Here is a 540,021-nt window from a genome sequence, read left to right as displayed (position 1 = left end):
AAGAGTGGGGAATAATTTGGTGTATTGAAATACTGAATAAAATCAACCAGCCGGCCTCGGTGGTCGTGCGGTTCTAGGCGCTGCAGTCCGGAACCGCGGGACTGCTACGGTCGCAGGTTCGAATCCTGCCTTGGGCATGGATGTGTGTGATGTCCTTAGGTTAGTTAGGTTTAAGTAGTTTTAAGGTCTAGGGGACTGATGACCTAAGATGTTAAGTCCCATAGTGCTCAGAGCCATTTGAACCATTTGAATAAAATGAGCCTGCTTTCAGAAAAAATGTGACGCATTACTTATTGAACTCCCCACGTAGTTCAGCTCCACTCCAGAGCTCATCAATCACAGTGAGTGGTCAGTGGTGGCGCTCCTGTTTCTGAAACAAATGGTTCAAACGGTTCAAATGGCTCTAAGCACTATGGGACTCAACATCTGAGGTCATCAATCCCCTAGACTTAGAAACTACTTAAACCTGACTAACCTAAGGACATCACACACATCCATGCCCGAGGCAGGATTCGAACCTGCGACCGTATCAGCAGCGCGTTTCCGCACTGAAGCGCCTAGAGCCGCTCGGCCGTTTCAGCAACCCATGACCCGAAGTTCTCAACGTGTAAGAGATCCGGATATTTGCTGATCAGGGCGATATCTAACAAGCTCTGTATAGAGGTAAGTCAGAACAGCTGTGGCAACAAGCGGTCTTTGGCAATCTTACTGGAATATAACAACACAGAGACCTCAGAGATAGGGTACAGGTAAAGGCCTCCACACATCAGAAATGTAGCGGCTACTGTCCAAACTACCGGTTATGTGAGCCAGAGGTCATCCTCTTGTGTACCTTGTATACCCGATGGTGTATCATACAAACACCCCAGATGCTGGGCCCACATGATGACGATGAACACAATCTGGCAATGTTCGTTCTCGTTGAAGCCTCCGTATACGGATAAGTTCATCGCGATGCTGTACGAAGAATCGGGATTTGTCTGAAAAAATGACGTCATACTGTATCCAGTGGTATCATTGGCTGCACCACTTCCGTCGCAGCACTGTTTGCTGCTGCGTCAAGGAAAGCCGAAGCAATGGGCGCCGTGCTGAGAGTCTGCGGTGCTTCAGACGTAGTTCAGTTGCTCGTTTGGCCACTTGTCTTGTTAGAAATAAGTCCATTTGCTCACTCAAGGTACGTTACACCTCTGTACGATTTCGCACTATCCAGCTAACAATATGTCAGTACTGTATGAAGCTAGTCGCCGTTGCTATACGGTGTGGCATGGAATAGAGTCTCCAAAACGAGATCATCGACTTGTGGTACTGTAAGCACGTTGTTTCTGCAGTACAGCTTATTATCGTAACAAATTAATGGTATTACGGTACCTAAAGCGTACCTGATTTAATAGTCATACTTCACTCAGTAAACCTCACGGAAATTTGCGTGTAACGTTGCCTGCCATCGATGAGATTACTTAGATATGGCTATGTAGCTCAAACCATTATCTTTAGCTAATTTAATTACTAACTGCGGTCCTTAGCATAACAGGTGTTAGCTAAGGCAAGTACACACTTCGGCGCGCTCGTCGCTGATTGGCTGTTGTTCTATCGCCGTAGCTCTACATGAGCTGCATAAGCGTCTTCATTGCCTCTGCAGTGCGCGACCAAGAATTGTCATGAAGAACGAAATGCATGATAGTTACGTTGTGTGGGCTGCATGAATTCAGGCGAAATTGCTCAGCTGGCACTTATACTATGCTGAAGCGCCAAAGGAACTGGTATAGGCATGCGTATTCAAATACAGCGACATGTGAACAGGCAGAATACGGCGCTGCGGTCGGTAACGCCTATATACGACAACACGTGTCTGGCGCAGTTGTTAGATCAGTTACTGCTGCTACAGTAGCAGGTTATCAAGATTTAAGTGACCTTTAATGCAATGATATAGTCGGCGCACGAGCGATGCGACACAGCAGCTCCGAGGTAGCGATGAAGTGGGGATTTCCCCGTACGACCATTTCAAGATTACACCGTGAATGTCAGGAATCAGGTGAAACATCAAATCTCCAACATCGCTGCGGCTGAAAAAAGATCCTGCAAGGACGGGACCAACGACGACTGAAGATAACCTTTCAACGTCACAGAAGTGCAATCCTTCCGCAAATTGCTGCATATTTCAATCCTGGGCCATCAGCAAGTGTCAGCGTGCGAACCATTTAACGAAATATCATCGATGCGATACTCGTGTACCATTTATGACTGCACGATACAAACCTTTACGCCTCGTCTGGGCTGTCAACACCGACAATGGATTGCAGATGATTGGAAACATGTTTCCTGGTCGGAAGAGTCTCGTTTCAAATTGTATGGAGGGGACGGACGTGAACGGGTACGGAGAGAACCTATGAATCCATGGACACTGCATGTCAGCAGGGGACTGTTCGAGCTGATGGAGACTCTGTAATAGTGTGGGGCGGGTGCAGTTGGAGTGATATGGGAGCACTGATACGACTCTGACAGGTAACACGTACATAAGCATCCTGTATGATCACCCGCATCCATTCATGTCCATTCTGTATTCCGATGAACTTGGGCATTTTCAGCAGGACAATGCGCCACCCCACACGTCCTGAACTGCTACAGATTGACTCCAGGAACACTTTTCTAAGTTTAAACACTTCCGCTGGCCACCAGATTCCCAGAGGTGAACATTATTGAGCATATCTGGGATGTCTTGCAAAGTGCTATTCAGAAGAGATCTCCACCCCCTCGTACTCTTATGGATTTATGAACAGCCCTGCAGCATTCATGGTGTCAGTTCCCTTCAGTACTACTTCAGACATTAGCCGAGTCCACGCCAAGTCGTGTTGCGGCACTTTTGCGTGCTCGCGGGAGCCCTACACGATATCAGGAAGGTGTACCAGCTTCTTTGGCTCTTCATTGTATTTCCTAGGCATCTTTACCTGCTCACTGTGCGCTCAGAACTGAAAATAGCGCCGTGAGACTATCGACAGGCACATTAGAGACACTGCCCAACACAACTGTGCAAAGCTTAATCGGATTATCACTGTGGTTACCATTTCGTGACCGACCGGACCTTAGTAATGGAAGGGCCCTCGTACCTGTGAAGAATAGTCCTCGTACAGTGCGTTTATCACGTTATCAACTAAAATGTTAGAGTAGAATGGCCAAGATTCCTAAGCGATTTTTTACTGTTTGTGAAGTAGCGCACTTGACACGAGTGAGACGGTCCCTCGGTTTTTCACCCTCCCCATGTAAGTGGTAGCCTGGGAGGTTATGTTTCTCGCAGAGCTCTGCGGGCAGCGACGTGGAAGTGCTGCGGCCGGCCGCATGTGCTGACTGCTGAGTCTTTCCGCGAGGGGGCGCGCGTCCTCATGCAGAAGCATCCCGCCACTTAGTTTTCCACGACGTTTGCTTCTAATGGCTACATGCAGCCAGTAGCCATCCTGACCACAGCTCGTCGCTTAAATCCGCATCGGCGTCTTGCCTACTTAAATCAGTGACCACTCTTCAACGCGTAGCTCTGACAGAAGGTACTCTTTACCAGATTTATCGATGGATTGTACAAGAATAATCCTGTCTTTGCTTCGGTTTCAGTTGTATGCTAACTTCAATTTTTTATATGAACAGTAGATATCTTCTTTTTGAACTCAGCAAACAATCGTCGGTAAGCTTGTGGAGGATTCATTCTAATCCGAAGCATAAACTTCCATATAACGCTAATTTGTGTAATTTTTACCTACTCAGTAATTTCGCGAGATATATATTGTAATATTGAATATACTGCCTGGTTCGTTTTCAGACGCATGCTGTCGGTATTCCAACAGTAAATGTCATCAGTAAGTCGTGGTGCGTACTATACACCAATAACAGCTATTCCTGTTTACTAGGTTACGGACAGATTAATTTCATTTTCAGGGAAACCAGAAAACTACACTTATATTTGAAAATGAATACAAATATTTTCTCTACAAGAGTGTTAGCTTATCTGAATAGATAAATTAATTACAAATGTATAAGAGCTTAGGCAAAAATGAATACTTGTTTTACAACATTTTTTCCGTTCAAATAAACTACGTAATTCAGTCGATTTCGGTCCTTAGCTGGCAAATGATGGGTTGTTTACCCATTGTAGAATGAAGCATGAACCACATAAATCTGCGGGGCGCAACAAGAAGGAAAAAGGAGCAGTGCACGAAACACAAGACTGATAATGTAAACGGTGTCCCAGAACATGAGCCTGTGTGTCACCTTGGATACAACGCCTCTCAGTTCTTAATTTCCATCCTCACCTCTCCGGTGATGGCTGAAGACAATGCTTCCTGGCAAAAAGAAGAAAAAAAGTGAAGCACCCAGAAGGAGAGGAGGAACGAAGTGAAACTTCACAGCTTGGGAGGATACGTGATGTTACTTCAGTCACTCCAAATCAAGTAAAATTTATAAAAAAGTTGACAGTAAGACTCCACTTATCAGTATGGCGTTGCATCTCGCTGCCATGAGTGTATCCATTGATTTGGTTGAGAAGGGTGTCATAAAGCCGTTGTATTCTCTCCTGAGGGAAGCTGGACCACAACTGTTTCGTAGAATTGCAACACTAATTATTTACATACCGCAGATATCTTCTGGGCGCTTCACCCGGTTTGTCAGGCAATGTAATTAGAACTGGATCACATGCGTGGATCAGACAAGGATGCAGTGGAAAGGCGCGGGAGGACTTTTCAAGTTTTTCGTGGTTGAGGGAAACGGCAGAATTCAGACGACAGGATGACTAGACCGGGATATGAACGCTGCTCTCCTAGAACGCGAGTGATGTGTGTTAAGTGCTGCCCCACAACGCCCTGATGCATTAAGCACTCATACCGGTGCTATATACCAAAGTTATATACTGAATTCTCTTTGTATTCTTCTTGTAAAGAATAGAAGTTATTTTATAAATACTAGTATATGACATATTAATGTACTTTAAATAAGGAGTAGCGAGCATTTAGATTACACATCAGAAATGCCTGAAAGAGCGCTATAATTACGAAAAACACATATTTATGCTTTCAAAGATATTTGTCACGAACTACAGGTGGAGAATAAACAAATAGCGGTTTGGTAATAATGCTACTGGACTGTAACATCAGATAAACGTTACAAACCTTTCCTTGTCCGGAGAAAAAAAAATGGTTCAAATGGCTCTGAGCACTATGGGACTTAACATCTCTGGTCATCAGTCCCCTAGAACTTAGAACTACTTGAACCTAACTAACCTAAAGACATCACACACATCCATGTCCGAGGCAGGATTCGAACCTGCGACCGTAGCAGTCGCGCGGTTCCGGAGTGAAGCGCCTAGAACCGCTCGGCCACACCGGCCGGCTGTCCGGAGAAAGACGAATCATTTTCTCAATATAGTTGGTACAACAATCCTCAAAGCATTTTTCATTTGGTAGCTGTAGGTAGAGGTCTCATTGCAGTATAAGTAATAATCCTGAAGTAAAGGACAATTCGACTGAACACGCTTGATCGTTTTCAGTATACTGAGTTTACGTGTTATCTCGTTAAATCTGAAAGGAATTTGGTGAGAGAAGGAAGGTAGGAAGTTTAGAGTTTACCGGGAAACTACAATAAGAAAAGTAGTTCAAATGGTTCTGAGCACTATGGGACTTAACATCTATGGTCATCAGTCCCCTAGAACTTAGAACTAGTTAAACCTAACTAACCTAAGGACAGCACACAACACCCAGCCATCACGAGGCAGAGAAAATCCCTGACCCCGCCGGGAATCGAAACCGGGAACCCGGGCGTGGGAAGCGAGAACGCTACCGCACGACCACGAGATGCGGGCAAGAAAAGTAGTTCCTTAGGAAGGAGGGGAGATCAGGTTTTAACGTCCAATCGACGACGATGTCACTGGAAACGGAAAGCTCATTCGAAGCTGCAGCACACTTTACCCAGTTTCTGAGCCACAAAACTATGAACGTTGAAAACTTTTTTATATAGAACTTTCTACGTAAATTACGAGGAAAAATAGTTTAAATTGAACGAAAGTACTTTTTATCAGAGATCTGCACGAAGCGTTTTTCCTATTCACTTCGCCTAAATAGGGCTTAACTCACTTCATGGTAAATCTAGGACGAGGATACTCCTGAAACCCAATAACAGATTTTTGTGTAAACCAAAGGGTATGCAATATTGCCTATTTATGACATATGACCCATACACGAACACGGCGTGGCTAATGTTTAATGGATGTAAAAAAGTCGTCTCCCTCGAGATTATGACCATTTTCCACCATCTCTGTGTGCAACGTATATGTCTTACGTAATAACTGATTAGAGACAAAAATAAAAGTAGCTTTCTCCCATCATTTGTTTTTGACGCCAAAATAATTCCTGTTTTCTTACCTTCATAGACTGCGCGAAGAACAAAGTTAAGCACTCAAGAGACATGGTCGGATGTCAGTGTACACACTATCGGCGGTTATGTAAATGATAGAACTGCAACTCTCTGCAGCAGAGTGTAAAAGTGCTGCTCGTGCCCAGTGTTGTTACTAGGCCTGGTAGGTTCGCATAGTCGTGTGAGACACATTATTAGCACCTGACAGAGTTTTAAATGGGCCTCATTGCTCATCTCCATTTGTCTGTGTCGTCGAATCGCGCAATATCCAGATATATGGAGCACTGGAGTGTGACAGCAGCCCGATGTTGGATAACTTGGGAACGGTGACGGCAGTCACATTCGTTGGCCATGTCCCGGTCGGCCATGTCTGACCACCACAAGGGCAGGGTCTCCATAGTATGCACCGAGTACATCGCATTCCCTTCACATCTACCCTGCCATCAGAGAATAAGTAATAGACTGCAGGCAATATTCTGTGTCATCCCATGCCATTGATTGGAGACTAGGAACACCAGTACTAGGAAATCACCTTTACATGCATAGGCTGCCATCAACACCACAAAACAAACGGCTGCGTTTGGAGTGATACTGTGACCGGTAAACACAGACTGCAGATGAATGACGCCTCATTGTGTTCAGCAATGAATCGCGGTTCTGCACTATCCCGGTTGAGCATCGTCGGTGAACATGGCGGAGACCTGTGTATAGGCCGCATGCATCCTGTTTCGCAGAGACGCTGTCGTGGTGTGGGAAGCCATCGGGTATGACTTCACATCACGGATAGTAGTGACGGAGGGAAATAAGACTGCACAACGATATGTCACGGATATCATACGTCCTGCTGCCATTTTTCAACAGGACAATGATCGTCCACACTTGGTATGTGTCTGTGTAATCTGTCTGCGTGGGTTGACATATTCCTGTGACCTGCAAGATCGCCAGATCTGTTCCCGACAGAACATGTATGGGACCAGTTAAGACTCATCTCCGTCCCGGTGCTAGAGTCTATGATGTCAAGGACCAATTACAGCAAGTGTGGGCCAGTTTGCCTCAGGAGAGGATGCGACGTCGATATGAATCCCTTCCCGACCGAATCAGCGCTTGCATCCACGCCAGAGGACGTACAACGTCATATTAAGAAGCGGACTCGTTGTGGTAAGTTCTTTGAAGATTTGACTCGACTTTGTAATTCCTGAAAGAACATCACATACCCTCGCAACCTGCAAAGTTTCATTTCGTTCCTCCACTCCTTACAGGTGCTTCACTTTTTTATCAGGCCGTGTAGATGAAACTTTAATTCCTAATGCACCTTCTCCATGTATAACATCAGAGTGTTCCGTCATTTTTTAAGTACAAAGGCTGAATCATAGAAATGATAGTTACTGGCAGCATAGTTCCTATACATCCCGCGATTTAGAATAAAATTACGTTTTTATATGACAGACGACCGTTGGCAATATTTGACGTGTATATTGCAGTGACAGGTTAATCACCTGGGAGTGCTAGTTATGTATTTTCTTCACGGTTCACAGATATAAATTAACGTACTTTGACGTAAAGTGTCAATATGTTCCACATGTACTGTACAAAGAATTTGCTTCACTTTTCGCTCATGATAAATTTCTTCTACATTATATTATCTTTCGCACACACTTGGTGTCAAAATAAGCCTATCAGTTTGTTGTTTCTTTAGAAGGAGCTACATGCTACAGTATAAGGAACAATTCAAGACATCGTGGCAAGATAAAAGCGGTGACTCGATACGAATGACCGAGAAGGTACAGTAATTAGACACTGAGTTTGTATTTCAAGTCACTTCCGCTTTCTTCAGGCTTTTTATCATCTCAGCTAACTGCCAGTACCGGTGACAACATCGAAGAGATGTTAAACCAACTGAGGGTCCCCCCCCCCCTCTCCCACACCTCACTTCCCGGAAACAAATCGTCTGCCCTTGCCACTGCGACTCCTCGGTCCTCTGAAAGGAATTTCCAGTATCCCACCTCGCTCTGTGTAAACATAACTCAGGTGTAGGGTAGAGGGGCGAGGAAGTTTCAGCAAAGGATTCCGTGGCTTCCATCGAGGACTTTAGAAACGAAACACTCGCTTATCTCTGGAAGGATGGAGTAAGTAATCGGCGTTGGCCTTCTGTTAATTTTGTCTTATTACTTAGGCTACCTTATCTACAAAACACGATCATGTAATTTGTCATTATGCATCCACACTATTCTTTTATAACACATAAAAATCCGTTTAACGTTAAAAAGCCGAAACGAGAATTAAATGAGAATAATAACTATTAATAACAATAATAGTAGCAAGAATCAGCAGTGGAATGTACTTCGTTTTAGAAAGGTTAGTAATGGGCAGTGTGATGGATATTTTTTAACAGTTCTCAAACACATGCTTGCAATATGCAATCCAGTGATGTTACGTACACCCAATAGATGCTTACACTGCTTTTAAACATGTTCATGTAGTCAACCATAAATTTCATACACGAACAGATTATTTGCAATTACCACATCCTTAAGTAATGACCCATGTGAATTTTGAGAATTACCTCAACTACTGGCTCCTTTTCCAGTTAAAACAGTTATTTGTGTCTGAACCGAGTTGGCCAAACTAGTGTCTTGAATTATATCAAGAATGTTATCAAGAACTGGACGCATATACAATAATCAAGTTTCAAGTCATCGCTGGTGGTAATTAGGTATAACAGGATAAAGTAGTGGTACTCAGATTTTGCAGAAGATTGTATGTGTGTACTTTATAGGAAAGCTTACTACCACTCGCGATCGAAATGTTAAACTATTCACCTTAAGGAAAATAAGAAAACTACGGAAAACGAAACGCACTCTGTTCGATCAGGACTTACACTCAAGATGTAACTTCTGGCGTGGAAACTATGCTACACAGTGTTCAAAAAACTTACGAACAAACAGCTGGATAACTTTTACTTCAACTACCGCTATTTCGACAAGTGATCACCTCCTCATTATCGAGGCACAAATGAAACGAGATGTGGCTATTTTAACAAAACTTAAACCGTTAGTAGGAGGGGCTACGTCAACCAGAAAGCAACTGTCGGACGTTATCGACAGGGAAATATTAAGTAGTAACGAGCCAGCAAGTAGCGCTAACTCTGTCCGTCTGTTGTTTAGAGCAGGATTCTACGCAGAATTTAAGTAGTTAATCTTGGTTCACATAAGGGGAGGGGGTAAGTCTACCGTATTCCATTCAGCCGAAGCAAATCATATGTCGATCAGATCATCAAGACCTGTATATACTGCATAAGCGTCACACACACATACAACAGGTTAGTAAATCTGCGACTGCATAGCGTTTCCTTGATACCTGCCATCTATTGCAGTATGGCAACACAGAGATTCTGGGCATGCACTTCCAGTTACTAGGTTAGTGATATTAAGGAATCTGCTGAGATAAAACTAGCGGCTGGTTTCATACACAGAGACGGAGGTTTAAGCTTAAATCCTCCGTGGAATGTTAGTCCCTCCCTGGTCGAGCAACAATTGGACAAAGTTAATGCTACTTGTCCACTCATTACTATTTAATACCCATAGCTAAGACATAAACTGAGTTTCAACCAATTCTAACACGATTCTGGCCTTGTGACACTAATAGTTATCATGCAGAATGATGCAGCCAGGCCTAAGGGAGGCAACGTCATACTGAGAAGTTGACTCATCTGCCAAATTCTTCGTAAATTTGACTCGCTTTGGTAATCACTGACGTAAACCCTGTCATCATGCTGAGAGATGCATTGATGCATCCAAGCCAGAGGCATTGCAACGTCATATTGATAATAGGGCTCATACTGCCAACTACACTCATGCTCATAAAGAAAGGATAATGCTGATACATGGTGAAATAACGCTCTGGTGGGCGGTTTGCAGGTTTAAATCAACTCGGGGTATGACCATGCAATGCATTTGACCTGCAGTCGTCAGACGGTGGTGCTGGCAGCAGCCCACATACGCAGAGGTGTGTTGGTGCATGTCAGAGTACGGTGCAGCGATTAAGTGTGCAGACGTTTTCAGTCGTCCTAATAGTGAATGTGTGTTGAAAATGGCTCAAAGAACACATATTGATGACGTTATGAAGGGTAGAATACTAGGGCGACTGGAGGCTGGTCAAACACAGCAGGTCGTAGCACGGGCCCTCCGTGAGCCACAAAGTGTTATCTCAAGATTATGACAACGATTCCAGCAGACAGGAAACGTGTCCAGGCGCTAAAGTACGGGACGTCCACAGTGGACAACACCACAAGAAGACCGATATCTCACCATTACTGCCAGCAGACGGCCACGGAGTACTGCAGGTAGCCCTGCTTGGGACCTCGCCGCAGCCACTGGAACAGTTGTCTCCAGACACACAGTCTACAGACGACTGAACAGACATGGATTATTCGCCCGGAGACCTGCAAGGAGCATTCCACTGACCCCTGGTCACAGGAGTACCCGTAAAGCCTGGTGTCAAGAACACAGTACATGGTCATTAGAACAGTGGTCCCAGGTTATGTTTACGGACGACTCCAGGTATAGTCTGAACAGTGATTCTTGCCGGGTTTTCATCTGGCGTGAACCAGGAACCAACCCCTTAACGTCCTTGAAAGGGACCTGTATGGAGGTCATAGTTTGATGGAGTGGGGTGGGATTATGACTGTTGCACGTACACCCCTGCATGTTTTCGACAGAGGAACTTTAACTGGTCAGGTGTATCGGGACGTCATTTTGCATCAGTCTGTCCGCCTTTTCAGGGGTGCAGTGGGTCCTACCTTCCTCCTGATGGATGATAACGCACGGCCCCACCGAGCTGACATAATGGAGAAGAACCTTGGAACGGAAGATATCAGGCGAATGGAGTGGCTTGCCTGTTCTCCAGACCTAAACCCCATGGAGCACGTCTGGGATGTTTTCGGTCGACGTATCACTGCACATCTTCAAACCCTTAGGGCACTTCAGGAGCTCCGACAGGCACTGGAGCAAGAATTGGAGGGTATATCCCAGCAGCTGCTCGACCACCTGATCCAGAGTATGCCAACTCGTTGTGCGGCCTGTGTACGTGTGCATGGTGATCATATCCCATATTGATGTGAGGGTACATGCGCAGGAAACAGTGGAGTTTTGTATCACATGTGTTTCTGGACGGTTTTCTCAAATTATCAGCAATACCGTGGACGTACAGATCTGTGTCGTGTGTGTTCCCTATGTGCCTATGCTATTAGCGCCAGTTTTGTGTAGTGCCACGTTGTGTGGCACCACATTCTACAATTCTCCTTAATTTATGAGCATGAGTGTACTTTATAATTTGACTCGATTTTATCCCGCTAAATGAAGCCAACGCCGTCGTCGAGACATCGACCAATTAGGGATTTAAGTGGTCCGCAATAATGTTCACGTAGTCCACGACAGTCATGGAACTTCCTATTAGCACCACAATCCCATGGAAGCCCACATGAATGAGCCCAATAACGTAATATTGAGTCCATGAGACTGTGTCTGTGGAGCATTCAGGTTTCTAGCAGCCGTTCGCCTAGATGGCGATGTATCCGAATACGACCATCGACCTGGTGTAAAAAGAAATGTGATTCATGCGACCTTTGATCCACTGTCCATTCTCGATTATGTCGAGGCCACTCAGTCGTAACTGACGATGTCGTTGGGTCAACATAGGAAAATGTTGGGGTCGTCGGTTACGGAGCCCCATGTTCCACAACGTACCAGCGTAATCTCTCGTCAGATATGCCACTGATCGCCACCTGCCCTACTTTCAGAGCGAGCAAACCTCCGGCCTCCGTGTTCTGTGATGAGGCATGGATGTTCAACACTTTGTCGCCTGTTCGTTGTTTCACCGCCAACCAACCACTTTCCAAAAGATGATCACAAGAGCAGCCGACGAGCTTCGCCGTTTTCGAGATGCTCTTTCCCAGGCGCCGGATAATGAGAACTCCGCTCTGTCAAAATAGCTTATAACAGTGGATTTCTCCATTTTTAGACTGTATTATCGCAAGGAGAATTCACCACTCGTCTCTTCTCCACTTATATACGGGGTTGGCCGAAAATATGGAAACACAGAGAAAAATGCATGCTTGAACATAAATACACTACTCAAGCCTGCAGGTGGCGCCATAGTACTTGACCAAGAACGGTACCTGTGCAATGGCCCCAATACACTGTAAATGTCAGTCGTGGTCAGAACAGTATTTTGTGTAGTTCTGAGTGAATTATAGAAGTTGTGATTGCATTATGTAGGAACTAAATGAATTCGAACGAGAGCAAATTGTTGATGGTCGTGTGGTGGCTGCTTCTGTAACCCAGGTGGTCGAAGTGTTTGGTGTTTCAAGAGGCACCGTATCGATGATTCATACTGCATTCAGGGAAAAACATCATCCGCTAAGTCATAGCGCGGGCGAAAGTGTGTACTGAGTGATCGTGACAGGCGGTCATTGAAGAGGATTGTGACGAAAAATAAGAGGAGGACAGCTGCGAAAGTCACTGCAGAATTCAATGCCGCTTCTGCGAACTCTGTCAGCACCAAACCAATGCGAATAGAGCTCCATAAGCTCTGAATTTGAGGGTGAGCTGGGTTTCCAAAACCACACATCAGTGATGCAAATGCTGTGTGTGATGTGTGTTTTTTTTTCTGCTTACGTCATCTTTTGGTGCCTGATTGGGCTAGGCTCGTTTCATTTCTGCCTTGTGGTAGTAATTGAGGACTTTACACAACGAAATACCAGTACGTTGCTTGAACGTTAGATACGCCGAGAGAAATTCAAGTATGACTTTGTGCTACACGATCATTTGCGCACCTTCGTGAATGTAGTAATCTGCGCTGTCTGACAAAATAAGTCAAGCAGCCAGAAGACGGGCTAGGATGCCAGTGAAACTTAGTGCACATCATCAGTAGGTCTGTAAATTATTAGAGTTGCAATTCTCTGGGACAGGTAGAACGTCCATCAGGCTTTTGTTGTTTAGTGTTGTTACCATGTTTGGCAGGGTACCAACAGCGTCAAATGTTGACTGATTGCTGTGAAGAAGAAGTAGACACTGCCTACTCGTGTGAGACCGCGTTATCAGAAGCTGAGAGAGTGTAAAAAGGATCTCATTGGCGGTCTCCATTTGGTCGAGTGGTCGAATTGTGCAATATACAGTTTCGTGGGACACTTAGACGTGACAATAGCCCGGGGATACTGAAGGGAATTATACTCGTCGGCTCTACGTCTGACCACTACAGTTGAGGATCGCCGTATTGTGCACAAAGCACCTCGTATACCATTCACATTCACGGCTGCCAGTCGAGAACGTGCAATGGACTTCCTGCAGCTATTTGTGTCATCCCGCACAATTGATCAGAAACTAGTAGGAGCCTTACCGTCCCACGAGTAGGCCGATGCTAACACCACAACACAAACGGGTGCGTTTAGAGCAGTGAATGGCAGTACTGCACTTCCATGGATGAACATCCACGGCGAGTATGGTGTTGACCTGGGAAGGAATCCCATCCTTACAAGTCATAGTGTAGGATGCCATCAGGTATGACTTCAGGTCACGGATGAGAGTGATTAATAGCACTCTGAACATCCTGCGTTCTATTGTGATATCTCTCATGCAACAGTATTGTAGTGCCATTTTTCAACAGGACAATTCTCATCCACAAATGCTACGGCTCTCTATGAACTGTCTACGCGATGCTGAGGTACTCCCACGATAAACATCATCTCCAAATCTGCCCCTACAGAACACGTGTGTAACCTGCTCGGCGCTTCAGTCCGGAACCACGCGGCTGCTACGGTCGCAGGTTCGAATCCTGCCTCAGGCATGGATGTGTGTGATGTCCTTAGGTTAGTTCAAAAAACATGGTTCAAATGGCTCTGAGCACTATGGGACTTAACATCTATGGTCATCTGTCCCCTAGAACTTAGAACTACTTAAACCTAACTAACCTAAGCACAGCACACAACACCCAGTCATCACGAGGCAGAGAAAATCCCTGACCCCGCCGGAAATCGAACCCGGGAACCCGTGCGCGGGAAGCGAGAACGCTACCGCACGACCTCGAGCTGCGGTCCCTTAGGTTAGTTAAGTTTAGGTAGTTCTAAGTCTAGGGGACTGATGACCTCAGATGTTAAGTCCCATAGTGCTTGGAGCCATTTGAACCTGCTCGGACGTCAACTCTGTCCCAGTGCCAGCATCCAGGATATCAAGGACCAGTTACAACGATAGTGGGTTAGATGGCCTCAGGAGATGATACAACGGCTTTACGACAGCTTCCCAACCGAATCAGTGCACACATACAGGTCAGAAGTTGTGTAACGTTATACTGGTAAGTGGGCTCATACTGCCAATTTCTTTTTAATTCGACTCGATTTCGTAACCACTGAATGATCGTCACATACTCTCTCAACCCGTGAAGTTTAGCTTCGTTTCCTCCTCCTCCTGTGGGTGATTCACTTTTTGTTGTTAGGCAGTGTACATGCGTAGTGGAGAGACGCAAGTATACGAACGAGCAAAGTCATACGCCGCGGCGTGAAGCAGTGCAAGACGGGGGCGCGTGTAAACAGCAGAGCGGCAGCGGATGGCCGATAAGGGTGGCGTTAGCGGAAAATAATTCGGGGATTTGAAGGCGAGGGCGGCGTTGGCGGCAGCGGAGACGGAGGCGCCCGCCTGCCCGTCGCCAGGCCGTGCAGCCAACGCTGGCCTAGCAGCGCCTCGCAGCGGCAGATGAGCCCGCTAGCACTACACTCTAAATTATCGCCAAAGGCCTCCCTGAGGCTAATACGCACCGCAGCTGACGACGGGTAGTCATGCAGTTTTATTTACCATCTCGAGAATACAATGTTACGTATTTAATTTTTTCATTGTTTGCAGAGACGTGCAAGTTTAAATAAAAATCCCGCACAACAGTAGTCTAGTACGCCACTGAAGGACCCGAAATGAACGGCGCAGGCCTTCAATAATGTGGTATAACAAGCAATAATACATTTAAAGCAGCAGCTGAAATGTTGCACCTTTTTCAGGCCAACCCAGGCCGCTAATTAATTCATTTGTATTAGACTATGTCGCAGGACACGGAGATTCAATACGTACCAAGTCATCACAAATGTATTGGCAAACAAACAAAAAGTTTAAACTTTTTTCTTCAATTTATTGGCTTTTGGGAAGTGCTCATATAGCCAGATCAATAGTGCAATGTCAGCTATGACGATACAAACGTAAGGACAGCACAACATCCTGTGCCCGAGCACAGAAAGTCTCCGACCCGGCCGGGAATCGAAGCCAGGCTCCGTCGGTTAACAATCTGCGCCGCCGACCGCGCAGCTGCCGAGATGGACTGGCAGATTAAAAGCGCGTACCGGACCGAGACTCGAACTCGGGGCCATTGCCTTTCGCGGTCAAATGCTCAACCGACTGAGCCACCCAAGCACCCAAGCACGACTCAAGACCCATCTTCCCAGCTTTATTTCAACCCGTACCTCATCTCCTTCCTTCCTCCCTAACCGAGCGAGGTGGTGCAGTGGTTAGCACACTGGACTCGCATTCGGGAGGACGACGGTTCATCCCGCGACCGACCATCCTGATTTAGGTTTTGCGTGATTTCCCTAACCGCTCCAGGCAAATGCCGGGATTGTTCCTTTGAAAGGGCACGGCCGACTTCCTTCCCCGTCCTTCAATAATACAAGAGACCGATGACCTCGCTGTTTGGCCTCTTCCCCCAAACGACAGAACCCCTTCCTTCCTGAGTTCGAGTCTCGGTCCGGCACACAATTTTAACCTCGCAGGAAGTTTCATATCAGCGCACACTCCGCTGCAGAGTGATAATTTTATTCTGGAAACAAATAATTAATTACGCAACTTTATTTTTTCGAGGTGGTAATTAAAACACTATGATCGCAAAAATGCATATACCCCGTGGAAATAAAGCCACAACGATTTACGTGACGGCTACCCAACGTGATATGCAACCATTTAAATGTCATAGTCGTGTTACCAGTAAGGGACAAAGCCTAGTAATGTTTAAAACTGTAGTGTTTCAGTTTTGGCGCAATTATTTTGCCCAAGTTTTGCATCTACTGGACAGTTACCAGTATTTAAGGTTCCACGAGGCATTCTTTGCTGTTCGCAAATACGAGATGATTGAAAGAGATTCACTTCATAGCTAGCTTATAATCTGACTTTTCATCGGACCTGACAGCTGACGTTTGATGTTCATTCATATTTCACATCTGAGAGTATTTGAGTTGGTATTTCTCGCAAACGATCGTTATTAAATCATTGTAGGGACAGGTACCGTAAAACGTATTGTTGAAAAACTGGTAAATGTAGAGCCAAAGACATTTCTCGTGTATGCACAACATACTGCATAAAATCCTGATACGTCATTTCAAGATATACCGTATTTAACGGAAAATTGATTTCCACACTGTCCAGTCACATTAATGTGACAACATTTCAAAAGCCTGAATAACCATCTTTTACGGTGCGAATCGATGCGAGACGTGAAGGAAGAGAGTCAATAAGGTTCTGGTAGATACCGACAGGGATGTGGATATTTCTCGGTTGAGGATCCATGGCACGAGTAGTCCGATCGAGACGGTCCCACACATTCTCGACTGGGTTTAAACCCGGGGAGTTTGATGGCCAGGGGTGTATGGTAAATTCAGGCTGGTGCTCTTCGAGCCACGCACTCTCTCTCTCTGAGCTGGGTGACACGCTGCACTGTCCTGCTGGTAGATGCCACCGTTCCGAGGAAAAACAAACTGCATGTAGGGGTTGACATGGTTGGCAAGGACAGAGGCACACTAGTGTTGATCCATTGTGCGTGCATGAATAAGAAGATTACACAGGAAATGCCACGAAAACATTCCCCAGACGATAAGATTCCCTCCTCCTTCATGGACGACTGTTGCAGGGAGTTCGCTTTCAGACGATACACACCGTACACGCCAGCAGCCATCTATCCGATAGAGCATAAAACGTGACTCATCTGGAAAGCTACCTGTCGTCACTCAGTGGATGTCCAGCTGCGTTACTGCCATGCAAATTCCACCCTTCGTCCCCGATTACAGCAGTCACATCGATATCTGCACGAGGTGCCTGCTGCACAGGTCCATACGCAGCAAGGTTCGCTGAACTGTTGGTAAACCCTTGGTACATCTGGGTGGTCAGCTGCTCAAGACTTGCACTTCTATTCGCCTGTATACATCTCCGCAACCGTCATTCACCCCTTTCATCTATGGTCCGTGGTGCACAACAGTTACCTCGTCGCCGGTTTTGGCTAGCGCCATTTCGTCATTCATGGCATACGTTAACAACGGCGGCACTCGAACAGTTTACAGATTTAGCCGTTTCGGAAATACTTACACCATTGGCCCCAAAACCAGTTATCACGCCCGTTTGGACGTCAGAAAAATCACTTCGTTTCCGGATTACGACAACGACTGCACTGCTTTCCTCGTCCCCCCGACGCGCTTTATATACCCTCCATTGTTTGTGCTGACACCTGCGGACTGTGAGTGCTTACTGCACTTTGAAGTAGAACATAGGCGGAGGTCACATCAATAAACTTATTCTAAAATTTACAACTAAACATCAGAAGTCGAAATTAATCGTTTTTTCAGGTTCAAATGGTTCTAAGCACTATGAGACTTAACATCTAAGGTCATCAGTCCTCTAGACTTATAACTGCTTAAACCTAACTAACCTAAGGACATCACACACATCCATTCCCGAGGCGGGATTCGAACCTGCGACCGTAGCAGCAGCGCGGTTCCAAAATGAAGCGCCTAGAGCCGCTCGGCCACAGCGGCCGGCGCTTATTCAGGAATGAGCGTTTGGTGTAAGAAGAGAATCCTGCACTTCCTTCCCGAGCGAGATGCTATCGGAGATGCGTTCCTCCGACTTACTGTGGAGTGCCGGATGTACAACTGCATCTTATGCATAACTGCGACGAGTGCGTTCTGTAGTATAGTGGAAGAAAATGAAATCTGATACCAGCACATGGCATAATACTTTCGAAAAGCACCAAGTGACCCGCCGAGCTGAATGTCGCCATCCGACAGACGGATCACATTCAACAGTGACACACGTCTTCACTCGATCAGACATTGCGGAGAGGTGTGCAATTGAATCGACAGCATTCGAGCAAAGTATAGCGACGAGGAAGTTTACTCCACAAGTTCTCCTCTCCTTCTCAGTCAAACAATGGCAATGAAAATTTTATGCACCATTAGTATTCGAACTAGGTACCTAGTCATCAAACAGGCCTGCGTCTTCGACCATGGTTATCGACGCAGGAGTACAATGTGCAACTAGGCAGTATTCGAATTATGAAAACAGTGGACTAAGAGAAACGGTTTTTCTTACAATCATCCTAAATCAGAAAATTTTATGTATCGTATATACATTTTGATGACAAATGTCAAGGAGTACCTCCTAATATCTTGTCGGACTTCTTTTTGCCCAGCATAGTGCAGCAACTCGACGTGGCATGGACTCAACAGTCGGTGAAAGTCCCCTGGAGATATGGTGAGCCGTGCTACCTCTACAGGCGTCCATAACTGAAAAAGTGTTGACGGTGTAGGATGTTGTGCACGACCTAACCTCTCGGTTATGTTCTATAAATGCCCGATGGGATTCATGTTGGGCAATCTGGGTGACTAAATCATTCGCTCAAATTGTGCGGAATGTTCTGCAAAGCAATCGCAAATAATTGTGGCCGAGTGACATGGCACATTGTCATCCATAAAAATTCCATTGTTGTTTGGAAACATGAAGTGCATGAATAGCTGCAAATGCTCAATCATCGGTTCAGTTTGACCAGAGGATTAGTCCATTCCATGTAAACACAGCCAACACCATTATGGAGCCACCACCAGCTGCACATTGCCTTGTTGCCACCTTGGGTCCATGGCTTCGTTGGTGTGCGTCATACTCGTACCCTATCATCAGTACTTATCAACTGAAATGGGTGTCATCTGACCATACCACAGTTTTCCAGTCGTCTAGGGTCCAAACGATGTGGTCACGAGCCCGTGAAACTCACTGCAGGCGACGTCGCGCTGTCAGCACAGACTCTCGCGTCGACCGTCTGCTGCCGTAACCGATTAATGCCAAATTTCGCCGCACTGTCCTAACGGATACGTTCATCGTACGTTCCACATCGATTTCTGCGGTTATTTCACGCACTGTTGCTTGTCTGTCAGCACTAACAACTCTACGCAAACGCTGCTGCTCACGGTCGTTAAGTGAAGGCCGTCGGCCATTGCGTTGTCCGTGGTGAGAGGCAATGCTTGAAATTTGGTATTCTCGGCACACTCTTGGCTCCGTATATCTCGGAATATCGAATTCCTTAACGATTTCCGAAATGGAACGTCCCATGCGTCGAGCTCCAACTACCATTCCGAGTTCAAAGTCTGTTAATTCCCGTCCTGCGGCCATAGTCATGTCGGAAACCTTTACACATGAATCACGTGAGTACAAATGAGAGCTCAACTAATGCACTGTCCTTTTATGCTTTGTGCACACGATACTACGTGCATATCGCTGTCCCATAACTTTTGTCGCCTCAGTGTATATTCTTTTCAGAATAAAAGAAAACATCCACAGCAAATAGTAAAGCTATACCTAAATGTATCGAAAGTCAAAAAAAACTTTTAATCTTACAAGACGAGAGTCTTTGAGAAATAATTAATTTAAAAAAGAGTGCGTTATGTTATTTTGGAAGTTGTTGTTGTTGTGGTCTTCAGTCCTGAGACTGGTTTGATGCAGCTCTCCATGCTACTCTATCCTGTGCAAGCTTCTTCATCTCCCAGTACCTACTGCAACCTACATCCTTCTGAATCTGCTTAGTGTATTGATCTCTTGGTCTCCCTCTACGATTTTTACCCTCCACGCTGCCCTCCAATGCTAAATTTGTGATCCCTTGATGCCTCAAAACATGTCCTACCAACCGATCCCTTCTTCTAGTCAAGTTGTGCCACAAACTTCTCTTCTCCCCAATCTTATTCAATACCTCCTCATTAGTTACATGATCTACCCACCTTATCTTCAGCATTCTTCTGTAGCACCACATTTCGAAAGCTTCTATTCTCTTCTTGTCCAAACTATTTATCGTCCATGTTTCACTTCCATACATGGCTACACTCCATACACATACTTTCAGAAACGACTTTCTGACACTTAAATCTATACTCGATGTTAACAAATTTCTCTTCTTCAGAAACGCTTTCCTTGCCATTGCCAGTCTACATTTTATATCCTCTCTACTTCGACCATCATCAGTTATTTTACTCCCTAAATAGCAAAACTCCTTTACTACTTTAAGTGTCTCATTTCCTAATCTAATCCCCTCAGCATCACCCGATTTAATTTGACTACATTCCATTATCCTCGTTTTGCTTTTGTTGATGTTCATCTTAAATCCTCCTTTCAAGAAACTGTCCATTCCGTTCAACTGCTCTTCCAAGTCCTTTGCTATCTCTGACAGAATTACAATGTCATCGGCGAACCTCAATGTTTTTATTTCTTCTCGATGGATTTTAATACCTACTCCGAATTTTTCTTTTGTTTCCTTTACTGCTTGCTCAATATACAGATTGAATAACATCGGGGAGAGGCTACAACCCTGTCTCACTCCTTTCCCAACCACTGCTTCCCTTTCATGCCCCTCGACTCTTTTGGAAGTAAGTTTTCGAAAAAAAAGCAATAATAACTACACTTTCTCAGAACGGCCTGTCTGAAGCTACTGTTTTCGCGGAGTCAGCGACAGAAAACCGGTGCGGCTCGTTCATCCATTACAGCTGTGCTCCAAGGCGCAAGTTTAGCCCAGGTTGTGAGGGCAAGCATATGACACGGCTGTTGCTACCTTACTACTGCAGAGTAAGAAACAAAACGCGTCATAAAAGCAAATTTCTTCCTAAATGACTTATTGCTTTCATCACTTCTCATCACATAAATCATTAGTTTAGGCACGAAGGAAAGTTTTGCTGACGTTTCATACGGACTAAGTAACGCATTAAACAGGAAGAAGTTGAATATCACAATATGAAAGAAAGTTTTGTCAGCCAGTGTATACAAGCTGATATGATGACTGTGATAAAATAACGTATTGACTATGATATTACCTACGGTACGAAGGGTAAGTGGAAAACAGTACTAATGGTTTTGAGCTAAGTGTGTTACTGCTGCAATAGATGACTTGTTTAACAACAGAAAGAATTAGAGAGAGAGAGAGAAAGAAACTTTGCTACAGAGCTTGGAGTAAAGAGCCTCTTGGTATTCTGACAACATTTGTTTTATGAAACGAAACAAAAGAACCAGAAAGAAAATTTCATTCATCGATCTGGTCGATACAGTGTGCACGGAACGGTCACAGCTATGCCACCCGCTTAACTGGCTGACGTTAAAGCAGAGATGCCACAAATCCCGCACAAGCATATAAAACGTGTGGAAGTTGAAGAAGTAGTGGCTTTGTGTACAAGATTAATATTCAGTTCAGCGTCAGACAACAGTCTCAGTAGATTCTGCTCTACATATAAGGTACAGAAATAAAACAAAACTCTATCAATGAAATTGGGTTTATTTATCGCAAACTCATGGGATACATACAGCATATAACAGCAGAAATGGATTTCGACGGTAGCTTCAACCGAAATGTTATAGGCAGGAGAAGGCAGACTAGCGTTTAATGTCCCGTCGACGAATAGGTCAGAGTGAGAGCACATCTTGGATTGAAGAACGCTGGGGAAAGATACCGGACGTGCCTTTCATAGTAACCATTCGCCGTTCGCCTTAATCGGTGTAGGGGCATCACAACTAACGTAAATCTGTATGGCTGAATGGCGATTTAAACCACCGTTCTCCTGTATACGAGCCCAGTGTTTTACAAGCAAAATGTTGTGGTAAGTGACATTTTGTACGTTATCGTTCGGCGATTCATATGATATTTCCCGTTTCATTCGCATACTTTCTTGATAGTTTCTGAATACAACTAGACAAATGAGTTCCCATGCATCTCAATAGGTCTTTCTTTGATGCGAATCTTTAAAATAAGTGAGTTCTCATGTGACTTCAAAGCGCAATTTTAAAATTACGCTAACCGCCCTGTTGTAGGTATGAGAATGCCTATGTACTAAGTCCCAGTGTGAAAGTTACAATAAATGATGCCGGGGCGAAAACGACTGATACCAAGGACCGTGTCAAAGACAAAGTTATTTATGAACTGATAGCTGAAACGAGTATAAAAGAGCCAACAGATACTTCACGTAATATGACAACTATAGTAACAATGAGAAGGCAAGCTGATTGTAAGAAGTTAGATGTCAGTTCCTCACTTTAAACCGGGGCCATCGAACTCTTGATTACTGGGTAACGGAAAAAACAATGGCGAAGCAGCCAATAGCAGAGTATAATGCTGTGGAATGCACAATTATTTTGATGGAGACCAGTCTTTGTAAACCTTATAAGCAGCACCCCCAGATGATGGCCTATACGCGCCAATGTTTACTCCCTATATCGTCAGTTACGATTGCAATGAGCGTGGGAGCAACTTGATTGGGCCCTTAATACTGGAAACGAGTCGCCATGTTTCACAGGATATGAAGCAAGTAGTCTTGTAAAGAGGCGTCTGGAAAACTGTACTCGGCATACGCATTACAGACCGTACATAGACCACTGAGAGCAGTGGGATGTTGTGAGAAATATTAACCTGGGGTTCTTAGCAGCTATAATAGACACTATAAAAGCTACGGACGACTTAAACATTACTGGATGAACAGGATTTTTGTTAGATGCTCACAATGCTCCAGAGGTAATTGTGTTTTGGAAAATGCGAGACTTTTACTCCAAACGAGAAGTATAAACAGCTTCTATTACACAGCAGCAACGAAATGACATTATCAGTGAGAGAGCGAAATCACCCCTGAAAAATTTGATCAAGTGTTTCATCTCCGCATTTAAATTAGTATAATTTGATTTAAGGTTCAACAAAAGTTGCTGCAGTTGTGAGTGTCAGCACTGTTGACATCCTTGGCTAAGATTAGCTACGGAAGTTTACTCTAGCAGATGGACCTTCCAAAGAGACCTATTTAAGAGCGCCAGAATAGTTAGATGCCGCCGAGCAGAGAAATACGATCGTTGCAACTGTACAGAAGCTCTAAACGTCAGCCGGCAGATACTCTCGACCGTCTGTAGGTCAAAGAGTAGCGAAGGTACGTAGTACTAAAAAGACTGGATGATATATTTAATTATTAACTCCTTGCCTATTATTAATTATGATGACTGATTGCCTTGTAAATATGAATATTATTTGTTTATAGACCCAAAGATACTTTAGACTGCGAACATCTGTGACTTCATAGAACGGACCGACCGAGGAGCGCAGCTTAGCACACTGGAATCACATTCGGGAGGACGGCAGTTGAAATTTGCGTCCCGCTCTCCAGATTTAGGTTTATCGCAATATCCCTAAACCGCTCCGAGCAAATGCTGGGATAGTTCCTTTGAAAGGGCATGACCGATTTCCTTCTTCAGCCTTGAATTTTTCCTAGTGTGTGTTCCGTCTCTAATGACAATGATGTCGACGAGATTCTAATTTTCCTCCTCGTTTTCATAGAACTGGGAGTGCCCGCAAGTGATCCAGCACGAAATCAGTTGTTAAAAACTAAGTTTTTGTTATCGTTTCTGTACCATGTTACCTTACAATGTTAATCGCCCTATTTCTCTCATTCTACCAGTGAGTTAACAGTGTACATTTACCCCACGTTAGGTACGACTCGACTATTGCATCGACTGATATGATCTGATAGTTAAATGAACTCAATTTCGTCTAAGCTGATGGTTTAATAATTTCGCTACTGAATTACCTCTACCGACGGAAGGTTTCCTCGTTTAGGTAGCATTGTAAGTTAAGTAAAATTTCCGTACTAGTACCTTTTGGTTAGCATCATCTCTGATATGAAGCACCGGGAAGTTAATGGAGGACAATACTGTTGAGTCATACCATTATCAATACCTCAATGAGGTGGTGTCTACAACGCGTAACACATGAGATACGTCAAGTTATGTGCACTGACGAAATAAATTTATAGAGACTCATAGACTGTTCCTAAGGATTTCGCATACTGCTGCGATACACGAAGGAGGATACTCTCTTGCAGAATTTGTTTACAGGTGTGGGCCCAGAAGGGTGTAGCACCCCGTTTTATCCCTACTAGTACTCCTCGAGGCATGACTTCTATCAGACAAAGAAAGTGCTGAAGAGTCTTTGACAGTCAAAGGGCGTCACGTCGACTCAAACGAGTTGAGTAGGACTGAAGTCAGATGATATGGCTGCTACTCAGGCTCCCTTATGTCTTTGGAGTTAACCTCAAATAATTCTGCCACGTATCTGGAGTGATGGTATAGTTAATTCTCTTACTAAAAACTTAGGTCGCAGAAGGTTTTATGGGCGGAAAAACGGATGCGCATAGTACGTACGAGGGGTAGTTTTCAATTTTTAATTACCACCTCGAAAAACTGGAATTGCGGTCATGAATCTTTCTGATAGTGTTTTAGTCCTTCTCTCCGTATTCGCCCTTCAATATGACGGATTTTTCCCAACTACTTAATGGCTTGGTGTAGACTTTGGTTTTAGAAATATGAGTTTTAGCCTTTCAGGAAACGTTCCAGCTCGAATCACCTCGTCATCATTTTAGAGACGTCATGTTAAGATAATGTGAGAGATGAGGCCAAATTTAATAGTGCAAAGCAGCAAAATACACTCATGCTCATAAATTAAGGAAAATTGCAGAATGTGGTGCCACACAACGTGGCACTACACAAAACTGGGGCTAATAGCATAGGCGCAAAGGGGACACACACAATCTGTAAGTCCACGGTATTGGTGATAAGTTGAGAAAACTGTCCTGAAACACATGTGCTACAAAACTCCATTGTTTCCTGCGCATGTACTCCGACATCAATATGGTATATGATCACCATGCACACGTACACAGGCCGCACAACGGGTTGGCATACTCTGGGTTAGGTGGTCGAGCAGCTGCTGGGGTATAGCCTCCCATTCTTGCACCAGTGCCTGTTGGAGCTCCTGAAGTGTCCTAGGGGTTTGAAGACGTGCAGCGATACGTCGACCGAGAGCACCGCAGACGTGCTCTATGGGGTTTAGGTCTGTAGAACAGGCAGGCCACTCCATTCGCCTGAAATCTTCTGTTTCAAGGTACTCCTCCACGATGGCAGCTCGGTGGGGCCGTGCGCTATCATCCGTCAGGAGGAAGATGGGACCCACTGCACCTCTGAAAAGGCGGACATACTGGTACAAAATGACGTCCCTATACACCTGACCTCTTTGACAGTTCCTCTGTCAAAGACATGCAGGGGTGTACGTGCACCAATCATAATCCCACCCCACACCATCAAACCACGACCTGCATACAGGTCCCATTCAAGGACATTAAGTGGTTGATATCTGGTTCCTGGTTCAAGCCAGATGAAAACCCGGTGAGAATTACTGTTCAGACTATACCTGTACTCGTCCGTAAACATAACGTGGGACCACTGTTCCAATGACCATGTACTGTCTTCTTGACACCAGGCTTTACGGGCTCTCCTGCGACCAGGGGTCAGTGGATTGCACCTTCCAGGTCTCAGGGCTAATAAACCATGTCTGTTCAGTCGTCTGTAGACTGTGTGTCTGGAGACAACTGTTCCAGTGGCTCCGGTAAGGTCCCGAGCAAGGCTACCTGCAATACTCCGCGGCCGTCTGCGGGCACTGATGGTGAAATACCGGTCTTCTTGTGGTGTTGTACACTGTGGACGTCCCGTACTGTAGCGCCTGGACACGTTTCCTGTCTGCTGGAATCGTTGCCATAATCTTGAGATCACACTTTGTGGCACACCGAGGGCCCGTGCTACGATCTGCTGTGTTTGACCAGCCTCCAGTCGCCCTAGTATTCTATCCCTCATAACGTCATCGATATGTGTTCTTTGAGCCATTTTCAAAACACAGTCACCATTGGCACGTCTGAAAACGTCTGCACACTTACTCGCTGCACTGTACTCTTGACATGCACCGACACACCTCTGCGTATGTGGACTGCTGCCAGCGCCACCGTGCGACGACCGCAGGTCAAATGCACCGCATGTCATACTCCGAGGTGATTTAAACTCGTAAACCGCCCACCAGAGCGTTGTTTCACCATGTATCAGCATTATCCTTAATTTATGAGCATGAGTGTATGTTATTGTGTCCTGTCCGGAATGACATGGAGTGTTGTCTTGGAGCATAAGATCCCCTTGGACTGCTTCCCGCGACTCTTCGTATTGACAGTCTTCCGTAACATTGGCTCGAGTTTTTAGTAGTAACGCTCCTTGACGGTTTGCCCATTACGAGCATAATCTCTAAGCACCATATCATGGCTCTCTAAAAAGTGGTTCGCTCTTCGTCTTTTTCGTTGGTGGTGAATCCACATATTTCTACTACTTGCTTTGTTCCTATGTTTTGGGGTCGCAGTGATACACCCAACAATCGTCCATGCTAAAGAAATCATTTGAGTTGGTCTGACACAGCAGTAAGAATTTCGCTGCTATCTCAGATGGGCTGGCTTTCTGAAATAGTGTGAGCAGTAGCAGATTCAAACGGACGCCGATTTCTGTCGTGTTCAAAATATTGAAAAGTGATCCATAACTGAGTTCCATGTTTTTCCATTGTCATCTCGACTGCCAAACACCAGTGTCCGACCACCAAGAGCGCCACTTCTTTTGCGATTCTAGGTCCATCACTTCGTTCATCGTCATTCACCGTGTTCGGCCACAGCGGAAGTGTCTGTGCCTTCTAACCTCTGTGCCATACTCTACTGCCGTCTTGCCATCCTCTTACTCCAACTTATTATGCGTTATCGTAGCCGCATTCCACTTGAAAATGCAGAAAACGACACTCCACTTTATCACTGAGCTGAACCTTTTTGCTTGCGGTGTGCTAAAGACTGTGGCGCTGGATTTCACTGCACACTGTGACTGTAGAAGTGCACCTGTAAACAAACAAAAAATTAATTCCGCAACGATATTTTTTATGAGATGATTAGAACTTCAGGATTAGCTCTCTTATTTCGTTCTCCGGTGATAAACGATAGCAGAATTATCAGGTAACCCATCATTTACAAACAACCCCCACACGGGAATATCTCCGTCCTCTGCCTGGAAAGGGCCATGACGGTAAGCAATATTTTTTACTTTTTTTAATTTATTGGCATTCGGTCCGTGCCCACTCAGCCATCTTAATATTAACGTCAATTATGACGATACAAAAGTAAGGACAACAGAACACCCAGCCCCCCAGGGGGGAAAATCTCCAACCCGTCCGGGAATCGAACCCGGGCCCCTCAATTTAGCAATCCGCTGCGCTGACTACGCAATTACCGAGGCGGACGACAAGCAAGATTCATTGCCTCTTGTGACTTTCGACCTATTAAAAGTATGCTATCGGTCTGTACCACTGCTTCGAAGGTTAAACTCCGGATTTCATGATCACGTTCTATTCTCTGCGCCTGTGACGTGCAGTGAACCTACAAGGTGGTATAGCAAGCATTTAAATTGTAACGACGCGTTTACCCATTATTACAATCTGCAATAATCGACAGCAACATCAGTCATCAACAAGTTACTGCCTTCGGTAATTGACTCCGTCAGCTCCAGTTTTCGATGAGTAGAGGGCCACCATTGACACGGTAGCACGTGAGAATCACAATGCTCGCATGAACTCGCAGACAAAGTGTTCTACCTTATTTGGTCAAAATTATCTGGGCACTTATTTGCCTTTATGGCGGTTTTAACTCTGTTCAGGCACATTTAATGAGGTATCTGAATGTCTGTGGGGGAATGGCAGCCCGTTCTTCCTCAAGAGCCGAAAGGGGGAAGCTGGTGATATTGGACGCTGGGAGCGACGTCAACGTTCCGATTCATCCGAATGGCTTTTCACATTTCACCGAGTTCAGATCGGGACTCTGGCTAGAGCAGTCCGTTTCCGTTGATTTCCAGCGATTTTTTTTACAACCATCCTCCGCAACGCTTGACGGGCCCTGTCCACCAGTACATGAGGTTAGCGTGGTGTTGGTTTAGCTACAGTCGCTCCTTCGTGTTTTCACTTCAGAATCGCATCGCAAACAGTCGACTTGGTCAGCTTTACAAAGGTTGTAATGTTGAAGGTTCCTTGTTTTATTTTTTACTCAGGTGCCGTCCAATGAATAGTCTGAGTTCGAAATCTCTGAAGCACTCCTGTTATTACTCTCTGTTGCTGCTGTAACTACTTCTCTATTGACAACACAATGCTTCCCATCTCCTTTGATACTGGCGAGCCCGCCTCTCGGATATCTCGAGGTAAATTTCGTAGTACATACGGACGTCCGGATACGTTTGATCAGTTAGTGTATTTGTGATGAACCCACGACGCAGTCAGCCATCATCACATCTGGAACTGTCCCATTACGTGACACACCGAACCACTCTGTTCGCCTTTGCGACAGAGGCACTCCTTCTCCATAGCAGCAGCTGTCTCCAAGTATTATTCCAAATAGGATGCGATCGGATTCCACATCAGGCAAGGCAATATTAACGAAGCAGCGAATTTATGAGAGCTGTGAAAGTGCATATCTACAGGTACAATTATTGATGTCCGACTAGAAAGTCAACCAAGATCGTTCGTGACAGCCAAGAGGCATACTACAGTGGGATAGCTAAACAAGAGTGGTCAGCCAGATTCAGTGAATCATGCTGCACATGTGGGTCTGATGCAGACTGGTCGTCTCCATACCCACGATATAACGATACATTAACAGAAGAGACTGCCATTGCACAAGAGTATCGAAATTAATTGCTACTGATTGATGACCGGCACCATCTCCAATTCGTCAGATTTTCTGCTTCACAGGATGGGTGAACGTCGGCGTGTTAGCATTCATCCCTTGGAAGGGACTCACACCAGCTTCTGAAAGAACTCACTGCCGTTCACAGTTAAGTGACTGCTGCCTTAATTTGTGAGCATGGGATGTTTCGGTAAGGTAGTTCACCTTTAAACGCTGCAACATATTCATAAGAATGTAAGAAAACAACTAACACTTCCGAATACTTCTGTGGTCCCCAACCTTTGAGAAACTTGAACCAAATGAATATCTGTAGCACCAATTTTATCGTCGTATTCACTGTTTGAATCCTTCGCAGGTACCTTTCATCAACAAACGATACTACCACTACAACTATTACTGTAGGAGGCCAGACAGATCTTTATGACCACCGACCTAGTACCGATATAAATCGGTCATATGCAGTAGCAGCGTTACCTGGTGAGGAATGACTGCTAATCAGAAACACGCATGGTGTATGCAATATCAGTGAGCGTGCTGTTGGAAATTTGTGGTAATGTCTTATGGGACCAAACTGCTGAGGTCATCGATCCCTAATCCTACACACTACTTAATCTAACTTAAACTAACTTGCGCTATGGACAACACACACACCCACGCACTCATGCCCGATGGAGGACTTGAGCCTCCGACGGGGGCAGCCGCACGGACCGTGGCAAGGCGCCTAAGACCGCGCGGCTATACCGCGGGGCTCCGTGTGAAGAATGGGGAAGGTTAGCAATCAATCTGAGTTTGACCGAGGGCAGATGTGATGGACTGGTGGCTCGGAATGAGTATTTCGGACACAGCGCGACTTGTTGGATGTTCGAGAAGTGGTGTGGTGAGTGTGTTCAACATGTGGCGAAACCAAGGTGAAACTACTTCCAGACGTTGTGGGGTTGGGCGGCCACCCCTCATTGCAGATCTCGGACGTAGTAGGCTGGGCAGACTGATAAAACAGGATAGGCGGCGAACCGTGGTGGAACTGGCAGCAGACTTTAATGTTGGGCAGAGTTCGTGGGTGTCTAAACACACTGTACACCGAAGAGTCCTAACGGTGGGCCTCCGCAGCCGACGACCCATGCATGTGCCAATGTTAAAACCACGACATCGGCAACTAAGACTGAAATGGGCACGTGACCATCGGCACTGGACGTTGGCGCAGTAGCAGAGCGTTGCATGGTCCGATGAATCACGATATCTTCTTGATCATGTCGATGGGAGGGCGTTAATCCGTCATTTTCCAGGGGAACTGCTCCTTGACACTTGTACTGTGATATGGAGACAGACTGGTGGCGGCTCCATTATGCTCTGGGGAACATTCAGTTGGACGTACATGGGTCCAGTGGTGGTCGTGCAGGGCACTATGACGGCCAAGGAGTATCGTACACTGGTTGCAGACCACGTGCACCCCTTCATGAAGATCATGTTTCCTGAAAGCAATGATATTTTTCAACAAGATAATACGCCACGTCACAAGGTCAGAAGCGTGATGGAGTGGTTCGAGGAATACAGTTGATGTGCTGGCCTCCCAACTTGCCAGATCTGAACCCGATGGAACGTATCGTGGATGTGACTGAACGCGGCGTCAGGGCTCATCGTCGCCTTCCCCTGAATTAGGTGCCTTGGGTGTGCAGATGTGGTGCCAACTCCCTCCACCGACTTACCAAGGCCTCCTTGCTTCCACGCCACGACGCGTCGCCGGTGTCAACCGTGCCAGAGTTGGACATACTGTCTATTAGGTAGGTGGTCGTAATGTTCTGGCTGATCAGTGCATATACTAGTGGAATCCGATCACCCCTTGACTGAGTCACTTCCAACTCTTCTAGCTGCAGGAAGTGCATGCAGTAAATGGCTGTTACTTTGGATACGAGTGGGTGGTCACTAAAATACAATTTGAGCGTGTACAATACTCACACGAAAGATTAGTCCCCCCCGCCACCAAGGAGACATCACATTCTTAGGGTATACTGTATCCACCTGAAGCAACACATTGATGATTACATCCTGTAGCAATACCAAATTCCAGGGATGCCAATTGTTACGTTGCACTTACTTATCCAAATAGTTGGCTCAAATGGCTCTGAGCACTACGCGACTTAATTTCTGAGGTCATCAGTCGCCTAGAACGTAGAACTAATTAAACCTAACTAACCTAAGGACATCACACACATCCATGCCCGAGGCAGGATTCGAACCTGCGACCGTAGCGGTCGCTCCGTTCCAGACTGTAGCGCCTAGAACCGCACGGTCACTCCGGCCGGCTATCCAAATAGTTTCAGGCATTCTCTATGGGATTAACACTGGGGGATTCAATGTCCCACGAAAAGTGCGATAGGATGCCTCGGTGATCGTCAAACCAGAAACGTATGCTTGCAGCCCTTTGAGCATGGCTGTTGTCTTCTTGGAAGTCGGGACTGTCCACAATATACTCACGAGGAAAATGTATCAGGATAGGCAACACTTGGTCATCGATAATGCAAAAATAAACATCACGGCTCTCGTTCACGGTAATTTGGGTGAGTGGGCCCACGCCATGGTATAAAAAACGCTGCAAAATATCAAAGAACCACCTACACCCCTAACTACATCCGCACGCTGCGGTTCAAACGCTCCAAAGGCCGTCGGTACGTCTACATCTTGCATCAATTGAAATGAGGAAAAATGTTAAGGCAGAAATTCTATAAAACATGCACTCTACATGAGAGTACAAATTTTGTGTAGAATTTGGTAACACACATAGAAATTAATAACATGGTAAAATGCAATAGCACGTTGGCTGTTTTCTTTTTCATTTTGTTGATTCTACGAATTTGATTGATGGAATTACGGTTGCTTCCAAATGTTATTAACACTGAAACGAACTTTTATCTTCTTCATATGTTTGTAGAATATAAAAACAATCAAAATGTTTCAGATGATTGTCTTATCATGTATCTGTCAATCTCAATCCCTAAACTAAAAGCACAGACATATATACCAAACGTGGCTTCACTCTCAAAAAATACGCCTATAACTTGAAAGTATCTTCACTCTGTACCTCACTGAATGTTCATATAGTACATGTGAAATGTTTGGAATACGTTTTATCACAGCGGAAGAAAAAGTTATCAACGAGGCCAAAGTAAAGGTACGCCACCGTATATTTAAAACATGGATTTCGAGTGCATAGCAAAAGTTCAGACGAAAAATAGGCCACACGTATGATATTCCAGCGTACAAAAATGTATCCACAAACTTTGTACTTCAAAAGCATTCGAAATTCTTACAACTTATGTCGAGTAATTTATCTCAGCAAAACTGAACCAACCACTTAGCTTATTTGTGAGACCATAAAGAATGAACGCACTACGAGTCACTGTTATTGGCGCTTTAAATTCGCTCTAAGTCTAAAAATGTTTTAGCAATAAAAATAGAAACTGGTTTAATATCCCCTTAACCGTCCCATCTACAGTCAGAAAGTAAAACCAGCGGCATGAAGCGTACAATGCTATTGCAGCAAAAGTCATCCAGCTTCGCTGTTGTCCAAGAATCACTCTGAGTAAAAACCATTTCCTCTCGCAAATGTTTAGCTTGACTCTAACGCAGTGGTTCCAAGAATCACGCTCATTTCATCCCCAGTAAGAAAACGAGTACATCAAAATGAATAAATTTCCCGTTGTCGGCGTTATATTTCTCCGCTTCGGTTGCTGCGCGCTTTTCACAGCTTCGCTTGTAAGAAACTGTAACACAAATTGTGTGTCCGTAAACAGAGAAGCGGAAGTACGTATTTTAGGTAGGTTTTGTATTTAGATAGGGATTTCTTCTTTTTTTTGTGCGGCCGTCTGTGGTATAATAGATGCGGGCGCTGGTGTGAAGCGCGTCGCGACTCGGTTTTGGTGGGGTCGGTAAATCAGGCCGCGCCGCGGCGGGGGCGGCAGCGGGGGCGGAGCGGGGGCGGGGTGGGGGCGGAGCGGGGGCGTCGCTTGCGGCAGCGCGGCGCCAGAGCCGGCGTCGCCCGGCCGCCAGCCGCCAGCCAGCAGTACCTAGCGCGCGCATCAATAGTTACACGCGTTTGTTTACCCAGGGCCAGCGGGGCGCGCGCCGCGACTCCGCACGTCCATTGAGAAACTGACGTATTCAGCGGGCCCGGAAAAATGTGTCGACAGCGTTTGTATCACCCGACAAGGCAAACTCAAGTCCCGACCAGCGTCGCAGCGTCGGCGTGTTTATCCCCCGCGGATAAAGAGACGGAGAAACGGCGTACGCTCTGGTATTATCGCAAGTGGAGCGCTGCCACGGGCTAAACAACTAACTAAAATTAATCACTGGAAGTCACTTCTGGTTGACAATACTTTCCGTACGCAGTACTTGTGGCAGTATTTATTTACGTTGTAATGGGTGGAAACTCACGAATTGTTTAAACAGCACATGTAGCTTCGACACGGATGGAAGTTGAAGTAATGACATAAAATTTGTGTCACAGCTGGGAATTGAAGCTACTGCTATTCAGATGTGCTAAACGCTACACAACCTGAGCACTGAGGCTAGCACACCTCCACAGGCTACCCTAGTTCACTGCCCTCCCTAACACAAACTTCAATTCGCTCCTTCAGCCCATTTTTATTTGTTTTAGGGAGGGCATTGGAGGAGGGTACTCCGTGGAACTGACGTAACCACAATGCTATGGTGCCATAATGGTTAGCACATGTGCCTACTCGGTGGGAATCCCAGCTTCAAGTCCTGGCCAGGACACAGACTTTAATCCATTACTTCAGCTTCTATCCTTATCAAAGATAAAGTGGAGACTTATATGTCTCCAGGAAAATGTCATTCCATCACACGTTGTGGCCGTGCGGTTCTAGGTGCTTCAGTCTGGAACCGCGTGACCGCTACGGTCGCAGGTTCGAATCCTGCCTCGGGCATGGATGTGTGTGATGTCCTTAGGTTAGTTAGGTTTAAGTAGTTCTAAGTTCTAGGGGACTGATGACCACAGATGTTAAGTCCCACAGTGCTCAGAGCCATTTGAACCATTTGAGCCATTCCATCACATCAATAAATGACCTATGCCTGAGGTGCAGGCAGGATTTCCCCAATACGTATAAAGGTGGGATGCTATGCCAGTATAGCAGAACCTGGGCAATACTGACGATTTAAGAAGGGGAAAAATGGGTTCAAGGTGTGAATTTAAGTTTGCGTTAGAGAGGGCATTCCACTAGCATAGTCTGTTAGCTGTGGTGGCCCCAATAATACGCTGTTGTTGTGTTCAGCACATCTACCCTGCCGGTTCGAATCATGGGGGTGGGCCGGCCGGTGTGGCCGTGCGGCTCTAGGCGCTTCAGTCTGGAACCGCGTGAGCGCTACGGTAGCAGGTTCGAATCCTGCCTGGGGCAGGGATGTGTGTAATGTCCTTAGGTTAGTTAGGTTTAAGTAGTTCTACGTTCTAGGCGACTGATGACCACAGATGTTAAGTCCCATAGTGCTCAGAGCCATTTGAACCTGGAGGTGGAAAATATTTTCACTATCAGTATTTGGCCAGCAAGGGGAGCAGAGGTGATGGCGTTAAGTCCCTGATCACCAGTCTTTGCGCCAGTGTCTTGGGTTAAATTCGAAATCTCTCCGCAATGTTTCATGAAATGAGCACATGTTAAATTGTTGACGATGACACATCCGTTGGATGTTAACGTTAAACCTAGCTGTTCGTGAGGAGTAGGCTCTGTGAACCTAACCTAACCCAGCACTGCCGGCCGCGCTGGCCGTGCGGTTCTGGGCGCTGCAGTCCGGAACCGCGGGACTGCTACGGTCGCAGGTTCGAATCCTGCCTCGGGCATGGATGTGCGTGATGTCCTTAGGTTAGTTAGGTTTAAGTAGTTCTAAGTTCTAGGGGACTGATGACCACAGATGTTAAGTCCCATAGTGCTCAGAGCCATTTGAACCATAACCCAGCACTGGAAAGCACGAGACCCGGGTTAAGGTTTCAGCCGTGGAGCAGATTTACATCATTACTTCAGCTTCTATCGTTATCGAAGAATACTGAGTGTTTGAATTCCGGTGTTTCATATGTTCGTGAAACTTTACATCTCCATCGATACTCCACAAACCACTACATGGTACGTGTTGTAGGCTACATTGTGTACCTGTCCCTCTAGTGTTACCTTCACAGTGCTTTCGCGTGATGTACACTATCTGATCAAAAGTATCCGGACAAACCTATGTAATCCAGAACTGACCACTAGATGAAATGGAATGAGCACGTCAGGTTGACAGTGGGGAAGGCGAATGCTCAATTTCGTTTTACTGGGATAATTTTCGAAAAGTGTAGCTCATCCATGAAGGAGACGACGTATAGAACGCTATTGCGACCCATTTTGGGATCCCCATCAGATCGGATTAAAAGAAGACATAGTAGCAATTTAGAGGTGTTCTGTTAGATTTGCTACTGGCAGGTAAATCAGCTTGCAAGTATTACAGAGACGGTTCTTGAAATCAAATGGGAATGCCTGGAGGGAAGACAATGCTCTTTTCGCAAGACATTATATTACAAATTTAGACAACAGGCATCTGAGACCGACTGCAGAATGATTCTACTGCCGCCAACGTACATTTCGCATAAGGATCATGAAGACAAGAAGCAATAAATTAGGGCTCATACGGAAGATTTTAGACACACGTTTTCCCATCGCTTTATTTTCGAGTGGTCCAGGAGAGGAAATGTAATGATACAAAGTACCCTCTGCCGTGCACCGTATGGTGGGTTGTGGAGTATGTATGTGGATGCAGATGTGGATGTGGATGATATTAGGAGAGGCACAACCGCCAGTATAAAAGTAGGCGGTGAGTTTTGTGTTGTCAATAGACATGTACACTACTGGCCATTAAAATTGCTACACCACGAAGATGACGTGCTACAGACGCGAAATTTAACCGACAGGAAGAAGACGCTGTGATATGCAAATGATTAGCTTTTCAGAGCATTCACACAAGGTTGGCGCCGGTGGCGACACCTACAACGTGCTGACATGAGGAAAGTTTCCAACCGATTTCTCACACATAAACAGCAGTTGACCGGCGTTGCCTGGTGAAACGTTGTTGTGATGCCTCGTGTACGTAGGAGAAATGCGTACCATCACTTTGATAAAGGTCGGATTGTAGCCTATCGCGATTGCGGTTTATCGTATCGTGACATTACTGCTCGCGTTGGTCGAGATCCGAAGACTGTTAGCAGAATATGGAATCGGTGGGTTCAGGAGGGTAATATGGAACGCCGTGCTGGATCCCAACGGCTTCGTATCATTAGCAGTCGAGATGACAGGCATCTTATCCGCATGGCTGTGTGCAGACACGTCTCTATCCCTGAGTCAACGACGGGGACGTTTTCAAGATAACAACCATCTGCACGAACAGTTCGACGACGTTTGCAGCAGCATGGACTATCAGCTTGGAGACCATGGCTGCGGTTAACCTTGATGTTGCATCACAGACACGAGTGCCTGCGATGGTGTACTCAACGACGAACCTGGGTGGACGAATGGCAAAACGTAATTTTTTCGGATGAATCCAGGTTCTGTTTACAGCATCATGATGGTCGCATCCGTATTTGGCGACATCGCGGTGAACGCATATTGGAAGCGTGTACTCGTCATCGCCATACTGGCGTGTCACCCGGCGTGATGGTATGGGGTACCATTGGTTACACGTCTCGGTCACCTCTTGTTCGCATTGACGGCACTTTGAACAGTGGACGTTACATTTCAGATGTGTTACGACCCGTGGCTCTACCCTTCATTCGACCCCTGCGAAACCCTACATTTCAGCAGGATAATGCACGACCGCATGTTGCAGGTCCTGTACGGGCCTTTCTGGATACAGAAAATTTGCGTCTGTGAAGTAAGGGATTGTGGACAGTAACATTACTGAAATGAACTGGCCTTTCCAGATTGGTGACCTGAAGGTAATGAAATATCTTTGGAGTGAGTTAGAAAGCCAATATGGTTCCAGACACCAAGGTGCCAAATCACTACCTTCTTTGGTTTCGGCTCTTCAGGAAGAATGGGCTGCCGTTCCTACACAGATATTCAGACACCTCATTGAAAAAGTCTACGGTAGAATTCAAGCTGTCATGCAGGCGAAAGGTGGACACATACTGTATTAATGTCCACTAATAGGTTTCCGGTTATTTTTGATCAGATAGTGAGCTTAGGAGGTAGCAGTATATTGGTTGATTCTTTTCAGGGAACGTAAGTTGCTGTCTCTGGATCACAAGGTCCCGGGTTCGACTGTCGGCTGGGTCGAGGATTTTCTCCGCCCCTGGACTGAGTGTTTGTGTTATCCTCATCATTTCATCATCATTCGGGAAAAGTGGCGTGACTGGACTGTGAAAATATTGAGAATTTGTATGGCGCTGATAACCGTGCAGTTGAGCGCCCCACAAACGAAATATCATCATCATCATCTATGAACGTACACTTCCGGAATTTTAACTATAAACCACTCCGTGTGCCCGAAATCTCTCTTGGGACGTCCGCCAGTATACTTAAATGAGAATTTCCGTGACTCTTCCAAGCTTTCTGAATAAACCTGTGATGAAGCGAACTTCTGTTCTTTGGACCTTCTTTGCTTTATCTATCAATCCTATCCCGTAAGCCATCCCACACTGAAAAGTGATATTCAAGTATCGGTCCAATGGAGGTTTCGTAAGATACCTCCTTGTTAAGTGGAGTACACTTCATGATGATTCTTTTAATGAATCTCAGTCTGTAACCTACCGTTCATGCAATTCGCTTTATTTTATGTGACTTCTCACTGTGATTCTTCTGCAACCGCAAGAACATACAATAACTGGACTTTCCACTGATTTACGCTTAATACAATAAATCTGTTTGTATTTGAAGTCAACTTCCAGTCTCTGCACCAAGCCTCGATCCTCTGCAGGTGGTCCTACATTTGACTGCAATCTGCTAGCGTTGCGACTTCTCTGTACTCTATAGTACCATCTACGAAGCCCGCCCGGTTGGCCGTGCGGTCTAACGCACGACTTTCTGAGCGGGAAGGATCGCCTGGTCCCCGGCACGAATCCGCCCGGCGGAGTTGTGTCGAGGTCCGGTGAACCGGCCAGTCTGTGGATGGTTTTTAGGCGGTTTTCAATCTGCCTCGGCGAATGCGGGCTGGTTCTCCTTACTCCGCCTCAGTTACACTATGTCGGCGATTGCTGCGCAAACAAGTTCTCCACGTACGCGTACACCACCATTACTCTACCACGCAAACATAGGGGTTACACTAGTTTGATGTGAGACGTTCCCCGGGGGGTCCACCGGGGTCCGAACCGCTTAGTAACTCTGGGTTCGGTGTGGGGCGGCGGAAGGGTGAAGTGGACTGCGGTAGTCGTCGTGGGGTTGCGGACCACTGCGGCTGTGGCGGGGACGGAGCCTCTCCGTCGTTTCTAGGTCGCCGGTTAACATACAATACGATACAATCTACGAACAGCCTCATGGAGATTACGACGATACCCAGTGGATCATTAATATACAGGGTGTAAGGGCTGCGAGAAACTGTCGCATTTGTAACTAGCAGTGTTGAAGTAATGCTCCACAGACGCACAACAGGGTTAGTGGCTCGTGTGTATGCAAGCATGCTGCGCAAATTTTCGATGTGCAACAAACAGCAGGGTCGCCATGTGAGGCAGTTGCTGTAGATCACGCAGGTCTATGCTCAATGTCTCCGATGTGCGATGTCTGCGTGCCGTGAAGCGAGAGATTGGAGTGATCCGATCTCCAAATTTTTTTTAGATCCAAACGGTCCATTTCCGGACATGGGTTCCTTTGTTAAAAATGTATCAACTAAATCCTCTCTACAGCCCCTGGAATTGTGAAGCACTCTGTATATTCTGAAACGTAATGTCTCTATAACACTTCCTTGGGATACATCCGAAGTTACATTTAAGACTGCAAAATTTTCTCCGATAAGAATGACATGCTTTGTTGTATCTGCTCTTCCATCCAATCACAAAACTGGGCAGATACTTTATACACTGCTAAGTTGTTCACTACTCGTCAGTGCGGAACGGTATCAGGCCCCTTCTGGGAGGCAGGTAAAACGGCATCAACAAGAACTTCGGTCTCTAATGCCTTCAGGGTCTAGTGGACGAACAGAACGAGCTGCGTTTCACACGTTCGCAGTTTACGGAATCCATGTTGATTGCTATACAGGGGACTTGCAACTGTAATCAAACATTTTCCAAAATTCTAGAACAGAGTAACGTTAGAAACATATTCTCACAATTGTAAAAATGGTAACGTTGTTTGCCTTTTTTGCATCTATGTTTCATATATAACTACTAGTCCAAAGTGGCACCTACTGTACCGCCTAGGTGGAATAACTTTTCTCATAATTTCTGTGCTAATCTTATTAGTGCTGTGCTGTAAAAACTTTAAAGTCTTTCCAGTTCACTTTTTCCTTATATTAATTATAGTGTAGCTGAAATTGCTGGCTAATTGCATATCTACGACATGATCAATCGAATCTTTGTCGTGAACTCTTCGCCTTTCCTTCTTTGCAGTATGTGGGCGAATCGCCCGGCCCTTGGCATTGTGTCTCTATCTACACTGTAGTGTCGTCCGTAAAGAGAGGTGCCTAGACAAGGTTGGTACCTCGCGACGGAACGACAAGTAAACATAGTGGCTCCCAGAAGCAATGACAGATAAGGGACACTGGCGTAGACACGCCCAGAAGAGTTCCCATACGCCACCGCATTAGCTCGCTTACATTTGTGTGAGCGCAGTCTCTCTCAGACCAGTCCACAATCATCGCCGAAACGATTGCATCGTCTCTCCAACGATCCAGCGTGCGAGACAGAATTCTGCATAAAAGTTCGTAGTCAACTGTCGCGCCGGCCGGGGTGGCAGAGCGGTTCTAGGCGCTACAGTCTGGAACCGCGCGACCGCTACGGTCGCAGGTTCGAATCCTGCCTCCGGCATGGATGTGTGTGATGTCCTTACGTTAGTTAGGTTTAAGTAGTTCTAAGTTCTAGGTGACTGATGACCTCAGAAGTTAAGTCCCATAGTGCTCAGAGCCATTTGAACCATTTTGAATCAACTGTCGTCACTGAGAAGAGACTAGTATCTTCTTCGTATGTGTTAATGTTCAGTGACAGTAACAAATACTCTGACATTCCTGTTGACATGGATTACAAAGTATTTCATCTTGTTCAAGTTGTAATAAAGTGATCTAACATTTTATATGTTATAGTATCATCTCGGCCCCCTCCAGGAATAAAGCTAAGAACCCACCACTGTACGTAGGCGTGTTGTTTCGCCCAGTACAACACACACTGCTGGCCACTAAAATTGCAACACCATGAAGGTGGTACGCAACAAACGTCAAAATGGCAAGAAGGCTATTACGTGCTTGGATCTGCACATGATTAGCCTTTCAGCACATCCGAGTAAAGTAGGTAAGAGTAACGCCATTTACATACAGTGTTTAGGGAAAGATTATGCAGCGGTTTTCTCATTTAGAAATCTAATTTGAATGTTGGTTGTATTACGCCTCATGTAAGGAAGAGAAGAGGCTGCCAGCACATGTTGGAATCCATCAGAGACAGGATCGTGGCATATCGCGATATTGCTGCTCGTGTACGTCGGGATCCCGCAACTGTCATTCGAATATGGAAATGATTGGTGGGCCATAGTCAATGCCTTGCAGGATCTTAACGGCCCCAGACAACAAGTGCCTGAGTGGACATACATATTTTTCTTTCTACCATGCACGACCATACAGCCACCTCAGCACCTTCATTCAGGAAACGGGCTTGTTTGCAGGAAGCCAACTAACCCCACGGACAGTGTGGCGACGTCTGGGCACCATGAACCATCAGTATGGCGACCACTGTTGCAGCTTCCCTTGACGTGGGAGCACAAAAAGGGTCGCCGACAGTGACGCGGCCAATAACACCGGATACAGGAAAGGTATCACGTCGCCTTTTCAGACGAGTCTCGGTTGTGAATTCAACATCATGCTGGAGGTATCCGTGTGTGTAGAGACTGTGATGAGAGCGAATATTGCCAGATTGTACTCGTTGTCGTCATATAGGTCCAGCACCTGACTTCACAGTATGGGATGCCATTGGGTACACAACACGATCACCTCTGGTTCACTCAGCTGGTAATGAAAGGCGTTACGTTTATCACATGGTGAGACTAGTGCCCGTGAATTGTCTTCGAGTTGTCCGCGACGTCTTTCAACGAGAACACGCAAGACTGCATGTAACGCGCGCTGTTCTGACCTACCTCGACACAGACGGTATTTAACTGTTTCGCTGATCAGCATGATCAGTACGACGTGGACTGGTATTCCAACACTCACCATCCACTACGATTGATGCTCTCTGGCGTAGAGTGGAAACAGCATGTAAGTACATATATCTATCATCAAAAATGGTTCAAATGGCTCTGAGCACTATGGGACTTAACATCTAAGGTCATCAGTCCCCTAGAACTTAGAACTACTTAAACCTAACCAACCTAAAGACATCACACACATCCATGCCCGCGGCAGGATTCGAACCTGCGACCGTAGCCGTCGCGCGGTTCCAGACTGAAGCGCCTAGAACCGCTCGGCCACCCCGGCCGGCTATCTATCATCCAAGCTCAGGTCGACTAGATTCCCACCCATCTGATGCCATAGTTGGCGACACAATGTTCCAAATTTGGGAACCTACACGCTCCATTCACATTAATACGATTACCGCATATGCTCCCGTGAACGTGCAATAACCACTCACAGAAAGGAGAGTAATCGTTGCCGTAAAGTGGAAACGGGGCGATTTATGTGACGTCCAAAATGGTATCATCATTGGCAAGGATGGAAGCATTTTCTAAAATGCTAAGTTTGTAAACTGTTCGCGTGTCGCCGTGGTTAAAGTACACCGTGTATGACAAAATGGCGCTGTTCAGAGACGGCACCGAGGCACCTGTGTTGCACCATGAGCCACAAATAATACTGTTGAACGATGGGTGCGGAGATGTACGAACGAATAGATGCAATTATTGAGCAACTGACCGCCCGGATGAACCTGTGGTCTACCAACAGCGTCTCCTCAACACCGTTCAGCTGACGTTGCTGCGCATGGGCCTCCAAATTCAAATAGCTGCAGGCATTATGGGACTTAACATCTGAGGTCATCAGTCCCCTAGACTTAGAACTACTTAAACCTAACTAACCTAGGGACATCACACACATCCATGCCCGAGGCAGGATTCGAAACTGCGACCGTAGCAGCCGAGTGGCTCCGGACTGAAGCGCCTAGAACCGCTCGGCCACCGCGACCGGCCATGGTCCTCCGCAGTAGGCACCTGGTTCGTGCACCCATGCTGAATGTCGTTCATCGGCGACGAAGGCTGGAACTTCCACGTCAGTACAGCAACTGGATGTCCGATGAGCGTCGACAGGTGGCCTTTCCAGATAAATCACGTTTTATGCTCCATCAGACAGATGGCCGTTGGCGTTTACGGCGTGAAGCGTCTGAAAGCAAATACGCTGCAATAAACATAGGAAGGGTCCAGACCGGAAGAAGAAGCATTATGGCCTGGGGAGTGTTTCCGTCGCATCCCCAGATGACTTCATGATTCTGGACGTCACAATGGATAAACAAGTATGCTTCCATCCTTGGCAGTCATGTTCATCCTTACATACAGGTTGTTTCTCATCGGCACGATGGCACGTACCAGCAGCTCGCAGAGTACGTGCATCATTCGAAGAACACCAAGATGAGTTTCCCGTACTCCTCTGGCCACCAAGCTCCCCAGATTTACACCCAATCTGCGGGATTAACTCGATTGGCTGTTCACACCATGAATCCTCAACCGAGAAACCTTGAGCAGCTGTCCATGGCACTGGAACTCGCATGGATTCACTTCGCTGTCCGCACCGGTAGCTGAGTGGTCAGCGTGACGAATTCCCGTCCTACGGGCTCGGGTTCCATTCCCGGCTGGGTCGGGGATTTTCTCCGCTCGGGGACTGGATGTTGTGCTGTCATTATCATTTCATCCCCATTGGGCTCGCAGGTCGCCCAATATGACGTCGAATGTAATAAGACCTGCACCAAGGCGGCCGGATCCGTAAGGGGCCAGACGCTCATATCCATTTCCATGGCTTCACATCGCTGTCGGTACCTTCCAGACCTTCAGTGGCTTCCTTCTTGCACGTCTCGCACCGGTCAGGTCTGCAAAATGTGGTTATTCGGGATTTTGACAGGTGGGCAGATTAATGTCACTGGACCGTGTGCATATCTCCAAATCAACTACTAAATTTAATCATGTATTCTTCCTATTCTACTGTGTACGCACGATAAATAAATTCAGTTAATTCCTGTCCTTGCAGTTCTGTAATTATTCGCATGATCTATGGAGTCTTCATTGTGAAGACTTCAAAAAAAAAAAAATGTTCAAATGGCTCTAAGCACTATGGGACTTAACATCGGAGGTCATCAGTAGCCTAGAATTAGAACTATGTAAACCTAACCTAAGGACAACACACACACATCCATTCCCGGGGCAAGATTCGAACCTACGACCGTAGCAGCCGCGTGGTTACGGACTGAAGCGCCTAGAACCGCTCGACCACATCGGCCGGCCATAAAGACTTCGTTTTTCCTTCTTTGCAGTAGACACGCGAATCACACGTCCCTTGGCATCGTGCCTCGATTTTCATCTGCTTTTATACTCTGCAAGTCACTGCACAGTCTAGGGTTCTGCGTACAAAAATTTGCTGCTTTCTGTTCTATTCTATTCATTTATGCAGTTAGAGAAAAGTGACTACCTTTATGTCTCAGTACGCATCCTAATCCATTATCTTTTTCTGAATATTCCTGCGCATCATACGTGATAGAAGCTGCAGTATTTTCTCATACATGTCAAAGAATGCCGCTTTCTTGAATTTACCACCTAGTGTTTCGCGAGAACAGCGTCGCATTTGCTACCAAAGATTCGTAGTTACGTGTCCAGACTATGTCTGTCAAACTTTATTATGGGCTATACCGACCTTTCACGAGCCAATCAACGTATTCCTTGATTCGTTTAATATCTGCTATCGTGTCTTCCTGATAAATACTTCAGACCCTGGAGCACTACTCCAGAACTGGTCGCATTAGGTGCAATTAACACACCATCGACATTATTCAAGTCGAAAATTCTGGAAACTTTTCCGTATCCTTTTCCGTCAACCTTGCCGTTTTTCTCCCAAATTTTTTATCGTCAATAAATGGAACGACGTTTATAGGAAGCTGCTTTCCATTGCAACTTTCCAATGAGAGGTACAATGAGCACTAATTCTGTGATGTCGTCCAAAGAGTGAGATCACATAGTAAAGTTGGTACCTCACGACGGAACCACTAGCGAAGGACGGTCGCTGCCAGACGCAATCACGACTGAGAGACGTCGAGGAAGATACGTCCTCAAGTAGTTCGGTACGCTGCCTCTGCTGGAAGTCTGCTTACGACACAGCACTGCGCCACTCGCCCCACTCTTCGATAGCTGAGTATGATAGCAGCATCATCGTAGTTTAGATACGGCAGCGAGCTCGTATCATTAGTTACAAATGTGCACCAAAGATTATAGTTAAACGAATGTGATATGTGACTGTCATTCAGTTCTACTTAAAGTAATAAAGAGTTATCATTGCGTTCGGCTATAGTACTAAAAATATATTGTCATAGACGCGGACACGGATTTCACCCAACTTAAGTATTCTGTATTAAAATGTTTTACTAAATTGAACAAATAGTCTTTGTATGTACTGTAGTAGGCACTCGACCTCCACCACAAGTAAAACTATTGAACTATCATCTACGTTGCAGCGACATATTAAAGTCTTCCACGTGCAACGTAATTCCACTTACCACGTGACAAGCTATTTCCACAGTTCGCTTTTAGAAGGATAGACGCGTTTGTTTACACAGCGAGAACGACAACCCCCTGGAATGTGTGGTGCGAATCTGCACATCCATTGAGAAAGTGACGCAATCGGCAATTCCAGGGAAAATGTGTCGACAGCTTACGACAGCCTTTGTACCTGACGAATCTTGTTTATGAGCGGACGGAGAGAGTCAGCTATCATCCGCCAAAAAGAATTGAAGATCCGACCAGGGTAGCAGCACCGTCGTGTTTTCATCAGAGAGAGAGTGAGAGAAAGGAGGGCTTGGGGGAGGGGGGGGAGGGGGGGGGGGGGAGGGGGAATAGTAACACACCTACTCGAGGAAATTTATACTGGGATCGCCGTTTGTGCCTTTACTACTAAATTAGAACGCACACAGCTTTCAAATTGCCCACGGTTGTAAGATTACCGAGCATAGATCGTGTAAGGGCTGGTATCACACTTGACTATACCTAGTAATGCAGGGTTCCTTAGACGTAGCGGTTCTACTGTTTGTGAAAATTGCGACACAACGCAGAAATTATTTGTATTGTTAAAATATAACTTATAGTAATACAGAGATACGATTAATTGTGCAGAGCACAGTTTCGAAATTTTGGACATTTTACTGCAAGAAAAGGAAGAAAGAGACCCGACCACATTCAGTTTACAGGAAGACTACCCCTAAAAATCAAGGGCGTCTTCAGAACACTGATAACCAGGTCTTGTACTATTGCAGAAGACGATAGCCTTCCAGGATGAACTGGCCAGTCTAAAAGCATTTTTTTTTTAAGAACAGCGGATATTCCTCTCACGAAATCCATAAATATTTTCAAAAACAATTACGTGATCGGCTCCGAGATTAAAGAGAAAAGAAATGATAGTATGTGAGAGAAAGAGAGACAGAGAGACGTTTTAGTACGCAGAGTTTCCTGTGTTTATCAGCTAAGTCTTCAAAATTTGTGACAACTGCTCAATAAACAGGAGACGAAAGTGATCTTTCACACAATGATCAGAACTGAGACTCTGCTTTGCTCTGTGAACAGAATAAACCGCCATTTGGCTTATACCACCGTATTTTTCTTCTATCCTATCTAGATTTCGGTTTTCATGGCATTATCGACTACAGTGCGAAAAGTTTTTTGGCCCTTAACACGTCACTTTACCAGATATGACGTCTTAATGGTCTAAGAACTCTTAGCACTGTACTCGACAATGACTTAGCACTGCCGAAAACTTTTCGTAGAGAAATTCTTTCAAACATGCCTTCGTAGATGGCACAAGGTCCTTGTGCCAAAGTGTGCTTTCCTTTGGAGTTCCAAAATGCAAAAGATATGAAAAGTGCTTTTTGTTGACTACAGTTCTACTGCTTAAAATCGTAATTCTGTATTCCTGAACTTGTCACAAATACGAGGTGCATTCAAGTTCTAAGGCCTCCGATTTGTTTTCTAATTAACTACTCACCCGAAATCGATGAAACTGGCGTTACTTCTCGACGTAATCGCCCTGCAGACGTACATATTTTTCACAACGCTGACGCCATGATTCCATGGAAGCGGCGAAGGCTTCTTTAGGAGTCTGTTTTGACCACTGGAAAATCGCTGAGGCAATAGCAGCACGGCTGGTGAATGTGCGGCCACGGAGAGTGTCTTTCATTGTTGGAAAAAGCCAAAATTCACTAGGAGCCAGGTCAGGTGAGTAGGGAGCATGAGGAATCACTTCAAAGTTGTTATCACGAAGAAACTGTTGCGTAACGTGTGGTGTCACCGCCAGACACCACACTTGCTAGGTGGTAGCCTTTAAATCGGCCGCGGTCCATTAGTATACGCCGGACCCGCGTGTCGCCACTGTCAGTGATAGCAGACCGAGCGCCACCACACAGCAGGTCTAGAGAGACTTACTAGCACTCGCCCCAGTTGTACAGCCGACGTTCATAGCAATGGTTCACTGACAAATACGCTCTCATTTGCCGAGACGATAGTTAGCATAGCCTTCAGCTACGTCAATTGCTACGACCTAGCAAGGCGCCGTATTCAATTGATATTTATTATGTGAAGCATGTATCATCAATAGCGATGTTCTACAATTATGGATTAAAGTTAAGTATTACAAGATTTTCGTACTTTATTGCAATTCTCAAGACATTGTCCTGTTCCAGACCTCACGCCGGTCTGCGTGTATTTAGACGCATGCATTTCGGCCTCCTCTAGAAACACAGTGTTGGCTCTTCTGCCAACACTACATAACGTTAGCTCGATGTGCGGGTGCGTTCTCTTGATGAAACAGCACACGCGCAGCCCTTCCCGGACGTTTTTGTTGCAGTGCAGGAAGGAATTTGTTCTTCAAAACATTTTCGTAGGACGCACCTGCTACTGTAGTGCCCTTTGGAACACAATGGGTAAGGATTACGCCCGCGCTGTCCCAGAACATGGACACCATAATTTTTTAGCACTGGCGGTTACCCGAAATTTTTTTGGTGGCGGTGAATCTGTGTGCTTCCATTGAGCTGACTGGCGCTTTGTTTCTGGATTGAAAAATGGCATCCACGTCTCATCCATTGTCACAACCGACGAAAAGAAAGTCCCATTCATGCTGTCGTTGCGTGTCAACATTGCTTGACAACATGCCACATGGGCAGCCATGTGGTCGTCCGTCAGCATTCGTGGCACCCACCTGGATGACACTTTTCGCGTTTTCAGGTCGTCATGCAGGATTGTGTGCACAGAACCCACAGAAATGCCAACTCTGGAGGCGATCTGTTCAACAGTGATTCGGCGATCCCCCAAAACAATTCTCTCCACTTTTTCGATCACGTCGTCAGACTGGCTTGTGCGAGCCTGAGGTTGTTTCGGTTTGCTGTCACACGATGTTCTGCCTTCATTAAACTGTCGCACCCACGAACGCACTTTCGACACATCCATAACTCCATCACCACATGTCTCCTTCAACTGTCGATGAATTTCAGTTGGTTTCACACCACGCAAATTCAGAAAACGAATGATTGCAGGCTGTTCAAGTAAGGAAAACGTCGCCATTTTAAGTATTTAAAACAGTTCTCATTCTCACCGCTGGCGGTAAAATTCCATCTGCCATACGGTGCTGCCATCTCTGGGACATATTGACAATGAACGCGGCCTCATTTTAAAACAATGCGCATGTTTCTATCTCTTTCCAGTCTGGAGAAAAAAAATCGGAGGCCTTAGAACTTGAATGCACCTCATAGAACATAGTGCTCCAGTATTAACGTGTCGCTGTTCACAGAGATCCGGTGTGAGCTGTAATTATTACATGAAAGCGAAACGCTTATGCGTTAGTGTGGAGGCTGAAGTGGACAGAGGCAGGGAGAGGAAGAGATAGGCACAGAGATGGGGTAGGAGAAGATGAACAGATATAGGGGGAGGAGCAAATGAACAGGGAAAGGAAAGAGGAAGAGATGGACAGAAAGAGGGGCGAGGGGGTGATGACACAGGAAGGAGGAGATGAACAGGGAGAGGGGGAGAAGATGGACAGAGAGAGGGGAAGGGGGAGATTGACACAGGAAGAAGGAGACGAACAAGGAGAGGTGGAGGAGGAGATGGACAGAGAGAGAAGAGAGGGAGAGATGGACACAGGAAGGAGGACATCAACAGAGAGAGTGGGGGAGAAGATGGGCAGATAGAAGGGAAAGGGAGACTAGCAAAGAATGGGCGAGGATGAAATGGAAATAGCGGGGGGGGGGGGGTGATGAGAAGATGGGCAGAGGGGGAAGAATCAGATGGAGGGAGGGGGGAAGAGCAGATTCACAAAGAGAGAGGGAAGGATGAGATGGATAGAGAGAGGGGCAGGAGAAGATGGACTGAGAGGGAGGAGATGGACTGAGAGTGGGGATAGAGAGGGTGGAGAGAGAAAGTGGGTGGTGGGGTCGACAGAGAGAGAGGAAAAATGGAAATTTGTGGTAAGTTCCTATGGGACCAAACTGCTGAGGTCATCAGCCCCTAGGCTTATACGCTACTTAATCTAACTTAAACAAACTTATGCTAAGAACAAAACACAAACACACACACACACACACACACACACACATCCATGCCCGAGGGAAGACTCGAACCTAAGACGGGGGGAGGGGTGGAGCCGCGCGAACCGCTGCAAGGCGCCTCAGACCACGCGGCTACTCCGCTGGGCCCCACAGACAGTGGTAAGAGGAAAATGGACTAATAGAATATTGGAGTAAATACATACCTGAGAAACACTGGGTACCCAGGTAGTTATATATAACTATTATCAGAAAGGTACCTACTAGCTAATAGGCTGATTGCAATTGATCAGCTTGTGTTTACATTGAAATAACTGACGGAAATTAATGTTATATGACTTTTCATCACAGCAGAGAGATTTGTGACTCGAAGTGCAATAATAATGAGACATACAACAACATATTCCTGTGTTCCCTTTATTACTTTATCTCTTTGTTATCCGTTGTCGGACTGAATTTCCAGATAAGCTGGTTTTGGAAAAAGAGTAAGGAGTGCGGCCCCATATCATTATTTATTAATCATGTTAACCTACAGAAGCTGGTTGTATGGTTGATACCTAAAAGGTATTAATATATAGAAAAAGCTACACAATACAATGACACACGTTTTTCCGAGTGGCAAAAGCAAATGAACAGTCAAGAAATCTAGAAATATGAGAGAGGTATCTGGTAGATTTCTCTCAAAGCCCACACCTAAACTTTTTAAATTTGCGAATTCTTTGACATCAGCTGTATTAGCAATGTATATAATATCTGTTAGGGCACATGAAAATTTGTACCAGACCCGGACTCGAATCCGGATTTCCCGCTTATCACGAACGATCGCCTTAACCATTTTGGATACACGAGCAAGCTCACGTGACAGATCCAAACCTCCATAAGTCGTACTGTCTACATCCCCTATTGCTCGCAACGTTAGTTGGATTGCCGGAACTGGGATAATTAGACCACGTATACAACGTCTAGTCATTTAGGTACTTCACCACGCATGCATGTCAAAAGGGACAGTCACTGTAAAATAAGTTTTAAAGTTATATCTGTTACACACTGTGTAACATTAGAGAGTCGGTGTGTACATCAGCAGTCAAAATAGTAATCATAGCTGTTAGAGGTACCTGGTGGAACCTGCTCAAATAGTGTAACGCGCAGCGCTCTAACATATGACACAAGAAGATGATCCAGGCCAGGATTGAAATCGCGCGGCGGAAGAAACATCCGTGGGATGGTACCCGAGCCAGACCGAGTCTGGATTTTTGACGGTTTCCCACGCTCGTTTAGGCAAATGCTGGGCTGTTCCCCACTTTCCGCCTCAGAGAAATATGATACACAAATTGTTAAAATGCGATCACACACAGAACAAAGCTTACATGATTTAGAGACAGATGGCGCGCATAATTTCCATCCCTTAGGCTTCCCTGATGACTGGCGACACGTAGGGCATTCAACACAACGTTAAATAATAAAACAAAATTTTTCATCATGAAAAAGCAGACATACATAAGGATAAATGACATGGAAAAGAAAAAGTGTGAGAAACAAACAAATGCAAAGCGCGATGTCATACAGGACTCGCCTTCCCGAGGAGGAGGGTTCAAATCCCTATCTGGCAATCCTGATTTACGTTTTGCGACGTTTTTCTAAATCGATTAAAGCGAATACTAGGATGGGGTGGGACAGGTTACTTCCACATTCTTGCAGTACCCAAGCTTGTGCTTCGACGTCGAATGGATGCTAGAACACTAGTCTTCCTTCCTTTCTTGAAATGGCTCTGAGCACTATGGGACTTAACAGCTGTAGTCATCAGTCCCCTAGAACTTAGAACTACTTAAACCTAACTAACCGAAGGACATCATACACATCCATGCCCGAGGCAGGATTCGAACCTGCGACCGTAGCAGTCGCACGGTTCCGGACTGCGCGCCTAGAACCGCGAGACCACCGCAGCCGGCTCCTTTCTTGAAGAAACTGATTACACGTGTACTCTATTTCACAACAAACCGGAAAGATTACAATTACAGTAGACAACGCGTGCACAGATGTACATGAAGGAAAAGTTATTGGCGTATCCTGTATTATTTTTGTTATTAGCACTGCAACAAATAACGTATTACTATCAGACTTGCTTATATGACAGTTATTAATAACATTTTATGTATCGTTCTACGAGTTTTTGGTCTATAGACTAACTTTCCGGGATGCAGTTTAGATGTGGTGTCAATTTGATGGGAAGTTATTGTGAAATCTGAAAACATACTCCGAGTCATGATTGCTACAAACACAAAAATTCTGTTGCGCAAAACACCGAATAGTTACTCAGCTTGGAACGACAGAAGAGACTCCTTGGGTAGGAATGAAATTTAGCCTCCTTTTCCAGTGGCAATCTCCTTCTTCATTATTGTTCAGGGTCTCGTCCACGGCTACAAAAACAAAGAAAAACGTTTTTTCACGTTGAAACCTAAGTGAAGAAGGAAACTTTTGTAACAAATTATACGTATGGGCACCATTACTCACACGGAGTATGTTACGAATACCATAATACTATTAATAATACTAATAATCAATGTGGTGACTGGGAAAGTGGTGAAATTGTTCTCCTTCTACTTAGGAGTATGTAGTATTATTTGTGCTGAGCTCCACTCGAGATTGCCTTATTGCACTCGGAACATTTTTCCAGCAGAATGAATTCTATCTGGAAGAGGAGAACGTGTCGGCGGCAAGTTATATCATAACAAGTAGGCACCTAGTGTGTTTCTGCACGCTGAAAGATACACTCACAAGCTTCTTCGCTGCTACATTCTACAAGAATATTCCTGGGCGCCGCCCCAAGGTAAGCACGACATATTACCCCGTAAATGTCTTCGAATATGAGAGACCATTTATTTGGTTTCAGTCAGTTGAGCACTTGGTTGCTCCAAAACAAACGATAGTTTGGTACACGGGAGAAGGTGAGTGCTTACCTTGGTACTGTGCCAGATAATATGCGTCTATAACACGGCGCCACACACACACACACACACACACACACACACACACACACACACAACTAGGTCCATCCTACCGTCAGCTGTTTCGTGAAATGTCTTTCACACGTCGGGTATTTACTGCCTGGCGCTTGCACTGCATACGAAAATCAGTTCGCAAAAGACAACGATCACAGACGCTCTGTTACTGTGGAAGCAAAATTATTGTATGGCTCTGCCGATAAACTCCTTTATATGTGAAGGGAACAGTCATAAGCAACGTTATGCACAAAACACGCAGCGCTACCCCTATTTCAGAGCTTGGAAGATTCCGATTTTTTTATTTATATACTTAGTTACTTAAGTTTGCCGTCTTTAATATAAAAAAGTAATATCCTACACACAGTTTACGTGATATCCTCTTAGAGTCTGCTAGTTACGCATTATCTGTGCCTTAACTCTATAGACAGAAAAAATAACTCAGCAAAAAATGAAAACTGAAGTAAAACGACTTTAACTATGAGAAGAGTAGCTATTGACTGTACCAGTTCTAAATCTTCTGGTTTCGACTATTATTTGGTATTGTTCGTTCCCTATGCAATTTCTTTTCTTTTTCTTCTTCTTCTTCTTCTTCTTCTTCTTCTTCTTCTTCTCTCTCTCTCACTCTCTCTCTCTTTTTCTCTTTCTCTCACATTCTCTTTCTTTTGAAGCCAGTTGATTCACCTTCTCATATATATATATATATATATATATATATATATATATATATATATATATATAAGGTGGATCCTGCTACGAAACACCTCATGGTGTCCCTTGAATCTTTTGGAACTTCGAGGAATTCTTACCAGTTTATCTCCAGAATCTGGATGTCATGTTGTGTAACGAAAAATATATCTATTCAAAAAAGCAGATAAAAATTCGCTTGACGCCTTCCTGAGAGACTCTCTCCACTCCTTCCAAATTAACAATGTAAGTATAGACTAGATGTGGCTTGAATTCAGTGAAAAAGTATCTACACCAATTAAGAGATTTATACCAAATAAATTAACACACGACGGAAATGATCCCCCATGGTACACAAAACAGGACAGAACACTGTTGCAGAAACAACGAAAAAAATCATGCCAAATTTAAACGAACGCAAACCCCAAGATTTTCGGACTTCAATGCTAGATGCTTCTAATAGTTTCCACAGCGAAACTTTGTCTCGAAAACTGGCAGAAAATCCTATGAGATTCTGGTCATACGTAAAGTATTCTAGCGACAAAGCACAATGAATGCCTTCCTTGCATGATAGCAATAGAAATACTATCGATGACAGTGCTGCTAAAGCAGAGTTACTAAACACAGCCTTCCGATATTCCTTTACCAAAGAAGAGGTAGTAAATATTCCAGAATTCGAATGAAGATCAGTTGCCAAAATGAGTAGCTTAGAAGAAGATATCCTCGGAATAGTGAAGCCAATTAAATCAATTAGTAAAAGCTCGTCGTCCGGCCAAGACTGCATACCAATTAGGTCCCTTTCAGAGTACGCCCAAGCAATAGCTCCATAATTAACAGTTATCTACAACCGCTCGCTCGATCGAAGATCCGTACCCAAAGACAGGAATGTTGCACAGGTTACACCAGTATTCAAGAAAAGCAATAGGAGTAATCCACTAAATTACAAGCTCATATCATTACGTCAATACGCAGCAGGATTTTGGAACATACGTATATTGTGTTCGAACATCGTGAACTACTTGAGACATAGTCAGCACGGATTTAGAAAACATCGTTCTTCTGAAACACAGCTAGCTCTTTACTCATACAGAGAGTTGAGTGCTATCGACAAAGAATTTCAAACTGATTCCGTATTTCTAGATTACCAGACGGTTTCTGATGCCGTATCTCACAAGCGGCTTGTAATCAAATAGCGTGCTTGTGGAGTATCGCGACTGGATTCGTGATTTCCTGTTAGAGAGGTCACAGTTGGTAGTAACTGAGGTAAAGCCATCGAGTAAAACGGAAGTGATTTCTGGCGTTCCTCTAGGTAGTGCTATAGGCCCTCTGTCCTTCCTTATTTATATGAAAGATTTAGGAGACAGTCTGAGCAGTCGTCTTAGGATGTTTTCAGATGATGCTGTCGTTTATAGTCTTGTACCGTCATCAGAAGATCATCGATTTAGAAAAGATGTCTGTACGTTGTGAAAATTGGCAATTGACCCTAAGTAAAGAAAGTGTGAGGTAACCCACATGAGTGCTCAAAAGGATCCATTAAACTTCGGTTACACGATAAATCAAGGCCGTAGAGTCAACTAAACATCTAGAAATTACAGCTACGAACAACTTAAATTGGAAAAAACACATAGAAAATTCTGTACGGAAAGCGAATCAAAGACTGCGTTTTATTGGCAGAACATTTACATGATGCAGCAGGTCTACTAAATTGACTGCCTACACTACGCTTGCCCGTCCTCTTTTGGAGTACTGCTGGGCGGTGTGGGATCCTTATCAGATAGGATTACAGAGTTCATCGAGAAAGTTCAAAGAAGGCCAGTATGTTTTTTATTATTGGGAAATATAGGAGAGTGTCACTGACATGATACAGGATTTAGGGTGGACATCATTAAATCAAAGGCGTTTCTCTTTGCGGTGACATCTTCTCACGAAGTTTCAGTCACCAACTTTCTCCTGCGAATGAGAAAATATTTCTTTTAACACCCACTCACATAGGGAGAAACGATCATCATAACAAAATAAGGAAAATCAGAGCTCGCAAGGAAAGATATAGGTGCTCGTTTTTCCCACGCGCTGTACCAGAGTGGGAAAACAGAGAATTATTGTGAAGTTCGTTCGATGAAACCTCTGCCTGGCACTGAAGTGTGATTTGGCAGGATAGATTTCATACACCTGAATCCTTAAAAAGCAATATCGAATTTTTTTTTCCTCGACACATTATTTAATGAGTCCCAGTTTGATATGCAGAGGCGGGAAGATGTTATTCTGAAACACAAGTGGATATCAACTCACATTTTCGTGACCAGATTCGAATGCACATCGTGTTGTGAATCAACTGTGTTTGTGCTTGCCCGCATCCCTAACGTATGCTTGATTTATATAACCTTGTATGCCCATCAAGGAACGTAATCATTTTGATGTCATCCATAACACCCTGCTGGTGTTGCTCACAATTTAGCACCTAAATAATATGGTGATACCTATGTCAACTTCCCTCTGATTGCGTTGTATAAGCAATTGAGTGTGTGGGATATTTGTTGGCATGATGCAGGAGAACTGCTTTAAAGCTCTAACATAAGACGTCAATGAAACCTTGCCAGTTGTTCAGATTGTGGCAAAAACCTAGTTTTTCAACACGTCAGTAACATTGTGACAGTAACAGGTGTCTTCTCTAAGGACGAAGTGCTGAGACATTTTCTAATGGAGAATCCTGTATCTTAACAGGTTGTAATTACGTAAAAGTAACATGCACTAATATTTAATATGTGCGAAATAATGGCATATTCTGACACTCCCTCTAAAATCGATGGGACTTAAAAATGTTTATAATTTTATTATTTTTTGGCACAAACGTAACCTGAAAGTGACATTAAGTGAATATAAACAAGTACACAAAATAGAATTACGAGAGAAGCTTTCCAAGTGTTCATGCAGTGAATCCGCACACCTTGTGGGACATAACAAATTTTTAACTTTTAGCAGCCTAGGCTAATCTGTTTTATTTGTTGATGACATAAGATGCGAAATACCTTCCAACAGTTAGTAGGTACAAGTCACAACCATAAAATTATTCATTTAAGGAGAATTCTAGCAGAATAACCGAATTTATCAATTCTGCTCTTCATGAGTAACCGAGAAACTCAGTTATGATAGCTGAAGACAATTCTACATCAATGGTTGGTGCACTAGGCTGACATTCGCAACGAGCAGTGTTAAAATTCCCACTCTACCATCCAGTTTTTATATTTCCGTGTGTATGAAATGCATTTTCCCTGCGTATAATACTGATTAAAACATCTTGAGTTTCCGACCAAGAGACAGTGTTAACTTACCGCGACGTCTTGAAGTGTGTCATAGTCCTTCTCATTTTCTTCTGGCCAGACAATCGTGAATGTCGCACTCATCGAAATTTTGCGACAGTTCAGTACTGTCATTGGGGTGGAAGCCCGAGCGGTTTTCATCAGGTTTCTTGCTGTTTCCCTGCTTAAGATGAAAAATGACATAGTTGATATGAGAAGGATACAACCAATTTTCTAACCCATTCATTGCCAGTCGGAGCTTGTGCTCCGACTGCAATGTTCTTGACGTCGACGGGACGCTAAACACTCTTCTTAATTTCTTTTTAACCTGACAGCAGCCCCTCAACTAGATGAGACAATAATCGATATGTCAACATCGGTCCACGAGGCAATATCTTGTCGGTAAGAATTTGAAGTCTTTTAAAATGTCAGCCCGTCACGCACAGTTAACTAAGGAGAACCATTAATTTTGACCTCTGAGAACTGCGGCGTCGATAAATGAATTGGTTTAATTACTCACATTGTGTTCTCGACACGAAGTTCTGTAATTTTTCTCATCGGATGACAACAGAAAATCAGCTCCTTATTCTACCTCTATTTCTGAAGCAAACTAATAACTACGGATTTTTTATGCATTCAAGTAACAATTGTAGAGTGGAAGTCAATAACGGGCTAAATGCCAAATTTTTTGTGTTTGATCTAAAAAACCAAGCTAAGTCCGTTGCCGACAACCTGAAAAGCGGGCTAAGTGCTACGATCATTTCTAGTAGTGTATATAACGCCCGAAAGATAGCATGAGCGCTGGTGAGGCTAAGGATGGTTAGGTGCCACAAAGCATTGTAATCGTCTGCGGCTTGTTATAGAGCTTTTGCTCAGATTGAAAAAAGTAAGAGGCTGGAAGGATGTTGGAATGTCAAGAACCCTACATAACGTATGGAGGAGAATGCGACACCTTACAACCCATGTGTGATTATTATGCTCCAACCTGAGGACCTTTCTCTTTTTTTAAAAAAATGACGATAAATATTAAATATTTCCAAATGTAGTTGGGTTCAAGTGAAAAAAATGCACCGGGCGTCATCAAGAAGAGAAAAATTTTCAACGAACCTTAGGACTGGAGCACCGTCAAGATTTACAAGAAAAGGATTACCACTGACATAATATGGAACTTCGTTTTACCGTCACAACAATGTAAAAGCAACTTGTTAGCTGAAAATAAGAAAGATCTGCAACAGGTGCTGACGGATTTAAAAGTAGCTAATAGAACATTTTTCGAACGGTTAATCAATTAAAACTGCTTTGTGCAGATAAAATTAAAAGAAGGGTTAAAAATGATTTAATCACAGGAAAGTGTATCTGTAAAATGTGTCTGTAACATGTTCATTATTAAAAAAACTGATAAATGCTTACCTAGTTTTTGCCGATACATGCATCGCGTTTAGCGCGTTCTGCGCCTTTCAGAATAAAATATTTATATTTTCATTGTTGAAACGAACTTAAAAAAATTTGCAATAGTTCTGTGATTTACAACAGACAATAAATAAAAAATATTTTTAACGTTTCTCATTAAAATATTTTTGTCAAAACAAAAAAACTGAATAACTCTGAATCAATTTATTGGCACTTGGCCCATTATTGATTTCCAGTCTACAGTTACTGTCGGTGTGGAGTGTAATGTAATACTGTGGAGAAAATGGAAATTTCAGCTACTTTCCTACAGCGCACATCAATATATATTACTATATCTTGATGATAAGGCTAAGTTCTCACACATTTATGACACAGTAAAAGAATCTCGTAGAATGATACTCGCAGAAAATAATAAACCCATCATATTTAGACAGTGAGAGTAATTTGAAATAATTTTATTTTCCTCGCCCTTTCCTCATTCTCTCTATACTATTTTTAGGTTAGCAGTTCAACGAATCCATATGAGCAAATATATTAGGAGACTCAGTGATTTGAGAAACGGAAGATACTGCTATGATACATCTTGTAAGGTAATGTAATAAAGTGCATTACTGCAGAATGATTTTATCACCAACAGCAATGGAGTTCTTATTACGAAAAAATATAAACAGATGTAACGAAACCGATAAATCAGATAAAAACCCTAAAAATAATAAAAGTTTTAAAATTGCTTGGGAGAAAAAGATAAGAATCTGCAGAAAATCATTGGCACAAAAAAGCACTATGATAAATGTTAGATGCTTTAATTCAACGGAAATCGCCTACGTTCTCTAGCAAGTGCCTTATGACGACTTTTTTCACTATAATAGAACTTGCACGTTAATGATGAGTTAACCGACCATCGACAGAAATTTACAAAGGTAAATTCGTTACAGTGGTATTTAGTTCTCTTTGTGAGTGAGGGAGACCGAGGGGAGGGTTTCACAACTCAGCCACATTGTTTAGGCTCGGGTGCGGGTGTAGGGTCATTCATTAGTAAAGACTACAGCCGATTACTGCCCTTGCTAATGACCTCGCTGGTGGCGCGACGGTGGACACTAGATCCACCGCAGCTAACGAATCGCTCATTATCTGCGAACGATAGCTTCATTCCTAATTGAATACACAGCTTTCAAGTAGAAAAAAAAATTTAATAATTCTTAAGCTGCTTCCTCTCATTCGCTGACTTCGTTATTTAACGCACTACATCGAATGTAATGAACTCGTGAGGTCGCGGGAAAGATAACCAGTACGATACGTTATCACTTTTAATGTTCTTGATTCGCAACAAGAACAGTGTGTGGTATAGCGACTGAGTCATATGGAAAAACGATGATCAGCTCTAGATTCACATATTATCATTTCCTGAGGGTCAAAAGAACGTTGAAACGTTTGTGAAATCTTATGGGACTTAACTGCTAAGGTCATCAGTCCCTAAGCTTACATACTACTTAACCTAAATTATCCCAAGGACAAACACGCACACCCATGCCCGAGGGAGGACCCGAACCTCCGCCGGGACCAGCCGCACATCCTGAGGGTCACTTGTCTCTTTGTTTTCTTTTTGACAAAGGTTGGGTTTAAAATATCTCCGTGACGTATTTTACGTCTCACGGTGTAGATCAACAAAGCAAGTATTAATGCGGCCCAAGAAGTAGCCATCTATCACACGGTTGGGAAAAAGGACAGAGAAAAAAATTCATAAAATTCCACTTATTTAAGTTACGATATACAAAATTTTTCTCCCAGCACACGGTGCTATTCTCTCATTAGGCCATCGGGTTACGTCTCTCTCTTTCTGTCTCTCTACCTTTTTTTCCTCAGTGGTTATTTGTAGAGTTAAGTATGTTACGTACGACCCAAAAATGCTCGGCTTCTTCCAATGTGGCCCAAGTAGCTAAAAGGTTGGACATTCCTACCGTAGATGATAGCGAACAATATTAACTTTCGTTATAGAATAGTTTTAGAAGTGGTTCAGCAAATTTAAATATCATACGTTTTTCATAGTAACGTATCTCGCACTGCATTCCTAAAGAAGGCTACAATGTTAAGATTCAAGTCATGATTGTATTTCCTTTGTATCGGCCTTAATGCTATTTTCGTATACTTACTAGGTCCCTTCATGTAATGAGTCGTACCATCTTAACTAAAATTTGTCTTTTTCTCAAGATAAAGAGCTCCATGAAATGATCTTGGCTTGGATGAAAACGTGAACATCTTAAAATGTTTCCTCATAAGCTATCGACAACCTACGATCGTTTTTCGGATGGCATCTCCTCTGGTGAGAGAAACGTTAAACATTATCTGTAGATGCATTGCATTTAAAAAAAAATTATTAAGTTTCAAAAAATTATGCATGAAGTTAACAGCTCGATAAACAATTTCTCAGTAACAGTGAAGCACCCAGAAAACATACTCAGAAGCCGGCCGGAGTGGCCGAGCGGTTCTAGGCGCTACAGTCTGGAACCGCGCGACCGCTACGGTTGCTGGTTCGAATCCTGCCTCGGGCATGGATGTATGTGATGTCCTTAGGTTAGTTAGGTTTAAGTAGTTCTAAGTTCTAGGGGACTGATGACCTCAGAAGTTAAGTCCCATAGTGCTCAGAGCCATTTGAACTATTTGAACATGCTCAGATGCCAGTGTAACTTGGAACTCGTACACGTCATCGGCGGGTATGTGAATAATTTTGTGTGGCAGGTAGAACGGCCATCAGAGTGCATTAGAGCTGATCGTGTTTAGTGTTGTTGCCAGGCCTGATACGGTATATAAGGGGTGTGAACAGCGCCTGATGTTGAGCGGCGACAGTGAAGGACACGGAGATGCCTCCCATTCGTGTGAAACAGCGTTATCATCACCTGAGAGAGTTTAAAAAGGACCTCACTGTCGGTCTCCATTTGGTCGCCTGGTCGAATCGTACTATATTCAGATTCGCGGGGCATTCGGATATGGCATTGGCCCGATGTTGGAATTTATGGGAACGTGGCGGCTGGCATACTCGTCGTTAAGTTCCGGTCGACAACGCCTGGCCTTCACAGGGAGGATCGCCGTATTGTGCACCAAGGACGTCCTAGCTCCTTTACATCTGTACCCGACATCCGAGAACAAGTAATGGTCTACCTGCGACATTCTATGCCATCCAGCACTACTGGTCGGATACTAGCAGCTGCCGTACTAGGGGAATTACCGTCCCACGCGTAGGCCGCGTTTGTACTTGGTAAATGGCTCAGAGCACTATGGGACTTAACATCTGTGGTCATCAGTCCCCTAGAACTTAGAACTACTTAAACCTAACTAACCTAAGGACATCACACACATCCATGCCCGAGGGAGGATTCGAACCTGCGACCGTAGCGGGCAAGTGGTTCCAGACTGAAGCGCCTAGAACCGTTCGGCCACACCGGCCGGCGTTTGTACTGGTGCTTTGACCAAGAAGTATTGACTGCTGACGAATCGCATTTTTGCACTACCACGCACGACCATCGTCGGAGAGCATGGCGGCCTCCTAAGACGATGTATCATTCTTCCAATGTTTTGAAGGTGCACAGCGATGTGAGTTCTTGTGTCATGGTGTGGAGAGCCATCAGATATGACTTCATGCCACGGCTGGTAGTGATGGAGAGAACTCTGGTGGCCTTACGGTTCATTACGGACACGTGGCGTTCTCGTGTGTTACCTCTCATGCAACAGTATTGTGATGCAATTTTTCTACAGGAGAATAATTGTCAGCACATGGGACGTGTGTCTGTCAACGGTCTGCGTGATGATGAGATACTCTCGTGGCCATTGAGGTTCCCAGACTTGTCCCCGACAGAACATGTGTGGCACCAGTTCAGATGCAAACCCTGTCCTAATGCCAGTATTCAGGATATCATGGACCAGTTACAACATCTGTAGGTCGTCTCGCCTCTGTGGAGAATACATCTTTATGGCACCCTTCCAAGCGAATCAGTGCATACATTCGAGCCAGATATTTTGCAAGTCATACAGATAAGTAGGCTCATACGGCCAGGTTCTTTGTAAATTTGACTCGATTTTGTAATCACTGAAATAACATGACATACCCTCTCAGCCCGTGCTGAATTTCATTTCATTTCTTCCTCATCTTCTGTGTTCGTTGCCAGGTAGTGTCCTACAGTATTCATACACAAACAGTTACTTCCAGTTTAATGATATCAGTTAAGCACATCGAAATATCTTCTTTCCTTTAAGTTTCTCACATGTTCTTTAAAACTGTCGAAACGGTAACGAAGGTGAACAGTCTAGATGGTACACTACGTAATCAAAAGCATCCGGACGTCCACAAAAACATACTTTTTCATATTAAGTGCATTGTGCTGCTACCTACTGCTAGGTACTCCATATCAGCTACCTCAGTAGTCATCAGACATCATGAGAGAGCAGAATGGGGCGCTCCGCGAAACTCACGGACGTCGAACGTGGTCAGGTGATTGGGTGTCACTTGTGCCATACGTCTGTACGTGAGATTTCCACACTCCTAAACATCCCTAGATTCACTTTTTCCGATGTGGTAGTGAAGTGGAAACGCGAAGGGACACGTACAGAACAAAAGCGTACAGGCCGACCTCGTCTGTTGACTGACAAAGACTGCCGACACTTGAAGAGGCCATCACACAGGAATTCCAAACTGCATTAGGATCCACTGCAAGTACTATGACAGTTAAGCTGGAGGTGAGAAAACTTGGATTTCATGGTCGAGCGGCTTGTCGTAAGTCACACATCACGCCGGTAAATGCCAAACGACGCCTCGCTTGGTGTAAGGAGCGTAAACATTGGACGATTGAACAGTGGAAAATCGTTGTGTGGAGTGACGAATCACGGTACTCAATGTGGCGATCCAATGGCTGCGTGTGGGTATGGCGAATGCCCGGTGAACGGCATCTGCCAGCGTTTGTAGTGCCAACAGTAAAATTCGGAGGCGATGGTGTTATGGTGTGGTCGTGTTTTTCATGAAGGGGGCTCGCACCCCTTGTTGTTTTGCGTGGCACTATCACAGCACAGGCCTATACTGATGTTTTAAGCACCTTCTTGCTTCCCACTGTTGAAGAGCAATTCGGGGATGGCGATTGCATCTTTCAACACGATCGAGCACCTCTTCATAATGCACGGCCTGTGGCGGAGTGGTTACACGACAATAACATCCCTGTAATGGACTGGCCTGCACAGAGTTCTGACATGAATCCTATACAACACCTTTTGGATGTTTTGCAAGGCCGACTTCTTGCCGGGCCTCACCGGCCGGCATCGACACCTCTCCTCAGTGCAGCACTCCGTGAAGAATGGGCTGCCATTCCCCAAGAAAACTTCCAGCACCTGATTGAACGTATGCCTGCGAGAGTGGAAGCTGTCATCAAGGCTACGGGTGGGCCAACACCATACTGAATTCCAGCATTATCGATGGAGGGCGCCACGAAATTGTAAGTTATTTTCAGCCAGGTGTCCGGATACTTTTGATCACATAGTGTATGTTTCCGGATTTCTTGCAAATTTGGCGATTCCATTTTTATATTTTCCATGGTGATCTAGATGTATCCCTCACGTACTCCGAGAAGTAGTATTATGTGTGTTCACTGCCAGGACCGCATATAGACTGTGGTGTGTTGTTGGCTACTCTCCTCTTTGTAGCCTTGTTCGACTCCCAGCACCCGCTACACCTTTTATTTTTCAGCGCCTGTGCTTTTCCTCCGTGAAAGATACACCTCCTTAGTTTCCCGACGCTGACTGTTGAAATGACTAAACGCTCCCGATTTACACGAATTCCGCTGTGGAGTAGAAGCTAGACATTGATCCTCGATTATTGTTACCCTTTCTTCCTTGTCTGTCATAAAAGGGAAAGTATCATTAACTCCTGGAGGAAAATTCTTGGTTTTCTCGCCAAAGAGGTGGCGTCTCGCACGGAGAGAAACTTTCGGAATTCATCGGTTAACGTAATTCACTTTGCGTAGAAAAATAATGTCTATCATCGCTCTTGCTAGATGACACTGTCATTTTATTAATGATATGTCGTCGTGTTTGTTCCCGTAACAGCGAGATAGTAACTCTTGAACATGTGATTCCTCACAAATTCACTGACCAACAACGGTGTAGTGCTGAAAGCAACACTATAAAAACAGATCTGTAAATTTTCATATACTTGCCATTTCAGTACCTCACAACGTTGATCCGCGTATTGAGTGGAAATATGAAACGTAACAAAACAGACATTTTCGTCAACAACTCATAGCGACCTTCCACGACATAACACCGGAACATATCACAAATGAGATCGATACAGAAGCAACTCTTTAGATGCACTTTTCATATGGTAAAAACTAACCATCATGTGAAACCCATAATACATCCTTCTTGCATGATAGGCACGCTGCATTGTCATCAGACGGTCGTCATAGTAACCCTGTGCAACATCATTACACACACACACACACACACACACACACACACACACACACACACACATACACACACCTCCTCTGATCCCATTTGACATGATTCAAAAAATGGCTCTGAGGACTATGGGACTTTGAACTACTTAAACCTAACTAATCTAATGACATCACACACATCCATGCCCGAGGCAGGATTCGAATCTGCGACCGTAGCGGTCACGCGGTTCCAGACTCTAGCGCCTAGAAGCGCTCGGCCACTACGGCTGGCTTGACACGATTACTTCACTCCGAAATTTAATTTATTTCATCCGCTTGCGTAAACAAATGTCATAAGTGGATACTCCATAGCACGTACGAATTTAATGTGTGCATTTGAATACAGTAATTTATAGATGTGTGCAGTATGCTAAAAAAACAGTGTCAAATTTCGATAAGCGTTAGCGTGGAAGTGGAATCTTTCAAACAAACAGTCTATGGCTGATCGAAGGCAATCACTGTAAATTCATAACGTCTACGTAAAATGTTATGTGAGACACTATTCTTGTTAAATTAGTTATTGTGTAATAGTTAGGTGATAAACCGGTCCGGCCGTAAACTCTTAAAGTCTTTGATGTAGTCTTTAAAAATGATGTTATAGCTACAAAACTCTTTAAACGTAAAAAATCAGATATTTTAAACGTAGACGGTATATTTTCGTCATCATTATTATTATTATTATCTTCTCGGAGGTATGGTCCTTCTAAGGTAGTAAATAAAAAGCTGTTTCTTTTTATGCCGTATGTTTTTTCGCTTCCTTTTATTTTCGAAGCGTCCTCAGTGGCCTGTTATACATGTTTGTTTCATGTATTTAATAAAACCGTTAGAAATATTTCCATATTTGTAATAAAATAACATTATTTTTGTTATTCCCTTATTGTTAGGTAAGAAACAATTTTTTGCGATTATTCATTCTAATAATTTGCATATCTTTTACCATGCTAAATGCTTCATGCCCGTGTTTTATTAGTCGTTCTGCAAAGATAGACTGGCTGTTTTCGTATTGCCACCTATTCTTTGCACCAAGTTTTGAAATTCATGCCAGTTATCCCCAGATGTACTGATTTGCAATCCTGAAATTCTAAGTGTTATATATCGGCTCATTGGTAATTATCTGGTTTTTCTGTTGAAGTGTGTATCTGTGACTGGAGTGTTTGTAGGCTGTGTGTAAGCCTGTTTCGTCAGTACAATGTAATTACTATTTTGTGTGTTGATTTGTGAGTTTATGTTAATGTGCGACACTTATTTTTGTTAGTCATGCCATAAGAGTTTCTGTTTTGGCTGTTTGCGTGCCCTGTGGTGTCAGTTGGAAAGTTTTGTATGTTGTAACTGAAATATTTCTATAAAGCAACAGTGCCGGAGATCCCATAACGTTGAAATGTCTGTTAACGATGTCATCACAGAGCGATTATATATGACAACAGTTTCCTAGTCATACACTACCCATAAGCGGCCAGTATGTTGGAAATCTATAAGCTAAGAAACTGGAAAACAGTTTTCAAACAATGCAGTGTGCTTGACTACTAAGGACTATAGTGGTGGGGGTCTGACGGGAAGAAAGCGTTTGTCGGCCGAGCGGTCTAGACTGCAGGGGCAGAGCGGCCGTGGAAGAAAGCGCAGATTCCGGCCACAAGACACAGTACAGCCGCAGCCGGGTGCACGAAGAGTTGCCGAGGAAAAAGCGGCGCTGAAACCAAGAGAAATGGCTGGGGCGGGAGGCAGCCTGAACAGATTGCCGTGGAAGAAACGGCAGAACAGCTACACGGAGCTACTTAATTAAGTCTTGTTACCCGAGAGCCGAGATATCAAGCGCCCTCTCTCCAATAGCGGGAAGCGATGCCACCGCGCTAATAATCGTCCCCTACTCGCCACGTCCCGCTGATGAAAACGAAACGGCGTATCAGTCAATCGTCACGGGACTGTTCTTTGATTCAAACGTGCTCAATCTACACGTTATTCTACTCTTAATTCAGATTATTCTAGAGCTCTCGCTCACTGCTTCTATTACGAGCAAACTGCGTAACGAAAATTACAATGTGCCGTTGCGTGCTCAATTGAGAGATTTACATAAAACTGTGCCATTTGTTTTGCTATAATTAAAACAGATATAAACATGACCACAAGCAGTCATTTTAGGAAATTAATCACATTACAAGCAACTGATCTACTTCAGTGATTGATGAACACATCATGAGTTTACCGTTGTCATCACAGAAGTAGCTTTCCACAATCTGAGTTAACAACGTAGAAGATTTTTTGTTGTTGCTTGTGGGTCCTCAGCTACTATGAATTTTCTAAATGGCATCACGGTCCCGAAAAAATGGTTCAAATGGCTCTGAGCACTATGGGACTTAACTGCTGTGGTCATCAGTCCCCTAGAACTTAGAACTACTTAAACCTAACTAACCTAAGGACATCACACACATCCATGCCCGAGGCAGGATTCGAACCTGCGACCGTAGCAGTCGCGCGGTTCCGGACTGCGCGCCTAGAACCGCTAGACCACCGCGGCCGGCGCATATCACGGTGCCGCAACTGGATGAATGCCTATGTAAGTTCGCTTATTGACTGACACGTAGCAATGCAACTCAGTTTTATTTCATCTGTGTTGTAGTATGGGTCAAAGAATAAATGTTGTGTTACCATTGTCGGTTGCAAAAATAAAATAAAAAACAATTTTTTTATTTGATTAGTCCTCTTAACAGTAGTGGCTTCTCAAATTGGATATATTACATTTTTGACGCTGTGTAATTTGCACTAAGCCGAACAGCGACGGAACTTGCTTCAATTCAAGTGTTTCAATGTAGCCAAAAAACAAGTGAAACTGCAGTAACACAAATAAAGGTTACAACTTCAGCCAGCTGGGAATCATTTTGTCATTTAGAAAAATCATAGATGTAGGTCTTCAGAATTTGAGAAATTACAAGTAAACATTACATGCCAGTCTCCTAAAAGAACGAAGAAACCCCCTTTTATGGTGTTACCTCTAGGAATTTCACAAAGATCTTTCACTCTGTACGTCGCCTACAGAATATCTTAGTAAATCTAGATGATCGTACAAAAGAACTAGGAAATTAAACATTTTTTTTAAAAAAAGCACAGCCAAAATGTTACGTATCTTTATAGCTATATCATAGAGGTTCATAACTTAGCTACATGACACTTAGCAGATACAGAACTAGTGTCCAAAGAAGACTTTCATATGAGTTGCCGTGAAAATAAATTGGAGATGACTGAATTTTTGCTTGCTAAAAGAAACACTTTCAAAACAATAAGAAATTTTACGAGTGTTGTAATCATTTGTTTACTGGGTTTAGGTAATTATGCATAAATTTGCTGTAGTTTCAACTATTTACATTAGGAGGAGTTTAAGTTACAAAGTTTCATTGAAAACGAGGTCATGAGAAACATAAAACTAGAGCAATTTTTGCGTAGATCGAAGAATGGACTGAGCCTTGTTTTAACCAATCGTCATTGAATTTTTTTAGTCTGAATCAAGGTGATTGAAAGACATGGAAAAACGAAGATCTGTCAGAAATTCCGATGGTGATCCGTCAGGATACGAAAGTAACACCTCGCGTTTCACCAGGAAAATCGATGTGCTCTTAATAGACACCACACTGTCTACATATGCGGCCACGTTGCATCGCATACGTCGATGGCTGCTGACAACGACATTCGACATAGTGTCTCACAGGTAAACATATTTTTTTAGAGCAAGCTTAGAATTTGGTTACTAGTCAATAATCAGATCAATAGTGACGGAATACAGCCTCAGTCATACGAGGGCCGGGAAGGAAATAAACCATGGCTACGTTTAGAGAATCATGCTGGAATTCTTGAGAGGCCTGTTGCAGAGACAGCGGAAAGCATAAATCAAGAGAGCCGAGACGATGTTTGAAACCAACTATTCGCGAATATGAATCAAACACGGCAGTGTGGTGGTAGAAAAAAATCAGCCGTATTTCAAATTCAATGATCCATTAGAAATAGGTCATACATTTTTAATATGCCCTGTGTTGTGACGAGACTAGAGTGATTCAAGGGTCACTTGCAACCTGAAATTTCCGTGTCATTGTTCGAAACTTCTTCATAGTCCCGCTGTTTAACCGATATCTGCACATCGGAAATAGCTATTGTACATTTTAGGAACGACGTTATTACTACAAGAAAACTTGCATTTTTCTGCGTCCTGTACTTAGTCAAGGCTTGTAACTTTAAAAAAGAACACATTATGTACGTGCAGCATCTTTTGCCGTACCTCTGATAGGGTACACTCATCCCTTTGACATCTTATAGTACGAAATTCAAACGGAGGAAATTATGTAAATATCTGCTGTGGACTGTTTGAAGTCCGTCACATTAAATGAATTGTTATTGACTATTTTGAAACTGATGAGTTATGCCGTACTCCAGCTGGGTGTTTCTCCGCAGAAAGGAGCCCCTTAGCTGCTTCTCTAGCTATCCGTACCTCCCGAAGGCGTTTTCGGAGCGCAGTGTATCTTTATAGGTAATCTCTCGTGAAAGATTCTTCACGCTATTAGCTTTTCACTGGTTACGACATACAACGTGGCATAGACCACACCCAGGCTTCCATATGTTTAAAGATCAATATTAATGAAACCAGTTTGCATCAGAAACTGATGTTCTCTTCGGCCATCTCTAACGCACAGTAATCATCAAGATACTGCCGTCTAGTGTTGTCTTCAAAATCTTTTTAATTATTGCATGCTACACTACCAGACCGCAAGTAATTCTAATTACGACTATGATTCCTTGCCTTAGCTTCCCAAATTTCCAACAATACCGTATTATAAATACAACAATGTAGCCGTTCAGACAACAGAAACACTCCGCAATCAGGAACTAAGATATACAGTGTGATTCAAAGAGCTGTGTCCCAATTGAAGGAACTGTTAGAGGAATCGAAATAAAACAGCTTTGGAATAGGAAATATAGTCTTGGAAGTAATCTTGAGCCAGTGAAAATTTCAGAATATCAGGAACAACCAGGGAAATCGATGCACTTACCCCGTACGATCAGCAAATATGGTGTACTGTGTTCGTACAACTGCTTGTCATTATGTTATGCATCTGTTGGTGTGTATGTACGGGATGGTTATAATTAAAGTGGAGCAAGTGACGAAGGTCCAGTATGGACTGTAATTATACACTGAAGAGCCAAAGAAACTGATACATCTGCCTAATATCGTGTAGGGTCCCTGCGTCGTATCTAGAGGTATCAAGGCCGCCTCATTAGCCGAGCGGTCTAGGGCGCTGCAGTCGTGGACTGTGCGGCTGGTCCCGGCGGAGGTTCGAATCCTCCCTCGGGCATGGGTGTGTGTGTGTTTGTCCTTAGGATAATTTAGGTTAAGTAGTGTGTAAGCTTAGGGACTGATGACCTTCGCAGCTAAGTCCCATACGATTTCACACACATTTGAACATTTAGACACGTCCATCCGCTAGATACAATTTGAAACGAGACTCGTCCGACCAGGCAACATGTTTCCAGTCATCAACAGTCCAATATCGGTGTCTATGGGCCCAGGCGAGCCGTAAAGCTTTGTGTCGTGCAGTCATCAACGGTACACGAGTGGACGATCGGCTCCGAAAACCCATATCGATAATGTTCCGATGAATGGTTCGCACGCTGACATCTGCGTTTGACTGAGATGGGAAGGGGAGGTCCAGTTGTTGCATGGCCACCTCGCTCCCCGATCTTATGGCATTTTTTTAAATTTTTTTTTTTTAAGGATGAATATCAGAAGCCTCGTGTGCATGGCAACAATTCCCGACGAAGGAAAGTTTCTAGCCAGGATAACTGTAGGGATTGATGAGATTCGTGCGATGTCTAGTGTGGTTGGTAGAGTGCACCAGAATTTTCTACGAAGATATTATGCCTGTATTGAATGCATTGGTCACCATTTTGAATACCTTTTGTAATGTAAAACACTGTTGATTAACAGCGCACTATCTTTGCTGAAATGAAAGCACATGTGCGTTGATCGTCATTGTTGTTCCTGACATTCCGAAGCTTTCACTGGCTCAGGATTGCTTCAAAGACCATTAAGTTCCCATTCCAAAATTTTTGTATTTCGACTCCTCTATAAGGTCCTTAAATCTGCGCGCAACATTTTTAATCATCCTGTATATTTAGCAGTGAAGACGTAGTTAGATGACCAGTTTCATCTTCTAGCGCCAAACCCGAATTTTTATGTAGGGTGAGACGCAGCCTACGTAAGTACGATCAATATAAAAAAAGAAAATCTGTTCCTTCCTGATAACATCGTTTCTTTCTCGTGGAAAGCTGTGATTGTGGCAGAAAAAGAAAGGATGTAAGTTCTATGTGTGCATTGTACCCGGTGGTTATAGTTAAAGTGCAGGTACTCATGAAAGTACATGTGGGCTGTAATTATCGTATGACAGCGAAACTTAGTAGATATGCTAATGCGTTAATGAGGAAACGATTAACGCTTGCAAAAAAATTAGTTCCAATTTTGGCCACTAGGTGCAAATCTGGCACTGTACAGCATCACGTCTACGTCTTCCGTGCTCATATCGAACAAATTGTGTAAATGGCGGTTAATAATAAAAACAACATTATGCCTTTTTCACTTGTTTGATCTTTTCTGCCCACATCCCGTTCTTAATCCATTACATACAGAAACGCTTCTACACGTTTTTCTTGCATTCACAGCTCCAGATTTGCGCATGGTGGCCAAAGCTGAAACTATTTTTTCTTTGCGTCAATCGGTTCCGAATTAGGCCATTAGAATATCTACCAAGATTTGCTACCATATGATAATTACAGTCCACATTGGACCTCAGTTAGTAGCTGCACTGTAATTATAACAATCCGGTATCACGAATTTCCAAATATTTGCACAAACTCTGTATAGTTTCCGCAACGCTTGTCTGATTCTTGGTTTTTCATACACATCTATCAAGCAAATAGGCGTGAACACAAGAGAAAACACAGAGGCAAGCAAGGGTAGATACAGGAACATGCGGCACTCACCAGCCCCATCGATGCGAGATCCCTGAGAGCTCTAAAGGCTACACCCGCGGCACGTTTCGTTCCTCAGAACCTCTGCTTAGCTGCAACAAGACCACATAAGATTGTATAACATTCGATTTACAAACGTTACTTCAAAATGTTTTCAACAAAATAATAATATAAATTTCATTGCTGTCTCAGCGCTGCCACTTTTCTTCAAAGACAATTACCATATAAATAAAGGGGGACAATAAAAAAAGTACAAATTCATACAGATTTAAAGGAACAGTTACGCGGTTTTCTAGAAGTAATACTCGCACTACTACAGAAATATGTTATTTACGACAACGAACAAATATAGTTATACCAAGAATAAAAATCTTTCTATTATTAAAATCAATGTAAATTGCTGACAGGCCACAGCTTGGTTTGAAGGGGAAGGGGGGGAGAGGTTCATCAAAAATTATACATTATATTTCATATAATTTTATTTTGGCTGTCGTTGCCAGGAAAGATTTGAATCGAATTTTCACGACACACATTTACTGGTAACTTAAGGAAAACCACATTTCCCTCAGTCACAATGATTTCAAGTCAACAGTATGAAGTGCGCAAAGATATCAATACAATAATAAACATAAGTGCTGCTGCAGAAGACGGTTATAAAAACAAATGTGATTATAATTAATTATTCTTTTGAGAACAGCGCTGATTTTGGAATGAAATCTGGACTCTCTTACAAGATGAATCATCTACGTGCGTTAAGATTTTAATTTACCCTACTTGTGGGAACGATTGGTATTGAGTCATAAGTTACTTTTCATTGATAATAGGAGTATGCAACCTAACTTGCCGCATTGCTGGAATGTTGGCCTGTAATGCCACCGCTCTGAAATCCCTTGGGGTTGGTGGAATGTTATTTATTATACTGTATCATACCCTCATCTCTTATTTTATAGCTATTGCATTTTTTTATATCTGGTTTGAAGTGGATCTTACGAGTGGTTTTTCTGTTCTTAATAAAATTGTTTTGGACGGTTTGCACCTTTTCGGTATTTATTTTTCTTGTTATTGTTACCCGCTGTTAAACAGCAGTTTAATAAAATGTTGATTCCGAAATTGACTATCCAAGCATATGTGCGACCACAACATTTATCTCTTGGAAGTTTTGCGGCGAGAACCATTTGCGACCCAGTAAACCATGCGACATAAAAAAAACAAAAAAAAAGACTAAGTTTTGAGACGATAGGGAATGCTGACAGAACCCATGTCGCTCGCAGCTCACTCGTTTACTTTACGGAAAACATTTTTATGCGACCACGTAGCAAATTACAAAATGTACCAGAAAATGGAGTAAATAATTTCACGACTGTCTGCGATATGCTTAGCTCGGAAAAGATCATAGGTATCTCGGTGTGTATGGAAAGCCAGAAATCTACTACACTACGTCTCTGTAAACAACTTCCGAGACTTACTGTTCACAGCAAATATGTGCTCTGGCTATGTATTTATTCCAGTCTTCTATTATTATAGACTCCCCTACCTCCTCTCTGTCCGCCCCGATAGCTGAGTGATCGCCGGCACAGTAGCTCTGTGTGTTCGGTCAGAGGGTTAGCTTCCCTCTGTAACAAAAACCTGAGTGAATAGATCAACGAAGAACCTAAATTGGTGTCATCAGACGTCCGCTCAGAACAAATTCAACGAAAAATATAGAACAAAATTAGATCAACAACAAAAAAGTGGTCAGCGTGACGGATTGCCGTCCTACGGGCCCGGGTTCGATTCCCGGCTGTTTCTGAGATTTTCTCCGCTCAGGGACTGGGTGTTGTGCTGTCTCCATCATCATTTCATCCCCATTCAGCGCGCAGGTCGCCCAATGTGGCGTCGGATGTAATAAGACCTGCACCAAGGCGGCCGGATCTGCCCCGCAAGGGGCCTCCCGGCCAATGACGCCAAACGCTCATTTCCATTCCCCCCCCCCCCTCTCTCTCACTCTCTCTCTCTCTCTGTTCGCCGCCTTCTGCTCCCTCTCTCTGTCCATCTCCTCCTCCACCCTCTCTCTGTCCATCTCGTCTCCCTACCTCCCTCTCTGTCTCTCTCGTCCTCCCCTTACCTGTGTCCATCTCCTCCTTCCTCCTCTCTGTCTGTCCAACTTCTTCCCATTACCTCTCCACGTTATCACCCCCACCCCATTAGGAGGGTTGTGATGTCTACCAAATTAAGTTCAAATAGTTCCAGCGATTTAGGATGAACTATGAACTCTTTGCCTGTGGTGTGTGCACATGTCAAACCTATTTTATTTACATTTAACATATTTTACACACATTTGTGCACATATTTCAACTGTATCTCTAGCGAATTTCGAACTGCAGTTTCATTTTCACGCAGCTCAATGAGGGGCCGCCACCCCCTCCCTCTCTAGTTCTCACAGAAAGTAAAAAATACAGGGTAGTCATATTTTTCTTTCAAAAAATGATTTCGAAGAACGCACTGGTTTGCCCCCCCCCCCCCCCCTAAAAACCGCCATACGGGCGCTATTCACTGGTATCCCTGATTCTTTATAATGCACGATCGCTGTTGATACATTATGGATTCACGTATGAACCGTGTGAAGAGATGATTCCCACAAAACAACTTTCAGATCCTCTTTGCGTCTAAGCCACGATAATCAGAGACTCTGCACAACTTCCGTATTCTCAACAAATTAAGTCTCCTAATCTAAAGTTATGCACAGTTGGGTAATCAAAAAAAAATTGTGCTCTGTTACATAAGTAAACCAACGGTATAAACGTAATGTTCACCACATGTACCTCTCTTGGAGTGGCAGGTTCCAAAAACGTTGAAGGATTTTCACTTGGAAGATCCTAAAAAATTTAAGAATATATGCTCGCCACAAATAATATTTGTCATCCCTTAAATATGCACCCTAGTCGTTGTGGGGCGTTGCAGATGGTGTAGAACTTGTATAATGTCGTCATATAACACTCCGTCGCTGAAGTAAGTTATGGCAGTGGACTGGTGTGTACGTGCCAGCCGGTTGTATCGGATCAGTGTAACAAAATGGGGCGAGGTGGAGACGTGACACAATTGCAGAAAGAAGCTATCGTGTTAGTAGTTGATAAAAGCCATGAATATAGTTGGCCAATTTGATGCTCGCATTCGGGAGGACGTCGATTCAATCCCGCGTCCAGCCATCCTGATTTAGGTTTTCCGTGATTTCCCGAAATCGCTCCAGGAAAATGCCGGGACGGTTCCTTTGAAAGGGCACGGCCGACTTCCTTCCCCGTCCTTCCCTAATCCGATGAGACCGATGACATCGTAGTTTGGTCTCTTACCCCAAACAACCCAAACCCAACCAATTTGATTGTGTACAATGCGTCTACGAGGAATGGTGTACCACTCGCAGCCACGTTCACAGAGGAAGATTACTGATCGTAAACATTTTCCAAGCAACAGGCATCGGAGACGAGTATTACGCCTCGTCAATAAAGTAAAGTAAAATCGTACGGCGTGACTGGCTAGGAGAACCGAAGGGCAGATTCAGCGACAATCGGTTTCAAACCCGAAGAGAATTGCAATTACAGTCGATGCAGTTCTATCTCAACCATCCTCCGAGCGAACATTCCAGAAGGGAACTGCATGCAGTGGATATCCGCAGTCAAACATGTCGCAAATGGCAGACATGTCGGACAGAAGAGACCCCACTCAGATATAGGCTATACATTTCTAAAAAAAGGTGTAACGGCTCCTCGACGTTTGTTTCAGTGTGAATGCACAAATATCGTCGGAACTCATACGGTAATGAGAATTCGCGAGTAGTGAGTTTAATAGGCGAGGGTCGCTATGTTGCAGCGTGCGATAAACGGAAAATCTGACTTGGTGAGGGACAGAAGCGGTTGAGGCAACCGCTCATTAGAAGCGGTAATTCCGTGTTCCAGTCAGTATCCGGCACAAATTTCCAGCTTTCGCCATTGCTTTACCACATTGCCCTGGGCAGCTAGCCGTCACTATTTCCCACCAACCTTTTCAGTTTCCTGACCTTTTCCCTTTCTACATTTTATGTTTACATGAATGTGGAAAACAACAGTCGGCCGGTGTGGCCGAGTGGTTCTAGGCGCTTCAGTCTCGAATTGCGCGACCGCATCGATCGCAGGTTCGAATCCTGCCTCGGGCATGGTTGTGTGTGATGTCCTTAGGTTAGTTAGGTTTAATTAGTTCTAAGTTCTTGGGGACTTATGACCTCAGATGATAAGTCCCATAGTGCTCAGAGCCATTTGAACCATTTGGAAACAACAGAGGAACTGGACAGCAGCTGACTAGAGTCGTGTAGTGTGGTCTGAAGAGTCGCTATGTTGCCTCTTTTCATATGATTCAAGACGACGGGGGCACCGACGGCCCAATGAGAGGTTTGACCTGAGATATTTGGAGGGTGTAGTTGGATTTGATTTGGTTCCGTTATGCTTTTCGTACAGTTACTTGAATCCTCTTATTTAGGCTACCATCAACATGCATCAGGATCTTCATTTCAACATTTCTGATGAAGAAATGTTGCGTTTTCTTTTAAATCTTCATGATGAGTGAGCTGTTGACCCTGCTATTTTATGAAGCGCTACATACTTTCCAGTTGGATGAACACTCAGGCAAGCTACCACACCACCACTAGCCCACTAAATTACCCGATGTTAATACGACTTAAAGCGTCTAGGCAGTTAGGAGCAGCGGGTGAAACGTAGCTTTCTACTTCCCCGTACTTTGGTAGCTCTACGGGATGTAATCATCTATGAGTTGCTTCAGCTGGATACGGCATACCTGAAGAAACTTCTAACTTGTTTCCCTCAACAAATCGACGATATTACACTACTGGCCATAAAAATTGCTACACCACGAAGATGACGTGCTACAGACGCGAACTTTAACCGACAGGAGGAAGATGCTGTGATATGCAAATGATTAGCTTTTCAGAGCATTCACACAAGGTTGGCGCCGGTGGCCACACCTACAATGTGCTTACATGAGGAAAGTTTCCAACCGATTTCTCATACACTAAAAGCAGTTGACCGGCGTTGCCTGGTGAAACGTTGTTGTGATGCCTCGTGTAAGGAGGAGAAATGCGTACCATCACGTTTCCGACTTTGATAAAGGTCGGATTGTAGCCTATCGCGATTGCGGTTTATCGTATCGCGACATTGCTGCTCGCGTTGGTCGAGATCCAATGACTGTTAGCAGAATATGGAATCGGTGGGTTCAGTAGGGTAATACGGAACGCCGTGCTGGATCCCAACGGCCTCGTATCACTAGCAGTTGAGATGACAGGCATCTTATCCGCATGGCTGTAACGGATCGTGCAGCCACGTCTCGATACCTGAGTCAATAGATGGGGACGTTTGCAATGCAACAACCATCTGCACGAACAGTTCGACGACGTTTGCAGCAGCATGGACTATCAGCTCGGAAACCATAGCTGCGGTTACCCTTGACGCTGCATCACAGACAGTAGCGCCTGCAATGGTGTACTCAACGAGGATCCTGGGTGCACGAATGGCAAAACGTCATGTTTTCGGATGAATCCAGGTTCTGTTTATAGCATCATGATGGTCGCATCCGTGTTTGGCGACATCGCGGTGAACGCACATTGGAAGCGTGTATTTGTCATCGCCATACTGGCGTATCACCCGGCGTAATGGTATGGGGTGCCATTGGTTACACGTCTCGGTCACCTTTTGTTCGCATTGACGGCACTTTGAACAGTGGACGTTACATTTCAGATGTGTTACGATCTCTGGCTCTACCCTTCATTCTCTGCCTCGTGATGACTGGGGTTGTGTGCTGTCCTTAGGTTAGTTAGGTTTAAGTAGTTTTAAGTTCTAGGGTACTGATGACCATAGATGTTAAGTCCCATAGTGCTCGGAGCCATTTGAACCATCTGCCCTTCATTTATCCCTGCAAAACCCTACATTTCAGCAGGATAATGCACGACCGCATGTTGCAGGTCCTGTACGGGCCTTTCGGGATGCAGAAAATGTTCGACTGCTGCCCTGGTCAGCACATTCTCCAGATCTCTCACCAATTGAAAACGTCTGGTCAATGGTGGCCGAGCAACTGGCTCGTCACAATACGCCAGTCCTTACTCTTGATGAACTGTGGTATCGTGTTGAAGCTGCACGGACAGCTGTACCTGTACACTCCATTCAAGCTCTGTTTTACTCAATGCCCAGGCGTATCAAGGCCGTTATTACGGCGAGAGGTGCTTGTTCTGGGTACTCATTTCTCAGGATCTGTGCAGCCAAATTGCGCGAAAATGTAATCACATGTCTGTTCTAGTATAATATATTTCTCCAATGAATACCCGTTTATCATCTGCATTTCCTCTTGTTGTAGCAATTTTAATGGCCAGTAGTGTATTAAGGTCAGAGGCTGTAACGGTCATGTCTCAATATATTTGAACCAAGGCAGAACGCACTCGGTGTTGTAATGTTGGGCATAATCGTCCGTGAATGCGAGTTTCAACAGGACTGTGAATTATAGCTATTTCTTATAATTTATGTAAGACCCAAACTGTGGACAAACGTTTGACCTCCTGAGTTTCGCGCCCAATTGGATTAGCAGAGCAGCAGGACAAGGCGACGGCGTAGCGCTCGGCGCGTCGCGGCCGTCGTCTCTTTTTTTTCTTCATGCGAGACATGTGTGTATGCTGGTGCGTGTGTGTGCGTGCATGTGGGAGCGGCTGGGTCGCGTGCAAGGCCGTTACGCGTCCGCCATAGGACGGAGGTCACCGACCGGGGACACCGGCGGCCGACAGCGCGTGCCTGCCGGTGCTCCGTCCAAATGTCCAGCCCTTGCTGGCGCCACTATGGCTGGCGAAAGTGAGCAAACGCCAGGTGCGGCGTGTCAACACGAAACTCTCGCAGTAAGAAACTTGTTGACCCAGCAGCTCCCAGCAGCGAAACTAGCAGCGAAATTGCCCATAATTTATGAATAATCAAGTTCATAAAATAAGTATCCACTTTACCCTAAAGATGTAAAAAAGGTTACTCGACAAAATAAAGATTAATTACACTACCTTTAGCTCACAACAGCGTCCGAAATATGAAATTACACTGGTGATAATTAAAACTATAACACCGTGAAGACGACAAGCAACGAACGTCAAACTGGCTTGAGGTGTACTACATGCTTAGATATTTAAACTTTTATTATAAGGGGTGACCAAAAAGTTTAAGTTTGAGGGTGTTGCTGTAGCGTATATGCAACGTAGCGTGACTCTGACGCGGATATATAAGCACCGACATAGAGGCAAGGAATTATTGTAGCAGTCATGTCTTTCCGACGTGCGAGCCTTAAATGCGGGAACGTCAATTATGGTGACTATATTTCCAAACTCATCCAAACAGGACCAACGTGCTGTTATGCTTTCTTTGGCTGCCAAAGGACAAACGCCGATAAACATCCACCGTAAAATAAAGAATGTATATAGGGCAGCATTCTGTCGAGAAAAAAAGAAGAAAAAAAAACACCTACAAGGGGTGAAATTTCCTGGCAGATTAAAACTGTGTGCCGGACCGAGACTCGAACTCGGGACCTATGCCTTTCGCGGGCTAGTGCTCTACCGACTGAGCTATCCAAGCACGACTCACGCCCCGTCCTCACAGCTCTAATTCCGCCAGTACCTCGTCTCCTACCTTCCAAACTTCACAGAAGCTCTCCTGCGAACCCTGCAGAACTAGCACTCCTGGAAGAAAGGATATTGCGGAGACATGGCTTAGCCACAGCCTGGTGGATGTTTCTAGAATGAAATTTTCACTCTACAGCGGAGTGTGCGCTGATATGAAACTTCCTGGCAGATTAAAACTGTGTTCCCGACCGAGACTCGAACTCGGGACCTTTGCCTTTCGCGGGCTAGTGCTCTACCGACTGAGCTATCCAAGCACGACTCACGCCCCGTCCTCACAGCTCTAATTCCGCCAGTACCTCGTCTCCTACCTTCCAAACTTCACAGAAGCTCTCCTGCGAACCCTGCAGAACTAGCACTCCTGGAAGAAAGGATATTGCGGAGACATGGCTTAGCCACAGCCTGGTGGATGTTTCTAGAATGAAATTTTCACTCTACAGCGGAGTGTGCGCTGATATGAAACTTCCTGGCAGATTAAAACTGTGTTCCCGACCGAGACTCGAACTCGGGACCTTTGCCTTTCGCGGGAAAGTGCTCTACCAGTCTGCAGGGTTCGCAGGAGAGCTTCTGTGAAGTTTGGAAGGTAAGAGGCGAGGTACTGGTGGAATTAGAGCTGTGAGGACGGGGCGTGAGTCGTTCTTGGGTAGCTCAGTCGGTAGAGCACTTGCCCGCGAAAGACAAAGGTCCCTAGTTCGATTCTCGGTCCGGCAAACAGTTTTCATCTGCCTGGAAGTTTAATATCAGCGCACACTCCGCTGTAGAATGAAAATTTCATTCTACCTACAAGGGGTACTGCTGCTGGTTCAAGATAACGGGCGTCCCATACCGCCAATGTCGTAACACAGAAGTTACGCCAACTCAAGCAGGAGACACTCGAGCACCTGCCCTGTAATCCTTATCTCTCCCAATGCGATTATCATGCCTTCGGTCCCTTAAAAAAGGACTTGAAGGGTCGAGGATGTGCATAGGCAGTTATGGACTTTTTCACGTAGAAGGACACGGTGTTTTCCCAAAAGTGTAACTTCAACCTGGTTCGTCGATGGGATGATTGCCTCAATGCTCAATGTGATTTTTGCCTAATTGGTATACAGATTCTGCACTGTGCAGCCTCCGGAAACGTTTTGATCGTCCTTTATACGAGGAGCATTCAATAAGTAATGCGACACTTTTTTCTGAAAGCAGATGGGTTTTATTCAGAATTCCTATACACGTTAGCATGCCCCACTGTTTTGGCTACAAAACGCTTCTCCGTTCCACCTTACTAGGAGGGCCTGTACGCCCGCGTGGTACCACTCTACTGGTAGACGTCGGACCCAACGTCTTGCTGCGTCATGCACGTTCTGTTTCTCGCGGAGTGCATCCTTCTTTGGGAAAAACTGATGGAAGTCTCCTGTTAGGCAGGGAGGAACCTAGCGGGCACACACCTTTGAGTACCCCAACTGGTGGACGTGTGTGTCAGCACTACCAACAGAGACGTTCAGCTGAGCAGCGAGATATTTGATTGTGATCCGTCGATCACCTCGAATGAGAGTGTCCAGACGTATCAATATCGCAGGATTCACAGCTGTGCGCGGCTGGCTGGCACGCAGGAGATCGGAGAGGTTTGCACGACCTTGTTGCGATGATGACAGACGCCTCGACCAACGGCTCACCTTGCTTTTGTTTACTGTCAGGTCTCCGTAGATATTCTGCAAGCATCTATGAACATTTGCGATGCTCTGGTTTTCCACCAAAAGAAACTCAGTGGCAGTTCTTTGCTTGGAACACACCACCGCTATAGACGCCATTTTGAATACTACGTAAACCGCCGCCAACTGTCGGAATTTCATGAAATTATAGGGCCTAAAGCGGGAGTATTTGACGAAGTTCCACAACAATTCCGCATTTTTTGAACCGAAACTGGCCGAAAAAAAGGTGTTGCACTAATTGTGGAACGCCCCTCGTATTTCAGCGTAACCGCGCGGAGATCGTTGGAGTAACACCATCTAAACCTGCCCAGTTAGCCGTGCGGTCTAACGCACTGCTTTCCGCACAGGAAGAAAAACGTTCAAATGTGTGTGAAATCTTATGGGACTTAACTGCTAAGGTCATCAGTCCCTAAGCTTACACACTACTTAACCTAAATTATCCTAAGGACAAACACACACACACATGCTCGAGGGAGGATTCGAACCTCCGCGGGGACCAGCCGCACCCGGACGGGAAGGCGTGCCGGTCCCCGGCACGAATCCGCCAGGCGGATTAGGCCCGTTTCACACTGGGACACTGGTGACGGTCGCCAATGATGGTCACCGGTGACTGTGGTGAACACTCTCGGATCACTGGTGTCCGACACCGCAGGTATTGCCAACAAATTGGTTAGTGAAATGGACTCGTACAGGAGTAGCAACTAAATTTCGCTAGATTTTTATGGTTCGAAAAATAAGGTATTAAATTTGAAACAAGAACATACAACTTACCAATTTTGTTTTTCTTATCCATGCTCTTCTCATTGAAGTCAGGCACAAACCTCGTTATAGTTTCTTACCACGCACTCGCTTTCATCATTTTGTTGCTATAGTCATCGCTTTTCACATCCCAAATAGGAGGACGGCTTTCTACTTAATTTACAAAATATTTCGTGTTAATCAAACCTAAACTCATGAGTACAGCGTGTGCAGTATAATGTACAATGAATATTTCGAATCACAGTCTCAGAAATGACTGCCTGTCGGTTGGCAAATCTGCAGCGCTGTGTCTGTGATCAGTGTTCCAGTGTCAACACTCCAATTCAAACTAATGCATGTACGGCGGTGAGTGCTGTGAACACAGTGACCTTGTCCGTCACATGTGGCGAGGGTGTCACTGTTGGGTCACAGTGGCTCGGTGAGACAGTGTTGTGTTGCGGTGTGAACGCTCCAGTTCAATCGAATGAATCTCTGTCGGTGATCGTCGCTGGTGACCGTCACCAGAATCCCAGTGAGAAACAGGCCTTCGCGTCGAGGTCCGGTATGCCGGCCAATCTGTGGATGGTTTTTTAAGGCGGTTTTCCATCTGCCTCGGCGAACGCGGGCTGGTTCCCTTTATTCCGCCACAGTTACACTGTCGGCGACTGCTGCGCAAACATTGTCTCCACGTTCGACTACACCATAGTCACTCTACCACGCAAACATTTGGGGTTACACTCGTCTGGTGTGAGACGTTCCCGAGGCGTCCACTGGGGGCTGAACCGCACAATAACCATGGGTTCGGTGTGGGGTGGCGGTGGTGTGAGTGGACTGCTGAAGCCTGTTGTGGGGTTGTGACCCACTGAGGGCTGCGGTGGGGACGAAGCCTCTCCGTCGTTTCTAGGTTTCCAGTTCCATACAATACTATACAACACCATCTAAATTCTTTACGGGAGAAAAGATTATGAAGTGGGTTTCGCATACACAGTTCACATTTGAATTTTGTTTGTTTGTGAAAAAATCATGCTAAGTCTCGTGCAAGAACCAAAACGCCTACCAACAGGCACCAGACCGCGACAGCAGCAGGATGGCTTGCCTATCAGGAATGTGGTTTACTGAGCAGAGATATTGCTCCTCGAGCTGATCTGGTCCAACGGCAGTCAAGCTAATATGAAATCGCTTTGTTCAGGAAGCCCATACTCAACGCCAATCTGGTTCTAAACGGTCACATGCAAATAGCGCCAGAGACGACATACATATTTTTCGTTCAAACATGCAGGGTCGTACAACCACGTCATGTACCTTGGATCAGAATATGGGCTTGTTTGTACGAAGACAAATATATCCGTACAAGCAGGTGGCCGTGCTATCCTAACCTACCTCGGTGCAGAGAATGTTGCACTCTTGACTCTCACCCACTGAAAACGTTTGGTTGCAGCTTGTCAAGAGATTGGAACACCACTACTCGTTAGCCACTACGATTGATGAACTGTGGCATATTATTCAAGCAATATGGAATAACTAAGATGTCTTAGATCGAATCGATGCCCAGCCGGATTAGGGCCACTCTTGATGCCAGAGTACTAAATTTCGGTTCCAGCATACCCCCAAATCACTACCAACTTTAATTATGTATTTTGTCCATTGTATAAGCACAACAAGAAAAATTTCGTTACTTGCTATCCCTCCGGTCACTGAAAACTTTAATGGCCAGCAGTGTAGAAAGATCTAAGAAAGTGAATATGCGTTTCCAATCAGCAATAATAAATAAATAAAAATTACAAAATCGGAAGATTACTTCGCAACTAAAGGAAGAGTTAACAGGAGATCTGGTTATTCTTAGCTCCCACATTTTCCTGACAGCCACGTGGCATGTTGTCTGTGAGGCAGGTCAAGATTTCCACTGGCAACAGAACTCATTCATTAGAAAGAGCTGTACGGAAGTCTGTTAGAGGGTGGTGGCCAGTGACTACCGCCTCGACACATGTATGATATTCTCTATAGGATTCGAGTGCAGAGATCTCGATGGCCGTCCATATGTTGAATGTCTTCACCTGACGCAAATTTTTTGCCAAAGCATCTCGATGAGGATGAGTATTGTCGGCCACAAAAAAGAAATCTGGACCAATCGTATCTCTGAAGGCATATCTCATATCTATACCCCTGCACATTAATAGTATTTCTTCTACCACTAACGAAAATGTCATTCCCCATAGCATGAACCCATTACTACCAAACTGGTCACATTCCATGACATTCCTGCGATTTTCCTAGCTGCACTGTCACACCATCCTAATGAGGGAGAGAATCATTCAACAATCTGAATCGGTATTTAACTATGAATAGCGTATTCCTTCTTTCATAGTCCAGTTTCGATATTGCTCACTCCACAATAAATGGGACCACGTCGAGAAATGTCAAATATGTTTAAAGAAAGGATCACTTTAAAATCTGACGCTTCACGGCACGCATAAAGCGGATAAAACGGTCTCTGGCCTGTGTACTCTACAGGAGTCCATCCCACGGCCAATGTTTCGGGTACTCGTCGTCGGCTTCTCTTCTACGTGACGAACGACGTCTTCTCCGCAGTCGAGAGTGCGGTACGTCCGAGCAACACCACAGTCGACTCTCCCAGTTGCAAAGTGCCAAATTCTCCCTGCCTTTGTTGTCGTTGGAAGAAACTGCTATGTCATGTCATAATTACGAAGGGGAATGACGAGGGCGCCCATTTCTCAAATTTTGTGCGTTCCCAGAAGCGGGAGGTTTGAAACTAAGCTGAGCTTCAAACTTGTTTTATACCCAAGCGGCACTTTTTCTGAGATGGTTCCTTATTAACTTCATCTACTAAGTCCCTTCCATCATCAATGGCCTATACTTCCTAAGAGAAAATTCAAGTAACATCGCGCAGGCACTTTCTTTGGTGACTCCGGAGACCTTGCTTGACGACCAGAGGTGAGGCAGGCGTATACCGCACCAAAATAGTGTTTCGTTGGAGACATTTATCTCAAAGCTCGTTATACAGTTAAGTTGTTCAGCCAGTCGCCGTCGTGAAAATTTCTGCCATTCTTGATAATTTTCTTCCATCTGCTGCTGTCTTCGACAAGCTTCTCCCATTTGTCGCATTCAGTACCGAATGCGTTCACATCACGTTTGACGCAATCTTTGAAACGCAAAGCAGGTCTTCCAGCGGTCTCTTGACATGTACTATCGCATTACGCAGTGAGCGTCGGGAAAGGCGGGAGTGGTCCGTACAATGTAAGTGTTCTAGCCACCGCAGGCGACGTTCCCTGAGAGTGGCGGTGCTGCACGGTAGATTCGCAGCGTCCAGGTATCTCATTTGTCACGTGGCCCCTCCATGTTATGTCTAGAATGTTTCGTAAGCACCACAGATGAAAGGTGTTGAGCTTATGTTGTTGTTTGGTATACGATGTACAGGTTTCACCATCATACACCACCATAGCTCAGCACGCATGCTTGACAGACAGGCATTTTTTTGGTCACGCTAAGGTCTTTGTTGTCCCATACTCTTTTGCGAAGTTTGCCCTTTGCCACTTTGCCAATTCTTAGCTTTACTTCATCGTCTAGAGAAAGATCTTCTGACACTAGTCAATCGAAATAGCAGATTTTGTTGACTGTATTTAACAATGAAACATCTGAAGGCAGGCTTACCTGTGTAGCTTTGGGTCATAATCAGACTCTTCTTCAATTTCACAGACATGGAGAAGAGCTTGCATGGAGCAGTAAATTTGTCCACAAGCCTTTGTAGATCGTCTTGAGAATGTGCTATGAACGCCTCATCATCAGCGAATAACAAGTTACATACATATAAGTCCTCAAGATAGCGCATGGATCTGAGTAATGAGATGTTGCAAAGTTTCCCATCGGCCCTGGTGTGCAGATGGATGCCCAGGATTTTTTCGCCGAATGCAACTTTGAGACGTAAGGAGAAGAATGTGCCAAACAATGTATGGGCCAGTACACAGGCTTGACGCACTCCTCTTTGCATAAGAAAAGGAACTGACGTGCTTCCTCCAAAAATCACAGCCCCCTCTATATCGTCGTAAAAAGCCCTGATCATCTTCAGGAGTTTTGGAGGGCAAGCTATTTTCACTAGTACATGATTCCTCTTTGCTAGCTGTGTCAAATTCCTTATTTAGGTCGATGATGGCAGTGAGCAATGGGGTCTACTGCTCGCTATATTTTTCCTGTGTCTGGCGGAGTGTGAAGATCGTATCAGTAGTAGAACGCTGGGCTCTAAACCCACATTTAGACTCAGAGTACACACGTTTGGTAAGTTTCCCCAGCCTGCCCAGCATCACACGGGCAAACGCTTTTCCAACGATACTCAGCAGTGAAATTCCCCTGTGGCAGTTGCATCACTGTGATCTCCTCTACCTTTGTACAGAGTGACGATGTTGGCATCGCGCATATCGTACAACACAGTACCCTCAGTCCAACATTTCTACAAAAGGTTGTAGACCACTGGGAGGGGCGGTGTTAGTTTGATAAGTTCTGCGTGGATGTTCTCTTTGCCGGGGCATTTCCCGTATTTAAGAAACGCGACAGCTCTCTGAAGCTCATCCTTAGCAGGCACGGCATCCAGCTCGTGCAACTTAACAACTGAGATATTTCTCCTGTTGCTTTTGGACTAATGTTGACCGGGTGTAAGTAGAGGTTGGAATAGTGTTCCACCTATTGTTTCAGTTGCCAATTACAATCTGTAATGACTGTTCCATCGACTTCCTTAAGTGTGGTGGTCTTCTTAGGGGTGGGCCGAATGGCTCGCTTGATTCCTAAACACACTCCGCTGATGTTTCCAGCCTCGACATCCTCCTGTGTGTTCGCGCACGCTTTCTCAGAGTAGGTATTACTGTGGCTACGGACGGTGCGCTGAACAATTGCCCTTGCTTCGTTTAGATACCTGCAGGTAGCGTTGCAAGGGTTTGAGTGCCAGTTGATAGTTACCTGACGCTTAGAATCAAGGAGCGGTTTCAAGACATCAATTTTCTCGAGGAACCAATCCTGAGATTTCGTTTTCACAGCCACTAGAAACCTGTAATAAGCAAGGAAAATGAGACTGAATTTCCAGTTTATAACTAAAGTTCTCGTTTGTCGGGTATAATAAGTGTCACCTGAGCTACCACAGATGCGAACGTCATCCATTAAACACAAGCAATTCCATTGTCGTCACGTTGGAAGATTTGTATCATTGCTCGTAAGAGCCACCCAGGAGCAACTCTTTCTTGGAGCTTATTGTCGCCTTAACAATGAGGACACTAAAGATGAAAAGATGGAGGACCAGCTAAGCCGAACGAAGCGCGGTAGTTAGTGAAGTGGAAAGGGGCAATGCGGGAAAGCCGGAGAAGATGGAGTGGGGGGAGGGAGGGGGGTGTCTGGCATTATCTTGGTGAATCCATCATAGCGTCATTTCAATACACAACAGAGCCACTAACAACAGAACTGAGTCAGAAGTGACACTAACTTCAAGCTGATATTCTATAGGATATTTGACTAGCGGCGAATAGAGGATACTGAAATGAGCAAACACTCCTAATAAACATAGGTCTGGAAACTAATGGTTTTCCGCATACGACGTACTACGACAGAGGACTTTAACACCTTGCAACAATGTCCCCGAGGATCCAAACTCCAGGTTTGCACTTGAGAGCAAACGCATTGTTCAACATGACCACTGTTCATGTGAAAGCAGGATTCAGCACTTCCCCTTATCTATACTCGTACACGTTCAAAAATCCCAGGCGTGTTCCGAGTGCATTGACAACCATCCACAACGTGTTCCCACAGTTTATCGACACTGTCAAAAGGGCTGGAATACACCAAAACTTTCTAATAGCCCTACACACAAAAATCCACCAAGTTCAAGTCGGGGGAGCTGAGAGACCATGGTATTAGAGAGCCACGGCAGATACACTGTCGTCGAAGAGTCATGGTACGTGTTCCCAAAAAGCCACAGGAAAGTTTGCTGGTGCTCCAGCAGTCACGGGTCACATACACATCCTTTCAGCATGAGGAACATCACCCAAAACGTAGTCTCAGACATTAACAGTGTTGTAAAATTGGCATTACTGCACTTGTGGCTACGTCGTTTCGGGGAAACCATTGGTTTCCGGAGCTATGTTTATAGTGATTATTCTCTTATTTATTTGCTCTCTACTCACCCCCTTTCGTTTGTACCTGTAATAGTCATACACCGTATATACGTTTGACAGCATGCCAGCAAAATCCTGCTACCTTTTGCATGATTTATGCCGGTTTCATAAAACAAATGAAAGTGAATAAATGACGCATTAAAACACTGTTTCATTTCAGGTTTGAAAAGTGGAAGTGATCTGTCAATTTGATCTAGGTGAGGTGCATCAACAAAGAACGTAATTACTCCGAACAAAAATACGGTACACACTGTAATGAGACGCTGTTAATAAATATTCATAAACTTCTTAGCAAGTGAATGTCATTCTTGTTGTACGATTGCTCTTAGTGTGGAAACATGCTAGGTAAAAAGTTGCAATAGCCCACCTTCAGAGAGAATCTCAGACATATACTATGGGATTCAAGTTGAATAAGCAGGATTTGCCAAGCACTTTATGTCTTGCTGTTTAAGATATTCGTCCGAGCGAGTAGCCATGTGTGGTTGAACACTACTGTTTTGTGGAATAAGATCATCGCACAGGGATAAGTATGTGCATAGTTATCAATAGTGTTCCCTATAGAAACACATGAAATTCTATATGTATACGTACTGTTATACTACCACCACATATAAACACTACAATACCTGAAAGCACCAATTTAACCCATAGTTGACGGATTATTACGGCCTGTGGTTTCTCGCCAAATCAGAACACGTCCGCTGTCACTTTGCATGCTAAACCAGGTCTCATCTGTGAAGCGAAAGATTCTCAATTGATATGCAGTCCTGAGTACATGGTGGCGCAGCCATTTGTGACGCGACGTGACCACTGAGCAGTGCACAGGTGGGGTTGGCTCGCAGACATACCACCTTCAAGAAGTCTCCTGTGTACAATATTATACGATGTCTCACTTCTGGTGATGGCAGTAAAGGATCGTAGTTAAAATAATGTCTTTCTCCCATTTCTTAGAATGTAGAACAGAGATCATCTACTACCATCGGGTATTCTAGTCTTGGCTATCCTGGCTGCTTTCTGGATGTTGAACGCCTGCTTTATAATTGTTAGCACGGTATGAGGAAAGAAAGGACGAGCATATAATCACATAGCTACCTCCACCTGATTTTGTTCTGTCTCACCTCTGCCAACGGCTCCCGACCACAGTTTTTTCGGTAAAAGATAAAACGAATTGTTTTCCCCAAGTTGGCTGTCCTAGATATCTTCCCTTAAGCACATAAGTCCAATGCCGTTCTGCTCCAAAACATTCCAACTGGCACCACTGAGTGAAGGAGGGAAGCGGAGGCCACTTTATTCAGCAATGTAACGATAACCATTCAGCTTTACTGTCAATTTCTATATGTCTTCACGTGTTATGGCTGCTTCTTTATTATTTCTATATTTTTCTAATGAATAGTGTTATACTGTTATGCATAGTGTAGAGTTACGTGCTTCACACTTGACACCTAAATGTATCCTGGACACGAGATCGTAGAGCGGTGGGAGGGGTCAGAGGGCATTGTTAGCGCATATCCAGTCTTAAATGTACGAGACAAAAGTGTACGATGCGAAAATATTAATACCGTAAGTACTTGCAGCATCTGAGGACCTCCGCGGTTCACATTCTTTGGCGATATAATATCCACACGAGATGTGGTGTTAATGAATTTTGATATCCTTCGTAAATTCTAGCACATGGCTGTACTCTGTGTGCAGTACAACAATTATACTTGTAAATAATAGATTTCAGCTAACAGTCGTCCTTTGGAATTTTTATTGGCAGATCTACATTTGATTCCGCAATAAAAAATAGGGGTTCCCATTTGAAATTTTAAAGTTGCCTCCCGCCCCACTCCCAGGGGGCTGGGGTAGCGGGCTAACTTTAGCACCAACAGATGTGCCCCTCGAAAATAATCAACTTCGGATTCTACTCATTTTTCCGTGTGAAACTTATTTCTCGAGTTATTCTGGTTTTTCAACTTAAAATTTACACCCTGTGTAGTGTTTGGGTTGATATTCTGGACCTAGATCTGTCATAGTTTCATTGAGTATTTCGTTTAATTTGAGTAGGGAAACCTCTGATATACGCATATCAACAAAAGTTTCATCGTGCAGTTGTGTTGCTTTGTGACTGTTCCTGTACTGATCTGAAAGTCAGCCCTGACGTTGTTTGCAAACATATACACAGTTGCCATGAACGATACCTATAGGTAGAATGCTTCACTTTAATGGACTGTAACACTCCTGTTGGAAGTAAAGCATCAGTAGGTACGCATTGGAGACGTCTGTGGAACAGCAGCATTATTACCTATCATGCCACGAAGGACAATCGTGGACAATGATCGGGACTGCACCACCAAGCTACACACAGGAGGCTTGTCAATCAGGGAAGTTGCTCACCGTGTGCACCGGTGTCAAAGTGATGTGGTCTGTACATGGAATCGGTCCCAACTGACAGGTAGTTTTGAAGACTTACGCAGAACAAGCTGTCCACGTTCGACAAGTGCACAGGATGATTGATATCTGTGAGTTTTGAATCAAAGGAAACTGTGGGCTGAGTGCTCCAGAACTGAATTTTGACTTAGAAGAAGCCACACGACGCGTCAAGCTGTTTGGAGACGATTTCATGGTGCGAATCTCCATTTCTGACGACGGTAGCGAGCACCACGTACGTCGTATACCACAGCACCATGGACTCCGTTACAGATGGGCAAAAAATTATGTAAAATGCATGCCCCAGGATTTGCGTCGTGTGTTGTTTACTGACAAAACGCGGACGTGTTTGTACCCTGATAATCGTAGACAACGTGTTGGAAGACAACCAGGTAGTATAAAATGCATCCAGCACAGTGTCCTACGTGTGCAACAAGGCGGTAGCCGAGTGATGCTCTGGGATAGCACTGCATGGTGCCACCGTACACCTCTCCGGGTTGTTGAGGCCAGTCTCACTGCTCAGCGGTATAGGGACGAAATTCTGCAACCAAACATTTTGATAAAAATGATAAACCGCGTGATAATTGTGCTGTTCTCGTGAACATGTTCCTTCAACATGCGAGGATCACGAGAATAGAGTGGCCTGCCTGTTCCCCTGACATGCACCCAATCGAACATGTGTGGGGTCGATTGAGACGAACTGCTTTTGAACGTCGACGCAATTTGGACCAGGGATATGTCACGATAGGATTCAAGCCTACATCAGAGCAAGGGGACGTTCCACCGCGTATTGATGTTGCTCAGGATTGCTATAAACCGCACCCCCACACCCCACCCCCAGCACCCCATGCAAACAGACGACTTTGCCGTTAAACAGATGTATTTCTTATTTTAGTCTATGAACTGGACACATTGCAAATGTGAACGAATTCTTTTGAGCCATTTATTTCAGAATAAAAGGATGATGCAAAACTTATGTTGATGTTTGTATGAAGTACTTGCTCGGCCAGAAACGATCCGTGAACAGTTCAGTTCTACACTGCCTGACAAGAAAAGTGAAGCGCTCAGAAGGGGAGGAGGAAACAAAATGAATCTGCGCGGGTAGAGAGGATATGTGATACTGTTTCAGTGATTACAAAATCGAGTCAAATTTACAAACAGCTTGTCAGTATGAACCCCCTTGTCACTATGACGTTTCCCCAATTCAAGCCTAGATGTATGCCCTGGTTCGTTTGGGAAGTGTGTAATAAAGTTGTTGTACCTTCTCCTGAAGCAAGCAGGCTTACAATTATTGTAACTAGTACTTGATAACCTAAATACTGGCACTGGGACATCGCGCTGGTCTCGCACTCGTTCTACCACGAGCAGAGCTGGGGTCACAGGGGAACCACAACATCACGCTGATAGTTTATGGGGACGAGTGCTATGGCAGAGCATTGTCCGTTTGAAAAATGGCACAAGAAACATTCACATAAGACGCAAGATGGCCGTGAGGTAAAGTTGTGCCTTCAGAGCTCACTTAGTCACTAACAGCCGCGATGTAAAATCATACCCAATGGCTCCCCACACGACGACGTCAGGATTAACACTGCTTCGCCTCCCCAAAACATTGGAAGAATAGGACCTCTCCCCCGGTCGTCGACATTCTCGCCGACAGCGTTCATTTAGGGTAGTGCAGAACCGCGATTTATCCATGAACACAATGCGACATCATTCATCAGAAGTCCATACTTCCCAGTCATTGTACCACACGAAACGCAGCTGTTTTTGTTGTGTTGTTAATAGCAGCCTTCGCCTGGGGTGGTAGTTCACTAATTCGGCTGCTGCTAGTATGCGACCAATGGTATGTGATGACAGAAAGTAACAGGGTTAGCAGGCGCAGTGGCGATGTGGTCACGATGAGTTAGGTGCACAACACGTTGAAACTCTCTTGTGGTCAGACAAGGTCGACCGGAACCTTGACGACAAGTATGTTAGCCCTCGCGTCCCCATAAAATCCTATATCGAGTTAACGTCACATCCAAATGCCTTTCAAACCTCTATTTTGCACTATTCGACCAGGCAGTCAAATGGGGATCCGCAATAAGGCCCCTTTGACTCTTTGTCAGGTGCTGAGAACCTCGTCTCACACGAATATGCAACGCTACCGTGTCCATCAAGGTATCATTTAACTTCTGATGCTGTTCACCCATCTTATATATCCCACCAGGCTTGGTAACAACACTACACACGAACAACGCTATTGCACTCTGGTGGCTGTCCTACCTCTCACACAGAATTGCAATTCTAATCGACCATGTCTTCTGGGTGCTTCATTTTTTATTGTCAGGAAGTATTCATGTATCATTCTCGTATTCATATTTTCATATTTGTATTTAATTCAGGTGGAAAATTCGGAACTAAGGACATTAGTATAAATTCCCCGTAATGCGCAAACTACCGTCCATTAATTAACAAAATGAAATTCCTCAGTTTGGCAGGAGATGCGACTCAAATTTGGAAAATAACTAAAAATTAAAAGTTATCATACAATAACTTTCTTAATTCAGCAATTCTATTTTTCCGTTATCTCATAACAACGTACATATGTGATCATTTGCTCATTCCTCACTGTTAAATAACGAGAAATAAACTTGTGGAAACTACCGGTTTACTTCATAGCCTTATTATTTCTTCGATTCACTACTACAGTAGTGAATCGGTCGCCTATTGTTTTGACTTTCTTCTCGCTTGACGGATAAACTATTCTTCCATTCGCGGCCTGCGACCTTTGAACTTTTGCCGCCTAGCGCTACCGTTCTTTGTAAGTAAGCCTTCTCTGGCTTTGGTCATGAGAAGAGTGAGTTACCATTTCTCCAAAGGCATTCAGACACCTAACTGAAACTATCTCGAGCAGAATCCGGCCATCATAAAGGCGAAGGGTGGCAAACCCCATATTAACTTCAGCTAATAGTTGTCCGGATACTTTTGAACACAAAGTGTATTCTTACAGGCTTGTGAACACTACTGTTGTCGTCTTGGAAGAGGGTGCAAAAGTTGACGGCTGATGGGGAGAGGGCGGGCGGGGAGGGGTGGGGGCGCAGCATGTGACGCAGGCTAATAGGAACGACGCCGGAGAAAAGTGGCTGCAAACCTGGCCCTGCTGTTACACCCAACTACCACTGACAGAGGGCAGTACAGGGGAAACCAAAGTAGCGCATAGCGTTACCGCGTCGATCGTACTGACACCTTTATGACGGACGCTAACACAAACGCTGGTGCCTAGCAATTGCATTATACCCGCTACTGACACAACTCTCCCCTTGCTAGATCAGTCGTAGATGGCAAGTAAGTCCACCTAATGCCGTTGTTACCCGTCCAGACCGTCGCATAGGTTTATTTTCCCATGGCGCTTGCCATGGCAGTGTTATTCCTCTGCTCTTAACTCTCTGTTTTGAACGTTTCTGTCTAAAATCTGGGCTCCACAGACCCGTATCCTGTATCTCCTCGACTGAAATACTAGCCCTTTGCAGAGATGACTTTTTGCGAAGATCACAATACTAATGCGGTCCTATTGGGATTCTACTCTTTAAAAAAAGCTTGCTCATCACGGAGAGTTACTTTAGGATCCTTTTACCACTACCGTTCTTATTTGCTGTAACATTGATGTGAGTGGTACTGTACATAGTTCCCTGTAGACTAGTGGATGTCAAACTTTTTAGCTCAAGAGCAAATATTGACAAACTGACATTGTAGGGTGACACCTTACGCTGCAGAAGTAAATGGTGCGCGGAAGGAGGGGGTGGGGGTTGTGGTGGGGGGTTGTGTAAAACGGCCACTCAAAGAGAGGTTCAATTTTCACCAAAAGATGGTTATTGATAGAAGCTTACCACTTACTCATTCTAAATCTACGTATTAAAAGGTATTACATCATTTTTTATGGGAAAAAGAAAATAATATATTGGAACTACATGTCTTTTGTACATGGCCAATGCCATCGCAACAGTATCTCATTTTCGTTCTTCTGATTATCTGGCGTATCTTCCAGACATCTTCACGACCTACTATCTGGGAGTATGCCAAATAGCTGCAGCAGACAATTAGGCCAAATATAACAGGACTGAGACGGTTTTAAATAATCTGAGGTAATTAATTCAAAATTACCACGAAAGGATAGAATGGCGAATGATAGCTTTATATATAAAAGGGATTAGAAGTCAGTTTTATCTGTTGCATTACTTGTGTTTTTTAAAAGTAAATAGCTGATATTTGGGTAAACACCTTGGTCACTTTTCAGAAAAATGGTTCAAATGGCTCTGAGCACTATGGGACTTAAGATATGTGGTCATCAGTCCCCCAGAACTTAGAACTATTTAACCTAACTAACCTAAGGACATCACGCACATCCATGCCCGAGGCAGGATTCGAACCTGCGACCGTAGCAGTCGCGCGGTTCCCGACGCCTAGAACCGCTCGGCCACCGCGGCCGGCGCTCACTTTTCCGAACGAGCAGTCTTGCCACTTTTCCCGACCGGACACCATGTTGGCATTAGTGATCTGCAGAAGATCCTAACAAACTGAAAGAAATAACAAGGAACTCCGTTTGTTGGCCCAAAGACTTTGTTTAAACATCGATGTTGTAAAAACTTATTACTGTCCATACAAGTGAAATAATAAGAATAACATAAATGGCATATCTTTCATCAGACGACTCAAAATGAATAAAAATTTTTTAATAAGAAAAAACCAAACAAGCTTCCTCTGTCAATCTCATCGACAACAATGGCGATGTGTATTAGAACTAGTGTTACTCATTCGCAGCAGGCAGCAGCGCTTTTCAGGGTAAAAAATGTGCAATGGCCGCTTTTCCCGTCCTGGCGATGTTACTACACCTTCCCTTACCCATCTTACCATTAATTGGTAACAGTATGTCATATTAATTAATAGCAGTAACTGAAATATGAGACACGATCAAAAATGTTTGTTAAATGTTTTGAATGTCATTTTTCTTCTACTCGTTGAATTGTATTACGACAACCTTAATTTGATTTCATATTACTTGTTATAAACATTTACTGATGTGCCATATTTGAAGATGGCCGTCCCTATAATGCGTATGCACGAATTCGTGTTACTTTCGTATGGCATTTATGTCATATCAACTGATCGTGAATTGTCGGCATTGGAAGACAAACAATAAAATATTCCCGTTCTATTAACCTCGCAGTGGCCGCATTACTTACCACCCTGTCCCTGAGGTAGGCGGCAAAGTTTACTTACAGCCGAATTCATCGACGTCAATTAAAATTGTGCTCATCTTCAAGTATTACTCCCTCTGCAAGCATATTTGATTGTTATTGAGCTAGAAGAATTCAATCTTGACAAGCTTGTTAACGTTGTTTGACGTTTTAGGGATATCTGCTGTTAGTTGCGAGAAGCCTAGTATTATAAAACACGTCTGAGAACCGCGGGCCGCACGAACACTTGATTCGGGCCGCAGTTTGACGACCGCTGCTGTACACACTTGGGAGAGACCGCGCCGATATACCAACAAATTGCAAAAACACATTAATGCTTTGGTCATGGACATGTCCAAACACGATGCCTCCTTTCTGCCATTCTGTCACTTCTGCACATCGATCCAGCTTACTGCGTTGATTTCAGATAGCCGACAAGTACGTGAAACTACTTGTATGCAACGAAAGAAATCAGTTATGGAGTTTCATGTGACTAGTTGGTTCCAGTTCTGCACTATGTATAGCACTCCAGAGCAGCGAGTGTGCTCTTTTAAGGGGTGTTCAATATTATGGCCGATAAGTTTGTAAAACACTTCGAATTTTCTTTATTTCAGAGTAATGACTAATATTTCTATCAAAGACTAGACAATCAGGTAACTACATCTCTTTTATTTGTGCCATTTATTCTATACACAAACTCAGCATCATCTTTCGTCATCCTCGTAACTACTACTGCAGCTTTCTGCCCACTAGTAGGGTCTCCCACAAACACCTGATTATGTAGTCGGGATGACATCTTCATCTGTATTTATAGGTGTTCTTTTATTTGCAGTGGACTTCAGTGTTACATTGTACTATCTCCAAGCCTCCGTAGAATACCAACGATAGTGATCTTATGGATGCCGGCTAGTTAACGTCATACATCTCACAGAGAATACAAAAATGTTTGCGATTGTCTACGGAACAATGATCTTACGCAGGCGTGCATCTCTTCGTCCGAAGCAAATCGACAGCCACGAATGTCTTTGGAAATTTGTGGTAAGTTCTATGGGACCAATCTTCTGCTGTCATCAGTCCCTAGGCTTACACACTATCTAACCTAACTTAAATGGACTTACGCTAAGTACAACACACGCACACCCATGCCCAAGGAAGTACTCGAACCTCCGACGCGGGGAATCCGCGCGAACCGCGGCAAGATGCCTTATAGACCGCACGGCTACCCAGCGTAGCACCAATCTCTTTCTCCAGGGCTCCAAGAATATGGAAATCGCATGGGGAGAGATCGGGACCGTATGGAGAATGCGTAAGGGCTCCCAGGTGAAATTTTTTCAGTGAACTCGAAACTCCTTTGGCAACATGTGGGCGGGTCCACCATTTCCAAGGCTGTTTCGGCTACGCTGCTGAGGTTTTACTGGGAAACCCTTAAACATTCTCCATATTCTTCCGATCTCCCCCCATCCGATTTACTTATTTTTGGAGCCCTGAAGGAATACATACATGGCAGTCGATTTGCTTCGAACACCTGTCTACAGTCATGGTTTGTAGGCAACAACAAACATTTTTCCGTGAAGGCACTGACCGCTTCGTCTCACAGTGGGATTAATTTATTAACAGATAGGACGACTACTTTTTAAAAAAATAAACAATTACCTACTTTTTCCATATGTTTCGTTTTCACTTATCTGCCCCTTTTACTAAGCGACACGTAGTCCTCTGCCTGTGAATGTGTAAAAACGATGATACATTTAATATATAAATATTAAATTATCATTGTCTTCTGGGTATTGAAACTCTATAATCCGAATGAGATGACATTGGGCTTAAATAAGAGTTGGAACGAATGAGGTCACAGCCTGCTTAAATGATGCTGTAACACGCCAAAAGTGAATATCAGTCGTAATAGCGTTTTGTCAACTTATAACAACATTTTTAAGCTCATTTGTCTCTTTCATTAGAACGCTGACTTCAGATCGCCCTGAATTCACTCAAACACTACCCGCCTCTGTAGCCGAGGTCGCTAACGCGCACCTTTCTGACGGCTCTCGACTCGAAGGTAAGCTGGTTTGAATCCTGGTGGTGGAAAATTTTCATTGCCAGTATTTGGCTGTCAAATGAAGGAGAGGTGATGGAATGAAGTCCCTGATTACCAATACTATCGCTACTGTCCTGGGTTAAATTCCAAACTATTCCGTAGTCTCTCATGACTTGAGGTCATGTGACACTATTGATGGAGATCAGTCCGCCGGACGGGGTGTTAAGATCGGCGGCCTCCTTGCTGCTTTTCGAGAGGAATAGCACAACTCTCATTCTCTCTCTTTTCTTCACCCGAAACAACACGAACCCAACACTACATCATACAAGCACTCATCAGTCATCATCACGACACAGATACATACTTGGCACTTCATAACAGGTCGGAGAAAGGCAACTGCGAACCACCTCCACCAGGACCTTGCCTCTGATCCCACGTGCTCATTCCCTGAGTATGGGTCTACTGTGACATATGCACTAAAAACGAAATTAACATTTACACAAATGAGATTTATAAATTATCGTCTTGATTAGGTACACTTAAATTAGTGACTATTCATTTACTGCGTTTGTATTTTGTTTTCATTGATTTACCATGAGTACAGAACGTCCATTACTTCAGTTTTCGCCGGCCGCGGTGGCCGAGCGGTTCTAGGCGCTTCAGTCCGGAACCGCGTGACTGCTAGGTCGCAGGTTCGAATCCTGCCTCGGGCATGGATGTGTGTGATGTCCTTAGGTTAGTTAGGTTTAAGTAGTTTTAAGTTCTAGGGGACTGATGACCTCGGCTGTTGAGTCCTATAGTGCTCAGAGCCATAACTTCAGTTTTCGCGTGTATTTTGCAAAGCAATACATATCTGCGATTCTGAAATTACATAATTTTTTTAATTCGAAATTTTCAGACGCCAGCTTAGTCGAAAGAATTGGGAAAATTCCCCTGAGCATTTTTGTATTCAAGCATGTATGTCAATCGTTTTACAAATATATTTTGTTGTTTTAAAATAGTTATAAACTGACTTTACTAAATAATTTGCGGACCAGTATTGAAATATGCGAGAGCAAATTAATAGTCTGTCGCCATGAACAAAAGAGAAAGTTCGTTAAACTGAGGCATGTGTGGCCAGGCAGATACCTGGGTAGTCTGAATTCTGTAGAATGACTAGCACAAATTAAAAATGTATAGGATGGTGAATCTAAGTTCATTCTACATAATAAACGCATATGATCTGAGAAAAGAGCTGAAAAAGACGTATAACGGATTTTGTGCAGGAGTACTAGAATTTCAGGCGTCTTGCGCGCTACTGTCGCAGGTTCGAATCCTGCCTCGGGCATGGATGTGTGTGATGTCCTTAGGTTAGTTAGGTTTAAGTAGTTCTAAGTTTTAGGGGGTCGATGACCTCAGATGTTAAGTCCCATAGTGTTCAGAGCCATTTGAACCATCAGCCGTCTTGTGAAATTCCTTGAGAACACGCTTAACCCCACACAAGACGGCAGAAGTTGACAATGTGTAATTCCCACTTTTTTCTTCCGAGCTGAGTTCCGGATATTGGTGACACATTTTCCATAAGTCCAACTCTTTTAAGCAATCTGATGACGGAGTAGCTCGGAATCCTTCACAGGTTTAGATTCTTTCCACTAATCACGATAGAGCTACCCACCAGATGGGGCAAAACATAATGACCACCTACTTAATAGCGTTTTATTCCACCATTAGGACACAATACAGCAGCGATTCTGCGTGGCAATGATTCGCTGTCGTTGGCATGTTTCCGGAGATGTGTAACACCAGATGTCAGTGCTGGGTCACATAAGTCCCGTAAATCACGGGCCGATCATTTATGGACGCTGAACTGGTGCCCGATAAGCGTTCCAAATTTGTTTCATCAGGTTTATAACACGGGCATATGGCGGTCAAGACTACCACTGTAGTACGATTCTGGCCTTGTCACGGGGACAGTTGCGCTGCTGGAAGATGCCATCGCCGTTGGAGGAGATATCAAGCGTGAATAGATGTGAATACTACGTAATAATGTTCGTGTTGTCTACAGCTGTCACAGTGGCTCTGATACCAACTGCGAGGCCCATGATGGAAGTCCGGGTGAATGCCGCACATAGCATAATACAGTACCCACCGGAGAGCGTCGTGGCGCGTCCACGTTTCTAGCAGATGTTCGCTGGATAACGTTGTATCCGGAGACGACCAACGATCTGGTGTAACAAGACACGTGATTCATCCTCCCACCAGACAATTTTCGATCGATCCACGGTCCAATACCGATGACCGCGGCGCCGCTGTAACCGTAATTGAGGATCTCGCAGGTCAGCGTGGGAAATCGTAGCGGACGTCTGCTGCGGAGCGTCCTGTTCAACAATTTGCGCTGAGTAGTGTGATCTGCACAAACCCGCCAGGTTAGCCGAGAGCGCTAATGTGCTGCTTCCTGGACTCGGGTAGGCGCTCCGGCCCCGGATCGAATACGCCCGCCGGATTAACGACGAGGACCGGTGTGCTGGCAAGCCTGGATGTGGTTTTTAGGCGGTTTTCCACATACCTCTAGGTGAATACCGGGCTGGTCCCCACGTCCCACCTCAGTTACACGACTCACAGACATATCACACACATCCGCACTTTTCCATGATTTACACTAGATGCAGACAGATGGGGTACTCTGATTCCGCCCCGGGGGGTACGGGGTGGCGGCAGGAAGGACATCCGGCCGCCCGTTCACATTAACATGCCAAATCCGATTTAACCATGCCAACCACGCGCACAATACGGGACAAAGGCGCAAGCGATAGCGATAGAATAGTGTACTCTGCACCACTTTCGCCTGCACCAGCAATGCGCTCTGTCGTCAGATCTGCCACAGATCGCCGCCTATCCTACTTTACAGAGCAGCTCAAGCTTTTGACTTTTACAATCTGCGATGACGCGCCCAACACCTTGTCGTCTACTTCAACGACCTTCAAAACCTTTCAATAGATGCTCACTACAGTACCATGTGAACAACCGACTAGCTTCGCGTTTCCGAAATTCCTGTACCCAGTCGTCGGACCATAACAATCTGCACTTCATCAACGTCGTTTATATCAGTGGATGACTCCACCTGCGACTCGTATCGTTGCTAGAATGATTCCCCTTTCGTTTCTGAATTGCTGACAAACTTAGGGCGCCACGTTCCTGCAACACTACTAGGCGGCTTTCAGTCTCGCGGTGGGCAGTGGACATTACATTTTGACTCATCATTGTGTGATAAATGTGCTATTCGGAAAAAATGTGCCATTATTCTGTAGGGTGTGACCGCAGAGGGTTGGGTTGTTTGGGGGAAGAGACCAAACAGAGTTCATCGGTCTCATCGGATTAGGGAAGGATGGGGAAGGTCTGCCGTGTCCTTTCAAAGGTACCATCCCGGCATTTGCCTGGAGAGATTTAGGGAAATCACGGAAAACCTAAACCAGGATGGCCGGACGCGGGATTGAACCGTCGTCCTCCCGAATGCGAGTCCAGTTAGCTAACTACTGCGCCACCTCGCTCGGTGTGACCGCAGAAAAATTCAGAGCTCACTTAACGGTTCTTATACAAGCTGTTAGGGATACAGGTACAGATATTGTGATAATTGGTACCTTAATATGTATTCACTTTACTGTATTAGCTGTTTTCCCTCTTAGTCTAACTGTCCTCCCACAAACACATTACATAATTGACTACCTGATTTTTCCGCACGGTCATAGCTGCAGCGTGAAGTGGATCACTCCTGTCCTTATAGACTATCAATTTTGCTTCCACACACCCACATTTCAATACCCGACCTGTTGCTCAGGGGAAAATAAATGTGAATGGCTTGCTTGTGCCACGGGTACGTGGCGGTACTAACCAACCTAAAAATATGCTACTCGTAATAGCTATAATTATAGGCCGCAAATTAAGTAAATGATGTCGCAATGTCGTTCAGTATACTGTCCTCAGTCATCAGTAGAAATGTCTGCACGTATAGTCCTAAAACCCTCAATATAGTGCGCTTTGGGTTATCAAATTCTTGGCCAGGGTGCAATCAGAAATAACAGACTAGTTCAGAGCAGGCAAGCGGTAAGTAGTGATAGATATCTCATAAGATATCGAGGACAGTAGAGACGGAGTATCGCCTCTGACTAACCGAAATTGAGGAAAGATTTGTCATAGTTTTAGTCAGTAAACCATTTAGACACTTTGCTGGAGTGATTTGGGAAGACAACGGTAAACCTAAATCAGTATGACTAGACTCACTCCTCAGGAATACAACAGTCATTCTGCAGCCCCACTCGATCCCGGCAAGCAGTGTTAGGTCTCACAGGCAGTAATGTTAATGCGTCGCCCTATCACACCTTCAGTTGACCGTCTCTAATGACCTCGTTGTCGACGGGACGTTAAACACTAACCACCACCCACCACCACCACCTTCAGTTGAAGTAGAACAAGGGTATAAAAGCAGAGCATAATTACAAGCCGGCCGGTGTGGCCGTGCGGTTCTAAGCGCTTCAGTTTGGAACCGCGTGACCGCTACGGTCGCAGGTTCGAATCCTGCCTCGGGCATGGATGTGTGTGATGTCCTTAGGTTAGTTAGGTTTAAGTAGTTCTAAGTTCTAGGGGACTGATGAACTCAGAACTTAAGTCCCATAGTGCTCAGAGCCATTTGAACCATAATTACAACCTGAAGAAGAAAATACGTAAATGCCATTGTTGGAAATGATGTGAGTAGGGATGATAAGGTATTTATGAATTACATTCACCTAGCGATTAGCGAAGATGGCCCTAGTCACAGAATAACTGTCACAGTGCTCACAACTCTTCTGCCTGAGAATAACACGAAAACTCTGCCAAAGGTCGACTGTCCAAATGGTGATTATGTTTCAGAGTGCATTACAGCAAAATCATGGGGACCCGTAAAATGAAACTGTCAGACAAATGAGATTAAAGTACTCTGGAGGGACTTAAATCCAGGTGCAAGCGCAGGTTGCCTACAACTGTTTCGGAATAATACGTTTTACTAATACATAACAAATTTTACTTATACAAAATTTATTCGGTAAACTATATTATGCTCTGCTTACAAGAAACTATAGCAACACGACGTTATACATGAACTTATTTATCTCACACCTTGAAATAAATATTAGTACGAGATAACTTTGTATATATACGCAATAACTTCTTGTGATTCTCCATAGTTCCTAGTTTACGGTCACTATGAGCAACATGTCACGTTTTGGAAACTTACTTACGGTTATTTTAAAGTTCCTACCACTTTTCTGCTTGGACTAAGTTATACGCGCGCGCATAAATTAAAGCCATATGTGTACACAGTCACATAGTAAAATTCAGGAGTATAACATAAAATAAACGATTGGAAATTACCGTGTTCAGACAAATGTAATCGGTTTTGTGGTTGTTTTGTTCATACCTAATCACATTTCCCTCCCTCCCTCCCTCCCTCCCTCCTTCCCTCCCTCCCTCTCTCTCGCTCTCGCTCTCTCTCTCTCTCTCTCTCTCTCTCTCTCTCTCATGTGTGCGTGTGTGTGCGTGTGTGTGTGTGTGTGTGTGTGTGTGTGTGTGTGTGTGTGTGTGTGTGTGTGAGCGAGAGAGAGAGAGAGAGAGAGAGAGAGAGAGAGAGAGAGAGAGAGAGAGACAGAGTACGTATACTTTCCGCATTAAGTGTAGACAAAGCCGGATGGTTAACTCATCTAATGGAGTTTCACTCGGGCTTTGCGTTATTCACAGTTGCAGCATATTGTTTCCAGGCACTGTTAAACGGACGTCGCAAGTCAAATAGGTCACATGTCCTTTCCAGACTGCCTTCAAAGCTGGTTTGCTGTTGAATTTTGCTTCAGTCTTGATGTAGGTAATTTACAACTAGCTATACCCTTAATGAATAACAAACAATTTATCCCTGATACGAGACCGCCGCACGTCATGGACACCACCTATAGTGACTTTCAGGGCTCCAGTAACGACTCCTAATGAACTTTCATGTTCACTGTTCCCGGACATCTCTCGTGTCGCTCAGGCAGTAGAGCGATGTACTGAGGAGGTTCCGAAGCCTCCGTTTGTATGTGACGCATCTTACAACACCATGCGACAAGACAGTGCCTGCATCAATACCCCTTAACCCTGAGCATCATGCGAAGTACTCCCCGACATACGCTGCCGCAAAAACTTGCAGCCTCGTTGAATCATCAGCACCGAGTGTGGTGGTGTAGTCATAAAACACTGCATTCGTATACAGGACGCGTTGGTCCAAATTCCGGTCCGGTCATCCTGACTTAGGTTTCTGTGATTTCCCTAAGTTGCTTAAGGCGAATGCCCGGATGGTTCCTTCTGTACGACAAGGCCGATTTCCTTCCTCAATCCGAGCATGTGCTCTATCCCTTATGACCTCGTCATCGACGGGACATTAACCCCTAAACTTCCCAATCATCAGTAGGAGGTGCCCGAAATTAAAAGGGATGTGTTATCTTTAGCTTAACGTGTGTGCAGAAAAATATAACTCAGCTTCATTTGCGGCATTCAGATTTTAAAGGAAGGACGCCATTCTTTATGCTTTTAGTTGGGACAGCATTATCTTCAATAATGAAAATATGCTATTACAGACTACTCCACTATTTTACTGAGTAGTTAAAATTTATGAACAATAAATGTTAAACCCGCCAGTGGGAAAACACATTAGACATAAATGAGTTCTAGAAACCTCCCCAGAATTCCGAATAGCCATGATGACCGTTGTAACTCACAGAATGAACTCCAAAAGACACTGTAAACATTCAGTAGCATCTCTGATAGATGACCACTTAACAGCGGTAAGTCGTGCACCTTCACCATACCTCGTTTCTACGAGGATTAGAACTTTGGAAACAAGTTTCAAAATTTTACTGTTCTGTAAAGTAACATTGTGTCCGTTGCCAGCGATATGGAACCTTTACCAGCGCCTGTTGTGTTGATAGTTCGAGTCAAACACTCCACTGTCCGACGAATCTCTGTAAAAGTTCTGCAGCGAATTCCATGAACTGCTTCCTTCAATTTAGGAACTAAGTTGAAGTCAGAATGGCTAAAGTCTAGGGAGTGTGTTAGGTGTACAGTACTTCCCAGTCACTTGATCTAACAAATCAGTCACAACTTTACGCCATACGAGTCCGAGCACTGCCGTGCAAAATGATGGGCCGGTCCTGCAGAAAGTGTCGCTGTTTCTCTCTGCTGTTCATTTATGGAATACAGCCTGCGACCATCTTACAGAAAGAAGCAGCGACACTTTCTGCAGGACCCGCCCATCATTTTGCACGTCAATTATCGGACGCGTATGCCTGAAATTGTGACCGAATTGTTCGATCGATGGGGCACGCAAGTGCAAAACCACTCACCACAGTCCACGGACATATGAACTTTTGACTTCAACTTGAATGCAAAACTAAAGGAATCACTGCATGACATTTTCTTCAGAACTGTTAAAGAGATTCGTCGGTCAATAGATCGCTCCACACGAACTATCAACACAACCGGCGCTGCTAAGGGTATCTTACTACTTACACATCACTGGCAGTAGGTTACACACAGTGCTGGTGACTACATTGAAGGTCAGTAAAACTTTTAAACATGTATCTATCTTGTATAAATTGTAAATAAATAGTTGCGGCTATTAAAGTTCCAACCTTCGTAATATGTTCAAATGGCTCTCAGCACTATGGGACTTAACTTCTAAGGTCATCAGTCCCCTAGAACTTAGAACTACTTAAACCTAACTAACCTAAGGACATCATACACATCCATGCGCGAGGCAGGATTCGAACCTGCGATCGTAGCGGTCGCGCGGTTCCAGACTGTAGCGCCTAGAACCGCTCGACCATCCCGGCCGGCTCGTAATATGTGTTGTTGATGACATTGAGATAGCGAAGCGAGTAGATGAAAGTAGGAGCCAGCAAACAGTCTGCTCCTCTCAAACAGCCCCAAAGGAGCGGCCGAGTACATCGACCTCATCCGACAGACAGATCATCATCAACTGTGTCACATGCCCTCATTCAAAGACCGAGTGAGAGCGACGTGATGCACTGAAAGAGTGCGATATTTCGTTATCGTATGAGTCCCTGCGTGTGGACAAGAAAGGGTAAGACTTTTTGCCTCTGGTTTGAGAACTTTGTAAAATATATTGTCATAAATAATTCAAGAATAATTAAGAATAGTGTGCTAAACTGAAGGGAGAATGTAACTTACGCGAGATGTATCATTAACAATCAACATAGGTCGATAAAGATTAGACGATACACACAAAGAATTGCTACAACATAGTACAGAAACTGACAGAAGGAAATACGCAATGAGACGAACAGAAATGACACTTTTAATCAAAGACAATGAATTGAAATGACCGTATGGGATTGATGGCTGGGAGTCCACATCGGTGAAGTTCAGCCGTCGAGTTGCAAGTTTTTACAGTTGACGCCACACTGAGCGATTTGCAAGCCGATGATGAAATGATGCTGAGGGAAACACAAGATCCAGTGCCCAAGTGGAGAAAACCACAGACTCGGCCGGGATCGAACCCGGGACCGCTGCACGGCAGTCAAACGCGCCGACCACTTTTTTTTATTTTGTTCATTATTGTTCATTGCATTTGGTCGGAGAGGATGACACCCGTTCAAGTTCATCGTAGATCCTTTCACTCTGTTTTTCTGTTACAGAGGACAGCGAACCGTTCGACTGAACACGCTGAGCTACCGGGCCGGCCTATTCAGCTAAGGGGATGGACTATTCAAAGACAATAATTACGTAGCAGCCATCGCGATTTATGATGGACCGCTGGACATTACAAAAGGTGGGACATGATACTTAATAGGATGTGTGATCACCATGGATGGCAATGCATGTCTGAAACATGCTCCCATGTTGGCCACAAGGTTGACAAGGACTTCTTGAGGAAGGGCATTCCATTCCTCTACCACTACTATCGATAAATGGTGAATGGTCGTTTGTGCATGTGGGCGTGCAGAAATACGTCTCTCCAACGCGTTCCACACGTGCCCGATGGGATTTAAGTCGGTGGAACGAACAAGCCAGTCCATTTGCCGAATATCCTCACGTTTCAAGAGCTCCTGCACCTTGCGTAGTTCGATTCGGTCTCTCATTGTCAACCATAAAAGTGAAGCCACTGCCGAATGCACCCGCGAAATGATGCACACGGTGCTTTTACCGTGTTGAAATATTTGGACGTAAGTACACACACGCAACATTATGCCTCCTCACACTATAACAGCTGTACCACCAAAACGATCAAGTTCGACAAAGTTCCGGGTGCTTTACGTATCCTCATATAGCGAGAGGTTGCCAAGGGTTTGGATTAATGTTTGGGCCGGAGCTACTGGTGGTAACTTCAATGGGTCTTCATTCTCATTTCCAGATCAAATGAACACAATTATTTACAATTTTTCCAAATGCAGTTGGACAATATTGTTGGAAGACACGACTCTACACTTGCGCCGAAGGATATTGTTACTACAGGATGGTATCCCACCGTATTCCACCCTGGGAGCCAGGTGACACTCGAATAATTTTTTCGTGGGCAGGTGAGTTATGTGCGGTGGTCTCCGAGAGTGACCTCCGAGATAATACTACTGGGCAACGTTTACCAGAGAGCAGTCAACGCCCTCCAGGAGCTGGTCTGAAGAATTTTTCAGACCACAATTATCATTCACAATAGTCCACATATTTTGCATAATGTACGCCAATCATTTCTTTTGCGATGTGTCGGATTTGTGGCGGCGTTGGTGGCAGGAATTTCAAGCAGTTTCTGTAAAAAAAAAAAAATGCGATTTCAGGTAAAAAGGGCGCACAAAATTTAATTTCTGTTTTCTTCTTCACCTTTTTATTGGTTAACACTTACTGGTCTATAGTACTTTTTACAGGTAAAGTTCATTCATGTTCCTCTTAAATTTGCAAAAATTAAAACATGAGGCCTTTAGCTTTCATTATTAATTAGGTACATTGTCATTGTATCTCACAGTACAACGTGACAAATATTCACTGAAGTGCTATTTCTGCAGTACAATTTATTATCAAAACCAGTTAGAGACATCACGTTACTTTCAGCGTGGTTGTTTTAATAGTCAAGTTTTACCTATTAAACATCATAGAAAATTGACATCTAAGGTAACTGGTTATGGAGAGAAATTTAAAGTTTTCCGAGCTTTGACTGATCAGGTGAAGCCATTATCTTCAGATAATTTAATTAGTACATGCATTCGTTAGTATAGTTGGTATTAGGTGGGGCCAGTGGATTTAACACGTTCACGCTGGCAGTGAGAATTTCGTTTTTGCTGTGAGGTGGTGTGCGCCTTCATGCTTTCCTTCGTCTGGTGGCATTGCTTTCCCTGTTTCTCGGCGTGGGGCGGTGGTTGTATTCAAACGCTCTAGTCTGCTGTTTTAATATATTGACCTTTAATTTGGAAAGTGGCATAAGTCCACTCTTCTAAAACAACGTGAGCTCACATAAAATAATTTGACACTAAATTAATCACAAATTATGTGATATCTCATTTGTTCAGAAAGCTCTCTCGTTGAAGATTTACACAAAATTGTGTTCGCAGCTGTTCGTAGCGCCTGGCTGAAACATCGTACTTCATTGTATTGCTGGTAGCAAAATTGGTAGAGTCTAGCGTGAGACACCGGTTGTACACGCAGCCCGGTCTAGCGCGTGTTACCAGTCGCCTGATAGGAGGATCTAGCGTGAGCAACCCGCTGTATATGTGATGTGACATGTTAATTTCACAAATTTCCGCATGATCGACGCAGATTGGCTTTCGTTTTATAGTCGTTGCTCGACAGTGGTGCATTTCTGATCTACGGTTGTCTGAAAAATATTTCTCGACATCCTATAACATTCGTCGACGTTTTTTCATCCCATATGGCTCCGTTTGTCCTCGATGTTGGAATTATTCTTCGTATTTCGCCATTCTGTAGTCCTGAACTGAAACTGATTTAGAGAAAAGTAATCAATAACGTCTTGAATTGGATGATCCTGCGGATATTGTAGTCAATAATTTCTTCTTCCTGGTATCATTGCTTGCAGCCGCCTCAGGCGGCGAAGTGATAAGCTTCTGACAGTGTGCAGTTATGGGATAGGAGTCTACTTCAGTGTTTCCCTAACTGCCATATACCCATAAATTTGGGTGTTAGTTTTCCCACTATGACAGTCGCGTTGCCTGGAGAACAAAACTCATAAACTTGGTCGACAAGAGTGAAAACTGCAGTATGGGAAGTGCGTTGCCGCCGCGGTGGTCTAGCGGTTCTAGGCGCTCAGTGCTACGGTCGTAGGTTCGAATCCTGCCTCGGGCATGGATGTGTGTGATGTCCTTAGGTTAGTTAGGTTTAAGTAGTTCTAAGTTCTAGGGGACTGATGGCCACAGATGTTAAGTCCCATAGTGTTCAGAGCCATTTGAACCATTTTTGGGAGTGCGTGCTTCAGAAGGTACTAGCTTCTACCTGAAACAAGGCGTTTTTTAATTATGGCGATTTTCTCGCGCAAATCTCAGCATCAACGTTAAAGAAACAGTTGGACAGCCTGTTTTTTCCTTCGCTCGAGAGAATACGTAACTTTTTTGTACAACGAATAATAAAAAAGAGTTTTCAGCAGTGTAATATCGTGCGTGTAACAGGGTGTTACAATGGGTGAGATACTGAGCACTCATTTGGTATGACCAAACTTCAAATCCTTGTCCAGACATCGAGACTTAATTTTAACGCGGTTCCTCTAAATCTATAAGAGCAAGTGTCGGAACGGTTCCTTTGGAAAGGATTGAGCTGATTTCCTGCCATTCTTTGACTCGTTTTCGCTATTAGTAATCAAGTTTCATCTTTACATTTCATGTAGCTAGACGACTGCAAGATATGGAAGGCTCCAGAAGTTTACCATTTACCTTTATTGCCGGTCGAAGTGGCCGTGCGGTTAAAGGCGCTGCAGCCTGGAACCGCAAGACCGCTACGGTCGCAGGTTCGAATCCTGCCTCGGGCATGGATGTTTGTGATGTCCTTAGGTTAGTTAGGTTTAACTAGTTCTAAGTTCTAGGGGACTAATGACCTCAGCAGTTGAGTCCCATAGTGCTCAGAGCCATTTGAACCATTTTTTTTACCTTTATTTTTGTTGCTTATAGGCATTATCTTGCATTTATCTGCACTTAAAGAGAGCTACCATTCAGTACAGTAATAACCATTGCTTTCGACGTCATTTTGAATTCCCATACAATCATCGTATGAGGGTATGAATGGGGCAGGCTTCAGCCTGTATTAGAACATGCTCCATGGTGCCTGACTTTCGCTATTATTAAGTGCAGTCTACGATTACGGAGCAGTAATACTAGAGTGCTGGAAATAACAATAAATGTAGCGGATGTTGATTTCATGTTGTGGAAGTCGGAGAAATAACATAGTTAGTTCTTTGCTTTAAGCTGTGAGAACTTTGTAGTGTACCCTTAAATTTGAGAACCAAACAACAAAATAAATGTAAAACATCCACGTCAATGGGTAAAATGAACAATCATCAAGGGCTTTTAGACGTATTTGTCTTCTATTTACATAAAGTTACTGACTAAGGATAAAAATCTGGGAGATGAGCACTCGAAGCCACGAAGGGATCATTCCCTCGATGGGCAGATATAAAAAATTTTAAACATGCACCACACTCATCTCGCATTTGCCTCAGCTGATGGCAGGTGGTCACGAAAATTGACGAGCTCCCTCCTGTTACAGAATTTAAAAAATGGCAGGGCAAAGTCCGTATCTGGAGATAATCAAATTTATGGCTATCATAACTGCAATGTGATTTCAAACGCAACTTGTTCGAAATGTGTTGTGACTGGTGATAATTCTTTTCGATAGCTAGTATATTATGGTGTTTTTGAAGATAACATATACAGATTAGGCTGTTATATAAAATTTATCCGACAAATTATTTTCCAATTAAACTGTTTTCGGTGACTTTTCCAAGTTCTTTATCACGTTGCTGTTAAGTTGCGTGGCCGTGCGGTTCTAGGCGCTACAGTCTGGAACCGAGCGACCGCTACGGTCGCAGGTTCGAATCCTGCCTCGGGCATGGATGTGTATGATGTCTTTAGGTTAGTTAGGTTTAATTAGTTCTAAGTTCTAGGCGACTGATGACCTCAGAAGTTAAGTCGCATAGTGCTCTGAGCCATTTGAACCATTTGTTAAGTTGCGTGTATGTTCTTAGGCGTTCTCAAGGAAAGGTACTAACGTTTGAAAGAGTTATTTATTTGATACCGGTACCTTAAGACTTGGAATGAAATACTACGTTTTTATAGTGACACAGAATACGTAATTATTTTATAAAACTACGAAGCTTACTTCTTAATGGAATGGTGCTAATAGAGTTGTCTCTGCAATGGGGCCGTTCCTTCTAAGTTTGACTTCCACCTGCTCTACAGTGCCCCACTTTCACTGTTAGTTGCTCATGCAAGCACATTTGAAATGATAGTAAATATAAATGTATGCAATACCTCGAGGAACAAGAATGGTCATGAGTGACCTCCCACTTGTTGCTACCTATGAAACAGTGACAGAATCCCCAAAGTACAAGTTTTGAGCCTTACTTCGATTTTTTCCCATTGGCTAAGCAGCATAAACATAACGTAATATGACGCTTAATAAACAGATATGGTGGTAAGTTACTAAATATCACTTCAGGAGCGTCAGGAGATGTGAAACAATTATTTTAAGGAATAATTGCATTATTTTAATACTGTTTGTTAATTTGCTTATCTGAAACAGTGTGTAAAGTGGTGAGATCCTTGTAGCTTCTGAAAGCGGCGTGAGCAATGGGACGGGTTAAGGAGCAAGACTCCATCTGTGGAGTACCTCGAGAAACTAAGCTCGCCACGCGTGACCTCCCACCCGGCGACCTAAAAATACAACAAAGTTTCGTCATGTGGCGACGGCAAATTGCGACCTAAGAGAAATCATAAGCTATGCGGCAAGCCACAGTCTCGGCGTTGGTTAACTGTTATTGAGACGGATTCGTCGGTACAGAGCAGCTTTCTGCGTTCGTGGGAACATCATTTCTTTCCAATCATCGGGAAAATTCTAAAAACAGTATATCACTGTATGAATGAATCTTCAGTGTAATCATATTATCTGCACTCTCTTGTGAGAAAGAGTATAGTAAATGAAATACACTGTTTTCCTTTCACGCCATGATTTTTATTTAATAAATATCTAAATGTGTCGGCGTATTTATTACGACAGTCTTGTTTCTGCTGTGCTAATTGAATCGCACTCTGCAAGTAAGAACGATAGCTATTCGAATTTTAAATGGGATCTGTTTTCAAATGACTGCCAATTCTCAGTATTATTAAATTAATGTTCTCAAGTATGATAATGGAAAAGAAGTGCGAACGCTGGGTCAGAGATATCTATTGCATTCAACAGATCTCTTTAACAGGTGGTATCATTGGATTTTGCTCTTTTCATATTAACCAAGCAATACTGTATAATTTCCGACATTTGTGCAGCTTCACGACAGTAACTATACCATCACGATGAAGTTCCAGACAAAATGGTTAGTCATTGTTATACAATAGTGTTTTCAACTGCAGTATCGGACGTCTCTCAAACATATAAAAGACAAAAATGTTTGGTTGTTCTGTTCCAGTTCGCGTCCTTTCTTTCACTAGCGAAGTTAGCCCGAGACTATGGTGAAAGCAAGACGAGTTACCAATCGCTTCTAACGATTTTATCTTGGATATAAATGGTAGTTTTACACTAAATAGACGGTACACGGCTCACATTTTATCTCATGCCAGTGAATACCACAGTGCATTGAGGGCTTCGTTAAAATTAGTTACAGGTGTGCTGCCGTTTGATTGGTGTCGTATGGAGCATCACCAGCGGCAAACCATACTTTGTTAATTTTTCATCCAGATCCTGTAATTTAAATTTATCCGTAATTAATGATACCGACCGTATTTGTTCTTATTTAAAGGAAAATATATGACAAAGTTCCATTTTAGTCACAAGCATTGGGTTGTGGTTACGAATTACATACACGTCATTACTCTGCAATACACACTTACATGTTTGTCAAGGATTTCACAGGAACACTTTCAGTTCATTTCTCCACCGTTTCACTATCGAGCAAATGGGAGAAATGAACACCTAAATCTTTCCGTACGAACTCTGGTTTCCCTTATTTTATCACGATGGTCATTCATCCCTATGTAGGTGGAAGACAACGAAATACAGGGTATCCATAAAAGAATGTCCCAATTTCAGTGATATATTATTACAGTTTAATTTAGATTATTTACTACAAGTCATGCTTTATAAATCTAGAAAAGGCATATGTCGGGTTCCTAGGAGGAAGTTATTGTCTGTTCTACGAGATTATGGAATAGGAGGCAAACTTTTGCAAGCAATTAAAGGTCTTTATATAGATAGTCAGGCAGCAGTTAGAGTTGACGGTAAATTGAGTTCATGGTTCAGAGTAGTTTCAGGAGTAAGGCAAGGCTGCAACCTGTCTCCACTGTTGTTCATATTATTTATGGATCATATGTTGAAAACAATAGACTGGCTGGGTGAGATTAAGATATGTGATCACAAAATAAGCAGTCTCGCATATACGGATGACTTAGTTGTGATGGCAGATTCGATTGAAAGTTTGCAAAGTAATATTTCAGAGCTAGATCAGAAATGTAAGGACTACGGTATGAAGATTAGTATCTCCAAAACGAAAGTAATGTTGAAACCTCCTGGCAAATCAAAACTGTGTGCCCGACCGAGACTCGAACTCGGGACCTTTGCCTTTCTCGGGCAAGTGCTCTACCATTTGAGCTACCGAAGCACGACTCACGCGCGGTCCTCACAGCTTTACTGTAAGGTTCGCAGGAGAGCTTCTGTAAAGTTTGGAAGGTAGGAGACGAGATACTGGCAGAAGTAAAGCTGTGAGGACCGGGCGTGAGTCGTGCTTCGGTGGCTCAGATGGTAGAGCACTTGCCCGCAAAAGGCAAAGGTCCCGAATTCGAGTCTCGGTCGGGCACACAGCTTTGATCTGCCAGGAAGTTTCATATCAGCGCACACTCCGCTGCAGAGTGAAAATTGTTGTGGGTTGGCAGGAGAGCCAACACCGGGTACTAGAGGAAGCCGAAAGGCACGCGTTTTAGCTCACGCAGGCTGGCGTGAGGTCTGGAACAGGACAAGGAAATTAGAATTTAGAAAAACGGACGTAGCTGGTGGAATACTTAACTTTAATCCATTAAGGATGAGCGTCGCTCTTGATTGTACATGATTCAGTATCAATAGTAACTGGTAATGGCGCCTTGCTAGGTCGTAGCAAATGACGTAGCTCAAGGCTATGCTAACTATCGTCTCGGCAAATGAGAGCGTATTTTGTCAATGAACCATCGCTAGCAAAGTCGGTTGTACAACTGGGGCGAGTGCTAAGAAGTCTCTCTAGACCTGACGTGTGGCGGCGCTCGGTCTCCAATCACTGATAATGGCGACATGCGAGTCCGACGTATACTAACGGACCGCGGCCGATTTAAAGGCTACCACCTAGCAAGTGTGGTGTCTGGCGGTGACATCACAAAAATCTCATTCTGTAAAGTAATGTTAGTGGGAAAGAGATATAAACGGATTAAGTGCCAAATAGGAGGAACAAAGTTAGAACAGGTGGACGGTTTCAAGTACTTAGGATGCATATTCTCACAGGATGGCAACATAGTGAAAGAACTGGAAGCGAGGTGTAGCAAAGCTAATGCAGTGAGCGCTCAGCTACGATCTACTCTCTTCTGCAAGAAGGAAGTCAGTACCAAGACTAAGTTATCCGTGCACCGTTCAATCTTTCGATCAACTTTGTTGTATGGGAGCGAAAGCTGGGTGGATTCAGGTTACCTTATAAATAAGGTTGAGGTTACGGGTATGAAAGTAGCTAGGGTGATTGCAGGTGCTAGTAGATGGGAACAATGGCAGGAGGGTGCCCACAATGAGGAAATCAAAGAAAAACTGGGAATGAACTCTGTAGATGTAGCAGTCAGGGCGAACAGGCCTAGATGGTGGGGTCACGTTACACGCATGAGAGAAGCACGCTTACCCAAGAGACTCATGGGTTCAGCAGTAGAGGGTAGGAGGAGTCGGGGTAGACCAAGCAGAAGGTCCCTGATTCGATTAAGAATGATTTTGAAGTAATAAGCTTAACGTCAGAAGAGGCACCAATGTTAGCGTTGAATAGGGGGTCATGGAGGAATTGTATAAGGGGGACTATGCTCCAGACTGAACGCTGAATGGCATAATCAGTCTTAAATGATGAAAAAAAAGTCATACATCAAGCTGAAGGTAAGCTAACCTAATTTAGCCTTACTAATATTCAATATGTGCACTTATACGGCACACATCCAACATGATATCCAATTCTTCCCACATGTTGGTTAAAAAGACGAGAGCAATGGAAGCATTGGAAGCCTCTTCAATTCTGTGTGTCAACTTTGGCATATCAGTAGGTAGTAGCAGAATGTAGACACGATTTTTATAAAGTAACATAGGAAAAAAAATCGCAGGGCGCGAGGTCAGGTGAATGTTGAGACCATCGAAAAGAGCTCTGTCTTATTGACCACTGCGACAAATCCAGCAGTCACAGACTTCAACGTTTAATCACTTTCGTACAAAGAGATGGCAACGGGGAGCGGCTCCATCTTGACACCAAATAAAGTTTCAAGCTCACCTTCTAATTGGGGAAAGAGCTATTCTTACAACATACCTAGGTGAGTCACCCCTGTTACGGTAGCTTCAGCGAAAAAAATGGTCCGTACACTTTACGTCTGGACACAGCATTGAAAACGTTTAATTTTGGGGAATCTCTTTGATGTTTCAGGATTTCATGAAGATGTTTTGACCTCCATATAAGAAAATTATGGGTATTCACCTTCCCACTTAGATGAAAAGTTGCCTCATCACCAAACATCATACAATCAACAAAGTCATCTTCAGGCTGCAACATTTCACTTGCAAAGTTAGAGCGTACACCATAGCCATGTAGCTTCAAAGCATGTACCAACTGTAACCGGTACTGATGCATGTGTAACAGTTTTCTTAAAATCTCCCACACAGTCGTCTTTCGCAACTGAAGTTCAACACTTATTTCCGAGCTCATTTCTTAGGACTACGGAAGTAAGACGCTCTAGCAAGTGTCATCAGACACTTTTGGTCGTCCCACGCTTTTCCTTTTATGCACACATCCGTTCGTTTCGAATTGGCTACACCATCGAGGATGTTTTTGCCACGTGGAAGATCACAATTAATCTACAAACGAAACGCACGTTGAACAGAAATTACAGTGTCACTATTAGCTAACAGCATAACACAGAACACTTTACGCTCAGGACCGAGCGAGGTGGCGCAGTGGTTAGACACTGGACTCGCATTCGGGAGGACGACGGTTCAATCCCGCGTCCGGCCATCCTGATTTAGGTTTTCCGTGATTTCCCTAAATCGCTCCAGGCAAATGCCGGGATGGTTCCTTTCAAAGGGCACGGCCGACTTCCTTCCTCGTCCTTCGCTAATCCGATGAGACCGATGACCTCGCTGTCTGGTCTCCTTCCCCGAAAAAACCAACCAACCAACGCTCAGGAGTCGCCATTTTGCATATGTGGCGCTGCAAGCTGGGAAACAACACAGCAGCGCTCCTGGATGAGCTTATTAGAACTGTCTGAGTTAATCTTAACTTTGACACTCTACAATGCTCACAACTGATACTACTAAAATCTACAGCTAGGACATTCTTTTATGGACACCCTGTATTTTGGTAAACAGAGGAAAAAGTAAATGATTCAGATTTCATGAAAAGATCTCGCCACAGCGAAATAGTCTTTGTTTTTATGATTGTCACCCCAATTTCCGCGACATTCTCCTATTTAGCGATAAATATAAAAATATCCATCCTCCTTTAAACTTTTTCGATTTCCTTCGTCAGTGCTATCTGGTAAGGTTTGCATGCCACTCGCCAGTACTCCAGAAGAGATCACGCAGTTATAGTGTAGGCTGTGCCTTCAGTAGACCTGTAGCACCTTCCAAGTATTCCGCTAATAATACGCAGTCTTCGGGTCGTCTTCCTCACATCATTTTCTATGTGATGGATCTAGTTCAAGTCGTTCGTGATTGTAATGCCTTACTATTTAGCTGAATCGACAGTCTTCTGTTTGAGATGTCTTGTAACCGCATTTTAAAGCAATTTTTTTAGTATTCCTGTGAAGGTTCTCACACTGTTTACTGTTCATAGTCAATTGTCACTATTCGCACCATACAAATATCTTGTATAAAACGGTCTTTAATTTGTTTTCATTTTCTAATGACTTTAATAGATGGTAAATGACAGAACCATCTGCTGAAAATCTTGTAGAGCTGCGCAGATTGTCTCCTAAATCGTTTATACATAAATTAAGAACAACAAAAGGTCTAAAATGCTTCCTTGGGGAACCCTCTGCAGCTTCGGTTTCACTAGTTGACTTCCAGTCAACAGATATTAACTATGAAGTTTCTGACGGAAAATCACGAATCCCATTGCACAGCTGAGACCATAGTTCTAATGTATCAACAAACTGATACAGGAAATCGTGCGAAAGAAGGCATGTGTGGTGGTGATATCAAATGAATATGGACTTAATGATTTCAAAATACCGTCGTGAGTGTTCGAAATAAATGTTATGGCGCAAATGACATACATTTGCATATCAGTTGTTCTGTAAAATTCACCAGTTAATTTCAGTGTGGAACTTTCCCTCCTGACCACACATCTTACGCTATCAAGTAGAGTGACGTGAATCAAAATCTGTGAACAGTGAAATTTACCTCAGTTTAGCCGTTGCTGTTATTCTGACGTGCTGTTCAACAGAGTGAAGATACATATCAATTTTGGACAATGAATCCTGCTCCGGAAGTGAATGAGTAAGTAGTTCAAATGGGATACTAAAGGCAGTGAAATGAGAGAACCTACCAGTCGTCGTTTGTACGATGTAATAAACTTACTTATTGTAAACTCTGTTCAGCCAGAACATTATGATCACCTACCTAATGGCAGGTATGTCCACTTTGGCTCGGATAGCAGCGGCGACACGTAGTGGCATGGATGCAATAAGGCCTTGGTAGGATGCTGGAGAGAGTTGGCACCACGTCTGCACACACAAGTCACACAATTCCGGGAAGGGGAGCTATGAGTTCTGACGCCACGTTCAGTCACATCCCAGATGTGTTCGATGGGGTTCAGATCTGGCGAGTTCGTGGGAGGGGGAGGGGGCAGCACATCAATTGGAACTCTTCTCTGTGGCCGAGCGGTTCTAGGCACTTCAGTCTGGAACCGCGCGACCGCTACGGTCGCAGGTTCGAATCCTGCCTCGGGCATGGATGTGTGTGATGTCCTTAGGTTGGTTAGGTTTAAGTAGTTCTAAGTTCTAGGGGACTGATGACCACAGTTGTTTAGTCCCATAGTGCTCAGAGCCGTTTGAGCCTTTTGTTCTTCGAACCGCTCCATCACACTCTTGGCCTTGTGACATGGCGCATTATCTTGTTGAAACGTGTCACTGCCATCGGGAAACATGATAGTCATGAAGGGGTGTGGTTTGCAACCAGTGTACGATACTCCTTGGCCGTCAAGCTGCCTTGCACGAGCACCACTGGACCCATGGATGCCCACATGAATGTGCCCCAGAGCTCAACGGAGTCGCCGCCAGCTTGTCTCCTTCCGCAGTACGCGTGTCAAGGATCTGTTCCCCTGGAAGACGACAGGTTCTCGCCCTCCCATCGGCGTGATGGAAAAGGTATCGGTATTGATCAGACCATGCAACGCTCTGGCACTACGCCAACGTCCAGTGCCGATACTCACATACCCATTTCAGTCTTAGTTGCCAATGTCGTGTTGGTAAGACTGTCACGTGTATGGTCATTGGCTGCGAAATTCATCGTTAGGAGTGTTTAATGCACTGTGTGTTCAGACACACTAACTTGCACTCTGCCTAGTATTAAAGTCTGGTGTTAGGTCCGCCACAGTTCCCCGCCTGCCCTGTTTTTCCAGTCTGCCCAACCTACGACATCTAGCATCCGTAATGAGTGGTGGCCACTCAACCCCACGACGTTTGGACGTGGTTTCACCTTGGTTTCGTTATGTGTTGACACTCACCTCAGCACTCCTCGAATACCCGACAAGTCGTGCAGTGTCCGAAACGCTCCTGCCGAGCCTCCAGGCCCATCTAAAAGTAGGTCGGTGTGCGTTATCTGTTGCATGCTGTAGCCCAACCAGCCGTCCAGGAAGGAGAGAAATACATCCTCTTCGACTTCCATGGTAAAACTGATGTTGCGGTGTATGGAACTGAGATGTGTGGTATCGTACAGAGATCGCGGTGCCACATCAATGTCGATAACGCGAATCGATACCACGGACATTAGCGAGGGTTCGTGGCAATCCGCAACGACGCACTGGAGGCGTTCCGGAGGACCACGCCTCCTCCTCAGCAACAGCAGCGCCCTAGTGCCGAGTTCAGTATAGCGTCGAGCTTGCAGGAACTCAGACCCAGTCCGAGATCTCAGCTACAGCGGTCATTATCATCGTCTACGACCAACAAACAGTTAAAGTTTGTGAATTAGAGCATCAAGTGATGCTCTGCAAGTCAGTGACAGTTAGTAAATCAACATCTGCATCTACATTTATACTCCGCAAGCCACCCAACGGTGTGTGGCGGAGGGCACTTTACGTGCCACTGTCATTACCTCCCTTTCCTGTTCCAGTCGCGTATGGTTCGCGGGAAGAACGACTGCCGGAAAGCCTCCGTGCGCGCTCGAATCTCTCTAATTTTACATTCGTGATCTCCTCGGGAGGTATAAGTAGGGGGAAGCAATATATTCGATACCTCATGCAGAGTCTGCCACTTGAGTTTGCTAAACATCTCTGTAACGCTATCACGCTTACCAAATAACCCTGTGACGAAATTTGTTGCCAGTAGGTTCGAAAGAGTGTTGTAAAGGCACTGTGGTGAGAAGAGAGACAACATCAAGGCTCACAAGGACGTCAGAATCACTACGTCTAATTTAGTTACGCCAACCAACAAAATTCACCGCGTTCCGAATATGATGCGTACATTTTCCGGCGTAAGGGCTAAGCACGTCCTCTAGACTAGAATTCTTGCTCCATCCCACAGGGCCGGCCGGTGTGGCCGTGCGGTTCTAGGCGATTCAGTCTGGAACCGCGTGACCGCTACGGTCGCAGATTCGAATCCTGCCTCGGGCATGGATGTGTGTGATGTCCTTAGGTTAATTAGGTTCAAGTAGTTCTAAGTTCTAGGGGACTGATGACCACAGATGTTAAGTCCCATAGTGCTCAGAGCCATTTGAGCCATCCCACAGGTGATCAGTTCGTCAACGCCCCTGATAATGGCAATGTGGTCGCTGGCCCGAACACTGACATCCGGATTTTAATCCGTGAAATATTTCGTCAAAATACTATGGCATGCAAACCTTACCAGATAGCACTGACGAAGGAAATCGAAAAAGTTTAAAGGAGGATGGATATTTTTATATTTATCGCTAAATAGGAGAATGTCGCGGAAATTGGGGTGACAATCATAAAAACAAAGACTATTTCGCTGTGGCGAGATCTTTTCATGAAATCTGAATCATTTACTTTTTCCTCTGTTTACCAAAATACTATTGTTTATTTGTTTTCGCTTTGAAACAGAACATGTTTATCACTAAAGGTCTTGGTGAGCAACGCAAGAAAAGTAATAAACTGTGACATCAACTTGGATTTCAGAAATGTGAGATAAAATATGAACCTGTAAATGAAAGTCTTAAACACATTAGAAGGTCAAAGGATTTTCGAGTTCATCACCAATGCGGTACCATTATATGACAAGAAAACGAAAACTACGATGGTGAGAACTTAATAGTGTTACAAACGTATGAGTAGATAATTCGATGAAACGGAGAATGACACAAACTGCAATTGAGAAAGAAGAGGTCAGATGTTGATAATAATGCAGATTTTAAGTACAAACGACCAATTACTTTAGTATGTCCAATCAAATGCCTAAGCATCGACCAGAAAAGTGTATTACCGGCTTCCAATTTGATGGTGATGTAAGGAGTATGCTTAACCATCGTAAGAATTAAGAAATCATACTCGCCAGTACTATTAAAATCTTTAATTTCAAGGTTTTTTGGTAGACAAATACGTAGAGGACTGTTCTTATATCGATACACTACCTACCATTGAGCGTTATACATTACGCTAGAAAGATCTTCTGCATCTAGGATTCACCTTACAACGCAACAACAATCAGAAGGTTCTAGGCTGTTTCTCTGCGACCGACTGAATGTGCCTTTGCGGTATTCGCTTTGTCGGTACCCACTCGTCTGACGCATGTGGAGGACACTATAACGCATTTATACAAAGCTAGAGCTTTCATTAGCAGCTGCCAACGATGCCCCTCCTCCATCAATGATTCCTGATTGTATGACCTCGTGCTCCACTTAAACCTCAGCGTGGCTTAAGTGTGGCACACAATAGGCCATTTTATGTGCACGAGCGACGGACTCACTTCGTAGACTGCTCTTTAGATCTAATCTTAAACGAAGTCAGTGCACATTTCACAGCCGTGAAGAAGTTTCGTTCGAATAAGGCTTATTACAGCGATAGCTTTCACGAGAACACAACACTATCAACAGTTTGATGTATGTTGTTAACATCTGCGACGAGTTTCCCTGTCTTACTCACCCGACAATGTTTTCCTAGTAGATAAGATTAGCTATTAGTCGTCTTTAGCAGTTTTTAAGCAAAAGTATTTAGCCTAACTACTATAGCTACCTTGAGAAGTCTAAAACAGAAAACATTCCTTTATTTAAGTTCTTCCTATACTTTCTCAATCAAACACAGTAGGAAATATATAACATTGTGTCTTGGACGCAAGACATTTGGCTTTAGATGTTAAAGTAAGTATTTTTTTAAGGTCTGCAGTAAGGATAGATTCCCCGTATGTCATAAACGACAGCCTCACTGTACGTCACACTACAGCTTGACGGAAAAAAAGTTGGATCTGATGCAAAAGCTTCAAGACAAGTTTGCACAAACTAAAATTATTCTCAATTTCTTATAATAATTACTCTAATCAGTGAGTAACTTTCCCAAAAATCGTTAATTTGGTCGTAATTATATCGTAGTGCAATTGACCTGCATACATGTTAGAGCACCGGTGAAAATTGATATGAACAAATATCCATGCAATCCCGGAACTTAGTATATCAAAATGGGCCCCTAGAGCTCTAAAGGTATTGAATATCAAGAACAAAATCACAATTTCTGATTGGAAACATTTATTTCGAGATTTAGGAAAATGAAATTGTCGTGCCGAACAAAACTAATGATCGAGACATATTCAGTTCATTTCTCCACCTTTTCACTATCGAGCAGATGGGAGAAATGAACACCTAAATATTTCCGTGATGATGCAGAATATCAGGTCAGCTGAAACAATATCTTGTGGTTGGTAGAAAATAAGTACGAAATTTACTGCATTCATAGGGGTCTATTGTGATACTTTACAAATACGTCACACTAAAGAAAGGTAAGAAATTGCTCTCATGAAGTCAGTTTCAAGTGAATTAATTTTCAACGAGATATTACCAGTAATACTGCGTTCCTTAGGGCTTCCGTATAAAATATTTACATGGGAATAAGCTTGTTTGTTTTGTTATAGGAGTTATGTATAACTTTGTACATGTAACATAAAAAGAACATGAAACATAACAGAAAACTTCTCCACTCGAATATGTATCAAATGTGCATAGAATTTGATAAATTGGGAAATAAATCACTGAAGGATCAGCAAATTGATTGTAGTTGTCTACTCAACTCTATAACAATTAGATATATAATTTCATGGCCAATGGGTAATAGAGTATGATTATCAGAAACCTATAAGCAGTGGCAGCCATTTCTACGTTCATTCGTAAGTGGAACGTAGAATATCAACTCGTTTTGTCACGACTATACATCAGTTTCATGTACGAAGATTGTTTTGTGAAGATAGTTGTATATTTAATTTTCTACACGGAGATAATTTTTGTGAAGATAGTTGAATGTTTCGGTTGAATGTAGGTACACTTTTCGTGTAGAATGAAATAAACTTCACCAAACTTGATTAAAACAGTTCAGACGAAAAAGCGATGGGAACCAGAAGCCTTAGGTGGCGAATAAATGCTAAAAGTTCTGTCATGTGCCGTAAATCTTTGCCTTTCTATAATGGAGTGCATTGTGAGACAAGATACGTGATTCAAAATCATGAATTTTGGAAACTTGTTCCGAAAACAATGTTGATTCATTCATAACATTCCCTTATTTTTGGTAATTGCTCATGCCAGCTCAACAAAGAGAATAGAAATCTCTACTAATTTTTTATCACATCAGGTTACTTTCCATTAGGAATATGGGTGCGCTCAGCGACTTTGATCTGATGCATTATACAGCACAGCAATCAGTCGTCCTTTTTTTATTTTTGCAGGTTTTATTTGGCAAATCGATTTCGGCTAGTTCTGAACTGTGACTGACGCCCTAACAACAGGGAACTGACATGTATTGAGACTAGAATATAGTGCACTGATAATGGCTAGGCACTAGGTAAAATCTAGATTTGCCAAATAAAACCGGCAAAAAAAAAGGGGGGGGGGGGACGACTGATTGCTGTGCTGTAAAATTTATAAATTTTTATCTCCCCGTATGTCTCGCATGTCCTTTCTGATTCCCAACCCAACAATCTAACAAATCGGAATAGATTGTCCTTCACCCATTTTACAAACTTTTAAAGTTTTTTCAGCCATCCGTATCCGTCCGTACCTCTCAGGTACTGCTTGACGCATAGTCAATTAAAAGCTATATTCATACTATCTAGCAGAAAAACGAAAGAGTCAAGATTCACAATACAAAGCTGATTATTTCCTAATGTGCCATCGTTCAAAGATCGAAAAAGTTATTTTTGAATCATTTAATCGTAACGATGTGGCCTACTTCAGATACATATTTTGTTAAGCACGTCTGTTCATTGCAATCTAGTAGTTATTTGTCAAGGAACATAATACAATAATGACAGCTTGTAAAAACCTATTCTGCTAATATTCTAACTCCAAATCAGTTGCATAATATACTCAACATGCAGTTAATTAAGTCGGCTGAGAAAGCCAACTAGCAGCTCTCTTGGAATATGGTTTTGTTGTTCACTCATCGCAAATTTGTTGTATTTGGCAGTCCTTGTTGCTAAATATCTGTTAAAATGCATGTTTATCTCCAGGTTAAACACAGATATGTCTATAATTTATGTAGCTCCACAGAACTATTTCGGTAGAACGGGGAAACCATTGTAAAATGACTTCTCTGTCTACAATTATTATGGCTTAAAACAGTCGTATCTTAAGAATCAGATCATGAAGCGATCCAAATCGCATGTACCAAAACAACGGATGAGATACGGAATATCTTATTATTTAAATTGGTCGTAGAGTCCTTTAACCGCGTGAAGATATTTTTTAGAATGTCTGCCAGTTTCTACAAACCCAATCAGTTTCAATAGCATTCGTGCAGATAATCTTTCAATAGGCAAGTATAGTCTGTTTCGTTGCCTTGAATATTACTCGAGATAATACATGATCTTTGAGGAACTGAATAGCATTTACGAGAGAAGACGCTGCAGAGAACACACAGAGAGAATCAGAAAGGAAAGAGGCTTTGAAGCTTCGTTGGAAGATCACTCTCGAAAGACGTCACTCAGGAACACCGCGTTAAATTCAAACCATAAATCTTGCCCACATTTGTTTTTTCCTTGAACATTTAAGATTTCATCAATATACGAGCAAATAGAGAAAGAATATTTCAGCTGAAATTAGTAATGGGGTAATTTACTTCCGTGATTTAAACAATTGACATTTAGAATGAATCAAATACAATGTGAGAAAACTTTAAAATAGTGACTTCGTGATTGCCTGCACTAGGTTACACATTTTAGTTCCTTTGGAACTTCAGACTTTCTTTCTGACGTTTAATACGACATTCACCTCGAGTTATGTCCTACATACACTCCTGGAAATTGAAATAAGAACACCGTGAATTCATTGTCCCAGGAAGGGGAAACTTTATTGACACATTCCTGGGGTCAGATACATCACATGATCACACTGACAGAACTACAGGCACATAGACACAGGCAACAGAGCATGCACAATGTCGGCACTAGTACAGTGTATATCCACCTTTCGCAGCAATGCAGGCTGCTATTCTCCCATGGAGACGATCGTAGAGATGCTGGATGTAGTCCTGTGGAACGGCTTGCCATGCCATTTCCACCTGGCACCTCAGCTGGACCAGCGTTCGTGCTGGACGTGCAGACCGCGTGAGACGACGCTTTATCCAGTCCCAAACATGCTCAATGGGGGACAGATCCGGAGATCTTGCTGGCCAGGGTAGTTGACTTACACCTTCTAGAGCACGTTGGGTGGCACAGGATACATACGGACGTGCATTGTCCTGTTGGAACAGCAAGTTCCCTTGCCGGTCTAGGAATGGTAGAACGATGGGTTCGATGACGGTTTGGATGTACCGTGCACTATTCAGTGTCCCCTCGACGATCACCAGTGGTGTACGGCCAGTGTAGGAGATCGCTCCCCACACCATGATGCCGGGTGTTGGCCCTGTGTGCCTCGGTCGTATGCAGTCCTGATTGTGGCGCTCACCTGCACGGCGCCAAACACGCATACGACCATCATTGGCACCAAGGCAGAAGCGACTCTCATCGCTGAAGACGACACGTCTCCATTCGTCCCTCCATTCACGCCTGTCGCAACACCACTGGAGGCGGCTGCACGATGTTGGGGCGTGAGCGGAAGACGGCCTAACGGTGTGCGGGACCGTAGCCCAGCTTCATGGAGACGGTTGCGAATGGTCCTCGCCGATCCCCCAGGAGCAGCAGTGTCCCTAATTTGCTGGGAAGTGGCGGTGCGGTCCCCTACGGCACTGCGTAGGATCCTTCGGTCTTGGCGTGCATCCGTGCGTCGCTGCGGTCCGGTCCCAGGTCGACGGGCACGTGCACCTTCCGCCGACCACTGGCGACAACATCGATGTACTGTGGAGACCTCACGCCCCACGTGTTGAGCAATTCGGCGGTACGTCCACCCGGCCTCCCGCATGCCCACTATACGTCCTCGCTCAAAGTCCGTCAACTGCACATACGGTTCACGTCCACGCTGTCGCGGCATGCTACCAGTGTTAAAGACTGCGATGGAGCTCCGTATGCCACGGCAAACTGGCTGACACTGACGGCGGCGGTGCACAAATGCTGCGCAGCTAGCGCCATTCGACGGCCAACACCGCGGTTCCTGGTGTGTCCGCTGTGCCGTGCGTGTGATCATTGCTTGTACAGCCCTCTCGCAGTGTCCGGAGCAAGTATGGTGGGTCTGACACACCGGTGTCAATGTGTTCTTTTTTCCATTTCCAGGAGTGTACGTTAAAAATCGATAGTTTGTTTTCCATGTAAATAATCCCAATAAACTGTCGTACGTGCTACTTCACTGGTTTCATAAAGGTAAATTTTTCGAATATCTCCCAGTGTATGGACACTTTTGTTTCAATAGTACTCGTTCGAATAATCTGCTGACGACAAATACAGTCTGCTTCAACGTTATGAACACAACATCAGGTAGTATGTGCTCGTACCTTCAGCAAAACATCATCCAGTAAAGCACTACAGTATTCAATCCAACCTTCTGAATGAAGGAAAATCAGAGAGCTCACATGCCTGGATCAGAAAAGGGTGAAGAAAACGTTCGCATTAATTGATTTATTGAAACCACAGAAAACCTAAAACTGGATGGTCCGAGGGGATTTCAACCCCGTTCCTGCCGAATACTATTACGATATTTTAACCACAGATTCTCCTCGGTCGACACACGAATACGAGTCTAATGATGTAACCACTACTCCATCTTGCCTGGAGCCATCCTACGGGTCGATGACTATTTTTAAGGTGACAATATAGCAGCCCTGTAGTAAATCTCATAACTCCACGTGGGCGAACGCTGTTATTATTCCCAGCTGCTGGATACCTCAAACCTGAGAATGCAGATACGTTGACCAGCCACCGTATAACGTATATGTGGCAGCAACTCCAGGTCTACGATCTCGTTTTCACCATTATCACATTCACTTTTAGCCACAGACGCACGTTAACAGGAACGTGAACTCGATTCGTTAGCAACAAATCGAGACTAATGCCATTAAGCAACATCAGCAAATAGAGCCCTGCATGACCATTTTTTGGGTCATTTGGCCAGAAATACTATCAATCGATTATGTGGAAACAAAAGTCTACCTCATCATCTACAGTATATGTTTGCCATTTAGCCGTATGCTTGTCTGAGGTATATTTCAAAGAACGACGAGGTCCTTGTAGATGGGTGAAGATATTTAGATAGGTCCAGGATGGGGAAGGATCAACGGCAAACGGAAATATAGATGAGATGACGGGGCTTTGGACTTTCATCCTAGAAAAAGTGGATCCAAGGCCTTGAAAACTGCTCCACCTACTTCGGTACCGGTTTCACGTAAGTATCTCGTCGGACGAAAGTGACAAGATATGCCGGATGAACTGAAATTCCACAAGAAAAACTTCGGAGGTTAATTACACTATTGATGACAATCTGCCGGAAACATTATATACCGTAAGATGTCTAAAAGTGACTATCTAGAGCGATCTTAAGTGGGATGACCTCATAAACCAAATAGTAGGAAAAACAGATTCCTGACAGATTCATAGCAAGGATCTTAAGAGAATGTAATTCACCAAGATGGAAGTGGCTCACAATGCGCTTGTGCGCCTGTTCGGCCGATTCTTGAGCACTGCTCGTCTGGGGTCCTTACCTGGTAGGACTGATAGAACAAATAGAGAAGATCCCATGGAGAGCGGAGCGTTTCCTCACGGGATGGTTTATTCGGCGCCAGAGCTTTACACAGATGCTCAACAAACTCTGGTGGCACTGTGCGTTACGAAGAAATTTACTATTGAAATTTCGAGATGGCTCTTTCCCGAAAGAGTCTGACAACATACTATTTTCCTTTCACATAGATCTCGCGAAATGACCACGACGAGAAAATTCGAGAAATTAGAGATAACAGAAAGGCTTACCGACAATTATTCAAATCAGGTGCCATTCGCGAGTGGAACAGGGAAGAGGAGATCACTTAATGGTACCAGAAGTACTTCGCCGCCACACACCGGTAGTTCCCTTGTAGAGTATAATGTACATGTAGAAGTTGTTCAGTCTATTTTATGTGTATTTTCGTTTAAGGGGCCCGTAGTTCCAGTGGCTCTATACAGGGCAATTGTATCATTATGATATTATACTGTTTGTGACACCATTTAGCTTTCCTTCTGTGGAAACAGTTTCACGGCATTGGAGAAGTTCGTAACACACACTCAGCGAAACGTACAACACAGAACACAGATTAATGCAGTAACCCTTATATGAGAAAGTACAGTGGTGTGATTGCCGTCGCTGCAGGAACAGCTCAGAGTAAGGTCGTTGAAAAGCCCTTTCATTTGTTTCACTGAACCTACACACGAGGTGCGAATCGGCCAACTCTTCGACGGCAAACCTTTCCATATTGCTGTGTATCACTATTTCCGTGCAACTAATACTGTCGGAAAAACCAATCCGAAACAGAACCAAGTAGTACTGAATAAAAACTTCAGGGTGAAGAGCAAAGTGGGCGTTACTGTTGTCATCAGCTAGTACGCATATCGTCAGCTTCTGTGCTGCTATGTAGATATTTTCAGTGCAGTACAAATACAAACAAAAATGGGGTAAGGAGTCAAACAACATGCGATTACTCTGCAACGAGCCACCGGAGACAACGGAACTTATACCATATTACTCCTCGAACAATTTCCGAAAATTTCTCGGTGGAGTTCGGGTTCACCCAACGAAAGTTTATGAGGAGCAGATAACGTCAAACTGCCTCAGTACAACAGAGTCTTTCTTCCTTCATACACCTCTTGGCAAAAAAAAATTAGAAGCACCGAGAAGGGGACCAGGAAGCGGAATGAAACTTCACAGTTTGAAAGGGTTATTTGATATTATCTCAGTGATTACCAAATAATGTCAAATTTACAAAGAACTTGACAGTAAGAGCCCACTTATCAGAACGACGTGGCATCCCGTCTGGCCTGGATACATGTGCTGCAGCGGTTGCGAAGCGCGTCACAAAGCCGTTGTATCTTCTCCTAAAGCAAACTGTCCCACAGACGTCGTAAATGGTCCTTGATATCCTAGATACTGGTCAACCGAGCAGGATCCAAACATTTTCTATTGTTGATAGATCTCGCGATCTTGTTGGAGAGGAGAGTACCTGAACATCACGCAGGCAGTTCCTAGAGACACATGTTGTTTGTGGATCAGCATTGTCCTGTTGAAAAATGACACGGTGATACTGTTCCGTGAGAGATAATACACGAGGACTCGTGTAGTGCAGTGGTGCTGTCAGAGTTCCCTCAGTTAATAGCAGCGATAGCTTGAAGTCACCCAATGGCTCGTCAGGCCATGATGCCAGAAGTAATACCACTGCAGTTCTCCAGCACATTGAAAGAATGGGAGCTCTCTCCAGCGACCACACTCGCCGTAGATGGTCACCCCGGGTAGTGCAGAACCGCAATTAATTGCTGTACATAATAAGATTCCATACACCAGCTGTCCACGCTTCCCCGTCACGGTACCATTCCAAGCGCAGCCGTCTGTGCTATGATGTTAACGGTTGCCAACACACAGGACGATCCGCGCGTGGTAGCCGCGCGGTCTCAGGCGCCTTGTCACGGCCCGCGCGGTTCCCCCCGTCGGAGGTTCGAGTACTCCCTCGGGCATGGGTGTGTGTGTTGTCCTTAGCGTAAGGTAGTTTAATTTAGTTTAAATAGTGTGTAAGCGTAGGGACCGATGACCTCTGCAGTTTGGTCCCGTAAGACCTTACCACAAATTTCCAATACACAGGACGGTAGTTCCCTAGTCAGGCTGCTGCTAGTTTCCCAGCAGTGGTGTGGGATAACACAGAATGTTGCAGGGAGTCGATTACTTCTTCTCGAATGGCAAACGCAGATGTGAAGGGGGTACGATGTCTTTGGTGTACAATAAGCTGATGTTCTGAGTCACATCTGTAATGCTTCACTAACTCAAGGCATTTTCCCAGACACGTTAAAGTATGCCATTGTCAAGCCTCTCTACAAAAAACGGGGCACCACAGATATCAATAATTACCGGTCAGTATCCTTGCTTACACCATTTTCAAAAATTGTCGAGAAGGTAATGTACCCAAAAGTGGTTAGCCGTCTCAGCGGTAATGGGATACTCAGTAAATCACAGTTTGGATTTCAAAAATGCTGTTCTACTGAGACAGCAATATACAATTTCACTGCCCACATAATAGAGTCTTCATATAGTAAAATGTCACCAATGGGAATTTTCTATGACTTATCCAAAGCGTTCGATTGTGTGAACCATGACATTATGTTACCGAAATTACAATTCTATGGCATAAATGGAACAGCATATGAGTGGTTTAAGTCATGCTTACGGAACAGGAAGCAAGAAGTTTTCTTATATGGTTTAAGTGATTTAAGGAAGTTTCCTACTTCATCTAACTGCGGTGAAATTACAGTAAGTGTTCCACAGGGTTCGATGATGGGTCCCCTTCTGTTCTTGATGTATGTGAATGACCTCCATTCTTTAGTAACAAGAAGCTAAACTGACATTGTTTACTGATGATACAAGCATCATTATTAATCCAGTACAAGAAACTCCAATAGAAAATGATACAAGTAATGTCTTTGGAAAAGTTATTGATTGGTTTTCTGCGAATGGAGTTGCTCTGAACTTTGAAAAAACACAGTATGTCCAATTTTCTACTGCCAGAAGTACAGTTCCTTCAATAAATATAACACACCAACAGAAGTCAGTAGCCAGGGTAGAGCACACTAAGTTTTGGGTGTACATATAGATGAGAATCTTAACTGGAAAATTCATGTTTTGGATCTCCTAAAGCGACTAGGTTCAGCAACTTTTGCAATCAGAATAATTCCTAATTTTGAGGATATAGAAATTAGCAAGCTAACATAATTTGCTTACTTTCACTCTTTGATGCAATACAGAATAATATTTTGGGGTAACTTAACACTTAGGCAAAAAGTATTCACTGCTCAAAAGAGAGTGGTTAGAATAATGTATGGGCCTCATAGTCGCACATCTGTTTAAAAGGTTAGGAATTCTTACAACAGCCTCACAATACATTTACTCAGTGCTGACACTGGTTGTCAACAACATGGACCAGTTTAAAAACAACAGTGACAATCATGATTATAATACCAGAACAAAGAACCTATCTTTGGCACAGAAAGGGGTAAAATACGCCGCTGTAAAACTTTTCGATAAACTAACAGATGAAATAAAATGTCTCACAGACCGCAGTAACAGTTTTAAAAATAAATTAAAGTCATGTCTCCTTGACAACTCCTTTTATATCATAGATTAATTCCTCAATATGAATAAATCTATAGGTACAATATATGCATTTTGTGCTATGGGGTAGGTAATAAAAATTTTAAGCTTTAAAAAGAAATTCATGTGTGTATTTCTTATGCACTTGACACGTTCAACATCACAACAGTTACCGTGAAACTGATCAGTGGAACACGTAACTAACTAACTAATTAACTAAGGCGTTCGTCCCTTAAGGTGTTGCCGGCCGGTGTGTCTGAGCGGCTCTAGGCGCTTCAGTCTCGAACCGCGCGACCGCTACGGTCGCAGGTTCGAATCGTGCCTCGGGCATGGATGTGTGTGATGTCCTTAGGTTAGTTAGGTTTAAGTTCTAGGGGACTGATGACCTTAGATGTTAAGTCCCATAGTGCTCCGAGCCATTTGAACCATTTTGAACCTTAAGGTGGTCAGATGCGTTCAACGAAACGCCGACGACGGCTATGCCGTCCCTCACGTTCCTTCGCAGTCCAACATGGGACCACTGTCACATCCAAATGCCTTTCGAATCTGGGTATTGTATGATTCGACTAGCTGGCCAAATGGAGACCCACAACAAGGCCCCTTTCAAACGCTGTCATGTGCTGATAACGCTGTCTCACAATAGTACGTCGCTTCTCCGTATCCTTCGCAGCGGTCAGTCAATATCTGATCCTGTTCACTCCGCCTTATATCCCCTACCAGGCCTGGTAACTACACTAAACACGAACAACACTATTGCACGCTGCTGACTGTTCTGCTCTAAATCATTTACATTGACGCCGACGGTGTGTACATGTATGAGGTTACATTGCCATCCAATCATGTCTTTTGGTTGCTTCACCTTTTTCGTCGGGCAAAGTATTTAGTGTTATTTCGACAATAAAACAATCTGATGAAATGATCTATTACTACAGGCATAGGTTTTAGCATCCTCTCCATACATGCACCTTTTAAAATTTCCACATTGCTGAGCATACAGGGACGTATCTGTTGTAACCGAAAAATATAGCAGACATGCTTGGACCGGGCTTGGAAAGAAATCCCAGAAAAGTGATAGTAGTGCATCGAATGAGCAATCAAGATATTTTGCCCAACGTCAGTAATTCAGCCTGTGCGTGATGGAGGAGATATGATTTGGTGAAGAAAGATAGGTTCAGTAATTCATGGTGCACTAAATGATGAGGCTCATGTCGTAACTGATGAGGATTTTCAAACCTACAACGTTAAACGTTCTGAGAATTTACTCACCTCAAATAACGCAGCCATATTTCATCAGACTTAAAAACTGTAGTTTAGGATCAATCTCTTAATCATGCACAGACTGCAACTGTCAGTTGTTGCTGACGTCTTGTCCCACGTGTTGTTTACATTATTATATGCACATACACACTACTTCGGATCCAAAGTCGCTAGCGCAAATGTGGTGGCGCTGCACAGGGCGTAGCACTTCGAATTTTCTGGTGGAAATATTCCTCCTTTGTGTTTGGCTCGTTGGAAGACACGAGGTACTGTTTCAACGTCCAGGAGTAAATTTCAGACAAGACCGTACTGTGAACGTAAACTTTGTATATAGTACTGTCAATAACCAATGGTTGTTACTTCAATGCGATGACACATAGACTGTCGGATCAAAAGTATCCGGACACCTATTAGTGTATATTAACACGGAGTGTGTCCACCCTTAGACTTTATGACGGATTGAACTCTGCTAAGGAAACGTTCAGTGAGGTATCTGAATGTCTGTGGAAGAATGGAAGTCGAAACCAGAGAAGGTACTGATGTTGGACGCAGGAGTCTAGAGCGAACTCATCGTTTTAACTCATCCCAGAGGTGCTACATCTGGTTCAGGTCGGGACGCTGGTCATGTCAGCCCGTTTCAGGGATGTTATTGTCCACTATTCATTTCCTCACATGTGTTGCTGTGTGACAGCATGCAGTGTCATGCTGATATAAACAATCATTGCCTCAGAACTGTTCCTCTAATGTACGCAGTACACAGTGTTGTAAAATGTGTTTATATCCTTCCGCATTTAACGTTTCCTAAGTGCAATAAGCGGATATCAACGTAAACACGAAACACACCCCGATACCATGACACGACCTCCTCCTTACTTGACTGTTGGCACTACACTTGATGGCACGTAACATTCTCCAGCCATTCGCCAAACCCAAACCCTCCCATCGGTATACTGTGATTCACCACTCATTTCCAGTCATGCAGCGTCCAATGGCGTCGCTCTTTGCACCACCTCAGGCGTCGCTTAGGGCTGACTACAGCAATTTGTAGCTTACGAGGAGTTGCTCGACCATTGTATTCCATTCGCTTTAACTCCTTACGCACCGAAATTGTGCTATCAGGACTACTGGTAGCAATCTGGAAGTTACGACGCCTTCCTTCCCCTGATTCCATGCAATGCTCGAACGACCTCAGTGCACGAGGTCTACCAGGCCTTGGTTTAGCTGTAGTTGTTCCTTCACATTTACACTTCACAATAGCGCAATCGCATCACCGTAAGTCGACGTGGACAGCTTTAGAAGGGTTGAAATTTCGCAGGTACATTTTTTACTCAGGTGATATCCAATGATTGGTCCACGTTCAAAGTCACTGACCTCTCCAAACCGACCCATACCGCTGTTACTGCTTCTCTCTTGACAACACAATACTCTCTGCCTCCTTTTATATTGGCGAGTCCGCCTCTCGTGTTATATAGTGGTCAATTTCGCATTACGTAGGGGTGTTCGGATACTCTCGATAAGATAGCGTACAACAGAAGTCAACAAAATCCACAGATACGCATTTATGGCATGTTGACATGGCACTGAAGGTCCTTCGATAACCAACTGAAGCTCTGATCATGAATTAGTGCTTTAAAATGTACATTGACGAGATAGATACAGCGCTGGTGAAACTATAGATGGATGTTATTTTTAAGTTTTCTAAAAAGGCATTTTGGGTCTCTTTTTAATATAATTACGTTCAAAAGTAGTGGCTATAACAGCACCGATATCTTACTCCTGACGAATATGATAGAAGTTCTCAGCGGAAACAAGAGTTTTTATTCTAATATAACTCGACAAAAAGACCGAGTAAATTTCTTACTTGGGTGTTGTCGCAAGAAACTTTGTTTCCATTTTTGTCATGTGGTACACAAACCGCTGCCAGAATGGACATCACATTACGTACCCAGTCGACCACGAGTCTTTGCACAACTCTCTTGCACCTAACAAACTGAATAGGCGAACAACTCCACATGTCCTTGTTATTCACAATAAGGTGCTACTCTTCACTAGTTCGAATTATTATTCATTCCCTGTCAGTAGCTGAAGTCATGAAAATCTGTCAGTATTTTCACTTTGCGACTTGCTCGAGAGCAGTCACAAACAAAATCATCTCTTAAGGATGTAGAAAATATTGTGAAAGAAGCTGATATATGTAAACTGCCGTGCTGCAGTGGTTAACTACTTCCCGCCAGATCACCGATGTTAAGCATCTTTGGGCGTGGCTGGCGCTTGGATGGGTGACAATCCGGGCCGCCAGAACTTGTTGATCTACCTGGGTGCCCTCCGCCTCGTGAGACCAGTGGAGGAGCTACTTGACCGTATAGTAGCGGCCCCAGATCACGAAAACTGACAACGGCCCGGAGAGCGCTGTGATGATCCCACGCCCTTCTAGTGACGCCTGTCGGCTGAGGATGACACCGGGGTGGGTCTGTATCGTAGGGCTTTCTGAGGCTTGTTCGGACGGAAAGATTGCGTATAATGTAATAATTATGATTTATTTTTCCCTGCGATGGGCTGGAGCAGTCGACCAAATGTAATACGATCAGTGCCTGATTTGACGTTTATTGTCTACATTTTTATTGCAGAGAGCAAAGAAGTCCATACGTTTGTTAAATAGCTTTCTTATGCGCCACACCGTCTGTAGAGTTCATCCTGCATCTAACCGTGTCTGTAAAATGGTGATATATTTACAAAATAGAAAAAAATTTGAAAATGAAGTAGGCTATCCAGTAAACATCTTTCTTTGTAAAATTAGTTTAATATAAACTCTTTTCTGTTATCATCCACACAAGCTTTACTTTTCTTACTTGGCATAAGTTTCATTTCCCTACTTCATCCAATTGACGGGCTAAAAGAAGTTAAAGAATGGCAGAACTCTTACTAATATTTATTTATTTATATTTGATGGGATTGAACTTTAACCTATTGCCTAAGTACAATAACAGGTCGTGTTGCATTTATTATTACAATTGTAAGTTCATATTACACGTATTGTCCTCAGCAATGTGTGTATTTTATGCAGCTACATTATGTTAGTATGACAGTAAATTAAAGCTACGACTTATGGTAATACGTTAGTGTTTTACAATATTAAAAATAAATTGGAAGTATGGTGTAACTTAAAACTACTTTAATGAAATTAAGACCTCTTATATACGCTTATGACACTGCAATAATTCTGTTAATACTTACTAACTAATAATATTACATCAGATTATAAAGGTATTTACCGCCGAGCCTCCCGCAAAAGAGAGGTGTGATAAAGTGTACAGACGTTTCTACATTTACCACTCAGTCTCAACCCCTAGCCGGATGACGAGGAGCCAGTCTCTAACCCTCGGACCTAGTGCATTTGCTGTACTGTTGGACTGAACTGTGAAGCGATTAGATGAGTCAGGAATCTTCATCCACATCTTTTCTCCTCACAGCACTCGGCTTCATTGACATTTTGCCCCAAACTACACCCCTTGATGCCATGGTCAATAATCTAAACATTGGAGGTGAAGGATATCAGCTGATCAAGAATTAAAGGAACGTAACATTTTTTTTCGGTTGTGCCCGACTTGGATGTAGGCCTAGTAGGTTGAATTGTTGTCGAAATGTTCGTAGTCTGGGTTTGGACGTTAGTAGAAGAGATACTGCTTCAATGTCGAAGAGTACATTCCAAACAACTTCGCAGTATCTCGTGGATTTAATGACTGTGACGCCGATGCTGCTAATATTCAATCCGTCGGACGGATATGCTACCCTCGGAGCACACCAAAGGCTTTGTGTCGGAAAGGTGTTTCAAATTCTATCGTCTCTCCCCGCAGTGGTTAAATCACTGGACTCGCATTGGAGACGAGCAAGGTACAAATCCTAGTGTTGTGTTATCATCATATCATCCGCATCGACACGGCAAGTCGCCGAAGTGGCGTCAATTAAAAAGACTTGCACCAGGCGACCGGTCCACCAGGCGGCAGGCCCTTGGCACACGACATTTAATTTCATCATCAATAACAACAACGAAAGGTAAAATAGCGGACCCGTAAACTTACAGACCAATTTCCTTCAAATCACTTTCCTGCAGAATTCTTTTGAGTAGTCTGCGTTCGAATACAATAAAGTTCCCTGAGAAAAGATTCTGTTTATAAATCAGAGGGATTTAGAAAGCATCCTTCGTGCGGATCTCATCTTGCCATTTTCTCGCACAATATCCTGTGGAGCATGAACGAAGTGCAACAGGCAGATTCCATACTCCCAAACTTTCGGAAAGCGTTTGACACAGTACCCCACTGCAGACGGTTAACGAAGGTCCGGGTACACCGAGTACGTGCACAGATGTGTGAGTGGCTCGAAGACTTCTTAAGTAATAGAAAGCAGGACGTTGTCCTGAACGGGAAGTGTTCATTAGACACAAGGGAATCGTCAGGAGCGCCATATGACCACTCTTGTTCGTCGTATACATAAACTGTCTGACGGATTGGAATAGCAGCAATCTGCGACTGTTTCCTTTTGACAACGTAGCGCACGGGAAAGTGTTGTCGTTAAGGCTGTAGGATGACTTAGTATTGGTATTTCGTGTGATGAATGGCAAAGTTGCGTCTCTACCAAATGCGGAACACAGCGCTATGCGTCATAGACCATCACACTCTAGGCAGTCTAAGCGTGGCGACCCACTTAGTACGGTCAGTCGTCTTCTTTTATGATTTCACTACAAAACATTCAAATAGTCCATTCTTCCTCCGATAGTTACGTGTGCCACCAAACTGGGTGCTGAAACCTGGAACTATTTGATGTATCAACCAAGTAGACCACAGTTGCCTATTAATAAGCTGAGCATTGTATTTAAGCCGACACTCGATCAGATATCACCAAGTTCCTGTTCCAGTTTCCTATAGTTCTCGGATAGCGATTGCATAGTTCTCGCAAGCAAGCTATTAGCAGTTGTCTACCAGTTCCAGTCGTCTGGCAGTTAACGTCGAGCGTCGAAGATTAGTCGAAGTGGCAGCCAAAGTGTTTATCTATTGAGATACTGAACTTATTAACTCTAACAGCAGAGCGGACTGAACTTTAATTAGCTTAGTTTACTGTGTTAGGTTAGGTCAGGTTAATAACATTTACATCAGTCCCACGCCTTCTCAGCAAGCCAAAGCTATGGCTGTTATCTTTTATCACGTTTTGTCCTAGTTATTCTGTTTTCAATATATTTCCCTGCGTCGTGACTGGAGTAAGCGTGCAAGCAGGCCACTTGCCTATAGACTCGGAACTCTGTAGCTGGGGGTCCGCTTCCTTCGGCCTTTATGTTAGGCACCTACGCCATTAACGAGTAGAAAAATGTAATTAATGCAGACGAGTAGGAAAAACAACCTTGTAATGTTCGAATATAGTATTAGCGGATGGCTGCTTGAGTCAGGCATGTCGATTACATTTCAGGGCGTAACAATGCAATGCGATATGAAATGGAGCTACCACTTAATGTCGGTGGCAGGGAAGGCGAATTGTCGACTTCGGTTGCGAGAATTGTAGGAAAGTGTAGCTCATCTATAAAGGACACTGGCGCTACCCATTCTTGAGTAAAGCTCGAGTGTTTGGGATCCCCACCAATTCGTATTAAAGGAAGATGTCGAAGCAATTCAGAGGCGTGGTGCTAGATTTTTTACCTCTAAGTTCGATTAATAAGCGAGTATTACGGGGGTGCTTCGTAAACTCAAATGGGAATCCCTGGAGGGAGGACGCCTTTCTTTTAGCGAAATACTATAGAGAAAATGTAGAGACCCGGCGTTTGTGGCTGACTGCAGAACGATTCTACTGGCACCAATGTACATTTTGCGTAAGGGCTGGAAAGACAAGGCAAGAGAAATTAGAGTTTATACGGAGGCATATACACAGTCGTTTTTCCCTCGCCCCGTTTGTGAGTGTTGCAAGGAAGTGAATGACTAGTAGTGGAACATGTTTCAAGGTACCCCCCGCGATGCACCATATGGTAGCTTCCGCAGTATGTATGTAGATGTAGATGAAAAACACGGAAGATTCTAAAGGCATTTGTTTCAATCACTGAGATTATTCAGTTACACATCAGACATGTAGGACCTGTAAACTCCGGGAAAATGTGCTAAGCTAAAGGCTATGTCAGAAAATGAGGCTAATGGCAAGTAAGAAGGTTATCAAGCAAAGGAGATGACAAAAAGCTGTTTCTGAAATATATTCATGTTATGTCGATCTGTCTGAGGTCTGCAGCTGTCTTACGAATTTTATAATCAACCCAAATTTGCTGCTTCAGTCACATTGCGCTAACACAATGAAATGTGTTGTTTATAACAGCTTGTTAGTGTAGCCAAGATCAATATGGAATAACGGAATATTTCTCTGAAATTTTAGGTTAGTGTTTTTTGCGCAGTAACTAAAAAGCACAAATCCAAAAGAGGTCAAAATAACATACAAATTGTCAAAACACAAAACTGGTGCTTGAGGTAGAGAGTGGAATAAGATGGGGACGTATTGGGATAGCATAATGCGTTATCCATTTCCATCGATAGAAGTGTATGTGAGTCACGCGTAGACAGAAACTATTTACTTTATAGCAGTCTATGATTTACAAACTAGCCACTTTCTGTATGGTTATGCTAAAATTTTCATACTCATTTAGACGAAGAGGATGATTTCAAATTAATTTCTTATCAGCCTCATGATGATGTCTAGGGAACGAGCCCGTATTTAATGGAGAAGACTCGAAAACTGACCGCTGACCTGTTGAAGAAGTGAGTCAAACTTTCATCTGAAGCGAGTCAGGGAAACCACGGATATCCTCCATCAGGAATCTTAGTAACGCTTCATCCAAATACGAGTAGTTCTTATAACCGTACGACAACTCGTTGGTGAATACTGAGGTCCTTCGCCATTTCCTATTCAGATATACAAGGAGCAATCAGTTTATCTGCATATGCGAAGAACTCTAATTCTACTGGCCGTATGACGCACAAGCCATGCTTTCGCCGCAAAGGTTACTGTCGCCGTATATGTTCCACGGTTGCGTAAACACAGAGCGATCCGGTCAGGCGATCACTGTCAAACGTGTTGAAGTCTCCTAAGCATTCGCACAACGGTCAGCTGTACATACAGATGATTACAGCCTAGAAATAAAAAAGGAAATAATGTATCTGAGAAATACGGCTAAAGCCTTTCACCATGAATTCACCGTAAGGAAGTTTTAAATATGTTGTATTAATGAAATGAGTACAAGACCGTTTACAGTGGCTAGGAGAAAAGAATGCCATCTGGCACTGATATGACAATGATATCGACGGCATTTTTAAGTCCTAATATCGGTACATGTCCCCCAATAACTTGCGTCATGCGTCAGCTTTAGCTGAGGAATATTTTTGTTCATATACCTTTCTGAAGAAGTCATGTTGAGTGTGTTTCGTTTAAGTGGATTAGCGTTTTAAGTTCATCCATTTAAATTCCTTCATAAAAGTCGGACGGTTTATAAACAGCATAAATTTCTCGAAAGTTGTTTAAGACTTACAAGGGGTCTTCTCAGTGATTCTCAACGATTATAACGTTTGCAGTTTAATTCAGATGAGGCTACATGCTTCTTGCAGGTCATCCACGTGGAAAAATGTCACAAAACTCCAACCACAGATGCAAATAACAAGAAAGTGAACAGTACCTGTTAGCCAGCTGGCAGGTGAAATATATCGAATATTCACTATATTAACCAACCCCTGACTTTAATTAGTTGCACACAGGAAATTTCTGACTGGAAACCGCCCAATGAGACGTCATTGCAGCCTTAGATGTGTCTTTTTCAGGCCTTTCACTATCGCAGTCCAGTGATGGAATATACTCACTGGAAAAGCGTTAAACAAAGTTGATGACACAATTAAAGAACCATACCGCAAGATACAGCCCTTCCAGGCATGGCGGAGGATATTACGCCTTATTCTCGTGTAAGCTGGACGAACGCAGTTACTGCAGTGTTAGGAACAGAGGACTGTGTTAAAGCTGTATATATGCTTCAAAAATCCCCCCCCCCCCCCCCCCCAGGCCTCTATCTAAGAAACTACTAGCTAAATGAAGAAACCATAGTAGTGGTAAAACACTAATGCAAATGCTAAGTGAAGCGAGACAAAATAGATGGATCGAGACTTTGAAGGATATGGACATGGCACAGCAGAAAAGTAGCCCATAATCTTATCAAAAAGCTCAGCGGTAATCCAAAGGGCTCCAGACAACCTCCTGAGGTTACACCCAACCAAGCAGGCAACTAACTGTTCTTGAATGGAAAGTCCAATGCAAAACACCAAAAAGTAATAATCAGTAGGATCCTACAATCCGAAACACATACGTTTACAGAACCTTTCACTATGAAATAACGCATTCAGGGCCCCAATACTGCGAAAAACGGTAAAGCGGCTGGGGTGGATGTTATGTACACGGAGCTGGGTGCCAAAATGGCGATCCTGCTGCTCTTCAACAACTGCCGCGAAACTTATAAGATCCCCAAGATGAGGAGAAAGGCAAGGATAGTGGCACTGCTGAAGCTTGGGAAGGAACCAGACCCGCCAAAGAACTATCGACCTATATCACTTCTTTGCCATCTGTACAGATTGTATAAGAGACTCATTTTTAACAACATGGTCGACTCTATCGATCTGAAACTTATCCCTCAACAAGCTTTAGACCTAAAAAGTCATATAACAATGAAATTCTGTACCTGACAGAACATATAGAAGAACGGTACAAAAATAAAAAGATTACAGGGTGACTATTGGTCGACCTCAGCTCTGCATACGATAAAATCGACCATATGGTGCTCTTCCAGAAACGCTCTGACGAACTGAGATGTTACCATTTTGTCAAGATCACTGAGTCTGTCTTACAAAGTAGACAATTTTGTGTCGCTTTCGATGGAAAGAAGAGCCGATGGAGAAACCAAAGGAATTTACTGGCCTAGGGAAGCGTTCTGGCCTCTTCCCTTTTTAATGTATAAACTAATGACCAGTCAACACCTAACCATGTTAACTATCTTTTATATGCAGATGACTTGGCAGTCACAGTTCAGGGGACGATTTTCAAGGATGTAGATCAAAAGCCGGAGAAAGAACTCAGATTTTGTCAGAATATTAACAAAGTAACTCCCTTAAACCAAACCCTTCGAAGACTCATATAAGCGATTTCCACCTACTACCTCGGCAAGCAACATGAAAGCTCAATGTTTCCTGGAATAATACCACACTGGACAACAGAGGTAAAACAACCTATCTGTGTGTTACATTGGACAGATCTCTGCTATATAGACACCACTGTGAAAATATCCGTCAGAAGGTGGCCTCCAGAAATAATATTTTGCGGAAACTTGTAAACAACAAATGAAGAGCGAAACCCACTATCCTGAGAATTATGCTTCTCTACAGCTGAAATGTACCTGCCCAGTACGGACCAGATCAACCCACGCGAAGAAGGTCGACGTAAGCCTTAATGAAACATGTCGAATCACATCAGGATCTATGAAACCCACACCCCCACCAAAGCTTTACAGCGCTACTGATCTTGAGAACCCCAGCTCCAGAAGAACATCCCACGAATTCACAGGGTAGCTCAGACAAAATGGTTCAAATGGCTCTAAGCACTATGGGACTTAACATCTGAGGTCATCAGTCCCATAGACTTAGAACTACTTAAACCTAACTAACCTAAGGACATCACACACATCCATGCCCGAGGCAGGATTCGAACCTGCGACCGTAGCGGTCGCGCGATTCCAGACTGAAGCGCCTAGAACCGCTCGACCACAGCGGCCGGCTAGCTCAGAGAGATTATCGATGATCGACGCCTTTGGCACTGACTGCCAGCCTGGACGACTGAGATTTGCTGTTGGCTTCTGTCTCGGGTTCATCGGCCGACGTTTGTTTGATAATTTTTCTGACGTTTCGCCAGCACAAGTGCCTGGCATTGTCGAAGCTTCAGCCTCCACTGCTTGTGGTGGCCTGGAGTCGAGCTCGCGGCCGCAGATTATATCTACCTGGCGCGCCAACGTCCGAGGGCTTTTCCGTGCTAATTTCCGGTAGGTTTCTCCTCTTGCCATGGGCAACAGTCGTTCGCTGCACCACGGGAATCCAGGATACGTTCACCTTGAGACTTTCTTCTTTCTTGTTGAAGCCATTCTCCATGTTTGTGTATCTATATAGCTTCTCTGAACAAGCGTGTGTGATAGCTCCTGTCTACAGCCAGAACGGTGTGTCGGCGAATTTTACTGCGTGCTGGCCTCACATAGCACATACTGTGCCAGGCCGATTTCTCCACCTGCAATGCCCGCTTATGTTCTGTGATTCTGATGTTAATTGATCGCCCAGTTATTCCAACATAAAATTTTCCGCGTGTGCAGGGTACGTGGTATATTCCCGACATTGCAACTGGGTCCCTTTTTCCCTTTGCAAAGAGTGTCTCAGATCGGCAAAGGAGAAAAGGGACCCACGTGCAATGTCGGAAATATACTGCGTACCATGCACATGTGGAAAAGTTTATGGCTCAGATGGCTCTGAGCACTATGGGACTTAACTTTTGAGGTCATCAGTCTCCTAGAACTTAGAACTACTTAAACCTAACTAACCTAAGGACATCACAAACACCCATGTCCGAGACAGGATTCGAACCTGCGACCGTAGCGGTCACGCGGTTCCAGACTGTAGCGCCTAGAACCGCTCGGCCACTCCGGCCAGCGGAAAAGTTTATCTTGGAGTGACTGGACGATCAATCAGTACCAAAATCACAGAACATAAGCGGCACTACAGGTGGAGAAATCGGCCGTGGCAGACTACGCGCTATGTGAGGCCAACCACATAATAAAATTCGCCAACACGGAAGTTCTGACTGTAGAGAAGAGGTATCACACCCGCTTTCTCAGGAAATACACAAAAACGAGAATATCTTCAACAAAGAAGAAAGCCTCAAGGTGAACGGATTCTGGATTCCCGTGCTGCAGCGAACGATCGTTGCAGGTAGCAAGAGAAGAACCCCACCGAAAAAGCCGTCGGACGTTAGCGCTCCAGGTACGTACAATAGGCGGCCCCGAGCTAGACTCCAGTCCACCAGCAGCAATGATGCTTAGACAACGCCTGCCACTCGTGCTGGTGAAACGTCATAAAAAGCATCAAAACAATGTCGACTGAAGAACTCGAGGAAGCCAGCAGGCAGTTTGTAAACATGATCAGGTGGGGTCGTGGTAACGTGCATGACGACAAGTGCGACTAAGGTCTGCAAGGTTTGGAACACCTCCCAGGTTGTCCAAACTGTCCCTACAGATGCAACCTCAGCGATTTGTGGGTGGTCAAGAAAGAAGCCCTGGACACAGCGCGATACTGGGCTGAAAAACGATGATCGGTTTCCAGACACGAAAAAGTAAAGTAAGTCTTGTTAACTAATACAGTTTGAAGTTGAAATACAAACACTGAGAGCGAGTAGCGTTACTGGAAACAAGTGCAGCGCAGATACGTACTTCGGCGCGGGCGTTCGGCGGCGAAGCCCCCCGCCACTGGTGTCGGCGACTACGCAGGAGGCACTCAGCCCGGCGAGCGAGCGCACTTTGCGCGCGCGACTGACCTTCGAGCGCAGATTGCGATGAGGAGCGCGACAGGTCTGCACTGCGCCACGCAGCTTAGCGGACGCCACACGAGGTCCCCACACTCCGCTTTCGTCGTTTCCCAACTCTCCGGGTCGCTACAGCTACGATCGCCGATGACGATATCGTTAAACATATGTACACTCAGGTGACACAAGCCATGGCATAGCGATATGCACATATACGGATGGCGGTAGTACCACGTACACAAGGAATAAAGTGATGTGCCTTGACGAAGCTGTAAGTTGTACTCAGGTGATTCATGTGAAAAGGTTTCCGACGTGGTTACGACCTCACGACAGGAATTAACAGACTTTGAGCGCGGAATGATAACTGAAGTTAGTTGCATGGATCATTCCATTTCGGAAATGGTTAAGGAATTCAATACTGTGATATCCACAGCGTCAAGAGTGTGCTGAGAATACCAAATTTCAGGAATTACCTCTCACCACAGACAGCGCAGTGGCCGACAGCGTTCACTTAACGACCGAGAGCAGCGGCGTTTTCATAGAGTTGTCAAATCTATCAGACAAGCAGAACTGTGTGAAATCAGTGGGGGACGTACGAGAAACGTATCCACTAGGGCAGAGCGGCAAAATGTGGCGTTAAAGGGCTATGGCGGCAGAAGACCGACGCGAGTGCCTTTACTAACAGCACGACATCGCCCGCAGCGCTTCTCCTGGGTTCGTGATCACTCTGGTTGGACCCCAGACGATTGGAAAACCGTGACCTGGTCAGCTGAGTCCCGGCTTCAGTTGGCAAGAGCTGATTGGAGGGTTCTAGTGTGGTGTAGACCCCACGAAGCCATGGACCCAAGCTGTTAACAAGTCACTGTGAAAGTTGATGGTGGCTCCATAATGGTGTGGGCTGTGTTTACATGGAATGGACTGGGTCCTCTGGTCCAGCTGAACCGATCATTGACTGAGAATGGTTATGTTCGGCTCCTGGGACTTCAGGTTCCCAAACAACGGTGGAATTTTTATGGATGACAGTGCGCCATGCCACCTACAGTTGTTTTGGGTTGATTTGACGAACATTCTGGACAATTCGAGTGAATAATTGGGCCACCTAGATCTCCCGACATACATCACATAGAACATTTATGGGACATAATCCAGAAGTCAGTTCGTGTACAAAGTCCTGCACTAGCAATACTTTCACGATTATGGACAGTTGTAGAGGCGGCATGGTTCAGTATTTATGCAGGGGGCTTCCAACGACTTGAGTTCCTGCCACGTCGAGTTGCTGCGCTAAGCCGACCACAAGGATGTCCAACACGTTATTAGGAGGTATCTCGTGACTTTTATCACCTGAGTGTAAGCACTAACGTGTACGACATTTTAGTTATATGGGATAATGTCCCTGATACCGTTTGTTGTATGATCAGCAGCTGTTGTGAAAGAGAAACGACGACAAGGTACGGGCATGGCAGAAGTAGAAAAGTACTGCACTATCACGACTGGAATTGTGAATCGCACGTGCCTCAGCATTATAAGGGCGACCCCGTGGGGGTCATACTACCGAACGTCTCTGGTTCAAATGGCTCTGAGCACTATGGGACTCAACATCTGAGGTCATCAGTTCCCTAGAGCTTAGAACTACTTAAACCTAACTAACCTAAGGACATCACAGACATCCGTGCGCGAGGCAGGATTCGAACCGGCGACCGTAGTGGTCTCGCGGTTCCAGACTGAAGCGCCTAGAACCGCTCGGCCACCACGGCCGGCCCGAACCTCTCTTCTCGGCCGTGGTTCACCTCGGTGAAGCTTAGTAGATGTCATGCGTCCTCTCTCATCCGTATGAGGCTGGGACATAGACGTTACCCCACCCATCTGTACCGGTTGAAAATCATCGCTTCTGGACGCTAATCAGGACACAACGGTGGCAGATCTTAACCACGTCATATTGGCGCAGAGGCGGTCGTGCACAAAAAATTAGTTTCGGGGGGGCTACGCCCTCACTACAAGCGTTACTGCTTTACTTCACTGGTTCGATATATGTAGGTATTATTTTCCCGCGAGCTAGTTAAAAGACGCCGGTATCCAGCTTTGACCTATAAGTTGGGTGGATCTTGTCCTCCCATGGAAACAGCCAGTTTGAAAACTGCGACGTCTTTTTGTGTTGCATTAAGAACTTATCTTTGTAAACGACGGCGTTGTACAGCTTTCAATTATAAGTTGCTGTGCATGTCTTTCTCCTCTGAAATAGGCTTATTTCGAACTTTTGATCGCCATTTTGAGTATTTAATTTATATAACGAACTTATCTTTGTACTTCAGACACTTAACAGTGATGTATTGTTAAAATAGCACTAATGTGTAGTAGGCACCGTTGTAACTAGTGCTAGCAGTTTGATGTTCGTCTATTAGTACTTTTATTTTACGTTAAGGACTTTATTTGTACATCGAACTATTTTTATTGTTCTACTGTGGAAATTTCAATTATGTTAATTTGGAACTTTTGTAACTGCTGTTGGCTGTATGTTCTTTGTTACCCAAAGCCAAAAATAAATATAAAAAATGATTGCACATCGTTAGATGGTAAGAGAACGGAAAGACGAGTTTGGTAGACGTTAGTGTATTGTATTGGATATTGATCACCTAGCATGAAAAAGGGCAAATATTATGTATTTACTCAAAATTTACAGGAAGACGAGTCCCTAGAAAAGAGACGTCTGGTAGCTTAAGTTACGTTAAGTTTCGCAATGGGAACACTAGCTTCCACAAGAAAATGCAGCTGTAAGTGAACTACATTACGTAAATCTGTTTGTGAGAGCTATTTCTCCAATGCAACTTATTAATTAATATGTTGAACTGTTTTAAAGACACTGTAAAATGTTATAAAGGAGTCGAAAGCATCGTGGTGACAGAATGATACAGACTGTTTCTTTTCTTTTTCTTACAAAAATGTAAGTGGAACGGAGAACCGAAGTAAAAGATGAAAACAATCACCAAACAACATCACGACTAGCTCAGGTGTGGTGACGGAATGTATGGAAATATACAAGACAGAGTGTTCATAGAGACTAAAAAGGAAACAGGTTTGGTGACCTTCGAGGCTGGTAGCAGCAGAGAAGTCGGCCATGGTCTTCGTCGCCGTTAACCTACGTTGAAATAAACTGCAGCCTGGGCCTGCACGAGTCTACAGTATTGGGGCATCGCTGGTAGAAACCGTAAGAGAGGCCGTGTGAATATAGAATGACACTTCGTATCATAAATTACTCCTGTGCTGATGCCACGAGAAGCTAATGAAGGCTTAAAGTTTATGTTTAGCCGACGTCAAGAGCAATGGAAACGCAGGGTTAGCTCTTTTGTGAATGTGTGGAGATAAGTAGAGACCGGGTTAGAACCATCGTTGCCGCCGGAAGTGGCCAATCTGCGTACCCTATACATTCCCATATCATCTAGAAATTCAAACGTGTATTCTTCCCAAAATATTTTACCAGCACAACAAATAAAATTTAACGAAATGTTTTCAATGTTGCCAATATGGGCAATGGTCAGCTGTATGATGGATTAACGACAGTGAAAATTTGTGCCGGACCGTAACTCGAACACAGATTTCTCGCTTATCGCGAGCAGTCGCCTTACCATTACGGTATCCGAGAACAGTTTACGAGTAGACCCAAACTTACATATGTCGTCAGCCAAGTGTCTACAACTTGCACTCGTACATTTATTATGTATATTCCCTTAGAGGGGAGACATTTTGGATGAAAGTCGCTTGCCTAGTGCATTGCTTCGTATTTCTATACTGCACAGGCACTGCAATACCGCAAAAAATTTCTTTATTTGATATCCTTGTTGGTGTGAAATATTAATGGCCAGAAGTGTGAATCACGATTTACAGGCGGATATTTGTACCCTATACCAATGTCTAGCTACTGCGCCACCTTGCTTGACGATGATTCCAGTAACATCAGCTGACTAGTACGTGCTGCTGTACCTACTTAATAGGCAATTCATTGCCAGTGGACACACAATATTTATTTTATGGCCAGAATTTTCATGGAAGATCATTTCCTGAACAAAAAGAACACTATCCTGTTTCATCACTAAAATCAGTTCCGAAGTACTCTTATGAACACCGTACAATATACAGGGTAAAGCAGTTAAGACAGGTCATCCCAAATATGTCTAGAATGTATAAATATATCGAGGTGCGGTTTTAGCCAAGCTGTAGCGGCCAATATGGCGAATTTCCTGACGTTCGCAAGTCATTTTTATCATTTATAGTCGTCGAATTACGACATCCACTTTCATTTTCTAATGGAACCACATACATTTCATGTGGCATTTCAAATAAGGTTCTAAGAAAACTTCAACGACATACAGTATACAGGGTAAGGCAGCTAAGACAGGTCACCCCATATATGTCTATAATGGATAAATATATCGAGGTGCGGTTTTAGCCACGCTATAGCGCCCAATATGGCGAATTTCCTGACGTTCGCAAGTCATTTTTATCATTTATGGTCGTCGAATTACGACATCCACTTTTTTTTTCTAATGGAACCACATGCAGGGTGTTTCAAAAATGACCGGTATATTTGAAACGGCAATAAAAACTAAACGAGCAGCGATAGAAATACACCGTTTGTTGCAATATGCTTGGGACAACAGTACATTTTCAGGCAGACAAACTTTCGAAATTACAGTAGTTACAATTTTCAACGCCACAAACCACTGTCCCACCGTCAGGAGAACAGGTTCCGCAAACGTCAGCCCTATTACACCAAATGTGAGCAACAACGTAACTTAGGTTTGGTTCTTGTGTCTACCTGTGGGCTTGATGCACACCAGTCTGTGGTCTGCTGTTGTAGCAATCACATAACTTGCCTGTAAACCTACTGAGACATTCATAATATATACGACAGTCGTAAAAGTGAATATCGTTTATGGCGAATGTCACCAAATTATCAGAGTAGTGGTACCGTTGTGTGTTGAATAGTATCCAGATCGTGCCAAGAACTCACGATGTGTCTTTGCAAACATTATAAAAAATAGTTCTAGAAGCTGTAAGTGCGGAGAGTAAAAGAAGGGCAACTGATGAAAGAAATGAAATTAAAATTTTTGCAGCAGTGACACAGAACGTAAATGTCACTATGAAGTATCTCGGAAGTACGAGAAGGATAAACTAAACAAGTGTTCAGCGAACACTGCATTCCATCCCACTTCATCCTCTTCACATTTATATGCACCTACAGCTTCATGGTAATCACTTCAAAAATTGGGTACGGTTCTCTGAATGTTATCTACGAAAAGTGCTAAGAGATGCGGCACATCTATGCAGAATTTTGTTTAAATAAGAAGCATTGTTTACATACCATGGATAAGTCAATGTTCACAATATGCACTAACCATCAGTTGAAAATCAACGCTGATTCAAAGAACTGGTAAAACAACGTTTGAGGCGCGTTTTTCAAGACCCGCATCATTGAACCCTAATTTATTGATGGGAATCTAAATACATTCAGGTCTCTCGAGTTGCTAAATCTTGCTGTGGTGCAGTTATTGGAAGACATCCCACAGCACGTAAGGCAATCAGTGTGGTACCAATATGACGGATGTCCCTCTCATTCCGCACATGTGTTGACAGAGCCTCTTAAGAAAACATTTGGAGAGTACTGGAATTGTAGTTCAGGAAACGCAAACCCACGCCCGGGTTCCCGGGTTCGATTCCCGGCGGGGTCAGGGATTTTCTCTGCCTCGTGATGACTGGGTGTTGCGTGATGTCCTTAGGTTAGTTAGGTTTAAGTAGTTCTAAGTTCTAGGGGACTGATGACCATAGATGTTAAGTCCCATAGTGCTCAGAGCCATTTGACCCATTTGAACCAGGAAACGCAAAATAGTCTGCATAATCACCAAACGTAACACTTCTATACTTTTATCTGTGGCTAAAATTAAAAGAATGGGCATATTAAGAAACACCAACGATTTCCGAAAGCATGAAATGCGTTGTAACACGGAAGAGTGCTACGTTAACTCCAGATGAAATGCAACGTGGAGTATTGTTTCTCCCTAATCACTTTATAGCGTGTAGTTCAACATTTGGAGCACATGACATGACAGCCGTGATAATAAACACACGAACCGTATGTGAGTCACGTGCTTGTTCACATTTTTTATAAGATAGGCTAGCCGTTTGTGGGGGCACTTCTGAAGGCGGGACAGCGGTTTGTGGCGCTGTTATCTTGATACTGTTTGATCAAATCCCGTACATGTTACGTCGTTGAAGTTCTCTTAGAAGCTTTTTTCAAATACGAGTACAACAGAAAGAAGCACATAGTTACATTCGAAAATACAAAGTTGATGTCGTAGTAAACGATAAAAATTACTTGCCACCGTCAGGGAATTCGCCACATTGTCCTCTCTAACGTGGCGAAAAACGCACCTCGATATATTTATTGGTTCTGGATATATATGGTGTGCACTGTCTTAGCTGCCTCACCATGTATATACGTGTGTCTCCCAAAACATGAAAATGAGAAGACTCTGTGTCAAAAACTGTAAATATTTCATTTTTACAAGCACCATCCCAAAATCTATAAGTATCTCATTTTTACAAGCAAGCAGTTAAATAACAAAAGCTGTGCACCATTATTCGACATACGTAAAATACTACACTGCATGTATTTTCCTTATATAGTTCTTCATGAATATTTCTGTCGTACTATTCTACAACAAAAACTCACTATTAATGGTGAATACTGGAACACTATGTGGGAACTATGAAAAATAAATAAAATTATCTACACACATAACCTACATTAATGCAAACCAACAGTGAAATGTACATTACAATTAGGCAGTTTTACATACCCAAATTTGGTATTACTTAAATACAACGCGTAATAAGATCATAGTCATTACATGTAGTGTGATGAAATGAAGCGGGATATCAGTATCAGCCGGCCGCTGTAGCCGAGCGATTCTAGGCGCTTCAGTCCGGAACCGCGCTGCTGCAACGGTCGCAGGTTCGAATCCTGCCTCGGGCATGGATGTGTGTGATTTCCTTAGGTTAGTTAGGTTTAAGTAGTTCTCAGTGTATGGGACTGATGACCTTCGATGTTGAGTCCCATAGTGCTCAGAGCCTTTTGAACCATTTTGTCAGTGTCCTTGAGGCACAGAATTTCGGATAATTGGTGTTCGAGTAAAAACTTCAGATATAGTGGCTACTGGGTGACCACGAAGGACGCAATCCTAGAAATGCTCAATGCAGGACAGAGCCCATGTAGGTGTGTATGTACTGCTGCTGTACAGCTCCAATTAAGCGTTAAAGGAATGATTCTCTTTGGGATTGTCTGTTGGCAGCCTTCATGACACTTCTTTATTTGACATACAACCTTATTAACTGGAAATTTGCCTTATCTGAATAAACTTTTTCCCATTATTCCTAAAATCCAAAGCCTTTTGGGTTGTGTATACTGAAAATGTGAATGATGTTGTTCAATAGGCAGGGGCACACACCTGAGTCGTCTGTTACTGAGTGGGACTGCAATTACAGGCTGCTTCCAAATATTTGTACCAAACACAAGGTTGGAGCAGGGAGGGTGGGTAGGGGTCAGTGATACCTAGGATGAAAACAAAACCATTTGTTGCTGAACATACAATGGTCACATTGAGGAGATGTTCAGCACGTCTACCATGAAAAGCTATCGTCCCGTTACGAAACCGCTGTGGTCTACGCTACTTCAATTAACAAGATCAACGACCTGCTCCAGGTCGTTGGTCTTGATAGGAGATCCGGCAGACAAATTCATTGAACCACAATGATCACTGCACTGTTTTTAAAAGATACTGGTCCGAAATTCGTAGTACATCCAACAATTTATGTCGGCTGCCCATTGACCATGAATCGTATGGGATGGCGAACTGTTAGAGGCACATTTTCCAGCAGTTCAGGTAGCGTGTCTCTGAAGAAGGCCAAGTACGCTGATTTGTTCAGTCGTTGGGGTATCTACATGGTCCGGTCAGGCGTTCGGGACAGTAAAATACCACACACAGAATTCAGTTCGCTGTTGATGTTTAGTGGTAACTGCAGTACAGGTGTTACCCACCTGTCCACACATAAGTACAACGTAAGTTCATAAATGTCACGGCCAAATGTATAAATTAAACCCAAAGTCATCTTGAAATTCTGGCGATAAATGGACCAGTTGCAAAGGCACATCCAGCAGTAGTGAAATGGTGCCAACAGTCTGACCAAGCCGCACAGAGCTGGGTGACACTGATCGCAAAGCAAAACCACCGACGTCGACCACAGACGACAATGTCCAGGCAATCGAGGAACTGATTCGTAGCAGTCGCAGATTTTTCATCGGTGAGGTTATTAACTCAATAGTTCTCGAATGGCTCTGTGACCAAGAAACGGATTTCTGTCGTCGAGGAATTGTACGATTGGTAGAAGGTTTCGCCCGTTGTTTATAGAGACTTGGTGACAATTTTGGAATATAGTGTCATGTATGGATGTAATTTTGAAGTGTAGTGCAACATTCAATAAAAGTATGCTGCCATATCAATGTACAAATTACTTTTGGATGTCACCTGTATCAGCATAGTACGTTTCGGTAGGGACACGTGGTACCACGTTTTCTGCGACGCCTATGCATATGTTCATAGGGAGTTTTTGTCTTGCTTTCATGAGCACCAAATCGGTGGGTACTATCTCAGCAAAGCTTTGGAATCAGCATTTGAATTAATTAAAAGGCAAAAATATGTTCCCAGCAACAACAATGAATATACAATAAAGAGTCAAAGAAACTGGTACACCTGCCTAATATCGTGTAGGGACCGCGCGAGCATGCAGAAGTGGCGCAGCACTACGTGGCATGGACTCGACTAATGTCTGAAGTAGTACTGCAAGCAACTGACAGCATGAGTACTACAAGGGGTGTCCGTAAATCCGAAAGAGTATGAGGGGGTGGAGATCTCTTCTGAACAGCATGTTGCAAGGAATCCCAGATATGCCCAATAATATTCATGTCTGGGAAGTTTTGTGCCAACGGAAGTGTCTAAACTCAGAAGAGTTTTCCTGGAGCCACTCTGTACCTATTCTGGACGTGTGGGGTGTCACATTGTCCTGCTGGAATTGTCCAAGTCCGTCTGAATGCACAATTTACATAAATGGATGTCAGTGGCCAGACAGGATGCTAACGTACGTGCCATCTGCCATAGTCGTATCTAGACGTATCAGGAGTCCCATATCACTCCAACTGCACACGCTCCACTCCGTTACAGAGCCTTATCCAGCTTAAACAGTCACTTGCTGACATGTAGAGTTCATGGATTAATGAGGTTGTCTACATACCCGTACACGTCCATCCGCTCGATTCAATTTCAAACGAGACTCTTCCGACCAGGCAGTTTGCGGGAAGGTTGCACTTCTGCCACGTTGAACGAGTCTCTTCAGTCGTCGGTGGCCCCGTTCTTGCACGCTCTTTTTCCGGCCCCAGTGGTGTCGGAGATTTCATGTTTTACCGGATTCCTGATATACTCGTGAAATGGTCGTACGGGAAAATCCCCACTTTATCTCTACTTCAGATGCTGTGTCCCATCGCTCGTGCGCCGACTACAACACCACGTCAAAACTCAATTAAATCTTGATGACCTGCCATTGTAGCAGCAGAACCCGATGTAACAACTTCGCCAGACCCTTGTTGTCTTATACAGGGTGTTACAAAAAGGTACGGCCAAACTTTCACGAAACATTCCTCACACACAAAGAAAGAAAATATGTTACGTGGACATGTGTCCGGAAACGCTTACTTTCCATGTTAGAGCTCATTTTATTACTTCTCTTCAAATCACATTAATCATGGAATGGAAACACACAGCAACAGAACGTACCAGCGTGACTTCAAACACTTTGTTACAGGAAATGTTCAAAATGTCCTCCGTTACCGAGGATACATGCATCCACCCTCCGTCGCATGGAATCCCTGATGCGCTCATGCAGCCCTGGAGAATGGCGTATTGTATCACAGCCGTCCACAATACGAGCACGAAGAGTCTCTACATTTGGTACCGGGGTTGCATAGACAAGAGCTTTCAAATGCCCCCATAAATGAAAGTCAAGAGGGTTGAGGTCAGGAGAGCGTGGAGGCCATGGAATTGGTCCGCCTCTACCAATCCATCGGTCACCGAATCTGTTGTTGAGAAGCGTACGAACACTTCGACTGAAATGTGCAGGAGCTCCATCGTGCATGAACCACATGTTGTGTCGTACTTGTAAAGGCACATGTTCTAGCAGCACAGGTAGAGTATCCCGTATGAAATCATGATAACGTGCTCCATTGAGCGTAGGTGGAAGAACTTGGGGCCCAGTCAAGACATCACCAACAATGCCTGCCCAAACGTTCACAGAAAATCTGTGTTGATGACGTGATTGCACAAGTGCGTGCGGGTTCTCGTCAGCCCACACATGTTGATTGTGAAAATTTACAATTTGATCACGTTGGTATGAAGCCTCATCCGTAAAGAGAACATTTGTACTGAAAAGAGGATTGACACATTGTTGGATGAACCATTCGCAGAAGTGTACCCGTGGAGGCCAATCAGCTGCTGACAGTGCGTGCACACGCTGTACATGGTACGGAAACAACTGGTTCTCCCGTAGCACTCTCCATACAGTGACGTGGTCAACGCTACCTTGTACAGCAGCAACTTCTCTGACGCTGACATTAGGGTTATCGTCAACTGCACGAAGAATTGCCCCGTCCATTGCAGGTGTCCTCGTCGTTCTAGGTCTTCTTCCCCAGTCGCGAGTCATAGGCTGGAATGTTCCGTGCTCCCTAAGACGCCGATCAATCGTTCTGGAAATCTGTCTCGATACAAACGTACCGCGCCACGGCTATTGCCCCGTGCTAATCCATACATCAAATGGGCATCTGCCAACTCCGCATTTGTAAACATTGCACTGATAGCATAACCACGTTCGTGATGAACACTAACCTGTTGATGCTACGTACTGATGTGCTGATGCTAGTACTGTAGAGCAATGAGTCGCATGTCAACACAAGCACCGAAGTCAACATTACCTTCCTTCAATTGGGCCAACCGGCGGTGAATCGAGGAAGTACAGTACAACTAAAATGAGCTCTAACATGGAAAGTAAGCGTTTCCGGACACATGTCCACATAACATATTTTCTTTCTTTGTGTGTGAGGAATGTTTCCTGAAAGTTTGGCCGTACCTTTTTGTAACACCCTGTATAGGTATTGCCGACCGCAGCGCCGTATTCTGCCACTTAACATATCTTTGTATTTGAATACGCATGCCTATACCAGTTTCTTTGGTGCTTCAGAGTATTTACGATGCAGGAAGACCACCAGGGCATACGCTGCTCATAGTACGCGCTCCTGGGTGGGAACTTACAAGGGGAGGCCACGAAATTCGGATCACAGATTTACTTCAAACTTGGTACACCTTTAGTAGGTCATTAAAACAACCTAATGTGCATGTAGTAAGGTGCAGTACTCTGGAAATTCCCAGAAAATCGAAAGAGAAGTTTTACGCGTCTTTTATGTATCGGATGTATCTGTGCGTAGGTGTTGGCTGTTAGAGTTCCTGATGGTCAAGTGGTTAGCGCTCGAGGTATGTAAGATGACCTTGTATGAGGCGACGGTTCGACTTCCGCACAAACTTAATTTGTTGTCTATATTTTTTCATCACTGGTCATATTTTTAATTCCTCTGACATTTGCGAGATAATATAATTTTAAAAAACCACGTGCATTTGCATGGAGTTTTAGTGAATTTCATGTTATTTCGCTACTTACCATTTTTTATTACATTCAATTACTATAACAAACATATTTGTAACCATCGACAAGTAAATGAAGAAACGCATAGAGTTTTCTTGAACATGTATGCCAGTCGTGATTTGCGAAATCCCTTACTCATGCAGTCTCGTAAGGTACCCGGAACTACTTTGCACCTCAACGCTTCGAGCTGCAGACCCTAAGGCAGGTCCCGTTTGTCAGTTAACCTGCGTAGCAGTCAGACGTTGCTAATGTAGCAAGAACGAATAGTGTAGGTGTAATTCTTTTGAATATCACAGAATTTACACTTGTATTACAAGAATGAAGGTTTGAGCGGGAGTCGAACTGTTGCCTTATCCATGTTCGCTTTACGAACTTCGAATGCTAACCTTTTTTTTGGTTGAACTCACTGTGTTCGTTATTCTTCGTTGTATCTGTTGGCGAAGGACGGCCCATGACACATCATTGATCCATTCACTCAATTTTTTACTACAGAGGGCAGCTAACCCTCTGACAGAACACGCTGAGCTACAAAGCCGGCAACCACTTGATCACCATGAACTCTAACGTCCGGCACCCTCGAACAGATAAATGAGTTACATACTAGAGGCGTAAAATTTATCTTGTGATATTCAAGGAATTGCCAGAGTAGTGCACCTTACTACTCGCACATTGTTGTTTAAATGGCCTACTAAAGGGGTACAAAGTGAATTAAATCCATGATCCCAACGTTGTGGCCTCCACTTGCTAGAACCGAGCACTGGACACGCTTCAGGGCGAACCTGAAGTCGGAAGGAACTGAAATGCCACTTTAAGATGTCGTTTTTTATTGGATGTGGCGGGAGAGACATCTTCTCGTCTTCTGGTAGCCTCTTCGATATTCTATCACCCCAGATTTACGGCAAAGATATCGACATGTGGACATCTGCCGTTTACGTGATATAATTTTTTCCCCTTCTCATTTTGGCTCTGAGCACTATGGGACTTAACTGCTGTGGTCATCAGTTCCCTAGAACTTAGAACTACTTAAACCTAACTAACCTAAGGACATCACACACATCCATGCCCGAGGCAGGATTCTAACCTGCGACCGTAGCGGTCACGCGGTTCCAGACTGAAGCGCCTAGAACCGCACGGCCACATTGACCGGCCCTTCTCATTTTGACTTAGCCTCTATGGACTGCGCGTTGACAACTAATCTCATTTTGAGTGTCTAGATCTTGTTTGTCGGCTGATTTTGACATCCTGCCAGCACCTCCGCCTATCAATCAACTCTTCTTTCTGGCAAAGGTACTCTCTGTCCTCTGGCTTCTGACTTCACACTAAATCCCTCATACCTGAAACCATGTGTCTCATTTAATTTGCCTACAGTTAGGGCCTAGTTTTATTTAAAATCTGCGCTCAGGAAGCTGCTGCAGGGTGCATTTCACGTTTTTGAACCACAATACGTTGAGAAATGCCATTGTTATTTTTTATCCAATATACTGCAAGACCTCGAAACCCCAGCTTAGATAATTTATTAATTAACGCTTCGTCATAATCGTTCCCAGCTGACGAGCCATCACAACCGGGATTTTCTGAGTCAATTAAATCATCATATTTCCGCAGTTTCTGCGCACTGAGCTGACTGAGTGATCTGTATGTATTCCTGACATTTATTACGCACATTTCATACCGCTTGTCTCCTACGGGCCCTAGACGTGTTTTTTACTACGATGGAAGATTATCACAATGTTCTGGCTCATCAGTGTACTTGACCCATCTCTCAAAATTATTGTTCCTTTCGATGCTATTTTTAAATTAATTACTCAGAATTTGCTTTCATCGTTGGTAGACACTTAACTTCGCATAATCTCTTTCCTAAGAGTACGAAATTATTTTCTAGAGTCACCTTAATGAATTGCAAAAATGTTGGTCCGTTTGCATGAAGCATAGTGGACTGAAATGCCACTACTTTACAAGAAATGACCACAATCTAAAGGCAAAGTTTGATACATAATATCGGTAAAAATCATCAAAAGCTAGGAATCTCCATCCGATTTGACGAAACTTCATAATCACCAGTACTTTATCCACCTATCCCTTTATTTTCTAGTAACAACTTCTTTAAATGTGTGGCATGATGTAAACTCTATCACTTATCCTGCCGTTTTGCGAACAGCAGCAGCATGTATATCACATGGTGACGAATTTGTTAACATAAAGAACTGCATAATATCTGTAGAGGTTATTACGGGTTCCGAGAGTTAAATAATACGGATGAAGGTTAGTATAAATGGTGGACCAGGCATGATAAACTGATGCCAGGGAATTATTTTGTGTAACAAGAAATAAATTTCAGTTTGTCTAAGTTGTCAATATCAAACATTTATGTCTGTGGACGAAGATGTGGCGAATAAAAGTACTAGGGCTACTCGGAAAGTAAGGAACGATAGGTCGCGAAATGGAAACCACAGTGAAAATCAAAATTGTTTTATTTCCGACAGTTAGCTACAACTTCCAGCTACTTATCTCCATAGTCGCCGATCCGTCTTAGACGTTTGTTGTAGCGTTGTACCAACTTTCAAATACCCTCGTTATAGAAGGCAGCCTCTAGTGCTTTCCGCCAATTCTCTACGCTGGCCTACAGCTCGTTGTCTGTGCCAAAATGTTGTCTTCATTGCCAGCGGTTCATGTGAGCAGAGATGAAACTGAGAGGGAGACAACTGCGGGCTGTATTGTGGGTACTCAAACACTTCCAATTGAAAACGATGCAGGAGCTTCTTCATTCCCCTGAAAAATGCAGCTGAGAATTGTCTTGAAGAAGAAAATCCACGACATTTATGTAATGTTGGCTGCATAGCTTCAGGCGAAATTTCTCACCAGGCCCTCGTACTTGGCGGTAGACACTATTGTTGTAGGTATCTTTATCTGCACCCTGTGCGCTCAGATCTAAAAAGAACGACGTAATGCGATCGGCGGGCATACTAGAGACACTACCTAACACACCTATGCAAAACTTCATCGGATTTTCACTGTGGTTTCCACTTCGCGACCGATCGTTTCTTTCTTTCCGAATAACCCTCGTATAAAAAGTATAGGAGAAAGCGCTTTTGACACGTATGAGTTGAGCAACATTGTGTGGGATATGAAAGCCCCGTCGTGCTCAACAGCCTGAAAAGCTGCTACGAAAACAAAGAGAGCGTCTTTGTAGACTTAATCTAAGTCACAGCCTTGTCGACAAACAAATGATGAACGATGTGAGAACGAGCACAAGTACAGGAACGCAAAAAGCATGAAATGGATTTGAAAGTAAAATTTGCCGGCCAATCTGACGAAAAATCATAAGACGTTTTGGCCTCACGTAAAACGAATGAAGTTAATTGTGTGATCAGAGTGTCTCACTGCCCTGTGGAGGACCTGAGTTCAATTCCCGGTACCACTAGGGAGTTTTTCTTGGTGGAAGTAATGGAACAGAGTTCACTCAGTCTCATAATGCCAACTGGGGAGCTACATGAATGATAAGTAGCGGTTCCAAGACTCTAAGGCAGGGAGAGTGGTGTGCAGATGCCATGCCCCTCCATACCGCATCAAATGGTTCAAATGGCTCTAAGCACTATGGAACTTAACATCTGAGGTCATCAGTCCCCTAGACTTAGAACTGCTTAAACCTAACTAACCTAAGGATATCACGCACATCCATGCCCGAGGCAGGATTCGAACCTGCTACCGTAGCAGCAGCGCGGTTCCGGACTGAAACGCCTAGAACCTCTCGGCCACAACGGCCAGCCATACCGCATCCAAATGACGCTATGTGACAGAGGATGACGCAGCGGCAGGTCGGAACCGTCCAGTTCTCTTGGCCTGATGGTGGAGTTTAGTGCTTCTTTTAGGTAAGTCAGTAAATGGAGGAAAGTTATCCACCCAGTCGCTTATAGACCATGCTGGCGCCAAAACGGGAGCTGACAGAAGGCACAAACACTGAATTTGGGCTTCCAAAGGAGTTTCATTTTGGAAGTCGTAATACGAGTTGTTCTTTCACTAATCGCACGTCTGCCGGAATGGCAAATATTGAGGTAAGTGATCGTGGAGTAGAAAATCACGAAAATAGATCAACAGAGGAAAGGCGTCTGAACCTGAAGAGATGTCTTTTCCATTCCATACACATTATACGAAGTAACGTGTTCCCCTTCCAGCAATGTTTGTCGTAGACTGATGGATATCCAAGTGTCCTAAATAACTGAAAAAAGGAGAAGTCACTTTCGTTTACAAAAATGGTCTTCGAGCAGATGCAAATATTATAAACTTATATCACCGACGTTAATCTGTTACACAAAAAAAGAAAATTGTAGAAACATTATGTCTTGGAGTTAACATGTGAAACTCAGCTCGTTCTGTTCGTCTATGAGATCCACAAGGCCGTAGATAACGGCGCCCACGAGCTTCTTGACTTCCTGAATGCATTCTATACAATTTCACACTTCGCTTAGTGAACAAAATAGGAGCTTACGGAATATTGGACCAGCTTTGTCGGTTCATTCACTACTTTCTAGCAGATGAAACATAACACGTTATTGTACATGGTGTGAAATCATCAAGTATAAAATTAACTTGGGGAGTATCTCAGTGTTGTGTTATAGAGCGGTTTCATCTCACGATATATTTAATTTATCTCATGGATAACGTCGAATGCTTTGTGAAGCTGTTTGTGGATGATGCATTTCGATGTACACTGACGTGACAAAATACCTCCTAATACCTTGTCGGACCTTCTTTTGCCCGGCATAGTGCAGCAACTCGACGTGGCATGGACTCAAGAATTCGTTGGAAATACCCTGCAGAAATAGTAAGCCATGCTCCTCTACAACCCATAATTCCGAATGTGTTGTCGGGGCAGGATGTCGTGCACAGACTGACCTCTCGATTATGCTCCATAAATGTTCCATGGGTTCCATGTCAGGCGATCTTAATGGCCAAACCATTAGCTCAAATCGTCCAGAATGTTCTTCAAACCAACCGCGAACAATTGTGGCCTGTTGAAATGTCGCATTGTCATCCATAAAAATTCCATCGTTGTTTGAGAACATGAAGTCCATGAATGGCAGCAAATTGTCTTCAAGTAGCCAAACATAGCCATTTACAGTCAACAACAGGTTCAGTTGGACCAGAAGACTCAGTCCATTCTATGTAAAGACAGCCTATATCATTACAGTGCCACCAGCAGCTTGCACAGTACCTTGTTGACAACTTGGGTCCATGGCTTCTTCGGGTCTGCGCCACACTCGAAAACTACCGTCAGCTCTTAACAACTGATATCGGGACTCATCTGACAAGGCCACGGTTTCCCAGTTGCCTATGGTCCAACCGAAATGGTCACGAGCCCAGGAGCACGCTACAGGTGATATGCTGTTGACAAAGGCACTCGCGTCGGTTGTCTGCTGCCATTACCCATTAACGCCAGATGTCACCGCACTGTCCTTACGGATACGTTCGTCGCACGTCTCACGTCGATTTCTGCGGTTATTTCACGCAGTGTTGCTTGTCTGTTAGCTCTGACAATTCTACGCTAACGCCGCTTCTCTTGTTCGTTAAAATTAGGGTCGTCGGCCACTGCGTTGTCCATGGTGAGAGGTAACGTCTGCAATTTCTCGGCACACTCTTGACACTGTGGATCTCGGAATACAAAATTCCCTAACTATTTCCAAAATGGAAAGTCCCATGCGTCTAGCTCCATGCCGGCCGTGGTGGCCGAGCGGTTCTAGGCGCTTCAGTCCGGAACCGCGACCGGCCGGTGTGGCTGAGCGGTTCTAGGCGCTTCAGTCTGGAACCGCGTGACCGCTACGATCGCAGGTTCGAACCATGCCTCGGGCATGGGTGTGTCTGATGTCCTTAGGTTAGTTAGTAAACCAGTAGTTCTAAGTTCTAGAGGACTGATGACCTCAGATGTTAAGTCCCATAGTGCTCACAAGGGAACCTCCTCATCGCACCCCCCTCAGATTTAGTTATAAGTTGGCACAGTGGATAGGCCTTGAGAAACTGAACACAGGTCAATGGAGAAAACAGGAAGAAGTTGTGTGGAACTATGAAAAAAATAAGCAAAATATACTAACTGAGTAGTCCATGCTGAAGATATGCAACATTAAGGACATTACGAGCTCAGTAGCGCCGTGGTCCTGTGGTTAACGTGAGCAGCTGTGGGACGAAAGGACCTTGGTTCAAGTCTTCCCTCGAGTGAAAATTTTAGGTTTTTATTTTCTGACAATTATCAAAGTTCAGGAACTCACACACAATCAACTTCGCTCTCCAAAATTCCAGGACATGTTCAGATTTGCTTGGACATATGCAGGATTTGACGGTCTACACACGGAAAAATTTGAAAAAGTTAAAAACATAAGTTTTGACAGAGCACAGGGAAAACTGTGCGACTGTGAAACTGTTGCATTCATTTGTTGCAGTTTATGTGACAAACTCTTATGTTTTCATCACTTTTTTGGGAGTGATTATCACATCCACAAGGAAACCTAAATCGGGCAAGGTAGAAGAATCTTTTTACCCATTCGCCAAGTGTACAAGTTAGGTGGGTCGACAACATATTCCTGTCATGTGACGCACATGCCGTCACCAGTGTCGTATAGAATATATCAGACGTGTTTTCCTGTGGAGGAATCGGTTGACCTATGACCTTTCGATCAAATGTTTTCGGTTTCCATTGGAGAGGCACGTCCTTTCGTCTACTAATCGCACGGTTTTGTGGTGCGGTCGTAAAATACAGACACTAAACTTATTACAGTGAACAGAGACGTCAATGAACGAACGGACAGATCATAACTGCGAAAATAAAGAAATTAAACTTTTCACTCGAGGGAAGACTTGAACCAAGGACCTCTCGTTCCACAGCTGCTCACGCTAACCACGGGACCACGACGCTCCTGATCTCACAGTCTCCTTGTGTTGCCTATCTTGCATGTAGACTTCTCAGTTTGTATGTTTTGCTTATTTTTTTCATAGTTCCACACAACTTCTTCCTGTTTTCTTGATTGATGCGTGTTCAGTTTTTCAAGGCCTATACACTGTGACAATTTATAACTAAATCTGAGGGGGGTGCGATGGGGAGGTTCCCTTGTCAGAGCCATTTGAACCATTTGAGCCGGAACCGCGCGACTGCTACGGTCGCAGGTTCGAATCTTGCCTCGGGAATGGATGTGTGTGATGTCCTTAGGTTAGTTAGGTTTAAGTAGTTCTAAGTTCTAGGGGCCTGATGACCTCAGATGTTAAGTCCCATAGAGCTCAGAGCCATTTTTTTCTAGCTCCATCTACCATTCCACGTTCAAAATTTGTTAACTCCCGTCGTGCGGCCACAATTACGTCGGAAACCTTTGCACACGGATCACCTGAGTACAAACGACATTTCCACCAATGCACTGCATTTTCATATCTTGTGCACGCGATAACACCGCCATCTGCGTATGAACATATGGCTATCTCAAGACTTTTTGTCACCTCAGTGTATGTTCAAAGAGTAGACAGGCAACAGACCCTTCTTCATTCATCTCATAAAATCATAACGCCGAGAAAATCATAGAATGTTGAGGTAGTACCTCGGCTTATCGTCAGTCGTTCTTCCAGTGTGCTATTTGCTAATAGAACCATAAATACTCTTTGTCACACACCAGAAGGTGGCTTGAAGACTATGAACATAGTTATTCCTTGTAAGAAAAGGCAAAGAAAGAATCCTCGAGAATGCAAGCCCAGTCCAAACTAACGTGTCATTTCGCTTGATAGTTACATTTTTCTATTTTTTCTAGAAACTAAGGACCATCGCTGAAAATATTTGTTTTAATATTTACAGAGGACAATAAACGTACTGCGAAAATTTTTTAAACAAACCATGAAAGCGCACTATAGTGATTTGTAAGCACTTCTCATCTTATTTATGCACTTCTATTACTCGAGATTAAGATACGACGGACGTTCAAGACTATCTCGGTCTGCCAAAGAAAACAACATTCAAGAGAATGTTTTTTACAATTATATTTCGTATCTTTATCTCGTAGATTTTTTTTTCCGGTGGACTTGATGGATACACGTTTCCATTTCTAAGACGCATCAGTTCTGTTGTTAATAGAGAACTTTCAGTGAGTTCCATCATCGTCACTGACAGATGTAAATAACTGAAAAGACATTCCTCTTACGATAATGAAGATGAGAGCCATCAAAAGCTGTAGATTAAAAGGCAAAATGAGATTGCTTTGCACCCGAGACGTTTTAATCACGATAATCTGTTGAATTAATAGATTCGCTCTATCTTCTTTCCAACTTTTTAAAACTCCAGTAAAATAAGATATGTTATACTGTGCCAAATCAGAGTCTGTTCTAGCTGAACCGAATCTTATGATGTGGGTCTTCGGTGATCCAACAATTTATTGATGCATCCCAACATTGAGGAATCAATGTACGACAAATTCAGCGAATAAACGCGGATGCATTTCAAATCGAGGGTCGTGGTGTTTCGTAGTTACGACCTGAGAAATCTAATACGCCGCATTATAGCATACGAAGAGAATTTTCTGTTTTGCAAGTCTGAACTTTTAAACTGGGCAAGTATCCTTCAGTTTGTCCAATACTTCAGAGTACCCTTTGAAGTTTCTTCCTCCCTGTTGGTAGCCCGTGCACATCACATCATAGAATTCCCAGAAAACAGCAGAAAGAATTTTTCGTACCAATGGAAACCTTGTTTGCTTTTTGTGTTACAATTTCATCTTGTGTCACCCACTAGTGTGGCTGCTTCTTCACTTCTGGAATCGAGCAAAATTTCGTTTTCTTTTAAGGCACTGGATGGCATGAGCCATGTTTTCATATCGGTCCTTCGGTTCAAATTTTAATTTTTCGCCATTTCCCTAAATCGCTTCTGAATAATAGTGGAATGGTTTCTTTAGAAAAGATTCCCTATCTTATCCCACTCCGAGCTTGTACTTTGTCTTTAATGACTTCATCGTCGAGGGGACATTAAACCCTAATCTGATTTCCTTTCACCTCTGGCATGTACTGGTAAATCTATGTTTCGTCCATCGATGTGTAGTGTTTAAGAAAGTCACCGGAATTGCGTTTAAGCAACTCCATCCGCATTCAGTTTCGATCGTGGCACACACTGTATGGAATGTTTTGTTCTATAGAAAATTGCAGTAAAGCGCAGTGGACACGGCGGACCCACGGGCGTGTTTGCAACTCAGGAAAGCTTAAGCTTCTCTAATCTCCGATCACTTTTCTCTCCATCGTGTAGGCCGTGCAAGTTTCTGGATCTGTGGGCGCTCGTTTTCAGTAGCTGTAGGACTGCGCGTAAATTAAACAGTCCAATTCTTAACCGACAAAAAAGAGAGGTAGTTTTATTTTAATATCGAGCCTAGGTGGTTTTTTTATATAATTGGGATTAACCTCTTACAACGAAGCTGAAATACATTTTTAATAAATTTTCACGCAAATAATACAACTGCATTATTTATACGATGCAAGAAATTTATTTTCGTCACACCTCACAGTTTACCAGCCAAAGACATATACATTGGTGTCCATAATTAAAGCAACAAATGCAAATTTTGCAAGGTTGCGTTTATTTTGCCACAAAACAGTATAAACAGTGGATAGTGAAATAGAAACCATGTAAAGAATACGTAACGCAAACACTTGCAACGTGCACAACGGCAGACAAACATTTTCACCGTTTTTCCAAGCTTTGCACACACATTCCGACAACTGGTAATGTGCTCAGTATGGGGTGTGACCACCTCTGCCAGCAATACAGGTCTGACAACGACATGGCATGCTGTAATTGATGTCGTTAATCTCACGATGAGGCAATAATGCCCATTCATCCTGCAGAGCTGTGCGCAAGTCTTGGAGTGTGGTTGGTGGATGTTGACGTGATGCAACCCGTCTCCCTAGTGCATCTCACAAATGCTCGATGGTATTCAAATCTGATGAGTGAGCAGGCCACGCTATTCGTGCAGTATCTCACGTTTCGAATAAAACGCAACCATCCGTGCTCTATAAGGTCGAAAATTATCGTTCATCAGTACGAAGTCTAGGTCCACAGCACCTCGCAACAACCGCGGATGAGGTTCCAAGATCTCGTCACGATACCTGACAAAAGTTAAACCTTGCCGATTCACCTGTACTATTTCATGAAGGGGTGTTAGAGCAGCCAACATAATCCTTGTCTATGCCATTAGGGATCCTCCTCGATATCGGCTTCTTTCCGCAATGTTTTGGACCCGAAATCGTCTTCCACGTTGCCTCCAGATGCGAAACCGTCGATAATCACTCTCATCGGTTTTAAGAACATTGACCCACTATTCGACTGTCCAGGTGGCATATTGGTGACTCAACTCTAGACATTCCCTTATGTGAAGACACATCAGAGGTATACGTACAGCAATTCTCAGACAGTAAAGGCCATTCTGCCAAAGTCTTCTGTACACCGTTAGCCTCGATACAACACGTCCAGTGGATACTGCGAGGTCGGATGACACTTACCGTGCAGTACTAAAGCGGTACTGTCATGCCCTTACAACCAAATAACAGTCCTCTCTTTCTGATGTCACGCGCAGGCGGCCCTGCCCTGGTTTTCTGGATACAGTTTCCGTCTCTATAAATTGTTGCCACACCCGAGATACAACAGAACGATTCGCCGGCCGGGGTGGCCGAGCGGTTCTAGGCACTACAGTCAGGAACGGTGCGACCGCTACGGTCGCAGGTTCGAATCCTGCCTCGGGCATGGATGTGTGTGATGTCCTTAGGTTAGTTAGCTTTAAGTAGTTCTAAGTTCTAGGGGACTGATGACCTTAGAAGTTAAGTCCCATAGTGCTCAGAGCCATTTGAACAGAACGATTCACATTAAGCCATCGGGCTACATCAGTTTGCGACTGTCCTGCTTCCATTCTTCCTATGGCCCTCCACCGCAGAGTCAGGTAGACGTCTTCTCCGTGCCATACTGCACCTTCTGTGACTGTGTACACAGCGACTGTGGATGTGGGCCTATCCGGCAGAGACTACCCCGTTTGATAGGTGCCCTGACGTCATCGATGGCGTGGTTATCGGTTGACCGTAATGCCATCTTCCTTGCAGGTTACGATCGTACGGACATCTGTTGACAGTTTGGTGGTGATGGTGGTAAGTTCCTACGGGACCAAACTGCTGAAGTCATCGGTCCCTAGGCTTACACACTACTTAGTCTAACTTGAACTAACTTACGCTGAGGACAACACACACACCATGCCCGAGGGAGGACTCGAACATTCGACGGGGGGACCCGCCCGAACCGTGGCAAGGCGCCCATAGACTGCGCGGCTACCACGCGCGGCTTGACACTTTGTATTATTATGTCGTAAATAAGACACAGGACGGGGAAATGGTGGTTTGTTGGTTTAGTTTTACACTCCAGTGTACTTTCCAAATATTAACACATTTTTGTCATATTCGTGCCACCTCTATGTCTGGACGAGTAGTTCCTTAGTTCTCTTATTCCATTGTAATAAGAAACTCGTTTAAGGAAAACAACGCTGAGAAATAGAAACGAAGCAACACAGAACTGCATAATGGTGAGTTACACTCATGCGTACCGAGCGAGGTGGCGCAGTGGTTAGCACACTGGACTCGCATTCGAAAGGACGACGGTTCAATCCCGCGTCCGGCATCCTGATTTAGGTTTTCCGTGATTTCCCTATATCACTTCAGGCAAATGCCGGGATGGTTCCTTTGAAAGGGCACGGCCGATTTCCTTCCCCATCCTTCCCTAACCCGAGCTTGTGCTCCGTCTCTAATGACCTCGTTGTCGATGGGACGTTAAACACTAATCTCCTCCTCCTCCCACTCATGCGGGAGGTACGGTGAAACGGATGTATAACGTTTAGACCAGCGCTATACATTGATATACTGCCACTCTAGCATGTTGAACCAAGAAAAAAATATGGCAAGGGAAGTTGACAGGAGCACATGAGAGGCTGCGCGGTGGTTTATTCTGCGTGAAATAAACAAGAGGAGCGCTTCCTGGCTGCACTTGGCGCGCTGTAATAACAGGTCAAGTAGCGCGCCGCCGCCTTGCCCTAGGTCAGGGCTGGGCCGGGACCTGGCAGCGCCGTCTGGCCATGTCTTATCAACGTCTATTCACAGTTTTCTTACTCCATTCACGTCCTGCTTTCACACGTCCGCACGTGTCCCAGTTCCTACAATTGCTTCATAGTGATCCACGTGCAATACGACAGCAAGGTGATAAGCGCACGACCTGACATTAAGCTTCTTATGTAAGAACATGCGTAGCAATACTGACCCTGCGACTTCTCTTAGACGATAGACTGAAGAAAGACAAGGCTGTTTTGATACACTACTGACCATTAAAATTGCTACACCAAGAAGAAATGCAGATGATAAACGGGTATTCATTGGACAAATATATTATACTAGGACTGACATGTGATTACATTTTCACGCAATTTGGGTGCATAGATCCTGAGAAATCAGTACCCAGAACAACTACCACTGGCCGTAATAACGGCCTTGATACGCCTCGGCATTGAGTCAAACAGAGCTTGGATGGCGTGTACAGGTACAGCTACCCATGCAGCTTCAACACGATACCACAGTTCATTAAGAGTAGTTACTGGCGTATTGTGACGAGCCAGTTGCTCGGCCACCATTGACCAGACGTTTTCAATTCGTGAGAGATCTGGAGAATGTGCTATAAACAGAACCTGGATTCATCCGAAAAAATGACGTTATGCCACTCGTACAACCAGGTTCGTCGTTGAGTACACCATCGCAGGCGCTCCTGTCTGTGATGCAACGTCAAGGGTAACCGCAGCCATGGTCTCCGAGCTGATAGTCCATGCTGCTGCTAACGTCGTCGAACTGTTCGTGCAGATGGTTGTTGTCTTGCAAACGTCCCCATCTGTTGACTCAGGGATCGAAACGTGGCTGCACGATCCGTTACAGCCATGCGGATAAGATGCCTGTCATCTCGACTGCTAGCAGTACGAGGCCGTTGGGATCCAGCACGGCGTTCCGTATTACCCTCCTGAACCCACAGATTCCATATTCTGCTAACAGTCATTGGATCTCGACCAACGCGATACGATAAACCGCAATCGCGATAGGCTACAATCCGACCTTCATAAACGTCGGAAACGTGATGGTACGCATTTCTCCTCCTTACACGAGGCATTGCAACAATGTTTCACCAGGCAAAGCCGGTCAATTGCTATTTGTGTATGAGAAATCGGTTGGAAACTTCCCTCATGTCAGCATGTTGTAGGTGTCGCCACCGGCGCCAACCTTGTGTGAATGCTCTGAAAAGCTAAACATTTGCATGTCACAGCATCTTCTTCTTATCGGTTAAATTTCGCGTCTGTCGCACGTCATCTTCGTGGTGTAGCAATTTTAATGGCCAGTAGTGTAGCATTTGTAGATGGAGAAACGGATTATTTACAATGTTGTCTGGAAAACCTACTTCGAAATTCTGAATGCAGCAGGGATAAACAACAGGAAGTGAAAGGCTATGGGACTGGATTTGCGATTTCCTGTCAGAGAGGTCACAGTTCGTAGTAATTGACGGAAAGTCATCCAGTGAAACAGAAGTGATTTCAGGCGTTCCACAAGGTAGTGTTATAGGCCTTTTGCTGTTCCTTATCTATATAAACGATTTGGGAGACAATTTGAGCAGCCGTCTTCGGTTCTTTGCAGATGACGCTGTCGTTTATCGACTAATAAAGTCATCAGAAGATCAAAACATACTGCAAAACGATTTAGAGAACATATCTGAATGGTGCGAAAAGTGGCAGTTGACCCTAAATAACGAAAAGTGTGAGGTCATCCACATGAGTGCTAAAAGGAACTCGTTAAACTTCGGTTACACGATAAATCAGTCTAATGTAAAAGCCGTAAATTCAACTAAATACCTAGGTATTACAATTACGAACAACTTAAATTGGAAAGAACACATAGAAAATGTTGTGGGGAAGGCTAACCAAAGGCTGCGTTTTATTGGCAGGACACTTAGAAAATGTAACAGACCTACTAAGGAGACTGCCTACACTACGCTTTTCCGTTCTCTTTTAGAATACCGCTGCGCGGTGTGGGATCCTTACCAGGTAGGACTGACGGAGTACATCGAAAAGTTCAAAGAAAGGCAGCACGTTTTGTATTATCTCGAAATATGTGAGAGAGTATCACAGAAATGATACAGGATTTGGGCTGGAAATCATTTTTTGTTGCGGCGGAATCTTCTCACGAAATTCCAATCACCAACTTTCTCCTCCGAATGCGAAAATATTTTGTTGACACCGACCTACATAGGACGGAGCGATGACCACGATAAAATAAGGGAAATCAGAGTTTGTACGGAAAGATATAGATGTTCATTCTTTCCGCGCGCTATGCGAGAGTGGAGTAATAGAGAATTGTGAAGCTGGTTCGATGAACCATCTGCCAGGCACTTAAATTTGATTTGCAGAGTATCCATGTAGAAGTAGATGTAGATGCAGCTTGTAAGGAAAACCAGACCGCAGTCACACGACACGAAAAGCATGCAAGGGAAGCAGTAGTAGAGAAAGGGGTGACAGAGGGTTGTAGCCTTTCCATAAAGTTATTGAGTCTGTGCATGGAGCAAGCAGTTAAGAATCAAAAATTTGGAAAGGAAATTTTAGTCCTGGGAGAAGACTTTAATACTTTAAAGTTTTCCGATGACATTGTATTTATTTCAGAGATGGAAAATACTTGGAAGAGTAGCTGAATGGAATAAATAGTATCTTGATAAGGGGTTACAAGATGAACATCAACAAAAGTGAAACAAAGGTAATGGAATGTACAAAATTAAGTCACATGATGTTGAGAGAAATAGGATACGAAATAGGCTACTAAAAATAGTAATGAGTTTAGTTATTTGTCCAGTAAAATAAGTAACAATGGGTGAGAGAGAGATGATATAAAATGCAGACTGGCAACAACGAGAAAAGCATTTCTGAGATATACATCTCTCGAAGGGGAATTACAGACAACATCGGATATACGAGTAGAATGAAATGTTAGGAACACTTTTCTGCAGTTATGTCACTGGAGTGTAACTTTGTACGGAAGCGAAACATAGACGACAAACAGTTCAAACAGGACGAAAACAGAGACTGCTGTTGAATGGTGCTACAAAAGAACGTTCAAGTGTGGACGGATAGTTCAGGTAACTAATCAGGAGATACTGAATCGAAATGGGGAGAAGAGAAATTTACGACACAACTTGACTAAAAGAAGGGATCGGTTGTTGGTACGTATCCTGATGAATCAAAGTTAGTTTGGCAGTGGAGAAGAGTGAGGGATGGGAGGGGTAAAAATTGTAGAGAGACCTAGGCTTGACTTCATTAATCAAGTTCACATAAGTGTAGGTTAAACTGATGACCGCAGCAGCAACAACAACATGTTGGTTTATACAGCGAATAACGGAAGTGTCAACTTGATCTGCGGAATAGTTTTGTTTATATGACTTTTTTGAAGTATTTAAAATGGAGAAACTAGAATTTCGAGCATTAATTCTCGGTTTTGTGTACTGTATTGCTAAAGGAAATTCATCAGACATAGCTGAGAGCTGTTAACGAGTCTGTTCCTCCACCTTTGTTAACACTAAAGCAAGCAGCGGCTGAATTTCAGTCCGGCTATAAATCTCTTGAAAGTTACCCACTTGAAAGACACCGTAAGTCTGCAGATGCAGATAAAAACACAGGAAAACTTCGCAGTGTGGCAGTTGCGGATATTCAAGTCAAAGGTGTATAAAACTACTTGCGCAGTACTTACATCAAAAGAAGAAATACAGAACGATTAGCGTGGGGAATTCAATGTGAAAAACGTTCTTACAATATATGGCATACATCAACTGAATTCTATCTAAAAGTAAATGTGAAAAAATATTTCTCAGAAGTATTAGAACCGTTTTAGAAAGGACTTTGTGTGCATGTTTGTAACGGTCCACCACTTTACGCCAAAAGAGACATTGCGCCGAAAGATGTGACTGAAGGAAGGTGACCGTGTACCACAAAAACTCGGTCGTCGATTTAATATAGGATGTGATTAACGTTTTCTAGGATGAAAAAAAGGGTTCTTCTGGTTGATTGCCTTGTAAATGGTAAAAATAACTGGCGAAGTCTATCGAACCAATGGAAGAATAAATACGGGAGGAGAGGAACGGATTGTAAAATAATACTATGTGTCATAAGGACATACATTCGCGCTTTGTTAATAGAAAAACGAAGGGATTTTTTAATAAGTTGCTGGAATCTACACTCATTTTACCAGATTTGGCCATTTCCAGCGTCCACCTATTCAACATATAAAGGAATACGCAGATGGAGAAGCCCAGTAAAGAGAATATAGCAACAGTAGATAAATAATTTTCAGATCTTCTAAAACAGTAGTTGAGTGATGAAATCTACTCACTTCAAAATTTTTTTTATAAAGTGCACTGAGTCATGTAATAAAAAAATATTTCAGCTCCATAAGCACTCTTACAGGGGCCTGTTGAAGAGTTTTCATTTTGTCGTCATATTTAAACATGTTGTTTATCACTTTTTTCCCTATAACGGAAACTATAGTGCATTTCTGTACTCGTCTTCCATCAAACTGCACTTAGCATTCATACCAAACCAACACTATATGTATCATACATATCTTCCTTACGCTCACTATTACTCTTCAGTTACTGGTACATAGGAAGTACGAGTATGCCCTGATGTTGGACAACTGATGGTATCTTTTCCATTTTCAGGTCGAATTGAAGATGCATTCTACACCTGTTGCGACGGCTGAAATAGTCGCCTGTCGCCTGCTACAACGTGCCATTAATCAGTCACGCTGAGGAATCCAGAGAAGTCACATCACTTATATAGCCCTCAAGATCAAAATATACGAGAAGTTCTTCGAGAACACTCTTCTTTGGCATTTTTTTTTTCACCAAACTTTCGATTACTTACTTCAATGGGTCATCTGATCTTACACCAATCCAGACAGTCAATTCCTCAATATAAATCTAAGGTAATCGTATTTGTTGAAGCTGCTCTTGTTTTTGTATTAGTTTCTTTTTCTTTAATCAGTTATTAGGAAACGTAAATTTAACGTAATCGTATATGAACTTTTACATTAGTATCTAGTACTGATAGGAGACTCAGTGTTATGTGTGATAAAATAATTTATATTTTGTTCTTTCTTCCCTTTTGAAATGAAATCAATGAACGGCAGTTTCGCCATATGTAAATTTAAGAAGTACTGTAACTGTGGTGAAGGGTTTTTAGAAGGACTAATAAAGCAAACAAAAATCAATATTCAATATCTCAGTCAACAGTCTTCTCGTATAGTTACGCTTTTCTTTCCGTTGCCATTAAAATACTGATCTACTCTTGGTGTGAATGTTACAAACAAGTACTTGAGAAAAGTACTCCAGACAAATACCACCTAAAAGAAGATCCGCGTGATGTGGTGCAGTGATTAAGGCTCTGTAGTTACATTGTCGAGGAGGAGGACACAAATATCAGTCCGGCTGGACAACTGTTGGCTTTCCATCGTTCCCCTAAATCGATAAAGGCGAATGCTGCGATCGTTACTTGGAAAAGACCACGACCGATTTCCTTCCCGATCCTCCTCCTCCTGAGTTTGTGCTCCGCCCCTTATGACGTTGTCATTCGTTGAAGCGCCAGAGAAACTGGTATAGGCATGCGTATTCAAATTGATTGATGAAAGGAGGAAGTACAAACATGTTCAGGGAAAATCAGGAATACAGAAATACAAGTCGCTGAGGAATTAAATAAATAGGAAGTGCAGGGAAGCTAAGACGAAATGGCTGCAGGATAAATGTGAAGACATCGAGAAAGATATGATTGTCGGAAGGACAGACTCAGCATACAGAAAAGTCAAAACAAACTTTGGTGACATTAAAAGCAACGGTGGTAACATTAAGAGTGCAACGGGAATTCCACTGTTAAATGCAGAGGAGAGAGCAGATAGGTGGAAAGAATACATTGAAAGCCTCTATGAGGGTGAAGATTTGTCTGATGTGATAGAGGAAGAAACAGGAGTCGATTTAGAAGAGATAGGGGATCCAGTATTAGAATCGGAATTTAAAAGAGCTTTGGAGGACTTACGGTTAAATAAGGCAGAAGGGATAGATAATATTCCATCAGAATTTCTAAAATCATTGGGGGAAGTGGCAACAAAACGACTATTCACGTTGGTGTGTAGAATATATGAGTCTGGCGATATACCATCTGACTTTCGTAAAAGCACCATCCACACAATTCCGAAGACGGCAAGAGCTGACAAGTGCGAGAATTATCGCACAATCAGCTTAACAGCTCATGCATCGAAGCTGCTTACAAGAATAATATACAGAAGAATGGAAAAGAAAATTGAGAATGCGCTAGGTGACGATCAGTTTGGCTTTAGGAAAAGTAAAGGGACGAGAGAGGCAATTCTGACGTTACGGCTAATAATGGAAGCAAGGCTAAAGAAAAATCAAGACACTTTCATAGGATTTGTCGACCTGGAAAAAGCGTTCGACAGTATAAAATGGTGCAAGCTGTTCGAGATTCTGAAAAAAGTAGGGGTAAGCTATAGGGAGAGACGGGTCATATACAATATGTACAACAACCAAGAGGGAATAATAAGAGTGGACGATCAAGAACGAAGTGCTCGTATTAAGAAGGGCGTAAGACAAGGCTGTAGCCTTTCGCCCCTACTCTTCAATCTGTACATCGAGGAAGCAATGATGGAAATAAAAGAAAGGTTCAGGAGTAGAATTAAAATACAAGGTGAAAGGATATCAATGATACGATTCGCTGATGACATTGCTATCCTGAGTGAAAGTGAAAAAGAATTAAATGATCTGCTGAACGGAATGAACAGTCTAATGAGTACACAGTATGGTTTGAGAGTAAATCGGAGAAAGACGAAGGTAATGAGAAGTAGTAGAAATGAGAACAGCGAGAAACTTAACATCAGGATTGATGGTCACGAAGTCAATGAAGTTAAGGAATTCTGCTACCTAGGCAGTAAAATAACCAATGACGGACGGAGCAAGGAGGACATCAAAAGCAGACTCGCTATGGCAGAAAAGGCATTTCTGGCTAAGAGAAGTCTACTAATATCAAATACCGGCCTTAATTTGGGGAAGAAATTTCTGAGGATGTAAGTCTGCAGTACAGCATTGTATGGTAGTGAAACATGGACTGTGGGAAAACCGGAACAGAAGAGAATCGAAGCATTTGAGATGTGGTGCTATAGACGAATGTTGAAAATTAGGTGGACTGATAAGGTAAGGAATGAGGAGGTTCTACGCAGAATCGGAGAGGAAAGGAATACGTGGAAAACACTGATAAGGAGAAGGGACAGGATGATAGGACATCTGCTAAGACATGAGGGAATGACTTCCATGGTACTAGAGGCAGCTGTAGAGGGCAAAAACTGTAGAGAAAGACAGAGATTGGAATACGTCAAGCAAATAATTGAGGACGTAGGTTGCAAGTGCTACTCTGAGATGAAGAGGTTAGCACAGGAAAGGAATTCGTGGCGGGCCGCATCAAACCAGTCAGTAGACTGACGAAAAAAAAAAAAAAAAAAAAAATCAAATTCAAATACGAAGATACATAAACAGGCAGAATACGGCGCTGCGGTCGAAAACACCTATATAAGACAACACATGTCTGGTACAGTTGCTAGAGCGGTTCCTGCTGCTACAAAGGCAAGTTATCAAGATGTAAGTGAGTTTGAACATAGTGTTACAGTGGGCGCACGTGCGATGGGACACAGCATCTGAAGTAGCGACGACGTAGGCATTATCCCGTATGACCATTTCACGAGTGTACCGTGAATATCGGGAATCCGGTAAAACATCAAATCTCCGACATCGCTGCTGCCGCTGAAAGGTCCTGCAAGAACGGGACCAACGACGACTGAAGAGAATCGTTCAACGTGACAGAAGTGCAAACTTTCCGCAGATTGCTGCAGATTTCACTGCTGAGCCATCAACAAGTGGCAGCGTGCAAACCATTCAACGAAACATCATCCATAATGGGTTTCGGAGCCGAAGGCTCACTCGTGTACCCTTCATGACTGCACTACACAAAGCTTTACGCCACGTCTGGGCCCGTTAACACCGACATTAGACTGTTGATGACTGGAGACATTTTTTTCCGGTCGGACGAGTCTCGTTTCAAATTGTATCGAGAGGATGGACGTATATGGGTATGGAGACAACTTCATGAATCCATGGACCGGCAGCATGGAACTGTTCAAGATGATGGAGGCGCGGTAATGGTGTGGAGCGTGTGCAGTTGGAATGGTATGGGACCCCTGATACGTCTAGATACGACTTTGACAGGAGACACAAACGTAAGCATTCTGTCTGATCACCTGTATCCATTCATGTCCGTTGTGCATTCTGATGGACTTGGGCAATTTCAGCAGGACAATGAGACATCCCACACGTCAGAGCTACAGAGCGGCTCCAGGAACACTCTTTTGAGCTTAAACACTTCCGCTGGCGACCAAATTCCCCAGACATGAATATTATTGACCATATCTGGGATGCCTTGCTTAGAAGTCAGTAGGTCTTGGCTGTTGGCTGTTCGTGAGCTTTAAAGCTATAACATTCAGTTCTGTTAATTGAATTGTTCCTATAGCGTAATGCGCAGCATGCTATCTTGCGAGACGAGACGGTGAGCCATACATGGATTGAATCAGCGCGCGGATTAATCACTGTGGACTGGTACACTCGTCAGCTGACAGTGGTTTTTAGGCTGTTTCCCACACTCGTTTAGCAAATGCTGAGCTGGTCCCAAATTTTACTTTAAGAAGAGTGTTACACACAAGCAGCTGAAGTACGATAACAAACAAAATAAAGCTCACACGATTCACTGACAGACGGCACATATGACTTCCCTCTCCTAGGTTAGCTTCAAGGCTGTCCCGTCCAGAAGGACAACCAGCTACAAAGTTAAATGATACAATAAAGTTTAATGAATCCTGAAAAACGGACCCTGTACAAGATGGAATAGACGTTAGGGAGAAGAAGAAAGAAAACTCATTTGGGTCAGTTGCAGAGAACCCAAAGAGTGTACGTCACATATTCATGATAAACATGTCAGAATAATAAAGACGACACTTTTCAGACGAAAAACACGGACAATTATTTAAAAAGCATTTTCTCCAAGGACAGATAAGGATATACATTGTTTTCAAACCCTGTAGAAGAGTGACTAAATTTCTACGAATAGACTGCGGACCTTTAGAATTATTGTTGCAGAGAACAGATCCTCTTTTAATCTAATTTTAATCATCAGAACCAATCCTCGTTATTCCACAATTTGCGATTAGTATTACAGTCATACAATGTATATGCATCCTTATCAACAGCAGGCAGAGATTCTTACAAGGCCGGCCGCGGTGGCCGAGAGGTTCTAGGCGCTTCAGTCCGGAACCGCGCGACTACTACGGTCGGAAGTTTGAATCCTGCCTCGGGTATGGATGTGTGTGATGTCCTTAGGTTAGTTAGGTTCAAGTAGTTCTAAGTTCTAGGGTACTGATGACCTCAGATGTTAAGTCCCACAGTGCTCAGAGCCATTTGAACCTTTTTTTTTTTTTTTTCTTACAAAGTATGTTGCTGTTCGCGATGTTCAGGCACTTTATTCTCATATTAACCTTTTCGTAGTTAGGTCTTCCAAAATGCTTTCTTTGCTGAAAAATGTTGTTTAATTACGTAACGTTCACAAATGCATTACCTATCCATAATTTTCATTCAGTTACAATTAAAATATGCGAACGATAATTTATTGCGGTGGCCGCGGTATAAAAGTTTGGTTATGCAATGTGTATCTTAACTGCTACTACACAGATCCTGCAGCGGAAGCAGCTGCAAAAGATATACTACAGCCTAAAGGGCTCGTTTTAGGTTTGTGTTACGTCGTCGCATGATAACACGGCTTACCGCGGTCCCTCTGATTTCTTGTGTACTTGCGCCAGCAACAGATATGGGACACTGGGTCTTGTATCCTATCCACTCACGTTGACTAAACAGTTTTATCGTGCGTTGTTAAGTGAAAACTGGCGAAAGTGTTAAATTTTAACATTGCTCCGATGGAAATGGAAATGAGCGTTTGACGTCATTGGCCAGGAGCCCCTTACGGGGCAGGTCCAGCCGCCTTGGTGTAGGTCTTATTACATTCGACACCACATTGGGTGACCCGCGCGCTGGATGGGGAAGAAATGATGATGAAGGCAAAACAACACCCAGTCCCTGAGCGGAGAAAATCCCCGACCCAGCCGGGAATCGAACCCGGGCCCGTAGGACGGCAATCCGTCACGCTGACCACTTTTTTTAAAATTATTATTCTTTGTTGATCTCGTTTTGTTCTATTTTGTTCGTTGTATATGGTCGGGGTGGACATCTCATGACACCCGTTCAGGTTGTTTGTTGAACCGTTCACTCAGTTTTTTTTTATTACATAGGATACCTAAGCCCTCTGATCGAACACGCTGAGCTACCGTGCCGGCGCCACTCAGCTATCGGGTCGGACATTGCTCCGATGGTCGATAGTGAGATGGAAAAAGAGAAAAACAGGCAGACGTTGTAGTGTGACACCATGGTCGTTTATGGGTATTCTTTTCATTCAAATATGGTGGGCAAAATAAGAATATGACAATGATTGGGACATTGATATATTGGTTCTTGTATGATGCTCCAGTACATGTAGAAAACATTGAAGTGTGGTCTCCAGTCATTGGTCATTCGTTTATACCCCCACTACAGAGGTTTCGGTACATAGAGAGAAAATTGTCCCGAGTGAGTGTAATTGAAAATCCTACAGTCTATGTCAGCACAATGGAGAAATTTGCCCTTGGGATCAGATGACTGCAAAGTGAGAAACTTGAAGAAACTTGCCGATGATGTCATCAGAGTTCCTGACTCTTGGGACATCCAGTTAAAAAAGAAAAACAGGCTGAAATCTCTTTCCAAATAGGAAAGCATTTCATAAGAAACTCTTCCTAATGAGATTCCGAAAGGGGTCCCACTGAAAAAAGGTAAAATTGCGGATGTCAAGCTGCTCCTAGCACTTCACTACGGAGACACATGGCTGAAGGGGGAAAAATTATCTATACTGAAGCTTTTGAGGAGCAGGATCTCATGGAAACAGGCGAAAATCTAAACAGTGAGGCTGAAGAGGTTGACTTTGAGCTTTTGAATGAGGACCATTCCCCAAACATTAAGTCTGAATTGAATGGTTAAGACTGACTAAGATTATAACTGTACCTTGTAATATTTCAAGTTTCATATTTTTATGTAAAGGTTTAAACCTCTTTAAGGATTTAAAACAAAACGACACTTCAGCATTATATTCATTTAAACTTCTCCATTTTGCATTATTTTTAAATACTACTCTCATCTACTGTACTTCCCAACTTAGCCAGATATGCACCTGAATTACTTTTTCTACTGGTTTTGCAACCAACTGCATTTACATCACAGCTGTCAATGCAGTTGCAAAAGCAGCTAACTCAACCATTCAGTTGCAAAATGGGCTAAACATAAGTTTATAAAAATAATAATTTATCAGTTAGTGTAAGATTTCAGAGACATTCATCATTAGGTGACTATGTTTTTCCTTTTTATTGAGGAAATAACTACCTTTGCAACACTGCTGTGAGAGTGAGGGTCATCTTTCTGCTTTTCCCCAAAATCTTTTAACACCGTCTTAACCGCATTTGAACCTAGCCTACCGTTTGTCAGTGGATGTAGCTGAACCTCATCTCATCAAAATTTGTTATAATTACATAGGCACAAAACCCTGAGTATCAAATAAGCTCAGAGATGCAGAGATCATTTTATAAAATGAAAAATAACCAAAAACCTGGAAGAAGACAGTTTTAGCTGTGACAAACTTATTTTTTGGAGCTGGTTTTGATTTTAAGCTACAGATTCTCATAACAGGTGCCTGTGAACTTATTCAAGAGCAATATGTCCACAACAATCCTTAAATCCCATTGACTGGAGTGGAATTGTCTTCAGTGATGAGTCCCGCTTCGAACTGATCCCTGATCTCCATCGAAGACGTGTCTGTAGACGCCCCGGACAGCCGTGGGAGACCAACATGACTGTCTTCCGTCATACGACCTGACAACTAGGAGTGATGGTCTGGGGTGCCATTTCTTTTCATAGCAGAACCTCTCTGGTTGTCATCCGCGGCACCTCTATAGCACAGCGGTACGTCGACGACACGCTTCACGCCATTTAGTTGCCCTTCATGGGAAGCCATCCTGGGTTTACATTTCAGCAAGATAATTCCCGCCCGCACATGGCGAGAGTTTCTACTGCTTTTCTTCGTGCTCACCAAACCCTACCTTGGCCAAAAACATCACGGGATCTATCGCAAATTGAGAACGTTTGGAGCATTATGGGCAGAGCCCTCCAACCATCTCGGTATCTTGACGATCTAACGCGCCAACTGGACACTAACAAAAATGGTTCAAATGGCTCTGAGCACTATGGAACTTAACATCTGAGGTCATCAGTCCCCTAGAACTTCGAACTACTTAAATCTAACTAACGTAAGGACATCACACACATCCATGCCCGAGCGGTCGCGCAGTTCCAGACTGAAGCGCCTAGAACCGCTCGGCCACAACGGCCGACAACTGGATACAATACGGCACGATAGCCCGCAGGACAACCAACAACTCTGTCAATCAATGTCAAGCCGAATAAAACCTTGCATAAAGACAAGAGGTGGAGAAAAGCATCACTGAATTATTCAATTTGTAAAGTTGTTTCTCTTGAATCATTCTATTTCTCTGAAACTGTAATCATTTCTCCCAGTCGGATAATTCCTTCGTGATGCGTCCTTTTTCTGAGTGTATTAGCTTCATTTTATACCTGATCAGTTTGAGATGAACTACAAGAATGGGGTTAAGAAACTGTACATCACGCCCGATGTAGCTGTTATGCCGAAGAATCTGAGAAACCATTTAATAATTTCCAACGATGTTATTCTTCCCAAACAAGTGACTGAAGACAATACTTTACCACTTCCAACTGTCTTCAATGAGCCCGTTGTAAAAAAGAGAAAAATTGAACATCGCATGGAATCTACGAGGAAATGTAATACGACCAGGCATTACGATAAAATGAAAATTGGTCCTACTTAAACACTTTGAAATCATAGTGTTCCAGCTGTAGTTAAGTACGCAGTAGAGCAACTAATATGTTAAGTTTCTGCTGCGACAACTGCATATTTCATAGACATAAATTTGCGATGGTTTAAATTTATGACAGGAGGAACAGAAAAACTACACTGTGTAAGACTGTTGAAGGCAAACACGATGATACTCTGTAGTTACCGACAAGTGTTATTACGCTGTCTGAAAGTCAAAAAATTCAGGAAACAAGATGTAGAAAACAGCATTAGTTGGATGACAACGACAACAGCAATTAACAATTAGAATTAACGTCTGGATGAAAAAGTTTCCACTGTGTTTTATTGTACAGGATTTCACAATTTGCCCTGGAAAACCTTTTCAGCATGGTCCAAGAAAATAATCCACACCCAGTTTCCCTCCGTTTTATGACAACTATGTGACTTATTACTGTGTCGCAGCACTTCCAACCAAGTCACCATGCAATGCAGTTTCCACATGTCTTATTTCCAAAAAATAAAAATCTGAGTTGCTTCTGAAGAATGAAGATACCATAAACGCATCATCAGCTTTTGGAAGGTTCCCACTATCAGCCTTCACAAAATTCCCTTCTATTACTATTTAAAGGTCGTAAATGCATTTTCCACCACAAAATAACTTTGCTGTTTGCAGAAAAATTACGGGAAAAGTCTAGTAACTTCGGCTAACACTCCTATAACAAACGTATAGCTTCGTCTTACTCCTAGCCTGTGATATCAAAAGCACTCCCGCCATTAACAGAGCGTTTTCGACCAAATATTGAAGTGTAATGATTTTTAAGCTTTAATTACATAAAACAACACATATTTTGTGAGTATATTGGACGAAAACGCTATTTGAATTCAGAATAACAACAAACAGTACAATGTTTTTAACGTACGAAAATAGCCTATTACCCTCTTGGCGACAATTCTCTGGAAACAATAGCTACCGTAAAATAGCTAGGACTAACCACCCGGAGTGATCTAAAGTCAAAAGATGACATAAAACAAATAATAGGTAAGGCAGATGCCAGGCTGAGATTCGTTAAATGAATCTTAAGAAACAGTACGAAAGCTTATAAAACGCTTGTTAAACCGATTCTTGTGAACTGCAGATCCGTTTGGTAGTCTTAACCAAGAAGGATTAATAGGAGAGATAGGAAGATTCAGGGAAGAGCGGCACATTTCATCACGGAATCGTTTACCTCGCGCTAGAGTGTTACCGAGGTGCTTAACAAAATCCAGTGGTAGATGTTACAATAGAGACCTTCCGTATCACTGAGAGCTCGAAAAATGACCACTTCGAGATAATCAGAGCAATTAGAGCTAATACGGACGTTTATCGACAGTCATTCTTGCCACGAGCCATTTACGAATGGAGTAGTGAAAAGGAGGTAGGAGGAGGGAGGGAGGGCGAGAGAGAGAGAGAGAGAGAGAGAGAGAGAGAGAGAGAGAGAGAGAGAGAGAGTAAGGTGGCTTGCGAAGTGTAGATGTATGGGGAGTGGACAAAAACATGGAAACAACAGAGACACATCACATTACCCAGTACTGTGTAGGAAAATCTTTTCCATTCAAAGCAACAGCCAGTCTTCTCGGAATCGATAAATACAGGTCTTTCATGGTTTTCAAGGGGATATTATGCCAATCTTCCTGCAGAATAGTGGACAATTCAGGTCACGGTGATGGAGATGTATAGTGATCAGGCACCCTTCTCTTCGAAGTAGACCACAAAGAGAAAGTAATATGAAGTTTGATGACTGTGGTGGGCAAGAGCGATGCGACAATTCGTCCTGGTGCTAACAAAACCAGTCCTGGACGATTCGAGCTGTGTGAACAGGGGCCCAGTCAAATGGCTCTGAGGACTATGGGACTTAACTTCTAAGGTCATCAGTCCCCTAGAACTTAGAAGTACTTAAACCTAACTAACTTAAGGACATCACACACATCCATGCCCGAGGCAGGATTCCAACCTGCGACCGTAGCGGTCACGCGGTTCCAGACTGTAGCGCCTAGAACCGCTTGGCCACCCCGGTCGGCCAGGGGTCCAGTCGTCTTAGAACACAGCACAATCGTTGGGGCACAAACATTGTACCATGGTATGGACCTGATCATCCAAAATGGTCTCATAATTCTTCGCAGTAATGCGACCTTGTAGAGCAACCATGGGACCCGTGGAATATTACGGTAAGGCTACTCAAATCATCAGTGAACCCCCGACATGTTTCACTTTTGGGATGTAAACTCGGCCAGAGTTTGAAAACAGTGTGCAAGACTCATCCGACCAAATGACATTCTCCCATTGCTCCATAGTCCAGGTTTTATGACTTCGGTACCACGTTTTCCTGTAACGGGAATTTGCATCGATGATGATTGGTTTTGGATTTCCAACTCACCCTGGAATTCCTTGCTTCTGGACCTGCCTTTCAGTTTCTCTGGTGCTGACAGGACTCGCGAGTGTGACAGTCAGTGTTGTAGTTACTTTTGCAGCTGGTGTCCTCCTATTTTTCGTCACAGGTCCCTTCAAAGAGCGTCCGTCACGATCCCTCAACACACACTTTCGTTGGAGTTGTGCTTTAGCGAATGATATTTTTCCGCATTCCGTATACGTGGCCGGCAGTTGTGGCCGAGCGGTTCTAGGCGCTTCAGTCTGGAACTGCGCTGCTACTACTGTCGCAGGTTCGAATCGTACCTCGGGCATGGATGTGTGTGATGTCCTTAGGTTAGTTAGGTTTAAGTAGTTTTAAGTCTAGGGGACTTATGACCTCAGATGTTAAGTCCCATAGTGCTTGGAGCCACTTTTGAACCCTATGTGTGGTATGAACCTTCGGCACGGTGCCTTTTGAAACACCGGACACTTCGGCTATCTTGGTTATGGAAGCACCCACCATTCGAGCACCAACAATCTGCCTACAGTCGAATTCACTTAGCTCTCACATAATGCATTCACATCTACACAGAAGACGGTTCTGTTCTGATTACGGCTGACCCTTGCAACGTATTGAGTGAGAACATTGCACAGGTGTCGTCCATGGTCAAATACAGCAGTGCAACCTACAAGCTTGTCTATCATCTTCATTTATGGTTAAATATGCATTTCTCACGTTGTTTCCATATTTTTGTCCAACTACTGTAGATGAGATGTAGAATCTTACATGTTACCGAGTGAGGAGCCGCAGTGGTTAGCTGGCTGAATTTGCATAGGAACGAGGCAGGATCAAATCCACCCACCTCTCCGCCATCTAAATTAAGGTATGCTGCGGTTCCCCATAGCGAACAAGTCACATGCCAGCAGGATTCCTGTTAAAAAGTACACGACCAATTTCCATCCCCTTGTTTGCCCTCTCCGAACTTAAACTCTGTCTCTAATGACGTCAGCCGGCCGTTGTGGCCGAGCGGTTATAGGCGCTTCAGTCTGGAACCGCGCTGCTGCTACTACGGTCGCAGGTTCGAACCCTGCCTCGGGCATGGATGTGTGTGATGTCCTTAGATTAGTTAGGTTTAAGCAGTTCTAAGTCTAGGGGACTGATGACCTCAGAAGTTAAGTCGCATAGTGCTCAGAGTCATTTTCTAATGACGTCATCGTTAACTAGTGTTTAAATTCTAACCTTTGCTCTTTGTGGTAAAACAGCATCAGTTAGGGTCTTAGAGTTTGGACAAATCTGAAATTAATTTCTTCATTTTCTCAAATTACTATCTCCCTACCTCCTCTCCCCCCTCTCCCACGTGATGAAATTGATGTGCGCCATCTGTTCAAGTCTCGAGCAAGTTCAAGTATGAGAACTTTTTCTAAATGTTAGCGTAGCGTATATCTGAGACGGGACGTGGATACCCGCTCCATATTTACCTTGCTGGATGTGGGGAACCGCAAGAAAACCATATCCAAACTGGCGAGCTACCCAGATCTCATCGTTAATTCGCAACGTGGATTAGATCGGAAGTAGGCTCGTCGTCCCGAATAGCGGAAGCGGTGCATTTACGGTCTCGGATATCCGGGTGGGTCAGATATGTTGTTTTTGCTTAAAGAAGTAGAACAGGTTCGTACAGTGTGTGCGATAGCTGTCTAGAAATAAGTTAACTGTTTATTAGTAGCTCAAGAAGAATCACGTTTAATTACAAAGGCAAGAAAATTGTATTAAAACGCAACACACGAAGTTGGCTTCGATGGTACTGTCATCCACTTATAAACACAATGCATGAATGTTATCGCTACTGTAGTGTCTCTAGTAAAGTCGAACAGTGAATTTTAATTATTAAGCTGGCGACTTTTCTATACAATACTTAATTGTGTACTAAAATTATCCTAGAATTCGAGTTTTCAGTTTTATGTAATGCGCTTAAAGTTCCGTTGCGTAAGAAAAGACAGCTGTTCTTAGAAAGTATTTGCATTGTATTACTCTTAATAGCGTTTCCATGTAGACATAGCATGAACTGACAGTTATTCGTTACATTTAAATCAGGCAAAACTTGTGGAGATATCTGGAAAATCATAAAATGAGCTAAACCAGTAGATGTTCTTCCGGATGAGGAGCATAAATTCATAGAAAAGAAGAACATTGCGTCGTGGTACTGCAGATATTAAAAGTATTTTTATTCCATATATACTCATTAATTATTAGTTGTTCACCTAGAAGACACCAGTGCCAATGTTAATGATGTCAATTTTCTAACAATATTCAATTGTATTGAGGGTAGAAGACTTGTATCACAAGATCTCTGTACTATTACTCTAAGATATTAAAGCAGTGTACGAATTTAACAGTTTCCCAGCTTAAATTAATGAACAAACATTAATAATGTGATTGTTCTAGTTACACTTAGATCCATGTTTTTATTTCTCTGTAAATTATATCAAAATGAGCCGAACTGAACCTCTAACTCAAAGTAATCGACTTTGTTGGATTCCGTCTTTCAATGAAGTCGTACTTCTAAACTTTCAGCAGTTTACAAGTAGCAAACTGATAGTGTATAATGAAGAAGCTACATTACGAATTAGTCTATGTTTAGTACAAAGAGACAATTAATGTAGAAAAAAGTACAATAAAACGATCTAATGTAAACACGGTAATAGTTCCCACATTGTTTGCCGGAACTTATCCTTCATAATACTAAAAATGTATTCATCACAATCGAATGTGTTATTACCAGCAGCTGCTCCACTACTTCGCATTTCTTAGTAAATAAAAAAATTACTTTAATTTTAAAAAGGTATAAACAACCTTCATCTCTTGAAGAACGATAAAATTGCCAAAGAGTCTTGAAATAAAATGTAGTTCTTGAAAAATATTCAAAAATGGATGTAAAGCGCATGACCTCCGACATTCGAGGGATATTGATAACGTACAAAAATAATTTTGCCCCTGCAAACAGTTTCCTTACAGGCTTCACATAAAGTTTTGATTGCCTCTCATTTCCTATTCTTTTTTTTTCTTTTTTTTTTAATTTCCTTAATTGGTTCCTCAAAAGATGACGAAACGACATAAAATTAAACATTTGTACCACCTTTTATATGATTAAAGGCTTACAACTTTTGGTGAAAACTGTAATAATTCATACGATGAAGTTTCTGGATGTTATTTGACTTCCTCAAAATGTCTGAGTAACGTGTTTCCACGATAACGTGCTGTAAAATGACAGTAGGTTACAATATGAAAATTCCACAAAACTGAAGTTGGAAACAAGAAGAAACAGTCTTTGACAACAATTTTTCTATGGAAAAATAAAACCAAAAACAAAAGATCCAAAAATTATAGCGATAATGCAAGTAGAAGAAAGGGGAAAGAAAGTTGGGGGGGGGGGGGGAGGGGGGGCATAGCTCCATGCTCATGATAATTGTCTTTCCTCATTACGTGAGAGCACCACTGGGATGAGAAACAAGTATGTATCGCGTAAGATACCAAACTAAGAAACAAATTTTCGGCCAGAGTATAAAATTTAATGCACGAGAAAAGCCACAAAGTAAGCAACAAATCTCGTGTTTCTTTCTTGGTCATTTAAATGGTGAATTATTTCGTGAAATGATTATTGTCATTACAGAAAGATCCAATGAATCGAATGACCCCTGAAATTATTTGAACCAGTCTCTAAAACTTTCCGATTTTTATGTTGGATTTCAAGAATGGAAGGAGAAACATGACTCCAAATTAGAAATAAATAAAACATTGTTGAATAACTGATGTATTTGCGACGAGATTTGTATTTGTAAGTGGAAGCTCAATAAATCATCTTTAAAGAGTGTTACAGCACTTTGAACCTAATATGAACTTGTGAAACTGCCGGCCGAAGTGGCCGTGCGGTTCTAGGCGCTGCAGTCTGGAACCGCGAGACCGCTACAGTCGCAGGTTCGAATCCTGCCTCGGGCATGGATGTGTGTGATGTCCTTAGGTTAGTTAGGTTTAACTAGTTCTAAGTTCTAGGGAACTAATGACCTCAGAAGTTGAGTCCTATAGTGCTCAGAGCCATTTGAACCAACTTGTGAATCTAATTTACGCTTCTATCGAACATTAAGGAAGACGAAAGTTGAGAAACTAGTGAGCTGAAAACGGCAATCAACGATTTAGAACATAAAATTGCATCTTGTCATCTTCGCAGTTTATTAAATATATAAAAATGTAGGAAAGTGGATAGTTTTCTTTCGTAAAAAAAAATCATTTTGTTGTTTGATATATGTCCACATAATTTTGGAACTTGAAATCTCATTGCTTTTATGTTCACTGATAACAATTTGTCGGTCAGATAATATTTCTGTGATAAATTTTTTTCACTTGTACACTTATTTTCGTTATTTACTGCCTTCTATATGCAGCATAAAATTTTCTAGGTTGAATTTATCTGGTACTGACAGATTATCATGATATTACATTATTTCTCTAGGAACTGCGCTGTTATTGTGAGCAAAGGAACCAGTGTCAATGCTGACCATGAAGATTCGAGACGACCAAGTGCATGCATCGCACTAACCTTTCTTCTTCGACTTCCTAAGACCAATTTTATGAATCATCCTCCTGCTGCCACAAGCATCTCATATTCACGTTTATTAAAACAATATCTTATCTTTGCAAACTGCAGATTATCAGTGCAATGAAAACGGCATTTTTTAAAAGTTAGATATATTATTATCCAGTGGGTTCACAAACGCGCTGTATTAAATAAAGTATACAGGAAACGTTTTATTCATTTTAATTAATATCTATTATGATCCACAAATGTGGCATCCACATAAACAGAGATAAAGCGTGTAAGCATACAGTGACTTGTTTAATTAGACAAACTATTGAGTGATACAGAGTCTGAATCACCACCAAAGAAGAAGCATATATAAAAGTAATACTTCTCCCATTTTACATGTTCGTTACATTTAGTCTACTTATAAGTTATTTGTGGCTTGAAATGAATTCTATTCAGGATATTTAAGAATGAAAAATAGTCTTCTTCATGCCGGAAAAACGAATAAACGAGCCTTATATGAACGTACGAGGTGGATGTACGTACTGTACATCACGTACAGTTACAGTACGGTCTCACAACCATTTTCTGCTGGCTCCCGCGACAGTTACGTAACAGTCCGTTAAATTAATCTTTTATTTGTAATAATTATACTGAGGGAACAACCGAAGAATTGCGTGGAACTGGTGACACATAAGTAACGGGTACTAGGCATGACGTATTACTGCTGCAGCCATGACTTGATTTTTTTTTGTAATGAAAAACTACATTCTATCGCAACTTTCTCTACAAACTAGTTGCTACATTTCTTAAGAGTTGTCATACTCGTTCTGAGCTCAACGTTAATCCACGAGATGAATAAACCATTTACATTAGATATAAGATTTATTTGTTTGCTTAACTTTCCATCGAAAATGCTATAAAGATATTCAGAGAAAAAAATATCTGAAGTTTAAGAGAACTGAATTCTCCTTCACTGGATAAGATTTGCAGATGATATTACCTTAACAGCTGGCAGTGAAAGCCATATTCATAATCTAATATCTCAGTTATCAGCAGTTATGAAGTAGCTTGAACTTCAAATTAATATTTTTTTCCGTTTCACCATTTTGTTGACAGGGAACCAGCAACTTTATTAAACTTCTTAAAGCGTTTATGAACGATTCCGTCAACAGTTGCAATATTTATATTAGGCGACTAATTTCAAATATTACAGGTTCATTCTAAAGCATGGCCTACTGAGGCTGTATTGACAGCGTCTAATCTTAGTAATAAAAATCAAAGTGGCAACACATGGTTTATAAATGTTTTCAGAATGAATATCACAGTCCACACTTGCTTTGTTAAGAGGCACTATCAGTGCAACCTCAGTAGGCCAGACTGGAAAATGAACCAGTAAGATTAGTAACTAGTCGCCCAACACATATACTTCAACTGTTGACAGAATAGTTCATAAACGATTTAAGAAAACTAGAAGTAACAGTCAACTAATGAAAATTATGATAGTAAGCAAATGAAAATGAGGAGGACAAATGGTTCAAATGGCTCTGAGCAGTATGGGACTTAGCTTCTGTGGTCATCATTCCCCTAGAACTTAGAAGTACTTAAACCCAACTAACCTAAGGACATCACACATATCCATGCCCGAAGCAGGACTCGAACCTGCGACCGTAGCGGTCGCGCGGGTACAGACTGTAGCGCGTAGAACCACTCGGCCTAGGGAGGACATCTGACATCCAATTTGAAGGAAATAAAACAGATAAAAGTTGATAAATTTTGTTATTTGAAATATGTTAATTACAGAAGGAGAAAGATTCAGCGTTACAATTAAAAAAAGAATTTCAAAAGCTACACTCGCTTTCAATTAATCAAGTCAACTGCGTGTGAACAATTCCTTTTGTTCAGAATGTAAGAACAGCTTATGAAGACGTTCATCTAAATGTGCTCCAAAAGACTGTGAAAGCTGAACACTGTTAGAGACAGACAGAATGCGCTTTACATCTGGTGAAACTATGACTTCGGATAACGCTGAACACAAAGAAAAAGCAACGAAGATATTCTGAAAAAGATCAATAAGCAAACAAACCTCACAGAAGCTGTTCAAAAACTGAAAACCAAACATTTTGGGCATTTATTGAGACACAATCTGTTTTTAACACATATATTCGAGAGAAATCTTGTTTGAAAGAAAACCAATGCAAGGCCAAGAAAGACAATATTCGAACAGTTGATGGAAGTATGAAAAGACCAAAATTATGGAATGAATGTAGCGATAAGGCATGGCTTTGCAGGATGATGATGGTATTATTTACATCAGGAATGTCGTTCAGCAGTTCCACTCTAACAGACACCAAGCCGGGAGGCCTCAAGGCTCTATACTTGACCCAGTTATATATATCGCGTTGACGAAACGCTACGGAACATGGCGAAGGACTCGATTGTTGCTCATCGCTCTAGCCAAACTAATATAATTATAAAATATTTTGTATCAAGAAATAATGCTATTATACACAATATGTGGAGCCAATTGAAGATTGGAAAGTGCGGTTTGACGTTGGGCACCTTACATTAGTGTCTGGTACGGAGCGGCGGAGATGCGGCGGCGGAGGCGGCGGCAGCGGCAGCGGCTGCGGGTGGCGGCCGGGCCGCGCTGGTCGCGGGCTGCAACTGAAGACGCCGCGGGAGTCGACGAACGCCACAACATGTGTCCCGGCACGGCCCGGCACCCGGCTTTTTGTGCGTTCAGCGTCGCTTCGCGCTGTTAACAGACCTTCCGCACCCGTCATAATCGCCATAGATATCACATCGCCACGCCAGCATGTACCCAACTACCGAACACTTAACTTCGAATCCTGTGTGGACTACGGGAGGCAAGTTGCGGTTTGACTTCGAACCGATCTAGATGGCGTAGACGGGACATCGTGAGGCTAACGCGAAAATAATTTCGCCTGGCAAGCAGGGACTGCGCTTTAGGGTCGGAAATGCAATTATTTTTCGATGTAATAATTTTTGAGGTCATTTTACTGTATATGGCACTTAGAGGAAGTTCTGGTCTTACGTTAAATCAGTAAGTGGCTCGAAACAGCATATCCAGACACTCCGGGATGATGATGATGGCATTGAAACAGAGGATGACAGAAGTAAAGCTGAAATACTAAACACCTTTTTCCAAAGCTGTTTCACAGAGGAAGACCGCACTGCAGTTCCTTCTCTTAATCCTCGCACAAACGAAAAAATAGCTGACATCGAAATAAGTGTCCAAGGAATAGAAAAGCAACTGAAATCACTCAACAGAGGAAAGTCCACTGGACCTGACGGGATACCAATTCGATTCTACACAGAGAACGCGAAAGAACTTGCCCCACTTCTAACAGCCGTCTACCGCAAGTCACTAGAGGAACGGAAGGTTCCAAATGATTGGAAAAGATCACAGGTAGTCCCAGTCTTCAAGAAGGGTCGTCGAGCAGATGCGCAAAACTATAGACCTATATCTCTGACGTCGATCTGTTGTAGAATTTTAGAACAAGTTTTTTGCTCGCGTATCATGTCGTTTCTGGAAACCCAGAATCTACTCTATAGGAATCAACATGGATTCCGGAAACAGCGATCGTGTGAGCCCCAACTGTGGTGTCACCGCCAGACACCACACTTGCTAGGTGGTAGCTTTAAATCGGCCGCGGTCCATTAGTACATGTCGGACCCGCGTGTCGCCACTGTCAGTGATCGCAGACCGAGCGCCACCACGCGGCAGGTCTCGAGAGCCTGACTAGACTCGCCCCAGTTGTACGGACGACTTAGCTAGCGATGCAACACTGACGAAGCCTCGCTTATTTGCAGAGAAGATAGTTAGAATAGCCTTCAGCTAAGTCAATGGCTACGACCTAGCAAGGCGCCATAGCAATTGATAGTTATCGTATGAAGCATGTCTCGTCAAGAACGATGTATACAAATGATGGATTAAAGTTAAGTATTCCAGAAGCTACGTACTTTCCTTTATAGCATTCATTACGTATCCTGTTTCAGACCTCACGCCATCCTGCGTGAGCTTATAGCGTGCATTTCGGCCTTCGCTAGCAATATAACACCAACTCGCTTTATTTGTTCATGAGACCCAGAAAATATTAGATACAGGCTCCCAGGTAGATGCCATTTTCCTTGACTTCCGGAAGGCATTCGATACAGTTCCGCACTGTCGCCTGATAAACAAACTAACAGCCTACGGAATATCAGACCAGCTGTGTGGCTGGATTGAAGATTTTTTAGCAAACAGAACACAGCATGTTGTTCTCAATGGAGAGACGTCTACAGACGTTAAAGTAACCTCTGGCGTGTTATGGGACCATTGCTTTTCACAATATATGTAAATGACCTAGTAGATAGTGTCGGAAGTTCCATGCGGCTTTTCGCGGATGATGCTGTAGTATACAGAGAAGTTGCAGCATTATAAAATTGCAACGAAATGCAGGAAGATCTGCAGCGGATAGGCACTTGGTGCAGGGATTGGCAACTGACCCTTAACATAGACAAATGTAATGTATTGCGAATACATAGAAAGAAGGATCCTTTATTGTATGATTATATGATAGCGGAACAAACACTGGTAGCAGTTACTTCTGTAAAATATCTGGGAGTATGCGTGCGGAACGATTTGAAGTGGAATGATCATATTAAATTAATTGTTGGTAAGGCGGGTACCAGGTTGAGATTTATTGGGAGAGTCCTTAAAAAATGTAGTCCATCAACAAAGGAGGTGGCTTACAAAACACGCGTTCGACCTACACTTGAGTGTTGCTCATCAGTGTGGGATCCGTACCAGGTCGGGTTGGAGGAGGTAGAGAAGATCCAAAGAAGAGCGGCGCGTTTCGTCACAGGGTTATTTGGTAACCGTGATTGTGTTACGGAAATGTTTAAGAAACTCAAGTGGCAGACTCTGCAAGAGAGGCGCTCTGCATCGCGGTGTAGCTTGCTCGCCAGGTTTCGAGAGGGTGCGTTTCTGGATGAGGTATCGAATATATTGCTTCCCCCTACTTATACCTCCCGAGGAGATGACGAATGTAAAATTAGAGTGATTCGAGCGCGCACGGAGGCTTTCCGGCAGTCGTTCTTCCCGCGAACCATACGCGACTGAAACAGGAAAGGGAGGTAATGACAGTGGCACGTCAAGTGGCCTCCGCCACACACCGTTGAGTGGCTTGCGGAGTATAAATGTAGATGTAGATGTAGAACTCGCATTCGGGAGGACGACGGTTCAAAGCCGCGTCCGGCCATCCACATCTACATTCTCCGTGATTTCCTTAAACAGCTCCAGGCAAATGCCGGGATGTTTCCTTCTGATAGAACACGGCCGATTTTCTATCCCATTCCCCACTCTTTAAACAATCCGAGCTTGTGCTCTGTCTCTAATGACTCCGCTGTGGACGGAATGTTAAACCCAAATATTCCTTTCTTCCTTCTTTTCATTGTAGCTATAGTGGCTATTCTTTGCAAAACCAATATGGTGAAATAAATGCAAGATTTAATAATAACGCCTGCCTGCTATCTTCACGTTGACGTGAGTCAAGAAGTAATTTAAAAATGAGCAGTGCTGCTGATAACGTATTTGTGTATCCTCTTGTTGCGTGTCGCACAGCATCAATCATCCGCGCCGTGTTCGGTCTCCCAGAATGAACTGGTGTGAATCAGTAGAAATTAGTTACCATAAAAGAGTGTAGTAAAGTGCCAGTTTCTTGTAGCGAGCGTGAGAACGCGCGTTCGATCATCGCATATCCGCCTTATCAACAATCAGCCGCGCCGCGACGGTTACGCGCACGCTCGTACAAGTGAGAACTGAGAACTGAAAAATTAACTTTATGGACAGTGTTAGATCATTACTAGTGTCAGGGAGGACTGGTATCAAAAGAAATCTGTGTATGCGTGGCGAGCGTAAGAATTTTCGTTCGATTACTCGGCTTTCGCATCATCAACAATCATCTGCGCCGTGTTCGGTACGCGTACGCTCGTCCAAGTAACATTGTGGACAGATAATCATCAAGACTGTCAATTGGGATAAACATTTACCTGTGATTTCCATATCGCCTCAGAATATAGATGTTCATACCAGACGTAGAACAGTGTTGTGCTTAACGTTGAGTGGCTCCCCTTACTCGCTTGCATATTTCGATAAATAATTTCAGGCAAGCCAGCAGCAGTGTGGAGCAGAACAATACGACCGCCACCGGACTATCAGCTACGTGGTGTGGATAGGGCGCACGGTCGAAACGACAAACAGTATAAAGTACCCCCCCCCCACCACCATTTGTACTCCCGGGCGTGTTACACAGTACATGAATCCCAGAGCATTTTCAAAATGATGTCCATGTAGACCAAAGGGACGTGCTCGACGTCTTACCGCTCTCGAAATTTTGCAGGCTGTGTTCATCTCATTCTGCACAGTTGCACAGCTATTTTCAATTCGCTGCTGTAGTTTTGCTACATTCTCAGCTGCAGCACGATGCACGAGCCCCTTGAGACAGCCCCCAAGTTAGAAGTCCAGGGGGTTAAGATCCGGAGAGCTGGTGGCCAAGCAGCTTGACTTGCACGACTAATCCGCTTATCGGGAGAAGTAACACCGAGGTATTCCCTTTCCTCCCAACTGAAATGTGCAGGGCCACCGTCGTGCGTAAACCGTAAGCTGGTTCGTGTAGCGAGTGGGACATCATGAAGGAAACCACCCAATTCATGTTCCAATTGTCGGTACTCTGCCAGTCAGGTGCTATGGAATAAAATGCTGTCCGAGTAACTGATTGTCCACTATACCACACCAAAGGTGATAAAACGACTGCAGTCTATGAACTACCGACCGAATGAATGTACATACTACGTAGTACGTTCAGTGCTGTTACACGACAACAGCACCGTTGAATACAACAGACCACACAGAAGTCAAGTACACGAAGGCACTTCATGACAGAATCTACCAAGCATTGTAGACGGATGTACAAAGCAACATCAGTCGATTTTCAGGAGAACACGACACGCCAAAGGCCTGCACTGACTCATGATGTGCCTACCACAAATGACATTATGCATCACAACTCGGAAATAAAGCAGTGTCCGTCAAAACTTTATTTAACGTTTTACACTTATTTTCATACATTCATTACACCCACTAAGTGTGTACAGTTACTTTTGAATCACCCTGCGAATGTGAATTATGCTGATTTCTGTTGCTTGTGACACAGTAATTAAGTATCACGACATATTTTTTACATTTATATAAGATTATATACACTCCTGGAAATGGAAAAAAGAACACATTGACACCGGTGTGTCAGACCCACCATACTTGCTCCGGACACTGCGAGAGGGCTGTACAAGCAATGATCACACGCACGGCACAGCGGACACACCATGAACCACGGTGTTGGCCGTCGAATGGCGCTAGCTGCGCAGCATTTGTGCACCGCCGCCGTCAGTGTCAGCCAGTTTGCCGTGGCATACGGAGCTCCATCGCAGTCTTTAACACTGGTAGCATGCCGCGACAGCGTGGACGTGAACCGTATGTGCAGTTGACGGACTTTGAGCGAGGGCGTATAGTGGGCATGCGGGAGGCCGGGTGGACGTACCGCCGAATTGCTCAACACGTGGGGCGTGAGGTCTCCACAGTCCATCGATGTTGTCGCCAGTGATCGGCGGAAGGTGCACGTGCCCGTCGACCTGGGACCGGACCGCAGCGACGCACGGATGCACGCCAAGACCGTAGGATCCTACGCAGTGCCGTAGGGGACCGCACCGCCACTTCCCAGCAAATTAGGGACACTGTTGCTCCTGAGGTATCGGCGAGGACCATTCGCAACCGTCTCCATGAAGCTGGGCTACGGTCCCGCACACCGTTAGGCCGTCTTCCGCTCACGCCCCAACATCGTGCAGCCCGCCTCCAGTGGTGTCGCGACAGGCGTGAACGGAGGGACGAATGGAGACGTGTCGTCTTCAGCGATGAGAGTCGCTTCTGTCTTGGTGCCAATGATGGTCGTATGCGTGTTTGGCGCCGTGCAGGTGAGCGCCACAATCAGGACTGCATACGACCGAGGCACACAGGGCCAACACCCGGCATCATGGTGTGGGGAGCGATCTCCTACACTGGCCGTACACCACTGGTGATCGTCGAGGGGACACTGAATAGTGCACGGTACATCCAAACCGTCATCGAACCCATCGTTCTACCATTCCTAGACCGGCAAGGGAACTTGCTGTTCCAACAGGACAATGCACGTCCGCATGTATCCCGTGCCACCCAACGTGCTCTAGAAGGTGTAAGTCAACTACCCTGGCCAGCAAGATCTCCGGATCTGTCCCCCATTGAGCATGTTTGGGACTGGATGAAGCGTCGTCTCACGCGGTCTGCACGTCCAGCACGAACGCTGGTCCAACTGAGGCGCCAGGTGGAAATGGCATGGCAAGCCGTTCCACAGGACTACATCCAGCATCTCTACGATCGTCTCCATGGGAGAATAGCTGCCTGCATTGCTGCGAAAGGTGGATATACACTGTACTAGTGCCGACATTGTGCATGCTCTGTTGCCTGTGTCTATGTGCCTGTGGTTCTGTCAGTGTGATCATGTGATGTATCTGACCCCAGGAATGTGTCAATAAAGTTTCCCCTTCCTGGGACAATGGATTCACGGTGTTCTTATTTCAATTTCCAGGAGTGTATTACAGACATTCTGATCAGAGGGTGATCTGCAGATTCTAATAGTCGAAGAAATACTTCAGAGCCAAGCTCGCATTCAACTATTTATTTCGAATTGATAACCAGTGTCAAGAGTACTCTGCTGTCTTCTTCGGATCTCATCTTTTTCAATATTATGATGTATATTTTAAAAAGCTGAAAATTTAAATAGTTTGGAAATGCAAGCTCTACCAGTAGGTAGATCACAACCAATCAGCATTTCATTAATAAAAATACTATTTATAATTAGTTTTAGACCATCATGTGTGTGATCGCACGTAGTCGGCGAAAGTTGCATGGCAGCATTATAGTAAATAGTATTTTTATTAATGACACGCTGACTGATTGTGACCTGTCTGCTGGTAGACTGATGGTAAGCTTACATTTCCAGACTGTTTAAATTTTCAACATTGTCAAAATATATGTCATAATTTTGAAAAGGATGCCATCCGAAGATGAGAGGAAAGTAGTGTTGAAACCGGTCATCTATTCAAAATAAATATTTTAATGCGATCTTGGATCTGAAGTATTTCTTTAAGTATTTCAATTTTCAAAAGAGTTGATATGCTTCCTAATTCATATTAACGAATGAGATACGCTATTAAAAAGACTGTAGAGAGATTTTAATGTTAAGTTTAGTTGAACCAAAGTTCCTATAGTGAATAAATAATGGGTGTGTCGATTATTTATTTGTATGTACTACAGCTGCTTCATTGAACTCAAAACGTTTTCCAGTCAGAAATTTCTTTCGACGTGGAAAAAAAATCATACGCTGCCAAATCTAGTGATTAGGTTAGACATTCCTACAATTCGTAATTCAGATATCTCTATTTTGACGTCGTATAAATATCTTTTTGAGAATTTATAATGTGTGGCTCTTCACACGTGTTTGTTTTCAAAATGGTTCAAATGGCTGTGAGCACTATGGGACTCAACAGCGGAGGTCATCAGTCCCCTAAAACTTAGAACTACTTAAACCTAACTAACCTAAGGACATCACACACATCCATGCCCGAGGCAGGATTCGAACCTGCGACCGTAGCGGTCGAGCGGTTCCAGACTGAAGCGCCTAGAACCGCTCGGCCACAGCGGCCGGCTCGTGTTTGTTTTCATCCAGTTCGTTCTGAAGACTTGCCTAGTATCATCTGTTGATAAAAAAACGCACTAGCTATAAACTCTCCGGCAGATGAAGTCGTCTTTTGCTTTTTTAGTTTAGGTCACCCGACTAACAGTCTCTGCTCTGACTGCTGTTTCTTTTCTAATGTTAAATTTTCGATTCGTGTCTCACCCACGTTAACAAACTGACCCACCAAATGAGCTGAATTCTTTTTGAAGTTGTCTTAACGTTGTCAGAAATATGTGCGTATTCTCACTTTCGGGTGGCATTCATTAAATGCAGCACCCAAACCGGACGAGATCTTCTACAGTGAATACTTCGTGTAAGATCTAGAGCATCCATTCTTCTGTCATTACTATGACGTCAAGAATTCCATACAACTTTAATCGTCGATCGTGCAATATCGTATGTAAATTTTCTCGGTGTTTTCATCTTGCAGTTTTGAGAGTCCTTCACGGAGATCAACTTCAAGAAAATTATGGCCACGTTTGAGCTGAGTAGCCATATTTTTAACTTTTGTAGATGGAGAAGCAGATTCCTTACAAAGTTTCGCCAATTTCATATAAAATTCCGTTAGGGGAGAACGTGGGAACCACGGACGTCGGATAATGGCGGACACATACGGTTGGCTATGTTGGAGAAGAAAATGGCATTCCGGTTCAACGGACAACCACTCCAATGATGACGTCAGGGCATCTGTTAAACCGGTTAGTGTTTTCCGGATAGTTCCACACCCACAATCGCTATATAGACAATCATAGACGTTGCAATATAGCACGGAGAACACGCCTAAGAGACTCTCTGCGGTGGAGGGCCATAGGAAGAATGGAAGCGGGACAGTCGCAAACTAATGTGGCTCGATGGCTTAACGTGAATCGTTCTGTTGTTTTTCGGATGTGGCAACAGTTTATGGAGACCGGAACTGTACCCCGAAAACCAGAGCAGGGCCGACCACGTATCACATCAGAAAGAGAGGACCGTTATTTGGCTGGAATGGCACGACGGCACCGCCTTAGTACTGCACGGCAACCGGCATCTAACCTTGCAGCATCCACTGGAGGTATTGTATGGAGGCAAACGGTGTAGACAAGGCTTCGGAAGAGTGGCCTTTATTGTCAGAGACCTGCTCTATGTGCACCTCTGAAGTGTCTTTGCATAAGGGAATGTCTAGATTGGAACCGTCAACATGCTACCTGGACGGTCGAACATTGGGCCAATGTTCTTTTCACAGTTGAGTCCCGATTTGGTCTGGAGAGTGATTTTCGACGGATTCACATCTGGAGGGAACGTAGAACACGATTTCTGGACCAAAACATTGCGGAAAGAGTCCGATATCGAGGAGGATACCTAATGGTGTGGGTAGGTATTATGTTGACACTCTAACACCTCTTCATGAAATTGTGCTGGTGAATCGGCAAGGTTTAACTGGTGTCAGGTATCGTTACGAGATCGCGGGTCCTGTTGCGAGGTGCCGTAGGCCTAGACTTCATATTAATGGACGTTATGCTCGACCTCATAGAGGACGGGTGTTTTCTTGAAAACGGGAGATATTGCACGCATAGCGTGGCCTGCTTGCCCTCCCGATTTGAATCTCATGGGGCATGTCTGAGATCTACAAGCATGTCTGGGATTCAGCACGTCAGCATCCACCAACCACAATCCAAGAGTTGCGAGTAGCTCTGCAGTAAGAATAGGCGTCTTTGCCTCAACATGAAGTTGATGACATCAATTACAGCACGCCCGGTCATTATCCGTCTTGTTTTGGTGCCAGAGGTAGTCACAATCCGTACTAAGCACGTTAACCAGTTGTCGGAATGTATGTGCAAATCCATTAAGTTGGAGAAAACGAAGAACATTTTTGTCTATCGCTATACACGTTGCAGTTGTTTACGTTCTGTATTCTTTACATTGTTTCTACTTTACTATCAGCTTTTTATACTGTTTTGTTGCAAAATAAACGCAACCTTGCTAAATTTTCCGTTTGTTGCTTTAATTTTGGACACCAGTGTATCTTTCAAATTTGTTAAAGTAAGTAATTTGATGCACAATTTTGACAAAACATGCCAAATGACAGGAAAAGACTGGTTCTACGGATTTAAAAAAGACATCCTAATATTTCGTTACAGAAACCTGAGTGTACGTCCATTAGTAGTATTACAGCTTTTAATGAGACGGAAGTTAAAATGTTTAACAATTTGCAAGCTTTGTAATCAAAAAGCCACTTTTATGCTAATCGTATTTACACTGTTAATGAGACAGGAATTTCTAACGTCCAAAGAAATTCAAGGATTTTAGTACCAAAGGAAAAAACGTGGGCAAGGCAACAAGTGGTGAAAGAAGCACTACAACAAAATATTTTTGCGCATTTAGTGCTTCAGGAAAGTACGTTCCTCGGTTTTTTATTTTTAAAAGGAAGCGAATGAATGCTCAGTTAATGCGCGGAGGCAATGCTGATATGATGCCAGCAGTTAGTGATCGGGTTGGATCAACGAGAAGCTATTCGTAAATACACTACACCACTTCATGTCTTATGCTAAATCAGCTGTTGCAGAACCAATTCTACTTATTTTAGACAGTCATGAAAGTCACGCTAGTCTTGCCTGCTATCTGCTTTGTCACCAGAATGGAATAATATTGTTATCCCTTCCACCGCAAACATCACCTCGTATGCATCCTCTGGACTTGACATATTTTGGACCTCTCAAATCTTCACACAACAGATAATGTGACTCGTATAGGGATTCAGATGCAGGCCGACGAATTACGTAGTATGAAATTGTCGAACTTTTCAGGAAAGCCTTCAATCGCATTAGCAGTATAAAGCAGCAAACAGTTTCCGGGCAGCTGGTATTTGGTCAATAGGTACAACTAAACTGGATGAACATTTCGTAGATGTGACATCAGTGACACCTGATGCACAGGTAGCATTGACATCAAATGTGCAAGGAGCAGTGACACTTGATACCCAGATACGCCTAATATCGACATTTAATGTGCATCAGAGGCAGTAAGCGCAGCAGATGCATTGGACAAATCAAACTACTTGCAAGTATTGTTAGGCCTCTAATGTTCCAAACTGCCACATTCGAAAGAAAAAAAATTCGGGAAACGAAATTCAGCTATAATAACCAATTCTCCCATGAAAGATACTTTAGAATAAAAAAAGGAGAAAGGAGAAACAATAAGGAGCAGATGAAAGAAAATGAAAATACTATACGTTTCCCTAAAGGTAGGAAAGGTGTAAAGAACCTTCAAGCATTTGCAGATGATAACATTTAGGTGAAGGTTCAAGAAAAGGACATACCACGCCTAAAGAAAAAGGTCAATGAAGGAGCTGCGACAGAGAATGAGTATTATGGCCTAATTTGTGAAGCTCCTGCCACTGAAGATTGGATAAAACACTACAAATGTAATTTATTGGCCCACGAAAGCCGCACGAGTGGTGAAAGTACATCAAGAAGATTTATCTGTGACTTATGTGATGATTAGACAGGGTCCGTGATTACCCCACACACCATCTGCAACTACCCCACGCTCTGTAGGGTAATCCCTGACACCAGTGATTTATTGTTGTTGTTAATATTTGATTGTGTACTGAAAATTTATCTACGTTAATTACGCGAACTTAAGATTTATTCGTTTAAGCAAAGTTTCAGTAATAAATAGTATTCATAACTCTATATGGTTTTGTTTTCTTTCAGTTCGCCCCTAATTCTTCGCAATTACCCCACTCTCCCCTAAATTGCCAGAAATAGAAAATTTAATAGCGCCTTAATGTAGTTAATGCATTTACACGAAACGCACAGAACTCCACAGCTTCAAAAACTATTCCCTAGATTCTTTGAATTGCGTTGTTACGCAACACATACTGCTAAAACAAAATCAGAACTGCTTTGGTGCCAGTGCTGCGACTTTGTTTTTCGGCCAAACAGAACCATCCAGGAACACATCTAACAATTTTTCTTAATTTATACGTACAGTACTTTGAAGACATGCAGAAAATATGTACACTATCTGATCAAAAGTATCCGGACTCCTATTGCTGGACATTAATAGGGGTATGTCCATGCTTCGCCTTTATGATGGCTTGAACTGTGCTGGGTACACTTTCAATAAGTTCCAGAATGAGATTTTCACTCTGCAGCGGAGTGTGCGCTGATATGAAACCTCCTGGCAGATTAAAACTGTGTGCCGGACCGAGACTCGAACTTGGGACCTTTGCCTTTCGCGGGCAAGTGCTCTACCATCTGAGCTACCCAAGCACGACTCACGCCCCGTCCTCACAGCTTTACTTCCGCTAGTACCTCGTTCCTACTTTCCAAACTTCACAGAAGCTCTCCTCCGAACCTTGCAGAAGTAGAACTCCTGGAAGAAAGGATATTGCGGAGACATGGCTTAGCCACAGCCTGGGGGATGTTTCCAGAATGAGATTTTCACTCTGGAGCGGAGTGTGCGCTGAAATGAAACTTCCTGGCAGATTAAAACTCTGTGCCGGACCAAGACTCGAACTCGGGACCTTTCTTCCAGGAGTGCTGGTTCTACAGATGCGCAGTAGAGCTTCTGTGAAGTTTGGAAAGTAGGAGACGAGGTACTGGTGGAAGTAAAGCTGTGAGGACGGGGTGTGAGACGTGCTTGGGTAGCTCAGTTGGTAGAGCACTTGCCCGCGAGTTCGAGTCTCGGTCCGGCACACAGTTTTAATTTGCCAGGAAGTTTCAATGAGTTGTTAGAATGTCTGTTGAGTAATGGCAGCCCATTATTCCCCAAAAGCCGAAACCAGAGAAGGTTAGACGGTGGGATCTGCAGCGAAATCTACGTTCTAGCTCATCCGAACGTTTTCCCATTGGTTTTAAGTCGAGACTCTCGACAGGCCAGTCCTTTTTCAGGAGTGTTATCCACACACCATTGCCTCACAGCTGCTGCTTTATGGCAGAGTACACTGTCATGTTTACGTCAACAATCATCGTCTCCGATATGTTTCTCTACTCTATGCAGTTCACAGTGTTGTAAAATGTGTTTATGTCCTTCCGCATTTAGCGTTTGCCTAAGCATAATAAGAGGACCACACTCTAACCACGATAAGAACCCCAAACCCTAACAACACATGTCCGTATTTCATTGTTGGCACTACATTGTGACACGTAACGCTCTTCAGGCATTCGCCACCCAAAAACTTCTCTCGGACTGCCACCAAGTATAGCGTGATTCATCACTCGAAACCACACGTGTTTCGTCATCCACTCTTTACACCCCCTCAAGCGTCGCTTAGCACCGAGTACAAACATGTGTATCTCAAGCGGAGCTGCTCCACCATTGATCACCGTTCTTTTTAACTCCTCACGTACCACTACTGTGCTAGTTGGACTGTTGGCATCACTTTGGAACTCGCGAGTGATTCCCTCCTCTGCTTTCACGTGATTTTTTACAACCACCCTCCGAAATGCTCGACGGTCCCCGTTCGTCGGTGCATGAAGTCCGTCTGATCGTGGTTTACCTGTAGTTCTTCCTTCACGTTTCCACTTCAGAACCACATCACCAACAATCGAACTGTGCAGCCTGAGAATGGTTGAAATATCCCTAATTGATCTGTTACTCAGGTGACATCCAGTGATTAGTCCACGTTCGAAGTCACTGAGCTCTCTTGACCGAACGATTCTGCTGTTCTTTCTTCTCTGCTGACAACAGAATACTCCTCACCTCATTTTATACTGGAGTGTCTGCCTCTCGTGACTAGCTTCGTTTCATAGGTATTTACATTTCTTTTGAACATCAGAATCATATAGCTCTTTGCTGCTCGTAGTTGCTACCAGAAGATAACTAGACTTCAGCCACTTTTCGAAATCAATTTAATTTTCCATAAAAAAGTTGATTTATAAGTTTGGTAAAAAATATAACGAATATCATCTTTAATATGTCTGAATATAACATCTGTCGAGTTCACTAAATTAGATTCAGCAAAGTTAAGTGTTGTTTTCTTCTCTCAAAAATCAGTTTCCCCACTTTGCATAACACGATTTGGCAGCATAGATAATCTATTCGTTAGATGAAAGTTTTTATCTTTGGAGCACATTTGTGAGGTCAGATAAGTCACACGGGAACAAATCTCTGTAGTAGATGAGATGAGGAACTATTTCAAAATCAAGCCCGTGCACTTCACCATCACAACGCCCACTTTTGGAAAGGCGTATGTTATTGGTGCACCAGCACTGTTTTGTGATTTAATTTCTGTTGCTTGGCTTGAACTCATTCCGTAAACTTTTCAACAACGCCACATAAAAAGAGCCAATCAGTGTTATACTATTTTCCAAATTCTCAATCATGATTATGTTTTAGGAGTTTTAATAATAAAGTGTCATAAATTTTCCCGATAACAAAACAGTATTTGCTTCTTTAGTGAACTTCCGCATTCACAGCTTTCAGAAGTTTTGTCTCTGGGTTTTAAAAATGGATTCAAGATTCGTCAGGAGTCACATAGTGCGTGTTCTTCGGATAATGCATCAATTTTTCGAAGATGTTGAGATGCACTTTCTCGAACGGTTTTATCTGAAGCAAGAAACAAGGCGCACGTCGCTCGGCCATTGCCTTCGTGTGCAGAACTTCTTTCAGGATCTCATGTAGCCGTTCATAAGATCACTCCCAAAAATTCTAGCTTGAATGGACTTGTATGACGACACTGTCAATAGTACCTACTTTTTCTTCAGGGAAACAAAGAAGTCAGGTGTCGAGAATGTGCCACATATGCAATCGTCGTAAGGCAACGTTAAACTTCATTTGTCCTAGAAAAAACTGTCTTGACTTCCCTCAAATTTCTGTTACCTAAAATTGAACTGCCTGCAGTCACACACTGTAAATACAAATGTTTTAATACTCCTCAATACTCGATCATTTAGGATAGTCAATAAATACTCCCAATAAAGTAAGTAAATAAAAAACACACCTGCGCGTTGCATTTGTCAGCATGTTTGTGTTTACTTCTAAGTGCGTGTAGAGAATGTATCTTACCAATATTATCGAATTTCTTCCCCACTCCATTCGCAAATTTAGTCAGGAAAAAATGACTGTCCATTCGCAAAATGAGTGAGGAAAAAGTGACTCTATATGCTTCTGTAAGCGCCCTAATCTCTCTGATCCTCTTCTCATTATCCCTAAGCAAGATATACATACGCTCGTAGCAGCATAATATGATGGGCGTTCAATAAGTACTCCAACTTTTTTTCCTGCTAATTTCGATTGGAAAAATGTGAAATTTGTTTTGGAACATCGTGGATATTTCCGCATTAGCATCTGTAGTTTAATGAAGTTCTGGTAGGTGGCGGCGCTATACGAAGCCTTCAAAATGGCAATTGTAACGGAGGTACATCCAAGCTGAGAGCTGTGATTGCGTTTCTTTCTGCGGAAAACCAGAGCATCGCGGATGTTCATAGGCGATTACAGAGTGTACACGGAGACTTGGCAATGAACAAAAGCACGGGAAGTCGTTAAGTCGTTCGGCGTCTCGTCCGCCATCATCGCAACAAACGTGCCCGATGATCCGCGTGCCTGCCGGCCGGCCGCGCACATCTGTGACTACAATAACGTTGGAACGCGCAGGCAGAGTCATTCCAGGTGATCGAACGAACTTCTCCATGACAACGCAAGATCTCTCACAAGTCTGAGCACTCGAGACGAGCTCCCAAAACATCGGACTTTCCTCATCTACGCTATAGCTCGGATCACCGTCCGTCGGAAGAATTACATGGGTGATAGGTAGATTATTTATGCAGTAAGACGCTGGCTAGCCCGCCCGGTTAGCCGTGCTGTCTAATGCACTGCTTTCCAGGCGGGAAGGTGTGCCGGTCCCCGCCACGAACCCGCCCGGCGGATTAGTGTCGAGGTCCGGTGTGCCGGCCAGTCTTAGGATGGTTTTAAGGCGGTTTTCCATCTGCATCGGCGAATGTGGGGGTTGGTTCCCCTCATTCCGCCTCAGTTACACTGCGCAAACAATTCCTCCACGTACGCGTACACCATAATTCCGGGGGGGGGGGGGGGGGGAGGACCCACTGCGGGCTGGGGGCGAAGCCTCTCCGGCGTGTCTATGTCCCCAGTTCCATACAATACAATACAAGACGTTGACTCCGACGACGACCAATTGAGGGGTACCATATGGCCATATCGGCCATCCCAGAAGGCGGCGTAAAGCCGTCGCACTGAACGGAGATTATGTTGAAATGTTCTGTAGTTAGAAGAGTAGTTCAAATGGCTCCCAGCACTAAGGGACTAAACATCTGAGGTCATCAGCCCCCTAGACTTAAAACTACTTAAACCTAACTAACCAAAGGACATCACATATATCCATGCCTGAGGCAGGATTCGAACCTGCGACCGTAGCAGCAGCGCGGTTCCGGACTGAAGCGCCTAGAACCGTTCAGCCACAGCGGCCGGCTCTGTAGTCAGAAGACAGTAGAATAATACTGTGTATTGGAATCTTCAACAAAACCAACCTGTTTTCAGAAAAAATGTGTTGCATTACTTATTGAATACCCCTCGTAGTCACATGTCTTCGAACACAGGGTCTCCGAATTTCGCAAACACGGTTTCGCGAGAACTGCGTCGTCTTTCTTCCGAGGATTCCCATTTAATTTGCCCGAGCACTCCTGTTACACTTTCATACGTGCCATACGAACCTGTTACGGTCTTAGAAGCTAGTCTCTGAATTAATTCAAAATGGTTCAAATGGCTCTAAGCACTATAGGACTTAACATCTAAGGTCATCAGTCCCATAGACTTAGAACTACTTAAACCTAACTAACCTAAGGACATCACACACATCAATGCTCGAGGCAGGATTCGAATCTGCGACCGTAGCGGTGGCGCGGTTCCAGACTGTAGCGCCTAGAACCGCTCGGCAACTCCGGCCGGCTCTGAATTCATTCGATGTCTGTTGTCATGCCTACTAGATACGGACACAAAGACTGAAGCAGTATTCTAGAACTGGTCGCACTACGTTAAAAAAAATAAATAAAAATAAAAAACACTATTGGAATCGCGCTTAGAAATAGTCACGCTGCTTACGAAAAGTTCCGCTCCGCTCCTGAAATCATTGTAGCTGCTCGCTCGTCTTATTTCAATGACATCTTGAACACCTTAGTGCGACACCAAACAGGTACACCGTATGCTGCCGTTCAACACTTAGGAGTCAAAGGTGCAGCTTTTATTATATTCGCATTAAAAACATCAGTTTTCGTTTCTAGTTTTGAAAAACTCTTAAGTATTAAGTTTCTGTTTAATATCCTATAGATGACGGTCATATGACAGGATGCAAAGAAGTGGCAGCTCCGAAAATGATTAAGGGAAACAGCAGAAAACCTAACTGAGGATGATCAAAGTAGACACTGTTGCTCCAAAGCTCAATTCCAGTATTTTAAGAATTCTATGAACGGTAGTGATGTCAGTAGAGAATGGGTACTGTGACAGTATTTGTCTTAAATTTCATTCAGAAATATAATTTGATACTTCAGCCGTATTCAGAGGATTGACAGAACTGGTTATCAACAGACATACGTAAAAGTCGTATTAGATGATTTTATACTCACATTCATCTTAATCCTTAAATTCTTTTCATCCAATAATTTCACATACATCTTTATGGTTGGGTAGGATCTTTTGGATTCGGATTTACGTTTTATTTGGCTCGCTCCCGATACGCTTAAGCTTACATAATTTTCGTTGTGTCTCCCATCTTATTAGACTTCCTGCAGCTACAACCTTTTTCTATCTGCAATAACACACCTTATGTCGCAGCATAATGAAGAGTAGCTGAGTCCATAAACATTGTACACGAGATTATTCATGCCATCACCAAGATGTACAGACGGCCGGGGTGGCCGAGCGGTTCTAGGCGCTACAGTCTGTAACCGCGTGACCGATACGGTCGCAGGTTCGAATCCTGCCTCGGGCATGGATGTGTGTGATGTCCTTAGGTTAGTTAGGTTTAAGTAGTTCTAAGTTCTATGAGGCTGATGACCTTAGGAGTTAACTCCCATAGTGCTCAGAGCCATTTGAACCAGGATGTACAGATTTCAGGTGGTTGGAAAGAATGTTTGACTGACCGTTTCTATAGATGCTTCCTCTCACCCTGATTTTACAGTAACATGTCGTACAGCACAGTGTTTTGCTCGTCAGACCTTCTGGGAAAAAGATTCTCTAAATATCAAAGCAATGTCTTCACATGTGGCTTGGAGCGTTCTTGTATGTTGTCTAAATGGACTGTACTGAGCATATCTTCACGGTTTTTCTATTGACAAAATGAACCTGTACCGGAGCTTGCAGCAACCCTTCATATTTTTCTTTTTCATTGGCCGTTTTCCCCCTTTATGAATCTCAGACAAATAAGCAGGGCACGAAAACTGATGAGACAATAGACCTATGAAGTATACTGAAGAGCCAAAGAAACTGGCACACCTGCCTCATATCGTGTAGAGATGCCGCGAGCACGCAGAAGTGCCGCAACACGACGTGCCATGGACTCGACTAATGTCTGAAATAGTGCTGGAGGAAACTGACTCCATGAATCCTCCAGGGCTCTCCGTAAATCCTTAAGAGTACAAGGGGTTGGAGATCTCTTCATAACAGCACGTTGCAAGGCATCCCAAATATGCTCAATTATGTTCATGCTTGTGGAGTTTGGCGGCCAGCGGATGTGTTTAAACGCAGAAGAGTGATCCTGAAGTCACTCTGTAGCAATTCTGGACGTTTGGGGTGTCACATTGTCCTGCTGGAATTGCCCAAGTCCGTCCGAATGCACAATGGACATGAATGGATGCGAGTGGTAATACAGGATGCCTACGTACGTGTCACCAGTTAGAGTCGTATTTAGACGTATCAGGAGTCCCCTATCACTCCAACTGCACACGCCCCACACCATCACAGAGCCTCCACCAGCTTGAACAATTCCTGATGGCATGTGTGGTTCGTGGATTTATGTGGTTGTCTCCATACCCGTTCGATACAATTTGAAACGAGACTCGTCAGACCAGGCATCATATTTTCAGTCATCAACAGCCCAATGTCGGTGTTGAAGGGCCCAGGTGAGACGTAAGTTTTGTGTCACGCGATCATCAAGGGTACACTAGTGGGCCTTCGACTTCGGACGCCCATATCGATGATGTTTAGTTGAATGGTTCGCAAGCTGACACTTGTTGATGGCCCAGCATTGAAATCTGCCGCAATTTGCGGAAGGGTTGTACTTCTGTCACGTTGAACGATTCTCTTCAGTCGTCGTTGGTCCTTTTCTTGTAGGACCTTTTTCCGGCCGCAGCGCTGTCGGAGATCTGATGTTTTACCGGATTCCTGATATTCACGGTACACTAGTGAAATGGTCGTGCGGGAAAATCCCCACTGCATCACTACCTCCGAGATGCTGTGTCCCATCTCTCGTGCGCCGACTTTAACAACACTTTCAAACTCACATAGATCTTGATAACCTGTCATTGAAGCAGAAGTAAGGGATGTAACAACTGCACCAGACCTTTGTTGTCTTATATAGGCGTTGCCGACTGCAGCGCCGTATTGTGCCTGTTTACATACCTCTGTATTCGGTCGGATACGCATGCCTATACCAGTTTCTTTGGCGCTTCAGCGTAATATCTTTGTAGAAAAACTACTCTCCCTCGCCATCTGCTGGGGGTTCACATTCTAGCGCTGTCTATGTCATCGTTTCATTCACACGACACGAGCATGCACAACTTCCAGTGCCAATTCATGGTTTCTTAACCCGCTAAATGATAGGATTCTAACGAGTTAATCTTGGAGGTAACATCGGACACTAATCATATGCTGCTAAGCTAAGCCGATATTACTTTTCTCTGACAAATTTCATTTCCACTTTTCCTTGCTGCTAATCAGATAAATTATACACTCCTGGAAATTGAAATAAGAACACCGTGAATTCATTGTCCCAGGAAGGGGAAACTTTATTGACACATTCCTGGGGTCAGATACATCACATGATCACACTGACAGAACCACAGGCACATAGACACAGGCAACAGAGCATGCACAATGTCGGCACTAGTACAGTGTATATCCACCTTTCGCAGCAATGCAGGCTGCTATTCTCCCATGGAGACGATCGTAGAGATGCTGGATGTAGTCCTGTGGAACGGCTTGCCATGCCATTTCCACCTGGCGCCTCAGTTGGATCAGCGTTCGTGCTGGACGTGCAGTCCGCGTGAGACGACGCTTCATCCAGTCCCAAACATGCTCAATGGGGGACAGATCCGGAGATCTTGCTGGCCAGGGTAGTTGACTTACACCTTCTAGAGCACGTTGGGTGGCACGGGATACATGCGGACGTGCATTGTCCTGTTGGAACAGCAAGTTCCCTTGCCGGTCTAGGAATGGTAGAACGATGGGTTCGATGACGGTTTGGATGTACCGTGCACTATTCAGTGTCCCCTCGACGATCACCAGTGGTGTACGGCCAGTGTAGCAGATCGCTCCCCACACCATGATGCCGGGTGTTGGCCCTGTGTGCCTCGGTCGTATGCAGTCCTGATTGTGGCGCTCACCTGCACGGCGCCAAACACGCATACAACCATCATTGGCACCAAGGCAGAAGCGACTCTCATCGCTGAAGACGACACGTCTCCATTCGTCCCTCCATTCACGCCTGTCGCGACACCACTGGAGGCGGGCTGCACGATGTTGGGGCGTGAGCGGAAGACGGCCTAACGGTGTGCGGGACCGTAGCCCAGCTTCATGGAGACGGTTGCAAATGGTCCTCGCCGATCCCCCAGGAGCAACAGTGTCCCTAATTTGCTGGGAAGTGGCGGTGCGGTCCCCTACGGCACTGCGTAGGATCCTACGGTCTTGGCGTGCATCCGTGCGTCGCTGCGGTCCGGTCCCAGGTCGACGGGCACGTGCACCTTCCACCGACCACTGGCGACAACATCGATGTACTGTGGAGACCTCACGCCCCACATGTTGAGCAATTCGGCGGTACGTCCACCCGGCCTCCCGCATGCCCACTATACGCCCTCGCTCAAAGTCCGTCAACTGCACATACGGTTCACGTCCACGCTGTCGCGGCATGCTACCAGTGTTAAAGACTGCGATGGAGCTCCGTATGCCACGGCAAACTGGCTGACACTGACGGCGGCGGTGCACAAATGCTGCGCAGCTAGCGCCATTCGACGGCCAACACCGCGGTTCCTGGTGTGTCCGCTGTGCCGTGCGTGTGATCATTGCTTGTACAGCCCTCTCGCAGTGTCCGGAGCAAGTATGGTGGGTCTGACACACCGGTGTCAGTGTGTTCTTTTTTCCATTTCCAGGAGTGTATTTGCCGTTGACGACAAGGTACCACGCCGCTGTTGTGTCAGTAGTGTGATATTGTTGATGGATAGACCATGATACCTGGGGGTGACATGCTTCGACGGGGTTTCAGGGTGTGTACATTCGGAGAAGTCGGTATTTATCGCGAGTGGTCGTCTTCCATGTTCTGGGGAGCTCGGTGCATACCAACTGAGCTACCCAAGCACGACTCACGACGGTCCTCACAGTTTTAATTCCGCCAATACCCCGTCTCCTACCTTCCAAACTTCATAGAAGTTCCCTCTCCTCCCCCCCCCCCCCCTCCTTGTGGCACTGCGGCTACGTGACGTGAGACGTGGTAATAAAAGTATGTAAGCGGAGCAAAGACGGAGAGGGGGAGGGGAATCATCCTAGCGAAGATATGGACTGCAAATGGGGAAATCCATCGAAATAAGAGACTTTGACAAAGCGTAGATTATTAATATGCACAACCTGTGAACGAGTACCTCGCAAACGGCGAAGCTGGTCGAATGTTCACGTGCTACTGTCGTGAGCATCTAAGGACATAGAAGGACAGTGAATCTACTACTAGGCGCTAAATGGTTGGACGTCCACGAATCTTCACAGGACTTAGGATTCGGAAGCTTGTCTGCTCCATAAAGTAGGGTGGATGGTGATATGTGGCATCTCTTCCGAAACAGCACAATGCTGGTGCACGCACAAGTCTTCCGGAGCGCACCGTTCATCGTACATTGTTGAACATAGCAGACCCTATGTGTTCGCATGGTGACCCAACGACATCGTGAATTACGATTTCAGTGGACACGCGACCATCTGGATTCGACCCCCGATCAATGGATCGTGTGGGCTCTTCCGGTGAATCACATTTTTGCTCCACTAAATCGATGGTCGTCTCCACAAACGCCGTCATTAAGGAGAAAGGCGGCTCGAAACATGCAGCGCGCCACGGACGCAAGCTGTTGGAAGCAGTATTATGCTACGGGAGACATTCTCCTGCGTTTGCGTAGGACTTGTGATAGTAGTTGAAGACACGCTGACAGCTGCAGCACCCGCATCCCTTTATGTCTTCCATGACGGCGATGTCATCGTTCATAAGTATAACTGTCCATATCTCGGAGTCCGAACCGTGCTACATTGGTTTGAGGAGCAGTACAGCGAACTCACGTTCACGTCTCGGCGACTAAAGTCACCTGATGTAAATCCTATGGAACCCATCTGGGTTGCTATCCGACCGCGTATGCTAATCAGTGGTCCGTCATATACGCCAAGCTCATGACCTGTGGGTAGACATCTAATGCCACATACTTCCAAAACCTACCAACAAACTGTCGGATTCCTGATACGCAGAATCAGTTATGTGTTTCGGTCCAAAGACAGACAAACAAGTTATTAAGTATGTAGTCATAATGCATATTTGAATCAAACTTGGTACACATATCAATTACTGTCTGGAAAGTAACATTGTGGGTATCATAACCACCTGCCTCTCAAACGGATGGGGCTAAAGAAGGAGCGTAGCTTACTATGATCAAGTAGCCAGATTATATGCAACCTGTATTTGAGAATAGAGCACTTACTGACTTGCAACTAACTTTACACATAATTTTAAACCTGTAAGAGTCTCTTTCTCAGCGAACTCAGCCCGCCCCCCCCCCTCCCCCCCGACAAAATTATGAAAGGACAAAAGTTTATCACTTACTACATCGTCCCTGCCTGTTCATGCGACGAAACTGCCGCATCAGGCATGACGTTTTAATTTATTACATCTTTACTACTAACTCTATTTGCAATACATTTTGCAGACAGTATTCATGTATGCCATTAAATTTAGTCGATCGTTGTGGCCTAGTGGTTCTAGGCGCTTCAGTCCGGGACAGCGCTGCTGCTTCGGTCGCAGGTTCGAATCCTGCCTCGGGTATGGTTGTATGTGATGTGCTTAGGTTAGTTAGTTTTTAGTAGTTCTAAGTTTAGGGGTCTGATGATCTCAGATGTGGAGTCACATAATGCTTAGAGCCATTTGAACCATTAAATTTACTTGCAGAAATGTATCATCGTACGACACATAGTTCAGGCGGTATGACATCATAAATACTGAGATGCGGGACAAACTGCCGCATCATGCATTACGTTTTATTGTTTTACTTCATTACTACTAACTTTAACCGCAACATATTCCACAAACAGTATCCGCATATATCACTCGATGTACCTGAAAAATTATATCATTGTTTGTCCTACAGTTCAGGAGATATGATGTCATAAATATTGATCTGCGTGAAAACGAAACTGCAGGATGAAATTCGCTAGAGATACAAGTGAAACAAGTGTACAGATATGTGTGAAATATATTAAATACGTGTACCATATGTTTACTCTGCCAAATCCGTGGGTGTAAAGCTCCTCCTGAACACCTGTATCGATTTCAACCAAACTTGGTACACATATTATTTACTATCTGGAAATAAATACTGCATGGCTAAGAATAAGCAAACTCCAATTACGGTGGGGGTGATAAAGTGCAGAAAGATGGGGTGAGGCGCAGATGGACAGGCAGAGAGGGGGAAGGAGGCGATTGACACACACAGGGGTGAGGTGGCGGTGAACAGGGAGAGGGGAAAGGAGGAGTTGGACAGAGAAAGGAAAGAGGAGGATATGGACAGAGAGAGGAGGAGAAAGTGGTGGGCAGATTGGTGGGGCAGGAGAGAAGGACTGGGAGAAGGGAAGGGGGGAACACTGAGAGAAAGGGATGATGGGAAGGAGGACAGTGAGAAGGGTAGGAGGAGAATGACAGAGAAAGCGAAAAGAACGAGATGGACAGAGTGCAGAGAGGAAGAGATAGACAGAATGAGGGGGCATAAGCAGATGGACAAAGAGATGGGGAGGAGATGCTATTAGGTGGGGGTAGAAGGGGAAGAGGAAAGCGACTTAGATGGGGAGGAGGAGATGAACTTAGAGGGGAAAGGAGCAGATGGATAGAGAGAGAGGCAGGAGAAGATGGAGGAGGATATTAGTGTTTAACGTCCCGTCGACAGCGAGGTCATTAGAGACGGAGTACAAGCTCGGGTTAGGGAAGGATGGGGAAGGAAATCGGCCATGCCCTTTCAAAGGAACCATCCCGGCATTTGCCTGAAGCGATTTAGGGAAATCACGGAAAACCCAAATCAGGATGGCCGGAGACGGGATTGAACCGTCGTCCTCCCGAATGCGAGTCCAGTGTGCTAACCACTGCGCCACTGCGCCACCTCGCTCGGTGGGAGAAGATGGACAGAGAGTTGTATCTAGAGGGGGTGGACAGATAGGGTGGGGGAAGAGAGGACAGAGAGCTGGGGGATGGGAGGATGGTATGGACAAAGAGAGTGGGAGGAAGGAGAAGCATTAATGGAATAAATACATACCAAGGCAGCGCCAGGCGCTTAGCTAGTTACTTTTAAATTATAACTTTGGCAGTTCGTATTCTTTTGCTTGTCAGTATGTAAAAGAATGTGTTCTCATCAGAAATGTAAACCAATTTTTCACGTAAGATGGGTATATGCCTTTCGACATGTGTAAAGGAAACGCAGTTCCAACATATGCCCTGGTTTTCTTTATATTATTTCTTGAAAATAGCCACAGCGTCGAGTATATCATTTTACGACCAGCGTGATATATATGTCACAGGACGGACCAGTCGCGGCGCAACGGTTGGAGTAGAGGCTGTAGTCTGCATTGCAGCCGAATGTCAAGCCTTTATGATGGACATCTGTACTGACCCATTTGCTGATCTCATTATTTGATATATCCCACACATTACGCCCTGAATATCACAACGCTAGTACATTTGCAGTGTTATAGTTGTGTGTCTTCATAGATCAAATCGGGTGGTCTAGTGCCTCACAATAAACTGCAGATACCATGGTGCTCAGATTGAGCAGAGGTTGATAACTGGTTCTAAATTCTAACAGGAAATATAAATATAAAACTGAAGTAATAGAAATAAGCTGTTCACTTTAATCGCAGAAGAGGAAACACTTGCCTTTTTAAGTGCTAAAAAATGAGGAAAGAAGAAACGACAGGTTGAGAGAGGAAGTGCTGTATAAGGAGAAACCATTCAAAAAATACCAAAATATATAACACTACACGATTGCGCAATATTTTCAGCGAAGATCCGAGAATTAAAATTTTAGTATACTCTTAACACGCCAATAGTCCTCGTAATTTGCATTTCCCATTCTTAAATTAATCCATAGCGACCATTCTGTTAACAACAAAGAACACTGTACATCGTCAATGAATGAGGTAATGACGATAACGCAATTTAAATGCAAGTCATTCACTGCACAGCATTCCCATCTCTTCAGTAATTTTCTGCGATTTGTCACATTTCAGAGACATGGAAACGTGTACAACAGTGTACGCTAACATGTCATTAAAATGTGTCTTTGCACCTTACCTAAGTTCCTTCAGGTTAAAGTAGCCTTTATTAGTATTCAGTATTCCACTTTTCTTACAAAAAAGTGCGTCTGTTGTTCAACAGGAAACTAAAGCAGTAGATATCAGACCGTGCGTAGAACGCAAGAACATCATACAGTAGTCATAAAGTTGTTACGTCCACAGCACGCTTCATCCACTCCAGTAATTTACTTCCAAAAGGTGTAAATGACAGGGTGGGAGGGCTAACTCTTGAAAAAACACAAGGACCCACCGTACAGTTTGCTGACCGAGTATACACGACTAGTAACACGTACCACAATCTTTGCATCGAGTGACTGGTCAGCTGGGAACTGTTTATTATACCCAAAGTTGACTGAAAACAGCGAATATTTTACAAAACTTAAGCACTTTTGCAAAATATCAATATAAGTTTGCGTTTAAGGATATTTTCTATGTTTTTTGAATGCTAAGCAAAAATTGTTAATTACTAAGGCTGTCCCGAACTGAAAAATGTTTAATGAATGCTTGTTGTTAGCGGCGCCAGGCCGGTCGGTAAACTACACGACGGGAAGTCAGCTTCCACGCCCAACGCATCGCAGACGGACCCTTCGCCCTTGCTTTATCTGGAGTTCGTGTCCGCCTAACTATTCCCTCCCCCTTCGCACAAATCTTACCCTCTACCAGAGCCCTTAAAAAGTCGTTACATTGCCTGCCGTTAGTCACCATTCCCGTTCGTATTTCTTCTCCTGCGCATATTTCAGGTTTCAACGAACCCTGATGGCGACGCCCCCGTTCTTAACTGCGTCCCCATTACGCTGATACTGACGAGGTCTCTCTTAAACCGAGAAACTCGAGAAGCCACAAATATCCCCGGCAGTAGCAGGGAACTCTGAACGTTCTGCTACAGACAGCCGTTGAAGTGTTCAAATGCAAGCAGTCGTCACTGAAAGAAATAGTAAACACTCAAGAACGATCACTGAATTCAATATGTTTCCTGGCATTTGTAAGGCATTTCGACAACTTTTACCTAAATATCTTAAACCTACCTATTTCTTTAACTATTATTTATTATCAGTGTTAGCAGCTTGAACATGTGGAATTAAGTGTTCAGAGTCCTAAAATTATCGTACATTTAAAAACGTTATAGTAAATAAACTAAAAATTTTAATTTGTATTTGAAAACAATAGCCTGACCAGAAAAATATAAAAAACCTGCTCTAGGGACGACACATTTGCTTTCTTCATGCTTCTTTCATTGTTCTATTTATTATCCATTAGCGCAACACTTTTATCTCTCTTCACGACTCGACACATATGTCCACTATGCTACTGTGAACTCATAATCCGTGCCCGCGCTTTTTTCTTACATCTTCTGAAAGCTCTTAACCGCCGATCTCTCATCACTTTAGATTTAATTATAACAAATCCTATCAATGCTGACGCGTTTTAGAGAACTCCACAATATCTGAAACAGCCTATATTCATAGGAATTGCGTTATAATATAAAACATATTAAATACAAGCCTCAACTGAAACGACGACATCCATTATGGCGTTTCAACAGAACTCAATACGAAGTCGATAGTCATCCCAAATGATCGAAAGCTGGCATATACACATCATAGTGATGTCACGTAGAGTTATCACAGCGGCGAGACTAACGTTTCCCACAAATTTCCCACAAAAGGAAAGGCGTATCGGTTGATTTGCAAAGGCAGGCAGAGAGAGAGAGAGAGAGAGAGAGAGAGAGAGAGAGAGAGAGAGAGAGAGATACCTAGTGAGTATCTACAAAACTAAATATGTCTTGCTTGAACTAAAATATCAGAGGCAGCACTAGTAGCAAGGCTAGGCAGAGAAAACGCTTTCCCAATTTTCCCGGCGCCGAAGTTCTCTTCTCCAAGAATTTCCCGAAGCTTTTCGTTTCCCCAAACGTTCTCCCCAAAAATGCGAAAATAATATTAAAAAAAAAACAATCTAGAGGTGCTGAGGCCTGTTCATGTCACTTGTTGCCATAGATTCAGCACCAAAGCTGTGTCAAAATGTTAACATATTCATTCCTGTTGTAAAATATTTACCATTTTCAATAACTAAAATGTAGAAACAAGCAAGCCATAGAGCTGTTTGATAACATAAGCTATCTGAAGGGAAGAAGGTTAGGATTTAACGTCCTTTTGAAACCGAGATCATTAGAAGACATGCACGGATAGGACAAAAAGGGATCAGGAAAGAAGTTGTGGCATTTCTAACGAAGCCATCTCACCATTCGCCTCAAGTGATTTAGTGAAACAATGGACAAAATAAACCTGAATGGTCGGACGAGCATTTGAGCTACGGCCCTCTGAAATGCGAGTGCAGCGCCTTAGCGACAGCGCCACCTCGCTTGGTAAAAGCTGCTTCAAAGCAGAATTGGCTCTTTGACTTTCCGAACACTCTTACCATAAGCAGTACTTATTTCATAGGCTTTCTACAATTTGAACACTCTGTGTTCTTCAGATAATATGCTGCACTACTAAAGAGCTGCTCTTACCTTTCAATGCATTTTGATTCTTATTTCATTTGTTGAAATAACTTGTAATCTCATCTGCACTACGTTGCAATGAACAAGAAAGTGAGGAAGAATTTCTTGACGATGAAAGAGACACGCATAAGCTGTTCAGAATCATCACGAATTGTAATGAGAACTATTAAACTCATTAAGATTGCAACGAAAATTAGTGATGTGTCCTGCCCGAGAAGGAAATGTTCTATGGGAGAAGCACAGAATAGTTTTTATCGTGACTCGTATGTTATGTTATTAAAAATAGTAAGTAACAGGAGGGGGTACAGCTTAAGAAACAGTATGCAGTACATCAGTTAGCTTTTGGATCTAGCAGACCGTAAACAATGTTGAATTAGACTTCGTTAAGTGAAGTCATCGTCAAGATCTATTGATCTGAGTTCCACAGTGTGCAGATAAGTGCAACATCAGAGAACTGCATGGCATACAGGTAGCAAACGTGTTTTCCAACCGTAGAACAATTGAGCCACAGAATGAACAACACTACAGTCATTACATGTGCGACGACCGTGATCTGAAAATATACTATAATATATTTTCAGATCTTGTTCACTGCAAACTCCACTGGTCTGAGGCCTCTTTCAAGAAAGTTTCTAGTCGAAATACAGGTCATTTTGTTTAGCCGATTTCTAAGGTGTATGTCTCATTTATCATATGAGTTGCTCAAATATATGCAAAAATACGCATTTTGTCACTGTGTGAGCGCATCTTACTTTACTTTCTGACAGCACAACTGTTACAGAATCGAATGCCACAACACATTAGTTACATTAATGCTGTGTCCTCCGGAAGATACGGAAGCCGCCATACACCGAAGTGCGCTGAGCTGCCTATTACTCAGGTGCTACTGAGCTAACACTATCATCCAACACAGGATGCACAAGGCAAGGTAAGACGTCTGGCCTCAAAATGCTGGGAGCTCTCCTCCCATTTCTGAAGAGCTCATACCTCAGCCAACGCACGAAACTCCAGTTGTACCATGCCACAGTCGAACCATCTATTTTGTACGGATCGACCTCTTGGGGTACTACGTGTGCCAATAAACTACAAGAAGCTACAGGTTGTACAAAGCAGATGCCTACGATGGATCACAGGAGCCCAATGGTGGATCCGAAATCATGACATTCATCGAGCCCTAAGCGAATCTTGCCTCTCAGACAAGGTCAAGGAGAAGGCACGAACCTTATTTCGGAAGTTGGACATGATACGTGACAGTACACCACAACTCACCACAGTAGGTGTGGTAGAACCCTTACGCAACCACAAATATAAAGTACCGAAGGCGATAGTATTTGAGCCTCCGTAAATGATATCCCTACGTAATTCTCCATAATTTAAGGACATATCGTCCTTTAGCACTTCTACACACGTTTTCCAACACACACCAAAAGCAGTGAGTTAAAGGACCCTTCTGTGTGCCCAAACTAAAGCTGAAAGAAGAATAAATAAATAAAGAGAAAATTTTTACCCCTTCCATTCCCTACAGAAGTAAAAATCAACGAAGTTGATCAGACTTCAGCACCACACACAAAAAAAAAAAAAAAAAAAAAAAAAAAAAAAAAAACAAGGCAAGGGGTATTTTGTGCTTCTACTTATAGTGTTCCCATATGGACATCCAACAGCCAATCGCGGACGTAATCGGACACGTGGCTCCTCTCAGTCAGTATCAACGACAGTCTCGACACAGTATCAACCGAGCTTCAAGACAGCATCAGCACCGTCAACGGCCGCTGTCAAGAAGAGCCAAACCAGTCACCCCGTAATTAATTGCATTCATCATTCATTGGAATCAGCTCTAGCCCAGAGTTAAACTTACATTAGGGCAAGTCAGTTGCGAATATGCTCCTGTTTAAAAGACTCTAACTGAAAGTGGAGTACCAGCCGCTTCATTGTACCATCCTCAGCACCTTTAAAAATATCACAAAAACTTTGGCATCCGAACACATTCGAGCTATTTCTAATATACAACTCGCCTCTCACTCCCACAAGTTCCCTTGTTTGAGATCGGGATCATAGAAATATATCGTAAAAATTACAACCATTTCCTGTGCATAGCTGTCCTGGAATCCGAAGTTCGGTTTTGGTATCCAAAAACTATATTTTATGGTGTTTCTTGATAACGGATAAAATTTTAGGAAATTGCTGAGGTTAGTTATTTAGATATCCGCTGATGACGACGAAAAAAATGGTGAAAAACTCGCACCGTAGACCACATCCAATGCAAAAAGAACCAGCCGATTTGCTCCATTTGCCTAAGTGTGTAATATTCAAAAGTTGACCGAGTGGGCCGGCCGGAGTGGCCGTGCGGTTCTAGGCGCTACAGTCTGGAACCGAGCGACCGCTACGGTCGCAGGTTCGAATCCTGCCTCGGGCATGGATGTGTGTGATGTCCTTCGGTTAGTTAGGTTTAATTAGTTCTTAGTTCTAGGCGACTGATGACCTCAGAAGTTAAGTCGCATAGTGCTCAGAGCCATTTGAACCATTTTTTTGACCGAGTAGTGTAGAATAGTTACGGTAAGACGATACATTTGCTTGGTGAAGGTTGTGTAAATGTGCTCCAAGGCTCAGCTTGCTGTATGGGCAGTTTCTCCAACCTGTTGGAAGTAATCTTAGGTCTTTTTCTCCTCCGTTAATGCTGCCACAAATGGTTTCAAAACGTTCGAGCCACTTTTATTTTCCCCATCCTGTATATATAAGGAAGTAGTTCAATGTAGCAGAATTATTCTATTTAGGCAGCAAAATAACAGACGAGACCAGAAATAAAAAGGATATAAAATGTAAGCTGGCAATAGCAAGAGATGATTTCCTGAGAAATAGAAATATGCTATCATCGAATGTAAATTAATGTTAGCAAGTATTTTTTTAGCTTTTGTTTGGAGTGTAGTTTTATATGGACGTATAACGGAGACGATTTACAATGCAAACAAGAAGAATGTGGAAGTTTTTGAAATATGATGCTACGGAAAAAAGATGAAGATCAAGTGAGTAGATCGAGTATTGTGAGGAGTAGTAGCTATAATTGAATCTAAGTTAGGAGAAAACAGTTTTAGACACAACCTGACTAATACAAGGGGCAGGTTGATAGGACACATCCTCAGACGTCAGGGAATGGTTAATTCGGTAGAGGAGCGAAGCATGGTAAGTAAAAATTGGAGGTAGTGTAAGTAGGCTGTTTATGTTTTTATGTTGGTGACGTCACGTAGCGCTCTGTATGAAAATCACTGGCTGTGCTGTGTGCAGTCTGTGGCTGGTTGGCATTGTTGGAATATTCGCTGTTGTAGTGTTGGGCAGTTGGATGTGAACAGCGTGTGGCGTTGCGCAGTTGGAGGTGAGACGCCAGCAGTGTTGGATGTGGGGAGAGAGATGGCGGAGTTTTGAGAGCGGATGATCTGGACGTGTGTCCATCAGAAAGAGTAAATTTGTAAGACTGGGTGTCATGAACTGATATATATATTATGACTTTTGAACACTATTAAGGTAAATACATTGTTTGTTCTCTATAAAAATCCTTCATTTGCTAACTATCCCTATCAGTAGTTAGTGTTTTCAGTAGTTAGAATCTTTTATTTAGCTGGCAGTACTGGCGCTCGCAGTAGTTCGAGTAACGAAGATTTTTGTGAGGTAAGTGATTCATGAAAGGTATAGGCTATTGTTAGTCAGGGCCATTCTTTTGTAGGAATTATTGAAAGATTGCGTTGCGCTAAAAATATTGTGTGTCATTTTAGTGTTGATCAGAATAAGTAAAGAGAGAAATGTCTGAGTACGTTCAGTTCTGCTCAGCTGTTTGAAAGTCAAATAACGTAAGGGATTTACCAGCACAGTCATTTATAATTTTTCTAAGGGGACGTTTCAGTAGGAACAAACGCTGATATAGAACATACAGTTTCCAGTGGATGTTAGATCCAGCAGATATGAAAAGACTAGCGCAAGACAGATTAGCACCAAATCGGTCCTCAGACTGATGGCTTCATTTGAGAAAAGTACACACGATGTTTTCAAAAATGTGTCCCCTATTCTTTTAAATGAAAGCAGGGGAGAGTTAGCTGTTCTATTCTGCCCCCTAATTTGTACCACTGCTATAAAATTCGTGCCTCTTATACTATCCGACATTTAGTAAGGTCAGTGTGAAATACATGCTTCTTGTAGCCATATTGTCAGCTACGAGTTCTGTGTGTTGAGAAACAGATCGTCTGAAGGCAGCGTTGATTTTGTTGCAGTTTTCAACAAACGTTTTGGGAACTTGGCAAAGAGAATTACTGTTGTAAGGTAAATGGCAACATAATGTCGGGCAGCATAGTGAGCGACACTCAGGTTCGTATCCCACCGCTGTCCGGGGCTTCTCCAGACATGTCTTTGCTGGTCATCGGGGCTCAGTTCGAAACTATCACTGACGACAATTCCACTCCAGTCACTGGAATTCCAGGCCGGATATGGTATACATAAACATTTTTAAAAACCGCAACCTCAAGAAAGATACATGCGAACATTATATCACAAATGAGATACATGACGTCAGCCAAATGACACAGATTACAGAACTATACATGATGTATCGCTCTGAGAATTCAGTATGCTGTAAGGTTTCCATACACTTCAGTAATAGCTACTGAACGTTGTGGCATGGAGTCAAACAATGGTAGGATATGTTCCTGGAGAATCTCGTTACACGCTTTCCGCACGCGAGCTAACAAGGTATCGACAATGGTTGCTGATAAGCTGAACGAGCAAACAAGGGAAGCGGTGGCGTTCGCCGCTTTGAAAGAAGACTTACACTTTCCTTGAAACATTTCATCAGGAATTATCCTGCTGAAACATAATACGTGGAACCACTTGGAGGATGGATGGTATCTTGGATTCTAGAACCTCTCTTATATCGCGGTTCCTGTTCAGATTATTTCTAATACCTAAGAGCCAAGTTGGAATTTTGTACCCAATTGAACCCCAAAACTTACTACTTTGAGTTTATCAGATCTCCCGCGAAGCGATGAAGGCTACCATTGTACGGTCACCGTGATACTATTAGAAAAGTATGCGATGTCACTATAGGGCATTTTAAAACGTTCTCCCAGTCCATCCTGCAGCAGATGAAGAATGAAAAATTATGTTAAATCCTCTGGAAACAAACAATAAATAAAGATGATATACGATTTAAGGAGCGCAAAGGCGTCCTATATTACCTAACACTGATGTATGTACGTGAGAAACCTGTCGATAATTGACCAACATGGAGTTCCAACGACCTGACCTACATATAACGCAATGGAGCAGAAATACAATATATCTCATCTGTTTACGAAATTCTGTAGTAACATCGGTGTATTTTGTTCTTTTTCTCTCATTTATTGAGTAGCAGGCAGCTACAAGGTCGGAAAAATAAACCTGTCCCGGAATAAATTTCATTTACCTTAAGATAGGCAACCCAACTTACATCATCCGCATTCGGGCAGATTATATAAGTTGAGTTACCTATCTTAAAGTTGATGAAATACTTTTCACCCATTATGCTGTAGAAGATGGAGGTAAATACTATTATTCGAAACTCTTTACTGTGGAAAGGAAAGGCAGTACGTACTGAGCATAGTAGGGCCATGAAAAATATAGCTGTCAATGAAACAATTTCCGAGTATGTTACAACGTGATTATCTACAGACCAACGTTCCTTTCACTGTAGCATGTGGCCAATATCTGTAAATCCAGCTCCGTGATGAAGGGTCTATAGAGCAACACGACGATACTGTCACAAACACAGGGTAAATTGTACTAAAGATAACAATGGTCGTGGAAGACCCCCCGCACAACTGTATCTGAGTTGTCAAGAGGTCGTTCTATTGCTTTTCGAGCACTGACCTGATGCAGTACCGGGTGATCGAAAAGTCAGTATAAATTTGAAAACTTAATAAACCACGTAATAATGTAGATAGATAGGTAAAAATTGACACACATGCTTGGAATGACATGAGGTTTTATTAAAACCAAAAAAAAGTTCACAAAATGTCCGACAGATGGCGCTGGACAGCAAAACTTCAGTGACTGCGCTTGACAATCGTGTATGAAAGGAGCTGTAAAGTGAGAGAGAATCAGATGCGCCAGCTGTCGCAGCATGTTGTCGTTACCTGAAAAGGCGCTTTTAGTGAAGCTGTATTACCAAAATGGGGAATGGGCTAGTTCAGCGTTACGATCCTATATCCATAGGAAGGGGATTCGAACGGATAAAGGTCCGTTGACAAATGCAACTGTGGCGAGAATGATTTAGAAGTTCGAAGCCACGGGTTGTTTAGACGATAGACCCCGTAGTGGCTGACCGAGCACAAGGCGTAATGCTGCTGAGACAGTTCAGAAAGAAATGGAGACTGTAGCCGGTTCGTCTATGCACGGGGAAGTCAGCGCTCGTGCAGTCACAAGTCGCACCGGCATTCCATACACTACTGTTTGATTGACACTTAGGCGTACCCTCCGATGCTATCCGTACAAAATCCATTGGCATCATGAACTGTTACCTGGCGATTTAGTGAAGCGGAGGGCATTTGAGGTGTGGGCGTCTCAAAAGATGGCGGAAGATTACGATTGGTTGAGTAACGTGTTGTGGACCGACGAAGCTCATTTGACGCTCCTAGGGTCTGTCAACGCCCACAACTGCAGAATTTGGACTACCGAAAATCCTAGAACTGTCGTGGAAACTCCACTGCACGGCGAGAAAGTCACGGTATGGGTTGTACTTACCACATCTACCGTTATCTGGCCTTTTTTCTTCGAGGAAATGCGTGATCCTGGTTTTGTAACTGCTACCGTGACGGGTGAGAGGTACGCCGATATGTTACAGAATCGCATCATCCCCAACCTGGCTGATAAACACCTGCTGGAAAGTGCAATGTTTATGCAGGATGGCGTTCCACCCCATACTGCAAGACGCGTGAAAGATCTCTTGCGTGCGTCGATTGGTGATGACCGCGTGCTCAGCCGCCACTTTCGTCATGCTTGGCCTACCAGGTCCCCAGACGTCAGTCCGTGCGATTATTGGCTTTGGAGTTACCTAAGTCGCAAGTGTATCGAGATTGGCCGACATCTCTAGGGATGCTGAAAGACAACATCCGACGCCAATGCCTCACCATAACTCCGGACATGCTTTACAGTGCCGTTCACAACATTACTCCTCGACTACAGCTATTATTGAGGAATGATGGTGGACATATTGAGCATTTCCTGTAAAGAACATCATCTTTGCTTTTCTTACTCTGTTATGCTAATTATTGCTATTCTGATCAGATGAAGCGCCATCTGTCGGACATTTTTTGAACTTTTGTATTGTTTTGGTTCTAATAAAACCCCATGTCATTCCAAGCATGTGTGTCAATTTGCACCTCTCTATCTACATTATTCCGTGATTTATTCAGTTTTCAAATTTATACTGACTTTTTTATCACCAGTACATATTCTTGACATACTGGAACGACTTAAAAAGGGCACGAAACCTACAATTGACCGAATTTCATCTATGTCGTATTGTAGGCCTGCGGGAGAGTGCATAATCTTTCCGAAGAATTGTCCAATACGTTGGAAGTAAGAAGTCGCGTACATATTAGTACCGAAGCCGGTGATCCTAGGCCCACCGAAACCGGTTACTATAATCTGGGTCACGAACACGGATGTAGCTCTGCAGGCTGCCTTTCAAGTTTCATCGCCGAGCAAACTTCCCTCCGACAGTGTAGCAGTAGATACAACTGAAGAATGAATGGCACGAAGCTGAACTTAACGTTGAGAACAGCCTTTTCGTCAGTTGCGGCCGCAAACCAGAGGAGCATCGGCCTGGATAGCAAAGAGTACCCCTGTGGTGGCAATCACACCTTTGTAATAACAGGTAGCATACTGATTGTCTCTGACAAGAAGTAACGCCAAGTGTTACAACACACTACTTCCTCCGTTCACATTAATATCTATGTAGGTTTAAAGATATGTGTAATTAGTCTTTTTTTCTATTCATTGAGGTTCCGGGATTGCACCCAGACAACATCGACATCCTGCCACGATCGTCGACATCTTGCCGCGATGTATCGGATGACATTCAGCCATCTTCAGGTGCGTGTTACACTGCAGATTGCTGCTGTCCGCTGCTTCTGTCAGGATGGGTTTCCCTTAGTGCGTTTGGTTGAGCTTTTTAATTTACGGTGTCAGACTTACTGGACTAGTGTTAAAATGCGAGCCTGGACACCCTAAGGTCGCGCGATGGAATCCCAGCCAGAAACCGTAATTTTTCAGTCTGCCTTTACGCTAGCCTTCACCTCTCAATGATGTGAGGGTATGAAAGGAACGACACGTGGTTCGGACTGGACATTTAGCTAGAGATCCCCTTTCCTCGGTAGGATTACTGGGGTAGGTTAAGGGAGCACAATTCGCCGAAGTGGCGTACAACTGAAAGAGCTTGTAAACAGGAGGCTAAACACCCCTCTTGACGGACTTTCAGATAATCATTCCATAAGAATTTACTTTTTACCTTATAGTATTGTCTGTCTCGCGTGGTAAGAACTGAGAGGGACTTCCTTCATGTTATTCTGTCATCCTGGGAGCTACTTTTATCGTTAGGACAAACCTGTCCCCTTTCTGGGTGGCACTGCTATCTGTTTAGCAGAGCCACTGATACCAAGTAGCCATCGGTGAATTCGTTCCGACGTCCAAGGCGCGGAATTTATGAGTTGTCCGATCTTTTTGTTTGTTGGCACATCGTCTTGGTGCGGTCTTTAATTCTCTCCATCATCAGATTTTCTTCCGCTGCTTCTTAGAGGTACTTGGACGGAGAACCTGGAGATTTTTGGTGCATATTGCTAATGTTATATCGAAAATTGGTGCTGTAGCCCATGAATGCCCTCTGTCGAGCTCAGTGCATACATAGAAAGTAGCTCCATCCGATGCTCGCAAGTGAATGCGTAATGGTGGAATTGCATGCACGCTGTCTGTCGAATTGCGTGGTCATGCAGATAAAATTCTTAGTTAAAACTAATAAAACTGTCTTCTGACTTGCCATTAGGCGTCCAGTTTCATCTTTCTGAAGATAGAGAACTCACCGGGCAGAATAATCCGTGGCAGAATAATCCGTAAAGTTACTCAAGGAGATAAAATGCTCAACTACGGCTGACTTATTGGGCTACGAAATGCGTGTGTGGTGATATGTTTCACACACCTTTCCTCTATTTTGCGTGCGTTATGACCAGTCTAGTCGGCCGGTGTGGCCGAGCGGTTCTAGGCGCTTCAGTCTGGAAGCGCCTGACTGCTACGGTCGCAGGTTCGCATCCTGCCACGGGCATGGATGTGTGTGATGCCCTTAAGTTAGTTAGGTTTAAGTAGTTCAAAGTTCTAGGGGACTGATGACCTCAGAAATTAAGTCCCCTAGTGCTCAGAGCCATTTGAACCATCTGACCAGTCTAGGTTGTGTCACATTGGCATGGTATTTTGTAGACTCCAGCCTTCCGAAACCTTGAATCATCCTTAACCGAGTCGAAAAGGCCACAGGTCTTTGCACGTGTCTGGAAGATTTTTTTAACAATGTTTCTTAAGGATTCCGCCTTGTTTATATGAAATATTGTCTACGTATGGGAGGAACACCCTGGACTTGAATAGGTCCTACTCTACTTCTTGTATGATTTTAATAGCCCAACCAGAGGTTGGTTTCTTCTATATCCACCACGGAACAAAGCTCGTACATACGTGAATTTGGAATTCGCAACTGCCTTCACGAATGAGCCTTGATCTCTGTCTAGATAACATTTTATTGTGGTGACAGGCCTTTGCTCTCCAGCGAATGAAGTAAAACCACGCGGAGAGACGAGGAAGGAGCTCCGTTAAGAGCGCAGGACGTCTGAAGGAGGCGCGATGACGCCTCCCCGTGCCTTTCATGTCACGCCCTGGGACTGGCACCGTAGAATAGCAATGGAAACGCGGCCCTGTTGCATTCCGTATTAGCCCATTTGTTTTCATCCTGTGCAGCCATAAGACTAGAGATGTATGCCTGATCGGGACGTCCTGATTTAGATTCTCGTACCTTTCCTAGAACATTCTGCATCAATACTGAATCGGATCGACGTAGAATTCCTCGATCACCTCGCTCTCAGTTGAGATGTGCAAGCAGATACATTGTGTAATGTCGCTGTTGCCAGTTCTCTGAAAATTACGAAGAGGTAACACAGCACGCCCGACTGAATGGTGAAAGAGAGGTGGTCTGAGGAATTAATAAAAAAAAAGGAAGAAAGTAACTTGGTCATGTTCGCTGAGTAATAAACTGTTTCAGAAAAGAAAAATGAAATGTTACATTGTGCTATCCTACTAATAGCGCGCTATTTTATTTCTTTACTTATTTGCATTCACTTCACGCCTTACATCTAACCAGACATCCTTAGTTAACATAAAATTTTTGTGGTAAGTGATATATATAGTGTGGCAATGATTGTCACTTACTCTCATCGCATGCTCCCGAACCAAAGTCAAACGCAATCTCTCAGTGAAATACAACAGTCCTAGCGGTGAGGTGTCCCAGACTAGGAAACTCTTCCTCTGCCTTTCTTCTGGGTGTTTCCTTATATCCGATTGCACTCCTCAGTCCCTTCGTCTTGACAACTCAATTATTTGTTGACAACTTCCTTTCTGTAGTTAAAAGACCATCTTTCCAACATTAAAAGACGTCCACATTTGCCAAAAAATTTCTTTTATGAATGCATTGCAGCATAATGTGGCCTCGATGTAACCACAGTTAAGCCCAAATCCGAAAGCGGGGCCTCACTGAAGTAAAACAGCACTGAAAGCATGTTTATTATGAACACCAACGTACAGACAGAGCAGAACTGAACTCTTTAGCGGATAGGGCTGCTATTTATAGAAACATCGAATATCGAGAACATAACAAACATAATAAACTTTCAGAACATTCCGAATATGGTAAATACTAAACAACGAATAATTGCTCGTCGTCGCGTTTGAACTAGCGACGTGCAGCACATCCGGTAGCAGCACTAACCCCTACGCCACACTACATACAGCACAGCCCGCGGTAATATTAAGTAATATTTAGTTTCCCTGCATCTGAAAATCTCCGTGTTCTGATGAGTCGTGAATATTATCAGATCCCCTTGACAGTCACCTAGTCTTGACTTACACACGAAAGCACGCGCTGTGGGTCTCTCTGGGTACTACAGTACTACTTGATGGCCCTTCTGGAACGTCACTATCTCAAACGACACCTATTTTTCCAAAAAAAATCCAAAAACGTTTCACCAAGCAAGAAAGTAGTGGCAACTATAATAACTAATTGCAATACGTTCACTTCACATCGAAACATAGGGGCCGCGCGGGATTAGCCGAGCGGTCTCAGGCGCTGCAGTCATGGACTGTGCGGCTGATCACGGCGGAGGTTCGAGTCCTCCCTCGGGCACGGGTGTGTGTGTTTTATTTAGGATAAGTAGTGTGTAAGCTTAGCAGTTAAGTCCCATAAGATTTCACATACATTTGAACATTTTTTTATACATAGTGTAAACGTGCATTTGCTGTGTCTCATTCGAAAATGTCTTCTGTCATAGCCGCGCTGTTGAGGGTCCAAATCTAAAGACTTCTGCCATCACCCCCACTAACAGCAGTAGAAGCAAAACATTCCCACCCACTTCCTTATCGCCTTGTTCATCGAACTTGAGGGATAAAGGTAACTTAACCACTTATGAGCTATAGGTAGAGGATAAGTTATTTCTCTTAGTAAGAGAAATGCCAAGAGAACGTCAGTGGAAGGTATTTACGCTGTATTCCACGTTGCAACATTATGCCTGAAACATTTATATAACTTCCAGTAGTGCAAGGCACGTCGGAACATCACAATGAATAGAAGCTGAATGCTTTGTGTGTGTGTGTGTGTGTGTGTGTGTGTGTGTGTGTGTGTGTGTGTGTGTGTGTGTGTGTGTGTGTGAACGTGAGTGTGTCAAGTAGTCTTCGACATTACAGCATTGCTGAACATTTCATACATACCAAAAATATTTAATGGTAGGAGAAATGTGTGTTCCATATTGTCTTCAACGCTAGCTAAAGGAAAATATGGTCAGTCTTGAATATTGCTGAACATGTTTCGTGGTATGCAGAAGACGTAATATTTCTTCTCCTCAAAAACTACACTAGGTTGCATATCCTGCTCTGCGGCAGACTTCACTGTCGTAAGATGGACGGATGGCTGGATTGATGAATGGGTGGATACATTCTGGGTAAAGGTGCCTATCAACTTTTCAACGTTTTAGCTATATACTGTGAGACTACTGCGGTTAGATCAAAAGGCAACTGTAAAATTCTTTATTCTGCGTGGTACTAATGAATCTAGTATCTTCTCTCTTATTTTTACACTCATCAAAAAATGGTTCAAATGGCTCTGAGCACTATGGGACTTAACATCTATGGTCATCAGTCCCCTAGAACTTAGAACTACGTAAACCGAACTAACCTAAGGACATCACCCAACACCCAGTCATCACGAGGCAGAGAAATATACTCATCCATATACAAGTACCAAATATACCAAATTAAGTTTGTAAATATTTATTTAAGAAAGAAAATGACTGAAACTAACCTTTTCACCACCATTTTTAAGTGAATCACATTAATGTATGGTTATTTTAATTGACGTTTGAGTCAGAAGCAAAAACCTGAAAGAAATGCTTCCCACAATTTTGTTTTCCAAAATGGGGAGCGTTGAAATACACACGGTTATTCATAAGTATCCCAAGAGTTTCAGAAGACGACTGCACTAAAAATACACAATATACAGCAAATAGACAAACATTAGTGAACAGAACATTTCGGCAAGCTTTTACCTCACATTAGACATGCTCATTTCGTGCATATTTGTGAAGCAGCAGAAGTCAATACGTTGTTTAATTTGTTGACACGGATGTCTAGAAGACGCGACGGGTGCCAGCTTTGCAAATCTATTCGTTCGGTTGACTATCTGCAGGAGTGAACTAATTCGATGCGACAATACGGAGCTGATGATTTGTCTGTATGTTCTGACACGCCTGACCCTTAGTGCCACTACACCATGGCGCGTATTACAAATCTAAACTTGGAGTGTGCTCTGTCCACTGATGTGTGTCCTTTTTCAGTACGTCTTGTAGTTTTCTCGCAGTCGTCTTACAAAACAATGATTACTTATTGTGGTGCACAGATTTCCAAATGGTAGTGAAAGGGTTAAAACAAAAGGAAGAAGGAAGATTTAGAGTGGAACGTCCCGGCGACAACGAGAACATCAGAGACAGAGCACAATCTCGAATTAAGGGAGGCTGGAGAAGGCATCAGGCCGGTTTCAGATAAATCATCTCGGCATTTGCCTCAAGCGATTTAGGGAAATCACGGGAAACCTTAATCAGGATGGCCGGACGCGGATTTGAATCGTCGTAATTTCGAATGGTAGTCCATTGCAACCACTGCGCTACCTCGCTCAGTAGGGTTAAAAGAGTGTACCACTAACAGTGAGATTCCACCGCTGCACTTCTGAACTAATAACAGCCCCAGCTGTCTATGATAGATTTTCCCAGATAATCATTAATCACATTAAGTTTACCATAAACTGCAGTAATAAATAAATAGAGAAACAAGTTAAATAAAGTCAGAAAATGAGAGAAACCAAAATACTAAATAATGTGGTCGACAGAGTGACGAAGCTAAGTTTAAGGCTGAATACTGTCTTTTCAATAAAAACACAAAGAATATGATTGCTTGACACAAAATTATTGAATGCATTTTGGTTTTCATCTTAAGTTAAAAAATTAAAATCGTAGCTAAGAGCAGTTAAGGTTGCATGAGTAGCAAGTAATAATTTGCAGATCTCACATTTAAATCAGCTAACTCGGTACTAAAACAAAAAGGCCAAGTCTCAAACACAGAGTGTCCTAGTAATGTTGTGACAAAATTCGAGGGATTGTATAGCGTCTTGAGAAACAAATCGAGAATAAGAACCAATGTCAGGAAACGTCATCCAACGACGCTACAAAGCGACAGAGTTATAGGCGCCAGCGCCTGCCACTAGGCTACCCCTTCAGCAGCAAATGTGACTTTGTGCACTGAAGGACCGTAGGCGGAACCACTCGCAATGTTGTTTGTTATTCAGTGATCACGACTGATTGCCACAATCGCCAATGGAAAAGATGGAGACAGCTGCTGCATAGACAGGCTGTGTCTCCTTTGGAAGTGATGCTCTGTTGCCTTGGTGGATGACGGTTTCAGACACAGGCCTCCATCTGCAGTTTATTTTTTTTTTTCTGTATAGCCGAAAACATTGAACATTTCCGAGGGCAGTTTAGAAAACTAAACTACTGATGGTAACCTGTGTCCGAAACAGTCGTCCATAGAGGCAACAGAGCGTCGCATTCATAGCACACAATGCCTTTCCTCGCAGCAGCTAGCTCCATCTTCTCCACTGGCGATCGTGGCAATCAGTCGCTATCACTGAAGAACAAACAACAACGCGAAATGTTTCGCCTACAGTCTGTCAGCGTACAAGGTAATTTTTGCTACCGGAGGGGTGGCCTAATAGCAGGCGCCGGCGCCTATAGCTTCGACGCTCTGTAGTGCTGTTGTATGACATCTCTGGACATGGGTTCCCATCCTCGATTTGTTCCTCAAGACACTCTGTTCAGCCCCTCGTAGTTTGTCGAAACATTTCTGGGAAACTTGTATACATTACGGTAAACATTAGTCAGTAGTCCTTCTTAAATGTTCACTGAAGTTCACCATAAAATAAACTTACACTCCCGCCATGTATACATAATTCGAGAGAAATTGTCCAAGTCCCCACGTGCTGCTCAAGCTGTATCAGCCATAATATTTCAAACTGTTGAGTGTGGCCGTGCTCCCGTCCAGAAAACGGTTCAGCTCTTCACAGAACGCTACCCATACTCAACTCCAGCACTTCTCAAGGACGATTGACCGAAAAATAACACGAGACGCAACACCTAGGAAACTAAACCACGCTAACCATGTTCATGACTTGTCACAAAAATATGATTTAAATGACCATATTCGCTATGCATTGAACTTCTTACAAACAGATATTCTGAACTGAGTGCCTCCTCACGCTGGTCAATTTCTGACCTTAACAAAATATTCAAGCCGACATATTACAGTGAATATTAACGAATCCATTATACGGTGTCATACATAAGATTTAAAATAACGAAACACAAGTAAATATTGTCACGTCATACCAGAAACAGTCCAAATTCGAAGGGCGGGTCATCGATAAAATACAACACATAGCACTGGAAGTATGTTCATTACGAACACCAATGTACAGCCAGAACAGAACTTAACTCCTTGACGGAAAGTGCAGCTACACTACTGGCAATTAAAATTGCTACACCAAGAAGAAATGCAGATGATAAACGGGTATTCATTGGACAAATATATTATACTAGAACTGACATGTGATTACATTTTCACGCAATTTGGGTGCATAGATCCTGAGAAACCAGTACTCAGAACAACCACCTGTGGACCTAATAACGGCCTTGATACGCCTGGGCATTGAGTCAAACAGAGCTTGTACGGCGTGTACAGGTACAGTTGCCCATGCAGCTTCAACACGATACCACAGTCATCAAGAGTAGTGACTGGCGTATTGTGACGAGCCAGTTGCTCGGCCACCATTGACCAGACGTTTTCAATTGATGAGTGATCTGGAGAATATGCTGGCCAGGGCAGCAGTCGAACATTTTCTGTATCCAGAAAGGCCCGTACAGGACCTGCAATATGCGGTCGTGCATTATCTGCTGAAATGTAGGGTTTCGCAGGGATTGAATGAAGGGTAGAGCCACGGGTCGTAACACATCTGAAATGTAACGTCCACTGTTCAATGTGCCGTCAATGCGAACAAGAGGTGACCGAGACGTGTAACCAATGGCACCCCATCCCATCACGCCTGGTGATACGACAGTATGGCGATGGCGAATACACGCTTCCAAAGTGCGTTCACCGCGATGTCGCCAAACACGAATGCGACTATGATGATGCTGTAAACAGAACCCGGATTCATCCGAAAAAATGACGTTTTGCCATTCGTGCACCCAGGTTCGTCGTTGAGTACACCATCGCAGGCTCTCCTGTCTGTGATGCAGCGTCAAGGGTAACCGCAGCCATGGTCTCCGAGCTGGTAGTCCAAGCTGCTGCAAACGTCGTCGAACTGTTGGTGCAGATGCTTGTTGTCTTGCGAACGTCCCCATCTATTGACTCAGGGTTCGGGACGTGGCTGCACGATCCGTTACAGCCATGCGGCTAAGATGCCTGTCATCTCGACTGCTAGTGGGATCCAGCACGGCGTTCCGTATTACGCTCCTGAACCCACAGATTCCATATTCTGCTAACAGTCATCTCGACCAACGCGAGCAGCAATGTCGCGATACGATAAACCGCAATCGCGATAGGCTACAATCCGACCTTTATCAAAGTCAGAAACGTGATGGTACGCATTTCTCCTCCTTACACGAGGCATCACAACAACGTTTCACCAGGCAACGCCAGTCAACTGTTGTTTGTGTATGAGAAATCGGTTGGAAACTTTCCTCATGTCAGCATGTTGTAGGTGTCGCCACCGGCGCCAACCTTGTGTGAATGCTCTGAAAAGCTAATCATTTGCATATCACAGCATCTTCTTCCTGTCGGTTAAATTTCGCGTCTGTAGCACGTCATCTTCGTGGTGTAACAATTTTAATGGCCAGTAGCGTATTTACACAATAATCGAATATTCCAGAGTGGACAGAAATAAAAAATTTCTAGAACCTTCCAGAACTTATAAATACTAAATGACGAATAATTGTGCCACAATACATGCAGCACAGTTCGCGGCAGTATCTGTATAAGCACAAGAGTATAATAACAAAATACTAGACAGATGTCTGTTCTTTTTACGTAACACACAACGTATTCGAGTTACAGCCCATTTAATTGGTGGCGTGTTTCAATCAAATTACATAATACTTAATAATGCTCGTAAATATCTTACATATCTAAATACAAATACATTTAGGAAAAGCATAAAGCTATTACCCAATCAGGATATTATGGCACATGGCCTCCCGCGGCCGTTACCGGAAACACACAGTGACTTTACAGTAAACAATCATAGTGCTAAGGAAAATGATTTCAAGACAGCAGTCCATACACTGTCAAGTGGTTCAGCATGTCCTCTTAAAATATCACAATAAAAATTTACGATACGCGACCGAATCGTCCCCCACCTGCAGGTACATTAATAATGTTTTCGACTAACATAGGGTACCACATAATGACGTCATGATGCGTATTATTCTGGAGCACATTGGACCTGTTCAAATTAACTGAGCAGCGGTAAACAAAATTATCGCTATTCTGGATCCAGTTAAGTTCCAGACAAACTAAGTTAGTATGTGACTCCAGTTTGGCATATTGTTTATGAGCGGTGGCTACACTGATTTACCACTTCTACAATTTAAAGTGTTTGCTCAAACATTATTTATAAAAATCAGTGTCAGTCAGAAACTAGAGTTTGTGTCATGCAATGCTACATTCAGTTTGTGACGTCAAGATGCACTATTTGGTAGCCTCTTTCATTACGTAGCTATACTGGGTTCAATGTTTCTACTTCTCCGTATAATATTTGCAAATAATATTCTGTAGCGGCATAGTTATACTTTTGACAGTTGGACAACGCATCCGCAGTTGCCGCGTACTCCAGCCCTTTTCAGGAATCACAGCCTTTACCTAAGGCCTCCCGCCTTTGTGTTCAGTGCTGACTACGCATGAAAACGTCCACTTCGTCCCTTTATTAGTCCCCTTGCGAGACCAAAAGCAAGCTGGGATTGTCAGGAAAAAAAATCACGTCCTAAGGCTACCACGTTCCGTCCACTTACAACAACGTATAATCTTTCAGCTCTATATCTGTATAGCACACACACACGATCGCGTTTTTCCCTTGCAGAATAACTACTCACCTCGCCTGATTCCATCATTATCCAGCTGAGTTACACCTCCATTGCTCTGCATTTAAAGGACAGAGAGATGCTGACAATAGACGAGTAAGGTCTTCGCTGACTCAGGATGTGCTCATACCAGTGACTTTAGGATCGTAATGCACTCTGAGTAATGCACTTCGAAATATCCACAGATACTCCTCTACTTACACCAGTTACTCTAATTAGATAGAAACAGTGATACTTTGTTAAAATTTAGTAAACACACTTATGCTTGCCGGCCGAAGTGGCCGTGCGGTTAAAGGCGCTGCAGTCTGGAACCGCAAGGCCGCTACGGTCGCAGGTTCGAATCCTGCCTCGGGCATGGATGTTTGTGATGTCCTTAGGTTAGTTAGGTTTAACTAGTTCTAAGTTCTAGGGGACTAATGACCTCAGCAGTTGAGTCCCATAGTGCTCAGAGCCATTTGAACACACACTTATGCTCATAAATTAAGGATAATTGCAGAATGTGGTGTCACACAACGTGGCACTATACAAAACTGGCGCTAATACCATAGGCACATCGGGAACACACGACATAGATCTATAAGTCCACGGTATTGGTGATAAGTTGAGAAAACCGTCCCGAAACACATGTGCTACAAAACGCCACTGTTTCCTGCGCATGTACTCCGACATCAATATGGGATATGATCACCATGCACACGTCTCGATACACCTGACCTGTTACAGTTCCTATGTCAAAGACATGCAGGGGTGTACGTGCACCAATCATAATCCTACCCCACACCATCAAACCACAACCTCCATACAGGTCCCTTTCATGGACATTAATGGGTTGGTATCTGGTTCCTGATTCACGCCAAATGAAAACCCGACGAGAATCACTGTTCATACTATACCTGGACTCGTCCGTGAACATAACCTGGACCACTGTTACAATTACCATGTACTGTGTTCTTGACACCAGGCTTTACGGGCTCTCCTGTGACCAGGGGTCAGCGGAATGCACCTTGTAGGTCTTCGGATGAATAAAACATGTCTTTTCAGTCGTCTGTAGACTGTGTGTCTGGAGACAATTGTTCCAGTGGCTGCGGTAAGGTCCCGAGCAAGGCTACCTGCAGTACTCCGTGGCCGTCTGCTGCCGCTGATGAGATATCGGTCTTCTTGTGGTGTTGTACACTGTGGACATCCCGTACCGTAGCGTCTGGACACGTTTTCTGTCTACTGGATCGTTGTCATAATCTTGAGATCACACTTTGTGGCACACGGAGGCCCCGTGCTACGACCTGCTGTGTTTGACCAGCCTCCAGTCGCCCTAGTATTCTACCCCTCATAACGTCATCAATATGTGAGCCAATTTCAACACGTAGTCACCATTAGCACGTCTGAAAGCATCTGCACACTTTCCCGCTGCACCGTACTCTGACATGCATCAACACACCTCTGCGTATGTGGACTGCTGCCAGCGCCACCGTGCAGGTCAAATGCACCGCATGGTCATTCCCCGAGGTGATTTAACCCCCAAACCGCCCACCAGAGCGTTGTTTCACCATGTATCAGCATTATCCTTAATTTATGAGGATGAGTGTATATTATTTTGTCCTGTCAGGAATGACATGGTGTGTTGTCTTGGAGCATAAAGATCCCCTTGGACTGCTTCAAATGGTTCAAATGGCTCTGAGCACTATGGGAATTAACTTCTGAGGTCATCAGTCCCCTAGAACTTAGAACTACTTAAACCTAACTAACCTAAGGACATCACACACATCCATGCCCGAGGCAGGATTCGAACCTGCGACCGTAGCGGTCGCGCGGTTCCACACTGCAGCGCCTAGAACCGCTCGGCCACTCCGGCCGGCCTGGACTGCTTCCCGAGACTCTTCGTATTGACAGCCTTCCGCAACATTGGCTCGAGTTTTTGGTAGTAACGCTCCTTGACGGTTTGCCCATTACGAGCATAATCTCTAAGCACCATATCATGGCACTCTAACAAGTATTCAGAATCGTCTTGTCAGACAGTGGTTTGCTCTTCGCCATTTTCGTTGGTGGTGAATCCAGATATATCTACTACTTGCTTTGTTCCTACGTTTTGGGGTTGCAGTGATACACCCAACAATCGTCCATGCAACTATCTTTTGGAAGAGATCAGGTCTATATCGCGGATGTCCGAGTGTCCGCCACGTGAACTGGCGTAACTTCTCCGTAATGATGTTTGCGATGTGTGGACGTGTGTTATCATGAAACAGCAATACACCTCGTCGCAGAACTTAGCACACCATTCCACAACGGTGATTTTCGACAGACGTGCTCCCATACACATTTTTGAGTCCCCGATGGATGTCTTACCGGTAACTGTTCTTCGGCAGCCAAGAAAAGAATAACACCACGTTGGTCCTGTTTGGACGCATCTGGTAATAACGTCGCCATAGTTCACATTTCTACATTTACAGCAAGCACGTCGGAAACACACGAATTACATACTGATCCCTTGCGTACATGTCGGTGCTTATATATCCGCAGCCGGACGAAGTGGCCGAGCGGTCTAAGTGCTTCAGTCTGGAACCGCGCGACCGCTACGGTCGCAGGTTCGAATGCTGCCTCGGGCATGGATGTGTGTGACGTCTTTAGGTTAGTTACGTTTAGTTCTAAGTTCTAGGGGACTGATGACCTCAGCTGTTAAGTCCCATAGTGCTCAGAGCCATTTGAACCATTTTATACATCCGCGTCAGAGACGCGCTACGTTGCCTATACGCTGCAGCAACGTATTCTAACGGTAATTTTTGATCGCCTCTTATACATTTAATGTCTCAAAGAGAGTTTCGTTCTATGTCCAGATGATTTGAATGGCTGCAGAAGATTCGGAAAAAATGCCATATTGTGGATTGGACGACTACACAGAATGGTATCGACTACGGAGTTTGGATCACAGCAACAACAGTTGCCACTAGATTTGCGATTCATCGGGCTCGGTACGTAGGCTACAAATGGCTATTCTTGCTATAGCTGCCATCATAACTTCAAATTGCTGTGAACCTAGAGCACTTCAACTGACTGAGCTTCTGATTAGTCATACACAGTGAGTGATCACTTAATTATGACTTAGTCACCAACTAGTGAGCTCTGTTATGTGGACACCTGACGGTCGCTACGAATCATTGCACAATACAGCAGCAACAGGTTCAAATTGTTCTAATGGCTCTGAGCACTATGGGACTTAACATCTGAGGTCATCAGTCCCTTAGAACTTAGAACTACTTAAACGTAACTAACCTAAGGACGTCACACACATCCATGCCCGAGGCAGGATTCGAACCTGCGACCGTAGCAGTATCGCGGTTCCTGAGTGAACCGCCTAGAACCGCTCGGCCACAGCGGTCGGCTAGCAACAGGTGACGGGCCAATAAGAATTAGCCTGTGAAAACCCTTACAAGATAGATAACTGAAAGGATTCGTCGTTGCTCAATGGAGAATCGATTGGAAGTCTCTGAAGGTTGTGCTTCAGTCACGAAATTGGTAGCACAGATAGAAAGTTTGAAAGCTGCTGCAACTAAAGTATGTCGTCATTATTATAGACCTAGGAAAATATTTTATCGGCATAATTCTGGGCAATAACAAAAGGTCACGGCAGGCAGTGGGTTCAGCGTCTCCTACAGCAAACATTCGGTAGACTCTATGACGCAGAAGCTCACCGAATAAAACTGTGTAGGTTGGCTCTTTTTTACTGTGTTCGTCACTGGGATACAGAAAAGTGACATACGATGTGAATGATGTCAGTCTATACACAGACTTCAGGTTTTGTTATACAAACCCCACCGTGCTGACGCTTTTTAGTCGATGCTAGTGTAATATTATTTGTAAAAAGTTGAGTAGTAACTGCTAAAACACCCTCTTCTGTTCAACTAGCAGTAATAATGACATGTTGTCTGCTAGCGCTTAATATGTACCACAATGCCTCAAAAGTGCTAGTGTAAATTTCTTGCCTCTTACAGGAATGTTACTGATGGCATACTGATGACATTTCCTGGTGTCTGTTACAAGTTGCCATCATTATGACAACTGTTCGATGAGTATATAGTGTACACTCGCTCATTCATACATTACCGTAAGGATTGGGATAGCTCCCATATGACTACAGACTGCACACTAGCACTTAAACGATATTCCAGCAAATCTCCACAGCGTCATCGAATGTCTCACGCGCCGGTACATAGCAGAGCAGAGTCATCTGATGCAGTGAGTATACTAAGTGGCTACTGAAGAAAATAAGGACAGAATAATGACAGATTAAGGTCTAACGTCTCGTTCGACGACGAGTTCAGCGGAGAGGAAGCATAAATTCAGATTTGCACAAGGATGGGAAGAAATCCGTCGTGTCCCTTGCCAAGGAACCATTCCTGCATGACTGCAGCACTAATTGCGGTTTTCACTCTTCTCACTGGAAGAGCCCGTTGTTTTATGGCGTATGTACTGTGAATATGTTTTCGACGTGCTGCAGGCCATGGTCTTATGTTCGGAGAGTGGTTCAAAAGTTGAGAACTTGCACCTGTAGGGATCACGGTTATTAGTGTCGGGATACCTGTATACGATAATACTGAATTTTCCTTTCAAAATGATTCTAGGCCACTACGCACTTTAACGTGGTACATGTCCTGCACAGGAACCGTCCGAAGAACATAGCGAAGATTTCAACCATCTTGAGCAAAGCGCAGCTGATTGCCTGCGTGTACTACTGTATCTCACTTGTCCACGTTCTACAGAAGAGGTATGTATATGGAAGTTTAACAGTGAGATCACTGTTAGTCATAACTCCAAGACATATGATATGATCTATCATCTTTCCCTGGTGACACGTTTTCAGCAGCTGCCTATAGATCTCCGCGAAGAACCGCAAGTTAGGAGTGAACTAAGTCTCGTACAAACTAGAACATGAGAAAATTGTGTTAGGAAAATCAGTCCTTCCACATTCGTCCTCAATCCCCTTTAAGTTTTGAAATTTTGGAAGTTATTTCAGCCATCATCAACCATAACGTATGTCAACGCTCTTAACGTTATAAAATGGAACGATGCGTTTCGTGAACTCTCTCTTAATTCCGGCAAAACCGTAAAATAATTATAAGACAATTCACAAAATGAATAAAAATAAGCTCACTTATATTACACGGCCTGAAAAGAAAAGTGAAGGACCCTGAAGGCATTGTCGGATGTCAACGTAACTTTGTACATGTGCGTATCATCGGCAGGTATGTTACCGTTCAGAATTGCACTTCTCCGTGCCAGGTAGGACGGCTACCAAACCGCATCAGTGTTGTTACCAGGCCTGATAGAATATATAAAGGCGTGAACGGCGTCAGATATTGAGTGATTAATGTGAAGATGCCGCGTACTCGTGTGAGACAGCGCTATCAGCACCGGAATTTTTTTTAAAAAAGGTCTCCACTGTGTGTCTCTATATGGCCAGCTGGTCGAATCGTGCAGTATCCAGATTTCTGGGCCATTGGTATGTGACAGTGGCTTGATGTTGGTCTCCATGGGAACGTGAGGTCAGGCATACTTGTCGCCAAGGTTCAGGTCGACCACGTCTCAGCACCACATGGGAGTATCACCGTGTTGTGCACGAATTACAATGTAAGTGTTCCACATCTGCACCTGCTGTACAAGAGGAAGTAATAGACTTCTTGCAACATTCAGTGACAACCCGCAACATTGGTTGGAGACTAGCAGCAGCCGGACTAGGGAAGTGCCACCCTGTGAATTGGCTGCCATGAACATCACAACTCAAATAGCTGTGTTTGAAGTAGTACCGTTACCGGCAACCACGGAATGGCTGATGAATGGCGTCACATTGTTCTGCTCTACCCTGGATGACCATCTTCAGTGAGGATGGTGGCGACCTGGGGAGTGGTTGCACTCTGCCATTGTTTTGGAGAGGGACAGTGGCGTTACTCCTGGCTTCGTAGTGTGGGGAACCATCAGGCATAGCTTAAGGTCACGACTGGTAGTGATGGAGGGAATTCTGATGCCACAGCTGTATGTCACGGACATCTTGCGTTCTCATGTGACAGTATCGTGGTGCCATTTTTCAACAAGACAAGGCCCGTCCATTTATGGCGCACGTCTCAATGAACTGTTCGCGTGATAATGGGTTACTCTTCTGGCCATATTAATCCCCAGATCTGCCCCGATAGAACATGCGCGAGACCAGTTTGAACGACAACTCCGTACCAGTGCTATTATGCAGTGTATCAAGGTCTAGTAGCATCAGTTGCGGGCCAGCATGCCTCAGGAGCGAATACAACAGCTTTGTGACAACGTTCTCAACCGAATGACACATACATACAGGCCGGAGCAGGTACAACGTCATAATGATAACTGGACTCACACCGACAATTTATTTATAAATTTGACTCGATTTTTCATGTGTGAAAGAACATCACATGCTCTCACAGTACGTAAAACTTCGTTTCGTTTGCTTCTCCCCTTCTGGGTGACTCACTTTTTCGTAAGGTAGTGTACAACATATCATACCAACAAGGGCGATAAAACTAGACGACTCATCAGATAAAATCAAACATTTTTAAGTTGAGGCAGCTTCCTTAACGATGATGTAACGTGACTTGTATAAATCTGAGCCTCAAAGGGCTTGCAGGTTCGGTCAGGTACAACACTGTTTGCTGAAGCAACCGTCATCTAATCATATAGAACTACGTGTGACTAAATAAGCAAACTACTCAGAGTACTATACTCAAGCGTCCAGATGTTACCCAACGGACACAGAGAGGCCTTACATGCAAAATGCTTTTCCTGATTTAGAGTTCAGTGAATACATCAAAATAAATTAATCATTCATATAGTTACAAGCAGATCAGACGTTCCTCTAAAGTGTCATTTAATCTCCTGGCAACTTTTTTTGCCTTTGTTACATTTATTAAAAAGCTCTCGTGCCTCCCCTAGTCTTCTATGTATATAAAATGTAAACATCCTCTCAGGTGAACCCACATACATCTTTAAAATTTTACGACGTTATTACAAGTACGATTCTCTACAATGGACAGTCCACTTGAGTTTATTTGTAGTCTGATTTCCAGCAGTTATTTTCTTGTATTTGTATTGCCTGTGACGATTACTTCATCGGTTAGAGCAAAATTAATCAGTCAAACGCCTAAGTAAGCCCATTATAAGTGAGGAGCTACACGTGAGCGAGACTCTGCACGCTAGCAACAGTTTCTCCTCAACACTCCTTCACATCATTCGGCACGTTGCTCACCTTGAGGTTGAGAGGGCTTTTATAGAGGTCTGTATCTTCCTGCCGTCCATGCAACAAAACTAAAATGACCACACGTTGCTGCAAACAACGTTCCAGCGTTACGTTGCGCCGAACGATGCTCGCTTAAGTTTTCGCGCGTTGGAACATTGAGTCTGTTTCATCGAAGCCTACTTAAGTACTGTTTATAGACTCATAGTCAGATATTAGTGAAGTCTATAATCATAATTATTATTCTTATCATTACTACTGCACTATACTCTCGCTAGTCGGGCCACTCCTTGCTCATATCTGTGCCGGATTAGTGTAAATGCCGAATTATCGAGAGTGTCTGAAATTTATTTTTAAAAAAAAGGACTATATTTGATTAAACCCAAAGATACAATTTTAAAAGCGTAGGGGATATGCTTTACTAAACCCAAAGATTCAGTTTTAAAAACATAGGGGATATACTTTATAAACCCAAAGATACATTGGTTTTCAAACTTCGTTCTTGTATGTGTACATAATTATATAGTAGTATCACTCACAATGAAACATGTCCCGATTTTTAACTGTTGCAATGATGATAAGTAATGGCGCCATCGATTATCACGCAACGGCTTTGTAAGTATTACATCAGTACTGCTTGTATCTGGTTGTTGCATAATGTATTCCAGCAAGACATCTGCAGATTCAGCACCAGCAATGTGAGAAATCTTCATGCTCTCTCCTCCTATGTCTTGTTCATCACTTTCATCAATATTTCTTGGACGCTTTTGATTGTTTCTCATCTGTTAAAGTTTGGTCTGTCTCACAGTTTTCGTCATCCAGCAACTTAGAAACATCTTCATCATCAATTTCTCCTCCTCCTGGAAACTTGTGGAACATGTAAGTGTACAAACCTATCAGCAATTTATGATTCCGAATTGACTGACTCATTGCTGTCGCTCAGTACCGGATCAAACTCTGCATCTATGATGGCCACACTTATTTCCATCTCTTCGTTACGGTAGCGCTCTCCACTTTATCGGCTGCTTGGAAAATAACATCATGGAAGCTCATTGCTTTCCACACCTTCATCATGGTCTTGATAGAGTCGTCGTCACATTCGTTCAGGGAAGAGACAAGAATTGCATTTCGATGATGACGCTTAATTTATTCAAAAATTCCCTGATCCATGGGCTGAAAAGGGCTGTCACATTAAGTGGAAGTACTTGTATACCAACGGACTTCAAAGTCACGTCAGAACGATGACTGGGAGCATTATCAATAATAAGGAGAGCTTTCAATGGAAGATTTCCTTTGTTTTGTGTTTCCTTCAGCTCTTTCCTCACTGCTAGTACAAATGTTTCGTGGAACCACCTAGAGAATATTTCTCTATCCAGCCACGCTTTCTCCTCTTAGCAATATTGCACTGGTAGTGTATATACACTCCTGGAAATTGAAATAAGAACACCGTGAATTCATTGTCCCAGGAAGGGGAAACTTTATTGACACATTCCTGGGGTCAGATACATCACATGATCACACTGACAGAACCACAGGCACATACACACAGGCAACAGAGCATGCACAATGTCGGCACTAGCACAGTGTATATCCACCTTTCGCAGCAATGCAGGCTGCTATTCTCCCATGGAGACGATCGTAGAGATGCTGGATGTAGTCCTGTGGAACGGCTTGCCATGCCATTTCCACCTGGCGCCTCAGTTGGACCAGCGTTCGTGCTGGACGTGCAGACCGCGTGAGACGACGCTTCATCCAGTCCCAAACATGCTCAATGGGGGACAGATCCGGAGATCTTGCTGGCCAGAGTAGTTGACTTACACCTTCTAGAGCACGTTGGGTGGCACGGGATACATGCGGACGTGCATTGTCCTGTTGGAACAGCAAGTTCCCTTGCCGGTCTAGGAATGGTAGAACGATGGGTTCGATGACGGTTTGGATGTACCGTGCACTATTCAGTGTCCCCTCGACGATCACCAGTGGTGTACGGCCTGTGTAGGAGATCGCTCCCCACACCATGATGCCGGGTGTTGGCCCTGTGTGCCTCGGTCGTATGCAGTCCTGATTGTGGCGCTCACCTGCACGGCGCCAAACACGCATACGACCATCATTGGCACCAAGGCAGAAGCGACTCTCATCGCTGAAGACGACACGTCTCCATTCGTCCCTCCATTCACGCCTGTCGCGACACCACTGGAGGCGGGCTGCACGATGTTGGGGCGTGAGTGGAAGACGGCCTAACGGTGTGCGGGACCGTAGCCCAGCTTCATGGAGACGGTTGCGAATGGTCCTCGCCGATACCCCAGGAGCAACAGTGTCCCTAATTTGCTGGGAAGTGGCGGTACGGTCCCCTACGGCACTGCGTAGGATCCTACGGTCTTGGCGTGCATCCGTGCGTCGCTGCGGTCCGGTCCCAGGTCGACGGGCACGTGCACCTTCCTCCGACCACTGGCGACAACATCGATGTACTGTGGAGACCTCACGCCCCACGTGTTGAGCAATTCGGCGGTACGTCCACCCGGCCTCCCGCATGCCCACTATACGCCCTCGCTCAAAGTCCGTCAACTGCACATACGGTTCACGTCCACGCTGTCGCGGCATGCTACCAGTGTTAAAGACTGCGATGGAGCTCCGTATGCCACGGCAAACTGGCTGACACTGACGGCGGCGGTGCACAAATGCTGCGCAGCTAGCGCCATTCGACGGCCAACACCGCGGTTCCTGGTGTGTCCGCTGTGCCGTGCGTGTGATCATTGCTTGTACAGCCCTCTCGCAGTGTCCGGAGCAAGTATGGTGGGTCTGACACACCGGTGTCAATGTGTTCTTTTTTCCATTTCCAGGAGTGTATGTCACCGTATTGCTGCGGATGTTGTGATTTCCCAGTCACAACGAGCGGTAGTTTATGACTTCCGTTTGCTTGAAGCGACGAGCTTCCTTCTCGTTCTTGGCAGCTAAAGTATCTGAAGGAATCATCTTGTAAAAGAGTCCGGTTTCATCGGCCTTGTACAATGCGACATCAGTTAAATCTTGTTCCTGTGTTATCTTTCCTACAGACTCACTTCCATTCTTTTTCGTTAGCTGAGCGATTTTCTCCGGTGACTGTCAGCTGCTGAGCACAATGTCGGTTGTTCCAGTTTGATAGCAAACCGCCAAGTTGTTTGTTAAATGCAGCTGCTTTTTCCTTTATTATCGAGCTTCCCGCGCCCGGGTTCCCGGGTTCGGTTCCCGGCGGGGTCAGGGATTTTCTCTGCCTCGTGATGACTGGGTGTTGTGTGATATCCTTAGGTTAGTTAGGTTTAAGTAGTTCTAGGTTCTAGGGGACTAATGACCATAGATGTTAAGTCCCATAGTGCTCAGAGCCATTTGAACCATTTATTATCGAGCCACTAACTGGAATTTGTTTACAGAGTTGTTGTATGAACCATCTATAAACAACTACGTCCAGTACTCATTCTCACTCTTTCACATAACCTTCCTTTTTCACAGTTCACTATCCATTAGGGTTGTATACTACAGAATAACATCTTTCTTTTTGATGTCATAAATAGCTGCTAGTCAAAATTTGCACTACGCAGCAAAGGCTTTCTGCGAAGAACTTCGTCTCATTTTACCTAAAATTCCGAGTTTCTGCTTGAGGTCTAACGTAACGTGTTTCCTTTTAGAACACACGATACTGAACTGTGAAGATTGCCACAGTATTGTTCAAAGTCGTAATTCACTAACAACATTGCTGCGCACGACAATCCATTGTTGTGAACAATTTCTGATGTGGTCCGGATTACTGAGAGGCCTGACCACTGAGGGTCGGATTAGTGAGAGTTTAGCGTATTATTGTTGACACGTTCATATAATGTAACGCTTAGAGAGCTAATTTGCGAGATACAGAGATAAATAAATCCGAATTTGAAGTGGGCGCCAGAGTATTGGTCAGTAATCTATTAACCCAGCCATTTCGATAAAGTATTTTGAACGGTTTAACTGACACCAACAGGTGAATAACCGTCTGATTACAAAATTTCTGTCTGTCATACACAAACAGTTAATACACGGAAATCTGCAACACACAGATATAATAGTAGGCGATAGATGCCGAACGCTACTTTACTCCATTTGAATAAAGGTTGTAGCATTAGCAAGATTATCGAACCACAGAATCTAGTGTCATATGCATGATGAGCAATGTCACAATACATGCGGATTCTGTGGTTAAAGATGTATAACACAAACAGTAATAATAATAATAATAAGTGAAGCCACTTTAGATCTACGTCAGTGTTACGAGTGGTAACACTATATGGAGTGCAACTCAAAGACTTGTGAATCCTAAGCAGAGGCGCATATTTTTTCCTTCGATACATCTGATCCAAGAGGATCGACAATGGTTCACTTCGTAACTCGAAAGCAGGACGCAGAATGTTGTTCTCCTGTGTCAACAAACAGGGAAGATATTTGAATCTGATTGGGATCATATAAACATGGAAGGGTGGGGATGTGCCACAGTGGTCTATTCTGGGTCCTCTGCTTTCCTATACACACTGGTGCTCAAAACTTAAGGACGGAAGTAACATTTGCATGATGTTCCACTGCCAAGAGACATAGCTCGATGACACGAACCATACATGGAAATAACTACTACAGTATAGTACAAAAGGTGACTGAAAGAAATATACCACGAGACGAACAGAAATGACACTTTATTCAAAGACAATAATTACACTGAAGTCACCGCGATTTACGGTAGTCCCTTGGGCATTACAAAAGGCGGGCAATGCTTCTTAACAGGATGGCTGATCACCACGGACAGCAATGCATACTCTACCACGTGCTCCCATTCTGGCCACAAGGCTGATAAAAATCTGTTCTGGTAGGGCGTTCGATTCCTCCACCAGCCGGTAGACAACTGCTGGATGGTCGATGGTTCATGTGGTCGTGCCGCAGTATGTCTCACCAACGCATCCCATATGAACCCGATGTACATACGTCGGGGGAAACGGACAGACCAGACCATTCGCCGAAAATCCTCTCGTTCCAAGACCTGCTGCACCTGTGCATGTACCGTGTTCAGAGGTTTGGAGGTCAGTACACCCACTCAACCCTATGCCTCCCGATATCATAAAAACTGGGTCACCAAAGAGAACATGTTCAATAATGTTCCTGGGTGCATTACGTGTTTCCACCTATGCCATGCGAGTGTTGGTCCGAAATCACTACTCACACTGAATCTGCTCTTATTCGAGAAAAGCACACGAACCCAGGCCTCGTTGGTGCTGTCACTACTTTCGTGGCACCACAGCAAATGGGGCTGCCGTTCTGAGGGTGTCCACGGAACACAACAGACTGGTCTTCGGAAAAGTGGCCGCCATCGTGCAGTCGCCGTACGACTGTGGAGCGCGAGACTGCGTGTCTTGCAATCCTATTGAATGTGGTTGCAACTGCACCTACTGTTTGGCGTGGATCCCTTCCTGCCTGTCACACAATGTAGCGGTCATCTGCTGCTGTAGTTGACCACGGTCTACCAGCTCCTCTCCCTTGGACAGCGGTGCCTGTTGTTTGGAGAGCTGCCCAGGCTCGTGAAATAATGTTGTGAGTAATACAAAACTCCTGGGCTACAATCGTCACAATTCGACCTTCTTCCAATTCCCCGATGATTCTTCCGAGTGTGAAATCGCGCAGATGTTGTCTCCGGGCCATACTGTAATGAAGAAAACCACAATATTGCACCGTTACTACACGCTGATTGACACACACTGCCTTTTTCCGTTCCTTCAACTGCCAGCCACATTTGTAGCTACAGTCACGCTGACCTCAGTCATGTGTCGTCCATCTTTCTGTGAAACATGCTCACGCACATTCAGTCATTACCACCGTACAGAAACGTGGTTTGGGAGGGTTGAGGGGGTGGGGGCGGAGCCTTGGTACTCGGTCCCTATTTGAGCTAGGAACAAGGGGTGAAAGGCTTTTGGTTTAGCCCGGACCAGCAGCCATTTGTATAGCGGTTCGAACATCTGTCTTACTGTAACTGTAACTACGTTACGGTATATTAAGCACTGTTTGAACGACGAACCGATGCGGTGCCCAGGGAAATTGTGCGAATCGATTAATTGCTTTTGCTAAAGATTTTAATTAGGCTGAAATTAATGCTTAGCTAATGACATCATTTGTATGTGCAGCGTTCGGTTTTTACGTGCAACAGCAATCTCCCTCTTTTACGTGCAAGAAACAGTCTCCTGCCTATTGAGACTGATGGTTCAAATTCGGTCCACCGGTGTGTCGGACCTTGATGTAAGGTAAGTTTTAACCGAATGAAAAAATTTTGCTTCGTTTGGATTTTACGTGCAAAAAACACGTTGTTCTGGGGGATTACGAAGCGCGCCATGTCTATACTTTTAACTTGTACGTATCTGTTGAAATTTTACACGAAGATAGATAAATGGATAAAATCAAAACCAAATTATATATCCAATGATCTTTATCCGTTGAGATATGGTGGTTTAAAGTCTAGCTAAATGTAGCACGCAAAATTCGTTCTTACCGCGTAAAAGATTCAAAGTAAATCAAATAAATAAATAATACATTCTTAGGATAAGACTGAAAACACGCTTTCAAAAATCTAGCTTCATTCGGATTTTACGTCCAAAAAAAACCTTTTTCTAAGCGCGCCACTTCTTTGTTTCAGACTTGGGAGAGTTGGTTCAAATTTTGTAAGAGGATAGAGAAATACATGTAGTTAATGACTGTCCTGTTGTTTTATGAAAGCATTACCCGTTGCCACGAAACAAGCAAAATACACTCCTGGAAATGGAAAAAACAACATATTGACACCGGTGTGCCAGACCCACCATACTTGCTCCGGACACTGCGAGAGGGCTGTACAAGCAATGATCACACGCACGGCACAGCGGACACACCAGGAACCACGGTGTTGGCCGTCGAATGGCGCTAGCTGCGCAGCATTTGTGCACCGCCGCCGTCAGTGTCAGCCAGTTTGCCGTGGCATACGGAGCTCCATCGCAGTCTTTAACACTGGTAGCATGCCGCGACAGCGCGGACGTGAACCATATGTGCAGTTGACGGACTTTGAGCGAGGGCGTATAGTGGGCATGCGGGAGGCTGGGTGGACGTACCGCCGAATTGCTCAACACGTGGAGCGTGAGGTCTCCACAGTACATCGATGTTGTCGCCAGTGGTCGGCGGAAGGTGCACGTGCCCATCGACCTGGGACCGGACCGCAGCGACGCACGGATGCACGCCAAGACCGTAGGATCCTACGCAGTGCTGTAGGGGACCGCACCGCCACTTCCCAGCAAATTAGGGACACTGTTGCTCCTGGGGTATCGGCGAGGACCATTCGCAACCGTCTCCATGAAGCTGGGCTACGGTCCGGCACACCGTTAGGCCGTCTTCCGCTCACGCCCCAACATCGTGCAGCCCGCCTCCAGTGGTGTCGCGACGGGCGTGAATGGAGGGACGAATGGAGACGTGTCGTCTTCAGCGATGAGAGTCGCTTCTGCCTTGGTGCCAATGATGGTCGTATGCGTGTTTGGCGCCGTGCAGGTGAGCGCCACAATCAGAACTGCATACGACCGAGGCACACAGGGCCAACACCCGGCATCATGGTGTGGGGAGCGATCTCCTACACTGGCCGTACACCACTGGTGATCGTCGAGGGGACACTGAATAGTGCACGGTACATCCAAACCGTCATCGAACCCATCGTTCTACCATTCCTAGACCGGCAAGGGAACTTGCTGTTCCAACAGGACAATGCACGTCCGCATGTGTCCCGTGCCACCCAACGTGCTCTAGAAGGTGTAAGTCAACTACCCTGGCCAGCAAGATCTCCGGATCTGTCCCCCATTGAGCATGTTTGGGACTGGATGAAGCGTCGTCTCACGCGGTCTGCACGTCCAGCACGAACGCTGGTCCAACTGAGGCGCCAGGTGGAAATGGCATGTCAAGCCGTTCCACAGGACTACATCCAGCATCTCTACGATCGACTCCATGGGAGAATAGCAGCCTGCATTGCTGCGAAAGGTGGATATACACTGTACTAGTGCCGACATTGTGCATGCTCTGTTGCCTGTGTCTATGTGCCTGTGGTTCTGTCAGTGTGATCATGTGATGTATCTGACCCCAGGAATGTGTCAATAAAGTTTCCCCTTCCTGGGACAATGAATTCACGGTGTTCTTATTTCAATTTCCAGGAGTGTAGTTCGAAAGACAATTAAAAAAACTTAAATCGGATCACTCGTCGCCCGAGTCGGTTGCCAAGCTGCGGCGATCTAACTCCAGAATTTTGGTTGGGTAAAAGTTGGGAATCAGACTGAAAATTGCTCTTATCATAGCACATAAAACCTGAGTATGTCCTGCGCAGAGTTAGAGGTGGAAAAGAAGGGAACTAGCTTTTCCATATATCTGGCAGCTTCACCAGCCGTAGTAAACAATATATAATATCATATTGCTAAAGAGCATGCATGTGATAGCTGAAAAAGTTATTATTGGGAGATGAAACAACTGGGGGTGGATTAAAAGCGCGGGGGCGTCAAGATGTTTTGATTTAAATGTCTTTGAAGTTGCCAGATAAGTCGAAAATCTAGTTCCCTTCATTTACATCCCTAACTCCGCCCAGGACATATTCGTGTTTTTTGTGCTATGGTGTGAGCATTTTTCATTCTGGTATAACCGATGTAGCCAATAGGATAGTCGGTAACACTAGCACGTGGCTTTCAGGAAACAGATTAATGATGAACAACAACAAAACGCAATGCACACAGTCTCAAATGCATAACTCTAGTAAAAGCGAAATGTATTATACCAAAATGGTCAAATTGTTAGCGAAGTCGAGCATTTTAAATTCTTTGGTCCGAGGGTGTATGGAAAGATTTGTCGGAAGTATCATGTTCAAGATCTTGCGCAGAAAAAGAATGGCGTTATCATCACTATAAAAATGTACTCCAGTCTCTGATACAGAAACACGAAGGCTTGTTTACTTTACTCGCCTTCACTTTATTATGTGGTACGATGCAATGCTTTGGACAACCCTGTGTAGTCACCAAGATTATTCTTAGTTCAAAAAATGGCGGCAGAACGATTATTATGACAGTCCGCGAACTGTTTGTAGACCGTTGTCCAGGTGCCTCGGAATTCTCACTCCACCATCATTGTACATTTATTCCACCAGGGGATTTGTTGATATTGTTGACTCATTCAGAAGAAACTGCAATATACGTTCAGCGAACACTAAACAGAATAACGATGTGTACTTGAATAACACTTTCCTAAACATTCTGCAGAACAGTTTACAATATTCAACACGTTTCATTTTGAACAGTCTTCCAGCAGAACAGAAAAACGAGTGGTAAACCCAAGCATTCAATTCCAAGTTGAAAGTTTCCTTGTGGCCCACTCCTGTCCTGTAGAGTATTTCACATTTCTCTGTAATACTTCATTTATTCCCATACAGTCCCAAACTTGTTTTCGTTCTTTATTAATTCCTTAACACCTTTATTTATAAATTTTCTAACTAAGATTCTGCAAACTATTTACTGACTCATTCCTCGCATGGTCCCGTAGAACCAGTTAAATAAATAAATAAGTAAAACAGGCTACGGGTACTATCCGTATCATAACATATCGGAGAAGTTGATTGTGTAAGCATATGGTGACTCGGTCTGGAATTGTCCACTGGTGATGAAACTGTAAGAATACAATTTAGTAATGTGCATGCTTTAATACGGCTGACTTCAACGGGTTGTGACACATTTCAACCGCAAGAGTTTTACGTTTGAACAATGAATCTGGGACAGGAAAATAATATAAAGTTAACCTAACAGACAACAATATTGCAGCATCGAAGAACTAGTTACAGTAGATCACGTGTAACCATATATGGATGATACTCCAAGCCTAACTGGTGCAGGAATGATCCTGGGAAATGTAATCTCAAAATGTACCACAAAGGGCGGAATCCGTGTCTCTGGAGAAAGCAATAGATGCTGGTTGGGTGCACATATCAGCACCAGAACACTTAAGGCGTTATGTGGCAGGCCTTGTCATAATATATCTTTTTTGGGCGTGTGAAAGCGACGAAACATTAGCAGCTATGGTTGGGACAGCTCCTATTACATCCGCGAATGGGTTTCTGGCGAGTTCCGAACGTCCTGCTGCATAAGTTGCGAGCTAATTGCGTGGAGAGGCTGTCCCTCTCTAATGATCTTATCGTCGACGAGATTTAAGTCGAGATTAGAGTTCAACGTTACGTCGACGGGGAGATCCTTAGAGATTCAGCTCAGATTGAGAAGGATATGGCAGGAAATCTGTCATGTCGGTTTCAAGGGAACGGTAACAGCTTTTCACTGGAGTCATTTAAGAATCATATGGAAAATTTGAATAAGAATGGTCAGACGCCTTACCACAGCGCCACCTCGCTCTGTCGACACGATGTTATATTACAATCTTCGTTCCCTCTCCATTTGAGAATTCAGTGTGCTAAGAGCCGTTGCAAGTTATCGCCTAAATCGGGCAAGGAATAGAGGGTGTGCTATGTTAGTCCGCCAAACTCATAAACATACACTATAGGTAACACATTACGGCATGGAAACATTTGACCAAACTGATAACTGGAATTGACATTATGCCTCTAGTACTAATATATGACATTTACACTATACAACAATTACTGATGAGCTACCGAAGCTGCCTGATCTTTTCTCAAGACAGCACTGAATTTCGTCGCCTGCCCTTTTGAAATTAGTCCATCTTAGCTGGTGCGACCGGTCACTACAAAGCATAATGGAATTGATGGTGGGAGTGTTTATTTCTCTAAAGTTTCGAATAAAAGAAAACAGTTTATCATAATTTCGATTTCGTCGTTATGTGGTAGAAACACGGTATTTCGACCTTATGATTTTGAGTACTACCAGGTTCCACAGTAGAATTATAATTAGGTTACTTCACAGTATGTGTGTACTATTAAAAACACCGTGGTCAGACGCGTACCCAGGTCTGTTAGTGGCAATCGTGGTGACGTAGCGGCGTGCACCGTTCGCAGCGCGACCAACGTAAGAGAGACAGACTGTCAAACAACTGCGTCAGATTTTCCAGACAACACAGAGTATTATGGTCCCATCTGCTCAAGTTGTATGTGGGAACCTAACAGTTAGCAAGAACAAAACACTAACGAGCAAATCTGTTCAAACGACAGAGAATACTGCTTTCAAGTGCTACTTCGAGTGCCAGATATGCTTCGGCGCACTGGATACAGAGTTAATTGACTGAGACTGGTGGACTGCAATACGCAAATAATAGAACACGAGCAGATGGTTGTCTGACAACCAAATTTCTAATATGTGCTCACCAGTTAAATCTGCGGCATGGGATCTACCTCACCCTTCTGCACCAAGTGGAAGTTCCAGCCTTCAAAACCAGATTTGGGAGATCAATATAACGACCTTAGAATGACAATAACGACGTATGCACCCTGCATTAAGATCTTCATGTTTCATATTTACGCCGGTCAGCACCTGCAGTCATCACATCTACATCTACGTCTGCCTCTACATGGATACTGCGCAAATCACACTTAAGTGCCTGGCAGAGGGTTCGTCGAACCACCTACAGAATTATTCTCTACTATTCCACTCTCGAACCTCTGATTTCCCTTATTTTATTATGATGATCGTTTCTCCCTATGTAGACTGGCGTCAAAAAAACATTTTCGCATACGGAGTAAAAAATTAGTGATTGAAATTTCGTGAGAAGATTCCGTCGCAACGAAAAACGGCATTGTTTCAATGGTGTGCAACCCAAGTCCTGTATCATGTCGGTAACACTCTCTCACCTATTTCGCGATAATACAAAACGTGCTGCACTTCTTTGAACTTTCTCGATGTTTTCCGTTCATCCTATCTGGTAAGGATCCCACACGATGCAGCATTACTCCAAAGAGTACGGACAAGCGTAATGTAGGCTGTCTATTTAGTAGATCTGTTGCATATTCTAAGTGTACTGCCAATAAATCACAGTCTTTGGTCCCCGTTACCTTCAACATTTTCCATGTGTTCTTTCCAACTTTAGTTGTTCATAATTGTAATTTCTAGGTATTTAGTTGAATTTACGGCCTATAGATTTTATTGATTTACCGTGTAACCGAAGTTTAACGGATTCCTTTTAGCACTCTTATGGATAATCTCGCACTTCCTATTATTTAGGGTCAATTGTCAATTTTCGCACCATACAGATATCTTCTGAATCATTTTGCAATTTGTTTTGATTTTCTAATGACTTTATTAGACATAAACCACAACATCATTTCCAAATAATCTAAGACGGCTGCTCAGATTGTCTCCTAAATCGTTCATATAGGTAAGGAACATTTTAAAGTAATATGCCCATTTAAAAAGGGGAAACAGAGCCATCCTCTCATAGGGGAAGCTGCGTGGCTATCCATTTTACATACGCAGGATGAGCAAAATAAATGTGTGCTAGAAAATATTTCATGCTACTTAAAACCCCTTCCCGCCCAATGGGATTTAAAACTCCAGTCACCTTTTAGGGCCGTAAAATAGTGTAGAGTTGAATTCATCCACTGACATCCTGCTCTGGACGTCTGTGTACGTCTTCTGTAATACGTGAAACTATTTGGCTGTGATAGTTCTATATCTCTGCCCACAGAGGACAGAAGACAACGACAGAGTGTCGTACCGCTGTGCTCTTTATTTCTTCATAAGGAAGTACAGGCCCTGTCGATGCGAAGGAACATTGGTGTAGTGTTTTCATGTTTATGATCTACTCTCCCAATGTCTTAGATAATGTAAATTGATATTGCTCGTGCAGCAAGTAAATAACGCGATCATATTTTAAATTTGTGGTAAGTTCTATGGGACCAAACTGCTGAGATCATCGGACCCTAAGCTTACACACTACTCAATCCATCTTAAACTAACTTACGCTAAGGACAACACACACACCCATGCCCGACGGAGGACTCGAACCTCCGACGGGAAGGATCCGCGCGAATCGTGGCAAGGCAACCAGACCGCGCGGCTACCCCGCGCCGCAAGCTGTCAGATACGATGATTACATCCTGACAGTACTCAGAAGCCACTTATGTTTTATACATAATTAAAAAAACACATGCATTACAATGTATTACTCTGTTATTAGTTGCTTTGGTAATACTCTCTCCAAACATTAAATCCTTTCGGACAGTTTTTCATGATCTTCCGTGAGTACGGGTTGTCTACATTTAGGTGCGTGAACTATTCTCCGAGTCAGTTCTATTTTGTGTACCCTGTATACACAGTAGATGATATCAGACCTAGGAGCCAGCACTAAGGACAACTTACTCTGCTTGACTGACATATTGCTGAATAGATCCAGTTATTAATCTCACGATGGTCATAAAGTAGACGCATTCCCTCTGATGACATGTTCTTGGAAAGCAGTTACAGCGTTCCGTATTATAGCGATACACTTCAAAAAGTATTCGTGAAACACGCAAATAAATAAACTAAACTGAGGAAGGAACGATGAACATTAACGTATCCGTAGCAGAGACTCGAATTTTATAAGGGATGGTCAGGATTTTGGATGTAGGCATTTTGAAGGAACTGTCTCGTCCCCCTCTTGAAGTGGTTTCGGGAAAGCATGGAAAACATTAAACCGAGATTGTATAAACGATGCCGGGTATTACTCCAATCCATCGCTCACGGCTGAAGCGTGTAAATAATCATCAGTGCATGTCTACCGGTATTCCGTTTAATTCGGAATTTCTCGACACTTTGTTAAGAGATTCAGTTGCTTCATGACGAATACACTGAAAGCTGACTGTTAAATTGCAACTTTTAGTGTTAGTTTTGCTGTTCTACGATTCAGTCATTTTCGCATGCTGGTTATAGAAAGGTTATTGCAAAGATGCGATTCTGGGTCGGACTGTGCGGTTGGTCCCGGCGGAGGTTCGGGTCCTCCCTCGGGCATGGGTGTGTCTGTTTGTCCTTAGGATAATTTAGGTTAAGTAGTGTGTAGGCTTAGGGACTGATGACCTTAGCAGTTAAGTCCCATCAGATTTCACACACATTTGAACATTTTTTTGATTTTGTGTCCGGTATCGACTACAAATAATTTGTTTATCTTTGGCGGTTAGTCTGATACGTTTACGGGGAAGTATGCTTGCAGCTTCCGGGTGAACGGGCCAATGAAAACTCTAACCAATCACAGCAAATACCTGAGGCTGGGATTTTGAATAAGCACTTTCGCTTGGTCTGTGATATGAAGTAGACGTGTTTTCAGTGTTGAATGTCACTTCTGGTTGAGTTGCTGTATGATGAGATGGTAACACGTAGTTGGGTTGTGTGTAGGCAATGCACATCTGCAATAAGATTTCGTTAATCGTTCATGAGGTACACGCTTTTCATGATTAGCTTATCCCTCATTCACGTTGATAAATTGGTATGACTTTCGCGTTTCGGACATGTGTTCCACATGAGATTACTGGATCTTTGTGTCTTTGTGAGGGTAGAAGGTTACGAGACTTGATACAAAATCAGCTTGTAATCAGTTAATCAGTTTGGCTAAATGATTTCCGACCTATATTGAACTTTGTTTTGTGTGATTACGTATCGTAAATTTGTGTGCCACGTGTTCTTTGTATACCAATAGTACATGAGCTACTACGACTTATTTATTTTTTGAAGTCAATTACATCAAGTTGTGTATAAGCTCTCTGCCATTTCAATTTCCATGGTCACTTATTTTCTCTTTATAGGCCAATGCGCGTTTTGATTCTCTTCAGCAACTGGTAACATCTTACAAAAGTTTCCTATTGCTTTTCACGTCAATGCTAGCACTCATTACTACGAACATCATCTACCCGGTCCTTTTTAAGATTTCCAATCAAAAACGAAGAATTTGTTGCTGACAGCGATGGCAGAGTCGCAGTACCTCATTATGCAGGGTGTTTAATTCATCTGAAGGCATTGAAATATCTCGAAAACTGCGCATCCAGATCCAAACAATTTACAGTTAAAATTTGTTCGTCTCGAGGGGAGACATCAAGTGAAACCAAGCTCGACCCCCGTTCCACCCCTTGTGTCCCGGGATAGGGGGTGGTGACTTTGAAGTCTTAAAAGAGAATCCCCATTTTTACTGCAAATTCGGATTCTACGGAAAAAATACATAAATTGTATCTGAAACATTTTTTTTCGTTTTTCAATAGATGGCGCTGCAATCGGAAAAAATCAAAATGGGTAGGAAATCGTGTTTCAAAATGCTAACCAATAACACGTGAATTAATCCCCCACATCCACGCTGCGAGGGTAGGATGGGCAATTATATAATAACTTTTAGCGGGAAACCCCATTCTCAACTACGTATTTCTCCGACAAAACGAAAAGGGGCTGCTTGACGCGCCACTGTGGGCGTGTAGCGAAATATGACATCATAAAATTCAGTGTAGTGTGATCATAAAAAGAGTCATTGATTCTTTAATAATAACTCAAAAACTACGCTTAGCGTCACCCATGAACAACGACGTGGACGTAGTATTTTTCTATTCACTTTGGGGAGCTTTATTAATGTGACTCCCTTTGCCTCTCACATATCGGAGTGTTTTCAAACGTTTGAGCTTCAGTTTCAATACAGTTATTGATCCTTTCTTCAAATTACTATGCACAGGACAGAAGTATATTTGCGGGAATTTCGGCACAAGCGCTTCTTATGCGTTCTGCCATTTTTTTCACGGTCTTTTGGCACTTGGTGTTGATAACCCCACAGAAAGAACTCCAGCGAAGTCAAATCAGGCAACCTAACAGGCCAGTTAAAAGCGGCACCTCTGTCAGTCCACCAGCCATTGTACACACGGTCTAATACTTCCCATACTTGAATTGAGAAATGCGCTAGCCAACTGTTATACTGAAACCACATACTTTGTCGAACGTCCAAGACAACATTCTCAAGAAGTATTAGCAGTTCCTGATCCACATAATTTCGATATTTGATTCCATTCAAAGCACCTTCAATAAAATAAAGAAAATCCAAGGAAGTTCTGGTCTTACGTTAAATCAGTAAGTGGCTCGAAACAGCATATCCAGACACTCCGGGATGATGATGGCATTGAAACAGAGGAAGACACGCGTAAAGCTGAAATACTAAACACCTTTTTCCAAAGCTGTTTCACAGAGGAAGACCGCACCGCAGTTCCTTCTCTAAATCCTCGCACAAACGAAAAAATGGCTGACATCGAAATAAGTGTCCAAGGAATAGAAAAGCAACTGGAATCACTCAACAGAGGAAAGTCCGCTGGACCTGACGGGATACCAATTAGATTCTACACAGAGTACGCGAAAGAACTTCCACCCTTCTAACAGCCGTGTACCGCAAGTCTCTAGAGAAACGGAAGGTTCCAAATGATTGGAATGACATGGGGTTTTATTAGAACCAAAAAAATACAAAAGTTCAAAAAATGTCCGACAGATGGCGCTTCATCCGATCAGAATAGCAATAATTAGCATAACAAAGTAAGCAAAGCAAAGATGATGTTCTTTACAGGAAATACTCAATATCTCCATCATCATTCTTCAACAATAGCTGCAGTCGAGGAATAATGTTGTGAACAGCACTGTAAAGCATGTCCGGAGTTATGGTGAGGCATTGGCGTCGGATGTTGTCTTTCAGCATCCCTAGAGATGTCGGTCGATCACGATACACTTGCGACTTAGGTAACACCAAAGTCAATAATCGCACGGACTGAGGTCTGGGGACCTGGGAGGCCAAGAATGACGAAAGTGGCGGCTGAGCACACGATCATCACCAAACGACGCGCATCTGTCGGACATTTTGTGAACTTCGTTTTTGTTTTTTTTTTTGTTTTTTTTTGTTCTAATAAAACCCCATGTCATTCCAAGCATGTGTGTCAATTTTTGCCTCTCTATCTACATTATTCCGTGGTTTATTAAGTTTTCAAATTTATACTGACTTTTTGATCACCCGGTATATTACTGATGACTAAAATCTCTACTATGTGTATCTGTTGTGTTTATTAAACTTATAGGAAAACGCTACGAATTCATGCACCAACGTCTTATTTGAGTGTCACAAGAACAGACTGGGGATCACATCCCTATTTGCACTGAAGCTGGCTAGAAGCCAGTTGCTTAAACACTTTTATTTTCATATTCGGTTAAATTTATTTTCTTTTGACTATGGCTACTGGTACCCGTTGCTCTCATAAAGTTTGTGTTAACTACTCGTTAACTTTCTTCAATCCTCTTGTAATGAAATTGCGTTCCTAAATTTGATGCATGGGTCAAAACTTTGTACAAGAGAGGGCACAGTATTTTTTTCTTCAGATCAGGAGATATTTGGATTCACCTGCAGTAGTACTCCAAACTTAAATCGAGAAGTACACTCACACACCTGCAATCAGTAAAGAGAAGGCTCTTACGACATTAAAGCCTAGAGTCGCACCGAGCGAGTTGTCGCAGTGGTTAGCACACTGGACTCGCATTCGGGAGGACGACGGTTCAATCCCGCTTCCGGCCATCCTGATTTAGGTTTTCCGTGATTTCCCTAAACCGCTCCAGGCAAATGCCAGGATGGTTCCTTCTAAAGGGCACGGCCGACTTCCTTCCCCGTCCTTCCCTAATCCGATGAGACCGATGACATCGCTATTTGGTCTCTTCCCTCAAAACAACCCAACCCCTAGAGTCGCCTGTAAGAGAAATGGAAAATTATACTTCGATTTAAATGACTTTATCGTGGTAAAGGTCTGGAATTTTCTAATTGCGCTCTGATTCGTGTATATAGGAATAGCGCTTCCTTGCGTTAGCAAATAATCCTAAGACTAGGTACAATAAGCCGCTACACCAGGTATGTTTCTCTGAATAAAATTATTACTTAAAATGTGATCCAATGTACCGGAGTACCTATTAGCAGCATTACTTCCTGCTTATTTATTTATTAATTGAGTCTCGCGAATTATTTATCTTTTGCTGAGAACGCATTGCAACCGTGTGTGACCTCTCGTTAGCCTTCAAGAAGACAAATTCCATTCAGAGTCTACACTTGGATCCACGGTGACGTCCCAAGTACCAGAATCACTTCTAATTTTCGAGTGGGTGAAGAGCAGAAAGGGCTAAAATTACGAGTAATATGTGTGTTTGTAGCAAAACGTCTGAAGCTGCTGAGAGATCTAGAAAGTACTGCTTTACTAGCTGAGTGCTGCGACGTAATTCGCGTGACTCACTTTGCGCTAATGGCTGCCACTTACGTCGTCGATTGCTAAATACAGCACTCGTTTAAACTAGCGCAGACAGATTCACTTAAGACATACATTGCGCCAGTAATACCCAAGAATGGTTTACTTATACAGATATGATTTCTCTCATTATGAAAAAGAACATAATTAAAAAACATGGGAAAATATGGGTTTAACGTAGAATATAATTAGAGTTTATACAAAAAAACTATTATCTGGTACACAGAACGTTATGCTTCGTTTAGGAAGACAGAGTGCTAATTGACGAGCATTCGTGCGTAGTTTCCTTCATAAGAAACAGGTCAATTGTTCTGTCGTTGCAATTACTCTCCAGTGATAAACTGTTAATACTATGCCTAAAATGTAACGTTGTCGAATTATTGGGAAACTCATTAATGGTTCCCTTCATATTATTTTTTTTTAAATTGAAGCAGATAGGTCTGCAGTGTTAACAAAACGGTAACGCATTTAAGTGCATAGGGCTCAAGGTTAATAGAGGTGTCATGCGGTATCGATGTATTGCTTCAGGAAAACGCTGAGACTTCATACAATGTGCAAACTCGATGTTGTCTACCCTTAAAGACATGCTGGAGTAGCACAGGAAGCAGCCTCCCTTGTAACCACCCCTCAACAGATATCATGTCCATAGGCTGTCCTATAATGTTTCCGATATAGGACGATATAAGTAGTCTCGATACCCTAGAAAGTACCGTTGCAAAGACGGTCAAAGCGTCGGTTTTGTTTTTTTAAGATGTATGCATCCTAATCCCGAGAATGACTTTATTCAAAGTAAACGCATATGATATTGTGTCGGTGAGAAATCAGGGCCACTGGCTTCTATTCAAGGTATTGCTTTTCATCATATACAGTAAGTTTTGAAGCTCCCATACAAGCATCAAAAAAGCGTCATTGAAATCATTTAAATCGATGTTGTATGAGACAGAAGCTAAAATTTTTCTGTCTGGCACAAAGATTATGTCGATGTCAAGATAAAACTAAACTAACCTAAACTGCGCTCGAACAGCTCTCGGAAAGCCCTACGGTACTGACCGACCGTCGTGTCATATTCAGCCTATAGGCGTCACTGGATACGGATTGGAGGGCCGAGTAGTCAGCACCCCGTTCTCCCGGCCGTTGTCAGTTTCCGCGATCGAAGCCACTACTTCATAATCAAGTAGCTCCCCTATTTGCATCACAAGAACTGAGTGCACCCCGCTTACCAACAGCGCTCGGCAGACCGGAGATGTCAAGATAGTCTTGTGCAAATTTAATTTGTGGAATTGTTATGTATGAAAGCTATTTATGGAAGCTATGTTGTACATGAGTCGTACAAACAGATGAACTGAAACACCTTGCATCAAATTGCTTTCTTTTGAACGGCTAATCTCGAACAAAAATTCATACAAAATTGAGATGGCTGAGATGGAGTCTGCTTCTTCATTTGCAACAGGTAAAAACGGGTGTATGAATACAAACGAGAAAGAATTCTAGATGCAGAACTGACTATAAGGAATTTTTGTGCAAGGTGGACGCTTGAAAAAAATTCGTAAACGAACACTGACTCCGTGTGTCATTTTACTACCGTAAATGAGGTCTGGGACCACCACTTAATGCTAGAAACGAACAACACTTATATCAATGCGCGTAACACGGTAGCCGTGCAACAAAAGAAGTTCTTCAACTGTCAGGAAGGTTATGGGATACCAGATCTTATTGATTATCTTAAAATTGTAAAACGATAACTTGCCAATAAATTGCATGTCTTTTGGAGTAACTAGATGAAAGAATAGTTGAAAAAACTGGCTTAAAAAGAAAGAAATTGTTTCAGGAACGGTTACTGCACCTATGCACATAGGCGTTCCAGCACCAAGAAGACTTACGAATCTGTAGTACAGATATTATTAGAACTTAATTTGGTATCCCTTTTATATCCATCTAATCCTTTATTTAAAGAAATTTGTTGCTCGAAAAAGTTTTGTCTCCAATGGAGATATTATAAAAATCTTAGATGCGTATCTCCCAGGCTTTTCATACTCGCAGCTCGCCAACGGAATCTACTCGCTGGAAAACAGTCAGGGCTAGAACAAAAATGATAGTTTTACCTAATAATTGCAGCCTTTCATTGCTGGGACGAGAAATTTTCAGCTTTGCCTTCTGGTAGTGGAAGCAGTTATGAGTGTTATAGTACGGGGGCTGCTACGCATATAGAATATCCTGCCACCTGTTAAGAAGTATACAAAACTACTAATAAATGGAAGATATCAGGTTTGATTAATAGAAGGGATAGAAAAGATCCAACTAAGAGCAACGCCTTTAGTCGTTGGATCGTTTAGTCGGCGCGAGACCGTTACAGACATGCTCACGCTACATGAGAGCCGTTGAGCATCAGGGAGAGGTTTACTATTGAAAGCCGGAGAGAGTGCTTTCCGGGAAGAGTCGGACAATATATGACTTTCTCCCACAAACGTCTCGCGAAATGACCATAACGATATAATTCGAGCAATTAGAGCTAATACAGAGGTTTATCGACAGTCATTCTTCCCACCCGTCATTCGCCAACGGAACGGGGAAGTAGGGATCACTTAGAGGTACCAGAAGTACCCATCGTCAGATGTCTGATGGAGTAGAACTGTAGATGTAGATATCGTTGGTATTGTAGTCCATCGTTCACATAATTTCTTCTACTCGTGAAAATATCTTCTGCATCTCTCTGTAAAATTAGATTAATCCAGTCTTTCTAATTAACATATTTATTATGATCTACTGCTCTTGCTGTTTATCACTTGGTACAGCAGACTAGTTGAGTAAAATGGTGAGTATCTTGATAAAAAGATATTCCGAGTATAGGTAAGTTAAAACTCGTCACACTCTGTATATTCGTCGTAGGACACACACATAGAACATGGAAATACGAGTTGTCGAGCGCTATGAAGGGCTGCAAAATAGATACCTCATGGCTTTGACAATACAAGACAGTAGTTATTTTCATGTACAGTAATAAAAAATATACCAGCGAAAACAGCCCAGAAAATGCTAAATCATACGCGGGTGAAAATAAATTATTGTCTTGGACATATCGGAACTACCATACTAGTTGTGTAAAAGCAATACAATCTGCAAAAACAGTCTGATATTTTCTCTATGCTTCCCTATGAATGTGTACACGGGTACAGGAAATAAAAGACGTCAAAAAGACTATGATTTTTCAATGCACGTCCAGTTAAAATATATCCCAGACGTGGAATTATTACAGACCTGCAAGATACCTATCTATGGCTGCCATAAGCCCTTCATTACGCTCAAAACAAATTCCAGTCACTAATTTAAATGTGGGAATAATCAGAAGCAGTGGCTTTCACCGATCATTTAGATTGCTGTACCCTTTCTGGGGTGAAGCGATGGTACCATGTTCCACTTAGAGGAGTAACACTGAAGCCCAAAAGAAACTAGTATAGGCATGCGTATTCAAATACAGAGATATGTAAACATGCAGGATACGGCGCTGCGGTCAGCAAAGCCAATATAAGACAGCAAGTGTCTGGCGCAATTGTTAGCTCGGTTATTGCTGCTACAATGGCAGGTTATCAAGATTTAAGTGAATTAGAACTTGGTGTTATAGTCGGCGCACGAGCGATGGGACACAGCACCTCCGTGGTAGCGATGAAGTGGGGATTTTCCTGTAAGACCATTTCACGAGTGTACCGCGAATATCAGGAACCGGTAAAACATCAAATCTCCGACATCACTGGGGCAGGAAAAAGATACTGAAAGAACGGGACCAATGACGACTGAAGAGAATCGCTCAAGGTGACATAAGTGCAACCTTTCCGAAAATTGCTGCAGATTTCAAAGCTGAGTCATCAACAAGTGTCAGTGCGCGAATTGATGATCGAAACATCATCGATATGGGCTTTCGAAGCTGAAGGCTCACTCGTGTACCCTTGAAGACTGCACGACACAAAGTTTTAAGATTCGCCAGGGCCTGTCAACACCAACACTGGATGCTGATGACTGGAAATATGTTGCCTGGTCAGTCGAGTCTCGATTCAAATCGTATCGAGCGGATGGACGTGTATGGGTATGGAGACAACATCATGAATCCATGGACCCTGATGTCAGCAAGGGACTGTTCAAGCTGGTGGAGGCTCTATGCATTTAGAGTGATACGGGACCCCTGATATGTCTATATATGAATCTGACAGGTGAAACATACGTAAGCATCATATATGATCACCTGCATCCATTCATGTCTCGCAGGAGAGCTTCTGTGAAGTTTGGAAGGTAGGAGACGAGGTACTGGCAGAAGTGAAGCTGCGAGGACGGGGCGTGAGTCGTGGTTCGGTGGCTCAGATGGTAGAGCACTTACCTGCGAAAGGCAAAGGTCCCGAGTTCAAGTCTCGGTCCGGCACACAGTTTTAATCTGCCAGGAAGTTCCATTCAGGTCCATACTATGATACATATCTGAGTTCCTAAAGTTGGCGAGGCAGTGGCGCAATACTGGCGGCAAGCACGTGGCGGCTATCTGGTCTCACACTCTTGATGCTGAATGCCGTTTATAAAGTCTTCTTGGCGACGTATTATCCACGTTTTAGAGCCATTCCATAATACCAAGAGCCCCATACATCAGCCGAAACCACATCCAAGGCAATTTCAATATAAAGTGACTTTCAAATGCCTCACTTGGCCCATCGATGTTAACCGTACAACGGCTAGCCATTGAGTGCATAGCGTGCTCACCCCGTAGCTGCCCAGATTGACCACCAAATCCACCTTTTAACGCGCACCAAGCGGAGGGGATCCCCTACACCTTTTATACTATACACACTTCATAGTCACATACACATAATTGCACAGTATAAACTACTTACAATCGATATTGGTGTTACACTATATTCCTCATGGAATCGAAGTTGGTTAAGCATCACACTTACTCACTACATTCTGTCCAATATCACCTCTAATGTCAGTCAGCGAGCATTCGACATTCTCAAAAGCTTCTAACGCTTTCTGCAAAGGCAACCCGACAGATTCAAATTCTATAATGCTAATAGTAAGGAATCCCAAGTTGCTATAGACGTACGTCAGAGCATTTTCGATTTTAGGTTCAGTGAAACCATTTTGAGCCTCTCGTACTGCTGAAACTGAAGATTCTCTCAGTCATGAATCAAACACGAATATCACGGATTGAAAATGTTCGTTATAAAAGCCAGTGACTCCAATCCATGTACCCCACCCCTTTAGGACAGACTCAGCTATCAACACTAGTTTCAGTAGCAGTTCTCTACAGGGTGTTTAAAAAAGAGTATTCCTTACTTTGAGAGGTGCTAGTATGGAGCAAAACAAGACAAAAATGTCCAGTAAACATGGGGCCTAAAATTCATACCTTAAGAATTATGAGCACTTGTTCGTCTTCGCTTGTGTGAAACCCATCTCCTTCACAGCAAGGTATTTGCTATTACGAACGACCTAAGAGTGCAGTAAACAAATGACACATTTCTCTCCTATTGTCCATGGAGACAGTCTGCAGCAAACAGCAGTTAGTGTCGTTACTGTAAACCGTATTCACAGTTCTGGGTAAGTGCAGTGCATACGTTATTTCTCATAGAACCAGTTTGTGTTTAGATAAGTTGGTGAAATGCCTCACATTGTAGATTTATCTTTGCACCTGCCAGGAAGCCTATTATTCCACTGGAATGTTAGATATGATCAAATTAGATTAGGATGTCATTCTGCCGTTTCCTGTGTGGAATAATAGGCTTCGACAATCCTGGTAAGCGCAAAGATAAAACTTCAATGTAAAAGCGTTTCACAAACTTATCGAAACACAAACTGGTAAATAATCAGAACTGTGAATATTATGTATCACAACAGCACTAACAGGTGTTTACTGCATTCTGTACATTGCTCGTAATATCAAATAGCTTGCAGCAGAAAAGATGCAAAAATGCTCTCAGCTGTTAAGGTATACATTTTAGGTGTTTACCGGACATTTTGTCATGTTTTCGTCCGTGCTACCACCTCCCAAAATATGGAATACTTCTTTAACACCCTATATAGGAAGACACCGGATAAGGGGCTTTGAAAAACATTTTCTTGGCATCTTAAATTATCTTATTTACAAAAAAATGGTTCAAATGGCCCTGAGCACTATGGGACTTAACATCTGTGGTCATCAGTCCCCTAGATCTTAGAACTACTTAAACCTAACCAACCTAAGGACATCACACACATCCATGCCCGAGGCAGGATTCGAACCTGCGACCGTAGCAGTCGCGCGGCTCCGGACTGAGCGCCTATAACCGCGAGACCACCGCGGCCGGCTATCTTATTTACATTACGGTAGCTGCCACACACATATAAGGTGACACGTTGCATTGCATGAGACAGACAGGTGAATTGAATTCAATGCGGACAGAATACACATGTGGCATTGCCACCTTCAGCATATAGGCAGCATCCGAATACATAACAACATTTTCCCCTTGAATTACCTCAGGCCACATCACTGTGATACTGTAATTCACAAAGCGAGCTACCGCTCAATGATTTGTGCCTTTCAACACTTCGCAAAAAATCAGTAACGGCTCTGAAGTCTCTTCTGCATCAAGTTTACCAACAATGAGATTGCCAATGAAATGTCCCCATACGTCCGTTGCTTCGTCAACGGTTATTCAAATGTGGCGGTTACTTATAGAGCATTGCACTCTTTTCAGAGCCTCCTGGCAGCAAAAACCTAAATACCTTTTCCTTAATGTTCATTCATAAGGAATCCGTTGCCGATAATACTTTTGTAGAAATGAGCGATATTTAGGCTCCGTAAGTTTGTCCCACGGAATGTTCACAGCAGCAGTAGCATAGAACATATAATGGAAAAATTCATTTATACAGTTTGGAGCGTTTTCCATCTGCAACAATAATATTTGCTACACGATTGATCTGTTTTGTTTTTGGTGTTCGCATGAATAAGTCTATGTTGCTGAAGTTGAGAATTCATACAGCACCCGATCTGCTTGCTGCACGCGCGAGGTAAGTCATTTCGTGTGTTCAGATTTAATGGTAGGTCGGAATCGGATATTTGTTCAAGGGTACGGCCTCCTGAATACGTGGGAAAATATGTAGTGGAGTAAAAAAATACGCTATCCAATTTTATGTAGCATGCAGTTAAAATATGTAAAAACATATATTTATAGTGAAATATACATAAATATGTAACGATAAAATAAAGTATGTAAACGCTGGCAACGTAATTTTTAAAAGTTTACTTTTATCAAGTGAGCAGAAAAAATGGTTCAAATGGCTCTGAGCACTATGGGACCTAACATCTGAGGTCATCAGTCCCCTAGAACTTAGAACTACTTCAACCTAACTAACCTAAGGACATCACACACATCCATGCTCAAGGCAGGATTCGAACCTGCGACCGTAGCGGTCGCGCGGTTCCAGACTAAAGCGCCTAGAATCGCTCGGCCACACTGGCCGCCCAAGTGAGCAGCAGTAAAGGATAAAAATAGGTAGTTACATAACACAATCAGCTACGAATGTTTATTTATCTTTATTTTGTAGATTTCTTGAGAGGGGATACACGGATCAAAATAACAATGTGTTTGACACATATTGTTTACAGGAACGTTACTACCCCAAAAAGCAAACATCGTACGAACTTGGTCACTTGCCTTGCGTTCACCGTTGTTATATCGCTCTGCTGCTTCAAGTGCCAGTTACAACAAGAGGCTGCAAATGAAAATTGCAGTCTGTAACGTAGCTGCATATTTGGTTTCTTTGCGTGCTTTATTTCCCTGTGCGTCTCCTTTATATCGTCCGTCCAAAAAGTTTCGTGACTTATCTTATTCCTGCTGTAAAAGCGACGTCAGCCCAGTAACCACGGTAGTAGCTAGAACTAACAACTGTAAACAGCAAATGTGCATTCGAGCAGTCAGTTGTGAGCAAGCAACGTTAGGTGGTGGACGTGCAGCTGTAGTGTTTCAACGTTATTGTGTCACAAATTGCAGAGGAGAAACGAACTCAGTTTCTCGAAATCAAGTGTTCAAGACATTCACTAGAATGTTGTAAAGAAGAGGAAAGTGCGTGCAAAGTGTGACTGGCACACCTTTACTCCTAAATAACAACAACGATGAGTGGACGCCTGTCGTGACTTGATGGAAAATTAAAAACGCGGATAATACATTTCTGGAATAATCATCATTTTTGACAAGGCTTGGTGTTGGTCGACTAGGAGCAGAACGGGTCTCAACACGAGGAAGTTGAGAATGTGACGCACGCGTTGAAGAACATCCTAAAGAACAGTTTCACATGGATGTACGAACGTCCTGTGCGTTGTACTCGAGTGGGATGGAACTATTTACAACACTTGTAGTATTAAAGCCACCATCTTAACTTTCTTCTATTTTGTAATAATCCAGTCTCGAAGCTGTTTGTGCTGACATGGTTTTTATACTATAGAAAGGCTGGAGACAGCAGCGAGAGTGAACAGTGAGAAACCTCTTAATACCCTGCAAAGACAACTCAGTATTTTACGAAGATGTCTGCCTTATTGTGTGGCACATGATTTCACCGAGATGGCATAAATCCCTCCCTATAAATCCTCCAACAAGGCAGCCATAACATCATTGTCTGACAACTTTCGTACGGAATCTCGTGACCAACCCCAGCGGACCGTCACAAACATCCGCCGCATTCTTCGTCTCTGTCTCTGTTTAACAACAAATGACATCATGCATTCTAAGACAGAAAACGACACACCACGAATTAATTCTCCGAATGGGACGGGATTAGATAGATGTGATGTACGTGTACAGGCAAACAAATGATTACAATTTCAGAAAAATTGGCTGATTTATTCAAGAGAAAGAGCTTCACAATTTGAGCAAGTTAATAAAGCGGTCTGCCGCCTCTAGCCGGCCTCGGTGGCCGAGCTGTTCTAGGCGCTTTCGTCCGGAACCAACTGCTACAGTCGCAGGTTCGAATCCTGCCACGGGCATGGATGTGTGTGATGTCCTTAGGTTTAAGTAGTTCTAAGTCTAGGGGACTGATGACCTCAGAGCCATTTGATTTGAAAGATTGTGATAGAGAACAAACAATGTATTTACCTTGATAGCGTTCAAAAGTCATAATATACATATATAATTTTGTGACATCCAATGAAACAAATTTCCTTTTTCTGACGGACACACTTTCAGATCGTGCATCTCTCTTTCCACATCCACCACTGCTGGCGCCTCACATTCAACTGCCCAACGCCACGCGCTGTTCACATCCAACGGCCCATCACTACACAAGCGAATATTCCAACAATGTGTCCAACCAACCACAGACTGCACACAGCGCAGTCAGCGATTTTCATACAGGGCACTACGTGGCGTTACCAGCATAAAAACCTAAACAGCCTACTTACACTTATTTTCTTTTCTTTTTTTCTCGTAGAGTGTATTTTCAAATTTCGATTCGATTTTAAAACTGAAATATAATATTTGCTGAAAGTGAAGAATAATGTCACTACTTTAACTATCATTAGTAATGAATACACAGCTAAAACATTGTAAGCTATCAACGATGCTGTTTTGTCCTTGCATGCGATCATGTTACTCTCCACTGCCGACGTAAGCCGTGACAGTGAATGATGTGCATGTGGCTGTTGGCTGTGTGAAATCAGCTCAGTGGGATGGGTTGTCGTGGAGATGTGGCAAAATGGCGGAACGGAGATATCGTGCTTGGACGTTCTATGACAACCACTAAATGAAGTTGCCCACGTTGTTTATCAGCGCCGCATGTACAACGTATGCACAGGGAATGCTGTACCACTCGCAGCCATGCAATACGATGTAAAAAAAGTGACAGTAACAGTATCCTAACCGAGAGAGGTCGGTTGTAAACATGACGAAATTTGCTCCTGGCAGCGAATGCAGAATCACCTCAACCTGTTCCCGAGCGAGTACTGTGAAGAGAACTGCGAACATCTGGAGTCGGGTGCCGCATGAAAAGAAATTACTTACAGTGGCACATAGAGCTGAATGTTTTCAATGGGCCAAACAAGGCAGAAAATGGACAGTAGCTGGCTGTGGAACTACGATGTGACCTGATGAGTCGAGATTTTGCCACTTTTAAACCGATCCAAGGTCTCAAGTCCACAGAAGCCCGAACGCAGCATTTAAGCCTCAGTGGGTGGAGGGTTTAGTTTGTCCCGGGGGTATTTCTGTGATGTTCTGGGAGTGTTTCTCGTAGCATGACCCGAGCCCATTCATTCAGGTTACCGCTGACATGAACCAGGATGTTTATTTCATCATGCTGTTGCCTTGTTGTGGCGTTTCCTACTAAGTCGTCGAGATGAGCATGCTGTGGACACTCCCAGCTTCGTAGTTTATGCCGGAGGTGTTTCTGTGCTGTTCTGGGAGTGTTTCTCGTAGCATGATCTAGGCCCACTCATTCAGGTTAACCAGGATGTTTATTTCATCATTCTGTTGCCTTCTTGTGGCGCTTCCTACTAAGTCATCGAGATGAGCATGCTGTGGACACTCCCAGCTTCTTAGTTTATGAAGGAGGTGTTTCTGTGATGTTCTGGGAGTGTTTCTCGTAGCATGATCTAGGCCCACTCATTCAGGTTAACCAGGATGTTTATTTCATTATGCTGTTGCCTTGTTGTGGCGCTTCCTACTAAGTCGTCGAGATGAGCATGCTGTGGACACTCCCAGCTTCGTAGTTTATGCCGGAAGTGTTACTGTGCTGTCCTGGGAGTGTTTCTCGTAGCATGATCTGGGCCCTTTCATTCTGGTTAACCAGGATGTTTATTTCATCATGCTGTTGCCTTGTTGTGGCGCTTCCTACTAAGTCGTCGAGATGAGCATGCTGTGGACACTCCCAGCTTCATAGTTTATGCCGGAGGTGTTTCTGTGCTGTTCTGGGAGTGTTTCTCGTAGCATGATCTAGTCCCACTCATTCAGGTTAACCAGGGTGTTTATTTCATCATGCTGTTGCCTTGTTGTGGCGCTTCCTACTAAGCCATCGAGATGAGCATGATGTGGACACTCCCAGCTTCGTAGTTTATGCCGGAGGTGTTTCTGTGATGTTCTGGGAGTGTTTCTCGTAACATGATCTAGGCCCACTCATTCAGGTTACCGTGAACATGAACCAGGATGTTTATTTCAGCATGCTGTTGTCTTATTGTGGCGCTTCCTACTAAGTCGTCGAGATGAGCATGCTGTGGACACTCCCGTCTTCCACAATGACAACAGCCGTTTTCACAGGGCTGCAGGTGTACACACGTACGTGTCTGATTTTACGAACATTCAGGCTTCCTATCACCCTTCGAGTGCCCACTAAATAACCCATCTTCACAATGCCAATTGCTGGTCTGTATGGAACAGTCGATGAAACGCAGCAGTCTACTAGGGAGGTTCAATAAGTAATGTAACACATTTATTTCTGAAAGCAGGTTGATTTTATTCAGGATTCCAATACACTACCTTATTCCGCACATTTTCGCCTATTTTTCAACAGAATCTCCGTTCAATTCGACGACCTTACGCCGCCTTATTGGGAAAGCCTGTATGCCTGCATGGGACCACTCTACTGGTCGACATCAGATGGAAGTCGGAAGGTGCGAGATACGAGCTGTGTAGTGGATGATGAAGAACAGTCCAACGAAGTTTTGTGATCTCCCCTCGGGTGCGCAGACTTGTGTGAGGCCTTGCGGTGTCATGGAGAAGGTCGTCTGCATTTTTGTGGCGACGAACACTCTCAAGTAGTTTCTTCAGTGTCCTAAGAGTAGCACAATACACTTCAGAGTCGATCGTTGCACAGTTAGGGAGGACATCAAACAGAATGAACCCTTCAGAGTCCCAGGAGACAGTCGCCATGACTTTACCGGCTGTTAGTGCGGCTTTGAACTTTTATTTCGGAGGAGAGTTGGTGTGGCGCCACTCCGTGGATTGCCGTTTTGTTTCCGGTTCGAAGTGATGAACCCATGTTTCATAGCTTGTGACGATGTTCGACAAAAAAGCTATTACAATCAGCCTCGTAAGGCGCAAGCAATTCCGCACAGATGGTCCTTCGTTGCTCTTTATGGTCTTCCGTTAAGCGGCGACGAACCCAGCAGACACATACCCTTGAGTTCCCCAACTAGTGGACGATTGTGTCAGCACTACCAACAAAAACGTCCAGTTGTGGAACGACGTGTTTGATTGTGATCCGTCGATCACCTCGAATGAGAGTGTCCAGACGTTTCAACACTGCAGGTGTCGCAGCTGTGTGCGGCAGACCGGCATGCGGGAGATCGTACAGGTTTGAGCGATCTTGCTACGATGATGCCAGATGCCTCGCGGAATGACTCATGGTGTTTTTATACTTTACAGGTCTCCGTAGACACTCTGCAAGCGCCTATGAATATCTGCGATGGTCTGGTTTTCCGCCAAAAGGAACTCAATGACAGATTTCTCTGTTTGTAACGTACCTCCGTCATAGATGCCATTTTGGAGACTATGTCTAGCGCCGCCACCTATCGGAAGTTCATGAAACTGTAGAGGCTGAAGCAGGAATATTTCACGACGTCTCACAATAAATTCAGCTTTTTTCAACGGAAACATGTGTTGCATTGTTTTTTGAACGCCCCTCATAGATCCGCCCACTTTGGTAACTTTTCTTGATTTAATCATCAATGAGTGCCATAAACTGGATATGTCATATCTGAAGAAACTTGTGGAGTCTCCTTCTAGCAATTAGATGGGGTAGAGGGTGTTTCACAAGGTATTCGCGAGATGCTTCCTGGGGGTGACTAATTTTGTCCGGTTTGCCTATCATCTTAGTTAATGAGTAAAATACTTCTGTTCACCTGGAGGGGACATATTTACATCATGGATAAAAAAAGATATGTTTGACTCACCATGGTGAATGTAGCGTCAGATTTGGCGGCGTGCGGCGTCCAGGGCAAGCCTTGTTCGCGGAGGCGTCCCGGAGTTCAGCGCTGTCCTCGGTAGTTGCAGACCAATGGCCTGCACACAAAACGTACATTATATTAGTTGCTCCCTCGCTGCAAAGCTAGGGTATGCTAATAATTTACTATGAGCTCTACATTTATCCTACTACAATGCAGGGCACCTTTGGTGCAACGTTGACATTAATTCGTAACTATAATTTTGGCTCCCTGCCTGTCGTAATCGCATATGTTGCGTGTTAGAAATGACTATCTAAGCCCATCTGTTTCTGTCTGAATTTCTTAGAATTTATCAGCACGCTGTCTGTACGTTATGTATGCGGGCAGGGTGACAAGAACTCCGCCAAGTAACAATTAAGTGCAACTTTAGTTGAATCCATGCATGTTCAGCAATATCGTAAGGCAAGTGTCAACTTGATCTAGTTCTGTTTACATGGATATTAAAGTAATAGTAATAGTAGTAGTAGCAGTAATAGTAGTAGTACGTCATAAAATGTTGTCCCTTGGACGATTTTTGCTCATGACAATTCATGCATGGTTGGTGAAAGTTAATAGCGAGTTAATTCTCTCATTTTAAGTAGTTTGGAAATGAGAAGATAAATCTAACATCGCTCTACTTATCTTGAAGATGATGCACGTAAAAACGTTTAAAACTTCAAAATCAGATGATAATATCGAGAAAGTGCGTCATATGGTTTTGCACGATGAACAGTTGAAGTCAGCAATACAACTGACGCTTCAGAATATCCGAAGAAAGAGTACCGAACATTTTACTTAAAGAACTAACCATAAGAAAGCTTTGTACAAGATGAATGTCGCATTTGTTAATGGCTAACCAAAAATCAAATCGAGAACCAATGTTTGGGCTGTTTTGAAAATAATCAAACAAAAATGTATGCTGATTTGATACTGTAAATAAGTCACTTAACCAGAACAGAACGGCAATGAAGGCAAAAGGAACAAGAAAGAAATACGAAATCGGTAAATCGATTTCATCTGCCAGAAAACATGGCCAGTGTTTTCTACAATCCAAAACCAATTATTCTTTCGGATAAATCACAAACGAAGAACCCGTAATTAGGGATTACTGAGTAGATGTATATCATGGATCAGTTATATGTAAAAATAGATTATATGAGGTTTGAATTGCGCTCCAGCAACAGTTTCTAGTACTATCCACTGTGATACGATCATGAGACAAAACAGCATAATTTGGAGGAAACAGATTTGTAATCATGTTCAACCAGTGTGCTTCAGATGTACCATGGGCTTTCAAATCACTTCAAGTGAATTCTGAAGCGGTTCCACCAAAAATGAACATCTCAGAATATCTCCTCTTCATCATCCGCCTATAATGATAGACACCATGACGGAGAGTTTAACCAAACAGCTGATAACACTTTTACCATCTGTTGTCCTACCAGTTTAGAGAAACTGTTGTCCTACCAGTTTAGAGAATACTTCCATCGCTTGTCCCCAAGGTAACATACATACAGTTGCGACTTGATATTTCCTTTTTCACACCATAAAAAAGTTATGAATACTCAGTCGTAAGTTTCGAATTTTTATGGGGTGTTGAATTGGCATATGGTAACAATACGAAAAGTGGCTTACATCCGTGAGGGCTTACAACGACGCAACGTTTCATTTATCATAGATCATTTTTGAGGCTGAATGTCCATATATATATATATATACAAGTAGACCTTCCTTTCCGTGATACGCAAACAAAATTTCAAACACTGATTATTTTAAATTGCTTCTCGTACCGAATTTGCACCGCGGAACGAGTTCTCATGTTTATATCAGTAGCAATGGGATCACATGTAAAACGCTAATGTAGTTATATAAGGAAGACTACATTCATTTTCCCCAGAGTCATTAAGAAAAATTAAAAGAAACATTATCAAGATAAGTAGACAAGTTCTTAGCAATGTTTTAAGTTTCTTATATCCTGCTGAAAAGACTGAGTCGTAGACGCAAATTTCTTCTCATAAAAGCGAGTGAATCATAGCCTTCATTAAAACCTAAATCGAGGTAAGTGTAAGTCGATGAAGTGAGATAAGAAAGGCATTTTGATCGGGACAACCACAAACGGAGGACAGGCGAATTAAGATCCTTGCCTCTAAGTGTTACCTTGGTCTTCTCAGAGACTAGTAGCTAACGTCCTTCCTTTATACTCATAACTGCAACCACTTGACGGCTTCCAGCGCTAATGTTGGCACCTCACATTTATCAGCAGCACATGCAAAATCACCATTCGAAACAGCCAACGTTTCAGATTTACTCACCAGCGGTATTTCAGTCTACTTTTTTCTGTTAATATATTCTGTTAACTAAACGTTACATAGCGAGAATAATCCCTTACATAACTCGCAGTTCAAAATCTGTTATTGCAATAAGCTCTTAGTTGATTCTTACTAATAACCATTAGCAGTCATCGACTCAGTATTTTCAACGTTTATCCTTTGTAAAGTGAACAGAAAGCACCGCTTCATTGTAGCTGTACATGATGCTAAAATATGCGGAAAAGTTTGGTACCGTAGTCTTCATTCGTTAAGTTTCCGTATGTTCCTCGTAAAAGAAATAATGTTTGTACAGCCCCTTTGTTTCCAAATGCGTGAGAATGATGCAAGGCTAACAGGAGACTGCGAATGTTTCTATCACGAAGAGACTCATTTTACATATTGTCTTCATTTAAAATCAAACTACAAATTGTTTCCCTTTATGTGCGCGACATGTATAAGCAACACAAAAATTTTGTCGTCTTAACAACGTTTGTAAAAACCAAGATGAGATTCAAAATGTAAAAATTGAGAGCATTTCCCATCTGTAAAAGGCTCTTAAATCATATCGCAATGATGCCAGGGCCTTACCTTGCTTGCAGGTAATTCATAAATTACGTGCGCGGAAGTCAAATTAGTTATTTAAATAAAAAACATTATAAAGTAGCACATTTTTAAAACGGACCAAAAAGTCTTAAATAATTTCTGCTAGATCATAAAATGCGTAGCATTTGCAGATGACTTGACAATACTCAGAAATAACAGAGAAGAAGCGCAAGAAGCCCTGGAATATTTACATGAAGTCTCTGCTAAAACTGGGTTACAGATATCGTACGAGAAAACACAATATATGGAAAGAAAGAACAACAATACACAAGTCATGTACACAAAATACGGATTGGTTAACAGAGTGGAAAAATTCAAGTATCTTGGAGAATACATACAAATAGGAGGATCATACAAGGCGTCCAATACAGAACGAACAGAAACACTACAGGAAGTGTACAAACTTACATGGACGCACTACAATAAAAAAGACATCTCAAAACAGGCGAAACTCAGGCACTACAACACAGTTATACTACCAGAGGCCCTCTATGCACCAGAAACGACCACAATCGGAGCATCAGTCATCACAGAGACAGAAAAGATAGAACATAAAATCCCTCAAAAAATTTTTGGAGCACTACATAGAGATGGTGTACGAACATACAGACAGACTAACAGACATAATCAGAAAATGTCGGTTAATATTCTTTGGGCACATACACAGAATGAACAACACCAGATTCACAAAGAGGATTTTTGATGTAGTCAACAGCTCAATCAAAAAAACCAACTGGTTTCATGAAATAGAAAAAGACCTAAAACAAGCAGGAGTCAATAAAGAAATGATAGATGAACGAGACAAATTCAGAAACAAAATTATGAATACGAAGTTTTAAGTAAAAGAAAGGAACAGACCGGGGAAAATATGGAGGGAACAAAGGAAACACGAACACAGCGAAAGAATGAAAAGGTTTTGGGAAGAGAAAAAGAAGAAGAAAAAATAAAAGGGAGAAAATTGGATAATCATGTTATATTCAAGTTCATTTACTGTCTTAAGGGCAAAAATGTATAATAGTAATTTCTCCTAGGTCCATACAGATTCCTAACCTCATACAAATAGTCATGAAATACTTGCTTGTGATTTCTTTAATAGCTATGGCAACACTTGTAAAATTTAAATCGAGAAACGTGGGGTGCATGCAATAGATAATTGATGCATGGATAGTTCACATAAATCACTAACAATTTTATTGCACTGCAAATGATACGAACTGATGTATAATTTTTCTCAGCGACAGCTACTCCCTACATTTCTTGCCCACGTTTTTCGCTTTAAATTTTTCAAGTGTTGTCATAATTATTAAAAATTCACAGGCACAAACTTTGAGGACTTTCTGTATGGGACTAGGAATCTGTATGGGGCTAGGAGAAATTATTTTATACTTTTTGATCCGTTTTAAAAACATGTTCTAGTAAGAAGATTTCTTTATTCAAACGATTATTTTCTACTCTTTAGTCTTGTATGTGTGTGAAATTTTTCACTTGAGATCAGACATTTTGACGAGATTAAACAGAGACATGTGTAAATTTCAGGTATGTTTCAGTTTCTCTTCACCCGAGTCAACCAATGTATTGCTTCCTCCTACGTTTGTCTCACGAAAAGACCGTGAAGGCAAGAATTAGATATCCAGTTCTGAGCTGTGTTGAAAGTTTCAAGTCTCTAGCTCATAGGCAAGTTATTCTGAAATCAAATCCAAAATTTGCAGCGAACAGACAAATAGACAAGAAAGCGACTTAATAAAAACGTGTTAAAAATCTGCTCCTCACTACTAAGTAACTCTGTAAATACAGTGCTTTAGCCATAGACCATCCGACCTAAGCACTCTATCGTTGTCTCTGAAAAACGATTAACTTTTGCTAAACGGTGCGCCTTTGAAATGAAATGCAATAGATATGACATCTACAACTCGTTGTTCATGAGATGTATGATGTGATGTGCTATGCTGAAGTAAGTATATAAAGAGACTGATAGGTTGTTTGTATACGTTTCTCTCTAGTCTTTCATGGGCAAACGAAGATACTTATGCGAATTTTTGAAAATGGATGATCATCGTATTTCCGGCCGATGTGAGAGAGAGGCATTATTTGTGAAACTACAAAGCTTGTGCCTCTGTGGAGATAACGTATAATGAATGGTCTAACAGTACCACTGTTTCTGACCGTAGCAGAAACTGCGAAACACGACGCACCATTGATGTTAGAGGTGAATATTGACTACCCTAATAAGTGAAGATGAAGCGAAATGTTACGCTGGAACAGTTCACCATACAAATGAACTATGGGCTAACTGCACCTGTTTTCATCACGACCGTTACTCCCGCCTGCCGCGTACAAGGCTGCAAAGCAAACGGGTGTTATCTTGCAGTTTTGCATGGATGAATGCATTTGTTCGACATTATCAGAATCGGTGATAGATAACCTTCTCAGATAGTCACGTTTTCAGCTGCGTAAGATGGATGGGATTCGACGTATCAGGCAAGAAACATCGGAACATCCATTTCTGGAAGAATACTAACCGGTGGGGTAGATTTATAGTCTAGGGGATGTTTGCATGGCGTTAAGTGTAACTACTAATCTTTGTGGAAGGCTCTCTTCACTGATTTGGTAACGAACGCACCTTCAGAGACCTATCCAACCGCACACGATGATGGCCTTCCTTGGTTACATCAGAAAGGCAGTTCCACTTGACACGCTGCTGTAACTGTCTTCCAAGTGTTGGAAGAACACGATCATGATTTCGATGTATTTCACTGTCTCCTGAACTGACCTAACTGCAGCATCAACTCGACTGTCTTTTCACAGTATGTATCTTCCACCACGAATCGTTGAATACGCGTGTGTACATGGCACTGCAGGCAGTTTTCCTAGATGGCTTCCACACTAGTTAACAGTCACAAATGTGTGACTTGATAGGGTATTTTTGCTCATTTATACGCTCCTGTCCCCTTATCTATTTCAGTCACATCAAATCAACAGAAAAATAGCATGTTCATGTTACGGTAATGATGGATTGACATCCTGCTTTTGCTGATGTGTACTTCAAGCGTAAGCCCTCGAAACCACACACATTACTACCTCCTGCGATAATGATCTGATTCCTCATCTCGTACGGCGTATTTTGTAGTATGGATGTCCTACTATTACAATCTTTTAAGCTACGTCCCTTGGTGGTGCCTAGCTATTAGCGACAAATTTATCTTAATAATGCTCTCCGATAATGTTATCCATTCAGTTCCACGGTGTCAACAAGAATTTGTGGACCTCTTTATACAGCAGGATTTTCATAATATTGCTGTTTCTATTCTCGTTGTTCAGCCTTGACTGTCAACAGATAATGCGCGACAGTTTTGCGAGGGCGTGACTGCAATCATACATAAAATATACGGCATTTCCATAGGCGAGCTTCCACCGCTGACTTGTCCTCAAGGTCTACCACCCGTCACCACACTTTATAGCTCGTCGCTGTAAGTGCAAATAATTGAACTGAGACACCACAGCTCTGTCCTTTCACTGTCAATGTTGGTGGTGCAATAAGAAGAAAAGTGAAGTGGTAATTTGTATCACTGTTCGTATGTCGCTTACCTACACAAGTGCAAGTATCGAGTTAGGGGGCTCAGGAGAAACTGATCAGATTCATGTCCAACGCAGACGACTCAGATTTTTTTCATAGTTCCCTAAATCCCTTCGACCGCATACCAGAATCGCTTCTTCGACAAGGCCACAATCTTCGTGAAAATAACCGTGTACTCCACCTGTAATGACTTCGATGTCAATAAAGTTTTGTTATTTTCTCCTCTTGCCCTTGCTTATACAGTCATGAGCTACAGAATAAGATACACCTAATTAGTTGCGAGTAATAGCCATTTCTGCTCTTTTGCAGAGAACAACTACATTACTGGCCATTAAAATTGATACACCACGAAGATGACGTGCTACAGACGCGAAATTTAACCGACAGGAAGAAGATGGAACGCCGTGCTGGATCCCAACGGCCTCGTATCACTCACTAGCAGTCGAGATGATAGGCATCTTATCCGCATGGCTGTAACGGATCGTGCAGCCACGTCTCGATCCCTGAGTCAACAGATGGGGACGTTTGCAAGACAACAACCATCTGCATGAACAGTTCGACAACGTTTGCAGCACCATGGACTATCAGCTCGGAAACCATGGCTGCGGTTACCCTTGACTCTGCATTACAGACAGGAGCGCCTGCGATGGTATATTCAACGACGAACCTGGGTGCACGAATGGCAATACGTCATTTTTTCGGATGAATCCAGGTTCTGTATGCAGCATCATGATGGTCGCATCCGTGTTTGGCGACGTCGTGGTGAACGCACATTGGAAGCGTGTATTCGTCATCGCCATACTGGCGTATCACCCGGCGTGATGGTATGGGGTGTCTATGGTTACACGTCTCGGTCATCTCTTGTTCGCATTGACGGCACTTTGAACAGTGGACTTTACATTTCAGATGTGTTACGACCCGTGGCTCTACCCTTCATTCGATCTCTGCGAAACCCTACATTTCAGCAGGATAATGCACGACCGCATCTTGCAGGTCCTGTACGGGCCTTTCTGGATACAGAAAATGTTCGACTGCTGTCCTAGCCAGCACATTCTCCAGATCTCTCACCAATTGAAAACATCTGGTCAATGGCGGCCGAGCAACTGGCTCGTCACAATACGCCAGTCCTTACTCTTGATGAACTGTAGTATCATGCTGAAGCTGCATGGGCAGCTGTACCTTTGTTTGAATCAATGCCCAGGCGTATCAAGGCCGTTATTACGGCCAGATGTGGTTGTTCTGGGTACTGATTTCTCAGGATCTATGCACCCAAATTGCGGAAAATGAAATCACATGTCAGTTCTAGTATAATACACTCCTGGAAATTGAAATAAGAACACCGTGAATTCATTGTCCCAGGAAGGGGAAACTTTATTGACACATTCCTGGGGTCAGATACATCACATGATCACACTGACAGAACCACAGGCACATAGACACAGGCAACAGAGCATGCACAACGTCGGCACTAGTACAGTGTATATCCACCTTTCGCAGCAATGCAGGCTGCTATTCTCCCATGGAGACGATCGTAGAGATGCTGGATGTAGTCCTGTGGAACGGCTTGCCATGCCATTTCCACCTGGCGCCTCAGTTGGACCAGCGTTCGTGCTGGACGTGCAGACCGCGTGAGACGACGCTTCATCCAGTCCCAAACATGCTCAATGGGCGACAGATCCGGAGATCTTGCTGGCCAGGGTAGTTGACTTACACCTTCTAGAGCACGTTGGGTGGCACGGGATACATGCGGACGTGCATTGTCCTGTTGGAACAGCAAGTTCCCTTGCCGGTCTAGGAATGGTAGAACGATGGGTTCGATGACGGTTTGGATGTACCATGCACTATTCAGTGTCCCCTCGACGATCACCAGTGGTGTACGGCCAGTGTAGGAGATCGCTCCCCACACCATGATGCCGGGTGTTGGCCCTGTGTGCCTCGGTCGTATGCAGTCCTGATTGTGGCGCTCACCTGCACGGCGCCAAACACGCATACGACCATCATTGGCACCAAGGCAGAAGCGACTCTCATCGCTGAAGACGACACGTCTCCATTCGTCCGTCCATTCACGCCTGTCGCGACACCACTGGAGGCGGGCTGCACGATGTTGGGGCGTGAGCGGAAGACGGCCTAACGGTGTGCGGGACCGTAGCCCAGCTTCATGGAGACGGTTGCGAATGGTCCTCGCCGATACCTCAGGAGCAACAGTGTCCCTAATTTGCTGGGAAGTGGCGGTGCGGTCCCCTACGGCACAGCGTAGGATCCTACGGTCTTGGCGTGCATCCGTGCGTCGCTGCGGTCCGGTCCCAGGTCGACGGGCACGTTCACCTTCCGCCGACCACTGGCGACAACATCGATGTACTGTGGAGACCTCACGCCCCACGTGTTGAGCAATTCGGCGGTACGTCCACCCGGCCTCCCGCATGCCCACTATACTCCCTCGCTCAAAGTCCGTCAACTGCACATACGGTTCACGTCCACGCTGTCGCGGCATGCTACCAGTGTTAAAGACTGCGATGGAGCTCCGTATGCCACGGCAAACTGGCTGACACTGACGGCGGCGGTGCACAAATGCTGCGCAGCTAGCGCCATTCGACGGCCAACACCGCGGTTCCTGGTGTGTCCGCTGTGCCGTGCGTGTGATCATTGCTTGTACAGCCCTCTCGCAGTGTCCGGAGCAAGTATGGTGGGTCTGACACACCGGTGTCTATGTGTTCTTTTTTCCATTTCCAGGAGTGTATATTTGTCCAATGAATATCCGTTTATGAACTGCATTTGTTCTTGGTGTAGCAATTTTAATGGCCAGTAGTGTACTTCCCAATTATCCTACTGGCAACAAATGATTGAAAAAGTAACTACCATAAAATAGGAGCAACCCACCCGGAGCAATCTACAGTGGAATAACCACATAATAAAAATTTACAAAAAGCGGATTCCAGGCTGAGATTCGTTGGGAGGATCTTAAGTAAATGTAACGCATCACAGAAAGAAGTGGCTTGCAGTCACGGTGATTCTTTTTTTTTATTATTATTAATCAGTCTTGGACTCTTCCCGAGCAGCGTAATAGAAGATACAGAAAAGATCCAACTAAGAGCGCCACGTTCCGTCACGGGATCCTTTATTCAGTGCGATAGCGTCGCGGAAATGCTCAACAAACTTCAGTATCAGACGCTACAAGGAAGACGTTGTGCATCACGGAACCATTTGCTACTTTCCAAGAAGAGTTGGGTAACCTATTACTTCCTTCTAAATCCGTCACGCGAAATGATCAATACGAGAAAATCGGAGAAATTAGAGCTTACTCGGAACTATACCGAAAATCATTCTTTCGACACGTTATTAACTGAAGAGGGAGGGGGAAAAGATAGTGATACAAGAACTACTCTCCAACACACACCGTAACATGGCTTGCGGAGTATGGATGTAGATGTAGATGACGATAGCTAACCGACGTTTCGTTGACTCCATGAGGCGTCGAAAGCGTTGGCGAGATATTCCAATCCATGACTGCACAAACGCCGTCTACAACTCACGGAAAATTATCACAGCTGGTTCAAGCTGTGTACGTTTTGTTCAGTGGCTTCCCAGATGTCTCAGCAGGATTGAGGTCAGAATCTCTGGAGGGGGGCACAAGCATCATTACGCACGTGAAGTGCTCCTCAAACCATTCTGATAGAATTCGGCAGCCGAAGAAGTGATGAAATGTCGTGCTGAAGTTACAGGTGACCTGAGAAGGTCCTGCAGTCGAATAGCCAGATGCACATCTTTGGACAATAGATTCCCGTATCGTTCCCCAAAAGACGCTATCGTCTACCTAAATACACCACATAGCTGAGGGTGCCTTATACCACTGCTAGTCATTTCCTTTCCCGTTCTATTCGCAAATGAAGCAAGGGAAGAACGACTGTCTATACCCCTCCATAACAGCCCTGATTTCTCTTATCTTATTTTTGTGGTCCTTACGCTAACTGTACGTTGTCGACAGTGGAATCCTGCAGCCAGCTGCAGATGACGGTTCTCTAAATTTTCTCAATAATGTTTAGAGGAAAAAACACAGTCTTGCTTCCTGGGATTCCCACTTCCGTTGAAACATTTCTGAAGCGCTCAGGTGCTAGTCGAAAGTACCAGCCACAAAGTTAGCAGCACGCCTCTGAACTGCGTCAACGTATTCCTTTAATCCGACATGGTGGGAATCTCAGACACATGAAAAACAGTTTCACTAGAGTTCTATTCGCGATTTACTTTATATACTGATTAGCACAATTAAAAGGACACTTTTTAGAAACCCCGTCATCTCCTCACATCGCAACGCAGAGATTCAGAATTTGGCTCTAACGCACCTGTTATCTTTTTCTGTAATGGTGCAAAATCGTGATACCCTGCGACGTCACCCACGAGCTCTACAACATTTCAAACAGCAAGATATCGACACACGCAAAAAAAAGCCAGAACTCTGAACTTCATGAGAGATGTAGGTGATTAACGACGATACATTAGCACCACATTCCACCTCAGTTCTGCCCAACGCCACTGTGAACGTGTCACACCATGCGAAGGTTGTCACATTTCCCCTTACATCTCACTCCTTCTCTTGACGCCTCTGAGATGAAAGTCGAACAGCGACGCTCAGCAATAAAATCACGCGGTTTTCTCATGGGTAGCCGAGAAAAACATTTCGGACAGACTGACGCTCAGAATCGATGCGAAAAGGCGTAAGGAGTTGTCGTAAGGGGTGTGAATGAAACCACCCCTTCCCTCGGCACGTTCATTTTCACACATTTCACAGTCGAAGATGCCAGTTCTCAGTGCGATATGCAACAGGATGAGGTTCTTGACAACTTTTGATACTCATAACAATCCCCGGACGATACAGCCCCTCTCTAAGGACTTCACGGAGCTGCAGCCCCATTGAACTTCATCTGAACCCTTTGGAGTGTAGCGTAACCGCAATTTTTTCTCTGGTATGCGGCGTGGAACCCATAGGGACCGCTCAAAACCATTCGACCAAATATGGACATGATCCGAACCAGAGAAGGGTGTCTATACTTTTGCATCCATGCTTTTTCCCGCCCTCCCGTGGCATGTGCAGAGGTGCGTACGATTTTGACACGCACTTGAATAAAACAGTAATGGTCTCTCTAAGAACCCACATATTGGCACCACCATCAGCGCCACCCAAGTACTTTTATTGGGCACTTTAAATATGTCTCTGTACAGATACACCCATCCACAAATTACCAGGCGCCATCGCTATAAACAAACGTTTCGGCATATGTCGGATTTCGCACGCAGCGAGCTGGCACTCATGTAGAAAGCAACTCGCCGGCACCTCGGAATTACTGGATGGGTGTCTCTGAATAGGAACATTTTTAATGCGTCCAATAAATACGCGCCTGTGACACCGAGGATGCTGCTGAACTAAGAGGTTTTAGAGGAGCCATTTGCCGTTTTATTCGTGTGCGTGTCAAAGTCGCACACCCCCTTGTGCAAACGCCACAGGAGGGCGCCAAAAAGGAAGGATGAAAAAGTATTAACGTCTTTCTTTGCTCTGAATCATGTTCAAATTTTGTCTAATGGATTTGAACGGTTATTACGGGTTTCACTATGTATACCGGAGCAAAACTTGCCGTCATTCTACATTACAAAAGATTGAGATCACGTTCAATGGGGTTGCAGTTCCGTGATGTCCTTAGGAAGGGCTGAATTGGCCAGGGGGTGTCAGCAGTGTCTAAAGTTTTCAAGAACGTCATCCTTTTGCATATCACACTGCGAACTGTCACTTCTGACCGCGAGGTGAGTTAAAATGAACGTACCGATGGTAGGGGTGGTTACATTCATAACCTTTATGACAACTATTTTGAATAGCGGTGTGTCCTAAATGTTTTTCTTGGCTACCCATAAGAAAACCATGTGATTATTTGAATGCTCAGCGTCGCTGTTCGATTTCCATCTCGGAGGAGTGAGGATTGTGTGTGTGTGTGTGTGTGTGTGTGTGTGTGTGTGTGTGTGTTGTGTGTGTGTGAGTGTATGTCGACAAGCTGCTGCTTGAAACGTTGCCGAGCTCGTGGGTGGGTGACGTCGCAGGGCACCTCGCTTTGCACCGTTACAGAGGAAGGCTGTCAGCACCTTCGAGTCAGATTTCTATATTGAGAGAAAATGACGGTATTTCAAAGAAGTTACTCATTAATTTTGTTGCGCAGTGTAAATGAGCTACACTTTACTAGAAGTATCCCAATAAACCAAAGCCGACCATTTGCCGGCCCTACTACCGATCTCACGTCCTCTTTCCATTACAGATCCCTATGCAGCGTTATGCATGGATATTTAATCAATGTGACTGTGTCAAGCAATAAATCATTAATATTTTACTGGAACATTACTGGATTGTTTTTCCTACTCGTCTATATTGATCTACATTTTCAAGGGTTGTTTTTCCTACTCGTCTATGTTAACCTATGTTTTTCTACATTCAGAGCAAGCTGCCACTCATTATATCAAATATAAAGTCTGTCTAACAAGGGGAGGCCACAAGGTTGGAATCACGGATTTACTTCAAACTTTATGCAAATTAGTAGGCCATTAAAATAACATAGTGTGAAAGTAGTAAGGTGCAATACTCTGGAAATTCCGAGAGAATCGCAAAAGAAGTTATACGCGTATATTATGTAACTGATGTATCTTTGCGAAGTCGTTGTGGTTAAGTGGTTAGCGGTCACGCGTTGCAAGTGGGCCGTAGGCGAGGCGACGGTACGAGTCCCGCTAACACTTATTTTTCAGTCTGTATGTTTTTCATCATTGGTCACATTATGAAATTTGAGAGGTAATGTAGTGAAAAAACCACGTGCATTTTCATGAAGTTGTAGTGAATTCATATGTTATTTCACTCCTATTAATAATTAAATTTTAAATGACGAAGGACAGGTCGGCCGTTGTGGCCGAGTGGTTCTAGGCGCTTCAGTCCGCTGCTACGGTCGCAGGTTCTAATCGTGCCTCAGGCATGGATGTGTGTGATGTCCTTAGGTTAGTTAGGTTTAAGTAGTTCTGTGTCTAGAGGACTGATGACCTCAGACGTTGTTCCATAGTGCTTAGAGACATTTGAACCATTTTTGAATGAAGGACAGGCTTGGTATGACCAAGACAAACATCGATAAATAATGATGCGAATGACGTTATTCACAATCAGTAATATGGAAAGTCTCAAAGTGCCAGACCACAAGAGTAATGTACAATTAGTCGTCGAATGTGCTCTTGACATCACACGATGCAGTATGGTTCATATGGTTCAAATGGCTCTGAGCACTATGGGACTTAACATCTGAGGTCATCAGTCCCCTAGAACTTTGAACTACTTAAACCTAACTAACCTAAGGACATCACACACATCCATGCCCGAGGCAGGATTCGAACCTGCGACCGTAGCGGTCACGTGGTTCCAGACTGAAGCGCCTATAGATGCAGGATGGTATTTGTCATGCAGACATTGAATGCATAAATTGAAACTTCATGCAAATACACTTTTTTTCATTATATTGCTTCTCAACCGTCATATAAATTAAATAATATGACCAGTGATGAAACAACGATTGATAATTAAGCTTGAACGGGTGTCGAAACGTCGTCTCAGACACGTTCGTCTTACGAAGCTCGAACGTTAATCACTTGACCACCTTTAACGTCCAGCACCTTCACACAGATACATCAGTTACGTAATAGGCGCGTAAAACTTCTCTTGTGATTTTCTCGGAATTATCAGACTAGTGCACCTTACTGCTTTCACATTATGTTGTTCAATGGTGTCCTAAAGGTGAACAAAGTTTGAAGTAAATCTATGGTCCCAACGTCGTGGCCTCCCCTTGTAAGTCATCCCGTATCCTCCTATACCCACTCAACAACAACACTATCCCATACACTACAGTATCATCAGCAAACAGCTGCAGATTGCTGCTCATCCTGTCTGTCAGATCGTTCATATATATACAACACGACAGCAGTCCTGCCACACTTTCCTGGGGCACTACTGACTACACACTTGTGTCTACTGAACACTCACCATCCAATACAATTTGCCCTTCATCTAGGGTGCACGATATCATGCGAGAAAAGGACAAAATGAGTTTCGCTTGAGTCATGAGTTCTAAATCCGTGCTAAGGACAGTACCTTTCCTGTTTCGAAGAAATTTAGTATATTCGAACTTAGAACATGCTCAAGAATTCTGCAGCAAACAGATATTAAGGATATTAGTCTATTATTTTGCGGGTCTATTCTTACACCTTTGTTATATACAGGTTGTCTAGGATAAACATACACTATGTGATCACAAATATCCGGTCACCCCTAAAAACAAACGTTTTTCACATTAGGTGCATTGTTTTGCCACCTACTGCCAGGTGCTCCATATCAGCCACCTCAGTAGTCATTAGACGTCGTGAGAGAGCAGAATGGGGCGCTCAGCGGCACTTATGGACTTCGAACGTGGTCACGTGATTTGGTGTCACTTGTGTCATACGTCTGTACGTGAGATTTTCACACTCCTAAACATCCCTAGGTCCACTGTTTCCGATTTGATAGTGAAGTGGAAACGTGAAGGGACCCGTACAGCACAAAAGTGTACAGGCCTACCTCGTCTGTTGACTGACACAAAGCCGGCCGGTGTGGTCGAGCGGTTCTAGGCGCTTCAGTCTGGAACCGCCCTACCGCTACGGTCGCAGGTTCGAATCCTGCCTCGGGTATGGACGTGTGTGATGTCCTTAGGTTAGTTAGGTATAAATAGTTCTAAGTTCTAGGGGACTGATGACCTCAGATGTTAAGTCCCATAGTGCTCAGAGCCATTTGAACCATTTTTGAACTGGCACAAACCGCCGACAGTTGAAGAGGGTCGTAATGTGTAATACGCAGACATCTGTTCAGACGATCACACAGGAATTCCAAACTGCATCAGGATCCATTGCAAGTACTATGACAGGTAGGCGGGAGGTGAGAAAACTTGGATTTCATGGTCGAGCGCCTGTCATAAGCCACACATCACGCCGGTAAATGACAAACAACGCCTCGCTTGGTGTAAGGAGCGTAAACACTGGACGATTGAACAATGGAAAAACGTTGTGTGGAGTGACGAATAACGGTACACAATGTGGTGATCCGATGGCAGGGTGTGGGTATGGCGATTGCCCTGTGAACGTCATCTGCCAGCCTGTGTAGTGCCAACAGTAAAATTCGGAGGTGGTGGTGTTATGGTGTGGTCGTGTTTTACGTGGAGGGGGCTTTTATCCCTTGTTGATTTGCGTGGCACTATCAAATGGTTCAAATGGCTCTGAGCACTATGGGACTTAACATCTATGGTCATCAGTCCCCTGGAACTTAGAACTACTTAAACCTAACTAACCTAAGGACAGCACACAACACCCAGCCATCACGAGGCAGAGAAAATCCCTGACCCCGCCGGGAATCGTGGCACTATCACAGTACATGCCTACACTGATGCTTTAAGCACCTCTTGCTTCCCACTGTTGAAGAGCAATTCGGGGATGGTGATTGCCTCTTTCAACACGATCGAGAACCTATTCATAAAGCACGGCATGTGGCGGAGTGGTTACTCGACAATAACATCCCTTTAATGGACTGGCCTGCACACAGTCCTGACCTGAATCCTATACAACACCATTTGGATATTTTGTAAGGCCGACTTCTTGCCGGCATCGATACCTCTCCACAGTACAGCACTCCGCGAAGAATAGGCTACCATTCCCCAAAAACCCTTCCAGCACCTGAAAGAACGTATGCCTGCGAGAGTGGAATCTGTCATCAAGGCTAAGGGTGGGCGAACACCATATTTAATTCCAGCATTACCGATGGAGGGTGCCACGAACTTGTAAATCATTTTCAGCCAGGTGTCCGTATACATTTGATCACATATTGTATATTAATGTAAAACGTAGTGACTTGAGACGTAATTGAAATATGTATTGTCTGTTTGCTTCTACATGGATGGTAACTCAAGTGCTTTCTGCTTATGGCAGTTGGTACCCCGTGCGCGTTCGCGTAACTGCTTTGTTCACGTAAACGTGCATCAGTAGCCATGTAGGCTGCACAGCATGTGTTCTGTGCGCTTTCTCTCTCTGAGCTAAGGTCTGTCACACTGGTACAACATTCTTTCCGGCGCGAGTATGGACTGAGACCAACTGACGATGTTCCCACTTACGTAACACTCAAGACATGACACTGGGCGTTTGCTTTCGATGTCGGTCCACCACGCCAAGTACACAGCTCTAGAGGCTACTGTAGAATTAATCCGTACTTCCTTCCAACATAGCCCTCGCAAGGCAACCCGACGAGCAAGTAGACGGTTACAGTTACCTCGTTCGATAGCGCACGATTTCGTCTATAAAAGACTGCGCCTACGGTGTACAAACTGCAGCTTCGTGACAAAACCAAGCCTGAGGAGAGACCAGGACGGAAGGCATTTGCGTAGACAATTCTGGCAAAAGTGAATTAAACGAGGAATTCTTCGACTTCGTCTGTTTCTTGGACGAAGCACGGTAAACACGCACAACTGCAGCATATGGGAAACTGACGCCAACCCCCACGCCGGCCAGGGTGGCCGAGCGGTTCTAGGCGCTACAGTCTGGAACCGCGCGACCGCTACGGGACTGATGACCTTAGAAGTTATGTCCCATAGTGCTCAGAGCCATTTTTTTAAACCAACACCCCCCCCCCTCCCCCCAATAGTGATAGAGTGCGAACGCAACTCTCCGAAAGAAAATGCATGGTGTGAATTGTTGAAGAGCAGGGTTATAAGTCCAGTCTTCTTCGCGAGTGACTGTAGGAGGATACAAGATGACTTGGACAGGATTTGTGATTGGTGTAAAGAATGGCAGCTAACTCTAAATATAGGTAAATGTAAATTAATGCAGATGAATAGGAAAAAGAATCCCGTAATGTTTGAATACTCCATTAGTAGTGTAGCGCTTGACACAGTCACGTCGATTAAATATTTGGGCGTAACATTGCAGAGCGATACGAAGTGGGACAAGCATGTAATGGCAGTTGTAGGGAAGGCGGATAGTCGTCTTCGGTTCATTGGTAGAATTTTGGGAAGATGTGGTTCATCTGTGAAGGAGACTGCTTATAAAACACTAATACGACCTATTCTTGAGTACTGCTCGAGCGCATGGGATTCCTATCAGGTCGGAATGAGGGAGGACATAGAAGCAACTCAGAGGCGGGCTGCTAGATTTGTTACTGGTAGGTTTGATCATCACGCGAGTGTTATGGAAATGCTTCAGGTACTCGGGTGGGAGTCTCTAGAGGAAACGAGGCGTTCTTTTCGTGAATCGCTACTGATGAAATTTAGAGAACCAGCATTTGAGGCTGACTGCAGTACAATTTTACTGCCGCCAACTTATATTTCGCGGAAAGACCACAAAGATAAGATAAGAGAGATTAGGGCTCGTACAGAGGCATATAGGCAGTCATTTTTCCCTCGTTCTGTTTGGGAGTGGAACAGGGAGAGAAGATGCTAGTTGTGGTATGAGGTACCCTCCGCCACGCATCGTATGGTGGATTGCGGAGTACGTATGTAGATGTAGATATACCTACAGTTAATGCAACAACGTACGTACGTAGACATTTTGGAGCTGCATGCGTGCACGTCCGAAGGACGCTGTCAAATGCAGACACTGCACTAACGTACTTTCCCGAAGACTGTAGTCCAACGGAGAATACAGGCAATCTTCTGCGGAATTTGATAAAGTAGAAGAGAGGAATGAAAATTTAAGATTTGAGGCGGTCCGTGAGGCGTGCTCGGAGGGGACGGTCGACAGAACACTACCTGTGGAAGGCGATAGACTGGGTTTGAGGCGTGAAATAGAATGCAGTTCTAACCTGTCAAGAAGTTCATTGCGTTGCAAGCTAGAGCATACAGTGGGAGCTTTATTTATCGCTTATAGTGTACAGAAACCGAGCGAGGTGGCACATTTTCTTTTTTTAATTCACTTTGTTCGATATTGTTCGTTGCGTTTGGTCTGGGCGGACGTCACAAGACATCCGTTCAATTTCATCGTTGATTCTTTGACTCAGTTTTTTTTTATTACAGAGAGCACGTAGCCCTCTGACCGAACACGCTGAGGTACCGTGCCGGCTTGGTTAGCACACTGGACACGCATTCGGGAGGACGACGGTTCAAACCCGCGCCCGGCCATCCACACTTCTGTTTTCCTTGATCTCCATAAATCGCTTCAGCCAAATGCCTGGATGGTTTCTTTGAAAGGACATGGCAGATTACCTTCCCCATCCTTCCCTAATACGAGCTTGCTCTTCGTCTCTAATGACCGCGTTGTTGCTGGGACGTTAAACACTGATATCTTCCTCCTTCTCCAGTGTACAGCCGATGAGGTAGGAACTGAGCAGTGGGCGAGATCGAGGATTCGGAAGGTTCTGCTTGCCGGAAAAGCTGGCGCCGGAGTGACTTGGAGAAGCGTTATAAAGACGGCGAGATTAAAGGGGCATATTTTGACTGCGGCGCGGCCGGCTTGTGTAAGGGCGCAACACACGCGCGGAGCTAATTCTGTTGAGCTGCGGCAGTCGTCACGCCGATCACACGCGTCCAAGAATAACCTCAGCCCCAGCCCGGCGCCCAGCGACCTGCTCCCTTTCTGTTTTCGATCGCGTATCGAGTACCACCTGCTAACATGAAAATGCTGACACCTCTACTTACCATCACCTACCACACCCTCCATAATTTGGCGTGACGGAGTGACACGATTTAAGCTAACTGGTGATACACGGAACAAAACTTCGTGTCACAGCAAAGTGGAGTGTTTTGTTTTGATGCTCTTTGGTCGACTTGCATATCTGGCAGGTGTGACAACCTCTTCTTTTTCCGTCACGAAGATGACAGATATTTGTTCAAAACCATTCCATTTCGAAGAAAACAGGAGCTGTCATCGATATTCGAAACAGGTCCCTCCGCGCTGTGATCTGTCAATGATTCTACTACCGCCATTGTGTAACCTAAAAATCGGCCGGAAGAAAAAAAGGGAAGAATACAGATAATCCGGAGGCATAGTTATTTTTCCCACGCACAGGAAATAGAAGGATAAATACTGGTACTTTGCACCATACAGTGGTTTACGGAGTATTTAAGAATATTTAGAGGTATACAGTTACTACCCATTAATAACAAGAGTTAAACAGAAATTTTTTTCTGTTTGTCTAGAGGCAGACTTTGAACAAGTAGTCTAAGCGCCGTAGCCAACGTCCGATATTAGCAAACTGTACCTTTCCATCAAGTTTATTGTAACGGACGAAAGTGGAGTTCATATTTCTTTAAAAAAATTGGTAAGCAGGTCATAGTGGGTTACCATTTTAAGGACTTTCATTAAATGCATACAGCACATGCAGACATTAATCACACTAGACTGAGATTTTCAATCTGAAGCGGAGTGTGCACTGATATGAAACTCCCTGGCAGATTAAAACTGTGTGTCGGACGCAGACTCAAACTCGGGAACTTTGCCTTACGCGGGCAAGTGCTCTACGACTTACCCGCGAAAGGCAAAGGTCCCGAGTTCGAGTCTCGGTCCGGCACACAGTTTTAATCTGCAGGAAGGTTCATAAATTACACCTTTTGTTTAATTTCAGCGCTGATGGTCACAGAAATTGTATTTTAAACACTCTATGAAGACTGCAGTATCCATGAAAGTAAGAAATGTGTTATTTTCTGGCCGGCCGGAGTAGCCGTGCGGTTCTAGGCGCTGCAGTCTGGAACCGAGCGACCGCTGCGGTCGCAGGTTCGAATCCTGCCTCGGGCATGGATGTGTGTGATGTCCTTAGGTTAGTTAGGTTTAATTAGTTCTATGTTCTAGGCGACTGATGACCTCAGAAGTTAAGTAACATAGTGCTCAGAACTATTTGAACCATTTTTTTGTTGTTATTTTCGTCACCTTAATTTTTTGTTACATTCTATTAAAATATTTCCAGTAGTTCCAAAATTACACATATTAGGTTCTGTTGGATATTTTGAAACAGGCGTGTATGTCAATATTCAGACTAGTCGCGGTGTTTCATATAAATAAAACGAAACGCCTACGGCGAAAAAGAAAGATTAGTAGTTGCAAAAATAGAACCAGATTTTGTGTAGTATAAATCATATAACTTTCGTTCATGCGGAAGGGGAAAATATACTCTAAGACAAAAAAAGACGCACCATGAACGAATTATCCGATTAGATCGGTTGGTTCAAATGGCTCTGAACACTATGGGACTTAACTTCTGAGGTCATCAGTGCCCTAGAACTTAGAACTACTTAAACCTAACTAACCTAAGGACATCACACACATCCATGCCCGAGGCAGGATTCGAACCTGCGACCGTAGCGGTCGCGTGGTTCCAGACTCTAGCGCCTAGAACCGCTCGGCCACCCCGGCCGGCTGATTAGATCGGAAATTGGTAGATGTGATGTACATGTACAGGCAAACAAATGATTACAATTTCAGAAAAATTGGATGATTTATTCAAGAGAAAGAGCTTCACAAATCGAGCAGGTCAGTAACGCGTTGGTCCACCTCTGGCCCTTATGCAAGCAGCTATTCGGCTGGGTATTGATTGATGGAATTGCTGGCTGTCCTCCTGAGGAATATCGTGCCAAATTCTGTCCAATCGGCGCGTTAGGTCGTCAAAATTCCGAGCTGGTTAAAGGCCCTGCCCAAAATGATCCGAACGTTCTCAATTGGAGAGCGATCCGGCCACTTTCCTGGCCGTGGTATGGTGTGGCAAACACGAAGATAAGCAGGAACCGGTCGTTGTGACCGAGCGGTTCTAAGCGCTTCAGTCCTGAACCGCACTGCGTCTACGGTCGCAGGTTCGAATCCTGCCACGAGTATGGATGTGTGTGATGTCCTAAGGTTAGTTAGGTTTAAGTAGTTCTAAGTATAGGGGACCGATGACCTCATGAGTTAAGTCCCATGGTGCTTAAAGCCATTTGAAGATAAGCAGGAGAAACTCTTGGAATATGCGGACGGGCATTGTCTTGTTGAAATGTAAGGCCAGGGGCTTGCCATGAAGTGTAACCATACGGGTCGTAAATATCGTCGACGTACCGCTGTGCTGTAAGGGTGCCGCGGATGACAACCAAAGGGCTTCCACTATGAAATAAAAGGGCACCCCAGATCATCACTCCTGGTCGTCGGACTATATGGCGAGCGACAGTCAACTTTGAATCCTACCACTGTCTGCGACATCTCCATACACGTCTTCGACCCGAAACCTCACTGACTGGAATAGCATTGTCTTTAGTGATGAGTCCCACTTCAAACTGAGCCCCGATGAGTAGCTAAGATGTGTCTGGAGAGCCCCCAGAGAGCGGTGGAATACCAACCTGACTGACGCCCGCCATACGGCTCCACAACCAGGAGTGATGTGGGGTGCCATTTCATTTCATAGCAGGTCCCCTTTGGTTGCCATCCAAGGCGCCCTTACAGCACAGCAGTACGTCGACGATACTCTACGCAAGTTTTGTTGCTCTACATAGCAGACTTACATTTCAGCAGCACAATGCCTGCCCGCACATGGCGAGAGTTTCTGCTGCCTATCTCCGTGCTTGCCAATCCCTAGCTCGGCCAGCAAGGTTGCCAGATCCCTCCCCAATTGAGAAGCTTTGGAGAATCATGGGTAGGGCCCTCAGGATTTTGACGATCTAACGTGCCAATTTCACAGTATTTGACATCATATTCCTTAGGAAGGCATCCAACAACTCTGTCAATCAATGTCAATCCGAATAACTACTTACATAAGCGCCGAAGGTGGACTTAGGCGTTATTGATTTGCTCAGTTTGTGAACTCTTCCTCTTGAATAAATCATCCAATTTTTCCGAAATTTTTTTCACTTGTTCGGTTGTACATGTACATCACATCTGCCTTTTTCCGTACCCGTCCCAGTCGGATAATTCCTCCATAATTCCTTCGGGATGTGTCTTTTTTCTTTAGAGTTTATTTTAAACGACGGTTGTAACTGTATGTAGAACATTCATCTCGTTCTCAGGAAAAAGAACATCCTCGTGTCTCATTACTCATTTTGTTTGAATTAAGTTTTACATGATTTCACTCAGTGGACACAGTTGAATACTGGGGTGGTTCCATCAATATGCCCACGGCTGATTCATTTCCCTGTCTGTCTGTAGGCAGCTCACTATTAATAGGATGTATACAGCACCTTTTACGTACAATTTGTTCATCTTCAACTCGTTAATTATGAAATGTAAGCCCCATTGACATCATGATGCTAGATACTGTTGCTAAATTAGGTACAATTTTTGAGATGCTACTGGCAGTGCCGTAGTATGCAAACCGAGACAGTAAAGGGTAATATAATAATAAACATAGGCTTCTTTTAGGCATGTGATAGCTGGCTGTATGGGAAACGAGTATCTAGTTTTCTCACAGTCACAGATTCCAGGTCGCCATGCGGTGACAGATTGCTCTCTGAGAAGAATGAGTTGTGTAGCACAACTGTCAAATGGGGTGCCCGCACAGAGCAAGTGCGGTTGTCGATAACCTTCCCAAAATGCGACACCTAAATAATTTAACATGAAAATACATAGACGTCGCACATGCTACCTGTCAGATGTTACTTTGTTGTCTTATGTGTGCCTGGGAAGTGTAATAGGGCTGCATATGTTGTCAACACCCATAACGTCTGTAGTGAAAAGATAAAGACCGCTTGTGTTTTTCGCTTGATTTAGTTTCTTGGAGCATAGATGTAACATGTATAAATGTAGGATAAACCGCATAGGCACGGAGAGAATTCATTAACAATAGTCTTAAGCATTAACGCTAAGCCTCTGAGTTCTGTTAAATTTGTTAAATACCAATGATAACATTACATCGTTATGCAGAGGCCTCACGAAACACTTCAGTGTGTAAGGAGAATTTGCAAACCTACAAATTCAAATGTATGCAACACCACCGTTTAATATACTCTACATTATTACTGGATTGCTGGGTCCTTATTAGGTCGGCTCTGAAGAAGAGATTAAAGGAATAAAAAATTTAGGGGCATGCTGCTAATAGGGACTGGTCATGTTGGTAAACACAAAAAGAAGAGAGAAATAAGGATAACATTCAATAATCGGGAGCGTACAAGTTTAGAAATTGAATGTTGTAGAGGAACTGGAAAATCTGACGAGAAACAGATGGATAGGCAGAGGCTAAAATTCGTAGAAATTACTAAACTGAAATGTTCAGGAGATTAAAGGTCACTAAGAATCAGCGAGATATGTAACATTATTATGAATAGGAACATGGGGCCAACAGAACATTTTTCTACCAACAACGCCAAGACCAAACTTCTTAAGACTCGAACGAAGCAAACGTTAAACACAACTGCAAATATTTACATATCAATGACAGACGCTGATGTTGATGAAATAGAGATAACAAAATGTATGAAGGAATTGAGGAGCGTATAAAGTACACGAAGAGAGATAAAAATCATATAGTCGTAGATGACTTGTAGGTTACGGTAAGGAACCAAAATAAAGGCACATTGTCTAGCAGTCGTGGGGAAGGAGACAGAAACCGTCTAAGGAAAGGCTTTTGGAGCTCTGCAATAGTTTACATTAGATGTAGCGAACACTCTCACAATTGCAGACGAAGAAAACATTAAAATAAAAGTAAGCACGGGAAGATATCAATTATACTACATTCTTGTTATGCATAGATTTAGGAACAAATTACTGAACTCAAATCAGGTTCATAAAATAAACAGCAGCTTGAAATTCAAAAGGGCAGAGGAAAGAGATAGTGGGATATAAAACTTCCAATTGAGTTAATGAATGGCTCACCAAATCCTCTATCAACTTTGATGTTGTTATAATAGATATGTTTCCACTTTTGCTACTTCTTCTAATGTGTATCTCCGGTTCAGATCTTATCTTTTGTATACTGTTATATGCCAGACGTCTTCAGATTATGCTTTACTTTCTCCTGTAAGACTTTCAACATACTATTCGAGAGTATGCTTTAAATTCTAAATTATGCTCGATATTTAGAGCTGTGTAATGAATTAAATACAAGTAATTAAAGCGGAAGGAACCACCACAGGTGCAGCAAGGTTAGGAATGACTAAAACTTGGATATCTTAAGCAATATCTAAATTGCTGAGAAAAGGAGCAAGTACAAATTCGCGAGAATAGTCACTTTCTGTGCATCAAAATTTGTGGAGACACAATAGCAGAGCTGAAATAATGTTGCTGCTCAGGGAGCATGACCAGATAAAACGATCCAAATACAAGAGGCATTAGAAGCATTTTTACCCAACTAGAAGTCTTGAATGATCTCAAATATTGTCATATATTTAAGTAAAATATTTCTCAATTTGTAATTCTGCAAAACGTCATCGTGTGGGAGTGAAAATGGATCTAGGGAACCTGAATGAGGAGAAATTGGAAGCATTTAAAATGTGATCCTTTAGATGAATGTTGAAACTAAATGGACAGGTAAAACACGAAATGATGAGGTAACAGAGGAGACGATCGATGTAACAAGTCTTCTGAAAACCTAGACCAGAAGAGAAGTTTGCATGCAATCGTTGAAAGTCGTACAACTGTTTGCAAAGAAGAAAAGGACAGTCGGTGACTCTCACGGGTGTTTTGTCTGCTTTGTTTAGACTGATGCAAAGTACTACGAAGACGGCAAAAGATCGTATAGGAATCGCTGGAAGAACGGCGACTTATTTTCTATAAATACACTGCAACAAATTTAGATCAGGATCTGACTCCAACGGTATTCAACTGTTTCTCACATCATACACAAATGGAACACAAAAGAGAGTGGCTAATTACGATACGAGGATGTGAAGTACACTGTGTCATGAACTGTGCAGTGGCATGCGAATGAAATAGGTAGATGTAGTTTTTGCTAGCAATTGATAATGATAACGGCATTATGCTCGATCATCAGCGGACTCGGAGTGGCCGAGCGGTTAAAGGCGCTGCAGTCTGGAACCGCACGACCGCTACGGTCGCAGGTTCGAATCCTGCCTCGGGCATGGATGTGTGTGATGTCCTTAGGTTAGTTAGGTTTAAGTAATTCTAAGTTCTAGGGGACTTATGACCACAGCAGTTGAGTCCCATAGTGCTCAGAGCCATTTGAACCATCAGCGGCCTACTTGCGGTCGAGAGCATCAAAACATATAACTGATAGTAGGCCTACAGGAAAGCGTGCAAAGTGTGAGGTAACGAAGCAATGTGGTCCGGCAGGAAAAATTTATGATTACATGGGTAACGGTGCTACGGAAAAAAAGTCAGCTGGATTGAACACTCCCGTCACATTCTAAACCTGTACCGTTGTTTAAAGACTGCAGGCCATTTCCAGAGGCATAAATGTAACTCTGTCAACTCACTTATCTAATGGGAGAGGAACACAAGACGAAGCACGCAGAAGTTAGCTAAATCACGCTTTTAGGTAACTTTCCGTATGAAAACATGTAAAATATAACACGTTTCTTCGTATCTGGCTTCAATTTAGAGTAAAGTCAAAATCCACCGGGTGTTTCTGTAAGAGAGTGCAAAAATTTGACAGGACACAGCGGTCGGTCGCTCTACTGAACAATTTGAGGCAGGGCACCTGTGGTTGGAGAAGCCAGCTTAAGGAGTTAATAGGAATAAAATCACATTACTGTGTACTTTTCTATTTACAATAGTTACAGTTGACTGAAAATACCATCATTGACATAATGTACGTAGCATTTGTTCTGTATCTTACAAAATTTGCTGAAAGTGGCGGCCTTCAAAATCAATGCAAGTATGACATCGGCGAACAAGATTCTGACGCACCATGACAAATATCCCTTGAATGTTTCGAGTCTCATCACAGGCAGCTACAGTTCTAGCAGCTAATTCCATCTCCGTATCCGCTGCGGTTTCAAACACAAGTGACTTTAGATATCCCCATAGGAAATAATCAAGGGGATCCAGGTCACGTGACCTTGCTGGCCATGGAAAAGGACCTCCCCTTCCAATACAGGAAATACTGCACTGCTCTATCGTACTGTACTGTTCGCCCCTGAATAGCACTGAGTAATGAATGGGTCTGTCGATTCATAGCACGTTCTGTCATGGGACAATGTAAATGCGATACAACAGAGCTACCTTATGGACAAGTACAGTAAACAAAACCTGCGTCATGATCTCCTGGTAATCACGCTCGTCCTCCTCCATCCCTTGCAGGAAATAAAGAATGTGCATGTAATTAAACAGTACAGAACCTGTAAAGTTGTATGCCTGTTAGCTGTACATAATCTGGAAAACAGTAACGCTAGACAAAGCGGTAGACAAGTTTACTTCCAAATCTCCTTAAACTGGCTTCTCCGCCCCCAGGTTTCCTACCTCAAATTTTTCAGTGGAGCTGTTACATTTTTGCACGCTGTTACGGAAACACCCTGTATAATTCCAAAGAACTACAAAGCTAAGGCGATCCATTAGGGGATGTCACCACTAACCCTCCCCCCCCCCCCTCCCCCCTCAAGCGGAGAAAGTGTAAACGTTGAATACAAAAGTTTAAAATGAAAACTGAATACCTTTTAGCAATATACTAGCATGAATGGAATTATATTCAGATATTATACAGGTTGTACACTGCATAGGATAGTAATCGTAAGATCATACACCTACGGACCAAATGACTTGAACAATAAATCCAATATCTTGTATGGCCTCCTCGACCTACAATACAGACCTGCATTCATGGATAGAGACGATTGTAGAATGGTCGGATATCTTGTGCAACAGTGTTCCATGCTACTTCCACATGCTGTAGCAAATTGTCAGGAGATTTTATCGCTGCTGAAGACTGATTCAGGCACTACATCTTTATGTCCCAAGCGTGCTCAATGGGGGACGGGTCTAATGAACGTACAGACAAGGCAGCTGAGAACGTCTCGGCGAAAGTATTGGACATTGTCCTGATAGAAGACTACTGCTCCCTGAAGTTATAGTAACAGAAACAGAGGGAGCTGCATGATGTTCTGGATGTATCCTATATTACTGAATCTTCCCTCATCAAAACCAAAAGAAGTACGCTAATTGTAAACTAAGGCTTACCATAACGTGAGCCGGATTTAGTCCTTTATGTCACTGACTCATTCACTCAGGCAGATGTCACTCTCTTCGTCAAAGTAGTAATTATCATTAAGTACAAGGCTGAATCTTCTTAAGTAGCCCTCTGGGCCACTAGCTCCAACACTGAAATGCAGCTGTTACCTCGCGTCCAACTTTTTAGACGACTTTTCGGATGGGCCATCGAGTTTCCTGCATGCCCGTAACCCGGGAACGCAGGAAATTAGTTACTTTGACGAATTATGCTCGTTCACTAACACAACACGAAGGAACGGTTGTTATGGCTCAACGATTTCATGCTCACGGCGTGTATCCTATCCGTTCATAGCATGGTGCATTCAATCATTGTCTTTACTGCGAGTTATCAGTGCCTCGTGCAAATATAGTCAATCCGCATCAGATCCACTAAACTAAAACTTCAAGGATATCTCGACTCACAATCTGTCGAGCTACACTGCCTTCACGTTATTAAAGAAACATTAAAATCTTTGAAGAGCGAATGCTTCCCTTTCCTAGCAAGTCATTTTCTTGACGTTCACAAGACAAACATGCCCGAGAAGCTGTCTAGCGACTACTGCTGAGCCGCACTATCTCACTGTGGACAGTCTGACACGGGGTCGAGTGAACTGTTTAGAACTTTGGGCGGATATAATAAAAGTGGCTGAATACGTAAACATTTGGTCTGACGTATATCAGCTGCTTCTTTCGCAGCGCCTGTCTGTACCGCTGGGACATCGAATGTGCTGCGCCGTGAAATGTGGGGTTATCGGCGTCTCCCAAACAGTCGCAAATGCCAACAGAGGTGGAGACTGAGAACTCACGGGGCCACTACTCACAATTCACACAAAGTATATCTAATTATGAAATACACTGGCCGAACCTGCGAGCGAGATAGCGCAAGACTGTATTCTGGAGGACTAGGGGCCAAATCACCAATGGCTTCAGGCAAATAGGATGCATACTTATTTACATCTTACCCTCTTCATTTTACTTTTTCATAGTTTCCCCAAATTATACTACTCCAATCCAAAGATAGTTCACGTAATTCGGAGACGGCCAGTTTCTTTGCCCATTATTAAGATTTATAAAACCAAACAAATTATTATAGGGCATTTTTTATTATTGTTGTTCTAGTGGTTTTCAGTATAATTTTCATTCCGGAATTTCAAACGTTATAGACTTTATTATTTCGTTTTCCTTTCTTTGAATAGGTTCGTTGTACGTTATAACGTATTCTATGACATTGTGTCGTTGCCACTCATGTCCATCTGGATGAAAATGAAATGAAATAACATACAATGAAAGAACTATTGTTTCAACGAGGCCGCAACTTGTTATCTTCTCCATCCTGAGGTTATCCTGATTACCTGACATCTACAAACTTATAATGATGTTTTGTACAGTCAGGATCGGAACGAATGCCTTTCACTGTTACACAGTGTATGTATCACCTTGCTTAGCCTGTGTCACAACACTTACGCAGTAATACTTGCATTACCCTGATAATTGACGAAGCGCCAGCGCAACACAGTGCTGACAACTTTTAGCAAGGTCTCTATACTCGGTTTTGCATTATTTTCGTGGAGCACATTTGTTATATTGCTAGAGAAGGCCGAAATGCACGCTATAAGCTCACGCAGGATGGCGTGAGGTCTGAAACAGGATACGTAATGAATGCTATAAAGAAAAGTACGTAGCTTCTGGAATATTTAACTTTAATCCATCATTTGTATACATCGTTCTTGATGAGACATGCTTCATACGATAACTATCAATTGCTATGGCGCCTTGCTAGGTCGTAGCCATTGACTTAGCTGAAGACTATTCTAACTATCTTCTCTGCAAATAAACGAGGCTTCGTCAGTGTTGCATCGCTAACTAAGTAGTCCGTACAACTGGGGCGAGTGCTAGTAAGTCTCTCGAGACCTGCCGTGTGGTGGCGCTCGGTCTGCGATCACTGACAGTGGCGACACGCGGGTCCGACATGTACTAATGGACCGCGGCCGATTTAAAGCTACCACCTAGCAAGTGTGGTGTCTGGCGGTGACACCACAACATTCACTACAGTAAACTCGAAAAATACAAAATAAAACTAATGTATGAAGAATCAATGTGGCGCTATTTTTATAACCAAAATGGAATTGCTGTACTGCCTGATAAAAAAGTGAAGCGCACAGATGAAATGGTCGGATGTCGATGTAACTTCGTACACATACACAACATATACAAGTATGTAAATGATTGGTTCCGGCCGTTGTGGTCGAGCGGTTCTAGGCGCTTCAGTCCGGAACCACGCGGCTGCTACGGTCGCTGGTTCGAATCCTGCCTCGGGCATGGATGTGTGTGATGTCCTTAGGTTAGTTAGGTTTAAGCAGTTCTAAGTCTAGGGGACTGATGACCTCAGATGTTAAGTCCCATAGTGCTTAGAGCCCTTTGATCCATTTTTTAAATAATTAGAGTTCCAATACTCTGTGACAGTTAGTACATACACCAGAGGGCGTTAGTGTTGTTCGTGTTTAGTGTTGTTACCAGACCTGATTGGGTATATAAATAGCGTGAACAACGTCGGATGCAGAGTGATCAATTGTGAAGGAAACGGAGATGTCGTGTACTTGTATGAGACAATGTTATCAGCACTTGGCTGAGTTTGAAAGGAGCCTCATTGTGGGTCTCCATTTGACCGGCTGGTCGAATCGTGCCATATCCAGATTTGCGGGGCATTCGGATATGACAGTGGCCAGATGTTGGAATACATGGGAAAATGAGTGCAGGCATACTCATCGTCAAGGTTCTGGTCAACCACATCTACCCGCCACAAGGCATGATAGCCGTATTGTGCACCATGTGTCTCGTAACCACTGTCCATCTGCGAGCGTCCGCCATCTGAGAACAAGTAATGGACTCCCTGCAATATTCTGTCTCATACCGCACCATTCGTCAGAGACTAGAAGCAGTCGGACTAGAGAATTACCGTCCCATGGATATGCTGCCATTAATACAACACCAACTGCTGCGTTTGTGGTGGTGTCATGACCGGGAAGCAAGGATTCGTGATGAATGGCGTCACATTGTATTCAGTGATGAATCGCGATTCTGCATTATCCCGGATGACAACTGTCGGCCAGTATCGTGGCGACCAGGGAAGGGGTCCCGTTCTTCCAACGTTCTGGAGAGTCAGAGCGGAGTTACAGCTTGCATCATGTCGTGGTAAGCTCCCAGTATGACATCAGGTCACGGCTAATAGTGACTGAAGGAACTCTGATGGCACAACACTATGTAACGGACATCCTCCATCCTCAAATATTACCTTTCGTGTGATATACAAATTCGCTTGACGTCTTCCTAACAGATAGTCTCCACTCCTTCCAGTCTGACTACGTAAGTGCAGTCCAGAGGGAGTTCAATTCTTATGTCAACGGCGACTGAGAGATATATACCAAATAAATTAATAAGATATGGTGCTGATCCCCCATGCTACACAAAAACAGGTCAGAACACTGTTGCAGGCGCAACGAAAAAAGCATGCCAAATTTCAGAGTTCGCAAAACACCCTAGATTGGCAAAGTTTTGCAGAATGTCCAAACTTAGCGTAAACTTCAATGCGAAATGCTATTAATACACTGAAGCGCCAAAGAAACTGGTATAGGTATGCGTATACAAATACAGAGATACTTAACAGGCGGAATACGGCGCTGCGGTCGGCAACGCCTATATAAGAAAACATGTGTCTGGCGCAGTTGTTGGACTGGTTACTGCTGCTACAATGGCAGATTATCAAGATTTAAGTGAGTTTGAACGAAGTGTTATAGTCGGCGCACGAGCGATGGGACACAGCATCTCCGAGGCAGCACTGAAACGGGGATTTTCCCGTACGACCATTTCGAGAGTGTACCGTGAATAACAGGAATCCGGTAAAACATCAAATCACCGACATTGCTGCTGCTGGAAAAAGATCCTTCAAGAATAGGGCCAACGAGGACTGAAGAGAATCCTTCAACGTGACAGAAGTGCAGCCCTTCCCTAAATTGCTGCAGATTTCAATGTTGGGCCATCAACAAGTGTCATCGTGCAAACCATTCAACGAAACATCATCGCTATGGACTTTCGGAGCCGAAGGCCCACTCGTGTACCCTTGATGATTGCACGACACAAAGCTTTACGCCTCGCCTGGGCCCGTCAACACCAGCATTGGACTGCTGACGACAGGAAACATGTTGCCTGGTCGGACGAGTCTCGTTTCAAATTGTATCGAGCGGATGGACGTTTACGGGTACGGAGACAACCTCTTGAAACCATGGATCCTGCATGTCAGACAGGGACTGTTTAAGCTGGTGGAGGCTCTATAATAGAGTGGGGCGTATTGTTGGAGTTATATGAGACCACTGATACGTTAGATACGACTCTGACAGGTGACATGTACGTAAGCATCCTGTCTGATCACCTGCTTCCAATCATGTCCATTGTGCATTCCGACGGACTTCAGCACTTCCAGCAGGACAATGCAGCACCCAACACGTCCAGAGTTGCTACAGAGTAGCTCCAGGAACACATTTCTGAGTTTGAACGCTTCCACCGGCCCACAAACTCCCCATACATGAACATTGGCTCTGAGCACTATGGGACTTAACATCGGAGGTCATCAGTCCCCTAGAACTTAGAAATACTTAAACCTAACTAATCTAAGGACTTCACACACGTCCATGCCCGAGTTAAGATTCAAACCTGTTACCGTAGCGGTCGCGCGGTTCCAAACTGAAGCGCCTAGAACCGCTCGGCAACATGAACATTATTGAGCATCTCTGAGATACCTTTCAACGTGCTGATCAGACGGGATCTCCACCCCATCGTAATCTTAAGCATTTATTGACAGCCATGCACGATTCATGATTCCAGTTCCCTCCAGCAATACTTCAGACATTAGTCGAGCCCATGCCACGTCGTGTTGCGGCACTTTTGCTCGCGGGCGCTTTACACGATATTAGGCAGGTGTATCAGTTTCTTTGGCTCTTCAGTGAAGTTACCACAACTAAACTCTGTTTCGAAATGTGTCAGAAAATCCAAAGAGATTCTGGTCGTATATAAAGTGCACCAGTGGAAAGACATAATCAATACCCTTGCTGCGCGATAACAATGGTGATGTTATGGATGACAGTGGCACTAAAGCAGAGTTCCTAAACACAATTTCCCGAAATTCCTTAACCTGAATTCGAATCAAAAACAACTTTCACCATGAATAACTTAGAAGTGTAGTGAAGCAGCTTAAATTATTTAGTAAAGGGAAGGCCTCTGGTCTGCACTGTATATCAGTCAGGTCCCTTTCAGAGGATGCTGTTACAATAGCCCCATACTTGGCAATCATATACAGCTGCTCGCTCAACCAAAGATCCGTGCCTAAAGTCTGGAAAATAGCACAAGTCAAACCAACATCCAAGAAAGGAAATAGGAGTAATCCGCTGAATTACAGACCGATGTTGCTAAAGTCGATTTGAAATAGGATTTTGGAACATTTACTCTGTTCGAACATTATGGGTTACCTCGAAGAGAACGATTTATTGATCAACAGCCAGCATGGACTCAGAAAATATCGTTCTTGTGAAGCTCAATTAGCTTTTCATTCTCACGAAATAATGAGTGCTATCGACAGGGGATGTCAAATTGATTCCAAATTTTTGGACTTTCAGAAGCCCATTGACACCGTTCCTCACTAGCAACTTACAATCAAACTGCGTTCCTACGGAGTACCGTCTCAGTTGTACGACTGGAGTTCCTATCAGAAAAGTCACAGTTCGTAGTAATTCATGGAAAGTCATCGATTAAAACAGAAGTAATATCTGCGGTTCCCCAGTAGAGTGTTATGGGCCCTCTGCTGTTCCTGAACTACATAAACGCTTTAGAAGACAATCTGAGAAGCCACCTCTTAGTTTGTTCGCAGATTATGCTGTCATTTACCGTCTTTTAAAGTCATCGTATGATCAAAACACATTTCTAAACCATGTAGATAAGATATCCTCATGATGCGAAAAGTGGTAATTGGTTCTATATGATGAAAAGTGAGGATTCATCGACATGTGTACTAAAGGGAGTCCGCTAAATTTTGAATACAGGGTAAAACACATAAATCTGAAGGCCGTAAATTCAACTATATACTTAGGGATTACGGTTACGAATAAGTTAAAATGGAATAATCACATTTTTTTATGTTGCGGAGAAAATAAACAAAAGACTGATTTATTGGCAGAATACTCAGAAAATGCAACAGGTCTGCTAAAGAGACTGCCTACACTATGCTTGTCCGCCCTCTTCTGGAGTATTGCTGTACTGTGTGAGACCCACGTCAGATAGGTTTGAAGGAGTGTATTGAAAAAGAAGGGCAGCTCGTTTTGTATTATCGCGAAATAGGGGATAGAGTGTCACGAATATGATACACGAACTGGAATGACAATCGTTAAAACGAAGGCGAGACTTTGTCCTCACAGAGCGAAAATATTTTGTTAATACCCATCTATATAGGGAGGAATGATTATCATGATAAAATAAGAAAAATCATAACTCGCAAGGAGTCCCCGCGCGCTGTTCGAAAGTGGATCGGTAGAGAAATAGCCTGAAGGTGGTTTGATGCACCATCTGCCACGCACTTAATTAAGAATTGCAAAGTAATCATGTGGATGTAGATGTGGCGAAATCATTTCATAAAATGCCAATCACCACCTTTCTTCTCCGAATGCGAAAATATTTTGTTTGTCTCCCAACTACATAAGAAGAACTGACCATAGTATTAAAATAAGAGACATCAGACCTAGCACGGAAAGATTTGTGTACTTGGTTTTCTCACGTGTTGTTCGGGAGTGGAACGGTAGATAAATAATCTGAAAGTGGTTCTTTAAATCCTATGCCAAGCAACTGGATGTGAATTGCACAGTAGTGATGTATATGTAGATGCAGAAAGTTAGCGTTTAAACCCTCCTCTGCACCGAGTTAAGTAGAGAGGGAGTATTAACTCGGAGTATAAACGGATTGAAGAAGTAATTAGATATGGTCTTCTTGAAGCAAAGATTCCTACGTTCACCCCTAGTGATCAATGGAAAGCATAGAAAATTTAAATGATGGTCAGACAGCTAACTGAACCTTGCACCCCTTCCCCACCCGAGTGCTACTCATTTGTCGTAGCCATCGGGCAACCTAGCGTTGGGTAAGACTAGTAAATGGTCTGAACGAGATTAATCGAGCAATGAGTGCTGAAATCAATAACTGTGCTCTTTCGTTATCTTCTGGAATTAATAGCTGCATTTGCATAACACTCCAAAATGTTTCCAGGCCTGATGACACTTAAGTACCGTTATAGAAAAATGGGACTATGTAGTAAACGTATGTACTCCAATGTCGATAACTATGTGTTTCTTGAGAGAGACGAAGATAAATTTTCTTACCAAACAGAACGGTGTTCGAGCTGAGATAATTTTTTAATCAAGTTCTCCAACAGCCCACTCACTATAGATTAAGTTAGCCCCATTACTAAAAATTAAGCTTAACCATCAAAAATATGTAAGCACGGAGAGAGAAACCACCGATCGTATGACTGCCGTTTAGAATTGCACTCGGTCAAAACTACGGTTGATTCGTACACTACATAAATGACGTAAGAAATGGCAGAATTACCAGCAGTATTGGTAGAACTGGTAGGGAAAGAAACGTAAACGAATTTGTAAGAGTGAAAATGGAAGCCACGAATTATCTTTGTTTTTTGTTGGTTTAGTTGTTTGTTTTGTGCGTAATTATAACCATACATCACCATTATCATCGTGTATTTTATATCCCTACACGATATAAATTGGATTTTATAAATAATCAAAATTAGGTGAAAGTAATTTCTGCGCTTTTATGCAACCAAACTAATTACTTTTGATGCAAAGACAGTTTACTTCCACAAACATAAAAATTACATATAATTATTACTGGTATTTTGTACTCAATAAAACGTTCTTCATCATAATCAACAGCAAGAGTTTCCTGCTATTACTAACAAAAGCAAAAGTTACTTAAGAACAACAGAAACATGTATTACATATGAAACTTCCTGGCAGATTAAAACTGTGTGCCGGGCCGAGACTCGAACTCGGGACCTTTGCCTTTCGCGGGTAAGTGCTCTACCAACTGAGCTACCCAATCACGACTCACGCCCCGTCCTCACAGCTTTACTTCCGCCAGTACCTCGTCTCCCACCCTCCAAACATTACAGAAGCTCTCCTGCGAACCTTGCAGAACTAGCACTCCTAAAAGAAAGGATATTGCGGAAACATGGCTTAGCCACAGCCTGGGGGATGTTTCCAGAAAGAGATTTTCACTCTGCAGCGGAGTGTGCGCTGATATGAAACTTCCTGTCAGATTAAAACTGTGTGCCGGACCGAGACTCGAACTCGGGACCTTTGCCTTTCGCGGGCAAGGTCCCGAGTTCGAGTCTCGGTCCGGCACACAGTTTTAATCTGCCAGGAAGTTTCATATCAGCGCACACTCCGCTGCAGAGTGAAAATCTCATTCTGGATATATTACATATGATCAAACGAAGTACCGAGGCGATGTTTGATATATTTTTCTTTTGCGTTTCTTTTTTATTCTACCTTTTCGTTGAAGAAATTGCCTTTTCTAGCGCTATATGATAAATCTGTATTGTTTCCTTTACTTTTACTACAATATCCCTCATTTTCACGTTACAGATCAACAATTTTCGAATAAAATCTGAATTAAACATTGACAATTTCAGTTTTGCTATAAATACTGCCTATTCCTAAGTAATAGACAAGAGGATAACAACGTCGAACAAAAATGTCCCGTAGGTTACATGGCCCTTTATATATACTCACTCAGTTTCTAAGAGGTTCACCGCCTTCAGATTTTAGGAGAACCTAGTAACACACTGATCGCGTACATAAAGAAAGCGATCGTTATGAGGTAACGCCCAGAGGGTATGCGACGCACCTCACGTAGAGGTAACGCGGTACAGCCTTATGTGACCAAAGCTGCCAGGAAAATTACCGTAGTCTACGATTACTATGATAGTCTGCAGCTGTTCTGTAACTCTACACTGAAGTATTCGTCACACGTCAACGGCCAGTGCGGCCAAGCAATCAGCAAAGCCAGACGCGCTAATCACAGGGAGCGCACTCTACTCGACTGAAACAGTCAGAAAACTAATTTAGAAAGACTAAATTACAATCTCGTTTACGCTGTAGCGTAAACGACAAAAGAAAAAAATTTTTCTATCGCAATGCACGTTGACTTGTGTAAAAAGACCCGGCGTAGGGCTAAGGTGAGTAAAACGAAGCACAACCGACAAAAATAGCACACTCCAGTACATTGTAATGGTTAAAAATTCGCTGTTCATTTACAGCAACAAGGAGAAAGAACAATTTTCGAAAGATCTTACTTACAAATAAATTACGAAACAGGTCATATTCATAACTGTAAATTCCTATAAGCAATGAATTTATTGGGGCTGGATCATTACTTTGACTTCACCGTTCACGAGGGAGTGAATCAAGTTCAAATTGACAAAAATATGACGATATTCTTCGGGAAGCTACAAGCACTATCAAAGGTTACAAGGCACGCATTGTAGTGAAACTGAATGCGGTGCCGAAATTTTGCAAAGCACGCACCATTCCTTTTACGTTGAAAGATAAGGTAAAGCAGGAACTCGACCACCTTGAACTGAAAGAGGTTATAGAAGCCATGGCCAGCAACCAATGGGCAACGCTAATTGTACTTTTACAGAAACTAAACGGCTCACTTCGCACCTGTGGAGATTCATAGCTACGATTAATTCTCAATCTATTATTGATCCATATCCTTTTTCCAAGCTGGAAGAACTGGTGTCAAACTTAGCTGGTGGTGTGTACTTCGTCAAGTTGAATGTTAAAGGAGTATATTTGCAGATCACTTTGAACTAAGATACACAGAGATTTATAGAGATAAATATTCCATTTTGTCTCTACCATTACAAAAGGTTACTTCGGAAAAGTCAGCGCATCCAGTTTGTTCCCGCTGGATTTAGAGCAGTTAATTCAGAAAGCTTCGAACACTGTGAACTACCTTGACAACATAATTGTCTCAGACACAACACAGTAAAAATTCTGCAAGCGGCAAATTCATCTTCCCACCGTGCGAAGTTCAATACTTACTACACTTACTGTATGAGCACGGCGTCAAGCCAACGCCGCAACACATTGGCGCCATTAAAAACCTTCCGGCACCCACGGACGTCAAGTAATTACGTTCGGAATTAGGACAAATAAGTTATTATTGAAACTGTTTCCATTATGCAGGTTCCATCAATGAACCATAGAAAATTTTTTTACTTAAAGGAACCAAATGGAACTGGAACAATGAATGCCAAACAGTATTTAGCAGATTCAAACAATATTTGCTTAACGCCAAATTCTCACAACGTATAATCCAAGCAAAATGCTCAAACTTTCTGCAGAGCACAGTGCGACGTATTGAAGAGCAATGCGAACTGAGTCCCGATGCAACGAACTGAGCTGCTGGGCTTGAGAGACTGACAACTCTGTCGGCGGCGACTGCCTATATGCACGCTGACCAGGGAACGTTATCGACGCGTAGTCTGAGAGCGTGGTCTGGTCTTCTCTTGTCATAGGCGCGTCTACACTATGTGATCAAAAGTATCCGGACACATGGTTGAAAATGACTTACAAGTTCGTGGCGCCCTCCATCGGTAATGCTGGAATTCAATATGGTCTTGGCCCACCCTTAGCCTTGATGACAGCTTTCACTCTCGCAGGCATACTTTAAGTGCTGGAAGGTTTGTTGGGGAATGGCAGCCCATTCTTAACGGAGTGCTGCACTGAGGAGAGGTATCGATGTCGGTCGGTGAGGTGTGGCCCGAAGCCGGCGTTCCTAATCATCCCAAATGTGTGCTATAGGATTCAGGTCAAGACTCTGTGCAGGTCAGTCCATTGTTGTGTACCTCCGCCACAGGCCGTGCATTATGAACAGGTACTTGATCGTGTTGAAAGATGCAATTGCTATCCCCGAATTGCTCTTCACCAAGAAGGTGCTTAAAGCATCAGTGTAGGCCTGTGCTGTGATAGTGCCACGCAAAACAACAAGGAATAGAACCCCCTCCATGTAAAACACGACCACACCATAACTCCACCGCCTCCGAATTGTTCTGTCGGCACTACACAAGCTGACACATGACGTTCACCAAGCATTCGCCATACCCACACCCTGCCATCGCATCACCACATTGTGTACCGTGATTCGTCCCTCTACACAATGTGTTTCCACTGTTCAATCGCCCAATGTTTACGCTCCTTACACCAAGCGAGGCATCTTTTGGCATTTACCGGCGTGATGTGTGGCTTCTGAGCAGCCGCTCGACCATGAAATCCACGTTTTCTCACCTCCCGCCTAACTGCCATAGTACTTGCAGTGGATCCTGATGCAGTCTGGAATTCCTGTGTGATGGCCTGGATAGATGTCTGCCTATTACACATTATGACCCTCTTCAAGTGTCTACGATCTCTGTCAGTCAACAGGCGAGGTCGGCCTGTACGCTTTTGTGCTCTACGTGTCCCTTCACGTTTCGAGTTCACTATCACAACGGAAACAATGGACCTAGGGATGTTTAGGAGTGTGTAAATCTCGTGTTCTGACGTATAACACAAGTGGCACCTAATCACTAGGCCACGATCGAAGTCCGCGAGTTCCGCGGAGCGCCCCATTCTGCTCTCTCAAGGCGTCTAATGACTACTGAGGTGGATGATACGGACTGCCTGGGATTAGGTAGCAGCACAATGCACCTAATATGGAAAACGTATGTTTTTGGGGGGTGTCCGGATACTTTTGATCACATAGTGTAGTTCAGCGCCTGCGATACAATATTCCCTAGCGCCGACCGATGTGCTGGCGAAGCCGTACGCCTGCACAGTAAAAATGTATTTCAGTCGCAAGTAAATGTTATGAATAGTGAGAGCAGGCGAGATGCCGTATAGACCCCTCAAAGAAATGAAAACGATGTGTAAACGGTTCTGATCTGTGTCACAACAAAGGAATTCAAGAGTCAAAACTTCCAAATCAGAACGCAAGTGTCATAAAATGTTGTATTTGTCTGGAACAAATAGGAGGTACGTTCATCTGGAGGTCCCTTCGTTACAACTCCCGGTTGCAAACAGACGCTTTGTGTCACAACAAAGGAATTCAAGAGTCAAAACTTCCAAATCAGAACGCAAGTGTCATAAAATGTTGTATTTGTCTGGAACAAATAGGAGGTACGTTCATCTGGAGGTCCCTTCGTTACAACTCCCGGTTGCAAACAGACGCTACACCACGACGCAGACACAAATTTGAATACAGCGAACAGACACTTCAATGACCGGACGGACAGTTCATAATTTTGTGAAAAGAAATTATGGGGCACGACGGAGGTTTGAACACGGATATCCTCATTCGCAGTCCAACATTGTAACCACGTTACTAAGAGGTCGTGGCTATTCTGTCGCAGTTGATATTGCATCTGGTAAGCTTGGACCGGTGGGGTCCTGCTCACTCCTCGCTTATAGAGTGCCTAAAGGATGCTGCGTTCTCGGAATGCTATACAACAATTCAAGGAAATAACATTAATAGGTTTTTTATTACAAAAAAGAAGTTTGACAATACAAGTGTTAAGTTAGCAAGTGTGCAACGGCTAGTGTGAATGAACTATAGAGTTTTCTGCTGCCGCAGATATTTGGGCTAAATTAATAGTACCATTCAGTTACTACATTCACAACAGTTAGCTACGTGGAAAAAACCACCAAGAAAACCTCTAAGTTCCAATGTCTTGTTATTGGGATGAGTAACCATTTCGTCCTCCTTGCAGAGTTACAGTAAAATATTTTCCTTCAGTTTTAGACGGCAGCATTTGCAGCATAAATTATAACAAGTCTTCGGAAGAAAGATAAGTGATGAAGGTAACGATTTCTGTATTCAGGCAATGTTTTAAAAATACCAAGTGTGTAGGTTCATCTAGCAAGGCAGCTCTTGTTGTTGAAAGTATGGACCTATTATTGAGAGGAGCAATCTCTAATCTCCAGGTTCCAACTAAAGTTTGTTCCTTCAAGAATATTACGAGCTGTTCCTCGTCTGCCTTTTCAAACTGAATAAACACAGCCTTTCAGAGTACATCGGTATCGATGAAACGCAAAATTTCAAGCCTCTTGCCTACTGCATCTCTTTCTTTCTACAAAATTTGTTAATTTAATTATTATACAATTGGGCCATAGCGTAAATGAGGCATATAATTAAATGAGTCATCATATATCATGAAGTTATTAAAAGAAAAAAATCGGAACAACACAACATTGAACTATTATATTCCTGAATAAAAATAATAATAAACACGCAGAATAAAAACGTACTCCATTTCATAAATCTTAATGGTGGAAATGGGGAAGTTGTCGACCATGCCCTGTCACTAGGAACCATCCCATCATTCGCCTGGAAAGACATGTGAAAACCATTAAAAAAACATAGTGGTATAGCTAATTCGGGTACATCGTATAACCCTGTATTCTCTCTTTATTTGTGGAACTTCTGTACATCTCGATTAATTTTAGGGATTATTGTTGTTCATGGTGTGGGTTCCTGCAGTCATGTCCTAGTTCATGAATCACGGGCAACGTATGAGTGGCCACGTAAGTGGCCCTGACAGTCGGGATACCAGTTACTTTGGAATAAGGCTGGGCATCTCGGACATATTCTGAGTCGTGGTCACCTTTGTGCTCATACGGCAAAGACTACCAAATCCACCGGTTAGTCCCTCAGCCGTTAGGGGTAAAACCCAATGGGCCCCGGGGCAAGTAAGGTTAGCAACCTGCTTCCCTGGTACTTTAAATATGAGGCTGGCAACAATCAGAGCAAATGCCTCAGACCTTTGGAGGTGACGGAGCCCCACCTCCAATTGACAAACCAGGGACTCCTAAGATACGACTCGGCAAACGAATGGTAACGAGATGGGGAGCTATTACTATCAATGGGGGCTACTCTGGGAAGAAGGTAGAGTTGGCAGAGGCTGCAAGTAAGATGGGGTTGGACGTTTTAGCTGTTAGTGACATTCGGGTAAGGGGTGGGAAAGAAGAGGAAGTGGGAGAATACAAGGTTTACCTGTCTGGAGTCAAAGCAGGAATAGCACAATGGGGTGTAGGGCTTTACATCAGGAAAGAAATGGAATCCAGCGTAGTTGCATTAAGATACGTAAACGAACGACTGATGTGGATAGATTTGACAGTGTCTAACAAGAAAATTAGGATTGTGTCAGTATATTCGCATTGTGAAGGGACAGATCAAGATAAGATGGATAGTTTTTATGACGCACTCAGTGACACAGTTGTTAGAGTAAAGGACAAGGACAGTGTTCTGCTCATGGGTGATTTTAATGCCAGGATTGGAAGTCGAACAGAAGGGTATGAAAAGGTTATGGGTAAATTTGGAGAGGATATGGAGGCCAACAGGAACGGGAAACAACTCTTGGATTTCTGTGCCAGTATGGGCTTAGTAATCACAAACTCATTTTTTAAACATAAGAATATTCTCCGGTATACTTGGGAAGGCAGGGGAACCAGATCTGTCATTGACTATATAATAACAGATCAGGAATTCAGGAAGGCTGTGAGGGACACACGTGTATTCAGGGGATTATTTGATGACACTGATCACTATTTAATCTGCAGTGAAATTGGTATTGTGAGGCCGAAAGTGCAGCAGATCAGGTCCATATGTAGGAGGATAAGAGTGGAGAAACTTCAGGATAAGGAAATCAGGCACAAATACATAACAGTGATCTCAGAAAGGTACCAGTTAGTTGAAGGTAGGCAATTACAGTCATTGGAAAAGGAATGGAAAAGTACAGGGACACAGTACTAGAAGTCGCTAAAGAATGTCTTGGAACAGTAGTGTGCAAAGGTAGAATGAAGCAAACAGCTTGGTGGAATGACACAGTCAAGGCAGCCTGTAAAAGGAAAATGATGGCGTATCAAAAATGGCTACATACTAGAACTCAGGTAGACAGAGAAAGGTATGTTGAAGAAAGAAACAAAGCCAAACAGATAATTGCAGCATCCAAGAAGAAATCTTGGGAAGACTTTGGAAACAGGTTGGAGACTTTGGGTCAAGCTGCTGGAAAACCATTCTGGAGTGTAATTAGCAGTCTTCGAAAGGGAGGTAAGAAGGAAATGACAAGTATTATGGACAGGTCAGGAAAACTGTTGGTGAATCCTGTTGATGCCTTGGGCAGATGGTGGGAATATTTTGAAGAGTTGCTCAATGTAGGTGAAAATACGATGAGTAATGTTTCAGATTTCGATGTACAATGGGATAGGAATGATGATGGAAATAGGATCACATTTGAGGAAGTGGAGAAAATGGTCAATATATTGCAGTGAAATAAAGCAGCTGGGTTGGATGAAATTAAGTCGGAACTCATCAAATACAGTGGAACGTCAGGTCTTAAATGGCTACACAGGATAACTGAAATGGTGTGGGAGTCGGGACAGGTTCCATCAGACTGGACGAAAGCAGTAATCACACCAATCTTTAAACATGGAAACAGAAAAGATTGTAACAACTACAGAGGTATCTCTTTATTCAGCGTTGTGGGTAAAATCTTCTCAGGTATTGTTGAAAGGAAAGTGCGAGCATTAGTTGAGGACAAATTGGATGAAAATCAGTGTGGGTTTAGGTCCCTTAGAGGTTGTCAGGACCAGATCTTTATCATACGGCAAATAATGGAGAAGTGTTACGAGTGGAACAGGGAATTGTATCTATGCTTTATAGATCTAGAAAGGGCATATGACCGGGTTCCTCGAAAGAAGTTATTGTCTGCTCTACGAGATTATGGAATAGGAGGCAAACTTTTGCAAGCAATTAAAGGTCTTTACATAGATAGTCAGGCAGCAGTTAGAGTTGACGGTAAATTGAGTTCATGGTTCAGAGTAGTTTCAGGGGTAAGACAAGGCTGCAACCTGTCTCCACTGATGTTCATATTATTTATGGATCATATGTTGAAAACAATAAACTGGCTGGGTGAGATTAAGATATGTGAACACAAAATAAGCAGTCTCGCATATGCAGATGACTTAGTTGTGATGGCAGATTCGATTGAAAGTTTGCAAAGTAATATTTCAGAGCTAGATCAGAGATGTAAGGACTATGGTATGAAGATTAACATCTCCAAAACGAAACTAATGGCAGTGGGAAAGAGATATAAACGGATTGAGTGCCAAATAGGAGGAACAAAGTTAGAACAGGTGGACGGTTTCAAATACTTAGGATGCATATTCTCACAGGATGGCAACATAGTGAAAGAACTGGAAGCGAGGTGTAGCAAAGCTAATGCAGTGAGCGCTCAGCTACGATCTACTCTCTTCTGCAAGAAGGAAGTCAGTACCAAGACTAAGTTATCTGTGAACCGTTCAATCTTTCGACCAACTTTGTTGTATGGGAGCGAAAGCTGGGTGGATTCAGGTTACCTTAACAGTAAGGTTGAGGTTACGGATATGAAAGTAGCTAGGATGCTTGCAGGTACTAGTAGATGGGAACAATGGCAGGAGGGTGTCCACAATGAGGAAATCAAAGAAAAACTGGGAATGAACTCTATAGATGTAGCAGCAGTCAGGGCGAACAGGCTTAGATGGTGGGGTCATGTTACACGCATGGGAGAAGCAAGGTTACCCAAGAGACTCATGGGTTCAGCAGTAGAGGGTAGGAGGAGTCGGGATAGACCAAGGAGAAGATACCTGGATTCGGTTAAGAATGATTTTGAAGTAACAGGCTTAACATCAGAAGAGGCATCAATGTTAGCACTGAATAGGGGATCATGGAGGAATTTTATAAGGGGGACTATGCTCCAGACTGAACGCTGAAAGGCATAATCAGTCTTAAATGATGATGATGATGATGATTGTTTCACAGTCAAAGAGATCTGAATATGGGCAACCCGTCTACTATTCCTTTTATCTGAGGGGGTTGCATTCCTGTAATACAGTCAAATGTAACTAAAGTATTATTTTCCCGGTGAAAAGTTTAGGTTGTGTTTGCATACCTTCTGTTCGTAACTGACATCCTTCAACTCTAGTGGAAGTCTATTAAAGATACAAGCTGTAGGATGCTGCACCATCTCTTCAACAGTAGTTAGCTATATGTTCGCAAAATAAATATCTTTCCTGTATCTATTGTTCAATAAATGGACGTTGCTGTTATTTTCCAGCTATATTTCAAAGAGAAAGACATCTAGTGGGCAAATGGAAATTGATTCGATTTTATGTCTATAGGATATGACAGAATTTTGACTATAATTCTTCAGAGTTTTTTGCTGAGTATTTTGATATGGCCAAGATTTTGCCTCTTCTGACTCGTAGAAGTACTTCGTTCTGTTTATTACCTCTGTTAACTTACCGACTATTTTGCACGAAAAACACTTTCATTCCATTGTACGTGTGTTTAATCAAATTTTGTGTCGTGTTTGTAAATACGACGTTTCTGTTGACTAATAGCATTCGCTGCTGACAACACCGCTAAATGCCTACTTACATCTTTGCTCCCCGAGCTTGATCTCTGACAGCGGTAGAACGCTATCGTGTTTGCTGAAACAGATAACGAGTAAACATGGTACCGCGTAGTACATAACGCGAAAAAGTCGTTTCTTTACAGTGACTGTTCAGATGTCGACCGGGTAAGAGTCTAGACCAGGAGCAGTGCCGTTATGTACCTGTTTAGCGCAGAAGTGTTGACAGCGCTCGCCGTGTGATGTGAAAGGAACGCCAGTGGATGCGTCAGCAGCTGCAGGTAAGTAGTCGATGAGCGAATACGGGCAGTTGTATTTCTTAGCATCGAGTGAAAACAATTCCATCAAACCCCGATGTCGATATCAAGAAGAAATGCGTAGTAAATTCAAGAAAACAGCGGTCTTAATCTTAAATTAATCGTCATAACATTAAAAATAAATGTGTGGTGGATCATACATAGCGAAAATGATAAGGTATAGTTGTTTGAGACGTACATAGTCGGTGATCAGTGAATAACTACTTGAATTACATCCCAACTTCTTGTCGTCACATGGCATTTGTTGACTTCGCCAACTCACAACCAAACTACACTGCTGACCATTAAACTTGCAGCACCAGAAAGTATAACAAATACGGATTTTACTTATTGTTCGTCCTCAGTATACACTCTAATACAAAAAAAAAGGGCATCACGAAGGAATTATTAGGATGCGACGGAAATCGGTAGATGTGGCGTACTTGTACAGACAAAAAATGATTACAGTATCAGAAAAATTATATGATTTATTCCAAAGATAAACCTTTACAAATTAAGCAAGGCAATAACGCGTTGATCCACCTCTGGCCCTTACGTAAGCGGTTATTCGGCTTGGGATTGATTGACAGAGGTGTTCGATGTTGTTAGTTGTCCTCCAGAGAGATATTGTGCCAAATTCTGTCCAGCTAGTGTGTCAAATCGTCATATTCCCGAGATGGATGGTGGGTCCTGCTCATAGTGCTCCGAATGTTCTCAACTGGGGAGAGACCTGGTGACCTTGTTGACCAAGGTAGGTTCAAATGGTTCAAATGGCTCTCAGCACTATGGGACTTAACGAGGTCATCAGTACCCTAGAACTTAGAACTACTCAAGCCTAACCAATCTAAGGACATCACACACATTCATGCCCGAGGCAGGATTCGAACCTGCGACCGTAGCGGTCGCGCGGGTGCAGACTGAAGCTCCTAGAACCGCTCGGCCACTCCGGCCCGCTGACCAGGGTAGGGTTTGGCAATCAACAAGACAAGCAGTAGAAACTCTCTCTGTGTGCAAACGGGCATTATCTTGCTGATATGTAAGCCAAGGATGGCTTGCCATGAAGGGCAACAAAATGGTACGTAGAATATTGTCAATGTACCACTGTGCTGTAAGGGTGCTGCGGATGACAGTCAAAGTGGTCCTACTATGAAATGATATGGCACTTCATACCATCACTCCTGGTTGTCACGCCAAGTGGTGTGTGACAGGTTTGTATTCCACTGCTGTCTGGAATGTCTCTAGTCACTTTTTTGCTGGTCATTGAGGCTCATTTGGAAGTGGACTCACCACTGGAGACAATTCTAGGCCAGTCAGTGAGATTCTAGGCCCCGATGACCAGCGAAGAATCATCTGGAGATGCCCCAGACAGCAGTGGGATACCAACCTGACCATCATCCCCCATCCAGCCCGACAATCATGAGTGATGGTCTGGAGTGCCTTTTGATTTCATAGAAGCAACTCTTTGAGTGTCGTCTGCAGCACCCTTACAGCACAGTGGTAGGTCGACGATATACTACGCCCGAGCTGGTTGTCATTCATGGCAACCTATTCTGGTCTTGCATTTCAGTAAGATAGTGCACTCCCACACACGGCGAGAGTTTCTACTGCTTGTCTTCTTGCTCGCTATACCCTATCCTGTCCAGCAAGTTTACCAGGTCTCTCCTCAACTGAGAACGTTTGGAGCATTATGGGCAGAGTCCTCCTCCCAACTCGGGATTCAATTTTCATGAAATTTTAATAATTTGTTTGTCTGCACATGTACGTCACATGGTTCGTCGTTTTTTACTCTTTTTTTCTTCTTAGACTGTAGTAGGTAGAAAAAATTATCCGTAGCAACGGCTTAAATCCGACTGGGATTCGAGTCAATTGAGCTTGGATGACAGATAGAGGTACGTTATTTCATGCTACTTCGACTCACTGCCAGAGTTCAACAATCGTAGTGGCTGGCAAGTGGTGGTGTGCCAAGCTCTCGGCAACCCATGACCAAATGTTGTCGATAGATGATTGATCTCGAGAGTGTACAGGCCAGTGAAACAGTCAGACACCCTGTGTGTTGGAGAAGGTCAGGGCAGTATGGGCAACATGTAGCCTTCTGTTATTTTGTTGAAAGATAACGTCACAAAGACCTCGAAAACCAGCTGTAACACGTCAGAAATCTAGCACCTGCTGCTCAAATTAAGCTCTACACGAACAAGAGGTGATCGAATTGTGTACTCAATGACACCCGACAACATCACACAAGGTGCCGGGTTGATATGACATTGACGAATACAATCTGGCAACATTTGTCCTCCTCGGAGCCCCCATATAGAATGTGGCCATGGTGATGATGTACGCAGAACCATGACTTGTCTGAAATGACAACGCGAAGCCACTCCTGCATCCAATGTTGTCAAATTTGCCACTGTCAGTGCACCAATCTCTGCTACCATGTTGAGAGAAGCCACAAGAATGTGTGGAAGACTAAGAACTGTCAGGACCCCGTGCTGACAGTTCTTAGTCTTCCACACATCGTCGCACCGCTCATGTGGATTCTTGTTTTATTGCAAATAAACCCATTTCCTGATCCAAAGTATCTGACATGGCTGAGCAATTCTAAATGGTCGAGCAAACAATTATCTGTATCATATCAGAAAAATAGTCACTTGGGGCCATTGAGACATTGCTTGATGTTGAGTAGTGCCCTCCTGAACCCAGTGATTCCATTTTCACATCGTAGTCGTCAGATCCTACACAATGTGAGCAACAGTATCATGTAATGATAAACTGCGGTCTCGGCAGCCAACGATCCCGCCACTGTAGTATTCCATCATTTGACGGTAGACGTTTCTTCTTCTTACATGAGGCATAACACTGGCGTCTCACAAACAACCAACACTGAGATCTGATTTGTGAAAGAGAAACCTGCTTCGTAATTATTTGTTGTAAAGGGTGATTCAGCTGCCACTACCTACGGGTTTTATGCAACCTGCAACACCTTCACATAACACCTGCCCGTTATAAAAGTCTTTGCTTTGGACAGTTTGTAACCAGCGATGGTGAATTGTTAAAAGACATCTGTGCCTTCATTTTCAAACGTTAACAAATGGGTTGATGAATTTAAAAGTTTTGAAGTGCTCTCGAAGATAGTCCACAAGAAGTACGTCTCATAAGAGCAGTCACAAAAGAAACAATGAAGATGTGCACAAAACCAGTTATCAGAGGGTTACGAAATTGTTAGTGCTATAGGTACACCAGAAAAAAATAAGTCTATTTTACATGAAAACGTTTATTATGAGAAGGCTTTCAAAAATGGTTCAAATGGCTCTGAGCACTATGGGACTTAACATCGGAGGTCATCAGTCCCCTAGAACTTAGAAAGAACTACTTAAACCTAACTAACATCACACACATCCATGCCCGAGGCAGGATTCGAACCTGCGACCGTAGCAGTCGCGCGGTTCCTGACTGAAGCGCCTAGAACCTCTCGGCCACCACGGCCGGCGTTATTTTAATTGAAAGAAAGTCATTTTGGAAATATCGACAACTGGTAAAATGAATAACTTTATTTTTCTTGCTGTTTTGGTCGGTTACGATCCTCCTACCGCACCTGGATAACACAGAAACCAAACAACAGCGTTACGTTACTCATCCAGGCAAGAGACACATCAAAAGAATGGAGTTAACTATAGTTAAGTCTATTTGGTTTCTGTATTATCGTGCCTGCTGAGGGTAATCGTTTATGGTGGAAGCTGATAGCAAAACAAAGTGATTTATTTCAGCAGCTCTCAAAATTTTCAACATGACTTTCTGTGAAGTTCGAATTGTCAGAACATGTAACATAGCCACCAGATATGGCATCCTCTTCCTTCCACCGCTCCTAAATGTATAGTAATTATTTGTCAAAATGATTTGACTAAATGATCAGTATCAGAGTGGCCGTTCATTAGTATTTTGTAAACTTTTCAAAATTACACTGTTGGCATGAATATACTCAAAACAAGAGCGTTTAATAATTTTCATTTACCTAAAAGGAGCTTTCTTCGAAAATAACTTTTATTTTAATCTTAAAAATATTATCTTTCATTGTCAGGCCGAAAAAGTTCTCATTACCATCGTATACTCACAAATATTACTGAAAAAAATAATCTTTACCGAACCGCTTATATCCCGGGGCTGATCTAGCCTATAAATTAGACTTGCACAATCAGAAGGTCGTTCATCTTGCACAAAATGTCATTAGTCTCATTATAAACGATGCTGCACTTTTAAGCTAATATCGGTATCCGTTTCTACGTACTGTTAACAGGACCGTTTCCAATTCAGTTTTCATTCCGTATCAAGAAGCTCTAAGTATCGGTAGAATTTGTTCCCATCTCCATGTCGTTTTTCGAACACTCATGCGGCTTCATTGAGCCCCAAGACTAATTTTTGCAGTGTTTGAAACCGGTTTTCTGTGATCACTTGGCACGGTATTCGTCCTTGGTTGGCGCCCGTGAGCGCATACTAGGTGCAGCGGCTAATATGATCGGCGATATAAGACGCAGCGCGTTACTGCTCGTGTAGTCGACAGTTTCTTATTTGCACTTCGACTCGGCCACATCCTTAGAACTCCTCGTTGTTCTCTTCGACCATCAGTCAAGTTATAAGGATTAATTTCTATCAGCTAGTAATAATTCATTCCAAAGAATATGTTTACACGTGTATTCAAGTTCGCTTTTTGAAATATATTCACTTTATTATAAAATGAGTGTATTGCATTTGTTTGTGGTATGACCTCATCCATCGATTCTTGCGATGGAGCCAGATACCATACCTGAATACTGTAGCGGCAAACGCTATACTTGTAACCGGAAGGTACCAGGTTCGGTTTTCGGTGTCACTGTCCTGATCCAAGTATACTCCGATTATATCGAATCACTAACGATGAATGTTGGGTAAGTTCTAGCGCCAAAGCCACGGCTGATACCTGTGTGTGTGTTTGGAGCTTAAGCACGGTCAACGCCGAGTTTACCAGCGCCCGGCTGATTCCTCTACCCATTGTCGTCAGAACTGAATTACTTTCCGAATTCCAATGAGCACCCTCTAGGAAAACGATAATAGGTTAGAAAAATACAAGTTTTCTCACAAGGGAAACTCCCCATCGCATCCCCTCAGATTTTCTGGTAAGATGGTCCAGTGGTCATCCCGTCAAAAACTGAACACCGATCAAATACGAAAACGGGAAGGCGTACTGAACTGCGAAAAAAGCATCAAAATAGAAAAAGTGAACGGTCCGTGCTCAAGATGTGCAACATCGAGCGAGTTCAAAGAGCCTCGGCGTCTTGGATATGTGGTCACGGTGTTGAATTGCGAAGGGGATAATCCGTGTTCGAATCTCCCTGGAGCCCCATTTCTTTCCCTCTCAAAATTATGATTTATCCGTCCGATCATTGACATGTCTGTTCCCTGTATTCGGTTTTGCGTCTCTGCCATGATGTAACGTCCGTTTTCAACAGCGAGGTGTAAGGAAGGAACCGCCAGACGTACATACGTCCTATTTGTTCTACACAAGTACCACATGTTACGTCGATTAGGTTCCGTTTTTGGAAGTTTTGACTCTTGAGTACCATTGTTGTGATATAGTTCACACCCGTTTATTTGTTGTTTTTATTTCTGCGAGCGGTCTATGCGGTATCTCGCCTGCTCTCGCTATTCATCAAATTTACTTGCGACGATAATATATTGTGATCACATGATTCACATTCTACAGCCAGTGTATAGTACGGCAATCGCCAAGGCTACAGAAGAACATACACCTAAATGACCGCACGGGCAGTTCATCATTTTGTGGAAAAAAAATTGGGACACAAGCGACATTTGAACTAGGATCTCCTATGTTGTAGTCCAGCACCGTGACCTTTCAACCATGACGCTGCGGTTCTTCCAGTGCGCTCGATGTTTCACATATTGAGATTGGAACTTTCACTGTTTCTATTCTGCTTCTTTTTTTTCACAATCAGTACACCTTCTTCGTCTTTTCATGCTTGATCTGAGTTCACTTTTTGACGGATTATCCACTGGGTCATCTTACCATTAAACCTGAGAGGAGTGCGATAAGGAATTTTCCTTGTCAGCAAATATTCCAAATTAAAAAAGTATGCAGTAAAACGTGCCTCATAATGTCTGCTATTGCTACTATGCAGCGAGCTCCTGCTACATGTTGAGTAGCTTGCATTTCGCCTGCATTAAAGTGATCGATAGTGTTACGTATCTTTTGCAAGGAAGAATTCCATTGCCTTTCTTATTTTTACGTTTTACACTACTGGCCATTAAAACTGCTGCACCAAGAAGCAATGCAGATGATAAACGGGTATACATTGGACAAATAAGTTATACTCGAACTGACATGTGATTACATTTTCACGCAATTTGGGTGCATAGATTCTGAGAAATCAGTACCCAAAACATCTACCCCTGGCCGTAATAACGGCCTTGATACGCCTGGGCATTGAGTCAAACAGAGCTTGGATGGCGTGTACAGGTACACCTACCTGCCCATGCAGCTTCAACACGATACTGCAGGTCATCAAGAGTAGTGACTGGCGTATTGTGACGAGTCAGTTGCTCGGCCACCATTGACCAGACGTTTCCAATTGGTGAGATATCTGGAGAATGTGCTGACAAGGCAGCAGTCGAACATTTTATGTATCCAGAAAGGCCAGTACAGGACCTGCAACATGTGGTCGTGCATTATCCTGCTGAAATGTAGGGTTTCAAAGGGATCGAATTAAGGGTACAGCCGCAGATTGTAACGCATCTGAAAAGTAACGTCCGCTGTTCAAAGTGCCGTCAATGCGAACAAGCGGTGACCGAGACGTGTAACCAATGGCATCCCATACCATCACACCGGGTGATATGCCAGTATGGCGATGACGAATACACGCTTCCAATGTGCGGTCACCGCGATGTCGCATTAATGATGCTGTAAACAGAACCTGGATTCGTCCGAAAAAATGACGTTTAGCCATTCGTGCACCCAGGTTCGTCGTTGAGTACACCATCCCAGGCGCTCCTGTCTGTCATGCAGCGTCAAGGGTAACCGCAACCATGGTCTCCGAGCTGGTAGTCCATGCTGCTTCAAACGTCGTCGAACTGTTCGTGCAGATGGTTGTTGTCTTGCAAACGTCCCATCTGTTGACTCAGGGTTCAAGACGTTGCTGCACGATCCGTTACAGCCATGCAGATAAGATACCTGTCATCTCGACTGCTAGTGATACGAGGCCGTTGGGATACAGCAAGGCGTTCCGTATTACCCTCCTGAACCCACCGATTCCGTATTCTGCTAACAGTCGTTGGATCTCAACCAACGAGAGCAGCAACGTCGTGATACGATAAACCGCAATCACGATAGGCTATAATCCGACCTTTGTCAAAGTCGGAAACGTGATGGTACGCATTTCTCCTCCTTACACGAGGCATCACAACAACGTTTCACCAGGCAACGCCGGTCAATTGCTGTTTGTGTATGAGAAATCGATTCGAAACTTTCCTGATATCAGCACGTTGTAAGTGTCTCCACCGGCGCGAACCTTGTGTGAATGCTCTGGAAAGCTAATCATTTGTATATCACAGCATCTTCTCCCTGTCGGTTAAATTTCGCGTCTGTAGCACGTCATCTTCGTGGTGTAGCAATTTTAATGGCCAGTAGTGTAGTTGTGTATTTCAGAGCAGCCCTCAGTGCTAAAGTCATCTAGTTTGAACATTGAACGGCCTAGACCAACGGAAATAAATTACTTTTGGATATTCTATCGAAGCTGACACATTGTAGGACTTCATTTTGTATGTGTTTACTTGCGTTAGAAGTTTGCTCCCTGTGATTCTAAACTGATTGGCCGTGTATGATTCCCAAATCTTGTTAGACATTACGTATGGAACGTATGTAGACACTACTCCTGAGCAGTCAGTGAAGGAAGGTGCGTAGTGAACGTGGTAACATGTCGCGGATTAACCGAATTTGAACTTCTTTTTCTTGTGCCTTTGTCCCGCACTGGCACAGAGTCGGCATGGCTAGTAACGTATTTTGCATGCTTAATTTAGGCGTGATCAACGGCCGCAGTGGTAACACCGGTTCCCTTCAAATCACCGAAGTTAAGCGCTGTTGGGCTGGGGTAGCACTTGGATGGGTGACCATCCGGTCTGCCGAGCGCTGTTGGCAAGCGGGGTGCACTCAGCCCTTGTGAGGCAAACTGAGGAGCTACTTGATTCATCTACATTTATACTCCGCAAGCCACCCAACGGTGTGTGGCGGAGGGCACTTTACGTGCCACTGTCATTACCTCCCTTTCCTGTTCCAGTCGCATATGGTTCGCGGGAAGAACGACTGTCTGAAAGCCTCCGTGCGGGCTCAAATCTCTCTAATTTTACATTCGTGATCTCCTCGGGAGGTATAAGTCTGTACCTTTGTAAAAATTTCGGCAGAATTTATCTCTGGCTTCAACCAGCTTTCTGTACCTATAACGATTTCGGCTTCGGTGCTTTCTATCAGCGCTTGAAGTTCAGGTACTTTACCAACGCAGCTTCGACAGTTTACAATTACAATACCGATTGCTGCTTGGTCCCCGCATGTCCTGACTTTGCCCTGCACCCGTTGAGGCTGTTGCCCTTTCTGTACTTGCCCAAGGCCATCTAACCTAAAAAACCGCCCAGCCCACGCCACACAACCCCTGCTACCCGTGTAGCCGCTTGTTGCGTGTAGTGGACTCCTAACCTATCCAGCGGAACCCGAAACCCCACCACCCTATGGCGCAAGTCGAGGAATCTGCAGCCCACACGGTCGCAGAACCGTCTCAGCCTCTGATTCAGACCCTCCACTCGGCTCTGTACCAAAGGTCCGCAGTCAGTCCTGTCGACGATGCTGCAGATGGTGAGCTCTGCTTTCATCCCACTAGCGAGAATGGCAGTCTTCACCAAATCAGATAGCCGCCGGAAGCCAGAGAGGATTTGCTCGGATCCATAGCGACACACATCATTGAGAAGTAAAGGCTCCGGTCTCGTAAACTGACATACGGCCGGGAGATCGGTGTGCTGACCACATGCCCCTCCATATCCGCATCCAGTGACGTCGGTGGGCTGAGGATGACACGGCGGACGGTCGGTATCGTTGGGCCTGTTCGGACGGAGTTTAGTTCAGTTTTTTTTTTTCATTTAGGGATGGGATGTGTGTACCCCAACCGTCTGCTTGCAGTGTCATGCATGTAAGAGGAAGCGAAAGATTTCTAAATGTTTGCGAAATAGTGTAACTAAGGTGGGACGTTGGCACCAACCCGGCATTCGCCTCGTGCGATGTGGTAAACCGCCGAAAAATCACATCCAGGCTGACCAGCACACCGATCATTGGCGTTAATCCGCGGGTTGGATTCGATGCGGAACTCTGTACGAAAGATGGTAATCGCTGCAAGACGCATGGGTCATAACACATCGGAAATTACACAAGGATTTGGTTTTCCGAAGTCAACAGCGTCTAGGGTGGATATTCGGTATCGTGGAGACAACGAACCTACAAGTATAAACCGACGCACAGGACGATTACCAGTGTTTGACGAACGAGCATCAGGTCGCCCACGAAGAGCCATACGAGGCTGTCGAGAGCCTTCTTTGTGTCATCACCGCCAGTTTGAATGTCAGGGAGCTATCTCCACCAAGACTATATACAGGAAAATGAGCCGCGTAGACTTGAGTAGACGAGGACCGCCTAGGATCACAGTGCCCTCCCAAGACATTTGGCCACTAAGATTACGAAAATACAGGCGTATGTAGTGAAATAGGGATACTTCAGTCAGAGAAACTGCACCATATATGAAGTTTTATCGACGTTCATTCTTCTCGAACCTAATTCGCCGATAGAACAGAAGAGAGCAAAGTGACAGTAGAAAGATGTGTACCATGAGCCATAGACAATATACACTACTGGAAATTGACATAAGAACACCGTGAATTCATTGTCCCAGGAAGGGGAAACTTTATTGACACATTCCTGGGGTCAGATACATCACATGATCACACTGACAGAACCACAGGCACGTAGACACAGGCAACAGAGCATGCACAATGTCGGCACTAGTACAGTGTATATCCACCTTTCGCAGCAATGCAGGCTGCTATTCTCCCATGGAGACGATCGTAGAGATGCTGGATGTAGTCCTGTGGAACGGCTTGCCATGCCATTTCCACCTGGCGCCTCAGTTGGACCAGCGTTCGTGCTGGACGTGCAGACCGCGTGAGACGACGCTTCATCCAGTCCCAAACATGCTCAATGGGGGACAGATCCGGAGATCTTGCTGGCCAGGGTAGTTGACTTACACCTTCTAGAGCACGTTGGGTGGCACGGGATACATGCGGACGTGCATTGTCCTGTTGGAACAGCAAGTTCCCTTGCCGGTCTAGGAATGGTAGAACGATGGGTTCGATGACGGTTTGGATGTACCGTGCACTATTCAGTGTCCCCTCGACGATCACCAGTGGTGTACGGCCAGTGTAGGAGATCGCTCCCCACACCATGATGCCGGGTGTTGGCCCTGTGTGCCTCGGTCGTATGCAGTCCTGATTGTGGCGCTCACCTGCACGGCGCCAAACACGCATACGACCATCATTGGCACCAAGGCAGAAGCGACTCTCATCGCTGAAGACGACACGTCTCCATTCGGCCCTCCATTCACGCCTGTCGCGACACCACTGGAGGCGGGCTGCACGATGTTGGGGCGTGAGCGGAAGACGGCCTAACGGTGTGCGGGACCGTAGCCCAGCTTCATGGAGACGGTTGCGAATGGTCCTCGCCGATACCCCAGGAGCAACAGTGTCCCTAATTTGCTGGGAAGTGGCGGTGCGGTCCCCTACGGCACTGCGTAGGATCCTACGGTCTTGGCGTGCATCCGTGCGTTGCTGCGGTCCGGTCCCAGGTCGACGGGCACGTGCACCTTCCGCCGACCACTGGCGACAACATCGATGTACTGTGGAGACCTCACGCCCCACGTGTTGAGCAATTCGGCGGTACGTCCACCCGGCCTCCCGCATGCCCACTATACGCCCTCGCTCAAAGTCTGTCAACTGCACATACGGTTCACGTCCACGCTGTCGCGGCATGCTACCAGTGTTAAAGACTGCGATGGAGCTCCGTATGCCACGGCAAACTGGCTGACACTGACGGCGGCGGTGCACAAATGCTGCGCAGCTAGCGCCATTCGACGGCCAACACCGCGGTTCCTGGTGTGTCCGCTGTGCCGTGCGTGTGATCATTGCTTGTACAGCCCTCTCGCAGTGTCCGGAGCAAGTATGGTGGGTCTGACACACCGGTGTCAATGTGTTCTTTTTTCCATTTCCAGGAGTGTAGTAGCTGGCCGATTTTAAGAAGGCGTGCTGAAAAGTAATGCCTGCAAATTTTCTATGAGAAAACTCTTACAGGTTTTTAAATAAAACAAACGTTGCTAACATCTTCATCTTTGTTCTTCGTATGTAGTATTTATTTCTCAACATAGTCACCATGGCCGGCCGGAGTGGCAGAGTGGTTCTAGGCGCTTCAGTCTGAAACCGCGCGACCGCTACGGTCGCAGGTTCGAATCCTGCTTCGGGCATGGATGTGTGTGATGTCCTTAGGTTAGTTAGGTTTAAGTAGTTCTAAATTCTTGGGGACTGATGACCTCAGATGTTAAGTCCCATAGTGCTCAGAGCCATTTTTTTGAACCATAGTCACCATGGCGACGAACACATTTCTCTCAACGAGAGACTAGTTCGTTGACATCGTCACTGACGAATGTTTGACTTTGTTGACGGAATGACAACCTCACCTCTGCTTCTATCGTTTCATCATTATGAAATAAAGGTCCTCAGAGGTTTTCTTTAAGTTATGGAAACATATATAAACCGGACGATCGATGACAGAGAACGCAAGGAGTCAGATTGATGCAGATGACGCAGCGCTTGCGTGTGGCCTGCAACTATCATGCTAAATGAGACGTTGCTCCATGTGTGGGCGAACGTTTCGAATTTTAAACTCTCTTACAGCACACTGTTTTTCACGCACCGATGTTGCGTTAAACACCACCAAGTTACACGCCACAGCGCAGAGCCCTCTAGCATCAGAGAGCTGCAAATATGTAGACATCAAGAATTGAGATGTAGAATATTAATAGCGTTCGTTTTCCTTAACAAGCTTTAAGAATTTTCACATAAAAATTCAGAAGCATTATTTTTCAGTACGCCCTCGCAAATATAATTGTAAAGACGTTCGCGTCAAATCGAAGAAGAAACAAATTCCTCGGTATACAAAACATTACTTTGTCTCTGATAGATGAATAAGCAGATTCAGAAGGATGTAGGTTGCAGTAGGTACTGGGAGATGAAAAAGCTTGCACAGGATAGAGTAGCATGGAGAGCTGCATCAAACCAGTCTCAGGACTGAAGACCACAACAACAACAACAGATGAATAAGCTTCCAGTTAAGACTAGCACTCGAAAATATTATTTTTTATCTTTACTAACAGTAAATATAATCATCCAAGAAAGATGCTTCCGCAGAAATAGTCGAGGAATTCTTGAACAATGATCAGACCTTAACTCTCATCATTTGGATAGTGTAAGCATTCGATACAATGTCAAAGTACCCCTGCGTCCCTTGAGTATCAAAAAGCATTGTTGATTATCGCAGTGAATAATTTTAGCACACTAATTTGTGTACTATGTATCTTTGTGTGCAACTGAACGTAAGCTCACCGGGCAAAAATTCAGTTACCTCCAGAAGATATGACGCTAGTACCATGTAACATCGTCTCTAACCTTAATAATGCCTCGCTTTGATAAGAGATCCTTAAGGTATGCCATATAGTGCTGACTACTAAAGCCATTCATTGATGATTAGGTCCCGCATGGCTACCAAACTGCAGGAACTTAGATTTCTACGATTCACACGATTACAGTTTAACGTTTCATCGACAGCGTGTTTATTACAGACGGAGGATGTTTCGAGTAGATGCAGACATTTTCTGTCCTCAACGGCGAGTGTTCATGAGAAACCAGAATATCGTCAGGAGTGTCCCACGGTAGTGCCATATGACCGCTGTTATTTTCGATATACATAAAAAATCTGGTGGACAGGGTAAGCAGCAGTCTGAAGCTGTTTGCCGATGATGCGGTGATGCTGTGGTTTATGAGAAGGTGTCACAGTTGAGTGACTGTAGGAGGATAAAAGATGAATGAGAGAAACTTTCTAGTTGGTGTGATGAATGGCAGCTAGATCTAAATGTAGAAAAATGTAACTTGATGCAGATGAGTAAGAAAACCAAACCCAGAATGTTCGAATACAGTATTAGTAGTGTGGTGCTTGACACAGTCCAGTCGATTAAATATCTAGATGTAACATTGCTGAGCAATATGAAATCGAATGAGCATGTAAGGACCATAGTAGGGGACGCGAATGTTCGACTTCGGTTTATTGGGAGCATTATAGGAAAATGTGGTTCATCTGTGAATGAGACCGCGTATAGGACGCTCGTGCGACCCACTGTTGAGTACTGTTCGAGTGTTTGGGATCCGTACCAGGTCATATTAAAGACATCGAAGCAGTTCAGAGGCCTGTTGATAGATTTGTTAGCGGTAGGTTCGAACAACAGGCAAGTTTTACGGAGATTCTTCGGGAACTCAAATGGTATCACTGGAGGGAAGGTGACTTTCATTTCGAGAAGCACTATTGAGAGAATTTAGGGAACCGGGATTTGTTGCTAAGTGCAGAGCGATTCTACTGCCACCAAGGTACATTTCGCGTAAGGACCACGAAGATAAGACAGGTTAGGGCTCGTACAGAGGCATATAGATAGTCGTTTTTCCCTCGCTCTGTTTGCGAGTAGAACAGAGAAGGAAATTACTAGTAATGGTACAGGGTATGCTCTGCCACGCACCATGCGGTGGCTTGCGGAGTATGTATGTAGATGTAGATGTTGATGTAGATTACGATATGGTAATACAGTGGGCCACTCGACTTGCGGTAGGTTGCCTGAGTGTTCTTCAAACGAGGAACGTTTATTTGCAGCCCTGTTAACATGTCTGTGTTCGGCTGAAATGACGATAGTGTCCGCAGCATACTCATCATGAAGATACAGAAGAAACAGTAACAATAAATCACCGAGAATGTTGAAACAACCTCCTATTTCACGTTCACGGCATCTATAATGAGTGAGTGGGCCGAAGCCACGATACGAAAACCATCCCCAAAAATCACGAAACCATCTCCAGCCTGAGATACATCCTTCACAAACTGCGAGATCAACGCCTTATTGGGCCATCGGAGCACTCGACACGTCGTATTATTTGAAAAGAGGCAAAAATTCGACTGGTCGGACCACACTAGACGCTTCCAGCCAGCTACAGCCCAATTTCTGTGTTGTTTGGCCCAGTGTTTTGCACTTTTAAGTGAAGCTGTGAGCACTGGACATTTGCGAGGTACCTGACTCCAGATCTCCACTTCATGCAGTACCCTTCGCAGTGTTCGCTCAGAAACTGGTTAACGTGGATCTACATTCACTGACAGCAGCAGTTCCTGTCTGGTTTGAAACCGGTTGTCACCGACAACGCTTGGCACTCGTCTCCCCTCCCTGTCTGTTGGGATCTTACTACGACCACAGTTCTTACGATGTGGAACACCATCCCTTGTACATAGGTTGGGCAGTCTGCGTTGATAAACCAACAAATCGGACAGCAGCTTTTCAGATGTGACCGTTGCACATCCAAACACGGTTTCTTCTTTCTTCGATTCTGTCACGTCTTCACGGCGAACCATCTTAATACGTTGACTGCACATACACACATACTGTACATCACCTCTGCGCCACCAGTTACGTCGGCGGAGGAGGCTCACATGGCTCTCTCTTATCAGCTGTACGCCACCTGCAGCGCTCCAGAGCAACCAGTGTCCCATATTAAGGGGTGACTCATAGCTAATACTATGTCCGGTGTGGAATATTTACCTGATTAAAAACTAAAGACTGATTAGGTTTCTACAGGGTGTTTCAAAAATGACCGGTATATTTGAAACGGCAATAAAAACTAAACGAGCAGCGATAGAAATACACCGTTTGTTGCAATATGCTTGGGACAACAGTACATTTTCAGGCAGACAAACTTTCGAAATTACAGTAGTTACAATTTTCAACAACAGATGGCGCTGCGGTCTGGGAAACTCTATAGTACGATATTTTCCACATATCCACCATGCGTAGCAATAATATGGCGTAGTCTCTGAATGAAATTACCCGAAACCTTTGACAACGTGTCTGGCGGAATGGCTTCACATGCAGATGAGATGTACTGCTTCAGCTGTTCAATTGTTTCTGGATTCTGGCGGTACACCTGGTCTTTCAAGTGTCCCCACAGAAAGAAGTCACAGGGGTTCATGTCTGGCGAATAGGGAGGCCAATCCACGCCGCCTCCTGTATGTTTCGGATAGCCCAAAGCAATCACACGATCATCGAAATATTCATTCAGGAAATTAAAGACGTCGGCCGTGCGATGTGGCCGGGCACCATCTTGCATAAACCACGAGGTGTTCGCAGTGTCGTCTAAGGCAGTTTGTACCGCCACAAATTCACGAAGAATGTCCAGATAGCGTGATGCAGTAATCGTTTCGGATCTGAAAAATGGGCCAATGATTCCTTTGGAAGAAATGTCGGCCCAGACCAGTACTTTTTGAGGATGCAGGGACGATGGGACTGTAACATGGGGCTTTTCGGTTCCCCATATGCGCCAGTTCTGTTTATTGACGAAGCCGTCCAGGTAAAAATAAGCTTCGTCAGTAAACCAAATGCTGCCCACATGCATATCGCCGTCATCAATCCTGTGCACTATATCGTTAGCGAATGTCTCTCGTGCAGCAATGGTAGCGGCGCTGAGGGATTGCCGCGTTTGAATTTTGTATGGATAGAGGTGTAAACTCTGGCGCATGAGACGATATGTGGACGTTGGCGTCATTTGGACCGCAGCTGCAACACAGCGAACGGAAACCAGAGGCCGCTGTTGGATCACCTGCTGCACTAGCTGCGCGTTGCCCTCTGTGGTTGCCGTACGCGGTCGCCCTACCTTTCCAGCACGTTCATCCGTCACGTTCCCAGTCCGTTGAAATTTTTCAAACAGATCCTTTATTGTATCGCTTTTCGGTCCTTTGGTTACATTAAACCTCCGTTGAAAACTTCGTCTTGTTGCAACAACACTGTGTTCTAGGCGGTGGAATTCCAACACCAGAAAAATCCTCTGTTCTAAGAAATAAACCATGTTGTCTACAGCACACTTGCACGTTGTGAACAGCACACGCTTACAGCAGAAAGACGACGTACAGAATGGCGCACCCACAGACTGCGTTGTCTTCTATATCTTTCACATCACTTGCAGTGCCATCTGTTGTTGAAAATTGTAACTACTGTAATTTCGAAAGTTTGTCCGCCTGAAAATGTACTGTTGTCCCAAGCATATTGCAACAAACGGTGTATTTCTATCGCTGCTCGTTTAGTTTTTATTATCGTTTCAAATATACCGGTCATTTTTGAAACACCCTATAACTATGGAAAATTTTTCGAGTCTAGGATCCCCATAGTTATTCTACTCACTTTATCCACAAATTTCCTTCACATCTGAAAACGTCAAGTGAATAACGCCGCGCCCGATCGTTGTCACGTTTTCGATTCTCACCTGACCAACAAATTTTAACACTCACCAAACGACGTCCTTCATCTCTGGAAAGCCAAATGAGGACTGCCGTGCTCGACCGTTGTTTGGAATCCTATTTAAACATCATGTCTCCCACTGCCAACAGGTTTGAAGTCGACTTAAATTGGATTATGACAGACATAGGTGAAACTTATTCACGGTTTTAGTTTTGTGTCATTATTGAAAAATAAGAAATTACAAAGTCATTATTCGTTGTGAACACATGGATTCGAGAGATTTTATACTTTTCTTACTGTCCTGAAACTTTCTAAGTTACGCAACAAGGCCATGACTGACCACAACACTTTCTTTCTAGTGTCTGCGATCGTTCAGTGTTATTAAAATTACACATGGGTTTTTATTTTTGGGAGAAAAACATAGTGAGCAGTATACAGGATATTACGAAACAATTCGTTCAAATTAATACGGGAGGTAGAGAACATCAAAACAAATATATTTAGATATGATACTATGGTGCCTGGCGGCAGTTTCTGATGCTAGGGGCGATTTACACAGAAGGTAGTTCAGCAGTGGCATTCACAGGTGCTGCTCAATGCGTGACCATTGGACTGATGCTTGCAGTACATCGTCGTAGCATTGACAGTCGTGTCCGTTCAAAGATTCCTGGAATGTCCCCAATACTACCAGCAGCAACGGCAGTTCTAAGGACGAGATCTTCTTCTGTTTCCACGACGGTTTCATACACCAGCTGCTTCATATGTCCCCAGAGGAAAAGATCCAGACACATGAGGTCTGGTGACCTGGGTAGCCACTTCGGCCGATCCATCGAATCCCGAATGTGGCTGTCAGATAATGCCCCACAGCAATGCTGAAATGGGCTGGCGTCGCAATGGGCTGGAAGCACATCATTTGTCTAACATTCAGAGGTACATCCTCCATCAGTTCTGGCAACACACGTTTCACGAAGATGCGATAACTCCATCCGTTAAGGTAGAATGGAAGAATGTATGGTCCAGTCAACCTAACACCGAGAATGTCGGCCCACACATTAACACCGATCCGCTGATGTTGAGCACAAGGTCGAGTACCTCGTAGATTCACATGTACTCGAACATGTGAACTATAAACACTGAAACAGCCTTCACGAGTAGACAAAGCTTCGTCAGTGTACAGGAATTCGGCCGGCAATAAGAGGTACCGGGCAGTCTGTTGTAAAAACCATTGGGCCAACTGCAAGCGTTGTGGAAAATCTTCAAATGCTAGTGCTGCCAAGTGCTGAAGATAGAAGAAAGAATCTGCTGGTCATGTATCACGTTCCCCACAAGGCTGTATTAACGCCAAGGATGTGTGGAATACACCGTGTTCTTGTAGGTGGAGTGTCTTCAACATGTGGAAGAATCCTGTCTTTCGTTTCGGGAGGATGCACCTTTCGATCCCGATCTATCCAGATGGCAGAAGTTTGGTTTTGTGCGTGGAACCTGTCGCTACTCTCTCACTGCAGATCGTCCATTTCCCTTCATACAGCCGTATACCGATTGCATGTCAGCCGTTTCAGAATACGTAAACCGCTCCAAGTTCGCTGTTGTCACGAGGTGGTGATGCTTCCGACTGAATCGGTGTGTTTCCAAGCGGGCCTCAGGACCAACCATCCGTAAACAGAGCAGTTTTGAAAGTCAGTACACATTCACAGTCTGCGAAACGGATACAACAGCTTACGTCATCACCACTAACATTAGAAGCGGACTTCAAGGACCATACGTTCTCTGTCGAAAAATATTTGTTTTCATATTCTCTACCTCCTGTATTAATTTTCGCGGAGAGTTTCGGAACACCCTATATAGAAATTCAAAACGTAACGCGGCAGAACACGAACCAGTGGAATTTGTGGTAGTTTACCGATGTGATGTCAACTGATTAAAGTCAAAAACTAAGCTTATCTTTCTAGAAAACTTGGTACTTCGATTTGTCATTTCAAAAAACCATATGAGCTAGTAATAGGTCCTAATGTGCTATCTTATGATTTTCATTAATTAATATAATGAAATACCGATTTTTGATCAATTAGCTGTATCGCTAGAAATGTTGTTTCCACCTCAGTCCACGACACTCGATGCGTTATTGTACTAACGATGTGTCTGTAAAAATATTGTCATCAATCACATCACAGTTAGCTTATATACTTTGATCAGCCAGAACATTATGACCGCCGACTTACTATCGATATAAACCCGTCCAGGCGAGAGCAGCGTCACCTAGTACAGGATGACTGCTAATCAGAGACACGCATAGCATATGCAGTATCAGTAAGCGAGCTGTCCGTGTGAAGAATGGGGAATGCTAGCAATCAATCTGAATTTGATCGAGGGCAAATTATGATGACTCGGAGGCTCGGTATGAGCATTTCGGCAACTGCACACCTTGTAGGGTGTTCGGAGAGTGCTGCAATGAGTGTCTTCAACACTTGGCGAAACTAAGGTGAAACCATGTGTGTGTGTGTGTGAAATCTTATCGGACTTAACTGCTAAGGTCATCAGTCCCTAAGCTTACACACTACTTAACCTAAATTATCCTAAGGACAAACACACACACCCATGCCCGAGGGAGGACTCGAACCTCCGCCGGGAGCAGCCGCACAGTCCATGACTGCAGCGCCCTAGACCGCTCGGCTAATCCCGCGCGGCGCTGATCAGTACATGTCTTACATTTAAATTATATTTCAGGTGCTACCCCTACAGTAAGTGTTGAAGGCTAATGGAGACGACAATCAGAATTTAATCTTCACTCTCGAGGAAACCACCAGCGAGCCACTGCACAAAATAGTTATCGCAGGCCTAGAACCTGACAGAGCCGGTGTGCAGAGACTGTCATGCGACCGGTCCGAAAATGGTTGGGCTCTGTGCCTTCTACTGATTCGTACCAGAGGTTATAAGGTAGGATCCCTACTGTCTGTCACGCCAACGTATAAATACTGTCAGCACTGGTCTAACTGGTTAGCAGTTTTCATTTTAGTAAAATGTTTGACAATCAAGAACAATTTCTCTGGATCTTAGTACTGTTGACGAGGACTATCTTTACGCATAACCTGGTTAGCACATAAACATAATATCATGTTTATATCGATAAAGAAATGTGCTTACTAGATCTGACTCATCCTTCCATGTAGTTACCAGTTACCATCGGCACCTTTGCCCCCCCCCCGAACGTCCATCTCTGTACTCTGGTGTGATCAAGTGAGATAAACCTGAAGTACTTGCTACTCAAATGGTTCAAATGGCTCTGAGCACTATGGGACTTAACATCTGTGGTCATCAGTCCCCTAGAACTTAGAACTACTTAAACCTAACTAACCTAAGGACATCACACACATCCATGCCCGAGGCAGGATTCGAACCTGCGACCGTAGCAGTCGCGCGGTTCCGGACTGAGCGCCTAGAACCGCGAGACCACCGCGGCCGGCTACTTGCTACTGTTAATAGTTTATCCCCGTCATCTAACTCACGGAAGTCCATATTATATATGCATCATTTCATTTCAGTGTGCCAGAAATGTCAGGTAATGTGTCTATACTGCAGCATATCAAGTCGAATTGTTCTCTCCGTTGACTGAAACTACAACGATAGGGAAGTAGACTTGATGAGCTTAAAACCTGTGGCAGAAATAAAATTGATGATCGGTTAGTAAATCCGTATACGAGCTCCTCACACGCGTCATACAACAAAGAGCATGTCACGAAGATCGTTGATATTACCTGCTGTAATGCTCGTAAATGACTATTTTCCTTCCACGTTTTATGGTTGAAGAAAATGGACCTATTGTTAAGCCGTTTTCGCGGAAAATTCGTCTTTTGTTAACTCCTAACTTCTGTCTAGTTGGCATCTCACTTTTTGTTTCCTCTAAGCTAAACTAGAGGCAAATCTGAGTTGACACTAGTACTGTCTCCCCTTGCATGCTATGTAACAAATAATAAAGCTTTGCATTACGGCATGACGAAGAGGCCGGTGGTCTCGCGAATACTATCGACGACTGTACAGCTACTCACATTCCCGAGCACAGCACATTTATGAGGTAGTAAAGCTATGCAAAGTGTTTCATTTATTGTTGCCTCGAAGGAAGTTATTTACACTTTGTTTAATGTCAGACGGCATGTTCCCTGTTCTTCGTTGTGATATTCCGAGTAAAACTGAGGCAGACAAGAAATCTCTCTGTATTTTATTACAGAAAAAATTCTGAGAAGAGGCTGAGTTTATGTGCCACGGGTGACGACAGAATTCAGTCCAATAACAGCCCGAACAAAATGAATGTCGGTGCACAGAAACGTCTTAAATCCCAGTTGCAGATGTAAACTCGTATGATATTGTCGACTTTGATACCAAGACAGTTGGATTCATCTGTCTAATAGCAAATATTTTATTCCTTTACGTACGCTAGCACACTTATTTCGCGAAATGTGAGTATTATGTCAGAAGTGACCATGTTGAGTGCAGGTGATTAATTAACGCATCCGGAGTTTTAGTGTCGTGTTTGTGGTGTTAATGACAATGAGAGAGAAAGCAAGGTGAAACCTGGTAAAAGTGTATATCATTCTCTTTTTGAAAAAAATGAAGGCGGCTCCGAGTCAGACGGACAAATTACTCTCAGTAGTGGCACATGGCCTCATTCCGTGAGATTCCTTTCGGTCACTTGGCACATACTGGCGTTGAAAAATTTTTGCTCTACAAGGAACCGAACCACCAACATCCAATTAGAGCACAGCCGCACAACAGCGAGTTAGGGGAACAGGTACGGAAGCGGGTAAATTTATGTTCTACGCCAGTAATGTGTTGTCACAAGTCACTGTGCCACGATACTGTGCCAAGCACCAACGATGAATGGAAAAGAGATCTAACATCCCAGCACTCCAGACATAAGGAGAAAAACTCGGAGAGGTGTGGCGACAATACAAGCTGTTTAATAAGTGATAGTCAACATTAAGGGATATGACAGGAATGATCATACGAAATAGAAAAGTCAAGTAAACGTGGGCTCTAAAACGCATACCTTAAGAGCTATGGGCGTTGCTTGATCTTCGGTACTGTGAAACAAATCTTTTCTACTACAAGCTCTTTGTGTGTGTGAAATCTTATGAGACATAACTGCTAAGGTCATCAGTCCCTAAGCTTACACATTACTTAACCTATCCGACCGAAGTGGCCGTGTGGTTCTAGGCGCTGCAGTCTGGAACCGCGAGACAGCTACGGTCGCAGGTTCGAATCCTGCCTCGGGCATGGATGTGTGTGATGTCCTTAGGTTAGTTAGGTTTAACTATTTTTAAGTTCTAGGGGACTAATAACCGCAGCAGTTGAGTCCCATAGTGCTCAGAGCCATTTGAACCATTTTGAACTTAACCTAAATTATTCTAAGGACAAACACACACACCCATGCACGAGGGAGGACTCGAACCTCCACCGGAACCAGCCGCACAGTCCATGACCGCAGTGCATTAGACCGCTCGGCTAATCCCGCGCGGCTGCAAGCTCTTCGCTTTCCACGTTTTGAGAAGTGGTACTTTGGGACAAAGCAATAAAAAAATGTCCAGTAAAAACTAGAAATTTGTAGTTCCTTTGGAACCAAACTGCTTAGGTCATCGGTCCCTAGGCTTACACACTACGTAATCTAACTTAAATTAACTTACGCTAAGGACAACACACATACACATGCCCGTGGGAGGACTCGAACCTCCGACGGGGTCAGCCGTGCGAACTGTGATAAGGCGCCCTTGACAACGCGGCTACCCCACATGGCTGTCCCATAAACATCTGCTCTAAAATGCGTACCTTAAAAGTTATGAGCACTTGTTCATTAGTGGAGTTGTGTATCAAACTATCGAAGATGAACAAGTGCTCATAGCTGGTAAGGTATGCATTTTAGAGCACTTATGTACTGGACATTTTTCCTTGTTTTGGTCCATACTGCCACTTCTCAAAATACGGAGAGCAAAGAGCTTGCAGTAGAAGAGCTTTGTTTCACAGTGCCAAATATCAAGAGTTGCTCATAACTCTTAAGCAAACATGGGCCCTAAAACGCATACCTTAACTTTTTTCGTTTCGAATGATCATTCCTATCATATCCCTGAATAACGACCATCACTTCTGAAACACCCTGTATGTGGTGCATAGTTCTGCTTTCGGCTGCTGCGATTCTAGGTTTCGCGGTAAACAAGCCACATCGGAATGGCCGTTGTCCCTCAACAGGAAGAATATGCCTGGCCAGGCGGACAGTCGGCAGTTCGTACACACTATTAAGCAAAAATACACTACTGGCCATTAAAACTGCTACACCAAGAAGAAATGCAGACCATAAACGGGTATTCATTGGACAAATATATTATACTAGAACTGACATGTGATTACATTTTCACGCAATTTGGGTGCATACATCCTGAGAAATCCGTACCCACAACAACCACCTCTCGCCGTAATAACGGCCTTCATACGCCTGGGCATTGAGTCAAACAGAGCTTGGATGGCGTGTACAGGTACAGCTGCCCATGCAGCTTCAACACGATACCACAGTTCGATCAAGAGTAGTGACTGGCGTATTGTGACTAGCCAGTTGCTCGGCCACCATTGACCAGACGTTTTCAATTGGTGAGAGATCTGGAGAATGTGCTGGCCAGGGCAGCAGTCGAACATTTTCTGTATCCAGAAAGGCCCGTACAGGACCTGCAACATGCGGTAGTGCATTATCCTGCTGAAGTGTAGGATTTCGCAGGGATTGAATGAAGGGTAGAGCCACGGGTCGTAACACATCTGAAATGCAACGTCCACTGTTCAATGTGCCTTCAATGCGAACAAGAGGTGACCGAGACGTGTAACCATCACGCCGGGTGATACGCCAGTATGGCGATGACGAATACAAGTTTCCAATGTGCGTTCACCGCGATGTCGCCAAACACGGATGCGACCATCATGATGCTCTAAACAGAACCTGGATTCATCCGAAAAAATGACGTTTAGCCATTCGTGCACCTAGGTTCGTCGTTGAGTACACCATCCCAGGCGCTCCTGTCTGTGATGCAGCGTCAAGGGTAACCGCAACCATGGTCTGCGAGCTGATAGTCCATGCTGCTGCAAACGTCGTCGAACTGTTCGTGCAGATGGTTGTTGTTTTGCAAACGTCCCCATCTCTTGACTCAGGGATCGAGACGTGGCTGCACGATCCGTTACGACCATGCGGATAAGATGCCTGTCATCTCGACTGCTAGTGATACGACGCCGTTGGGATCCAGCACGGCGTTCCGTATTGCCCTCCTCAACCCACCGATTCCATATTCTGCTAACAGTCACTGGATCTCGACCAACGCGAGCAGCAATATCGCGATACGATAAACCACAATCGTGATAAGCTACAATCCGACCTTTATCAAAGTCGTAAACGTGATGGTACGCATTTCTCCTCCTTACACGAGGCAACACAACAACGTTTTACCAGGCAACGCCGTTCAGCTGCTGTTTGTGTATGAGAAATCGGTTGGAAACTTTCCTCAAGTCAGCACGTTGTAGGTGTCGCCACCGGCGCCAACCTTGTGTGAATGCTCTGAAAAGCTAATCATTTGCATATCACAGCATCTTCTTCCTGTCGGTTAAATTTCGCGTCTGTAGCACGTCATCTTCGTGGTGCAGCAATTTTAATGGCCAGTAGTGTATAATGCGTAATTCACTAATAAAAATCACGAGAGACGGAGACGGCTGTATAAAGGAGTCCGGGAGTACAGTGTTGTCACCAGAGAAGCAGTAACAGTAGAATGAGTGGGTCAAGAGAGCTCCTTGACCTCGAACTGAACTAGTCATTGGATGGTACCAGAGCAACAAACCCATTAAGATATTTCAACCCTTCTAAAGATGCGCAAGTCGAGTTTTCATGATGTGATTGTGAAGTGGAAACGCGAAGGAATAACCACAGCTAAACCAAAATCAGGCAGACGGCATATATTGTCGGGCAGGAACCATCCAGCATTGAGGAGCGTGGTTGTAATAAATCGCACAGAATCAGCAGAACGAATCACTCGTGAGTTTCAAAGTGCTACCAGCATTCTAGCTAGTAGAATTGGTGTGCGTAGGTAGTTAAGAAGAATGCGTTACAGCACTCGAGCAGCTCCTCGTAAACCACACATTTCTGCAGTCAGTACTAAGCAGTGTCTGAGGTGGTGCAATGAGAGAAGACACTAGACACTGGATGACTGTAAACGAAAGATTTGGAGTGATAAATCGTGCTGTACTCTGCGGCATTCGGATGGAAGGTTTGGGTTTGGCAAATGCCTGGAGAACGTTATCTGCCATCAAGCGAAGGCAACTGTGAAGCACAGAGGAGGTGGTATTACGGCGTGGGGCTGTGTTTCGTGGTCAGACTGTGGTCCCCTTACTGCGCTTAAGAAAACGTAAATGCGGAAAGATATGAACACATTTTACAGCGTTGTGTAATGCGTACAGTAGAGGAACAGTTCGGAGTCGATTATTATTTATGTAAGTACGACGATGCATCCTGTTAATTTACGTGCCAAATATATCCAAGTCATGATGACTTATCGTAAATATAATCGCACATGGTACCACTTAAAATTACAGATACCGAATTAAACTGAGCTTGCCGCTTACATTTTCATGCAGCTAGCCTCGATATGTGACGTCAGTATTAACTAGGGCCCTCTTTATTACTGTCATTTGTATTCTACATTTTTTGAAAAAAGTTTAAGAAATAAAATATAATAGCCTTACATAAAATTACAATGGTATCCTTAAATACTGAAAAACGTTCAGTAATTATCCTAAAACCAATACGGGTCTATTTTTCCTACTCATCAGCATTATCTTACATTTTTCTACATTTAGAGGTAGCTCCCATTCATCACACCAACTACAAATTTTGTCTATATGATCTTGTATCCTCCTACAGTCACTCAACTCCGATACCTTACCGTACACCACAGCATCATCAGCAAACAGACGCAGATTGCTGCCCACCCTGTCCGCCAAATCATTTATGTATACACAGAACATTTCTGTCACATTTCCCTGGTGCAGTCCTGACGATGCCCCTGTCTCTGATGAACACTCACCGTCGAGGACAACATACTGAGTTCTATAACTGAAGAAGTCAACTCTTTTCTCTCACTCCCATCTGTCTGTTACCTAGAAGCAAACACTAGAGGCAGTGCTGCATATGCTAACACACCTCCTGACACCTTCTTCAGCCCATATTCACAGTGACTCATGCACTCATTCAAGTACACCTGGCTTCATTAGGACTGAATCAAATGCAGTGGTCACACGCTCCTATAACTTATGCATACTGTCGAGGGGTTGGCCATAAACCAGCGCCTTTATATGTCCCCGTATCATAAATACGTGATCCGCCCGGATATACGAGCGCTTTAACGCACAGATTCTGGGATTCGGGAAGGCGATCCTGCCCCTGATCGAATCCGCCTTGTGGATTAATGACGAGGTTTGGTGAGCCTTTGAGTCTGGATATGATTTTTACGTGGTCTCCCACATCCAACTAGTTAAATAACGGGCTGGTACCCACGTCCCGCCTCAGATACACTCTACGCAAACATTTAGAAAGCGTTCTCAGACGTGAACGTGAGATTTACTCTGGACGCAGGAAAATGGGGTACACAGATTCCATCCGGTTGGAGAAGAGTGGTGGCTCCATTTAAAGCATCCTGACATCTACTGACACTAACATTACCGCAGCCCATGTAACAATACTGATCCAGTGGAGAAATGGGAAAAAGCAAGGAAGAAGAAGAAGAGAAAGAGGAAGAAGAAGCCAAAAATCCAACGGACTGAGGTTCGGTAAACAGGGAGGCCATGCTGCCGGAATTCCTCGAGAAATCCGTCCCCATGAAACGTTGCTGTCGCACTATCCGTAGAAGATGAGAAGGTACTCCATCGTGTATAAATTACAGACGTTGTCTTCTCCATCCAATATTACAAATTACTAGTCACAAGTAAATCGGCCATATATCAAAAGGTATTGGTTTCCTCACATCTGTAGAAACTTTTTTTCCAGTTCTTACCAATCTTGCCTCTTGCAGAAAATGCAAACCTTTTCCCAAACACCATGTATAGGACTAAAAACACAGTCTACAAAAAATATTATTGCAGTAATGGGACTTTTATCGCCCCCATAATTGCTGTCCCGGTATCTAAGTATTATGCTACATTGTTAAGACCTAGAAAGTAAAGGAGTGACTTACGCCCTAATAACATGATTCCTCCCAAGACAAGACGAAAAAGAACATTGGTGTTACTACACTGGTTCCTTTCCACAATAATAATAGGATTGTAAGTCTAGGAACGCTCGAGATGAAAAAATGCCGAGTATCACTGTCCAGGGTAAAGTGCGACTCTTCCTTGCACGTCGAGCCATGTCGTTCTTTGGGCGAAAAAAATGCATCTGATGATCGCTGAGTACGCAGAGTACTAGTCTGACAAGAGATAAGTACCACGGGTTACCATGAAGACACTAGCCAAGGCAGGTACTATGATGGTTGGACATCTTTCGGCACTTATGGGGAGATAATGTTCTCCTCGCTTGTTTGTTGAGTATAATCGACGGTAGTATTACTGCTGTTAAATGTTTCCCTTCAACTAGTATCTTTTCCATAGCATGGAATCATTCTACGGCTGATGTGTAACTACCGGCCCATCTTGCAAACGACTGTGCGTGACCTTTAATCTGCCAAACATCTGACCATACATAATGACATCCGAGTGTGTTCACTGTGTCATCCTGCTTCCCTAAAACTCTAATGACGTATGTCAAATGAACACAAAGCCAGAACCAACATAAGCAAGCATGATTCCTGCAAACAGGTTGCGTGTCTCGCATTGGTGATTCATGCTTCTACCACCCCTCACCACAGCTTAGTCTACACAACATCAACATGCATAAATGTTTTAAAGGATTTGATTAGCCATTAATTTATGTGCTAGAGAATATGTGCTTTGCCTGGGACAGAGCCCAAATCTTGGCATTCTATGGGAAAACTTCCTATGAAGTGAACCGTTGGAACTGTATCAAGGTTAGTCATAAAGCTTATTCTTGCCATGCTTCTACACTAATCTTCCAAACTTCACAGAATCTCACCTGCACTCCTCGCTGGACTAGCAGTAGGGGTAGGAAGATGTAGTGCTGGATAACTTACGGTAGGTAGCGACTCTTTCAAGAATGAAATTATTACTCTTCACCAAAATGTACGCTATTGAGTTTGAGACGGGAGATCACTTATCATGAGTTCCACTGAAAACCTCATGGGATGTATTTTACCAAATGACCTCATCACAAACAAGAAGCAATGCATCAGGCTAATTAACGCATGAGACAACTGTTTGAAAGGAGCAGGATTCAAATAACTGCCAGGCCATCTAATTTACGATTCCAGCGATTTTTTAAAGTCATTTCGTATGAACACTGGGACTGGTCCTTAAATAAGGCCACGGCCTCTCTGTTTCTCAATGCTTTTCCAACCCTAATCACTTCGTCAACAGGCTGTTAAACCCCTTTGTTCCACCATATCGAATCGGTGGAAAGCTCAACTTAAGCTTTCTTTTTCATCCCAAACGTTACTAGGCGATGGGATGTTAATCTGGCAAGAAAATCACATCAGAAACCGTACCTGTGCGCAGCAAAATGAGTTTTGACATTTTTGAACTTCGAGTAGAGGTGTAGGAGTCCGTTGAAGACAGGGTATATGTAGCGCTGTACAGCTTCGGGGATTAACCATTTGCTGTTGCAAATATCAGCAATTAGAAGCACCTGGGTATGTCTATATTATTCGAAGCATATCGCACCACCACGTCTGTCACTCGAACGGGCACAAGGAATTCATTCTGTGCATATATGGTCACAATGCTGACCAGATATAAGAAACACCTAATTTTATTCATTGTAGTGGTATGATGATTTCCAACGTGCGAAGCGGACAAGCACGCAAAGAAAAAGAAGTAGTGGTAACTGAGAAACATGATTATGTCGTCAACCAAACTGAATAAATAGACTTACAAATCACTTAACAACATTTTATTTTGTAACAGTGCGCTACAAGTTTTTGCTCATCTTCAGTTTTCAGTTGAGAAAAGGACAATAATAGAACTGGTGTGACACACTCTGCACCTGAGTAACACTGTTACATAAAACAACTGCCAGCACGCTCTAGTCAAACCTGTTATCTTTCCAACGATGTTGTCTGTTGTAATTATTTTCCTGTTCGTTTCCTACCTGAGGAATGTGAGTGAACACACAGCCCTAGCGTGACCCGCCCGTATAGCCGCGCGCGTTAACAAGCCGCTCCCGAGATTCGGGGAGGTGACCCGGTTACGGATCGAATCCACATGGCTCTGAGCATTATGGGACTTAACTGCTGAGGTCATCAGTCCCCTAGAACTTAGAACTACTTAAACCTAACTAACCTAAGGACATCACACACATCCATGCCCGAGGCAGGATTCGAACCTGCGACCGTAGCGGTCGCGCGGTTCCAGACTGTAGCGCCTAGAACCGCTCGGCCACTCCGGCCAGCTGGATCGAATCCGCTCGGCAGATTAACAGCGAGGGCTGGTGTGCTGTCCAGTCTGGATGTGGTTTTTAGGCGGTTTCTCACGCCCGGCTAGGTGAATATCGGGCTGGACCCATGCCCCAACTATTCACAAACACGTCGACAAATCTTTGTCACACTATCACATGGGATAACACTAGACACAGACTGATGACGTATACAAATTCCGTCCCGCTCTATGTGTGCGTGTGTGTGTGTGTGTGTGTGTGTGTGTGTGTGTGTGTGTGTCGGGGTGGCGAGGTGGAGGGGGGGGGGGGGGGGGGAGAGGACAGGTATTCGGCCACCCACTACCACTAAGCACAGATTAACAAGCCACCGTGAAGATACGGGATAAGTCCAGTAAAAAGAAGAACAAAGAGGAAAGATCATTTGAGCTACGGGGCCAAATGTGGGAAAACTAAATGATTACGCTAGGTCAGTTTTACAAATGACTTCTACTGTGAGCGAAATCAGAAGCTTCGAAACGTTACGGCTTCGAGTCGAAGAAGTGTCGCATGTATTTCTGAGGTGGTGTCTGCCAGGCTACTTTGATCAAGTCCACATTTATTGTTGTTTTCTGTGAGGAGAACCGGACGGGTCAGTTACCGAGTGGCCATGAGCCACATGTGACCAGTTGGCAACTCGCCCAGAAAACGGGTAGGCCAAAACCGAAGAGTTTCTTTCTGTACTACGAAGAACACGTGGACATTCAGAGCCTCGTGTTGCTGGGCGTTGACGTCTTGGAATACAGCGCCAGGAGAATGTAAAGGAAGGATACAACTGTAACCTTGACGCCTTTCATGACGTAGCGGTTACAGCTGTTTATAGCCACCGTGATCGCGGATGATTTTATAGTCCACTGTCCTCCACTTTGAAATGTCCATCGCACGTTCCTCACATCCCCCTAAGTACCCTCAGAAACACGACTTCTCAGATTACAACGAGGCCATGAATACAGTGATATAATGAAAGCAACAAATCCTATTGTTGGAAAAGTCTCACTTACTTCACAGAATTTATCCACTTTTATTTGCACGTGTGTAACATAATGGGTTTCAGTCCTTCGTCAGTCTTCAGTTGAATAAGTCCACAGTTGAGTAGGTACGTATTGCTGTTCAATCCATTGGCCCTAGCTTTCTAACTGAATGTAAGCCTTTTTGTGTTATAGTGACAGGGTTCAAACTGGTATCACTGTATGGAAAGCATGCTATTGTCTTCAAAATTTCCGTGAATTTTTTTTTCAGTTTTCCATCGGTTAAAACTAATATCCCCATCACAAAACAGGATGAATAGATCCAAACCACTGAAGCATCTACAATAGAGGCCTGAGAGCCACATTGTGTATTGTTACTTTTCACTCGTTAGTTTTTTTTAACTTTATTCTGCTACTAAACAGACCAATGGGGCCACTCCAAGTCGGACAGGTCGTTCTGCTACGAACCTCTGTTCAAATGGTTCAAATGGCTCTGAGCACTATGGGACTTAACATCTGAGGTCATCAGTCCCATAGAACTTAGAGCTACTTAAACCTAAGGACATCACACACATCCATGCCCGAGGCAGTATTCGAACCTGCAACCGTAGAAGTCGCGTGGTTCCGGACTGAAGCGCCTAGAACCGCTCGGCCACCGCGGCCGGCTGAACCTCTGTTCCTAAGCTGCAAAGACGACCTTCTAAAATACGAGGGGCGCTCAATAAGTATTGCAACACATTTTTTTTCCTGAAAGCAGGTTGGGTTTATTCAGGATTCCAATACACCATATTATCCCCCACTCTTTCAGTACAATGTCTGATCAATGCGACGGCCTTACACCACTTTAATGGGACGGCCCGTATGCTCGCATTGTACCACTCGACTGGTCGACGTCTGAGCCGACGTCTGAGCTGCATCAATAACCTCTGCATCATCCACGTACTGCTTCCTCCATTGGGCCAAACTCATTCCGTACGTTCCAACATTGGAGAAGTCTACATCTACATCTACATACATACTCCGCAATCCACCAATCCACCATACGGTGCGTGGCGGAGGGTACCTCGTACCACAACTAGCATCTTCTCTCCCTGTTCCACTCCCAAACATAACGAAGGAAAATGACTGCCTATATGCCTCTGTACGAGCCCTAATCTCTCTTATCTTTGTGGTCTTTCCGCGAAATATAAGTTGGCGGCAGTAAAATTGTACAGCAGTCAGCCTCAAATGCTGGTTCTCTAAATTTCCTCGGTTGCGATTCTCGAAAAGAATGCCTCCTTTCCTCTAGAGACTCCCACCCGAGTTCCTGAAGCATTTCCGTAACACTCGCGTGATGATCAAACCTACCAGTAACAAATCTAGCAGCCTGCCTCTGAATTGCTTCTATGTCCTCCCTCAATCCGACCTGATAGGAATCCCAAACGCTCGAGCAGTACTCAAGAATAGGTCGTATTAGTGTTTTATAAGCGGTCTCCTTTACAGATGAACCACATCTTCCCAAAATTCTACCAATGAACCGAAGACGACTATCCGCCTTCCCCACAACTGCCATTACATGCTTGTCCCACTTCATATCGCTCTGCAATGTTACGCCCAAATATTTAATCGACGTGACTGTGTCAAGCGCTACACTACTAATGGAGTATTCATACATTACGGGATTCTTTTTCCTATTCATCTGCATTAATTTACATTTATCTATATTTAGAGTTGGCTGCCATTCTTTACACCAATCACAAATCCTGTCCAAGACATCTTGTATCCTCCTACAGTCACTCAATGACGGCACCTTCCCGTACACCACAGCATCATCAGCAAACAGCCGCACATTGCTATCCACCCTATCCAAAAGATCATTTATGTAGATAGGAAATAACAGCGGACTTACCACACTTCCCTGGGCACTCCAGATGATACCCTCATCTCCGATGAACACTCACCATCGAGGACAACGTATTGGGTTCTATTGCTTAAGAAGTCTTCGAGCCACTCACATATTTGGGAACCAATCCCATATGCTCGTACCTTAGTTAGGAGTCTGCAGTGGGGCACCGTGTCAAACGCTTTCCGAAAGTTAAGGAATATGGCATCCATGGTTCGCAAGATATGTGAAAAAAGGGCGAGTTGCGTTTCGCAGGAGCGATGCTTTCTAAAGCCGTGCTGATGCATGGACAGCAACTTCTCTGCCTCAAGGAAATTCATTATATTCGAACTGAGAATATGTTCGAGAATCCTGCAACAAATCGATGTTAAGGATATTGGTCTGTAATTTTGAGGATCCGTCCTTCTACTCTTCTTAAATACAGGCGTCACCTGCGCTTTTTTCCAGTCGCTCGGGACTTCACGTTGGGCAAGAGATTCGCGATAAATGGAAGCTAAGTAAGGAGCCAATGCAGTAGAGTACTCTCTGTAAAATGGAATTGGAATCCCATCAGAACCTGGCGATTTATTTATTTTCAACCCATTCAGCTGCTTCACAACCCCAGTGATGTCTATCACTATGTCCTCAATACGGGAATCTGTACGAGACTCAAACGGCGGTATGTTTGTACGATCCTCCTGCGTGAAAGATTCCTCAAATGCTAAATTTAAAATTTCAGCTTTCGTTTTGCTGTCTTCCGTTGCCAGGCCAGACTGATCAGTGAGTGGCTGGATGGAAGCCTTCGACCCGCTTACCGATTTTACGTAAGATTAGAATTTCCTTGGGTTTTCAGCAAGATCTTTTGCTAAGGTATGACGGTGGTAGTCACAGCTGTGTGCAGCCGGCCGGCTCACAGGAGATCGGACAAGTTTGCACCACCTCGTTGCAGTGATGACAGACACCTCGCCCAACGAGTCGGAGTGCTTTTGTTCACTGCTAGGTCTCCGTAGACATTCTGCAAGTGCCTATTAATATCTGCAATGCTCTGGTTTCCCGCCAAAAGAAACACATTGACAAATCTCTGCTTAGAGCGCACCTCTGTTACATACTCCATTTTGAAGGCTACATACAAGGGCTGAAGCGGGACTATTGCAGCATGTCCCACAACAAATTCTGCATTTTTTTTTTCAACCGAAACTGGCCGAGAATAAAATGTGTTGCATTACATATTGAACGCCCCTCAAAGTTATGGATGACGGACGACTGAGTCGTACCATACACTTTTAGAGTTCAGCTGCCCGTATTAGTTATTTTCTTCGGCCCATCAGAGAGATAATTGAGCTTGTGCTTGCCTGAATTTGCCACTTCTCAGTAGCAATGTTCGAAGTGCAATAAGAAACATTTACTCTTGTCAAGTTTCTCTAGCCATAAGCCAGATCATGTGGACCGCTCCGTCGTGGTCCGATTGGACTCAGTTATCTCAGTTGAAACATTCTAACAGGATACACTACCATGCTGTAGATTGATTACACACGTACTTATAAAGTCTGGGATCCAAAGCCTGATATCACATTCCAAGTCTGCTTACCGCCCAGTGTTCCTTCCGTTGTTACAAGCTCCAAGAATTTCAAAAACTATAGACAGCTGCAAACTTAAGGAACATATGGCAACAGCTATCATATAATAATAAACGAAAATATTTGAATCGGTTAAGGTCATGCCTTTCAAGACACAGAAACAGCTTACTAATGTGTAAAGTTGCGTTACGAAGCAGGTAAGTATGGACATGGTGAAGAACAGGGAAAAGTGCATATTCCTACCTGTCCCGAAATTAAAGCGTGTAGGTCTTAAGTATAAAATGTGTGTTTAGAAGTCGCCTCACAATGCAGGAACGTCCGCCCCCGGTAGCTGGGTGGTCAGCGTGACAGAATGTCAATCCTAAGCGCCCGGGTTGGATTCCCGGCTGGGTCGGAGATTTTCTCCGCTAAGGAACTGGGTGTTGTGTTGTCCTAATCATCATCATTTCATCCTCATCGACGCGCAAGTCGCCGAAGTGGCGTCAAATCGAAAGACTTGCACCCGGCGAACGGTCTACCCGACGGGAGGCCATAGTCACACGACATTTACATTTTAATGCAGGAACGTTATTCAGTAAATTGGTACGATTGCCTCTATTGTGCGTTTGCTGCGTAATGTGTGTTATGTTCAAACTGCCTTGTACCCGTTTCATTGGTTTTTCCACTAAAATAAAGGAAAAATGGTAGTAAACAGCGCTGTAAGCGATAACATGAAGAATTAATTTCATTATTCGATTATTTTATTTTAGTAATTAGATTTACCAAATTCCTTCAAACTATTAAATTCAGTTTTCTCAGCAAGCTCTTTTTACGTAGCAAGCACATTATTTCGTTAGCACCATGATATCGGTGCAATATTTTGATCTGTCGAGGTACTTAACGCCTATTGAGCACTTAAAATTAACTTTACGCCTTTCTTCCAGGATAAAGACGCGATTTACTTACCAGATGTCATTATGTTTAGCAGTAGAGTACATTCACATTTACTGCATATTAAATTTATGCTGAGCATCTGCTCTGCCGCAGGGCATTGTGACGAAGTCCTGACTGACGCAAAATTATGTAACAAAGTTCTCAAAACAGTAAGCCCAATCTCAGCTGTTGGCGTCTAAGCTTAACGACCTTCTTACGTCGCGACCTTAGCACAGAAGCGATAAGTCATATCTAAAATGAATGTACGAGCATACGAGAGGGGGGAAAAAAAGTCGGTGCGCCTAGCTTCTTGCATAAGGCTCGCCTGCAGACGGTGAGGTCAGCTGTTCGCGAGCAGAGGTAGGTGTGAGGTGTTTTTTTCGCCTCAGCTGTACTCACTGTCGCCGGTATAGGCCATTAAATCGGACTGTGCCGTTATATTACATACCTGCTCACCTTTCCAAGGTCGTACACATCACGAACGCAGGCGCGCACCGGCACGGCGTTCTAATCGTACTCGTTGGGGCAGGCTGCGAGCGAGTCGGTAGGACGGTTCGTCCAGCGCGAGGTCACAGGAAACAGATCTGACAAGCGCGAGGGCACCCGCCGGCCGTGAGTGAGCCAGACCATGCGCCACGGGGTTCTTCCCTCTCTCGCACAACGCCGGCCGTAGAATATGCTTTGCCTAAGCTACTGTTAATTCGTCTCACTCCGCTCTCCCTCCGACCCTCTCCGTCGGACATCCCAGTCACCACGGCCACGATCAAAACCAAGTTCATAGCTGTAAGGAAGTTGCTGCAGTTTCCTTAAGGCACATCAGACTTCCAAGAAAAGTAATGTATCTCTGAAATAAATTATCTGAATATTTCATGATTTTAAACATGGCTGAAACAGCAGCTGTTGAAATTCTTCACGGTAAATGATGACAGCCAAAACAGTTGCAGGATAAAGATTTATTAAAATTCTTGACCAAGGTTTCGGTATATATAAATACACCTTCATTAGAAGTAAAAAAAATCCTGAACAGGAAGACACTTTCACTAGCAAAAACTTAGCATCGGCAATGAGAAATAAAAAAACACTAAAGCTTAAGTAATCGTAAAATTACCAGTGTGATACAGGCACAAAATCTTTTAGTTACTTACTAAAATTACATCCTGCAATGGAAATTAATCAAACAATTGTGCTAAAGGCGTCGTCAATAGTTAAGACATCATCTCCATTTGTACAACATGATTATGGACACAGGGTCAATGCGAACACAGTTTAGCACCAGTACTTCGCCTATGAACTATCGTGACGAGAGTGTGAAAGCACTAGGGCAGATGGTTTCTTCGAGAGAGGGCACTTGTGGTATGTTCCAGACACTCGGGCATATTAAAATCCATGGATGCATACAAAAGCGCATCAAAATTAATAAAAGTTGTGCTAATTAAAACCTTCTGTCTTAATAAATAAAACATATCAGACCATTTAAAAACATCTATGTGAAATAGAAAATATGGAACCAATTTACCTGTGTCCTAGTGTCAAACAGATGAAGCTTGCGCTCTGGAACACGTCTAACGAGAGAGGGCACTAGTGTAATGCGCGAGAATCTCGCGTAACGTTCTATTGTAACATTTTGGTTGATTTCACTAGTATGTATTTTACCGCTTACGTTACGCGAGATTCTCGTGCATTACACTAGTGCCCTCTTTTTTTTTTATTCTTTATTGAGTTTCGATTCCCCCTAAAGGGGGCGGGCTGGCAGCAGCTTATTACGCCGCTCTTCAGCATCCAGAATTTGGTTTAAAAAGATGAAGATAATAAAAAATAATAACAGTGGGCGATAAAATCGGCGACTTAAAAGTAAAATGGCAGAAAAATTCTGGAGCTTAAAACATAAAACACAGGGTTGATGATGCTAATAAAATACACAGGAAGCAGAAAAATAATAGACAGACAATTAAAAAACACGGCGACAGTCTGGGTTCTGTTCGCAAGAGATATAAAATGCACACCCAGCGACAAAAAAATGGCTCTGAGCACTATGAGACTCAACTGCTCAGGTCATAAGTCCCCTAGAACTTAGAACTACTTAAACCTAACTAACCTAAGGACATCACACACATCCATGCCCGAGGCAGGATTCAAACCTGCGACCGTAGCGGTCGCGCGGTTCCAGACTGTAGCGCCTATAACCGCTCGGCCACTTCGGCCGGCACCCAGCGACAGCATGATTTCTGTTCGTAACACTGTGGAAAGATGCACAACACTGAACACTCACTTAAACACTGCACTAAAAGTTGGCACAAATATGACATACCACACCCGAGAGCAGGTGGGGGGAAACTGGTCAGATGACGGGAAAAAAAGGGGGGAAGAAGAGGAAAAGTGAAGGGGGAGAGGGGAAAGGAGCCAATGGAAGATAAGGATCCATAAGAGGGGTGTGGGGTGCTGAGCAGACATGCCAGGGAGTGGGGAAGGCAGAGGAGGGGAGTACAAAAGTACCCGGGGAGGGGGGGGGGGAGAAAGGAGATAGGGAGAGGGTAGGTGGGGAGAAAACACAGGATGGAAGGGGGCAGAAAGAGGGAGCCGAGGGAATGGACGGAGGAAAGGAGGGGGGTGAGGATCAGAGTTGATAGGAGGGATAAATGGAGGGAGAGAGGCACTATCCGGGAGGGGGAGTTGATGGAAGCCACCTTGGGAAACGAGATGTAGGGTGTAGAGATGGAGGGTAGGGGGGATACAACAGTTAAGACGTGGCAGGGGGCGGGGATGGGAGAGGAGAGGAGCAACCAGGGGGTGAGGGGGTTCAAGGCAGCGGGAGGTGTAGAGGATGCGGATATGTTCGAGGAAGAGGAGCAGATGGGGGAAAGGAATGAGATCATAAAGAATCCACGTGGGGGACGGGAGGCGTACACGGAAGGCGAGGAGGAGTGCATGACGCTCAAGGATCTGGAGGGACTTATAGAATTTGGGGGAGAGGGCAGATATCCAGGCAGGACTGGCATAACAGAGGATGGGACGGATTAAGGATTTGTAGGTGTGGAGGATGGTAGATGGGTGCAACCCCCATGTCCGGCCAGAGAGGAGTTTGTGGAGTCGGAGGCGGTTGTGGGCTTTGGATTGGATGGAGCGGAGATGACGGATCCAGGTGAGGTGACGGTCAATGGTGAGGCCAAGGTAGGTGAGGGTGGGGGTGAGGCGGACTAGTGCCCTCTCTCGTTAGATATATTCCATAGCGCAAGCTTCATCCGTTTGACTCTAGGACACAGGTAAATTGGTTCCATATTTTTTGTTTTACATAGAGGTTTTTAAATGGTCTGATATATTCTATTTATTAAGACAGAAGGTCTGAATTAGCACAACGTATAATAATTTTGATGCGTTTGTGTATGGATTCATGGATTTTAATATGCGCGAGTGTCTGGCACATACCACAAGTGCCCTCTCTCGGCGAAACCGTCTGCCCTAGTGCTTTCACACTCTCGTCACGATAGTTCATAGGCGAGGTACTGGTGCTAAACTGTGTTCGCATTGACCCTGTGTCCATAATCGTGTTGTAAAAATGGAGATGATGTCTTAACTATTGACGATGCCTTTGGCACAATTGTTTTATTAATTTCCATTGCAGGATGTAATTTTAGTAAGTAACTAAAAGATTTTGTGTCTGTATTACTCTGGTAATTTTATGGTTACTTAAGCTTTAGTGTTTTTTTTTTCTTTATCATTTCCGATGCTAAGTTTTTTCTAATGAAAATGTCTTCCTGTTCAGAATTTTTTACTTCTGATAAAAGTATATTTATATATACCGAAACCTTGGTCAAGAATTTTAATAATTCTTTATCCTGCAACTGTTTTGGCTGTCATCATTTACCGTGGAGTATCTGATTATTATGAGGGACAGTCAAATGAAAACTGAACACCTCTCACAACGGGACCATTCAAAAGTAATCACTACACGTGTTGAGACGTTTATCCCACTGAGAGACGAGATGATCAATTCCTGTTTTGTAGAGCGCGATCGGTGGCTGAAGATCCACAACCGCACCCACTCTTGCATTTCCTCATCCGACTGAAACCGACGTCTACGCATGTCTTTCCTCAGGTCGCCAAAGATGTGAAACTCACACGGTGAAAGATCTAGGCTGTACGGAGAATGTTCCACCGTTTCCCAACCAAATCGCTCAAACGCAGCCTTCGTCAGACTGGCAGTATGGCTCTGAGCACTATGGGACTTAACATCTGTGGTCATCAGTCCCCTAGAACTTAGAACTATTTGAACCTAACTAACCTAAGGACATCACACACATCCATTCCCGAGGCAGGATTCGAACCTGCGACCGTAGCGGTCGCGCGGTTCCAGACTGAAGCGCCTAGAACCGCTCGTCCACACCGGCCGGCCCTCCCAGTGGGATTAACGTCTTAACGCGTGTTGTGATTACTTTTGAATGGAATCAAGATTGGTACCCTTAGCTTCTATCTTCAATAAGGATTTTTTGTTGCTTCTTCGATCAAAGTATAGGGCTTTATTAGAATATTTCTTTTCTACAGTACACCGACCATAGCGATTTTCTTAAGCTTTTTTCGCTATCCTGACATTAAAAGATTCAGAATTTTGATTCGATTATTCCGTCGATTCATAGTGTTCTCTTTGTCGGCTGGAAAAACAACTATCTGTTCAACTCCATCTAAAGCTGCACATACAGACAGATATTGACACGAACTCCAACCATGAACCACATTAAAACAGAGGTGTCATTAGAATTATTGTCGACAGAGCCAAAAAAATTTGCGCACTGGAGCAGCTCAACACCGGATTAAAACATAGAAGCAGGCTTTCCTGAAAAATAGCTATTCAGAAAAGCAGAAAAGGAAGTAGAGTTCTACGATCAAATAACAGTAAGCCGGAAGACAATGCTGGAAAACAATGACGCAAAAACACATTTTCCCTCCATTTTACTAAAAAAAGTAACCGATCAGTCGGTAGGATTTTTACAGAAATACAAGATCAGAGGGGTTTTGGACCAACAACGAAAATACATCAAGCCCACAAATCCGTAAGGGTTTATCCAACAACGAAAATACATCAAGCCCACAAATCCGTAAGGGATTTGTGGGCTTGATGTATTTTCGTTGTTGGTCCAAAACCCCTCTGATGTTGTATTTCTGTAAAAATCTTACCGACTGAACGGTTACTTTTTTTAGTAAAATGGAGGGAAAATGTGTTTTTGCGTCTTTGTTTTCCAGCATTGTCTTCCGGCTTGCTGTTATTTGGTCGTAGAACTCTACTTCCTTTTCTGCTGTTCTGAATAGCTATTTTTCAGGAAAGCCATCCTCTGTCGGCATGCGGAGCACATAAAATTGTTGTAAGTTCTACAAAGCGAAACGTGAATACACTTATGAAAAAACAGAAAAATCATTGTCAGCTATGGAAACCAGAAAAATTGGCTATTGCAGAGCATGCTTGTCAATCAGGAAACCATGAAGTGTAGTTTTATGAAATCAAAATTTGATCTCCAATGACGAACAATTGGCCACAGCTATATAGAGAAGACACATAAATACACAAAAGTTTTACCAGACCACCATAAGCTACGAAACTTAGTGACAGATGGACAATAGCTCTACAGAATCGATAGAAAAGTTTTATCTTTGACAAGAATTGTCTCTGCTGATCAAGTGTAAACATTTATCATGCCCCTTTTCACGGTATTTACGTCGCTTTCCAGCGTTCGACCCTTCAGTCAGCAAGACTCAGCGGAACCATGAGCAAAAAATGGTTCAAATGGCTTTGAGCACTATGGGACTTAACATCTGAAGTCATCAGTCCCCTAGAACTTAGAACTACTTCAACCTAACTAACTTAAGGACATCACACACATCCATGCCCGAGGCAGGATTCGAGCCTGCGACCGTAGCGGTCGCGCGGTTCCAGACTGAAGCGCGTAGAACCACTCGGTCACACCGGCCGGCCGAACCATGAGCACACATGAAGATATCCAACAAGGAAAAAGTTTCATGGACCACGGCTATGCAACCGGAAAATTTACCAACAACTACCTGAGGTATTCCAAAACACAATACCGGAATCAAAAATGATCTGCGCTTCCCTTCTGAGAATCTAATTTTGACATGGAGAAGAGTTAACAGACACTATAAAACTCTTTGATATGATCTGTTCATACAAATGAAATGTCTGACAGGTAGGTGAAGTGATTTCTATCGTTGATTATCTTCAACAACGCCTCCTATATCGAAAACATAGTTAATTAAGAAGCCATAAATGGCTTTTATGTAAACTAATAAACGGTAATATTGTTTATCTGTCCCTGCAGTCTTTTGTTCAATTGACACGTTTATCGTGTATATCAGTTGATAACAGAGAATCTGGATATTAGCATAGACAGTGTTGACGCCATCATTCATAGAACTGCGTAGGCTAAACATCTGTATCCCGATTTATGACGCAAAAATTTACTGACAAGTAAGGGGCAACAGCGATGAAAATTGCTGGATATCTGTATTGCTGGAGATTTATATTTTGAGGAAACTGCACCTTAGTAGATGTCCTCAGATACTACAGTTCGAATACAAGTTCCTAGGCAACATTATGGCCAAACCTAAAAATCTGAACCTTATACCGTGTTCTGTTACCAACTACAGATGTTCGCTCTGCACAGGGTCAACCACGCCAGGTGGTCAGTTACATCCGCGTGTTTTGTGAAACCACTCAGAGAGAACACTCGTACCACAAAATAGTCATCTTAAATACCCACATACTTCTATCCGTAATTATTCTGGCTCAGTCGTAGCAATAGGTTAAAATGAAGATTTGAGCCACACCAGCGCAGAAATACAACATGTTTAACGTCAGAAAGCAGCAGCCCGGGTGTTTAAAGGTTGACTCATTGGACCATATTCGTAGAAGCTACATGATGCAAGGCCTTCGCCCAATTTGCGATCTAGTAACGCGTTTCTAGAGATGATGAGAGATCTGGACAGTGAGTGTAGTAACATACTGTTCGAGACTTTGAATGAGCTCTTACGTTGCTTGTGGCACTTCAGTATCACGGTTCTTTGCGACAGTTCTCTCCTGTGTTCCTCGATTCAGGTCGTTGAAGATTAGTTGTTGTCCACAGTTATTTTTCATTGTTCTTGTAGCGTTCGAATATTCTTAATCCGTTGGTACTTCGACATAGTTATTGGAAGTAATCGTGCTACAACGATCTTACCTCTTTAAGAGTCACAGAAATCTACAGGTTTCCCTAAACTCTTCTCGTTCCATTGCACGTACTTGATAGACCGCCTAGCATGCTGCACATCTACTTTCTTAATAGAATAGTCAACAATTATCGACGTGATACAAACTCACAAAGCAGCTGTGTTCTGAAACACACCCACTTCTGTTATTCTGATAGGTATCTGTAGTTTTTCGGACTCCTCGACAATTGAATGCCTTACATACTTTTCCTGCTTGAAATAACTCGGGTTTCGCAATCTCCCGGTATCCCAGTGCTTCATTTTTTCATGGCCTTACAGGGTTGTCTTTAACCATAAAAATGGACGATAAATAGCTCCCCCGCGGAGAGATTCAGTTTCTAGAGTGAAGTACCAGATTACAATCCTTTGTACTACAAACTGACGGCGAAAGTCTTAGGAGATTTTTCAGATAATACGATCAACGATATTCCAGTGAAGCTGTATTACGGCTGACGAGCGGTGTATAGCCTTCACTTTCTGCAACGAAAGAGAGTTAACGCGAAAACAGGTCCTCGCGCGTTGCTCGAAGAGGAACAGGTAAAACAACTTCTGTGTCGAGATAAGTATCACAGTAATTAGAACAATGGAATTATGTGCTTGTGTATCTGCATTCATTTTCCGTGTCAGTACTCCTGTCTTAATCTTTTCTACTATATTGGACTGTGTGATCATCATCTATCAGTTTAAACTCAACGGGTTTCATATGCATAACTGGGTAAAATAAAAAGAAGGGCATGCTAATTGTCTCTTCATACTTGTATCAATTTCAGTTTATTAATAATTGTTGCCAGTGGTTTGAAAATACATTTTAGCCACAAATAAACGTGCGTGTACTCATTATATCTTTGCCAATGAACGTTAGGGATTAAAATATTCATTTTGTTGTAATAATTTCACACAAAACTCCGTTAGTATTTAAGACATCTCCGTGCTCTGATTACATGTGCGCAGCTGTCGTTGATTTATTCGTATTCCTTCACGTCATTTGGAGAAGCACTGTATATTTTTAAGCTACATCATTTTAACAGCCCAATGTTGTTCACCGTTGGGAAATTCCGAGGAGACTAAGAGTGAACTAGATAAAAAGTTGCTCATGTATTATACTGACGACGTAGATATATGTAAACATGGGTATAAATAAGAAAACCACACTTAACACTGTGTGATTTCTTCCAAAGGTGCTCACTCGACATATTACTTTCGGATCTAAACATACACTCAGTTCGACTCAAGAAATCAGTAGAAATCAAATGGTTTATTAATTTTTGTAATCTTCAAACATCGTTTTACTTATATGTATCTGGTGTTATTAAGGGGCTTTGTCTTCTGACGTCTAATAGCGTGTTCATCATTGTATATTTTGACGTTAACCTCCTATGGATTTTGAGTAAGAACACAAGCCCAGTGCACTGGAAATTATGAGTGCGCTTTTTACTCACTGTGATTTCCACCATAATCTAAACGTATTTAATCACACTTCTTCTATATCTTACCTTGATAGAGCACGTTTTACATTTAGAAACATAATGAACAAAACTTTTGAGTCAATTACTTGTTTAACTGAAACAAGCTATGGAAAATGCATTATGCTATAGATATAGAAGCAGCTTGCTGATACTTGCAAGGGAACCTCCCATCGCACCCCCCTCAGATTTAGTTATAAGTTGGCACAGTGGAAAGGCCTTCATAAACTGAACACAGATCAACTGAGAAAACAGGAAGAAGTTGTGTGGAACTGTGAAAAAATAAGCAAATTATACAAACTGAGTAGTCCATGGGCGACATAGGCAACATCATGGACAATGTGAGCTCAGGAGCGCCGTGGTCCCGTGGTTGTGTGAACAGCTGCAGAACGAGAGGTCCTTGGTTCAAGTCTTCCCTCGAGTGAAAAGTTTACATTCTTTATTTTTGCATAGTTATTATCTGTCCGTTCGTTCATTGATGTCTCTGTTCACTGTAATAAGTTTAGTGTCTGTGTTTTGCGACCGCATCGCAAAACCGTGCGATTAGTAGATGAAAGGACGTGCCTCTCCAATGGGAACCGAAAACATTTGATCGCAAGGTCATAGGGCAACCGATTCCTCCACAGGAAAACACATCTGATATATTCTATACGACAATGGTGACGGCATGTGCGTCACATGACAGGAATATGTTGTCGACCCACCTAACTTGTACACTTGGTGAATGGGTAAAAAGATTCTTCTACCTTGCCCGATTTAGGTTTTCTTGTGGATGTGATAATCACTCCCAAAAAAGTGATGAAAACATAAGAGTTTGTCACATAAACTGAAAATAAAAAATTAAACTTTTCACTCGATGAAAGATTTGAACCAAGGACCTTTCGTTCCACAGCTACTCACGTTACCACGAGACCACGGCGCTCCTGCGGTCCCAGTCTCCTTGATGTTACCTATCTTCCCATGAACTACTCAGTTTGTATATTTTTCTTATTTTTTCACAGTTTCACACAACTTCTTCCTGTTATCTCAATTGATCTGTGTTCAGTTTTTCAAGGCCTATCCACTGTGCCAACTTATAACTAAATCTGAGAGGGGTGCGATGGGGAGGTTCCCTTGTTAGCGTTATCAAATGGTTAACGTGCGGGTTGGAACGACAGACCCTTCCATATTTAATTTTGAATAGAATATACACTGAACAGCGAAAGAAACTGGTACACCTGCTTAATGTCGTGTAGAGCCACCGCGAGCATGGAGAAGTTACGGAACGCAACGTGGCATGGACTCGACTAATGTCTGAAGTAGTGCTCGAGGGAACCGAAACTATGAATGCTGAAGGTTGTCCATAAATCTGTAAGAGTACGAAGGGGTAGAGATCTCTTCTGAACAGCACGTTGCGAGGCATCCCAGATATGCTCAATAATGTTCATGTCTGGGGAGTTTTTAAACTCATAAGGGTGTTCCTGGAGCCACTCTGTAGCAATTCTGGACGTGTGGGGTGTCGCATTGTCCTGCTGGAATTGCCCAAGTCCGTTGGAATGCAGTACAGACAAGAATGGATGCAGGTGATCAGACACGGTGCTTACGTACGTGTCCCATGTCACTCCGACTGCACACGCCCCACTCCATTACAGAGCCTCCACCAGCTTCAACAGTCCCCTGCTGACATGTAGGGTCCATGGATTCATGAGGTTGTCTCCATACCCGTACACATCCATCCGCTAGATACAATTTGAAACGAGACTCGTCCGACCAGGCAACATGTTTCCAATCATCAACAGTCCAACGTCGGTATCGATGGGCCCACGCGAGGCGTAAAGCTTTGTGTCGTGCATTGATCAAGGGTACACGAGTGGGCCTTCGGCTCCGAAAGCCCATATCGATGTTGTTTCTTTCAATGGTTTGCACGCTGGCACTTGTTGATGGCCCAACATTGAAATCTGCAGCAATTTGCGGAAGGGTTGCACTTCTGTCAGGCTGAACGATTCTCTTCATTCGTCATTGGTCTCGTTCTCGCAGGATCTTTTTCCGGCCACAGCGATGCCGGAGATTTGATGTTTTACCGGATTCCTGATATTCACGGTACACTCGTGCAATGGTCGTACGGGAAAACCTCCTCTTCACCGCTACCTCGGGGATGCTATGTCCCATCACTCGTGCACCGACTATAACACCACGTTCAATCTCAATTAAGTCTTGATGACATGCCATCTTAGCTGCAGTATCCGATCTAACAACTGCGCCAAACTCTTGTTGTCTTATATAGGCGTTTCCGACCGCAGCATCGTATTCTGCCTGTTGACATATCTCTGTATTTTAATACGCATGCCTGTACCAGTTTCTTTTGCGCTTCATGGTAAATGAGACAGAGTTACGAATGAGAGTCCATTTTGATTTCGAAGGTGGCTGTGTTGAGGAAATATGTAATTGACAGTAATTCCAAATAGTATAGTCGACAAGAAGAATTAATTTAACTGTAACTAACAACTCTTAAGTATACAGTTTGTTATTTAATCAGTGCTACACATAAAGAAAAGGTCGTTGCAGTATAAGTTAAAACATTATAATATTTCGTGTAAACTATTCGGGTATGAAACGAGTCATTTGGTCTACAAATATCAAATATAATAATTTTCTCAATAGAATTTGTTTGGTGTGTTACGGCACTGTGATTTAAATACAATTAGAAACTTTTCGGCTAGTGTTGCGGGCCACTAGGATGACAACGTGATAGCTGCAACTGCATAGTCCCTCTACCTCTAGTAGTCACATAGCAGGTGCATCAACTGAATGAGAAGACCAAAGGGAAGGTGGATCAAATAGCTATTGCTTGGAATACTTGATGAGGTTGGTAAGACTCAGTGGTGAGCGGGTATCAAACCAGTACACAACAGCAAAAACGAAATCAGAGATACACTACATTCCACCATAAATGCTGTCGACAAGCTTCAAACTTCAGGAGTCTACGAGCTTAGCTTCAAAGGTGAACTGATCTAAATTGGCGAATGGAGCTGAACCAAAATCAAACGTACCGCAGAGCACGAGTGATACATACAACTTGGTCAAAGGAATAAGTAAGAAGTGACGGAACAGGAAGACAAGTGCGGTAGGCCCAGGCAATTTAGACACCTACTCGTTTTAGCCAGGTCGCCATTTATGATGAGTAGGAATACCAGAGAGGCCGTCTACACAGTAAAACGGCCTGGCTGATTAACATGGACCGTGATGACGATTACAACCCCTCGTTGTCCTTGTTACTGGTGGATGCCGACTGTGCTTCTGAAGGTGACAGTTCGTGTGCCATACGAGTAAAAACACGAAGCACCGACAGGTTTCAAACGACACCGGAAAACGTTACAACGGCAGCTTCGACCATAACCGTCGACGTTATCGAGGAAAAATATTGATTGAGATATTTCCAGTGACAATCTCTTCGTCCGTTTACACTCTGAATCTGTCATCTACTACACGCATTGAATGCCAGGTCACCCTTGCTATGTGACAACTATAGGAATAGAACCTGGTAGCAGATTCACAGCTGCAATGAAACATCAGAAATAGTTACCTGGCCGAAGGCTGCCTGTAATATTTGTCAAAATGATGGTTGTTTCATTTACGACGTTAAGCAGTCACACACCCAAAAGTATGATACTGAAACGTACTCAGGTCGTGGAAATGAACACTGATACACGACGTCCAGCGAAGGAGTCACTGATTTCAAGATTAAATAGGTCGAAAACTAAGATCAATAGACGAGATCAACAAAAGCTATGTTTATTGCGTAAGCTGTAAGCATTTTATAAAAAAATTATACAGAAGCTTCGAAGTACTTCGAAATGCTGCTAGCAGATGGCGTTGCTCGCTGCAGAGCTCGTGCAGTATCAGCGTGCATAATTTAACTAGTCCTTTGCAAACAGTGGCAACGGCCTTGCCGCAGTGGATACCCCGGTTCCCGTAAGATCAGCGAAGTTAAGCGCTGTCGGGCGTGGCCGGCACTTGGATGGGTGACCATTCAGCCACCATGCGCTATTGCCATTTTAGGGGGTGCGCTCAGCCTCGTGATGACAATTGAGGAGCTCCTCGACGCAATGGTAGCGGCTCCGGTCAAAGAAACCAATCATAACGACCGGGAGAGCGGTGTGCTGACCACACGCCCCTCCTACCCACATCCTCAACCGAGGATGACACGGAGGTCGAATGGTCCCGATGGGCCATTTGTGGCTTTGCAGATAGTCTGTGCAACCACTTTATAATTTTTTCTAAATGTCCACCACTCGCAGTACAGAAGTGCCGCAAACTAAAAATGAAATTTGTCATCACATTCTGTATTGTCTCAAGGGAAATGGATTCACATGTCACACAGAGCGCCGATTCAAGCTCGTCCAGCGTGGTGGGATGGATTTCATAGACAGTGTCTTTCAATGTGCCTTCACACAGTAGTCACAAGGCATATCAGTTGAATTCGCAATTGCGAATAGTGACTATCATCGGCTGAAGAATGGAATGAAGACACTGAGAATTTGTGGCGGACCAGGACTGGAACTCGGATTTTCAGCTTATCGCGAGCGGTCGCCTTATCATTTGGGTATCCGTCCATGACTCGCGGCCAGACACACACTTCCAAATGTCGTTTGATCTGTATGGCAATACACATAATGGATGTGGGAGTACAGATCGTAGACGTATGGTTGACGATATATAGAAGTTTGGGTGTGGCCGTGAGTCGTGCACGGATAGCCAAATGTGAAGGTGACCGCTCGCGATAAGCGGGAAATACGGGTTCGAGTCCCGGTGCGGCACAAATTTTCATTGCCGTCATCCCATTCTACAGCTGATAGTAGTCATTATTCGTAATTGCGAATTAATCTGATGTGTTTCGTAACGGCTGTGGTCGCCGCAGTGCATCGTCATCAGAATAACGCCGGCACTGCAATATCGTAGTAACAAGTAGAAGTCGGGAAAATACGGAGACAACCATCCCCGCGCCACTAAATTTGCAGTAACTCAATGTAGTGACTCTATGCCGAAGTATTCGTGAAGAGAGCGAAACATATGTTCTGTGTGATGTGGTCTGACCCAGTTTTCAATTAACTACTCGGTGCCTGGTCGGTCCTCCAGCGTTAGCTGTGTGGCGACAAATTGTTCCAATATTGCAACGTAACACTCACAAGTGAAAGTTTCTCGCATGAAAAAACGGCCAACAGTGCCTCTGCTGCATACTGCAGCCCAAAGAGTAACTACGGAGAATACAGTGGTTTTCTTCACATAAATGGGGATTTTCGGAACCCCAAAATCGTATTTTGGTTGCTCAGGACTCCATTCAGATGGAAGTGTGCTTCATCTGTAAACCAGATGTAGCCAACATTAAATCCTTCATTGTCCATTATTACCAGAATCTGGCTCGCAGAGCCAACAATCTGTCGTATAGAGCTTATACATGTATGCCCTGACGGCTTTGGATTTTGAATGGAAACATACGTAGGCTCAGTCTTACTATTTTTGTGTTTTGGTGAATAATTCCATAAACCGTTGCAACATTTTCGGGATTATCATTCATTAGCCACGCTGTCTGTCCATTGGAATTTGGTGAAGAGCTTGCGAATGGATTTCGTGTCGGGTCCTTTTGGAACATTAAATCGTGTTTGAAAATTGCCGTAGGACTCTGTTCTTACCTGTGTTACTCCGTGCCAGAAAAACACATCACTCACTGCAATGCATGACTTCAAACTCTTCCCTTGGTATGCCGGCCTCATTTCGCATTTCAGCGGTGGAACTGATCGCTCTGAGCTGCGGTGAACTATTTATAAGCATTACGTATTATGACTGCAGCACCATCCGTTAGCAGTATTTCGAATTATTTCGAGACTCCTGCATAACTTCTGTGTAAAATTCTTACAGCCTTCATAATAAATATACTGTTTGTTGCACTCCTTTATCGATCTTACTTTTCGAGATATTTAATTTTGAAATCTAGAAGAACTTCTCTGGACACCGTGTACATAACACAAATTGTGAGTGAAAACCTGGCAACATACTGAACACATGACAGATTTTTACATTAATCAAAATCTTCGTTAAATTTAGTGCTGATTCTCTTCATTATTTCGTCTATGTAGGGGAGAGTGTTGAACCTTGGAACATTTTTCAGACTTTCTCCTCTAGTCAGCCCTGTAAAAGAAATATTATATATTTTCTTACTCCATTTTGAAATGACAGCATTCACTTTATGAGTGCTTTAGGTTTTTTTTTTTAATTACAAGAATTACTCTGAAAAAGCAAGGTTTTTGCAAATGTTAAAAGCTGTTCCGAGGTACAACATGGTCATGAACCAAGGGGGAAAAAAACATTCTGTTGAAATTTGAGTGATACAATCGAAAAAAGTCTCGTCAATACCGTATTTAATAGTATATGTGTTACATTATTGCGTAGTTATATACCAATAATCAGTAAGTGGAATCAAATTAAGAAAAAGTATTATGAAAAACCAGTTACAAGGTGAAAATATTTGAATATAGAAGCTATTGAAAATTACAGAGACAAGGAAAATAGTTGATACGTTAAAGAAACGACGTTCATTTCATGTCACATGTTCCATGGTAAAAAGACCTTCCGTTTCAATGACCAGGGTAGTGCACGACTAACGAAGTATGACTTAACCGTCCATATGTTTTGTAACTAGTTTTAAAAATATACAAAATTTTACGCACCATAAAACTCTGTAATTGTTCAGTTAATAATATCCTCAAAATAGCTTTAATATATTATACAGCACTTAAAAATGTAAAAACACTGCATCGTGTGTCACAACAACAAAAATAATAGAAAATGTCGGAAACTGCTGTTTAGTCCACGTTACTTCATGTATTTCTGAAATCGGCGACTAGACTGAAACACCGAGCAAGAAACATGACATGCTCCTTATTACACCATCCTCCAGATACAACACTCTCCCCTACTAAAGAAAATTGGCAAACAAATATGATCTAAATTTTTTAAGCTGCTTTCATCTTTTATCAGTACAGTCTATTCACAAGAGAGTTGTCAAAAGGTTTTAATGCCTGTAGACTTCGTTCTCTGCAGAGAAGTAGCTGTCATCAGTCCCCTAGGCTTAGAACTACTTAAACCTAACCAACCTAAGGACATCACACACACATCCATGCCCGAGGCAGGATTCGAACCTGCGACCGCAGCAGCAGCGCGGTTCCGGACTGAAGCGCCTAGAATCGCTCGGCCACAGCGGCCGGCCCACTAATTAATTGAAGTAAAGTAAAACATCATCACCAAAATCAGAAATTGCACCCAAAGCAAATGTTGCTGAATTTAAGCTTTCGAAAATGGTGCCAACTGAAGTGCCATCAGCATACAAACCAAAAACGTTTGAACATTTTGAGTTACATATTTTCATTCCATAATGTTTTTTTGTAACTGTTAATTTTTTTCGAAGCTAAAGGGATAGTCCACTTGCGAAAAAGCAATTAATAACTTTGTGAAAATTTAATTTATCATCCCTTCTGTTAACTTACACTGGAGCGCCAAAGATACTGGTATAGACATGCGTATTCAAATACAGAAATATGTAAACAGGCAGAATACGGTGCTGCGGTCGGCAACGCCCGTACAAGGCAACAAGTGTCTGGTGCAGTTGTTAGAACTGTTACTGCTGCTACAGTGGCAGATTATCAACATTTAAGTGACTTTGAACGTGGTGTTATAGTCGGCGCAAGGACGATGGGACACGGCATCTCCGAGGTAGCACTGAAACGGGGGTTTTCCCGTACGACCATTTCGAGAGTGTACCGTGAATAACAGGAATCGGGTAAAACATTAAATTTCCGACTTCGGTGCGGCCGGAAAAATATCCTTCAAGAATGGGACCAACGAGGACTGAAGAGAGTCGTTTAACGTGACAGAAGTGCAACCCTTCAGCAAATTACTGCAGATTTCAATGCTGGGCTATCAACAAGAGCCAGCGTGCGAACCATTCAAAGAAACAACACCGATACGGGCTATAGGAGCCGAAGGCCCACTCGTGTATCCTTTATGACTGCACGACACAGCTTTACGCCACGCCTGGGCCTGTCAACACCGACATTTGACTGTTGATGAATGGAAACATGGCTGGCCGGATGAGTCTCGTTTCAAATTGTATCGAGCAATGGACTTGTAGCGGTATGGTGACAGCCCCATGAATCTATGGACCCTGCATGTCAGCAGGGGACTGTTTAAGCTGGTGAAGGCTCTGTAATGGAGAGGGATGTGTGCAGTTGGAGTGATATGGGACCCCTGATATATTTGGATATGACTCTGACAGGTGAAACGTACTTAAGCATCCTGTCTGATCACCTGCATCCACTAATGTCCATTTTGCATTCCGACGGACTTGGGCAGTTCCAGCAGGACCATGCGACACCCCATCCGTCCATAATTGCTACAGAATGGCTCCGGGAATACTCTTATGAATTTAAACACTTCTGTTGGGCACCAAACTCCACAGACATGAACATTATTGAGTATATCTGGGATGCCTTGCTACGTGCTGCTGAGAAGAGGTCTCTACCCCCTCGTACTCTTACGGATTTATGGACTGCCCTGCAACATTGATGATGTCAGTTGCCTCGAGCACTACGTCAGACATTAGTCGAGTCCATGCCACGTCATGTTGCGGCACTTCTGCGAGCTGGCGGGGGCCCTACACGACATTAGGCCGTTGTACTAGTTTTTTTGGCTCCTCAGTGCATATATCCTGAGCTCGATTATGATTCCTGCATCATCACCAAAGACGACTATTCTGCTTAATTAATATAAGGAGGGAGGGCATTTATGTAAAGCAACAGGAGGATCTGATAAAATATTGAACCCCTTGTATCACCGGGAGTGTTTTATCTCCATTCAGAAGCTGAGTCAGCATATAATCTGTTCGGTATGTCTAATATGACACGCCCCTTCCCATTAAATGAATGAATAAGCTGCTCATTGTGTCTTCAAAGTCATACTCTTCAACTTTTTCAAAAAAGATATTGTGAGCTGCACAGTATAATACCTTAGATAGTTCACAAAAAAAATTCGATAGGTGTAATTGCGTCTTTAAAACATTCTTATACCGGATTTTTAAAATGGTATATGACGTTCTGAAATCCAAGTTTTCACTGCTTCAGAATGTTGCATATACGAAGCGGCTCAACCATTCTGAAGAACATTACCCAGTTCTTAAGTGCATGGCCTATTAAATACTCGAGACCGCAGTGACTAAGATATTAGACGGATCATAGTCCTGTACGAGGCACATTTTAGATCGTGGAACATCCGTACAGCGTTGCAGCTTCAATTATTTCAACACGGCGCATGGCGAGAGGTACGTAACCAACGGGAGTTAAGGAGTCCACATTCTGCGAATGCTAGATGTGCAGCTGCTGTTCCAGAATTGCTTTACACACAGAGCTGTTCGCCACACCCATTTCACGTGCAACCGGTCGAGTGCTCATGAAATGCTCCTCAACTACGTGTGAAACACTACTTCTTCCAAGTCAGGAGTCCGCAGAGTCCACCGTCCTCCTCGGGCATTGTCTTGGTATCACTTTCCTGGCTACTCTTAACCTTTGTAACAGTCTTGGAAACAGTGTGCGTTAGAGACCTCGTGCACAGACTGTCAGCTTCCCTACAGTTTCCATTTGCTTGTCCACACACCAAAATTATATACAGAATGTCTGTCATAAGAGACGTCAGGCGCATTTTCTCTGGTGTTTCGGCAGATATTTGCAATAGTGGTTTCACAATGTATAGCTGGCATCAGCTCAAACAAATACTGTTCATCACGTCTTTCATGCTACAGTGTCGATGGAAAGCATCGACTTGTTTCGCATTACAAAAAAAAAAAAAAAAAAAAAAAGTGAGATTTTAGGTACACAACCGATAGATAGGTCACAGATTAGTCTAGATCGATATTATATTATCGATATATGTTAGCAGGGCAGTAAAACACGAAGAACTGGGCGACAAGCCGGTCTGCCGAGTGCTGTTGGCAAGTGGGGTGCACTCAGCCGTTATGAGCCGAACTGACAAGCTACTTGATTGAGAAGTAGCGGCTTCGGTCTCGGAAACTGACATACGGCCGGGAGAGTGGTGTGCTGACCACATGCCCCTTCATATCCACATCCTGTGATGCCTATACGCTGAGGATGACGCGGCGACCGATCGGTACCATTGGGCCTTCATCGCCTGTTTGGGAGGAGTTTAGTTGAAAACACTAAGTACTCCACCAGCGACAGAGCAATGTTACTACATGGCGGTAGCAGTCAGCTCGAGCTCGGTCTGTGCTATCGCTGCTGGAGTGCTAGTTATTCTTCGTGTTTTATTGTCTTTATTAATTCGTATCGATTAAACGAATATCGAGGTATAGTAATGTGGGACCGCTCTATCGAATGGGTACTTAAAATCTCGCTTTAAAGATCAGTTTTTTCATAACGGGAAACAAACCAGCCTTCCGTCGACACTGGGCGTTGCATGAAAGACGCGATGGGCAATATTTGTTTCGGCGGAATACTGCTACACTTTGCAAAAACGGCAGCCGAAACACCCGAGAAAATGTGCCTGACTGGTCTTAGGAGAGACATCCCGAATATTACGTAATCAGGTACAGTGCAGTTCGACCAGAGGCGATCGACTGTATACTTTAGCTTTCAAACACGGATCATTACATAAGAACAATCTATGTCTCAGTATACATCATCCCATCTGCAGTGTTTTAGTTGCGTTTCTGTCCCCAACCGTCGTGATGTACGGATTAATGTTGATTTGCTAATCCTACCAACTTAGCAGCTACGTCCATAATAAATCAGTATATTACATGGTGCTAAAAATGATTCGTTGATTGTCATATACCACTGACAGAACTATCCACATCATTGCTCGGTTCGAAGCTTTCGCCACAGAATTTTCCACATCAGACTTCTTTATCTCAAATTTTTATGTCAGCTACCTAACTTACCAGTGGTTTGATTACGTGACCCCTAGTGGACATCTCCAGTGTTCGATTTTGGAACAGTACACATTTTCCGTCTCTCCTGGCATTGAGATTAGAGCTTGTAAGGCGTCCGGGTTTTTCAGACCTTACATGAGCTTGATCCATAACGACAGTACGATTCAGTATGAGATCCTCAGAAAATAATAATTATATCAACATGTACATCTACATCTACATCCATACTCCGCAAGCCACCTGACGGTGTGTGGCGGAGGGTACTTTGAGTACCTCTATCGGTTCTCCCTTCTATTCCAGTCTCATATTGTTCGTGGAAAGAAAGATTGTCGGTATGCCTCTGTGTGGGCTGTAATCTCTCTGATTTTATCCTCATGGTCTCTTCGCGAGATATACGTAGGAGGTAGCAATATGCTGCTTGACTCCTCCGTGAAGGTATGTTCTCGAAACTTCAACAAAAGCCCGTACCGAGCCACTGAGCGTCTCTCCTGCAAAGTCTTCCACTAGAGTTTATCTATCATCTCCGTAACGCTTTCGCGATTACTAAATGATCCTGTAACGAACCGCGCTGCTCTCCGTTGGATCTTCTCTCTTTCTTCTATCAACCCTATCTGCTACGGATCCCACACTGCTGACCAATATTCAAGCATTGGGCGAACAATTGTACTGTAACCTACTTCCTTTGTTTTCGTATTGCATTTTCTTAGGATTCTTCCAATGAATCTCAGTCTGGCATCTGCTTTACCGACGATCAATTTTATATGATCATTCCATTTTAAATCACTCCTAATGCGTACTCCCAGATAATTTATGGAATTAACTGCTTCCAGTTGCTGACCTGCTGTATTGTAGCTAAATGATAAGGGATCTTTCTGCCTATGCATTCGCAGCACATTATACTTGTCTACATTGAGATTCAATTGCCATTCCCTGCACCATGCGTCAATTCGTTGCAGATCCTTCTGCATTTCAGTACAATTTTCCATTGTTACAACCTCTCGATATACTACAGCATCATCCGCAAAAAGCCTCAGTGAACTTCCGATGTTATCCACAAGGTCGTTTATGTATATTGCGAATAGCAACGGTCCTACTACACTCCCCTGTGGCACACCTGAAATCACTCTTACTTCGGAAGACTTCTCTCCATTGAGAATGACATGCTGCGTTCTGTTATCTAGGAACTCTTCAATCCAATCACACAATTGGTCTGATAGTCCATACGCTCTTACTTTGTTCTTTAAACGACTGTGAGGAACTGTATCGAACGCCCTGCGGAAGTCAACAATCACGGCATCTACCTGGGAACCCGTGTCTATTGCCCTCTGAGCCTCGTGGACTAATAACGTGAGCTGGGTTTCACGCGATCGTCTTTTTCGAAACCCATGCTGATTCCTAAAGAGTAGATTTCTAGTCTCCAGAAAAGTCAATTGTAGTTAATCTCATGTACCGAAAACTAACAAAACAATCTGTACCAATATATGGACAGGGGCATGAATAAACAAATTAAAGTGAAACGCATTTTGGAGACAAACCGGGCAGGTGGTTAATGGCATCGGAAAACCCCATTTAACAAAAGAATGGCGAGCTTCAGCGCAGAAAGGGATAAGGCCAGAACAATAAATTATTCCTTTTCATGTAAAAACGGCGAGGACCGAGGGTAAGTGGCTGCACGGCATTAACAGGGCTAGGCTGCGACCCAGCAAGAAAAATAAAATTCACCTCTAGTGAGATGGTGATTGGCTGAAGCCATACTGGGCGAAGCAGACGTGACACGGTGCGGAGCTCCTCGCTATATAAAAGCATTTTCCTACCTAAAATTGAGATCTCTCTCTCTCTCGTCTCGCAGCGGACCGCACAAGTATGTGGAAGATAGCGAGGGCGTTGAGAGCTTTGCTTTCTGCGAAGTGAGGACGATACGCTTCACATATCGTAGCAACAGGTAGCAAAGAGGTAAATAATTATTACTGCGGGAATTTGTGCAGGCAAAGAAATTGTGCATGCCGCTGCAACCCTTAGTGAGTGTGCAATAGCCATTATTTCAACTAAGGAAAGATTAACGTTTTATGGGATACAGGAAAGTTGAGACTGAGTGAATTCAGTCAAGGCCAGAATAGGGAATTAGCGTTTCAGATCCAGCATGGAGAAAACGATACTGCAGATGCCACTTGGTAAAGTACCATCACGCATTAGGCCAAAGTAAATGTTGAGTCTAGATTTTGCTCACTCCAACCTGCATACGCTTTGATCATTGAATATCAAAAGCTAGAATACTAACCTACCCTCACATTGTGTACATGAGAGGTTTTTCATTGGTACAAAAGTAAAATTTATTCTCCACCAACTCAATGCATTGACCAGCTACAACAACGTAGATATAAATGAGTTGATGAAAATTTTTAATCATTCTTTCCTATAATAAAAAATTTTTTGTGTAGAGAAAACGATTTTAATAATCGTCAGTTCAATATGTCCAAGAGTGAAATATTTTGTTATTGAGTTTCAAAAGTAATTGAACATGATTGTTGTTTATCATTTGACCCCTGAAAGCACAATTGATAAATTATATGTAGAATAAAACAGGGAATAGCTGTTTTGTCCTTCTAGAATAGATCCCAAACTTTCACTCTTATTAATTTATACATTCTAGTTACGTGACAGCAGCACTTATAATGATTTTTATTATGATCCACACCTAGTATTAGCTGTCTCGCAGGGCCAGGTTCATATTTATTTAGAGTGTCGTTCAGATGTTTTGTCCATTTGCGCACTAAGTGGTAAGCTAAGTTTGCACACACTAGTACACTCACTGTGCAGACACAAAAGTCGGACGATGACAAGCTCTAGCTCATGTTTCTCATGTACTCCGTTGTCTGCAACATGTTTCTTGTTTGTGATTATTAAGTTCACAGAACTTCAGTTTTTATTGATACTAACTGTTAAGGTGGCTTTTAAAATTGTTTCGTGTGCTGCAAGCCATTACTACGAGTCAGCTCTAGTACTAAAGCAGAAGTTTATGTGTAGTTATAGTCTGCAACCACTGGCAAGTGCGGATTGAGTCATCTCAGATGTCGGTGTTGCACAGGAGAACCGTGCGTTGTCACTGAGTGCCAATAAAAAATATTTTAACTAATATATGAATTACAGTCATGTCCAACTATAAAATGTCGCACTTTATAAACGTTTACTGAACAGTCACAAGCGTAATGAGTTACACTTGTTCACTTTCATCACCATTGTTTGTATTTAGAAAAAATAATTTAAGGATTTAGACCTTCACCAGCTACTACTCAGTCGCTACGGACTCGCAGAACGACAATGATAACATTATTAGACAGTCACAATCGCAGTGTGTTATTGAGATAGAAACTGAAATAAAGAAAGCATATACACTCCTGGAAATGGAAAAAAGAACACATTGACACCGGTGTGTCAGACCCACCATACTTGCTCCGGACACTGCGAGAGGGCTGTACAAGCAATGATCACACGCACGGCACAGCGGACACACCAGGAACCGCGGTGCTGGCCGTCGAATGGCGCTAGCTGCGCAGCATTTGTGCACCGCCGCCGTCAGTGTCAGCCAGTTTGCCGTGGCATACGGAGCTCCATCGCAGTCTTTAACACTGGTAGCATGCCGCGACAGCGTGGACGTGAACCGTATGTGCAGTTGACGGACTTTGAGCGAGGGCGTATAGTGGGCATGCGGGAGGCCGGGTGGACATACCGCAGAATTGCTCAACACGTGGGGCGTGAGGTCTCCACAGTACATCGATGTTGTCGCCAGTGGTCGGCGGAAGGTGCACGTGCCCGTCGACCTGGGACCGGACCGCAGCGACGCACGGATGCACGCCAAGACCGTAGGATCCTACGCAGTGCCGTAGGGGACCGCACCGCCACTTCCCAGCAAATTAGGGACACTGTTGCTCCTGGGGTATCGGCGAGGTCCATTCGCAACCGTCTCCATGAAGCTGGGCTACGGTCCCGCACACCGTTAGGCCGTCTTCCGCTCACGCCCCAACATCGTGCAGCCCGCCTCCAGCGGTGTCGCGACAGGCGTGAATGGAGGGACGAATGGAGACGTGTCGTCTTCAGCGATGAGAGTCGCTTCTGCCTTGGTGCCAATGATGGTCGTATGCGTGTTTGGCGCCGTGCAGGTGAGCGCCACAATCAGGACTGCATACGACCGAGGCACACAGGGCCAACACCCGGCATCATGGTGTGGGGAGCGATCTCCTACACTGGCCGTACACCACTGGTGATCGTCGAGGGGACACTGAATAGTGCACGGTACATCCAAACCGTCATCGAACCCATCGTTCTACCATTCCTAGACCGGCAAGGGAACTTGCTGTTCCAACAGGACAATGCACGTCCGCATGTATCCCGTGCCACCCAACGTGCTCTAGAAGGTGTAAGTCAACTACCCTGGCCAGCAAGATCTCCGGATCTGTCCCCCATTGAGCATGTTTGGGACTGGATGAAGCGTCGTCTCACGCGGTCTGCACGTCCAGCACGAACGCTGGTCCAACTGAGGCGCCAGGTGGAAATGGCATGGCAAGCCGTTCCACAGGACTACATCCAGGATCTCTACGATCGTCTCCATGGGAGAATAGCAGCCTGCATTGCTGCGAAAGGTGGATATACACTGTACTAGTGCCGACATTGTGCATGCTCTGTTGCCTGTGTCTATGTGCCTGTGGTTCTGTCAGTGTGATCATGTGATGTATCTGACCCCAGGAATGTGTCAATAAAGTTTCCCCTTCCTGGGACAATGAATTCACGGTGTTCTTATTTCAATTTCCAGGAGTGTATAAGCAAAAATCTTTCTGATACCTCCATAAGTGGGAAACAGGCATCGGTATTTGTTGTTAAGGTTAGAGGGTAGGCAGCTTTCAGAGGCGGTAGCATGGACCAAAAGAAGACAAAGGCGTCTAGCAAACATGGGCTCCAAAATGCATACCTGAAGAGCTATAGCTACTTGCTCAGTGGAAGAGATGTATTTCACTTTGGCGAGAATGAACAAGTGCTCATAGCTCTTAAGGCACGAATTTAAGAGCCCATGATTACTGGATGTTTTTTACTTGTTTTGGTTCATAATACCTCATCCAAAAATATGGAAACCAAAGAGTTTGCAGTATAAGAGATTTTTTCACAGTATCAGAGATGAACATGTGGTCACAGCTGTTGGTGTATGTAATTTGAAGACCGTGTTTACTAGACTTTTTTCTCTTTTCTTTTGGTCCATACCATCTATGGAAGTTAACTACTCTACAGTCTTAGCAACAACAATACGATACATGTATTCCACAGTCAGAGATATCAGGACAATTTTCGCTTATAACTTTCGACTCAGACGTTTCCACACCAGGGTCCGTTACCTCAAACTGATACATTTGTCCTTCTTCACCATCCCTGAAAGTTGGTAACGTCATCACGAAGTAGTGTCTTCGGTCTGGCAGCAGTTGTTCGTGAAGCACCAAGCACTGCAACAATTCAGGTATTGCAGTGGGCAGCCGAAAATGATGTCGATATCCTCTTCCGTCCCACATGGAAGCCATTATCAAGGTTAGAAGTGAGGTTACAGGATATTAGCAAAATATCTCCTGGAGTGACTCATTTTTCGTCAGATGTCGTTTGTTCTGCTCACCAAACACGGAGCCAGGTGTTGCAGTAGTGTCCACACCGACCTCACATTCGTGATAAGCGACAAGTAAATCCCTCTGGTCACCCAGATTTAAGTATTCCGCAGCTTCCCTAAATTACTTAATGGCTGATTTAAAAAAAAGACTTGGGCAAATTCCATCCTCGCTCTTGTCCAGTCCAAACATGCGTTCCAACTACAAAACGTTAAATCATGATCTTCCTTGTCGAAAGGACAGCTTTCAGGCCATGTCCCCCAGATTTACATTAATTTCTACTCATAAAGAATGACCTCCCAAATGAACCATGGACCTTGCCTTTGGTGGGAAGGCTTGCGTGCCTCAGCGATACCGATAGCTGTACCGTAGGTGCAACCACAACGGAGGGGTATCTGTTGAGAGGCCAGACAAACGTGTGTTTCCTGAAGAGAGGCAGCAGCCTTTTCAGTATTTGCAGGGGTTACAGTCTGGATGACTGATTGGTCTGGCCTTGTAACACTAACCAAAACGGCCTTGCTGTGCTGGTACTGCGAACGGCTGAAAGGAAGGGGAAACTACAGCAGTAATTTTTCCCGAGGGCCTGCAGCTATACTACATGGTTAAATGATGAAGGCGTCCTCTTGGGTAAAATATTCCGGAGGATCCCCGGGCGGGGACTACTCAGGAGGACGTTGTTCTCAGGAGAAAGAAAACTGGCGTTCTACAGATCGGAGCGTGGAATGTCAGATCCCTTAATCGGGCAGGTAGGTTAGAAAATTTAAAAAGGGAAATGGATAGGTTAAAGTTAGATATAGTGGGAATTAGTAAAGTTCGGTGGTAGGAGGAACAAGACTTCTGGCCAAGTAAATACAGGGTTATAAACACAAAATCAAATAGGGATTATGCAGGAGTAGGTTTAATAATGAATAGGAATGCGGATAAGCTACTACAAACAGCATAGTGAACGCATTATAATGACCGAGATAGATACAAAGCCCACGCCTACCACAGTAGTACAAGTCTATATGCCAACTAGCTCAGTAGATGACGAAGAGATTGATGAAATGTACGATGAGATCAAAGAAATTATTCAGACAGTGAAGGGAGACTAAAATTTAATAGTCATGGGTGACTGGAACTCGATAGTAGGAAAAGGAAGAGAAGGAAACGTAGTAGGTGAATATGGAATAGGAGTAAGGAATGAAAGAAGAAGCCGCCTGGTAGAATTTTGCACAGAGCATGACTTAATAATAGCTAACACTTGGTTCAAGAATCATAAAAGAAGGTTGTATACATGGAAGAAACCTGGAGATACTGGATCTCAGATAGATAATATAATGGTAAGACAGAGATTCAGGAACCAGATTTTAAATTGTAAAAGGTTTCCAGGGGCAGATGTGCACTCTGACCACAATCTATTGGTTATGAACTGTAGATTAAAACTGAAGAAACTGCAAAAAGGTGGGAATTTGAGGAGATTGGACCTGGATTAACTGAAAGAACCAGAGGTTGTAGAGAGCTTCAGGGAGAGCATTAGGGAACGATTGACAAGAATGGGGGAAAGAAATACTGTAGAAGAAGAATGGGTACCTTTGAGAGATGAAATAGTGAAGGTAGCAGAGGATCAAGTAGGTAAAAAGACGAGGGCTAATAGAAATCTTTGGGTAACAGAAGAGATATTGAATTTAATAAATGAAAGGAGAAAATATAAAAATGCAGTAAATGAAGCAGGCAAAACGGAATACAAACGTCTCAAAAATGAGATCGACAGGAAGTGCAAAATGGCTAAGCAGGCATGGCTAGAGGACAAATGTAGAGGCGCATATCACTAGGGGTAAGATAGATAGATATTGCCTACAGCAAAATTAAAGAGACTTTTGGAGAAAAGAGAATCACTTGCATGAATATCAAGAGCTCAGATGGAAACCCAGTTCTAAGCACAGAAGGGAAAGCAGAAAGATGGAAGGAGTATATATAGGGTGTTACAAAAAGGTACGGCCAAACTTTCAGGAAACATTCCTCACACACAAATAAAGAGGGTGTTACAAAAAGGTACGGCCAAACTTTCAGGAAACATTCCTCACACACAAATAAAGAAAAGATTTTATGTGGACATGTGTCCGGAAACGCTTAATTTCCATGTTAGAGCTCATTTTAGTTTCGTCAGTATGTACTGTACTTCCTCGATTCACCGCCAGTTGGCCAATTGAAGGAAGGTAATGTTGACTTCGGTGCTTGTGTTGACATGCGACTCATTGCTCTACAGTACTAGCATCAAGCACATCAGTAAGTAGCATCAACAGGTTAGTGTTCATCACGAACGTGGTTTTGCAGTCAGTGCAATGTTTACAAATGCGGAGTTGGCAGATGCCCATTTGATGTATGGATTAGTACGGGGCAATAGCCGTGGCGCGGTACGTTTGTATCGAGACAGATTTCCAGAACGAAGGTGTCCCGACAGGAAGACGTTCGAAGCAATTGATCGGCGTCTTAGGGAGCACGGAACATTCCAGCCTATGACTCGCGACTGGGGAAGACCTAGAACGACGAGGACACTTGCAATGGACGAGGGAATTCTTCGTGCAGTTGACGGTAACCCTAATGTCAGCGTCAGAGATGTTGCTGCTGTACAAGGTAACGTTGACCACGTCACTGTACGGAGAGTGCTACGGGAGAACCAGTTGTTTCCGTACCATGTACAGCGTGTGCAGGCACTATCAGCAGCTGATTGGCATCCACTGGTACACTTCTGCGAATGGTTCATCCAACAATGTGTCAATCCTCATTTCAGTGAAAATGTTCTCTTTAAGGATAACGCTTCATTCCAAAGTGATCAAATTGTAAATTTTCACAGTCAGCATGTGTGGGCTGACGAGAATTGTGCAATTGTGCAATCACGTCATCAACACAGATGTTCTGTGAACATTTGGGCAGGCATTGTTGGTGATGTCTTGACTGGGCTCCATGTTCTCCCACCTACGCTCAATGGAGCACGTTATCATGATTTCATACGGTATACTGTGCTGCTAGAACATGTGCCTTTACAAGTACGTCACAACATGTGGTTCATGCACGATGGAGCTCCTGCACATTTCAGCCGAAGTGTTCGTACGCTTCTCAACAACAGATTCGGTAACCGATGGATTGGTAGAGGCGGACCAATTCCATGGCCTCCACGCTCTCCTGACCTCAACCCTCTTGACTTTCATTTATGGGGGCATTTGAAAGCTCTTGTCTACGCAACCCCGGTACCAAATGTAGAGACTCTTCGTGCTCGTATTGTGGACGGCTGTGATACAATACGCCATTCTCCAGGGCTGCATGAGCGCATCAGGGATTCCATGCGACGGAGGGTGGATGCATGTATCCTCGCTAACGGAGGACATTTTGAACATTTCCTGTAACAAAGTGTTTGAAGTCACGCTGGTACGTTCTGTTGCTGTGTGTTTCCATTCCATGGTTAATGTGATCTGAAGAGAAGTAATAAAATGAGCTCTAACATGGAAAGTAAGCGTTTCCGGGCACATGTCCACATAACATATTTTCTTTCTTTGTGTGTGAGGAACGTTTCCTGAAAGTTTGGCCGTACATTTTTGTAACACCCTGTATAGGCTCTATACAAGGGCGTTGTTCTTGAGGACAATACTATACAAATGGAAGAGAATGTAGATGAAGATGAAATAGGGGATATGATACTGCGTGAAGAGTTTGACAGAGCACTGAAAGACCTAAGTCGAAACGAGGCCCCGGGAGTAGACAACATTCCATTATAACTACTGAAACCTTGGGAGAGCTAGGCCTAACAAAACTGTACCATCTAGTCAGCAAGATGTATGAGACAGGCGAAATACCCACAGACTTCAAGAAGAATATAATTCCAATCACAAAGAAAGGAGGTGTTGACAGATGTGAAATTAGCGAACTATCAATTTAATAAGCCACGGCTACAAAATACTATCACGAATTCTTTACAAACGAATGGAAAAACTGGTAGAAGCCGACCTCGGGAAAGATCAGTTTGGATTCCGTAGAAATGTTGGAACACGTGAGGCAATGCTGACCCTACGACTTATCTTAGAAAATAGATTAAGGAAAGGCAAACCTACGTTTCTAGCATTTGTAGACAGAGAAAGCTTTTTACAACGTTGACTGGAACACTCTCTTTCAAATTCTGAAGGTGGCATGGGTAAAATACAGGGAGCGAAAGGCTATTTACAATTTGTACAGAAACCAGATGGCAGTTATAATAGTCGAGGGGCATGAAAAGGAACCAGTGGTTGGGAAGGGAGTGACACGGAGTTGTAGCCTATCCCCGATGTTAATCAATCTGTATATTGAGCAAGCAGTAAAGGAAACAAAAGAAAAATTCGGAGTAGGAATTAAAATCCATGGAGAAGAAATAAAAACTTTGAGGTTCGCCGATGACATTGTAAATCTGTCAGAGACAGCAAAGGACCTGGAAGAGCAGCTGAACGGAATGGACAGTGCCTTGAAAGGAGGATATAACATGAACATCAACAAAAGCAAAACGAGGATAATGGAATGTAGTCGAATGAAATCGCGTGATGCTGCGGGAATTAGATTAGGAAATGAAATACTTAAAGTATTAAATAAGTTTTGCTATTTGGGGAGCAAAATAACTGATGATGGTCGAAGTAGAGAGGATATAAAATGAAGGCTGGCAATGGTAAGGAAAGCGTTTCTGAAGAAGAGAAATTTGTTAACATCGAGCATAGATTTAAGTGTCAGGAAGTCGTTTCTGAAAGTATTTTTATGGAGTGTAACCATGTATGGAAGTGAAACGTGGGCGATAAAGAGTTTAGACAATAAGACAATAGAAGACTTCGAAATGTGGTGCTACAGAAGAATGCTGAAGACTAGATGGGTAGATCACATAACTAATGAGGAGGTATTCGATAGAATTGGAGAGAAGAGAAATTTGTGGCACAACTTGACCAGAAGAAGGGATCGGTTGGTAGAGCATATTCTGAGACATCAAGGGATCACCAATTTAGTATTGGAGGGCAGCGTGGAGGGTAAAAATCGTAGAGGGAGACCAAGATATGAATACACTAAGCAGATTCAGAAGGATATAGGTTGCAGTAGGTACGGGGAGATGAAGAAACTTGCACAGGATAGAGTAGCATGGAGAGCTGCATTAAACCAGTCTCTGGACTGAAGACCACAACAACAACAAAGAATGACTTGAATGATTTGTCTCTGCAAAACGCCTTTACGTTACACGTTAATTCTCTTTTCGCACTTTGCATTTATCACATGCGCTTGGAAACATTTTGCTCTCATTATGGTGGAATCTTCATAACCTAGGCGCGAAAATGAAATGGCACTTTGGTTTCATACCACTGTACTCGCGAACGGGAGAGGCGCGTTTGCGCCATCAGTTTGCTGGTGAAGAACAATGGCTTTTGTTTCCGTGACACAGCTACGCCCACTGCAGCAGTGACAGGACACGCCGATCGCAGCCACAGACGTCCCGCCGTACACGGAGCTTCGAGCTCTCGCTTCACACGTGGGCCAGGCGTGCCTTAAGCAACCTGTCTACAGTTAGCATATCTCGCTCGTTCCACAACCAAACACATAACGTTCTCCACACGGTTTATCTTCATTTTCATCATTATAAGGATCCATCACAAAGATTTATCAGACCCAAAGGATGGGAAATGCCTGCAGGCGACGATTACAGTTTTCCTTTTCTTTTTTTCCTTTTTTTTCTTTTTTTGAAATCGCCCTAGTATCATGCCTATCGCAGAAGAAACACTTGTGATTGCATCTTACAATCTTTATGGAATTCAAATCGACTATCTTATGCAGTCTTCCAGACTAATTTCCAACCAAAAATGGCGAATATACATCAACATAATGGTCTGCCTCGGTAGCTGCACGGTCACCTCGCCGTGTTGCTAACCTAAGGGACTCGGGTTCGATTCCCGGCCGCATCGGCGAGTTTCTCCGCTCAGGGGCTGGATATTGTGTAGTCATTATGTTCGTACCGTCATTAATAACATTCCATTACCGAGATCACTAAATGGGCACGTCCCGAAAGCCAATAAATTAAAAAAAAAACATCACAATATCTGGGTACATATCGATATAATGAGTTTTCTAGTTAGGAGCTGGAGATATTAAATTTCACCGTTTCTAGCAGTCACATGTGCACAGATATTCTGTAAGAATCAGTAAACTGAGTTCGAACGAGGCGTCATTGTAGCGCCCACAACTTCAAACTTTCTGTCATTATGGTTTCACATGAATTACGTGCGACCAGGTCTATTTCTGACCAAATGTTTGAGTGGAGTGAGAAAAGACTCCCTATTAATTAGGCAATGAGTTTTTTCTGAATTTTCATAGACAAATGAGGAGTGGCATCTAGTGAGATCTAGTTCTGCAAACAAAATATTGAATTCCTATAAAGTAATCGGGGTAATTAATAAAAAATAGCTATTTATTTGAGGGAAAATTGAAATATATCACAAGCCGCTGCAGCTAGCTCTGTAAATGAAGTATTGAAAAGTCCATTGTTTCGAAGCCTAACTATTTTTTACATTAAAAGTTACTTTGGTTTGATATTTAATGTCAATAAAAATTTTGTAATAAAATTTTCAATAAAAACAGTCAAATGTTCTGTGAAATGATTTGTCTAAAAGTAAGAAATAAAATAGATTAGACAAACATTTGATGCAACTTTGCATGATGTGCGGCAAATAAGATGCCGACTGAGAATTTGAAGTTCAGTGTTTAATTTGGAGTCTTAGAATTTTAAACAGTTCTAGAGGATATTTGTCTCGTCGATTATGTAGACTGTATAGTTTTATTTTCTGTACATGGTTTCGCGCACCGTTAGAAAGGCGTGTCAAATGTATTCTAATCTACTGTATTTCTGACTTTTGGCAAAGCACTGCGCATGCCATTTGACCGTTTTTTTTTTCAAAAGAAAATTTAGCAATATTATTGTAAGGAGTATATATCTGGAAAGCTCTAAAACCAATCTCTGGTAGGAATAAAAAAAACTGTTAGGCACTATCCAACTATAAAGCATATTGTAATGTGGGTCGTGGGGGTAGCGGGTAGGGGGGGGGGGGGGGGAGGCAGCTGCCCTAATAAGAATTCATTTAGTTTACGAATATGAAAAAGGTCCTGTAATCACAGGACCCGGATTTTTATGACGTAAAATAAATGGAAAATTATCATGAAGATGACTTGAAAATACCGATAAACAAGATGTAAAATGAAGAAAGGTATTTAAAATGAGTTATAAAGTGAAATAGAGAAATTAAAAACTTTATAAGGAGGTTAAAACTGATATTACGAAAAAGGTAATTAATTTACAATCGCTACGTTTTTCCTTAAGGAATCTAATTCTGTGACGATGACGATGTATGAAAACGGTTCAGTAACCATCTTCTCATTCTGTTGTCCGACAGCCTTCATTTAATTAATTTCGTAATCACTACTACATATAAGCAACACATTTGAGCATGAACGTCTATATCACGCGCTTTCACGAAACTCAGCTGAGTGGTACGGCGCGGAAACGTTGGCAGTGAATGAAGTTATTTCGGAATTTTTCCGAAGTTAACAAAGAGTTGTTCGTGATCAATGGTGCATGAATATGTTTTACTTAGAATTTCGTTTATTATGAGATGTAAAAGCATAGTGAATAGAATAAAAAAATATTTCTTAGCTTTTTCGTATGTGATGAACGAATGAAAACCGAAAAAGACAGTGAGGGAATCCAAAAATATACTACCTGCCATGAAATATCTCTAGAAACTGGAGAGTCAAACTCAAATATCTCTATTAAAAACCCGAGTAATAGATTTTATAGATAAAATGTAGACTACCTAATACATCTGTTGGTTTCAAGTGCTTTGATGAAAAGGATGGTAGTCTGGTCAGTGTTGTCGACGTCGGAAATAACGTTGAAAGAAAAAGGAGATTGACGGTCCCCTAAAGTATAGAATTTTATTGAATCCGTGGCAACCTCACAAAATTAAAATTTCAAGAGTAATGTAGATGGCATAAAGAAGACATTCTGATTAGACTGGCTGTCATTATATCCATTGTTGGTTTATTCTAAAGCAGTTAAAGGTTTTATGTTGTGTATATTTTTCCGCTCACGTATACGCATAGCAGTTATCATGGTTCTTTCATAAAATTTCATTCAAAAAGTTCAAAAATTTCCATGAATCTGCAAACATGCATATGGATTTCGAATGGCATAAAGATTCAGTTGAAAAGCCAAGAAATTTTGTTCATATTATGAAAAACAGAAATAAAGTATAGAATAAATCGTCAACGAGAATTCTACTAAATTAGTAGAAACAAATCGCTCTAAGTTAAAATCAAATGTTTCTTGCGTATTGTTTTATGTATAACGCGACTTACGATTAAGAGGGAAAACAAATTCAGAGACAGTTTTTGATTATTTACTGCAGTTGGATTACAGTTAGGTGACGAATCATTGCGGAAATATTTTGAAAGTTCCCCTAAAAAAGCCACTTATATTGCTCACAAAACCCAAAAAAAAAAATAGATTCTGAAAGAAGCTGTACATTGTCCTACAGGCTGTGCGTGAAGGAGAACACGATGTAGTTTCCACATAAATCGATTTGAAAATTGATGTTGGTGCTTTGATAGTCTGAACGGTGTTAACTGTAGGGAATGTTATCCATACAAAATTTATAATGGCAGGAACTGAGGTAAATGACAGAATAGAACTTACGACAGGAGCAATAAAAAATAACGTAAATGACAGGAAAACATAAAATCTAGAAATGTAAAAACAGGTTTGGTCAATAATTATATTGCTAGTTCGTTAGTGTCCATAACATTCACTAGGTACTAAAAGTGAACTGGCGACAATGAGAATGAAAAGCAGATTACATTGTCCCGAAATTTCTAAAACACGTGTATGAGGAAAATGTTTTGCCCCTACTGACATGAAAACCTGGGGGCCCACTGCGCCGCCGCCACACGCCGCTTGTGGGATCCAGATGTGCGCGCCGGCTCCGGATCGAAACCACCCGCCGTATTAACGACGAGGGCCGGTTTGCCGAACACCCTGGATGTGGTTTTAGGCGGCTTCCCACATCTAGTCAGGTGAATACCGGGCTCGTACGCCCCGCCTCAGTTACGCGATTCGCAAACATTTATAAAATGGTCCGCTCATTTTCACGTAGATGAAATGACCGCATGGCATTTGATAGCCAAGAGTCCCCATGGCATTTGATAGCCAGGAGTCTCCAACTGGGGAAGTACAGCCGCGGATTTGCAAGTCTTTTCAGTTGACTCAACGTTTAGCGACTTGCGTGTCGATGATGATAAATTGGAGATGTGGACAAACTGAGCAGAGACAATTTCCGAGCCGGCCAGGAACCGAACCCAGGCCCGCTGCATGCCAATCATCCGCGCTGACCACCTTTATTTTATTCTTTCTTGATATCATTTTGTTCATTATTGTCCGTTGCATTTGTTCGGGACGGACGTCCCATGAAACTCGTTCAAGTTCATCGTTGATTCACTCACTCAGTTTTTTTATAACAGAGAGCACCTAACCGTTTGACAGAACACGCCAGAAACCACTGAGCTAAGGAGGCGGACTTCACAGAGAGAACATTAGACGCATACAGTTTGGGTACACAAATGCCGTCCTAGAGGGGAAACGGGTAGTGACAGGAAGGCCATCCGGCCACCCTCTGCCACTAACATTCATAGATGAATTAATTAGCATGCTGACCCCGTGTAGATACGGAATAAATCTCAGGAAAAAAAAGCAAGGAGAAGTTGAATCTTTCACTGTGCAGTGTAATCCGCACTTTTTTTTAACTTCCCGACAGATTAAAAATATGTGGTGGATCGGTACTCGAACACTTTCTTCCAGGAGTGTTAGTCCCGCAAGGTGTAAAGGAGAGTCCGGAAAGTGGAAGAGATACTCCGGCAGAAGTGAAGCTGTGAACGGCGAGTCCTGAGTCGCGCTTGCATAGCTCAGACGGTGAGAGCATTTCGCCCTAAAGTCAAGGTTCCGAGTTGGAATCCCAGTGCGGTACAGAGTTTCAACCTGCCAGGAAGTTTCAGATCTTCAGAGGTCCACGACAACTCTTTCAGAGACGTTTTGAACAAATTTTACACCAAAGTCGGGTTCACTTCAAAGATGTCTGATGGGATTCTCCACATTTTAATCCGGTCTCTCTGAGTCCATCTTTAAACAGGATGGTTGCAGGACCTTGGATGTTCAATATAAAATTTCTAATCACACACATTCAGCTCTCTAAATTTCCAGTTTTGTTTTATTTTTTCTATCAGTTTCAGTGTTACACTATGCCCCCTTCAGGCCTCCAGACCGACGTGTAGGAAGAATCCCATCTGTTGTAGAATCGAAATAGGGGCCAGTATTCGGTCATTGCTATCCGTAGACTTCTTTTTAAAACAGAGGTCCCTTCGATCATCCGTCACTCAAGTCGGGAAGTGATGATCGAAGCAATCGCTGTGTTAAAAAGAAGTCTGCGGATACCAGTGACTGTATGTTGGCCCCTATTTCGATTGTACGAGAGGTGGGATTCTTCCTACACGTCGGTCAGGGGGCTTGAAGAGGACGTAGCGTAACGCTGAAACTGACAGCAAACCAAAATAAAACAGGAGATTTAGATGACTGAAAGTGTCATGACTTGACGTTTTATTTTCATTTTAATCCGGGTTGCATTAATGACCGGTCGATACTGAGCATGGGTACTTATTCTGAGAATAAATGATTATATATCATTAATGAGGTAATTATCACGTAACGGACTCGACCACATTCGCAAAATTTAGAAAAAGTCACAGAAACTTATTCAGCATCACACTTGGTTCAGATATTCTGTAATGTGAGGAGAGGTGAGTAGCCGCACAAAAGATAACGCAGAATTGTGTCCAGTAACTAAAAGTGAAACAGCTAATGTCCAACGTCATCAGTACATGGTCATGTAAGCTTCAAGATTTTTATAGTTAAATCGAATATATGGGCGTAGTGACAACGTGCCACACGCCTTTCTAAGAAAGGAGGATTGGCGCTTAGTCCCACCGGCGACAAAGTCATTAGAAATGGAACACAAGTTCGGATTGAGAAAGGATAAATAAGGAATTCCGCCGTTCAATTTTCGAACGAGCCATTACGGCCTTAATTCATTTTAACCACCATCCTCCCAGATATGAAACCATTTTCTGTACAACTGCGCCAACATGCTCAGTACACGTCATTTGAGATCATAACCGTGATAAGTGCACAGACGTTACCTGCGGCACAAGTGAAACATTTTGACTTACATGCAAGGAGCCGATTTTGAGCCAAAGGTGAAGGGTCGATTAATGGGAGAATCTTAAGTCAACCGAACACAGAAAGAGGCTGACCAGGAACTGCATTCCCGCCATTCCATCTCTAGGTAGTAGCACAGATCTCAGACTATTGGAGACGATCGACAATAATCTATATTTGCTCAACCAAGTGTCATTGAAATACGCCAGGGTCATTACCAGATACCACTGACAAGATGTAACTGTCGGATGCGTACCCCACCACTAGTACCAGAAGATGCAGAACCATCAGGACCACGTGCTGTCGACTAGCGGCTGCATGCATTACTTTCGACGCAACGGAAAGCCTGACGCACAGTGAAGAGCCAAAACATTATGACCAAAACTGTAATAGCGTGTTGCTCCACCTTGTGAATGAGATACATTTGCGATTCTGTCTTTCATGAGTTCGACAAGTCCTCGGTATGTTACCGATGGTATGTGGCAGCAGATGTCTACGCACAGCTCACGTTTTCCCGTAAATTACGGGCTGGTGGTTCTTGGCCGCGGAGCTGGCTTCCGAAACCGTCCTGCTTGTGCTTCATGGGGTTCAGATCAGCCGAAATTTGGCAACCAACACGACAACGTGAGTTCACTATCATGCTCCCCAAACCACTGTAACACGATTCTGGCTTTGTGACACGGGCAATTATCCCGCTGGAAGATACAATCACCGTCGGGGAAGACATCAAGCAGCAAGGGATGCAAGTGGTACTCACGTAGACCATTCTAATGATGGTGACATTGATTACTACTATAGGTGCCATGGAAGTCCTGGTGGATGCTCACATAATATAATACTGCCCCCACCAGCCAGCGTCCGAGACGAGGTGCATTTTTCACCTGAATAATGGCGTATCCAGACAGTATTCAGACACGACCATCAACCTGGTGTAACAAGAAATGTGTTTCATCCGACCGGGTGACAAGTTTCCTTTTATTACTGTCCGGTCTTGATTACCCTGTGCTCCCTACAATCGTAACTGACGATAGCGTTTCATCAAGATGGGAAAGCACAGGGGTAAAGCAGAGCGCTTATAGAACACTTGTGCGACCAATTCTTGAGTACCGCTCGCATGTCTCGGATCCCCACCAGGTCGGATCAAAGGAAGACCTCGAAGCAGTTCAGAGGTGTACTGCTGCAATTGATACCGGTAGGTTCGAACAACATGCAAGTATTACAGTGATGTTTCGGAAACTCAAATGGGAATCCTAGAGGGAAGGCGACGTTCTTTTCGAGGAACACTATTGAGAAAATTTAGAGACCCGGCGTTTAAAGCTGCCAGCAGAACGATTTCGCTCATCAGTGTATTGTCATTGTGTCATTGTGGCGGTGGACATCAACGTCCTCCTGCTGCTTCTCTGAACGGCCAGACGTCATACTAGCGAGGACCAATCTCACGCTGCATTGACAGCCAGAATTCACAACAAACCAGCTTTTCTGTATCAGTCAACGCCTTCTATGAATCAATTCGTATTAAGCTCTGCTGTCTCGCGCTGAACCTGCATTGTCGTTTGTCCCTAATACATGTACTAGCATACGTGTCTGTGGTATCTGGAGCCATTCAGGGCTGAATTTACTGAACGCAGTGTAATTACACCATACTTCCGTTCATTCATTACATTGTTCATTGTTGCTAAAAATGAACGGACCAGCTCTGATACATCTCGAACAAACACTCGAGTACTTTAATGACATATTTACTACAAAAATGAGAAATATTAAAAAGCATTGACAATGGATGAAAAGTTCTCTGTTAACTTGCCAGTCGAATTCAGATAAAATCCGAAACTTTCAATTATTGTCTTCGTCATCCTCGCCGGTGTTAAGTCTCACTATCGTGAAATTTTTTTTTTCATTTATTGAATTTCAATTCCCCCCGAAGGGGGCGGGCTGGCAGCAGCTTAGTACGCCGCTCTTCAGCCGACAGATTTTGTGACAAAGATCAAGAGAACAAATAATAAAAAACAGGCGATAAAATTGGAGACTTAGAGAGTAACAAGGCGAAAAGAAATCGTGGAACTTAAAACAACAACACAGGGATGATGACGCTAATAAAAATACATACGAAGCAGACAGGGAAAACAATAGACAATTAAAAAAAACACGGCGACAGTCTGGATTCTGTTCGCAAAGGACATAAAATTCACACCGAGCGACAGCATGGTTTCTGTTAGCAACACGAGAAAGACAAACAACACTGAATAGTCACTGGAACACTGCACTAAAAAGTTGGCAAATGTGACACCACAGTCGAGAGCAGGTGGGGGGAAACTGGACAGAAGGTGGGAAAACAAAAAAGGGGGGGAAAGGAGAGTAAAAGCGAAGGGGGGAGCTGGGAAAGGAGCTGAAGGAGGATGAGGACCCATAAGAGGGGTGGGGGGCAGGCGCGACAGGGAGTGGGGTAGGCAGAGGAGGGGAATACAAAAGGACTGGGGGGGAGAAGGGAGGTAGGGAGAGGTTTAGTGGGGAGAAAAACAGGACGGAAAGGGGTGGGGAGAGGGAGCCCAGGGAAAGGACAGAGGAAAGGAGGGGGATTGAGGATCAGAGTTGATAGGAAGGATAAATGGAGGGAGAGAGGGCATCATCCGGGAGGGGGAGTTGACGGAAGCCACCTTGGGAAAGGAGATGGAGGGTGTAGAGATGGAGGGTAGGGGGGACACAACGGTGAAGACGTGGCAGGGGGCGGGGACAGGAGAGGAGAGGAGCAACCAGGGGGTGAGGGGCTTCAAGACGGCGGGAGGTGTAGAGGATGCGGATATGTTCGAGTATCGTGAAACTGGTGAGGTTCCCACTTATATACCCAGAGGAAGGCATCCGATTGGCTGGATGTATGCAGAGGTGGGGCCCTTTGCGTCCATAGATTATGTTTGCGCTTGCTGCCCAGCGTCGCTTGCAGGGCCACCACCTAACATATGGCGGTACACTATTAGAAGTCTTGCTCTGCGTTCTTTATTTATCAAGCGCACGTTTTGATGCACTGCTGAGTGTGTAGCCGGTGCCTCTTTTCAAGTTTGTACGACGTACCCTAAACTAAAAAAAATGTTGCGACCTGTTAAAGATAATATCGGCCTGAAAGTACCAGGATTTATAATATTTCTTGCGATTATAGCAACAGTTACGTGGAGCTATAAGTACTGTTGCCGATCACTGTGTTGAGCATCAGAGTCCCCTTAAATACATGAACTTCGAAAAATCTGCAATGGACGAGCACAGTCTGTGAAATAAACACTAGATTGTGTTTGAACAAACGAGAATTCTGCTCACACATCGAACTGTTGGGATGCTGCAATCAGGAAAGCAACTGAAATTGGACTATGTGATAAAAACTTCAATGGAGATACCAGCTGTGCACATAACAATGCATGGAAGCGTGCACTTGATATAGAAAGAGCACAGTGCAAGAATTGTCGTAGTTTATCGCCTGATGTAGGTGGCGGCGCTGCAGGCGAAGTTAAGACAGCAAGTGCAAACGTAATCTATGGATGAAGAGGGCGCCACCTCAGATGCCGTCCACATGGCGTGAAAGTAAGAGCCTCGCCACTTTCACGAAATTCAGACGTAGCTCCTGATGAGGACGATGGTGGCATTCATTGAAAGCTTGGGATTTTATTGGAATTTAACACGGCAAGTTAACCGAGAACTCTTTTATCCAAGGAGTCTATCGCGAAAGACTTCTAGCAGCATTAACATGGTGAGGCAACATTTTTATCGGACAGTTTCGTCTGCTGACAGTAATTTCTAGACAATTTATCCAAAATAACTTATGGTGTCTAAATGTCTATGGCTATAATCATTTACAGTGCACTGCACGTATTCCTTCGTATTAATGACACCGCCATTGAGACGTGTGTTGTTAACTACCGAATATTCCGCCGACGTTGAGTGAGATAACGACGGTGCAGAACTTCTGTGAGTGAAACAGACTAGTTGTTAATTTGATTATTTTGTTGCTTTGCAGTTAACACGGAATAAATTATGAAATCCACGGAAATGTTGCAATCCACCCAGAATGAACACGAAGTTTTCACGTTTTCTGGACAGTCATTTACGCATTTACGTACTGATTAATCTTTAACCTGACATTCATTTGAACAAATTTCACGCCTCCTTTGTAACGTCGATTCAGATGAAGGGAAGTTGGTTCACCCCCTGACAATCTGCCCATTAGAGTTCTCTCTCTCTCTCTCTCTCTCTCTCTCTCTCTCTCTCTCTCTCTCTTACGTTCCAAGTTTACATATGATTGTATAACGTATAACCAAGAAATTTTACAGATGTAACACTGGTTTAACATAGTCGCTACAAAATAAGAGTTTAGAATATTAACCACGGAAACCTTTCGAATCAGCAGCTTTATTTCCCTGAGTGAGGCCTGTTTGCCAACCACTCTGTTGATACAGGAAAGAGAACGTCATATGACGCAGTTTTGGTAATGGGTGTGTGATGTGATAGTTTCTACTACAGTAAACAGCAATTATTTAGATGATATTAACTTTACAACCGAGCGAGTCAGCGCAGTGTTTACAACTCTGGACTCTCATTCGGGAAGACGACTGTTCAAACCTTTATCCGGCCATCCAGATTTAGGTGTTCCGTGATTTTGTTAAACCGCTTATGGCAAATGCCGGGATGGTTCCACTAAAACGGCATGGTAGATTTTCTTTCCTATTCTGCCCTAATCCGAGCATGTGCTCCGTCTAGTGAACTCGTTGTCGACGGGACATTAAACTCTTCCTTCATCCTTCTTTTTTCAACTTTACAGAAAGTGAATTCGTATGGAATTGTCCGGTCGACCAATTTCACCTTCAGGATACCGAACGTAACGACATGTTATCACGGGTGCCAAGACGTAGTAAATTCAAGAAAAAGATCAAACGCAAAGAGCAGAATTTCTGCTTTAATGACTCGCGATATTACTTTGATCAGTGGCTTCGCAATGTCCTCGGGAAAAGGAGCACTCATAATTTTCATCTTGTGAAAAGAGCTGAAATGTAATAATTCATTAACAGTTATGCGGAAAATATACAGTACACCAGTGAAGCATTCCACCTGCAATAACCTCGTATGCACTTCTCTTTATACACCTTCTAGTGCATGAAGTCGCTCTAAGGTCGTTCCTTTCATTCTTCGAACTTATGTCGATTAGGCGATTTTTTCTACCCCTTATAAGCTTTGAGAGCTTTCTGGATTTGTTTATTTTCCTATCGAAACGTTTTGTACATTCATTCTTATAATCTATGGAGTCACTGTAGCCGTATCCCTCACTCCTTGATCATAGTCTGCGTATTGCAGTACGTGACGATATAGCGTACATGTAGAGGTCGAATGACTTCATTTACGTACTCTCAAGTTTCATTAATGCATCCATGTTACTGAGAGTCCTTTATACAATAAACTGCTAAATTATAAGAAAGAAGGTTGACTTTAAGGCTGCATACCTATGTTTTTCTTATTATGTCAAATTCATTTTGGGTATTCAAATTATAATACTCTGTTTAAAGCTTTCTCTGAATCTTCCATTAATCTGTAGGGTGCATATAGTATTTTCCATTGTTCCTGATGCCTCCTGCTTCTCTATCTTCAAATTTAGTATTGTTCGCTCCACGAATGCTTCATTCCTAATTCCGTATCACATACGTAACATGGAAGCGATTTAACGTGCAGATACACAGAAGATAATACACACAATCAGTCGAAATCGACATGCCATTGACCTTCAAATACTGTCAGTTTTAGCTTCAGCGTTGAGAATGTGCCGTAACAGCAATAACACGATACGGGTGACATTGGCGAAGGCGGTGCGAGACGAGATGGTAATCAGTTCCGCAAAGCGCATTCCATTGGACTAATAAACCGTAGAATGAACGACTTCCAGTATACGCCCGTGTGTAACTGCAGTTGCTCTTTACCTTCACTCCATAACTTTACTTTCCTCTTACTCAAGTTATTACTATAGATTTTTACACTGCGTCCGTTCATATACACGAATAACGTTATTCTCACACATGGTAATTAACTTACTTTCAATGTATTTTTTTTGTTTGTTTCTGTACATATTACATCCTCCTCTGTTAGAAGGGGGTCTTAATGTCACAGCACATAACGTTAGTCAGGGTTCTAGAGTACCTTGTTAAATCAAAAAATCTCGCGTAAAGTCATTCATTTCCTTGCTGCTTTTTGAAGTATACGGCACACGGTGGAGGGACTTCACTGCATCTCGTCAGTTTCCAAGTTTGATTTTATCTTTTACCGTCCATCGCTGGCGAAGTGTGACCAGCTTCGCACTGTGTGTAAGATAGTCATCTTAATAACATTAAATTTATCTTACAGCTATTTCTTTCAACTTCTCATATTCTCAGCAGTGTTTCTTAATTCGTATCTGATGCTAATCTCTTCATAAAATATTCTTTCCTTGTCGTTATTAACGCTTTCAGTTACTACATATTCAAAGTGCTTAAAGCTAATTCTTCATCCTAAGAAATAAATTCTTCTGTATGTCCACACACTGTATTTTCCTCTGTTCAAGCAACTGGAAATAAGACAGAGAAGACTGTTAAATCTATACTACTTATTGAAAACACATGCAGGACCGTTTTCAAGGCAATAGTATACATCCATCATCATCAAAGTTTCAAGCCCGTTTCTTCTGTACTCTAAGATAAATTTGATTTCTTGCCGCATACCACTTTCAGAAATTGTCTCTTCTGCAACCCAGAAATGAAACGTGTTACGATTTGCTCCTGCTATTGTTGAAAACGTTGTATGCACACCACTTGCTGTTGAACTTGTCGAGCTTGAAAGAAAACCTCTATTATAAATGCATTACAAGCCTAGTGCTATTATGTAACGACGTTCTGTTTTTTCGTTGATAGTTCAGGAGTACGCTATGCAGAGGAAGCAACTCGAGTAGAGAGTACTTGTGGACTTCTAGTTCAACTCTTTTAGGCACTCGCCAGTCGATACGCACAGAATGAAATCAGAGTGCCTAAAAAGTAAAGGTACTTAGAATCTCAAGATGTTAACAATAAATTGCCGGAGCATTTGTAACAAAGTCCCTGAATTTAACTCCCTCCTAGAAAGTTGTCGTGGTCTTAGTGAACTCGGAATCGAGAGCTGGATGAAATCCGAAGTAGTATCAAATGGCTCTGAGCACTATGGGACTTAACTTTTGAGTTCATCAGTCCCCTAGAACTTAGAGCTACTTAAACCTAACTAACCTAAGGACATCACACACATCCATGTCCGAGGCAGGATTCGAACCTGCGACCGTAGCGGTCGCGCGATTCCAGACTGAAGCGCCTAGAACCGCTCGGCACACCGGCCGGCTCTCTAAACACATAAACGACTGGGTGAACAGCAGTCTGCTTCTGTTTCCAACTAACGCTGTAGTGTACTGGGAAGTGTCGTCGTTGAGTGACTATAGGTGGATGTAGAATGTCTTGGACAGAATTTCTGTTTGTTGCTCCAAATGTAGAAAAATGTAACCTAAAGCAGATGAGTAGGATAAACAATCATATAATGGTCGAATACGGTATTAGTGATGTGCTGCTTGACACAATCAGATTCACGGGATTTCTAAAAGTAACTTTGTAAAGTGATATGAAATAGAACGAGCACGTAGGGAAGGCCAATGCTCGACTTCGGATTACTGAAAAAATATAGGAAAAAGTAGTTCGTCTGTAAAGAGGACCGCGTATTGAATACTTCTGCGAATCATTCTTCAGTATTATTCGAGTGTATGGATCCCCACCACGTCAGATTAATAGATGATATCGAAGCAATTCAGAGGCGTGCTGTGAGATTTGTTACCGGTAGGTTAGACCAACTCGTATTACTGGAACGCTCCGTGAACTCAAATTAGGAATCTATGGAGGGAAGACTGTGTTCTTTTTGCGAATATTGAGAAAGCTTAGAGAACCAGCATTTGCGACTGACTGAAGAATAATTCTAATGCCACCAAAGTACATCTCAGGTAAGGACGGCGAAGATAATAGGCATTAGGACTCGTTCGCAGTCGTTTCCCGTCTCTCCGTTTACGAGTAGAACATGCCATAAAATGACTGTCTGTGGTGCAAGGTGCCCTCCCCCATGCAACATATAGTGGCTTGCGACGTATGCATGTAGATGTAGATGTAGACTGTGCGTTTCGTGCACCTTTCAGACATGCCTGAAAGAACGAGAAATACACAGCTGACCCAGTGGTCATTTTTTCAAATAAGACGCCAGCCAGATAAAGGTGGGTTTGTGCAAGGGATCAGACTACAGAAAATGGAGAACATATCTCATAGCAAGGATTAGTAAGGAGGGTCAGCGTTTAACGTCTCATTGGCGACAAGGTAATTACAAAGAGAACACAATTCGGATTTGACAGTGGTGGAGAAGGAAGTTGACCGCACTCTTTTCAAAGAAAAGTGATTTAGGGCAATCACCAAAAACATAATATTGATTGCCAGACTTCGAATTAACCTGGGCCTTGCCGATGCAATTCTGGTGTATTAATCGTTGTATGAAGTATTAGACTTATACACCTATTCACATTTTCTATTTCAAATATCTTTCCATGTAGTTTTCTTTTTATTTTTTATGTATTCGTGATACAGTTATGTATTGTAGAGCTGCTCCGTCTACAGAGAGAAAGTTATGGGACTCACTTTTGTTTTTTACGAGGATGACAACATTGGTTTCTGTTCGTATTCCGCTAGAGTTGACACAGTGATGTATTTGTCTCACGTATCTAAAACATACTTGCACTTACTTTGGCCACACAAAGTGCAGTCGTTCTTTAGCCTCGCCAATCAGTCTCCTACATCTTCTCCGGTTCATGAATTCTACTCCAGCTAGTCCCATCGTGCCCATATCTTCTCTGACCCCGTCAATCCATCTGAGCTATGGTGTTCCCCTTCGTCCGTCTCCTTTGATGTCATCTTCCACTACCTGGCTGATGATCTGGCCTTCTTGACGCATTAAGTGCTAGTACGACTTCAGACTCCCCTCTTCAATCACTATCACTATGTCCAGAGATTCCTACAACTCCTGCACTTCGCGGTTTTTTTCTTTTTCTCCAGTCGTCTCCATGCTTCACTGGTCCAAAATTATGTCTCAGAACAGCGTTCTCAAAAGTCAGGAATTTTCTTTCTATCTTTTGTGTCATTGCCCATGTCTCTTCTCCACATTGTTCCTAAGGTAGAATTAGATCATAATCTTCGTCCATCTCGATAAAAGCCGGTACTTAAGCAGCTATCCGAGTGGACACTTTGATCGGTTTCCTACTCGATTTCCTTCCATTAATTCCTTGTATTGTATCTAATTCCTTTCACTGAGTACTGTCCCAAAATAAGTTTAGGATTCCACGAACAGTTGCCTTCATTTCTACGCCACGGTATACCGGTACCATATCAGAAAACAGTGAAGAATTTGAGTACCTCAAATGAACTGAAAATATTGTCGGCATGTGTAGACTCCCGCTTGGCTCTACGCCCTCAAAGAGTTTCGAACATATTTCCACACAATGCAAAAGATAAACTCGTGCGATTACTCATTCTACCGAAGCTCCATTCCTCCTCCTCCTCCTCCTCCGTCCGAACAGGCCTCGGAAAGCCCAACGGGACCGACCGACCACTGTGTCACCCTCAGTCGACAGGCGTCACTGGCTGCGAATGTGGAGGGGCATGTGGTCGCCATACCGCTCTCCCGGCCGTTGTCAGCATTCGTGACTACAGCCACTATTTCTCAATCAAGTAGCTCTTTATTGGCTTCGCTAGGGCAGTGTGAAACCCGCTCGTCAATAGCGCTCAGCAGACCTGGACGGTTACCGATGCAAGTGCTAGCCAAGCCCGATAGCGCTTAATTTCCGTGATCTCATGGTAACCAGTGTTACCACTGCTGCAAGGTCGTGTAATGCAGCATAGCACAAGTCGTGGAAACATTAGACTGTTAGAACTAACAGTGAGTGCTTGGATGCGTTATATCTGCAACATTCGTCGATATGACCATCCCAGTGTTTCGTAAGCCCAGTTACGACGGTTGCGGCCAGACAAGTTCCGTGGCTACCATAAATTATATCTACTTCATCGGCTCCTGAGTCCACAAGCATTCCAGAACCCCACATCAGAGATGAAATATCTGCCCTCGTGTGAGGTTCCTCCTGTTCTGAAACGTACTTTATTTCCTAAATTTTACGTTTACTAGAACACGGCAGATAGCAGAAGTAGTTCACTGCCCTAAGCAGCGCTACAGAATACGTTTGCACCGAATAGAAAGCTGGTTCCAATGAAGGTAGTGGTGACGATAGGAACAAATGGCGTAGTAGTGAGTCATAGGAGTGGGGGGGGGGGGGGGGGGGGGAAGTAAACAAGCCCTGAGAGCGAATCTTGCCACCAGTGTTCTGACGCGAAACTCAGAATTTTCTTTACTAAATATTAGTTACTTTTGACATAGCAAATACTAGGAGGAGCCTACGGCTCATCAGGATTTAAATAACATAATGTTGCTTTGTATTAAACCAGTTAATTCGGTAGACAAGTCAATATCTTTAAATTACCGGAGATGTGCGAAGATAAACAAAGTTTTACGACGTAAGCAAGAGATTTCGGCCACGTACAAATCTCGCCAGTCGGCGATGGGATGTACTCGGAACTTGTTCTTACGTGATAGTCGGTCTTACCATGCTCTCGAATTTTATTACCTTTTTGAGAGGGTCATTTCAAAATATTAAATTGTTATGGTTATTTTGCTAATAAACGCGTCGTAATGGCATCCCAGGACTTATTTCAAGTAAATTAGCTATCCGCTTGTCCACTTATAAACACAGCTAGCCTGCTTGCATCTTTTGAGGAATCTAACACACTAGAAGAGCTTCTTCAAGGGACAACGTCTATGGGAGATTCACAGAAACAGATAGGAGGAAATCCTACGTGCCGATTCATTAAGATAATCCACTAAATGGTTGTTTACTAGCGCAGCCTCGGATGGGAACGTATGCCCATTTAAACTGTACGTCACCTATACTACTTTCTATGGAACTTGGAGATAAATTGAGGAACTTTTATATAGGTCTGGTACAGCGAGGGAATTTTGCAGTCTCATCATGATCGAAACACAAGGCCCTACTTAGCTAGTATCACAGCTGCGACCATTCATAAAATAGAAACGTTTGCAGACTACTTCGCTGTTGCTGCTGTCCGCCTCTGGAACAGGCTGCCTTACACTGTGCACACAATTCAGTGCCCTACAGCTTTTGAGAAAAGCTGAAGTACTTCTTTTCTTTAACTTCATAACGATTTCTCAAAAATTAACGTACATTGCCAACTTCTCGTATGTCAAATAATAAAGCCAATGATCCTATCTTCTCCCAGTTACGCTTACTTCTCTTTTCCTCTGTACTAGTCACGCCACTTTCCTTTCCCTTGCATTTACTATCTGTGTGTCTACCTCCTTCTCTCATGGTCATTGCTGCTAGAGCTCATAACTAAAGGTATTTTCCCACAGTTCCTATTTGTTTGTCGTACATATCTGAACGAACATAAACTCTGTGCATGTTCTTATCTGTACTACTGTAATTTTTAATTTCTAAATGCAGTATAACTTGTTTACTGTAATATATGTATCTAAAATATGTAGAACGCGATGATAAATAAATCAATAAACAAAAAAAAGAGAACATGAAAAATTACTCAACCATATTTCACGAAAGTATTTTGTCACATGTGGATTAACTCCACTCATCTGAAGACTTTTTTCTGGACGAAAAATTGGTTGTGAAGTGAATCAGTCGTCAGACAATGTAAAGCATTCACCTAGATCTCCTGGTTTAACACAATTTTTTTCAACACACGCAGTACGTCATTGACGCTCCATAGTCAAGAACACAGGATGCTATGACAGATATGATTGTAATAGCCTGTGGGTCATAGTATCCATGCAACCCGAAGCTACTGTTTGTGTCTCTGCTTTACAACTGTCGATGCGGTGTGTTTTTTATATTTTTTCAGCAACTGTAAGAGCAAAGGTTGTTCCACACAATATGCTGACGCCTCTTGTTAGTTATATCGTAGTTATCAACATTCAAAAAGTGTACATGTTTATTTCGGCCAAATGTTAGCCACATAAGATTAATATCAACAAAAATAAAACAAGAGTAATGGAATTTAGTCTAACTAAATCAGCCGATGCTGAGAGAACTATATTAGGGAATGAGACAATGAAAGCAGTCTATAAGTTTTACCATTTGAGCAGAAAAATAACCGACGATAACCTAAATTGAGAGGATATCAAATGCAGTGTGGCAATACCAAGAAATGTTTTCTAATTTAAATATTACGAAGTCTTTTCTGAAGATATTGTAACTTACGGGAAAAGCATGACTTGGGCTTCTGGTGTCACATGACCTACTTCTGGAAACCCCGAACTCATGCCTCTCTCTATTAAGCAGACGGTTACAGTATTTGGCGCTCCGGTCGCAGGTTCGAATCCTGCCTCGGGCATTGGTGTGTGTGAGGTCCTTAGGTTAGTTAGGTTTAATTAGTTCCAAGTTCTAGGCGACTGATGACCTCAGAAGTTAAGTCGCATAGTGCTCAGAGCCATTTGAACAGTATTTGGGCTCACCTGTTCATGTATATCGTGAGTAGCAGAGGTCTTGTACCATTACCTTAGGGCTAAACACTCGCTATCTTCACTTCTGACGCTGCCTCTCCATTAACGGGGGTTGGGCGTCAAACGGAACGACTTGGAGCAGGAGAGACACCACAGGACATTTTAATTTCCACTGTCTATACTTTTAAAAATAAATTCATAAAACTTTGTCAGAATGATCAGAAAGGATTCAGGATTTACACTTATAGTGGTGGAAGTTCAAAAATATAAGAAAATAATTTATTTTTTTACATTTGTATTTCACATCTTTTTCACTTACCATTGGCTGCATTTGTTGCTATAGGTACACTTTTCTTCATAAGTAAGGGAGATTCTTCGATGAATTTTGCACAGAATACAATCCATACTTACAGATGTATGAAACTCTAGAATTTTCCAAATCTGTTAAAAACTGTGGTAAAAATTGAGATACTTAACTATAAAATTTGAGTTTTTTCTAAACATGAAGTTTAAAATATAACAGCACATTCATTTTTTCGTAAATTAAATAATTTCTAGAGTTTCACACACTTGTAAGTATGGTTTGTATGCTGTGCAAAATTCATCGAAGAATCTCTCTTACTTATGAAGAAATGTGTACCTATAGCAACAAACGCAGCCAATAGAAGTGAAAAAATGATGAACTTTCACGCGTAAAAAAAATTATTTTCTTATGTTTTTGAATTTCCACTGCTATGATTGTGAAACCTGAATCCTTCTTGGTCATGCTGACAAAGTTTTATGAATTTATTCGTAAAAGTATAGACAGTGGAAATTAAAATGTCCTGTGGTGTCTTTCCTGCTCCCAGACGGCCCGTTTGACGTCCTACCCCCCTCAAAAACGACATACTGCTAAGGCGACCGCGCCTACTCGTCATCATCGATTTCGTCCAGATTTATGGTATTTGCAGGGCTTGGCCACAAAAAAATGACAGACGATGGAGCTCCACATGGTCAAGCGTTTAGAAAAAATAGGACTTTTAGCGCGAGTCAGGCGAGGCTTAAGCCATTTAAATTTGCGCAAGTTCCAAATAGCGGTTGGCGCAACGGAAAGAATGCAGAACGGTATATGAGGGACGTGGAATCGAATGCCTATGCTGATATCTATCTGTGTAAGTAACGTAGAAACTGTACGTTACTCACACTGCAAATAAACCGAGATAATGCTTAATATATTGTATTTGGTGTGATGAAATCCTATGTGCGGAAAAACAACTTCCTTCTGTTAATTGACTCGCGGGGGAGATAAAAAAATCCACAATTACGAGAGTTTTCAAGATGAAGAAGGACTGATATCATACAGTGTCAGAGTGATTCTCCCCGCGAGTTCACCCTCCTAGTGCAACTCTAAAAAATAAAACTAAATTCCGTCCGAAAGGTCTTGTAGGCCCAACGGTTACCGACCGACCACCATGTCATCCTTAGCCCGTAGATGTCACTGGATGCGGATTTGGAGGGGCGTGTGAGCAGCACACCTCACTCTAGGCCGTTGTCAGCTTACGAGACTAGAGCCTCCATTTCTCAGTCAAGTAGCTCCTCAATTTGCCTCATAAGGGCTGCGCGCACCCTCCTTGTCAGGCGCGCATGGTTACCCATCAAAGCGCTAGCCAAGGCCGACAGCGTTTAATTTCGTACATTAAATACATTAAATGAATTCTCAATTTCGAGCGAGGACAACCATCAGCTGTAAAATGGAATGACGACAATGAAAACTTGTGCCGGACCGGGACTCGAACGCGAATTGCCCGCTTATCGCTGTCGGTCGCTTTACCATTCAGCTATCCGTGCACGACTCACGGCCAGACACAAACCTCCATATGTAGTCAACCGTGCGTCTGCGACCTGCACTCGAACATCCATTACGCATATTCTCGTACAGGTCAGATGTTGTACTACAAAGTTGCTTGTCCTGTATCGACAGATAAATACGCTAGACTCTCGCTAATCCGGCCCTCAGTAGTCCGGCCTCTCAGTAATCCGGCGCACACCAAAAAACACATGCACAATGAATTTTTGTGCGCAACAATGCTTATTTAAACAATGCTTTATACACTGTATTTGAAATTCTAGCTTTCTTTACAGTTCGGTTCAAATGATTCAAATGGCTCTAAGCACTATGGGACTTAACACCTGAGGTCATCAGTCTCCTAGACTTAGAACTACTTAAACCTAACTAACCTAAGGACATTACACACATCCATGCCCGAGGCAGGATTCGAACCTGCGGCCGTAGCAGCAGCGCGGTTCCGGACTGAAGCGCCTAGAACCGCTCGGCCACAGCAGCTGGCTACAGTTCGGAATCATGTCTTCTAAAAGGAAACACGCTACGCTGGACCTCAAGCATAAACTCGAAATTTTTGGTAATTCAAGTCGAGGTTCTTCGCAGAAATCCATTGCTGCTGAGTTCAACGTTGGACGAGTAACTATTTATGGCATCAAAAAGAAATAAGATGTTATTCGACAGTACTCAAGACAGATGGATAGTGAGTTGGGAAAACGGAAGGTTATGCGAAAGAGTGAGAATGAGGAACTGGACGTTTATAGATGGTTCATACGACAACGCAGTAAAGGAATTCCAGTCAGTGGCCCGATTATAAAGGTAAAAGCAGCTTCATGTAACAAACAACTTGGCGGTAGTAACTTGTTTGCAGCGAGCGAAGGTTTGCTATCAAACAGGAAAAAACGACATGGCGTTCGGCAGCTGACAGTCACCGGGGAAAGTCGCTCAGCTAACGATAAAGATGCTGGTGAGTTTGTAAGCAAGATACGGAAGATGATAGAGGACGAAGATTTAACTGCTGATGCTTTGTACAGTGCTGATGAAACAGGACCCTTTTACAAGATGCTTCCTTCAAAAGCATTAGCTGCCAAGAAAGAGAAGGAATCTCGTGGTTACAAGCAACAGCGAGACATTAATGGCGTGTTGTAATGCAAATGAGAGTCATAAACTACCGCTTACGGTGATTGTAAAATCCCAACATCCACGTTGTTTTCAACCCACTGTCATAAATGCTCTACCAGTGCAGTATTGCGCTCAGAAGAAAGCGTGGATGGCCAGACAAATATTCTCTCGGTGGTTCCATGAGACATTTGTACCCGAAGTGAGAAAAGAGCTAAAGAAGAAAAAGCTTCCACTGAACGCTATCCTTATAACTGAAAATGCTCCCAGTCATCCCTTGAATGTTTCTCTAAAGTCTGATGGTATACATGTTCAAGAACTCTTTCTCCCACCTAATGTGACAGCCCTAGTTCAGTCCATGGACCAGGTAATTATAGAATCAATTAAACGTCATTATAGACATTCACTTCTCATCACCTTGCTGAACGGAAGTAAAAACGAATCTATCGAGACTATGCTGAAGGCGTGGAAAGCAATTAACATACGTGATGTTGTTTTCCAAGCAGCCGAAGCATGCGATAAAGTGGACAGCGCTACCACAATGAATAGCTGGAGAAAATTGTGGCCATCCAATGATGCCGAGTTGGATCCAGTAGTGAGTGACAGAGATGAGCCAGTCTAGTCGCAATTATCAATTACTTTGTACACTGACATATTCTACAACCTTCCAGGAGGAGAAGAAATTGATGATGAAGATGTTACTAAGTGGCTGAATGAGGAAAACTGTGACACGGACCAAACTTCAACAACTGAAGAAATAATCAAAAGCGTGCAATAAAGTGATGAAGAAGAGGACACAGGAGGAGAGAACAGAAAGATTTCTCACACAGCTGGTGCTGAAGATAGCGAGATCTTCCTGGAGTACATGCAGTTCCGATGTAATACTTGTAAAGCGGTTGCGTGACAAAGCATGCCACCGTCGCGTATCATCACTGCGACAGTTAAAAATTAGGGATATGTTTCATAGTGAGTGATACGATTGAATAATTATGTACAGTATACACTCAAGGACTAAGTTTTTTTTTAAATTAATGTATTTTTGGATTTAATAAATTATATCCTCTATGTTTTAAAATTGTATTCTTCGGCTTCGTAAAATACAGTACTGTATATCCCCTATGTTTTCAAAATAAATAAAAAACAAAATAAATGAATAAAATAAATTTCAGACACTCAATAATCCGGCACTTCCGCTAATCTGGCACCCATATGTGCCAGGAATGGCCGGATTAGCGAGAGTCTAGTGTACGATATTGCACCGCCTGTGTCGTTCTGATCACGATGCAAAGCACGGCGTTTAATTTCGGTGATCTAACGGAAAACGGTTGACCCACTGCGGCAAGGCCATTGGCCTAATGCACTTCTGCGATTTCCACTTTTATCATCAGCTGAAGAATTTGATCAAAAAGATTCAAAATCACTCTTAAATCGTCGAGAGAGAGAAAAATAAATCGCATCCCAAGAAGACTGCGTCAAAGTACATCATCATCTGTCGTCGCCAGTATTTATCGAAATAATGCGTTATGTGTGATTTGCTGCTAAACTGTGCGATTAATGCACACCAATTTTGTTCTTGTATGGAAACTTTAAAAGAACCATGAAATTGTGATGATGAGGCGTTTATAACACGTGCAAAATTCCAAGAAAAAAGAACTGTTTTTATGGCGAATACATGCATGTGTAAATCGTCAATTGTACTATAATAAAAGTATCTAATTTTATATACAAAGTTCTTGCCTTAGGATCTCTTCTTGGAAATGTAACTGCCGTCTCAAATTTTGCTTTACCTTTCCTTCCATTAATATATTAACAACTACAATATAAGGCATTATTTCGTTTTGGTTTGCAGTATAAATAATGTAAAATCTGAAAACAAAAAAAAATGTTCCAGCATAGGGAATCGACCTCACAACTCTATGGTTACTGTTCTGTACTCTTTCTGCTGCCTCGAAATGATGTTAACATAAATGGCTCATCCCTTACTCGACACGCGCAAAAACTGCTGTATTTTCTACACTCTTGCCCATTCTGGAGCTCCCGCATCTGTCACTTTCATTTCTGGCCAAGCCCTGCATTCGATATACTATACATCTGGACGAAATCGTTGCTGACGAGTAGGCGCGGTCCCCTTATGAGCTGTGTCGCTAGGAATCCAATTACATACACTACTGGCCATTACAACTGTTACGCCAAGAAGAAATGCAGATGATAAACGGGTATTCATTGGACAAATATAGTATAATTGAACTGAACTGACATGTGATTACATTTTCACGCAATTTGGCTGCATAGATCCTGAGAAATCAGTACGCAGAACAACCACCTCTGGTGGTAATAACGGCCTTGATACGCCTGGGCATTGAGTCAAACAGAGCTTGGATGGCGTGTACAGGTACAGCTGCCCATGCAGCTTCAACACGATACCACAGTTCATCAAGAGTAGTGGCTGGCATATTGTGACGAGCCAGTTGGTCGGCCGCCATTGACCAGACGTTTTCAATTGGTGAGAGATCTGGAGAATGTGCTGGACAGGGCAGCAGTCGAACATTTTCTGTATCCAGAAAGCCCCGTACAGGACCTGTAACATGCGGTCGTGCATTATCCTGCTGAAATGTAGGGTTTCGCAGGGATCGAATGAAGGGTAGAGCCACGGGTCGTAACACATCTGAAATGTAACGTCCACTGTACAAAGTGTCGTCAATGCGAACAAGAGGTGACAGAGACGTGTAACCAATGGCACCCCATACCATCACGCCGGGTGATACGCCAGTATGGCGATGGCGAATACACGCTACCAATGTGCGTTCACCGCGATGTCGCCAAACACGGATGCGACCATCATGATGCTGTAAACAGAACTTGGATTCATCCGAAAAAATTACGTTTTGCCATTCGTGCACCCAGGTTCGTCGTTGAGTACACCATCGCAGGCGCTCCTGTCTGTGATGCAGCGTCAAGGGTAAACCGCAGCCATGGTCTCCGAGCTGATAGTCCATGCTGCTGCAAACGTCGTCGAACTGTTCGTGCAGATGGTTGTTTTCTTGCAAACGTCCCCATCTGTTGACTCAGGGATCGAGACGTGACTGCACGATCCGTTACATCCATGCGGATAAGATGCCTGTCATCTCGACTGCTAGTGATACGAGGCCGTTGGGATTCAGCACGGCGTTCCGTATTAGCCTCTTGAACCCACCGAGTCTATATTCTGCTCACAATCATTGGATCTCGACTAACGCGAGCAGCAATGTCGCGATACGATATCCCGCAATCGCGATAGGCTACAATCCGACCTTTACCAAAGTCGGAAACGTGATGGTACGCATTTCTCCTCCTTACACGAGGCATCACAAGGTTTCACCAGGCAACGCTGGTCAACTGCTGTTAGTGTATGAAAAATCGGCTGGAAACTTTCCTCCTGTGAGCACGTTGTAGGTGTCGCCACCGGCGCCAACCTAGTGTGAATGCTCTGAAAAGCTTATCGTTTGCATATCACAGCATCTTCGTCCTGTCGGTTAAATTTCGCGTCTGTAGCACGTCATCTTCGTGGTGTAGCAATTTTAATGGACAGTAGTGTCTCTCTTTAGAATATTATAGTGCACGTATTTTGTTAACCAACCGACGGTGCGGAACTTTAGCGAACTGAAATTTCTCTGATAGTCAGGAAAATGGAATTAAGCCGAACTCCATTACCTATTGCCTTCTGGATCGCGCGAACAAAATGCTCAAGGTGGATTTTACACGATCGGTACTTGCTGACACTAAGTTGATTCCTGTACAGGAACTGTTCGATGGCAATAAAAGCCAGCATGAGCGAGCATAATATACATGTGTATCATAATTCTGCAAGAAATTTAAATCGGTGATGGAGGACTATAGTTATGCGCGTCGGTCTTGCAACCCTTACACTGGACTAACCTGCGCCTTCTTCACCCACGTCGTCTGTTGCTTTAACGACCTACTCTAAATTGATGCCAGAAGAGGACAAGTTTCTCCGCATATTCACTATGGATTCAAACCGGCCTCTCATCAAGACCTGTCAGTTTTCCTATAGTGAGACATTTCACCATTTTTTCTAATTCTGCACTCGTCTAATTTTATATCTATAATTTTCGCATCTGTGCGACGGTCGAACGTAGGAAAGTTGCTTTGGTATGGCAGTTTCAAAAGAGAGTCTATATTATTCTGGTATTTATTTTGTCACCTTCCGTTTCGATTCTTGCCAGAACTGCTCCTCCTGGCATTCGAGAAGATGAAGCAGCCAAAACGTAAAGACCAAAGCCATAACATCTGAATTTTCTCATCTCTTCCAGTTGCCAGAAAGCACGTTTACTGTTGAAGTCGGGAAAGAGTTTCTTGCCAGCCGTTGTGGCCGAGCCGTTCTAGACACTTCAGTCTGGAACCGCGTGACCGCTACGGTCGCAGGTTCGAATCCTGCCTCGGGCATGGATGTGTGTGATGTCCTTGGGTTAGTTAGGTTTAAGTAGTTCTAAGTTCTATGGGACTGATGACCTCAGATGTTAAGTCCCATAGTGCTCAGAGCCATTTGAACCATTTGAAAGAGTTTCCTTCAGACACCCGAGGCACTCACAGCACCATCGCAACAGCCGAGATTAGAAACGTCGCGCGCTGTAGGAGGAGGAGATTAGTGTTTTGTCGACAACGAGGCCATTAGAGACGGATCACAAACTCGGAATAGGAAAAAGTGGAATAGGAAACCGGCCGTGCCCTTTCCAAGGAACTATCGTGGCATTTGCCTGAATCGATTTAGGAAAATAACGGAAGACCTAAATCAGGATGGCCGGACGCGAGTTTGGAACGTTGTCCTCCCGAATGCGTGTCCAGTGTGCTAACCACTGCACCACCTCGCTAGGTGGTGTGCTGTAACTCAGTATCTTGAAATATGGACGATATCTTACGAAGGACTCCGTCGTGAACAGGCAGAAAAAGAGACTATGAAAACCACTCCACCGAATCCGTTGTGGTGCCAGAAGAAGTACAGTTATCTCCAACAATGGGGCTCCAGTGTTGGTGTTTTGTGGATGTAGGGCTGAGCAGATTTCAGTCGCCTACTTCCAGTGCCACTTATGCCCAGTCTCGTGTACAATATACGACTTAGTACCAGCTACAATCAGTGTTCTTGAAGTTGCCTAATACTGGTTTGCAGCTGTCTAAGATTTCAGTCTCCATATACTGTTCCAAGTTAAGATGTGTATATACTGATAAGTCAAAACGTTATGACCACTTTCCACCGCGACGTTGGATGCCTCCTGGTGGCGTTATGGGTACGTTGCAATATAACAAAAGTATGTGAACGGAGCAGAGACCGATAGGAGATCACCTTAGCGAGGACATGGGGAAATCCATTAAGATAAGAGGCCCCCCATGAACCACGACCTTGCCGTTGGTGGGGAGGCTTGCGTGCCTCAGCGATACAGACAGCCGTACCTTAACTGCAACCACAACGGAGAGGTATCTGTTGGGAGGCCAGACAAACGTGTGGTTCCTGAAGAGGGGCAGCAGTCTTTTCAGTAGGTGCAGGAGCAGCAGTCTGGATGATTGACTGATCTGGCCTTGTAACACTAACCAAAATGGCCTTGCTGTGCTGGTACTGCGAACGGCTGAAAGCAAGGGGTAACTACAGTCGTAATTTTTCCCGAGGGCATGCAGCTTTACTGTATGGCTAAATGATAATAGCATCCTCTTGGGTAAAATATTCCGGAGGATCCCCGGGCGGGGACTACTCAGGAGGACGTTGTTATCAGGAGAAAAAGAACTGGCGTTCTACGGATGGGAGTGTGGAATGTCAGATCCCTTAATCGGGCAGGTAGGTTAGAAAATTTAAAAAGGGGAATGGATAGGTTAAAGTTAGATATAGTGGGAATTAGTGAAGTTCGGTGGTAGGAGGAACAAGACTTCTGGCCAAGTGAATACAGGGTTATAAACACAAAATCAAATAGGGATAATGCAGGAGTAGGTTTAATAATGAATAGGAATGCGGGTAAGCTACTACAAACAGCATAGTGAACGCATTATAATGAACAAGATAGATACAAATCCCACGCCTACCACAGTAGTACAAGTCTATATTGCAACTAGCTCAGTAGATGACGAAGAGATTGATGAAATGTACGATGAGATCAAAGAAATCATTCAGACAGTGAAGGGAGACTAAAATTTAATAGTCATGGGTGACTGGAACTCGATAGTAGGAAAAGGAAGAGAAGAAAACGTAGTAGGTGAATATGGAATGGAAGTAAGGAATGAAAGAGGAAGCCACCTAGTAGAATTTTGCACAGAGCATAACTTAATCATAGCTAACACTTGGTTCAAGAATCACGAAAGAGGGTTGTATACATGGAAGAACCCTGGAGATACTAAAAGGTTTCAGATACATTATATAATGGTAAGACACAGATTCAGGAACCAGGCTTTAAATTTTAAGACATTTCCAGGGGCAGATGTGGACTCTGACCACAATCTATTGGTTATGAACTGTAGCTTAAAACTGAAGAAACTGCAAAAAGGTGGGAATTTGAGGAGATGGGACCTGGATAAACTGAAAGAACCAGACGTTGTAGAGAGCTCCAGGGAGAGCATTAGGGAACGATTGACAAGAATGGAGGAAAGAAGTACAGTAGAAGAACAATGGGTAACTTTGAGCGATGAAATAGTGAAGGTAGCAGAGGATCAAGTAGGTAAAAAGACGAGGGCTAATAGAAATCCTTGGGTAACAAAAGAGATATTGAATTTAATTGACGAAAGGAGAAAATATAAAAATGCAGTAAATGAAGCAGGCAAAAAGGAATACAAACGCCTCAGAAATGAGATCGACAAGAAGTGCAAAATGGCTAAGCAGGGATGGCTAGAGGACAAATGTAAGGATGTGGAGGCACATATCACTGGGGGTAAGATGGATGCTGCCTACAGGAAAATTAAAGAGACCTTTGGAGAAAAGAGAACCACTTGCATGAATATCAAGAGCTCAGATGGAAACCCAGTTCTAAGCAAATAAGGGAAACCAGAAAGGTGGAAGGAGTATATAGAGGGTCTATACAAGGGCGATGTACTTGAGGACAATATTATGGAAATGGAAGAGGCTGTAGATGAAGATGAAATGGGAGATATGATACTGCGTGAAGAATTTGACAGAGCGCTGAAAGACCTAAATCAAAACAGGGCCCCAGGAGTATACAACATTCCATTACAACTACTGACAGCCTTGGAAGATCCAGTCCTGACAAAACTCTACCATCTAGTGAGCAAGATGTATGAGACAGCCGAAATACCCTCAGATTTCAAGAAGAATATAATAATTCCAATCCCAAAGAAAGCAGGTGTTGACAGATGTGAAAATTACCGAACTCTCAATTTAATAAGCCACTGCTGCAAAATACTAACACGAATTCGTTACAGACGAATGGAAAAACTGGTAGAAGCCGACCTCAGGGAAGATCAGTTTGGATTCCGTAGAAATGTTGGAACACGTGAGGCAATACTGACCCTACGACTTATCTTAGAAAATAGATTAAGGAAAGGCAAACCTACGTTTCTAGCATTTGTAGACTTAGAGAAAGCTTTTGATAATGTTGACTGGAATACTCTCTTTCAAATTCTGAAGGTGGCAGGGGTAAAATACAGAGAGCGAAAGGCTATTTACAATTTGTACAGAAACCAGATGGCAGTTGTAAGAGTTGTAAGAGTCGAGGGGCATGAAAGGGAACCAGTGGTTGGAAAGGGAGTGAGACAGGGTTGTAGCCTATCCCCGATGTTATTCAGTCTGCATATTGAGCAAGCAGTAAAGGAAACAAAAGAAAAATTCGGAGAAGAAATAAAAACTTTGAGGTTCGCCGATGACACTGTAATTCTGTCAGAGACAGCAAAGGACCTGGAAGAGCAGCTGAACGGAATGGATAGTGTCTTGAAAGAAGGGTATAAGATGAACATCAACAAAAGGAAACGAGGATAATGAAATGTAGTCGAATGAAATCGGGTGAAGCTGAGGGAATTAGATTAGGAAATGAAACACTTAAAGTAGTAAAGGAGTTTTGCTATTAGGGGAGCAAAATAACTGATGATGGTCGAAGTAGAGAGGATATAAAATGTAGACTGGCAATGGCAAGGAAAGCGTTTCTGAAGAAGAAGAATTTGTTAACATCGAGTATAGATTTAAGTGTTAGGAAGTCGTTTCTGAAAGTATTTGTACGGAGTATAGCCATGTATGGATGTGAAACATGGACGATAAATAGTTTGGACAACAAGAGAATAGAAGCTTTCGAAATGTGGTGCTACAGAAGAATGCTGAAGATTATATGGGTAGATCACATAACTAATGAGGAAATATTCAATAGAATAGGTGAGAAGAGAAATTTGTGGCACAACTTGACTAGAAGAAGGGATCGGTTGGTAGCGCATATTCTGAGGCATCAAGGGATCACGAATTTGGTATTGGAGGGCAGCGTGGAGGGTAAAAATCGTAGAGGGAGACCAAGAGTTGAATACATTAAACAGATTCAGAAGGATGTAGGTTGCAGTAGGTACTGGGATATGAAGAATCTTGTACAGGTAGAGTAGCATGGAGATGTGCAGCAAACCAGTCTCTGGACTGAAGACCACAACTACAAAAGGCTTTGACATTGGGCAGATTATCATTACGCGCAGACTATGAACAAGTATCTCAGAAAAGGCAAAGCTGATCGAATGCTCTCGTGCTACTGTCGTGAGCATCTACGGAAAGAAGTAGAAGGACAGTGAAATTACCACTAGGAGCTAAACGGCTAGACGTCCACAACTCTTCACAGAACGTGAGGTTCGGAGGTTCATATGCTCTATAAAGTAGGATTGATGGTGATGTGTGGCATCTCTGCCGAAAGAGCATAACGCTGGTGTACGCGTAAGTGTTTCGGAGCACACCGTTCATCGTACATTATTCAATATGGAGATCTGCTGCAGACCACCCCTAAGCGTTCACATGCTGACCCAACGAAATTGTCAGTTAATGTTTCAGTGGGCACGTGACCAACGGGATTCGACCATCGATCAATAGAAACGTGTCGGCTCTTCGGGTGAATCACATTTTTGCTACAGTAGGTCGATAGTCGTCTCCACAACCACCGTCATCGAGGTGAACGGTGGCTCTAAACGTGCAGCGCGCCACGAAGTCTGGCTGGTGGGAGCAGTTTTATGCTATGAGAGACATTCAGCTGGACTGGACCTGTGGTAGTAATCGAAGACACGCTGACAGCCGCGAACCACCTGCATTCTCTTATGCTTGATGTGTATTCCGACGGTGATGTCATTTTTCAGCAGTTTAATTGTCCGTGTCTCGCAGCCAGAACCGTGTTACAGTGGTTTGACGAGCATTATAGTGAACTCATGTTGATGTCTCGGCGACCAAGTTCGCCTAATGTAAATCGTATGGAACGCATGTGGGTTGCTATCGGGCGCCATCACCGCGTAAGAAAATCAGCGGGCCGTTATTTACGCGAATTAAATGACAAGTGCGTAGGCGTCTAACACCGCATACCTCCACAAACCTACCAACAAACTGTCGAATCCCTGATACGCAGAATCAGTAATGTATTTCATTCCAAAGATGGACAAACAAACTATCAAGCAGGTGGTCGTAATGGTTTGGCTTATCAGTGTACTTGTATTGTATATTCTTACATCTTTGCTGGAATGATTGTTTTAAAAGAACCGTTTTTGATTCCATTCTCCATTCTTGTCAAACTGGACTATTACACTGTCTTTAATTATATTTTTGTAGCTTTTGAGCGTGAAAGATTCACGTTATATTACGGAATGTCATCAGCAGCAAAGCATATTCTTCAAACGAGTGGTCGATGAGCCTCCTACAAAACGCTTCAACGTTCTCCATTCATACAGCGTGCGCCACTCTTCTGAATCGGGAAATGCCACCATTTTAGCCCACACTTTGCGGAGTCAGTGCCGCTGACCCGCATGTTCGCGGCTTCTCGTCAATCAATAGAAGAGGGATGTACAGCGGGTGTTTTGACGATACCACGAACCCCTAATCGCGTATAAGTCAAAAGGAAGTATCGCCTGATATCGCGTATATTTCTGACGGAGTGGCGCGTCCTTTACAATTAATAAGCGTTAAAAGCGATCTATCAGTCATGTTACTTAGTATGCGAAAAATACAACTGATATATCCTCTGCGATAAGGATGTTTTGATTCGTGGTTTGCGAAATACATCTCGTATCTCCCCAGTGTCTGTAATAAGCAAAAAGCCAAAATACGTCTGAGTGCACATTTCCTTAACAAGGTACAGTAGTGATATGCCGTGCCCTGTCTGTTGTTTCACACAGGTGACAACCGTATATGACTGGGACTCAAATCATTATCTCTGACATTCTTGTGCTACCATTAATTTAGGCTTTCGGTAGGTGAGTGAGGCGTGCTCGCAACTGTGAATCGGTAGAGCACTGCTGAGAGTTAGTAAATCTCGGGGATCGAGTCTCGGTCGAAGAGGTAGTTGAATTACGTCAGGAAATTCAAAACCACATAGCTAGTATTTATCTCGAATAACGTTAATGGCCGGCCGATGTGGCCGAGAGGTTCTAGGCGCTTCAGTCCGGAACGGTCGCAGGTTCGAATCCTGCTTCGGGCATGGATGTGTGTGACGTTCTTAGGTTAGTTAGGTTTAAGTAGTTCTAAGTTCTAGGGGACTGATGACCTCAGATGTTAAGTCCCATAGTGCTCAGAGCCATTTGAACCATTTTTGACGTTAACGAGCAAGATGGCACAATGGTTCAGGAGTTCATATTCCAGTCAGCTAATTATGAAGGTTTCCCGCGTTTTCCGTAACCCTTTCTTTGGCACAGAAAGAAATATTGTGAAGAAAAAGTATTAATCTACTCTGATTAGATGTACCTGGTCATGTGAACAGTTTTACAAACACTGTATCAAAATACAATACGTTAATTGTAAGTATCATTACCCTCAAAAGGCGCATGGGTACTACGGTTAAGCCGGCCGGAGTGCGGAGAACTTAAAACTAATTAAACCTAACTAACGTAAGGACATCACACACATCCATGCCCGAGGCAGGATTCGAACCTGCGACCGTAGCGGTCGCTCGGCTCCAGACTGTAGCGCCTAGAACCGCACGGCCACTCCGGCCGGCAATGACCTTAGCAGTTAAGTCCCATAAGATTTCACACACACACCATTATCCATCCAAGGAAAAAACTTCAGACACGTTGCAGAACACAGTGTGCCATTTTCTTGATGCTTGAGAGCAAAATTGTCAATGAAGAGTTAAATCACTTCAGGCGAATACAGGAACGGGTCAAAGGTACAGCCGATTCTTCCCCTGCGGGGGAGTTCGGCCGCCGTATTGCAAGTCCTTTTAAGTTGACGCCACTTCGGTGACTTGCGGGTCAATGATGATGAAGGACACACTTCACCCAGTCCCCTGCCGGGAATCGAACCCGGGCCCTCTGCGTGGTAGGCGGAAATGGTACCGCTACGCTACGGAGGCGGACAAAGGTGATGGAAAGATACTTTAAGAAAAAGAGCCCAAAAAACGAAAGTCTCTCGGTTTGATACGTCTGAGATCATGCTTCCATCGTACTTTAGGGCGACTGAGTGCCCTTCAAGTGAATAAACTTTGCGCCAACTCACCAACATGGTAGCCTCGACAGAGGCAAATGAAAGGACATGCCATGCTTGACTACCGTTTACACACTCTTATCCGTTATCACTCTCTGCAAACTGAAAGAGACTTCTGTTTCATACTAATCTATTAACTGCGCTGTCAATGAATGTAACTACGAGGGCGGTTCAGAAAGTAACCTCCGATTGGTCACAGTGCGGGTTGTGGGGGGAGTAGCGACGCCATCTGTGCGTTCACGCACTCAACAGGTCAGTCGGCATCAAGCCGTGGTCGAGTGAACGTCGTACCTGCGCTAGTTTAGTTTTTGTGGCAGTTTGAAATGTGTGCTGCAATAGAAAACCCCGCCAAATGTGAAGTGCGTGCTGTCATAAGGTTTTTTACAGCCAAAGGATATTCTGCAGCAGCTATTCATCGTGAGCTTTGTGCCGTGTACGGACCAAGAGTTATGAGTGAAGGAGTTGTCCGTGAATGGGTACGTTTATTTAAAAGTGGACGAGAAAACGTTCATGATGAAGAGAGGAGTGGTAGACCATCATTGGTGACTGACGAACTCGTTCAGACAATTGATGCAAAAGTTCGTGAAAATCGACGTTTCTCAATGTCGGAGTTGTCTACTGGTTTTCCACAGATTTCTAAGACTCTCTTGTACGAGATAGTGACAGCAAGATTGGGTTACCGTAAGTTCTGTGCACGATGGGTGCCCAAAATTCTTACCGACCACCACAAAACTCAAAGAATGGCCTCTGCATTAGACTTTCTGTCACATTATGAGGACGAAGCAGAACCATTGTTAAACAGAATCGTGACCGGTGACGAAACCTGGATTAAGTACGTGAACCCTGAGACAAAAGAACAATCAAAGATGTGGGCACATTCAAATTCGCCTACCAAACCAAGAAAAGCCTCGCAAGATTTTTCTGCCAGAAAACTGATGGCAACGGTGTTTTGGGATGCCAAAGGGGTGTTGTTGGTTGAATTCATGGAACGTGGTACGACCATTAATCAAGACGTGTACTGTGAAACAATAAAAAAGTTACGACGGGCTATACAGAACAAACGCCGTGGTATGCTGACTTCCGGTATCGTTTTTTTGCACGTTAACGCCCGTCCTCACTCTGCTCGCAGAATAACGGCCCTTCTTGAGTCCTTCAAGTGGGACGTTATCAACCATCCACCTTACAGCCCAGACCTGGCGCCAAGTGATTATCACCTCTTCATGCATTTGAAGAAATGGCTCGGGTCACGGCGGTTTGATGACGACGAAGAGCTCAAAGATGCGGCCACAGGCTGGCTCCAGGCACAAGCGGGTGATTTTTATGCAGAAGGAATTTCAAAGCTTGTGAAGAGATACGATAAGTGCCTCAATCGCTATGGAGACTATGTAGAAAAATAGTGCAAAGATGTAGTTGTAAGATGTATATATTAAAATATTTTTATTTAACTTGGTGTATTTTTTTATATCAACCGGAGGTTACTTTATGAACGGCCCTCGTATATCCAGTGCGAAGAAACTCAGATAGGGGCACACAAATTAGTGACATCTTCTCATCTTACGTTATGCTTTCTCTTTTGTTTTCTGTTTATTGAGTTGATAATAACGCGGTTCCTACTTGATTCAGAAAGATACCATTTCATCCTACGAGCCTCATGTAAAATCGCAGGGAGGAATTTTTACCTAATCCACGCTTAAGTGAGGTTTCAGAACACCTCTCTCAGTGGCCGTACACAGAATTACTTTACGGTAAATTAAACACCTTCACGCAAATATTACACACCTGTTATGTCAGCACATTCCAGGTGACACACTATATCAGCCAGGCATACTGACTGGAACTTTAGACATACACGCCTTTTGCGTCCCTAATACATACCAAATAAACAGAATTTAAGAACAGAAATTGCAGTACAGAAACTTCTAGCGGTATTCTGTCATACTGTTGTCGGCAGGCCGATAATATTCTGAAAAAGAAACCAACGACATTTGTGCTATTACACGCGGAAAGTAATATTGCACCCTGTAGAAAATCAATTTGTGTACACACAAAGCATAATGGAGGGTACTTCATATCGATCATAGATTCTCCCCTTCAAATTCGAATCAGTATCGAATGCAAGAAAATTATACCTATTTCTCGGGGGCAGGGCGAGCGGGAAGGGGGGGGGGGGGGTCCAACAAATAGGAAAGCTAATTTTACCTAGTGTGACTTTTTGATATTACAACACAAACACAGATTCTATTAAATCTTTTAATAGATCAGATAAGCAGACAAGAATTTATTTCCTGTTTTCAATCGAGCGAAAATGTCAATTATAACGTCGGAGTTCACTCTAATATGTCGGTTAATGGACAGGTACGCAAGTCCATTCAGCCCCTCTTCTTTCACCGTCGAGCGTAAGTAAGTTATCAGTCGACGCGGGCAACTAAAACTTCGCTCACTACCTGAGGCTGATACACGAAGGACAGCCTGTGTCCTCACTTTTTTGTGTGGTTGGAAGTGCTTACTTTTATATGACTGGACAGGGGCTTGAAGATCACTCTCGCTTTCGTAAGTCTATTTCGCTCGACGTTACCCTTCCTGCTAAAATCATTCGCTATTTTTTTCTGCATGAAAGGCATCTATTTACTTTACACAGTTTTTCGAACAGCGATACTAATCTTGAGTCTATTCTGTTCTGCTCCGAAACAGCCCAGGAGCAGCCACGTTGCACCTACAATTTTCCATGTATAGCTAAATATGACACTGAGACTGGAGACAAAGGAAGCTATTAAGCTCAAACCTGTCCTTGAGTGATCTGTTTTCAACCACACGGAAATCTTTACGCAAATACAGATTTAGTAAAGTTATCAAACTGTTCACCATCTACTCTGCTTTCCAAGAGTTGAAAACTCATATAGTTTCGTGAATCTTTCACTGCTGTTTTTCATCAACATCTCTACACCTGAAACTCCTTTCACTTGATTTTCAATCATAATCAAGAATGAATAATATTAAGAAAGCATTTAGCTACTACAAAATTTCCATTTTATCTAGTATAAGCCCAAACATTTGGGGGAGGGGGCTGTCTGTATCACACAATATGCTCCCTATAAATTCACATGACCTACCCTTACACGAAGACTGCAAGAATCCCAGCCACAGGCTCAAGTCCCGTAAGCCATCATGAAGATTAGGGCAACAGCTGATCGAGGACAATTATGATATCGACGAATCCTGGCGTCGGGAATGGGATATGTCTAACCCTGATCACCTTAACTTAGTCTCGGACCCAACCGTAGGGCCCGAGGGCTTCGGTCTCCCAGAAAATCTTGGACAACTTTAAATCGTATCCGAACAGGCTATGGTAGATGTAATTCCTGAAAGCACAAATGGGGACAGACTGACTCACCCAACTGCGACTGTGGGAATCCACAAACTCTACATCATATCGCAATGGACTGCCCTACGAGGAGATTCCCTGGCACAATGCAGGAGCTGCACCTACTGGAGGGAGATGCTTGTGGCTGGCTGAGGGACTTGGACATACAAACATGAGTCTGGTCTACTCTTTTCCTTCTGAAAAACCTATTACTAGATACTATTACTATAATTTCTATGTATTTTTGTGTACTTTGGGTTTTACTTCCTTTTTTAGATCTAATAATTGTTTGTTGCCTGTAACATGTTGACCATTCATTGTTTTTATACGGTGTTTGTGTTATTACTTACTTACTGCTGTATTCTGTTAGCCATACGAAATATAAATATAAATATATTTGGGGGAGGGGGCTGTCTGTATCACACAATACACTCCCTATAAATTCACATGATTCCTGTATGAGATATCTGATGGAGGCAATAGGATTGTCGGGATGATTATCCTGGGACACCGGGTCTCTTAACCTTACTTCACATTGTTTCTAGAGAAGAAAGTCCAGTGTGAGTTATTCCGACAGTTATGATCCAAACAGTGCGTCTTCAATTCTTTCGGCGTATACTGTCAGAGTTACTTCATAACGACCCAAAAACTACAGCACTAATCTACGGTAGATCGCACTCGCTTACTGTTTGAGGTTTCCTTAACACATGCACTGCACTTCTTCAGAATACGTCAACAAATTTACATCTAACATTTACTTGCCGTACAACTGAGTTCACGCGCTCGTTTCACATCATATCATTTCGTAGGTACAAACACGGCGTAACGGGTTCCTGGCATTTACCACAGATGTTGTAATCGTAAACCAGTATTACTTTGTTTATGGATATTATCTCGCATTTATCCCATTTAAAGAGAGATGCCCATCAGTATCCCAAATGGAAATATCGTCTATGGAACATTCAGTTTGAGAATAGATAACAGTAATAACGGGAAAACAATAGTCTACCAAGCATCACGTCAGACACTAAACCACAGAGACTTTATTTACCGGCCGGCCGTTTTTGCCGAGCGGTTCTAGGCGCTTCAGTCCGGAACCGCGCTGCTGTGACGGTCGCAGGTTCGAATCCTGCTTCGGGCATGGATGTGTGTGATGTCCTTAGGTTTGTTAGGTTTAAGTAGCTCTAAGTCTAGGGGACTGATGACCTCAGATGTTGAGTTCCATAGTGCTTAGAGCCATTCGAACCTTTATTTACCAACACATCAGGCCTATCAGAAATTTATAATTCTGACTCTCTGTTTGCCAAAGCTGGTCCAACTAGCGTACCACTGGAAAACGAGCTTTCATGGCGAACAATATACAAATCTAATCCTGGTGTCAAATTAGCGATAGATAGACTGGTACAACGGGCATGTTAGGCGACGTTTATAAGCGGTTTCCCACTTCTCTTTAGGAGGATGCCGATTTGGTTACATATCTCCGCCTCGGAAACACAACTCACAACCAGTCACAATGAAAAAATATACAGGAAATAAAAAAATATACAGGGAATAAATACCAGTCACAGTTTCATAGCGTAATACGACATTCCTTGCCTTAGATTGAGGTGATGGTCTGGCCATAGAAACAAAAAAAAAAGGTCCAAATGGCTCTGAGCACTGTGGGACTTAACTTCTGAGGTCATCAGTCCCCTAGAACTTAGAACTACTTAAACCTAACTAACCTAAGGACATCACACAGACCCATGCCCGAGGCAGGATTCGAACCTGTGACCGTAGCGGTCGCGCGGTTCCAGACTGAAGCGCCTGGAACCGCTCAGCCACTCCGTCCGGCCATAGAAACAAGTTCTAGATTCACGATGAACAAATATGCGTCAGCTATGGAACTTAGAAGAACGCGCAATAATGTCAAGAAGAATGAATAAAAAGTCCCTCTCATTACCATCACCCGAGAGGGATTGCCCTAAATCACTTGACATGAACACTTGTGTAGTTGCTTTAAATAGGGTGCCTTTGATTTCTTCCATCATCCTTGCTGAATTGACTTAACGCTCTGTCTCGTATAATCCCTGTCCGAAAGGTCGAGAGGGTATTAAACGCTGATCCTCCGCTCTCTTTTTTAATGTTTCCCGAAATCTGGCCGCACTGAAAGAACTGCGCGCTGCGCTTATTCTGCAGCGCGCTGTGACATATGCTATAGCATTGACGCCATTGCTATTGATGCAAGCGCGTCCCTGTACAATTTTCTGTAAATTAAAGAAGCGAACAATCGAACAACAGGAACTGGAGAGAAAACAAGAGGTTATGACTGGTACAGCGCAGCAGACACAATTAGTAAATCAACTGCAGGCCATTGCTGTCGAGGGCTAATAACAATAACACACTGGTGCACTTAATTGCGTGTTCTCGGCACTCAAATAGCCCCCCCGAACTCTTGTCAGTTATATTGCCAGGAACAGCGTAGGCGGAATCGCGGCAGGTTGTAAATAACTTGATGGTGACGTGAACGAGTTATTGATTTGTTTAGCTATTATGCCCGCACTGGCATGTACTGCGCGCGACAGCAAACATCGCTAGCAGCCCCTTCCACACCCAGCCGCCGATAAGGCTCGCGCTAAAAATGCCGTACGCTATTCGCAAAGCGACACCAGCCGTTTCCATTGTTTCACGATTGTGAGTTCAGACTATTTCTGTCTTAAAAGTACTTTATAGGTACAGTGCGCTTACCAAGTGTTTACAAACTGCTAACTGTAAATGAGCATACGGTAATGGCATTTGGTTGGATAGAAGCAGACAGGAACAGTGACCGATGAACAGAGAAAGAGTAGCACTTGCATGAAAATAATAAAGGCAGGATGAACGGACTGCAACAAGACCTCGGTAACCACTGCAGAATACTGCGAAACCAGCAAATGAAGAACGCCGGCCGGAGTGGCCGAGCGGTTCTAGGCGCTACAGTCTGGAGCCGCGCGACCGCTACAGTCGCAGGTTCGATCTTGCCTCGGGTATGGATGTTTGTGATGTCCTTAGGTTAGTTAGGTTTAAGTAGTTCTAAGTTCTAGGGGACTGATGAGCTCAGAACTTAAGTCCCATAGTGCTCAGAGCCATACATACATACAAATGAAGAACGTGTTGTAGCTTATTAACTTTTTCTGAAGTAAACAGTAGTAAGGGGAAGTTACCCAATTTACTAAACTTCATAAACGTATCTTTGAGACTCGCATTCGGAAGGACGACGGTTCAATCCCGCGTCCGGCCATCCTGATTTAGGTTTTCCACGATTTCCCTAGACCGCTCCAGGCAAATGCCGGGATGGTTCCTTTGAAAGGTCGCGGCCGACTTCCTTCCCCATCCTTCCCTAATCCTGTGAGACCGATAACATCGCTGTTTGATCTCCTCCCCCAAACAACCAACCAACCAACCGTATCTTTGATTCATAAGGCAAAAATTGCGAGACCAACAGTCTCATTTGTAAAGGCCGGGGGGAAGGACCTTCCGCGTCAGAAAATGTGCGTGTTACATTACGGAGGAGTACAGAGACAACTTCGATGTTTCTGTGAAATCTCCATTTTACAGCACAACTAAAGATCCAGTTTGGTTAAAATGGTTCAAATGGCTCTGAGCACTGTGGGACTTAACATCTGAGGTAATCAGCGCACTAGAACTTAGAACTACTTAAACCTAACTAACCTAAGGACATCACACACATCCATGCCCGAGGCAGAATTCGAACCTGCGACCGTAGCGGTCGCGCGGTTCCAGACTGAAGCGCTTAGAACCACTCGGCCACTCCGTCCGGCAAAGATTCAGTTTATCTGCGAGATTAGACATTATTATCATTTTATTTATATAGCTTCCTTTCGAAAGGGAGTTGTACCTTCTTGTACCTAATAGAGGTATGTTTGTGAGACACTTCTGAACTACACTGCAATTTAAACCTATTGCTATAGCGCATGCCTGTAGTAGTGACTACGAACAGTATAATCAGTAATCTTTGCTGGCCGGCCACTGTGGCCGAGCGGTTCTAGGCGCTTCAGTCCAGAACCGCGCTGCTGCTACGGTCGCAAGTTCCAATCCTGCCTCGGGCATGGATGTGTATGATGTCCTTAGGTTAGTTAGGTTTAAGTAGTTCTAAATCTAGGGGACTGATGACCTCAGATGTTTGAACCATTTGATCTTTGCTGTCCGGTGTACAATTGGACAGCTTCCAGTAAACACAACATACTTGCTTTTTAGAAGACCTGTGTCATTACCTAAAGAAGCTATTTCTGAACTTTTCTGTCATGAGGTCATTACAGGACCAAAAACAGGTCCATAGCACATAGGCTTTAGGTTTATAGTGCAGACATCATTGGGGCTGCGATGAGATCAGGCGCCTTTGATAATACACGCCATTGAATTACTCAGTATTATTCTTCCTAAATAGAGGTCTGAAAGACGAGGAGTAATGCATAATGGTCAGACTACAGTGAAGTAAGTTGTCATACATCATACATGACTGCTGAGGCACATGCTGTTGACCCTAGAGTGACAGTCTGCTTATTCGCCAGATGCACTTCGGATTAACGAAATCCGTGAGTCAAGTAAAAATTTACTGTTTACAGTGGATCCAATTATAGGATTTGCCTAAGATAGTGGATTAGATGGTGAAGTAGAAAGACAGTGTACATTAGACAAAAAGAAGGAAACTCCGACTGAAAGACAATGTAGCAAAAGACAACATATTAAACAAACAGTAATTCTGACGTAAAAAGGCGGTTGGTTGGGACATGCGTAGTGGCAAGCTGAATTCTATCACGTGAAGCAATAGTCGATCGCGTCATTTTTAATTTTGGTCACGTTTATACACTCAAAAACAAAAAAAGACGCACCACGAAGTAATTACTCGAATGGGACGGAAATCGGTAGATTTCAGGAACTCAATAACACGTTGGCCCACCTCTGGCCCTTATGCAAGCAATTATTCGGCTTGGTATTGACTGGTAGACTGGGGGATATCATTCTGTCCAATTGGAGTGTTAGATCGTAGAAACCCCGAGATGGTTTAAGGGCCCGGCCCATAATGCTCCAAATGTTCTCAATTGGGGTGAAATCCGGCGACTTCGCAGTCCAAGGTAGGATTTGGCAAGCACGAAGACAAACAGTAGAAACTCTCGCCGGGTGCAAGCGGGTATTATCTTGCTAAAACGCAAGCTCTGGACGGCTTGCCATGAAGGGCAACAAAACTGGGCGTATAATATTGTCAACATACCGCTCTGTTGTAAGAGTGCGGGGACTGATGACCATAGATGTTAAGTCCCATAGTGCTCAGAGCCATTTTGTAAGAGTGCCGCGGATGACAAAGGAGTTCTGCTATGAAAAGAAATGGTACCCCAGACACGACTCCCAGCTGTCGGGCCGTATGGCGAGTGACAGCCAGGTTGGTATCCCACCCTTGCCTGAGGCGTCTCCAAACACGTCTTCGGGCTGGAATCTCATTGACTGTAGTAGAATTGTCCATAGTGCTGAGTCCCGCTTCGAACTGAGCCGGCGATGGCTAGCGAACCCAGGAGACCTGTATATCAATATGGCCGTTATGGCTGTGATTGACTGTATAGCTTTATTCACTGTGTTGGTTCATCGCCAGATGATTGTAACTCGTATGGGCCTGTCTCCGATGGCGGTTCTACGTGGTTTGTTATGGGTGGGACAGATGCTATGCATTCCACTGCGTAGAATTCCGGTCTCCAGGAACCACAAATGCCTCAGGCTGAAAAGTGCATGTAAACTACTTGACATACTAAATGGTTATATGCAGTGTTCTCAGATGAGTGTCTGTTCAACCTCTCTTACAATGATAGGTGCATATCATTTAGACGTTACGGTAATGACAGCAGTCTATTAGCCTGCATCATGGAGCACAATAACGGACAAACGCCAAGTATGATTTCTGTGATACATTTGGGCATAAGATACTCTATCGCCTCCTTCGTATTGAAGATAATCTGAACAGCAATCGCTACATCTAGGAAGTTACGGCAACTGATGTACTTCCCCTCCTTCAGGCAACGACATGGGTCATATTTCAGCAGGGCAACGGTCGGCCACATGTGTCGAAAAATGCGTAAGTCTTCTTCGAAATCTGACTGGTATCGCCTCTCCCCTGCACTGCACATTCACCTTGCATGTCACCCACAGAAAACATATTTTGGTTACAATACGGCGTCAACTTATCTCTCACAGTCACCCTGTGGCAACTGTAGTTGTTTTGTGAAATGGCATAGAAACAGAGTGATGGATATTCCACAGGGGTATATAAAGCCGCTCTTTGAGTTCATGCCAGTTATTAGAGGCCGTGATTGCAGCAAGTGGTAGCCAAACATCATACTGAAGTCTCAGAGATCCTGTACATAAATTAGTTGTACATCTTCATACATAAAGTTGTTTTAAGTTACATGCATCGTCCCATAAAGATTGAAATTTTTTTCTTGGCGTCATTCCCGTGTAGATCAGAGAAGGAAGGGAATAATAACAAAATAAAGGATCACCTCCAGACGTTATGCGATATTTGCGTAGCTACACAACGGGGGTGGCCAAGAATTCGGTTCGCGAGCCGTGCCTTTGGCATAGGTACCATAGCGCTCAACCTCTCTGCCCATTTTTCCCACCACCAGGGCACGGAGTCTGAGCGCAAGGAAGATGGAGAAACTTCGAACCAATTTTAATGACCGTACAATCGCACTGCAAACGACTTGGTTTAATATTTCACATTTCGCAACGACATAGATCAAAAACAAAATATGTTTTCAGCATTACTTAATTATTTTTGGGGCGCTGAAGACACAGTAGAATTTTTGTCTCGTAAAAACTGTCGGCATGCAGACGGACGCAGTTTCACAGATTTTCGCACTCAGAGTGCCACTTATCGTGACTTCTGCATCTACATCTACATGCATACTCCGCAAGCCACCTGACGGTGTGTGGCGGAGGGTACCTTTAGTACCTCTATCGGTTCTCCCTTCTATTCCAGAATCGTATTGTTAGTGGAAAGAAGGATTGTCGGTATACTTATCTCTCTGATTTTATCCTCATGGTCTCTTCGCGAGATATACGTAGGAGGGAGCAATATACTGCTTGACTCTTCGGTGAAGGTACGTTCTCGAAACTTTAACAAAAGCCCGTACCGAGCTACTGAGCGTCTCTCCTGCAGAGTTTTCCACTGGAGTCTATCTATCATCTCCGTAACACTTTCGCGATCACTAAATGACCCTATAACGAAGCGCGCTGCTCCCTGTTGGATCTTCTCTATCTCTTCTATCAACCCTATCTGGTACGGATCCCACACTGCTGAGCAGTATTCAAGCAGTGGGCGAACAAGCGTACTGTAACCTAGGATTCTTCCAATGAACCTCAGTCTGGCATCTTCTTTACCAACGATCAACTTTATATGATCATTCCATTTTAAATCACTCCTAATGCGTACTCCCAGATAATTTATGGAATTAATTGCTTCCAGTTGCTGACCTGCTATTTTGTAGCTAAATGATAAGGGATCTATCTTTTTATGTATTCGCAGCACATTACACTTGTCTACATTGAGATTCAATTGCCATTCCCTGCACCATACGTCAATTCGCTGCAGATCCTCCTGCATTTCAGTACAATTTTCCATTGTTACAACCTCTCGATGCACCACAGCATCATCTGCAAAAAGCCTCTTTAGCAAAAGCTTCTTTAGGTTCATAATCGATAAAGATCTTTCACAAATATGTTGGTCGAAATATTGTAGCACTTTGCAACCTCATTATGGAGACGTGGAAATTCTACCCGAGGAAAGCAACGCAAACGTCCCGGGCCGTTTTAAAGTAAAATGATTTGTCATGAAGACAATAATTACCCTGCAGATCAATCAGTTACACCTGCACATGCACAGGGGCGCCTTCAGCTGAAATCGTAAACGGTCTCGAATAAAGCTCGAAAACAGTTATAAGAGTGGCAGTGTTCTCAAAACATTTAGGAAACTATCGTCGACATTCTTTCAAGGCCATAATTAATTCTTCAATCGTTGCGTTTTCTTCCGTGGCAGTGAGCTTAGGGAACTATACTGTGTTTTTCAAAATGCTTCCCTTCTCTAATGCAATTTGCTTTTTAAACACATCCCCATCAATCAGAAATAAGTTGTTTCTCACCTTGCATTGTTTTACTGTGGGCATTGTGCACCCAAGTGCGATTAAATTCGAGGTTCTAATTTATGTTCCCGCGCTCCTTTTTAATTCATTAATTCAACAATAGCGACTTTCAAATCGAAAAATCCTTCCAGGTGTGCCCCTTGACTTAATTAACGTAGTTTCCAGTAAGATATAAAATCTCCATACTCTTCGTTCAGTTCCATCGTAAACTGTTTGCAATTGATAGTGGAATAATGTGTTCGACTTTAGAAATTTCATTATTTATAGTACCAATTTCTTCACGTGCTGCATGCCTGCAAATTTAGCACAGAGTGCGTCTTGATGTACAGAATAATGAACCTCATCTGTTGATCATTGCAATTTTTTGCTCTCTCATTCTCAACTACATCTTTATATCCTTTCTGCATGGTATTGTAATATCGTTTCATACCAAATTTGCAGTACCCGTCACTTATGCGACTGCATGATATGTATTGAGAATTCTCATCCTTGTCTTCTGCCATTCCCTATTCATTTTTAAAATCTCATGATGATAGATCGCCAGAGTGCCTCTTGTGATGCAAACAGCCATTGGACCTGTGAACGTACTTCACACCACGAACAAATACCGTAGGGTAAGCATCTCTGACACCACGATTCTGCCCAACTGAAGAGATTAGTAGCCACCGGAAAACGACAGACCGCGTTATTAAATGAAATGTCGCACTGTGTCGAGTACTCCTGGGAAGTACGAGCAAAGCCGAGACAGGCCGAGCCTTGGCCCCCACACCTATCCCATGTGCAGTTTGGTATGAAGTTTGGCACGCCGTGGGCGGCTCTGCTCTACAGAGTGATAACGAAGTCCCATTACCCGCTTTGCATTACAGTGATGTTAATTAACTGTTGTATCTTATTGTTTCAGGAGCTGATACGCATCTAAATCATGGCTGACGAGTCCACATTATGAAGGACTGATCGCACTAAGTACCTGGGCTTAGGAAAACCCTCCCCACCAAAACCAACGATTTTACGGTTGGCTTAAAACAGAAGATCCACTCAGGACGACCCCTAACACTGCTGGAAATGTGTATGGGCGCTGTAGTGTTTGTCGAAAAGAAAAGGCCCATTCATAAGCGGTTACAGCAATTGGCAGCTCCATACTCGACACTACAAACATATCAAGAGTGATTTGAAGTTAAAGGCATTTAAACCTTGATTTCGTAAACGAATTGGCTGATAAAGACATACAAAAACGTCATCACGCTTGAGGGAGAATGCCCAATCTAGGGGGAAAGTGTTTTGCTCGGGAGAGCGTGCAATATATCGCATTGTAAAAGCGAGAAACATTTATTTCTGGGGTAAAGAAAACTCAGATTTTTATGAAGTACTTGAACACAACATACCCCATGTCATGATCTGGGCGGCAAAGTCTACAATACATTTGGTGGTTCCATATTTCTTTGACGGTGCTGTGAATCACATAACGTATCTCACCACGTAACGTGATTGGTTTACTCCACGTCTAGAAAATCGGAGACTACCCGATCGTGTACCGTTCCAGCAGGATGGAGCACTTGCCCATTATGCAACTGCCGTTGTAGAATATCTCAGTGTGTTATTTCCTGATAAATGCATTGGATGTGGTTCTGACTATTTGCCTGTACTTTTGGAGTGGCCAGCCTGAAGTCCTGAACTGTCATCTTGCGACAATGCATTATGGGAGTTGATTGAACAGATGGCTGCTCCCGAACTTCAAGAGACAGCTGACGAACTTGAGGATGCTCTTCGACGTGAACTTACTGTCGTCATACCAGCAATATTCAGAAGAATTTCACAATGTACATGGAGGAGAATCATACTGCGTTATGGAAATGTGGTGTACACACATACACACAGAAACTCTGGAATAAATAATAAAGAATAGTTACACTATTGCAAAGTTGTCCTTTGCCATGACTCCGCATTAATACAATGCGACCAACCATGAATAATTGGACACGCGATAGGGGGTAATGGGGCTTTGCGGTCACTCTGTACACAAATTGGTCACTCTCAGTAGTGCCTTGCACCATCACACTATGTGGCACTGCTCGGGAAGTGCGGAATAAAAACCAGAGCACTACCTCCAAGTCCGTTGATCAGGAAATGTACGCCACTAGACAACCCTCTTTCCCCTACCTTCGACTATCTTCAGCAAATATAGACCTTTGCGTTGGTTTATTTGTTATTTCTTTATTATCTAATTATCAAATGTTTACCTATTTGTTGTTGTATCTGCTCGTGGAGGGCAAGAATTCGTGCGTAATTGGCGAACAGTCTGCTCGGAGACCATCTTTTCCTGCACCACCCTGTATTAATCCAGTCTCGAAACATTTTGACTGACGGTGTCGATATTTGTTGTTGATATTTTCCACAAAATTTTATGTTCAGCAAGAATGCGTGTCTTGTTGTTTTATAAAGTACTTTCTTAAGTTGCTGTTCAACATTTTAGTAATGAACCATCTTAGACCTATTCCCTCCTTTTTTATTTATTTATTTTTTATTATTTTTAGAGTGTTTTTATTCTGCCTATGACATCGTCATTTCAAAGCATATGTCCTGGTTAGTGAGGCTTATTTTAATATTTTACTGGTTATTTTATAACAACCCCCTTTCAGTACATTCATTCATCTATCATCCTTTATCAATAAGACCACTCCCCTTAGCATAACAGTTCACAAGTGATGATCTACCCACCCCACCCACCCTACATTCTTCTCCCCCCCCCCCCTTTTCTCTTTTCCCAGCTGCATTACAGGGGTCAACTGGATACGTCTAGCTTTAGTCCCCTTATACAGTGGTAGTGTTCCTTGAAGCGGTTTCGCTTAGATACTCTTGCTTGTTATGCATGAGTATTCACGCACATGTACACCCCGTGCGGTTTGCACATTTTGTAGAGAGTCTGCTCTGTTTACCTGAGCCTGTAGGCTCTCTACAAGGGATGTGACTTTAATTACACACTTTCATCTACATCTACATTTATACTCCGCAAGCCACCCAACGGTGTGTGGCGGAGGGCACTTTACGTGCCACTGTCATTACCTCCCTTTCCTGTTCCAGTCGCGTATGGTTCGCGGGAAGAACGACTGTCTGAAAGCCTCCGTGCGCGCTCTAATCTCTCTAATTTTACATTCGTGATCTCCTCGGGAGGTATAAGTAGGGGGAAGCAATATATTCGATACCTCATCCAGAAACGCACCCTCTCGAAACCTGGACAGCAAGCTACACCGCGATGCAGAGCTCCTCTCTTGCAGAGTCTGCCACTTGAGTTTGTTAAACATCTCCGTAACGCTATCACGGTTACCAAATAACCCTGTGACAAAACGCGCCGCTTTTCTTTGGATCTTCTCTGTCTCCTCCGTCAACCCGATCTGGTACGGATCCCACACTGATGAGCAATACTCAAGTATAGGTCGAACGAGTGTTTTGTAAGTCACCTCCTTTGTTGATGGACTACATTTTCTAAGGACTCTCCCAATGAATCTCAACCTGGTACCCACCTTACCAACAATTAATTTTATATGATCATTCCACTTCAAATCGTTCCGCACGCATACACCCAGATATTTTACAGAAGTAACTGCTACCAGTGTTTGTTCCTCTATCATATAATCATACAATACAGGATCCTTCTTTCTATGTATTCACAATACATTACATTTGTCTATGTTAAGGGTCAGTTGCCACTCCCTGCACCAAGTGCCTATCCGCTGCAGATCTTCCTGCATTTCGCTACAATTTTCTAATGCTGTAACTTCTCTGTATACTACAGTATCATCCGCGAAAAGCCGCATGGGACTTCCGACACTATCTACTAGGTCATTTATATATATTGTGAAAAGCAATGGTCCCATAACACTCCCCTGTGGCACGCCAGAGGTTACTTTAACGTCTGTAGACGTCTCTCCATTGATAACAACATGCTGTGTTCTGTTTGCTAAAAACTCTTCAATCCAGCCACACAGTTGGTCTGATATTCCGTAGGCTCTTACTTTGTTTATCAGGCGACAGTGCGGAACTGTATCGAACGCCTTCCGGAAGACAAGAAAAATAACATCTACCTGGTAGCCTGTATCTAATATTTTCTGGGTCTCATGAACAAATAAAGCGAGTTGGGTCTCACACGATCGCTGTTTCCGGAATCCATGTTGATTCCTACATAGTAGATTCTGGGTTTCCAAAAACGACATGATACTCGAGCAAAAAACATGTTCTAAAATTCTACAACAGCTCGACGTCAGAGATATAGGTCTATAGTTTTGCGCATCTGCTCGACGACCCTTCTTGAAGACTGGGACTACCTGTGCTCTTTTCCACTCATTTGGAACCTTCCGTTCCTCTAGAGACTTGCGGTACACGGCTGTTAGAAGGGGGCAAGTTCTTTCGCGTACTCTGTGTAGAATCGAATTGGTATCCCGTCAGGTCCAGTGGACTTTCCTCTGTTGAGTGATTCCAGTTGCTTTTCTATTCCTTGGACACTTATTTCGATGTCAGCCATTTTTTCGTTTGTGCGAGGATTTAGAGAAGGAACTGCAGTGCGGTCTTCCTCTGTGAAACAGCTTTGGAAAAAGGTGTTTAGTATTTCAGCTTTACGCGTGTCATCCTCTGTTTCAATGCCATCATCATCCCGGAGTGTCTGGATATGCTGTTTCGAGCCACTTACTGATTTAACGTAAGTCCAGAACTTCCTAGGATTTTCTGTCAAGTCGGTACATAGAATTTTACTTTCGAATTCACTGAACACTTCACGCATAGCCCTCCTTACGCTAACTTTGACATCGTTTAGCTTCTGTTTGTCTGAGAGGTTTTGGCTGCGTTTAAACTTGCAGTGAAGCTCTCTTTGCTTTCGCAGTAGTTTCCTAACTTTGTTGTTGTACCACGGAGGGTTTTTCCCGTCCCTCACAGTTTTACTCGGCACGTACCTGTCTAAAACGCATTTTACGATTGCCTTGAACTTTTTCCATAAACACTCAACATTGTCAGTGTCGGAACAGAAATTTTCGTTTTGATCTGTTAGGTAGTCTGAAATCTGCCTTCTATTAGTCTTGCTAAACAGATAAACCTTCCTCCCTTTTTTTATATTCCCCCCCTCCCCCCGCACTCTCCACCGACTACTGTCCTCTCCCTCTCTTCAACTATTTAGTTAATATGCTGATTCTGTTAATAAATCGCACTAGAAAAGTCAGGCACGCTGCTCACTGAAGCTACAAAAATGGCTCTGAGCACTATGGGACTCAACTGCTGAGGTCATTAGTCCCCTAGAACTTAGAACTAGTTAAACCGAACTAACCTAAGGACATCACACACATCCATGCCCGAGGCAGGATTCGAACCTGCGACCGCAGCGGTCTCGCGGTTCCAGACTGACTGAAGCTACACTCATATAGGACGCGCAGGAGCGTCACCTGCCAAAGGCGACTTAAGGTTAGTGCCTCTACTCTACAGGCAGTCGGTGCATGTCACTAGCTCTGAACGTGACATCTTTACGCTCTATGGGATCCGATGCCAGGTTTTATATTTAAATGTTGGTTTTACACAAATATTTCGGCCGGCCGCTGTGGCCGAGCGGTTCTAAGCGCTTCAGTATGGAACCCCGCTGCTGCTACAGTCGCAGGTTCGAATCCTGTCTCGGGCATCGATTTGTGTGATATCCTTAGGTTAGTTAGCTTTACGTAGTTCTACGTCTAGGGGACTGAATACCTCAGATGTTAAGTCCCATAGTGCTTAGAGCCATTTGAACCATTTCAACAAATATTTCAGGTGCCAAACTACCTGTTGTTGTATCTAGCGTCAAGAATGCCTCACAAAACCCTGCAGTAGATGGCTACTACTTTTATGTAAAGTATTTTAAATAGTGATTAAGTTGATGGCATGTGCTAGACAGAGCCAACGGTTCCCAAGTTGGCTACAGATACTGTACGCTTCACTAATAAAGTTTATAAGCATTTCCTGTAATTATGTCTGTTGTAACGTTACTACGCAATGTTGTAATCTCGTTAATAGGTAAAGTATCTTCTGAGAAGACGGTATTAAAATCGTCGAAACCATGGTCAAGGTTTAATAAACCTCTATTTAGCAGTTGGTTGACTCCTACTTCTAATCCATTTTAATAGGTTCTTCAAGGAGAAAGAAGATAGATTAGTGTACGACATCGAGATCGCTGAAGTGCAACAGCCAGGTTGGAGAAGACTGAGACGAGATTTTATTAACAGTACAAGATTGAAGTGCCTGTAGCTAGTCACTGGAAATTCAGACTAGAACACCTACTCGAGAATATGACCTCTAATATTCACGAATGCAACAAATACACTACTGGACATTAAAATTGCTACACCAAGAAGAAACGCAGATGATAAACATGTATTCATTGGAAAAATATATTATACTAGAACTGACATGTGATTACATTTTCACGCAATTTGGGTACATAGATCCTGAGAAATCAGTACCCAGAGAAACCACCTCTGGCCGTAATAACGGCCTTGATACTCCTGGGTATTGAGTCAAACAGAGCTTGGATGGCGTGTACGGGTACAGCTGCCCATGCAGCTTCAACACGATACCACAGTTCATCAAGAGTAGTGACTGGCGTATTGTGACGAGCCAGTTGCTCGGCCACCATTGACCAGGCGTTTTCAATTGGTGAGAGATCTGGAGAATGTGCTGGACAGGGCAGCAGTCCAACATTTTCTGTATCCAGAAAGCCCCGTACAGGACCTGTAACATGCGGTCGTGCATTATCCTACTGAAATGTAGGGTTTCGCAGGGATCGAATGAAGGGTAGAACCACGGGTCGTAACACATCTGAAATGTAATGTCCACTGTTCAAAGTGCCGTGAATGCGAACAAGAGCTGACCGAGACGTGTAACCAATGGCACCCCATACCATCACGCCGGGTGATACGCCAGTATGGGGATGACGAATACACGCTTCCAATGTGCGTTCACGGCGATGTCGCCAAACACGGATGCGACCATCATGATGCTGCAAACAGAACCTGGATTCATCCGAAAAAATTACGTTTTGCCATTCGTGCACCCAGGTTCGTCGTTGAGTAAACTATCGCAGGCCCTCCTGTCTGTGATGCAGCGTCAAGGGTAACCGCAGCCATGGTCTCCGAGCTGTTAGTGCATGCTGCTGCAAACGTCGTCGAACTGTTCGTGCAGATGGTTGTTGTCTTGTAAACGTCCCCATCTATTGACTCAGGGTTCGAGACGTGGCTGCACGATCCGTTACAGCCATGCGGATAAGATGCCTGTCATCTCGACTGCCAGTGATACGAGGCCGTTGGGATCCAGCACGGTGTTCCGTATTACCCTCCTGAACCCACCGATTCCATATTCTGCTAATAGTCATTGGATCTCGACCAACGCGAGCAGAAATGTCGCGATACGATAAACCGCAATCGCGATATGCTACAATCCGACCTTTATCAAAGTCGGAAACGTGATGGTACGCATTTCTCCTCCTTACACGAGGCATCACAACAACGTTTGACCAGGCAACGCCGGTCAACTGCTGTTTGTATATGAGAAGTCGGTTGGAAACTTTCCTCGTGTCAGCACGTTGTAGGTGTCGCCACCGGCGCCAACCTTGTGTGAATGCTCTGAAAAGCTAATCATTTGTATATCACAGCATCTTCTTCCTGTCGGTTAAATTTCGCGTCTGTAGCACGTCATCTTCGTGTGTAGCAATTTTAATGGCCAGTAGTGTAAAAGGACCTTCCCAGAATAAGAGTTAAAAAAAAAGCGAAATTTGTCATACAGAGAGGGAGGAAAGAGTGGGTAATCTGGCAACATCGGCTGGAATAATGAAAGGGAGGAAACAGGTTGCCAAACCGCGAGGTCATCGGTCCCATCGGTTTAGGGAAGGATGGAGAACGAAGTCGGCCGTGTCTTTCAAAGGAACCATTCCGGCATATGCCTGAAGCGATTTACAGAAATCACGGAAAATCTAAATCAGGACGGCCGGACGCGGGTTTGAACCGTCGTCGTCCCGAATGCGAGTTCAGTGTGATAACCTCGGAGGAGTGCGGCCGCTGGCGTCCCGTGTTGTGCGGCGAGCGGCAGCGGTAGCGCGAGCGTGTAAGAGCGCCTAGTTTAAGGCTCCATTAATACGGCATAACACGGGCCGTGGTCAGCGCTGTCTTTTTCGAGTCGCGGCCGCTATAACCGTGGCGGTAGAAGAGCTAGTGGCCATTTATTAAGCTTCGATAACAACCGCGTCACAAATTTGCGGGGAGCGGGCCGGGCTGCAGCCAGACCGCAGCCATAATCCGGCCTCCTGCTACAACACGGCGCGCGTGCTCGCCGGCAGTGCAGCGCGCCAACCGCGCTTCTTTCTCCACCTGCCGCCCGCTCCCTACCGGCCCCCACTTACACCCGACCTCTCACATTAAACGACTCTGTTACTGCGCCACTGGTCATTAAAACTGCAACTTCAGGCGGGATAATACGTAAAGACATTTGAGGTGCTCGGAACTAGATAATGGAAGCTACATTAAGTAAACTTTATAGGAGAGACGTACGAAGATTCAAAAAATTCCTTAAATCAGATGATGGAGATAAGAGGTGTGTTCACTGTATTATAAGGTACTACATACATTAAGATATTCATCTCACACGAAATCGAACATTTTTAACTACTGCAAGTAGCGAAAAACGCGAGTAATGCAACACAATTTTTTCTCGTCCAGTTTCGGTTGAAAAGATGCATAATTTGTTTTGGGACCTCGTGAAATATTTCCGCTTCAGCACCTATAGTTTCATGAAGTTCCGATAGATGGCAGCGCTCTACGTAGCCTTCCAACTGGTGTCTGCAACGGAGATGCCTTTCACGCAGAGAGTTTGATTTGGCGGAAAACCAGAGCATCGCAGATACTCATAGGCGCTTCCAGATTGTCTACGGATACCTGGCACTGAACAAGTGAAAGCGCGGCGGGTCGTTGGCCGAGGCATTTGTCATCATCACAACAAGTCGCGCAAACCTGTCTGATCTCCCGCCTGCCGGCCGGCTGCGCAAAGTTATGACTTGCAATGCTGAAACGTGCGGACACTCTCATTCGAGGTGATCGACGGATTACAATCAAGCACCTGACTGCTCTACTGGACGTCTCTGTGGGTAGTGCTGACACATTCGTCCATCAGTTGCGGTACTCAAAGATTTGTGCCCGCTGGAATCCTCGCTGCCTAATAGAAGACAATAAAGAGCAACGATGGAGCATATGTGCTGTACTGCTTGCGCGTAACGAGGCTGATCGTGAAAATTTCTTGTCGGACATTGTTACAAGAGAGGAAACATGTGCTCATCCTTTGAACCGGAAACAATGCGGCAACCCATGGAGTGGCCCACACCAGCTCTCCTCGGAAGATAAAGTTCGATGCCACATCTTCAGCCAAAAAAGTCATTTATTTATTTATTTACCTGATTTTTTTTAAACAAGTCTTACACCTTACAGCTTTCATTTGTCATCTGTTTCATAGTTTTTTGTTTTGTTTTTATCTGCAACATTTGACAAGGAGTATTTTTTTAAAAAAATAACAGTAATTTGAGGTTGAAATATAAATAAAATTTTTTGTTGTAAGAAGAATATAAAAAGGTGACAGGACAGAGGAGAGATTTTTTAGTACCATCATCGTTAGTGACTGTCGATGAATACCTAGGAATGGTTTCTTCGTTTGACCGCCGGTCACAACAAAAAAGTTCAGTTAGTAATAGAGAAACAGTATTTCAAATCCTATGCATTGACATTAGGTACTCATCCGTGTATAACATTGGGTGGTTTCCTGGCTGGATCCTTAACTAATATTTGACAGATATGTGCATTTTGGCACATTACGTCTGATTCATAATTCTAGGTGTCTTATTTACTGTTACATCTTGTCTTTGTCTTCTTTCTTGTAAAGTTAACGGTTTATATGGAAATTCAGCACGTATATGATGGTGCGGAGTTGGAAACATACGCACAAGAAGATGTGAAATGATTTAACCATAGTGTAATGAAGGAAATTAAATGCAAAATTAAAATCTCCAAATGTTCTCCGTTGAAATAATTTCAAGAATGAATGGCGTTGATTGTTAAACTCATAAAAAGATAGTTTCTACGAAAAAAATTAGATATCTCTTTGAATTTTAAAATATACTTTCTTTGTTTTTCTCAGTTACTGGTTAGATAAAGTATTAGATGATTCTGATGTACATTTAAATTGTAAGTTAAAAACTGAACTGCATACTGTTAAAACTATACCAAACGAACATAAAGAAACAATTGTTTTCTGCGTGTGAATTTATATGCATAAATTAACAAAAAACGTTGTACAAGTATAACTGTTTCTTATTCTTTAACCTATAAGAATCGTAACAGGTCTCCTATTTATGATGCTCTGTATTAGTCTTTTGCATGGTGATCTTGCATAGTAGCCAAAAGTGGGTAGTTGGGTGACCTAGAAAAGTAGGTGAAACTAGGTATTTGAAAGCTCAACAACCCAGGTTTGCTACCTACTTGAAAGTTATGTATCTCTTGATATGAAAATATTATAGTACTGATAATACCTTCTTTTAACACGGCACAATTTTACACAATTCAGGTAAAGGTTACGTATTTTTAGATTTGGATTGCTGTAGTATTGGCAATGTTTTCTCTAACATGGCGCTGTTATATGCAATTTATTTAAGATTATATATTTTTTTACTAATACTTGTCGCTCGGTCTAACTATGGCAGATGCATTCTGCCTGACTGTTCATCAGTTTTTTTTTTTTCGTCTCCCGCCAACACGATGTCACAGAAACAGAAATATGGCTTGTGACATCATGATTAAGATAACAGTGATGAGGGGTGAAGATATCAATTGTGAGAGGGGGCGTGGCTTGTGACGGTATGCATTCCAGATCAATGAGCACATATGATGTCACTGGGGATCAAGATCAGTCTAACTACAGCAAAGAATTGGTAGCTACACTACTATTAACGTTATTTCTTTCATGAGATCGATTTTTTAATTCCTCATTATGTATGATTTGTTTCACTATTGTACAAACATCCATACATATTACTAAATTAAAGTCCCCCCCACCGCGTTTTTCTGTCCGTATGTGAAGGATTTCAGTTACTACTGAAGGGATTTTGATACGGTTTCCACTAACAGATAGACTGAGTCACGTGGAAGGTTTGTGTGTATAATGTATTACCGCTACGCTAGACATGTCGTCCGACCATACATACCTAGTACTACCCATGCGTAGCCAGTGTGGGTCACAAGTTGTAAAATGAATGTGAGTACTGCATGTGTCATAAACGAAATATTATTCCAAATGCTTAAAAACAATTTCGTAAAATCTGTACAGCAGACACACTGGCAAAGTAAGGGACTTCGTATTGGATCGAGTCACTGAAACTGTGTGAGTGGTTTCGAGTATATGAGTTCTTTGACAGCAACAGGCCGTAAAAGAGAGGTAGTGTAGCCGAGAGGATGTAGGGACGCAAGTACGAGTAGTTCTAACGCTGCGAATATTAGTGCAGCTATGTCTTCTGTTTGCGAGAGACACGTCAAGTCAGTTACACAGGATATATAAAAGTATGTTTCAGAAACTTCTAGGATTTATTCTTGACATCGAAACACCCAAAAAGTTCATATCATCGTGATTCCGAAAATCCTACGCTAGGGAGATATGAAAGGAATTGTCTGTAGCAATCCTTGGTTGTGTAATTTACCTCTAATCTGCAAAAATTTACTCACCGTCTTGTTTACAGTCGGTAGGGCATTTGTTTTGTTTTGTCTGATTCTCGCGCGTTCTGTTTTCGAGGAACTTCCATCAATCATATCATAACGATGTATTTAATGTCTGAAATTACTGCTATGCACTACGTGCGCGGCCTATCAGCGTCTGTGTTTTACGGTGTACTATGCAGCCGCTATGATCTACGGCTATGCGAAATAAAACATATTCGCAATTGCGAATATGATTAGACTTCAGTTGCAAAATTTATTGGTGACATATGAAAATTTGTGCCAGACTGCAACTCGAACCCGTATTTAACAAAGAAATTCGCCCAACAGCTCTGCACTTGAGAAGTTACTTTATTTTGTTTTTGCTACCAGTTTCGATAATTCATTATGCCGTCTTCAGGTCCTATATGCACCACTCAGAAATAATCGCTATTGGCAAATTGAGGCTATGTGTTTCTGGATGTCGTAAATTCTCAAGTGCTTCCTTCGAAGACTTGACTACAACTTGAGTTAAACAGACTTGAGTTGCAATCAAGTATTCGAAGGGAGCACTTGTGAATTCACGACATCCAGAAACATACGGCACCAGTATCCCAATCGATTTTTTGAGAGATGCCTGAAGATGGCGCAATGAAATGCCGAAACTGGCAGCAAAAATAAAATAAAATAAAATAACTTATCGATTGACGGCTATTTGGCGAATTTCTTTGTTAAATACTTGACCAGTCGCTATCCCGTGTCCATAATGGATCAACAGAGATCGAACGCGTATTTCCTGCTTTATGTGAGTGATCGCTTAAACCACTTCGGCTATCTGGGCACGCCTCCCAGACTGACCCAAATCCCCACATGTCATCATATGTCCACGTCCTGCACTCGCACAGTAACTGTGATTCCCATGCAGGAAGAGAATTATTATTGTCGCGGTCTACCTAGACATGTAATATTATTTTGCAGTATCTGTGTTATACAGTGTACTGTGTAATGTCCTTCAGAGAGCCAAAGTGGTTAAGGTGATTGCTCGCATAAAGCAGGAAATCTGGGTTCGATTCCCGCTCCGCCACAAATTTCATATGTCACCAATAAATTGTGCGGCTGAAATCTAATCGTATTTGCAATTGTGACTACACTTCCTATATTTATGTTGCACGTTACCCTTGGAGTCGGTTACCTTATGCAAGAACGTTTATATGGCTCCATCAACATTTGTGAGGGACAGACTCATTTGAGGAGAAAGTGGCAGATGGAGGGAGACAACGCGGTGTACAAACGCCTGAGTTTGAGGAACGGTTTCTTCGTACTGTGAATGAAACTCCATCCACTAGTACAAGGAGAACTGCGAGGAGGGAAGGCGTTAATCACATGACGATCTGCAGCATTCTGCGTGAAAAGCTTCTGTATCCGTATCATCTTCAGCGGATGGAAGGATTAAATGAGGCAGACTTTCAGTCACAATTAATTATCCGTCAACGCATATCGGAGCAGTGTGCTGTGTTCAAAAATGGTTCAAATGGCTCTGAGCACTATGGGACTCAACATCTTAGGTCATAAGTCCCCTAGAACTTAGAACTACTTAAACCTAACTAGCCTAAGGACATCACACACACCCATGCCCGAGGCAGGATTCGAACCTGCGACCGTAGCAGTCCTGCGGTTCCGGACTGCAGCGCCAGAACCGCTAGACCACCGCGGCCGGCAGTGTGCTGTGTTTCTGGAGTTCTTAGCATGTGGCTTATTCACTGATGAGGCTGTATTTTCACGTGGCGCCATCTTCAGTCATCATAACAGTCACGTCAGGGCTTATAAAACACCCATGAAGTTGCGACAAGACATACATCAATAGAGGTTCAGCTTCAGCGTTTTGGACGGAATCATTCCTAAACGTTTCATTGGCCTCTACTTGTTTCTGCAGCGCCTTGCTGGGCAAACGTTTCTGCAGTTTGTCAAACATGGGTTACCACATTTTACTTAACGAAATGCCTCAAGACATCATCCAACGAAATTGGTTTATACACGATTATGCTCCACACGTATGGTACGTCAACATCTCGATAACCCGTCTCCGAACACGTGGGCGGTTGAGGAGTATTCATTGCGTAGTCTGCCCGACCGCCAGATTTGAATCTAATGGATTTTTTCCCTTTGGGGACATTTAAAATTCTTGGTGTATTCAATTCCCCTACCCAATATCGATGTTAAACATCGAATACATCGGGAGTTTTCCACAACACATGGCAAAGTGTGGGAGGCAGACTCAGGGGATGCAAGGAAGCCGGAGGAAATCACTTCGAGCAATTTCTGTAAACGTAATTGTGTCATTTTTGTGCTACGAATAGTAAATCCTTTCATACATGTATATTTGTTCGGTAAATGTGTGGTTGCAGGTTCGAATCCTGCCTCGGGCATGGGTGTGTGTGATGTCCTTAGGTTAGTTAGGTTTAAGTAGTTCTAAGTTCTAGTGGACTGATGACCTCAGAAGTTAAGTCCCATAGTGCTCAGAGCCATTTTTTTGGTAATTGTGTGCCCATTTTGTGCCATGAATTTTCATACCGCCGTAATGAAGAACTTTCGCACCCACATTCATATGAACTTTTTCTATAGTTTTTAACCATTTATAAATCCCTAATGTTTCTTAAACATGTTTTTATGTGATCTGTAATGATGCTTCAAGAAATATGAAGGAAAGAGTACTGTTTGACCACATTAAGTTGAAGGAGTGCCGACATCTGGAAACGAGGTCTAAAAATTTGGAGTTACGGAACATCGTTGAGGAAGAGCTGCTACTTCGCACTTGCAGCATCCAAAACAGTAAGATCGGACCAGTTCGAACCGTTAGCTTTGTAAAAGCCTTGGCTGTGTTTTATGTGATTTGCACAGTATGACTTTTGTGTAACTTTAATTATAATTTCATATTATCATTATCACACGTCATTACCACAAGTCATTACTAGCATGAATCTTGCCGTGGTGAGGTGGTTTGCGTGCCCAAACGATACAGATAGCCCTACCGCAGGTGCAACCTATGAAAGGTTATCTGTTAAGAGAGTCAGACAACGTTCGGCTCCCGAAGAGGGGCAGTAGCCTTTCCAGTTGCTGCACGGGCAACAGTCCGGATGGTTGAGTGACCTAGCCTTTATAACATCAGCCAACATGGCCTTGTTGCGTTGGTACTGCGAACGGCTGAATGCAAGGGGATACTATAGCCGTTATTTTTCCAGACAGCGTGCTGTTCTACAGCATGGCTAAATGGTGATGGCATCCTCTTGGGCAAAATATTCAGGAGGTGACATAGACCCCCATTCCGATATCCAGACTAGAATTGTTCCGGAGAATGTCGTCATCAGAAAAAACAAAACACATTCTTAAGGGTCCGAGCATGGAATTTGTGATCCTTTAATCGGGTAAGTAGGTTAGAAAATTTAAAAAGGGACGTGGACAAGTTGAAGTCAGATATAGTGGGATTAGTGAAGTTGGGTGGTAGGAGGAACAGGACTTCTGGTCAGGTGGGTATGGGGTCATAAATACAAAACGAAATAGTGGTAATGCAGAAGTATGCCAGATAGTGAATAAGAAAATATAAGGGTCAAAAGATCCCGTTCGAAGGCCGTTCAGTCCAGCATCCATATGTCAATCAGGCAAAATCACCGTGAGCATTAAGGCAACCATTCCACCGACGTACCAGGTTGAAGATACCTGTTTGATAATGTTGTGGGTAGAGCCAACCAAAGATTGCGATTCATTGGCAGAACACTTAGAAGGTGCAACAGGTCCGCTAAAGAGACTGCTTACACCACGTTTGCCCGCCCTATTGCTGTGCGGTGTGGGATCCGCATCAGATGGGACTGACGGATGACATCGAAAAAGTACAAAGAAGAGCAGCTCGTTTTGTATTATCGCGAAGTAGGGGAGATAGTGCCACAGACATGATATGTGAATTCGAGTGGCTATCATTAAAACAAAGGCGTTTTTCGTTGCGACGGGATCTTCTCATGAAATTTCAATCACAAATTTTGTCCTCCGATAGCGAAAACGTTCGGTTGGTACCCACCTACATAGGGAGAAACGATCATCACGATAAAATAAGAGAAATCAGGGTTCGCGCAGAAAAATAGAAGCGCTCGTTTTTCCCGCGCGCCGTTCGAGAGTGGAACGGTAGAGAGACAGCTTGAAGGTGGTTCAGTGAACCCTCTGCAAGGCACTTTATTGTGAATAGCAGAGTAATCACGTAGATGTAGATGTAGATAAAACACTGTCTTGCTGCACGAAGAATGAATATGTACTGGAGTATAGGACTGAAAAGGAAGCCTTCTGCTAGAACTTTGCTCAGAGCGTAATTTAATTATGAGACACACCTGGTTTTAGAATCGTGAAAGAAGGTTGCATACATGGAAAAGACCTGAAGACACCATAAGGTTCCAGAATGATTATTAATGGTAAGATAGATATTACGGAACCAGGTTTTAAGTTGTAAGACATTTCGAGAAGCAGATGTGACCTCTGACAACAAATTCTTGGATATGAACCACAGATTAAAACTGAAGAAATTGCAAAAAATTAGGGAATTAAGAAGATAGGACCTGAATAAGTTAAAAATAACCAGACGTTGTTAAGGGCTTCAGAGGGACCATTAGTCAACGATTAATCGCAGCTGGGGAAAGGAATGCCGTAGAAGAGGGATGGGTAGCGTTGGGCGATGAAATATCGAAGGTAGCAGAGGATCAAATACACGAAAACGCAACGACTAATAGAACTGCTCGGATATCACAGGAAATATGGATTTAATTCATAACAAGAAAAAATTCAAAAATGCAGCAAATGAAGCACGCGAAAGGGAATAGAAACGTCTAAAATAAGTGATTAACAGGAAGCTAATCTGGAATGGCTAGAGGACGAATATAAATACGTAGAAGCATATATAACCAGGGGAAAAACAGAGCCCACCTATAAAAGAATTAAAGAGGCCCATAGATAAAACAGAAGCAGTTGTATGAATATCAAGAACTCTGACGGAAAATCAGTATTAAGAAAGGAAGGGAAAGTTGAAAGGTGGAAGGAGTATATAAAGGATCTGCACAAGGGAAAGGAATTTGATGACAGTATTATAGAAATGAAAGAGGACTTAAATGAAGATGAAGTAACGGATATGATACTGCGAAAAGAATCTGACAGATTACTGAAATACATAAGTCGAAACAAAGCAACTGGAGTAGACGATACTCGGTCAGAATCATTGATATCCTTGGGAGAGCCAGCGATGACAAACCCAGAAGTGCAAGATGTATGAGATAGGCGTAATACCCTCACATTTCAAGAAGAATGTAATAATTCCAACTCCAAACAAAGCTATGGCTGACAGTTGTGAATATTTCCGAACTATCAGTTTAATAAACTGTAGTTGTAAAATATTAACAGGAAATCACCTACACAACACAAAGGATCAATTTTGGAAACCACGTGATTGTGTCCGATTGCGACTCGGAAATTTGAAATTAGGCTCAAATCTGCCTACAATCTTCCTCTGTAACGGTACAAAAGCGTGGCGCTGTGTGACGTCAGCAGTGTGCTCGACGTCGCTTCAAACAGAAAGGTGTCGACACATGCGAAAAAAAGGTTGGAGCTCCGAAGTTCATGTGACGTGTAAGTTGGGTTAATGATGACACATTGGCACTAAATTTCACCGCATTTCTGCCCAACGCCACCGTGGACCTGTTACACAATGATAAGATCGTCTTACCCCTCTTACTCACAATTCACGTCGTGTTTTGACGCCTCTGCGATGGAGGTCAGAAACACGGCGCCAAACGTTGAAATCTGGCCAGGTTATAGTTGGAAGGAAGGGTATATGTCACAGTGAAGTTCATTATCCGGGAGGGGGAGGCACTGGAAATTGCCCTGATGAAGGAGATGGAGGGTGTGGAGGTGGAGAGGGATACAGCAATAGAGGCGTAGCAACGGACGGTGGAGAGGAAGGAGGAAACCAGGGGGTGGGGGGGATCAAGCCTGCAGACAGTGTAAAGGATGCTGAGATGTGGAAGGAAAAGGAGGAAGTGGGGGAAGGGGATGAGTTCATACAGGGTCTGTGTGAGGGAAGGAAGGTGGATACGGAAGGCAAGGTGGAGCACATAGCATTTGAGGATTTGGAGGGCCTAGTAAAAGTGAGTGGGTGTGGAGATCCAGGCAACGCTGGCATAACAGAGGATAGAATGCATGAGGAATTTGTGGGCGTGGAGGATGGTGCAAGGATATAATCCCCATGTCCGGCCAGAGAGGAGTTTCAGGAGGTGGAGGCGGGAATGGGCATTCTGCTGGATGGTCAGGACGTGAGGGGTCCAGGTTCAAAATGGTTCAAATGGCTCTGAGCACTATAGGACTTAACTTCTGAGGTCATCGGTCCCCTAGAACTTAGAACTACTTAAACCTAACCAACCTAAGGACATCACACACATCCATGCCCCAGGCAGGATTCGAACCTGCGACCGTAGAGGTCACGCGGTTCTAGACTGTAGCGCCCAGAACCGCTCGGCCACTCCTGCTGGCGAGGGGCCCAGGTGAGGTGATGGTCGAGGGTGAGGCCAAGGTATCTCAGGGTGGGGATGAGCTGGATGGGACGACCATAAAGGGTGAGGTAGGAATAATGGAGACGGAAGGAAGGGTGGTGCGGCCTATGACGATTGCCTGGGTACCGATATTTGTGACCATTTATCTAATATAACTGGCCAATTTTTAAATGTAGTTGTAATTCATAACAATGTAGCAACACTGTACTTCTACGTATCTTTATTTACGATGGTATAAATCGCGTTTTTACACACACACACTGGGAAGATGGCTCGTCATGCCATGTACTTTAAACACTGGCATCTTCTACCCACTTGAAAGACGATGTAAACGGCTTGTGTAATAAAGAGTCCCACTACCTGTTCCCATGACATACCACAAATCACATGGTGCAAACTGGGATGCCTTTATGATGGTCTCTGACGATCGTTTCACTTATGTTTACGTCAGTGGCTGTTTAGACACAGTGTAGCGAAATTTACAACCTGTGATTTGGTCATCTCTCTTATCACACAGGCATATCAAGTGAAGAAATCGTCCTAATTAGCAGTAAATTAGCCTATTTCACAAATGTTCTCGCTTTTACTTTTGACAACATTGGTTTACATGACTGAAGATACATATGTTGGCGATGATTTGTGCTCTACTCAAATTTAACGATTTTTGATACGTAAGTATGAGAACAAATCATCCAGCCCGTACATTAATTTAACTGTGTGCCCTGCTGTTTTTCTGATACTTGTACTATTATTGTGCTTTAATCTATTGAGTTGTAACATTTGATAATGGCCTAAAGTCGAAATCTAGACTGCGAAATAAAACCTGTTGTACAATCGCATCGCGGTTATATCTTTCAAATGGTTTTATATGACTGTTGCTCCACACCAAAGTAAAATCATTAATAGAGACCAAGATTCAGTCCCAGAGAGACATTAATTTACGAGTGATTAAAGGGGGAATCTGCCAGAGAATGTGCTGACTTCAAAAAAATTCAGTGAGTGGTGGGAACGTTTCAATCGTTCATGTCACCGGGCCCAGATGATATCTTTCCTGCTCTACTGCAACAAGCAGGTGATAATTTAGTTAGACTCCTGTGGAGACTGTCTGGGATTAGCTTTGCGGCAGGAACCATTTCTAACGCTTGGAAGACAGTGAGGGTTGTTTTCTTGCCGAAGCTAGGGAAGCTTAATCATACTACCTATCTTTTAAATACATTAGAAAAGCTGGATAATGTGTACTTGAAGGAAAGGAGGCTAACTGAGGTTTCTTGCCTCAAATGCTTCTGAGCACTATGGGACTCAACTGCTGTGGTCATCAGTCCCCTAGAACTTAGAACTACTTAAACCTAACTAACCTAAGGACATCACACACACCCATGCCCGAGGCAGGATTCGAACCTGCGACCGCAGCAGCGGCGCGGCTCCGGACTGGAGCGCCTAGAACCGCACGGCCACCGCGGCCGGCAACTGAGGTTTCTCTCCATGTAAAACCACACGCATATCAACCAGGTAAATCACGTGAAACAACACTTCACCAAATTCATAGGAAAGTGGATAAAGCATTATACTTTCAGGAAACAGCTCTCTGCACCTTCCTGGATATGGGGGAGGCTTTTATTAATACGACCTTCGAATCCATGGTTAGAGCTGTACAAGAACATGGCAATGACAATCATTAATAGGTGCAAGTGAATTACGGCCCTGTTGAGAAGAAGAAAGGTAGAATCCACCTTGATGAATGAAAAAATGGTAATCAACATCAACACAGGGCATCCGCAAGGAGCGTTTTAGTTCTGTGGAACCTAGTGGTGAATGAACCTACTGAAGAGCTAAATACTAGAAGCTACTTTTGCCAAGCGTACGCAGACGACTTAGTCATAGTAATCCTACGCAAATTTGTTAGTACTGTTACAACAATGCCACAATGTTCACTGAATACTGTGCAAAACTGATGCAGGAAATGGGATCTACGAGTTAGGACCAAGTAAACTCTTGAAGTACCATTCACGAGAAGGCATATAAAGCAGATGGGGAAAGCAACAGGGTAAAACGGCTGTGGGTCCCTAGTCACTCAGAAATTAATGACAGTGAGCAAGCTTATAGGGTGGCCAGGACAAGTGAGACGGCTCTATAGAATACCGGACTATTATCCAAAAACAAAACCAAGACAAGTTAATTATGGCAAAACCATGTTTTAAGATATGTTCTGTAATCCTGGGCTTGAACAGGAGAAAGAAAAAGGTAGGACTAATGACAAGCCATGGGAACTTTAAAAAACACCTACACATGATGATTATATAGAAAGAAGCCACCTAACTGTAGGCTGTGTGGTGAGAGTTCCAATGAAAAGCGTTGGAGATCAAAAGACACAGAAAATTCGGATCATCAACGCCTGAAGAAATTGTGTCTAATAAAGAACTAGTAAAGGGTCTTCTACTAATTTTCAAAGGTACTGGTTGGCCTTACTAGATTCACATGGAGTGAAACCGCACAATAAATTACACGGATGAGCCAAAACATTACGATCGCCTGCTAAATAGCTTGTTTGTCCGACTTTGGAATGAAATACATCACTGATTCTGCTTATCACGGATCCGACAGTTTGTTGCTATGTTTGTGGAGGTATGTGGTATTAGAAGTACACGCACATGCCACGTAATTCGTGTAAATGATGGGCCTCTGATTTGCGTAAGCAGTGATGGTGTCCAATAGCGACCCACGTGGATTCCATAGGATTTACCTCAGGCGAATTTGGTCGCTGGCTAGGTCAAGATGTGAACACGTAGGGAGCTCATGTTCAACAATGTACGATTAACGGTGTGCGCTAAAACACTTGTGCGTGCATCAGCATTGTGCTCTTTCAACAGTGTTGCCACAGATCACCATCTATCCTACTTTACAGACAACACAAGCATCCGAACACGACGTTCTGTGAAGAGTTGTGGACGTCCAATCATTTAGCGCCTAGAGGTAGTTGCACTGTCCTTCTACCGCTTTCCGTAGATGCTCACGATAGTAGCACGTGAACATTAGACCAGCTTCGTCGTTTTCGAGGCACTCGTTCACAGACTCTGCGTAATAATAATCTGCCCTTTGTCAGAGTCGCTTTTCTCAATAGATATCCCCATTTGCAGCCCATATCTTCGTTAGGGTCATCCACCGTCTGTGTCTGCTCCGCTTACATACTATTGCTACCGTGTCATGTGTTCACATCGCCACCAGGAGACATCCAACATCGCGATGGGCAGTGGTCATAATGTTCTGGCTGTTCAGTGTATGTTTCATTGTGGGGAGTAGTGGGCTGTGACCGCTGTTGTTTTACTTTTCCTGTTCAAATCAAATTAATAGCGAATACCGAACGAAGTGTGGACGTTTATGAGTTACTAATGTCCAAAAATATAAACCTTGAGACCATAAAAACAGGTTATGTTTAGAGCATAGCTCTTTATGGGTGTGAAAGTTGTCAGTGGGGAAGACAGAAAAGAAATTATGAGAAGCATTTGAAGTGTGGTAAAACAGGCGACTGTTTAAGATCAGATGGATTGATCGAGTCGGGATTGAAGCTGTCTGGCAAAGATTCAACGAGAAAAAACCTCAAGTTAAAAAAGTCTAACTACTTCTAGAGGTAGAATGGTTAGGCACATATTACGACATGAGTTGTCGCTAAAAACTGTAGTCGAAGAAATGGTGGGAGGAAGGAATTGCAAGGATCGATCTAGGTACGGCTATACACTATCCATTCAAAAAGTTTCGAGACTGATTTTATTCGTGGGGTAAAGGCGATGTCAGCGCCGTAGGTACGACAGCTTCGACTATCAACTATAAACAGCGGATGTGCATTTGACCTGTCAGTTGTGGGTAGGCAGTGTTACATGGTGGACATACAGTCGTACTGTGCAAACGGTTCAAATGGCACTATGGGACTTAACATCTGCGGTCCTTCGTCCCCTACACTTAGGACTACTTAAACCTAACTAGCCTAAGGACATCACACACATCCATGCCCGAGGCAGGATTCGAACCTGCGACCGTAGCAGCAGCGCGGTTCCGGACTGAAGCGCCTAGAACCGCCGGCCACAGCGGCCGGCCGGCCGTAGTGTGTCACCGTTTTTGTGTCACAAATCGCAGTTGAGCATCGAACTGAACATCTATAAACCAAGTGTTCAAGACATTCTCTAGAATGTTTTGAAGAAGACAAAAGCGTGTGCAAAATTTGCTGTGTACACCTTGGCTCCCAAACAAACACGACTGGTGGATGCATGTCGCAACTTCATTGAAACGCAAAACGTGGACAGTTCTGTTCTGGAGAAAAATAACCACAGGTGACGAGACCTGGTGCTGCCAATACGAACCTACCACAAAATGACAAAGTGCGGAAATTCATACGAAGGATCAACACTTTTTTACTGCGTAACCGACACTCGAGTCATTGCGACGCGCGAATTGAACAACATCCAAAAGAAGGACTTTTCTGGCAGTTTCACAAGGTTGTATGAGCGTTTCGTGTATTGTCCTTAAGTTTATGTGAGTGTGTGAGTGTGTGTGTGTGTGTGTGTGTGTGTGTGTGTGTGAGTATGTGTATGTGTGTGTGTGTGAGGGGGGGCTGGGGGGGGGGGGGGGGTTGACTGTGTAGAACACCTTACGCATTAAATCCGTCACCTTAACGTTTCTCTATTTTTTTATTAATCCATTCTCTAAACATTTTGGACTGACATTGTATAACACAGAACTCGGATGAGTTGTGATGCAGCAGTTATGTCAAAATGAAGATTATAGCTGGCAAGCGACAGAAATGAAGAAGTGCATCAAACCATCCTTAGGGTTGATGACCGACACAACATTACGTTTCTAGTCCTCCGCAGTCCACGTTTTGTCTTTCGTACGCTGTGCAACACAGAACATTTTCTTCGGTAATGATGGGTTTGGGCATCGCATATGTGTAGAATTTGTGAAGCTCTCATCGAGTCTTTTTCTTCTGGAAACAAGCTGTTCGCGATGGTACTTTAGCTCTGCTGTCATTTGCGCTGCGATAATTGGACGGCTCTTTGCGACAATCGTCTTACGTACCTTGCGAACCTTCCAAGTGAGGAGTGGTTTTCTACCATTATTTCTCTTAAATGAAGCTGTTTTCCCTTGAACTGAGCTGGCCGCCATAACCTTTACACTCTGGTACACCGATTAACCACGCAGTCCTTGTAATTGATGAGGTAGCGAAACGAGTGACCATTCGCCCTTTTTACAGTCTTTAAAGAGTTCAGTTTCTGTACTTGTGTTGCACTGAAGTTCAGAATAAGATTAATACATTTATACACAGTAAAAATAACATTATGTTAACAAAAGACTGCCAAAATGACTGTTCGTTCAGCAGCGGAACTCTTCTCAGTAATAGTACTTGCCTCTCCCTGTAGTTTGTGCGGCATATTACGAAAGTTATCTGGTCTACATTCAGAAGCAGACAACTAAAAATCAGTCAAATGGTTCAAATGGCTCTGAGCACTATGGGACTCAACTGCTGAGGTCATTAGTCCCCTAGAACTTAGAACTAGTTAAACCTAACTAACCTAAGGACATCACAAACATCCATGCCCGAGGCAGGATTCGAACCTGCGACCGTAGTGGTCTTGCGGTTCCAGACTGCAGCGCCTTTAACCGCACGGCCACTTCGGCCGGCAAAAATCAGTCATTACAGCTTAAAAAGTAGTATATCGCTATCCGTAAAAACAGGGAGCTCTGGAAAATATAGATCAGAGTATAACGTAACAGTTGTCTTCGGAAGCTGACTCTCTTATCGTTTGAGAGAAGCCAAAGAAAATTATAAATTGATTTGGTGACCATCGTGAACTGTTAAAAGCGTAAGAAAGTATCTTTCACATATGTGAATATAAAGGCAATGCAGTATGCTAAAAATTATCTTAAAGATTATCAAACAGTTAACTATAAATGAAAATTCTATGAAATCCTTACCTTAGCACATAGGTTGCTATATGGTGTGTTCCAAAGGTCAGTCTGAAAAACCAGAAAAATTTAATTAATTTGCAAATACGTTGATCATTTACGTTCAAATTTTTTCTGCCACTTGTTGAACAAGGATTCTTGAGAGTTTCCTACAGCCGATCTCCGGTTACTGTACTTCGGTCAGTGCAGATGCTATTTCTTTGTTAAGACAAGCGAAGACTATATGAAAAAAAGAAGAAAGATTACACTTTAAGGTCCCGTCGGCAACGAGATCTTTAGGGACGGAATATCATATGAAATTATTTTCCTTGGATTCAGAGTAGTTGAGACAAAAATTCTAACTTATGTTTGTAATAATAAACAATAACTAGGTCTAATATGAGACAGCTGCGTCCCTTTATTCAGAGATAGATAAAGTTAGTAAGAAAAAGCTTTGTAACTTGGACGGCCTACTATTTTTCCATAGAGTTAACTTCTGGGAAAAGCTTAAAGGCTAATTTTACTTGCCTGAGACGTCTCTGTTTGCGGCATTAGAGTGTAATTATTAATTATGAATCAAAGTGTAATTATGTGTGATGACGGGGTATCAATTTAATAAGATGATAATATCGAGTTAAATGGACAGGAGACTGTCTTATATTGACGCAAGTGATAGTAACTGCGTAAGATTCTTCTCGGAGAACGTAGTATCGGTATTTTTTAACTTGCAAGGACTGCATCGACGGACAGATGTCACAGATTTCTGATCAACGATGTGTTCTCTGCTGTACCAGCGACCTTGAAAACTTTTTTCTCTGTTTCTCCACTAACACCATTAATTGTGCACGTGTACGTGTGTTGATAACCGCATGTATTTCCTAACTATACATCCTGCAATTATGCTTCATAATGGATTAACGTCTGAAAAACAGAATAACTTTTGCACAGAAGTGTCTAATTGACGCCTAAGACGAGGCAACTATTATTCCTCGCTAGCGGAAAGTTCTATAGTCTTTGTAATTAGCAATGATAACTGAATGCATTTCCTCTTTTACATTAACTGTTGGTCCCTACATTTTACAATCCTTTTCCGAAGCTTCTTATGAGGGCAAGATGAAAAGTTCAAGCCTTGTTACCGAGATTCAGTTCATATCGATATAATAAGCAAACATTTTTTTACTACGTTGGTACACGCATCGCAGTTAAATAAGTCGATAGTTGATCAGATACCTGAGAAGTTTCGTTTACACGACTTTGTAATCCATGCTCGTTCAAACATGGATTATTACGAGGCATAAATCTCGTTGTTTCGAATGGTCTTTCTGGAAACGAAAACTAATCCAAAGTTGATAAAGTCTTAGAGGTAATCTGCTCTTAAAAATATCAGAAGACTGAATACGGTACCTTTTAAACAAAAAATTAAGCAAGAGAAGCGTTAATAATATTTGTCGCCACATGTTTTGGCTTTTGGCTGAAAGCGAATACGAAAATAAAAGTCTTAAGCGCTTTAAAAAAATTTTAAAAAATGCTTTTCTGCCAATCTGTTACTGAGAAAAAATTGATTGGAAAATAGAAAAATCTCTTTTTTATAAAATTGCACTTGCACGTAAAAAAAACCTTCAGCAGTGAGAAAACTGAGGGATCTGAAGTACGATTTGTTGGATCTCCCCATTCCGTAAATGTGACATGCTCTAACTTCCACCTGTTACCATATCTAAAGACGTTTAAGACTGTGAAACGTTTTGAGTGCAATTCTAGTTATAGATGGGAGGCTCTTTTTTTTCCAAATGCAGTATCTTACTACACAGATGGAAACTATTCACTGAGGAAGTTGAAAATGTGCATTGATTTAAAATGGGACTGCATTCCTTCTGACTCAACCATGCACGTATTATTTAAAGTTCCATGTCAACAACGTTCTTTTTTTTTCGCGGAAATGACAGGCTCTTCATCCAAGAGGTATGTACTTAGTAGAGTCTAGAACTTTACTGAAGTTAACGCAAATTGTCTTTTACATCTACATCTACATCTACATCCATACTCCGCAAGCCACCTGACGGTGTGTGGCGGAGGGTACCTTGAGTACCTTTATCAGTTCTCCCTTCTATTCCAGTCTCGTATTGTTCGTGGAAAGAAGAATTGTCGGTATGGTTCTGTGTGGGCTCTAATCTCTCTGATTTTATCCTCATGGTCTCTTCGCGAGATATACGTAGGAGGGAGCAATATACTGCTTGACTCTTCGGTGAAGGTATGTTCTCGAAACTTTAACAAAAGCCCGTACCGAGCTACTGAGCGTCTCTCCTGCAGAGTCTTCCACTGGAGTTTACCTATCATCTCCGTAACGCTTTCGCGATTACTAAATAATCCTGTAACGAAGCGCGCTGCTCTCCGTTGGATCTTCTCTATCTCTTCTATCAACCCTATCTGGTACGGATCCCACACTGCTGAGCAGTATTCAAGCAATGGGCGAACAAGCGTACTGTAACCTACTTCCTTTGTTTTCGGATTGCATTTCCTTAGGATTCTTCCAATGAATCTCAGTCTGGCATCTGCTTTACCGACGATCAACTTTATATGATCATTCCATTTTAAATCACTCCTAATGCGTACTCCCAGATAATTTCTGGAATTAACTGCTTCCAGTTGCTGACCTGCTATTTTGTAGCTAAATGATAAGGGATCTATCTTTCTATGTATTCGCAGCACATTACACTTGTCTACATTGAGATTCATTTGCCATTCCCTGCACCATGCGTCAATTCGCTGCAGATCCTCCTGCATTTCAGTACAATTTTCCATTGTTACAACCTCTCGATACACCACAGCATCATCTGCAAAAAGCCTCAGTGAACTTCCGATGTCATCCACAAGGTCATTTATGTATATTGTGAATAGCAACGGTCCTATGACACTCCCCTGCGGCACACCTGAAATCACTCTTACTTCGGAAGACTTCTCTCCATTGAGAATGACATGCTGCGTTCTGTTATCTAGGAACTCTTCAATCCAATCACACAATTGGTCTGATAGTCCATATGCTCTTACTTTGTTCATTAAACGACTGTGGGGAACTGTATCGAAAGCCTTGCGGAAGACAAGAAACACGGCATCTACCTGGAAACCCGTGTCTATGGCCCTCTGAGTCTCGCGGACGAATAACGCGAGCTGGGTTTCACACGACCGTCTTTTTCGAAACCCATGCTGATTCCTACAGAGTAGATTTCTAGTCTCCTGAAAAGTCACTATACTCGAACATAATACGTGTTCCAAAATTCTACAACTGATCAACGCTAGAGATATAGGTCTATAGTTCTGCACATCTGTTCGACGTCCCTTCTTGAAAACGGGGATGACCTGTGCCCTTTTCCAATTCTTTGGAACGCTACGCTCTTCTAGAGACCTACGGTACACCGCTGCAAGAAGGGGGGCAAGTAAAATCGAACTGGTATCCCATCAGCTCCACCGGCCTTTCCTCTTTTGAGCGATTTTAATTGTTTCTCTATCCCTCTGTCGTCTATTTCGATATCTACTATTTTGTCATCTGTACGACAATCTAGAGAACGAACTACAGTGCAGTCTTCCTCTGTGAAACAACTTTGGAAAAAGACATTTAGTATTTCGGCCTTTAGTCTGTCATCCTCTGTTTCAGTACCATTTTGGTCACAGAGTGTCTGGACATTTTGTTTTGATCCACCTACTGCTTTGACATAAGACCAAAATTTCTTAGGATTTTCTGCCAAGTCAGTACATAGAACTTTACTTTCGAATTCATTGAACGCCTCTCGCATAGCCCTCCTCACACTACATTTCGCTTCGCGTAATTTTTGTTTGTCTGCAAGGCTTTGGCTATGTTTATGTTTGCTGTGAAGTTCCCTTTGCTTCCGCAGCAGTTTTCTAACTTGGTTGTTATACCACGGTGGCTCTTTTCCATCTCTTACGATCTTGCTTGGCACATACTCATCTAACGCATATTGTACGATGGTTTTGAACTTTGTCCACTGATCCTCAACACTATCTGCACTTGAGGCAAAACTTTTGTGTTGAGCCGTCAGGTACTATGTAATCTGCTTTTTGTCACTTTTGCTAAACAGAAAAATCTTCCTACCTTTTTTAATATTTCTATTTACGGCTGAAATCATCGATGCCGTAACCGCTTTATGATCGCTGATTCCCTGTTCTGCGTTAACTGTTTCAAATAGTTCGGGTCTGTTTGTCACCAGAAGGTCTAATATGTTATCGCCACGAGTCGGTTCTCTGTTTAACTTCTCAAGGTAGTTTTCAGATAAAGCACTTAAAAAAATTTCACTGGATTCCTTGTCCCTGCCACCCGTTATGAACGTTTGAGTCTCGCAGTCTATATCCGGCAAATTAAAATCTCCACCCAGAACTATAACATGGTGGGGAAATCTACTCGAAATATTTTCCAAATTATCCTTCAGGTGCTCAGCCACAACAGCTGCTGAGCCAGGGGGCCCATAGAGACATCCAATTACCATGTCTGAGCCAGCTTTAATCGTGACCTTCACCCAAATTATTTCACATTTCGGATCTCCGTCAATTTCCTTCGATACTATTGCACTTCTTATCGGTATAAACACGCCTCCCCCTTCACTGTCCAGCCTGTCTCTGCGATATTCATTCCAATCTGAGTTTAGAATTTCATTACTGTTTACATCTGGTTTCAGCCAACTTTCTGTCCCTAGTACTATATGGGCGTTGTGACCGTTTATTAATGAGAGCAATTCTGGGACCTTTCTATAGACGCTCCTGCAGTTTACTATTAGCACATTAATATTGTTATTCCCTGTTGCATTTTGCCTACTCCTACCTTGCCGCGTCTCAGGAGGCGTCTAGTCGGGCCTAGGGAGGGAATTCTCTAACCTAAAAAACCCCCATGTGCACTCCACACGTACTCCGCTACGCTTTTATGAGAATGATCAGCTGATTAACTGCTGTAATGTTATCAAAATGGCATCGGGTCGATTTTCGGTGCTCTCTCCATTAAGGTCGTTTATTATTTCTTCCATTTGTCCTTTGGAATAATTTCTACATCTGTTTTAGGTACATCTGTTCTGGCTATCAACCATACTCTGTAACGCGTCCCAAAGATTCTCAACTATTCTCAGATCTAGGCCGTATGCCAGTTATACGATTTCATTAACTCGAATGTAGTCAAAATAAGCGATTATAGACTACGTTTTACGGCCAGGAATTGCCCCGCACGGGGCCTCCCGGCCAATGACGCCAAACGCTCATTTCATTTCCATGGTCAGGAATATGTTGAAAGTATCAGGATGCGTAGCAGTTAATTACCTTAGAGGCCTCGCCGTTCATAGTTTAGAAAACTAAAACCAGTTGACCAAGATAACCCACGAAAAACAAATCCATATCGTAATGCCTCCAGAGCCAGTTTTTCACAGCGGGTCAATACACTGCGGTAAAGCATCGTTCACATTCATTCGTCAAGTCCAAACACGTCTTTCGTACTGTCAGTGCGCATGAAATGAACAATATCTGCAAGTGATGACCACAATTGTCTTGTGCGGTTCTAGGCGCTACAGTCCGGAGCCGAGCGACCGCTGCGGTCGCAGGTTCGAATCCTGCCTCGGGCATGGATGTGTGTGATGTCCTTAGGTTAGTTAGGTTTAATTAGTTCTAAGTTCTAGGCGACTGATGACCTCAGCAGTTAAGTCGCATAGTGCACAGAGCCAACCACAACTGTCTTACATTTCGTCTGCATCAGTCGATGAACGTTCTGTTATGTGGAGCTCGTACGTGAATCCAAAATTCAGATAACTCACAGCGGATAATACAAGTACAGACGACTCACAAGGGATCCTTTGAGTGCAAGGTTGCAAGTTCCCTCTTCAGTAAGGCTCACTTGAAAGTGTTGTGCTAACAATTATGACAGGAAAAATATTATCTGCTAATGATTCTCCATGTCACCAGAAGGGCAACAGAAAATAAGTATCCGGGAGATGCAAAGATCGACCACCTATGGGATGTATGTATTATACTTCACAAAATGGGCATTGTCAACATTCAAGAAATTTTCAAAACAAACCATTAACTTGTACCATGAACAGCGAATGAAAAATGGCGCGCCGCAGTGATAGCAAAGGTTAGCATAATTAAGATCGAAGGCAAACTCCTTGGGAGTTACAAACCGTGCATGACGTTCAGCTAGAAATGTGCTCTTAAAGAATGCATATAGAATCATATTGGTTTACGGGATGATAAGAACTGACGGAATGTGATGACATGCAACTGAATGCGAAACATACTGTCGTGGGGCTTATCGTGAAACTGGCTATCTTTTAAGGCGTGGCTGCAGGTAGTGCAATAGTACGTTTTATTGGCACGGAAACACAAACAGCTAGAGGCTGAATTTGTCCAGTGGTTTCAGGTGGAATGAACTGATAGTCACACACTTTTCAGGAGGGATAGTTTGCTCTAACGGATTATGATTTTCATACGCAGACCACTAATCAAGGAAAAACAAGTTACTTTGACCAGTTATTGGCTAAAACGTGCTCATTCCATAGTTGTAGTTCTCTTACGGCCATTTTCCGCTCTTGTTTGCTGTGATGTAAGTATTCCCTGCCGCCACCGCTAGTTCAGGCTCTAGAAAGAGACGTAAGGGACAACCACCTCGAACTTCTCGCAGCACAACAAATAATTTTCCAGACAATTTACCACCCAGATTAACAGTCACCGTAATTGTGTACGAATACGTTAAGACTCTGATGTTAGTTGACTTTGATACAACTGTTTTGGCACCTCTCATTTCCAGGGGTCCTCTCATATGCATTTCTTTTCCATTTCCGACTGGTCGGAGTAGAAAACAAATTCCTTACTGAACGATGGGATAAGTTTGTTTATCTCATCTACAAATTTTGGGGCCGATTCCGCAGTTTGCTGTGCATCGTTAGGTTGACATTTTGTTTGAAATTTCGTTATCTTCCGTCTTCCGATTCTGCAGCACTGTTTTAAGTTAGGAAACCATCCACTGCTTCCCTTCATGTCACTGTAATCTATGACGCGCGCACTTTGATGGGCATAGCGTAGTGCGTCACTATCATGCGCATCGTGTAAGTTGTATCGAGCATCCTTGAAACTCGCAAACACTTTACGTAATAAGTGCACCTTGTCCTCTGTCGAGTGTCCGTAGGTTTTCACGGTCATATTTTTGCGGAATTATTCGAAATCTGTTCATAATTGTTTTTTACTATGCTGCGGATGATCGTCCATGTACGTAATTATGTTTGGTGCCCACTCCTTGGACAACGAGTGTCCCTTACTACGTTTCACTGGAGACTGGGGTTGTGGTTCCCTGTCCGAAAAGGATGATGAATTGCATGGCTTGACACCTGTTTCAACATCACTTTCACTTGTTAAACACGAATCATCATTGTACTCCTCGTGTACACTGATCAGCCTGAACATTATAACCGCCTATCTAATAGCCGGTATGTCCACCTTTAGCAAAGATAACAGCGGCCACGCCTCGTGGCATGGAAGCAATGAGGCCATGGTAGGTCGATGGAGGGAGCTGGCACCACGTCTGCATACCTTAAGTCACCTGTTGTTGTTGTTGTTGTTGTTGTTGTTGTGGTCTTCCGTCCTGAGACTGGTTTGATGCAGCTCTCCATGCTACCCTATCCTGTGCTAGCTTCTTCATCTCCCAGTACCTACTGCAACCTACATCCTTCTGAATCTGCTTAGTGTATTCATCTCTTGGTCTCCCTCTACGATTTTTACCCTCCACGCTGCCCTCCAATACTAAATTGGTGATCCCTTCATGCCTCAGAACATGTCCTACCAACCGATCCCTTCTTCTAATCAAGTTGTACCTCAAACTCCTCTTCGCCCCAAATCTATTCAAGACCACCTCATTAGTTACATGATCTACCCATCTAATCTTGAGCATTCTTCTGTAGCACCACATTTCGAAAGCTTCTATTCTCTTCTTGTCCAAACTATTTATCGTCCATGTTACACTTCCATACATGGCTACACTCCATACAAACACTTTCAGAAACGACTTCCTGACACTTAAATCTATACTCGATGTTAACAAATTTCTCTTCTTCAGAAACGCTTTCCTTGCCATTGCCAGTCTACATTTTATATCCTCTCTACTTCGACCATCATCAGTTTTTTGCTCCCCAAATATCAAAACTCTTTTACTACTTCAAGTGTCTCATTTCCTAATCTAATTCCCTCAGCATCACCCGACTTAATTCGAATACATTCCGTTATCCTCGTTTTGCTTTTGTTGATGTTCATCTTATTATATCCTCCTTTCAAGACACTGTCCATTCCGTTCAGCTGCTCTTCCAAGTCCTTTGCTGTCTCACTCCCTTCCCAACCACTGCTTCCCTTTCATACCCCTCGACTCTTATAACTGCCACCTGGTTTCTGTACAAATTACAAATAGCCTTTCACTCCCTGTATTTTACCCCTGCCACTTCTATAATTTGAGAGAGAGTATTCCAGTCACCATTGTCAAAAGCTTTCTCTAAGTCTACAAATGCTAGGAACGAAGGTTTGCCTTTCCTTAATCTTTCTTCTAAGATAAGTCGTAAGGTCAGTATTGCCTCACGTGTCCCAATATTTCTTCGGAATCCAAACTGATCCTCCCCGAGGTCGGCTTCTACCAGTTTTTCCACTCGTCTTAAGTCACATAACTCACGTAAATTCCGGGGAGGCGGCGATGAGCTCTGATGCCACTTTCAATCACATCCCAGATGTGTTTGATCGGGTTCAGATCTGGCGAGTTGGTGGTCCATCATATCAACTGGAACTCGCCACTGTGTTCCTCGAACCACTCCATCACACTACTGGCCTTGCGACATGGCGCATTATCTTGTTGAAATACATCACTGCCGTCGGGAATCACGATCTTCATGAAGCGGTGTACGTGGTCTGCAAACCAGTGAACGATACTCCTTGGCCGTCATGGTGCCTTGCACAAACTCCGCTGAACCCATAGAAGCGTAGAAGGTATCGGGATTCATCAGACCATGTAACGCTCCAGCGCGACTGCGGAGGTCCATAATTAGGAGTGTTTGGTGCATTGTTTGTTCAGACAAAAAATCTGATGTTAGTTCCGCTACAATTCGCCCCTTGTCCTGTTTTACCAGTTTGCCTAGCATACGACGTCTGGCTTTGGTTTCACTACAGCATTCCTCGAACACCGGACAAGTCGTACAGTTTACGATATGCTCGTTACGAGCCTACGCGCCATCTTAATCTGCCTTCGGTCAAACTCAAGATAGATCGCGCGTCTTCCCCATTCTACACACGGACAGCACGCTCACTGATACTACATGCATCGTCCAAGTGTACGACTAGCAGTCACTCCTCGCCAGGTGACGTTGGCATCGCCCACTGCCACATCTTGCAGAAACAATAATATTTCACCTAACACTTCTTTCTCCCTCTGCGAAATTCCTTGGGTTCTTATCAGACGATTCCCGCCGGAGTTTCGAGTCCTGCCTCGGGCATGGATGTGTGTGTGTTGTTCTTAGCATAAGTTAGTTTAACTTAGTTTAAGTAATGCGTAAAGCCGTCGGCACACGGAGCGTGCAACCGAACATTGAGCGTTGTGCGTGCCGAGTTTCTGACGTCATAGCGTGGAATAGCACATTCGGGAGTCTTTCCGAACGTGCAGAGCAGTATCTGGCGTGTTAGATATTCTGAGCGTGTGTCCGAGCGTTGACCAATGAGATGGCGCAACGCCACCTACGTCACACACACGCCGTCTCCCTTCAGCACAGAGTTGTGAAGCACCATATTGGCGTTCATGTCAAGCCTATATGTATATATGCCGTTTCTGAGCACCAGCAAATTGAGAATCACTGGAAAACCCTTTGTTAACTGTGTGATCCGCTGCAATAAAATAATGAGAAACATCATATTCGTGGCAAAAGAATTATTCTAACTTGCGTATTATGAGAGTAGGCTATTTGAAGGCAGTAATACACTGAGGATGCAACCAGAACACATAGTTTTTGGTACAATTTGTTATAATTAAATTTCAGTTAGTAACACAGTTACGATTAAAGCTTTCAGCAAGTGATAACATTGGTAAGATTCGATAAACGGCACTAAATTTTATGATGCTGGTGTAGCGCGAAGAGTAGTGTCACTGACTGGGCAGTGGTTCACAACTCGTCAGTATATAAATTTTTTTCCTGACATTTGCGTTTTTATTAGGTTCTTTTACTTTATTATTAATTTAATATAAGTAAACAGTAAATTTTTGATGTTATGTAAATATAAGTTCACCTTTCTTTGGGTGTTCGATTGGCTTGATCTACAGGACAGCTTGCGCTACTTGTGTAAAGCTATTTTGCTCCTTTTTCTTTAACGCTTCGTAATTCACGTGTTGCAAAGATTCTGCTACTGGGTAGGAACAGTGATGAAGTAAGACTGACCTTGAGGTTTTACTAAAATGTGGGAATGATGAATTAATATTTATCTTATGTGAAGAAGTATTGCAAATTTGTATCGCACTGTTTATAATGAAACTTTTATAAGCCTGTGTCCTTATTGATTGGACATGATACTTTCCTTTTCGTGGACGATGCAGGAAATGCGCGTTTTAATAGAGCTAATGTGGGAATTTTACTATCACCCATTGAGTAAACAGTGTGATTTACGAACTAGAAACATCCCTCAACTGCCGCTGGAGTGCGTTGCGATCGCGTGTACCACGTTGCGGCCCACGTACCGTATGCACAAGTAGCATCGTTCCTGAGCGTTAAGCAGCACGTTGAACTTGGCACGCTCAACGTTAACGTTCAACAGCACGGTCCGTGTGCCGACGGCTTAAGTCTAGGGACCGATGACCTATGCAGTTTGGTCCCTTAGGAATTCACACACATTTGAACATTTTTCTTATCAGACGAACTGTCAACTTCGGCAACTGTTGTTGTGGACCTAACACAATGTTTCCTTTGTTTATCGTTGCCTTTGCTCTGCTTTGTATAAACACCACTGTCACTGTAGCACGTCGACTGCGCAGTTCAACTACGCTCCGTAGCCTCATGCTGTACTCACCACTGGATACCTCCAGCCTCGCCTCCTGTTGCCTGAGCAGCCAATATTGTAGCCACTTTTGCGACCACCCACTCAAGGGGTTCCTTTTCAGAGACAACAAAATAGAGTTTTGACGACCGTTTATAATGTAGGTTTCTGGTTTTACTTCACCGTACATAGTTACTGATTCTCTTTTCGAAACTACGTTTCTTGTACTCTGTTTCGTGATATCTGAAATTTAGCCATCAATCTGTTCTACTGAACGACCGAATCGGTGACCAAAGTTGGTGTTTCAGCAGCTCGAAGTTCTCGTCAGATATTTCTAGCGAACGCTTAGCAGCCTCCATTTCCTTTGAGGAAGTTTGTAATTAATAATATCAGATTATTAAAACTTCTTGATAAATGGACATCATGTGTCGGTGATTTTTTTCAACGTGTGGTTAGAAACCGGTCGACTCGATTCTGCAAGCTGATTACGACGTCTTGGGGCCCCTGAACAGTCACGGTTTTTTTCCAAACTCCTTCACGTGTGTGAATTGCATTACTAGGGAGGACAACGAATCGGAGGAACGAAAATTGGTATTTAATGTCACAGCGGCAAAAAGGCCATTTGTGTCCGAGCCCAAGGTGAGATTACACAAAGGTACAGAAATCAATCTATCGTGTTCTTTTCAAAGAGACCTTCCCGGTGTTTGACTTAAGCGACTTTGGGAAATCTGAATTTAGATGATCGGATGAGAAATTTAACCCCGCTTTTCGCAAATGTGAGCCCAGTATTTTAACAATCTCACTTCGGTCAGTATAGGAAAAACAGTATGGTATTATGAAAGCTGTGGCTGAATAGTAATGATACGAATATTTATGTATAGGCAGACTGACTTAGCGAGAGCGTGATGAACATGAAATTCATCAAAACATCGTAACGTTACATGGCTGGAAATCGGAAACTCATCAGCTGTAGATGCACGGACCTGGAATGAAAAGTATATACCATGAAGCATCAGTCGGATATTTATCAAACTTTCTAGAGACGTTCATCACACAACGACTATCAATTGATTCAGATTTGATTTCGTTTGCAACCGATGTCCATCAGCAACATCTGTATCAGCTGTGACGTCCACGGGTACGAACAAAAGTGTTCGATGTGGCATGGAAGCAAACAACTTCCACATGTCATCTTGAGTGAATTTCTTGCTATGCAGTAAACATGTGCTGTATCAGTTAATGAAAGATGTTGGCTGGAACCTGGTATAAAAATAAAAATCTTCCCATCGCATCGCAGAAATTCGCTATTGGTGACAAATTAGGGGATCGGGCAGATCAGTCAAAGATTTGTACTCTCGACAAGGCGTTTGTGGTGTGAATAGAGTCTTTCATCATCCTGTTGGAACAATCCATTTGGTACGGTGGTCAAAAAGGATATGATAATACGGTTTACCTCTCTTTCCACACATTGGCGAGCATTTAACTTTCCTTCAACAATTACCAAATCAGTCCTGCTGCTTTCTATCATATGGCTCCATACACCAATACTTCATGAGGCAGAGAAATATAGGTCTCAAGAATCGATGTTTCCTATGACCTTCCATCAGTTAGTCTACGGACACGCTGACGTCAATCTGCACGCCACGAACAGAAGCGAGACTCTTTGCTGAAGAACTCAGAATGTCACCAATCTCCCAGTTCACTCTGGCGCTAAATCACGCAAGTCTCTCGTTTGTGGTATGGTTTTACCGTAAACGACGCATTGCGAGTCGAGATCTCAACACAGCTTTCAGAAATCTGTTCCTAAAGGCTTTCGGTGATACTCTGTCTATAACCACTGTCCGTATTTCAGTTGCTGTTATCTATCTATTCGTCAGAACCAGTTGAACAATCCTGCAATTTTATCGTGGAACAGTCGTTCCTGCCACACTATGAGTCCATCTCATCATTACTCGTTCTGCGGTCAAAAAAATGGTTCAAATGGCTCTGAGCACTATGGGACTTAACAGCTGAGGTCATCAGTCCCCTAGAACTTAGAACTACTTAAACCTATCTAACCTAAGGACATCACACACATCCATGCCCGAGGCAGGATTCGAACCTGCGACCGTAGCGGTCTCGCGGTTCCAGACTGAGGCGCCCAGAACCGCACGGCCACACCGGCCGGGGTTCTACGGTTATTCCACTACTAAAAGTTTCTGTAACCTTAGAGACACTCAATAGCTATGATGTAATTACACAATTATTTATCTTCAGGAATGGCTTTTGTCTGTGCTGAAGATATTGAAAATAACCTCGAATGATGAAATTTTAATCAGTATTTCCTACAGGCATGGAAATTAGATTAGTAACGCTTCTTCAACGCGTTGATGACGAAACACTCTCCATTCCCGTCAGTGCATTTTAATGTTTCGCTATTTCTGAGATAAAATAAAGCTCCATATCTCGTAAGTAACATTAGTATTTCTCCTCGTCCATAAAATCATCCTAGCGAAAGCCGTTGTTGATTTCCTTCAGAGAATTTGTCAAACAAATCATTATTTGCTGGACTCTAACTGCCTAGAATTCTGACAGGCGTTAAAGGATGGAAGTATCGTCGTTTCAAGATTTTGACAGAAATTCATTACGTGAGAAAGTACCCAAGGTTGTGTATAAAAGCATACCCACATCAACTGAATAGAGACAGCTGCTGTGTTGGGCAGAGACTGCTCCTTTCGCCACAGTGGGTGGTAGAGTTGGGCATGTCTTATGACCGGTATGTCGCCAGGCCTTAGGCCATCCGTTGTTTTGACAGTCGAGCGTAATATAGAAAGGACGCGTTTGATCACCAACCAGTCATGGATGCCCGACGCATGGGGACGCCATCTCCGAAGCCGTGAAAGCAATGGACTTTTCATTTTCATCAAGCAGAAGATATACTTCGATTCAGATTAACTGTCGCCCGCCAGCCGTGTCGTCTACCGAGCGCATCAGCGTGTCGAAAACAGCGATCAACGGCGACTCTAATTGACTGTAACAACTCACGGTCCACGGAGCAGCAAACTACTTGCAAATTCAACAATCGCTGAGTATCCGTACCACCCAGAAGCACCTCCTCGCTTTGGGTTCTGCAGCCACCAATTCCCCACGTACGCCTCTGCTCACCACATGGGGCACAAAAGTCAGCATGGGCGCAGGAATATCGCCACTGGACGTTCGAATCTCGAACCATGAAAGAAAGGTCACCTGGACTGATGAGTAGTCTTACACATTACGTTATTCTTATGACAATACATGCAAACGTCGAAAACCACATGAAGATAAAATGAGTCCCTTGGTGTATCTACCATCATCTTTCAGAAACGAATGACACAGAAAACTATTTCCCGATCACATGCATCCGCTTTTTCGTCTACAGCTCCCATAACACAGTACATCTCCCTATTCCCGTATTGTGTTTCAATGTTTTTAGGAGTACTCCAGGGTCACTGGGAGCTTATGTGGCCCACGAGCTCACTTGACTTCTGTCCAATTGATTTCATCTGATAAGTCATCCAGCTAGATGTGCCCTGTTCGGGCCCAGCTCTGACCAGTCTCTACGAGTTCTGGGTAGCAATTGAGTAATGGCTACCCAGCAATTCAGCTGCGTCGTGGAGTCCATGGCAAGACGCCGTCGTCATTGTTGCACGGTTCTCATTGGATGAGTGTATTAACTCAGCTGACAGTGCAACATACGCTTTTACAAAGATAAATCACCCCCTGACGATTGTCGTCGCTGCATCATGTATTGAAATAGATCTGGCAACGTCATGGTCGCTCAATGATTCAAGTAGACCAAACTAAGTGGTGTTATACAGGGTGTTACAAAAAGGTACGGCCAAACTTTCAGGAAACATTTCTCACACAAAGAAAGAAAATATGTTATGTGGACATGTGTCCGGAAACGCTTACTTTCCATGTTACAGCTCATTTTATTACTTCTCTTCAAATCACATTAACCATGGAATGGAAACACACAGCAACAGAACGTACCAGCGTGACTTCAAACACTTTGTTACAGGAAATGTTCAAAATGTCCTCCGTTAGCGAGGATACACGCATCCCCCCTCCGTCGCATGGTATCCCTGATGCGCTCATGCAGCCCTGGAGAATGGCGTATTGTATCACGGCCGTCCACAATACGAGTACGAAGAGTGTCTACATTTGGTACCGGGGTTGCGTAGACAAGAGCTTTCAAATGATCCCATAAATGAAAGTCAAGAGGGTTGAGGTCAGGAGAGCATGGAGGTCATGGAATTGGTCCGCCTCTACCAGTCCATCGGTCACCGAATCTGTTGTTGAGAAGCGTACGAACACTTCGACTGAAATGTGCAGGAGCTCCATCGTGCATGAACCACATGTTGTGTCGTACTTGTAAAGGCACATGTTCTAGCAGCACAGGTAGAGTATCCCGTATGAAATGATGATAACGTGCTCCATTGAGCGTAGGTGGAAGAACATGGGGCCCAATCAAGACATCACCAACAATGCCTGCCCAAACGTTCACAGAAAATCTGTGCTGATGACGTGATTGCACAATTGCGTGCGGATTCGCGTCTGCCCACACATGTTGATTGTATAAATTTACAATTTGATCACGTTGGAATGAAGCCTCATCCGTAAAGAGAACATTAGCAGTGAAATGAGGATTGACACATTGTCGGATGAACCATTCGCAGATGTGTACCCGTGGAGGCCAATCAGCGGCTGATAATGCCTGCACACGCTGTACATGGTACGGAAACAACTGGTTCTCCCGTAGCACTCTCCATACAGTGACGTGGTCAACGTTACCTTATACAGTGGCAAATTCTCTGACGCTGACATTAGGTCTATCGTCAACTGCACGAAGAATTGCTTCGTCCATTGCAGGTGTCCTCGTCGTTCTAGGTCTTCCCCAGTCGCGAGTCATAGGCTGGAATGTTCCGTGCTCCCTAAGACGCCGATCAATTGCTTCGAACGTCTTCCTGTCTGGACGCATTCGTTCTGGAAATCTGTCTCGATACAAACGTACCGCGCCACGGCTATTGCCCCGTGCTAATCAAAAAATGACTCTGAGCACTATGGGACATAATATCTGTGGTCATTAGTACCCTAGAACTTAGAACTACTTAAACCTAACTAACCTAAGGACATCACACACATCCATGCCAGAGGCAGGATTCGAACCTGCGACCGTAGCAGTCGCGCGGTTCCGGACTGAGCGCCTAGAACCGCTAGACCACCGCGGCCGGCCCGTGCTAATCCATACATCAAATGGGCATCTGCCAACTCCGCATTTGTAAACATTGCACTGACTGCAAAACCACGTTCGTGATGAACACTAACCTGTTGATGCTACATACTGATGTGCTTGATGCTAGTACTGTAGAGCAATGAGTCGCATGTCAACACAAGCACCGAAGTCAACATTACCTTCCTTCAATTGGTCCAACTGGCGGTGAATCGAGGAAGTACAGTACATACTGGCGAAACTAAAATGAGCTCTAACATGGAAATTAAGCGTTTCCGGACACATGTCCACATAAAATCTTTTCTTTATTTGTGTGTGAGGAATGTTTCCTGAAAGTTTGGCCTTACCTTTTTGTAACACCCTTTAGTAATACAGGACAATGACCAGCTTCCAGACCACTGCTTCATACTCTGCCTACTGCGTCATTAGACCCAAGTATAGGAAGAGCATATGCTCAGCATGCTTCTCTCCTGGTAATTAATATCGGCCTTCGAATTAGTGCGGTCCGTTACAAACAACATATCAAGATAAATTCTTGGCTGGCCTTGGTAATTAACATAGTTCCGTGTGTAAGTCAAGCACGCTATCCCCTGAGCCACGGAGTGTACCATTCGAGGATAAATACACTCCTGGAAATGGAAAAAAGAACACATTGACACCGGTGTGTCAGACCCACCATACTTGCTCCGGACACTGCGAGAGGGCTGTACAAGCAATGATCACACGCACGGCACAGCGGACACACCAGGAACCGCGGTGTTGGCCGTCGAATGGCGCTAGCTGCGCAGCATTTGTGCACCGCCGCCGTCAGTGTCAGCCAGTTTGCCGTGGCATACGGAGCTCCATCGCAGTCTTTAACACTGGTAGCATGCCGCGACAGCGTGGACGTGAACCGTATGTGCAGTTGACGGACTTTGAGCGAGGGTGTATAGTGGGCATGCGGGAGGCCGGGTGGACGTACCGCCGAATTGCTCAACACGTGGGGCGTGAGGTCTCCACAGTACATCGATGTTGTCGCCAGTGGTCGGCGGAAGGTGCACGTGCCCGTCGACCTGGGACCGGACCGCAGCGACGCACGGATGCACGCCAAGACCGTAGGATCCTACGCAGTGCCGTAGGGGACCGCACCGCCACTTCCCAGCAAATTAGGGACACTGTTGCTCCTGGGGTGTCGGCGAGGACCATTCGCAACCGTCTCCATGAAGCTGGGCTACGGTCCCGCACACCGTTAGGCCGTCTTCCGCTCACGTCCCAACATCGTGCAGCCCGCCTCCAGTGGTGTCGCGACAGGCGTGAATGGAGGGACGAATGGAGACGTGTCGTCTTCAGTGATGAGAGTCGCTTCTGCCTTGGTGCCAATGATGGTCGTATGCGTGTTTGGCGCCGTGCAGGTGTGGCGCAGGACTGCATACGACCGAGGCACACAGGGCCAACACCCGGCATCATGGTGTGGGGAGCGATCTCCTACACTGGCCGTACACCACTGGTGATCGTCGAGGGGACACTGAATAGTGCACGGTACATCCAAACCGTCATCGAACCCATCGTTCTACCATTCCTAGACCGGCAAGGGAACTTGCTGTTCCAACAGGACAATGCACGTCCGCATGTATCACGTGCCACCCAACGTGCTCTAGAAGGTGTAAGTCAACTACCCTGGCCAGCAAGATCTCCGGATCTGTCCCCCATTGAGCATGTTTGGGACTGGATGAAGCGTCGTCTCACGCGGTCTGCACGTCCAGCACGAACGCTGGTCCAACTGAGGCGCCAGGTGGAAATGGCATGGCAAGCCGTTCCACAGGACTACATCCAGCATCTCTACGATCGTCTCCATGGGAGAATAGCAGCCTGCATTGCTGCGAAAGGTGGATATACACTGTACTAGTGCCGACATTGTGCATGCTCTGTTGCCTGTGTCTATGTGCCTGTGGTTCTGTCAGTGTGATCATGTGATGTATCTGACCCCAGGAATGTGTCAATAAAGTTTCCCCTTCCTGGGACAATGAATTCACGGTGTTCTTATTTCAATTTCCAGGAGTGTATTAGCAATGTTCTAGGTTCTTCATTAAATGGTCGTTAAGACTACACACTGAGGTAACATAAGCCATGGGATATCCACTAATATTATGTTGGACCTACTTTTGCCCAGTGTAGTGCAGCCAGTCGACGTGGCATGGACTCCTTTGCAGAAATATTGAGCCATGCTGCTTCTACAGCCGTCCATTACAGTGAAAATGTTGCTGGTGCAGGATTTTGTGCGGAAACTGACCTCTCGATTATGTCCCATAAATGTTTGAGGGGATTCATATCGGGCGATCTGGGTGGCCAAACCATTCGCTCGAACTGTACAGAATGTTCTTCAAACCAATCACAAACAATTGTGACCTGGCGATGTGGCGCATTGTCGTCCATAAAAACTGCATCACTGTTTGGGAAGATGGAGTCCATGAGTGGCTCCAAATGGCCTCCAAGTGGTCGAACATAACCGTTTGCAGTAAACATAGAAACCAGCCCATTCCATGTAAACACAGCCCTACCAATCAGCTCTTACCAATAGAAATCGGGTCTCATCTGACCAGACCACGGCTCTTCAGTCATCTAAAGTCCAACCAATATGGTCACAAAACCAGAAGAGGCGCCGCAGGTGATGCGCAGTTTGCAAAGGCACTCGCGTCTGTCGTCAGCTGCCAAAGTCCCTTAACGCCAAATTTCGCCGCACTGTCCTAATGGATAAAAATGGCTCTGAGCACTATGGGACTTAACATCTGTGGTCATCAGTCCCCTAGAACTTAGAACTACTTAAACCTAACTAACCTAAGGACATCACACACATCCATGCCCGTGGCAGGATTCGAACCAGCGACCGTAGCAGTCGCGCGCTTCCGGACTGAGTGCCTAGAACCGCTATACCACCGCGGCCGGCCCTAATGGATACATTCGACGCACGCCCCGCATTGGTTTCAACGGTTATTTCACGCATTGTTGCCTGCCTGTTAGCAATGACAACTCTACGCAAACGCCGCTGCTCTCGGTCGTTAAGTGAAAGCCGTCGGCCAATTTGTCGTCCGTGGTGAGAGGTAGTGCCTGAAATTTGGTATTATCGGTACATTCTCGACGCTGTGGATCTCGGAATATTGAATTCCCTAACGATTTCAGAAATGGAATGTCCCATCCATCTAGCTCTAACTATCGTTCCGCGTTCAAAGTCTGTTAATTCCCGTAGTGTGGCCATAATCACGTCGGAAACCTTTTCACATGAATCGTCTGAGTGCAAATGACTGCTGCACCAATGCACTGCCTTTTTATACCTAGTGTACGTGATACTGCCGGCTTCTGTATGTGTGCTTATCTGTATTCCATGAGTTTTGTACATTAACATAAGTGATCTGTCAACTCTATCGGGCAACGGTCTTTCCGCAGCGGAAACACCGGTTCCTGTCAGATCACCGAAATTGAGCGCTGTTGGGTGTGGCCGGCACTTGGATGGGTGACCGTCCGGGCCGCCATGCGCTGTTGCCATTTTTCGCGGTGCACTCAGCCTCGTGATGCCAATTGAGGAGCTACTCGACCGAATAGTAGCGGCTCTGGTCACAGAAAACCATCAAAACGACAGGGAGAACGGTGTACTGACCACACACACCTCCTATCCGCATCCTCAACTGAGGATGACACGGCGCTCGGATGGTCCCGATGGGCCACTTGTGGCATGACGACGGAGTGCAACTATATCGAGAAGAAGGAAACTAAAATTTCTTCTTATTATTGTCACACATACGGCGGATACACAAAGTTTTAATTATCAACTCAAAATACTATAGTTACGTAATCAATTTATTCTCTGTTTGCATCCACATGTCTGTAGTTCTGGTACACGCTGGAAACGCCGCAGCAAAGAACAGTCTGTTATGCCTCCCCTAATAGAGTGCTAGAATACTGTGGTCTCCAGACTTCAGTTTGTTCAAATAGTTCAAATGCCTCTGAGCACTATGGGACTTAACTTCTGAGGTCATCAGTCCCCTAGAACTTAGAACTACTGAAACCTAACTAACCTAAGGACATCACACATATCCATGCCCGAGGCAGGATTCGAACCTGCGAGCGTAACGGCCGCGCGTTTCCAGACCGTAGCGCCTAGAACCGCTCGGCCACACCGGCCGGCACTTCAGTTTGTACCTGTACTGAAGACATGTACCTGCAAACCAACAAATAGTTTCGTAAAGTGTTTTTTCGAGGTGTTAATTAAAATTTTATGACAACTCCTACTAATTTGCTGTAACACAGTCCAAATGAGGTATCACTTCTGTTCATTTTAGGAAATATATTCACATATTAATATAGTTGGTGTATTTCAAGAAATTTGCGAATTTTTGAGAGCTTTATCTCTCGTGCGTCTTTAAAGCAATGGCTGAACTCATCTAATGGAAGATGTTTTTGACAACTATCCTTTCCTTGAGAATGTAAGACGAGAGAAACACAGAATTTCATGAAAATGTATCTGCGGAAGCATTTCGGCGAAGAGAATTTCAGTCTTTGAAGGGGCTGTGCAGTTACTTTTCAGGCCAGCTAGCGCCCTGGCCTCATACGTAATTTTGTGGATCAGAACTACGTCAAGCACAGTCACTTTGATGGACAAACTTTTGTGAGAAAGCCGGCCGGAGTGACCGTGCGCTTCTAGGCGCTACAGTCTGGAGCCGAGCGACCGCTGCGGTCGCAGGTTCGAATCCTGCCTCGGGCATGGATGTGGGTGATGTCCTTAAGTTAGTGAGGTTTAATTAGTTCTAAGTTCTAGGCGACTGATGACCTCAGAAGTTAAGTCGCATAGTGCTCAGAACCTTTTTTCTTTTTTTTTTTTTTTTTTTTTTTTTGGTGAGAAGACACAGTCATTTTTAACTGCATGACATTTTAAAAGAAATCTTCATGCCATTTTAAAAATTTGCATCGCATTTCGGTAGAATACCTCTACATTCACATGCAGCGTAACAGTATGGCTACCTTGAACCTCACCCAGCATTAAAAGTGAAGGATGATCTACTTCGAAGCAACTTAGCTCGTTTGAATCCCAATAATAAAATGATTTTCTAGGATTAGTAACTGGCCATATTGCTCCTGGATGAAATGAAGGTGCTCAAGTTTTAATCATTGGGTTGTGTGCTTTTGTACTGGGTCTAATACCGGACATATCTGCGGTTTATAATGGCAGTACATGAGCACGTCAAAAATCACTTAAAATGAAATGAGGCCCTCAAAGATTATCCTGTTCGAATCCCAGTGATAAAATTATTTTCCATGATTAGTAAATGATCACGACGCTCCTGGATAAGTTGACAGCGCTCAATTGTTGTGCGCATTTGTACTAGGATTTATTTAGAATGGAGTGAAAGTACCCAATGTGCCTTATGCGCTACAGTCTGGAAACGCGCGACCGCTACGGTCGCAGGTTCGAATCCTACCTCGGGCACGGATGTGTGTGATGTCCTTAGGTTAGTTAGGTTTAAGTAGTTCTAAGTTCTAGGGGACTGATGACCTCAGAAGTTAAGTCCCATAGTGCTCAGAGCCATTTTTTTTGCCTTATGCGTGATATGGGATCACCAAGGCCATTGAACCAATAGAACGTGCCAAAAAGAAACCCGTTCATAAAGTTAAGCGAAAATCTAAACGAAGCTTCGTAGATGATTACAGGAGTTCTGTACTCTGGTATTAAAGGGGCTATACTTCCATTGCCCTGAGAACTCTTTACCGGTTCACCCCGCCACACGTAGGAGATTTACAGTTTAATGTGGAATCTGCAAAAATCATTGTTAAAGGAGTAACTTACGTTGTCAGATAAAAGTCAACGACCAACCACAACTGGAACTGAAATGCAGCACCGACACAGTCATCAATCACGCAACACTATTAATCTCTAAGGACGCACTATGTCTCGACATTTAATGTTGTCGCACACTAAAAAACAACAAACAAAGCTTTGAAGCTTTCTTCAACAGGATCTTTGCAAGAGAGCAAGAACTACTGATTGAAGAAAGGTTTTACAGGTCTGCATCGTACTGAAGGCAAGATAATTATAAATCAGACACTATCTCGTACTGGATAAGGATGGGGAAGGAAATTGAACATTGATTCGTTTAAGGTCCTATCCTGGCATTCACCTGAAGCCATTTAGTGACGCCACTGAAAATCTGTATTATGATCGCCGGACAAGAATTTAAAGTCCGGTCCTTACAAATACGAATGCAGCATGGAGAACGAATAATTTTATTCTACATGGATTAAACGTAACGTTTGCAAGCGGTAGCACACTGGCCTTGAAAGATCCAGGTCCGAGTCCTAGCTCGGTACACAGTTTGAAAATCTCACATACATACGAATTAAGCATCTTAATCCCTGCATCACCTCGCAATAAGAGAGCAACGGATGGATCAACAGCGCCCATTGAATGAGTTGCGGCGAGCGGTTTGTGTTACAGCAGTCAGGAAACTTATAGAATCAACTGTACCGTCAATAACGTCATGATGAGTCGTACGAGGGGTAACGATCAAAACTGTATGCGTCCATTACACAGAAGCACATGGAATATATGGATTTTGACTCTGAGTCGTTTTATGTAAGCCATATTTGGATATTTCATCGAAACGATAAGTTCTGAGAGAAAAAGGGTGGACACAAGAAATGTTTGTATTAGAAATCCAAAATACGATCTATATATACATCTGTAACCTTCAACATTTTGATTGATGTAGACATCAAGCATTAATATTAAATCAATACTATCGGCCGTTATTTAATGAAGTCTAGACAAGAAAGAGATAACTAACCTTCTGAGAATTAAAAAAAAATTGGGCATATACATATCGAAGTAATATCGGATTTAGCGCATCGCATTAAAATAGTGCAATGATAGACGGGGCATGTAGCCAATAGCCAATAAATGGTGGATAGATACGTCGACATAAATGGAAGGAGACATCGTAAACCACGAAAAAACAATATGGATACTTAAGTCTACAATGCACAGAAAAGTGTAAAGCTTTTTCTTAGCAGTTGTACCAAACGGCTATTAATGATGATAATGATAATGGTGTTGACGCTAATATAGAACAGTAACTTCCTCAAACTGAGTAAACTTACAAAACATGTTAAAATAGCATTTTTGTTGGCTACTAATATTTAGTTGGAAGCACAATTTTGCCATCAGGAATTTTAACGTAGTTGAATGAATGTGTCGCTTAGCAATTTGTTCAAACCTCAGTGTCTCATATTGGCATAAAAAGCTAACCATTAAAAAATGTGGTAATTTTAGACATGCTTCGTCATTTAAATTGTGGTCTAAATTGTAGGGTACATCCCAGTGTCGCTGTCTGACGAGAACCTAAAGAACCGACCACCGAAACGAACAGGACTGGCATAAAGTGGAATCATAGCGAAACAAACTCATCGAATCTAATTTACAACAGAACTGAAAAATGTTAATAAAACACAGATGTATTAAAACAGAAGACACATGTCAGGAATAGTGAAGTAAAAATCAGCTGCGAAAGAAATTTATGTGGTCGTGTATTAACGTGGCGGACCGGCAGCGAACTTAATCAGGACATCCGGGAGCGAAGCTGACCTCTACTCGGGAAACGGTTCTTTAACGTGCGCGGCTCACTGGCGCCTGTCCGCACCAAAGCTTGCTCCATTTCTTCCCCGTTCCTCGAATGCCCTTGCTCGCATCCGTCTGTCATCTAACACGGGGTCGGAGATTGATGCAAGAGCCCATGATGATGCGAAAGAAAAGAACAAACACTATGCAAGATGAGCATAACACAAATTTACAAAATGTATGTCGTTCAACATATATAAAAGTTTTGTTTCTCAGTTGCGATCGTTGCGTTTGGGAAATGGTGACAGTACGGACAGTTACAGGTACGATGTTTCAGAATTGTTAGATTTGGCTAAAATACCCGGTTTTGTGCGACTGAAATTTCGTAAACGTATAGAACGCAACTACGGACTGTAGGCTGTACGCTCAGCATTAGTTATTTTTATTTATGCGTTTATTTTACATGGTAAAATTATAGCATTCTGACCTTCTCTTAATCTAACCAAACAACCCTAGAGATTCTCTCTACAGTTAACATTGCAATGTGCATAGCACGTGTGTTATCGTAATAATATAGTTATGAATACCATTGTTATAGTAATCTCAGTTCTATTAATAGTATGTTAAATACAGTTATCGTACTTGATCGTTATTGCCAGCTGCGGGTAATGCTATACTAATAGACAGGCATTGTAGCGATACCGAGGAACCCAGCCTGGAGACGAAGTTAACTGGCCTGAGGTAGAGTAAAAATTATAGAAGGAAATTAGTAGAAAAGATAATGAAAGGAAAAACAATGGAGGCACAATGAAAAAAAAATACAGACTGAGATAGAAATGAGGAAAGCTGAGAGAGGTTTATCAACATGACGTAGACCCCGATTAGGCAGGACCTCGACAGCTGAGATATGCCGATATCGAAAATAAGAAAAGCTCTTGAATGTAGGATGGCTTTGAATCAGACGTTGGTTGCACTGATTTAATGAGGAAATACCGGGCGTCTATAAATTATCTTTAAAACTTAGACTTTAAATAACTTTAAAACTGTACTAGATACTAACAAATGGTTTTCAACAAGTGATAAGATAACTCATAAAGTTCTTTTTACCTTCCAGGTGACGCAGTTGTGACGCAAAATTGAACCTGAAAACCTGATAAAATGTGGACGCCACAGGAGAAAACTTTGTGCGGTGTGGCCGGCCGTGGTGACCGTGCGGTTCTAGGCGCTTCAGTCCGGAACCGCGTGACTGCTGCGGTCGCAGGTTCGAATCCTGTCTCGGGCATGGATGTGTGTGATGTGCTTAGGTTAGTTAGGTTTAAGTAGTTCTAAGTTCTAGGGGACTGATGACCGAAGATGTTAAGTCCCATAGTGCTCAGAGCCATCTGAACAATTTTTTAGTGCGTTGTCTCGTTCATACAGACGATGTCCGATACTCAAGTGCGACGAAACTTCTTCGTTTGCGATTTTGTTAAGGATCTGGTGTACTGAACCAAGGTTGGAGAACTACAGCATTTGAACGCACGTATCCCCAATGCATTTGAATATGTCACCTTTAAGATCTTGAATTGTACGCGGAGAGAAATGGAATTCCGACTAGACATTGTCCATGCCACTAGGGTGCACACATTGATGTGGATGAATGACGAAACAGAACTTTGAGTTATCACATGTTGAAAACCATTTGTTAATATTGTAAGTAGGCTGTTTAGGTTTTTATATTGGTAACGCCACGTAGCGCTCTGTATGAAAATCACTGATTGTGCTGTGTGCAGTCTGTGACTGGTTGGCATTGTTGGAATATTCGCTATTGTAGTGTTGGGCAGTTGGATGTGAACAGCGCGTAGCGTTGCGCAGTTGGAGATGAGCCGCCAGCAGTGGTGGATGTGGAGAAGGACATGCCAGAGTTTTGAGAACAGACGATCTGGACGTGTGTCCGCCAGAAAAAGGAAATTTGTAAAGATGGATGTCATGAATTGATAGATATATATACGATGACTTTTGAACACTATTCAGGTAAATACATTGTTTGTTTTCTATCAAAATCTTTCATTTGCTAACTATGCCTATCAGTAGTTAGTGCCTTCAGTAGTTAGAATCTTTTGTTTTGCTGGCAGTGTTGGCGCTCGGTGTATTGCAGTAGTTCGAGTAACGAAGATTTTTGTGAGGTAAGTGATTCACGAAAGGTATAGGTTATTGTTGGTCAGGGCCATTCTTTTGTGGGGATTATTGAAACTCAGACTGCGTTGCGCTGAAAATATTGTGTGTCAGTTTAGTGATGATCAGAATAAGTAAAGAGAGAAATTTCTGAGTACGTTCAGTTTTGCTCAGCTGTTTGAAAATCAAATAACGTAGAAGTTTACCAGCACAGTAATTCATAATTTTTCTAAGGGGACGTTACATATATTTAGTTTATACATTTTAATGCAAATAAGCAATAGAGAGATATCCTGAATGAAGTGATGGTGTGGCTCTATCTAATTTATATACTCATTAAGGCTCATGACGAGATTTTTTACTGCTTCTGAGTGGGTAATAGCATACCATCAAGAAATATATATGGTGATTCAGTTAAAGATACCGTAATCTTGTTTTCACCCAGATGAATTGTGAGAAAATCCTCATTAAACAATATATAGCCTCTTTTCGTAGCTATATTAGTTACTGAGATATCCGCATCAACTTCGTTTCTTCAAATGGCACTATAGTAACTTCCGTTAGTAATGTCTTAGTTCTAAAAGAGATGAATTCAACGGCGTTTCACTCTTCAAATTCCGAATTCTAGGTTTGGAGCAATTGTAATATTTAGAAATTAGCCTTTGTCTATTTTGAACATGGAAATAATAGCTGTCTTATGTAAAAGTTTGTGTTTTTACACTCGGATAAGGAAATACGTCAAGTCGGATAAGGAGGAAACAGAGTATTGTACCGCCACGATACAGGTGTGATTGGGGCACAGAGGAAAATTTACACTACTGTCCATTAAAATTGCTACACCAAGAAGAAATGCAGATGATAAACGGGTTTTCATTGGACAAATATATTATACTAGAACTGACATGTTATTACATTTTCACGCAATTTGGGTGCATAGATCCTGAGAAATCAGTACCCAGAACAACCACCTCTGGCCGTAAGAACGGCCTTGATACGCCTGGGTGTTGAGTCAAACAGAGCTTGGATGGCGTGTACAGGTACAGCTGCCCATTGACCAGACGTTTTCAATTGGTGAGAGATCTGGAGAATGTACTCGCCAGGGCAGCAGTCGAACATTTTCTGTATCCAGAAAGGCCCGTACAGGACCTGAAACATGCGGTCGTGCATTATCCTGCTGAAATGTAGGGTTTCACATGGACTGAACGAAGGGTAGATCCACGGGTCGTAACACATCTAAAATGTAACGTCCACTGTTCAAAGTGCCGTCAGTGCGAACAAGAGGTGACCGAGACGTGTAACCAATGGCACCCCATACCATCACGCCGGGTGATAAGCTAGTATTGCGATGACCAATACAAGCTTCCAATGTGCGTTCACCGCGATGTCGCCAAACACGGATGTGACCATCATGATGCTGTAAACAGAACCTGGATTCATCCGAAAAAATGTCGTTTTGCCATTCGTGCACACAGGTTCGCCGTTGAGTACACCATCGCAGGCGCACCTGTCTGTGATGCAGCGTCAAGTGTAACCGCAGCCATGGTCTCCGAGCTGATAGTCCATGCTGCTCCAAACGTCGTCGAACTGTTCGTGCAGATGGTTGTTGGCTTGCAAACGTCCCCATCTGGTGACTCATGGATCGAGACCTTGTGTGAATGCTCTGAAAAGCTAATCATTTGCATATCACAACATCTTCTTCCTGTCGGTTAAATTTCGCGTCTGTAGCACGTCATCTTCGTGGTGTAGCAGTTTTAATAGCCAGATGTGTAGTTTGTCCGAAACTATTGATCGGGTTATCAAGGGTAAAATGCAGATGAATATATCTCTTTTAGAGCTCCACTGTCTGATGAAAAGTATCCGAACACTCACATGTACGCAAAATTGGCCACTAGATGACATGAGAGGCGAATCAGGCAGTATAAAAAGAGATGGGACATATCGTCTTGTCAATAAAGAAGCAGTAACAGCAGAGTGCGTCCGTCGGGAGAGCGTAAAAACTTCGAACGCGTACTAGTTATCACCCGAGTAACAAGTAGATTAGGGACATTTCAAACCTTGTACAGCTGCCAATGTCGACTGTTGGTGATTTTATTGTTAAGTGTGAACGTGAAGGAACAACCACAACTAAACCAAGACCAAGTACACTGCATGTACTGACGGACAGGCCATGTCGAGCAGAGCAGATGGTGACTAAATAATCGCATGAAATCAGCGAAAGGAAATTATTCGTGAATTCCAAAGTGTTACCAGCAGTACAGCTAGCCCAGTGACTATGCGTAGTGAATTAAAAAGAATGTGTTATAATGATCGAGGAGCTCCTGATAAGCTACAAATTTCTGCAGTCAATGCTAAGCGACGTTTGAGGTGGTGCAAAAAGAGCGACGCGACAGCACAATGGATGACTGGAAATGAGTGATTTGGAGTGGCAATCTGATGGATGTGTATGGGTTTCGCAAATGCTGGAGAACGTTAGTTGCCGTCATGTGTAGCGCCAAAAGTGAAGTATAGAGGAGGTGGAGTTACGGTATGAGGGTGTTTTTCGTGGTTAGGGTGTGGTCGCCTTATTGCGCTTAAGAAAACGCTGAATGGAGAATGATATGAAGTTGTACAGCATTGTGTACTGCGTACAGTACAGCAACAGTTCGAAGACGACGACTGTTTGTATTACAATAACAGTTCACCCTGTTGTAAAGCAGCATCTATGAGGCATTGCTTCGCAGTCAGTAACGTTCCTGAATTGCATTGACCTGCCCAGAATCCCGGCATGAACCCAATGGAACATTTCTGGGATGAGTCAGATGGCCGATAACAATGCATCATGCTGTAAAGCAGCATCTATGAGGCACTGGTTTGTGGTCAACAACATTCCTGAATTGGATTGACCTGCCCAGAATCCCTACATGAACCCAGTGGAATATTTCTGGGATGAGTCAGATGGTCGATAACAATGCACCATGCTGTAAAGCAGCATCTATGAGGCACTGGTTTGTGGTCAATAACGTTCCTGAATTGGATTGACCTGTCCAGAATCTGAGTCAAATGGTCCATTTCGTTGCAAACCTAAACGTCCAACACCACTACCTCCTCTATTTTCGGCTGTAGAGGGACAATTGGCTGCCACTCCTCCACAGACATTCAGATACCTAACTGAAATGTCGCCACCAGAGCACAAGGCGACATAAAGGAGAAGGGTGAACACATCCCATATAAAAGTTAACCGGATACTTTTGACTAGGTAGTGTATTATACCAGCAGCAGAAATTAATGTAGTTCCATTCCAAAAAGCGAAATTGATACCAACATCTCTCAAATTAATATACGTAGGTACATAAAAATACTATGCGTTATTTGATTTATATTGTCACCACGAAGCGCACGGATCCACACATTGTTACTTCAATTAACAGTTAATTACACTGTAACAAAAGCAAGTATCAGTTGTGAACAAACTGCATGTACATTCGTTATAGGGCATGACATATTGTAATGCATACTAACTGATTTGAGGCGGTCCTCCACTATTCTTTCTCGTGATCCAACTTCTTCGCCGGCCGGCGTGGCCGAGCGGTTCTAGGCGCTTCAGTCTGGAACCGCGCGACCGCTACGGTCGCAGGTTCGAATCCTGCCTCGGGCATGGATGTGTGTGATGTCCTTAGGTTAGTTAGGTTTAAGTAGTTCTAAGTTCTCGGGGACTGATGACCTAAGCTGTTAAGTCCCATAGTACTCAGAGCAATTTGAACCATTCTTTTTTTCTGAACTTTTTTCTAAACCGTTTTCTGTTTTCATCTAAATGAACATTAGAACAGAATTGTAATCTCTTAAAGAGTTCAGAAAATATCGGAGATGGGCAGCTTAGTTGAATCACAGGAACAGTTTCACTAAAACGTTGATTGAACAACTTTCGGTGTAACGTAAGGATCACCTGTGTTTTAGTTTGAGTCAGAGGTTTTGTACCCATCTCGATACTGATCAAAGATCATCATTCACATCTGATACAGGTGTGACGATACACTTAGACTGGAATGTAAGCATAGCTAGATAACGTCGTCATACAGGTCATATTCAGACGAATATAGCAAACATGTGGTGGCATTGATTCACAGTCCAGGCAGCGGGCCAAGGGCTCAACCCCGGATGACAATGAGAGCACACTTTCCCATGATGATTTCGCCAACAGACGAAGGACTCGTTGATATTTGTTTCTCATGTAGCTAACGAACGACCTGAGTACAGTGTTAAAGAAATTAAACTGTTTCAGTTTCAAAAGCAAGATATCAAAATTAATGGTATCAGACACCGTATAGAAATAAACTGATGTCGATATGGTCGCTTCGCATATACCTATTGTTTGATATTAGTAGTCCCATTAATGAGCGCCGGCCGAAGTGGCCGTGCGGTTAAAGGCGCTGCAGTCTGGAACCGCAAGACCGCTACGGTCGCAGGTTCGAATCCTGCCTCGGGCATGGATGTTTGTGATGTCCTTAGGTTAGTTAGGTTTAACTAGTTCTAAGTTCTAGGGGACTAATGACCTCAGCAGTTGAGTCCCATAGTGCTCAGAGCCATTTGAACCCATTAATGAATGCAGTTGCTGTGAAATGGCGTTTTCTGAGGTCCCTTTAATATTTATCATCATTATTATACACCGAAACGCTAAAGAAACTGGTATAAGCATGCCTATTCAAATATAGAGATGTCTAAAGAGCCAGAATGCGGCACTGCGGTCGGCAACGCCTACATAAGGCAACAAGTGTCTGGAGAAGTTGTTAGATCGGTTACTGCTGCTACAATGGCAGGTTGTCAAGATTTAAGTGAGTTTGAACTTGGTGTTATAGTCGGCGCACGAGCGAGCGATGGGACACAGCATCTCCGAGGTAGCGATTTCCCGTACGACCATTTCACAAGCGATGGGACACAGCATCTCCGAGGTAGCGATTTCCCGTACGACCATTTCACAAGTGTAAAGTGAATATCAGGAATCCGGTAAAACATCAAATGTCCCACATCGCTGCAGCCGGTAAAAGATCCTATAAGAACGGGACCAACAACCACTGGAGAGAATTGCTCATCGTGACATAAATGTAACACTTCCTCTACTTGCTGCAGGTTTCAATGCTGGGCCATCAACAATTGTCAGCGTATGAATCATTCAAAGAAATATCATCGATATGGGCTTTCGGAGCCGAAGGCCCACTCGTGTACCCTTGACGACTGCAGGACACAAAGCTTTACGTCTTCCCTGGGCCCGTCAACACTGACATTAGACTGATAATGACTGGAAACATGTTGCCTGGTGGGACGAGTCCCATCTTAAACTGTATCGAGTTGATGGACGTGTACAGATATGGAGAAAACCTCATGAATCCATGGGCCCTGCATGTCAGCAGCGGTCTGTTCAAGCTGGTGGAGGCTCTGTAATGGTGCGGGGCGTGCGCAGTTGGAGTGATTTGGGACCCCTGGTACCTCTAGATACGACTCGAACAGATGACTTGTACGTAAGCATCCTGACCTGCATCCATTCATGTCCATTGTACATTCCGACGGACTTGGGCAGTTCAAACAGGACAATGCGACATCCCACACGTCCAGAACTGCTACAGAGTGACTCCAGGAACACTCTTCTGGGTTTAAACGCATCCGCTGGCCACAAAACTCGCCAGATATGAACATTATTGAGCATATCTGGTATGCCTTGCAACGTGCCGTTCAGAAGAGATCTCTACCCCCTGGTACTCAACGGATTTCTGGACAGCCCTGAAGGATTCATAGTGTCAGTTCCCTCCAGCACTACTTCAGCCATTAATCGAGTCCATACCACGTCGTGTTGCGGTACTTCTGCGTGCTTGCGGAGGCCCTACACGATATTAGGCAGGTGTACCAGTTTCCTCGGCTCTACGGTGTAACAAGGTAGTCTGTGGCTGATCACATACAACGTTTCCTAAAGCTTTTGATACTGTGTGTTATATGCTGAACAGACTGTAACCTATAGCTTATTTTGGATTATCATTCTTGGCTGCACGTAGGTTAAATTAATCTTTGTTTGCACTTAGTAGGATATGTACCGCTAATGAGAGGCAAACTGAATTTGTCTATCAGATCCGAAATATCATTTTCGGTTACGTTTTTAATCGCGACTATGGTCACTACCCTACAACCTGAGAAAAAATTTACGCGGTGGCTTTCAGAACTGTGCTTGTGGATGCAAGTTTTAAGAAAAAGTGCGGAAGTGCTATTTTGTAACTGTGATGAATGAAAATTTCTCGCAAGCAAAGAGCGGACTGATGTCGAGAGAGGTAGTCGTTTAATTCGCCTGCAGATGCTTGAAAAACGGCAACAGATTTTATCTTTTCTAGGGCAAGGCTACGTAGTTTATCCACAGAGCTGAAGCATTCAACTCGCAGTATACAACGGAATGGACATGGCTGATTTTTACGTTACGCACGTTTTGCTTCCCTTTGTTCCGTAGTTTTCTGCATGTTTCATAAAGTTCAAGTGTTGGATTGCGCTTGTATCTTCCGTATGCACAATATCGCTTCCTTGGAGCAGAAGTTGTCTTTACTTCGCCAGAAGGATGATGAATACGAGGGTGGTTTCATAAGTCTGTGTAAATTTCCATGAAAGTATGGAACATTTTTGTTGCGGCTTCATGGTAAGTAAGCTTGATTATTCCAAGGGTTGTATAAAGGATTTTAACAATGTAGAGTCCACTGTTGACAGCCGTATGAATTGGTCAGTGTGTCGACTGCGACTAAAAATGGAGAAAACTGGGTTTCGTGCTGTTATTAAACTTTTTCGTTTGAAAGGTTGGACTGTGGCACAAATCAACACAAAACTGGATGAAGTTCACACTGACTCTGCTGCATGATTGAACACTACTTACTTTTGGATTAATGGATTAGAATGTGGCCGGACAGGCGCCGAAGACGAAGCGCCTCCAGTCGTGCAATTGACGTCATCACAATGGAAAATCAGTGAAATGGTAATGTAAGAACACCGAATAAAAATTCGTGAGCTTGCTGAGTCTGTAGGCATCTTAACTGAACGAGTGCATAATATCCTGCACAGAGAATTAGGTATGAAGAAGCTATGTGCGAGGAGGGTGCCTCGATTGCTCACAGTCGACCAAAAGCGCATCCGGCATACCATTTCAACACCATGTCTAGCGACGTTTAATCGCAATTGGAAAGACATTTTGCGCTGATTTGTGACTGTTCCTCATTACACACCAGAGTTAAAACGCCATCAAAAAGTGCACCAAAGAAGCCAAATACCATATTCCTAAGGAATAATCTTCATAGATTACTCGGAAAAAGGCAGGACCATAACTGGACCCTGTTATGCTTCATTCTTGGATCGTTAAAACTTGCGTTGGCTGAAAATAAGACCAAGGTTATCAAGAAAAAAGTGCTCTTTCACCAGGATAATGCACCATCAGAGACAACGCATCAGGGACCACAATGGTGAAAGTATGTCAACTGGACTTCGAACTTGTTCCTCACCCTCCCTGTTCACCATACTTAGCCCCAAGTGAATTCCCCCTGTTCCGTAGCTTGAAACTTTGGCTTGCTGGGAATAAATTTTCATCAAATGAGGACGTGATAGCTGCAGTCAGCGCGCATTTTGCAGTGTTTGACAGAACCTATATTTCCGATGGGATGAAAAAGCTGGAGGATCGCTGGAGCAAGTGTATATCCCTAAAGGGATTATGTCTAGAAGCAAGGTGAGTTGTTTAAGAAAAAAACCATTTTTCTTACTTTTTTACGAGACTTTTCAAAGAACCATTTTGTCCTGAAGTGCAGTTATTTTTCTAGTAAATTCCATAACTTTGTTGTCTAATGTTACTTATATCTTATCAGTACAAATCTGAACAGTCTTTTTCTATGGGATCATTTTTGATGCATTATATTCCATTAAGCACGACTTTTTTCTAGTGATCTGCATGGACTATATTAAGAATACCACATCGTGAACAGAAAGACCAGGAGCAGATGTCTAACGAATTAAAATTACTTTATGTGTCCTCTAGATTGCAGATATATCAATGAGAGTGGCGGCGTGCCGTGTGATGCGTTGGATCAAGAGGAGTAATGCTCATATAGAGCGAAATCATCTTTTTAATTTATCTGCAAAGTTAGTGCTTATTTGCACGACATCATTCATGTATGCCAGAGTGACAACATGCATTATTGCGACACGAGTAAGGACAAGCCCTATTATTAGAATGATACTTTTCAAATTTGGTTGATTTATTGATGGTTCCGACTAAATTTTTCTAATTCTAGGCATTTATTACAAGATACGAGAACTCGTTTACTCTTTCGTCTTTAGCATCCTAAGTACTCAGTATCTTCATTTTTAACTCACAACTTAAAATATGAATTACACCGTCCTCACGATCAATCCTTAGAGCCGTTTAACCTGAGAGACAAACAGTGTCCGAGGAAATAGTTGCTTACAGCCACGTCTTCGTAGAAGAATTTCTTGGAAGTGCAGCATGTAGAATAGGTCGTAAAACTCGTCAAAGTACGGTCGAACGCACACAACCGTGGCAGCGTCTCAACGATATGTCTCCTAATGACCACCTTAGGATTACCCACGCAACTGCTGCTTTCGGATATACGAAAACTGAGCCTAGTGAAACATGCGCCAGCACAAAAATCTATGAAATTTGCACCCAGTACTCCGGGAAACTACCTGATCACAAAGTCACGGTCTACCTGCACCATGCGATTCCTACTCCACAAGAAACGTTTCGTATACCCGTACTGTGAGGTACTTTGACGCCCTGCCCGAACGGCTTCGATGACGCCATGCAAATGACAAGCAACATTATCACCTTGCTGCTGCAAGAAAGGCGCTACCAATAGTCGTTTTCTACGATATGCTCTCTTATATATGCATATTGCACTAGTTCTAGTTGTTTTAACGTTTAAACCTGCTTTTCCTTCTTTCTATTTCCCAACTGGAAAACCTTAAAAGATGGCTTTTTTGCTATTACGTAAGTCATTTTCCAATTCTTATCCTTCTAATATATACATAATATTATGACACTCTTGTATCTTCCACATGGCAATACTGACAATGACATATTTTTAAACCACGTATAAAGGGCAGTCCATGTACCGCTGGAAGAGGGAGGAGATCTGATATCATCTACGAAGGCTATTCGGGAAGTATGATCCTATCGGTCGCGGAACAGAAACCACAGTGAAATCACAAATGTTTTATTTGCATCAATTAGCTACACCTTTCAGCTACTTCTGTACATAGCCGCCGCTCCGATTTAGACACTTGTCGTAACGTTGTACCAACTTTCCAATACCCTCGTCATAAACGACAGCCGCCTGTGCTTTCCGCCTCTTTTCTGTGCTGACCTAGAGCTCGTTATCTGCGCCAGAACGTTTTTCTTCATAGCCAGTGGTTCATGTAAGCAGAGATGAAACTCAGAGAAAGCCAATTATGGACTGTATTGTGTTTGGTCAAACACTTCCCATCGAAAACTCTGCAGGAGCATCTTCATTGCCCCTGCAGAGAGCGGCCAACAATCGAGGTGTTGAGATGAAAAGAGGGACATGTCACTTGGCAATAAGTTTCGGGTGTATTGAAAAAACTGTATAATCTTGAGTAGTATTATTCCCAAATCTTATAGTTAGTCCCATAAGCTCATCAGGAAGACTCTTATACCAAAATCTGTAATCATAGAATAAAGACAAATAACAGAAAATGGTAACGGAAAATGACTTACATATTCCCTTTTCGATTTAAACAACACTCATTTATCATAAATACCGTGCAACAATTTTTTTTTTATTTTCAAGCGAAATATTCTTTTTAGTCATTTCAGCACATTCATACACATTCCTATGATTTGTATAAACATTCATAACTAAACAATACGTATGAAAATAGACGATATAAAGGAAGACAATATCCATTTTAGTGCCTTGCCTTGTAACATGGAGGCGTTAACTCCATATTTTTTACTTATGAAACAACCACGTTTATTTTGACACATACATATGTTCATAAGCTTGTCACTCTTGTTCACTGTCTCAAACTTCACTTTCAGATTCATTGTCTTTGTTAATGGCATATTCTTATCAAAATACTCACAAAAATGCAAAGGGACAGCTTCAATCATGCTTGAAACATCCTGTATTTTCTCAGGTTTCAGAGAACTGATGTCCATGTATGCTCTCGGTACGTTATGAAAATGAGGAACTATACCAGTCGTAACAAGAGGAAATTCATATTTCACCATTCCACCGCTATTGGGGGAAAAAGAGACGCATGTTGACTAAATAGTTTACTCAAATACTTCGTGTACTGTATCAAGCTGCAGTGCTGCCATCGCGCCTCAACTTCTTTTAAGCGATGTAGGGACTTGTCTCTTTGACAAGTCCGTCTTCTGCACATAATGAAATTTCAACACTGGTTTGGACAGGGAAAAAAATAATTGAACAAGTCCCATTTTACAACTACAGTGATAACTCATACCCCAAAACTGATGAAAAATTCCCTTTTTGATCTGAAAGCCTCAATTATTCTCATGAAGAAGGAAGCGCATGAGAGTTATGTGGGCTGCATGACATCATGCAAAATCTCTCACCAGGCCCTCATACTTGGTGGGAGACTCAACGTGCACACTGTGCGTTCACAACTGAAAACGATGTGACGTGATCGACCGGCATACTAGAGACACTGCCCAACACAAATGTGAAAAAGCTTTATCGGATTTTCGCCTCTATTTCCATTTTGTGCTAGATCGGACTTTACTTTCCGTATAGCGCTCGTATATACATCCTTTTAATAATTATGACAACGCATCTTATGTGCATTACATGCTCTGACATAGGCAGGGACCGTACTCTGTTTAATAATTTGTTTTACAGTATGCTCTGTTAAGCAGAACAGATAGGATTTTTAAATTTCGTTTTGGTAATTTGGTTTTTATGTTTTTCATTGTATTTTCTAAAAATTTTGTCATCAAATAAAAATTTTTGATTACGTCCGCCAGAAAGTAAAATAAATTATCATCACTTCTGATTAGAAAAACTTTGTCGTTACAGTTCTTTTTCGAGTATCTCGATTCTTGTTCTTCAGTGCACAATGAAAGGGCACTCAGATTCTCTACCAAATGGATCAAATGGCTCTGAGCACTATGGGACTTAACATCTGAGGTCATCAGTCCCCTAGAACTTAGAACTACTTAAACCTAACTAACCTAAGGACATCACACACACCCATGCCCGAGGCAGGATTCGAACCTGCGACCGTAGCAGTCCCGCGGTTCCGGACTGAGCATTCTCTACCATCCTGTTAAGTTGCAGAGTTCAAACAGGGGAAATAGTGAACCATTTCTGGATCCAAATTTCGCTGGGCCTGATACATGATACTGATCAGGACGCGCATCACTCACGTGGTGCTCAAACTACCCTATAGTTTACACTATACTGTTTTTGAACTACCTTCCCTACATACAAAACCGCAAATTACAACTGAGTACTAATGATATTCCGACGCGCTTAAAACAGCCAGACGCCTTAAAAATAATCATTGCGGCAGTTAGGTAGATTCTGGGATATCCACCGGCGTCTCGACCACCGGGTTCTCAATATCCTCAAAAAGGGAAACCATCGGTAGATCATTATTATAAAAGGAAGAGGTCATCCTCTCTCATCCAACGATTGTAGAAAATATGTTCAGATAGTTCCCCAACACGAACTTTAAAGCGTGCAGAGTAGCCTAATCGAGTTAAAACCGTAAACAGTCTAACTGCCGGTGGAACATTTCAAATAATTTCGATTACGAAGCAGGCAGAAATACAGCTGACAGAAACATAACATAAAGATGTATGTCAGTCAGTAATAACAATAATGGATACTGGTCCACAGTTTGGTTGGCTACAGATCTTTCAAGCACCTCTAGCAGAAAAATGGTACGTTAATAGCTATTTTTATGTAAAAGATATATCCTTCCCCTTCTCCATTAATACTTAACTGTTGGAAAAGAACGTTCTATACACATTGTATACAGACGTGGATCAATCTCAGTAGGTTCTCATTTGCAGTCAGTTGAATCTCTTGAGTATAGTAATTGTTGTGACTTGGCAAGACAGCCGAGCCACTATGCCCGGTAGCCGAAAGGCACGCGTTTAAGCTCACGCAGGCTGGCGTGAGGTCTGGAACAGTTAAAGGGGTTGAGTCTAGTAAAAATAACACGTAGCTGCTGGAATACTTAACTTTAATCCATAATTGGTGAACATCGGTCTGACGGTACATGCATCACAAGATAAATAGCCAATGATAATGGCGCCTTGCCAGGTCATAGCAAATGACGTAGCTGAAGGCTATGCTAACTATCGTCTCGGCAAATGAGAGCGTAATTTGTCAGTGAACCATCTCTAGCAAAGTCGGCTGTACAACTGGGACGAGTGCTAGGAAGTCTCTCTAGACCTGCCGTGTGGCGGCGCTCGGTCTGCAATCACTGACAGTGGCGACACGCGGGTCCGACGTATACTAACGGACCGCGGCCGATTTAAAGGCTACCACCTAGCAAGTGTGGTGTCTGGCGGTGACACCACAGTAATAATACGAAAAGACATTTGAGAGAGAAGTACCATGAGTAATATAATTTAAGCTTTTTTCAGTGGTTAAAACCGTGTAGTTTGGTGGTTCAACAGCTAACTGTCTGACTAAAACTCCAGAGAATAGAAGAATCGAAGCTCCATTTAGATGTAGAATTTCTTCCGGACTTACCACAGCTTTTAACTTTGGCCATACTTATGTCTGCATCGTGGTCCGTATTCGACGTTACACGGTAGTTTTCCCTATAAATGGCACGGCGAAGAAGTTTTCAAGTAGGATGAAAGCAAGAACGTGTCAGCTACACGTGAACCACGCCTAGTGAATGTTGAACCAAACTTCGAGTTTAGGACTGCTATAGGACTACATTTCAAATAACAGTTACCGATTAATTCTATTAACACAATTTATTGATGGAACTAAATTCCTTCATAATTCAGATAACTACTAATGCAGTTTCATCATAATTACTATGTAAATGTGGATTATGACTATATCAACCATCAGTTAATTGAACTCATTTTCCCGACAATCTTACAGTTGTTACGTACGTGACTACCTGCTACTCCAGTACTGTTGAGTATGTTATTTCAGCACAACGATGTGGTGAGAGACATACAAATTAAATGTAAATATGAATCAGCTGCCGCTGTCATGTTTGCTGGTAATAGAGATCCACAGAACTCTCTCTCTCTCTCTCTCTCCTCTCCCTCTCTTTCTCTCACTCCCGTGAGTGTTTGTGTGTGTGTATGTGTGTGTGTGTGTGTGTGTGTGTGTGTGTGTGTGTTTGTGTGGACAAGGAGAAGAAGGTGGGGAGAATAGGGAGCGGAGTGGGGCAGTGATAGGGGAAAGGGCTGATGAATGAAAATTAACACAGTACACAAACAATTCACTCACATTATAAACATTTCTATTCTCATCAAGAAAGCCGCGATGTATGAATAACCACACCAACTACTGAAACTAAATTTGAAAATTGCAAGTGAATTCACATTGAAATTAAAAACAGAAATTAGGCATAGTTAATTACTCCATTTATTACAAATTGATTCGATACTAGCTCCGAACACACAGACTGATAACGGCAAGATGTCAGCGATATCCTGGCGTTTTACAACTTTTTAGGGTTTAGATGCCCTCGCGGCTTCCCCCCCTCGGAGGTTCGAGTCCTCCCTCGGGCATGGGTGTGTGCGTCGTCCTTAGCGTAAGTTAGTTTAAGTTAGATTAAGTAATGTGTAAGCTTATGGCCCGATGACTTCAGCAGTTTGATCCCATAAGACCTTACCATAAATTTCCAAATTTTAGATGCCCTGCGGCAAGTATAGAATTTAAAAAAGAATTATTTTTTCTCGGAAACATGACTCATAATTAACAATTAGAACATAAACACAAACGATTGTGTATTTAAAAAAATTTATTAAGACTGTTGGAAATTATTCGATCCTTTAATTAAAAAATACACTGAAACGCCAAAGAAGTTGGTACAAGCATGTGTATTCAAAAAATGGTTCAAATGGCTCTGAGCACTATGGGACTTAACATCTGAGGTCATCAGTCCCCTAGAACTACTTAAACCTAACTAACCCAAGGACATCACACACATCCATGACCGAGGCAGGATTCGAACCTGCGACCGTAGCGGTCGCGCTGTTCCAGACTGTAGCGCCTAGAACCGCTTGGCCACCCCGGGCGGCATACGTATTCAAATAAGGAGATACGTAAACACGCAAAATACGGCGCTGCGGTTGGCAACGCCTATATAAGTGTCTGGCGTAGTGTTAGATCGGTTACTGATGGTACAATGGCAGGTTATCAAGATTTAAGTATGTTTGAACGTGGTGTTGCAGTCGGTGCACGAGCGAGCGATGGGACACAGCACATCCGAGGTAGTGATTTCCCGTACGACCATTTCACAAGAGTAAAGTGAATATCATGAATCCGGTAAAACATCAAATCTCCCACATCGCTGCAGCCCGTAAAAGGTCCTGCAAGAACGGGACCAACAACGACTAGAGAGAATAGTTCAACGTGACATAAATTTAACACTTCCGCTAATTGCTGCAGATTACAATGCTGGGCCATCAACAACAGTCAGAGTGTGAACCATTCAACTAAATATCATCGATATGTGCTTTCGGAGCCGAAGGCCCACTCGTGTACCTTTGATTATTGCACGACACAAAGTTTTACGCCTTCCCTGGGCCCGTCAACACTGTCATTGGACTGTTGATGACTGGAAACATGTTGCCTGGTCGGACGAGTCTCGTTTTAAATGTATCGAGTGGATGGACGTGTACGGATATGGAGACAACCTCATGAACCCATGGGCCCTGCACGTCAGCAGGGGGTCTGTTCAAGCTGATGGAGGCTCAGTAATGGTGCGGGGCGTGTGCAGTTGGAGTGATATGTGACCCCTGACACGTCTAGATTCGAGTCGAACAGATGACATGTACGTAAGCATCCTGTCTGTTCACTTGCATCCATTCATGTCCATTGTACATTCCGACGGACTTGGGCAATTCAAACAGGACAATGCGACATCCCACACGTCCAGAATTGCTACAGAGTGGCTCCAGGAACACTCTTCTGGGTTTAAACACTTCCGCTGGCCACCAAAATCCCCAGACGTGAACATTATTGAGCATATCTGGGATGCATTGGAACGCGCTGTTCAGAAGAGATCTCCACCCTCTCGTACTCTTACGGATCTATGGACAGCCCTGCGTGGTCCATAGTGTCAATTTCCTTCAGTACTACTTCAGACATTAGTCGAGTCCATGCCGTGTCGTGTTGCGGCACTTCTGCATGCTCGAGGGGGCCCTACACGATATTAGACAGGTGTACTAGTTTCTTTGGCTCTTCGGTGTATATGAGTTAATAAGTATTCTCCTGGTTCTTTTGTGTCATTCATTTTATACCTAATACTCCTACAAATTACCGGAGTTACTATTGAATGTGTCTGTGGTGTTATTTCTTGAAACATCTTGTATTGTTCATAGAACACTGTATACTTTTCAGACCGCTAACCGTCTTTATTACACTTTTTACTGGTTTCGGTTCAAAATGGTTCAAATGGCTCTGAGCACTATGGGACTCAACTGCTGAGGTCATTAGTCCCCTAGAACTTAGAACTAGTTAAACCTAACTAACCTAAGGACATCACAAACATCCACGCCCGAGGCAGGATTCGAACCTGCGACCGTAGCGGTCTTGCGGTTCCAGACTGCAGCGCCTTTAACCGCACGGCCACTTCGGCCGGCCTACTGGTTTCGGTTTGTCGAACATGTTTCAATTATCGTCTTACAGAAAACTGCACCTCATCTTTTTCTTTATTGTTAGCTTACTCAAGTAGACAATTTTCGAAAATGATCTGCTGGTTTCATCAAGCGCTAATGTTTGTGTGTGTTACAACATTTTTTAAACAAAACGCCAAGTCGCCATCTGAAACAACTGATAACAACATAAGCAAGCAATCCTGTCACAGTAAGTCAATGCAGTACTTGGAACTGCTTTTCTAGATGGTAATAAACTGCTGAAGGTGTTTACAATGCCTCGTAACTGCGTTGCAACTTGTTTACGTGACGTTAGAGCTGCAAAAATTGCTACATTAAATAGGACGGTGTGCAACACAAATGAGCCTGTAATACGTACTGCATTCAGTACCTGAAGAGAACGAATGCTCTTATGTTACATATGAAATAACAATGACAACATCTCCATCCGCCGTTTCGGCTTCCGAAGAATTACAAAGTTGCGAGATAAGCCATTTCTCTTCCAGCTATTGTTTTCACTGCAACGTATCAAAAGAAGCTCATTACAGAACTATATTTAGCACACTTGTTTTACTAGCATTCTAGTAAAAGTAAATACTCAAGGTTTCAGCGCTCGACCGATCTCCTGCAAAGAAAGCTTCATGTATTTACGTATGCATTGACGTTTTCCGGAATCACTCTGAGCAAATAGTCTCACTTAACTAAAGCAACTTCAGTTTGTTCCACGTACTGTATCAATTGACGTATCGAACGGCATAAACTAACAACAGTCTTCTATCGAAGCCTGTAGTGAGCAATAAACTAGAAGCACTGCTTTGTGTCAGCACGCCAGGCATGCATGGTGCAGAAATCACGTTTGCTCAGAAGGCCGAGTTCGTGTTCGAGAGCAGGTAAAATAGCGACTGCTGCCGACCTTGGTATCCTTCAGGAGCGCCTAAATCGATTCCACCTTTCGCCTGAGTTAGTACTAATTTATCTAGGAAGTTACAAGTCTGCCTGCCACGCATTCACAGCGCCAGTCTACTCATTCTCGTGCAAAAGGCCACAGTCGTGTTTAGCGATGTACTCACTTCTCATAAAACACATTTGCAATAACATGTTAGTTAATTAGTTACATTTTCCATAGGTCATATTCACGATGAACGTTACGATATGGAACGCGTCCACTGAATAAATAGAGACCACAAGTTAAAATAAAAATTATATAGTATTTACAGATTTTTTCTGTGTAAATCGCTATTTATTTCTACTCAAGAATTCACGTGTTCGACAGTATTATCCCATACGAGATCAGTGAATTAAATATGCAAAATATGTTAACTTACTGACTTTTGTGTACCCAATACTAGCAGTTATTCTTATAGCAAAAAATAGCCGGACCTAAACATTTTACCATGGCGTTTCCTGTTCAAGTTTTCATCAATATGCGTACCTCATAACTTAGAACTGTTTATCAGTTCTTGTTGATAAACTAGGTTAATAGACAGTGCAAAATTGGATGAACTGTGTTTTTCCAAAGTTTAAAGCTAGCACATATGGCGCAAAACCAGTCAGTAACTTTGACAAAAACATTATTTAATAATTTCGCTGTTGATGCTTCTTTGCTTAGTTTCACGAAAACACTTGTATCACCTACAAACAGGGCTAATTATACCCCCTGTTTTAAATAAAATAGTGGATCATTAACATAAAGCAAGGAGAATAATGGTCCAATCATCGAACCCTGTGGGCATCCCACTGTAGTTTTTTCCCCCATGCAGATGATGTGACCTCTTTCCTTGTATTACTCGAACAGCATAGAGTAGCTTCCTCCATTTTGTTTCTTAAATGGACATGCGCTGAAATATGTATTCCACGAAAACCTATTACGACTGATACAGTCAAATGCGTTCGATAAGTCACAGAAAAACCCAAATGTGAGTTACTAAGTATATCATAACTGCACACTTTGGTGACAACATTAGAATATATTGTCTTCTCAAAAAGTTTAGAAAATGATGTAAGGAGTAACATTGGATGGTTGTTATCAACATGTGAGGCGTCATCCTCCTCATAGAGAGGCCTAACATTGGCATATTTTAAACGACTGAGTAAACACGATGACTTAATGATGCAGCACACAAGTGATTAATAATATTATATGTTATAGGTCCAGAACTTGTTAGTGGCTTGTAAGAGTTATTGTCTGCCCCATACGAACTGTTACTTTTTAGAATCTTGGTGGCCTACAATATTTCAGATGGGGATTTGAGTTTAATATTTATTTCACTGAATATTCTTTGTATCGCTTTTTCAATGCCTTGTTTTGCTTTCTCTTCTGAATCGTTCCCACCAATTTTTTAAAAATAATTCTTAAACATGTCCACTACACATGAACTGTCTATCAGAATTCTCTCATTCTTTGTAACAGAAATATAACTTTGCCTTCTATGACTTCTTTCCGTGATTTGATTTTATAGGTTGATCTCTCAGTTTCAGACAAGAGGTGCATACTCTTAAAACTTTTTGCAATTTTTCTTAGTATGTTGCTGTGCTGTTCATAATGTGAAAGTATTTCTGGACCATTACTTGTTCTGGCTACTTTGTACATGGCTTTTTTGCGTTGTACTGCAGTTAATTATCTTTTTAACAAAATTACTTTCAAAAATAGATACAAACTCATTGTGAAATGCGTTGAATCTGCATCTGGCATTGAGTTGTTCTAAACTTCAACCCAATCAACATATTTTAAGCTTTCTTTAAATTTTTGAGTTGTTTTGGCATTAATCTGTCTCAATGTTTTCTTTGAGTGTGTTTGAACTGCGCACAGAGATAAGTTATGTTATACAACTGACTGTCCATCGTGATCTGGCAATCTATTTACCACTTGTTGCATGAATATTATCTATAACAGCTCTACCATCTTGAGCAGCTAGGATATGGACGTGTGAAACTGATTTAAGTGGCTAACAGCATTCTGTATGCTACCTTTCCTGTAAAATGTAAGTTAAAATCAACACAAATTAATAACCCTGTCTTTCGGCCTGACAAGCAGAACAACAAACTATCAAAATAGTGCATGAAAATTTCCCTGTTACCCAATGGGTATTCTGCATATTTTGACAATCTCAAGAATCACATGTCCCAGTATTAATTCACAAACTCATGCATCTATAACCCAATCCATATACAAATTACTTAGTTCTGTATTACTGTATTTACATTTGCTTTTTATGAATGCAACAACTGTTCCTTTATCCACATTGTGGCCACATGAACAGGCAGGCAATTTATAACCACTTACATTAAGATCTTCCATTCCTGTGTTTATATCGTATTCAAACAAACAAATAACATCTATTATTTCCAGTTACTAAGATTTTCACAAAAATGAACAATTCCTTTATTTCTTATCCTCCCTCCCCTCAGCATACTGATAAAAAAAATGTCGTGTGACGCGGGCCTCCCATCGGGTAGACCGCTCCCCTGGTGCAAGTCTTCTGATTTGACGCGACTTCGGCGACTTGCGCGTCGATGGGGATGAAATGATGATGATTAGGACAACACAACACCCATTCCCTGAGCGATGAAACATGCAGATGAACTGCACACACATTGCAGCAAACCTCAACAACATCATCAGCATGAATGTGGACGTATTAAAAAAAATCCCTCTTATCGATAATTGTAAGTTATTTGCTGAAATTTATTCATTATTGTGCATGCAGTATTCCTTTCTAATCGAAAGAAAATTCGTCTCTGGATATTCGTTTATACAACACAAAACGTTCCCTTAGTTGTATACATGACTGTTTATGAAACGCACAACAGCATAAAGTAACTTTCAAGAATTAAATACATTCTACACCTAGCCTTTTGTGATATGAAAATCTGTCTGAATATATGTTGCAAGTAAATTATATTACTCACCCAGAAGCAATAGGCATTAACAGGATAAAATTTTCTCCACAATGTGGAATCACATCAAGTTGATATTGAATGTGTGTCTAAGCAACTGTAATAGCTTCTATCCAAATCCAACCTCACAGTCCTCATGAGCTAATTGCCATTCAACAAATTCACAAAAATTGTTAATGGGAGGCATGTTAGGTAGATCACAGGTATTGCCTGTCTTAGATATCCCTTTCTGTACATGGAAGAACATCTTCTGTTGAAATACAGAATGATAGAGGCTATTGCTTTGGAGTTCTACAATTTTCCTGCCCCAGATGCCATTGATAACTATATCCAGAACCCCTAATAGATGAAATTACCTATGGCACTCAATGACGCCACAAGCCAGTAATTAATCTATCTGTTATATAAAGCAGAGTATCTGTGTGTATGTCTGGCATCTCCTCCCAAACCCCTGGATCGATTTCAATGAAATATGTCACTGAAACAGCAGGCCTTACAAGTATCAGCACTGTGGGGTTTATAACCTCCTAGCTCCCATAGCAGATACATCAGAAAAAAATTGTCTTTTCCAGCCCCTGGCATATAGGATGCCCAGCACAACACACATGTTGTATGAGACCAGTGTTGGCCTGCTAAATCAATCTGTTTTGCATGGCAGCCGACATGTCAGGGACAAGAAACTGTTATCAGAGCCCCAATAAACAGGCTGCCCTGCATGAGAGTCATGTCGTGTAGGAGAAGTATTGGGCTACTTTATCGACTTCCTTTGCATGGTAGCCTATATGTCAGGGGTAAATAAAGTATTTTCAAGCCCCTGATGAGTAGCTCACCCTGCATGACAAATGTGTTGGCCTGCTTTATTGAACTGTATTGCAGGAGCTACACATATTGATGAGCAAGGCTGAGGACAGCTTGAGATGGATAGAGGAGGGGATGTACAGAGGGAGGAAGAGGAGGAAATAGACAGCGAGAGGGGGAGGTGCATGAGGCAGGTGGAAGGTGTAGAGGGGTGATGTTCAGATGGGGAAGAAAGAGGGGGACCTGGAGATGGAAAGAGAGAGGGTGATGAGGATATGGTCAAGAGGAGTGGGGAGGAAGATATGTTCAGAGAGAGGAGGTGGAGGAAATGGACAAAGAGAGAGTGAGGAGGAGATGAAGAGACAGAGAGAATGGAGAGGAGGAAACAGACAGATGGAGGTGAAAGGATGAAGTGGATAGCCAGAGGGAGGGAGAGGTGGACACAGAGAAGGGGAGGAGGAAGAGGTGTGTTCATATAAATGTTGGACACAAGCACGGGCAAATGCCTTGGTGAAAGAACTAGTTATGAATAATTATAAATCACCTTTAAGGATATCATCTTACACTTAGTCAGCCATCATCACAGATCAGTTGGCATGAGGCTTAGTGAAAGCACTGTCACACCACTGTCTATCAGTTAGTCAACTGTATACAGATAGGTCTTTGGTTTGTCATCATAGGAAGTATGCGCAGAGAAGTAGATGCATATCACCTGCTGTACAGCAGATGGCAGCAAGCTTCACAGTCAATTACATCCCTAAAGTAGTATCAAGTGTTGCGTCAGCAAAGGATATGGAATCCATGTTCCATCCCTTACAAGCACCTGTGTTGCTTTCCATTTCGGCCTGGCGTCACGCTTCATGGTCCACTGACGGGATTATGACACGTCCACTTCTCTTTCGCCCGCATATTGAGCACATTCATTGTAGTAGAAACCTTACGCTCCACATGATCCGAAGCAACAAAAGGTGATTATGATTTTTCAGCCCTCCTGTTTCGCACCCTCCGCTGGCGTGGTCACAGAGGGGAGCGATATTGACACATGACTGAATGAAACGGCGACGGATCCCTCTAAGATCTCCCAGTTTAGCAAAACCATCCCTGCCACATGCGCACGTTTGTTGGGCACTTTAAAAATGTCCCTGACAGAGGCAGCCATTTACTGTTTCATACGCGGCTGTGCTTTGGGCTACCACCTCAACTGAGTGATGCTGCGTCGCTGAACTAGCACCTGATGGACGCGTGAGGAATCTAGATGGTGTCGAAAGGGTGTCTGTGACGTCAACGGCTAGAAATCCCCCGTGATCACGCCACAACAGGACGCGAAACAGGAGGGCTGAAAACACGTAACCACCCTTTGCTACTTGGGATCACTTTCAAATTTCGTCAGATGGTTTTGAACAGTCCGCAGTGTTTGACCCTGCACACTAGAGCAAAAATTGCGGTCGTGCAACAGACCAAAGGGGTGCGATCACGTTTAATGGGATAGTAGGATCACAATGCCCTTAGTGAAGGGTTGATTCCTCAGGACGGTGTTAGCAGTATCAAAGATTGTCAACAGCGTAGTCCTGTTGCTCATCGCATTGTGATCTGTCGTATTCGACCGCGAACTGTGTGGGAATCAGCGAGCCTCAAGGGAAGAAGTGGTCTCATCGACGCCCTATATGCCACCCCCTGAGGCCTTTTCGTGTCGATTTCCTCGGCCACCTATAAGAAAAGCGCGCCATTTCAGTGCTGGGCATCACTGTTATAACCTCTTTTGCAGAAGCGTCAAGACAAGGGGTGAAATGCGGCTAAGTAGAGTGACGACTGGCCCATCGTTTAACACATCCATGTTGGCGTTGGACAGAATTGTGGTGAAACTTGGTACCAATGCGAGGTCATTAACCCACGTTACATCCCACATGAACTTCTGAGCTGTAGCCTTTTTTTCGTATGTGTCGGCACCTTGCTGTTTGGAGCGTCGCCGAGCACATAGGTGACGTCGCGAAGTGCAATGTTTTTGCACTATTACAGAGGAAGGCTGTAGGCGCCTTTGAGCCAACAAACTTCTGCGTTGCGATGGGAGACAACTGTTGACTTTCGAAAAGTGACCCTTTGTGTTGCTCGGTGTAACTTTTGCTTAATACGGGGCGTAAATTACCCACACTATATAAATCATTTATTTGATAATAGGAGCACTCAACGACTTATGTTAGATTAAGCATAAAATAAAAAGTGACTGGTAGCAGGAACTTGAAATAAATAATTATCCCACACAGTCACGGCTCACAAACGTAGCCATTATGGCTGAAAATAATAATAGTTTCAAATCTTTTCTAAACTTTTTCTCGCTTACATGCTGAAAGTGAAATATTTTACAAATTAACTCATTTGTTGTAAAGCGAACAGATATTTGAAATTTTTTGTACAAGGAAATTCGATTCTTGAATAGGCTCTGAGTTTCACATCATTTACACACTTATTTCATGTCACTGAAGCTTCCACAGATGGTAGTTCTTTTTTTCTGGACAGTTCCTGTTGCCCTTTTTACTTTTAGCCACCGTCATGCCACTGAACGGACGGTTAAGTATGTAAAGGAAGGCGAAAACCGGGGAGCCTGGAACGATATAGTATTGGAAGGAGAGTAAAACAGAATTACTAGAGAATACGGGCTCGGTATTAGGATTGATAGAGGAAAACGACTCCTAGAACTCTAAAAAGTTGTCGCAATTATTAGCAAATGCACTGAACAACACTCACAAGAGGAGGCGGTATACGTAGAAAAAGTCTTGGCGACGAAGGAAGATGTCAAATGGTTCATGGGGACGGGGAGAAGGGGGCGGGCGGTGGGGGGGGGGGGGGGGGGCTAGAGACTTTGAACTTAGAAACTGGAGTGTTAAGTTGAACTCAGAAGCAGATGTACAGGGTGACAATTATTGAACTATATGAAATATAATCGTCATAACTCCTGAACGGTTAGAGTGAGGACTTCAAACTGTGTGGTTGGCCGCGGGGCATGATTGAAATTAGTATGCGCATATGGTTTGGTTTAGCGACGAAGTCCACTGTCATTTGGATGGGTTCGTCAGTACGCAAAATTGTCGCATTTGAGGGATTGAGAATCCGCATTATGCGATCGAGAAGTCTCTACACTGGGTGACTGTGTGGTGCGCAATGTCCACTCACGGAATAATCGGTGTAATATTCCTTGATGGGACGGTGACTACCGAACGGTACGTGAAGGTTTTGGAAGATGATTTCATCCCCATTATCCAAAGTGACCCTGATTTCGATGAGATGCGGTTCATGCAAGACGGAGCTCGACCCCATCGAAGCAGGAGAGTGTTTGGAGTAGCACTTTGCAGACTGCAATCTGGCTCTGAGGTACACAGAGGCCGCTGGCACGGGCCTGGATTGACCGCCATATTTTCCAGGTCTGAACACATGCGAGTCCTATTAATGGGGCTTTATTGTAGACAAGATGTACAGCAATAACTCTAAAACCATTGCTGAGCTGAAACAGCCATTGAGTTGGTCATCGACAGCATCGACTTTGCGACACTTCAGTGGGTCATGCAGAATTTCGTGTTCATCTGCGCGACATCATCGCCAATGATGGCAGGCATATCAAACATATCATAACCTAAATCCGAATATCTGTAGTGACGTTTACATGTTGAATAAAGTGTGTGCACGCCCTAGTTTGTAGATGGTTCAAATGGCTCTGAGCAATGTGGGACTTAACATCTGAGGTCATCAGTCCCCTAGAACTTCGAACTACTTAAACCTAACTAAGCTAAGGACATCACACACATCCATGTCCGAGGCAGGATTCGAACCTGCGACAGTAGCGGTCAAACGGTTCCAGACTGAAGCGCCTAGAACCGCTCGGCCAGGAGTTTGTAGATAATTTACGTTTTTTTTTATATAGTTCAATAACTGTCACCCTGTGCATTCAGATCACAATTTAATGATAATAAAGAGTGGATTGAATTTTAAGAAAAGCGTCGGGACCAAACAATATGGAAAGAAGTGGGATACGGAAGTAGGCTATAAATGCTGCGATCATGAATACCGCAGTGGACAGTCCTGTTGAAGAAGAATGCAGACCTCAGAAAAGGGTAGTCATAGATGTTGGACAGACAAGGATAACACCAAGGAAGGTAACTGAATAAACTTTAGTTAGCAGAGAAAATGATTCAGTTGATCGAGAAAAGAAGGAAACACAAACATGTTCAGGAAAGAGAATGAATTCACTTTTCAACGCAGAACGCAGAGGACAGAGCGAATAGGGGCAAAGAGTACTGGGTAGTAATAAAGTCTTAATTATACCTCAAGAACTTAAAGCTATGTAATTAATTGTTTGTTTATTTACAGTACACATCTGAGCACTGACACTCATTGGGATCCCCGCGCCGAAGTACCGTAGCACGCCGCTAGAGGACCCAAAACAAAATGACGTGTGCAAGGAACTGTCTGCTTACGTGACCGAAGATGAGTCTCGACCTGGAAACAAACGGGATCCAATATTAGAGCCAGAGTTTGACAGAGCGTTGTAAGACTTGCGATCAAACGGGGCAGAAGCGATAGATAAAATTCCTTAGGAATTTCTAAAATCATTAGAAGAATTGGCAACATAATGATTATTCCAGTTCATTTGTAGACTCTAAGAGACTTTATGACTAGCCTTTGTATCATCGCACTTTCGGCAGAACACCATCCCCCAATCCCGAAGATAGCAAAGGGAGGTAAGTGCTAAAACTGTCGCACAATCAGCTTAACACTGCATGCATTCTAGTTGCTGAAAATAATATAGAATACCCTGAAAAATGAAAAACACAATTGAAGTTGTGTTAGATGACGATTCGTTTGGCTTTAGGGAAGGTAAACGCAACACAGTGAGAATTCTGACGTTGCATTTGATACTAGATGCAATAGTTATAAAAAGCCGAGACACTCTCGTAGAGTTTGCCGAATTAGAAAACGCGCCCGACAAATTAAAATTGTGCAGGATGTTCGAAATTCTCAGGGAAATGGTTGTAAGCAATGGGAAAAATAAGAATGGAAGACCGAGAGAGAAGTGCTCGGATTAGAAAGGAAATAACGTAGGTACGCATTCTTTCTGTACATCGAAGAAGCAATGACGAAAATAGAATAAAGGTTTCGGAGAGGAAATAAATCCAGAATGAAAGGCTACCAATGATAAAAAAATTACAGGAACTATGCAATGGAATTAAGAGTCTAATGAACACAGAATATAGATCGAGAGTAAACCACAGAAAATCTAAAGCAACAAGTAGTATTGGAAATTAGATTGAAGCTAAATGTAATATCAAAGTTGGGGACCATGCACATGACGAAGTGAAGGAACTCTATAACATTGGAAAGAAAGAACGCATGCCGCAGGCAGCAAGGAGCATATCAGAAACAGACTAACACAAGCAAAGAGTGCATTCCGCGCTAAAAGAAGTTCACTACTGTCAAATATAGGCCTCAACTCGAGGAATAAATTTTTGAGAATGTATGTCAGGAGCTCAGCACTGTGTGGTAGTGAAGCGCGGACCGTGGGAAAACCGAAAAAGAAGAGAATCGGAGCGCTTGAGATGTGGTGATACAGAAATAAGCGGTAAAGCAAATGCACTTAAAAGAATAGCGACTGAAGCGGTTCTGCACAGAATCACCGACGAAAGAAATATATTGAAAACACTGACTAAAAGAACAGGGAGGATAATAGGACACCAGGGGATCATTTCCATGTTTCTATTACGAGTCGTATAGGCCAGATACTGTAGAGGAGGACCGAGACTGGAATATATCTAAGAAATAACTGAGAATGCTGGGTGAGATGAAGAGGTTGGATCATGACAAAGAATAGTGGATGACCGCCTCAAATCAGTTAGAATACATTACAATATGTCATGCTCCCAGAACGAACGTACATGCAGTTTGTCTGCAACTGATACTTGCTTTTGTCACAGTGTAATTTACTGTTAGTTGAAGTAGCAGTGTGTGGATCCGTGCGCTTAGTGGTGTCAATATAAAGCCACCAAATGTTTCACTCGGTTAAGTGGAAACAGTGCGTCATAACAACATAGGTAGTGTGTAACTGTACTACTCGGTTGGCTGTAATGTGTCCTTGTGAAATGGGGTATTGTTTGACTTGTTGTGGATGAAGACGGAAATGAAACGTTAAAATGTGGAACCTGGTATCAAAACACTGATATCGCCAAGACTCAAACTTTCCTACTTTCATACCGAGTACTATAGCGTCTCAGAGCACGAAATCGTGGACACATGCACTTACGGCATTATTATGGTGCGAGGGTGAAACAATCACTACGTCTACATGTGATCAGTAATTACAAAGCCATGAAATAACAGCTCCTTGCAAATACCTCAAATTATTCAACACGACGTCATTTCAAAACTGCCAAACGGAAAACCCAACTTCTCAAGTTTCAAAGAAAATTTTCAACGATTTGTATACTGGTTTCATTCATCTTGAAATATCGAGATCAACAGAACAGATAGTAGCCTCGCAATATAAAGGTACATGGCCGCTATAGAGACCTCGCTCTTGAAACAGCAAATCCTCACAAAATACAAGACGAACTATTTCACAGGTGTCGCATTCACAGTAATTACACTACAGCGACAAAATCATGGGACAGCACCACACAAAACGTTATGTCGTACTAGCATATCACAAAAGACAAACGGTTCCTTTATCAACAAGGAAAATATTTGGGCTCGAACGAACACACTTACACCACGACCCGCTGATGGATCATTTAAAGGTCCCTTATTGCACCGATGATATTCGTTTATCTGCAAATCTCTGCCGTCGTCCGTTACAGGCTGCTGAGTATGCCATGCCGCATTCGACATTTGTCTGCTGCTACGCCAATCGAGACAATTAGAGACGGTGCAGTGTGCATGTGGAGTTCCATTTTGTGAAACTATTTGTGTAGGGAAGCGTCAGATGGGTCGGCGATTGGTAATCAATCCTGCTAATGTTTAGCGATGGTTGAAACGACGTTACGACGAACTCTTGCTCGTGAAGATGGTACTGGTGTAGAAGATGAATAATTCCCGTGTTTTCTGGTGTCTATTACAGTGCAAAAATAATATCACCGGAAGGAAACAGATACTGTTCTAACACACAGATAATTACGACGCAAGTGATGATAATGACAAACATCCCACTGCAAGCGGTAGTGATACGACAAGTTCGAGAAAAGGCGATGGATGCAGTGAAAGTGGGGTCCAAACTTCTCCTGATAGAAGTTTAGAGTCTAAAGTGTCATCTTGGTGTTTGATGACCTCACACTCGAGAACATTACATCAGAGGTTTCAATACATATGACAGGCTCCTGGAAAGATACCCTATACTGAAGGCTAAAAGCAGCACTAAAACCGTACTAGACTATGGAGCAAAGAAAAGAAAAAGACATACAGTTTTCAAAGGAAATCGCACGCTGCAGTTCAATATCATCAAGCAGCACGTAAAGGCGATATTTGATGCAATGCGAGAATGTGCTTCTATCGTTCATTATAGGCATTTAGAAAAATGGGCTTTGGACGTAGCCAGAAGTCTCGCATGTACAAACTTTACAAAGTAATTGGGATTTAACACTAATTTGAAAAGGGAGTTTAGAATAACTTCACGCCGTATAATTATGATCCAAGCACGAAAAGATAAAGACGACGAAGAAGAGATAATTCAAAGAGGTCGAACATTCGTTGCCATATCAATGCGCACATCACGACAGAAGACATCCAAACGGGTTCTGTAATGGAAGTGTGATCAGAGTCAGTTGAACTATGAGCTTGCTTCCGAAAGAACGCTATCCATGAAAGAGGAGAGACACACTGTCTCGCTCTTGCAGTCAGTTAACAGTGCAACACAACTCCATGATCGATGTTGCTATATCAATGGACCGACGACTGGCAGACAAACTGTATAAATGCTTTCAAGAACCAAATGGTAGTTTGGACTCCGTGCGTCAAGGGAAATAGAAAAAACGCTGCCCCCAAATACCTTCTTAGGCGCAAGTGTGAGGGGGAAGATAACGAAGGAACATATGAACACGTTTTTTCTGTCAAGTGTGAATCCACGTATGCCGAAAAAGTCACTAGCTACTCCTGGACTGGAGGAAAAGATATAGTTTCAGAAATGAGTACACCTAACACAATATATCCACAGCTTCAGGGCGTGAATTTCTTGAGGCAATATAAAATGTATGTCAACAGAACAGAGGACTTTCTTAAATTACGTTCCAGGAACACGTAGTCAAAATTTCATGACAGATTCATTATTATAAAAATGCATTCTGTCATTTACAATCAATTATCTGCGAAATTATACAGACCAGTACTTCGTTACGCGTGGCAGAACGTTGGCTACGATATTGGTGAACCTATGGACAACTTCAAAAGTGTCATTGACGTGACGTTCAGTATCGTTATTACAGAACGTGCATTTATGACGTGTGATCAACTTGCTCTTTTTCACTGTGCGTTTTGAAGTCCTCTGTGGTATCCACCACTGTTGAATGTCCGCACCGAGCAGCGGTGCGCTCCATTACGCGCGGCCGAGAAACTCATCGTTGGCCGCGCTTCCCCATGCGCGGCCCGCTGCTAGCATCGCATCCTCGTCGCCATTTTTTAATTGTGTTACAACCAGGAATAACACAATAATTATATCACAGCTCTACAGTTTATTAACACGACACTGACACAAATAACTCTATCACCAACTGGTAGGCGAACACTTCTTGAAAATAGTATAAATTGATGGTAGTTATACCAATGTCCAGGAAGTGCAAGTGGTATGTGACATTCAGGCGGAAACCACAAGTCTGTTGACATACTAAGCCTAGTGAACGTAGAAGTCCAAGTACCCGTAAGGCAGCCAGATTCCAGCTCCGGAGCGCAGCTAAGTCAATACCGAGCAGCTGCTACACCTGTCCATGAGACGAAACAGTCCACCGCAACGTGGAAATTCCGAGTTTTGGGGTAGAACATAGCACGATGAGAACTGGCTTGTAGTCGTTGGTGGCGACGCTAAACAAGGCTCCATAGTTAAGGTAGCCGGAGGCTGAGGTCACTGTGTATTCTGGGCGGCCAATCGCTGAGTGCTCTGGGTGGCTAACCGCTGTGATTTGAAGCGCGCACGCAGATCCTCGGCCACGCGGAGATTTAATATTGGTGGATACCACATCCTCCATATTGCTTTGAGCAATCACCCACATTTACCTGCATTGTGTTTGGCTTCTACAGTGACATCTAGAGCACGTTTGCAGAGTGTTGCAGAATCAGACTCATCAGCTCATTGTGTGGTACATAATGGTCCTGCAATTAAAATTTCATAAAGACGTGTTCATTCGAGCGCAGATACTTTTCTTCTAGGAAATATACAAAAGCAATGACCCAGTTTAATTCTGGCAGCAGTGCAAAGACGAGCGATATAGATGTTAGTGTCAGTGGCGTTGAGAAACGGCTAAATTCACTTAAATCTAACAAGGCTCGAGGGCCCAGTGGCATCCCTGTCAGACTCTGTACAGAATTTGCGTCTGAGTTATCTCCCATTTTAACCATAACTTACCGTACATCCCCCGAATATAAAACTGTGCTCAGTTATTGGATGAAAGCAAAGATCTGTCCACAAGAAGGGTAGTAAAAATGATCCACAAAACAATCGTCCAACCCCACTGGCGTCCATATGCTGTAGAATTCTAGAACATGCGCTGAGCTCAGACACAGTAAGGTATCTCAAACTCTAACGGGGGAGGAGGCCATAATGACGTATCTTTTCGTTGCTGTGAAAGAAAGAAATAACCAGTTACAAAATAGTAATCATCTTTCGAAAAGATTACACTATCTAAGCAAAAGTATGCGGACACGACCACGTAATGCAGACTTGATCATTAGACGTCACGAGCGGCGAACCACCAAATATAAAACGAGGCAAGGACTATTGTGTCGGTCGGCAGAGCTCAGCGACTTCGAACGTAGACCAGTCATTGGACGTCATATGAGTAACATATCCAACAGGGAAATTTTGACCATTATAAAACTGCCCAAGTCGACTGTCGATGATGTGACAGTGAAATGCAAACGCGAAGGAACATCCAGAGCTAAACCAACAACAAGCATATCTCGCAAACTGACTGACTGACTGTTCAACATTGCGGAGGGTGGTTGTAAAAAATCGCTCGAAATCAGCGGAATGAATCGCTAGTGGGTTCCAAAGTGTTACCAGCAGTCCAGCTAGCACAATGACTGTGCGTTTGGAGTTGAAAGGAATGGGGTGCAATGATCGATCAGCTCCTCGTAAGCAACACGTTTCTGTAGTCCGCGTTAAGCAACGCTTGGGGTGGTATAAGGAGCGATGACACTGGAAAGTGGATGAGTAGAAACGAGTGATTTGGAGTGGCGAATCTCGCTGTACCCTATGGCAATCTGATCGAGGGGTATTGGGTTTGGCGAACGCCTGAAGTACGTTATCTGCCGTCACGTGTACTGCCAACTGTGAAGTACGGAGGAGGTAATGTTACGGTATGGGGGTGTCTCGTGGTTATGGTGTGATCGCCTTCTTGCGCTTAAGAAAATGCTAAACGCGGAAGGATATGTACAAATTTTACGTCATTGAGTACTGCGCATAGTAGAATAACGGTTCGGAGACAATGACTGCTTGAATCAGGATGACAATGATCTCTATCATAAAGTTGCATCTGTGAGGCAGTGGTTTGCGAACAATAACATTCCTGAAATAGACTGCTCTGCCCGGAGTCCCGACTTGAACACAATGCAACACATTTGGAATGAGTTAGAACGTCAGTTTCCCTCCGTATGCTGGCATCCAACATCACTACCTCTTCTGGTTTCAGCTCTTGAGGACGAATAGGCTATCATTCTTCCACGCACATTGCGACAGTTCATTTAAAATGTCTCCAGCAGAGTTCAAGACACCATAAACGTTAAGGGCAGACACACCTCACATTAACGTCCACTAGTAGGTGTAAGGATATTATTGATAAGACAGTGCATGTCTCCCTTTACATCGTCACCCACTGACCAAAATTGGATGCCTAAGATACATCGGAAAGCTTTTGACAATGTTGACTGGAATACTCTCTTTCAAATTCTGAAGGTGGCAGGGGTAAAAAAACAGGGAGCGAAAGGCTATTTACAATTTGTACAGAAACCAGATGGCAGTTATAAGAGTCGTGGGGCATGAAAGGGAAGCAGTGGTTGGGAAGGGAGTGACACCGGGTTGTAGCCTATCCGCGATGTTATTCAATCTGTATACTGAGCAAGCAGTAAAGGAAACAAAAGAAAAATTCGGAGTAGGAATTAAAATTCATGGAGAAGAAATAAAAAATTTGAGGTTCGCCGATGACACTGTAAATCTGTCAGAGACAGCAAAGGACCTGAAAAAGCAGCTGAACGGAATGGACAGTGTATTGAAAGGAGGATATAAGATTAACATCAACAAAAGCAAAACGAGGATAATGGAATATAGTCGAATTAAATCGGGTGATGCCGCGGAAATTAGATAAGGAAATGAGGCGCATAAAGTAGTAGATGAGTTTTGCTACTTGGGGAGCAAAATAACTGATGATGGTCGAAGTAGAGAGGATATAAAACGTAGACTGGCAATAGCAAGGAAAGCGTTTCTGAAGAAGAGAAATTTGTTAAAATCGAGTATAGATTTAAGTGTCGGGAAATCGTTTCTGAAAGTATTTGTATGGAGTGTAGCCATATATGGAAGTGAAAGGTGGACGATAAATAGTTTAGACAAGAAGAGAATAGAAGCTTTCGAAATGTGGTGTTACAGAAGAATGCTGAAGATTAGATGGGTAGATCTCGTAGCTAATGAGGAGGTACTGAACAGAATTGGAGAGAAGAGAAATTTGTGGCACAACTTGACTAGAAGAAGGGATCGGTTGGTAGGACATATACTGAGGCATCAAGGGATCACCAATTTGGTATTGGAGGGCAGCGTGGAGGGTAAAAATCGTAAAGGGAGACCAAGAGATGAATACACAAAACAGATTCAGAAGGATGTAGGTTGCAGTAGGTACTGGGAGATGAAGAAGCTTGCACAGGATAGAGTAGCATGGAGAGCTGCATCAAAGCAGTCTCTGGACTGCAGACCACAACAACAATGATATATCGAGACAGGTACAGACATTATGTAACCCACAAGCCAATTTACAATTCTTGGCGAAGAATACTTCGTGTTATCACTGTCGTGTTCCGCTTTTCCTGTTCGATTCGCGGACGATTCACGGGGTATACGAATGCCGATAAGCCTTCATATATGTTCTAATGTCTCTGATTTACCATCAGCATCATTTCGAGACATGTTTTTGGGATGAACCTAACTCTTCTTGGAGCGTACGCCTTCGGAATTTTTATAGCACATCTTTCAGTGATGCCCAACGCCCCTCTAGTAACTTCTAGTAACCGAGTTTGGTGAACTTACTAAACTACAGACCGATTTCACTTTTGCCAGCATTCTCAAAAATTTTAGAAAAAGTAATGTGCAGGCAGCTTCTCAACCATCTGACCACAAGTAACATATTATCAAGAACACAGTTCGGATTTCTGAAGGGTTTTGATACCGAGAAGGCTATTTACACCTACAGTGAAAATGTACTTAATTCATTAAATAGCAAATTACAAGCAGCAGGTATTTTCTGTGATTTGTCAAAGGCATTTGATTGTGTGAATCACAACATCCTTTTAAATAAATTAGAATTATATGGTGTCACGGGCACTGCTGCAAAATGATTCAAGTCATACCTCGCTAACAGGAAACAAAGGGTGCCAGTGGAAGGGACTAGTGAATTAAGTCATCAGTCATCATCAGAATGGGAAGAAATTACACGTGGTGTCCCACAAGAATCCATCTTAGGGCCATCGCTTTTTCTTGTGTACCTTAATGTTCTCTCATGAGTTACACTGCCAGAAGCAGAGTTCGTTTTGTTTGCAGATGACACAAGTATTGCAATAAATAGTATGTCGAGTGTAGTTCTAGAAAGATCTGCTAATGATATTTTCATGGATATTAATAAATGGTTTAAAGCCAACTCACTGACATTAAACTTCGAAAAGACTCACTATATGCAATTCAGAACCAGTAAGAGGTTTCCACCCAGCATATGCATAAAATATGAAGAAGAGCAGATAGAAGAGGTTGACAGTCTTAAATACCTGGGGTTACAACTTGATAATAAATTCAGTTGGGAGGAGCACACCACAGAACTGCAGAAACGCCTTAACAAATCTGTATTTGCAATTCGAGTGTTAGCAGGCATAGGCGACATAAAAATGAAAAAGCTTGCGTACTTTGCCTACTTTCATTCCATAATATCATATGGTATAATATTTTGGGGTAACTCTTCAAGTCAAACAAATGTTTTCAGAGTCCAAAAGCGTGTAATACGTATTATTTGTGGAGTACATTCACGGACGTCCTGTAGAAACCTCTTCAAAGAACTGGGTATACTAACTACTGCCTCTCAGTATATTTACCCCTTAATGGTCCGCAGCTCGTGGCCGTGCGGTAGCGTTCTCGCTTCCCACGCCCGGGTTCCCGGGTTCGATTCCCGGCGGGGTCACGGATTTTCTCTGCCTCGTGATGACTGGGTGTTGTGTGCTGTCCTTAGGTTAGTTAGGTTTAAGTAGTTCTAAGTTCTAGGGGACTGATGACCATAGCTGTTAAGTCCCATAGTGCTCAGAGCCATTTGAACCGTTTTTGAACTCCTTAATGAAATTTTTCCTAAATAATATATCTCTTTTTCCAACAAACAGCTCAGTTCATACATACTATACCAGGAACAAAAATGATCTGCACAAGGACTTAAAAGCACTTACTTTAGTTCAAAAAGGGGTCTACTACTCAGGAACACTCATCTTCAATAATTTGCCAGCAAACATAAGAAATTTAGTTACAAATAAAGATCAGTTTAAAAGGAGCCTGAAAGACTTACTAGTGGTCAACTCCTTCTACTCCATTGACGAATTTTTTTAATAGAAACAAATGATGTATATACTCATACTATTAGTATTGCTGTTTCAGCTTTAAAAAATGATGTATTGTATATACTCATACTATTAGCATTGTTATTTCAGCTTTAAAAAAAATTGACATGTTCCACATCCACGAGGATTTCCTCAGCACGGATCTATGGAACGAAAAACTAAACTAATCTAACCTTTTCTAATCTAAGAAACCCTGTCGAAACGTGCGATTCCTCTGTATCCGCTGTATTAACTTTGTGTGGTTAGAGACTCAAACTGACGAGCAATGTGACTGAGTCGAAGACTTCCTAGAAAACAGAATTCACTCCCAAATTATGAATGTAGAAGCAACCGCCCTGCGAGCAGTAAGTGTTGAAGCCCCGCTTCCGGGACGGGGATGTGCGCCGGACACGGATCGTCCAGCACGTCGGAGTAAAGACGAGGGTCGCCTGGATGTGGTTTTTAGGCAGTTTCTCCCATCCCACTAGGAGAATACCCGGTTGGTACAAACGTTCCGCCTCAGTTACAAGATTCGCTAACATTTAGAAAACTTTCGCTCACTTTCACATGAATAACACTACACGCAGACAGCTGACGTACGCGTATCCTGTCCCTGGGGTTAACGGGGTTGCGACAGGAAAGGAATATGGCCAATACTTAAAATTAACCAACGCTGAATACGTTAATAACCATATCAACCCTGCGAAGAGCATTGGGGGCATAAATTGCCAGAACCCAAGACTCTGCGCCGTTAACAACACAACCACAATACATGGTTCTCAGGACGAAAGGGCAATATTCAGGATATTACAGAAGCGATCATTCGAAGTAAAAAAATGTCTAGTGAAAAGGGGATCAAAAACACTTACCTTAGGAGCTATGGGCACTTCTTCAGCTTCAATACAGTGAAACAAACCTCTTCTACCATATTTTGGGATGAGGTAGTGTGGACCAAAAAAAGAAAAACTATGTAGTAAACATGGGCTCTAAAATGCATACCTTAAGAGCTATGAGTACTGGTTCATCTTCTTCTGAACAAGAGCTCATAGCTCATAAGGTATGCAATTTAGAGCCCACATTTACTAGGAACCTTTTCTTCTTTCGTCCATACCACCACCTCTCAAAATATGGTAGGCAAAGAGCTTGCAGTAGAAGAGGCTTGTTTCACAGTATCGAATATGAAATGCTCATAGCTCCTAAGATACGCATTTTAGAGCCAATGGTTACTAGACTTTTTGCCTCGAATGATTGTTTCTCTCATATGCCTAAATACTGGCCGTTCCTCCTGAGACACCATGTATAACACTATCGATGTACCAACCTAAGTCAGATACCCTTTATACACAACACTCACACATCCCAAAGACAGATAAGCTTTCAGTGCGTCCCAAAATAATTTTTTGCTCCTATTGCGCTACAGGGTAATGTCACGCTGGATTGTTATAAAGATATTACATTATTCGCCTGTTATCTGCCATCGAAATCAGTTCGAGAAAAATTATCGGCGAGAGATACCAGTCACTTTTATTGCACGGTTTTCAGAGAACTGATTTCCCAACAAAAACAAATCATCAGTTACACTTCGGCCTTCCTCACTTTCTACATCAATAAATAAAACGTACCACTGAAAGACCTTCACCTTCACCTTAAGATAAACAGTCGAGTACTTTTCGTCAACAGTGTGATGTTAAATAAAAAGGGAGGCTAATTGTTCACGTCCCTTCAACGTCGAAGTCATTCGTAACGTACGAGCACAAACACGTATTAGAAAAGGCTGCGGAGGAAAAAGTCCAGGACCCACTCCACATCATTGTCAAGTGGCTATAAGGAAAACCTGGAAAGCATACATTTGTCTGGCTTGACGGGAGTTCGAACCACACCCTTCCATAATATGACTCCTGCAGCATAACCACACCGCTACTTTGCTTCTTGTAAATGTGTAAGGATGGAAGGGAGGTTACAGTTTAATTTACTGTCAACTCCGAGGTCAAGTAAGAAGAGGCTCTTCCTCGGATAAGGGAGGAAATTCAGGAATCAAGCTGCGGCGTTGTTGAGATAAATATGCCAGAATTCATTTGATAATATTTGGGTAAACTGGTAGACTCTCAGCCAAGTTGAGTGATTGAGGATTTTATCTCTACTTCCCCCACATACGATCCGTTTTTTAATCATTAAGCCACCTCATTCGCAGTACAGGTATCGATAGTAGCTGAGTACCAGGGAAAAAAATTATAATTATTTATTGATACACACAAGATTATTTAACATTTCTTGTGAATCTACAGGTAATTTAAATGATTTCGTTGTTTGTTTAGCTCAGCAGTTTAAGAGTGAACAAAGGACACCTACGAAGCTGTCATTTAACGCGTAGGCAGACTTGAGAAGTATATTTTTCTCTCCGCTGGCTTCAAAGGTTAAGTAACTGTCTTTATGCTAATAAAACTTACGCACGGTAATAACAGTTAATAGACAGGTAGAGGATTTTGTTTTCTTTACACACATAAACGAGTGAAAGTAATACTTTCCTGCTGTAATGAATGGTTATGAGAGGCAGTCTGAGGAAGGTAATCATGTGAGTAGTTCTGTTAACTGATGAGGTTACGTCACAGTCTCTGCCTTGCTAACGTAGAATCAGTAAAATACTGCTCTTACCATTTTACTTTATCTTTCCGTATCAGTGAAAGACTGTTGAATGGTCTCGTAAGTACAGAGACTTTTAAGAATGCTGTGTTAAGAATATACTCATTAGTTTTTAAATCTACCTACATTTTTCGTAATCTACTGTACTGTACGCCGTAGACAGTACTGCACAGGAGTATCAGCCACACGCTGTCGTAATCATTCGTGTAACGAACAGATGAAAAATCGCTGTCTATATCTTAGAGGAAGCTATTTTCCCCAGTATGCTGTTATTTTAGTTTGAAATAAACACATTATTTCACTATTAACAATTCTCTAATGTCGCTCACAAGGGCGTTAAACAACTAAATCACAATAAAAATTGTTATCACGTTTGTCTGCGTGGTCATCCTCCGCATCAAGCTCAGAAATACTCGTTATATCGAGTGGCAAAAGAATAATAGTACACCACAAAAAAGAAGGAGGAACATGGTGAAGATTGTGAAAGAGGTCGGAACTCAAAATTGTAATAAAGAGCTACAGTGCAACCTCCAGACCAGATGAGAGGAAACGCAGATCACAGCAAATCGTAAGTAATTACTTTTTCACATAAAAAGTCGCGACGTGAGCTGTTTGATAATCTAAAAATAACAAAAGAAAAAGGCGAAACGTGTCTGGAAAAAATACACTAAGTGGCAACAGGAAAACGCAGTTTTATTTACAAAACAAGTACATAAAAATTGTTATATTTGCGACATGTTGCATTCAACACATCCTTAGTACGAGTTTCCCTCAATCGTAACAGGTAGTGGTACAGCTATTCCAGATGTGAAATCCATATGTAAAATGGGAACAGTGCAACCCTGATGTGGATTTTGTCATTGAACAAGTAAGGGTTCAAATGGTTCAAATGGCTCTGAGCACTATGGGACTTAACATCTGAGGTCATCAGTCCCCTAGACTTAGAACTACTTAAACCTAACTAACCTAAGGACATCACACACATCCATGCCCGAGGCAGGATTCGAACCTGCGACCGTAGCAGCAATGCGGTTCCGGACTGAAGCGTCGAGAACCGCTCGGTCACAACGGCCGGCAAACAAGTAAGAGAAGCCAGTACGTTGTCCTGGATGGCGAGTTCATCAGAGACAGGGGTATCGTCAGGAGTGCCTCAGGGAAGCGTGACAGAAACGATCTGAAGTTTAGGATGACCAGAAAACCGCGTCAGTTTGTTGATGAATGTGTGCGGGAAAATGTCGCGGGAGGACACAGGTTGATCAGGACAGAATTTCTATTTGATGTAATGAATGGCAACTTGCTCAAAATGTAGAAAAATATAAACTAATGTAAATTAGTAGAAAATACAATCGTGTAGTGTTCGAGTACAGTATCAGTAATGTGCTGCTTGACACAGTTACGTCGGTTTAGTGTCTAGGCGGAATGTTGCAAAGCGATATGAAATTGAACACGCCCATAATTTCGGCTGTAGGGAACGCGAACGGTTGAAATCGATTTATTAGTAGAACTGTAGGGGAGTTTAGCTCATCTATAAAGAAGACGGTGCATAGAACACTTTTCGGACACATCCTTGAGTTTTGCCCGAGTGTTTCGGGTCGCCACCTGGCCGCATTAAAGAAATGCACCGGAGCAGCTTCAAGGAGTGCTGCTGGATCTGTTACCAGTAGTTTCGAACAACACGGAAATGCTCTGTGAACTCAAATGGGAATCCCTAGAGAGAAGACGATGTTGTTTTCGCGAAACAGTAATGCGAAAGTTTAGAGGACAGGATTTGAGACAGATTGCAGAACGAGTCTACTGTCACTAGCGTGCGTCTTCAATAATGACCGCGAAGAAAAGGTAAAAGAGATTTGGGCTCGTGAGAAAGCATAGAAGCAGTCGTTTTACCCTCGCCGTGTGGAAATGAAAAGGAATGGCATAATAGTGCAAGGTACCCTCCACCATACACCGTATTGTAGTCTACGGAGCATGTATGTTGATCTAATTGTATAGAACATACTTAGCGTGGTCAGTCTTGTAAAATCAAAGAGGATGCATGTCAATTAAATTGATTAAATTATTCAATAAGGAAATAAAGTGCTTATTTAAAAAAAAGGACAGTCCACGCGGGAAAATAAATTCCTTTAAGAAATACACAGTAGCTGTGTCCCCGTACATAAAAAACTGTTGACTGGCTTTATGCCAAATGAATCAGATTCACTGAAAAAAAAACAGTAAATGACGGGAATGAAATCAATGAAAAATGCTAAGACATGAAATGATATCTACGCAAACCGGTCAGAAATGCTGAACACGTAATGTAACGTATACGTAGTGACTAAACAAAAAATTGAAAAAACCGGCCAAGTGTTTTGTGAAATGAGTTCTTCAAAACTAAGAAATAAAGCAGATTAAAGAAACGTTTGACGTATCTTCGAATGATGTTCGAAATCATGTGCAGCAGCTGTGATGCTCATACGTTAGTGACGTAAGGAGACCACTAAGGAAAAATCATTGAAATGTGCGCCAAATGTTTCTCTAACCCATTTTTTTTCAAGTTTTAGACAAATCATTTCACAAAACATTTGACCGTTCCTTTATTAATTTTTTGATATTCAAGTTTTGTCCACAAAACATAAAATGTAATAAATTTAAACAAAGATCTGTATTACTTTATTATGTAGACGGCTGAAGATTCCACCTCCGTAGCCGAGTGTTCAGCGTAGATGGTTACCATGCGGGTGTCCAGGGTTCGATTCCCGATACTGCCAAGGATTTTTCCTTCGTGGGAGGACTGGTGCGGGGTAGTCTCAGCCTCGCGATGCCAACGGAGGAATTACTTGATGGAATAGTAGCGGCTCCGCGGTCCGGAAAGTCTGCCAAGCGGCCGAGAGAGCGGTTTGCTGACCAAATGCCGTTTCCACGTCGCATCCGTATGACGCCGCAAGGTAGAGAGTTACACGGCGGCGGGTACACATCCATTGGGCATTCAAGACCTCGAGGAGGAGCTCGTTATACAGATGAAGAAAAACACAGAAGTTAAAATTTACACTGTGATCTGATATTTTTTGACATTTCATTTACAGCAGCTGTTCGTGAAATTTATCAATTTTTCCTTAAATCATCAATTATGTTTTTCTTAATTAACCTGATTACTTTCAAATAATTAAATCCTTTTTTGTAAAACTAGATCTCACGCTGATCAGTTGGATACTCCTTGTGTCCAGTTCTCACTCTTATCTTGGCTCTGAAAATTCGAATAAAAATCCAGTGCGTAATTTCTAAGAAATCTCGTTTTCGCTCCGCTCTAATATTTGACCAGAACATTTATGTCTTACCTTTACTGGAACACGGATTTTATGCTTTTCGTGAGCAACAGTTTCAATGATTTCGATTCGGGATAAGCTACTTTTTTTCCGCGGGCTATACTGCCATACTCCAGCAGAGTGACATCTGGTAGTACTGATCGGAACTGATAGGTGGAAACAGACTTCCACTGCTATGAGTGTGAATCCTGAATCCTTCCTGGTCATGCTGACAAAGTTTTATGAATTTATTTGTAAAATTATAGACAGAGCAAATTAAAATGTCCTGTGGTGCCTCCCCTTCTCGAAGTCGGCCCGTTTGACGTCCTACCCCCCTTAATAGATCAGGCGACTGCTCGCCAAAAGTAGGAAATCCGGGTTCGAGTCTCCGTCTGGCACAAATTTCCCTTAGTCATGACGTATCCATTACTGTCTACGAGTATATGACTCGACGAACCTTAATCGCTCTTACGTTATTCTCGTGATGCCTAAGTGAGATATATGATGAAGGCCACAAAGTTGTTAGGCAGTCCACGAGGGGCGTTCAATAGGTAGCGCAATACTTTGTTTCCTGGGCCAATTTCGGTTAAAATATGCGAAATTTGTTGTGGGACATCGTGGAATATTCCCGCTTCAGCCACTATAGTTTCATGAAGTTCCGACAGGAGGCGACGCTATACGTAGCCTTCAAAATGATTGTAACGGAGGTGCGTTCCAAGCAGAGAGCTGTCATCGAGCTTCTTTTGGCAAAAAACTAGAGCATTGCAGATATTCATAGCCGCTTGCGAAATGTCTACGGGGACCTGGCAGTAAACAAAAGCACGGTGAGTCGCTGGGCGAGGCGTCTGTCGTCATCCTAACAGAGACGCGTGCCGGTCGGCCCCACACAGCTGTGACTTCCGCAATGTTGGAAGGTGCGGACACTCTCTCTCGAGGTGATCGACAGATCACAATCAAACACGTCGTTGCATAACTGGACGTCTCTGTCAGTAGTGTTGACATACTTATCCACTCGAAGGTGTGTGCACGCTGAGTTCCTCGCTGCCTAACAGAAGACCATAAATAGCAATGAAGGACACACTCCGCAGGAAACAGTACATGGATGATGGGAAGGTTATTGATGCAGCAAGACGTTGGCTCCGACATCGACCAAGAGTGTGTTACCACGCAAGCATACTGGCCCTCCCAGTAAGGTGGCGTAAGGCCAGAGCATTGAACGGTATTGGAATCCTGAATAAAATCACCCTGCCTTCAGCAAAAAAAGAAAAAAATGTTGCGTTACTTGCCGGCCGGAGTGGTCGAGCGGTTCTAGGCGCTACAGGCTGGAACCACGCGACCGCTACGGTCGCAGGTTCGAATCCTGCCTCGGGCATGGATGTGTGTGATGTCCTTAGGTTAGTTAGGTTTAAGTAGTTTTAAGTTCTAGGGGACTGATGACCACAGCAGTTAAGTGCCATAGTGCTCAGAGGTATTTGAACCATTTTCTTTTGTTGCGTTACTTACTGTACGCCCTTTGTACCTCAAATACTGGTTCTCTAAATTTGCATCACAGGGCTTCACAAGATCAATGATGTGTGTCTCCCAAAGATTCCCATTTCAGTTCTCCAAACATCTCTGTTACACTTTGGTACGTATTTTATCGGCCTTTTGCAATCGTAGCAATGGGTCTCTGGATCCCTTCGACGTTTGCTGTCAGGCTCACATTACACGGCTCCCAAACATAGCAACATTATTCTTGAATCGTTGCCGCTAGCATCTTCTTTGCGGTTTCCTTAACATATTCAAGGGCACGCCCTCAAAATATTCCCAACAAATAGAGGGCGGCCCAAGCCTTTATCGTCAACATTATGTCGGTAAATTTATACTTCAGGTGCTTCAAAGTCTTGGATGAGCAATGTGTATCAAGGACACGCTTGTAAACTGCTTACGACGCAATCTTGAGAAACAATACACAATCACCTGTGATGCTTCCACTGCGAATTGTTTCTGCTGGGGGGTAACAGGTTGGTTGGTCTGTTGATTTAGGGGAGGAGACCAAACAGTGAGGTCGACGCTCCTACCGGATGAGGAAAGGATGGGGAAGGAAATCGGCCGCGCCCTTTCAAAGCAACCATCCCGGCGTTTGGCTGAAGGGATTTAGGGAACTCACGGAAAACCTAAATCTGGATGGTCGGACGAAGGTTTGAACCGTCGTTCTCTCGAATGCGAGTCCAATGTGCTAACCACTGCGCCACCTCGTTCGGTGTGAGGTAACAGGAAGTTGTTGCTGTATGGAGCCTGAATATCTGAAGAAGTATAACAAATTTCATACTAAGTTGTAATGCATACATTCAGACTGGTGGTCCTATCTTTAAACACTTGTTATGCGCATACGTTGTTGCTATAAGGTAAAATTTGGTTCTGTCAAAAGCAATCTGAATAACAAATTCCGACCATAAGCTGCTTTTCTCAAAGTGCTCAATTTATAGTCTTGATCCTAAGGGTATAGGAGACCCTGCATAATTGTTCTATTCGCCGTCCGTCCTGCTATGTTTATAATTATGTTCGTTTCATTTCATATCTCTTCGTTGGATTTTCCCTAGCAATTGTAAGGCATCATAGTTACCAGTAGTTTCAAATGGTTCAAATGGCTCTAAGCACTATGGGACTTAACATCTGAGGTCATCAGTCCCATAGACGTAGAACTACTTAAACCGAACTAACCTAAGGACATCACACACATCCATGCCCGAGGCAGGACTCGAACCTGCGACCGTAGCAGCAGTGCGGTTCCGGACTGAAGCGCCTAGAACCGCTCGGCCACAGCGGCCGGCCCAGTAGTCTCCCTTCAACGTTTTAAGTAGGTAGTATTGGGTTCTTTGTGTTACCAATCAACAGTGTGATCATTTAGACAATACAGCTTCCTTATTTAACACTTTGCGTACCAGTGGCATCTGCCCGAAACCACCATTTTATTATTTTAAGTACCGGTTCGTATCGCATGAAACCACCGATGCTATTGCAAAAGAGAGACATCTAGTGGTAAACCGAGGTACTTCTACGAATGAAATGCGTTGTAGCAATGACGCAATAGTCAGCGTGGAGACAGTGCTACGTGATTGTAGGAGATTGTGACCTGTAGATTTTTTTATAGTGATCATATTAGGGGGATCATTCACACTGAAAGTAGATACATCTAAAGTTATTCTGAAGTAAATTTGAGTTTGTACTACTGCTGTTAAGGGTGGTTTCGAAAATAACACAGTGGAGCAGTATATATTTTTGATATAAATTTATTAAATGTTGGGTCCATTTTTGCTTTTTATTTAGGTTCAAAAATCAAATGGCTCTGAGCACTATGGGACTTAACATCTATGGTCATCAGTCCCCTAGAACTTAGAACTACTTAAACCTAACTAACCTAAGGACAACACACAACACCCAGTCATCACGAGGCAGAGAAAATCCCTGACCCCGCCGGGAATCGAACCCGGGAACCCGGGCGTGGGGCTTTTTATTTAGGACTATAATTTTTATTAGGCATTATGAGTTCATGGAAGTTTCAATTGTGGGCCTGTGTCTAGGAAAAATGCGAAATTCCTTTGAAATATAACTCTCGAAATGAGGGGTGGCTGAAAAGTATATGTCCCAGTGGTTCCAAAGTGAAACCACAACTTTAAAACAATTATTTACTTTTTGCCAGTTTCTTCTTTTATTCGTTACTTTCTACGATAATAAAGCTTAATTTTGTGACAAACTTTATAATTCTATTCCTGGTAAAAACACCTCCTTAAAATACGGTAACTGATTGTTTGGCTTTTGGCAGTTTCTTCTTGTATTAGCAGCTCTCTACGACAAGACAGGTCAATTTTTTTGAAAGAATTTAAAATTAATTTTGTTTAATGTTGTTGGAACTCGAAGTATTAAGCAATGCTGTAATAATTAATCACTCTAGACGCACACAAGACACAAACTACAGTCAGAACCGTACCGATCGATTTTCGTAATTATTACTACCACAGACATGCCAGCGCAAAAATACGTAGATCATATAGAGTGATTCGCATATACAGTGTATGTCACTAATTAAGAGTGCAAACGGACATTTACACGATAATACAGGTGAGAATGTGACTTCAGTATGTAGTATTGTCATGCTATTATGAACTTATTTGAAATGTAAAAAGTTTTGGTCAAGTCCCCATCTAATTGGAATCAAATTTCACCTATGGCCCACCTCAACAAGAAATACAATAATACTTCAGTACGTTTCATACTACACTTTACTTTACACTAGTACCTGTTTAAATATGTGTTCCACGTGTCGTCCTCGCATTTGGATGCAAAACTGCACTCGTCTCCGCAGTCAGTAAAGAATTCTTTCAAACGCCCCCGGATCAACCCGTAAAAACTTGACAAGACTGCAAAATTCGCTACTCCGGTTCTTCCACCTTATTAACGAGAGTGCTGTATACTTCAGTTCTGAGACGGTCCGAGACAGCGAAGTGAAGTAGACTGTCAGGTGACCTTGGAGGACGAGGTACACGCCCTGCTCGACCTGTCCACTTAGGACCTTTATGTCGCGTTTGATGTTGTCTTACACCAGCAACAAATTGTGCATCTGCCCCTAACAAGCATGTATCACATTCCCGACCATGGACCATGGGTGAAATTTGAGGCCAATTACATGGAGACTTAATTGAAATAATTAATCGAAATCTTTACATCCATAAGATTATAAAACTCATATACGTACTGACAGAAACAAACGCAACACCAAAAAATAATTTATGTAGGGTAATAAAATTTCTGGAATACTTTTGTCTAGGTAATATGTGTAAGTGATTAACATTGCATGGTCACATGTTAACGTAAGCACGAGATACATCATAGCAAACGTTAAATGCTGGTACATTAATAACCGCTGTAACCGCCAAAATGTTCAATGCAAGCATACAAATGTCCATACATTGTGTTGTACAGGTGCTGGATGTCAGTTTGTGGGACGTAGTTTCATGCCTGGTGCACTTGGTACGTCAATACATGTACGGTTAATGCTATTTGTGGATGACGCTGGAGTTTTCGTCCGATGGCGTCCCACGTGTGCACGATTGGAGACAGATATAATGATCAAGTAGGCCAAGGTAAAATGTCTACGCTCTGTAGAGCATGCTGGGTTACAATAGCGGTATGTGAGCGAGTGTTATCCTATTGGAAAACACCCTCTGGGAAACTGTTCATGAATGGCAGCAGAACGGGTCGAATCACCAGACTGAGGTACAAATTTGCAATTATGGTGCGTGAGCTAACCACGAGAGTACTCTTGCATTCCTAAGACATCGCACCCCAGACCATATCTCCAGATGTAAGTCCAGTGTGTCTAGCACGCACACAAGTTGGTTGCAGGTCCCCAGGTGGTGTCATTCTAACCAACACACGGCCATCACTGGCACCGAGTCAGAAACAGCTTTCATTAGAATATACAACAGGGCTCCACCCTGCCGTCCAATGCGCTCTCATTTGACACCACTGAAATCGCAAATGGCGATGGTTTGGGTCGGTGGTATGCACGCTACAAGGCATCTGACTTGGAGCTGTCCCTGAAGTAATCGATTTCTAACAGTTCGTTGTGTCACTGGGGTGCCAACTGCTGCTCAGACTGCTGCTGCAGATGCAGTACGATGTGGCTGTCCCATGTGCCGAACACGATGGTCTTCCCTCTCGGTGGAGCCACATGGCCGTCCGGAGCCCGGTCTTCTTGTGACCGTGCATTCTCGTGAACACCGCTGCCAGCAGTCATGTACATGGGTACATTCCTGCCAAGTCTTTCTGCAGTATCGCAAAAGGAGCATCCAGCTTCTCGTAGCCCTATTACACGACCTCTTTCAAACTCGGTGAAGTATTGATAATGGCGTCTTCGTCACCTTTAAAGGCATTCTTGACTAACATCAACTCACCATGTCCAGTCTCAAAGGTAATCAACGCTCACGATCATTACAGAGTGTATTTAAAGCAAACCTCATTTGCATCATCATAGTGGCACTACTAGCACCATTCTTATGGTGCGAAATTTGAATAGACATCATCTATCAGACGCAGAAACATGCCTACCAACTTCCGTTTATGTCGCACAATTCCTTCTTGGTGTTTGTGATTTTTTTTCCATAAGTGTATTATAAAAATGGACGTAAATATGAATGTTTCAAATATCCTCCGAAACCACTGGACTGGTTTCAACCAATAATGGTACACACATCACTTACCGTCTGGAAAGAATCACTGGGGGGGTTACAGCCTCCTAGCTATCAAAGGGATGCGGATGAAATAGCGGTGTAGCCCACGACGCACAATACCCACAGTTTATTCATCCAGTATTTGAGAATGTGAGCACTTAGTGACTTACAACAAACTTTATACATAACTTCAAACATTTGGCAAACTTTTCTCGCTCACAGTCCCACAAAATGATGACAGAAAAAGAGTTAAACATTTACTACATTTCGCTGTGCATTCAGTCAAACTGTCGCATCGTATATAACGTTTTAATTTATTACTTCTTTACTACCGAATCTATTCGCGACATATTTTGCAGGCAGTATTCACATATACCACTGAAAGTACACTACTAGCCATTAAAAATGCTACACCATGAATATGACGTGCTACAGACTAGAAATTTAACCGACAGGAAGAAGATGCTGTGATATGTAAATGATTAACTTTTCAGAGCATTCACACAAGGTTGGCGCCGGTGGCAACACTACAACGTGCTGACATTAGGAAAGTTTCCAATCGATTTCTCATACACAAACAGCAGTTGACCGGCGTTGCATCGTGAAACGTTGTTGTGATGCCTCGTGTAAGGAGGAGAAATGCGTACCATCACGTTTCCGACTTTGATAAAGGTTGGATTGTAACCTATCGCGATTGCGGTTTATCGTATCACGACATTGCTGCTCGAGTTGGTCGAGATCCAATGACTGTTAGCAGAATATGGACTCGGTGGGTTCAGGAGGGTAATATGGAACGCCGTGCTGGATCCCAACGGTCTCGTATCACTAGCAGTCGAGATGACAGGCATCTTATCCGCATGGGTGTAACGGATCGTGCAGCCACGTCTCGATCCCTGAGCCAACAGATGGGGACGTTTGCAAGACAACATCCATCTGCACGAACAGTTCGACGACGTTTCCAGCAGGATGGACTATCAGCTCGGAGACCATGGCTGCGGTTACCCTTGACGATGCATCACAGACAGGAACGCCTTCGATGGTGTAGTCAACGACCAGCCTGGGTGCACGAATGGCAAAACGTAATTTTTTCGGATGAATCCAGGTTCTGTTTACAGCATCATGATCGTCGCATCCGTGTTTGGCGACATCGCGGTGAACTCACATCGGTAGCGTGTATTCGTCATCGCCATACTGGAGTATCACTCGGTGTGATGGTATGGTGTGCCATTGGTTACACGTCTCGGTCGCCTGTTGTTGGCACTGATGGCACTTTGAACAGTGGACGTTACATTTCAGGTGTGTTACGAGCAGTGGCTCTACCCTTCATTCAATCCATGCGAAACCCTACATTTCAGCAGGATAATGCACGACCACATGTTGCAGGTGCTGTACGGGTCTTTCTGGGTACAGAAAATATTTGACTGATGCCCTGGCCAGCATATTTTCCAGATTTCTCACCAATTGAAAACGTCTGGTCAATGGTGGCCGAGCAACTGGCTCGTCACAATACGCCAGTCACTACTCTTGATGAACTGTGGTATCGTGTTGAAGTTGCATGGGCAGCTGTACCTGTACACGCCATCCAAGCTCTGTTTGACTCAACGCCCAGGCGTTTGAAGTCCGTTATTACGGCCAGAGGTGGTTGTTCTGGGTACTGATTTCTCAGGATCTATGCACCCAAATTGTGTGAAAATGTAATCACATGTCAGTTCTAGTATAATATATTTGTTCAATGAATACCCGTTTATCATCTGCATTTCTTCTTGGTGTAGCAATTTTAATGGCCAATAGTGTACCTGCAGAATTACACAAATATACGACACATTAGTCAGGAAATATGATGTAATAAAAACTGAAATGCGTGTTAAACTGCCACATCATGCATGACTTTTTAATTTATTACTCCTTTACTACCACGTCTATTCGCAACACATATCGAAGATAGTATTCACATATACCACTTGGTACACCTGTGAAATTATATCATTGTACGAAACATAGTTCAGGAGATATGACCTCATAAGTATTGAACTGCGTGAAAACGAAACTGCGAAGCGAAATTCACTGGAGACACAGGTGAAATATGTGCACGAATATGAGCGAAACATGTTTAATACTTGTGACAAGTGCGTACGCGGACAAAAACGTGGGTAAAACGCTCTTCCTAAACCCCTAGATCGATTTCAACCAAAATTGTCAGACTTGGTACATACACTCTAAGGCACAGAAAAGGAAGCATCACGAAGCAATTAACCGAATAGGAAGGAAATCAGTAGATGTGATGTACATGTACAGACAAACAAATGATTACGATTCCAGAAAAATTCGATGGTTTGTTCAAGAGAAAGAGCTTCACAAATTGAGCAAATCAATAACGCGTTGGTCAATCTCTGGCCCTATGCAATCATTTATTCGGCTTGGCATTGATTGATGATGCTGTTTGATGTCCTCCTGAGGGATATCGTGCCAAATTCTGTCCAACTGGTGCCTAACACCGTTAAAATCCAGAACTGGTTCGAGTGCCCTGCTCATAATGTTCCAAACGTCCTCTTTTGGGGAGATATCCAGTGACATTGCTGACCAAGATAGGGTTTGCAGGCTCGAAGTCAAGCAGTAGAAACTCTCACCGTATGGGGGTGGGCATTATCTTGCTGAAATGTAAGTCCTGGATGGCTTGTCACGTAGGACAACCAAACGGTGCGTAGAATGTCGTCGTCATACCACTGTCCTGGTGCCCAGATGACAACCAACCAGGGTCCTTCTATGAGAAGAAATAGCAGCCCAGACCAGCACTCCTGGTTGTCACACCATATGGTGGACAACAGATTGGTAACCCACTGCTGTCGAGGGCGTCTCCAGTCACAGCTTTGCTGGTCATCAGGGCTCCATTCGAAGCGAGCCTCATTACTGAAGACTTCAGTCAATGAGACTGCAGGCCGAAGACGTGTCTAGAGACGCCCCAGACAGCAGTGGGATACCAACCTGACTGTCGCCCACCATACGATCAACAACCATGACTGATGGTCTGTGCTGTCACATCTTTACATAGCAGGAATCATTTGATTGTCATCCGCGGCACCTTACAGCACAGTGGTAAGTCCATGATATTTTACGCCCCATTTTATTGCCCCTATGATAAGCCATTCTGGGCTTACATTTCAGCAAGATAATGATCGCCCACACAAAGCGAGAGTTTCTAGTGCTTGTCTTCGTGATTGCCAAACCCTACCTTGGCCAGCAGGGTCGCCGAATCTCTCTTCAATTGAGAACATTTGGAGCATTAAGGTCACGTCCCTCCAACCAGCTAGAGATTTTGACGCTCTAACGCACCACGCACCAATTGGACAGAATTTGACACGATATCCCTCAGGAGGGCATCCAACAACTCTTTCATTCAGTGCCAAGCCGAATAAATGCCTGCATAAGGGCCAGAAGTGGACCAAAGTATTACTGACTTGCTCCATTTCTGAAGCTTCTTCTCTTGAATAAATCATCAAATTTTCCTGAAACTGTAATCATTTTTTTATCTGTACATGTACATCACATCTGCCTGTTTCCATCCCATTCGGATAAATGCTTCGCAGTGTGTCTTTTTTTCGTTAGATTGTATATTACTTATTATCTGGAAAGAAATACCGTGAGATTAATAACCACCGACCTCCTATTAGAGTGGTGGTGATAATGTAGAGGGAGAAAGGGGTGGAGGAGATGGACACAGTTTGGGCGGGGAGGTGAAAAGAGAGAAAAAATGGAGAAATAGACAGAGAAAGGGAAGAGGTGGACAGGGATAGGCGGAAGGAGGGGATGGAAAAGATAGAGAGGAAGAGGAGACAGACAGAGAGAGGCGGAGGAGCAAATGAACAGAGAAAGGGAACAGGAGGAGATGCACAGGGAGAGGAGGGGGGAGGGCAGGGAAGGAGGTGGACAGAGAAAGGAATGTGGAGGAGATGGATAAAGAGAGGGAGAGGAGGAAATGTACAGAGAGAGGGGAAAGAGGGAGATGGATTAATAGAAGATTCGAATAAATATATATGTGGGCAACACAGGGCCCTCCGCTAGTTTCATATATTTTTGTGTAAACTACGACGATCTTTCACACAGAAGTCGGTAGCTGCCTGCAACAACACATTCGCAATGGTTTTTTGTGTAGTGAAGGTGTGAAACCTATTGAAATTCATCGACGAATGAAGGTTCAGTACGGTGATGCATGTTTGTCACAGCTGCAAGTCTACGAATGGAGTAGGAAGTTCACAAATGGTATGACTTCAGTGGAAGATGCTCCTCGTCCAGGTCAGGCACGAGTTGTGATTCCACGGAACGTTGCAGCAGTTGAAGCCACAGTGAAGGAAAACCGAGTGACACTGAATGACATTGCAACATGTTTACAGATTAGTCATGGGTCAGCACACCACATTGTGCATGATGTGCTTCAGTTTCACAAATTGTGTGCAAGATGGGTGCCACGACAGCTGACTCCTGAAATGAGAGAACGACGTGTTGATGCTTGTGAAGAACTTCTTCGGCGCTTTGAACGAGAAGGTGATGGCTTCCTTGCAAGAATCGTTACTGGGGACGAAACCTGGGTTCACTTCCACCATACTCACCAGACCTTGCCCCAAGTGATTTCCATATGTTTGGACCACTCAAAGACTCAATGGAAGGAAAGAAGTTCCGTTCTGATGAAGAGGTACGCCACGTGCTGCATGAGTTGTTGCATGGACTACCAAAAGAATTTTTTTCTAAAGGAATTTATGCACTTTGTAAGTGCTGGAGGACTTGCATTGAGCGTGGGGGAGAGTATGTTGAATAGTGATACAGCTTTGTACCACTTCTGCACAATAAATAATATTTTAAAAAATATTTAAGGTTTTCATTTGACCTACCCTTGTATCTTCAGTTAACATGACTAAACGAAGTACCATCGTAGGCTCCTCCGTCAGTATGCTTTCACTCGAGTTACGTGTATCGTATCTATAATGCTTCTACTCTAAGAGAAAAAGATTTTGCATTTTGGTTCGAAGATACTAGACTGAACACACAACCACAAACTGATCCGAAAAGAACACAGTACTTAAAGCGTCGCTTCCATGCCAGTAATTCGGCAGAATATCCTATAACAACGATTCATAATGCTATAGATGAATACAAAAGCGTTCAGTATTGTTAGCAATAGTATGGAGAGAGTGATCCATACGCTAGCATTTAAGTATTTCGCTCATAATGAACGAACAGGTACGGGTACTGGACAGATTCAGCTTATAATGAAAATCAGTAAATTGCTAGTATCTGAGGGGTATACAACAGAGAGACATGGGTTTTGTTCTCTAGCAGTTCTCGAGCAACTTATTTGTTAGGATAGAATTTCGCGTAATTTCCCCTGTACCCGAAATTTTCGGCCACATACCGTAAATCGATACATCGCTATTCTGGATTTTGTTCCCTAGCAATTGTCGAACAGCTTATTTTTTCACGATAGAATTTCACATAATTTTCCCCTTTCTTCGATAAAAATTTTCTGAGGGTGTAACATGCAGTTGAGAATTATGGTGGATATGAGTAATTAATTCGTATAACGCGACTCAATACGTCAAATATAATTTAAATATTTATTTTACACTCTTTCCTTACCTATCACTGCCTAGTAAATTTTGTGATCAAAGATAGAACACAAAACTGAGTTCCGCTTCTTAGTATCAAAAATCTGTGGACTTACCTAGAAGGGGACAAAGATCGCGTGGAGTGCTGTAACATTCCGGCCGTGCTGTGTGTGCAGCAAAGAGCCCTCAGAAGGCAACTACTAAGCCTTGCTACCCTGCTTAAGCAAAAATAAGAGGTCATGCATGTTCCGGATTGCAACATTCGCAGACATAGCAAAGCATGCAAGCCAGCAAACCTCAGCTGTTCTCTTCATACACTAGTCGCTACATTTCCTCTTCATAAACACTACAAAACAAAAATTTCAAAAATTAAAAAAGCATTCCCATTCTACATCTCATGTGCGCACAAGACTTTCACTTCTTTCGTATCATTCAAGACAGTTTCTAGAGAGGAATAAGGTACTGAGTAAGAAAAATGTATCTAGTAGAAGTGCGAGTACAAATAGAAAAATTACCCGACTAGCGCAGTGTGATATCAATTTAGTTTGTGTTATCTTGGTATATGATTAACTGTAAGGCAAGATACGCCACATATTAGTTTGATCTATGACTATTTTCGTCTAAACTGCTTTTTAAAGTAGTCGGCTTTATGAAGGGTATGTAATGGATAAACGTGCATACTGTGCTGTCATAAAATTCTTTAGTTTGAACGGTTTATCGCCTATAGAAATCCACTCAAATTCGGTGAAGGTTTATAAATGGGAAACTGTGATTGTGGTTGAATTCAGAAGTGTCCACATGCCACGAATTTGAAACTAATTCCAAAATCGCAACCACAGATGAAACAGAAATAGCACAATACGTTACTGGATAAATAGTGATTATACATGTATAAAATACACTCCTGGAAATTGAAATAAGAACACCGTGAATTCATTGTCCCAGGAAGGGGAAACTTTATTGACACATTCCTGGGGTCAGATACATCACATGATCACACTGACAGAACCACAGGCACATAGACACAGGCAACAGACCATGCACAATGTCGGCACTAGTACAGTGTATATCCACCTTTCGCAGCAATGCAGGCTGCTATTCTCCCATGGAGACGATCGTAGAGATGCTGGATGTAGTCCTGTGGAACGGCTTGCCATGCCATTTCCACCTGGCGCCTCAGTTGGACCAGCGTTCGTGCTGGACGTGCAGACCGCGTGAGACGACGCTCCATCCAGTTCCAAACATGCTCAATGGGGGACAGATCCGGAGATCTTGCTGGCCAGGGTAGTTGACTTACACCTTCTAGAGCACGTTGGATGGCACGGGATACATGCAGACGTGCATTGTCCTGTTGGAACAGCAAGTTCCCTTGCCGGTCTAGGAATGGTAGAACGATAGGTTCGATGACGGTTTGGATGTACCGTGCACTATTCAGTGTCCCCTCGACGATCACCAGTGGTCTACGGCCAGTGTAGGAGATCGCTCCCCACACCATGATGCCGGGTGTTGGCCCTGTGTGCCTCGGTCGTATGCAGTCCTGATTGTGGCGCTCACCTGCACGGCGCCAAACACGCATACGACCATCATTGGCACCAAGGCAGAAGCGACTCTCATCGCTGAAGACGACACGTCTCCATTCGTCCCTCCATTCACGCCTGTCGCGACACCACTGGAGGCGGGCTGCACGATGTTGGGGCGTGAGCGGAAGACGGCCTAACGGTGTGCGGGACCGTAGCCCAGCTTCATGGAGACGGTTGCGAATGGTCCTCGCCGATACCCCAGGAGCAACAGTGTCCCTAATTTGCTGGGAAGTGGCGGTGCGGTCCCCTACGGCACTGCGTAGGATCCTACGGTCTTGGCGTGCATCCGTGCGTCGCTGCGGTCCGGTCCCTGGTCGACGGGCACGTGCACCTTCCGCCGACCACTGGCGACTACATCGATGTACTGTGGAGACCTCACGCCCCACGTGTTGAGCAATTCGGCGGTATGTCCACCCGGCCTCCCGCATGCCCACTATACGCCCTCGCTCAAAGTCCGTCAACTGCACATACGGTTCACGTCCACGCTGTCGCGGCATGCTACCAGTGTTAAAGACTGCGATGGAGCTCCGTATGCCACGGCAAACTGGCTGACACTGACGGCGGCGGTGCACAAATGCTGCGCAGCTAGCGCCATTCGACGGCCAACACCGCGGTTCCTGGTGTGTCCGCTGTGCCGTGCGTGTGATCATTGCTCGTACAGCCCTCTCGCAGTGTCCGAAGCAAGTATGGTGGGTCTGACACACCAGTGTCAATGTGTTCTTTTTTCCATTTCCAGGAGTGTAGCTAACACCACGCCCATATCAGCATTAAGAGTGCGGCACATTTTACGTGAAGAACTACTTATGGGATATCTTTGTTTAACAAGGATGCCGCGTTTATCGGATGCTGAACAAAATCAAATACGCATTTCTTGGCAATAAAATGGCCATTTTAAAAGAACCCAGCTGATTTTTTGAGCCGATTAGTCACTGTGAATGAAATGTCAACTATTTCACGTCAGAAACAAAACCCGTTATCAGAGCAATGGGTGGAATCCTACATCTAGCAATACACTGTCCGTCCAAAAAGTTTAGACACAAATTTTATTCCTGGCTCAGCGCAGTAACTCCGGCGGCAGCAGAACACAACAGAAGGCAGTGTTAAGTAGTGAACATGGGACCGTAGTCCGTCTGTGTCACAAATCGCAAGGGTGCAATATCTCTAAATCAACTGTTCAAGACATTCTCCAGAAGATAAAAGTGTTTGCAAAGTCTTTCCCACAGACCTCGACTCCTGAACAAAATCAACGACGTCTGCCGAACTTGATGGAAAGCAATAGGTCGACAATTCCTTTCTGGAAAAAATCATCATGGATGACACCAGTTGGTGTTATCAGTACTAACCTGCCACGAAACGGCAAACCAGAAATTCAACGCTTTGACGGCATGTCTTACATTCAAGCCAATGTGATGAGTGAATTGAACTACAGTCCAAACAAGAATTTTCTGTCAGTTTCACATGGTTGTATGAATGTTCTGTGCGTTGCACTTAAGTGAGGATAGACTATGTAGAATACCTGACACACTAAAACCACACACATCCATGCCCGAGGCAGGATTCGAACCTGCGAACGTAGCGGTCGCGCGGTTCCAGACTGAAGCGCCTAGTACCGATCGGCCACAACGGCCGGCTGTCCCGTCGTCAAAAGTCGTCAGGACACTGTATGTACACATGCGTGTGTTCGAAAAATTTTTACCAAACGAATACGTGACAGAAACCACTTTGTGGAAACTTTTTCAGCCAAAGGAACAGGTTTCTTCGACAGTGCTATATTCACCTAGGTTACTAAACGTTGGCCGGCCGGAGTGGCCGAGCGGTTCTAGGCGCTACAGCCTGGAACCGCGCGACCGCTACGGTCGCAGGTTCAAATCCTGCCTTGGGCATGGATGTTTGTAATGTCCTTAGGATAGTTAGGTTTAAGTAGCTCTAAGTTCTAGGGGACTGATGACCATAGATGTTAAGTCCCATAGTGCTCAGAGCCATACTAAACGTTGACTGTAGAAGGACACCGCCGTGACATTCATGGCAATTTAATATCGAGTGCGTCATCTTTTCAGCACGGTGCGTTTTCTAACGTAGTTGATATCTATTGAGAACTTAATATTGACATCATTAGTAGGGACACTAATAATAGAGAGTATCATTTACGAAAGTGCTTTAGTAAAGGCAGGCGTTGACTATAAAAACAATTAAAATTAATTCGATTAATTATCATGCGCAGTACCATAAAACAGACCCCAATAAGGTGACACATCAAACTTTAAAAGAAAATTCATTAGCATTCACGAAAAATAAAACAAGAAAAGAAAGAACTAAGTCTCCGATAAAGATGACATCAAGATATTCATGCGTCCGCCGACTCCCTTTTCGTGTTCCAGCATGTGTAACTATAATCTAGCACAGCGTTAAATAGGGACTCTTTATTATTCTGCGGAGGCTGTGTCGCTACTGGTACAAATAATGATCCCAACCACAAACGCTCAGTTGCAGAAGTACCAAGCGTCCCACCATGTCACACAAGAGTGGCACTCTCAACAAATAAAGAGATAAAGCAGGATACTAAAAATGCAAGTCCTAGACAGTCCCGTACCATGGCAGCTGAGCACTTTGCCCAGGTAGAAAGCAGATGGGGTTGCGGAATGTGCTCTGGGTACCGTTAGGCTCAAGTCGTGGGGTCACAGGACATCACGCCAGTTTTACTGGTCGCTTACAACCATAAAATATGAACAGCATTATACAGCTCAGATGCAGTTCTCAACTCCCTGGCACGGAGGCCACGCTTTTTCAAAGAAAACGCTGAATACTACTCGAGACACTATCTCGCGAGTCTGTTAAATTCCGCTGTCAGTGAAGGTGACAGCGTTGAGCTTCCAGTGGGACAACATTAAGGCTGCGCCGGCTTTCGTGGCCTGGGGGCAGTGGGTTCGAGTCCCACTTTGTGCACGAAAGTGAGTTACAAATGTGCCGCTATGACGTGTTTCCTAAATGGAAACAGAAAATTAAACCAAAATTACGTAATCAACGATAATAACCTAAAAAATTCAAGACCTATTTCACTTTTCTTATTAAGTTTATGTAGCTTAGCTCTCACGATCCAAGCAATTTATGTTGACCACGCAAAAAGATAGTTACCTCTTTACGTTGCTCTGTATCAAAATTCAGTAGTTGAAACGATTCACGTATCCGTTGACATAAAAAATTGTCCGCGATTTTTGTCAGGTAAAATGCGTTTTAGCCAATGCGCAGCCAATGAAATGAATAGTTAACTTCAGATTCCATGGAACCTGCTGGTAAGTAGAAGAATCGAAAAAGAGACCAGAATCAGTATCGCTGAATGTTCTATCAAGCTCAAAAGTATCCGAACGACCTATACTGCGTTCCGCCTGATTTGCATGTTGATTTGCATGCAGTGCACATCTTGTTTCGGTACAGTCGCTTGACTATGCAAAATGGTTACAAGTGACCACTACAAAAGACCACTCTGTATAGCAATAACTCCATATGTAAGTTCATATCACGATACTACAAGTATCAGGGAACACGTGAGATAGCTCGTAACGCTTGTAAACTCAAATTAATTGCAATACGCGACATTTCTAAAGTGTTACCGCTCTCATTAGTATGCGATACAAATAATGCCCATAACTCTAACATTTCAGTCATTCTTGTATTGTTGCTCTCTGAAAGGTTTCCCAACTATCTGTTAGCCGTCGTTCGCTTGGTGAATGCATTTGCATAAGCTAGTTAATGAACTAACCAGTTAAAATAACCACGATTAACCACGTCAACCGATCTATCGAAACCTCGCCATCAACAATACATCATTAGTAATTTCACTGTATTCGTGATGGCACATTGACCTATTTTCAGGTCTAAATTCACCTGTCACACTTTCTATTCAACACAAAGTGACATTAAAAACGTAAGTTATTCATGGGCAACTAGTTGTGCTAGTGTGCGAACTGTTTTGTTCTCGATGTGGACTGAAAGCCAAAACTAGTTAAGCAAATTATTTGTGCATACCGAGCGAAGACAACAATACTGATCGGCTTTGCTGGCTAGTCTTAATGAGGTCTGATACATCTCATTTTTAGCCAGTATCAGTTAGAAAATCTGAACTTGAAATTACTTGACGAAAACTTTTCTACGGACCGGGACTCCTCTCCAACAACTAATTGTCCCTGTTACCCAACCACGAAAGATGTTAAATAAGGTTTCATTCCCAAGTACAAATCTGAAATGACGTAATTTATCTGTTGGACGGCGATTCGAACCGAGAACTTAATTCGATTGTTATGTAACGAAATATCGAACTTTTTCAGCAGTTGTGACATGTTTGAAACTGCAATGACGACACAAATGAATAATTTCTGCCTTCCCGGAATTTGAAGCCGTTATTTTCTAGGAGCCAACTGACATTAAATATAGCTTTCTTTCACGAGCAGCGAGATGTGCGCATGTTTGAACCAGAAATGACGTAACGAGGAGTAGACTGATGACTGGGAATCGAATCGCGTACATATCGCCGTTGACTACACACGAAGACATTTTGACTGTCGAATTCTTTATCATCAACAGCTAGGAGGGGCATGTTTGAATTTGAAATGATATGACGAAAAGATCTGTGTCTCTCTCTTGGTGTCGAAACCGTCACATATCGTGATTCACACTGGATGAAGAGACGCTAAAAATCAAAATAAGTTTCCACTAACAGTTATGTGCTATCATGCTAAAGCTTCAAAAGACAATATGAAAATTTTTGTGCTGAACCGGGATTTGAATCCCGACACGCCCCTTGCGTTGGGACCTCGAGGAGTTTGGAATATTGGACAAACAGTGAACTAATGGCATTATGTCGTCACGAAAGGGTGAAATGAAATGAGCGTATGGTATCTTTGGCGGGGAGGTCCCATTCTAGGAAGTTCGGCGCCAACTACAAGTCTTATTTGAATCGACACCACACTGGGCGACTTGCACAGCGCTGATAAGAATGGAATGATGAAGATAACACAACAATCAGTCCGCGAGCGGAGAAAATCTCCAACCCGGTCGGGAATCGAACCCGGGACCGCTGGCATGGGAGACGAGCACGTTACCAGGCAGCTAAGCAGGCGCACACGAAGGAATAAATCCCTCGAAAAGAAAGATCCAACTCCGAATCCCAATCCAGGGCTGATATATTCAGCATCTCAGGAGGAAATAAATGATATAACAAGTGTTCTGTGACCTTACATGGTGCTTAGTTCAACTAAAATTTAAAAAATAGCTTAACAAAAATTACTGCTGACGGAGTTTCTACAAGCTGACACCTAACCTGTAGTCGTTAACGAAGGGACATCACGTTTGATGTGAATTTGGAGCCATAGTAAAATCATTTGATCTTCATTTGACGTAAGCAGGGGTAATACTAGCGCCTGTTCAAAACCGTCGTCTAAGCGGTACTCGAACCGAGACTCTACGTATATCAACCTAGCATCAATCTAAGAAGTCACCGCACTGCACAGATATGACAGTCATGCTTCTGTAGTAGCACTAGTGCGATACACGGGATGAGAATTCTGATTTCCTGACTCCCTGGAGCGGATAACGGTCCGTTCAATCTATTCATTTTTTGCTCAATCGAGTCAGCATTAACCAGCTTCTTCGGCTACCCAGTGCGGAAATTCAACTTGATTTTGTAATTACGGAGCCGGCTGGAGTGGCCGTGCTGTTCTAGGCGCTACAGTCTGGAGCCGAGCGACCGCTACGGTCGCAGGTTAGAATCCTGCCCCGGGCATGGATGTGTGTGATGTCCTTAGGTAAGTTAGGTTTAATTAGTCTTAAGTTCTAGGCGACTGATGACCTCAGAAGTTAAGTCGCATAGTGCTCAGAGCCATTTGAACCATTTTTTGTAATTACGGAAAAAATTTATCCACATACCGCAACGGCCATATACACAAACTGCCAACACAGTGGAATGCGGAAGTATCCGAAGGAATTGTTCCTTACACTTGAGCTACACTGCCGCTCTGTCTGTTCACGGTAAACGTCGCGCAGTGGAAAAAAAAGCTGAGTTTTTGAACCCGACTGAGTTTTTGAACCCGATTGTTCCGTAATTTAGTAAACCACAATTCGTAGGTTTGCTAACTTATCAATCTGCTGGGAGCTCAGAAATAATTTGTTTCATGTTCTAAGTCTTCAGCAATAGGAAAACCTTGGGAAAACATTTCCGTGAAAAGTTTGTGGCTGCCTGTCCTGATCAGAACAGTTTCTGCTCCACCGGCACACACCCGCCTTACGTCAATGCAGGCGATCGCAAGGGATCACGCCTTGAGCCTCTGATCTACACCAAACGTTTCCACACTCACACTGACTAGCATAAGATTATTTGATGTTGGAGTTTGCCTTTCAGCGTGAATATTTTTTTATCTCTATGTACACCGTGTATTAAGAACAACGCTGTAACCAGTACTCGTCGCAGCGCAGACGCAAGAAACACTAACAAGGGAAACACCCCATCGCACCCCCCTCAGATTTGGTGGTAAGATGGGCCAGTGGATAGCCCGACAAAAACTGAACGCAGATCAATCATGGAAAGAGGAAGAAGGTGTACTGAATTGTGAAAAAAGAGCAAAGTAGCAGCAGTGAACGGTTCAAGAACAGCAAGTGCAATAAAGAGCAGTCCAGTATAGCCATCGC

The 540,021-nt window shown here is 43.5% G+C and overlaps 1 long non-coding RNA gene across 1 annotated transcript; it reads right to left on the bottom strand.

Annotated features, from left to right (window-relative positions):
- Positions 1-71,030: 71,030 nt before the first annotated feature.
- Positions 71,031-504,489, bottom strand: LOC126470657 (uncharacterized). The gene is made up of 3 exons (XR_007586272.1): positions 504,396-504,489; positions 273,819-273,927; positions 71,031-71,164 (listed from the first exon to the last, which is right to left on the bottom strand). It is a non-coding gene; the product is annotated as an uncharacterized LOC126470657 (long non-coding RNA).
- Between the last annotated feature and the right edge of the window lie 35,532 nt (positions 504,490-540,021).

The sequence above is a fragment of the Schistocerca serialis genome, chromosome 3, assembly GCF_023864345.2.
Source record: "Schistocerca serialis cubense isolate TAMUIC-IGC-003099 chromosome 3, iqSchSeri2.2, whole genome shotgun sequence".
NCBI lineage: Eukaryota > Metazoa > Arthropoda > Insecta > Orthoptera > Acrididae > Schistocerca > Schistocerca serialis.
Note: the sequence above shows the minus strand (reverse complement) of the source record. Positions and strands in the feature narration are given on the sequence as shown.